This window comes from Scomber scombrus, chromosome 19 (genome assembly GCF_963691925.1).
Source record: "Scomber scombrus chromosome 19, fScoSco1.1, whole genome shotgun sequence".
NCBI classification, from domain to species: domain Eukaryota; kingdom Metazoa; phylum Chordata; class Actinopteri; order Scombriformes; family Scombridae; genus Scomber; species Scomber scombrus.
In genome coordinates, this window is record NC_084988.1 from 7,982,522 (window position 1) to 8,559,237 (window position 576,716).

The 576,716-nt window shown below is 40.8% G+C and overlaps 17 protein-coding genes across 26 annotated transcripts; 8 read left to right on the forward strand and 9 right to left on the reverse strand.

The window, feature by feature from the left end:
* Positions 1-359: 359 nt before the first annotated feature.
* Positions 360-41,647, reverse strand: mta1 (metastasis associated 1). Of its 5 annotated transcripts, none has more exons than XM_062440922.1 (18): positions 41,547-41,647; positions 30,240-30,307; positions 26,878-26,971; positions 13,451-13,577; positions 11,978-12,041; positions 11,490-11,571; positions 10,401-10,503; positions 9,993-10,092; positions 9,295-9,483; positions 8,193-8,267; positions 7,663-7,721; positions 7,251-7,387; positions 6,373-6,524; positions 5,507-5,696; positions 5,257-5,346; positions 4,556-4,711; positions 1,835-1,984; positions 360-1,035 (listed from the first exon to the last, which is right to left on the reverse strand). In XM_062440922.1, exons 1-17 carry the CDS (start codon positions 41,572-41,574, stop codon positions 1,875-1,877), a joined length of 1,824 nt encoding a protein of 607 aa, XP_062296906.1. In that variant the 5' UTR covers positions 41,575-41,647; the 3' UTR covers positions 360-1,035; positions 1,835-1,874. The 5 variants fall into 5 exon arrangements, with proteins under 5 accessions (XP_062296906.1, XP_062296905.1, XP_062296903.1 ...); XM_062440921.1 differs by having other exon boundaries at positions 360-1,032; positions 1,840-1,984; positions 11,490-11,607; XM_062440919.1 differs by having other exon boundaries at positions 1,840-1,984; positions 11,490-11,607.
* A 16,178-nt stretch (positions 41,648-57,825) lies between these two features.
* Positions 57,826-80,387, forward strand: crip2 (cysteine-rich protein 2). Its single transcript, XM_062440923.1, has 8 exons — positions 57,826-57,978; positions 72,376-72,470; positions 77,012-77,069; positions 77,275-77,406; positions 78,061-78,129; positions 78,242-78,336; positions 78,488-78,545; positions 78,841-80,387. Exons 1-8 carry the CDS (start codon positions 57,936-57,938, stop codon positions 78,906-78,908), a joined length of 618 nt encoding a protein of 205 aa, XP_062296907.1. The 5' UTR covers positions 57,826-57,935; the 3' UTR covers positions 78,909-80,387.
* A 28,559-nt stretch (positions 80,388-108,946) lies between these two features.
* Positions 108,947-115,656, forward strand: crip1 (cysteine-rich protein 1). The gene is made up of 5 exons (XM_062440924.1): positions 108,947-109,116; positions 113,537-113,631; positions 114,390-114,447; positions 115,203-115,247; positions 115,374-115,656. Exons 1-4 carry the CDS (start codon positions 109,077-109,079, stop codon positions 115,241-115,243), a joined length of 234 nt encoding a protein of 77 aa, XP_062296908.1. The 5' UTR covers positions 108,947-109,076; the 3' UTR covers positions 115,244-115,247; positions 115,374-115,656.
* An 11,130-nt stretch (positions 115,657-126,786) lies between these two features.
* Positions 126,787-155,236, reverse strand: mideasb (mitotic deacetylase associated SANT domain protein b). 3 transcript variants are annotated; one of them, XM_062441011.1, is made up of 13 exons: positions 154,850-155,235; positions 146,573-148,437; positions 144,247-144,519; positions 143,391-143,736; positions 143,118-143,184; positions 140,838-140,980; positions 140,029-140,132; positions 137,476-137,551; positions 136,512-136,600; positions 135,636-135,779; positions 134,871-134,990; positions 132,574-132,773; positions 126,787-130,340 (listed from the first exon to the last, which is right to left on the reverse strand). In XM_062441011.1, exons 2-13 carry the CDS (start codon positions 148,154-148,156, stop codon positions 130,103-130,105), a joined length of 3,384 nt encoding a protein of 1,127 aa, XP_062296995.1. In that variant the 5' UTR covers positions 148,157-148,437; positions 154,850-155,235; the 3' UTR covers positions 126,787-130,102. The 3 variants fall into 3 exon arrangements, with proteins under 3 accessions (XP_062296995.1, XP_062296996.1, XP_062296997.1); XM_062441012.1 differs by lacking the exon at positions 154,850-155,235 and adding an exon at positions 150,836-150,999; XM_062441013.1 differs by lacking the exon at positions 134,871-134,990 and having other exon boundaries at positions 154,850-155,236.
* A 1,558-nt stretch (positions 155,237-156,794) lies between these two features.
* On the forward strand, positions 156,795-160,178 carry ptgr2 (prostaglandin reductase 2). Its single transcript, XM_062441016.1, has 8 exons — positions 156,795-157,039; positions 157,174-157,292; positions 158,067-158,258; positions 158,432-158,602; positions 158,886-159,095; positions 159,280-159,489; positions 159,615-159,654; positions 159,732-160,178. Exons 1-8 carry the CDS (start codon positions 157,003-157,005, stop codon positions 159,794-159,796), a joined length of 1,044 nt encoding a protein of 347 aa, XP_062297000.1. The 5' UTR covers positions 156,795-157,002; the 3' UTR covers positions 159,797-160,178.
* Positions 160,179-160,738: 560 nt separating this feature from the next.
* tmem62 (transmembrane protein 62) lies at positions 160,739-170,846 on the reverse strand. Its single transcript, XM_062441015.1, has 14 exons — positions 170,687-170,846; positions 170,326-170,565; positions 169,802-169,913; positions 169,510-169,647; positions 168,828-168,873; positions 168,224-168,365; positions 167,642-167,766; positions 167,230-167,352; positions 166,930-167,085; positions 166,207-166,366; positions 165,819-166,017; positions 165,474-165,569; positions 165,189-165,307; positions 160,739-164,070 (listed from the first exon to the last, which is right to left on the reverse strand). The coding sequence occupies exons 1-14, from the start codon at positions 170,702-170,704 to the stop codon at positions 163,750-163,752; spliced, it is 1,995 nt and encodes a 664-aa protein (XP_062296999.1). The 5' UTR covers positions 170,705-170,846; the 3' UTR covers positions 160,739-163,749.
* Positions 170,847-180,640: 9,794 nt separating this feature from the next.
* Positions 180,641-193,260, forward strand: ttbk2a (tau tubulin kinase 2a). Its single transcript, XM_062440504.1, has 15 exons — positions 180,641-180,732; positions 182,604-182,751; positions 184,136-184,209; positions 185,447-185,587; positions 185,944-186,048; positions 186,811-186,876; positions 187,059-187,151; positions 187,238-187,363; positions 187,580-187,737; positions 187,888-188,095; positions 188,214-188,437; positions 188,623-189,175; positions 190,051-190,389; positions 191,177-192,150; positions 192,412-193,260. The coding sequence occupies exons 1-15, from the start codon at positions 180,664-180,666 to the stop codon at positions 192,854-192,856; spliced, it is 3,723 nt and encodes a 1,240-aa protein (XP_062296488.1). The 5' UTR covers positions 180,641-180,663; the 3' UTR covers positions 192,857-193,260.
* A 4,879-nt stretch (positions 193,261-198,139) lies between these two features.
* cdan1 (codanin 1) lies at positions 198,140-210,342 on the forward strand. The gene is made up of 28 exons (XM_062439993.1): positions 198,140-198,229; positions 198,716-199,434; positions 199,523-199,723; positions 199,969-200,159; positions 200,265-200,378; positions 200,482-200,560; positions 200,721-200,841; positions 201,115-201,224; positions 201,397-201,486; positions 201,648-201,723; positions 201,922-202,124; positions 202,493-202,625; positions 202,829-202,972; positions 203,062-203,228; positions 203,476-203,557; positions 203,693-203,782; positions 203,879-203,933; positions 204,127-204,263; positions 204,353-204,456; positions 204,846-204,995; positions 205,160-205,223; positions 205,408-205,486; positions 207,180-207,397; positions 207,582-207,689; positions 207,778-207,841; positions 208,049-208,260; positions 208,766-208,873; positions 209,305-210,342. The coding sequence occupies exons 1-28, from the start codon at positions 198,152-198,154 to the stop codon at positions 209,425-209,427; spliced, it is 4,020 nt and encodes a 1,339-aa protein (XP_062295977.1). The 5' UTR covers positions 198,140-198,151; the 3' UTR covers positions 209,428-210,342.
* Positions 210,343-211,593: 1,251 nt separating this feature from the next.
* Positions 211,594-251,743, forward strand: LOC134001275 (stAR-related lipid transfer protein 9-like). Its single transcript, XM_062440843.1, has 23 exons — positions 211,594-211,839; positions 217,276-217,345; positions 220,423-220,539; positions 237,751-237,867; positions 238,131-238,163; positions 238,257-238,318; positions 239,142-239,254; positions 243,600-243,742; positions 243,868-243,935; positions 244,164-244,261; positions 244,397-244,618; positions 245,137-245,234; positions 245,323-245,400; positions 245,657-245,734; positions 246,506-246,685; positions 248,334-248,385; positions 248,785-248,910; positions 249,517-249,599; positions 249,775-249,836; positions 250,313-250,506; positions 250,704-251,184; positions 251,355-251,642; positions 251,698-251,743. Exons 1-23 carry the CDS (start codon positions 211,793-211,795, stop codon positions 251,741-251,743), a joined length of 2,856 nt encoding a protein of 951 aa, XP_062296827.1. The 5' UTR covers positions 211,594-211,792.
* LOC134000945 (uncharacterized) lies at positions 251,729-265,204 on the forward strand. The gene is made up of 11 exons (XM_062440469.1): positions 251,729-258,257; positions 258,840-259,043; positions 259,250-259,433; positions 259,783-259,929; positions 260,138-260,237; positions 260,479-260,645; positions 260,791-260,855; positions 261,021-261,223; positions 261,945-262,024; positions 262,506-262,664; positions 262,768-265,204. Exons 1-11 carry the CDS (start codon positions 251,764-251,766, stop codon positions 262,867-262,869), a joined length of 7,905 nt encoding a protein of 2,634 aa, XP_062296453.1. The 5' UTR covers positions 251,729-251,763; the 3' UTR covers positions 262,870-265,204.
* A 993-nt stretch (positions 265,205-266,197) lies between these two features.
* On the forward strand, positions 266,198-309,938 carry sptb (spectrin, beta, erythrocytic). 3 transcript variants are annotated; one of them, XM_062440470.1, is made up of 38 exons: positions 266,198-266,404; positions 267,914-268,003; positions 272,262-272,506; positions 282,744-282,895; positions 283,041-283,214; positions 284,850-284,947; positions 286,333-286,413; positions 286,557-286,672; positions 286,812-286,924; positions 287,013-287,200; positions 287,877-287,994; positions 288,642-288,800; positions 289,205-289,507; positions 289,595-289,745; positions 290,429-291,299; positions 291,461-291,598; positions 292,079-292,838; positions 293,135-293,337; positions 294,977-295,067; positions 295,517-295,663; positions 296,293-296,559; positions 297,004-297,228; positions 297,831-297,920; positions 298,729-299,019; positions 299,306-299,436; positions 299,670-299,874; positions 300,379-300,602; positions 300,820-300,970; positions 301,190-301,434; positions 301,964-302,102; positions 302,469-302,553; positions 303,569-303,765; positions 303,968-304,056; positions 304,210-304,273; positions 304,610-304,866; positions 306,257-306,430; positions 307,030-307,072; positions 307,670-309,938. In XM_062440470.1, the coding sequence occupies exons 3-38, from the start codon at positions 272,359-272,361 to the stop codon at positions 307,859-307,861; spliced, it is 7,080 nt and encodes a 2,359-aa protein (XP_062296454.1). In that variant the 5' UTR covers positions 266,198-266,404; positions 267,914-268,003; positions 272,262-272,358; the 3' UTR covers positions 307,862-309,938. The 3 variants fall into 3 exon arrangements, with proteins under 3 accessions (XP_062296454.1, XP_062296455.1, XP_062296456.1); XM_062440471.1 differs by lacking the exon at positions 267,914-268,003; XM_062440472.1 differs by lacking the exons at positions 266,198-266,404; positions 267,914-268,003; positions 272,262-272,506 and adding an exon at positions 272,961-273,051.
* A 1,640-nt stretch (positions 309,939-311,578) lies between these two features.
* Positions 311,579-326,767, reverse strand: LOC134000948 (synaptosomal-associated protein 23-like). The gene is made up of 8 exons (XM_062440476.1): positions 326,646-326,767; positions 321,053-321,161; positions 316,382-316,423; positions 316,005-316,053; positions 314,726-314,843; positions 312,993-313,160; positions 312,682-312,826; positions 311,579-312,354 (listed from the first exon to the last, which is right to left on the reverse strand). The coding sequence occupies exons 2-8, from the start codon at positions 321,107-321,109 to the stop codon at positions 312,292-312,294; spliced, it is 642 nt and encodes a 213-aa protein (XP_062296460.1). The 5' UTR covers positions 321,110-321,161; positions 326,646-326,767; the 3' UTR covers positions 311,579-312,291.
* Positions 326,768-334,107: 7,340 nt separating this feature from the next.
* On the reverse strand, positions 334,108-412,487 carry efna2a (ephrin-A2a). Its single transcript, XM_062440477.1, has 4 exons — positions 412,345-412,487; positions 340,675-340,967; positions 335,957-336,022; positions 334,108-334,232 (listed from the first exon to the last, which is right to left on the reverse strand). Exons 1-4 carry the CDS (start codon positions 412,485-412,487, stop codon positions 334,108-334,110), a joined length of 627 nt encoding a protein of 208 aa, XP_062296461.1.
* Positions 412,488-416,690: 4,203 nt separating this feature from the next.
* On the reverse strand, positions 416,691-432,499 carry ptbp1a (polypyrimidine tract binding protein 1a). Its single transcript, XM_062439721.1, has 16 exons — positions 432,453-432,499; positions 431,516-431,569; positions 431,231-431,261; positions 426,663-426,723; positions 426,338-426,510; positions 425,786-425,932; positions 425,208-425,378; positions 424,955-425,065; positions 424,555-424,735; positions 424,381-424,458; positions 424,015-424,172; positions 422,585-422,618; positions 421,402-421,494; positions 420,719-420,935; positions 420,346-420,423; positions 416,691-420,105 (listed from the first exon to the last, which is right to left on the reverse strand). Exons 1-16 carry the CDS (start codon positions 432,458-432,460, stop codon positions 419,973-419,975), a joined length of 1,728 nt encoding a protein of 575 aa, XP_062295705.1. The 5' UTR covers positions 432,461-432,499; the 3' UTR covers positions 416,691-419,972.
* A 6,228-nt stretch (positions 432,500-438,727) lies between these two features.
* palm1b (paralemmin 1b) lies at positions 438,728-458,833 on the reverse strand. Of its 2 annotated transcripts, none has more exons than XM_062440474.1 (6): positions 458,490-458,833; positions 446,359-446,401; positions 444,967-445,047; positions 440,261-440,376; positions 439,487-439,557; positions 438,728-439,238 (listed from the first exon to the last, which is right to left on the reverse strand). In XM_062440474.1, exons 2-6 carry the CDS (start codon positions 446,398-446,400, stop codon positions 438,859-438,861), a joined length of 690 nt encoding a protein of 229 aa, XP_062296458.1. In that variant the 5' UTR covers position 446,401; positions 458,490-458,833; the 3' UTR covers positions 438,728-438,858. The 2 variants fall into 2 exon arrangements, with proteins under 2 accessions (XP_062296458.1, XP_062296459.1); XM_062440475.1 differs by lacking the exon at positions 458,490-458,833 and adding an exon at positions 458,297-458,309 and having other exon boundaries at positions 446,359-446,404.
* Positions 458,834-470,515: 11,682 nt separating this feature from the next.
* plppr3a (phospholipid phosphatase related 3a) lies at positions 470,516-481,257 on the reverse strand. The gene is made up of 8 exons (XM_062440574.1): positions 481,177-481,257; positions 480,534-480,719; positions 478,126-478,255; positions 477,012-477,207; positions 475,517-475,574; positions 473,791-473,964; positions 472,025-472,864; positions 470,516-471,526 (listed from the first exon to the last, which is right to left on the reverse strand). The coding sequence occupies exons 1-8, from the start codon at positions 481,255-481,257 to the stop codon at positions 470,516-470,518; spliced, it is 2,676 nt and encodes an 891-aa protein (XP_062296558.1).
* Positions 481,258-493,449: 12,192 nt separating this feature from the next.
* grin3ba (glutamate receptor, ionotropic, N-methyl-D-aspartate 3Ba) lies at positions 493,450-564,417 on the reverse strand. Its single transcript, XM_062440353.1, has 12 exons — positions 563,884-564,417; positions 530,338-531,038; positions 524,590-525,086; positions 523,181-523,452; positions 522,199-522,435; positions 518,424-518,570; positions 517,949-518,094; positions 514,914-515,029; positions 497,964-498,115; positions 496,543-496,707; positions 495,020-495,087; positions 493,450-494,428 (listed from the first exon to the last, which is right to left on the reverse strand). The coding sequence occupies exons 1-12, from the start codon at positions 564,415-564,417 to the stop codon at positions 493,450-493,452; spliced, it is 4,014 nt and encodes a 1,337-aa protein (XP_062296337.1).
* Between the last annotated feature and the right edge of the window lie 12,299 nt (positions 564,418-576,716).

The window sequence follows — 576,716 nt, forward strand, 5'->3', positions numbered from 1 at the left end:
GGACTTAAAGTGTTATCTGTATATTGCCCTCACTGCTGCTGATTAGCAAAAAAACACATTGACAAAATGACAGGACATGAAAGCAAAACACAAGTCCATGTTATTTTTTAGAACTTTTCTCACAACACATATGTTTGTGCATTTAGTCTTTTGCTTTTCTTATACTGGTCATTTTTCAAATGAACAAAATATATGAAGCAATTTGGAAAGAAAAGCTTTTTTTTTTTTTGCATATACCCTGTTTGCATACCCGTTTGAGTAGAAATAAACGGAGTGAATACCAGCTTAGAAAATGAACATTCAGTGCAATGTTTGACACCTTTCAACCTCTGTACAGACACCAAAAAGGAGAGGGAAAATCAATTATCTTTTTTTAATTACATTATCGAAGCATAGATGCATTACTTGTGAAAAAGGTAGAAAAAACAGCAAGTCTTTCTCAATAAGTTAAACCTCTCTGGCCAAAGAGCAAGGCCGGCTCACAAAACAGAAGATTCCCGTAAAGCGTTCAAATTCATTGAAACAAAGGACAAGGAGTTAACTCATGTCGCTGAAATAAAAGTGCGTCTCCTTGTGGAATATGACTTGTTAAAAAAACAAAACCAAAACCAAAAAAAAAAACAACAAAAAAACATAGAAGATGCAAGTGGCTTATGTTACAGTCCTTCCACCCTTTTCCACAGGGTTTTGCAAGCATTTTTCATGAAACTTCACAAGTTCCATCGTTTGATCGAAAAACAATAAGCTGAGTTATAGTTGGTAAAAAAAAATTATAATAACAATAACAATAATTACATTGACAGTAATAACGAGAAATGTAAGTAATAAACACAGTCCTGTACAGTCAGGCTCATCTTCTGATCGACCACAGCAAAACTGATCGATTATCAATTGGTCTTCAGTAATCTGACAGACCCGAACTGTCTGAATGAAGCAAGGTGGCCAATGCTGTCGTCTCTTCTCTTCTCAGCTTTCCTCAGCTGCCCTCGGCTATGGTTTACTGGAAAATGTCTTTCAGTTTCACGCCCCCCTCTGCTGTGAAAAAGACACAAGGGAAAGTCATTATGAACATTTCTCCTGTTGTCAAACAGCAGCTAATTGTTTAGGAGTATCCTTTCCTGGTTGTGCAGTCGACCTGAGTACAATTTCATTAACAAAGCACTCACAGTATCTTCTCCTCACCATAATGATAGCAGAGCTGTGCACCCAGTTCACAGCTAATATACACCTGATCTCTACTGGATCTTACCATCATCAGAATCAACCTTTAGGCTGCTTTCACAGATAATCTGCCCGTGCACTTCAGATTGGTTGGGCTGGCGTGAAAGCTGACAATCACAATTTTAAGAGAACTCTGGTTCAGTTAATTTGAGTAAAATCTAAACAGCTGAAGCCGCCAAACCGCAGGATTATTGTGAGAGTGGATATGTTAGTTTAGCATAAATTAAATCCATCTACTGATTATAACTATCATGAAAGTGATGTACGATCTGTCGAAGCATTATGAGGCCTACATTTAAGAAATGAAAGATATACAACCCAAAGTGCTGTCAGACTCCAGAATTTGAACCCTTGTGGGTAAATCAAATTCTGGTACATGTGGTTCATGTAGTGCAGATGATGCAGGATGGCAGTCAGTTAAACAGTCAAATCAACTAAAAGGCAATCGTGTTTCTGTTTTGTTTTACTCATCTGGACCAAATAAACTTATTTGGTAGGTATTAAAGTATCCATAAAATCAGCTTAAAATTTTAAGAAGTCAAACATTTTTAAAACATGACAAGCAGTCAGGGTGTTAAGATCACCCTCAGAGAGACCCAGCAGTGTGCCTCACCTCACCGGGGTTTGCAGTAGAGGTCGTTCCTGCAGAGCGCTCAGTCCAGTTCGTGTACCTCATCCGGCATGGAAACCGAGGGTCGCGCCACTTCACTCACCCGTTTGGCCATGATGTCCCACTGAGGAGTCAGGCCTTTGGATTTAGTGCCTACAAGATGAGGAAGAGCACAAGACATGTTGATTCAGGATAGAAAACAAACACAAAAAAACAGTCAGTCCACTGATACTACAATAGATACACTACAGGATAAAGTCGTCTGCCCTCTGGTGGCTCCACAAGGTACACACTTCTTTAGTATATCTACAGACCAAGCTATAAATTATTATAAAACTGTGTTTTCTGCTTTATTCTTCAGCGCTTGACGAAAATCACATTCACCAACCAGATCTTTCTTTATTTTAATGAGCGATATGTAACTAACAAAAATGAGTAAAGCATTTAGTGATGCAGCTTTGAATCTTTACACCTTTACATCTGTGTGTGAACTCAAATCTCCTCAATGATGCTTTCCAACAGTTGAACAGTAAGTAAACAATTTGACACCAGAAAACAATAATCAAGACTAAGTGATCTTTATAAATGTCATTATCATATCATGGATGATCTGATTATTGTACTTAAACATGATTCATAATCATATCTGTTGAGAAAACTACCTCTACTAAACCTGAACCTGACCTGGAAAAACTGAAAAAACCCAAGAGAGAGCAGGTGGTTCACTACAGTTTCAAAGTTACAGCAAAACAAACTGAACACTCCACGGCCACACTAAAGTCTGATCCTCTGGCAAATATTCAATTTGCAGGCACAGTATAACATTTAGAGAAGAAAAAAACATTATCTTATAATTAGAAAAGGTGTTTTTACATTTCTGTCTGCACACGGATTAAAAACAAGATACAGTGTGTTTAATTAGCAAACTTAAGACATACTAGTAGGGAAGGGATTTCTGAGCTGCCTCCAGTCTCTATGCTAAGCTAGGCTAATCACCTCCCAGCTTTCCTACATACCTGAAGCACAAACATGAGAGTGGTGCCTATCTTCTCATTTAAAACTGCAGTGTGGCACTTTTACATATAAATGAACATCCATTATATTCAAGCCCTTGCCAAACAAGTTCACACAGTGCTGATTAAGCCCATCACTGTCAGGTAAATCTCTGTATGTCACAGTATACAGTTTTTTTCATTTGGTGTCAGGTTTGACATTCCTGTGTCACCCAGATGAATACATACTGCACATGCTCTATGGTTAGAGCATGCACACTAGAGATGGGTAACTTCCAGTTTGCTTTGTTAACTAAAGTGGTGATAAAATAACTGTGTGGCTGTTCTACACTTTCCAAATGTTGTCGGACCGAAAGGATCAAATTCTGAGAGTGAAACCAGGTATTTCACAGGGGTTTTGTGATGCTCAAAACTATTTATCTACCATTTTACAGCCACAACAGTAGCAACAGAGTAGGCTACTGCAGAGCCTATGACATGAGCATGTGCTGACAGTGTTTTTGTAATTACTCTCACTGCCAGAAGAGGGTGACAAAGTCCTGCTCTCCAGCTTTAACCCTGCAAGAAAACAAATAAGCATATTTCCTAAAATGTTGAACTAGTCCTTTTATTAATTACACAAATAGTCCAAAAGAAATGATAAAATTGTTATGATTATCAGTTAACCAATATACAAATAAACATGTTTACAGAGACCTTTCCTATCTTCGGAATTGTTAAATTGGTGTTAAAATAAAAAATGAAAACTAATCCCTAATCCTCAAACTTGGCTGATTTCCAACCCAAATCTCCCCCTGGTGTATTATCCCAGCCTGGGCCTGAGGTGGGCTCACAGACCAGTGGAGATGTTCTCCCTCAGGATACACTTACCAAGCCCTCCTCCTCCTCCTCATCCTCCTCTCCGCTGTTACCATGACAACATAGACTATAGCCTCCAGCTAAAGAAGCAAGGCCGATCCCATCCTCATGCAATTGCTCTCCCTCTTCTCTCCGTCTTTCTCTGGCATTCTCTCACTCTCTTGATCTCTCAGTCTGTCTCTTCCCCTCTCTCACATCACGAGGGACGGGGAATGTGGGACATAACCCAAAAAAAAGGAGCCCCTCACAAACTCTTAACCCTTCGGCAGTGAATCATAACTGTGTTGTAGCCATCGAGCAGGCTCGGATGCGCCTTTGCATGCTCCTTAAATATTCAAATAATCAGTGTTTAGCAGAAATATTAAAGCTTTAACATTTATGCATAATGTATAAAATTGTACTTTGTGTTAATGCAGTAAAATTATTCTGTAATGATTAAAATCCCACAAAAAATATATTAAAATTAGATTAACAGTTCAGAATTATTCCATTCCAATAATTTAATGAGTGATAACAACTACCTTGCACACAAATGAACACAAACACATGTGTGTGTGCACGGTTTTAATTAATTTCCTTCATGAAATCTCATATCAGAGCTACCTGATAATTAGTGAGGTGATCATGACTATCAGTTCTAATGATGTGAGAAAAAAGTGGAAAATAGTTTTTATTTCAATGCTTTTTTATACATCTTCTACATCTCATTTCACGGCCATTTTCAACTACAACAGGAATTGTAATTGAATGAAATGTTTTAGTGTGTTCATACTGTTAAATAACTAGTGGTGGAGACTGAAATTCAGGATATATGACGATTTTCAATAATTAATAGTTTGATTCACACACTCACCATCCAGTCCGTTGTGCTGTTCATAGGAACGTTTGCCCAGGATGGTGGGTGAGCCATTGTTGAAGATGGGTGAGGATTTTATGGGTGTCAGGCTGCCTGTAGAGATGGTGCCTCCGCGAAAGGGAGGGTCAGGTTTGGCTGGACGGGGATGTGCTTCTGTAAGTGGAAGAGGGAGAGAGAGAGATTTTGAGTGATTAGAAGCAAAAATAATATTCTGTTTTCCTGGAGCAAGAATAAATGTTGCTATCATACGTCTGTGTTTAAGGCACCCTGTGGAGGTTTTGACCACTAGTAGCACCATGGAGAAATGTGTAACACAATATATATTCCTGTCAATGATATTACACTATTCTACTGATCTGCAGGTGGTGGTAACACAGTAATGCATCTGCAAAAGCAGGTAATAATAGGATTGTTAGTGTGGAAACTCAAGGAGGGTTTAAAAATTGATAGAAAAATCAGCTTTGCAAACATTTGATGAGGAGATTTTTTACATTTGCAATCATATTTCTAATGGTGGCAAAAAATGTAAAGTCAACTTTAATGCTCTGATTTTCCCCTTAGAGTTAGTGTGTCTTTATCATGTTAAGAAAGTGTCACTATGTCAAAAGGAAGCAGAGCTCTTCATTTACACCACACCCAGTTAAAAACAGAATGAAAATAGAAACTCAGTTCAGACGTACTGGGTGACTTTGTCTTACCTAAATATCGAACCACAGACTCCAGAGGTTTACGCCTCATTGGTTTTAGTGGCAAAGGCTTGTTTGGCCTTTCTGGCAACCGCAGGGCACCTGTAGACATTCATTACAAGCATACAGTCAATGAAAGAAATAAAGAAAAAACTGGGCTGAAAAAAGAAAATATAAGCATCAACAACACACAGATTGAACTGTATGTGTGATATTGTCATAAAAGTGCTCAGATATTTTTTCAGGTTTAAAGACTGCTTACATTCTGCCTTGATGGCTGCTGTGTTAACAGGGATGTAGGGGTGCCTGCCCAGAAACTGCGGCCTGATGATGTCATGGCAGAGGCGGCGTGCCACTCGTGTCAGCACAGTGGTCTGCAGGTAGAAAGCCTGTCGCGTCTTCACTGCAAACTTGGGGCTGCCGCTGTGCCGCATGGGCAGGCCGTGGGGGCTCTGCACGTACAATCAGATTAACAACATGTCTATTAGATACCAGAAAAAGTGTGTTGGTGGTCTGTGCTTTCACAACTTAATGAACACTGACAGGCTAGTATTTCAGAGGACAAGTCTAATTATCACCTCTCTTATGACTAGAAAAACATTGTAGTAAATCGTTATCTGATATAGATTTAATTTATCAATGCTGGTTGGCAAAATGTAACAGACTGTAATGCTTCTTTTAAAATGCACCATACATTTAACCCACTGGCATGGCGAATGACTATCAAAGTCATTTTATAGCTAATAATTTACTTGGGTTGGCAAATATTTAGATCCTTTTCAGCTATTTATGCTTGTGGTTTTAATCTGGCTCATTGACATATGACACAAACATCTAGTTAGTGCCAAACATAGAAATAATTAAAAATAAAGGATATAATGTAGACTTGTAATGGAGTGTATCCAAAATCTTTATGCTAAGCTAATCTCCTCCTTGATGTAGCATCATATTAAGTGGACAGATATGAACAGAGTGGTATCACTCTTCTAGTGTTAGTAGTGTTAGTCTTAAGGCAAACTTTAAGGCCGTTGTTTGCAGAATAAATAAACTGAGTGTCAAGTGGAGCATTCACAGTAATGTGTGTACTTATGCCTGACTCTGTGCGTGTGTGTGTGTGTGTGTGTATACCATGCTGCTGCGGTTGGGTCCAGGCCTCTCCCCATCCAGCCTTGTGGGCATCTTTAGCCCGCCGTACTTCTTCCAGTAGGTCCAGCATGAAGCACAAAGGCGACATTGCATGTTTGGAGGTCCCCATGAGTACCACTGGTAGGAGCTGCTAGCTGCACACACACACACACACACACACACACACACACACACACCCGTGCACAAGATGACACATAATCCAGATATAATCACAATCACGTGCTTGAGTGCACACAGTCCAGAGCACAAACTTTAATCATTCATCACTGAATTAACTATAACCACTAAAATAACTCAAACAATACTGTGCTGCAGGGCATGTAATGCTTTTCTCTCTGCACTGAGAAATGTGCCACGTACAGTGAGTACATCGTAGATCTGCACTCTTTAAATCACCTGATTTGAAAATGTCTCTTCTGTAAATGAATGCAGAAGTTGTTCCAGTTCTATTGTTGGTTCAATTTAGTGGTCTGTTGCAATTTTATGTTAATCAAAACACAGGAGGAGACACATTTTTAAGATTAAGTCGAGAACACTAAAGTTTGGGTTTTTGGAATATTTTGCTGGATATTTTTGGACATTTTATGTCTTTATTCAATTGTGTCAGTAATTTCATGAAATAAGGGAGAGAAAAATGCAACAAGGGTCCCCAGTCGGACTTGAACCAGTGAAGTTTTGGGTCATAATTGGTGTTTTAACCCCTAAGACGTGAGGACGCCCACAATTCAACAGCAAGTTTGATCTACTGAACTTATGTAGAGAAAATCACAAATACACAGTTTATTGTAGATATAACCATGTTTTATTCCTCTGCTTTCAATCAGTGATAGACACAACGCCTCTAACAGTGAATGACTTACTGTAGCAGCTTTCGCAGGCTCTGCCCAGGGTGGGTGTCTGCCCTTGGCCTGGAGGTACTGGGACAGTTGCGCCGCCCGCTCCATTCACGAGGGGTGGCTTTACATTGTTACTCAGCTGGTTAGGGTTTGGCTTGTTACTGGTGAGGCACAGACACAGGGACGGGGGGGTCAGACCAGCAAAGATAAGACTGGCACAGAATGTACATTCACTAAGAGAATAGATAACATTCATCAGCCTGCTGCCAGAGACAGCTATTACACTAATACTGTACTGAGAGCTGTCACGACTGCTAATAAAGTGAAAGAAGGGCTTGTGTCTAAACAACAGCAGCAGTCAACTTTTAAATAGCAGAGATGTAAACTTTAAATTTGATATCTCAATATATTCAAATGACAGAGCGGAGATACTCACTAGTTGGGGATGTAGACCTGCTTTAACTTGCTTTCTGCCTCGGCTGCTTTTAATCGTTTCTGGAGCAGAGACGGAGGTTGAGGAGGAGGGAGAAAGAAGAGAAGAAGTGATGTACAGAGACAGTATAGCGTCTGTCATTTGGAAACATTTGATTGAAACATGTGATTTGAAGACAGAGTAAATGAATATTTCTGAACGAGACTGATATTTGACTCATTTATAATAAGAATAAACAGGATAATCATCATTTTCAGAATATACACGAACACATATACTTCAGCAAAAAAAAAGAAAAGAGAGTACATTTTAACAAAAAAGCTGAGACCATGAACAGTTTTGGAGCCGAAAATGAGGTCATGAGCCAAAAAATGTTTATGTAAAAAAATCAATGAATATTGCCTTTTTCACCAGAGATGTAAGTCATCAGGTGTGAACAAAAAACAATGTGAAACAGTTATTAGGATGTAAAGAAAGGAAATGATCATGAAAAATATAGAAAGCTACTACTGATGTGTAAAGAAGGTTTTTACCTGCTGTACATATCTGTCTGTGGTCTTCCACATGTAGTAATACTCAATAATACTCGTCAGAGATTTCCAGGGCAACTAGAGAAGTAGAGAGAGGACAAATAATCATTATTTCCCTCTAGGGGGTATTAAAGTGGTGGGAGCAGATGTAAAACTGACAGGTCACAGGTTTCAATCTCTTGACAGGTGAGCATGTAATATTCTGCACATGTTTCACTGTCAAGGCTTTTTAGCATTTCACTTCAACAGGAGTAGCTGTTAGAGGTCAAGAATACTGCAACCACCCAGAAGCTTCATGTTGTCTGTTTCAAACGTAAACTGTGTGTAAACTTAAAGAATTCCTCACAACTTTTACACATTTGCCGCAAAAAATACCACTTTTTACTAAAAATATCTTTCCTTAAAGGACAAAAAAAGAACAACTGGCCACAAAATCTGTTTGATCCTACAGAGACTGTACAGTAAAGTTTCCTCTTACTAGTTTGAAAGGAAAATGAGCTGTCAAGTAGTGGCCCCACCCATAATGGTGGTTTAGTCCTGTTGTTTGAGAAAAAAGACCGGGGTGGAAACAAGAGTGAGCGGCACTGACAGCAGCCGGCCACCAGGTGGTGGAGTGATGCACACAGTGAGAGCTGAGCACAATGTGTAGTAGGAAAGTCCACAAACGGCAGCCTTATTCTTCTCAGTTTGAAAGCACAGAGGACATTCTGTGGGCCCCTAAGTTAGTCTGGTTTGTCTAGTTTCTTTGGGATGTTTCACAAGATAAATGACCATCGTGCTTTGCTTAAGTATTTTGCTTACAAGACCATGATTGTGTTTGGAAGTTGTTCTGTATAAAATCAGCTAAATACCCGAATGAAGTCCATATGTCTGCTGCAGAAGTTCAGCTCTAATTCTGTGGTTTATGCACTCAGAAGCAGCAATTATGAGTGCACTGAATACCTACAACACACATCTTTAAATTAGATTTCAGGATCCAACATAAAGGCTGATGAGCAGCATACTGTACCAAGTACTCAATAGGTCTTCCTTGCATATCTTGACTACACTACTAAATTTAGCAGAGATTTTTTTTGCCCTAAGCTTCTTTTTTTTGGCTACTTACAAAATCCTGTTGGATATCGGTGAAGTCTTTGCCGTATTTCTCTAGCGCCTCCTCAAACAGGTTGGCCTCCGAGGCGCTCCACTCCTCCATTTCATCCCTACAGAGGACAGGCCCACCCTGAGGCACCAGCGCTGCGATGGCTCGAGTCATGTCATAGCCCGTGGCGTGGAGGGTGTCCATAGCGTGAAACTGAGCACAGGAAGGAAATAAGTGTTGGGGTTTTTTTCATGTTGTTCTGAATCTTGTTTGGATCAATTATGCAATTAATTTCTGCATGATTCTGCTGAGTTCTTGGGATGAGTATAGCACCTTTTTATTTGCTCAGTCCAGAGAGTTGATATGCAGCCTTTGGGCTGTGTGTACATGTGTGTGTATGTTTTTGTGTGTGTGTGTGTGTGTGTGTGTGTATGTGTATGTGTGTGTAGCCAGAAGGCCTCTCTCATCTATGTTTTATATATGAGGAGGATAAGATCTAGGGCAGAATAGACCCGCACCAAGCTTCTGGGGCCCAGTGCTTGTTAAGGATAACCAGACACAGTCCTCAACAATCACTAACAGACACACACACACACACACACAAGCATTTTCTTTGATTAACACTGCTGCCTCTCTCCTACACGTTCCACCTATGGCGCGATGCTGATTTAACCCAAGGCCACTTTCATGTGTGTGCTTGTATGTATGTGTGGATAGCTCACCAAGGTGATGTCTCTGGAGGCTGCTGCAGCGCTCATGTGAAGGCTGGGCTGCCGGACAGAACTGCTGCAGTCCAAAGCTCTAGCGAATGTACCTACTGACCTTTGGGACACAGAGGGAAAAAAAAGATCTATAAAAAGGACAGAAAAAACTTCCACTGCGTAGACTTCCTATATGCATAGTTCCACCTGACATCAGACCTTTTTTCAGAACTATTTATGCAGGAAAAAAGTAAAATCAGCAAAGTCATAAATTTGCTGCTTCCTGATGAAATATTCAGTAATGTAGTTTTGCAAAGCAAATGATACACTCCAAGCCAATTATTACTGAATCAACTACTATATCTAGCTCTTAAAAAAGGGGGGAAACAAAGGTTATGAAAAGTTTTTTTCTCTACTGTTATTACTTACCGAGCTACTACTAAAAACTGATCAATCTGTTTCTCTGTCAGTGAGCTGTTGGGATCCCAGACTTTCTCCTCCAGTTTCTCTAGGTCTCTGCCATCTTCCTCGCCTACATAGACCCACATACAGAAAGAGAAAGAGAGAGATAGACAGCACTCTTACAGTAATTATCTGATGTTGTCCAGGGCCAATGGGGTACCTCATGGGTCACATCTGTACAACAACAGTTTGTAAAATCTGCAATCAAAATGAGATTTTCTTCATAGCTTCCCCTTTTTAAAAATGTCTCGTGTGAAGCTTTAATGAATCCCAGAGTTGAATAGGTGGGTGCTGTCAAGCTGCCAGCCCGCAACCCACCAGCCAACCTGCCTCAACTTCTAACACATGTAAACCAAAAAATTTCATTAACATGGGTTTAATTAGAGAGCTTAATGTCCCATGGTGTGCTAATTGCAATTTCAGAGGTTTTCCCACCTGCTAAGAATTAAATTCTGGCAAAACAATGAAAACGAAAAATTTGGCATTAAAATAGTCATATTTGTACTGAATATCTGCAACAACAGAAAAAAAAAATCTGGCACAAAAAAGGCTTCAGTTTCAGCCAAAAATATCTGTCAGACTGATCAAATGATGATAATTATAGATTTTAACATTATGGACAAGTTGCAAAGTCAAGAAACTCTTCCAAGGTATAAAGTTTAGTGATATTCTTCAGTGTTTAAAATAAGGCCCACATTTCTAATAAGGTTTGGATGTATGAATAGTTGCCACTTTACATTTTGCCATAAAATACAGTCATGAATCTGATCCTTTGCATACTGTGTAGCACATAGATGATATCTGTTAAAAAAGACTGCTTTAACGTCATAAAATGTTCCTGAGAATTGAGCAGTTACAAAAACGTCCTCAAAAAATGTAATAGTTCATGGATGCCCTATTAATGTTGAAAATTCGTATTAAAAAATGACAAAAAAAATGTCAGTACAGCGCAGGGTAAAATGTCCCCTGCAGAAACAAAAAGTTCATGTGCTACCCTGTGAATAAGCTGCTCTGGAAACGCTCAATTAAAACTGCCAACATTTAAGTTGGACGTACCTTCTTTCAGGAGGTCAGTGATGTCAGCCTGATACTTGTTCCCCACGCGGATCTCCCCCTTATCAGCCAGCAGGGTCTTTTGCTGAGGGTCATATACCAGTGAATAGAAGAAGGCATCCTGGGAAATACAGATGGCAGGAAGGCGTGAGGATTGAAAGGAATGAAGGGAACAGGAAGCAAGATGGGCAAGCGGAGAGAGAGGCGAGTGTATAAGAGTGGAGGAGTGCATGCGCGAGTGTGTGTGTGTGTGAGTGTGTGAGTGTGTGTTCATTTTCCCCCTCTGCTAGTCTCTCGTCTCCTCATTACAGTATGTGAAAAGAACATTCTGGGTCAACACGTTGAATTATTCATCTGGAAACAAGAATCTCTGAACTCATAAGTCTCTTATACACACTCTCTTACAGACCTCCTGAAATCTAACACACCTAATCACAGTTTAGGAGACCCCTCGATGGTACTGAGCATGTGAAGCCGGTGTACGTACATACCTCTCTATCCAGGTAGGACTTCAGAGCTTCTGTCTCATTCAGCAGCGTCACACAGCACTTCCCCCTGAAGACAAGGATGTACAGCAAGGAGATGAGAAAAGAAAAAGAGGTATGTGAAGGGAGGAAAATAAGAAAAAGATTGGTAGGAAGGAGAGAATGAAGAAAAAATTAGTTAACGTAACATAGAATAGCAGACAGGAGTTGAAGTCCTTGGGATAAACACGTTATGTAAGTGTGAGATTAAAGCATCTACACTTGTCCAAACTCTCCTCTCCAAGAGAAATTGTAAAAGAAGAAACTTTGATGTACGATACATCTCAGAATCTGCAATGGTGAGATTGATTTGACTTTATTTTTCCAGTTGGTGCAACCTGTTATTTGACGGATCCTGAGTCGGCGTGTGGATGGTGACAGTGCTCATCTCTGTCATTTCACTGCTGCTTATATGAATTCTGATTATTTACCAGCTACTTAGTCATGCCTCTCTGGCCTGAAGCAAATAGAATTTGTCAGGGCGATAAACTCAAACACCTTCAGTAACCTCGCTGCACACTGGAGTTAAGATAGAAAATTTAATCGGGCTTGATTTTCTAACTAAACAGCTCGTCAGAATTGTGTTTTCTTTTAATTTGAGCAGATGTCAGTTTACACTTTCTGTGACTCTTCGGAAATGTCATGTAATAATGTGGTAATGATTAGGTGGGTTTGCCTGGAGCTTACTGATGAGCAAAAGCAGTTCTATATGTAGAAACAGCTGTCTGTTGACATTCAGTGCTCGAAGTGCACACTGAAGATTGTTTCTGTGACTGAGCTGTTTAAAACATACTGAAAATTGAGGCTCAAACTGCTTCCAACCATCTTTGAGCCACCATAACCACAGAAGACCGAGATCCTTGAGTGGAGGAATCAATGAATGATGTCATCATCATTGACCACATTTTTGGTCAGAGCATTGCAGTATTTACCACCACAAACAGAATCTGAAGAGGTAAAACGTGCTTTGCATAGCAAATCAAACACAAAGAGAAATATGGTAATAAATAAGTGAAATAAGTAATCAAACTGTTAAAAAGCAGTATAATCAAGTGACCAAGATGTGAAATATCACCAATTTAATAGTATATGCTGCTGTTAAATAATTCATTCTGCTTTAAAAGTCTACCAAATGTTTCATTTTAACAGTTAACTAAAACAAGTGAAAATAATTCTGCTAAGGGAGATGTTTCAAGTTTCTTGTTAATCAATTTCTTATAAGTTTTGTGAAAATTGAGTTTTTTGGACTCAGTAGGCCAAAAGACGTATTAAGACAAAGTTTTGGTGTATGCAGCATCAAAAAAGTGCACTGAGGAGGTCCAATATTCTTGGGAGAAAGATACATATAAAATTAAAGAGAAACTGACCTAAAAGTCAAGTCACGCAAACTAGAACACATCATTTGTTGGTTTAATACCAGGCAGGTGTGCAGCAGTGTACCTGATGTGTGTGGCAGGTAAGGACTCCAGTTGGCGGGACAGGAAGAGCTCTCTGTGTCTAAGCTGGTGTTTCTGTTTCTCGGGGAGGTCCGCCATCTCTGGATTCTCCATCTCCTCCTCCAGCTCCCCTGGGGGGTTGAGGGCAAAGGTCAAACATACATACATCAGATGAGGCGGAATAATAACGTCTACAGGGAAAAAACAGAGAGGGGGGGGGGGGGGGGGGGGGGATGCAAATGTATCGGCTGCAGCCACACAGACAGTCTCGGGTGCAAAACGAGCAACATGAAGCACAGTGATGCACATTTGATGAGCTGGAACAATGAAGTCCCCGGGGAGGAGGAGACCTGCGTATATATACACCATCATTTCACACGAAATCTCACAAACTATGTTTACATGAGACAAAGTATGAAACAAACATGAATTGGCTGAGGTTTACTCGTCCAATTCAGTACTGCTACACTTAAAGTATTGCAGTGGTTCGAACTCACTCCTCTTTGTCCCTTCAGGATTCTCCATCACTTTAATGCTCTACTATTATTTTCATTTTTTAAATAAAATCATTATTTTGGTAATACCCTGTATTTCAAGCAGGGAAACTATAATAAGAACCTGAATGAGATCTAAAAAACATCAGAGTAGATTTAATCTATTTTCTCTACATAGTAGACTACAAAGGTATGTGAGCACGGTCTCAGTTTTAGAGATATCAATCTCTGAGATTTCTGCCATCAACCGATACAATGAGGGTGACTGGAATTTAATTTGCTCAAAACATTGAAAAATTTATATTCAGCAGTAAATCTTTTCAGAAACAATGTCCCAGTTATTCTGGATAATCCACAGACCTCAATGTCAAAAGGTTTTCATTGAAGCTACTTTTTTAAATTTTCTACCTGTCCTGGGGATTATCTGAAGTAATGGGGACACTGTTTCTGGAAAGAGATGTCTCTATTTTATGAATGAGCACAAATAAATTTCATTCACCTTTAAATGTATCAGCGGTGGTGACAGATGTGTCAGAGTATTTGGATAAACTGACCATTAAAAAGGTATTTGGTTATAAATTTAGGTTAGAAGTGTCGTACTCATGTTTAGGATCCCCAGAAAACTCCTCATGAGGACAGAAGTACAAGAATGCATGTTTATGTTCAGCTTATGACATTGATTGAGCTCATTTTTAGCCACGTTAGTGACGAGGCTTTAGGGATTGCAATGTCAGTCTGTCAGTATTTCCACTACTTTGGTCTAGACTGAAATATCTCAATAATTATTGGACTGATTACCATTAAATTTGTACAGACACTCATGGTCCCAAGAGAAAGAAGCATACTGACTTTGTTGATTACTCAGCACCACCTAATGAGGTTGACATTTGTGGTGAAATATCGTATAAAACTACTGGATGATTGCCATGAGATAGGTCCAGACATTCATGTTCACCTCAAATGAAATAACTGAACTTTTATCATCGCCGTCACTTTAAAACTTTATTTCATTTTTTCCCCCCATTCTTTTGTTATGACAGCATAGCTACAAAAATTATGACATTTCCATTAGACTCGGCTGTACTTTGTGTTTTGTGGTAATCAGCTAATTCTAAGATGCCAACTTGTAAAACTAAGATGACGAACACGGGACATTAAACCTGCTTTTGATCTTGTTATAAAGCCTCAGCAGGTACGCCATTGTGTTTTTCTTGTCACCTTGGGTACTTTCTTGTTACCTTGCGAGGCAGCTGGATTCACAAGATCACAACATCACAAGATACAGGTACATTCATTATTACGCATGGGGCTGCAACTAACGGTTTCCAAAAGCCCAAGGTGACGGTCTCAAATGTTGTTTGGCCCAATCAACAGTCCACAACCTAAAGATATTCAAATTTACCATCACAGAAGAATTATTTCCCCAAGTTAAACATATATTTTTTGAAATTATAGCCAGGCCTCATTTAAATGAAATAATACCTAATTTCTGAGTTAACGCCTGTCGTCCTCCCAGGTCAAAATTGACTCAAGGACAACAAGCGGATTAAGAAACCATGAAATATTCATATTCAAGAATACAGAACCAGAGAATGTGGGCATATATTCCAAAAAATTACTAAATAAATTATGGTGAAACACTGATCATTTAATTGACTAATTGTTGCAGTTCTACACAGTCTAGGAGGAGCAAGAATCAAAAGTATTGGGTGAAAAACAGTCCTTGAAAACAGGTCCAAGGATGAATGGACAGAGGGATGATGGAAGGACTATCAGTCCATTTGATTAGGTCATGTGTCTGAGTCATTCTGTAAGAATAGCTTTAGCTGCTGCTGGTAAGCAACATCTCCACCACAAAAACCCACTTCCTCATTGGTGGATGAGATGAGAGGAAGGGAAGGAGAAGGTGAGATGGTCAGCAAAAAAGATAAACAAAGAGTCAGATAAAATAGGCAAGAAGAGCACTGAGGGAGAAAGTGTGTAAGGCAGCGAGAAAGAGGGGGAGGGATAGAGAAATCAGCAGAGAAAGAGAAAGACAGGCAGGCAGAGGAAAAAGCCAGAGAGAGAGAGACAGAGTGAGGAAGTATGGAGGACAGAGGGAGACCTGAAGTGAAACAGAACCAGAGAGAGAGCAGTCAGTACGTGCTCCAATTCATTTGGAGTTTCATTAGAGGAAGCGAGACAGAAAGAGGGAGACAGGGAGCAGAACAAAAGCAATCAAGGGATTTTCAGGAGAAGAGATGTGTGGCCAAAATCAATAAGTACTCCTTCACTCCCTCACTCTGCCCAGCACTCAGCACCCACCTGACACACCATCAGTGCCCAGTACACACACACACAGACACACACAGACACACACAGACACACACAGACACACACAGACACACACAGACACACACAGACACACACACAGACACACACACAGACACACACACACACACACACACACACACACACACACACACACACTATATATATATATAAACCTAGATTATTAATAAAAGGTTTGAATGAAAAGGAAATAAGGTGGGAAGTGTTGTGAGAAATTGTGTGTGAGACATTAAGTATACTATGCACTTCTGACATGAGTTAAATTGTATGTTTTGAATGTACCTACATGTGTTTTATATTTACATTTACTGATGTTCCAGTAGTTACGCAGCCATGCAGCTTATAATGTTTTCCCCTACACGGCACTGCATTTGCATAAAAATCGATAACACTGCAAAACTTATTCACATTCAAATTTCACAAGGCGTGTGTAACCTATTAGCCTAACTGGCTTTCAATGTTAAGAAAAAATAGGTGCGTGCCATATACAATCTCTTGATTTATACACTAAAGACTGCTAAATAAAACACTTTGCACTTTTTTTGCCAGCAGATCAGTTTGAACCATTAAAAGAAAGTAAATGAAAAGGAAGAAAGATGAAGACGATTACTCCAACATTTTATTTTATGTTGTGTTTTTTTTACAGGTAACACAGAAGCTGTTTGCATTTGTGTTTTAACTGAGCTGCACCAAAAACCTCCCACGCAAAACTGATGGCAGGATGGCAACCAGGTTCATGTACAAATCTAGGGCATACGATTCAAAAATGTAAATGTATACATCACCAAAAGTCATCTAAAGTTTCCCCCCCCCAGGAATTTGCTCAGGTGAGGAGTTAAGCACTGCCCACTTTTCTCTCGCATATCACCTCCTGAATATGAATGATTATGCTGTTCGTTAATACTTTTCCCATCTTGATCAAAATCTGCAAGGTTTATTTCCTGACACTCTAATATGCTGCTTTGAATAATTAGCAAACATAAAAAGGGATCAATGGATCAATCACCTGCTGAGCTGCATCAGATAGATCCTGTCACATCTCATCTCTCATTATCAACAAGATAATAGTTTTAAGAATCGTTTATTGATTTTTGCTGTGTGTTGTAGTAAGATCGCTCACTTTCATGTGATGTGGTGGACACTTGGGTTGGTGAGACTTGGTTTGGTTGATTTATTTTTGTTTTCTTACACCTGTACATAATTACACATCTACACACATTACTGATGAACTGGCTGCATACTTACTTTAGTTTTTTGTTTAGTACATTTATTGTACTTTAAAGAGTCATGTGTGGTCTCCACATTTGAACCAGGTCATGACAAAAGGGGGCTTGTCCGATCATTTTTTGGTAGCATTAGTTTTTCTTTGCTACCTTTGGTTGGAGAATCACACATGACAGTAGTGTCTTGTTACTTTGGGGAGCATTAATCATATCCATTTTGTTTTGAGTTTAACAGGTAGCGCTAAAATGTTTAGAGAGGCATTATTTGGTGTTCTCCTTTGTGAGGTGTAGCAGCAGGTTCTACTAGACTGTCTCTTGTGGGTGTTTTTTTTATATGAAAGAGAAAGTGGTTGGCACAATCTAAAATTGGATTCAGATCTGCAAAAATTGACATTGATTAAGGAAGGTAAAAGGTCAAGATCTACTTTAAATGAAGAAACAACTGGTTCACATATTGATGTTGCAAATAACTTGAGGTTTTTGCCAAAGTTTAATGAAAAAGATGTTGATTTTTTCCCCCCATTTTTGGTTTGTTTGAGCATGTTGTTGATTCAAGAAGCCTGATGGGTAAACTTTAACGTTCTAGTGAGTCTTCACAGGTAAAGCACAAGAGGCTTACTCTGCTCTACCTTCTGTGGACTGAAAAGCTTACAATATGGTAAAGCCAGTTTTCTTTAAGGCATATTAGTTAGTTCCTGAAGAATATCACCAACATTTCAGGGGCCGGCAAAAGACTGTTAAACACATGTGGACTTTGCACAGTATTTGATCTCACATTTTAATCACTGGTGCTCTTCATCTGGTGTGAAAAGTTTTCATAAATTCTTATCTTGTTGTTCCAGAAAAGTTCAGTCTGTGCCGAATTACATTGCAAAATATATCAATTAACACAAAGCCACATGTCCGAGTGAGGCTGCGGTGCTGGCCAATGAATATGTGTTGATATGCAAGCAGTATAAAAGTGACAAATCCCAGAAAGGAGATTGTTTGTCCCCAAAGTTTGAACAGCGGCCTAATGGAAAAAGTGATCCAAGTGTGTACAATGATTGCCAACAAGAGGGTCATTGGAAAAAAGAATGTCCTTTGCAAAATATCCCATGTGAAGTCAGTTGATGTGGCTGCACCTATTTCTAATCCCACAGCTGGTGACGCAGCAGAACTGGTGGCTCCATTTCAAATGCAGGTTAAGCCAATAGACATCTCTAAGATTGACTTGGGTTAATCTCCATTCGTGTCTGATGACTTTGTAACTCTAATAGGGAGTGACTAGCAAGTTCCAGTCAGAATTTTGTGGGACCCAGGAGCTTTGCATACCTTTGGTGGAGAAGGCAATCCTGCCTTTTTCTTCAGGTTTAGACACAGGGAGATGGTGGAGGTGCAAACCATTTTTGTGCCCATGCATAAAAGGATTGTCGTGAGATTTGGTAAGGGGAGACGCGGAGGTCAGTGTTTGTCTGAAACTGCGAGCTGAAGGATTTGACGTCAATGAAATGAAATGACCTGGCAGGTAGCCGTGTACGGCCAGACAGGGTACAAATACTTGATGTATTAATACAAACTAAAAATACTTCATCTTTAGAACCTCCAGAGGTCTCCGAACCAGATCAGGCGGTTTCTACAGTCTTTGCTCCAGAACCGCAAGGGGTCACTGAATCAGAGCAAGATGTGTCTACAGTCTTTGCCGTGACTCATGCAATGAGCTGCACTGGCTGATAATGATGCGGTTTCGGAAAAGTTTTGTGATGCAAAAAAAATAAAAAATTGCATTGTCAGTGCCAACTGATCTGTCTGTTTCTCATTGAGAGCTGTTGAAAGAACAAAGAGAGGACCGGTCTCTGAAGAACATGTATGACCTGGTTTTGCCTTCACCTCAGGTGGGAGAAGTTAGGCTGGGGTATTTCCTCCAGGATGAACTCTTGCTTAGGGTGTGGGCTCCTCATTGAGAGGCATTAAGTGGTGATCTTATTGTGCAAATTTTACTGCCTTCAAAATTTAGGACATGAGTAATTCCGACAGCTCGTGATAGTAATGCAGAACATCTGGGTGCAACATAAAATGTGCTTTGGTGGACTTGCCTATCATCATTTTATATTACTATCCCAGTTTTGATGTACGCTTAAAAGTGCTTCCTCCAGATCCAAGGTTGCTGGGTCGTGAAAATTGGGGGAAATAGGTACTGGGAGGTACTAAAGGTTGTTTTATAGGATTGTTGATGTAAATATGAGCTGATCTCATTTGATGTTTGTAGATCATAATGGATTAGAAAATTGTCTAATATTAATTGAATTTTCTTGTATCTAATATTTATTTTGTTCCAGGGTCTGAGGTGGGACCTCACTCTTAAGGAGGGATGTGTAATGGCCCCTGGGCATCAAAACCAATTTCCTGTTTGGTTTGGTTGCTGGGATCTGGGGGGTAGCTCATTTGGAGTGATGGCTGACAACTGGGTTAGTGTGACTGCTCACATACTGTATATAAATATATTAAATATGTGCCTAAGCAAACAGTCTTTCTCTCTCTCCTCTCTAAGTTTCTTGGTTTGGTTGGACTTTGGTTTATATTTTTTTGTTTACACCCATACATGTCTACACAACCACTACTTTAAAGTTGTGTGTTTTCTACATTTTGCCCATCCTATAAGCTGACATGTCTGTAGACTATGAAAAATGTTGATCACCATTCCACCAAGCCCACAATTCAAACTAATTTGTTTTTCTTTTTTTGTCCAGACCAACAACCAAAGACATTCAGTTACACTCACAAAGGACTAAAGAAACCCGGAAATATTCACAGTTTTAGGATTATTTCTTAAAAAATGTACTCATAACAATAAATATATTATTAAATTAGATCAAGTAATCGTTGCAGCTCTAGATGGGATATAGTTTTCACTTCAAGAAAATAACTTATCAGATCAAAGAGAGCAAAGATATAAGAAAGATGTATGATTCAGTGTACAATCTGCTATGCTATGATGTCTTTGTTGGAGAAATTTTAAGCCTCTGTCCAAAAATGGAGGAACTTGGCTGCTCCATGGCTATGCGTCCTTGAGTAGCAACTCAACTCCCCAACCTCAGTCCCCCCTCCTCTCCATCTCCGAGCCAATCTCCTGGCAGGGCACCCACACCATACTCTCGACAAATTGCCTCTCCATCTCACCTGTCCCAGCCAATTATCAATTATTGATGAATGGGTCGCCTTACCGGGCTGAGAGACAGTGAAGGGAGGGAAAGGAGAGGAAAGAGAGCAGGCTAGAGGGCGAGAATAGGAGGTGAGGAGAGCATGGCAGACCGTTATTACCTTAACAAACTGACTACACCTCGATGATATAGTGCGTGTTAATATGGTGGTGGCAGGGATGTGGACAGAAGCAGACAGCTACATGCGTCCACTCAAAAATCACTGGTTCACTATTCCTGATAGAAAATCAATACTGTGGGAGACTAGACACTTAATCTGAGAATTTTGTTGTCATAATATTATGACATTCCTTAAATATTGTCTTAACCTAGTCTTAAAATCTTCATTACAATGAAGTTTACAAACCTACCAGACTGTCTTATCCTTTACCAACATTGTTTTCTTCTTAGTGGCTTAATTATTTAACTTTGTATTAGATTTACTGCAAAAACACCAGTAACCACCACATTATCAATACTATGATGAAGATTTTGTCAGTCCTGCCAAGCTCTTAAATCTATATCAAAAGAGGCGATTGTGTCCAGGCATCATCTCGAGGAAGAATTTCAATTTTAACGTCATGCTACCTTTACACAAATGCACAGTTGAACATTTTTCTTCGTTCACAGCACATTCCAGACAGGAGTAAGGACAAGACCAGCTCAGTCAGGGGAAAGCAAACAAGGCAATAGGACAATGTAGCGTTGATCATGTTGTATTATGGTGACTATGGTGACAATGGGACTTCAAGTCTAGTTTGCAAGATGTGGGTGCGGATTTTCTTGTAAAGTTGGAACTGCAGAATCACGCAGTATGCTGTTTAGTTATCAAAAACTGACAACATTTATTCTGAAGATTTTCAACTCCATAAGAAAAGTGTTAAGTAACTAGTACAACATGTAAAGCCCCTTGTATGAAGTGAACATGTCTGCAAATTTGACAAAATCACAGTATTTGGGCTATGTTACTAATTGAATCTTTATTTGTCTCTTAAAGATAAAATAAATAATTATAACTAAAATCAGGAATGTATTTAAGTGTCTTCACAGCCACAAAACAATGAAATCATTGTCAAAATGAGATCCTCTCAGTAACCAAAATGCATAGACAGCAGCTATAGTTTTTTTTTCACCTATCCTACAAATATTTAAATTATGAACAAACTAAACATGTTTATGTGAGCACAAGATGTAGAGAGCAGATGTAGTTTAAATGCAAATGACCTTTCCTCCAATCAGGTGGATTATTAGACTCACATATGTAAATCAGTGTGTTTACATGAGATTAAGTGAACTCAAGCGATTTACTGTTGCAATTCTGTCACGTATGGGGACTTACAAAATACATTTTCTTAAAACCCAAAAAACACATCACATGGTGCAGCTGAAGTGTGTCTTTTTGTCTGACCCTCCCTGTCTGATAAACACCTAAGTTTTTCAAAATCCATGCTGCCAATTTGCAATTATTTTGCAGAAAGCTGGCGTTACACTCTCCACACCTGAGTTAAACTTGGATATTTTCTCAGACGTGACAAAGCTCCTTCCAGAGACACACGATAACAACTGTTTTCCATCATCAGCGGAGATCATATTTAACTAAATGGAACCAGCGAGGAAGAAACTAAATGTCTGTAATTGTGGTAAGGATTTCAGCCATTTAGTTTATCATTTTGTATTTTAGCCACGCTTTTCTATATCACTACTGTACATACTCCGTGACAGTGCTAGCTTTGTTTCAACAATGTGGTAAGGAAGTAAAGGAGAAATCTGATTAGGGGCCAAGTACATGTAAACACGAGTAATTAGGTTGTTGCAGCGCGTGCAAAAATCTGGTGAAAGGTGGCTGGTCATGAAAAACAACAGCAGTTCAGTTTACTATAAGAAGGATAAACAAGTTTCAAAAGGTTTACTGCTGCACGACATGTAAACATAAACAGCAGAGGAAGGTATTTTTAGACCAATCTTCTCCTTTCTTCCATGCCAGATTCTTTACATGTTTATAATTTATAATATTGAAAGATTAACATTTTTTAACTACATTGCACATGTGAAATCTCCTTGTTCTCAATAACAAGCACATGGACGATGTTGCTTTCACTGTGTAATCGTTACCATTGAAAAGGCCGCAGTTCATAAAGCTCTGCAGAGAAATGTATCTTATCATTGTAGTACCATGTCCCATTTATAACATATTTTTTTCAAATACAGAGTGGTTGTGCAACTGAAGTGGTACAACATGACACTACTACTGTCAGGGTGAGGGGTTTCACATACAGACTCCTGTGCTAATGTGTTCTCTAACAGAGGGGTAAAGTACTTTGAGTAAAGCATCCATAAAAAAGGGATGTGACCCAAAATGTGTTGGGGGCACCAGCTTTAAGAGACCAACTGCACTTAGCCCAGGACCAGTTTGACTTCAGCCAAACTGGTTCTACTTTAGTGAATCAGTTCACTGGCAACATTGTTGTCTATTGTTCATGGGAGCAAAGAGCCACAGCTTCAAAAATAGAAAAAGGTTTGAGTCACGGCAAATTCAAATGTCTAAAGGGAGGGGCCACGGAGGTAAAATGCCAAGTCCGCCAGAGAAGCTGACCACTCAGGAGGCTGCTTCGGTCACAGGGGAGGGGCTAATGTTGGAGCTGGAGGCCCCATTGAGGGAGCGCTCAAGAAATCTCTGCAAGCAAAATATTTGATCAATGACTCACAGCAGACACACATTAGGACACATGGGCTCAAACACACACACACACACACACACACTTGACTGCCATTCTCCACTGATCCATAAAGAAACTGAATTAAACCGACCCCTTTAGCAATTACTGTGACAGGGCCCAGAGCTAAAAACTCCCAAGTCCATCATGCATGTATAAGAACACATATACACACACACACACACACACATGCTCAGAGAGAGCAACATACAGTGAGGCTGCAGCTACAGAAACGCAGACAGGATATAGCCCACACCCATGCGGTGCGCAGCCATTACTGCCATGCATTTTTTACATATTGCAAATGTCTGGAAGCCCCTTACCAAACTGCAGCTGGCAGAGCTCAGCCAAAACCAAAGAGGCCTATATAGGAACAGCCTATACAAACATTTCTCCATGAAAAAAAAAAGCCCTGCCACATCTATCAGTGTCCCAGTCCTATGAGATGATGCTGAGTATGTGCATTTGTTTAACCACAAAAGCAACAAAACAGAGGTTTTGGTTAATTAACTTTGATTATAAGTTAAATATTCATGTTAACTCAATATTCAACGTGCAAAAACAAACACACACCAAAACAATTTAAAATACCCAAATGTCTGTTTCAGTTTTAAGTTTGGAAACTGTGCCTAGAGAAAAGTCATACTGCTTCATCATCCTATTAGCATTCACACTACCAGAGTCTTCAGCAGAATAACTAAACATCCTGCAAAAGTGTAGTGCGCAGATAAAGCAACATACATATGAACACACACACAGCTCAAAAATAATCACACACTTCCTTAAAGGGACACACACACACACACACACACACACACACACACACACACACACACACACACACACACACACACACACACACACACACACACACACACACACACACACACACACACACACACACACACACACACACACACACACACACACACACACACACACACACACACACACACACACACACACACACACACACACACACACACACAAAACTGATGCTGTGTGGTCCAACAGAACAAACAATCCCCTTCTGCCACGGATACACCCCCAGGCCTCCTCTGTGGACACTGCGGTCAAGACTCAAAAATACACACACACACACACAGACACACACACAATACATACACAGACACACAAACACATGTGTGCTCATTTAAACAGGACACTTGGTAGCTCTTGAACACACACACATAATGTTTCACACCCCAAGAGCCAACATTGAGAGTGCCACACCCAGTCAAAGTCTAGTGGTCGGCTGTGCTACAGGATGGTAGCGGTTCTACTGTTAGTCTGACAGCACTACTAGTGAAGTGGTCGAGAGTTTTTTTTAAAAAAGAAGCCTTTTTAGCATTTTTAATCATCTGTCAATGTTAGTCATCTATATTGCTTTGGCAATGCCAATAAATCTTATTTGAATTGAATCTTGTGTCTTATTCTATTTTATCTTAATTTTATTACCAATTTAACACTTAACTGTATATAAATGTCTTTTTGTTTTGCCATGCTTGCTTTTATGTCCTTTCTTGATGCATTTCATGTTTTATGTAAAGCACTTTGAATTGCCTTGTTGAAATGTGCTGTACAAATAAATTTGCCTTGAATTGAATCAGGTTAGAAATCAATTTGTGCTGAAATGTACTTGACTGTATTACCCTGCTTGCTTTTAAGTTTTTGTGCATTTATTTCATGTGCATTTTAAAGTTGGAGTGGACTTCCTGCAACCATGTGCACAAACAAGAGGCCACACAGAGCTGGACTCCTCCCTGAATGCTCCCAATAAGCTCACATGACCTTAACCTGTGTTTCCCTGTGCTGTTGTCACATTGCTCATGCAGCACCACAACACACACGGACAGAGAGAGAGAAAGAGAGACTTGTAGGCTTTCCCAGTCCAGATGTGAGACAGATACAGTCCACTCAGCTGCTTCACTGTGTTCCCATGTTAATATGTTCGCACACAACAGCCTTGGCTATTTTTTTGCACCTTTGCTCATTTAACACTCAGAAAAGTCACAATAGAACATCATAGATTAGCCCACTAAACAAATTATTTCAGGTTGAACACAAGATTATTAAGGATCATGTCATGTTTGACTAAATATTAAACAAAATAACAGTAGAATCTGTTTCTAAATATACAAATATGGCCTATAGACTGCAAAAATATACAAGTCATGTAGTCTTGAACCAAGTCTTTCCTTATAGCAAAAAAGGAAAAATCTGTAGATGGTGTGAAATCATTCTCCGCATTTCATAGAAGACATTTAGCCCAACCATCATTCATGGTTCATTATTTGAGATTCTTTGAAGGGCGGAAATCATCAAAAAACTCTAAAAGGATTCTCTAATCTTTGCTTCCTTTTGTTTGCATTTCAAGATAACTGGTGAGGATGACTAAAATCCTCACTAGCATGTGGGTAGCGGGTAAATTCCCCACCTTGGCTTTACAGGAGATGGAGCAGGGTGTAGATAACTAACTGTGACCTACAAGAACGAATGCGGCCTACAAACAACTCGTCTTTCAAATGAAAAATTGAGTCCTTATATATCCTCAATTCAAATTAATTCATCCTGTACTATAAGGTTGGCTTGCACATGGTTTACAGTGCAATCCAGCCACCCCACAATGCCTCGAATAAAGACATGAGTGACTTTTTACAGTGCCGAATGGTTGTAAATTATTTCAAAATAGATAGTTTTGGCATGTTCTGAGAGGCGACATCAAGTCGTGTTCCAGAATAAGCAAATATCCTGCAGTGGGAATAAATCCTGCATCTTCACTCTTTGAATTCAAGCTCTCTGGAGCAGTGGCCTGAAGGCATCATTTCCAACTGACCACTGGGGAGGTGACCCGGACAGTCGAGAATGGCTCTGGCCTTTTAAGTGGCACACTTTAGTTACCTGCAATTTCCCATTTTCTTTCTTTCCCATCACCATCTTAAACCACTTATCGTTTTTTGACTGCCTTTTTTTCCTCCCCACACAAGGCTGCTTAAAGGTGGAGCCCATTCAAAGTCTGATCCGGCTGCTGCAAAATCTGCTCCGAGCTCTGGAGAACAGCAGCACATTCGAATACATGCTACACACCCGTAGACACAAACACACACACAAAATAACACACAGGTGTCGTCATATTGATACACTCAGCAGATCGAATGCTGTCTGCAGTCAGGTCTATCAGAGTAGGGTGGGGAGGGGTGGGAGCTGCAGTCTGGACCATTTCTCTCAGCTCGGTAACAGCGCACAACCTGAATTCAATTTTGATTCATCCCTTAATAAAATCTGGTGTACAAACAAGCCTCACACACACGCCAAAAAAAAACAAATAAGAGTTGTATTTCCCATTTCTAGGAATCATGTCTGATTGGATTTGAAGTCACTACAACTGGAAAGATAACTGAGGAGGCGTTGCCAAAAAAGAACCGCTTTAAATCCCGGCTTGGCATTGTTTTGATGCCTGATGCTCGCCGGCTGGGTTGTGGTCACTCACTTGCATGTTTGTCTGCCAGGGCGATGAGTGTGCTGGAGATGTCCCTGCGCCGGTAAAAACACACCACTTTGGCCTCCACGTTCCCATTGGCTGTCTGCAAACCAGAGACAATCGGCGTTACCACGGCAACAAGTGGTGCCGCACACAAGAGCACCCACACATGCGCACACACACACACATGAATGAAAAACCTATAAATGAGGCTAATTCTTAACTTTGGCTGAAAATGCAGTGTGAGACTACAACGATTCTCCACTAAGTGATGCAGTGACCAGGACAGTGTGGCGTGTTGGGAGCTGCAGGATTTGATGCGTTACATTATTTCCAGACCGGATGAAGCAAGACACAGTTAAATTAAGACTACATTTATATCGGCAGTGGTGGTGAAAGAGACCGATAAGGCATTATGATGCAGTTTTTCCACATAATGCTACACTAGTATGTTGAAATAATGTTTTATCCGATACCACCTGAGAAGGGAAACTATCAGTCAGGATAGAATGTGCAGTGTGTTAAAAAAAACAAAAAAAAACAATAAAGCTTATTTAGAAATTGATTTTACCTTTTCCTTTTCTTTTTTTGGGGGGGGGGGCTCTATCTACATAAAAGAAAATGGCATAAACATTTTGCCTGCGTATAAATTGCTATATTGATAAACTGAGATTCTTTGAAGTGTTTCATATTATTGACAATCACATTTGTATCCTATTATGGTCCGGGCATATTGGATTAGGAACTTGCATGAATCCTTACAGTGAGATATAATGTAGGAATGAGATAGAGAAATGCAGAATAAGCTGATTTAAAACGATATATGTCTTTATATTCTGCAAAGCTTTTATTACTGCAAACGTTTATAATTTGCCAATCATGAATTCACATTTCCTCTTTTGAGAAAAGGTGCAATAAACAAGAAAAGATCATTTCCTCATGTATGATTGCAAACCCTTTTCTAAAAACAAAATGCAGGTTGTTTTCATGAAATGCTGACCAGATTCACGCTGATCTTTTTCCCAATTTGTTTTTTGTTTTTTTCTTCAAATTATGCAATATGTGTCATGCTCTCTTGTTGCATGACACACAGACATTTGCAAGCACAGATGCAACCGCAGCTATTCTGAAGATGTAAAACACAACTGAGAGAACTACTCTGTTTAGCATTTTCAGTACAAATTCATAGTAATGCATGTGCAGCGTGAGTTAGGTTTACCATGGAGGAGTAAATGTAACGCCAACATGGTTTAGAGGCTTTTGGGCATCAAACAAGCTGCAAACTTAATGAGCTTTCTAAAAGAATTACACCGAGGTGAGTTTAGACTAAGTTCATGTCACACTTTTTTGTATGAATCTCTTATATTTTCAACAATTAACCGTTTGGTCTATAAAATGGGAGAAAATTAATGAAAAATGCTGAATTGACTATTTGTCTCAGCTCTTCACAGGCATTTTTTTTTGTATCAGTGATCAAACCATGATGACAGCAAACATGTTTATTTGTATTTTAACATTTGAAAAACATGTGGCACTAGATACGAAAACCGACTGTTTTAAACGTAAAGACATTTTGGGCTTTACATACTCGTTTTCAGGTCAGTTCAGTCAAATTCTTTATATTTTGTTTTTAAAGTTTTGTGAAAGTAGAAATTGTTGAGATGTTTTATTCCTCTACTCACTCTGTTCAATACTTTCTAGACCTGCATCTCAGACCTCATGGATGAGAAACCCAAAGATCCCAGAGGAGAAGAAAAACTGACAGCGACAAGCAGAATAGAAAGCTCACTCTGAGCTCTGTGTCAATCACATTAAACAGCCTCTGTATCATCCAGCACAGACCTGGGACGGGGGACAGACGGGCACCTGTAAGTAGTCCACAGAGACCAGACTCTTTTTCTGATTCTGTGACTGAACAACGTACAAGTTGGCAGGCTGGGATTTATCAGACACCTTCCAGAGCAACATTATCGTCATACTTGTGACATGTTAATACAATACTGTCTTTACTGATTTCAGCGCACTTCAGATACACATTATTTGAACTTCACATTCCCCGTATTTAAAATGGAATACTGCAATTTTATTTTCCACAATAATAACTATTTTTATGATGTTCTTGGCATCTTGACAGTTATAAATGCTGGCTGGCCTTTATCTCACAAAATGTTGGTATAAGATACAAAAAAGCTGTTAAATAATTAAGTTGTTTAAAAAAAAAAAAGATTATATTGACAGTGTGAATAATTATGACAGTGTGCCAGAAAAATAATCAATTTTCATGTGATAACCATAAATTTAAAATCCTTTGGACTAGAGCTGAAAATGAATTTCATTATTAATTCATCTGCTGAATATTTAATTAATTAATTATTTGGTCAATACAATATTACAAAATAGTTTTTAAAAAAGTGTTTCATTAAAACAAATCTTCCGTTTATTTGATCAATGCAACAGCCTAAAACACAATGATTTCCAATTTACTGCCATTTATGAAGAATGATGAAGAAAATCTGCAAATTGTGACATTTTCAGGAGCTAAAATCACACTGGCCTACTAACAACCAAAACAGTTAGCCAATAAGTTTCTGTCCATTAACTAATTGAATAACTTACTCCTCATTTCATATCTATTCTGAATTTATTTACAGAAATTGACAGACATTTTCTTGAACATATTTTGTGAATGTGTTGTTTTATTGTAACGCCTTGTAAAGTGAAACATGTATTGATCCTTCTGGACTAGAAAATAAGAATTATCGATTAGTCAGTCGACTGAAAATGAATTGTTAATCGAATAACTATTTTTCAAGCACGAATGTTAGGTTGTGGATTTACTGCTTTTCTCTGATTTTGACACTTTAAACTATGAACTATCTAACAAACTAACAATATAAAAGAAGTCACCTTGAGCTCTGGGAAACTGTGATATGCATAATTACTGTCCTTTATAGACCAAACAACTAATCGATTAATCAAGATAATAATCAGCAGCCTACTTGGAAAGGACTGTTGTAGCCCTAAAAAGAAGATTATATAGTATCATTATTTTACCTTCCAAACTAATAGGAAGTGAGCGTTTTAATTTAGCAATCTGGGGTGTACTGGACTGTTAAATTAATTTTTATTATAACAAAAGAACACGGCTAGAAGTTTATGACCACTCAAAAAGGACAAAAAAAGCTTCGACTAGTAGAGAAATTCTACAGAAAGTAAAGATGTGCTTCACATCACAAGCTGCATTTTCATTTCTTTATGGTTTAATACAATAATGAGCATGATGTTCATGTTGTGCATGACGTGACGGGGTCAGATCTGTGCTGGATTAGAGGGAACAAACTCCAACCTCTGACAGTCACACACTCACTCACCTTATTCAGCTCCTCTATCCTCCTGATCAGCAGTGGGTTACTGGACGAGTTCTCAAAATAAACATAATCTGCAAGAGGAACAGCGAGACGGAGAAGAGGGAAGAGAAAGAGAAAGGAGGAGTGGAAAATGGAAAGAGGAAAAAAAGAAAAACATCAAGAGAAGTGTCAGTCAGTATTGTGCAAGGTCATCCAAATATTCAGGGTGATTTCCAGTTGGACCACAATATGACAGCTTAATTAGTCAACAGGAAAGTGAAACATAGGCATCCACCGAATGTTGGTTTAACTCGATTAGGATAATTTCATACATAGGAGATCCAGTTGTAGTTGGGAGGTCTGACTGAATGAGACAGTGACACACACACACACACACACACACACACACACACACACACACACACACACACACACACACACACACACACACACACACACACACACACACACACACACACACACACACACACACACACACACACACACACACACACACACACACACACACACACAATTCAGACTGCAGCCTTGTGCTTCTTCAGCCTTCATGCTTTCTTTGTCTTACGGCTCCTTTCAATCCCATCTCATGTGTGCTGTTGTTGCTGTTTGTGTGCATGTGTGTGTATGAGAAGCACTGCAGTATTTAACACACGTGTATGACTTTACTATGCATTCAAGTGTGTGTATATGTGTGTGTGTGTGTGTGCGTGTATGTGTGGTTCCTGGCACCGCTCCAGGCCCATTGGAGGCTTAGCTCTCACCAGGATGTCCCCACAGGCCCCAGTCTTGGTAGGGTGCCTGGTCTTAGCCCTGCATGTGTCTTGGCTGAGTGCTGTCAGATTATACCCCACACTTGGTAGGCTGCCTGGAGCTGGAGCTATCCTCCCATCAGCCCCCCCCCACCCCCCTTCCTCCTCCTCCTCTCCCATCCCCCCACGCTCCCCACAGGCCTCCGTCTTCTTGACCGACTAGGCCAGAGATCGTCTGAAATTCTACCAGCAGAACCGCGATACACACTGACTCCTTGCTTTTTTCCCCACATCTCCTGCGTCCAACACTAACTGGTTTAGGCATGCACCCATCATGCTTGCATATCCAGCATCTGCTCCGACATCCAAATCTATCCTACACTACCATTACTGCCACTGCTGAAGGAAAAAAAACAGCTACAAACACTGTAACAATTATCTGTAATGTATCCTGTGTTTTTGTTGCTGTTTTCTTTGTAGCAGCACAATACAGATAATGTAGCATGCTGGAATAAGTAGTAGTGCTCTTATTAGTCAATTAACTGATTCATTACCTTACTGAAAACCTTTTAATTAAGCAAAATGTGGAAATAATTATTTGTTCTATAAGAATTATATATATAAGAATTTCCTGAATTTCTTATTCTTTATCATTGCAAATTAGTTTCTTTGGGTTTTGGACATGGTTGCAGTGCTCAAGACTGGTCTCTGGTTTTTTTAAAAACCAAATTGGTCCTTTTACAGTCCAACTGTCTTTTTTTGTACTTTTTTTTGGTACGGTTTTTCATTATCGATTAATCGGTCAATTACTTTCTGAAATAGTCAAATACTCAGTTGGTCTATTAAATGTCAGAAAATGGTGAAAAACTTTGATCACTGTTTCCCAAAGCTCAAGGTGACCTCCTAAAATGTCTCGTTTTGTCCTGATCAACAGTCCACAACACTAAAGATATTCTGATTTTTTTTTAAAACAAAATATTCACATTTAGGAATCTGAAACAGGAGAATATATATTAGTATTTCTTCGTTAAAACGATGAATCAAAAAGATTTGCAGATTGATTTTCTGGCTACATTTTATGCAAATATATAGAGATATTCTTCAGCTTCTAATGCTGTACAAGGCCATTTCTTGTAAGATTATATTTTGAGTTATTATAGCAATTTTAATGAATAATGCAGGTTACAATCTTTATAATTCCAGCTGAACGCATTGATCTATAGTTGTTATATCACAGTTGATATCATATGAGGAATATTGCATGTTTCTTTTATCTTGGTCTTGAGCACATTTTGTATTTTGCTTTTGTCTTCACTTGATTAAGCCAGATTTGGACTGTCTTTAACTCCACTATAACTGACTACAGCACAGGTTGGTCAATGTTGGACAAGACAAGCAACATGAAGACACCTTGGGCTCTGAGATACTTTTATCGTTAAGTGCAGCAACAAAAGAGTTGCTGAATGAGAAAACATTTTACATTTGAACACATCTGGCTGCTAACCTCAACATTTTGCTCTCAAGTTCAACAGTCACACAAAAGAGAAATCTTGGTATCTCGTCTCAGACAAGAAGAGGCAGAAGATACCAATTTTTCCACCCACACCGATCTTCAACGGAACATAATGCAAAGCAGCCGCAACACTTGCTGCGTCTAAGGAAGGGCCGCCCGCCTTTGACTTCTCTACTGGAAAACCTTTTGGTCCGATATCCCTATTGGTATTCCTCTCTCCACCCCCCTACACACACACACAGACACACACACACAGACACACACACAGACACACACACAGACACACACACACACACACACACACACAACTGAAAAGAACTGGTTCACACCCCTTTTATGAGGCTCTTCAAAAGAAAACTGAAAGACGTCTCTGGTTGAAGTAGCTAAAAGCTGGCAGGCTGAAGAAAAAGTAAGAAAAAGTAGGTACAGTATAAAATGCGATTTAATGAAATAATGACCAAATAATTTGTATGCACTGACTGAACATCACTTAATGACTAGCTGTATAAAGATGTAAGAGCACTTCAACACTTTTTTCTTGTGGGTTAACAGAAGCAGTAGCAGCAGCAGCAGTAGTTCAGAAAAGCATGTAGAGTGTAATTTCTATGACAGCTTCATCTGGCAATAACAGACACATATTCACTACAGGAAGGAGAGGGCGAGGTGGTCACATTGTGCCTAGCTACACTTTACCCTGTAACAGCTTGTTACTAGACTCTACTGACACTGTGATATCTTCATCCCGCTGCTGAATATCAAACAGGCCAACTTGAAATTGAGCAGGGCTGAGACAGAAAAATGAAGACAAGATATCTGACTTGTTCATTTTGAACCACAGAGGGGAGGTCATAGGTTTTAAAAGAAAACTGTCTTTTTGACTAGCTGTGATCACCAGACTGGCTGCGAAAAACAAAAGTGAGTGAGACTCTGTCCCAGTGATGAATAACTACGGCAGAGCCCTTAAGCAACAAACTTCATTAGAGCTGAATCAATAAGATGCTTAATCAATTAGTAGATCACCAGAAAATTAACAGCGACTTATTATTAAAAAGAAAGAAAAAGAAAGCCAAACATTTCCTGGTCCCAGCTTTGCAAATGTGAAGATTTGCTGCTTTTCTTTGTGTTAAAATCATAATAAATTGACTGTTGATCTGTCCCCAAGTGTCACCTTATAGGAAACTGTGATTTTTTTTAGATGAAAAAAATCACCTGTGGATAAGATTTATCATAAAAAAGACTCATTAGTTGCTGCCCTATTGTACAACTAACGAGCTGGAACTAACGATTATTGCAATCATCAATAAATCTTTCAATTATTAACTGAAGGTGATCTTCAAACAGCTTGTTTTGTACATCAATCAGTCCGGATTTACAACACATACACAAAACACCAACACAGTGTATCTGTGTTTGAGAAGCTGAAACCATCATATGTCTGATAAGTGACAAATAATCAATCTATTAACAATAATCTCTGCTTATCGAATGATCGTTTCAGTACTGATGTGAATGTATGTACTGTTACTAGAAAGGTTTAAGCTTGACTGCTAAAAGAAAGAAAGTTCTCTCTATATATAAATGGTAAATAAAACTGTCAATGTTCAAATTGGCCTTGATCAAAAAGTTTTTACACCCTAAGAAAAAAGAAAAAAAAGAAACAGGGATAGGTCTCAAGTCAAACCGCGGGGAGAAAAATGTTGACGTTTAACTACGGCCTTCAACATTCGCCAGCTCTGAGGGAACCATTGATCGCGAGCCAAAATGCGTCATGACACAGTAAGACACTTTTTTTGGTTGGTGACTGCTCATGTCTCCCAGTACATTTAGGGTCACTGTGAAGGTGGGATTGTTAGGACAGCTCGCCGTCTCCCCTTCTTCTCCTGGCCTGGGAACTTACGTCACTGAGACTGGAATTGCTGTTAAGTTGAACTTTAAAAGCCATGTCCCCTCCGGCAAGAAAAAAAGTGAAAACACGGGGAAAACGGTGGAGTTAGAAGTGGCGGTCATGAGTGAGCTGTTGGGAGTTTCTCCCACGTGAGAAGGTGAAGATTAGTGGAAAGCAACTCAAAATGAGAGCAAAAGAGAGGCAGAAGAGAGGGCCTGTAGGCACCGAGCAGTGTCACTAAGTCTCTCCATTTCCCATCAGCCCTCCTGCCGCCTCAACCCGCGAATAACCCCCCCCCCCCCCCCCCCCCACCACCCTCCTCCTCCTCTTCTCCTCTCCACACTCTCCATCCCCCGCTTCCAGTGTCAGCCAATCGGCATCCTCTGGCGCCTGTGATGTCACGGTGCAGTCGAATTTTGCGTGAGCCAATCAAGGCATGTTACCGAGCCCCAAAAGAAAGTCTGCTGGGTGGATTCAAACCAGGCCAGAGAGAGAGACAGACAGACAGAAAAGTCAGGGAGACACAACGATGAGAGAGGGAAAACATGAGATGACTGACGGGGTCGGACAGAGAGAGAGAAAGGAAGAGAGAGCAATAGAGAGAGAGAGAGAGAGAGAGAGAGAGAGAGAGAGAGAGAGAGAGAGAGAGAGAGAGAGAGAGAGGGACAGACATAAGGATTTTAGACTATTAGACAGGCAAATAAGTACAGAGCATGATAGAGATTGAAGTCGGCGAATGAGTTAGTGAAACAGTTTTTAAAAAAAAAAAGCAAAAATCTAAAATGAGAGACAATGAAAACGGTAAATTTATTGACATTAAGGGGGGAGGACTTGTGGGAAAACATTCATTAGCTTGGTACACACTTGTACTCCACTCAGAGATTCCTATCCACAATTACGCACTTGCATCCTAACAGTTAGAGAGATTCCATTTATATTAAAGATAGTTGCCATAGTCTTGTCTGTGTTGACTTTTTAATTATGTTTATTATGTAATTATGGATGATTTGGGCTGTCGAAAGTATGCAGCATTTACTGTTTATTCAGCACAGAGAGTAGTAGGTGTCACCTGTGCCAACTTTATAAAAGAAGTACCACAGCAGACAGTGAAAACACATATCTTTGTGTGCACTGGGAAAAAAAGTATAAAGGCTGGTGTATACTCAGTCAGAACTGCTCGTCGGACAGCCTCGGAAAGTCCCCCTCTCTCCCTAGACTATCAATGTTGTATTAGGTAGGTGGTGTTCGACAATTTCTGCAACTTTACGAAGGTAAGTTTAAAGTGATAAAAGAGCCAGATCCTCTCAGGTCCTCTTTTTATTGCCATTCTTTACCAAAGCTTGACATTAACATATGTAGAAATGCTCCCTGCAAATCAAAAGCCAGGCTTGAACATGCTCTGACCACTACGTTTGCAAGGTTTTTTTTCTATCTTGCCAATTACTGGTGGTCCGTTTAGTAGCCTTGGTTGCTAAGGTTGTTGCTAAGGTTTTTCCATGTGTTGTCTGATCAATTTCAGCTAAAAAAAATATATACGGATGCATTTGAGAAGTTGACATTAAGAGTAAAAAGCGAGAAAAAGTAGTAAAATTGAATTACTTTAGGTTGTTTCATAGTTTTTCAACGTCACCTCCTGATCAGCCAGAAGTCAGCAATCACGCAGCTTTCCAAAAACTAACCAATCACAACAGAGTGGACTCATCCGGAGGGGGTCCTTCAAGAGACTGACTGACTCAGACACAACGACTGAACTGAGGGGCTGCGTGAGAGGTCATTATAGTTTAAGTATGGAGTTTTTTTGAAACTGTAAATCATGCAAAGATATTCCAGTAGAGCCCCAGAATATAACACACAGACCTGGAAATATGCATGATACATCTCCTTTAAGTTTGGTCTGAATGATTGCTACGCACAGCCTTACAGAACATGGTTTGAAATGTTAAATACTCTGTCATAGCTGATTTTTTTCTACTACACCTTAGCGCAGTGGTTGCCAACCAGGAGGCAGGGAACCCCTAAAGTAAATCTCAGGGAACACGTCATGATTAACAAAATAGAAAATAAGTTATTTCTTCTTTTTGCACACAAATTTCTGCATTTTTTTCGTACTTTTCTCATATATTTAGTTTTTTCTGGAATACTGCCGTCATACCTCCTCAGCACGAAAAAGGAAATAGTTTGGTGTAATGGTTCCCTGTCTTAGAGGGTGGGAGACGGCATTGCCAAGCACAAGTCAAAAAGGGTACCACCTTATAGACTATATCCTAATGAAGAAGCTCTGCAACCACATCCGTCACATTATCTGCCCACATTTGGTGACCAGCTGATAAAGAATCAACACAGACTCTATCACCGGCACTCCAATTCAAGTCTACTGGGAGTGAACCCAGTGCTTAGCAGGCATATAGAGAGACAGGTACTCTAGCATCAATAGCAGAGTCAGACCAGCTCACAAATAGTATGTATACCTGAGTATACAAAACATTTCTTCTAAACAAGAACTTAAATTCAACTTCTCAAATGCCTCAGTGTTTGAAGCCGCCTTAATACAAGCAGCTGTTAAGGAATGAAACTATAACACTGAGGGTCAAATGAGCTACATTTGTTTAAGAAAAGGTGCCAACTTTTTAGCTGATGCATCATTTGAGATGAAAAAAAAAAGTACTGAGGCTCCATATGCAGCCCTTGTAAGTACAGAGGTGGCGTCTATATACAGTTTACTAATGAAAAGGGTTGGGGTAGAGCTATGCAGGGAGATGGAGAAGCAGGAAATGGAGAACGTGAACATCCGCCCACGCTTGTCCATGCACATATACTACCCCCTCCCACACCTCATACTGATGCTTACTCACACACACACACAGGGAGGTGTGTCTGTCGTCGTGAGCAACAACCGTGGAAAAAATAAAGGCTCAGGCTGTCATATTATGGATGGAGGTTTCTATGGTAATGGCAGGTAATTTCATCTTCTGAATCAGTCTCACACCTTTTTTTCACACTTGTGTATCACTCACTTTCACTCTAACAAGGATGATCAAGACACACATCTGTTCATGGTGAGGCCTAAGTAACTATCTACCTCTATCTATCTATCCATCCATTCATCTATCTATCCACATTCCTGGAGATATTACTTTTAGACAACAGATGAATGCCTTTCGTTTAGTTTGTCTCTGTCTCCTTTCTCACCTGTAGATACGTGACATGAAACAATATAATATAAAACTAAAAATTGAATAGTGTACAAAGGCCGAACAGGACATACTTTAATGAATTGATACCGGCTTAAATGAAACCCATCAAATGCATGTTGTAAAGCTGCTGTCTTTTTATGACACCTCGGATCTATAGTGCAAACATTTCACTGCATATGTGAGTGAAAATTAGAGCGTTTTCAGTGCGAATGAGTGACTTCTGACATGCAAGCTGGAGAAAGAGAGTGATTCACTGAGCTCCAATGCTTACAAATCTGTTTTCTAATCATTTATCTCTCCTCTCTCTCTTTCCCATTAACAAAAAAGTAGAAGCGTACTAAACTTTGAGGTGCTGACCAGCGCTTTCACCGGTTAAAATGATAAACGCTTGCAATGGCAGGTCATGTCAGTTCTTGGTAATTGACGTTAATTTCAGCAGTAACTTGAGGACAAAATCAAACTTGTCTGTTGCCTGGTTAAAAATAATTTGTGAGTGTTAAAACTGTCCAACACCACTGTACAATTGTGAGTTGATAATGTTTTTTTGTTCTACTAAACAGCTCCAACAGAGTTATAAGCCTTCTCTAGGTGCATCATTCTCTAAATTATACCCATATTAATAGCTTAAGCGTATGAACTTTTTTAAAGTTTTAAACCAGGACTTTTTAGTATTGATCAAAGTATCGATTAAGTAGCTTGTGAAAAATGCGGTGTGCCAAATTTAGCAGGGCTACACGTTATTTCAATGTGTCAGATACATTTAATCAACACTGCATATCTTCTGCTGATATGTATATAATCATTTTTACATATACTGAACATCTTTGGCAATAAAAATCCTTCAGGATGAATTTTGTTTTATCTTATCTCATTTTTAGGTTGTAGTAGTGTAAGTGTGCACTGGGCAGCTGTGTCATTTAGGTAAATATAAGTATCAGAGCGGAGTCTGTATTGGCAGGAACCCATTAATAAAAGATTCAGATTGGGATCGGGACCAAGAAAACTTGGATGTAATAAATTAAATATCCTTCTCTGTCAAAGTCCTTATGTTTGGTGATGTTTAAGCAGAGAGGGATTTCCATTTCATAGAAAAGTAGAAGAAACTTAACAGCCATCACGCATCTGTCCTGCACTTGTGCTGCAGCGTCTTCTTATTCAAATGTGAGTAATCAGCACAACGTGTGCAGGTTTTCCACAAAACTTTTCTCTCAAACAGCTATTGTGGGGCGGTTTAGGCAACCGGATCTTTAACTCCAAATAATTGTGGTCCTACAAAGAAGCCACAAGGCAGCTAGCGTCTATCAAATACTGTTTATTGTGATGTTGTTTCTGCAGTTTGATCCCTTAAAAATGAGATGATGAAGACACTTTGTTGAATAAATGTAATAGCTGAAGTGCTTCTGTCCAAGTGACTGTCCTAAAACTCTGCAGGACGGAGGTGAGCAAGAGAGCTTCACTCTGGGAGTACACCCACCAGACCTGCGAGAGAGACAACTGCCAGCGTGGGAAATTAACGCCAGCCAAACAAAGTGTGGGCGCTGTCAAAAGTTAGTCAGTTGGTAAATTAGTAAACACTACAACACCTTTGAGTAGATATTGAATCATAAGCAGCATGGAGAAATTCCTCACCAGTCAACAGCCAAAAGAGGTAGGGGCAGTGATAAAGTTTTTAAGTTAGGAAACACTTCGACACTTTAGCACATTCTGTACATGATCTGTCACATTCAAGCAGCCTCAGTGTAAGTATTGTATGTGGAGCGCTCAAAACAACCTCCTAATTGTCACATGAGAAGAGTCTTATTTGCCTAAGCAGTAAGTCTGCAGCAAGTCTCGGTGCCTCGATGGGGTTTAGACTTTTAAAACCACTGTGGTCAGTGCAAAGAAACTCTGGGATATCTTTTTTTCCCTTTCCACCATGAAGATTATAAGAACTATGGCATAGCCTATACTGAGTCACCAGCACTTTCCTGCATAGTGGGAAAGCACTAGGAAGAAGCACTGCAGGCGACGGAAGAGTGGCTTGTGGCCTGCACGGTAAAAACAAAGACATCAAGGACTACGGAGCCAGCTTTTGTCCACGGCTCATTCACAGGGGAAGTCATTGCTTTTCCAAGATGATCCTGCATTGTCTTGCTAAGTAGCGTCCATCTTTCGAAGGGTTCTGCTTTGTTTGGATGTAAGGCTCAATTGGGTCTCAGGAGAAGCTTCATTCAATTATGAAACTTATTTTTGACCTAAATTTAGTTTGTTTGTTTTTAAAAAAAATCTAAATTGTAATTATGATTGTGGAAAAAACATTTAATAGTATGCTTGTTCAGTAATAGTTTCAAAATAGTTTAGATTAGTTGTAATGTTTCAATTTTGCCAACAAATGGCAACTTTAGGTTGATTATTATTATTATGATAAAAAAGAAGAACTTTCTAGTGTCAGTGTGAATTCATTTTGATTAATTTTAAATTTCACTCGGATATTCAGAGTGCCACATTAAGGAGACAAAAACACATCTATAGACCACAGGCGAAACACATGAATCTTCTACTTACTTTGTAAGCAATGTTTTACCAACAAGATATAAAAGCTTAGCTGGTTCATATCTCATTGTAGGACTGCAGAAACCTACCAAATTCAACAACATTTGGCAGGTGAAGTGTTAACTTTCTGCCCCGCTGTGGACATAATCCTGCTCTCATTCAGGTAGGCCTTGTTTCATTTGACTAAATAAGAGTGCTTGGACGTTTCCTACAAGCTATTTTTGATGCAGGTACCGAGGCCAGAACAATTCATCTTCAAAAATGTGATAAAATACTCTTTCACTTACACACACACACACACAGAAAAAGACTAATCCACCATTACAAGGAAAACAACCTATCAGGAAACTTGTGGCTGGATAGTTACATCTATAAAAAGGTGTCATGGCACACCTATATGTGGTCCAATGTTTTTACACTTCATCACAGTGAAATCAGATCTAGCAGTAACACTTTACAATATCACATTAAGTCAAACTTTTGTAATACAAATGCTGTTCTTAATGCATGAGGATTATTCTACAATCCTTCTTTATTGGAATTTAAAAAAGCAACCTCCACGTTTTATTTAAACTTATGGTAGAGCTCTACAGTAAATTTCATGTGACTATTTTTACACAGAAACTAATGGATGTGATTGAGGGCAACACAAGCAGAAAATGAGTGGGAGGGGAAAACAGGAATACTAATTAGGTATTAACTGGAGTTGCCTGTACAAAAAAAGAAACCCTGATTAAAGATGTGGAGGGGGGTAAAAAAAAAAGCATGTTTAATCGTGCATGAGGTTTTTATTATCCAAGTTCTTGCAGGTAAAAAAAGCAGCATTTAACTTTTTTTTTTTTTTTTTTAATCTGTTTCTTTTTCTGCACAATCTCTCTGTAAAAGCATCCACTCCCAGCTGCTTTCCTTCAAGTCTTTCTGCATGTTAAAGCATTAATAATAATGTTACTTCTCATTATGAAACGGTGGGCCGGGCAGTAGTTGAATAACACGCAAAAACTTTTACTATATGTTCGCCATGATGCCTTAAATATATAGAAAACGCAATGTGTGTTACTTTAGGGTGCACCAGTCTATAGAAGTAGTTGTTTTGGGGGGGTCATCGTAAGTTACAACAAGCACAAAAGAAACGAGGGAAAAAACAGCAGCAGCTCTGTAAGCGAACCACTACTCTTCATCATCACCACCACCATCCTCCTCTTCACACGGTCACCATCATCATCATCTGTGAAGCACAAGGCTCTTAGCTTTAGGGGGGGAAATTAGAAAAAATGGAAAGGGAAGGAAAAAAAGACGGACCCACGCTTCTCTGTAAATACAAAATAGACCCGCGGTGAAATAATGGCGAGTCCGCCATAAAATTAAGCAAAAAAACACGCACGGAAAGGTCCTACAATGTTGTCCCCCCCTCCTCCTCCTCTTCCCCCCTCACCTTACCTCCAACCCGGTACATGTTTGCTGCCATGACTGCCCCGGTCCCTGGCTTCCTCTCCAGGTAGAGGGGTGGCTCTCTTCTCGCTGCCGGAGCTGTGTTCGCACTGCCGCCGCTGTGTGTTGGAAAATGGTGGATTGATCAATACGAAACAGACTAGCCGGAGAGACCTTAAAGAGACAGTACACCCTTTATTCTTTTTCTTTTTTTTGTATTTCCATAACCCCGAAATCTGGCGGCGGTCGCTTTTGTGTGTGTGTGTGGCCACGAGTAGTGCAACAAATAACCACTTTAATTACGTTTTATTTCGTTAACTTTAGCTTGCTCTCATGTTAAAGAGAAGAAACGTCGCTGCACCACTTTTTTTTTTTGCTGTAACATGTACGTGACGTCACCGCCTCGTCCAAAAAAAAAAAAAACAATGGTTAAACTTCTCAAGTTAATTTTGTTTCTTATAGTTAACATTACCTGTGAAGTTAACTACCTGTTGCTCATTAAGATGAGACAAAGTGGACAAAGTTGTACAAAATTCACAAAACCTAACCCTCATCCTATCAATGTATTTAACATACAAGGACTAAACTACTGTAAGAAACAACCATCATAGCAAAATGTTGACTTATTTCTTCTCTAAACATCATTAGTTATACAATTCATCTTTATTTATTTATTTAATCTTTTATTTTAAAAGGGTTGTCTCATTGAGATGTGAATCTCTTTTTCAAGAGGGACCTATGTACAAGAAATTCACACATTAACAATAAGCTACACAATTCACACAATGCAACAATACACAATTCACACAACAGACAATATATAAGTCAAATATATATGACACATTTAGAGAAACATGATTGACACCACGCCAATACAACCTTTTGAGAAGTTCTAATGAAATAAGACAATCCAGTTTTAAAATCTTCTGAAGCTTGTTCCATTTGTGTGCTGCACGAATTTAAAACCACGTTCTGTTTGTACACGTAGTACAGATACATTTAAAATAACCTGAGACCTGACATTATAGGTGATAGTATTAGGACACTTGATAGTAATAGGACCCATGGCAAACATGAACTCAATAAATAGTTTCATCTACTAAAACTGCATATGTAGAATTGGGTGCTTGTTCACTGGGGTTCCCCAGGAACAATACATTGGTATCTTTAAGATAAGATAAGAAAAGGTGTATCTTTATTGATCCCCTTTGGGAAAAATTCAAAATTGACACAGCAGTATAGTGGGGGGGAAAAGTAGCAGCGTAAGGGTGAAATTGATCAAATAAAAATAAAAAATAAGTAGACAATATATTGGTATTTTTTAAGCACTAACTAAAACAAGAACAGAAAACAATGTAATGAAGTGATTAGAAAACAGTCATGAAAAAAAATTGGTATATATAATGAGGTACCTGTAAGATATGACAAAAAAAGCATACCTCTGGGGTCTGCGGGTACCCCTGTCGGTATAGGATCTTAAGCGCTTGAGCAATTTTCATCAAGCAAAATCTCATCATTCTTTGGTTCAACTAATAAAGCTATCCCAATATTTTGAGTTTAAACCTTAACACATTTGAAGACTTGGGTAATACCTATGAGGGTTTAAAACTGCCACCTATTGTCTCCCACAGTGTATAGGACAGACCCTTGTAAAATGTAGACACACACCAGAAAAAAAGCCATTTACCTGGAACTTGGTACTCCAGAAAATTAAGCATCCCTGCCTCATCCTTAAAGCCAACTCTGTGATCCCAAATCCCGTGGCTCAGTGGTGTCAAATGAGGTCCATGAACCACCAGGGGAGCACCCCATGGGGTTACTGGCAAAATGACAGGCTTAGTTAAATTTAATTAATGTATGTGAAAATGGTTCCTAAACCCATAGCCTAGGTTTATCCCTCACCACTGAAATACTTCACACATGTGCATATGAAATCTTACCATGTTGAGGTATCTGCCCAAAATTTATATACAGTATGTCATCTTAAACGTTTCTCTATTTTGACTTATGTATACTCATGTGTAGGCTATTTTATGGTTGTTGTTTTTTTTAGGTAATTAAGGTTATGTAGGGTATTTTCATATAAATGCAGCATGATAACAGTTTTGATGTGATATGTAGGATTAATTTATTTAGTTTTGTCTGATGAAAGTCTTTAAATGTGGTTAAGATTATCGATTACCCTTGTTATTTTTCTGTTTCAGGATTTCCTTGAGTCCACAATTCCATTGATACGGTCATTTTGTGAGCTATGTAGTAAAATCATGCAGCATCACAGTTAAGTGTAGGACCATTAAGTTTATTAGACCACCTACTTCGGCCAGATTTTGGAATATTATATATTTTAGCATATAAAAATGGTTTGTTTTGTATTGCAACAAAGACTAACTGTGACTATGCAATGTTTTCCTCTTAAACGTCTACCGCAACACAGCTATTCTCCTTGGATATTGTAAGATTATATTGCCAAAATATTGTAATAAAAACATAAATTGCTTTACAAATAAGCGTTGAGCTTTTGTTCTCAGTGAAGACAGTCCTTCAAGGTGTCTAATAAGTGAGACAATGTACAAGCAGAGAGAAAATATGGATTAGTTTTCCAGCTATTATTGTTTGATTAGCTCAGTTTCTGTGTGAATACAAGCGTTCGGCCTCCATGCTGGAGGAATGCTGTGGTGAAGGCTACATCTGATCTATACCATATGGAAGCCTCAATTACTGTGGCCTAACACAGGGGACTACAGTCTGCAGTCACATGACCATTATAAGCCAATCGTGTGTACTTACAGTACGCACTCCTGCCCAAGTGTGCAGGCTCAATGTAGGATCTGTGCTGCATTGAATGGATTTTGTATTGTGTCTCAGGGCTCTGACAGTGTGCATGTGTGTGTGCACGACAATGTATTTTATTCAAATGAAATTAAAGTGGTTTTGAGAATGTTTTTAATGCCATTGTGCATAGCAGGCACTACACAATATTTTGACGTGGGCTATAATTTTGTGTTGAACAGAGCATTATGACCCAATGTATGTTTTTACATTAAAAGGATGCAGCTCAGTGCCATATGCAAAATACTGTGCATCTCAGCATCTGTCAGACATAAAACATCCAGCCATTATCTGATTCAATATTGCTGCTTGGTGTTAAGAACATTGCTCACTCTAGTGCACTATATTTTGCACGCTTAAATTGCTAATTGACTCTCCTTTGGAACAGTAAACATGTACAGTATTGCAGTATATTGCAGTATGTCACTCTACGATGTGTGCGTTATTTTTCATCACACCAGACAGATTTCTTTAAAGCTGTTCTAATGCTTCCCAATTAAACTGGGAAGAAAACAGTGCCAACACTTAATATGGTCTTAATTAAAGGAAAATAGGTGGTCAACAATGTAGCCTTGTATTTGGGAACTGTGGCTACTTTCATTAGGACTGTTTGTTTACTTGGCTGCTTGCTGATGTGCAGATGTTCTTTTGAATCTATTACTCCTCTACCAGATGTTACTGCAGTCAGGAAGACAGGCAGAAAAGCATGCAGGCAGAGCTCTATACAGCACACTGCAGGTGTTTTCTCTGGTGAATCTCAGTCTGTGGAGATGGGTTGGCCTGAGACACACAGTGTGTCTGCATAAACTCCCCTCGTTTTGGTTGCTGTGCTGGAGAATGACCTTTGATGGCTTCTCTTTCTATCTCCTACTTTCTCCTCCTCTCTCATCCTTTTTCTTTCCTCCACTCCTCCGTGTATCAAATAAATACAGGAGGGACAAAGGCACAGAGGAAATCAATTAGGCCTGTTTCCTGGCAGAAACCATTCCATATCTTTGATTGGGCTTCCTCATTTGTTCTCTCACTGGGTGCATGGATCTCAAAGACACTATGGGAGGTGCAGCAATAACGGCACTATTGTTAGAGCACTCTAAACCTATCAGTCAAACTGTGCATGAGTGTAGTCTGTATTAATGGTAGAAAAAATTACCCAATTATTTTTATTTAGACTGTATTCCTGACGGTGTTGCTTGGCTGACTCTTGATGCTCAAAAAAGGGTGGTGCTTTCTCTCCGGAGAGTCACTGTTAGCCAGGTTAGTGACAGTGATGTTTCAAGCTGCACCACAGTCTGTGTCAATAACCACATACTGCACAATCCCTGCTCTGACTCATGCTGTTTGTATAAAAGAATAGTGACTGTGGAAACATCATATAAACATCTACGTTAGCCCAAAGAGACCCTGTGATTTTGTGACAAAACTTCTCAGCTATTTCCACCTGAAGAGGCATCACCACCACTGCCATTTCATTTAAATAAAAAACCTCATGCAATGGGGTCTGTCATGCCATGTCACAAGTATAATTTGTGCTTGTCTGACTTGGTTGTAAACAAGTCCAAAACAATATAGTTCTTTATTAAAGACTTTATTGGTGACTAGCCATGTTTTCACTGTAATAAAAGCTTTGCCACAAAGGAGCACAGACTCATTTTTATTGGGAATCTTTGCTGTAGGGGATCTGTCAGAAAGATTTCACAGCTAAAAATATCAGTAAATGAACAGATACCTCACAAGGAATCATGCAGAAGAACTGGAGCTTGTATTCATATATATTAGACTACAGGGGGAGCTATTGTCCTGCTTTTGATGAAGTAAAAGGCTGATACAAAGGGATGGGTACTTTAAGGCCTTGCACAGTTGGATATACTGCAGTACAGTCTTTAGCTTATGTAAAAGAAATATTTAAGCTCTGAAACTCACAATTAACAAACAATAATGCTAAAGTCTAACTGAAAAACATCATTAACTTCTGTTGTAAGATGCTCCAATTTGCAGTTTCCCAAGTCTACCAGCAGGGGTCATAAGTCACAAGGCCTTTTCTATTGTCCTCAGTTGCTCCCTGAACAGCAGTCATAAGTGGGAGAAATGAAGAGGCCAGCGATGCAGCCATGCCTAACAGCGGAAATGACACTTCAGTGAGTTATTATGAATTCTGGGACGATGCCAGCAAGTAGAAACGGGGCTGACACATAGAAATTTTGCCTCCTGATCTCAAGCACAACATAAATCAGACTTTGCTATTATGTCCCCCTTATCCTGTCTCCAGTATAGAGCATAAGAAAGATGGGCTATTTCGTGTGTGTGTGTGTGTGTGTGTGTGTGTGTGTGTGTGTGTGTGTGTGTGTGTGTGTGCGCGCGCGCGCGTGTGTGTGTGATTTAACTTGCTATGGGGCTTCACTTGGGGTCAAAAGTAATGTCTACAATTGGTGAAACGTTAATTTTTGGGTCAGTGGTTAAGGTTGAGGTTAAGGTTGAGGAAAATGTTAAGTTTAGGCAAGCAGTGGTTATGGTAAGGGTTAAGGTGAGTATCCAGGAAATTAGTATAAGACAATGTAAATACCTCAAAAGTAAATGTGTGTGTGGTCTGTCATAGGCTATTTTTAGGGACACATTTCAGATTTAGGACCAGTTGATTGGTGATGGCTTGTGCGATGGAGGACACTTAGCCATGTCCCCAACTGGGAAAAGACTGCTTTTTGGGTCTGTGCATAGGGTAAGGAAAATAGTGTAGATGTTAAGTCTCCAGAAAATGAATGTAAGTCTATATAATGCCCCCAAAAGTGACCTTGGTCTTGTGTGTATGTGTGTGTGTGTGTGTATGTGTGTGTGTGTGTGTGTGTGTGTGTGTGTGTGTGTGTGTGTGTGTGTGTGTGTGTGTGTGTGTGTGTGTGTGTGTGTGTGTGTGTGTGTGTGTGTTTGTTGCACTTATCTACACGTATCTATACTTTGAAGGCCCTCACATATCCAAAGGGATTAACTGTATTGCACTTGTGGGTTATTGATAGCGTGACCTTCACAGAATTGAAAAGGAATCAATGTTAGACTGAGACGCACGACTGTGGATGCAGACAGTAGACTATGTGGCACTCTAAAAGATGCCCTTTACACATCCCATAGCATTCAAGGGTGTTTTCTCCATCTGCCCCACCTTGCAAGGGAATCCTGTTGTGAAGTGATCACCCTCCACCACAAAATCACATGCCAAAATGCCAGGAGCCGCAGGCGACAGAAACACTTTTTTTCCCCCTGAACAACTGGTGAACTGCCAAATGTGTCTACATCTTCAGAGAGAAAGACGGGCAGTTGGTGAGAGGACTGTAAGTGGGGGAAATCCCACAACACTCAGACATGAAAAAAGAATTATAGGAATGGCAAATGGCTTCAGAAAGTCATATATTAAATTTCAGACTCAAGAATGCTTGGCATTTTATTGGCTGAGACATGAAGCCAAAGCAGCACCAGCTGATGTCAAGATACTTGAAGAATAAAGACTCAGCAACATACCAGTTTAATGTCTAACCTGGCATGCAACAAACAAGCACAAACTCACAACCTATTTAATGTTATACACTAGTTAGATCACAGAATGATCAATATTGGAGAAAGTGTTGCCACTTTATATAAATAATAACTCAAGATGCAATAGAGGAAACAATATGTTGGTGTTGAAATATAAACTATACAGATATCATTTAATGTTTTATGATTTTCATCAGACACACTTGACAATGAAAACCAGGTGTATGTACCATTAAAGTCACAGAAAAATCAGAGGTGTGCACAGTAACTACACTAGCCTCTCAAATGATGTATCACTGAGGTTTTCAGTCATATGTGAGTCTGAGTTCCTGCCAAGAGAAGTTTCTTTGTTGTTGTTGGTCCAATCAAACACAAAAAATGCAAATCTCACTCTAGTGTGCTAATTATGTACTTCAACTTGTTGGTTAATTGGTTTGGATGGAAACCTGGTTACTCTTGAGCTTCCATGATGCTTGATTCGATTTCGAACCACCAATATGAAGCTTAGCGAAAGTTCAGACAAGAAGACCATCTTTTTGTATGCTCACGTCTGTAGTTTTATTTCTCATTCTTCTGTCATTCTGATCCTTTTCACAGCTTGTGTTCTCTGTCAAAGCTCATAATTTCCTTGCTGTTATTTCTGGAGCATCAATTGACACATCAACTGTTCACATCACCTGGTCAAATAGCACGGTGACACACCTTCTTTGTCAGCCTATCATATTGCAGCTGTCTTTTTAAATGTTCTCCTTCTCTGCTCATGCGAAAGGTGCCTCAATATGACTTTTGTTGTGATTTGGCCCAAGATTGATTGATCAAAGTCATCAGCCACCACAAGTGTGTGGACTCCATTAGGGGATCTATCTTGCTGCTGCTCAGGACTGATGTCCTTCAATTAAAAAAAAGTCTCCCTGCAGAGTCCAAGCTCCAAAGACTTTGACAATACCTAATCATTAATATCATCCGTATAATAAACATTATGTTTTCTTCATTCTCTGGTCTCTCCTGATTGAAATGATGTTGTTTGAATGTCTAGTTGTCTTGTCCACATGAACAAAGCTGTGTAGACAATATAATAATTAGGTTATTAAATATTTAATTTCCATACAACAGCATTTCTTCTTGGATTACATGATGGAACCCATTACAACAAGATGTGTGGCCTATTAGAAAGCCTCCTCAGAAAGATCAATAACTTAATGATGTATCAGTGCTTTATAGTTAAATGCCTAAACCTGGGAGATGAATTGACACATCTCATCATATATAGTTGTTTGATGTGAAAATATTTTACATACATTGGATGTCCTCAATATAGCTTGTATTACATCAAGTTTCCAAGTGCTAAAAGAGGTGTTTCCCACTTCCTTGGTCCTGCAGGGAACAGGGCGGAGGTAACAATCTAGCCTTGTCTTTTAAGACCCCTACATGCACCTAAAAAGAATGAGACCATCGTTTTCCATTACAGCACCACACATGACACATGTCTAATTATACACCACAGTAGCAGTGGAACAAATGTTTTTTATGTGCTCAATGTGACTGGTCATTTAGACTTGGACCAAAGCTGCGGAGGGCAGCTACATCTGAAACGTCCCTCACTATGTGAAAGACGGGCTTTGTTTAATGCTGAGGTACAGAAAATGTTCCAGTGCTGGGTTTTTTATGATGAAGTTTGGGCTCAAGAGGGCTGGCCAAGCAGGCAAGACCTTGTCACACTGACTGAAATTGTTTGTGGACAGACTCAGCATGGGAGAGCCTGTCAAATCGAGGACAAGTTAAAAAGTAGGCAGTTTCTCTAAGGGATGTCCATCAGGCATCGTATCAAATCTTTCTGACTTCAAGTGTTGGGAAAACAAATCCCCCTAAATTGTTGCTGTTACTATAAATCTTATCAGAATATTTTAGAAGTTGGTACCAAAACAATGATTATGTCTTTTTTTGCTGAATGCTGTACCTCATATTGAAACTAAACACTTCATATTGTATTTCTGGTAGAAGATATTCAAAACAATGCATAAAATTAGAAGAATAGTTTGAGATTTTGGAAGACACACTTATTCTTGCAAGGAGTAAAAGATCAATACTCCTGTGTCTGTATCGCTTGGATTAGGTGGCGGGTTTGAGCTAGGTTTTGTCACCATTTGTCAAAAACCTAGCTCAAACCAGGTACCAGTTCCTAGTAGTTGGTTTAAGCTGGCTAAGTTTTGACACCAGATGTCAAAAACCTAAACCAAATACTAGCTCAGAACTGGTAGCTGGTTTGAGCTAGGTTCACCATTGCCAGCACTGAGTTGGCAACTGGTTTACCAGCTCTCAAAAACTTAGCTCAAACCAGTTTATACCAGCTAAACAAAACTGGTCCACCAGTTGATCACCAGTTAAATCAGGTTGAGCTAGCTGACTCAGCTGACCAGCTAAAGACCAGCAAAGGTTTGAAGCTGGTCCTAGTTGGATTTTTCAGCAGGGGAACAGATAATTACTTTAAATGAGAACAGGTAGCCTGGCTCTCTTGTTTGTTTTAGCCGTGCAATCACCAAAATGTAAAAAGTTGTGTTTTTCAGGCTAGTTTTTTCCCCCCTTGCTTACTTGCTAAGATAATTGTCTGCTGGCCGAATTTAGCATTGGTTACAGAAATAGCGAATAATCCAAAAATGTTCCTTTAAACTATTCCCAGTGTGTATCAAACTCTTAAACTTCATATATGCAGACTACATAGCCTCACTGAAACAGCTGTAGATCTCAATCTTTAGCTGTAAGGTACTGAATGACTTCTTTGCTGACTGATGTTTAATGGATGAAGCTCACACAGCACATTCACCAGGAGGAGGCATTCAGGAGCAATGAATTGCTGATCAGACGTATTGATCACCAAGTTACATTTTAACTACATGCTGCTGCACAAACAGAAAAAACTTGATTAGTCAGACTGATTGCTCCAGAAACTCATTTACTTTTTTAAATAGCGTAGTCACTCAAGTCAAATCACCTTCCAGTATGTAGCCTAATTTATCCTTTAATTATCTTCTTCGTGCTAATATTAAAATTAAAAACTAAGTTAAACACAAGGTCATGTATCCTCTCTGTATTTACGGTATAAATCCCATGTGCGTCACAGAAGAGATTCCCTCGGAAATGACAGGGAGTCTGTGAGAGGGAGGATCACAGAACATAGAGATAGAGACATCAAAACCTTGAAAAACTTCTGCCAGCTGTCTTTACCACACCCACCTTCCACAGGGACCATCCCTGGGATTCAGAAGCCCTTGGAACAGCCCAGCACATGTTCCCCCCAAACACTTACATGATAGAAAATTAAATGACAGATTTATCGAATATACAGTATATGTTCCAGCTAAAAATAGACCTTTAGATAAGGGAGCAGTAAAAGTGCAAGCAGTGGAGCACACCCACATCACTAAAAATGGCATTCTGTGGAATCTAAACCCGTCACAGTCCCAGTGGGAATAAAATATTTAAAAACTGCCTGCCAACGGCTGAGGAAAATACAGGGGCACTCTCTCAGAGCCATGGTTGCTTTGTCTTTTAGCAGCCACCCCAGGGCCAGATCAGAAGTCCCATTGTGGATGTGTATGATGAACCAGGGTTAAAGAGGTCACTGAGTCTGTGACTAAAATTTGGCTGGAGGTGATGTTTAGCCCTGAGGCTGGTCTTTAACAAACAGGGGCAGCAATTTAGTCAGATAGCTGATGAGTACCATGTTAATTCATCGTGAAACAGCCCCCTCATCTCCATGTGGTATGGCTGCATTACAACCATACAGAACATACAGATAGCTCATTCAGAAAATTATGTATTGGTGCTGTATATAAGTATATATGTACATATTTTTACCCCGATGGCTATGGTCATATCATATTGACATATGCATTGGACCAAACTTCATGTGATAGACTATTGACTGGTGATTCTTCTTGCCACAAACTGTGTAGAAATATTTCCTGTTTTTTAGCTACGCCCACACTTTTTCATTTTAAACGCATAGCCTTTGCTACGTTTATGCCTGTCATCCATACTCCGCTGGTGTTTTAAAACCCTTGAATTGGAGACTTCTGGAAATGTTCTAATTGGTGAAGATTTTAGTTTGAAAACTTTTCGACTGGATGGGGGGCAATGGAGACTTTTGAAAACGATAATTCAGACATTCCTGTTCGCTTTGTGTTTGGGCCTTCCCTGATTCATCACGCCCTTATCACATGCCTTAATCTATGTTTTCCGCTTCCTTTACTGCCTTATACTTGTGTTACTTTCAGGACACAGTTCCATCTCGTTGTCGAAGTCTCTGGTTTTACTTTTCGCCATTGCAGTTCTTTCTCCATAGTATTTTATGCAACTAAGCAACCAACCTCACAGTATACATTTTTTTCCTGGCACGTGTATGCCCACTGTACCTGAATAGTCATGTGTCACATGTGATGTGTGTTTTCAGGCGTGTTAGTATGGACAGAGATTATTTCTGAAATGATGCTAAATGCTTGTGTGGACAGAGATAATTTTAGTTTTAAAGAACTGTTTTAAGATGAAAACATATTAGTGTGTAATCTTAGAATCATTTAAAAAGGGAAGTATAACATGAATTTGTGATTTTGTTTATAACTGGAAAAGGTTTGATTTAATATGTGGTGCAATTGCTGTTTGACACCTGAATCTTACGTGATGGAGATGTTGTATAAATTAAGTGAAAGCAGATGACCAGTATTATTCAAACTATCACAAAGCACCAACACTTTATTTTTCTAGTTGTGTGGCTTACACATATTATATAGCTAATTTGATACACCTTGTGTATACTTTTATGTAGAGCTATTTATATGATGGCTTATTGGCTTTACAAGAAAGATATGATCCTTTCAGGAGACAAATCTATCACATTAAGAGACCCAGAAAAAGAGAGCAGATAAAACTGGCCTCTCAGTCTTATCCACAAGATACAATATCTGCCCATTAAAATCTCACTGAACACTCAGTCTCCTAGAGTCTGTCTCCCACCATATGGCTTATCATCCACGGAGAATGTTCAATCTTACCCCTGTCTCCGAGCAGAGCTAAACATAGGCTACTGTTTCTAAAATAATCGCCACTCTGGAGTGTGCAATGGGAACATTTCAATAATTAATTCAGGATCTTTTTTTCTCTCTCTCTCTTTTACTCAAAAACATGCACATGCTCACCCAGCAGATCACGTGTCTCCAGTACAAACAGTATATTCTTACACTTTCAGAAATTCCACAGCTGTTTGAGGTCTTTCAAATGATGTGCTTGTACAAGTTAAATAGAGGCCTCAGATGGCTTCAGTCCAGACTAAATCATCTGGTTGCCTCTTGCACTTGTGCCCATTTGCTGAAAGAGGCAGTCTGCTGCGGTGTTGGGCTGGGCACAGGCTGGCGATTCTGTACGCTCCTCAGAGTAAACGATGTCACGTGGTGTGGATTATGCTTGCATTTGCATTTGTGGAGATTGAATGTGTGAGTTTGTGTGTGTGTATGTTCGAGGGGGGCGGGAGAGGCAGGAAGGAAAAAGAAAGGAACTGAAGGCACTGGATTGTCGTCGTCTGGAGCCAAAGGCAGCTTTGGCACCTGTTTGGCCTTGGGACACAGGGCTTATGTAATAAATGTTGGGGTACATAGTGTTAAGGACAGGTGCATTGCTGGAATTCATAAACACCCATCTGCTGCTGGATAGATCACTGCTCAAGGCCTGGTGGTCATGTGTGGGACAAAGACAAGGGTTAGGGTCACAAAGAGTTTGTTTCTCACTGCGACTGCATTTTAATGACATTTACAGCTATTAGACTGTACTGCTCAGAATAGTAATACTACTTATTATCTCACAAAAAAGAAAACAATGTTTCCAAAGAACTGGGATTATGTAATGTAAAATAAATAAAAATCTATGTAATGTAATTCTGCTTTTATAAGGAAGTATTGCATAATTTTGAATAATTTTGAATTGCATATATAAAACCTTTTTTTAATCTAAACAAATGTAACCTTATTTAATTTGTTTCATACTGTATGTTTGCATTTGTGTATTTATTTGTTTGTAAATTTGTATTTACGTGTATGTTAGCAGCCAGGACTGCAACTAATGATAATTTTCATTATCAATAAATCTGTCGATTATTTTCTCAGTCGATTAGTCGTTTGTTGTCATAAAATGGTGAAAATTTCCCAATTTCCCAAAGCCAAAGGTTACATCCTCAAATGTCTACTTTGGTCCCAGCCAACAGTTCACAACCCAAAGATATAGTTTACTATCACAGAAGAAAACAGTAAAAAATCTTATTTGAGAAGCTGGCATCATTGAATTTGGAGGTTTTCTTCTTAAAAATGACTCAAAATGATAAATAAGTTATCAAGATAGTTGCAAATTAATTTGATAGTTGACAACTAATTGATTAATCAACTTATCATTGTAGCTTTAGTAAGTACTATTATGTATATACTAATAATAGTATATACTATTATACACTTTTCAGAAATGTATTTTCAGTCACCCTTGTTTGCTTTATCCAGAGTCGATAAAAGTAACATGCGTTCAGGCCCTTAGGACCACCTCACCCTTCCCTTCTCTCTCTACTCTTTTCTGTCTATTCCTGTCTTTCCTCGTGGGGCTGCACGGATGCTTGATCTGCCTTGGGGAAAATAGTGGGGGTGTGAACCCGCAACCAGATCAGAAACAAGTTAAAAGTAAAACTAGTGGCCTGGATATGTCCACTCCAGTCTCCTCAGAAGCGCCACATCACAAGCCTATCAGGGTCATCAATTCCCTCATTTATCACTCGCATTTGCTATATATTTATATATATCTCCACCTTGAAAATGATTGAAAAATGGTATTAGACCTTATTTTTCAGGGGAAGGTTTGCTGATGTTCTTTTCTTTTTTCAGAAGTACCAAGTTGTACATGCTGTACATGCTTTAAATGGGTATATATATAATAGGTAGCTATTGTGGGTCATCCTCTAATTGGAAGAGTGTGCATTTTGACGTGTCCTTGCGCAAGATACTGAACCCCAAATTGCTGTGCCATCAGTGTGTGAGAGTGTGTGACTGTGAATGAGTACTAGGTTAGATTAGATCTCCTGATGAGCAGGTTGGCACATTGTAAGGCAGCCTTTGTCATCAGTGTATAAATGTATGTGAATGAGTGAATGTTGACATGCAGCTTAACCCATAAACAGGCAACGTACACCAGGAGATATACATATATACATTTTTTATACCTTAATAGGGGCAATGTTTCCAGATGAACAATATTTTTTAAATTATTTGTGGAAATGTTTACGACATAACATCAAAGTAAATAAAAAGAATAATTAACATCTCAATTACCCTGTTTAAGGGTTAAAGTGCCTTGAGTGCTCGGAAGAATAGAAAAGTGCTATGTAAACGCTGTCCAAAAAAACTAAATACATAAAATAATAACAATAAAGTCTTATTCCTTTTATCTTTATTGCATGTGTTCAGTGGAGCAAGGATTTCAGAGAACATTGGCTGTTCAGTTTCAATCTCCAACCTCCTCTTTGTCTCCATTTCACTCTGTAGTGTATTTGACCTTCTCTCCTCTCAGCAGGTTTGTCTGATTGTGCATCACAGCTGAACTGGCAGCAAACTTGCAACCACAGCAAACAACTGGAGGTGAACAGTAATGAACTCGTGTCCTCTGTCGGACACACACTGTGAGTGCTGAGGCAGGAAGCCATCTCTAGTCGAACTGTTTAGTGGGCAATTTAAGCTGGGGAACACTTTGGGACATTTCCATGGTCAACAGGACTGTCTCTACAGTTTTGTGCCTTTAAGAGGCCACAAAGTCTCCAGCTGACCGTTAGACTGAGATGTTTTTAAAAACAGTAAGCTCAGAGATAAGGAGAAACCGGTTACAGGCACGCTGACGGGTGCTAATCAGCCAGGACAAAGATGTGGGAAATATCAGAGTGTCTGTTCTGGGACCGGGTCCTGCACTGTGTCAGCAGGCAGACAGACCAGACAGCACCAATGTGTGAAAGAGATGACCTCAATCGCACACTCAAGAGGCCCATTGGAAAGAGGCAGACTCTTCTCTAGAGGAACTGATAATGTATTGTCTGTGAGTGTTTTAATTAGTCACCGTAAATGAATGCAACATCTACTTATCATCCTGGACTGTGAGAAATTCAGAAGCTGTTTTTTCTGCTCCGCCTGTCTCCCTCAGTAGGGCTAACTTGTCATGAAGCCAGCAGCCTTCTAGAAGGAAAGCTGATCCACCCGAGCCACGTTTCAGCATCTTCCGTTGCCTAATAAATTCCTACAAGTCACTCACTCTGAAAGAGCACATTGTGATACAACCAAACACTGCCTACTCCTCTTGTGGAAAAAGGGGAAAAAGGAAGTGGGAGTGCAAGTGTCCCTGTGGACTGCCTCACCACTTGCTCAAAAGGTTTCCCGCCTGGTCTGGGATGGCTGTGACATACCACAGGCTGGCCCATGGAGAAAGTAATGCTGCCTTCAAGGGCTGCTCGTAAGACTTACAACTCAAAATACAATGAGTGTTGCCATCATCATCAACCATCAGTCCCAAAACATAAAGATGCTCAATGTGTCATATGTGACAAAGAAAGCAGGAAACCCTAGACAAGCTGGAACCAGTACAGACAAATGACTGAAAAGAATAATTGATTATTTATTTATTTGTCATATACAATTTGAAAGTTCCCCAGCCATATGACTTGTCATGCATGCTGAAATAACACTGAAACTAAATGTAAACATGGTTACATTTTTATGGCACAAGAATATAGTATGTTTAGAAAAAAAAAACTCCTAACATGAAGAAAAGTTACAGAGCTGGTGCTATGTTTACACTGTCATCAACAAAGAACATCAAACAGTTTGAAAGATGTTTTCCTTCATTTCATTTGTTGTCCTCCACCTGACCTATATAGTGTGGGATGTACATACACTCCATCTTATGAACAATTGACACTGATGGCATGCAGCCTGTCACACACAACACATAATGCCCATTTACTGTATGTACATAGACATATAATATACATGTCGATATTTATATCAATATTATAGGTAGGACACATGCATATCACACTTTACTTACTTACAAACATATATGCACTCATGTATTCATACTATGCTTTTCTATTGATCTATTAGTATTGCTTTAAAAATTAAAATATTGATAGTTGTTTGGTTTTTTTTCACTGTTGAGGAGCTGAAACCTAAGATTTTTACTCTATTACACTTGTGTAATGAAAGGTGACAATAATGAAACTTGAAACTATGTACGTTTTCTACGTATAACTGGTAAGTTTAGCTGTCAGGTAGCCTACATGTAGCAGTGTAATGTTAAAAACCCCCACAATATTTAAACGTTTAAATATAGTGGACTAAAAGCATGAAGTAGCAGAATATGGAAATACTCAAGTAGAGTTCAAGTACAGTACTGTAGAATAGGTTCATATATGTACTGCTACAAAGAAAGAATGAAAATTGCATGACTGAGTGGGACTTTTTCTATTGATTAATGAAAATGACAGCAAAGTGAAAGTTATATGGCCCAATTTAAACTATGTAACAAAGTCCCCATAGATATCAGGGGAAGCCAGTTCACAAAATATTTTCAAGAGAAAGCTAAAAACTTTTACGTTCCTTATTTTTGTAAAGCACTTTGAGCTGCAATTATTATCATTATTATCATTATTACTAGTAGTAGTAGTAGTAGTAGCAGCAGTATTAACTGGTACGTACAACAGGCTTATGTACACACACGAATATCAATAAATAGTTTATGTGCGTTCATGCTAAAGTATTTCCCAGAACACGTGAACGCAGCATTTGGACGTTCCCGTGGAGGGGGGGCGGGGCTATGTAAATGAGCGGCTGACTGAATAGATGCTCCCGGTCTGTGTGTGCGGAGCGGGACACTTGCTGTGGAGAAAGGACGAAGAGAAAGAGAGAAAGAGAGAGTGGACGCCGCTCCAGACAAACAAAATAACACGTACATTTTCAATCGACCCCAGAAAACATCGCAAACATGGCTTCAAAGTGCCCCAAGTGTGACAAGACGGTGTATTTCGGTGAGTAATGCCCGCTTTATTTTGCTCCTGGCTGCGGCAAATTAACTACTTTGGGAAGATGATGGTGACCCCGCATGTGAGCCAAACGATTCTCCTGATAGGGGATCGATTCTCTATGTAGGACAACTTGTTTCACATTTTTTGTACTGCTGTAGCTGAATTTATAGTTTACAAATTGCCCCAATTTATATATAAAGCAGCTAATGCCCATTCATTGAACAAAATATGTACATTTCACATGTTAAATTAGGCTATATTGACATTTGCTTAAAATGCCTACTTATTAAATGGAGTGCTGAATGTGCACATACACTTTTGACTACTTTGGAAAATATATCAACCTACAGGAGGATATTTAATGCATTTTTATGTTAAATATACTAATATTAGTCTCATAAAGCTTAATTGCTTAATGTTTTATGTGCAATGGTGGGAAACGTGTACATTTTCCCAAAGGAATCTCTCACATACAGTAAGTCAAATTCACAGCATTCCTTAGATTAGGCATTTTATTTTAGGGAAAGAGTTGCTGGCAATGTGAATGATTTACAGACACAAACTTTGGGAAAACCAAAAGCTGGAGAGGCAAAGGGGTCACAATGTAAACATAAGCTATATGAGAAAATAATTCAACAAATTGATATAGAAATGCCCATGTCTTCAGAAGACTGGATGAATGATTTATCTTATGTTGACTGTGATCTGTGCCATTTTTTTTTCTCTCTTTTTTTTCCTCATTTGTTGTGTTTGGTAAACATCCGAGCTTTGGCAGTTGGAGGGTTTGCTGATGATGACGCCCTTGCCAAGAGTGCAAAAAATGCCATATGCTGAGATTGCCCACTCACGGAGGAGCGCAGTAATATCATGCTGCGTCAGAGGGAAGAAAAAAACCTGTAAACATGCATAATTTGCATCACTGTATACAAAGAGTGGAAAACAAAACACCTACTTTTAAGCAAAGAGCTTTGAGTCACACTGAGTTGCAGCGAGAAAGACGGCATATTGCATTTACTATAACAGATGTTTGCAGTTGAAGAAATGCACACAAGCTGGAGCAAAGCGGAGGATTAAAAGAGCTTAGGTGGTGAAGATAAACAAAAATTAACATGGCCACATTGAATTTTAGGGCTGCACGTTTTCAGTTTTCTTGAGAGGTTGAATTTATTTTTAGGGTGACATGTTACTGTCCTGTTGAAGCTCTGAGTAATCCTCTGTTTATGTTTTGCTGCATGCTGCCTACAAAAAAAAAGCAGGCATCTTTTCTACACTTCACAGCACACATCAGAGCTGTCACGGGGGTCAAAATCAATTATGTGAGTGGATGGAAGTCCTCTTACGTAACAGGAGCGGTGGCAGCAAACATCACAGCTGCTGCTCATCCTATGGGTCCCTAGTGTCACTGGCATTGGAATAATATCTGCGTAAATAAGATGTATTCTTTCCCCCCAAATACTGATTTTATGCACGTCTGAGTACTCATTTGTGGTTGTACTCTTAATTCGCTGCAACGATTGAGTCACAGCTCTTCAATGATGCGTGTTGTTTTTTTTATGTAACGTACTGAGATCCAGCCTAGTGGAGTTATTTTTGGTCGGGGTGTGTCTTTGGGTGGAGAGCGCTCGGGGCTGAGTCGCCTGTAATGATGATGATGAGGATGAGGAGGATGATGATGATGAACGGCTACCGGGAGGGAAGCATGGGTTGAACTGGATTGCACATGTCATGAACCAGGGGAGGACTGGAGAAAGCGACGGGAGGGGTTAATGACATTATTAAAGTTTCAAGCCACTGCGAGGGAGTCGCATGGGAGAGGTCAGGGGAGGGAGAAATGTTGGGCCTGTGCTGCTGCCCACAGTCTGAAGCATCAACATGATGTCAGTGATGAATTTCAGATACCGGAGAATGAGCTCAGCTGCTCCAACCTACGTATATCCTCCACATCCAGACACTTGGCTTTCAGGAGATGCGTGATATTCTGCACTGAGGTGAATTTTCAGGTCTGCAGAAGCCATTAATGTCAGAAAACGGGCACAAATATGGTTGTAAAGTTGGGGGGAAAAATCCCCAGCTTCTGATCTATATCCACACATGTGTTATTGATGGAGAAAATTGTGTATTTCCTGTCCCATCTTGCTCCCATTTTCTTTCTTCTTGCGGTCGCGGTTCGTGGTGTGCTATATAGAGAGTGGTGCCTGGCCCACCCTCCTGTCACCCACCTGGTCCTCCAGCTGGTGTTGTCAAATATTGGATTCAGTAGACGAAGGAAGCGCTCAACGTTTTACTCTCTTCTTTACTTTACTTTACTACTCACTGCTTTGCAACAGAACGTCATTTCTCATGGCAGCGGCGAGCCACAGTCTCGGATGAAAATCCTTTATTGGTTTCGGGGAAATGTTTTAATTATTTTCCGTTAGTTACTTTAATGAACATCTGTTTTATGGTAGTGACGGTTTCTGTTTAATTGCCACTAAAGGCAAATGTTGACTGTTGCTGCTGTTTTTACTTTGCTTTTTAAGTGTCTGAAACTTCAAAGTTAAAGTCCCCCTCCACTCAAAAAAGGTGTCTTGCTTTTCGTTCCTCTAGTTAGATGTTTAAGCTTCACTGTGCAGAATGATGTATGCACAGAGTTTAAAATTCGAAGGCTGTTTTCACATTCATCTGCTGAAAAGGGAAAGTTTTTCTTTTAAGGGGGCGTACATGCAAGCGTGATTTGTGACATTTCAACTGGTTTTGGAGCCAGCCCTGGTCCAATATTCAACTTATGCAAGTGTGATGTGGAAATTTGAAGCCTCCACAGTGCACAAAGACTGAAGTAGGAGACTTCTTTTGTCCTGCAGTTCAATTTTTGAAATGAAAAATCTTTGCACACTCATCTTAATGAGACAGAGACAGAAGGAATAGATAGCATTTTAAGGCATTTAACAAGATAATTGAACTTTTTTTGCCATATTTGATGCTAATTATTAGTCAAAGTAGTATACAAAGAAATCTTTAAGTTTTGTCTTTCAGAAACTCAAGTGAAATGTAGATTAAGCAGTAATCTCAGGGGTTCGCTCTGATATTACTTTTTTCACTTCTAGAGTTGCCTGATTTAAAATTCCCAGCGTTCAACAGTGTGGTCTCGCATCTGTTAGTTCCTGTTGTACGGAGATGCTCAGAATACACTGGGGACTATTGGCTGACATGTGACCAGGGCCCAGTGGAAATACATTTGTTAGCATGTGAGAGAGTCCATGCAGAACACAACACAGCACGGCTCACTAAGTCTCCCCCCAACAAGACCCAAATTCGGCTGAGTGGTCCAGCCACAGCTCTTGTGTGCGACAAATGGGAGCAGAGCATCTTTGTTCAGCTGAGTGAATAAACGAGGAGCTAAATGGGAACTGATGGTACTCCACTGTGAGTTTCTCTTTCTTTCTTTCATTCACCACCTCCTCTCACTCTGTCTCTCTTTCATCTTCTTCTTCTTCAATCACTTGGTTTTGCCTCAGGGCCCTGAATTCCTTTTCCCTCAAATACAAGTACTAGGGGGGAGGAAATGGGGTAAGATGACCCGCCTTTTATTTAAACGGAGACTCTCAAAGCGCCTCATGCATTATAATTAGAAACGACGTCTCTTTTCACAACAAGGCTCTTTCTGTCTCCACGCACGTTTGTCCTCCCAGTGAGGCAGAATACCTTCGTCCTCTCATGCCGAAGATACGGAGCGGTGCACTGTTTCCCACACACCTCTTTTTTTACCCCCAGACATCCACACAATTCCCTTCTTTTTAAATTCCACCTCCCCTCTGTCAACACCAGTGTACCCTGTTTTCCACTTTGCTGCCCAGTGGGCTGTGTGAATGTGCCTCGTCAGTTATGTAACATCATTTCTTGAGTCGTTGCCTCCTGCTCTGTGCCATTGCATAACCTGAAAGCTACTGTGCACTAGTCAATGAGGGTCTTTCTTCTCTGCCTTTTTGATGCACAAATATGATCCCTTAATGGAGATGGCATTAAGCTTGGTGCTGAAAGTCAGGTTGCCCCCCCCCCCGCCCCCACTTCACAGGTGAAACCGTTCCACCTTGCAGCAGAATGACTTGTTGTGTAACAGCAGAGGCACAATGAGGGTTGTCTATAGTTCATAATCCAAATATATTTTACGGTTTAAATCCTTAATATTTTCATTATTTAAACACATATAGAATATGATTTTTGGCTTTTCAGCCAATCAGTGCATGCTCATTTATCAGAGCCAGCTTAAATATGTTGCCAAAAAAAGCTGAAAGCCAGATTTAAAGTTTTTAAAGGAAGCAATGCTCAAACTACGGAAACAGTGTTTGATAAAACACAGAAAAACATTTATAGTAATCACAATCAGGAAAACAGATCAGAACAAGATAAACTAAAATGAAATGTTACAACAACAAGAAAACTGAACTCACAAAAGGGTAAGACATTCCTGCAATGTGTGACGCATATCAAAACACACCTATTTTCAGTTAAGCTGGCAATTCACTCCCTGCATTGGTACCTCTGGGCTACCTTAAGTGCTTCCTCTGTGTTCATGACATGACTGTAGTGGGCTAATGGGCTCAACTGACGTAAGTTAAATGATGTGATGAAGATAATTTTACTTTCAAGTGAAGAATCAACTAATTGTGGGAGCTCATGTTCAAAGGAATGAGAACAAACTTGGGCTGTAATGTTATTTTCATGATTGATGAATCTGTCAATTATTTTCTTGATTACATTATTAGTTGCTTGGTCTATAAAATATCCAAAAATAGTGAAAAATGTCCTGACCAAGAGTCTGCAACCCAAGGTTTACTGTCATAGGAGACTAAAGAAACCAGAAAAGAGCAGCTGGGGAAGCTGCTGCAAGTGAATTTGGACATATTTTCCCAAAAAAAGACTTAAAACAATTAATTATCAGAATAGTTGGAGATTTATTTTTTGTTCTAATCCTTGCGGCTTTAGAATAAACATGTTCCAATTAATTTGAAAGCAGCCTCCAAAGTTGCAAAGAGCCTTATTATGTTTATCCAAAAATGGTGTCACGATTATCCATCCAGCACGGCTTGCTAGTTTCCCAGTTTTTACTTTTACTGATATAACAGGGCATTACCATCTCCCCCTGCTGGAGTAGCAAGTGCAATCTGTTGAATTTATATTGTGTGAATTTTGAAGAGTGACAGCCTGAATCCACACATAAAGGTTTCACTGGTGACTGCTGGATCCTCACTGTTAACACATACATTTAGCTCTTCTCTGTTTCTTTTCTCTGAGTAGTCAAGGTGAATTTGCTGGCCCCTGTCATTTCAAAAGACTGCATATAAATATGGAGGATTTGTTGCCACTTCCTACCACTATGCAAAAGTGAAGCCAAAATAGGTCCTTTCCAGGAGAGCAGCCATTTTGCTTATGTGACGTCATTTGGAGCCAGAGTCTGCACAGCACAGTCAACCCCCTTTTTTATGTCGTCAAATAACTTATTATAAACAAGCTTATCTGAAAAATGAGCACAAATTTTTATGTTCCTTTTTTTTAGTGTGCCTCATGTCCCATCCGCTAACAAGAGGGGGGCGGGACTTATGGGACATATACTGCAGCCAGCCACCAGGGCGTGATATAGATATTTTGGCTTCACTCTTTAACTTTGAAGCTACTTTCTCTGACAGTTTCAAAGGAAACTACTCCACTTGACCACACTCTCATGTATACACAGTCAATTTTATTATGCCACTTTACAAGACTCAGATGATTTCATTCAAAGAAGTCGTAAGCACTGCTACATTATATGCTTCTGTCATATGATGTCTGCTCCTCAAGGGATGATTATCCAATTACCACAGGCTAGATCTGAAGGTGCCATTGCACTGACAGAGGTCTGTTCCCTCTTTTGAAGACATGCTCCTCTACTCTGTAAGCCAGTCATGCAGACTAGATCTTTTTGAAGTCCCTGTAGTGGGACACAGTGTCCAGACCGGTTAGAGATGAGATGCGGTGCGGGGAAAGGAGGCCCAGAGGTTCAGCGAGGGCGAGGCAGGGAATGTGGAGGGCTGCTTTGCCTGCGGCTTCTCTGACCAGTGCAGACAGGATGCGAGTTAACTGCAGCCCATTTGCGTCAGCCAGCAGGATTCACGAGGTTGGCCTCTTTTTATTCGGGGGGGGGGGGGGAGAAAGCCTGCGGAGGAAACCTTGCCTTGGCTGAGGCGACAGACGACCTCCAGAACAAAGTTTTGCCACGGGGTTGCATCAGCCACAGAGAGATCCAAATACATGTTTCCTAGACTCTCTCCAGCATCGGTCCTTTCTCTGCACAAACACTGTGAGCAGCATAGTGAGCTGCATGCACACATTGACCCTGAACAAATCAATTGTAATGTTCAGCACAGCGCGGTCACTGTCACCTCATTTTTAGTTCACTCACAACCAGCAGAAGATGAACTTTAAATACTCAAAAACTATATACAGTAACTAAATACTCTTTCCTTCTTTTATTGTATAATTAATTATGTGCAATTGTGTAGTTTATGAGCAGTTATTGTACAGTGTAGGGCTGCAACAAAATTATTTTTATGATTAATCAATGTGCCAATTACTGTCTCGATTAATCAGTTAGTCTATAAAATGTCAGAAAATAACGAAAAATGACATAATGACACATTAAACAGATGACTAAAACTGTGAAAATATATTGACAAAGAAGAAAATCAAATGTTCTCCCCTCCAGCTTTTCCGATGAGGACTTCCTCCTTTCTCTGCTTCATGTGATGGTAAAGCTCTATTTTTGGATTTGGACTGTTGGACAGACCAAAGCTTGTCTAAAACTGTGACTGTGACTGACACGGTTTTTTGTATTGATTGATTATATTGACCAAACAATTAATAGAACTGGTACATCATTGAATAATGAATACAATCATTGTAGCACATTTTTTTATACTTTTTGTGCAATGACAATAAAGGCTATCCTATTCTAGCCCTAAATGTATTAATGAATTAACTAATCAAATTGAAAAACTCTGTAGGTCCTTATAATGATTGATTTGTGATGATTGTTTAACCTTGTAACAGTAACAAAATTATAGATAATTAAAATACACATTGGTTTTACCCCCTTATTCCTTGACAATGCCTCTTAAACTTGACACTAGTAAAGATATTGACATAAAAATGACCAAAGCTGCAAGTAAAATAACGAAATCTGTATCCCAAATCATCAAGGCTACTATTTTTAATCATTTAAAAATACAAATTTAGCTAAAGAACATTTTGACCCCAACTCACCACACACAAAATGTGATGAATGATGCCTAAACTTATTCCCCAGCTGGAAACTCCTTCAAAGTCACTTCACTGGGTGAGGTCAAGTGCCCTTGTGTGTCCGATTGAATGGCCATTGTGTTTAAGTTAAGCAAAAGGTCACAAGTCCTTCAGGGTGTTTGTACTCCGAATACACAGAATAGTAAGAGGATGCAGAGAAGGAAACACAGGCGGCTTGTTTTTTCCTTACAAACATTTCTTGTGAGATATGAGTAGGGTTTCTAATGAATGCCCCTCCCATCTCCCTGCGTTTGGGTCCTGCATGCTTTGCTTTTGTGGCCCCAGGTCGGTCAGTTGTACGTGGTTTATTAGAACGTGTAGTTATTATCTCACTGCTGTGACAAAAGCCAGAAAAACTAAAAAATCACCCGTTTGGACTCAGCTGTCGTTGGATGGATGAAGGGAATGAGAAAGAGGATGGGTAGAGGGCGATGTGTGTGTGTGTTTATGATTGTGTTTTGGACGGGTTTACTGTAGGAAGAGCTGAACAGATGGGTCCACGTTACCAGAGGGCGCAACAGAGCAGAATCAAGCCAACCGTGATTTAGAGATACTTACAATAACATTGGTTACATCACAAAGATTACAAACACTTGATTTGAGTTTAATTTGGCGCAAAAAATGTTTGCCTTTTAATCAATTAAACTCGTTGATTTGTCATCAGTGTATCTCTTTCATAAATGGCAAATGTTTGGCCTTGTGTGTGAACAAAGTGATTGAGTTTACGGTTATAAATTGCACATTTAAAAGCCTTTTATTATCTGTATTTACCATCACTCTCTGTCAGTGTGTGCTATATTTTTCTACATTTCCTTTAAAGCTGTTAAACATCCAGAAACCTGCAGCTTTTACAGTTGTTTTTATCTCTCTGTAGGGACGAGCTCCTTTGGTTGCAGCATCATCCTCTTTGTCAAACGCATTAGATTTCCCCTCGTTGCACCCTGATCGAATTATTGATCGATAAAAGAGCACCCATATGAGATTTCACAGCCCCCCCTCCCTTTGGCGGACATTCCTGCTGTGCTGGAAGTCCAAGCTGTATAAATGTCAACTATCAAGTGCTTTTTGGGACTGTTTTTTTAAAAGCTTTGACTACCAGAATAGGGTTGACTTTCTGTCTGACAACAGGGTTGAATCCCAGTTCATCATCAGCCCTGGTGTTTTGGGTGTAGCTGCCAATTAAGCAACCGTAATTAAGTCATATGGAGAAATGGGTCGTTAATGATCCCCCTCTCTGAAGACTGCTTGTTAAAGTTCTGTTAGCTTAACGTTCTGTCCAATTACAGTGTGTTTGTACACTATTTACTGCGGGCCTGCTCCCATGCTGCTCCTCTTACAGGCTGAGGGTCTCTTTGTAATTGGTTTCACTCTCAATACGATGTGAAATGTAAGTGCATCATGCAACAGAACAAACAATAAATCTAATTATAACCTGCTTGAATCTCTCTGATGTACCTCTGTCTTTGTAAGCAAGAACGGATACTCCTACCCGCTGGAATATCACATGAGTAATTCGTTTTCAAAGAAACTTTATCTATTTGATGTTGGATTGCTGTTTTTACCCTTTGCATTAGATGCCTTATGACTTCAATTTCCCTGGAATAAAGTTAGACCCAAATAGTTATTTCCTTTCATCAGAGAGCATGACTTTCATATTGAACGGTTTTGCTTTGGCTATCCTGATAAATCTTCATCTTATGGACAGATATTACGGATAAAATGACATCAGATCAATAGCAAAAGCTTCCTTTTTATAGACGTTCAGAGTGCACCATTTTTCTTTATAGCCATAAAATGTGTTATAGCTGGACCCAATGCTGTTAAGTGTGAATATGTGAAAGCTTTTTTCCACCCAGTGACGTAAAAAGTGCATAAATCCCTCACTCATGCTTTTAACACTGCAAAAAATGAGATGCTGCCATTAATTTCATGCCAGTGTAAAGCCAGCGGTGGCACCAACGCTGTCGTAATGCCTTTTTTGTTGGCCGTCAAGTCAATTTCTTTCTGCACGTGAGCCTAGCCGGGCTCCAAATGGACTCCACTGCTATGATGTGGGTGGATTGGCACAGGCGAGCTTGTGTAGATATAGATCAGGTGGTGTAGCACAGTTTTGGCCCAGTTTCTACATGAAATCATGCTTGTGTTTCCGCCTGGTTAGCTCACATCTCATCATAAACACAAACTCAAACTGATGGTGTAAGTTCAATGAGAAGTGCACAAATCTCTGACAATAACAGTCACATGTAGCGTTGTAATTTTAGCCTTGTCCATGTTAGTAATGATCAGTGACGTGAATCAGGTTTCCTCAGAGCAGGAGCCATCGTGGCACTTAGCATAGTGATTTAAACCATATTGACAATGCAATCAGAGAAGCTGGCCGCAGACTGAAGAGCTTAGCCCTGGAATAAAGCAGCTTACAGTGGTGCAGGTATCATATAGTAATGATGACAACCTCTGACCAGCACTCTTTCAACTTCCCCCGTCCTGGAGCTCGGTGTCCTGCAGTATCATCATCTGTCCATCAGTCATCACACGGTCACATCTCACAATGTCACTCAATTTAGAAATGCTTTCTCGACAACTCTTAGTAAACAAATCACTCAGCACTGGCCCAGACATTTTTAAATATAGAATTTATACACTTTTTACATTACAGACATTATATTTATCACAAGCTGTATTTCCTAAGCTAGTCTAAGCTTTAAACTATGCTTTGGCTAGTGAATTATATTTAATTAGTTCTTTTTAAAAACAGAACATGAATTTCCTATTTTCCACCAGATGATAAAGTCTTAATCAAACAGGTGTATCAGCTCATCACAGTCACCTCTCTGATCATCTCACCTTTGCTCCATCCATGTTTTTATGCCTTTAACCAGATCTAGAGTCAAAAGAGATCAACAATTCTTACACACCTATATATCTTGTATTGACTAAAATTACCCAGGAAATGGTTTACTGGAGGTTGTAAGTCTCGTTATTTAGTTAGTGGATTTCAGCCTGAACAGTAGTCACTGTCATTAAATAAATGGCATTTGCTGTGTGAAGTAGTAACTCTGCTCGTTTTTACTGGAGGTTAATGTCTTGTAATAATTTTTAACAATGTTAGCAGAAGCAGTGGTTTGTGTCAGGCGAGGTGGCCCACATCTGCTTTTAAACACAGCGAGAAACCCTAAATTTAGGGCTGCAACTGACTGCTTATTTTCATTGTTTGTTTGTTTTATTCAGTCAGTAACTGGCAGAGAGGCCAACAGGAAACAGGGAGAGAGAGGGGAATGACCTGCAGCATAGGTCCCTGGCCGGATCTGAACCAGGGACACTGTGACCATGTATTTTCTCGATTCATTGATAAATTGTTGTCTATAAAATGTCAGAAAATGTGTCAAAGGTAACGTCATACATCATTTTTTTGTTCAACTAACTGTCCCAAACCTAAACATAGTCAGTTTCCTATGGTGTCTGACAAAGAATTCATTAAATCATCACATATGAGAAACCAAAACCAGCTAAATATTGGCCTTTTGTGACTTAAACAATTATTCAGTCATCAAAAAAGTTGATCTTCGTCAAAACTCTTCCTTAATTATTGAAATGATAATAGTTATTCTAAATATTTCTATAACAGACAGGAGTGACAGATTAGATGTATTACAGCTCTTTTTCAAAGCAGTTTTACTGTTGACATTAAGTCAAAGGGGAATCCCTGGTTGTGTTCTTTTGAGCAGCACAAATTGCAGGGTGTCGTGAGAGAAATTAGATTGGCTAAAAGGATTTAGCACGTCCTCATCAGTGTTGACGATGTAAATGTGAACATCCGGTGAGACTTCCCCCCGTGTGAGGAGCTTGTTTGTTTGTTTTACACAAGTGGATGCATTTACCCTCACGTTGTTGCCGTAACGAGGTAGAGGAAGACATGGTGACATTTCACTTAATTTATGCCCACACGTTTCCTATTTTAAAAGACGAAAGACCTGAATGTGTTTGTCTTTTGATTCATTCATTACATAATTTCTTGTGGTGCGAATTTTCTTTTTTCTTTATTGAATTCATGTAATAGTGTCAACCCAAATGCCTTTTTTTCTGGATTTATTTCAGTGGTCATGGCTCTGTGAAGGATAATAAGGATAGAGGCTGGCTTGGAGCTGGGGGTATAAACATCTGGGCCAGATGCAGATCCCCTCCACCTCCCCCACTCTATACCTCCCACAACACATAATACAGACAGACAGGCTCACCCCTCTTACAATAACAACTGCCCTTTAAAATAGGGAGCTGTTAAACAGTGGACTTTGTTACTACACACAGACAGTTGCATACAGAGAAATGAGGACACGCTGGTGAGGCTCTGACGTCAGTTTCCATTCATACACCGACTTTTCAGATCTGTCTGGAGGTGTGTCTGCATTTCTGAATCTCTCTCTCTCACACACACACACACACACACACACACACTGAGGACACATTGGCAGGGTTCCCTTATTCCATTCATTTAGTCTATTTTAAACACTGTAGAGGTGTCAGGAGGTATATGGGTATCCTCAGATTTAGTGGGAAATAAATCACATACACACACTCAGTGCAGGCAAGGTAATCCCATCCTGTTTCCTTTCATACTGTCTTTTAAACATTGTCTAAAGGTTTTATAAAGGTTTGTGGTGATCCTGTAATTTGAGATGAAGTAGAAAAGGCCACATTTAATAAAGAAAATGACATTAGAGGGAGGTTAAAACGTCTTTAAATGTAAAAAAAAACCTCCCTCTGAAGCACTAAAAGCAATTGAAGTTGAAGAGTAAGTTAAAGCATTTAAAGGGTTTGAAGTGTCTCTTTGAGTGTAAGAACCAGTAACAGCTGGAGTGACTTGAATTGTAATCGCTTGCAGTGTTTGAAAAAGTATTTCTCAAGATCTGTAGGCAGTTGAATTGTCTATCTAAATGTAATCTCTGTAATTAGTTGAACTAAAAACTGAATTGTGTCTGTTGAAAGCAGACGAACTGTCAGGTAAAGCAAAGGAGTTAAAAGTCAGCTGTCAGGTGACGGGTAAGCACTGAAATTAGTCGTACCAACAGTTGAAATGTACAGATGAAAGAACTTCCAGTTAAAGTGCAAGACATTTGAGAGAATTTAAAGCTTTGAAAAACTTTTGAAACCCTTTTGATGTTGATATTGATGCTGAATATCCTCGCAACGTGTTCCCTTGAAAAGCTGTGATTAAATCCGACTGAGCTGCTCAACAAACTAACTACACACCTTGTAGGATGGAAGATATACAGTAACTTCTCATATTAGACCCTCACAATAAGTTTTGGTCCTGTCTACTCTGTGTACTTTCTTGCTTTTCTTTTAATTAAACCGCACGAGATGGGAGTAGTTGAAACCTGTAAACTGTGTACACTGAAGATAGTTTAAGTGCCAGCAGTGACAGCAGCAGCACAAAACACTTATAAGTTATATTGACAGACACACACAGAAGCTACTGGTCCCACTCATATTTATTTCCTTTTAACTAGAGTGGTGTCTGGAGGTTTTTGTGGCCATCCTCTGATCTGATTTAAGAGCAGATTATTGAGTAACGCAGTGATTCATTGTTGCCCTTTCATCCTGAATATAACAGTATCTCCTAAGAGTGATTTAACACTTCCGACAACGTCTTCTGGTCAAGTCAGCATGCCTCTGCTCTTGATGCTCCTCCACCCCCCACACACACACCCTATCTCCAGCTATTCTCCAGGGCCCTGTTGTTGGCCATTTGTCTCAGTTTTATAACTGACAGTGAAACTGATTGCAGAGTAAACAGAAACCTCTGCAGGGAGTTGGATCTTTTAATAGTAATCCTGAGAAGACTCTGCCACTTGATAAGATCATTTTTGTCGTTCATATTAAGGTCTCGTACTATTAATCAGCGTCATGTCTGTTTGGATATGTTAGATATATCTGTAATGCTCGTTTTGCAGCTGAAAATGTTAAAAAATGCAATAGTCCGGTGCAAGTTCTAACTTACAATATAAGTCAGAAAAATTACTTCCCTCCTTGAAATTCGAACACATAAATACATGTTGTCCTTTTTGTATATGCATAGTCTTGTTTTCTGCTTTTTCTTTTGTTTTTTTAGGACAAAATATTTCATTTGCTGTTCTGTAAATGACTCACAAATCTCTTACGTCTGAAATAATTAGCTTCCAGGCGTGACACTGATGCAGGAATTTTACAAAACATCCACAGGTTATGGTACATATGGGAAAGCATCTAGAGAGAGGAAGAACGGGAGGAAGTAATTGTCTTTACGTCCACACATACATACTCGGTTTATGTGTGTGCAATATGTTTGTGTGTGTGTGTGTGTGTTTTTGACTGAGGTTATGTAGGAAACAGGCTCAAGTATCCGGTTATTTGTGCCCTGCCTCGATAAGAGAAGGTGTTTCCTCTGCTGTCTGCACGACTCCTCGGGGCCCATTGTGTGGAAGCAGAGGAGATTTATTATTGGAAAGGGTATAATTAGGGTCCTTTGCTTGTCTGGGAGGGGAGGCCGTCGGTCTGGGAGACGCAGAGGAAAGAAAAGGGGACGGAAATGGGGTTGAGGGGCCGTCTGAAGCAGGATGGGTATACTGTAAACTGGGGGATGGGTGTGTATGTATGTTTTAGAGGGGTTACACAAAGGATCTGGGTTAGATGTGGGCAACCCCCGCTGTTACAGCCGGACTGGGAGTCACGTCAGTGTCTGTCGATCCTGCAGTGACATCACCGTTGCATCCTGTGTGGTACACAGGCATTCCTCAGCCCCCCCCCCCCCCCCCCCCCCCCCCCCACCAGAAAACAGTCACTCAGTTGGAACCATGTCAGGATTTCCATCGGCCCACAGAAGTACAGTACAAGCTAATCATTATTCTGGAGAGTGAAGCAATGAGGGACGTAATTCCTCCCCACGACGACTTGAACCACACATTATAACGCACACAAAGCCTGGCACAATCAATGGAGAAATATAAAGGCTGTCGCTGTTCGCAGAAATCTATATGATTGCTGCTTTATGTTGTGAATGTTTGCACTCATCCAGATCCCTGTTTTTCTGTCTCTTTTGTCTTTCATGTGCAGCTGAGAAGGTGTCATCGCTGGGAAAGGACTGGCACAAGATGTGCCTTAAGTGTGACCGCTGCAACAAGCTGCTCAACGCCGGAGGCCACGCTGAGGTCAGTAACACGCCATCAACCACCAGTAACAGCACAACACTGTCCCTCTTTTGAAAGTATATGCATGTGATACTGAACAAATTAGAGCATTTTCTTCTCATTCTACTATAAACTTCTATTCAACTACATTGCAGTGCAAAATATTTCACTTTCTACTCCACTACATTTATTTATTTCAAAGCTTTAGTTACTAGTTACTCTTCAGGTTGAGATTTTACTTGTTAAACATGTGATTAATTTATAAAGTTGTTCAGATTAAAGTAAAACTGTTAAAATACTCCTTGGGCATCAGTGCATCAGTAGTAATATATATGTGTGATAAATCTAACATTTGGAATGGTGCCATTCTGCAACGAGTGTTTTCACTGATAATAACAATTCTGTCCTTTTTACTTCAGTAAGGAATTGAATGTGGGATTTTTACTTGTGGCATTTTTATTCAATTTCAGCACATTTAAACACATCTATTAGGTGTTTAATCTCTAAACGTTCCCAAGGAATCGTCCTCAAATGACTCGCTGTGTTTGACCAACAGTTCAGATCAAATTTTCAGTAATTCACAGGTTCCGCTTCCTGCTCAAAGGCACGTCAGCTGAGGTTTTAAGACACACTTTTCTGGACGAAGGACAGTCTTCTTATTCACAGTGTAATTGAATGGGGGAAATTCTAAAGGATGAGCCATGACGTGTGGGTTTTTCATTGCCCAAGTGAGACAGTGAAATGGGCTCTTTAGAGCTTTTACAGCTCTGTGAATGAAGCCCGACACTACCACTGCCTGAGGTGGAAGTATTACTTTGAACTGAAGCCATTCATTCTAACATGATATTCACTCAGTGGCTAAAAATGTCCACCAAATGTCTTGGAAATTACTTCATGGACCAAAGTTTTTCTCTTTTTCTTCCTCTTGTAGGCAGTATATTGTTTTTCTTTTTAAAATATCAAGGCAACAGTGTTACAGTCGCATTGATTACACAGGGTCAAAGGTCTACAACCCCCCATGCCTCTGTTTTTTTTTTCCATTTCATTGATTGCTATTGTGAAATCTAAGTCAATGTTTTCTGGTTATGTAATGACTTACTGATACATTTTCTCTTCAGTTTGTTTACTTATCTTTTTTTAAATTTCATTAAAAAATCTCTTGACTTACATCCAGTATCCGCCAAGGTACATTACAAAGCAAATATCTGCAAGGAATTGCAGTGTTATGGTGGAAGAGAGTCTCATCAAGTGTACATTTTGTGCAGGAAATTGCTGAGCGCATGTCCTTTTCCTGCCATGTGTGCCGAGCTGCATCTGTTAATATGGCCTTTCCTCCTGGGAATTTTAACCCCCTTAGCGCTACAGGACACTTGCTTTCAGATCCTTTTTCGTCTCTCTGTTACGCAATCAGACTGCAGTATCACGTCTCGACATGGATCCTCCCCCTTCCAACTGTGGTTCTCGAACCGGCGCAGCTCACTATCTGGCACCTTCACCCCTGGGGGTTTTCTTATCTTGCCCTTTTTGTTTTGCCTGTCATGACCCAGCCAACGATTCAGTTCTCACCCTTTCAGCACATAAACACACACACACACACTGGCACCTTTTCTCCGACTCTCCTCTCCTCTCCTCTCCTCTCTACACAAGGAGGATGTGAGCTCACTGTCTTTGTCCACAAAACCCATTTCCCTGCAGACCTCAAGGGATGCTGCTCTGCTGTTTAATCTCTGCGTGATTACAGTAATGTAGTCACATCTCTCTGAGGCCCGCACTCTCTCTGTCTCGGCCCACCTTCCTCTTTTCTCCCCCTATGTCCTCTCTCTCTCTCCATACACAGCATCCAAATCCCGCCCCGGGCTGCAGTGCAATGGCATGACTTTAGTAGGGAAAAAACTCAGTGCTCGATCATCGTCATGGAAACAGAAAGAGGCTGAGAGACGTTGCGTTTTTTAAAAAAAAAAGAAAGAAGGAATGTAATAGGACTGTGGGATCGTTGTAGAGGGTGTTTGATGTTATCCCGGCTCGGTATGCAGAAGGTTATGAACCTCAGAGCTGCAGTTCTTTAAATGGAGTGAGGAGGGCGGAATGAAGCCCAGTTTGGCCTGTGGTCTGTGGGCCAAAGGAGGGCAGCAGCTTCCTGAGGATGGTGGCAGAGAGCCAGGCTGTAAAAGACAAGGTGACAAGTCTTCACTGCTGACCCTGAAAGATCGCGGCGGTGTTAAGCTTTAGCGTCAAAAATTTCACCCCTTCGTCTTAACTATGTCAAATCTGACATCCTCACAGATAACTTGACTGCATGATAACTTTATATTTCCTGTTTTAATCATCCAAAGCATAATGGAGAGTTAAAGTTAACATTCAAAACATATTAATCGCAAGTCAAAATAAGAAACACTTAAGAGTCCACATAAGATTTTTCCCAGTCTTCTTCACAACCTGATGAAGACCTTGAGTATAAAGTTTCTTGCAAATATTCACGCTCAAAAAATTTGATTATTTTTTTAAAATTTTATACTATCAATACATTTTTTTGGTGTTACTAAGACACAAGATATGCATTTTCTCTCTTCATTCATATATTGTATATATACAATATATAATATATAATGCTTAATAAATAACTACAGTTAAAAACCATCTGTCCAGCCTAATGCTATAACCTGTGTACAGTACAACACACATGCTAATTAATGGCATCGCTGGACAGCCTAACGTATCCCGGAAATAGCTTATTGTGACATAATCCTGTAAATAAAGGAAGTGAAAAGCAGAACAAAAACAGCCAAGGGTTCCAAGTTAATCCACCTTCATTCTGGTGTCTTTAAAGGGGGAAAAAAACAGCAAAAGCAGGTTGAAGCAAGGGGGCACAGAGCTTAAAATGAGGATGAGAAAGGGGTGCAGATCAGAAGAGAAAAGACAGATGAATAGCTGAAGACAGTTTTTAGATGTCAGGATGTGGGAAGTAAACTGCTGGGAAGAGAGTGGGCTGTGCAGTGATGGATAATCCATTTTTAGGGTCCCTCTGCTGCTGATGTTTCTGTCCCGCAGACTGTTAACAGACCACTGAGTTCACTTGACAATGAAGCCCTGTGTGTCCTGTCCTGAGAAAGCCATCAGTGCTTAGTCACGGCCTGGCGTCGACGTCCAGACTCTCACGGATCTCGTAAATGTCAAACAGGTTGTGAGTTTGTGCAAGGCGTGCGTGGCTGCTTTAACAGTAGCTGATCCTGTCATGGCTAATGCATTATTAAAGGTGAGAGAACAATCCTTTTTTTTCCCCGGCCGCACCGTCTTCTCAGGACAAAGGAGCTCATGTGGCCAAAGCAGAGAGGATTGTGGGTAGCATGGCGATTAATTAACGGCAGTTTTTTCCCCTCGCCACCCAGGGTCTGGCGTGTTGCAGACTGCTTCTGGTTCTTCTCATCTATGGGCATTGGGCTCTGGACGAGTGGCCTGGCCCTCAGCCCTGATCCCCTTCTCAAGCTGTTCATATGCTCCTGCATGACCGCCGCATTCCCAGCATGCATCAGCAACAAGCCATCTATGTCTCAGACTGGGGGTTTTTTCCCCCTTCAAGTGAAAACACAGCCGGTAACATGTGTATAGATATGTGGGCTGCGTTGAAGCCTGGCGCTGGATTCATCAACAGAGACCTGTTTCTTGGATACTGTCGCTGTCATTATTATGTGTTGAATGAACCTGTGACAATGACATCATCGGGCAGTCGTAAACTGGAAAAAAAGGGCTTGTCTCCGTTTTTGGACATAACTTGTCCATCTCGTCTACTGTTAAAGAAAAAGAGCCAAAATTCATGCAGAAATATGCGTAGCAACAAGAAAAAAGTGACATGGCTGAATTTACCTTGCTGGGTCATCAGGTTTTGTTTTTTTTATCTTTAGATGCTTTTGTAAATGTATAAACTCATAAAAGTAATCCCTCTCAATCATCACCTATAACCAACTAAAAGTGTATAGCGGTGGCTACAGAGATCAGACATTTCTGGACTGCATATCTGGATAGCAACCTTTTGGAAGTGCGTATGTATCCTCCGTCCAATAACAGTGTGCAGGGGTGTGAGTGTATAAAAACAAGCTGGCATCCAAGAGAAAGCTACAAAAAAGGCAGCCACATAGATGAGGTTCTCCTTGTTTAACAGTTGTTGGATGAATTGCTCATACTGTCTCCTTTACTGCTGGATTTTGTTGCATTTGCAGCAGTGAGCCATTGTAGTGGAATTTCAGCCAATCCTCAGAACTTCAGAGGGAAAATTGGTTTTAAAGTTAGAATTGGATTTAAGGTCAAGGGTTTGGTTTGGGTATTTAGTTGTGATGGTTAAGGTTAGGAGAAAGGCCTAGGGAATGCATTACTGTATGTCATAATGAGTGTCCTCAGAAGGATATAAAGACATAAAGACAAACGAGTGTGTATATGTGTGTGTGTGATGTTGAGCGGGGGAGGAGAGAGGCCAATCTTGAATGTTGTGTTTACAAACAGTAATGGGCAAATCCTACGAAGTATGCCTGTAAATCTGTATGTCATGGTGTTTTTTGTGTCTCCCACAGCACGATGGAAGACCCTACTGCCACAAACCGTGCTATGCTGCCCTCTTTGGGCCAAAAGGTATAGTACATCTTATTTTATTCAACATATACTCCTTCATATTCTAATTTTTTAAAACATATACGTCAAAACTAAAATTGAGTTTTCAAGCTATTCAGCCATTAGAAGATTAAAGTAGATTTTATCAGTACCATACAGACAAAAAAATTCTCATCAAGCTTTTATTTTTGGTTGCAATTACTCACTTTTCTCCCTTACCTTGCAGGTGTGAACATCGGTGGAGCCGGTTCATATGTGTATGATACTCCAGCCAACAACAACGCACCTTCTACTGGTGTGGATTCAGCCCCCAAAGCCGAGGAAAAGAAAACATGGCAACCCAAGGCACCATCAAAAGGTAAATGAGAAACGTGTATGGATTCATGCAGAACTATTAATTGTATATTGCACATTACAGATCTGTCAGCAAGTGTTTGTGTGAGAAAACGTCCTGATAGGGCAGATTTGGGTGTTTTCAAGAAGCTGGTGCTGACTCAGTGATAAGAACATCGATACACACACAGTCTCCTGAGGCTTGAGGGGGATTTTCTCAGACTCGTTAGATAAGGATTTCCTAGGACATCAACAAAAAAAATCATTTTAACGGCTGTTTTAACTCAATTAATCTCTGCTGGACAGTTTTCAGTTAGTGGCAGTTTCCCCACCCACTTGGTTGCTGAAGCCATCAATGATTCAAGATTTGTGTCTTTGCTTGTTGGCACCACCTGCAGTTCCCAGCACAGAACTACAAGTACACTTAACATCCATTGGCTCCTGTTGGTGGGAGTGAATTGTAACCTTCTTACCTTGGCTCAATGATCCCCTCATGAAACATATAAAAACTGTTTAGTACTTGTCTCAGTTTTATTTCTATACCTTCTTGTCATTAGCACACTGAATTGAACACTTTGCTGAAAAGATTAGTGGTCATTTATTAAACCATTTTTCCTTCACTTGCCTTCATTACCTTCTGCCTCTCCTGAATCGTAATGTGTCTGTAATTTGTCGGCAGCTGGCAGCATCACCACTTTTTCCGGAGAAGCCAACCTGTGTCCCAAATGCAACAAGAAGGTGTATTTTGGTAAGTAGTTCCACATTTCCAGGAAAAAAGGCCGGAGTAAGAGGTGTGAACCTGCAAAGTGCTTGCTACAGCGTTTCACAGTTGTGTCTGTATGTGTGTGTGTGTAACGCAGCTGAAAAGGTGACATCACTGGGCAAGGACTGGCATCGGCCCTGCCTGCGCTGTGAGAGGTGCAGCAAGACTTTGGCAGCTGGCAGTCATGCAGAGGTAAGGAAAAAAAGGATTTGAAAAAATTGCCCAAATAATGTAAAAAGGTTGAAAATAAGTCTAATGACAGACCAAAAAACTACGAAATACTTTCTACAAGCAGAAAAAGAATGATTTCATTGTGTTAATAGTTGCATTTTCTCCATTACAGCATGATGGTCATCCCTACTGCCACAAACCCTGCTATGCTGTTCTCTTCGGGCCCAAAGGTAACCGCTAGGTGGTGCTGTCAACCCACCAATTATCATCTACACTTGAAACAGAATGTTGTATGTCTAAGCACTTGATCTGTGTCGCGCACGCTGCAGATCTTGCACAACATAAGTGTTACTCAAGAGTCATTTCATCATAACATTGTGTGCATAACAGCAGCTTCTTGAGCCTGTGGGAAACCACTCAGAAAAACAGTTTTGCATCTTGTCCTGCACATGTTGCACCTTCTCTTGCCCTCTCTATCACTCTCTTAACCCTCGACTCCCTCTGTTGTCCCTGTGGTTTTTCCAGGCGTGAACACTGGTGGTGTGGGCAGCTACATCTATGACAAGGAGCCCAGTGCAGTTACCGAGCCTTGAACCTTTTGTCCCCCCAGCCTCATCCCTCTCTACACAACACTGACCATCAGCCACAGTATTACTTGTAGACTTTTCTCTCTCCATCCCTCCTGTATGTTCACACCTGAGACAACCAGCCTTCTGCTCCAGATCCTCTCCTCAGTCTCTGCTCTTCTCCTTTATTCTGACCCGCTCCCAGAAGCCCCCGGATCAGATTTAGCGCCATGAGGAATGATTCATTGATTACAAATGCTGCCGAGACATGTGTTATATGTATTTGTTCCAGGAGAGCCCTCAACACAAGCACACAAAGTTGTTGTTCTGCATCCAGCATTCCCACATGATTGCTATAAGTTATTGCACACCATGCATTTAAATTATTCCAATGTTTTTGCCATATTTACACATTTATAAATGTATGCGAACACATTACAAGTCACCACAGTTAAAAAATGAAGTCTTATATTTCAATTTTCAAACCCAAGATTGAAAGATGTCAAGCTTTGAGATGATGTATCAGTATGATTTAAACAAACAAAAAAGATGGATAGTGATCCTCAGGTGTGGAAAGCTGCATTGGTGGTAGAGTTGCGTTGACCGTAATGTGCTGACAGCCAGAGGAATTTCATTTCGAAGGCTGCTGCTCTCACAGGTGGTGCTCAGGAGCATATTGCCAATAAATCTGTATTTTTTCAAATGCCATATTTAAAGTTTGGCTGCCTGACAACATTCCTTATGTTTAAAAATCCTGTCCAACATATTGTGTAAAGATCATTGCAGGTGGGACAACGGATCTCAGAGGCAACTGTTACATGACTTTCAGCACATCCATGAGGCTGTATTAAAAAAAACATTGTTTTACTTTTGAGTATTATAAGTTAATAACCTGTTTTACATCCAAATCTGGATAATATTAAAATATGTGTCTAATAAATAACACAAACTTGTCCCAGTTGTTATAAGTAATATTTTTCAGGCTGAATCATTCTAAGAGGCAGAATGTGGGTGAAGATTTGGGAAGGGAGGGCTCTGATTTGCCAGGGGTCAGACATGTATTTATTACTCTTTTTAATGAATTAAAGTCCTTTAAATTTTCATTAGCCATTATACTGACAGATTATGAATGAGGTAAAGAAAAAAAGAAAGGCGATGTAAGCTGTATAATTCTCTATGGTGAAGATTTTTATCATTTTTTTCAAATAAATAACCCTGCTGTTATTTTCCAAGAGACGACACGCTATTTTAAGTATTATATTGTTTTTGCCATTAGCAAATACAGTAGCTTAGCTTGTAGAAACAGATGAGACACTGCGGACAAGTCATTCTGTGAGAATGTGCATTCTAGTATTAATGTAAAACTGTTACTGTGTTTGTTTATTATCTATTGTACATCGTAGGGCTGTAGACACGGCAGGGCTCACTGTAGAACTGAAACTCTGCACTTCAACCCTGCTGCATTTGTCTTTTTAATCCCATGAATAAATCTTTTAGAAACTCTTTCATTTGTGTTTGCTACAATTTCTTTTGACAGATTCTGAACTTTCTGTTCATGAATTGCAATAAACAAACACTACATGTTATGTGAGTTTGTGGATTTGTTCTCAGTTTAATGACTATTTATTTGACTGGAGTTGACTAAACAGAGCGTAAAGTATTAGCTTGACTGTTATGTATCACTGCACACATTGGTCCTGTATTCATTAATGAAGCTTATTTGTGGCAGTAGCCTGAACATTATCTAGTAACTGGGGAGGCCACTAAAACAGGGAAATGATTGTGTCATGTTCCCTCTACAAATTAAACCAACACACCCTGTAGTAAAACAGCTAATACACAAAGGCCACTAGCCAGGCGTGCACAGCAAGCTTTCACTGAATGAATCACTGGGTTAAGTAAACTCAGTCCTCTCAGGTCAGCCTTAACTGTCAGAACTGTTATGCAGCATATTTTATGATGAAACGCACTATATTATATAATCTGTTCTGCACGTGGGAAAGCTTTAAAGTAACATGAGGTGCTACTCGAGTGTAAACTTGAGTCTTTTCACTGCAGAATTATGTTTATTTGGTGTTGACAGATATCAAAGACAGAGAATGCAACATGTGATAGCGTACATAAAAAAGTTGGACAAAATAATGGAACCCAAGTAATCTCATAATATAATGCAATACCCCACTTTAGCTACTGTTTTGATGTCTTATAATCTCTTGATATTTTCCTGAACTGTTTTCTAGAGAAAAATATTTCATGTGAATTATAGAGGAAAACGGACATAATGCGATGAGACAGTACAAATACAATACAGTTGTAAATTCCAATTTATTTGGAGTTTTTACGAGACAACTTGGAAATTATATAATAGTTCAGATGTGCTGAGTTTATAAAAGGAGGGATTTCCTTTTAAGGATTGCCTGGAGCTGTTGTCAATGGATAGAAATACAAACAAAGATCAAAAGTAAAACATTTTAAAATCAGAAACTTGGTAAGATGGTAACATACAACTTCTCAGAAAAAAGGCTAATTTTTACATTTTAAGGTGACCTGCTGCACATTGACGAAGAAGAAGTTTCTATCTTACAGCAGCAATCATTTCTAATCAATTCATTGAAAATGTACAAACTGAACACTGAAATCCCCTTTAGCAGGAAATTAGTCATTTCTGGATACCTTCATATGACTTAACACTTCTATTTCACTTTCTTTCTGAGAAATTATTAGTCAGCTATGGACCTGTAACAATACATTTTTATATTTTGCTTATAATGCAAGTTTTTAGGCTGTTAGATAGATCGTAAACTCTATTTGTGAGGCTGTAGTTTGGTTTATGTCATTGCATCAAGATGTTCTTGTTCTTTTATCCAAACTCCTTCGAGCACTTCACACGTTGCAGGGAGGGTAAACTAGCAGCACATCGCAGGGAAGAGTATTTAGAAACGGATGAATCTGTTTTGTTTGTGGTTGAAAGTGACACTCAAAGTCAGTATTTAGAAAGCCAAAGGAGGAATAACTGCGGGCCGGAAATGTCTAGAGGGTGTGAGCTAAACTGTCAGCCAGGCAACACTTGGCTCATGAAATATTGACTGAATAACTTCTCCATGCTGCACAGTTTCAGTCTTACATCACTTTTAAGAAATGTGTAAAGGTTTCACTGGAATACAGGTACGTAGCATTGCTCTTACATGCTCACACACCCGCATGCAGGCTGCACAGTTACAGTTGCGCTCTATGTCATCATTTTAGTAACAAAATCTAAATATGAGTGAGCATTTTTTCCACATTTGGTCACTTTCAATTACACTTTGGAAACGTCTTTGTACCGTTGTACTGGACCGCACCCGGTTAACTGTATGGTTGCCTGGATACCAAACAGATGTCAGCAATGAGGAGTCACAGGCCTGCCTACAAATGAACACTTTATTGTTTTCAAATTAGTGACGACAAACCCCAGCACACACACCTTTGACTGACTATGGACTTCTGATGGAGACTGCCAAACCAAACCATCTGTTGCAGACAAAATTAGACGTACAGGATTTAGAGAGAATATATAGCTGTCACCACCTGAAGTCTGTCATCGGGAATAAAGAGACATCAGCTTCATTCAGGTTCACTTAGTTTCAAGTTTCTATGCTGCATGCAGAAAGATTTTTATCTGAATGTAAATTAATAAATAAAGAATGTAAAAATGTGGCTTTGCACCAGCATTGAGACAACTGCCAAAATCCTCCTTTATCTCTTTCATCTGCCTTTCTGAACATCTGAAACATATTGTGTTTGTTGGATTTTTCCATTTTCAGAGCTATAAGGGTAACTTCTGCTGCACTTGGTAGAAGTTTGAGCATTAAGCATAGATATTAGCTGTGTATTAGCTTTTTTTCATGGTGCAGGTGCAAGGCCATGTTGTTGCAGACACGTTTCCAGTTTGGGGGTCTGGATGCCACAAGGGTCTCTAAGGTAAATCTTATAGATCACAAGCTTATTAAAAGGGATAAAAGGGATTTCTGACTTTGCATCTTTACAGTCTGTTTAGAAAGATCCCAAACTGAATTTTAGCGGTGGCACGATTACAGACAAAGTCAAAGAAAAGAGAGACAGGGTGGAGGCAGAGACTGAGCTGAAAACAAATACACAGGAAACTCCTATACAGACACAGTCAGTGATTCCAGTTACAGCTCACATCTGTTTAGTTGGTGCATTGGTTGTTTGGGGCGAATAAATAAACAGAAGGGAAGGCACAGCTAAGGCATAACTTTACTTCATTTTCTGTCTGAATACATCTTTAAACTCTAGGGACGGCATAGTCTGCTGGTTACTTTGGTCCAGACTGTAAAATAAAATATTTCCATGAAATTTTATACAGACGTTCTCGTTTCCCAGAAAACAAAATGTTATAACTTTGATCATCCTCTGACATTTTCTTCCTGACAACCATCAGGTCAAAATTTCAATATGTCCAATACTTTGGTCTATAAAACAGCAGTAAAACCAATGCAAGCCTCAGTTTAACATTGTGTTTAGTGCTATTTAGTTTTACAGTGCGCTAATACAGTCAAATAAGATGATGACCAGGGTAAGCATTACCTGCTGTATCATAATACATTTGTGAACATGTTAGCATACTGATGCTAAGACAGGTCACAGAATAGAAACTGCTTCATCAGGGTCTCAAACTAATTAGGTTGAGAACCACTGCCCTGTTTCAGATTCAGAAAAACAATGAAAGAAACCCTCTATGATGAACAAAAAAGTCTCACTCAGCAAATAAAGAGATTCTTCCTCTGTATTGGAGGTAATGTCTTTCATAACTGCTTTTCCAATAGGGGATATCAATTCCTCCCTGTGTCCTTTTTTCCCTTTGGATCATTTTCTCTTCATTGAGGGGAGCGAGACTTTGTCTCACATCATAAAACAATATTTCCACCATCACAGAGTTATTCCCTAAATAGAAATTGCATACTGGGGCTGTGAACGTTTCCATGGGCTCAACCAATCTACCAGATGTCCAAAAGCTTCAGGGAAGTGACCAAAGCTGCCATATTGGAGGGGAGGGGAGTGTAGGGGTCACTTTCATGGAGCGAGGATAAGTCTCCGTGGATCTCTTTGTCACTTTCCCTGGCAGACGGGTCCTGCAGCCATAAAGCAACTTCCCGTATCCAAATGTGGCAAAAATGCTGAAATTCAGTGCCAACCTCTAAGTGCTGCTTTAAAGAAATACTTCAATATTTTGTCTGTCTGGTTAAAAATGGAGCTGTGATTAAAATTAGCTTAGCTTAGCATAAACACTGGAAACAAGGGGAAAGAGCTAGCATGGCTCATTGTAAAACCACAACTGTTTTGTTTTTTGTTTTTTTAAATGTCTCTTGGTATACAAATTAAACAAATGAGATACAAAATGTTAATAGAGTTGCAAAGTTGGAGGGGCAACTGGTTCAAGAAGTGATTTCTCCATACTGTATTGCCATTTAAAAATGTTCTTTTCACAATACCCTCAGTGGGTACCCTCAACTTCCTCTCTGAGAATCTATTCTTATTTTGGCATCAGCCACCATTGCTATGAAGAGAAAGCAGGTCAGAGGCTCAAATCAGAGTGGTACCAGTTTTAAAACCTTCATTGCATTTGGGAGTTTAGTTTTAGTTTTCTGAATACTGTAATATTTAGCTTCCACTCATTGCTAGCAGCGCTTTTAAAGTTTGGCATCCAGTTGCAAAAATGCACTCTGGGATTCGTAGTTAACTTCTACCCAGAAGTTTTTGTATACACAGGCTTCTCTGACTGTTAAAAGAACCAGATGTTTTCTAATCTACCATCAGTTGTTCATGTTTTGGATTGATAATTGAACTGTGTGAGCTCCATGTTCATTCATGCTCCAGCAGAAGAGCGCCAACTCTGAGTCACATTGCATTGTTTATGGGAAAAAATGAATAGGACTTTTACTTTGCACCCATAAAAAGCTCCTCCCACTCGTTGAGCTTGAGATGTACTGGTGCTAGCTGTTTCCCCTGCTCCAAGTTTATGATAAGCTAAGCTATTAGCCTCCTAGCTCTGGTCGTGGTGATATCAATTTTCTCTTCAAACTCTCTGCAAGAAGGCGAATAAGCATATTACCCAAAATGTCAAACCATTCCTTTAAATAAACTGTGCTACAACACATCAAGTGTGATGGATTAAAACATTTTCATGGCACTGAATTCTTATAAATCCGCTGATGCTGTGAAGCAGCTGTACACTCCCTGTACTGGATCTCACCAATGCTGGATTAACTTCAGTCCCAGTCAGGTGGGTGACAGACTTCAAGGGAATCAGTGTTTTGTTTCCCAGTCAGTGAAGCAGGCTGAATGAATTATAGAGGCGCCTCCTGGTAATTAAATTCCACATTTCTGCACACTAATTGATCTGCAGCGATTACACGGACTAACGAATCATGAAAAATTTACATTGCTGTTATGTTTATAATTTTTCCAATTGCCATCACTCCGGCCAAGAGTCTAGTTCAGCAAAACATGTGATGTGATGGGTGGTGCCTTCTTAATAACCCAAATCAAACATGTGATGGAGCTAATTCCAAAGGCTTTTTTAGTATTCAGTCTGGTTTAACAGTACAGTTACATCAGATCCTCCATATTAGTAAAAGGCGTCAGGGGCTTTATACTCATTGTGCACCTCATATCGGTGATAATGCCATCTGTATCCACATCCTTCCACTGTCCCTGATGATTTTCTGAACCTTCAGAAGCTGTCTCACTACAAAAACTCCAGCACTTTCCTTTTTTTCTTGTCTTATGTGGCAGTTATCTGTATCACAAGTCTGTGATGTTATCAGAGAGAAGCAGATGTAAGAGTTTAATCACCGAACAGCCCGTCAGCCTCTCCCCTCTTCTGACATCCTCCCTGTGGCTGGCTGCGACAGCTCGAGCCCGCCTGAACTCAGCCAGATGGGCCGACATTTAGAAAGTGATGAGGATAATGTTGCAGCGATCTCCCAAAAAAACAAAAAAACAAAAGAGATATGCACAGGAAAGCTGAACCCCAGAACCTCCTTGCTACCCCGACAGCCCATACTGAGACTCTGTCTCTGCCCCCCAGCTACCCCACATGAACAATCACTCAGCACAGGTGGGCCGTCTGCTGTTTCAAATTGATGAGAGCAGCAGTGGAGAGACATGAAACCATGGCAAGCTGCCACCGTCCGGGCCTGCATCCAAGACCTTCCCTCCCTCCTTCTTGTCTCCTACGCTCTGAATCCTTTGTATCCTTCTCTCCCACTGGTCCCTCAGGGCCTGCCCAGCCCACGATGAAGGGATTTTTATCATGCTTTTGGAGAAAGGAGCTCTACTTTTGCACAGATATCGCTAACTCAAAGAGACCAGCTGCCTTTTCAGGATATCTCACACCCACAGTATCTGTGGCAAAGCTGTGATACAACATGGCAGGGGTAATTTGGGGGCTGGTGGCACTGTCGGTGGGGATAAGCTCTGTTTTGGATCACCCCATGTCGATGCTACCAAAACATAGATTAGTTAGCAAGGTATACATAGACAGTCTCTTTGGTTTCAACTCCAAGAGCAACAACAGAGCAGTCTCTGATGTGTTGAAGTGGATCTGCTCAGGAAAAACAGAACAGATTAAAGCTATATGTGAGATTATCAAAATATTTGTTGGAGCATGGATCTGGAGATTTAGTTAGTTGTGATATTAGAAGGATGTTTTCAAAGCTGTGGCTCATGTAACATCCCCCTTCTTGACCCCTGTGTCTGTTCTTTCTGCAATATCTCTAAAGTCAGACACACTGCCTGATCTCATTTCTGAATATGTACTTTTGTGTGGCGACTGATGTCAGATCGGTTACATAATGTTCAGCCACACCCTTCAGACGGCAGGAAGCAGCTGTTAAACCGATCACATGAAACAGTGGGCTCCTCATCATCACGTCTGTCTCGAGTCTTTTCCCTCTTTTGTCACCCTTTCCTGTTTTTCTGTTCTTTTCTGCAGGTTTCCACTGTGCATATTTAATTCAGTGTGCATACCTGCAGGACCTGTGAATCCTGTCCACAGGAAAGGAGACACTGAGATGATTCCAGCTCTGCACACTAATAGCCTGCAAAGGGTGTTATTGAGAAGCATGGCCAAAGGTGAATGATGGAAAGAATAAAGGACATCTTACCATTTCTGAATTAATATGGAACATTTAGTAGCCCCTGTTTCCATGTTTTTTGAAAAGGAAACTTGGCAGTCCATTCACCTTTTAGTATTTGTTTTCTAATTCTGTTCAGCCAATTGGATAGCTGAGAGGTACTAAAACAGGGGAAAGACAGGACAGAAAGTTCTGGCGGGAATAAAATCAGGGCTGTAGGTGGGCTTGCTTCACTCAATTCTGTTAGGGTATGTCATATTAAATGTTAATTGACAAGAAGAGGGTTGAGTAACAGGGAGGAAACACTTCTGAGACAAATGAAGGCATTTTGGCCTTGATCAATCTCTGCAAGGTCTATAGTCCATTTGCATCTTAAGTATAAGGAGAGTTTATGAGAATCACAGTCACTGTAAAGCTGTTCAGTACAATTAAACCAGATTCTCATCAAATGAGATCCCATCAAGAATAAAGTTTGCACATTACGTAATCAGGCAATCATTATTTTATGCCTTTATTGGGTAGCAACAGCTGAGATATGACAGGAAACAAGGAGAGACAGACATAGACAGAAAAGGAGTGACCTGCATCAAAGGTCCACTGCTCAAATCGAATTGCAGACATGGGTTTAATTGCATACAGCTGCCAGGGATCGCCAGCTTTGTTAATAATTAAAGCTGTACCAACCAATGCTTTTATATTTCCAGTGGGTGAAATGTTTAATGTGAAAGGGTTGAACCCACAGATAATCATCACCTGAGTCAACGCTTTTTAGCTCATAGTTTTGGGCTGATGGTGTTTTTGGTTCACTAGTCTCACCACTCTTATCAACCTCGTTTCCTCCTCCACCCCTGATATCGACCAGCTGGTGAACACAGTCGATAGAATTAAACACATTTTATTTGTATAGCACCTTTTGGACAGGTTTGTGCAAATAAACATGCTTTACAGTTGACTGACAAGCTGATAATAAGACAAGTATTGACACTTTTAACAGCTAAAAGGCAACACATTTCCCATGGGAGTTGGTGAATATCAGACTTTCATTCATCAAGAGGCCAGAAACACATCGTCAAATGAATGCAGATGTTACTCCATATCTGCCAGATGAGTTAATAGGCAGTTGTTTGATTCAACTTTGCCAAATCAACTTAAAATGTCATGATATCCCAAAAAACAACAATAAAACAAATAAAAACAAACTGACTGCTGCCTTACATTACTAATGCAGTTACTGTAGTTATCAGACAGCGAGCCTTTCCCATATGTGTCATCCTTTTGAATCAAAAACATGTGATTGTGTTCACCAACTTGTTACAACAAAACACCACTGGCCAGACGATAATTAACCCACAGACACTGACGAAAACAGTCCAATATGTGAGAGAGTACTCCATTTTGTAAACCTCAAGTATGTGTGATTGAATGTCTGTGCATGCAGCTGCAGTGATGAGTAACTCCACTTAATTCTTATCTTTATCTGAACTCAGAAATAAAAACAATTACCTCATTCATTTATTATTTTATTTGTACCTTTATCTTACCAAGAAGAGCTCTGCAAGCGGGACCTGGCCAAGGTAACAGCCATACAAAATCACAACATATTAAAATGCAACATACACACACACACTCACACTCACACAGAACATGACAATAAAACAGAAGAGCAGCTCTTCAAACACAGTGGCCACTTAAGAAAAACAACCACAACAAGCCCCCTTTTTGGGAAATGGTTTCACAAGAAGAACCTTGAAGGCAAGGTTTTAACGGTTAATGTGCTGAATTTCCTTTTGGGTAGCCCTGAAACTCATTGCATCCAAGGCTGCGCCCTCTGATGTCATAGCAGCTTCCCTCATTGTCGAATATCCGGTAAATGGGCAAAGCCTCTCCCCCGTACAATGGATCCAGTGTGCATGCTGCCAAAATGAGATGGAAAACAAGCAGAGGAGGAGTGCCGAGTTCAAGCGCTGCGAGCAGTTTGTAGTCACTTGTGGAGGAGGACGAGCGATGACTGGAATGCCAATGAGAGGAGATAGGTAAAGAGATGACAATAGCAGAGCAGGACAAGAGAGGACGGTGACAGGGGTTGACAAGAGCTAAAGCTGTACTGACACAGGAGTGGGTAATTCATGCTCTTCCTGGAGTTGTTTCCTCTTGAAATGTGATTCAGACGTCTGCTGTTTTACACGTGAGCGTTATGCCAGGCTGACTTCAAGTACAAGACACACCAGATGGAACATAAACCAGAGCAAACACTATAAAAAAAAGAGGGAAAACGGGCACTGACAGGATCCCAATTCTGCAGACTTAGCCTGCAAAGACCCCAGCTGTTGCTCTGATATAATTTCACAGAGTTTCACAGCATTCCCACATATTAAGAGCCCACCACAGGGACCCTCCAGAGCCTATCACTTGGGAAAACATCTCTGCGTTTTGCCTTTTATTTGCCTGGCGAGGGAATTTAGGCCTGTTTGTGTTATGGGGAGGCGGTTACCAAGGAGACCCAGGTTTCTCAGACGAGCAGCATTCCAAGTTATTTCGAACATCCTTCACATTTTGTTATGATTTAGAGAGCCTCTTGCTGTTAAAACATACCTTCAAGCGGAAATTATAACTTGGACGTCATTCCGTTTCATCCTCAGTGGTGGATGAAATTTAGAAAGAGGGAGAGATCAGACACAAATGTGTCCTCGATGCAGGCTGTCTGAAAATTCAAACTTCTTATAGGAATAACATATTATTAGTGCTTGATTACTCTCCAGTCTGTGGGTGGACAAACTAGATAGCATTGCCAGATATGTGGCTGAAAAAATCCCCCTGCCACAAGAACCTTTATTTGATTTGGTCCACGTAGAAATTGATCAAGGAAAACCTCAAGGTTTTTTTTATGGTTCCCTCCAAACAGGAAAGAATGTGGTTTGACCCAAAAAATTAAACTTTGCTCCAGTCTTTAGGAAAATGTCTTTAGATGGTGTGTGATGGGTGAGGCTGTTCTCCTATAATTGTCATGGTATTTATTTGTGTGTTTATATTTGTGTGTTTTATGAGCTGTTTAATGTGTGTTGTAGCTAGGAAGAAGCATGCCATTTCGAAGACTCACAGTGGCTGAGGCCCTGGAGAGGCAGAGTTTTTTTGTCCATATTTTTGCCAGATTGAATTAACCGTTCTCTAAAAATCTCCAAACAGCGATTTTCAAATCCTCGCTCAGCTGTATAGGCATGGGATAGGAGGCCTGTCAAACTTTGGATTTCTCCAACATGTTAGGGGAGTGTTCGTGGGACTCTAGTCAGCGTAATACTCAGTATAAAAACTCAGTATAAAGACTTTACAGGGTGTCGTCTTTATTTTTGTGTCCTTTCCAATACCAACAATACAAGACCAAACGTGTAAGGGATGGACTAACTTATAACAAATATTTGACATCCAACAATCAGAGCTAGTAATTTGCCATTACTTTGGGATGCCGAGGAGCATTTCATAATACATTATATGGTTGAGTTACGGGTTACATTTTTTAAAAAAGCCTTCACATTTCTGTGTAGTATTGTATGTTTATGCCAAAGTTGTCTTCATCCTCCACTAACATGAAGACATACTGTTTGAAAATACTAACATATACTACAGTAAGCAGCCAAACAGGAATAAAAACAACAGTATGATGATACATTTTCTTTAGCAAACTTATCATTGGAACTAACAAGCTTTATACTGTTATATATATCCTTAAGACAAATGTTGTTTCCTTATTTCCATGGCTGTGTCACAACCAAAATCCCAGCCCATTTATCCTCCACTATTTTACTGGTGTTTTAATTTAGATTGTGTAAATTTACTCACTATACAGAAACCTCAAAAATGGGATGACAAAAGTATGCCCATGGTGTGCACACTATGTTTCCGCTAACAATCGATGCAATTTACCACATTTAAGAGATTGTGCAACTCTTCATAGTGATGATGAAAAGTGATTATAATCATCTTTATTTACTGTCTGAAATCTCAATTTCCTCCCCTCTTCTGAGTAAACTACTGTCTGTCATACAGGCAGCATTCAATGGGTGAACGAGGGAGGGGTTTCAGACACAGCCCATGTGTTCCATAGATTATCAGGATCCTGACCCCTTTTTACCTGGGACATGCATCTTCAGTCTCAGTCTTTCACATTTACATTTTACTCCAGCTTCAATCTTTGAGTGCGTAGTTATCAAATTAATATAATTGCGGTCCCTTTAAAATGAGTCAGCTAGAGACATTAAAAAAGGTTAACTGGCGACAGCGTTTTCAACCAGCTCATGGAGCTAATGTTAGTTTAATCATCTTAATAGCTGCATTTGTGATTTCAGCCAGGAAAATTGGCAATTGCCACATAGAAATGAGAAGCTTTGAGAAGTTTGTCTACCTCAGTCTGAAATCAAAGAGCCACTGTCTCAAAAATGACAAAGAATTTCAAGCGGTAAACCTGTTGGTAACTGCGTTATGTGCCAACAGAAACACTGACAGTCATATTAGTCATTACGTGGGACAGGAGCTAAGCAAACTGTCAGTTGTTGTGAAAACATGAAAATTGCAAATCTGCAGTGGTTGAAGTCCTGGAGAGGCAGAGCTGGACATTAGCTGCACTGACTTCTGGACATAATGGAAACTCTGGACTTCCTGAACAATAGTCTCCAATGAGCCTTTAAGCAAGGCGTTTTATCACCAATTCCACCAGTGCAGCAGCAAAAAACCAGTGGTTCAAAAGAATAAAACACATCCCAGATGTGAATGTGTATGATACTGATTATGTCATTCACAAAAGAAAGCACAGTCAAATTTTCCTGGATAATTACAGGCTGAAAATGTGCCGCAATGGACCCATTTGCATGTTAAGCTTTGTCAAAATCCCTTTACATCTACGCCCACTTCAAAACACATCTCAGTATCCGGTGCTCTGCTCAGTGCAACAGTCAGGTCCCTCGCTGAGATCCGGCTCACACAGGGGCCTCGCTGAAATGCCTGAACAGAACCACATCACACACATGGCAATTACAAATTCTCAGCACCTATTTGGAAATAAGGCTATCTTTATCCAGATGGAGCTTGAATGAAGCATAGTCAGGAAGTTGAATGGTTTTCTGGAGGTGAGCCTCGATGCTCTGCACACTGTCAGGGTGAAAGCTGCAAATCTGAGCCTTGACGACAAAGTAAACACTCTCTGGGACACACAGACGGTTTTCGTTGTAGGATTTTTTAAATGCAAAACCACCGTCCTCATGTGTATGTTTCACATTACTGCATTAAATCACGCAGCTCATATCCCTCCCTTGATTCACTGGCCTTCACCGCTGCATTTAATGGTCTGAAGAGAACAACATCGCTTGTGAACAAAAGACCATGAAGGTGGCCACTTGCCACACTTGTGGAAATAAAAAGAGGGGAACACCAAACAAAATACACAGTCAAAGTCAAGTTTCAAGTTTCCATAAAATCGAAAAACTGTGTATTTCATTAGGATAACAGTAACAAGCATTGCCCCTTCAGGATTTTTGTTTATGGATTTGATATGAGGACAAAGAAAGAAACAGTTCCAATAACACTCCCACAGCATTTCCGTTACCTCATATAATGCAACCTTTATCTTGCAGTGGGGCAGTTGCACATCTCCAGCTCACACCAGCTGTCTACAGTATAATATTCCTCAGTTATGTAAGAGTGAACCAACTTTCTTCAAGTTTATGGAAATATAGACAAATGGTTCTCCAACTGTGATTTGACATTCACTGGCATTCTCAGATTCTGTCCATAGTCAAGGTTGATTGGTTTTCCGGCAGCACAGGCATAAAAATCATGAGATCTTTTTTTTTTTCCATTCACTCAGTCAACTCTGCCGTTGCACAGCAGATACTGTACAGTGGTTATTTTCCAAATACCAGTGTTTTTGGCTTTGTGTGTTTAGTCATTTTGGCTCACTGATATTTTAAAAACGGCATGTGGGAAAGTGTGAGAGAGCATGGATAATAAGACGTTTAGATACGTCAAACATGAGAATTTAGTAAATCTAGTAGATGTAAGCATTCCTTTAGGTTGAATTTGATTTATATAAGTACCATTAATAGCTGTAATTATGGGAGTTACTGCATACATAGCTGAGTGCAAACTGCTCAATTTTTGTGATTATTAGAATAATGAGCTTGTGTGTTTATCTGAATGGTTAAAAATACACCCTACAGGATATTCTCCAGTCCCTCCAGAGATTTAGCGACTTTCTGTGACATTATGACCTTAATAAAGCAAAAAAACTCTATTTTTTATCATCCTAGTAAACTATTGATTGACCATGAAGTTAGCTTGGATCAAATTTACAGTCCGTTACTAGTCACTGTTCTCGCTGCCTCTCCTGAACATGACTTACGAGGTGAAGGAGAGCACAAGCATGTAATTTCCTGCACTTTGTGAATCATTAGACCAGTGATTGATCTGAAGTGGGATTTATATGGCATTTACACGATAAAAATGTAGCTATTCAAAGGTTTTGGTTGATGATTGCTTGCAGTGTTCAGGATTTAAGGGAAGTTTCAGCTGAGATTGAAACCAACCATAAAGCTTTTAAAAGAATCAAAAGAAAACCGCCATGTGATTAAAATTGCCTTTTGGGAGCGGTGGATGAGGCAAACCACTCCTATTGGTGGGTTTCTGCAGGAGCAATTTCCAGACCTAATCTGGAGACTGCCAACCATGTGGAACCACTGATGAGGAAGCTTTGATTTTCACTTAAAATTAGAAAATTCTTGCAGTAGCCACCTGCCTTCGAATGAGACTCAACTACCCAAGAACATAGAAGAAACAACATGATCTTCAACAAGGTGGCAGGACAAAGTGATGTAGAGCTTTACCCAAACTTAACCACAACTAGAGTCTACAGATCGGCTTCTTAACACACTGACGTTTAGCAGGTGATGTTTACCACATTCACCATCTTAGTTTAGTGCACTACAATGCTAGCATTTGCTAATTAGCACTAAACACAGAGTCATGGATCATTAGATTTGCTGGTGTAATTAAGTAATAAACCAAAGTGTACAGTAAGACAAACTGCAATTTTGTGCTAAATGAAAAGCTCAGGGATCACTTAAGTTAATCCTTAAGTCACTTCAGTCATCCTGAGGTAGACATGTGTGCAGAGAGTTTAATTCTAAAACTACAAATGGAAACTTCGGAGAGAACATCATTAGGATGCATTGTCCAGGCTCCACAGACATGAACATCATATTTCAGTGACACATTTCAATGCACAATGCAGCTAATAGTTGTTGAAATATTTCACTTACAACCATAAATGGTGATGATTACTCATGGTTGTACTACAAGAAAAGTCTGGGGATCAATAAAGTCATTCGGATGCATCCTGTGGGCACAATGGACATCTGTACCAAATTTCACAGAGATCCATCCAATAATTGTTGAGATGTTTCAGTCTGGACCAAAGTGGTGGACCAACCGAGCAACCGACTGACGTCAGCAGTCGAACAGAGGCATAACGTCCTCTTACCAACAGTATTCAACTGTTTTGGCATCCATTGGGTGCAGCATGCAAAAAAATGAAGACTTCAATATAAAACATAACAAAAAAATGCTTATTTTTACATTTTCCACAGCCTGAACTCCAGTTGCTTGAACAGTCGGACATGCAGCCTGTACTTTTGGGAATGCAGTTCATTGCTACGGGTTTCCACCTCCATCAAGAAAATAGACAGCAGAAATATGTCCAACACTGCTGAGTAAATATTTACACTTTGTTTTGTTTGGAATATGTCCCCTCCTCCATCTCGATAAGTAATCAGGAGACACAATCCGCTCTTTGTTCACTGGCCTTCAACTTCTACTGTGTACAGTCACTAAATCAAGTTTCTTCCCTCTGCTGCCTTGAAGGCGTCGCCCAGTCACTGTGGGCAGAAACCAGAGGAACAATCTTCTTTAAACTTCTATCCTTGCCGTAGATCAAACCACTCTTCACTGAAAGCTGTCAAATATCGCTTGACCGTAGCCCTGTAATTTAGCACCTGTTGACAGTCTCTCAGTTGTTCATGACTTTCCCCTCTGTTACCTCCAAACGTCTGAACGTGTTAAGATTTCTGCTCATTAGAGCTTCATTTTGGCTGCGATGCCTGCTCATGCTGCTTTATTATAGAACCAGTGCGCCCATTAAGGCTAAGAGAACGTCCGCAGAGAGGTTTTTACATTTTTTGGAACATAAATGGAAACACATTAACACAAACATGGGATTTGCAGTTGCTGGATCAAGAGCCATTTGTTAGTTTTTAGGAACTCCACGGGTCGTATCTCACCTCACTGTAGACTTGGCACGCAGTCAGAACAATCACAAGTGTGAAGACATTTCCAACTGAGCCGCTACAAGCTTGCTTTCTTTTCTATTTCTTGGTCATTCTAACATTTATAGTAGGTGGACACATGGTGGACTGCATCACCAGACTTAGACTTGGACAAAAGATGGCTCGTAAATCTCTCTTGTGCAACACTTGGCTACATTTTCTACGTCTAAGATGTTACTGTGCCAAGTTGGCCCTAGTGGCTGGACTTCAGGATCAGAGTCTGTGGAGATTTCTCCAATTTGGAGACCAAAATTCAAAATGTTTGTATGTGGATATCAAGATTCTGACATCACAGTTTTGTTAATTTCATGCTTGTGGCTTGACTCTAGGGTTATTAATATTGTCTTTGTGTTGGTCTACCTTTGATCCAAACTGAAATATCTCAACAACTATTGGATTAATTGTCATAAAATTTGTTGCAGATGCTCATGGTTCCCAGATGATGAATTTTAACGATTTTGGAGATCCTCTTACTTATCATCAAGAGCCACGTGCAGCTCAAACTATTTAATATTTTACTTGATGGATTAGAACAAAATCATGTATTTTAGAACACATTCATTAATCAGGATGTAATAACTTTGGTGATCTCCTGACTTTTATTCCATCATCTGGTCAAAATGTAATTTTCTCCAATGTATTGGTCTATGACCAAATACCAGCAAAAGTAACAGCTTGTGTTTAGTGCTAATTAGAAAATGTAAGCATAGTTACATGATAAACTAGGATGGTGCACATTGTAGACATTATTTGCTAAACATTAGCCTGTGTGCTTTGTCATTTTGAGCATGTTAGCATGCTGACGTTAGCATTAAGCTTACCGCTTCACAGAGATGCAAGGATATTTAACCAGATAAATCAGAAGAATAATACACTTTTGCAACAACAAAACACTTGAAAAGATAGTGAAATAAAATAAGAATATAGATGCATAAGATGTTGATTTGTTGAATTCAGCAGGAAACAATTAAAATATGTGCTGCTAAAAACAGAATACCACTAAAAGCCATTAAACCATTTGGCTTTGTTCCTGAGTTCCTGTTTTGCCTAAACTGGTCTCTGCTGTGCTTTCATTCAAAATAATATGCCACCTCCAGTTTAAGTGCGATTTTATATAAAGCAATTATCTGATTGTGGAAAATTGGAGTCATGCTCTTTAGAATAAAAGACCCCTTAATTCGATTCAGCATGCCTCTCTGCTAGTTACTGTTCAGCTAATAAGTTCCAGCAAAGCAGCTTTTAATAGTACATTTGAGGTGATATTGTAAAGTGTGGCTCTAAAACAAGCAAAGAAACAGACTTGTTGTTGAGACACCACAGGCTGAGTGACGACCACGTGACGTGGCACTTTGTGTACAGATGTCTGTCATTACAATATCGTCACCACTGAAGCATCACAAACTATCCTCGGTTGACACGGATATGTTGACAAGGAGTATAAAGGCAGCTCATCACAAGTCACGTTATGTCAACAAGCAAACTGTGCATGAGAGATCTGAATGTGGAGCTGCAGCTGCAATCCAGAAAACAGACTCACATAGTTAAGAGTGAAATATGATGTTTCTCCCCCTGTCAGAAAACAAATTATGTGAAGCGGGTTACAATGCAATGAATAGGTAAGTATGAGCAACAAATCTTAGGATATAAAATGGGTCTCAGAGGGAAACTGTGAGGCTATTTGCCGCAGTGACAAAACCAGATGTTGATGATGTACGGCCACCCCCGGGTAAAATATATTATTGATGCATCCAAGCAGCAGGCTACTTGTCTTATTTGAGCACACATCTATTTTTTGATTTACTCATTTATGATTAGATGGAGCAGGTGGACCCAAATGCAGGAGACTACAGGCCGAGCAAGTCTGCAGAATAACTTCTTTATTTTCAGACTTGTGCAGGCAAAAACAAAGCTGGCAGAGCAGAGTTAAACAAAATAAGGAACAAAGGCGCCAACAAAACTGAACTGAAAACCAGGACTTAAATACAAACTAAACTAACAAAATGACGAGGAACAGGTGGTAAGACACAATGGCAGATTGTGAGCTGAGTAGCTGGGGAAGACACACGGATCAGGGCAGGGCTAATGACAATGATGCAGGCCAGGTGTGGTGCACAGGAACACAGAAGGGAAACAGAACAAACAGCAAAACAAAAAGCTCAGAAAACACGATATGACCATGTACAAACTGTCCCAGAGCTCATATGAACACAAATGAAAAGAGTGCACAGGTCATTACAAGCACACACAGCGAAATAAACTTTGGCATACATCGCTTTTGACAAAAACAGAATAAACCTATCTGTCAAGTGGAGTGACGTAAATATTAAGCCTTTGCGTAACAACATCAATCAAACTAAAAGACAGCTGCAGCCATGAATAACATAACAACAGTGTTCCAGTTAACTTTAGTGCTTATTTCCTACAAGAATCAATGTAGCAAGCAACAGTTTCTCAAAGGATCATTAAATATAATCTGCAACCTCTCTTATCTGTTTATCTGTCCTTTCCACTCAGTACAGTACTTATGGCATGTATGCACTGAGTGATTTTGGGCTGTCAAAGACGAAAGATGACCAATGCTCCAAAACAGTGGTCCTACATTACACTGTGAGAGTGGTTCAAAGGTGGCTGGTGTCACGGTCTTGCAACCAAAGATATCCTGGGACTGTCAGAAATGTAGGATATCCATCTCACAATATGACTGCTACTACGCCTTGCATCAACTAACCAATCAAAAAAAAATAAAAAAGGAAGGAATGCAGCATAAAATTACACACTGTTTAATGCAACACTGGCAAGTTACCTCTCATTACCTCATGTTCTATTCAGAAAATTAGCATCCCAAGTTGGCCTTGTTTCCCTGGCCACAACCGGGTCCACATGCTCTTTCTCCTCCTTTTTGGATTTTTTCCCCATACACATAAATGATTGGGCACGCTAATTATCCTTTTTTATGTATTGACTTGTGTCATAGCCTACGATTCAGTAGGTGTGATCATCGTACAGTCTACATCAAACTTTATGTGGTACTGAAGTTTATTAAGTTATACCCATCCACCTATATCTGGTGGACTGGTGGAGGACCATAGAGCCAAACTGGGACAGAACCGTAACAATAGATCCTATTTCCATTTCTAATGACTTTGTATTTTACTTTAATTTCCTTCAGAGTTTGGGTTTAGTCAGATTTGGTGTTTATAAACTGACTGTTAGCAAAGCCGTGCCAATGTTGCAACTAGCTTTCCACTTTCAAACTTTTTACCTTGTAAAAAAAAAGTCTTAAATGAGGCTAAAACTACATTTTTCATGCAAAAAAGTGAAAAGTGCTTATATCAATGTAACCTGTAACCCCACAAAATAATAAAGCATAATATACTCTTTGGCCCTGGAAGAAACTTTGACAGTAGGTTACAAAAACACACTACATACCAAACTCATAAAATTCACAGTATTGACCTCACTACAGTTCCTTTAACAACACCTCAACATGAGGACAATTACAAAAGCTTCACAGGTTTGCTGTGTTTAGCTACTAAAATATGATTGAAGGGTTTATGCTTTGTTCACACCATATCGTACCGTAATTATGAGATTCTGACTTGGAAATTCCAGTTTGTAAGTGTTACTGGGAAACTGGGATTTTCCTAAAAGCTCACATCAATCTGCCTTGGCACTGCGGAAGTGCCTGAAATCCAAGCAAACAGGGACACTTCCCGTCAGTCAAAGTCCATAAGTCAGTGTAATTAAACCCAAATTTAATGGATACAAAGTCAATTTACCAATGCACATTATTTTAAACGCTCATACATCCACCTGAATTGTTAAGTGACGTGAACACTCACAGTGTACAGCCAACTTTGAAAATTAATGTTTTTTTTTCAAAATTGCAATTTGACTTCCCCGTTCTCCCCTTAATGTCCCCTTATACATTGATAAACGGATAAAGAAGGATGGAGAGAGGACTGTGTGTCAAAAAAAATACTGTGATGTACATCAGCAATATATCTCTTCCTCCACAATTCACAAGTAAATCTGTCTTGAATTGACACGCGAGAGGGAAATTTTCTCTCATGTCTTTAAAAGGAAATGATCACATAGTAGCCTCAGAAACATGTAGCCTCTCTGTTTCCTGTTATTGAGGAACTCACTGTTGCTATAGCAACCACTGATACAAACAATCAGCAGTTGCCAAGGAAATTGTCGCTTACCACAGTGTTTATTTGTTTGACTTTTCTTCTCCTACTAAATAGTTGAGCTCATGCCAGCTCCCAACAGTAAATGGGTCTTAATGAGAACGGTTTATCGTTGCACAGTTTAAAGGTTGTTTTGAATGTGTACAATCTGACTGGTTTTTTCACGGTATCCTTTTAGACCAAAAACGTCTGCTGCAATATTTTCCTTTTGATCGTTCCCAATTTGGACTTTCCCCCCTCAGACAGTTCCCATGAAGATTCAAATTCTTGACCTGTTCTGATCCCAAGCAACACAATTTTACATTGTACATGAATCTTTGTAAGCGTGTGTGTGTGTGTGTGTGTGTGTGTGTGTGTGTGTGTGTGTGTGTGTGTGTGTGTGTGTGTGTGTGTGTGTGTGTGTGTGTGTGAGTCCATTAGTTTTGACCAAGGGGCAACACCTGAAAGACATCCAAGTAAAACATTGTTTGAACTTGTCTGCCATCTCTGACTTCTAGCTTCTCTGAGAGGCTGTGGAATATATTTATGTGGCACTTTGCAACCATGGGAAGAAAAAGGACACACAAAGTAAACACAACTTAGACACAAACACTTGATGAGAGGGTTATAGGTTCAAATATTGGACATGCTCTTTAGTTCTGTGCACAAAGCGAGGTTTATTTGAGCATCACCTTTCAGCAACAAGGCAATTTAAAATGCTTTACATAAGACATAAAGATGCATGATGACTGTTTAAAAAGACATATACAAAGGATATTAAAAGCATTTGAATACAATATAGTTTAATGAGAAACTTTAATGAGTAGTATCAATTAGAATTTAATAAAATTCAGTGGTTAACAAGAAGGTTTTTCTAGGAGTTTGTTCCACACATGTGAGGCATCGAAACTGAAAGCTGTTTATTTAAACCATGTTTAGTTTTGACTCTTGGGACAGTGAGCTAATCTGTCCCAGATGACCTGATCTGAGAGGTCTGGACAGTTTATGACAAAGCAGCAGATCAGAAAAATGTATGTTGGCCTAAACTATTTACAACAGTACTATTTTAAAATCAGTTTTTTGACACAGCCGGGGAAAAGGTCTGAGAAAAACGTTGGTAGCAGCCTGAACAAGCTGCAGCTGTTTGATGACTAGCACAAGATTGTGGTCATAATTGTCAGGATTTCTACGGGGCTAGAGAGTCAGACAGCATACAGAATTTTCCCTCTGCTCATCATGTCCTCACGATTGATTTCACCATGACAACACTTTAGTTACAGCATTCACTCATCTTGTACAAGCGATATATTACGAGAATCAAAGAGCCGATTGCACATCCTCTTTGCTTGCAGCAGTGTTACGGGTGATCATGTTCAAACAAGCTACGAACTGTATAATTGAGCAGAGGTCGGAGAACATAATGAAAAAGAAGGAGCACCTCTGAGATGATGTGATGCAAGACAAATGACTCCACAAACATGTCAGTCAACTGAGTGATGGTGAAATTTAAGGGAATGGAGGAAAATCATTATTAGAGCAGACAGTGTTGTGGCATGAAAACTTAATACCATAATAATAATAAAACCATAAAAAACCCTAAATTCTCAATAAAACACCATATCAACTAGTTTGGCATGATCTTACATTATAACTTTTTATATTAAATAAAGGTAATAAAATAATAAATAGTTATAAATATTAAATTGAATCTGGGGAATCGTGTAAATCAGGAACCTTTTTTTAAATTAAGTAATTATTTGTATAAGTGCACTTAAATGCACTGTAGGTGGAATAAATATATAATTAGTATTCATCATTCTTTTGTGGTTACCCCATTTGACATTTTCAGAAGCATTCAGTCTTACATTCGATTAAAAAAAATGTTGCAAATGTACATTTTAACAAACCTGATGCTGCTGGATATGACATATCCTTTAAAAAGAGGGTAACATGTGAAAAAGCTCCCCTTGTTATGCTTTTAAAAGATTCATTTCAGGTTAGACGTCATTGTTGGTCATAGTACATCACATACACTCATCATTCTGGGTGGATCATTATGGTTTTCTGGAAGAGAGTTTTCCTCCTCTGATTACAGACGCATCATCATTACAGTCTTCATTGACAACAGGTGCCGACAGTACAGGATTAATCAAGGCTTTACCTCTCATGCAGGGAAGAATTATCCATCAAACGACCATTAGTCGCCCCAGCAACCACAACGAGGTGCAGATGCTCCTGTGTTTACCCTGTCGACTCTGAACTCCCTGGACAAACCTGTGTTTGAGATACTACCCTCCACCAAATTCTGCATTCAAATGGTTTATTACAATAGTAAGCAAAGTATTAGCAAAAAAAAGTACTGACAGATCCAAGAAATCACAGTGAATTTAGTTTCACTGTCGGGTGGAATACTTGCATCTCAAGTTTTGGTGATTTTCATGCTTTCAATCAGTTACATAAATAAAGAAAGAAAGCCAGGATAGGTCAAAGAAAGGAAAAAAAAGGGGAAAAAAGGAAAACAGAGAGAGAAGAAGGAAGAAGACATGAAATAAGAAAAGTGGTAAGAACAGGAGGAAGGAGAAGGAAGGAAAGTTGTACTTAAAAATTTAATTATAAACAATGAAAATGTACTAAAAGCTGCACACGTCAATATTATTTTATTAACAATGGATCGAATCACTACTGGTAAAGTGAAAGGCATCGTTTGTAGTGGTAAACCCACGTATTAATCAACACAGGACAAAGAGGCTTTAGTGTCCTTTAGTTCTTTCTTTTGTTTTTTTAGGCCCGTCTGTTTTTGTTCACCCCCATAGCTCTCATTAACGTCATTTCCAGCAGCAGCAGCAGCTGCACTTCTACCTGTCCGACACCAAACAGCTGACAGACAAACTTATGGGCATTTTTAGCAGCTGACGAACCAGATATATCCCTCAAGAATTGTTGGAATCCAAAACAAACCTAAAATTTACTGTAAGTTTGTCAGATTTCTGGAAACACCACTCCAGATAAATGCCAACATTGCTCTGTTTGCTGTGTGTGCAAGTAAGTACGTTGACAACAGGTTTGCTGTATTAACTTTATGAGATGATGTAATGTCAGTGATGTGTTTACTGCCTAAATAATTAGGTAATGCAGGTTTAGTACGCAACTATTGAGTAAATGAATGAATAAACTCTTCTCTCCTAAGAAAAAATGACAGGATCAGTTGTTAACAAAAGTGCCCCACGTTCAAGTGGCAGAAGCGGTCTAGTAACTGGGGAGAAAACATCAGTGTAAGACAAACAAAACATCCAACTTTAACACGGGAGAACACTGTTCCTTTCCTTTTTCCGTTTAACCAAAACCACAATGTTTCCCTAACCTTAACAAATGACTGATTTTAACCCAAACCATGACCTTTTCCTAAACCTAACCAACTGTGTTTTGGAGACTTTCCCCTCAAGAAAATCAACACAATAGATCATAATGTCAGTTGACCAAAAACAACATATATAAGTTTGAGTGACAGATGCCACCAGCTGTATTAATACAACAGTGGATTTCATTATTGTAGTCATGATGATGAACTTCACCTAACTTTGAGGAAGCAGTGATTTTAACCCACATTACGTTTCTCTAATTTTAAGTAATCATTTTAACCCTAACTCTAACCAGACATTAATCACTTCTGCTTCATTTCTATTCTGTGTGTTGTGTGTCTGAATGTGAATATGCATGCAAGTGTGACAATATAATTGCATGTGAAATACAAATAAAAATGTTTTAGTGAACGTGAGCGTGTACTACAGTGTTTTGTTTCTTTCCTCTATGACTCAGCGGCTCTAACAGCACGTGCTTCACTGAATGGACACAGTGTCCTTCTCCAACAGGCTGTGGTGCTTCCTGGCTTCATGTTCTTCCCAGCCTTGTGTCCCTCCTCTGGGTCTCCATCTGACACACCAGTGGGAGTGATGGCCCTACACTCAGCCATGGCCTGTTTAACTTCACCTCCTGATTATTTAAAAACAGATCGTGTTTGCTTGTGTCATGCTCTGCGCAGACCCTGATCCATCACTGTGCGTAATTGCAGTGCTGCTCCCATAAGTTCAAAACCCAGAAAATATTGGTACGTTAAAAACAAGCAGGGCAAGGATTATTTTCAGATGCGTGACAGGAAATTTATTGGTTTAATTTCGTAGCTCTGCAAGTAATCTTGGACCACAAAATATAACAAGCCCCTCTAATTTTCTTTAAATGTGCTGATTAATGCCCATGCAGTCGAAATGTCAAATGAAATGTTTTTTCTTGATACATGGATGATGAACTGCTTTAACACAGTGCAGATTTTCCCACAACAAATATGGAGGCTTTGACATCTTGCTGCTGAATTTAAGGCTCCCAAAAGTAAAACATATTTCATAAGACAGTAGCTCACAGTAGCTGCTCTGTGCGTGGTGAATTTGTGCCAAGTGGTCACACTGAGCTGAACCTCTCTTGGTCAGGCGTGTTTGGATCATTTGAATTCGTCGGTCAAAGGTCACCCTCCCCATTTGTTTGAACTGAGCTGAATGGAGAATAAAAGTGTAGTGTTACTATCCTTACAGGGGAAAACTTGACACACACACTTTTTCAGTCCAAATATTGGAGGCGAGATCCAACCACTTTCTCAGTCGTAAAATTAATAAGCGGCCTCACAAGATTTCAATGTGCAGTTCTTGGGGTAATTTGATGGACTTGGATTCTGCTGGTTTTGAAGTTGAAATGTAATCCAAATGCAAAAAATAGCCAAACTTAGCCAACTTAGATTGTCTTTCAAACATTTGAAGTGTTTCCCACCAAAAAGAAATTCTCTTTAGTTGTTTATGAAGCTAAATGATACATCTGGTGATATTTTATGTTTTTATTTCAGTCAACAAATCCAATGAAAAGACTTAAAGCAGCAACAAACTATAAAGTAGCCTATTGTTATAATCAAGTAATCAAGTCATATATAACTTTTTCTCAACACTGCCTGACATACAATTAGGTGCAAACAGTTGTATGTAAAATATAAATTAAAAATACTGGAATCAGCCTGCCCACAATGTGAAAGTCTCAGGTCACTAAAACCCCCAAATTCCCAGAGAGAATGCAGATGCCATTACCTTCAGGTCCTTGGTGGTCCCTAAAACACAAGACGAGCTCTACCTATGCAACATTTTGAATTATCTGCTTGTGTAGTTTAAGTGTGTGTGCGGTGGTCTGTACTCTAAACATTAATGTCTTCATGTGGTAGCAGTTTGTGTGTATTAACTGTACTTGATTGGTGATGCAGGACGTAAAACCTCCATGTTAATCTTGTTTAATTTAAGAGTGGAGGGCTGATCACTGCGAGATGTAATTACAAGGCAGGAAGAGAGACACATCAGGGGCCTCAACCTCGCTGGCTGGATGAGAGCCCGGTCGACCCCGCGGCAGGAGTACAGGCCACTCAGGCATGACCCTTGGCTACCTGGGTGGCTGGGAGAAATTAACTCCTAGATTAATCTCCTGAGGGAACAGCTTCTGCCTGGAATCCCTGAATTAATGGAAACCATCCCATGGAGAAAATTACAAGGCAGTCCTCTCATCCCAAGGACTTAAGAGATTCGAAGTAGTCAGTAAAACTTGCAGGTAGATCTGTCAATGGGAACCAGATCTGAGGAGGATTTAAGGATACACCAATATGCTGAGTCTTCATTATTTTAGTTGGTCAGGATAATCAAATTTTCCAACAAGGTGCCGGCCAAAAATCTCCAGTGCTGAGGACTGGAAAATAATTAAGGGCCTTTCCAAACCTGTGTTGCTTATTCAAACTGTTGATGGACTCCGGTTCACTTTCACACTTCATATGATTCATTTGTGTAAGTTTGAGTTAAACAACTACTGTAACCGGTTGTGCTTTACATACTGGGATGTGAGCAAAATCAACAGTTGCTAGCAGGTAGCCAAAGAATGAATCTATTCATTGTCAGACCTGGACTAGCAATAAACTTTAATAGATATCTGGGCATATAAGATCTCTTTAGACTGATTTTGTTGTGTGTGAAAAGAAATAAACTGAAAGAAATTAACTGTTTCAACCAGACCAAACCAACTACAGGTTTAAAAATGCCCAAATGCTGTTATGAGACTACCAACAGGCTACAAGTCATTTTCGATGGCAGCTACAAACTGACGCCTGACGGTTGATGATGGGCAAGGCACTACAAATCAAAGTTGAGCTGGCCTCTCCTTTTGTCAGCCCTACAATGATGCAGTGAAGCGTCAACCAACCATATCATCCCCACTTCCCGTTGTAAAATATGGAAGAAAAACTCATTCTTGCCATTTGCCAGTTCCCTGTGCTATTTAATCCTACCATCTTTTTGTTAACATGAAGCACCATAAAAACCATGGCCACACACATTTCGTGGCTTTGTCACACCCCATAAGAGTCTACAGCATCTCTTCATGCAAAATGGCACTTTAAGCGAAATGCTAACACCAGTGTGATAACATGCTCACATTAACAATGCTAACATTGTATATTGTTTACATTGCTCACCGTCTTACTTGAGCTGTTATCATGCTAATATTTGCTCATTAGAACAAAACACAGTTGAGGCTGTTGTGAATGTTATTATCTTTGCAGGTATTTCATAATAAATTAAAATATTGGACAAACTGAAATTTTGACCCAATGCTGGAGCTAGATGATAAGTTAAGGGATCACCAAAGCTACTATGATGTATCCTTAGGTGGAAACCATCCAGTTTTGACACATTTCACTCAAAACTATAAATGTGGACCTCATGGTGGTTCTACAGGAAATGTCCAGGATCACTGAAGTCAATAGGATTCATCCTCTGGGATAGTTTACAGCAATGTATTTAATATTTGTCCTGACATTTCAGTAAAACCCCTCTACATCAATAGTTGTGGAGTTATTTCAGTCGAGACCAAAGTGGTTGATCAACTGTAGATTCATGCCGCTAACATCACTAAACAGGGCTTGAAAATGAAGCAATTATAGCAGTGGCCCTCTCTACTTTCTTTGTTAAGGCATTTTGAATGTTTTGTTCATGTTAACTAATATTTCTTCGTCCAGAAAAATAAATGTATAATCCCTGTATTTGTCCTGCCTGGCACCAGGTGTTTAGAACGTTTTCATTAAGTTTGTATTTTGAATTGTTTTATTGAGACTTAACCTTGAACCTCAGTTAACATCGAGAATAGATGTGTGTGAAAATGTCATCTTGACTAGCTCAGTCATCCTCAAAGTGCCCCGAGCAAGCAAAAAGTACTAAAGGTTTTGTGCAGTAACGCTGTCAGTCTGACATCATCAGCTTCTTGTTTGGTTGCCATGGCGATATCATAAAAAGGATCCTGGGTGTGTGTATGTGTGTGTGTGTGTGGGGGGGGCAGACAAAACAGACAGGTATGTATGAATGGTGCATGTAGATGCCACATAAAAGTAAGAGAGCACACACACACACACACACACACACACACACAAAGAAAAACACACACCTCCCAACCCTTCCGTTCTGGTCAAAAGTCACGCTGGAGATGGGTGTGATCTGCTTGTGTTGTAATGATTACACCCAGGACTCTCTGAGCTTGGAGTCAAAACAATCCCAGCCTAAGAGACATCTGAGATCATCATCATTATCATCATCATCATCATCATCATCATCATGCTGCAATCACAAGCAAGTCAACCTGCAACACTTTGTTCCCTCCACACACACAAAAAAACTGCAAGCAAAGCAGCTGTGTGGCGTCTGGCCTACTGGATTTAGTCTGTCTGACCACAGGTGCATCTTAAAAAATGTAATAGTACAAATACTAATAAAACTGATAGTATTATTTAGCAGCAGTAAGAGCCTGTCACTTCTTTTTAGAGCTACAGTTTCCTATAAATATACAATTACAATCTCTACAAAGGTGTTTCCCTTCAGTCACTGCCAGTTCTGTTGATCCACCTTATGTTGGATCATATATCATGTGGGTTATCTTCCCACCCAGCTAATAAAAGATTGGTGGAGTCAAATGACAAGTAGATTATGACAGAGCAGTAAGGAGCTCCCTTTTTTAAATCACGTCATACACACACGTCACACCAGAAAGTAAATAATGAAGGGAAGGGACATGGAAGTTTACCAATGTCACTTTGACAGCTATTACATGGAATTTTAGGTTTTCTCATTTTCTGCATTTTTATCAATATTCATACATAAATCCCTTGAGATTAACTCTTTAATGGCCTACAATAAACATCCTTTTACCTACTTCATTATATACAAAGTCATATTTTGATACCAGAGACACAAACTGATGACCCTGTGTGACCCTACGATCATATTTAGTGCTGCTTTTGGTTAATCACATAGTAATTGTTCACACAGCCCTGCAGCAGCTCTCCAATAAATACTGAGAAGGTGTCAAATAAAGTTCTCAAAGGGGGAATTAGGCCCACATAGAAGAACAAAGCTTTGAGTATTAATAATTAAGTATTTGTTCCACAGATGAATAATGCAAGACTTGCGAAGATTAATTAGTTGACCAGAGTATGAAATGCATCCCTGTAATTAACTGATTACATATCATGTTCAGCTACAGGCATCCAGACTTTATACTTTAGTCACATGATGATAAACAGTGAAAGATGTTGGATTTTTTGTTGTTGCACAATATTTGTACTAAAATCAGATACGTGTCCATGGAAACAATATGCTTCCTTTTAGTAATCACCTCATCATTATCCTGAACCTCTTGACCTTTTATCCAATGTCACATTTCTGGTATCAAAGAGTGCTTTTTACTTTCATATTGTTTCTTTTGAATACATTTTGTGGCTGTGTAAAGGTAAAACAATCCAAAATTTGACCAGAAAATAACAAATATAAGAGAACTTTCAAAAACAACTAATTTTATATAACAGATGTGTAATATTATGGCTTTTCTGAAGTACTTTTTAGCCCTCATATCTATCTCGTGACCCCTTGGAGGGTTCTGACCCCCAGATTGGGAACACTGCTGTATCTAATCCAATACCGATATAGGTATTGGATAACATAATCAATAATCAAATATAAGAATATATAGAGAAACATAAAGATAGGTTATAGAAAGTAAAATGTACATACATCACATTTTACATATGGAGAAACATCTGGATCTTTATAATGAGGCCATTAAAAACTTGACATCCTTTTAGATGTTTGCAATAAAAGAAATGAAGAGAGGAAGAGTTTGTGTAAGTGCAGCAGTCTAATTCTCATGTGATGTTTCCTGCCTGCACACACAGACCCAACAATGTGTCTGAAGCCTCTCCCACAATTAAAAAAAAGAGAAGAGTTTCAGTTGAACTATTTCCTCGGCACTATAAAAACAGCAACGGAGCACACATCTGCACTTCACAGCAAGGCGTGGTCAGAGCTGACAGGTGGGCCTGTGTACAGCTGCAGTCACACTTGATCCAGAGGATACTTACTGCTTCTTTCTCCTCCGTAGATAAACACACACAGCTGCAACAAAATGCCAAAGTGCCCAAAGTGCCAGAAGGAGGTTTACTTCGGTAAGATTTTTACTTCATTTGATTTTTAAGTACATTTTCTATATATCAGTTGCAGAAACGTGTTAAGAACATTTCCTGGTTAATGAAATCTTGCAGCTTCTTAGTTCAAATGAGGAAACAGGAAGCTGAATGTTTAGAGTGTCATGCTGGTAAGCATATAACTTGCATGCAGGCAAGTTAAATATTTATAAGACCTTCAGAAAATTAATAATGAACAATGTATTTTTAGTTTTCAAGTATGCAGATAATTAATTTTAAACTGTTAAAGTTGCAGTACCACTATGTAAAAATACTCCATTACACGTAAAAGGATGCAAAATGTAATTTAAGAACAGCACAGGAGTTCAACTGAGGCAACTGTATATTTAAGCATGAAAAGTAAGAGTACTCATCATGCAGAATGGCCCCTATGAGTGATATTTTATTATATTATTGGACCATTATTATTGATACTAGAACATGTATTTCGTTAATATCTAATATAGTCAGTCAAGATTCAACTTCTTTGTGTATTTTTGGTTGGTTTAATCTATAATGCATCACTTGTTTTTATATGTAAAATCATAATCTATTAACTAGTTAAAAGTACAATATTTAGCTCTGAAAATACAGTGCGGTAAAAGTAGAAAGCAGCAGAAGTTTTTGAAGCACAAGTACCTCATAATAGTACTGTAGTTACTTTCACCACTCAAGGGAAACCACTCACTTTTACCTGCTCTCTCACTTTAATGTCAACCTATCTCCTCTAAGCTGCCTATTTTTAGTTTTTACATCTGTCTGTATGCATGCAGTCTTGCAGTAAAAATAAATACATATGAACCACTATGTAGTATGCATGTGTTCTTGCAGATTAATGTCTGGTAGCCTCAAAAGGTTCATGCACTCTGCAAGCTTCCTTGTCATCAAGCTATACGAGTTTAGCTTGTGTGCTCCCTGTTGGAATAGAGCTGTCCTTCGTAGTGACTGATGAGCTGCATGAATAATGATTAAGTGAAGCAGAGGAAGCAGGTTCCTTCTGTCCTGGAAAAAGTATGATCTTGTAGTTCTGTCTCATGAGGATACCATCAAAGTTGGGACCAATTACTGCATCGTTTTGGGTTTTTTTTCCCCCTCGTCTTAATCCATTTACCACATTGACTGCAGCTCAGTAATGTGCAGCAGAGTAAATCTTCTCCAGAGAGACACAGAAGATGAGGCCAACACAAAGTCAGCGTGCTGCCAAGTCTTTGGACTGTCAGTCAGATAAATTGACCACACGACTGGGAAGCCATCCTTTCTATTCTTTCTTCTTGTGGATAAACTCTACTCCTGGGCTAAACAAGCAAACCAATCTGTTTAAACCAGAACATACCAAGCAATCTTTTTTCAAAGCAGAAAAAGATGAACTACTCTTTTCTAAAATATAGCTGAGGGAAAAACGTATCCTCCTTTGTATTCTTTATGTGGATGCACAGTGCTGTCATTGTCCTGAACTGTCTGCATCAATCTCCCACCAAACGTCCATATTTCACTCCGTCTTCACTCTGCAGATCGTCTCCATCACACCTCGCAGCTCCACTCCCCTCGTTCTCCCCTCTTTCTGCTGTCTCTGTTGCTACTCATCTGTCTTAATGTTACTAAGCTCTCAGATGGAAGCAATCAGGCTACCGCTGCTTGCCTGTGTAATAGAGTAGAAGGAGGTGGTGGTGGTGGTGGTGGTGGAGGGGGATCTGGTTCTCTTCCAGAAACACTCAGACCAGAAGACAAAACATTTACTGTAAATAAATTGTTCTTGGTGGAAACTCTGCAGGCGTTCATGCTTTTCCTCTGCAGGACTACTGACTTTTTTAAAAAGGGGAGTGAGTGATTGTTGGAAGCAGAGAGGGGAATAGTGCAGGTTGTGTGTGCAGAGACTATGAAGGAATCAAAGGAACCAATGTCTCCTAAAATCATAGAGAAAAAAAACACAAAAAGGCTTCTCCATGTGTTCCCACATGTAGCATTTATCTAATTCATGATTGTTTTTAATATCTTAAAAAGTAATAGTTTGACATTTTGGGGAAAAGCACTATTGATACCACTCTCTCATATCTATCTGTTAAATATTAAGCTACAGCCAGCAACTGTTAAGTTTAGTGTAGCGCAATTATTGGAAACAGGGTGAACCAGCTAGCCTGGCTCAACAAGAACGTGTTCACTAAGTAAACACATTATGTCTCATGTAACAAGTGTTAATTAATGAGCTTTAGAGCTGCTAATAGGCAAGTTTCGTTACCATCAGATGGAGCCAAGCTAGCAATTTCACTCTGCCTCCAGTTTTTATGCTACGCTCAGTTAACCGCTGCTATTGTTAGCTTCATATTTACTGCACAGACATGAGAATAGTGGTTATCTTCTCATGTCAAAAAAGTAAATATATATACTGTCCCAAAATGATCCAGCCAGTAGCTGACTAGCTTAGCACTAAGACCAGAAACGTAATTAAACAGCTAAAGCTAACTTGGCTCTGTGCCAAAGTAAAATTTTCTTACCAGAACCTCTAAAATTCACAAAGTAACATGTTATATCTCTCTTGTGTAGCGATTTAACAATATATACAACGTGTTAATTAGTGAACTTTGGATGTGCTGGTAGTTGGTAAGAAAAGTTATTTGAGAAGATATCAAAAACAAAGAAGAAGGAATGTCCACCTCCTATTTTTAGCTACATATCTCATAGACAGAACATCCTTTAATCAAAGAAAGCATTCCTTTAAATCTTTGATATTCAGTTTACGTCCATGCCACGAAGAGTGCTACTGTGTTCGAGGTCATTCACTCAACTCTAAATGCTCTGGACTGCATGCTCAGCTTCTTTTTTTAGCATGTCAAAGTGTTATACAACCTCTCCAGGAATCTTAATTTGGGAAGGAATGAAGCGAATAGCTGAAAAGCCTCCTCTCACAGAATGTTTTTCCATTCAGATTTGTCTGTGTTTGTGTATATTGGACGGTTTCCACATCGCTCCAGTCAGCATAAATTGATGCAGAGAGCGTATTATTCTTCTGTCTGTCACGCCCCCATTGTAAGCTTTATCAGATCCACATAAAATCAGGAGTAAACCAACATACACAGGCATCAAACTGAACAATCAGGGTAGACTGACCTCTAACTTAACCTGGGATACCCATCGTCATTACTGCTTTGACAAGGTAGAGCGCAGTGTTTGCTCAGTCTACTAGTTTGTTATTTGAACTTAAGTACAGTAATTAGTTCGTGTCAGACCACCACATTCTGCTGAGATGTTTTCATAGAGCTGGACTGCGAGGTTGACCCCACCCTGGCACAACTTTTTCTTTTTCCGCTTGCCTGTTGCATAATCTCATCCTGCAAACATCAGGCTATTTTTACTCTGATGAGGAAATGTGTCAAACAGCATCCCGGTATTGTGGTTAAGCTACTAGGCTTATGGCTTCACCTGTTCATACATTTTTTTTAGGTTTCTGTGGAGGCACCCAAAAGTGACACAAGAAATGAACACATAAATAAGTGACCACAATTAATTTAAAATAAAATAAATAGATAGTTTAGATAGATAATAGATAATAATATATTTGTTTGCTTCATTTATTTATTTATTTTTTACACTTTTTTTATTTTTACTTTTTAAACTGGAAATAAGTTAACATGAAAATAATAATAATAATAATAATAATAATAATAATAATAATAATAATAATAATAATAATAATAATAATAATAATGATAATAATAATAATGTGCAAATGTATTTATTTGGACTTTTGCGGCCACATTTTGACTTATTTATTTTAAATCTATCACAGTAATTTATTTATTCATTTATTTATTTATCTCCTGTGTCAGTTGTGGGTCTCTGTACATTCCTGGTTGTTTTGCACTCCTCAATTGTTGTATGTTTTGATAGAAACTGCTTTGACTTATGATAGCACTTCTCCATTTTTTTGCATTTCCTGTGCTTCCTCTCTCTAACTTCTTGGTCCTCTTTCCCTCATAATCCAGGGACAAATCTCTAAAGCCCATCTAGTCCAGTAAAAACCTGAAACACAAGACACAAAGTTGAGTTCCTTCCACACATTTACAGCCCTCCTGATGGGTGTTTGTGCAGATCAGCCCTCCAGATAAAGACCATCTTTATCAGTTTATGAGGCAGGAGGAGTGCAGATTCCTCAGGGACATTCAGTTCACTTTTCCCACAAGCGCCACACCCAAACAATGTTCTCGAACTAATCCGTAAGGAGATCTTATTTGTCTCATTAAACAAGAATGCAATGCAAAAATGCTCCATCTGAGCCTGATTAAATGACCCAGTGTGACCCCGTCACACATTTCCATCTTCGCTCCAGACTACAGTAGCTGTCTTTGTGGTGGAAGTTGAAGAGAATGTGGTTTTTAATTTTTGTGTCCTTTTATGTCTTTGGCAGCCGAGAGGGTGACATCACTGGGCAAGGACTGGCACAGGCCATGTCTGAAGTGTGAGAAGTGCAACAAGACGCTGTCAGCAGGCTCACATGCAGAGGTGAGACACATGATATGGATATTCTGTTATTTCGCTTAATGTACACAGAGTTGGGTTTGAATCTGAGTCTATTGTTGAATTTCCGCCTTAAGTTTTAGGGTGTAACTTTTGACAATTTTAAGCACTAAAACTTATTTTAAAAAGTTAAGAAGTAAGCATCAAAGACTTTCATCCAAAAACCTAAAAATAACATTATTCCATATATATATTTGTTATTGACACAAAGAGCTCATACACAAGGTCCATTTAGTAGCTTTTCTGGAGCTTTCAGTCTTTTCAAACTGGGAGTTTCCACAATTTTCCTGGAATTGATTTGTCAAATTACCTTTTTTTTTGTCCCTGAGCATTTTAAGGACTTATCATCTGTTGGTTTGAAAGATTTCATAAGAGATTGGTTAGATATAACCATTCAGAGCTTACACGACCTAATTATTTTACTAACCTGTAACTGGATCCATTTTATTACATTATTGGTACCCAACCCTGAATGTGCCATATAATATAAATGTGCATGATTTGATGATGTGTTGAACATTTTTGGATAATGCTTTTAGCAACAACAACAAAAAATGTTCAATGTTGTACATGCAATAACATAACAATACATACAATATATAACAATACAATAAAAAAGAATGTTTTATATTTAAGGCAGAACTAAGTTTAATGCATCTAATTTTTATGTTATATCAACACTACTAGTGTTAATATTTTTAGTTGTGATATGGTCAGTAATAATACAACTCTGACTCTTACAGCATGAAGGGAAGCCATACTGTCACAATCCCTGCTACGCTGCTATGTTTGGACCTAAAGGTAAGCATTGTTACGTAAAATACTCACATATTCCTCACATGATTCTTTTCACACAAAGAATGAGTTCACTCTGATGTATTGACACCACAATGACAATCCCTTAACTGTTAAAAAACAGGAAATATTTGTGACTAAACATGTAACAATCAAAGTTAAAATAAAAACAGACTTCCGTGCTGTTTATTTTTAGTATATCTGCTTCATCAACACTTTTGGCACAGTTCAAATGTTGCTATATACAGAAATCCGCCATGTGAAATAACCACAACAATTTTCACTTTAGCTCTTTAACAGACAGTTGTGTGTTTATAGGTAGAACCTGATTGAAACATTTAACTTTTAGGGCCTTTAACTACTATGACAATAAAAATAATAAGGTGAGCGACCCTGGGAGCCATGATGCTAAAGGCTCCGTTACCTTTGGCCGTAAGGTTTTATCACAGCCAGGAGCACCTTGTGAAGGGATGTTGCAATTGATTTGAGCTTGTAAAAGGTCCTATTAAAGCACACATTGTGTCCTGACCTAATAGGGTCACACACTCAAAGAACAAGTTGTTACATCATTGATAAAAATTTCTTTGAACTCTTATCTTGAGTGAGGAGAATAGTTGTAATTATCTACTAAATCACCAAAGTATATTTCTTGAGGCCATGAGAGCTTTAATTTCCACTTGAAACCAAACTCCTAACGTAAAAATAAATGTTAATTCATTTTAATAATTCTTCCTCTTCTTCCCTCTTTCTCCCTCTCTCAGGATTTGGACGTGGTGGAGCCGAGAGCCATTCATATAAATAGACAGGTGAGTTCATTCATTTGCTCATTTGCTTGTTCATTTTCATGCTATTTGATAAGACAAACAGACCTTGACTCTAAGCAAATTCATCCTCACAGTTTGTCTGATGTGTGTTTTCTACTCTGTTGTCAGGTTCACGCTTGAAAAACCCCCGCCCATAAACTGTTGCCTGGAAACCAGCTCGAAGATGCCAGCATGGTCACAACTAGTCACAATAAAAACCAGCAGACAAATTGTATCTTACTCTAAGGAAACATTCTGTGTGCGTGTTTTTATTTCATTTCATGTTATTTGTTTTGTTTTTTTGTCCCTGTTTTGTTGAGGACAGAGCAAAGATGATGGTGTATTCCTATCAGTAATAAATAAGTGCTTGTCCTCTTCTTGTTCTGAAGGTGGACATTCAGATTGAACACTTTTTCTAAAGTTTGTGTCATTTTTCAGTTGTATTTACATTTTATTCTCCCTGCATCAAAACTCCCAAGAATTAAAGCAATTCTTTTTTTAGCTGATAACATTCAAGTCACTTGCATTTAGTGTTAATGTGTCTCATCTCTCTGTGTAATTTAATCCACATTCCCCCAATCCATTTAAACCCATGATACATCATTTTTTGGCTGAGAAACAGTTAAACTCTATGTTTTCCTATAACCTTTTTACATATAAATAAGATAATGTAAGTTATGTAACTGTGGAGGAGCACTTAAACATCAGGTCAAAGCTTCCCCAGACTGGAACATTTCATAACATAAGAGAAACTGCATTTTTTAAATGTAGGAACAATTATGTATTTTTTTGCGGTAAAATCATGAGATTTGAAAAGGTTCCAAGAGGTCAACCGTCATAAAACTATAACTAAGTGGACAGTAAAAGTCACAAGATGTCCATCAGACCATTAGCAACATGTTCGCAGTTGTAAATGGCAAAATATCTCATCACAAGATCCATGTTTTGAAACATTTCGATCGTATCACAGGATCTTGCTCAACAGATAAAGATGGCCCAGTTGTCGTGAAGTAAGAGATGTTAATTTTTTCTCTGAGCACTTAACTATGTCGGCTTGAAAGTAAAGGTCGAAAGATTTCTTAAAAGATTTTTATAGTATTTTGCCTTTATTTTAAGTTTATAGAGACAGGAAAACACCAGAGAAATCCGGTTGTGCTGATGACGCACAAAGGCTCCTGTCCAGGATTCAAACTAGGAACGTTGAACTTACATCAAATGCGTCCAAAAACCCTCGACCATCTGGACATCCCTGAGAAAATTCATCCTTGGAAACAGAAGTTGTCATTCCCTTCTTTATTTGTTTTTGCTGGTATAAATTTGGGGGTATATCTGCTACCATTTGACTCAGCTTGAATAATGTTACTGACCTTTTAACTGTTGAATACAGTTAAGGTCAAATTTGACATTTTTAATGTATGAGTGCAGTAAAAAAAACACAAAAAAACCCCCCCACCATTCTTCTACTGATGTGAACCAGAGTAAACAAACATTGTTTTTGTGCAGCTGATACACATTTTTATACATTGAGGGTGAAATTTGATCCGTCCTTGGCCAAAAGAATGAAAAAATCCCCATTCAAAAATGCATTGTGGGTATACCAGATGCTTCCTCTTAGATATTTTTGGGCTCTGTCGACAAACTTTTGCTCTGCACAGCCAACCTCACTGTTTGAGAATCGCTGCAGCAGCCGCCTCCACCTCCACCACCACCACCGTGCCTCTGCCATCACTGGCCAGCGGTTGCTGTGGCAACAGACACAAACAAGCCCCAACAGACACCCAGTGTGCGCCCGTCCGTCTGGCTGTCACCCTCTTCCCTCTGTAACAAAGACTCGCAGTGTCACAGAAAAAATTTCGACCAAGGCCACAGACACTGGACTGACTGAAACACTGAAACATATTTCAGCTGCTTCTTTAAATTGGCTGAAAAATGAAGTACAAGTGTCGCTTCTTCATACAATTTAGGAGGAATATGGCTACAATCTCCACCTTGGTAGTCATTAACACATTATGTGTTTGACATTCACTGACTATTTTGTGGTTGTTTAAGAATTAAGGTGCATTGTTGCTTTCCAATTTTAATTTATTCTTCATTTTTTAGTCCAAAATATCCAATTCAATTTAAATGCAGGAACTTAATATGTTAAATCAGCCATTCACTCCTCTGATCATTAGCCATCTTAAAATATTGGCTTACAGTCAATATTCAAGACATTTTACACATTTAATTGAAGCAGCTGTTGTAGTGGATAAAAAATGAAGTAAAGTGCCAAGTGCCAAGTGTTTTACATAGAATAAAATGAGAGAATAACATAAAATAACATGCAAACACAGACAAATGGTATAATACAAATAGTGACTCAATAAATGGTTTATAAGGCAATTAAATTTAGCAATAAACGTTGTTTATTAATGTGCAGTATTTGTTGACAATCATAACTTCTCCTATGAATATATCTTTTTTATCATTACAACTGTATTTTACTATATTGTCATTATCAATTCATTATCTGTTTGTACACAAGCCTCCAGTTATAGGTGCCCATAGGAGGGGTTATAGTTGTTGATAAGTACAGTGATAAATGTCTGATAAGCATGTTATAATTGGGAGTCATAAACCTTTTAGTAACTGGCTGCATACTGCTTTTAAAAGCTAAATTGGGGAACTTAAAGTGTTACAGAAAAGGGAAAGTTTAGTAGAGCATTAAAGCCACATAGGAACATCTTACATTTTAAATTTAGATGTGAAAGTGATTTACGTTTGGACACTTTTATGATCATCTGGAAGTCGGTTCCATCTGTGTGCAGCATTGCAGATGAAAGCAACTTCACCTTGGACAGTTTTGACTAGACACACTACCCGCCACTAAAGATGCAGGAAACCTACTGGATTTATACTCTTCAAGCAGATCAGACTTGTGTTTCAGTATTTGGATTTTAAAACTTGCAGCATTCCTTTAAAAATCTACTCATATTACGACAATGACTAACTGGAAGTCGTGTTATGACTAAAGATTAGGATTTGTCTAACAGTGTTCTTGAGAGCACCAGACAAGAGACTTTTTTTTAAAGAAGCTTGATTCAGATTTATCTCTGCATGGGAGGAGGATAAGAATAAACTGGAATAGTTTCTTGTGATTGGAAAAATAGATCAGACCCAGAGAGATTGATGCTTCCTGTCTGAACATTCACTGTTCAAAAGTAAAACAGTAGAGCGTTATCTTTGTTTTGATACGGTCTGTGTCAATTCCCTCAGCGATAATTGTCATATTTGGAACGCAAATATCTCGATACCACACAGATCTAAGTACAGGAAACGCCGCATCTCGGTTGTCATGGTGATGCATCTAAATGTTTGTGTAAAACCTGCAGCAGTAGTCAAGTTCACAGTATGATGGTGAAACTGATATGAAAAAAATGTGAACAAACACACCGAAATCATCAGTTTATATTCAACAAATACACTCAGTGAGGAAGAAATAAACACAACTTTTTTTTTTCTGGCTCCTTAAAGTCTCAAACCTAATGTAATCCACTGTGGATAATTTCCTGATGTGATCATAATGAACGCACCCAGCAGGCAATAAGCACACTTACAATGCACTTAAATTGACATGTTACCTTTTTTAAATTATTATTATGTCAAGCAGGAGGAGAGGGAAGCCGGAGTAATTTGCCAATGAAGACCTGCTGTGTCAGCATGAATCAGAGGCCTTCAGTCATGAAGCTGTAAAATTAGAGCTATAAACCTATTAAAGGCTGGAAAATCAGTGTATAGAAGTGACTCCCAGCTATAATAACTCACGGATGCAGACCTGGGTGGGCCTAATTCCTGGCCTGATTCAGCTTAGTACATTGCTTCACTGGACCGGAAGGGTGTGGATTTTAGGTTGTACATGGGCTTTATTGAAGTTAAATCCAGATTATTTGACATTATGAGAGTTAAATAACACACATCTACAAATAAGAAAGTAGACACGAGACACGAAATGTTGAGTAGTTTTTATTCTGATAATTCATGTAAAAAGAGTAAAAATCTAGTTCAAGTGGTTAAAATCATAAATCCAACGATACAGTGAAGCAATTATCTAATTTATCATCAGCTAAATTACATCAAATCAGATTAACAATAAAAAATAACCAAAATCATGAAGAAAGTATGAGAGTTATAGACATTGTTATCTTCCTTTTAAAGCTCTTATGTGTAGGGTTTGAAACTTTCTGACTCTGGCGCCTCCTAGTGACAGTATTAAAAAATACACTGTGGCAGGGCAATACATATAAAGACAGATCCAACATGGGGTCAAGGTGATGACAGACAACACAAATTTTCACTGGGATTAAAAATCTGAATAATTTGAAAGTTGATAAATATTCTACTTAAAAACAAGAGTGGTGTCTCATTTTCATAACATCCACAAAAAATCCGAAGCCACATTACCTGGAACCAGCCCGCATGTTTGTGTAAGACAAGAACAAGTCTGTGCAAACACGTTCAAATTTGGCAAGCAAGGATCAGATATGATTTCCAAAGTTCACTTATGAAACAAGATTCAGACCCTCAGGCAACCAAGACCCTATCAATTTCAGTTTGGTGTACTCTTTCACAACGGTTACAACGGCTTGATGCTCAGTTGTTGAGCATAACAGACGCCACAAAACTGATATACTGAAAATCAGTATAAATATACGAGGAAACATTAACACAGGGTGGTCCTATTGTATGTACTCTTGCATTACTCTTGCTTGACTCTTGCAAACATGCTCATATTATGAATGCTAACATGCTGATGCATAGCAGGTAAAATGTATGCCATGTTCATCATCTTAGTTCAGTATTTTGCATTTTGCATTAGCGCAAAATACAGCTGAGGTTGATGAGAATATAACTTTTTAATAAATAAAAAGTTGGGCCTTATCAATGGTATGAACTTAATTAATCCTTGTGGGGGACTTGAATGGTTGTACATAGTTTCATGGTAATCAGTCTAATGGTTGTTGAGACATTTCACTCAAAACCATAAAAATCAATCTCCCCGTTGCGTTAGAGGAAATATCAGATGGGCAAAATACTTAACCCTAAATTGCTCCCGTTGCTGCGGCTACAGTGTGTGAATGTGTATGAATGGTTAGTCTTCTCTTGATGAGCAGGTTGGCACCCTGTGTGGTAGCCCCTGTCATCAGTGTATGAATGTGTGTGAACGGGTGAATGTGACATATAGTTTAAAAGCGCTTTGAGTGGTCATAACAACTAGAAAAGCACTACATAAGTACAGTCCATTTACCATTTACCATTCAATAGCCACGGTACATTTGCTCCTTGTGGTTTTATGTTCAGTAAAACAGACAATTACTGAGACAACACGACTGAAGAGCATGAAGGATTTTTCATGTCCTCGAGCATTACAGTGAATACTTAAAACTGTATCAGATATGTGAAATCACATAAGCAGGCCTGTCAGTTTTAATATGGGCCGATGAACACAAACACACACACACACATACAGAGACACACACACACATACACACACACACACAGACACAGACACACACACACACACGCTGCTTTGCCTGCATGCTATTATTATGCTAAACATCTGTCTTTCCTACAAAACTGGACTTCTCAAAGTGGACCACTTAAACATTATAAAGTGTATTTATGAAATTAATCTCTACATTCACCAGTCTGTGCACATGTGGTCCACTCAGAGTTTCCAGTCTGCAGTTAAAGAGAGTCGTGTGCAGGAAATCAACAATTTTCTTTTCACTTACTTAAACACAGATCCTTAAAATGATTCAATACGAAAGATTTCTTATTCTCAGTATGAAGGTCGGGAGTCTTTCACTTATTTTTTTTCCATTAGTAGGATGATTTTTTTTTCGTTGATGGCAGTAATTCAGCCAAGGTATATCATTTTTCTACAGGGCTGTTGAAGTGTTAATGAAAATACATGATTACTTCCATGCTTGAATTATAACAGCTGGAACTGGGACATTTTTATTGTATGAAGCAGTGGTTCCCAATGTGAGGGTCTGCTTCTTTTTTTACTTTAAATGAACCCTTGCACACACAAAAAACAATCTTCTTTTGTTTAATTTATCAAGACTCATGCTAGTAACTAGCCAGTGAGAATTGGAGCATTGAGCAACTAAAAAGCCAGGTATTTCCATCAGGTATTGGTAGAGAGCAAAAACAGAGCCAAAAGAAAGTGAATATTTTGCCTGGTGGACAGAAACATGACTCCAAAGGGATTATAATGTTGCTTCATAACTGCTGGATGTGTAAATAAGCAAATGTTCAACATATCAACAACAAATGTGATGATAAGTCACATATGTTGGGTTTACAATTTATTTCTGCTGCTCCCTAGTGTTAACACCCCCCCCCCCCCCCCCCCCCCCCCAAAAAAAAAAAAATCAAATAATGTAGATTTAAAGAGCACCTTAAAACCAGCTGAAGTCTCGCAGTGATGTAGACATGAACTCAGGGGTGTAACAGTACAGCATGATTACCTGTTTTAATGCATGGATAAAGAACTAATGTCCAAAGTTCCTCGTTTTAAATCACAGAATTTTGAAGTTCCAGTTCATAAAAGTCAAAAAGTTGGACATATAACATTGGAATAAAACTCTTCACTTTGCAGTAATACAGTCCTCCACTTTCCTATCACCATTACTGGATTCATTCGGGGCAAATAAAGTGCAGAATGTGAAATTCAGATAACATGCCCTGCATGACCTCCTTTCTTGAGAAATAGTGAATCAGGGAGTGACTTCAGCCCTGTGAAGCCTCCCCTCTGTGTCCTGTTGGAGTCTGGCTAAACATTTCAGCTCTGAGGCTCCAGCAGAGTTTCATTTGCGGCAGATGATCGGTCAGGCGTTGGAGCGATGAGAGTCGTGGCGCTTACTGCGCAGAATCTGGTCTTCATTTCTGTAATTGAATATGCATGGTTGTCTCAGAAACTCCCTCTGTTCACAGTCCCTTCCCTTTTTCATTCCTTCCTTTATCGCTCCACCTCCCTTGTTTTTGTCTTACCACCTTCCATCAGTCCCCCCTCATCCTCCCTCCCATCTCATTAAGCAGGATTGGGCTGGAGTTGATTAGTGCTGCTGAATGTATCTGTTTCCACTGCAGCGCCCCATCTCAGCAGATGTGTATAAATAGGCCCTCTGGCGTTGTAATTGCTAATAAAGATCCAGCATGTGTGCAGAAAAGAGGAGCTGCTGCCATAAGCATTTGTATGGCAGCCAGCTCTCCCCTAAATGCACACAGAGATGGGGATTCATCAGCGACTCCAAGCCCAGGAGGAAGCCTCTGCACTGGGGTAGATAATGACGCAGCCAGGCCTCCGAGCTTAGGTCTGGATCTCCAAAAAACATTTTGGTGCATCAATCATGTTTTTTTTCTCTCCTCTGTATAAGCCAAAGGGTAAATGTCTGGCAAACACTCATCACCTCCAATTAGGCATGTAGCAGCTTTAATAACAAGGGCCTCCATATTAGACTGCAATTAAAACTTGGACACCAACATTAGTTTTTCATCTGTTTCACACACTCTACGCTCTCCTATCCACCCGTCTGTAAGACGTGTCTAATTACAGTATTACTCAGTTGGAACTTGTTCTAAAAGGATTTGAAATTTCATTGATAACTATTTTAATTGCAATTTCATTTTGTCATTTGGTAGATTACAATTTACAAATGAAACAAGACAATCATTAGAGGAGTTAGTGGCTCAAAAGAACAAATTCTCAAGTAGCTGACGAGGTATAAGTGCAATTAGAAAGCACAATGAGAAAGCGTTTGTTTGGGGGAGGGGTTTGTAAGAGGCAAGTAATGCATGAAAGTAAACAAATGCATATGACATACAATCAACAAAGGGCTAAAAGGTCAAAAGGGCTCACAGAAGTGCTGAGTTTTCAGGCATTTCTTGAATGCACCATGGGAGTCAGCAGATCTTTATCAATGAATTGTTTAGGTGAAGCAACAATGCCAAACATTAACTAGTTCCAGCTTCTCAAATGTGAGACTTTGCTGCTTTTTTTGTCCACATAATCTTAAATGGAAGGCTTTTCAGTTTTTATTAGCAAAGCTAGCTGCATCTAGAGAAGGCAATTCCAGTCAGTTGGTGAGTTGGTTCACCACTTGAGTCCAAACTGAAATATCTCAACAACTATCAGATGGGTTCACATTCAATTTGTTACAGCCATTCTTGGGAGTCTGAATCCTGCTGACTCTTGTCATCACATGATGTTTCATCTGGTGCCACCAGCAGGTCAAAATTGCCAATTATCCAGTGACATTTCTCAAAATCTACTGGATGAATTGGCACAGACATTGATGGTTCCCAGTTAATACATATAATGACTTTGGTGAACCTTTGACATGTCCTGTTGCGCTACTGTGAGCATTTTTTTTGTAAAATCGTTCAACTATTTGACTGATTGCCATTAAACTTGGTGCACATTCCCCTCAGGATCACTTGTGATACATTAACTTTACTTCTCACACCATCATCAGGTGAAATATTTAATTTGTCTAATACTACTTTGGTATTTTGTGTGAAGTGCAAATGAATGACTTTAAGGATTTTAACATTGTCATTAGCATGCTGATGTTAGTTTAGTGTTCTAGCACACAGCATAGTTGTAGACTCTTGTTGAAATGTTGCTAAGACATCACATTGGGCTCTCGGAAATTGTCTTTGATACTATTCACTGTTTTCTGACATTTTATGCACTGCAGTATAGTTCTTAATTTCAGCCTCAGTTAGTACCAAAACTTTTATGCACTGTTTGGAAACATCCGGCAGATTTTAGCCGCCACGTTTTTACAGGAATCTGACACTTTTTTTAAAAAGGCAGATCCATCCAGGATTTAGCAAGTCCTGGACCTCAGGCTGAGAGTCCTCATATCACACATCCTGCTGGGTTCAGCTTGGCCAGGCACATACAGTATCATATCAGAGCTGAGCATAAAAAACGATGATGATTAATCTGTGTGCATGTGCGCAAGATAAAAAAAATCCCCACATTAATTTCCTGTTTCTTACTCCTACACACATTCCTGTTAACAAACACACACACACACACACACACTGGAGAGCACCTGGCCACGTTCAACAGTATTTCTCTCGACACATGTTATCTGAGCCTCGAAGGGACTTGGAGACAGGAAGATTGGACGAGGGCCGTGATAAATAAGCTGTGGTCTCTCTGTGTCCCGGTGATGGATGCTCTGCAATGCCAACGCGAATGTAAGTTATCATTAAGTTTGAGGAATTTCTCAGAAGTGTGTTTTTACACATAAAAAACGACAGCAATTTCTCAAACTCAAATGACAGTAAAGGATGGATGCGAGGGAGCTTTTTGATTCAGCATTTCCCACTGAAGTCTCCTAAGTTCTCGCTCTGATCTTTAATTTTCTCCAGCTGCAATATAGCTAGATAAAGTTGTGTTCTTGTGCTCAGGATCCCTCCCTTCCCTACTATTTGTCTTCCTCCTCCTCCTATCGCCTCCTCCCACGGTTTGGAACGGGCAAAAAGAGTACGCGAGGACACATCTGAGCCGCATGCTGTTCTTGTTTGCCTTTCCCAGATTGCCCTGCTGCTCGCCCTGGTGATAGTGGGAGTTGGCAGTTCCCCACACCATTTTATCTCCAGTGTCAGATCCCACCATGCTACAGTTCACTAACCATCCTACACTGTCACAGTCATACTATAACACACACACAGACTCATGCTCATATGGAGGTTTTTTGCATTTTCTGCACCATTTCTCTGCTGCTTTTTGTTCACTAATAAAGTGAAAACACACCAGGGAGCACAAAAATATGATGGCAGGCCTGAAGAAAAACAGAAAGGAAACAATAAACTGAATAATCTAACAGTGAGAACGCAGAACATTGAGTGCACATTGCAGCTGCTGGGAGGGAGCACTGACAACTCACTGCAGCTTCATCCAATACTGTCAGGTACAAATCCTTAGTTTAAAGCTGCAAATTTCAGTGTTAGCACCTGCAATTTGAGCTGAAATAACCGTAAATATGTATCATGACATAAATAAAATACACACAGTATGTTTATTTCAAGTAACACAGGTGTCCTGATATAAAAGATGCCAAACTGAGGAAAGAGGTGAAAAGTGCAGCATCGTGTTATAATTTAGCCCCTAAAGTTTAATACATTTTGTTACTTTTTAACTACAATTTGCTTGAAATAATTACTTTAGGCATAAGGATTTTATAAAATGTTAACATGAAATGATAATATATAATCTCTATATATCTATCTATATAACATATATAAAACTATTCCATTGACAGGCGAGAAATGATAATATTGACTTATGCACCTGACATCAGACATTTTTTTGGATGAAAAGAGAAAAAGTTATGGCGGCAGATGTGTTCTCTTCTCTCCTGCAACTCACCACATATTGTGATTTAAGACGTTATGATGGGTGTGTTCTTAAGTTTTGCCTCGAACTGTTTGGATAATTTCCATGAAGATTCAAGGTTGTAATAAAGAGACGGCAAAGAGAAGAAAAAAGTAGTTAAGAAGTAAGCTAAGCAAAAGATCCAAATGCCCATTTTAAGACTTGTTTGATGTTTGACGGACAAATACGAATGAAAAAGCATGAAAAGTTACAAAAACACCTGGACAGAAAGCAGCACAGCTGGATAGAGCTATGTGGTTTTACTAAGCATGTATGCAATGTGTGGACCATGTCCAGGATTGCTGCTGACCGTTTCCATCCCTCTTTCTTAGTGTGTATGTTTTATATGTTTAATAATTTAAACGTTTGTATAGTGTATGTTCAATTCTGTGAACACACTACAAACAAATAAAATACATAAAAACAAATAAATGGAGGTTATTAATTTGTAGTAGTTAGAATTAATTGCATATTTGTTCGTATTTGTGTGTGTATGTTCTTTTATATGGCCCTGTGTTAAAATGTCATCTTCATATCTTTATGTTTTCAGGTTATATTATACATACAGGGTGGGTGTTCTTACATTATAAGAATGTAAGCATATAATTATGTTAAATCAAAATACAATTAACATAAACTTGTGAAAGGCCATATTCCAGTTGACTTGATGCATACACAAATGCAGTATATAATACACTATATTCTCATTTATTCCATATGCATAAAGACTTTTAGGCATATGGAGGCCCTCTTAGTGAGTTAATCGGACCTCCTGTTTGTCTTGTGAATTAAGTCACAGTAAGAATATTTAACTTCATAAATAAACCCCTTTTAATGCCTCATACCATCATGTGAGAACAGGAAATAGGTGAAGTCACCACCAAATAAAACACACCTTAATATGACGCTATGAGAAACTCAGCACAGCTTGGCTCTCAGCTGGTGTTACGACGCCCTCCTCTGCTCTCCGCAGGTAGTCGAGTGCATGAAATGCTGCAACAATGCTGCCCCCTTGTGCACCTTCACGGAGGTATACGGTACAAATATTTTCAAATTATTAGCTTGGTTATTAAATCAAATAAAAGGAAAAAAAAGACAAACTCTTCATTAATATTTTAAAACTTTAATATACAGTGCTTCATAAATCATTACTAAAAACACAGGTGGTAAAAATCAAATTGAAACAAATAAGTTACACTGTAGTAAAAAGCACTTTGAGATTCCTTTCTGTTTTTCATCATTAGTGTGAACCCCATATGAAAATAGCATAGAAAGTATGCAAACATAGAATTTCATTCATATATATTTTCTAATCTTTTAGCTAAATAAACCATTTGTCCCCTTAAAATTTCCCTTAAATTGACTGGATGAAGTAAGGAAAGGTTGTTACAGCTGTGTGTTTGTGTCGTGGGCCTCAGTTTCATCCATAATTTCTGTTGTTTATGTCGAACGGTTTTAAAACTTTCCGTGAAACAACATCCCCCCTCCCATCCCTCCACCCCACCCACGCCAGAACCTCAAGACAAGCCCAAATAAAAAGGAAATATAAATTAACATACCAAACATGTGAACAGTCTGCAAAACCTTTTTTTTTTCCATTGACTGGCGTACATTTAAACACTTGACCTCAAAGCACTCTCGCGCACATACACACACATACATACTTTTACCAGCATATCTCCTCACACACACGTATACACACACACACACACACACACACACACACGTACACACACAAACAGTCTGTGCATAGACCCGAGTTTAACTTGTGGAGTAACTGGTAATAGGATCCACTTCTTTCCCCCTCCCAAACCCTCCTACCACCCTTACACTATGGTTAGTCCTTGGAAGGAAAATAACCTTTTAACCCATTTGTTGCTACGGCAACAGAAGCTGGCTCCCCGAGGGGGCTGAAGGGCTTAACGTAGAGATATGTAGAGATAGACACATCATAACATGCCGTTTACACAGTCCGATTCAGTGCCTCCTATCAGCGACATGGTAAACAGAAAAAAAGGCGACCATAGATACACATGTTGAAGTTAAACAGAAAACTAATGAGCCAATATTGGTCTTTAATAACATCCAGGTAGTTCTGTCCACCTCGGATATTAAGAACTACCTTCCTAACCACCACGATGTATTTGAAACCTACATGTAAATTTGACTATTTTTTGCATGAAATTGTTCACCCTTTGCATACATGAGCTGTGTCACGGTGCACTTCAGTAACTGCTGACCCACATAACTCAAGGTTTCAACGAAGCGTGTTAGTGTCACAACAACTTAGTGACTTCAGTCTGAAAATATAAATCTTGGACTGACAAAAACTTCTCAATCAATTGTGGCTTACAGCTAATAATGCTTCTTTTCTCTTTTAATACCTGTTGGTTAAATTTCGTCAGTGGATTATTTACTATCATTAACACTCAGTGAAAAAGCATAAAAAGTAAAACTCTGAATTGCTGAATTGCAAAGGTAGAAAATGTGTCATAGATGTTGATATGTGGTCTCATATCAGCATTCAAACATCTGCACCGAGTATGTTTACTAAGCGAACAATGTTTCAGCGTCTCTTGATGCCTGTTAGTAAATCATTTACTGACAAGAATGTTTACAATCATCAGCAGTCTGTGGAAAGTGTAAACTCTGGCTGAGCTGCTAAAAGGTAGAAAAGATGTTTGATATGCAGTTTGAATTTCTAAAAAAAGTGAGGAAAAGTCTCATTTTAGCTCAAAATCTTCATAAATCATCATTAATATGGTTTAGAGGAAATATCTCAGTGTCTCTTAATGTCTTTAAATAATTTACTGACAAAAAATAAGCAATTATTAACAGTCTGTGTGAACTCGTCGGTATATAGTGAACATTTTCTAGATGTTAATGTCTGGTTCCAAATAAAAATAAAAATGTGTTTATGAATTTGTTTGTGCTGTTTGTTGTCATTCCCGCTTCGTCATGTGTATCTATAGCGACCTGCGGTTTGAACAGTACGAGTCAGTACCTGCTATCAGTTACAGGGTTGACAGCGAGGCATCCAGAGCAGCCGGTCATGAGCGTGGCACAGAGAGGGAGAAGGGGAAAGGGGGAGAGAGGGGGCAGGGCTCAGAAGCTCTGGTAACATGGGGGTCAATTTGTTCTATTGCACATACATTTCTGCCTTTTCTTCATTTCTGGCTTCCATAAAAATCTCACAGTTATAAACAGGCAGCGAGTAGCATTATTTTTGTTTTTTGTTTAAATTAAAAAAGAAAAAGAAAAAAAAGAAACATAACAAAACAGATAAAGACAAGTACGGAAAAAAGCGCTCAATTAAATTGCAGCCAAAACTTGGATATAATAATATTAATAATAATAATAATAATATTAATAATAATAATCATCAACAAGAATATTCACAAAAACAACAATAACCATATAGAGCTACACAGGCAGAAAGAGTAACGTTTACCTGTATATATATATTTATAAAAAACAAAACAAAAAACAACACCAACAGTGTAAAATTGATTGTCATTTCAAGATAAAAAGCATCAAAACATCCAAGGCATCAACAGTGAGGAACAAACTGGGAACTATAAAAAGTGACGAGGGCTGAAGGAGGAAGGTTTGAGGTTGAGGGGCAGAGGGGGGATTCACAGAACTAAAGCCCGTATGAACAATGCTCACAGAGAGAGAGAGGGAGGGAACCCATTTTCGGTGCACATCATGCGTCTGAGAAAGCTTTTCGGCAGAGTGCAGAAGAGCGGCTAAATGAGAGGCAACAGTTTTGCACGTCATCCAGAGCGGAGAGACTTGAACGGCACGACCCCTCGGTTTTGTTCGCCTTGCCTCGCCGCACCTCTCCCGGCTTTCAGATCGACATTACAGTGTTCATGTCGCCCCAAAACGTCGGCCTGGGATGCAGCTTTAAGCGAGGGCAAGCTGTGGCTCATCGAGATAGAGAGAGAAAAAGGGTCCAAAAAATTAAAAAAATTTAAAGTTCCACACCTGTCGAACGAAGCAGGGCGTGACTCTGAAAGTGCTGAGGAAGGCCGCGGCCTGGCATGGAGAGCGGGACAACGCCACCGAGAGAGAGGCGCCATGGCTTTGATTTGACCGAGCCCTGTGACCAAGAGAGGTAACTCTTGAAAAGCTTTTTAAGCAGAGTAAAGGGGTGTTTTGGAAAGCACGCACAAACGCACGCCCACACACACACACACACACACACACACTCAGCCAGTCCACACACTCACACTCAAAAACACATACACCAGTAAACCTGTCCCTGAATGTGCCAAGCGAGGGAAGTCTTCTTGTTCCACAAAATATACAGAAAAGTTCACAGGAAGGTTTTTTTTTCTTCTTCTTTTTTAAAAACGTTCCTCCTTCCGCTGTACGGAAAGTAGAAAAAAAAGCCGCGCTACGGGCTGCGTAGGCGGGGTTACTGCCAGTCCTCGTCGTCCTCGTCCTCTCCACCTGACGAGTCGTCGTTGGTGCTGTCCCCGCCCACCTGCCGTGTCCCGTTATGCTGCCGCGCTGCCAGGACGGCGGCGGCTTCGGCGGCCGCTTCTGCTGCCGCCCGCTCCTCGGCCTCCTTCTGACGCAGCGCGGCGGCCTTCTTCTCCTGCTCGGCGTGGCTCTTCATGTGGGCGCTGCGGCTCTTCACTTTGTAGAAAACCCTGCGTGGTAGAGAGACGAGAGACGAGGTCAAAGATCAATAATCACTGTTACTGGAACTGCTGTTAAGATAATGGTTATTTTCCAGACGAGGTTTCTGTTACACGAATGTTTTAAAGTGTCGAGTCATTTATGGAAAGATCCAACAATGCTCCCGTGTTTGATGTTTAAGATTTGCTGCTTTTCTAAGGACTGAATGAGTTTTAAGGACTTATTTCGCTGTTGAAGCCTTAATTAACGACCGCTGTGATGGCGAGGGACGCTCAGCTGTGCTTCTCACTAATGATTCCTCCTACAATCTCATCAGTGTCATCATTTATTGGGTTGAACATTTCTACTTCCTGTTTTATAATGTTCCAAAAGCTCACAAGTGTATAATAATAAGACATTAACTTCCGACTCTTATTTGCTTGCATGGTGTACATGAATTATTTGGCTGGATATCCATCTATGCGGTTAGCACTGATGAAAATGTTAAATATAACAAAGAAGCTTGCAGGTCTGATTATTACTGTGTTTTTTGTTTGACCTCTTTTACGCTGAAATGGAAAAAAACTAAAAACATTTTCACTGACTGAACAACACAAGAATCTCCCCAACAACTTTCCAAATGTTCATCTTTGTGCAAAGCAGATGATTAGTGAGGGATCATTTTATTACAGGGCTCTTGAAAAAAAAGGAGGAACAAGATGTGCATTTAATGTTTTTTGGTGTATTTAACGTTGTGCTGCTGTGACCTTTCCGTTACCCTGACAACACTCATTTCAGACGCAAGTTCAAAGTGTTACAGAAAAGTCTGTTGTCTGTCTTTTATACAGGCCTTATTAAAACACGAGGCCGGCATGTAAAATTACCATCAGATTTATGTAATGAGGTGGATGTATGAGAGAGAAAAATAGAAAAAAAAAAGAATAGACAATGGGGGCAAAATCCTCCTAGTATACTGAGGTAAAACTTCAACCTGAGCAGAGGTCCAATCTGCCTGATTAAACCTTGTTTACAGGTTGATAAAGATGGATAGAAAGCATCACTGTAAGAGGCAAATTATGCACGCAGTCTTATTACATGTTTCTAAAGTCTGCACTGTAATAACAGTTATTATCCTCTTAATCGCTCCTTCATGAAGATTGAGGTCAAAATGTAGCATGATGCCTGGAAATAGTGGCTGGGTAATGACAGGTCACATCACTGTTTGACATTATTCATAACAATGAGCGTCACAGCGTGAGAAGCACACACACACACACACACAACAGGGAGTCTGTAATAGATGCACTTTCCAGCTCTTTTTTTAACCCTTACATACTGATCAGGGTCTAATTTGACCCAAGAAAACACACCTTAAAAACGTTTCTTTTAGGCCAGAAATTTGATAACTTTTCCTAATGTGAGCCAGATTATACACAAATGGAAATGTGTTTGCTTCATATTTATTCAAAAAATTCAAAAATACTACTTCACATTTAATATAATTAACTGAAATCATTTGGCTCTCCTGTGTAATGTAACGTTGGACTGATAAATAGTATGATTGTAAAATGCTTTTTCTCCATCAACAAAAAGCGTAAAAAGTGAAGAATAAACTCTCTCTGCTCTCTATTATTGATTGATAAAGTATTCATGAATGATTTGTGGTTCAGAAATGATGTATAGATACTAATTATTGAGGGGGTATTGTGAAACGCCACATCATGAACAGTATGTAAGGGTTAAGCACTGTTTACGTCTGATAAGCCTGGTTGGATTTCCCTTAAATATATATTCTATCAGGATGTGTAGTGGTGAATAATCTATAAACGAGCACACTTTGAGCAGGTGAAGTATTTAAAGGGGTGAGAGTACTGTAGCGCTTATCAAGTTGCTGGGTAGAGTTGCATTGACAGGAGGTGGCAGTGCGCTGCATCTAACTCTCTGTGTGTGTGTTTCAGTTGCTAGGACACAGTTGGCAATAACAGACCCGGTGTTGCCAGAGGACAGGCTGTTATTTAATCAAAGCATGACAGGACGGTTTGATTCTTTCAAACACTGTGAGACACTTGCCTCTATTTACTGATACATAATCCAAGTGGGCAATCGCTACAGCAACATTTCCTGTGGAAGATTTGTGTTTTTATATCTGACTAGTTTGGACTAGGGGTCACTTTGTGTAACTCGAGCGCTTTGCGGCTGTCAGCTTTGCATAAGTAAACAACGTCTCCAACACAACAGCGGTGACATTTTTTACCAACCACTGACCTGCCACATTTCTTGCAGGGGAACTCTCCCTCCTGGGCAGCTGAGCCTTTGTTGCCTGTCGAAGGGCTGGTCCGGCGTGTGTTGCCATCGTAGTGTGGTTTGGAGGTGGGAGGGGGTGGATGAGGCGGGTGGATGACCCGGGACAGAGACTGGTCCTTCCCGACGTCCTCCTGGCCTTTAATGATCAGGACGGACGCAGGCTGCAAGGAGCAATAAAAGTGAGAGCTGCAGTTAACATGAAAGCTCCAAAAAAAGAAGAGAAGAAACAAGAGATTTAACACAGTCGCTGAGAGCAATTAAGAAAATAATGAGGCTGAAGCTGCTTTTATGGAGCATAGTATTACAACAGAATGCCAGTATATATATATATATATATATATATATATATATTTTATTTTATTTATTTATTTTTTTTTTTTAAGAAAACAGCAATACACAAAATGCCTGTCAACATCTTATTACGTGTGCTAAACGGTTAAATGCGACGTAGATAACGAGGATAAAGCTTTCTTGCTGAGTCATTGTTTTCTGACAGACATAATGGGGTTACACAATCACAGAGAGGTGGACATCAGCCAAGTTATCTCTCTCTCTCTCTCTAAAGGTCCAGCAGGGGGCAGCAAAACCAACAACTCTCTAAAAAAGGAAAAGTCGAGCAGAGTTCAGAAGGATAAACATGAGAAGTCTTGTCAAGGCCAACTGAGGTTTTCTGACCAGGGCTCGCTTGTTTTGTAGCTATAATGTTGCTAAGCTAGCAGGTTCTTTGTTGAGTGCATTTAAAGTGAGTCTTTGAGATATAGTCAGACCTTGAAGAGTTAAAGAAGCCTGGTTAAAGCGATGGGAGTTTCGGTCAGCTGGTGTGTTGTATTTATGAAAGGAAACAGGTGCACTTCTTCTCCTAAAATTCAGCTTTGTCATTGATTGTTAAAAAAACAGCAAAAAGAGATTATTCTCATGTGTGTCTGTGCCACCTTTTTCCTGACTTTGTTTTGGAGAATATTGGCTTGTTTAATGTCTTTTGCTGCAGCTGAGCAAATAAATTCTTGATATGTAAAAAAAATGGCGTTTCCCCGACTGCAGAAATAATTGCCAAAGAATTACCGGTGACAAAAAATGTCACGACAAGCAGCTCAAAGAGAGACAATAACAAAGTCTGACAAATTCATTCCTATCAGCTTCGGCAGCCTGACGGGAGAGCGTGAGAGTACCAACTCCTAAAAGATGAAGCATTAACTGCACCTGAAAACACAGTCGGACAAGCTACACAAATGAGGTATTAGGGAGGGATTTCGTTATGTTTAATGGAAGCATTTAATGTTTCACTTTTTTACGATAGAAAGGACTATTAAGGGTGAGGATCATCTTGAACTAATAGCATCTCGGGGAAACTTTCCCAACAGGGCTAAAGTATGAAAGCATTTTGTATCTTTAAAAAGACCGAAAACATGTGTTGAGAAAGTTATGGGGGATGGGGGGGTAATCTCATATTCAGGCCAAAACAGTAACCCAGTAAACATGCAGCCAAATATATTAAATTGCAGATATTGTCGCTATGCAAAACAAAATACATGAGTTATATCAGGGTTTCTGCAGGTTTGAAGTTAAATTAATTTTTTTAAGACTTTTTTAAGACCATTATGAATTCAATTTAAGCCCTACTTGAAGTACAAAAAAGTAAGGAAAATCACAGCAGCAGAATTACTTTGAAAGTAACTAAATTTATGTCCATTCACAGAGCAACTCATGAAAAATCAAGAACAAATCTAGGATATGAAAGGAGCGAATGTGTGTGCCCATCTGTATATATCTAAGCTCTTCTCCTTTAGCCGCAATCTCCTCCTCTATTATCTTAAGTTCTGCCAGTTTCTCTTTGCAAGCCCTCCTTAGAGCTCCTTTGGTCTCAGTTGTAGTTTTAATTCAACGTACTAATACCTGGATCCTTCCTAGACTTAACTGAATGTATTTTAGGACCTAGTATGCAACACATAAGATGACTACCCACAGAAACGCTGTATATTTTAAAAACTAATAAAAAACTTCCTTAGCTGTAAATAACTGATGACAGAAAAACACATCCCGAACTCCAAAAAGTCACTCTAAAAATAAAATTTTCCCATGTAGCTACATGCTGGATGTTTTCCAATGTTGAAACATACAAAACAATGATAACATTGTTTTTCTTCTCGTCTGTGAGGACAGAAAACTGTTGTGCCATCTGTTATCTACTTGTTTTACGTCTTCATTTGGTCGTGGGGGTCATGTCCTATGACGAGCCGATAATCAATTTTCACACTCACATTCTCAGAGGACTGCAGCGTGTGTGTCACTCTGTTGGAGCCGACATCCTGTTTCCTGTCAGCTGACCCTTCCCACTTCCTGCTGTCCTCCTCCCTCTGTGGCTCCAGTCTGTGAGAGCCCTGCAGAGCCAAGCAAGCAGACTTTAGAAGGAGCAATCCTCTAGAGGAATATACACTAAAAACACTCACAAGAGGAAAGACAGCCACTTGTTAATCTATATATACCCTTGTAGTGTTACACGGTTACCATAACAACCACCCAAACCGTACCAGCTATGTTTCTCGTATTAAATCAACATGTGTAATGCACACATGAGTGGATTCTAGCTGCAGTCACTCGTACGGTTCATCTGAACACTCGACTGGTCAATGAAGATATTATGATCCCAAATACTTCTGAACTGACACGCTGCAGTTTCACATCTAAATAAAGCACCGCTGTGTCACGTCTAATCATATCACCCAGCGGTTAAACATCGCGTTCATTCTGTTGATTCCTGATCAGATTAGCTTGTGACACCCGCTCCTTTACTCTCTGTGTACTTCAGACTGTACCCCTGCTTCTTTTTTTTTTTTTTGCAGAAGCTTGGGGAAGTGGCTAAGCTTTCATACTTGAACAGGCACGTCTCTACTAGCTTTAATCTGCTTCATGTCAGGATCTTGATTCTTTTCCTGTGGGAGTTTAATTTGTTTAAATGTCTACACAGCAGCAACAAACTTCATCTTTATCTAAAGTATAGATTTTAAATATAACACTTCACTGACCTTATGGTCCGTCTCCTCCTCAGTTGTCTTGCTGTCGAGAGGCTCGGCCGTGCCGTAGATCAGCGTCCCGTTGCGGCCGATCTTGACATGTTTCTTGTACGTGTAGTAAAACTCCACACACTGCGCCACGGTCTTAGTGGTGACCTGTGAACCCCGGAAACAGCCCCCCGTTAACTGAGTTTTTTAAATGCCATTTAATGTGTTAATGAGCATATATGGTCATTTTGGAAGTACAACCACAGCTAAGACCAGAAAGAGCAACCTCAGATAAAGTGTGACCCTTGGCAGCAAATGAATGCACTGTTGTGTTTTATTTTGTGTATTTTGTACATTTTTTTTGTGCTTTTTTGGCAACTGCTACGAATAATAAACGTCCGTTTCCAAGTTGATTTGTTTTGTTGCAGCCATTTGGTACAACAAACGCCTGAAGCACATTCATCAATCGAATTTAAAAACGCCTTCATCTTGTGGTTTGGCCAAATGAGCACAGCAAAACTATAAAACTGATCTGAATCTGGCCTTACCCCCTTGATAAGTGACGTGGCACAGATGGGAAAATTAAATAGTTTTACACTTTTGAGCAGATTCAATAACCAACTATGACACTGCAAATAATGGTTAAGGGTTAGGGTTACATTGCTGGAGGAAGGAAACATTGTTCCAGAGTGACTGTATTTCCCTTTACCCACAGTAAGGCAATATATCATCATGTGCAGACTGGGTTTTGGGTTGTTTTTTTTTTTTGGAAGGTGACCAACTTTTAGTAGAGAGGATCAAATGTTGCAGCTACTAGGTGGCCTTCTCTAACCAAGAGGTTTGTAAAAAAAAAAAAAAAAAGTATTTCTTTTTTCTTTGTGTTTGAAACCATAAACATACCTGTTTCTGCACCATAAAGAAGTCTTTCTTGTATGTGGAGATGCCTTTGTTGAATTGGCGTCGCTCAGCTGCTGTCCAGCTGTCTGATCCTGAGGGAGGCAGAGAGAAGGAAAGCGAAAAGAAAGAGAGAGAGAGGGGTAAAGAGAAAGAGAGAGAGATTTAAGAACAGAAACAGACGCAGCGTGTTAGTGGTCAGTTTAAAAACACTGTAGTATCTGCCTTCCACCAATATCTAGAGACCCTGACAAGTTCAACCCTACCCCCCGACCCTTAAACCACACACACACACACACACACACACACACACACACACACACACACACACACACACACACACACACACACACACACACACACACACACACACACACACACACACACACACACACACACACACACACACACACACACACACACACACACACACATCACTTGATAAACAATGGCTCTCCTGTCTTCTGCTTGGGGATTAACCACATGCTGTAAACCCCCTCCCTATTCCCCTCCTTCCCTCATCACATTGACCCTGACAATCCTCCCCAGTCACCCACTACCACCCCCACTAACACCACCACCACCCCCAATACCACCACCACACTCTCGCTAGTGCAGCTGCCGTTGCTTAAATGCAAGGCAGGAGGTTTTTACAGAGTCCATCAATATCAGATGGTAATGAGACAGAAAACGTGGCATGAAAATGATTCGCACATCTGTGGTTATTAACTAAAATGAAAAGTTGACAGATGTGAGCACAAACATCCACACATGCAAGCTGTGTTCTTCTAAATTGAAATCAGGAAGTTCAGAAAGTTGTGACAATCACAGGGAAGTATTTAAAGTATCCATGTAAGTATTTACTCTCTGTGTGACTGATAATTCACTTGTCACAGTCACTGAATCATGCAGTAAAAAAAACATCTAAATCTATTAAAATATGATATTCAGTGTGTTTTAAATGACCAACCTGAGTAGTGGTAGTTCGACAGATAATGAGACTTGGGGAAAATTGGGTTCATCAGCATCAGGAGAGACAGAGCGGCCTGAAAAACAAAGAACACGTGACTTAAAAACTGAACAAACACATCACATTAGCTGCACAACATTGATTGTTATGAGCTTTTTTAAACAGGAAGTCACTCCACTGCCGAGCAATATGACTCTTGGTCTATTAGGCGCTCTGATTGTTCTTCATAAACCCGTAGAAAACACACCGAGCCAAACAATGACTGTGTTGCTTACAGGTAACCAGGGAGTGAGATGACCAATGTTCTCATTTTTCCTGCATGCATTAAGTTACTGAGTATATTATATCATAATTATACTCTCTGGGTCATTGTCAAAATAACAATTAACTTTCTGCTCTTTGAGAAGCAACTGTGTATGAACGTTGAAAAGACAGCCGTTTGAGCCTGACCGCTGCAGAGAGTGGGCGCTCTGACAGCTCCCCCTCCTCCCCACCCCCTCGTAGTTTCCTTGACAACGTTGGACCAATGCTGGTCGCTAGGGGCTCGAAATCTCCACCAGTACTACCACAAAGCACTCCGACAGCTCTGCCATATATCTGCATCAGGCTGCGAGTCGGCTCTGGCTCGTGCATCTTCAATAAAAGGAAGTATTGATTTAAAGATCATTGGTAAAGTCATTGTAAAGCACTGTGTAAGGATCTGCTTCCTCTTTTGATCAGCGTAAAATACTCCATCAGTAATTTAATGTTGTAAAACTACTCTTCTTCACACGAGACTGAAATAATCTGAGTTAAAAAATGTGATTCGGTACTCTAATCAACTCCCATAACATGTGCAGCGAAGCTATTCTGAGAGGCCGAGCCTTTTGGTTTTTTTCCCAGCATCCATCTGTTGCCATTGTTCCAACCATCCCACTACTGATTTCTGTTTAATTCTCTTAAATAATTACACATCTGACTCTCACTCTATCCCCCACCGCTGGTATTTTGATGAGGGAGGGGGGGCGTGACCATCAGCACTTGAGATGCTGCCTCATAACGTGAACCACTATTTGAACTCATTACCACAATGAGTGCAGAGCATATTGTTCCCTTTTTTCTTCTTCTTCTTAGTTAGATTTAATCAGTAGTGGTGAGCTTCATTATAATACGGATGATTTATTTGACTTTAGCTAAATGTTTTGTATAGCCGTTTTATACAGATGAGTTCCAGCTGTTCTTGCTTTGCAGGATTATGCCCTTCATATCTGCAAATTTAAGCTGCACTGGTCCTGATGATGAGGTTACTGGTGTGGCGGTGATGCAATATGTATGAAACATTGCTGCAGTCAATTGAAATATAGGTGGACCAATCTTGGATAACTGCAAACTTAACTAACCCTTAACATTTATAATTTCTCCATCTACCTACACAGTTATGATCTGTTCATTGGTGAGTTGCTCTCAAGTAAAGATAAATAAAAACTATGAATATAATCAGTGCATATGCATGAAAATCTAACACAAAGATAGTTATTAAGCTCTATGCTCCACCTGGCATCCTTAAGGTGGAAATCTTCCCCGGCACTCTCTTTATTGACCTTTGTTTTATGTGTTTGAAAATATCATAAAAAGGTGGAATATGGCTACAACACTACATCACTCAACAATGTGCATCACACCTCTGTGAAAGTGCAATGTTAGCTCTTCACCCCTCTTCACATCTCACTCCACCACAGAGTTTCAGTGCAAAGCATACTGAAATGCTACAGATCAGTCACATCCGTTCAGTAATCATTCAGAGCTCAGGGGAAAGCATTCAATCACTACATTTACATGCACCTGAGAAAGCAGGCTATTGAGAGATATCAGGTTAAGACAGGAAATCCGAGAGCACATGTACTTGCACTGCAATAACCCGATTACCTTAAATCTCATATCTACATACAGCTGGTCAGTAATCACATTTCTCCTCTCCTCTCTATTATACTTTTGAACTATGGCTGGCATGTTTTCAGTGTATTATTGATACAAGAAGCTGCAGTTTGACATGTTTTATGTCCTGGCTGGACAATAGCAAGAAATCAGTTTAATCTGCTTCTATCAACTAAGAAAAACTAGTAATAAATTCTGTTAATTCCTCTATGGAAGTAATGAATGTCACCAAATTCGAGGCCTTAAATTCTGTTCAACCTCATGAATTAATGATTAACAACTTTGGAAAAAGAAAAAAAACATTACGATCTAAAAACTGCTATAATCTGTTGAAATGTTGTTCCACCAGTCACTCTGTACAAGTTGAAGTAATTTTTACAGGTGGTGTATACCTAAACTCTCTTAAAATATTCTGTCACGGTCGATATTTTAACACAGATTTTGCCATTTCTCTGAGTCAAGGCAATCTTTAAGAGGAAAAGAGGTCAATAGGTCGGTGTGCGTGTGTGTGTGGGTTTAGAGGAAAACCTAAAAACCAAAGTCTCCATAGAGAGGAACACAAATCTCAGTCTTTTTTTTTCTATTATTCATGGAAGTTCCTGCACAGCCAGTCAATATGGATTGTTCTGTTGCGCTCACCATTATGTCCCCTTTGCACTCGTAAAGACAATGGTGGGCTAACTCCTGGTTGGTGCCGCCTCCACACAAAACACTGGAGCAGGCCAGGTGCATGAGGTCTTCCACTGAAAGAGACAGAGAAATACAAAATTATTTCTTTTGCTTTGATTTTTGCATATAGTGATGCCAGATCAGTTATTAAAAGGATAATAAACAGTACTGTGAAGAATTTTGACTGTGTTATTATGGTGGATGAGCAGCAATCTGAACTAAATGTTCCCAACATTGAGAACTAAGTACTGTATATTTTACAATGGACTTCCTGTATATACTAGGAACATGTAAATATCTCAATGTGGAATAGAGAATAACTTGCACTCTCTCGAAAGTCATACACAACAAAAAGTGACTTCTGTATTTCACAAAAAAGGAAATGACAGTCTTCAAAATTAAAAACTAAGTTTCGAAGGGGACATATGTTGCTTTTTGTGTTTTTCTGTCATTTATATGCTGTTATGACGTTGAATATCTTTGTTAAACATAGTGTAAGTTCTGAAACTTGACAAGAATTTTATGGCCTATTTCAGACAGAGGCTGAACTGAGGGGCTGCATAAAGAGCCAGTATCAGATAAATGAGGAGTTTTTTTGAAAGATATTTAAATGGAACCCCAGAAAATATATAATATTTATAATAAAAAGAATCCTCATCATAATGGGCCACTACCTTAATTTCAAGTCAACAAATCCTCATTCTGCCCCAGTATGCTGTCTGGTAAAATCTATGCTTTCAATTTCACAATTGTGCAACGCTGTCAGGTACTTTCATTACCTTTTTTGTGGAAGTCGGGTTTTTCCTCCATTTCGTTCAGTGGAACCCAGACCAGATCCGCTCGATGCTGATCCAGCTCAACAGCGGACCGCTGCCTCAGCTCTGGCACCTCCGCCTGGTACCGTGACCCGATATTTATCCGTCTGGGAACAGGACATCAGTGTGAGTGACGCGGCTGGAGTCACGATCAATTTAAATTAGATCTATTCTAAATTCACCTCTACAGTAAAGAAGCATTTATGTGCTCTTGAATATTCCAGTCAGGAGAGCATACATAACATTTCTTTTAAAGAGTAAAGCTTGTTTTTTTCCTGAGATCATATTGTCAGTCAGTTTCTAGCTTCTTTTTTTTCTGTCATGATCTTTAAATAGTCGGAAGAAGGTCGTTGAGGCACTCAGACTGAACACCGCAATTGTTGCCCTGGTCTGAATTGAAACTCTCAGCATAATGAGTAAATGCAAATGCACCTCTTTAACTGGCTGAACTGAAAGTGAATGGATCCTCATACTGCTGTAGGACGAAGGTCACGGTCAAGTGGGAACAAAAACTAGTAAATCAACATTACAGGAGGTTTCTCAAAAGGCTTACACGTCAATTGAAAGCAGGTATTGAAGTTGTGAAAATTATCTACATTGACAGGCAATCTCGTTCAAGGATGTCCCATCCTCCCCTGCATTTCCAGTGGGCCTGGACTATTTCCAGCTGAGTGTATGTGTGTGTGTGTGTGGGTTTTCTGGCAGCCTCCCCCAGGGTAGGTGGGCTCCTAAGAGTTGAACTGCAATGGCTCTTGTGTGTTTGGGAGTACACCAGACCCAGTTGAAAGCATGATTTATGGGAAGCCTCGTTGTCTCGGCACTGACTAACTGCTAAGCATACGGCACCAGTCAGGGAACAGCTTGCACAATGCACCCCCTCAAAAAAACACAGCACCTCACTGTTGATGCAGCTACAACAAATAAACCCTACAAAAAAAGAATCCTTGAGTTATGGTTCATTGGCCAAATTCTCTCTGTCCTTGAATCCCCCCGTCTCTCTCTGTGCTGGTCTAATTTTCATAAACATTCAAGCCATCATTGGCTGTGTTTACATTTATGGGGTAACCTGGCTGTTGGCCATGTTCTACTGAAGGTCTTATTTGGTTTAAGCTGTTTACATGCACCATTGGTACACTGCATTCGAGAATAAGTTTAATATCAACAAAACAGGCCTGCAAACTGAAGAGGAATGAAAAAGATGACAGTTAGCTTTTCTTCGTATTATGATATGAAAACATTTGGGGTTTTAGACTGAAGTCCTCTATAGCTCTGAGAAATGATGGTATTATTATTATTATTATATTTTATAGAATAATAAGAAGATAGCTGGAGCTCTAATTATGTCTTTTGGCCTGTTCACACATTTTAAGTTCTTGTTGCCGCTGCTGCTTAGCCATGTGACTCTCTCCCCACTTTGTATTCTTCAACCACTCTCTACTACATTTGACAATGGCTGCAGTGAGACTCCGCGGACTGCATCAGATAGTGTTATGTGGTTTAGTGATGCCCCTAGCACATATCGGACGATCTGTAAACACAGAAGCAGTAGTCCGGTTACGGTACCCGCCCTGATCCTGGGAGCGAATGTGACAAAACTGGTGCGTGGTTCATGTGCGTCAAAGATACTGCCTGGACTAATATTGTAAAAGCCAAATGAGATGCTGTAAATCACTGGATCTGCACCGACTGTAATATAATTCCAGCCATGTTATAACGTTCAATAAAATTTGCATATTAAAACTGAAGCTTATCTGAATAACCAAATCATTCTCTGTGCGAGTGGGTTTAAAAAAGGACACAGGCACAGGCCCCGGATGCATTTACTGCCATTAGTTTTCTAAAACAGATTTAAGGCTTTCATTTGGACAGTTAAAATGGACTTGTTATGACAGGATGCACTTCTATTGCAGGAGACATTAGACTGTATAGTTATACCAGAAGGAGAAAGCTGGCACTAATGCAAGCTGCGGATGACGGGGCAAAAGATTCCAGTGGTAACAGTGGCAGAGGGGAGGGCCGCTTTAAAGGATGGGTTTAGTATTTCAAGAAATCTGTTCTCTCTCTCTCTCTCTCACATCCCACTGTTATGGTTTGAATAATTGATTGCAGAACTACTACTCCGGCTATGATAATGCATGCTTTTGAGGAGGACGTGTAATTTTTCTGCAATGACACACCAACCCCAAACCCACCCTTTCCATAATGGAAGATGATTTTGGGGGATGAGGAGGGGGAAATACTCACGGCTCGATGCTGACCGGAGTGGCCTCGCTCATAGCAGAGAGGACCGGTGGTGTTATGTCGCAGCTGTCTGAAGGAACAGCAAGAAAAACAGCAACTCAGTAACATTATCAAAAAGGTTTTCTTATATTGTAATATGAGTATATAAGTGCTAGGAAAACAGTATTTCCTTTTTCATGTGTTCAATTTGGACTGAATGAAACTGGGTGCATTTGTGTGCAGTGCTTTTCATTTTGTTTGAAGTCCTGGAGATGTTCACTTGATATTTCGACTTACTCGAGCGCAACAGGCTGCGTGTGGCTGATTTGGGCGTCGCAGGAGGCGGCAGACCCTGACCGCTGGCTGCAGCGGCTGCAGAAGAAAGAAACGTGGAGAAGTAGAGGCCAGAGCCTTCACGAACGGGGCTGAGGATCGGCGGGGGCGTGTAGGGTGGCATGGAGAGGGGGTTGTCGGCGAGGCGAACAGGGGACCGTAGGTGGCTCTGGTAGGGCGTAATGCTGGAGTAGACTGGAGGGGCGATGAATAAGCCCGGTTTAGGCGGCGGGATGAAGAGAGGCTCGGGCCTGGGACGCCGTTTGGACTTTTTGCCGTCGTCGTCTTTATCCCCCTCTGTGCCGCCATTCTGGTGAGGAAAAGATCACTTTTTTAAAAAGGGAATTGTATCACGTGTCTTTGTGCATTGTGTCACTTCTGAATTTCTGACAGAAAACACACACAAACAAATCGACATGCATGCTCACACATTTGGCTGTCTGTGTGTTTATCCTGCAAGATCCTTTAGAGAGAGAGGGCAAGGCACTCAAACCATCAACAGTATGGTACATAATGTACAGCACAGCAAGGCAATACAGTAATACAGCTAAACCCTGATAATCTGCCTGATCTGGGACAGGGCAACCAGTTTACTAAATCCCCCCCGAAATGAAAGCAGGAAAGGGGGGAAAAGTGTGGAGAGCTGAAATAGGGCCAGAGGAGACATGGAGCATGGTGGGGGGAAGGGAGAGTGTGGTGAGGGGTAGACGTGGCATCAATGCAAGGATTTAGTAGCTGGACAGAGTGATGACGGCAGTGGAACACCAGCCTATTAACCCCCACTCTCTGTTAATTTGGAGGGTATAGAAGAGTTACCCACCTGATCCGAGCTTTCCGTCAAGGAGTTCCTGAGTGAGCGACGCCGGGTGACGATGACCGAGGGCTTGTGGTCCGCACGGCCGAGGTCCTGGGGGTTGGAAGGCCTGGGGGGCCAGTTGGAAGCCAGGGCTGCTTCATCCCTGTCAGGAGAGGAGGGCTCCTGCCTCCGCACTGGAACAGACACGGGGATGACGAGTGGAAGGAGGCTCTCATCTCGAGACCGCTTGGCGTTCAGACCCTCTGATTCAGTGGGACTCCACGGCCTGTGGGGCTCCTGATGAAGATGAGAGTATGGGGTATTAAACTGCTGCTAATTTTCTCCTCAAAACAAAATATCAAGACGCAAACGCAACTGTACACACTACACTTGTGTTATTACTTTCATGAGAAGATAAAAGAGTGACTCCTCAAATGAAGAAACTATGATACAGTTGAAACAGAAATCAAAGAGTTTCCTTCTATTGTTGTTTACTGTAGAGGCCTCAATGCCACACTTGAAACTGCAGTTCACAAGTTCATCAACTTTCAGATGACACATTTTAAAATGTATGAACCAGAAAAATCTACTTGCATAGCTCGAACTGCGCACTACGCTACAGGTGTGAAGAATTACACTCAGTTGCAACTTTTACTTTTTATTTGTAGCTTAGCTTTTTAGCTTTTGCCAACCACAGCACATTAAACTCAAATTAACTTAGGTGGCTGCTACTTCAACCAAGGCAAACTGCCAAATGTTAATCAATACAGTAAATGGGAACCTTGTAGTTTACCTCAGACACACACAAAAAAAACAATATGCAACAAAAATGTAGTCAATACTCAACTAGGGTGATGAAAGATAGGTCAATACAACATTGAACAAGCCTGAGATGTATTCCTAAGTAACAGAATCCTTACATGGATAATTAATAATGTGAAAACAAACAAAGGATTGAATTCAAAATATGATCATGCCTCAAGTGTGTGTACTTATGATTTCATTTTGTACTTCCACACCTTGGTGCTGTACGGTAGGTACCGATTAAGTGACACACCTTAGATGCATGTCAAAGGAACTGTCCCCAACAGGATGCTTGACATTTTTACTTTGAGTAAAACAATAACGAGTGGGCACGAGCGAGCAACCTGTGTGCTTTTAGAGCAACGATCAACTCCGGAGCAGCTTCAAAGCCATTTCTGAACCACCACATCAGAGCCACTCCAATGAAGACAAGACAGATGCATGCTGTCACTGCGCGCTGCTTCTTCATGGGCAGAGAGGCATGCAGCAGTGTGCCTACACTAAATCTGTGCTCATTATTGCTGGTGGAAAACTCCAGCCCTTACACCAGGGCGGTAGAGAGATATTCTGCTGAGCACTGCAGGCAGGGCAACCCTGCACCCCTCCCAGTATGGAGGGAGAGGGGGGGTAGGGAGGGCAAGCGAGGCCAGGCTGGAATTTCTCTCCTTTGATGGGATGGGGGAGGTGTGCAGGCATGTAACCAAACACACTGTCTGTATGATCGGCTACCCAGGAGGCAAATCCAGGGCACAGCCATACTGAACTACAGACATACTGACTCAGTAATGTTTGGCAACGGAACTTGTTGCACAATCAGGAGATTTAGCAGTTCAACATAGATAAGTGTGTGACTTCACGCTCTACAGTCAGGGTTATTTATCAAGCTTGTTCATAAGGAAACATCTTGTGAGCAACATATGAAGGTGTTTTTTTAAAGTCTGTATTTACCCTGTGAGAAAATTCACAATGTAAAAAGTCTTCAGATTGTTCTCACAAGGCTGAGCTGAGCAGTTTAGTTCTGTCGTGTACACTTTTGTTGGGTGTTGATTACATTCAGAGTCACTTCCAGCAACACGTTAATCACAAACAACACAAGTTTTGGCACAATTTATCCTGGCAGTTGCTTTAGGGCCGTTTGTTCCAGTTCCCGCTCTTGTTCGGGGAGCTGAAGTCCCACTGCAATTATACCCTGGGATAACACTAGAAAAATAGATTTTCAGCTCGCACAAAAAAGATATTCTCAATTATGGCTTCCAGCTTGAAGCGACGAGTTTAGATATAAACTGCCGTCATCGAGATTCAGAACACTCAGTCCTTTTCTGTTCAAGTTTCTTTTCTTTTTTTTCTCCTCCTGTGGTTCTTTTGCTTGAGAGGAAACAGCTGAGAAACAGATGAGTGAGCAAATAAACAAGGGAAACAGAAAGGAAGGATACGTAAAATTAAAAAAAAAAAATTACACAAAGCTTAAGGAAAGGGAATGATGAAACATTTTGAAAAAAAGGTTTAAATCTGAACTGAAAGCAAACACATACAGTAGACAACTTACCTTTACAACATGTGATGGTAAAGACTCCATTTCTGAGGCCTTCTGAGCAAGGGTCTCCAGGTTGACCTCCTGGGAGACCCTGCGTTTCCTGCGCGTGCTCTGGATGACACCCGTCGGGGCTGCCTGGATGTCCCGGGCCCCGTTCTGGGAGCCCTGCAGTGCCGGGGCGGGCTGATCCGAAGAGGCAAGGAAAGGGTTGTCAGACGGCGCCCCTCCTTCCTTGGAGAGCCGCCGCGATCGGCGAAGCTGCTGCTGAGACTGGAGCTGCGTCGTCTGGGGCTGCGACTGAGACAAGGGCTCAGACTGGAGAGGGGGCTGCAGCGGATCCGAAGGCTGCTGGGGTTCTGGGGTGATGTCCTGGATGATTGGTTCCTGGATCTTTGGGGGAGCTGGAGCGGAGGACTCCTGGGAGTGTACCACCACAGGTTGTGGATGAGGGTGAGGGTGTGCATTTTGTGCAGCGGGGTAATAGTCAAGCACATGAGGGTTTTTTTGTTGCAACTGCTGATGTTGCATTTGCTGCTGAATTTGGAGCTGTTGCTGCTGCTGCTGTTGTATTTGCTGCTGCTGTTGTTGCTGTTGCTGTATCTTTTGTTGCTGCTGCTCGTGCTGTAGTTGCTGCTGCTGCTGCTGTTGTAGCTGCTTCTGTACATGTTGTTGACGCTGAATGAGTTGTTGCTGTTGCTGCATTTGATGGTGCTGTTGTTGAATTTGTTGCTGAATTAGGTGATGTTGCTGCTGTTGCTGGCGCTGTATTTGCTCCTGCTTCTGCAGCTGCTGTAACTGTTGTGGGGGTTTGGCCTGTGCTGAGTAGTTAGGTGGGTTAGGCAGGGTTGTCCTGTTGCCGTGGAAGGTCTGATAGTAGGCTGGCAGGTGCTGCTTGGGCTGACCAAAAGCCAACTGAAAGGGCTGCAACACTGAGCTCCCTCCAGGGTGGGATGCGCTGTGCTGCTGGGTGTTCAGTGCCCCAGGTTTCAACGTCTCTTGAAAAGCCTGGGACTGCTGCTGCTGCTGCTGCTCCCAGTCCAGGCCCCGAGCATCCCTGTAGGCTTCCACTGTCGGGTTGGGCCCCAGTGGCTGCTTGTCTGCAGCTCTGTTAGGAGGCTGTTGATGTGGCTGTAAGCCAGATGTGTCGTGCATCGATTTCACAAATGCAGTCTGGGTCCTTGAGTCCGTTACATTAACTCCGATGTAATTAGCAAAGTTCTGTCCCCAATTCGTCATTGTGGTCCAGGAGGCAGCTCTCTGCTGCTGGGACAGTGATGGCTGCTGCTGACTGGGCTCTTGATGAGTCCACTTCATAGGCACTGTCTGCTGATAATGACCTCTGTTTTGGTCACCCTTATCAGGACTGAAGATGACAGAGTTGAGGTACATGTGAGGGCCCTCTGGATTAGAAGTCACAGTACTCGCAGCCTCGCTCTGTCCGGGGTCTGAAGCAGTACCACCTGGAACGTAATAGGATCCTTCAGGATGTTGAGAGGTCTCCTTCATTGCTACGCTTTGCTCGTTGAAAAACGTGATGCGTTTGCCTGTTCTTTTAGTGCTGGCTTTCTGCTGGGCAGGTACACTCATGACGGGCATGAATAAGCCGAGCCAGAAGATTATCTCTGATCAAACCAGCTTTTGATTCTCACTTGAATATGTCAGTCAAAAAATATGAGTAAGTATACCCTTTTATCAGGTAGCCACAGTAATATCAATCAGCTAAACTACATTGACATCAACGTGAGGAGTAGCCAGTTCAACCAAAAAAGAAAAATCTTCTCTCTTCCTCTGCAGTTCTTGGTGACCCACTCAGAGGTCGCTGGCCTGGGGTTAGATCTGAAGAAGTCTGCCGGTTTTTGTCATTCATGGGCAACACCCTGTAAAGAGAAAATGAGAGAGAGGTCAAGCATTGAGCCATCAGGCTAAAAGGGTCCCCACAGGGGGGGGTCTCATTATCATCTTTGCCTCAGCCATGTAAAAACCTGCTGTTTGCTTTTTCAACAATAGACCTCCACTGAAAAGGTATCTAGTGTGAGAATAGGGAGGGGAGGGGTGGGTCTAAACTGTGTCATTATGCACTAAGCTCAAATGACACAGGGATATGGTCCTGCATGCAGGCGAACACGTATACTATCGGACCTGCCTAAAGGTAGTTAATAGAAGCAGCTTAATCAATAGTTCCTGGAAATGTCACTGCAGGATATTACTGCAACACATTAAAAGATGAGCAATGAGATAAGCAGTAAAGCCATGCACTGAAAATCATCAGGGAAGCTTGATTACCCTTTATCATCACCCCCCCACCCCCCAAACCTCAACTGACTGAAGCAGCTCTCTTTCCCGCCAAACCACCAGAACGTGACAGAAACCTCTCTCTTTATACAACTGAGCATGAGTCAAAAAAAAAAAGGGAAACCGTGCCCTTTGAACTGTGGCTGCAGACTCAAAAAGGAAGGGCAACTGAAAGTGAGCAAGCATGAGTCATGATGAAACGATCTCTGCGAGGAAACAAAAAAAAAGAGAGAGTGAGAGAACAGGAGAAAAAAGTTAAAACTGCCTCAGAGGCTATGAAAGCTTACAGGGAGGTGGGGGGATCTTGACTATTGCTATGGTAACCCATTACGATTATCAAAAAAATATTATATTATATGACGGCCAGGTTTCGGAGCAGATTTTGACACAATGCAAGTCTGCCAAATCTCAAGATGCACACAGATCCCGACTGTTTCTGTTAAAATCTGAATCCTTGCTCCATCTGTACAGATTAACAAATCTTCTGTCAGTCTTTCTGCAGCAGTCAACAACCCCCGAAAACTAAAACATTAAGACTTTTCCACTGCTGCAAAAAAATCACCACGATCAAAGCAATTGCTGCATGTCAATTTTTTATCACGATGGATTACATAAATGCTCGAATCTCTACAACATAAGACTTGGCAGCAAAAGGCTATCTCTGGCAAACCTAGGAAGTGACTGACTGACAATTGTCACCTTTTACTCGGTGGCCTAGTAAAAACACACATGCTTCTTAAAATAGACAAGCTGCAGCTGTTCAGATCCTGCACTGGCTCAGGGGGCACCCACAGGCTGAAACCTCAATGACCATGCTTTTTTTTTGCTAACAAACACTGTATAACTGCATCGGCACTGCCACGTGATTGCTCAAATCCTAAGAAACATCCTCTATGAAGAAAAAAAGGTGCATCATAGTTTCCTTTCTGTGCAGAATATAGCCCTGCTAGCCTTGGAGCAACAACATTGCACTAACTGCTGATTTACCGTGCCACCATGCTGTGTGAGGGAGTCTGTGTGCATTAAAGCAGGCGTACACTCAAATCTGAGGTGAAGGAGGAGGAGGAAGAAGAGGAGGAAGGGGGGGAATCATCGTGACGCATCACAAGTGCAACCTTACACAAGCTGTGGGGTTTAGCCCAATAAACAAAGTAACACGTTAAATTGGCTTAAAATAAATGTCAAGCACTATTAGCCACCCTAATCCATCGCTGCTTCCAAATATAAATCAGCTAGTGTTGCACGGCTTGCGCACATACGCAGGGGCCTGCAACCGTGCAAGACCAGACAAATAAAGATTTTTTTATAAAGAGGAAAAACATGCAGAGTCCTTCCAAGGCAGGACTCTTCCTGGACCCCCCTCCCTCCCTCCCTCCCTCCCTCCCTCTCCCTCCACATCACTCTCTCCCTCTCTCTTTCTGTCTATGGCCAGCCAGCTCAGCGCTATTTACTAGAAACCCTTTGTTGCAGAAAACGGATTATCCAGTCACTAATGCCATGTCCCGTTGCAACAAACCGAGCCAACAATGCAAACCCCGTATTGACCAAAAGTGTAGCTTGCTTGCATGTGGTGCTTGCGGCTGACAAACAAACAAAACAAAAACAAACAAAACACAAAACGCAGCCGTGGATCGACATTCAATACAACTTGTCAACAACCTTTATACGTCACATGTGTCTTGTCAAGTGCAGTCAGGTCTCACATTGATTGAAAATATCCAAACATACAGGCGTGGATAAGGTTACAGTGCAGTGTGGAGCTCCTATCTCAGCAGCCCTGCGTGCCCCAAGTCCAGTCCAGTCCAGCCTCAGCCTCAGCTTCAGCAGTGAGGTAAACAAAACTTTGTCACCAAGCTGTGGCTACAAAAAACATGCAGCAGCAGCAACAACAACAACACCACCGCCGCCGCAGCAGCAGCAGCAGTCCCTGTCTTGTCTCCCCCCTCCTCTCCCTCTCTCTCTCTCTCTCCTCCTGATACTTACTGTGTTTGTCATGAAAAAGCAGCAGCTCAGCCCCGCAGTATCGCACAAGCTCGGTGCGGCCAGTCGTAGCAGCAAGGCCCGCACAATACAGACCTGCGATGATGACTGCATACATCCCCAAGGTTGACTCATGCTATGCTGCTGCTGACCTCACTCACTGCTACTTTTTTTTGTTGCCCCCCCTCCCTACCTCCCTCCCACCCACCCGTCCCCTCTCCCACCCTGTTTCCCACTCCCTCCCCTTCCACTACTCCTGCTGCAAAGTCAAGAGGGAAAAAAAGAAAAAAAAGGGGGTCGACGTCGGTGCGTAAACAGGATCGGAAACGGAGCGCTAATCTGCAAAAAGGCGTGAGCAATACCCCCGCTGTCTATTGCACATGATTGCACTAGGATTGCACCGGAAAAGAAATAAAGGAAAAAACATATACCCCTCTCACACTGTCTATGCGGCCTTTTAGCTGTAAACCGAGTCTCTGTGTGTCTGCTTGTCTTGTGATCCCCCCCTCCACTCCTCCTCCTGCTCCTCCACTCCTCCTGCTCACCACCACCATCAGCTCCGCTTTTGGCCACACCTACTTCCCATGCCCATAAAAGGTCTTCCTCTGACATGGAGGCTCTTGTAATTTACGGAGCAAGATCCCCCTCTCAGTCCATGCGGGAAATTCCAACACACATGGGAGGACCTGCGGGGGATTTGAAGGGGAAGGGCGCACCCGGCTGCTCTAACTGTTTTACATTCACTTTGCTTTCAAATTCACACTAAAGTCTTCCTGTGTCTTCCAGGAAAAGCAGTGTCTTAATATAGAGGCTCAGTTGTGTATATTACGTTTAATTTTTTTGGGTCATTTTAGAGAAGCTGGTTTTCATTTATCCCTTTCAAATTGAAATTTGACTCATTTTTACACTTGAGAAATGTAAAAAAAAAACCAAAAAAAACATGGCTTTAAACATCTATTTTAGCTGGACATTTCCTTAAGTGACCCTCAGAATAAAATGCATCTTTTTTTCCTTTACAAAAAATGTGAAACTGATACACATTTTTGTATATGCAAATGTACAAAATAAAAAATAAAAAAACATTCACACATGTTTTATTCTTTGTATTCTATAAAATGCTTAAGAAATGAGTTCCTGTGTGGTGTGTCTGCATATGACAAGAAAAGCAGTGTCTTACTATAGAAGCTCAGTTATGTATATAAAGTATATTTGTTTGGTTTATAGTTTTTAGAAGCTCATGATGCTTACTTACTTTCATTTAACCTTCACATACTGCTCAGGGTAATTCATTGAAGTATTTATGAATGTGAATTGGTGTAGAGACTAACAGTATGTAAGGCGTTAAACTTAATCTACCTCCATTTCTTACAGGAAAGTCTATAAAATGTCACAAACGGTGTCTTCCACTTGTTACCAGGAGCCAAACAGATGTAAAAAAAATATCACATTTTTCCCTGAAAAAGCAGCCAGCTCACCCAAAATATATTAATATATGCTGTGCATTTGTGAAGAGAAACACAGTTTGATTACTTTTTACTGAAATAAGAAAGTACATAAAGTAATTTTAAGTTGGTAAACTACTAAATGTTTGTACCAGAGGCTACCTTTTGTTTTATTTGACATTAAATGGAGTCATAGATAGATCATCTTGCAACATTTGGGCCTGGATCTATATGGTATTACTTAATCATGGAACTATAATACTGAGCAAGCAATACTCATTTAATATTACATTATATTGCATGCCTCGTCAACAAAGGCGAGCTAATAAACATCTTTTCACCGCAGTCTATTTTCACACATGCGCATAAAAACCACAAGTGTTTAATGATAATTACAATGACACAGTTGCAGCTTCCTGGACCCATTGAGTGAATTAATATTAACCTTCTGCTATAACAGGTCCAAACAACTGTGACCATGACCTAGATAACTGATATGGTGTTCATGTTAGTTAGCCCTTAAACAGGCAGGAGTGGAAAATGAGATGTTAATTATTCTTTTTATTTACTTTTACATTACTAGTTATCTCATTTGCACCTAAGTAAAACATTTCCACAAATAATTAAAAAAAATATTTTGGATTTCATGAGTTGTATCTCCACCAGGATGTGTTGCCCCTATTAAGGTATAAAAAAAAATGTATATATGTATGTATCTCCAAGTGCATGTTAACCATTTTAAGAGTTAATCAAACTCACAAAACCTTTATTAAATGTAAACTCACTAGTAGATATGAGGCCTGGTTATATGAGGAGAAGATAGGGAGAAAAAGAAGACCTAATGTTTTAAATACTGTCAACAGTGAAGATTGAATACTGAGCCCTGATTAGATGATGTTAGGAGAGGTAACGTTGCAATATCATGTCACTGGACATGACCGAGCATGTGCCAGACAGAGGGTGCAGGGCCGTAGTCGTAGTCCCTCCCTCCCAGACTCTCCTTTTCTCTCCGGCCCTTAAAATAACGTGCAAAGCCCAAAAACATTCACAGATGCAGTTGACAAGAAGCCGAGTCAGAGACAGCCTCCGATGACACTGTCACTGTACTGGGAATTGTGCTGTGAGTGAGTGTTACGTGTGTACGTGTGTGTGTGTGTGTGTGTGTGTGTGTGTGTGTGTGTGAAAAACATCCCTTTCTCTTGGGATGCAACAATATGGTTTTTTTTAAGCTGTTACTATCGCTGACATGATGGTCAATAATTTGTTTAGTCATCGAGATAAAAATGAATCAGCATGTAATCTGATCATATGCCTCAGATTTTATGATTCCAGCTTCTCAAATGTGAACATTTTTTAAAACTATTTGTTATATTTGACATTTAAAGGAAATAAAACAAGTAATTCGAAGACAACATCTTGCAATCTGGGATGGAAATGCAACAATTAGTTGAATAATCGATGGTTTTTAAACATTTTGAGTCATTTTTGAACAAAAAAGCAAATATATTCTGGTTCATTTGGTCCTCTTTGATAGTTAACCGATATATAGTTGCAGACCTAAGACACTGAATATACCATCATGGCATCTGCATTAGCAGTGAAATAACACAAGACCACTACTAATACAGACTTTAAAGACTGATTAGGACTGTATATTCAGATGACCATGATGTCACTATGACACATCTTTTTAAGGAGGTGAGATGTTAATTGCACAGAAAAGGGAAGGGTTAGCTGGTATAAACTTCAGGTGACACTAGTAATAAAGATTGTAAAGACTTGATATAACTAGATTTAGGACTGTATATTCAGCTGATAATATCACTATCACACAGGATTTCAATGCACAGAAAATAGAATGGTTAGCTAAGTTAGGTGACTCTACTAATGCAGATTTTAAAGACTGATATAACCAGATTTAGGACTGTATATTGTGCTGATCATGCCACTATCACACAGGATTTCATTGCACAGAAAAGAGCATGGTTAGCTACAGTTAGGTGATTCTACTAACACAGATTTTAAAGACTTGATATAACCAGATTCAGGACTGTATATTGTGCTGATCATGTCACTATCGCACAGGATTTCATTGCACAGAAAAGGGTAGGGTTGGCTACAGTTAGGTGACACTACTAATAAAGATTTTAAAGACTGATATAACCAGATGTAGGACTGTATATTGTGCTGATCATGCCACTATCACACAGGATTTCATACAGTGTTAGCTACAGTTAGGTGACTGTACTAGTACAGACTTAAGAGACTGATATAACCAGATTTATGACTGCATATTGTGCTGATAATGCCACTATCACACAGGATTTCATTGCATAGTAAAGAGCATGGTTAGCTGGTGTAAACTTCAGCTACAGTGAGGTGACACATGCCTCTCTGTGGGTGTCTATCTGTCCTCTGAAAGGGTGTGAGGGGGGGATCAAATCAGGTGAAGCTAGCTGGACACAATTGTGTCTTATAAACAACGCACTTAAACTTAGAACCACGAAGCCACCAAAAAAACCATTAAACAAAGTGCTAACTTTAAAGCAGGAGTTGTCAGGTAATGTTTACTTACATTAAAGTCGGTCCCTCCATGATGGCACACAGGCTTTCATTTCCCTGTGATGACGGTGCCCTTTTTTTTCTTCTGCAGCTAAAGTTGACGGTAAGCTAGTGTAACAGGCAAGCTACGGTACTGAAGAAGCCCCCCTCCTCCTCCTTCAACTTTCTCTCTCTCTCTCTTTTTACAGATTCCTCCACAAGGCGTCACTTCTCAGCTCTTTTCTTCTTCTTTGAAACACTTTCTAGCTAGCAAGAGTGAGCGATGACTGTCTGCAGGAAAGTAACGGAGCAGTTTGCAGTGGCAACGTCGATCGTAAATGCTAAAAAAAAAAAAAAAAAGTAGTTGATTTCACGGCATAATCTGTTCAATGACTGCAGTGTTAGTGGACATGAATAATAAAAGAGGCTGATGAGGCTGCGTACCGTTTCTGATTTCGCTGTAGCCGCCTTAACGGCTAAACTGCACCTCGTTTTAAAGACAAGATAGTTCAGGGTCGCTGCTAGAGTGCATGGGGCAGAACTCTTGCGAGATCTCTTACATTACGCATTGGATCTCTTACCGTAACCTCGCGAGAGTTCGTCGTCTCTCGTTCGTTGTCCCCTTTAAAACTAGCATTTTATGTGCACTTCACCCAAACACTGAGATAATACATGTTACACTTTAATGTAATAGTTCCTCTTATAATTTAGACTGTTTTTGACTTTAATCAAAGTGGAGATTTTAGACCCTTTTTAAGTTTTAAAATTGATCTAAGCACCCCTACAAATAAGTAAATTATTATTGTATTTTTTCCCCTAAAAATGATCTTATACAACTTTAGTTATTTTGCGAACCTGTCTGTTAGAGATGTGACAAACACTTATGCTACAGGTTCAAATGGTTTTATTTACAGGTCTAATGCACTTTGGATAGTTCTATCATTAATATTGTCTTTCCCTCAGGGTTTATTAACCCCTGACCACTCTACTATGTATTGATGTAATTTATGTTATCCACTGAAATTAGTAATTTAGCAGGGGGTTTGAACACTTGCAGGGCATTGTATGTCAAATTCTCATTAGGAGCTGAGCCCCCCTAAAGGTCTGATCCTAGAATCGCCCCTGACTTTCATATAATAAGATAATTATAAGCTAATTCGATAATGATTCCATAAACACGACTGTAAAACAGCAGGGGGGAGAGAAAAAGACATATAACATATAACATTATAATAGTGTCACACAGTGCTGTCAGTAGTTTACAGTATCATTAAGTACTTTAATTTTTTTTTAAATAGATACAGTAATTACAAAAATAAATGTAATTGTAATACATTGCAGATAATGAAAATGATGATGTTGATTATTACAAAGGGCGTTACATCTGAAGTCAGACCCCTTAAAATTTTGCTCAGGAGTAGGGTCTTTTCCCCTTATTTTTAAATATTTAACATGTTACTGAATACATATAATGCTGTTTTTGATTCTTTAAAATCAATATTTTTTATATTTTGTAAATAAATCAAGATGTGGACTTATTTGTAACACACATGGGATTAAATGATGTCACAGTACCATCTCAGCCCATGCCAGACTTTTGACTTTTTTCATAAAATATCAAAACCAAAATCTACATGAACTAATGAATACATCTTCAAATGAGAGATAAATCTTGCTTTATAAGAAATGATCTCCCTCATATATCATATCACTATCCATGAAAAACATCAGAATTTAGATTTTGGTGAAAACAGTTGAAAACGTTTTCATATAAAATGAAATAGTTACATTACTTATTACATTTTAAATAGGGTAACTAGTAATCTGTATTACATTTCCAAAGTAACCTTCCCAACCCTGAACAGGAGACACTAATTCACTGTGTAACGGAATTCAAACGAAACCGGAAGTTGTTGACAGTGAACTCTCTCGCTTTGAACGAGATGAGATCTTCTACTCTGTGTACTTGCTGTTAGCCTACAGACAGCACCGACCTTTTAGGTAATATAAACACCGTGTTTACAGTAGGTTATGCAAGTAGTTAGCCATTATTACATGTGCAACACTCCCAGCCACACACTTTTATTAAACTGAACCCATACTGAACTCATAAAGGCTGGACGTTTTGTTGCCAGATCTGGTTTTCAAAGGCACCTCTCAGATATCAAGGTACGCTGTTCGTCAAGGATGCATGTGCAGAGAGTCGTTCTCAACTCCCGACCTGGTAGGTTATTAAGTAAAATATTATTTTCCCCCTCCATAGTAGAAGGTGACCTATTTTCCTGTCAACCGTGCTGTAACATTACTGCGCCCTTGTGGCTAATGTTTACTTTGCCTTCACCTCTTCTCTGCACCCAGGTAAAGACGGGGTGCCAGTTCCTGAAAATTTCCGCCTGGAGGAGATTAGTTTAACACCTGAGCTGAAAGATGGGGAAGTTCTTGTTCGGACGAATTACCTCTCAGTCGACCCTTACATGGTAATGATACAGTCTATACAGAATAGACATAGGCCTACATTGCAACATATTGTATCTTGAAGCATGTGTTGTCTGACTGGTATGGATGCATCTTACACAACAGATGGTTACACTGCATAATCTGCATGTAAAGTTTTTGTTAAAGGACAGATATTCACAGTCAGTCAGGTGCCCATATGAACACTGAAAGAGGTTTTGCTCCCTATATTCATTCCTCCCATAAGATCCCCTTCATATTGCACTTTCAATGTCGGTGACAGGGGCCAAACTCCAGTGTGTCCACATAGTCATTTTGTGCAAAAAAAAAAAAAAAATGCATTTAAAAGTTTTATGTGCAGCTTATACGAGGCTTCAGTAGTCTGAATTAGTCATATCAAGTGGATATCTGCCACATTTACAGTTTTTTTAGCATCAGATTCCCTCTTTGTGTTTCAAAAAGACTAACACTGAAAGATATGTCTTTGACTCATTTGGACAATTGATGTGTCATATTAGCTTTAGATAAACTTTAAAATACATTTCTGCAGGGAGGGAAGCTTATGGATTTTGGCCCCCATCACCTATGAAGGGATCTTCTAATGGCCAGTATGAACTATAGGAATGATTATGGCAAGAAAAACTGGTTGTGGGCACTTTACAGCTGTTATAAAACAGACCTGATAACTATGAGCCTGTCCTTTTGAGTGCAGAAACACTAGCTGGAATTTCATACAGTTGACTTGTGCTTAAAGCTTACATCACTCCAGCTGAAATCTTTCTCTCTTTGCCTCTCAGCGATGCAGAATGAATGAAGACACCGGCGCTGAATACCTGATTGCATGGCAGCTGTCTGAGTGTTTGGATGGTGGAGGTGTCGGCGTTGTTGAATCCAGCTGCTGCAGTTCCTGCAGTGAGGGAGATGTGGTCACTTCATTCAACTGGCCTTGGCAGACCCATGCTGTTATGAAAGGAAGTGTCTTACAGAAGGTATGGGCATATTGTTGTGTGTCAAAATTGGCATTGACAGCTGGCTTGGGTCAGATTTCTTCTTGCAGGAAGGAGAATGTCTTTATGATCTTATGCACTGACTGACCTATGTGAGAGAAAAGCCTTATATGACTGTAATTGATATTATCAGTTGGTGTTTCTGTCTCTTGCAGTTGAATCCACAGTTGGTTGATGGACACCTGTCCTACTTTTTGGGTGCAGTTGGCATAACAGGCCTCACTGCACTTCTGGGAATGAGGGAAAAGGGTCATGTGTCAAAAGGGGCTAATCAGACCTTGGTGGTGAGCGGTGCAGCCGGGGCCTGTGGCTCCATAGCTGGACAGGTAATTACAGCTTTTTGAATGGTAAAATGCATAAAAGAAAAGCTTGTTTATCTTTCAAATTAGCTAAAATATCACTTGAAATTATTCTTGTAGGTAAGAAAGATTAAGAAAACATGTATGGTGGGAACTGTACAGTAATTGTGAGATTTCAGAAACCAGACTCAGGGTAGCAGATGTTATCTAGCTAATTACAAAGTTAGCAACATAAACAGAGATCAGATTACAAGAAAAATAGGAAGTGGGTCTATGATTGTATCATTTCGCTTTGCTTTTCTGTTTCCAGATTGGCCGGCTGGACGGATGTGCGAGGGTTGTAGGGATCTGTGGTTCTGAGGAGAAGTGCAAAGCTTTAGTGGAAGATTTGGGCTTTTCTGCTGCCATCAACTATCGCCAAGATGATGTGCCAGCAAAGCTCAAAGAGTGCTGCCCTGATGGCGTCAATGTTTATTTTGATAATGTGGGAGGTGCCATCAGTGATACTGTCATCGAACAAGTACTACTTGGGTTGTGTCTGTTATTTGCTGTTAATTTGGCAGAAAAATGTGGGAAGACTTGGGTGTTAGTTGTTTTTTTCTTCTCCAAATTTTGGCATCAACATTTGCAAAATGAATAGCGGTGGTTGTAGATAACTGCTTCTACTTTGTCTTAAAACCTCAATCTGACTCACTGACCTCCAGATGAACAACGGCGGCCATGTAATCCTGTGCGGGCAGATCTCACAGTACAACAAAGATGTTCCATATCCTCCTCCCCTGAATGATAAGACACAGGAAACTCTGCAAAAAAAACACATCACCCGGGAGCGATTTATGGTGCTTAGCTACATGAGCAAAGCAGAAGCTGCCCTCTGCGAGCTCAGCCAGTGGGTTAAATCAGGCCAAATCAAGGTGAGGAGGAAATGGTGATGATAGTATATGGTTGGCTGCGTGGGTGTCGTTGTTTGTGTGCAGATTGCATGCCTCGTCTTTATCTGTGTCTTTGCATCTTTGGTAATTTTGCTTTGATTCTGCAGGTGCTGGAAACTACAGTGAACGGCATTGAAAATATGGGAGGTAAATCATTTCAAATGTTTTTCTATTGTCTGATTTTCTGTTTTAAACTTGAGTTGAGTCTTTTTTTTTCCTTGCAGTTGCATTTTGCTCTATGATGAAAGGGGGGAACATTGGCAAGCAAATTATAAAGATATCAGAGTGAAGAAAATCACTTCCAACAGAGGATGCTCTCACCAGATGCCTTGGGAAATGAACACACAGTTGCCTCTCTGTCATTAACACTAACTTAATGAACACTGGTAAGACGTTGCATTAATTAGTCAATGCCAGCTGATTACAATGTAGAACCATTAATGAAAAATGTTCTGTGAAACTAGAAAAATAAAATAAAATGTAGAGTGTATAGAAGTCAGATAAATCTTGCATTTTAATACTAACATTTTGACATTTGTGTGGCTGTATGGTACTTTTTATTATTATTAGATGGTTTCAAATCACATCTAAAGCCTTCTAGTGTACAAAAAGCACCATAATAACAATAAAAACACATCAGAAGACGTGTTCTTGTATGGATGCTAAAAGATAGTAAACTTTTGTTTCACTCTTGCACTTGGTCATTTTATTTTTCAACTACTTAGTTTTACAGCAGTGGAGCATTATACTGTAGAAGACTGAAGCTAGCTACCGTAAAGCTGGCATACAGGACTTTTGTCACCCACTTCTGGCAGTGAGACTAACTACAAAAACACTGTCGACACATGCTTATGTTGTCGGCTCTGCTCTCACCTAGTTCGTCGCTACTGTTGCAGCTGTAAAACATTGGGTTAATTGTTTAGAGTTGTTTTCCCTTTCAGAATTTGATCCATTCAAACCAATAACATTCATAAAGTTAAGAAAGGAGCCACTCAGTTAAATGATTTTATTCCCATTCAAGTTAACAGAGAGCTATACGGATGTTAGCGGCCTCAGTCAAAGTCTGTAGTCCGATTCACCATCCAGAGCAGGAATGTCAAACCTGACACCAGATTAACCCTCCTGTTGTCTTCCTGTCAATCATGCAACTTTTGTCCTCCTAAGTTTGGTTTGACTGTATAAAGCGTAAGGTATAAATTATCACCCAGTTCTGTGTTATTTTTATCCAACATCATTCCAGACCTCATTAAAATGAAAGTATACCTTATTTTTTAGTTAACGCCTGTTGACCTCCTGGGTGAAAATTGAACTGAGAACAGCAGTAGTGTTAAAAACTCAGTGTACTGTGAAATACAGACAGATTTATCTTCTAAATAGATTTTATCAGCATTGTTTGAAATCATCTGGCGAGGGCTTGAATGTATCATACACTCATTTATTTATATGCAAGTTCCACACTGCAGGCGTACCTGAAAACACCGTCAGCATAGTACTAGCCTTTTCAGCAAATTGTAAATTTGTGCCATAAAGTGTGAGAACTAGTGTTGAAAAAAAAAACTAGCAAAAAGAACAAGAAAATATTGTTTTAATAAAGAAAAAAAACTAAGACGTACCTTTATACTCTATCAAACAATCAGTGATGAAAGAGAAATAAGGCTTTCTCTTCTTTTCTTTTTTTTTTTTTTACACTGATTGGAGGTTAGAGTACACAGTTTTATTTGTCATTTCACACCTCATTTTAATTATTTAATGATGTAATCAGTTTTCTTTTTGACTCACCTGTTGGAATTCCATATTCTCAACTGCTGCGTAACATTATGTGACAATGATGATAATGTGTACACAAACACAAAGTATATGATTTACTGTAATGAACATTTTATTCCACAGCACTGTAAACCAATAATTAGAAAAAAAAGTGGTTGGCTCGTATCTCAGTTGTAACGAGAAAAATATGTGGCAGGTGTAAAATCATCATTTGTTAATTCATATTTATATTGAAATATTTGAACACAGGAGGGGGATGCAGAATATGTGAACAGCAGGTACATCACCTACAGTATGTTTTCTCTCAGAGACGTAGCGGTGGAGTCGATGTCTCGTTTTTTTCTTGTGAACAGTCAAATCAGTGTACAGTACAGAACAATCACAACCAGATTTATAGCAAACCTGTCTCATCAAAACATTCTTTTAGTGCTTTTCTGAAAAAAAAAGAAAAGGAATAAAAATAACCCATAACAGGCCCATGCTTTAATTTAAAAGTGGAAGTGAAATAAAAGGCTCATAGCACAGATCCAACAGTCATTTCCCATTACCATCTAAATTCATTCAACACTGCCTCCTTGTGGACAGATTTTTATAGCATCAGAGGTACAGAGCATCATTAGAGAACTGTTTTTTTTTGCTTTCCAGAAATATAAACTCTTAAATATCAACCTTTATGCTGGAATTATACACTTGGTAGTGCTCTTGTACAAATGTAAAAGACTCTTCCGAGCAGAAAGGAAAAGATATTAAACCATTGCCAGCAAGAGAACACATAATTACATTTTCTCATTGTCTAACAGCTGTTCTAATATTAAACTGCTTGTCTTATCACAGCACTAAGCAATTATTCTGCACTCATGCTGGGTATGGTTTAAAAATAAATACATACTTGGTGCTAACTCTTTTGGAACATTGCTCCCATTAAAGACTTAATAAAAGTGTTTTTTACCCCTATTTACGTACTTTTCCCCCCCATCAGTTTGGTTTTGTGGAATCCAGACACCTGCTACTACTGACAGAAAGGACTGATGTGCAACATACAGTTTACTGCTCTCACACTGGCACAAAAAGAACAAACATATTTTTGAACAATATAGACAAAACTTTCTTCTTTTTTTTTTGAAATTGTCAAAATGAATTTCCAACGCAGGGAATTCTCTTATATCTTCCTAATCACACTCACCTCGAGGTAGGACTGGCCCCCCCTCGGGTGAAGAATGCCCATTTCCAGTGCAGATATATAACATGAGAGGGAAGAAAAAGAAATTAATCACACAATACAATCAGAATGAATACATTTTAAAAAAACAGCATAGTACTGGTTCATCTCATTTCACCACAGCTATATCACATTCATTTTGTTTTTTGTTTTTTTAGCCACCACACGTTGATTGTTTTACATGGTTTTTTAGTTCACTGAGCTATGATGGAGTATAAAAACATTGTCCTGAAATACTTCTGGGACCAGCCTATTGTTCAAGTGCTCACATTCCTGAGAAACAAACATCTGCTTTCTGTAATCACGTTTGAAGGAGCATGAAAAAGTCAGGGCCGGCTTCTCTGTGTTTTTAGCGAAAACTGGCATTGAACTTTTTGATATGACTCTTCCAATGCGAATATTGAGAAATGTTTTAGTGGCAGTCTTTTGCAATGGAATTAAATCGATTTAAAAACACTTTCAATATTTTTAACTACTTGGACACAGGTCAACTACAGTACTTCATTGTTTTGTAATTTCCTTCCTTTGATTTCCTGTTATTGTGTAGAACAAAAACTTGAAAAGTATGATCGTCTAGGTTGCCTCGCCTATGTCAACTCCATCAGAGTAACTGCTGCGCTCTGTCCGACGTGGGAAGTTAGGAAAAGCTTTACAGTATACAAAAATGAAGCGCGCACCTTTCTGCAGGACACATGATTTTTGTGTCAGACGGTAAACACGAGGAAGATTGGGTTTGGCACGTCCAGCCTTCATTAGTGAATGAAAATTGTTGTCTGATGGAAGAATGAAAGGTGAAATCTTTCTTATTCATCCTTTGGCAGTGGTGAAGTGGCATTAGGCCAAGGCAACACTTCCAAAAAGTGCTAAAGCTCAAGTAAACAAGTCAGCTTAAACCACAGCAGAATACAGCTCTTATATACTGTCAACTGCAGCATACGTTGGACTAGTCTTTACATAGCTCCAATAGGCTATTTCACCCTCCATGTATATATATATTTTTTACACTGTACACATTGCAATGAGTATGGCCAGAAATGTGCTCACCGGTGTTTTACAATAACATGCATATTAAGTAAACAATACTACCTAGAACAGGATAGTGAATGATGTACTGTGAGGTGGCTTTGGAGGGAGAAGAAAAATTAAGGAGGGGGCTGCTGTGTGGAGAAAATTGAGGCTTTCAGGGTGGATAGAGACCACAAAATATATCTGTGAGTCAGGCTCAAGGAAATTGTTGTGGTACAGTGCAATTACTGTCAAGAGGGAGAGACGCTCTTGCTGTTGTCATGAACAAGAGGGGCGGGGCCTGTCCAGGCACGGTAGACCAATAGCAGACTGAGCCCCAATGCCCACGTGCGGACCGGAGACAGGAAAAAGGCCGTGGGGCCGTAGGTCTCCAGGAGAAAGTAGCAGGAGTGGGCCTGCCAGGTGAGCAGCAGCAGCATGAAGAAGTGAACTGCTAGAGTCCGCCAGCGGCAGCCCGGCCGCAAGAAGTGGGATCGGAAGGTGTTGCCGCGGCAACGGTGGTGGAGGCTCCAGCAGAGGTAACAGTAGAGGGGCATGTTGAAGAACAGCAGCTGGCAGAGAGGAAGTAATGAGGAAATGAGTTCAGTTCGGTGACCTTTGGTTGCGGCCCGCCCGCTGTCCCCTTGGTCCAGCTTGAAGCCCACTCCTACAATTATTATTATTAGTCATATTTGTCCACTGCTACCACTACTATGTATATTAGTCATGTTTCTGTTGTTACAACTGTTATTATTGTTGTTGCTGTGACTCTCTGTGTCTCTTTCCTCACTCCCCCCTCCCTCTTCCTCTCTAAACCCAACCGGTCGAGGCAGATGGCCGCTCACCTAGAGCCTGGATCTCCATAAGGTGTCTTCCCGTTAAAAGGGGACTTTCCTTGCTACTGTCGCCAAGTGCCTGCTCATGTGGGAATGTTGGGTCTCTGTAAATTAAAGAGTACAGTGTAGATCTGCTATGTGTGGGGTAAAAGTGCCCTGAGATACCTCCTGTTGTGATTTGGTGTTTTATAGATAAAATTGACTTGACTTAATGTGATTAGAGCACTTCTGAGTCCATAAAACAAGACGAAGGCTTGATGATGCCTGTTGGTTGTTTCACCAGATAATATTAACAGCAAGGTAAAAACAGAATATATGAAATAATATCGCTAACAAAAGTTTTCAGATCATGTTTAGAAATGTATGAATGGAGTTGTTTCCAAAACCCCTTAAAATGAGGCAATATATATTTGCGATCACCTCATCACCAGCCATGCCTCACTGTATACAGGACTTTCCCTTTCAGATAGGCTTAGAGAGTTAAAAGAATTCTGTATTTTACAAGACAAAAATTATAGAAAAGGCAGTGTAACAAATGTTCCCCTTAATCATCTTTTGACCCCTCAAACTTATTTTGGGACTCTTTGGGGTTTTTCCGATATCCAAGTTGGGAACCACTGGTTTATGGTACAGATGTTGGGCAGATGTAAAACACCTTTAGTAGATTGGAGCGTGAAGGAATATGATTAAAAAATATGATTAATATGGTAAAAGGTTTTTTTTTTTAAAAGGTAAGTGAAAAGAATAAGAAATGTCCATTTCCAAAATATAACAAAAAAAAAAAAAAGGATGATATGCACATGAACAGGCATTATTAAGATGTAGGTGTGTCAAATTAAAAGTAATTTTCTTACTTGTACGACTCCAACAACATAAGTGAGACTGCCCTCCAGGAAGTGTCCATCAATAAACACCCCAAAGGCGAAGCAGGCACCACTATGGCCATCTATCATCTCTCCTATAAACCACGGGCCTGTAGAAGGAAAGGGGAACCACAGAGGGATGTTTATACTATGAAGGATTCTATCTAGCTATACTTTGCTAGAGCGTTACATCTTGTAGATTAGTCTTTATTTAATGTTGTATTTTTAGATGTTGTATCATAACACAGGAAGTGACGCCACGTCTGAAGCACCCACCTAAGGCTGTACACAGGTTGAACAGCAGCAGAGAGTAGTAGAAGGTGTCCATTTTACTGACCATGTGGAGCGACAGACACGCATGAAAGGTCAATCCTGTTAATTATAAAGAAAAACAAAATAAAAAAATGTGTAATTACTGAAATAACTAAGACCTATACTGTACCAACCGTCCCATTGTCTTGAATGAGAAAGTGTGTCTAGACGTTTGACTGGCCAAACTAAAACTTTAATAACATGAAATCTGAAAAAAGTGGTTGTGGAATTTGCTTCTGTCCACTTCAGTAGCATGTAATCAGTGTGAAATCTTTGATCATATTTGAAGGGGTGTCAGTGAAAGCTCACCTCTCCCTGAAGGAACACGCAGGAACCTGAAGGCCAACAGCACACCGACATTCAGCAGCATTGTACATATAAAGGCCACTCTGCCCAGGATGTAGTGGTCGGTGAGAAGGATGAAGGACTGTGCAAAACCAAAGCTGGGAGTCAGGTCTTTCTCCAGAGTAAAGTGCTGCTCCCGCACTGACGACCGGCCTGCCGAGTCCTGGCTCACACACACGAAATGATAAGAAAAGAAGAAGAGTGAGTTGTTTATCAAAGCAGCAGCAGACCTAACACAATTACTACTGAACAAAAACCCAACACAAGCAAACAAACCTTCCAAACTTAAATCAAGCTGAAGTCTCAGAACACCTTTCACTTTAAATGGAAGACAAATAAATGCTGCACTGACCTCCACTTTAACTCTGATTGTGTGTAGCCCGCTGAGGTAGAGAGACGGATCCCACAGCAGTACATAAAGAGGGCCTCCAGCAGAGAGGCCTTGTCCCAAAGGTTCCCCATCTACACTCACATGTACCGCTGTGATTTGGGCCTCTGAGAAGGCCAAGATCCTATTGAGAACCAGGAAAAATGTTATAAATATTGTTATAATGTTATAAATAGTGCAATATTATTTTCCCAGTGTAAGGTATTTTGTGGTGAATATCTTGTTAGCCAAGAAAGCACAAAGCCAGAGCATATTCTGTGAAAATGTTTAAAAATACATGAATATTTGGATCTGCATCATAATACACATTATAATAGGAAATCATGGCAGTGCTCTAGTGTATAAGAAAATAGTGAAAGTGTTCAGTAATGCCTCATTTGGTAATGTTAAAGACTTTTTTCAAAAAAAATTCTGGATTCCAAAACAATTAAATTCTTCATTTTCACCAGTTTGATTAAACAATATTACAAGATAACTAACAAACAAGACCAAAACATAGCTTTCTTCAGTTTATAAATTGACAGCTGCATTGGATATAATAAATAATAACATTGCATGCTGAGTTTATTAGCCTATTATACAAGGGCATGTGCTTTGTAAACATACAGAATATGCACAGTCAGTGCTTCTTGGACACTAAGTGTTGCTGGTGCTGGGTTTATAGTTTTACACACACAGAGGACACACCTGATGTGTGTGGATCTCCGTATCCGGCCCAGAGGCTCCACTCCGGGATGCAGGTACTGGGCATCCTTGGGGTTGGTGATGAGAACTGCAGGCCACTGCTCAAACTTCAGGTCAGAGAAACTCAGCAGGTCATGGTCAAAAGCCAGAACTCTGTACCTGAATGAAGAATGTACAGATGTGAAGAAAATTAACACTTTTATATATCTATGATGTGGAAGACATTTTAAACAAGGCAGACACAACAAGAGTAATAGTGAAAGTAAACATGGTGAGAAATATTTTGTAATGCTGTCATCTTACTTGCGGTTGTCCATCCAGTCGCCCAGCTCCAGCTCCAGGGTGCCTTGTGGATGTCGACTGTGGAGGATCGGCATCAGGCCGCCCAGTGTGTGCAGGTGACCACACAAATAAGCAACTGCAGACCTAAAAACACAAGAATAATTCCAAATTTACAAAGGGGCAAATATGTACACTGTCGTCTATGTACATAGACGCAAGAAGCTAAAGACTCCATAAAAAAGACGCTTCTGGACCATCTATTAGTATTTACAGATCGACATTACAGCTAATTCGCCATACAAGCATCCCTGTGAGATTGTATGATAAATATCTGGCTCGCAGATAAAAAGGAGCAGGCTGTGGATAATTTGAACAATGACTGGATGGCACATAAATCTACTTCTCCATCCGATTAATAAATATCTTATCTCACCTCATCATATCCCGAACTCCTGGGTATGGGGAAACGACGGTGGAGGTGGTGTAGTGGCCAAACCAGATCGACTGGTTGCTTTTCAGACTCTCAGTTCTGAACGTGTCCAGCAAGTCCATTTGAGTCTGTCACAAAAAAAAGTATATCACTGTTTGTTCCTTTATATTCATAATCTACTGTTACATAAGCGCTTTATTTAAATCTTTAAAAACAGAAAATGGATTGTAAGTCTTGTTATTTTTGCAGGAAACTGGCATTTTAGAGCATGAATCATACCGTGTAAAGTATGACGATACTGTAAACTTTAGTGCTGCAACTATCAGTTGTGTAAACACAAAACTCCATTTGTTTCTATTTTTACTAAACTCAGATGTGCTTTTCTTTTTACTTTGTGTTTAGTCAGTCACACTTTCTTACAGAGGAATGTGTCATTATATCATTCAGATCCACCCTAATCCTTACTAATTCAAGTGACTAAAGAAGACAGTGATTGTGGTTTGTGAAGTATTTAAATTCATGAAGCTTATAACAAATTCAGCAAATGCTCATGTTGTGTAAAGAGAAGGCACTAGAGAGACACACCTGGTTGAGAATACCAAAGAAATTGTACGGCCTCTTGGGTCCCGGCATCAGGGTGGCGTCTGCACAAACGAAGGAGTAGTTGCCGAAGGGAGTTTTGTGTACATAGTGGAAGGAGCCTACTTTCTGATTAGCCGAGTATTTCCTACAGACAATACAGAAAAGACGATGTGAGCAACAAGATAGGGCAAACTGGGATGGAGCCAGCCGTTCCTCTCCTAATAGAGGAGGCCTGAGATAATTTAATGGATTTTAAATAAATCAATAAGGCTTGCATAAGAGACAGACTTGGCTCGCAGAGGATAACCGCAACATTAAGAACATTGGGCAGATGAAAGATCAATCAGCATTAACAGAGGTAACAATGTTACATAAAACATAATTTATGGTGAAAGAGAAAAAGAAAACAGTCTTTTCATGAATATTCTGCTTCTATTTTAGTTCTCAGGATGCTCAGACAGCTTCCTGTCAAATAGGTGCACAGATACTCATGTTTCAAAGGCACTGAAGTCACCACACACTACTTCACTCTGTAAAATATGCAGGTGTAAGTACCTACTGGATGTTAATCAGGCATCTAATGCGGTATTGACCTTATCATACTGACCGGTAATAGTTGTTGGTGCTGTCCAATGACATTATGTTGAAGGCATCTGTCAAAAGAAATAAACAATGGTGAGACTGAGCAGAATACGAGCTCGATAAGAAGTCATCGATGAGACGATAAGTTATCTCTACAATGAAAGATCAGAATGTCTAATGAAGTACTCCCCCATGAGACGAGACACGTTTAATCCGATCGATTAGATTTCATCGTCTTACAAAAAGCTATCGAACTAAATCTGTTGTTACCACATTAACAATGAAGTGACAAGACGTACAGTATATCAAAAACAGAGATCAATAATACCAGAATAGCTATCAGAGAAATTGCAGATCATATGGTAGCTTCCTTCTTTGTTTTTGGACAGTAACAAAGCAAGGATATCTTGTTTCACATCTAATAGCCTGCGATCCAATAAAGGAAGAAGAGAGCAGTGAAGAGGAGGGGTAGGGTGCCTTCCTGTGTGATGTGAAAATCTACCAGAGTTAATGGATTCTTGTGGAAAAGCATCATAACACACACACTAACACACACACACACACACACACACACACACACACACACACACACACACACACACACACACACACACACACACACAGACGCACTCTTGAGATGTTTCAATCGTGAACCGGAGAGTTTGGGAGATTTATGAAATACAAGATAAAGTGCAGCAGTAAATCACCATGATTTCCACGGATGTCGATCCACCTGGTGCGCTCCATGACTCGTGATCTCTTCAGGATGTTGTGATAGGCCTGCCACTCCACCTCATGCTGCAGGGAACCCACCTTACTCTCTGTTTTTGCATCCGTCAGATCCCCTACGGAGCGGAAAAGATGAAGCTGAAAAACAACGCAGCATCTGGGGCCGCAGCATGTGAAGCACTTCATGTCCAGGATGACATTAAGATGAGGGCAACACCCACTTTCATAGTTTCACAGCCAGAAAAAGGGTGTGGGAATAAAGTGGTGTACCTGTTGCGAGCACCAGAGCTGGTTTCATCACTTCAATGGTGTCGGTGCAGAACTTCTCAAAATCTGGGATGCGTCTTGGATCATGAAATCGGCTAATATGAATGTCAGACACCTTGAATCAAACATAAAACACACAATGAAGGTCAAACTAAGATTAGAAATAGTCACAGATAAGGCTTGTGTTTGGCCTTCTTTCTCTTTTTTTTATAACCAGAGCTGTACAAGAGGTGTAAAAAAAAAAAAAAGTGCAAAGTCTGACTACAACTTCCTGTGTTGCTGAGCCACCTCTTTACCTGACAATGACACACTTCTGTGGTCAGTGACCTCTTTCAGTCAATCATTCAGAGAATTCAGGTTAAACCACCAAAGATTGACTCATACAACATTATAGCAAGCTAAAAACAGACTAATATGAAATGCAAACAAAACAATTAAAAATCAAATAAAAGTGTGTGAATTCAAGCTGAAATGTCCTATGTGTGTGGCTTGTAAACTAGCTTAGCATCACTAGAATAATAACCCACCTGTATAAACCAGAATATATTGTTCAACTCGCCGCCGGGAAATGGTGGAGAGCTCCCCTTGGATTCATCTCCATCACCGGCAGCCTGGTGCTGGACGCTGCGTTTAGGGTGCCAAGCCGTGTCATAGCTCTCCAGCACCCAGGAGGTGATGCACGCCAGGGCCAGTCCGAGGATAACCAGAGCCCCGAACAGCTTCAGCATCCTCCTGTAGTGGCGAGAGAGGAGGCTAGCTGCCGCCGTCTGTCTCGGACAGGGAGGAAAAATCGCTAGCTACTGGTGGAAACAGCTGAGGGCACGAATCACATTAACATTAAGATACACAGGAGCAGCTCACTACATGACTGAGAGCTAAGACTCAGACCGTTTCTGCCGCTGCCATCGCGCCCACAGGAGATGCATTGAGGTGCGGGGATTCATTCACGGGTCCGTTGTGCTGCCTTCACAGGCGGAGGAGGAGGAGGTAGCTCAGCTAGCTGCTAGCTGCCTACCAGCTTGTAACACACTGACCGGTTGGACGGGGAGACGTCACCACGGGTGACAGGAGAGTGTGCAGAGGAAGAGCACCCACTCTGACGATATTTTCCGGGTCAAGAAAAACAAACATGCTGACTGAACCTGACATCGCGAGAAGTGTTGTTTTTTTTGTTTGTTTTTAATGAGGGGGTGGGGGGTTAAAAAACTTGACATTCCCAAAGAGAAACTATCTCAAAACAGTGACTTAGTATCTCAACATAATGACTTAGTAACTAAAAATAATCACTTAGTATTTCAATATAATGACTTAGTATCTCAAAATAATGAGAAACTTTCTCAAAACAGTGACTTAGTGTCTCAATATAATGACTTAGTATTTCAGAACAGTGACTAAGTAGGCCTAACTAAAAAATAATGACTTAGTATCTCAAAATAATGACTTAGTATCGCAATATAATGACTTAGTATCTCAAAACAGTGACATAGTAACTAAAAATAATGACTTATTATCTCAAAATATTGAGAAACTATCTCAAAATAATGACTTTGCATCTCACATTCATCTCAAAAACAGATACATGTTTGTGATGAAAACATCTGCTTGTTTACAGTTGTGTCTTTCACATTATAAGTCTATGGGGAAAAGTCTTTTTGGTCATAATAGCATCACATGATTGACCCAGAAGCTGTAATGCTGCAATCCATTGTACTCAGAACTCTGTAAAAAATGACCTCTGACATGGAAAAGTGCAATGTAACGGTCATTCAAGTCCTCCTCCACACAGGCCGTCATGTTGCACTGCCATGATTCTGCAGAAGCCCAGAACACACCAACCAAACACTGGCTTTAGAGAGGGCCTTTCGTGTTTTTTCATGAGTTTCATGGCCATTGTAGGTTCTCCTACACACTTGCAAAAGGAGGAGGGGGGGTTGTATTCACCACTAGATGGCACTAAATTGTACATACTGGTCCTTTAAGTACAATTTTAAGGTACTTGAACTAAAGATTAAAGCAGTTGTTCCCAAAAATTCTGGCTTGTGGCCCCGTACAAAATAAAATGAGTGTGTAGGCCTATTTGTGTCTCCTTTTCATGTTGAGATATTTCCTCTTACATGGTTCAAAATAAATTAATGTTTAAAGCCCAAACAGGTAAAACTCTCCAATATTTCACAAAAAAGATTACAGGAAAAGCTGATCCAAGTTTGTCTAGCACAACTATGCTTTTTTATTATTTCTTTCAGACATCATATATTAAGACCCAAATTCTTTATACCCAATAAAGTACAAGTGGTAAAAGTTTTAATCCATGTAATATATTCATCAGTAAATATGTAGGTATTTCTGCTTCATGGTCACTACACTAAACAGGGAATGGAATCAAATTTACACCTGTTTTGGACAGATGTTTCTATTTTAATTCTTAGTTGTTAATTGTGATGTGATATGAATATAATCTACTTATGGTCACCACTAGAGACCACTGCAGCACTGCTATAGTTACATGTTAAGCAGAGACTTGCAGAATAAGACTAGTGTAATGACGATAGCAGCCAGTATGTACGTGCTAGTGTAATGTTCATGAATGACCACTCTGTTGAATAAACAGTCAAGTTAAGCTGCATGAGTATGTGAAGGGGAGACCGAGGATGGTTGTAACATTTTAGACATTTTCATACAATTAACCCCATAGTTAATTGTAATACCCTGGGGTGAAATGTAGCTAACATTATGAAATAAGGATTATGACAAAAAATATCAGTATTAAATACTTTTTAACACATGAATTACTTTTTAACATGATTGGAATGTGTCTGCCTGTGTGTGTTATACTTTCATTTAAACATAAAAGTGAACAAAATGTGCAAATGTGTACCAGTTTCAACAATTGAACATTAGTGTGTTTCTGTGTGGGTGTGTTTGTGTGTGCCAATTATGTTCAATATTTTCTAACACATTATATTTTACATTGCCTCAAATATACATTTGCTAAATTTCCCCTGACTTATCCTTTATCAGTAAAGAACTTGTTTCCACTATTGTAGCCTATATGCGGAAGTTCCTTTGATCTCTTCTCCTTTAACGTCTTCCTCTCTATGCAGAATCTGTGCACTGTCATGTGACATATGCCGTATTACATTACATTATATATGCTCTCCTCAAAATGTTGAGAGGCACCCTCTGTCAGTTTTCTCTTCCAGGACCTTGGCATACTGAAGTGCTGAAGTACAATAAAATATTTGCTTGGAGTAGATTAAAAAAAAAATTCACATTGTTAAAACAGACTCTGAAACATCAGCATTAACAATTTGCATGTATGATATCTACACAGATACATAATTAATATGATTTAAGTTTAATTAGTTTATCTACAAAGCAGGCAATGCTATCACAAAAATACATGAAGTTAAAAAAGAAAACTTTCTTACATAAAAATGTGTTTTTTCTTCTTTCTGCTCACAAGTAGCTGCTTCCTCACATATGGACCAAGGACTAAATTGTGCATGTTCAGAGTGAATCAGGTGATTTGTAACTCGTTCTTGATTGGGGAAATTGAACATGTTACAACTAACCTAGGTCTCCCTACTTCATGACACTTATGCAATTTCATTTCCTGCATATATCTTTTGTTTTTTGTTCTGCTTTTTTTTTGTTGTTTTTAAAAATCTGCATAAATCTTTATCCATGGAAAAATCTAGGTTAATATTCACTAATTTAAAACAAACAATGCTTCTAACTTCGTATTTCTTTAAATGAATGAGGACTTTAAGGCATTCTTTATCATTTTTATATAATGAATTCATATATTTTTATACTGTGCCTGATTTATGTTACAATTCTTCATCTGAGAGTAACACAAATACAAAGGTTGCTTTTTTCATTTTTAAAATTTTAAAATTAGATTTAATTAGTGCAGTCATAACAAATGTCATGTGATGGTACAATAGGTCTCCCTTTACTCTAAATGAAGGTAACGCTCAAAGACAACGAAACATTGGATTTCAACATAATTCAATAAGTTAATACAATAACCAACATTTTACTTTGATATTTTACAGGCAATACATCTTTTGATTGGTTAAATGCATTATCATATAGGTGTGTGAAGGTTTATGTTTTTGTCTGAAATATATAAAACTAAATACAAACCGAAGCTATTTTAAGACCTAAAATATACTTCCTTTAGATACTTTTTTAATTCCTTCTTTTGAGTCAACTTCATTTTCAGGACTGTTTAAATCTGGTAGTTATTAGCTGTTTAAATGCCTTTGTGGTTAGTGACAAAATTGCAGGAAATGAGGTCTTTTAAAAGATTGGGGAACAGAAAATGTCCACTTGGCAAAGTGGATGATTGTGGTTTTTATGGCTGTGTGTGACATCAGTCTAATATACCATCTTTGGCTTATGCTGCCTCCTAGTGGTCTTTGCGAAAAGTGTCTTTTTTATTTTTGGTTGCCCCTTTCCTAAAAAATCTGATTTGTTTCCTCAAACACAACAGAGGTGAATTTGGTTTTCACAGAGCAGATGTTTGAATAGCCGACAAAATGTTAATATGTGGAAGTGGTTTTTCAATCCTCTACTTAAAGCATCCCCCCCTCATTCAAAAACATGTTTTTCTTCTTGTAACTACAGCAGCATGTTTGAGTTTCATTGGGAATTAGATGTAGGAGTACATGATTTTAAGTATTTAAGAGATAATTCAACCATTTTTGTGGAAAATCTTTAAGTAAAAGTACAAATATGGTAGGCTAATCTAAAAATACTCAATTAAAAGTAAAAGTTCTGAATACAAAAAAAAGTAAAAGTACATGAGTTTTATCAGCTAAATGTACTTAAAGTATCAAAACTAAAAATACTAGTTATGCACACTGGCTTCTTTTAGTTACATTATTATAATATTTTATCTGATCACTAATAATTACATGTGAGAGCATTTATATGTTGTTGTTGTTCATCAATATGTAGAAAATTTGGATACTTTGGGTAGATTACTGGTGATACTACTGCATCATATTATGTATATAAGATACGATAAAATAAGATAAGATAAGATAAGATAAGATGTATCTTTATTGATCCCATTTGGGAGGAATTCAAATTGACACAAGCAGTATTGTGGAGAAAGTAGCAGAAGAAGGGTGAAAGTGAAAAATGTAATTAAATTAAAAAAATCTGCAATATATAAATGTGCAATATGCAGAAATTCCTGAGATTATATACATATGTGCAATGTTCCTGGGATTAACAAAGTAAGGACAGTCTTTTTTAATGGAAGTGGGAGGTGCTGGGAGTAAAAAGTACAATCTTTTCCCTCTAAAATGTAATAAAGTGGAAGTACAAAATAAAATGTAAATAATCAATTTAAGTACAACTACTTCAAATTTATAAGTACAGTACTTGAGTAAATGTATTTATATGACGAGCGCGTTCACTGCTGAGCCGCGAACGAGCTTTAAAGAACCTGGCGCGGGTGCCCGAGCTTGTTGCGAGGGGCGATCGAAACGGGGCCGCGCGCGCAGGAAAGGCTGATGATCATCACAGAGTCGTCACGTCACGGATCCGCAGCGACCGACAGAGATGCTGAGGTGACAGCAGGCAGAAGGAGAAAAGGGACGATCACACACACACACGCACACGCACACACTCAGGCATATTTCGGTCCTGACTCGCTCCTCGTTTGTTTCCCACTAAATCAACCGACGCTATGGGATTCCTCTCGATGTCGTCCCCGCCACCTCCAAACGTAGAGGATTTTGTCTAACCACACCCGGCTGCTCTTTGGATCAAGGATTGGCACAGCATAAGACCCGAGGTAAGAAGAAGCCAGCAGCAAACAATCCCGAGGCCGTGCAATGCCTCGCCTCTCCAGGTTTTTTTTCTTCCGTCCTCCTTTGTCGTTTGGTTACCCTGCATGTTGTCAGAGCTTAAAAACCTCCTCCACGGTCAGGGGATGAGCTTGCGTGGCCTGTGGACGGTCAATGTGCGTGGACGCGCCTGAGTAAATCTGCTGTGGCAACCAACTCGCTATGCAACAGCTCTACACAGCAAAAAAAAAAAATCAGTGTGTATGTCCGCTGCAGGGAAGATAGGGTTGGTTTATTCTTTTTTTTTTTTTACAGACCAGCATGACAGCTGGCTTGCAACAAACGTATTGGGTCATTGCTGCTGTCACATCCCATTGAAAACAACCTAGCAGCAGAGGTATTTGTTGCTCTGCATTGATATGTTTGAATGAAGGATTTGGTTAAAGATTTGAGAGTAATTGCAGAAATCAACTGGTACTTCCATGCCTAATCCTTCCCAGTTTTCTTGTGCCCGGATCAGTTGCATCCATGCTGTGATTTGAAAGGAGCCCAGAGTGTGGAGGGCCTTCCCATGCTGGCTCCTCTCCAAGGCTTGTTCTGGACACACTGAGATGTCAGAGCACAGACAGAATTCATCCGGCTACTCTCGCTCTGTCCCTGTCCCACCATCACTGAACCGGGACGTGCTTGGGTTGAGCAGAAAATGCAGGGAAACATTAGATTTCCAGTTGGGTTTCTGCTCAGTACACTTCACTTGAGCCACGTGTTGTTGCACATGCATGCTTAGATGTGCCTGTCACGCATAGTTTCACTGTTTATATCTGCTCATCTGTCAACATATAGACACAGTTTGCTCAATTAGATTCAAATTTGTCTTAATTGCACAATCGCAAGTGCTTAACAACCAGATACAGTTGGCATTAAGTGCATATGTATAAAGATATAGATATGCACATGTACAATGATGTAGTATGTTCTAAAGTGACGTTGTAGTGAGTAAATAGTTTTAGTATTTCCAGCATATAGTTTTAAGAGGAGGATCAGGAGGAGTACACCTAGTCCTCCTGGGTGGGATCACTCACTGACATTTCATGATGCTTTATGTAGCTGTAAAGTTGCAGCTTCCAGCAGAGCAAAAGGGCAGAGGAGACGACAAGCTGCAGTCAGCAAATGAAAATGGCACTGCACCATCGTCGCCATGGAGATGCCGAGGTCAGGAAGCGTGATTCATGATGAGACGCAAGCCGGCTGTCATAGATTGGTTTAATTTTGAGGTCCAAAAGTCTGCTCCTCCTCCTTGGCTGCTTGTCTTTTTTCTTCATTGATGGCGATTTGGCATGGAGGAGAATGAAGAGGAGGAGGGAGAGGAGGAAGAGCAGAGTCTTGCTTCTCTGTGAGGTGTGAGATTAGTCACAGCGTGAGCCAACCTGGCTTGTGCATAGGTGTGCGCACTTATGCAATGTGTTTATGAGTTTGTGTTCAAACACGTGTGTTGGAGAGGTGGCTTAAGCTCGTTAAATGCAGTCAGAAAGTCACTTTTCCACTGTTCTGTCCCAGTTGGGCTGTTTTGGGGGGATTGAAAAGGTAAAAGGTGACTCAGACTTATCCACACTCTTTGACCCAAAAGAACAGGTTAGATCAGGTTATCAGAGACCTCCACGGATATCCATCCATCCTTCCTTCTGTCCTGCCTCCGGTTTTCTTTCAGAAGCTTCACATTCCCTCAGGCGTAGAAGTTAAACGTGAAGTAAACAGCAGCCTCACTGCTTTGTCTCAATTCATCACAAATGATTTCCTCATCGTCCTGTGCTCAGAGAGTCTCATGCTTGATAGCTCAGATGTGGAAAACGCAGGAACATGAGGTGACCTTGAAGTCCTGACACGGGACTCACCGCCGAGGTTATTTAATTACAGCATGTCTCTGCTCCGTTATGACAGTGCGCTTCTTGCTTTTTGGGTCATCACCCATTAGCATATTATCAAGATTTCAACTGATGTTCTCACAAGACAGCTCTCACTTCCTTTTTCTAAATTTACACAGACTTGCTGGACCTATAATGTGAGGTAAAATATAGCTTTTAGTGCTGGACATTAAAATAAGAACATTTACTCAAGTACTGTGTTTAAGTACAATTTGTAGGCACAGTATTTGTACTTTATTTGACAGCCTGTAACTAGTTAGTTTGTAGATTAAGAATTAACTTTACATATCGTACTAAACCTATGACGATCTTTTAATATGTGTCGCATTGTTTTACGGATTAAACCTCAACCATATAGCTACAACATTAAAATACTGCTTACTTAGTATTGTATCAGTAATAATAATCAAGTATTATAAAATATGACACTCACAGGGCTCATTTTAGTGCATAATGTGTGCTTTTACCTTTCATACCTTAAGTACATTTAGCTAATAATACTTTTTTGCACTTAAGATTATATGTAGGACTTTTACTTGTAATTAAGTATGGTTAGAGTTTGGATTTGCTACTGATACTTGTATGTAAAGGATCTGAATACTTCTTCTGCCACTACAATTTAAGTCCTTTTACAAAGCGTTTATAAGCACTATGTAAAAATGTAATAATTGGTTGGAATGCGCGATATGGACAAAATTAAGTATCACAATATTTTTGACCAAATACTTCAATATTGATATTGCAACAATATTATAGGGATGAGCATTGGTGCTTTCACAAAATATTTACACAATTAGATTTTTGATAAATAATCATCAGCAATATGGATGAAACACTTATGCCTAGTCACAATATTATGATATCTAAAATCTAAGACGATATCCAGATTCATCTCAATATAATATAGATATTTTGCCTGGCCATAATAATTGGTTTATAACACACTTGTAAGCGGATGCAGGGACATTTGAAATGATTGCACAACTTCTTCTATGAAGACATAATTCATAATTATTACAACTGTGTTTCACTATACCGTCATTCATTATCTAATTGTTGACGAATACATTAATGAAGACTTATATCTGCCAACAACTGCATTATAGTATTTATTAACTGTCTATAAACTGCTTATAAATGCTAAATAGGGAGACTTTAAGTGTTATAGAGGCTTTTGTAGAGTTTAGTAAAGTTTTGGCCAGTATGACTATACTAAGAGGTGATTGGAAGTTTGATTCAATTAAACTTGTATTCCCCCTATTTTCTCACAATTCATATATACCTGTAAGAACCAGGCCCAAAAAAAACACATGATAGGCAGTGGTAATAAACAGTAACGAGACACAAAAGTAACACAGTTCCAAAGATATTACAGTAATATTATGTCTTAAGGAGAAATTTATTATCCTGAGACGTCTCGTCCGGTTGTGTCATCTGTTCGGCAGCACCGAGGCCACCTTGCTCCTGAAGCCTTTAACACTGGGTCACATTTCATAGTCATCATTTCACTCGTTGTCAAGTCTAACCACGCTTTGCCCTCTTCCATCCTCCCAACCTCATCCTAGTGCATGATGGGATTGATTGTCTCCTTGATGTCAGGATCATGCCCTGTAACCAAATAGTGTTTTGAAGGCTTGTTGCATAACTGTAGATGCCTGCATGCGCCGTGTGCAGAATGATGAATCGAAGTCGAGTTTGCTGGGCTTGTTTTGTGTGTTTGAAGCCAGACTGAAGGAAGTCGCCAGCGTGTGCTCTCCGGAGGAATGCTTATCTGTGACACGGATGTTGTATAATAGAGTAGTATAGACACAACTTTTCCAGGGGGAACTCCATTTCAACCTTGTTGGAGAGAAAGCTTGCTTTTCATGTAAAGTGAGCTTGAGCTACATGGCAATACATTAATAATAATGCATTCTATTTAAAGGCGCCTTTCAAAGCACTCAAGGACACCTTACAAGGCACATATAACGTAACAACAGTACATCAAACAATATAAATCAGGTAACATTTAGTGCATTAATCAGTACCACTTTCTAATAAGGCTCTCTTTATAAACTCATGGCTTTATTAATGGTTTATACATAATTTACTAATGCTAAATGAAGCTGTAATGGCTTATAACAGATCAATAAAGCACTGGTAAATGATTTATTAACATTAATAAAGCGGTTTGTTATGCCTCTTATTAAAGGCTTAAACCTTTAACATACATTTAAGGGTCCAGGACAGTATTTGTCAAGTTGTGCGCCAGGAACTAGTGGCAGATCATTAGTGTAACTGACTAATAACCATTTACATCTGTGAATTTGACTTGAGAGTGGACAAAAATCCAGTATTACTATCCAGCATCTCTTAAGAGTCATATTGTGAGTATGTAGAGTCATTCATACGTGTATTTCTGTTACCTCAAATTGAGAATTAAAAGCTAAAGAATCCGAAGCAAAAGAGCAAATGACTTTTAATGTTGGATTCTGTTCAAAGTAATGAATATGAGTTTATTTATATTCATGTATACTCAAAAATGCTTTATGATATGATAGCTTGTCCATCATATTACGCAGCAATTCTGAAAATCCGTGCAAAATTAGGCATATTCAACAGCCGTGGTATATCTGATAGGACTCAGTCCTTTATTTACCAGTTCTGCTCCTTTGCTGTCATGCACAAAAGACAAATGGCTGGGAAAAATGATACCAAGATGAAGCTTTTTGTAATTTAAGATGCAAGATGTTTGCTTTGAGAGTTGGTGGGGTGAGTTTGTCTAGAAAGGCAGCTGCTGGCAGCAGGTGTGGCAGCTGCAGCAATGGTCAAGTATCAGAAAGCCTCAGACATTAAGCCAGGGGCTTAACTTTGTCTCTCAACTGGGGAGACTTTCAGACTTTCACATGGCTTGTAGTATATCCAAAAATACCAAAGCTCCTTGTTTACTATCAGAGAACAGCAACTTAAGAAGTGCAGATAAGACTAAATAACCAGATTTCAGCTTATTTGCTTTGTATTTATTCATCAGCATCTAACAGCTTTGTGTCTCTCTTGGACTTCCGTAGGGTTCTCCATCAGGCCCCAAATGCCCGGCCCAGTTTGAGGCTGCTGGTTGAGGGAGAAGCAGTGAGGACAGTGGTCCCGGTCTTCAGACGGTATGAGCGGGGGAGCGGAGCAAGCTGACATCCTAAGTGTGCTCGCCCTGGTCAAGGAGCGATGGAAAGTGGTAAGTAACACGTTATTCAGCGACAATAGGCAGTGTGTTTGTGGAGCCCTGTCACCGCCTGTCTCTAGCTCGCACTCTGTCCCACAAACAGCAACTCTTTGTTCATCAAACAGTGTTTTTTTTCCTGCCTATGAGTCCTTTCCCTTACTTCTAAAGTCTCTCACCTGTGGCTTGGACAGTTTGGGGTCATGTCTCTCTGTACAGATAGTGCTGCTGCAGTATGTGAGATCCAAAAATAGCCTGTATAGCTATTTGTGGCAGTGCAGTGTGCTATAGGCAGCAGCAGTGTTCCCTGAGGGCCCATTTCTCTCGCTGCTGTGCCAGCCCGGGTGCCATGTGAGGCTGTTATTCCTAACTGGCAGCGTGGCACCACTTCCTCTCTTCTAAGGAAATGAGTTACGTAAGAATGCTGCAGCTTATCCCACGATTTTAGCTCTGAATGCGACACAAGACTGTGTGTGTGTGTGTGTGTGTGTGTGTGTGTGTGTGTGTGTGTGTGTGCATGTGTGCATTAAGGACAGTGAAGGACACGTGGGAGCTTAGGGGGAACTTAAAGCTCTACTAGCGTTGAGAGATGAGAGAGAATAGGAGGATCTGTTAAAGGGAAATATGAGAGATCAAAATAAAGAGAAGAGTGAGCTGAGAAGTGCTGGAAGTATTCACAAGTGAGCTAATTATCTAGTTACGTTCATTCCTGTCAGGTAACAACAGAAGAAGGTTTTATAAATAAACCTATAGCAAAATAACTATTGTATAAATTGAGATGTTAATACAGTTGAATGCCCACATTGCCCATATCCATTAATGTCCTATGTATCTCTTCCATTATGTCACAAGGGAAACAATCAATTTGGAGCTTCTCATTTGAACTATCTGTATGAACAATAAAGAGATAATAAATTAATTTGGCTTATTGCAGTAGTCTTTTTCATTATTCAACATGTGTTGCATTTTCAACCAGCGCCTACAAGATCTTTTATCGATTGTTTCCCTAATGCACAAGCTCTTTAACCACTTACCGCCCTAACCCCTCTTGTGGGAGCTAAAAAAAAAACCAAATTGACTGTTTAAAAAGATGAAGAAGAGGAAGAAAGGGCTTCCTGTGCACCAGAAAACTCATCTCTGGACCAACTTAAGACTTCTTGTCATTTATTAAAGCTGTTTTGTTAGTAAGTTTGCAGCTTGATACTTTTATTCTTTTGCATCACATTGATCTATTACACTCTAGACAGCCAGCTGATTTTGTAAGGTTTTTCAGTTAAGTTGTGCCCTTTGGCTTTCATTTTACCTGGATTATGTGTATATTATGGATTAGTGACTGAAAAGATGAAAATCTATTAAATCAATGCATTTTTCTATCAAATTATTTTACATGTTCATATTCATGTAACTTTTTAGAGCAGTCTGTGAAAATGAGTTTTCCAGTGCATGCATACACAGTCACACTAAAATTACTTGGAAGCACATGGTTTTAATTTGTATTTACCCTTTCTTGCCCACATCGCCATGGTGACAGTGATATCCTCATGGAGGAAAATCAGATTTTATATTAATTTTGCTAATAAGACGTCACTTATGCCTTATTATAAAGCTAGAGGAGAGAAAATAGAAATACTTAATACCTCAGCAGGCAGAAACACAAACCAAGCCTAATCACAGAAAGATATGCTCTCCTGCTGAAGTGTCTTTGAGCAAGGTGCTGAGTCCTCACTCCAAGGAGGCTGGCCTGTTGCTCACCCTGACCTCCGTTAGCTTGGGGGCAAAGAAATTCCTCTCAGTCATCCAACATTTCATCTACATCTTACATACAGTCTGAACATGTTGTACTCTCTTTTGAAGTTCTTATGCAGTGTTTCATGCTCTTCCTCCAGTCGAAGAAGATCGGGGGTGGGGGGTTTGGGGAGATCTACGAGGCGTTGGACCTGCTGACACGGGTCAGCGTGGCGCTGAAGGTGGAGTCGGCCCAGCAGCCGAAGCAGGTGCTCAAGATGGAAGTCGCTGTGCTGAAGAAGCTCCAGGGTGAGTCGAAATGGATTCAGTAGATTCAGTTACATTTCTGCAATTGATTGATCCTCATTGTCAGGGTGACCTATTGAGTTGACCCAGAAGTGGGTATTGTGCGTATTCTTGGCAGAAAAAAAGTGCGTCAGAGAATTGAAACATGTTCTTTCAGTAATTTTTCCTAAATGACAAGGACAAAAATAGGGGAGGAAGCAGACCAATCCAGGAAATGTCATGCCAGTAGAAAGCGCATGGATAGCCTGTGTGCAACGACAGCAGGGTGGAATTAACTCTCCCTCTGAGACCAGATATAGATCATCTGACTCATGTGAAAGCACAATTTGACCAAGGGTTCATATGAGTTTGTTTCAGTCTTTGTGATGCAATGCTCACTATCATTCAGGAAGCACAAAATATAAATACATACACTTATCTGAGCTTCATTCTTGTTTTCCTGCCTAAAGTTTGAATGTAAAAGCTTCTGATGGCATTAAAAGAGGTGTCAAAGTACTCGTGCAAGAGGAAGTATACCTATGAATACCTGCACTCTCCCAACTTCTCACATGTAAACTCTTTCAGGCAGACATATAGTTTTACCCCTTTCTCTCTTTCTTTACCCCTGTCTCTTCCCTCCCCTTTTCCTTCATGCCTTTTAACCACCGTCCCCTTTTTTCTTTTCTCCCCACTCTGAGAGGAAAATCAATTGGCTGGGATCATGTTTTCTGTCTAATGGCTGCGGCCTGGGGCATCACGGTTCTTTTGCTTCCTGAGGGAACCATAATGTAACCTGAGACAGGCTGAACTCCAGCCCCCCAAACATTGCTGACCCACCCATTTACAAAGAGTAAACATCGACCCACACATGTGTAAGGACACTAATGGGTCATATCAGGCTAATAATAGCTTGATGTGTTTTTCTTTTGGATTCTTTTATTAGATTATTTTCGTTCATTGTGCCCTTAGATAAGAATTTGGTAAAAATAGGCAATTTTTAAAAAAAAGTAGTGTTTCAACATGGGGTTTTTGTTAGTGTAACTATTTGCATGCACTGTGTACTGAAGGGCTTTGGGGTGTGGTCGCAGTCAAGCTGCCAGTGCAGCAATGTCCTTTGAGACCAGAGCACATAGACTCATTCACACACACACACACAAGCATAAACACACAAAGTATTCATGCACATGTGGACCCAGTGTTGTACGCTATAACCTATAAATTCTGGTCATACAGGGAAGCTGGTGATGGGAGCTGTACCGAACTGAAATATGGGCACATCATTATGATTCACACAGCATGCTGCATCTTACAATGAAATTATGACGCTGATGTCAAGCAACTGTGAAGTGACCTCATCTTTTCCCCTGAAGCTATTCTGAAATTCTCTTTTCTTCCTGTATTTTATTAGGTAAGGACCATGTGTGTCGCTTTGTGGGATGTGGCCGCAACGACCGCTTTAACTACGTGGTGATGGAGCTTCAGGTTGGTCTTCATCATGGGCTTCAGGCACCAAACACATCACAAGCACTCTTTCTTTCTTTTTTTGAAGATTTATTTTTCTGCATTTTTGCCTTCATTTCACAATAGATGGCATAGAGGCCGACAGGAAATAGGGAGAGAGGGAGAGGAATGACTTGCAGCAAAGATCCCTTGCCAGAATCGAATCAGGGATGCTGCCATTATATGGCATGTGCTGTAACCAATGCCAAGGCGCTCCACAAGCACTCATTTTAAGCTGTTTTTTCAAGCCTAGTGTGACATATCAAACTAGAGCACAAACAATTAGTCGATTATCCAACAATATCAAATTGACAGATGATTAATTGTCTGCAGTTTTGAGAATGTATTAACTGTTTAAGAAGAAGAAGGAATGACAACATTTTTTAATACCAGCTTCTATCATGACGATTTCCTTCTTTTCTCAGTTTTATATGATTGGAATTTGAATATGTTTGGGTTTGTACACTTAAGGCTATGAAATATAGATATTTTATGGACAAATATGTGTTTTTTTAATCAACAGATTAAAGTGATTCTGCTGTATGTGAATAATGTAGCTGCTAGAATACATACACTGCATTAATCCAGCTGTATGGGTTAATAAACACTACGTATTTGACCTGGCTCACACTAGCTAGTCTCCATATATGAACCAGACTGTACAGCAGAACACCAAGCAACAGAAAGTATTTATAGCTACAATACTCTCAGTGTAGTGATTCAGGCAGCACCACTGCAGGCTGTCCACATACTGTGTCGCCTACTGTGAACTACAGAGGTGTCAAATTAGTTTCAATTATTGCATCCAGAACACGAAGCTGTGATAGCAAAAATCATCATCACAAATTCACAAATACATTCATTGAATCAGACGATGAATGATAGTTTGGAAAAGTGTGGTCTGGTTGTGATATACAGCCAAACCCACAGGAATGCAACATTTCCGTGCACTGCTTTGACTCCTGACCTCACCATGTGTTTAATTATAGATGAATGGTGTAGCTGAATTTGTGTTTTTCCTCACTGTCGGCTTGTTTTCTGTCCATTCGACATATTTGTCTGTCACCACTGTCAAACATTTCAGTCAGTGTGATTATTCATTGGTGACTTTATTTTTTATTTGAATAAATATTTTCCAGTCACTATGTGTTGCTGCCAAGGAGGAACTTTTGTCAGTTTCCACTCGTAGCTAAGTGATCTTGCATATTTGCTCTTTCAGGGTCGTAATCTGGCAGACCTGAGGAGGAGTATGACCCGGGGAACCTTCACCATCAGCACCACCCTGCGTCTGGGGCGCCAGATCCTGGAAGCCATAGAGAGCATCCACTCAGTCGGCTTCCTGCACCGTGACATCAAACCGGTGAGTCACAGGGAGCTGAGTGCAGCAGGAGATATTTGGGGCTCATATTTGATTACCTGACACATATTTCATTTCAATTGAGTTAATGGCATTTTTGTTATTGGCCGCTAGTGTTGTTGCTGATTCAGGAATTTTGCTTTTTGACTGTTGACTGTTGCATTTGCAATGTTGGCTCAATATGAGTGTTGGCCAAATACCTGAAATGTGTTTTAATGTTAATATCCTCTGTCTTTTAAGCTGATGTATGAGATGATATTCAACCCTAGCAACACATGGGGATAATATACATTTACACCTAACTGATTGTATCATTTTTGAGCAATTGCTCCATTACCAACCTTCTGTCTCTCCTTCAGTCCAATTTTGCCATGGGTCGCTTCCCCAGCACCTGCCGAACCTGCTACATGCTGGACTTTGGTTTAGCTCGACAGTTCACCAACTCATGCCAGGAGGTCCGACCTGTGAGTGCCCCCATTTTCTTACTGAGTATATACTGAGTTTCAAGCTGCATTTATCAATATTTTTATTCTGTGTCATCTGCAATATAAAGGTGTCACTGGTAGTAACAAAACCTCTGAGGATTATCCCTTCACTCTTCTGTTCTCCCAAGCATTTTTAAGTGTGTCTCAGCTCATTGTTTTGGTTTTACAGCCTTCAGCTTTACTGTTTTGGTTTACTCTTTCTGCTCTTGTCAGCATTTTTTTCCAGAAGCCACTTCACACGGCCCAGCACCAAATGAAATACTTTAACTCATTTGGTAGCAACTAGCTGGTGAAAATAGTGGAGCATTCACTGACTAAAAAGTCAGAAATTTGCCTCAGAATTGGGTGGAGACCAAAACAGAGCTAAAAGTAATGAACTGACATAAATCAGGTGTCTAGAAACGTGACTCCAAATGAATGTTAATGTTGTTCCACATCTAGTGGATATGTCAAAGTTGTGTATACAGCTTGTTTTGCTTTGCTCCAAAGTGACCATAAAAAATAAATTAATCCATATTTAATGTGATAAAATCATGTCAGAGATGCTTATTAAGGATTAGGTTAAGAAGTTAGATAGAAAATCTATTTTTAAAAATGTTATTTATTTTCATCTTTTCTGTTTTTGGCTGAAAAACTATGAATTTTGCAGAATATTTCAGATGTTGTTTTTATTGAACCATAAAACATGTTAGATTACATCTATGTTTGTGTTTAATGTCTGCATCTGTCTTTGTTTGTCAGCCCCGTCCAGTGGCAGGGTTCAGGGGAACGGTCCGATATGCATCTGTCAATGCACACAAGAATAAGGTCAGTATCTATCTACCCTGTGCCACAGCTCTTGTGTAATAAGTGATGCTGCCCTACACATGTCTATTCATGTGCTAGACTCAACTTTCAACAACACTATTTTGTCATGATTTATCACCACAGTCTCCTGTCTATCAAATGTTATTGTTAAATATAAATTCAACCCTGGCGTAACTCTACAGGAGATGGGTCGTCATGATGATCTATGGTCCCTCTTCTACATGCTGGTGGAGTTTCTGGTTGGTCAGTTGCCTTGGAGGAAGATCAAGGATAAAGTAAGGGCAATCTATAAATTGTTCTTCCTAGAATCTAAACTGTAAGTGACGAGAAATAATAGTTTTGTGTGTGTGTTTATTGTCAGGAACATGTGGGGAAGCTGAAGGACACTTACGACCACCGTTTGATGCTCAAACACTTGCCAGCAGAGTTTGGTGTGTTCTTGGAACACATATCCACTCTTGACTACTTCACCAAGCCTGACTACCAGGTGAGCCAGGGGTCTGATTTGGGTTTAATAACAGAACTAGATGGTCTGATTACAAATGAATGTGATAAAATAGTGTCATACTTCTGAATTAAAGTGTGGAGTGCATGATCTAGAAAGGTGTGTTCAAGTTGATGCAAACATGTTTCGTCTACTCTGAATCTTACTGAATAATAAATCACAAAAAAGGTTAATTATTTATTTTTGTGTTCTTTACAGCTGCTGATGTCAGTGTTTGACAATAGCATGAAAACCTATAACGTAGTGGAGAATGACCCTTATGACTGGGAGCGGACCGGCACAGATGGCACCCTGACGATCAGCGCTAGTGCCACAACCCCCCAGCATCACACCCGCCTCACCCCAGCACACATGGGGTATGTTTGATTACTGCACCTTTACCTGAGTTATTTCATGTGTTTTTAAAGCTCACATATAGATGACTAGACAACATACTAGATGCTGTAGTTGAAATTCTAAGCTCTTTTTTTTACCATCAAATGAATGTGTACCTTTTGTTGTCCCAGTATGGCGAATGCCTCCTTGATCCCTGGTGACTTAATGAGAGAGAACACAGATGAGGTTCTGCAGGACGAGCAGCTCAGTGACGTTGAGAACAACCCTGCTCCCGATCGCATGATGGGCTCTCCCATGCATCCGCACCGCAACCAAGAGGCTGATGTCTGGGAGGAGCTGGACCGCAACCGTAACCGCATCAGGACAGGAGTCTGGAAGGTAGGCTACATATGAACACGCTAAGTATAGTTTCTGTACACGTAATATGAGAGTGGCACAACAATTGATACCCAGTTTGAAATTTCGCTTTTGAAAACGAACTGACTGGTTCTCACAGGCGACGACGGAGGAGGAGCACAGCAACAACCAGGGCAACCAAGGTCACCAAAGCCCCTATGCTGGACCAAGCCTGGGTTCCCCAGTCAAATTGCAGTCTGATGTGGTGGCTTCAGACCGTGACGGTCCCTTGCTGAGGAAGCTCCGCAACATTCACAGCTTTGAGCTAGAGAGGAGGCTCGGCCTGGAGTCCAAGCCCAGTCCAGAACGCTTCATGGAGGCCTGGTAGGTCTATCAAATGGCCCATCATGATCATCATGTGCTCTGCAACTTAACTAGTTTTAGAATAAAAACTACTTAATTACTTTACTTTTACTAATTATTTTATCATCAATTTCTTTAAACATTTTGAATTTTCCTCAGGATAGAGTAGAGACTTGATTGTTTGCACCTGTCTTGTGTCTGTTCAGCTCAGCGAAGCAGCAGCCTGGCGCCCAGCAGCAGGAGAAGGCTGACGGGGCTTCAATCATCCCAGTAACTCAGGGTCAGGTTGTTCCCACTGGAGAGCGCCCTGATAGGGTCTGGCACTATGATGAGGAGTTTCTGTCTGGTGTTGGGTCTCATAAACCAGCATCCCCGGGATCTCTGGAGCATGGAGACGGGGCAGCCAGCAGTGGGGGCTTTGTGGCCCTTAATATTAGCTCTGGGAGGCAGGACATTGACTCAAAGGAGTGGGTAATGGTGGAGCGTCCCAGTGGCTCTCCAGGGGCCAAGGTTACCACCAGCCCTTCAGAAGAGGATGAGGAGGAGCCGGAGGTGCTTCAGCCAGGGGAACAGTCTCCTGGATGGGAAAAGGGCAGCCCAGGTGCTTGCTCTGGCAAAGCCAGACAAGAAAGCCTGGCTTCTTCTAAGGGAAGTGCAAAAGTGGACAAGTTGGAACTTAGTGTGGGTCCTGCAGGGGCTCTGCCCCCCGTTACTCCAACCAGTCCGGCTGAAGCTTTAGCTGAGGGAGTGCTCACTCAGGTAAGTCTTTTCATGTGATGGCCATCTCACAACATGACATACATGATACTGACTGTAGTCAGCATTTTACAGAGATAAAAAGCTGCACAGAGTCAGAGTTCTAGCTATAGAACTTCAATGGTAATATCATACAACTATCAGATTTTCACCAGCTGCATCTTGCTGTAGTGTGAAGCTAAATGTTACTGCTTTATGTTCGCTGGCTTCTTTGCTTGTGTATATTTGTTAGAAAACGATATGACACAAATGCAGAGCTTTTATCAGATCACAGCATGGGGGGAAGAGAGCTTATGGCTTTGAAATGTACTTTGATTTGCCTTATATATCATGCATAATTTTATCTTATTTGCAGACATCTTCAATATATTTGGTTGTTTTTATGTTCTTTGCAAAAGAAATGATTTATTTCCAAAATATACTTTGTTTTTTTCAGTTTAAATTACTTTTTTGATCCTTTGCTATTCATAACCTTTAACCAGCCCACGTCCAAAATCCCGCTCAACCCATGAGTCCAACATAAACAGTTTTCACTCAAGCTGTAGAGCCGTTTTTCACTACAAGAGGAATGCGCTGACTGTCCCCTCACTCCTACAACCACAACTACTGCCTCCAAGTTCAAAATGTACACTGCCTTCCGATACACTACCTACCTCTCTCTGCCTTTCCTAGCCTAAAACAATCCCCAACACCATATTTTTGATCCCTCCCAAGGCTTTACCTATTCAAAACAACTCTATGTCATACTCCCCACCGGTGCAACCTGCTTGTCCTGCCTCAAAGTACTTCCACCATACTTCCTCCATCATCCCACTCCCTCACCAAACTCACAACCCCTACTTTTTCCACCTCCCACTTCTCTCCTTCCCCTCTCTTAGTTTCCCACCTCTCCTCCATCCCTGCCTGAGGAAGTTGCGGCCCGGACATCCAGTCCCATCCCTCTGCGCTCCCCCAGCCCTCACACCCTCCTGACCACCTTGTCGGACCCGCTGCACCTGCGCCACCCGCCAGGCTTGAGGCGCAGCCAGTCTGCTGACCAGCAGCGACAGGAACGCCCATCCTCTGCCTCATCCTGCCACGCCTCCCTACCACTACCACCAAACCCTGCCCCCGGCACCCGCTCACCCAGTCGCCGGAAACTGCCGGCTATCCCGGCGGGTGCTGCCAACACCAAGTTTCCCTCAGTCATACGCATCACCCGTGCCCAGCTTCAGCAGGTGATGAGCCCATCACGATCCTGTTAAAACAAACCTCCATTCATCTTCCTCCCGCTTACATCAGTAGTAATACACAGGCTGTCAACATTTTTGTTCTTTCTTTTCTTTCTTTTTTGTTTAAGTTGCTTGTTTTGGCTTCTTTGTTCAGTTGGCTTGGTTATTGTGTTGTTGTCAGGCAGCTCTCTCCAAAAACCATGAAGGGCATTGTGCAGGCCAGACAGAGCATGGGTCAAATGTGTCCTTGTGTCTGGACATGTGTTCTTGTGATCTGAATAGGGATGTGTGTCTGATTGTGGCATGTGTGTTTGGAATGTCGAGTCATGACTACAGGTTGCATGGTCTCTTTTGTTTCAGATCGTCTTTGTCCTCTCTATCTTTCTCTTTCTCTCTCTCTCCCTGTATTTGTTCCTCACCCTCTCTTCGCTGAAGCCCCCTGCGAAGTTGCGTGAACGTTTCCTGTCCTACTTGCTGGTTTAGTACTCACAGCTTGACTGACACTGCCATAGCACTTGTGTGTTTCGGTCTGATAATGGTAGCTATGGTATTGCATGCTGTTGCCAAACTAATCACCATTTATTACCCCATATTATAAAATTCTTCTCTTTTCACACATCTGCATCTGGCTCTTGCTACAGAACTACAGCACAACTCGACATGTTGTAGTCTATCAGCAACAGGCCTTTGACAATTAGTATATTATTCCCACTTGAAGTGTTGCTTATGACTATAATAACACCAGTATGTCTTTTTGTTCCCTCCCATGTCTGCACCTCCCCCTCCCCTCCAGTTGACAGCTCAGCGTCCCTCTGGGCTGTCCTCCCAGTCAGGATCAGACAGTGCTCCACAGTGCCTCCTGATGGAGAGGCGTAGTGAAGCTGAAGCTGATGCTCAGCAGTTCCAGGAGCACACAGCGGACATCAGTTCCCCCCAGGACCGTGTGCCCACCCATCCAGGGACACTTACAGACCCTTTGGCTGAGACGCTGATCAATGGAGACAGCCATACCAAAGCTCAAAGTCCTGTGCCAAGCCGTGTGTCTTCCCCATGCTCGCCCCGTTCACCACACTCACCTTCTCCACGCTCGCCTTCTTCTCCACACTCTCCTCGCTCTCCTCGCTCTCCTCGCTCCTCCCACTGTCCTGTGTTTGCCAACGGCCACCTATCACCCCCTGTTAATTGCCACAGTGATTTAAGTAATGGAGCTTTTCCGAAGCTCAAAGATCCTGAGAATGATTCTGGCCCCACTCCCTGTGTCACAGACCCTCAGCTAAGGGGGGAGGAGAATGGAAGAGTGTATCTGGCCCCTGCGTTTTACTCCCCTGCTGTCCCCCGTAAGGACCCCAGCCGCAGGCAAAGTCGTATCCCCGTGCTAGAGCCCTCCAGCCTGCTAGAGCTCCCTCCTCCAGGGTCTGCCAAGGAGAAGCTACTGCAGAAGAAAGCCAGCCATCAGGGCCCGGTCCCCTCTCCCACTGCCTCGCCATCCCTTTCTGACAGGCGTGGCCATGTGGTGGCCTCCTTAGCTAGGGATCCGTTATCCTCCACCTCAGACCGCTCTCAGGATGAGGACTCTCTTATGGGCTCGCGTTCTGACCGCCAGGGAGACGACGCTCCTTCCCTCTCCTCATCCTCTAGCCCCCTGTCCCGCAAGAGCAGGATCCCTCGTCCCGTTCATCCAACCTCTTCTGCTGAGCAGCTTGCTTCCCAATTTCTGCCACGCCCGCCTCCTGGAAAACCACCTTGCCGCCCCACAGTGGAGGGCAGGTAAAGTGTTTTGATATGCCTTCTTCCTTTAATTATTGTTCTTAAACCATTTATTGAGAATGGTAAAACAGTGAAGAAATATATTTTAAAAATGTTTTTAAGTTTCACCTTGTTGCTTTGTTCCTGTGATTAGGGAATAGTTTAATGTGGGAAATAATAGCTTATTTGCTTTCAGAAAAGCAAATAAGTTACCTTTCCTTGCCTTGGAATATATGACTTTGCTTTTATTCATAACCTGCCCTGCTTTTTGTACCCACTTAGGCTTAGGCGTTACCGCATCCGAACTGGCAGCACCAGTGACTCAGACATCTTCACATGCCTTGCTCAGCTGATGCATGGTTCCCGTGGCTCCCCAGTTCACCACCGCTCCCCTACTCAGCACAGCTCCAGGATGGGCATCTGCAGCTTGAACAGCTCTCCGCACCACCACCGCAGCTCTAGCGCCTCCCCACGCAGCTCCTCCTCGCTGCAGCGCTCCGTCAGCTCCTCGCCCTCCCGCCATGAGCACCGTGGCGGTGGGGGAGGGGGCTGCCTGGGCCGCAGCCGCTCGCCTCCCAGCTTCTCTGGCTCGCCTCCTCCCCGCCGCTACTACTCCTACCACCAGGATACCTGCTGCAGCCGCCAGGCTCGCACGAGCCCCCTCCACCTGTCCAGGGGAAAAGGCTGCAGTCGGGAGGGCAAGTGCTCGAGCAAGCTGAGCAGATAGTCGCTGCCACAGCAGAAGATGGGAAGACTGATCAGGATAGAGTAGACAACAGTGTAGAAAGCCTGAGTCTTCCTGTTTGAATATAATTAGACAACAAAATTGTTAATTCCCTTTTTGCTGTCAGTCTGTACCTTACACATGTCTTGCCGCTTCCCACCGCTCTCAACACTCCTTCTATTGCACACAGGGTTTTTCAGTCATTTATGTGCCTAGCTTTACCATAACGTATCAGACAAGGGATGTTGACATGTCAGGGTCCTCCTTTTATGTATAGCATAGTGTAGCTGCAAAATTAAACAGATTTTCCCAATGCAGGGAATATTACATAAATCAATAGATGGGCCTGTAGGCACATAAATAAATCAGCTTCCTGTTTATTTATCTTTGATCCATCCTGCACCACAATATATAGTAGCTTATTTATCCCCAGTATTAATGCACTTGGATTATACTGATGAAATATCAGTATAGCTGATCACAGCTTAATTAAATATTGGCCTGGGGTTGACTCAGTTATCTCCTCTGCGTTTGAAGATTGCCGGCAGGGTATAATTTCAATTTATGCTATATGTGAATGCATAAAGCCAGACTGTGTGTACAGTTGTATTTATTGAGATATTTATTTTAATGCATAGTGTTGCTTAACGACTCCTACCCTCTTCTGTCTGATTGTGGATGTGTTGTTTTGTGTCTCTCACATTCATTAGAAATGTTTAATTGAAGTGATTACTCCAAAGTGACCCTTTATACAATCAATCATTTAAAGTGCGTGAGGACACACACCTTTTTGTGCCTACTGTGTTGCTAAGAGGGGAAGCTATTTGTCGCTCCGAATGAAGGAATTACAGGTCAGAAGTGTGAAACTACTTTTGAGAGGCATTAATGGAACACGTGTTTCCGGTAGTGGTTGTTGTAGCAGTAGTAAGGTTAAACAACACAAGGTACATTACTGATGAGTAATGTTCAGACACAGACGTTTGTCTCAGCGTGTGCCTTGGCACTTTGGGCAGCTTGAGGATTTACTCTGGTGTGTTTGTAATTAGAAAATAAGGAGCCAAAAACAGACTTGTGCCAGCGGTTATAAGACAACCCTTTTCACCAGTATTCTTTTATGTAGTAAAGGTAGCAACACAAATGTTTGTAATTCAAACATAATTTGAGCAGTAGTAAATGAGAGAGTAGCTATTATTTGTAGTGAAAAAAGGAAATATTTCTCGCTAAACCCACTTCAGCTGTCCTGTGTATATACCAGGTCAGTGTTTCAGATAAAACTTTGAACAAATGTGAATTTCAGACCTCAATTATTCAAATGTTAATGAAGATTGAGGCCATATGTACATATATATTTCTCATACCAAATTGATGTTCCATGCCTCCATTGCGGATGAATGTTTTGTTTTCTTTCTGTTCCTCCTGCAACCGGAGAATGTCTTTTTATATAATGACATACAGTTTGTTTGTGCAGAAGGCAAAGGAATCAGCGTGTTGCTTGAGTTTATTTTAGTCAGGACTCCTCACTGAAACTCTCCTCCACAACCTCGTCCCACTCCTCTGCTTGTAAGATACTGTAAAATAACTCCAGCTTACTTCCAACGCTACGTCTTGCATGTTCGACAGAGAAAAGGGGAAAAAAATAAAAAATCAGAATCAACTACTGAGTCAAAAGCTTCATACCACTTCCCATCACACAGCATCTCTCTTGTGAAGATTTTAACACAGCAGGAACTTCATTGCCTGTTGGGTGAGCAATTTTAATTTCTGTGAAGCTGTATATTTTCTGACCTATGACACTACTCCTCTTCTCCCCTAATGTTTTACACTAGTTTTCTGCACTTCCTGCACTGACTCGGGATGATTGTGTTGCTGGAAAATGATGAACTGTATTTTTATCAGTGCAAATAGCTGACATTGTGCACAAAAAAATTACCTGAAAAATAAAAAAAGGAGAATATACATACAACACATAGGGTGTGTTATTAATGGCAGTCATAGCCGCTGTACGATATGTCTGCACATATAGAATAAATAAAAAAACTACATTGCCAAATATTTTGATAAATTTTGCAGATGTGGTTTGAATTGGGATACATGGGAGTGCATAGAGACTGAATGGGCACACTGCTTTGTTGATATAATATGTGCTGGTTCGTTTGACTCATGCAGATCTTGCAGGTACCTACGCTAGTCTCACAGAGCAGCTATGATGACTCATCCTGAAGGCAGACAGCGTTCAGTCAGTCAGCCGCCTTAATGTCTCTTCTCTGCCCCTCTGTGCATAGCGAGGGATGACTGAGCCTTGTCTGTGTTGGAGATCATTCCACTATAAGGCCAAGCCAAGCCTTCTGTCATTTATCTCTTGTCTGTGAATGGCATGTGCTGCCATGCCTGTCAGCGTGGTCACTATATCCCCACTGAAATCAGTGCTGTTAGACTGATACTCCTGTGCTTACAAAGCTGTGCTTATAAGGGAGAGCTCCCTATTTTGTCTGTGAGAATGCGTGGACCATTTATTGATTGCCTGGGGGAAATTGAACAGTTTCAGTGTGCAGTATTCAAAGTGTTTTTGTTAGTATGCTCTCATACAGGGGTGTGCAATTTCTACATGACTCCAGCAATCAATCTCTGAATTCTCCCTTTGCCAACTCTCAATTTCACACAACTTTCAAGGCACTGCAGCTCAGCAAGTTCAGAATGCATTTGTGCAGACTTTTACTATATACCTGTAAAATATTCAAATGAATTATTTAAAAAAAACATTATTGTAAACCATAACTTATATGCTAACAAGCTTCAGTGAAAGGGAGGAACAGACACTAAACTGTGCTGCTCGTTTTAAAAGATAATCAGATTTCTTCTTTTTTTGAATTATTATTATTGCACATAAGTGGTGTGTAGTTGTAGTACTAGTGTGACCTTCCAGATGAGATTTTGTTTGTCACTTTTCTGAGTGGCCTGCTGATAGAAAAGTGTCATATAGTATATAGAAGCTTGCTGGTATTTGTGGTTACAGATACCCTTAGGCCAACAGAACAAACCCAGCTATTTCTTTTATTTAAGTGAGATGGAAACTAATGAAAGCTTTGGTGTGTACTGGTACACTTCTCATGTCATAACATTGGATTACTTATTTTATAACTTATAAATACTTGACAGATATTATTTATTGTGACATTTTGCTTATTTGCCCATCCGTCATTTTTACTTCAATTGTTGGGATTTTTTAATAGTTGATATTTTTTGTGTTGTAATGTATGTCATGGTTTTGAAATGTAACTGTACAGTCTCCAGAAGAATGTAACAAGTGGGAGTTTTGCATTGTATATAACTGTAATTATTTATGTTTATTCTATCATTTGTATCATATCAATGCCTTGTACAGTGTTTCTTTTTTCTTTTTTTGTTTTAAAATTATTTTGTATTTTATTTTTATAAACTGGTTATAAATAAAATACTCATTCCGCATGCAGACAGACATTTTGTGACCGGTTTCTGTTTTTAATTCTGAAGTGTTGCTGGTGAAAGACACAAAAGTCAGCATATTTTTTTTATTAATTATTGGACTATTGGTCAGCTTTTATTATTATTTTTTAAACATCTTTATTTAAAAAACATTCAATCATAATGGAACAAAGGGAGCAGAATTAAATATTAGAATAAAGATAAAGAATAAAAATAAAATAAATACAATCCAAAAAACTTGAAAGTAGTAAAGAAATGAATACAATAAAATGAAAATGCTGCAGAGTTCCATGTTAAAAACTTGCTTGACCTTTGTAAAGATTACTGCCTTCAGTTTATCCTTGTAATGAGATAATCTGAGCACAATTTTTAAGACTTCCAATTATTTTTTTTTTTTTATATTTTAATTTTTATTGAGTTTTCCATATGGAATATAACATACATACCACATGGTTTTAACAAACATACCACAAAAAACATCACAGAGAACAAAAACAAACAGAACAAGAATGAACGAACAGCATCAAAATTAGTTGTATAAGACTTCATGGACAGACAATGGATATTCTCTTAATTACAGTATTCACGTATCTAAAATATTAATTAGTTGTTAGTATGGTGCTTCATATAAATGATCCATTTTTCCCAACGCTTCTCAAAAATATTGCTCCTAAGTCTTAACTGGTATTTTAACTTTTCCATAAGAAAAATATCCTCAAAAATCTGTAACCATTGTTCTTTCACAGGAGGATTAGTTTTATACCAGCTTCTTGTTATAGCTTTTTTGCTAACTATAAGTAAAATGTTTATTAGATATCTGTCTATCTTTTGTGTAGCTTCTTCTATGTCCCCTAAATACAGAACGGTTGTGTGGAATGACATATCCCATGATCTCTTTAACAGTTGCATTTACGCTACTCCAAAATGACACAATTGTACAAGTCCAGAAGATATGACTATGGTTGGCCTCTACATCTCCAAGAGTCTCCAACAAGGTTGCTTGGTTTTTAGTTGATGGCTTTTAATCTGGGGTGTTATAAAGAACCTAGTAGGTTTTCCAAACAAACTCTCCACACCCTTGAGTTAGTAGTAGTAGAGCATTGTATCTTACACATCTTAAGCCATATTTCATCTTGGATTTCTATATTCAGTTCTGATTCCCATTTGTTTTTAGTGTATATAGTAGAGTCCCCCCTATTCTCTCCCAGGCTTGATAAGACTTCCATTTTTTAATTTCACGATATAGCCTAACATCAGATGACATACAAGGATGCATTCAATTTCAAAATTAATTCAAAAACCCTATTTCCACCCCATCCCAACATACTACAACAAACTACTACTATTACTACTACCACTACTATAGAACTATTTATAACATAACAATCTTATTAAAACTATTAACTATTAATTTAACAAAAAACCCCAAAATCTGTAGCACCTATACAAAGGTATATCATAAATATAGTATTTACATTTTAGTGCATTTTGGGCCACTTTAGGAAAAATAATCAAATTTCAGAATAAAAGACATTTGTGGTGACAAATTATTATTTATCTGTAATAGTCATACTTTGTTATCCAGCGGGCCCTAGGCGGACCGGTTCTGGCCCACGTGCCGTATGTTTGACACGCCTGATTTATTGGTCTCTAAAACCCATGTATCCAATATGATTCATTTGGTGATACAGGGTTAAACTGTTTAAAAAAAGCAGCATCTCATTTTATATCCATGATGTTGTCACCACGCTGTCAGCTGCACACGTGGTGGGGGTACGTCACTCCCACTCCGCGCATGCGCCGTGGCTCACTCCGCCCCTCTCCTCTCAGACCAGAATGGCGGCTCTTTTGGAATCGCTCCTGTTGAAGAAAGTGGATGTTAATACGGTCTTAGACTGGCTGAAAAATGTTGAGGTAGGCCTGAAATAACCGAGACCCTAAGTGAGCGAGATATTTGACACGGGCTCGCTTTTGGGTAGCGTGTTATAAGAGATGACATAGCTCATAACTGATTGTAAACAAAACTTTTAGCTGGGCGAGCTAAGTAAAGTTAGCTGTAGTAGCCGCAGGTTGGGATGGAGCTCAGACGCGACGGTAGTTACGCTGTCAACTTTCTTACCAGTCGAGATGTTTGTGTTGCAAGTTAAAACAGATCATAACTTATATTATATAGTTGCGTACCTTTATTATTATCACCTGAAGGGGGCTGTGTGGCTAAGCAGATGTTAGCCAGCGCATTGTTAGCACCGTGAAATGGCTATACTCTGCAGAAATGTCTTGAAGCTTTCCAACCTTCGCAGACCTACTTTGCTGCACTATTTTGGGTTCGTCGTGGACTAAAACTGCAAATTCAATCATAAAATGCGGCATTTGTAACAATTTTGTTTCTCTTCTCAACAGGAGTGCGACAGGCTGGCATTCAGTCAACCTGAAGTGACAGTCCACAAACAAGAATTTGTCCCTTTTCTATTAAACTTTCTGAGAGAGCAGAGCAGTCAGTCTCTAACCCATGGCCCTGCTACACCTGCGAAGACTCCCAGCCGCACCAGGCCTACAGCACAGATACAGGGCTCGTCTGACAGGAGGGGTTGCAAGTCTGCAGGTGGTGGAGGAGCTGGCTCTAGGAGCGCCAGTCGCATCCAGCTGTTTTCTCCTGCGCCCTCTGTGTCCCCTGTAAATGAATGGGATGCTGCCGGTCAGTCAGGCACCCACTGTGTGAGCGGGATCAGTGCTTTCAGCAGCCCCTCCTTTTCTAGTACATGGAGCCCAGCTTCTAGACCTTCGGGCTCCGAGCGCCGGCCTGGCCAGAGGATCAGTCTTGCGGACTACATGGTTTCTCCTCCTGACCTCCAAAACAGCCCAAACTTCCAGTCACAAAAGGGACGCAAGAGGGGCGGTGGTGGCACGGCGGTTGGAGGACAGGGGAGACATGGAGGAGGGCGTGGAGGACATCAGAGTGATGAGTTTGGGAGATGGGAGAGTGGAGGGAGGAGATCGGGTAGAGGAGGAGGAGGATACAGTAGGATAAGCGAGCAGGTTTCACCTCCATCTGTGGGTGAGCTCAATTTCAACAATTTGGAGGATTTCCCCCCTGTTGGGTCATCACCAACTTCTCTTGCGTGAGTCCACACAATTCTTTAACAAAATTCAACGCTGACTTGATCATCTTTTTTCAGATTTGTCATAACAGTGTTGATTGTTCTTCAGGGGAACCAAACCATCTAGACGTATAAACCCGACGCCAGTCAGCGCAGAGCGGCCGAACTCTAAACCAAAGACCTGCTTCACTTCCACCCCATTCAGTAAGGCCTCTAGTCCCCTGTCAGGGCCAGAGGCTCTTGAGGGGTCAATGCCAGCAGGCAGTCCGCTGAGCCTGCAAGAAGAGAGGGAGCTACTGAAGAGGGAGAAGTAAGTGGACAAGCAGAATCACTCATTTGTTTTGACATGAAATTGGCCGCTTGCTTTTCCACGGAGAGTGACACAAATGGGCTAAATGCTTTCTAACTTGCTGTATTGAAATGTAAAGTAAACAAGTTCATAGTCTGTGCACCTTTCTTCTAGCTTCTGTTTTTTTCTGCTCTGACTGCAGCATCACTTTCTTTGCATCTTGGGTTATCTTTGCAGTTTCATCATAAATACTATCTTGGTTTTAGATGTAAGCGAGCCCAGCAGACCTGCTCCCCTCTGCCATCCTCTCTGGACCCATGCACCCCTACCAAGTTAGGGGTTAGGATGGGTTCTAAGGTTACTCCAGACCTGCAGACACCTTCTCCTGAACCATCTAAAGTCACTTTCGCCTTGGATCTGGATCTCCTGGCAGAGCTGTACTGTACCTGCATAACTGGTAAATGACCACTAGGGGGTGTTAATGAGCTAAGTAATCAATAGGTTGAGGATACCATTTTAATAAAGTGAATTTTGAGAAACATGAAACATTCCTGTCTTACAGAAAACCTAGTGCCAAACATTTTCCTGGAGCTTTTCTTTGTGATGCAGTTGCTAACATCTCAGTCTCCTCCCAGTCATGATGATGAACAGGAAAGTTTGTGTGCAGTAAATTCAGGTGATTATTTCTATCTTATGTCACATGAAAAAAGTGTTAATGATTTAGCAGCTTTCATTCAAATTGAAACTGATGCAGCTCCTCTTCTGTTTCTCATTTTCAGATGTTCTGGAGAGATGTTACCTAAGACAAGTACACAACTGTGTGTATTTTGCTGTGAAGGTTCTGGAGAATCTGTTTCAGTGAGTCTCTTTATTTCATGTGTCACAGTTTTCCTCATTTATCACCTCTTCACTAACAGGAATATATTCACTCACAAATGTCTCCTTCCGATTTAGAGACTTTACTCCTTCACTCTAGTTCAGTTGATTCACAGGCTTGTGTGTTTTTGTCTTGTTTCAGGTTGGTCGCTCATTTGGACAAGTGCACCTTGCGGATGCTGGCAGAGAATGAAAGAGTGGCGTCTTTTTCTCCAGATCTCAGGGATCGCTTGACTCAGGCCCAAGACGGAAGCACAGCCAAGGTAAGTGCTTCAAATAAAGGTTATTGTAAAATACTTGAATGCTTGACCCACTAATAACAGCAGCTATTTAAAGGCCTTTAATTGCCAATATTGTTAATATTATTAGTTAATTATATTTTGTATACACCACTTGATTTTGTTTTTAGGATAGTTTGTACATGCAATTCCTTGTAATTTACATTTTCCTTACTGTTCAATGATTTACAGACAATATGATAATGTCATAACCCTTTTTTAATTAATAGGTTTTGTATTCTACCTTCTCTCCTCTAGCTTTCTCCTTCAGCTTCCACTTTCATCCACTCAGTCCCATTCCAGCCCGCTACGGACAACCGCTCCAACTTCAGTAGTGACAAAGCCTTCCACACCTTTAAAAAACAGAGGTATACACAAATCTTTTTGTAGATTTATCCTAAAAGTAAGTAGCTGCTCTATTTCAGATGTGCTCTAGGCTTGGCGTTTGATGAGTTGAGGATTCATAGTTCAAAGCCAAAGTGCTAAACTAGACTTGATCATCAGTAACTAATTTCCATGTAATTTCTGCTCCTTTCTCAGAGATATTTTTTATGAGGTGCTGCGAGAATGGGAGGACTTTCACAAGGAACCAGGATGGACCTTTGATGCTGTTCTCGGGAGTAGGATCAGGCAAGTTTGATCAAGTATTGGAGACTATTTTGCCTCCTTTACCAGATGTAATTTAAAAAAATTATCTACTTATGTAATGTAACTTGATTAAGCTGTACTGTATACATGTTGTGTGTATGTGTGTGTGTTTTTTTTATTTTATTTGTTTTTCTGTTTTTTAGAGGAATGATGAGTCAGCTGACCGCTGCAGGAAACCACTCACATTTTGCCCGTCTGTTCCTGAAGCAGCTTGTTCAGGTAGACTGTGGCACCTCATCCACCCTTTCATAATCATCTTAACATTTTTATTTTTTTATTTTTTTATCTAATAACTTACATTTAAGATTTAAAAAAAAGTCACTAGAAGACATTTTGCTTAAATCAGAAGCACAGTGTATTGCATAATATTGTATAACGGATGACCCCATAAGGTTTTTAATCTGTTGTTTTCTTTAGATGTGTAAAGGCCCCCGTGTTAACAGCTCTCCTGGGGACACCCCTGATGCTGACCTGCTGGGCATGCTGGGAGCCGACAGCGGGCGTTTGAAGCGTCTCGAGGAGCGCCTCATTCAGCCTCAGGGAGTCATTGGCCCTTGCCCTCCTCCATCCTTCCCTGGTCACCAAGAGTTCTTCAGGGACTTCCTGCAGGCAGCTAGTTGGTAGGTCAATACATCCAAAAAATGATCACTGAGTATGTTACATGAAAAATATAAAATTTGCACAGCATCTAAATGTTTGATTTATTTCAGAGCTACTTAACCTAACAGGCCAGTCATTGTCCAATCTCAAATTACAAGGTTTAATCTTTACTCCCTATTTTTCAGTGGTCCAAATTTGCATTGATAATAACTTAGTGTTTTAATAATTACAGTAATTTTATTTTCTCAACAGGTTGATTTTCTTTTGCCAGATGTCCTTTTCAAACCATATTAAATGTTAAATTCTTTGAAAAGTGTAAGCTTTTTTCTATTTATACTGTATGTGTTGTCTTTTTGGGATCTAATAAATCTTTCATACTATGTACCAGCTGTCAGCTGAACCAGCACCTGCAGGACAGCTTGTGCCAGCAGCTCCTTCAGCTGGATGAGGTGTCCATCCTGAGCCCTCCTGCTTCAGTTGGGGAGGGAGAGGAGGAGGGAGATGGGGACATGGAGCAGCAGGTACTGTGCTAGAATCAAACAAGCAGATATTACTGAAATGTGAACTTGTCCTGTGTCTGCCTTTTACTTATATGTGCCATGTCTGTAGACCAAAGTAGATTTATTTAATATTAGTTACAATATTTCAGCATGAGTTATCAATAAAATATAACTTTGCAGATTCAGAAAATGCTAATCTGTCCCCTTTTTATCCACCTCATCAGGATGACAAGCAGCGATTCACCTCAGTGCTGCTCCTTGCTCGTCTTCTGGCTAAGTTTTTGGGATTCATTTCTTTTCTGCCTTACCAAACATCTGACAGACCATCCAGGGAGATTCAGGAGGCTGCTATAGCTCTGCGCAGTAAGGTGGGGTAAAAAACTTGATAAAATAACATACTACAGCTTCTGTTTTGAAATACTAACATGAGAGGTCTTGTGCTCTCTCGGATCTACAGAGTGTTCCTGTGCTGGATGTGTGTGCTGTGCTGAGTAACAGTGTGCGGAGGAGGCGAACCATCCTGACTGTACCCTGGCTTGTGGAGTTCCTCTCCATGCTGGATTTTGTTGGTCCTCTGCTGCTCTGCTACAGGACTGCTTTGGGCACATTGCTTCTCCTGTACAGGTATGTTTCAACCCTGTGAAGCACCTGAGGTTGTTTTTTCCCTCTGTTTTTGTCTTAAAAGTGCAAAAGTATGAATCATCACTCTGATAGACTTTTAAACTTTAAATAACCAACATGAAAATTAAAGTAAAAATCAGAAACCTCTATTTGAACAACCTCAGGCAAACAAACACTTTCTTCTTTCTTTTTTATTCATGTTTGACTTCTTCTTGTTAATTATGGCTAAACGTGGCTTGTTTGCTTATAGGAAAATGCTGCTGGGCAGATGTGGAGAAATTTGTTACCTGAACAAGCTGCTAATGGTGTCTGTGTTGGGATGGCTCTTCCAGGTAAAACACAACTTCTTTAGATATTATTTGTTTATTAAATATCATGGTATAATGTGAGCAGCAGAACACAGCTGGTTGTATCTTTGAGAATCATATTTGTTATGTAATTTTACTTAATGTGTTTTAATTGTGTAGATTCCAGTCATTCCTGAAGACATTTTCTTCACCAGTGAGTTTACTGAGGTAGCAAAGCTTGAGGACAGCAACACAACTACTACTGGACTTGTAAGTGAAATATTCATTCCAGTCGGTATTCATCCAAAAAAATTCCCACAGCTGTTTTTTCACTCCTACTGACATTTCTCGTATTACTTTTTTTAGGACTGCATTCTTCTGGTGGATCAGCAGCTTCTCTATACATGTTGTCCATTTCTTGGTGAGTGGAAATGTTGTTTGATGTTGCTTCAGGGATTAATGGTGCAGATTTACATTTACTTTTTTTTTTTCTCCAAGTAGCTGTAAAAGGCAGCCAAGCTGGAGAGCTTAGATTCAGTTTTGTCCTTATGTAATCACAACAAATGAGCCATTGAGCTGTTGATCAATGTTCTGTCTTGTTTTCATTTCTCCAGGTGAGTTTCGTAAGCTCCTCGCTGCCTTTGTGTCTGGAAGCGCAGCCAAGAGTGGAGGAATAATTCGCAAAATTACTCCCACTTCTGCTGAGCTTAAAGATACACCGAGTGCCAACAGGTCACAGCAGAAACTGCAGGTGAGAAAACAGGAGATGTAGTAAATTGAATTGTCTGAATGAGTTTTTAAACCAAACTCTCAAATGTAACAATTCTCCCTTTTGTAAAGGTCGACCTGGAGCAAGCTTTCTTTCATAACCAGCCGCCGTCCTTGCGTCGTACTGTGGAGTTTGTAGCTGAGCGGGTCGGATCCAATGCTGTCAAGCATATGAAGTTAGTATCACAGTGCTGGCAGGTGGTTGAGTCTGAGAACTGCACATAATCAGTCATAAATATCTAAATTTCCAAGTCATAGATTTCCAAATTAGCTGTAACTTTCACGTTTCTTTATTTCATTTTTACCAGCCGTCCACTAAATTACCTTTTAGAATTGAAAAGGACTTGTAGAATAGCAGGTAATCAGCCTGCAACTGTGGTTGGTTGCCTACCTAAGTGGCTAGTAGAAAAAGCAAGTGTTCAGGAATTGGTGTGAATTTACCACATACATTTTTTTAGATGTGTGTATCAAGAGTCTGTTTTTAACAGTACTAAAACTGAACTGGAGAGTACGTATGTTTTTTTGTTTGTGTGTGTATTTAAATGTATCTGGGCTTCTTTAACAGGGCCACATTAGTGAGTGAGTTAGTGGAGAGAGGTGAGAAGATGCTGAGAGATGGACTGCAATCGCCAAACCCGAACCCATCAAAACTGAATGACTCTATCTGTGCCCAGCTGTGTGACACAGGCTTGGAGGCCTTGGCAAGAGCTACCAGGTACAACAGCAAAGTAACCTGCAAAACTGTCTTTGTCCAAGTCTACTGATTTAATAGGTTGTTTTTTAATAGCCTGTATACTGTACATGTATTAATGAAGGACCATTTGATTCTGTGTAGTAATTTGTACTTTATGATCATTTCTGTTTTATGTTATTCTTCAGATTTTGCTGTGAGAAGAGTCCTGAAGCTATAAGAATTCTGCTCCCTGATGAGACCTCCCCCGCTGTAAGTCCTGTTAAAATCACTCTGCAAAAATATTAAATTATGTACAGTAATGTCAACAACAACAAAAATACTAACCTGTCCTTTACAGAGCGATTCAATCACATACACATAGATTTCTTTTAAGAGGGGAGGAAAAAATACACATTAAACCTAAAGTGTGAGTGTGTTGTGTATCTCTCTGCAGGTCCTGACCACATCTGAAAACATAACCAAACGTCTTGCAACAGAAAAAGCCTGCAGCTGGCTCTCTGGCAACATTACAGGTAGATGGGTGAAGCACACAAATATGTTTTCTACATATTTTTACTCCTTTGAATTTAACTCTGTCTTCTAGTCTTCCTGCAACCTGCAACAATTAGTCAACTGAATTAATTAGCAGCCATTTTGATAATTAATACTTTTGAGGCATTTTTAAAGGAAAAAAAAAAATACTGCTTTAATAATGGTTCATGCCTTGAAGAAGGCGTCTAACCAAAAGCTGGCTAATTAAAGATCCTTGCACAGATTTGAGTATGCAGATGCTATTTTCATTTACTTCAAAGACATTAAAAAGAAAAGTTCTGGCTCTGGCTCCTCAAATGTAAATATGTTCTGGTTTATTTGATCCTCTGTGATATTAAATTTATTATTTTTTGGTTGTGGATTGTTGGTTAGGACAGAAGAGATTTTTTGATTCCATTTTGGGCTTTGGGAAACAGTCTTTTACCATTTTTTTGGTATTTTATAGACCAAACAACTAATCTAGAAAATAATCAGATTCATCGATAAGGAAAATAATCCTTAGTGTTTTTCGACCCTTTTAGTCAGCCAACCTTTTGTATTCTTGTTTCAAGTATTTGATTTGTAATTTTAAACCACATATACTGCATTGACTGTGATGAATTATGTATGTTTAGCAGTAGCTAATGTACATTACATTACATTTCAAAATGTAACAGTGTGACATGCTTTGGAAGAATTGTAAAACATACCATGTTAAACTTTATATACAGTGTATTCAGATCCCTTCAATTTTTTTTCACACTGTTATGTTGCAGCCTTATGCTTAAATGGGAAAGGGAGAAACTGAAATACCATATTGACATAAGTATTCAGACCCTTAACTCAGTCCTTAGTTGGAGATACTTTTGGCAGCGATTACAGCCTCAAGTCTTGTCAGGTGTGACGCGACAAGCTTTGCACACCTGGATTTGGGGATTTTCTGCCAGTCTGCTCTCTGGCTACATTCAGCTTTCCCCTCAACCCTGACCAGTCCTCAGGTCCCTGCTGCTGAAATACTCCCCCACAGCATAAAAGTCATGGCATGATGTTTAGAATTGAGGCCAAACAGTTCAATCTTGTTTTCATCAGACCAGAGAATCTTGTTTCTCATACAATCTGAGAGTCCTTTAGGTGCTTTTTTCTGCAAACTCCAAGCACACTTTCCTGCGTCTTTCACTGAAGAGAGGTTTCCATCTGGCCACTCTGACATAAAACCCACATTGGTGGAGCGTTTCAGGGATGCTTCTCCATCTTCACACAGGATCTCTGGAGGTCAGCCAGAGTGACCATCAGGTTCTTCGTCACCTCTTTTACCAAGGCCCTTCTCCCCCCGATTGTAAAGTTTGGCAGTGGGGGGGCAGCAAGAGTCACGGTTGTTCCAAATTTCTGCACTGTAGGTTTCACATGCACAGTATTTTTGCAGGTGGGTTGTACTGTGTTCATTCAATTGTGAAATGACTTTTTCTGCTCCCTCAAACAATGTAAGGATGAATAATATGTAGCGAACATGCAAAAACATGTAGATGATTCTTTTAAAGGAGTGAACCGCAGAGATTTCTGGGCTGTTGGGATCATGTTACAGAACATTGTTGCCATTGTTGAGGAAAAGAAAAAAGAAACCAGTGCCGTGATGAAAGGTTCCCTTAGGACATCCACCTAAGATTTCCTTTGTATTTTCTCACCTTCTCACATCAGCGCTGATAAGACGAGAGTGGAAGAGCAGGTACGATCGCGTGGTGAAGGCTCTGGGTAGCCCAGTGGCTGCAGACTCTGGTGACGTGGGGGGAGCTGTGGTTGAGCTGGAACAGTCAACTACCCCTAAGAGAAAGCAAGGAAGTGAGAGAGTGACCTCCTGCCCTCCAGACTGCAACCACAGCGCCTCTCTGCCTTCTGACGTCCTCATTATGATGAAGGTACACATTCATACACATTAACATTTTATTAAGTTACTGGAGAAGTTGGTGGACCATTTGGTTTAGATCATTTTTTCTTTATGAGTTTTTGTTTTGGACAGTGTTGAATCACCAGCTTGCCTCACTCAAATGTTGAAAAGAAATCCAAAGAACCAACTGAATTTACGTTCCTTTTTTAATAAAGGAGTTGTTGAGCATCGCAGTTGGCCCCAGGACTGACGAGGAGCTGCCAACTGACTCTCAGATCAGAACGCTGCTTCAGAGAGTGGGAGACACACTGGCCTGCAGAAAGGTATACCAACTACAACAGTGGTGTAAAATGTATTGATTTTTCCCCCCCAGTATTGATCATATTCTGTTTCTTTTATCTTCACACTTAGTTCTCAACTGTGGTGTCAGAGCAGATGCTTCTGAACTCGACTGTTCTACTGGCCTGCAAGCTTGGTAAGGCTTGGTCATAAAGCTCTTAATTACAAGATCTTTATAACATGTGGAATTTGCTTTATTTTGTTATTATTAGGTACATAAATCATTTTGTTATTCAAATTGTGCCTTGCTGCTCAAATGCAAACAACATGTTAATTTCATTTTAGTTGACATACTGTACCTTGTAAAAGACCTGAATGACTGTGTTTCTGTGTGTGTGCTCAGTTTCTGCAGAGCTGCCGGTGCTGTCTCTGGCAGAGTGCAGCAGAGGTGGCGAGGTTGTTGTGGGTCCTGGTTCAGGGTCAGAGCCTCCTGTCAGAGCACTGCTGGAGCAGCTTGCTGAGCTGTGGGAGAGAGACTTTTGTTGCTCTGCCCCCTTCCACCTGCTCTTCACCCCAATCACTGTCACTGCTGTGCTGAAGGCCACTGACACTGAGGTACTTCTACTACAGCTAACACTATTCCTATTCCTACCTTTCCTACCGGTGTTTATAGGCTCTTCTCCACAACTACCAAGACACTGTTTCTAGATATAATCATTAACCTCTACTGACTCATTAGAAAATGTATGTTTATCATGGATTTACAATGACAGGTGTGCAAATTGTTCTTTTCTCATTTAGAGCTGAACAAACCATGTTGCATATTCTGTGTACAAAGCATATCATATGAAACTTGAGTTTGTCTTTGTTTTATTTCGGTGTGTGTACTCAAAATTAGCTTTTGATCACGTTAATTATTTTCATTTTCAATTTTATTTTTTCATGTATTCCACACTGCAGATATTTCAGTTTTACTTTAATATGTCTCGCCCCATTTAACCAATACAGATTATATGTCTTGTTAAAATCCTTTGTTAGATTTCCAGTTTTGTCTGACTTCTGAAAGTTGTTTTACTCTGATTATTGACCTTTTCCTTTTTTTCTGTCTTTGTCATTTTAGTCGAACAACTACCTGTTCTTGGTTAAACAGCTGGTTGAAAGAGGAGTTTTGGGCGAGGAGGAGGTCATATCTCATTGGAAGAAGCTAACAAACCTAGCCGTGCCAGCGGTGAGAGTTCAATGAATTCATCGTCATACATTCTTTGGAAAATACTAGGGCTGCAACTATTATTTTTCTTCTTGATTAATATGCTGGTTATTTTCTTGATTAATTGTTTTGTCAGTAAGTAGTATAAAAATGTCTGTTATAATTTCCCAGGGTCCAAGATGATGTCTTCAAACATATTGTTTTGTCCAACCAACATTCCAAAACCCCAAATATGCAGTTTACCGTCATGTCTGAGAAGCTAAAACCAGATATCTTCTGCTATTTTTGCTCTAAAAAGTGACTAAAACAATGAATCAGTTATCAAACTAGTTGCCGATATTGCTCGACTTATTGTAGCTCCAGAAATAAGTCTTCTGTCTTTGTACTAGTGATTTGACCACGTTGACAGTTTCCCTCTCCCTCCTTCCTCTCTCATTTCTGTGTCATTTCAGGAGCTGATGGAGAAATTTCAGCTGCAGTCACAGAGTATTAAACCTTCTTTGCCTCTGGCTGAAATACAAAGCCACATGGACATGCTGCAGGTGTCACAACATACAGTAGAGGGAGCTACATGACAATAAGACTACCCTCTATCCCCGAGCATCTTCTGTGTGATCGCCAGTGTTTTATGTCACATCTATCAGTGTGATGCTCAAAGGAAAGACAGTTCTGGGTGACTCCTTGTTGTTGACCATTTTTCGAGTTGCCATCTCTGCAAAGGCCATCAAAGCGGTTCCATAGCCAGCCTCTGCTAGCTTCTTGCAACTTTTGATCTCTACTGTACCTGTGAAGTGAAGCAGCCTTTCATGAATTTCTCTGCTCTTTTGCTAAAGTGCTGATGAGTACCAGAAAACCCTGACAGGCCCAGTTATAGTAGCGAGGGACCACAGCATCTCATACTTTTAGATCTGTGAAATCATCCTGCAAGCAATCCTGGATAGATAATTGTGTCAAATTGGAAATAGTACTAAAACAAGCATTTCAAACAGTCAAGATCATAGCAGGTAATTAGAAAAGCCAGTGAAAGGGTCTGCATCAAGATGGGCATTCATAATTTTAGTCACCCAGGGCATAAACTTGGTAAGTAAAGTGTTACTTTAAGGCCTTGGCTTATCAAAACATACAACAAATACTGTGTTACAATTGTGACTCTTCCTCTTAAATTCTACCAGACAAGCCATAGTTTAAAGTTTTAGAGACACTGCTTTAGACATTTGCCAAAAAACTTAACTGAATAAATGTGGGCAGTTTTTTAGACCCAACGGAGATAACAAATGTCTTCATTTTAATATAGCACTTTCACACACTGCCTATGACCGCAACTACTAGTGATTGCATGTTTATTTCATGAATGCAAGACTGCATTTGTGATCGTTTCTGTTCATGTTGAACAAGCACCGTATTCTCTGCTGCTTTTAAATGAAAAAGATTTTTTTATTTTGCGAGAAATTTGAAATGATAATAATAAAGATGTATTCTGCTTTAGTGTCTATGGTGTATTGTCATATTTGTTATATGTTAGTAGTTGGAAAAATCACTTTGTGTTGTTTAAATAAGTATAAGACACAGTTTAACTCTTTAAAAGTGTGGACATTTAAACAGTGGTATCTACTATGTAAGTACATTTACTCAAGTACTTTATTTGAATATTTCCAATTTATGCTACTTTGTACTTCTACTTAATTGCAGATTCTGATAAAAGTATTGTATTTTTTATTCAGTATACATGTTAAAGGATTTAACAAATCTGTCTTAAAGATGTAACACTCCGGTGCCCAAATGAACACTAAAGTAGGTTTTTCTTGCCATAATCATTCCTCCTGTTCATACTGACCATTAGAAGATCTCTTTATAATGCACTTAAATATCAGTAATGGGGACCAAAATCCAGTCGTCGTGTGCAAAAATGTATTTAAAAGTTTATCTATAGCTAATGTGAAGCTTCAGCCATCCAAATTACTCAATTCAAGTCGATATCTTGAAAGCTTTGTCTTTTTAGCACCAAATTCCCTCTTTTTGTTACTATACTTCCCCAACAGCTCAAGGGGGAAATACAAAGAGGGAAGTTGATGCTTAAAATACTGCAAATGTGACATATTCATTTAAATGACACACGGACTGCTGAAGCCTCATATTTAAGCTTCAGAGTTATGTTTAATTTCTTTTTTTGCACAAAATGACTACATGGACACTGGATTTTTGGCCCACATCACTTACAATGAAAGCACATATGGCATCTTTGATTAGCCAGTATGAAAAGGAGGAATGATTACAGGAAAATCTCTTTTAAGTGTTAATATGGACACTTGGCTGCAAGAAAAGTTGTGAACTCGTCCTTTACGTTGACCTCATTAAAAAGTATGTACATGTCAATGAATCAGTGTTAATATTCCCAATAATATGATAAATACAACAATGTTGCACGGTGCATACTTTAAGCACATTTTGCATCCAATACTCATAGATACACTTCTACTTAAGGCACTGAAGGCAGGACTTCATTTTCTCATTATGGTACCACAACTTTCAGTCAGTTAAAGTATTTAAAGTAAAACATCTCAACACTTCTTCCACCACTGGATTTGAATAATAACATAAATGCAAAAAAGGGGGGGGAATTTGAATATGGCTCAGTAGGAGGGGTATATCCAGCTGCATCTCACCCCGCCCCTCCCTGCCCCTTTCAGTCCAGCAGGAAGTTTCACTCCTCGGGGAGACTTTAGGAGAAGAGACGCGGGGCGGTCGGACCCTCCACCAGCCGGCAGAGATGGCTTGAGAGGCGGATAGCAGGACGGTTTCTCTCCGCTTCAAGTTTCTCTCTCGGTTAATAATAGGAGTAATGCGCTATATGCTCACTTAAAATGGGTAACGTGTTTATATGGCCAGCTCCGAGTTACTCAGCTGCTGTTTTTTGTGCGTAAAATCTTCCGAGAGGTGATCATGGCAAATGTTAAAGTTGCTGTCCGAGTCCGTCCTCTCAACGAAAGGTAAGTTTAACACTAATTGTTGTGAAATAAAACTTTAAAATTTAGCTCATTTAAATGAAACGAGGTCGCCAGTAAATGAGCATTATTAGGCTACTAGAGCTCTGTGTCTCACTTTAAATCTGAACTATTGGGGATTTGGCTGCAGCTTGTTGCTAATAACATACCCCAAAACATTAATGTACACTCCTTCAGCTGCCTTCCTTATTAATTAACACTTTTGTTCTTGTTGCTTTTTGTCGTTTTCTTGCGTTAAAAAAGGTTGCGCTAAGTTAGCTATTGTTAGTTAGCTGGTGTTAAAAAGTGGAACAAGTGGTGCACATGGTGAGTAATGACAACTGTGGCTGTCAGTAGTGTTGACTGACTAAGCTACACTGTGGAGTAATGTGCTATAAGCAGCTGTAGGTTTGGTATTTTAAGACAGCAACTATCAGACTAATGGGCTTCATATTTAGAAATGAATTATTGATACAAATCAGTGTAGATGCCTGTATGTGTTGGGCTGCACCTAACATGAATTAGTAGTAGTATTTTAACCCTTACATATTGTTCAGGGACAAATCTGACCCATTTTTGACATTTGACAGCTGTAAAAAACACCCCAAATGTCCTTTACTTAATTTAATGACTTTTCCCTAAAGTTGACCTGTTGACATGACTTTTTGTTAAATGAATAGTTAATAGTTTTAATAAGATAGTAGTTGTGAGGATTTCTTTGTTTATGATGTAGCAGTGAAGACTGATGGCTTTAATGGTACATATACAATAAACCCCACAGTTCTTGTAATTTTCAGTTTCAATGAAATACATTTAACTAATTATTGCTATGTTATATTTTCATGTCTTAGGTAAAATAGGAGGTAATTTTTCTCAAAAAATGAGTGTTGTAAAACCTAAAAAATACACTCTATCTGTTCTCTGAAACATTAATCCAGGTCCAAGTTTGTCTATTGATGCATTTTAAATAGATCTGTGGTTCAAAATTTGGTTTAGACACTTTTTATGAGGGGAACAAACTGTGACGTTGTAGATTATGAACAGTATGTGAGGGTTAAATCCTAAACTAACCTTAACTGAGATGCATCGATACTGATATCGAATATTGGTCTGATACTGACTCAAGTATCACGATAATGGACCAATCTGTCATTGGATACCATTATTTTAATAAATAGCTCTTCAGTTGTGAGCATCATTTCATTTGTATCTCTGTAATCAAACCTGATTTTGCCTTGCACATAAAATAATGATGCCAGTCTCTTGCACATACTGAGGCATTCAGCTTGTTAATTTAACACTGGTATCGAATTGGTAATTGATATCGGCGATACCTAAAGCACAGGTAATGGTAAGGGGATCGAAAAAGTTAATAAATAAATAAATAAGTTAATTGGTTAGTTTTAGTAGTTAATTTTAGTGTCCCAATGTTTTATCTCAAAGTGGCAAAAAAAACCTGAAAACTATAAATCCATTGACATCCAGTTTTAGTTTAATTAGTCGATTTCTTGATAAGTTGAGCGACAGAAAATTAATTAGCCACTATTATGTGATCTGATTGATACTTTGATTCATTTTTCAAGCTTAAATGCCAAACATTTGCTGGTTCCTGCTTCTCAAAACTGAGGATATGCTGCTTTTCTTTGTCTTGTATGATAGTAAACTTAAACATAACTGGGTTTTTCTCTACAAGCAAAACAAATAGTTGGGAAAAGTAAAAATTGGCCTATTAATGGTTAATAAAAGATACTTTTTAGTAGCAGCCCTCTGAATTTCTATCAGTTTGCCCAAGTTTGAAGCTCTATGATGTTTTTACTCCAAGTGAAATATTATGAGTCATGATTTTTTTATGGCTGTACTGTGCTATGAAAAGGAAATAGAAATCTTGTGCAGCCTGACATATTTGGTATCTTTTGAAACATTTGGATTACCATTTAATATGTTTTTTAAAGGTTGGTTTGGTTTGAACAATGCTCGCCTGTACAGCATGATTGATTAAGCAGGCTTTAGGAGCTACATTTCATAATACTAAACATACTAAACAAGGGGAAAGGAGACAGACTAAACAAATGTTTGGTTTACTTTTAACTGTTCTTTTAAATGAGAGGCTTTTATGATTGAAAAAAAAAAAAGTTTCCCCCCTATTTTACAGTCTTGTAAAATCTGCTATTGAAGTAGCAATGTAACTCAGGGAGGTTGCACTGTACCCTTTTACATTAGGAGGCAAATTGCTGCAGTATGTTAAATAACAGGTCTTCTAGGTCTGGGGGATATAAGTACACACAGTATAAATGCTACAGTAGTTCATGAATTATATGGGACTCCTGCCTGCAGGATGTTTTGCAGGGGTGCTTAATGTGAAGGCCACCACAGCACCATAACAAAGCATTATTCAAGCTATGAAGAGCCTGGACAATGAATCTTTCAAACTAGTCTTCCTGGTGTTTTGCATGACAAAAGAATTTCTTATACCTAATGTTCACTGTCATGCAAATCAGTGCTTCCAGATTGTGATAGTCCTACTGTCCTCTTTCCTGTTTTTTTTTTTCAAATTTAAAGGACGTATTTCATGTCCTTTACCTCCATATTTTGAATAAGTGCCTGCTGTGTAACATAGATAACATTAATACCGTCGCCCCCGGTCAGCTGCATTCCTCATTTGCCTCGCCATAGAAGTGTGTTTCTCTTTGTTTTAGTGAACTAAAATGACAGGATTCAATGGGACTCATCCTCATCCTGAGAGCGCAGACGTCCGCTTCTCACATGTGCGAGAAACATGTCAGCCCGTTTGTGAAATTGCTCCTCTTAAAAGTTTGTATCAAAACATGTGAAGAGAGGTTTACCATGTTCCACTTCTGGCCTTCTTCTCTCTTTCATGCTGGTTAGAAAGAGAGAGAGAGAGACTTGAGTGTGGTTTTTTTTTGGGTTGGGCCACCACTGCGGGGTTGGCAAAATGAGTCCCGCGTGGTGAAGCGCAGGGAGTGCTGACGATTACAAACAGCCGCCTCGTCCTAACCCCCCCCCACACACACACACACACACACAACCTACCACGGAGACTGAGCCTTTGCAGCAATACAAGCAGCAGTCGCCATCATCATTATCGCTCCTGGAGATTGAAATCCTCTCAGCTCCGTGTTGTGATTGCCTCCAGTTTCTCATGTGTTGCATCAGATGTGCTCCACATCCAGCGGTCCAGCTGCTGAAGCACGCACGGCTGAGCTGACCTTGTTTAAAGACCTCATACAAACACACACACACACACACACACACACACACACACACACACACACACACACACACACACACACACACACACACACACACACACACACACACTCACACTCACAACAATCGCGCGCACACACACACTCCCAGCATTGTGGAAACAACTCAAGCTGCCTCATCAGAAGATGTCTCCGGAGACTATGGGTCTGTTTTCATTTTGAATCTGAAACTGGTCAGTGGGACTTACAACTCTTGTGTGTGGCAATTTCATGGCTCACACACACACACACACACACACACACACACACACACACACAAACTAACGCTCTTACAAAGATTCATTGTTGTAACTGTCATGTGACGGCCTCAAGTCAAGTGGAGCTAGCCTAAATTTATGTGGACATCCCCTCAGCTATATCTGCATCAGCAAAAGAGGATTTTAAACCCGTCTCAGTCTGTAGGTAGAGTGTTGAATCCAAAGTGAAGCCTTTGTTAAATCTCTGCAGGGCCTGAATCTGAATGTGGGATTGTGGGTATTGTGCATCATTTCATAGATTCCCGCAAATCTAACGCTCATAATGTGGGAAATTCCTGCACACATTCACAGCGATGGCTAATAATAATCAGCCAAAGTCTGCGTCGGTGTGGAAAGCGGGAGGATTGAGTGGAAACACTGCATCAGAAGGACCAACTTCCAGCCTGAAAACGCATTTGTCACACTCTCGCTCCTCCTCTTTCTACAAGGCTACTACCTCCTCTACTGTTGCAGCATCTCTTGCTAGCATATACAGACTAGCTGCTGTGGCTCAAGAGGTAGAGCAGTCGTCCACCAATTGGAAGATTAGAGGTTCGATTCCCAGCTCCTCCATGTCGATGTGTCCTTGGGCAAGATACTTAACCCCAAATTGCTCCCGATGCTGTGCCAATGTGTGTGAATGGTTAGTTTTCCTCCTGATGAGCAGGTTGGCACCCTGTGTGGTAGCACCTGTCATCAGTGTATGAATGTGTGTGAATGAGACATGTAAAAGCGCTTTGAGTGGTCAAAAAGCTAGAACAGCACTATAGTACAGTCCATTTTCAATGATATGAAATTCTTGAAAGGCTTGCAATCATTGACTGCTGGCTGAAATGTAACAGGAAACAGAAAAGACAATTACAATCGACAGCGCCAGTGATGTCAATGTTAACAATGTTAATCTTTAAGATCCTCAGACAGGTAACAGTAACATCACTAAGGTGAAGCAGCAGTCTAAAGATAAGTTTTAGGCTGGGTGGCTCAGAATATGTTACCAAGTCAGCAAAGATGTGAATGTGGATTCAGCACAACACAGAATTAAAACTCAATTCAGAAATTCACTGAGGCCAAATTAGGCATGTGTGTTTGTTTGTAATTACCATGAAACAGTCAGAAAAAAGTTATTATTATTTTTAAGTTATTTTTCTCATTCACTGCTCTCTCAATACCTTCCCTTTGCTCTCTTCATTCACTCCTTGGCTCTGATCAGTCTGAACACCGACTATGTTTGGCAACCACAGCGTGACGTCGGCTGACTCTGATTCAGCTTTCTCGCTTCAGGCCGCTGCAGTGCCCCCCTGCAGCCTAAAAGCACTACCTTTCAAATCAAATGAATGAGAGGACTGGCGTTTTTACCGCAGTACCTGATTTGGAGTGAATTCAGCCAAATACAAACCTCACCAATCTTATGCTCTCTTCAAAGCTTGACTCTCCCCAAGAGTTTTTTTATTTTTTTTTATTTTTTTTAACAAAGTTGTTATTAAGTGGAAAGAGATAAAGTGGAGGAGATAGAATAGAGCATGGAGACTAGAGAGAAGAGGGAGCCACAAAAAGAAAGAGAAATGACACTGATGCAAAGAGATGACCTCTAAGAGAGGAGAAGGAAAAAGAGACAACAAGTTATAGCAATTTATACGGTTCATAGAATCCCTTAAATCGAAGGACAGCGACAAAATGCAATCTAAGGCGAGCATAGGACGAGTAAGACCTGCAGTAAAGCTCACAAGTAGTATCACCCCAAAAAAAGGCTATAAATCCTACTTTATGTGAAGCGCTTAAGTAGAGAATTTGCCCATTTTGAAAAATGAATTTCAGGCTCAGCTCTGTGTGGTTTGCGTCGAAATCACTGATCAGTACTGATGACTCCTTTTTTAATGTGGATGTTGACTGAAGCGATCGTTCTCTTCTTGCCTACACAGGGAGAGTGCGGACAGAGGGAGGATAGCGGTTCAGGTGGAGGATAAGTTTATGAGGATCCAAAATGTCAAGGTGAGTATTTCAAGTTTTTCAACTCCTTTGCAAGTTATGCCAAATATTGAGACTACTCTTGTGCATGTTTTTGTTCGTACAGAGTATCCATCACACAGTAACAGGATGTTTACAGCTTTCCATCAGCCTCTTCCTGTTTGATGTCACTGTTGTTTATTATATTTTGGGGCTCAGGCACACATGAACTGAGAGACCCCTCCTGTCAAACACACAGAGTCTTACACTCTGCACACCAGCACAGAAACGCAACGGCCAAATTCTTCAAACGCTTGAAGAGGCTGACTTTCTCTAAACCCTTTTTGGATGGATTTGACCCTCCAAAAACATTAAAAGTAAAAAAAACAAACTATACACAGTAGATTTGGTACTGAATTAGGTAAAGAGGGAACCTGGCTCTGCTTTCAAAGAGCAGAGAGAGTTTTTTTCTACAGTTTTTACACTAAAAACGTGTAAATGTGGAGAATTTTTCAATAAATATGGGTGAAACACTAAAAATAAATGTGTATCAGCTGCACACACATGTTTTTATAAAGTTGAAATATTTCCATTTTTGTTTATTCTGGATCACATTAGGAGAGGTCATCAAATGTCAGGCTAAAAGTAAAAAAAATATTGGATGGTGTTTAACCGTTCTGCAAATGTGAAAAAGGGTCAAATTTGTCCCTGAACAGTATGTAAGTGTTTAAGGAAATAATTGGAAATAATGATAATATGAGCTACATAGTCTGTAAGCTGATAGTTCCTTTAAGTTACCAACCTGCTGTTTGAGATGGCTGAAAAGACTCATTTGATTGGTTGAGCCCCATTGCCTGCAGACAGGCTGTTGCTGTGTCTACGTTTCATACTATTACTATTTTTCTTTTATGTGGATATTTGTATCGGGTGGAGATGGATAATGGAGATGATAAAACATGCCGAGCATCATTGTGTATTTGAATAACATGAACCAGAACGGCCCTTGTTGAAGATCATATTTCAAAGTGTCCGTCTCCAGTGTTTATAAGTGATTTATACATACAAAAAGATAAAGAAGTTCAGCTTGAAATCTGTTTCCGAACTCACATTTGGCTCCTACCTTGCCACATATATATGAAGGACTTTGTTAATCAGACTGTTAGGTATCGAATCGCCTCTTTTGTTTACAGTTTGACCGAATGCAGACATGTAGAGGAGAAGTTAGGGCGGGGGAGGAGAGAATCTGTTACAAATGATGTGACAGAGACAAACCACATATGGCCTCCCTCTGCAATGGAAAAGGATCAGGACTGCGAGGCTCTTACTGGTCTAGTGGGAATAATTATTTTTGGAAAATGGGACAGTTTTGAGGACCTGAGAATGAGAGAAAAAAGGGTGGGTTTTTAAGGACAGTAAACATAAGGCTAACAGCAACTAATACAAGCTACAAAGACCTACTGAACTGATTTTTTTTAAAAGTGTGAAACAGGAAAAATACACTAGCCAAGTTAGATCTCTCCATATCTTGACTATTTGTAAAACACCCTTCCCCTCATGATTGGAGCTCTGGGAGCAGAGAGAGTTGCATGTGGTCAGTGTTGCTCTTGGCTAATCCCTCACACTACACGGCCATTGTCTAATTTCATCACAAGGTTTAGGGGTTAAATAATCACGCTTTCAGGCCGGCCAATTGCCGTACACAAATTGACGGTCAGAGCTTAGTTAAGCGCTAACCCTGCTGTCGGAGAAAGGAAAAGTTATTTACATAGATGATTGTTTGGAGTCATAAATGAAGTGACATGGAAGCATAAAAGTAGACTGCCCTTTTGTAGGCAGTCCTCTTCAGTCAGAGGGACCTTTTGAGTAAGATATTAAATCCTTATTGGCTCCAAATGTGCCATTTTTGCAACTCACCATGAACTCACCAGATGAAAGCATAGTACCCTGATTTTGCCTCAACTTGTCCACTGCAGTGGAGTTTGATAGCAAAATTAAATCAGGTGAGTAACACATTATCCAGTAAATGTGCTCAGAATAACATCGCAACAGCTAAACACTCAAAATTGGCAGTAATGTAAAAGAAGAGCTCGGTGACTTTGACAATTATAATGTTTTGGTGTAAATAAACCTCCTCAACAAGTGCAAGGGATATCATTTAGGGTGTTTTATTTAAAAAATATACAGGAGCAGATAAAATGCAGCTCATGTGGGTTTAAACTTTAAAGACTAAAACAACCAAATAAGTACAGAAAATTGTTACTGTAATGCTGTGATTGTGTGTCAACCTCAATCCCCGGCTCTGTCAACATCATAGAAGGGAAACATTAACGTGCCAGCCTTGATAGACCATGATTGAATGCAGCGAAAATAACATGTTGTGCTTTACCACAATCATACGCACGTGCCAATGCTCACAAAACATGTTGTTTACTAGACTAAGCATTATTTAGTCTTACATAAATATATGGGGAAAGAGAGAGGTTTAGGTAAAGTGGGTGGCATTTATTACAAGAAAAAGCTCCCGAAGTACACCGAACATCACTGAACAGAGATGGGTCTTAAAGAGATGCCTTAGATGCCATTTTCCACAGTGCGACCCGTCGTGCTTAGGCAAGACCAAATGCTGCTGTGCTGTCTCTCCTCAGCTCAGCATTCACTCTCAGTAAGCAGAAAGGTGTTCAGCGGTTAATGCACTGAAGCAAATAAGACTGGATAAGGAGTGAATGCAGCGCTAATGAATGGAAACAGCATGCTGGCAAATCCACACCAAAGCACATCCCATAAACAAAAGCTGTAGTACCTTGCCTTTATTGATAGGCGTGTGTGTGTGTGTGTGTGTGTGTGTGTGTGTGTGTGTGTGTGTGTGTGTGTGTGTGTGTGTGTGTGTGTGTGTGTGTGTGTGTGTGTGTGTGTGTGTGTGTGTGTGTGTGTGTGTGTGTGTGTGTGTGTGTGTGTGTGTGTGTGTGTGTGTGTGTAGGGTCTATTTCTTTTTCCTTTGGTTATTAAATACATGCACAGATTCTCCCAGTATAAAGTGTGTTATGCAGTGTAGTACGGTTTATTTATTGTGCTTGGTAAATTGCAAAAAATTAAATCTTGCTTCTCTTGTTTCTTTTCCAAAGCTCGATGGACGTACGGACAGCATTGTGGATTCCAGGGAGAAGCTCCTGGAGTTTCGTTTTGACTACTGCTACTGGTCGGTGGACCCTGTAGACCCTCACTATGCTTCGCAGGAGGAGGTAACGACCTGACTCCTTAACTTTTGTTTATGTGAACTGGAATATCCAGCTATTAACCTCACTCCACTGTAATCAAGACAGTATTCAAATGATAGGTCTTTAACATGGTTTGCTCACCGTAGAACATGTACTCTCATCATATCCCCACTTTAAGCTGAAGAAGGTCTCCACAGTATGTTATAAAATCAGAGTTTGGGTCAATGTCCATATGTTTTAGTCAAATTTAAAGTGGTTAAAATTTGAAAATAAACCTATGAATAACTTGCACACATTCTTTTTTTGTGGACCCAGCATAACATTTCTGCTTTTAATCCATTTTGAGAGAATATATTAGAGGGGGTTGCATCTGGGGAATCATGTGAATCAGGAACCATTTATAACAAGTAATTTTTTGTGTAAGTACACTTAAATACACTGCAGGTGGATAAAATATTTAATATATATCATTCTTTTGTAGTTACACCATTTGACATTTTCAGAAGCATTCAGTTTTACTTTTGGTACCAACAAACCAACACAAAAATATACATTTGAATTGCTCATCCAGCCAACTCACTCACTGACCCATTTACATCCAGTACTCAGCCTCAAACCCTGTATCGTTCAAAGCCCTACTGTACTTCAAACTTGTGGCTCAGTGGAAATTTAGCAAAAACAAACAGTTCTTTGACAGATTTCTGTCACAGATATACACGAGATTGAGATAGGAGAGCCGGCACAAACAGATGGTTCTCCTCGAGTAACAAATCACCATATTTGGATTGCCCTAAAGAGAAAGATCTGTTTACACATGTCAGTTGAATTAGTCAGTGTTATGTCCTTTTTGTAATAGATGAACATGTGACTATTTTGCTACTAGCTTTTTCTAGTAGCTGGTTTGACACATTTGCACATGGGAGCTACCTTTTTTTTTTGACGCCGTGCTCCCTCTGCCCTCGTGTGGGTGGAGACTGTGTTTGTGTGTGCATGCGTGATGCAGACGCCGGCCACAAGTTGACACTGGGCAAACACAATCTCCGTACCAAGAAAAGAATCCAGAGGAAATGCTCTCCTCGTAGACTAACCACAACACGACGGGCGTGTGTGTTGTGTGTACGTTTTTTTGATTTTTTTCTACACAGATGGCCACTCTAGGGATATGATATCGACTCCATCTGTTACCCAGAAGCCTCTTTGCTTCAAACATGGCATGGCTTGAGTCTGCTTACTTTTCATGTTGTGGCTGCGATTGGGTGATTAGATATCTTTTGTGTTGCTGTGATTGGAGGGTGTTGCTGGAATCTGAGAAGAGCTCGCCATCGAGAGGAAGTGGTGCCTGATTCCATTACAGGAAATCTGCCTAAAAAAACATGTTCATTTAGAGTGAAATACAATTTGTACTTATGAGTTTGTATTCCAATTAATCTTTTATTGTTCAACACAATAACTGCACCCTTTAATTTACAGTTAGTCCACTTTTCTCTATCCTCTATCCACTGGGGGTTCCCTCCTTCCCTCTGCCTGTCTCTCCTCGTGTCAGAGCTGTCTTTGTATGTGTTCAAGAAAGACATGGCTGTGATGACGGCCTACACACAGCACAGAGCAACAGACAACACAGCACTTCTTCCTCTCTCCTCTTTTTTTTTTTTCTCTTTCTCTCTCTCTCTGGCTCTGGCTGCTTCAGTCCTCAGCAGAATTGTGTCCAGTCACAGTGGCCTGGTTGCCACAAGACATTCCTCTGTTGACCCGGGGTGGGCGAAAGGACACCAGCGAAGGACAGATCCGCTGTTTTTAAAAAAATCTGACCTCTTTTCCCGGCCTCTTAACAAAGAATCTGCTAGGATGACCACGTCAGCCCTTCACTTATCACGCATCAGTTGAAAAATATTTGAATCTTTCTCTGGTGGATCTAAAGAGACAGCGCCTGATCTAAAGAGCAGAAAATACTCCTTAATATGGCGTACTGTTATGTTTGTGTTGCAGGGTAGGAAGCAAGACTAATGGAGCAGAGCGGCAGGTGGACTCAATAATTTAAGAGCCACTTTAACTATTTTACCAGACAGATTGCTTTTGAGAACAATAAGAGTCTGTGTAAGTGGCTGTTTTGGATAGGCAGATTTGTTAAACAACTGAAACTTTGCAACAGTGTTGGAGCTTAGTGTTTATTTCCCACGCTGCTGTGTCGCCTCATTTCACTCAGTGGCGGTATATTATGGTAATTTCTCTAAAGCGAGGTTATGGATTTAGTTTCCAACCACATTTATTTTAAACAGTCTCCAACTTAACGAGTTGATGCTGATACTTTCTCATGGTTTCTATTCTCAAAATACATTTTAGCATGCTTTTACTTTTTTTTTTAGAGCAGGAATAGGGACTTGCTCTAAATTCTTCTTACTCTGTAGTCCCCATGAGACTATCTGAGCCTGTGTGTGGGGGGGCTGGGGAGATGAGACAAGGGGAAACTGCTGGATGTTAACTCATGCTTTTCCAGTCTTACGTTATCCCACCACACCCAAAGCCTGTCAGTGACTGGCCTGTGCCCCCCCTCCTCACGCCTGCTCTCTGCACTGTCTACATGTCCATGCATCACTGATAGTTTACACCAGATACTTGTGGGGGGTTTCTTACCGCTGACAGCTCCCCACATGGAAAGACAAGTTGTATCTTTGCATGAAAAACTGTTTCTAGAAGAAGGTTGAGCAGAGAAGAAAGGCTCTGCCAGGTGGACAGAGGTAGGACTTTGGAAGAGAAACATAATCTATAATAGGTGCCAGCTGTTGCAGGAGAGAGTTGAGACTATTTGTCTGAAGGCTGACTTTGTTTTGGGTTAACATATCTGGCTAATAAATAGCATCCCAGCCTATTAGCACAAGATTAACACAATATTATGAGTTTGCATAGAGAGACTGGGGAATGTCAAGAGAAACTAATTAAGAGACTGGGAGAAAGTGGGAATGTGAATTCCACGGGTGGAGGAGTAAGCGGAGGTGGAGGGGAAATGGGCAGGGGGTCCACTTTGCCCCTGCATCCCCCATCTCTTGCCTGCCAAACTCCCAGCTGCCTCAATAAGTAGTTTTTCGCAGTTAAATTTCAGTGCAAAGACGTCACTGCTGAGATTTCGGCTCTGAGCACAATGCTGTTTTTTTATTGGCAAATGGAGTCTGCATGCTGGGGTTTTTCCTCCTCCTCCTCTCCCTCTGTTTTCTCCTCCTCCTCCTCTTCTGTCTCTCTGTCGATGCAGTGCGTGATTTGATTATGCTCGCAGTTTCTAGGTCTGTGTGTCAGTGGTGCTGCAGATTTGGGGGGAAGAATGGTTTCTCTGTGTTATAGCAAGAATCCACACAGACATGTGAGCGTTTACTCCCCCTCACATATGGCTGCACCCGAAGCCAAAAGTCCAGTTCAGCCTGCTTCAAATTATCTACAAACAGGACACCAAATAAGCCCCATGCTGTCAACAAAGATATACGATATCGAGGCCATGTGGATACAGGAAAGCACCTGTGATTTATGTATGAACTTAATGCTTTCTATCAGCGAAGACGGAGGATGAGAGGAACTGTTTCGAGAGCGACTTAAGTTTGATAGACGCACATTAGAAGCAAAGCTTGCACTCCATCACTATAATTGTACATTTTTTAATTAGTGCCAAAATTGAATCATTAGTTTACTGACTGGCAAGGATCCAACTCATGCATTAGATAAGGTAGAGATAAGGTGTGTTATTGGATTTATGGTTCTTTACTTCTTATATAGTAAAAATGTAATGTAGTTAGTTGTGCTGCAGTTAAAATATATATGTATTTATTGCTTGGTTGTATGGTATCAGCAGTTTTAAACATTTTTATTGCGTCATTGCAAAATACATTTCCACTATAACTACTTGCAGATGGGTGTGATATCAGGACTGTGCTGTAATTCATAACAAAAATGTTGAAACCACAGAAGAAAAAAAGATTCTTCACATCCATGGTCGACATACTGTACACTGTATTTTAGCAGCGTATCAGTCTGCTCAGTCTCTGTTTGTGTTCATATGTACGGGTGTTGTCCTGATTTATCTCCCTAATTCTGCTATGAGATTTTAATATGAGAAGTAGTGATTTAACTCAGGGTCAAAAATGACACTAATGGTAATGCTCGTCCTTTTTTTTTATTTTTTAGAATTTATTGATCAAATCATTTTTTCTGCCAGGGATGTTTTTTCAGTTTGTTTTGATATTGGCAAACCATGTCCACTGATTTCAGGGACATTTAAACAGTGTGACTATCAGCCAATGAACAAATGGAATGGTTTTGGGTGACAAAGGGCACGTGTTCCTGTTTTCATGGATGGATTATCACACCGAACAAGCCTATAAGGGGTCTAAGAGCCTTTTATTTAAGCTTCTAAACCTTCACTAAGGAAATTTAAATTGCTCAATTAATGTAGGAATGCCCTGATCACTTTTTTGTGGCTGTTTTATGGGTCTCTCTAATCCATTCATGTCTGTTATTGTCAATTTAATTCACTTCCAGATGCAGATTAAAGCAGTTTCAGCTTGGTGGTGAAATCGTATTGCTTTGGAAAGACACACAACACAAAATAGATTATAATAAATTCAGTCAGACAGGTCAAAAAGTTGGCTAAATCCTTGTATAATCACATGATCCTATCATCACAATGTCAAAATATATTTAGCACTCATCTTATCTGAAGACTTGAATCTTTTCAATCACTTTAGATTAATAGTAGAGTTCATGCCAGACTCCCCAGTGAAGCAGACCTCTGTACCACTGTACCCTAAAGGTATCACACCAGGCTCCCATCAGTCTGGAGTCATTTCTAACCTACCATGAAGAGTGTGGCATGCAGCTCCACTCCACCACAGTGTGTTGTGCTTTGACCCCTTTAACACAGATTGGGGGAGGAGCAGCAGCAAATTCCCAAACTCTCTCCAGATACGCTTTTATTTATTTATTTATTTATTTTAAGTCTAGCTCTTGCCACAGTGTCAGCTGCAACAAGAGTGTGTGCTGAAAATGGAAAACGCTGCCGCCTTTTTTCCACCTTCCTGTCCTCTGCTTCCCCTTTTTTTTTAAACTCTTTTTTCCTTGCTGTCCTTCATTCCCATGTGTCGGCAAGTCCACGTAATGAAGAGCAGCCTATCTGTTTGGCCTGGACAGCTCTGTCTCTCCCTCCCTCTCTCCATCCCTCCCTCCTTTTGCAGCCTCTCTGCCCCTCGATGCTAATTTGACCTACAAATTCTGTCCGAGTGTGACAAACGAGAGCGTTGTTGAACTGCGGCCAAACAGCTTCCTCTCTGTTTCTTCCTTTGCTGTGTCTTTATCTGTCCTCCCTCTCTCCCTTTACCATCTTCTTCTCCTTCATATTTCTCCCTCTCTTCAAATAATATTCCTTGTGAAGAGCCAGGACATTGATCTCTAGTGACATTTTCTTTCCTGTGTGTAAACAAAAGCATTTAGCTTTTAGCTCACGGCCCAGCTGTTGTGTTTTTGTAACCCAGTTGGAAAGCGTGGGACGGGAACCGAGCTAACCCTCCCTCGCTTCTTCTGCAGCTGTCCAGCCCTAGACTTGGAGAATAAGTGATGGAAATGTATTAATACGAGTTGTATTAAACATCTCTTTTTGCACTTTCTCTCTTTTCGTTTGCAATTTTGTGTGTTTTGCATCGAGCTCAGAGACGTCTTTCCAGTGAGGGCAGTCATGAAGGGAAAATTAATCTCAGTGCAGCTGGTTGCGTCAAACCTGGCAAAAGCAATGAGAAATTCAAGTTTTTAAATGTGGCTAAGAGCTTCCCTTTGCTCGGCTGGCTTACTGCCATCACCCTTGACGACATCTTACACATTTACACACACACACTCACACACGCACACATGCTACACATAAATACTTCTCCAGGGTTTAGCGTAAAGCAGGCCACATAAAACTATACCAGCAACTGGTGTTTTCCACAGCCAGTGATTACAGGACTTAACTCATTACACAGGCATTACACCATTACTACTTTTTCACCCTTGTCAGCTTGTATATATCATCTGTCGTTCTCTTTTTGATTGCCACTCTTTGTCAACATTTTCCCCTCCCTTTTTCTTTTTCCTTTTTTTGATACCGCCTTTCCTACACTATTTACAGTATGTGCTACCATGCCGCAAACCAGGGAAGGGGGAAAAAAAGTATTTACCATGTTTCAAAACAAACATGAAACGTAGTGTTTTATCATGATCCAGATCTCTGGCATGAAATCTAACTGGTTCCTTGTTTTTCAGGCGACCTCATTTTCCTCAGAGAGGTCTGGTCCAACTTAGGTCTGACACACGCATGACGTTTCTACTTCAGTTTTCAAATCTGTTGCCAAAGTGGGATTTTCCTAGATAGCATCTCTGTGTCACTGCACGGTTTGAAGATGGCTTGTCATGCATGTCATGTGGCTGTATTGATTTAAAGCCGTGTGTACTCTAACCTGCTCCCTCTCCTGACATCGCTTTGCATAAAAAGTCGATCTTAACATAAGTCAGGTCATGTATTTTTTTAGGAGATAGTGGGGCAATAGTCAAGATTCTTCTGCAGCAGAATATCTTAATGCGTCTCTGCATGTGTGGATGAAACGTCACCGTAACCTGTGACCTGATGTGAAAATGACCCACCTCTGGAAGGCTTTGCAAGGTGGCAGCGCATGCAGATGCAGCGGCCCCTCGTGGATCATCTCAATGTGCAGACAGCTGAACAATAGCTCCATTTCGGTGTTATCAGCTGTAGCAACAACATATTCTGAAATTGCACATTTAAATTTGCACTTTTTTTTACCCCTGTGACTTTATTTAACTTTCATATTTATTCTTCTGTTGTTGTATTGTCTGTGCTTTTAGTGTAACTTAGGTTACGTCTCCTTGCACTTTGATCCCAGAGAAACATCCTTTCATTGTGCCTTGCAGAAATGTATGGTGAATGGATTTGATTTGATGGTGTTAACCTGCAAAATCATGTATATGTAAAGGATTCTAACCAAAAAAACCCTCCTTTTCCTTTTCTTCTTTCTCATTTTGCTACATCTGGATCATTTTCCGCCACTCCAAAACCCTTGTTTTCTTCTTCCTTCCTTCCTTCCTTCCCCTCTGTTTTGACTTGATGAACCTGACCTGCATTTTCCTTGCACAAGAATGAAATCTATATTCTGCTTTTCCTCCTTCATTGTTGGATTGTTTGCAGATTTATTTTCCTCAAAAAGGGGAAGCAAACTCCGAGGCTTTTGTCCTTGTTTTGGATGCTGCTTCCTCTAAGTCCCTTTACTGGTCAGAAAAACACAGACACACACACACAGACACACACACACGTGCAGCCTTCCTGCTAATGGAGGCGTTCAGTCTGTCCCAGGAGTGTTTTGAGGCGACTGAGCAGCCTGCACGCTTGCTTTGGCTCTCGCTTTGTCACTTTAACTCCTGGCTGGGTTTTTTTGTGTTTGATTCTGGAGTCCATTTCCATCCCCACAATGCAACTTGCCTCTTACCTCACCTGCTTTGTTCACCTAAAAATACCTCCCGATGATGCAGTGTGCCGCAAACTGAACTAGGCTGTGGAGAGAGAGGGGTCATTGTGTCCATTTAAGCAGCCAGAGTACAATGGCACAAATGACAATCTACTGATTTTAATTTGGTGTGACAGTGATGACAAACAACAGGATTGTGTGTTTTTTTTATGCCCGTCTAGACAAAATCATACACACGGCTTTAATTCTCTCTCAAGAGGTTGGATTAAGTTTATGCTTTCCCTCGTGGTTTTGTTCAGAAGTCATTTAAAGTATTTTTTCCAGACGCTAAATAAAAAGAAACAGGATTAAAATGATAGAAACAAGAGTCAACAATAGCAATAGTGTGCAGAGAGGAGGAGACGGTCAAGTTCAGAGAAGAAGCAGAGAGTTAAAGAAGTTCCTGCTCTTTGTGCTCAGCCTGGAGGGACCCTCAGTCTTGTTGTAGCCCCCATAGAGTGAATTTAAGAGGGTCAACTTTAACAAGGGCTGAATTGATTCTCTCTGTTTGAGGGTGTCTGTCTGTTTTTTTGAATGGTAGGATGAGGACAGGACAGGGGCGGCGCTGCTTTTTGTCTTCGTGTTTAAGCTTCCATTCAGTCGAGAGGCAGGGGGCAACGCTTGGTGGTCTGGACTTCAGTGGGCTACACACACATTTTTTTTAACATTTAGTGTCATTTATCAAGCAAAAGTTACATCAAGCGTTCACATTTTCAACTTATTTATTGATATAAAATGAAAAAGTAGTTCTCTTTCATAATATTTCGTTCGATGTCTCACTATGGGATGCACGCCTCGCTGCAGCCCTCAGAAGCATTTATCTCATTACGCCAATCCTGATTGGCTGGTGAACGTGTCCGTCCGCCACAGGTAGTCCCACCTACCTTAAATAGCTCATGCGGACGGCACCACCCTCATTCAAACACCTCTTCTCACTCGGAGCATATCTCGCGTCCAGAGCTAGCTAGCTTAACTGTCCATAGACGGATCTTATTTAGCTTCTGTCGCTGGGCGCTACTAGCTTAGGACATTTTTTCTGCTTCGTCGGTCACACCAGATCGAACTCAGTGCTTTCCTGCCCTCCACGGCTTGGTCAGCACTGCTCTCGACGCCCCACCACGGCTACTCGAGCACCGGGCATTAGCACACCAGCTAATTCTCGGCTTCTTCACGGTTAGCACACCAGCTAACTGCCTCGGCTCCCTGCCTGCACACCAGCTCGCACGGAATGGAGGCTAAAACCCCTCACACCAGAGGGCACGGAGACTCCGGAGCCAGACTCTGTCGCTGCGGGAATAAGATATCGAGCATGGATCCACACCAGGTCTGCTCGTGCTGTCTTGGGCTGGAACACGCCCGGGCGGCTATCGAGGTCCCCGGCTCGTGTCAACACTGTGCGGTGTTCACCATCAAGAGTCTCCGCAGACGACTAGCCCGCCAGGCTAGCCTGTCTGGACATGACCCCTATCTCTCTTCCGACGGCGCCGCCGTCGAGGGCGGAGAGGAGGTGGGGGTCGCTGCGGTGGCGACACCGGAGGCTAGCGCCAGCTGGGGCTCCCAGCTCGAGCTAGCCGCGGTTCCCCCGCTGGAGGAAGACGTCCTGGATTTGGACTATGGGGAAGATGATGATGGCGCCTTGGATCTCCTCATATCAGAGGATGAAGAAGAGGATGACATCTTCATCACACCGGCTCGGGCTGCAAAGCCCGCGGCTTCCGTCGACTCTCGGGATGGAGACGGGAGTAGCACACCAGCTTCTCCCTCCCCCAGCTCGGACATGCTCGACGTGTGCAAACGCGCAGCTGCCCGGCTGGGCATCCCCTGGCCCGCTGTCGTGGCTGAGATCACCAGATCACGCTACGAGGGGAAGAAATTGCCCTTGGCCAAGAGCGCGACGAAGCAACTTCTCCCCGTCTTCCCGGAGCTGCTGGAGGAGGTGGCGCGCTCATGGAGAGACCGCCCCTACAGCAGCCGGAGCCCGGTTCCCGGGGCCTCGTCCCTCGACTGTGAGGCGATGGAGAGCCTGGGTCTGCTCCGCATGCCTCCGATGGAGCCACTTGTTGCAGCTCACCTTCACCCCCAGCTGTCAGCGGTGTCCTCCCGGAGCCCCAGCCTGCCGTCCAAGTCCGACCGTTTTCAGTCAGCCCTGACTGAGAAAGCGTACAAGGCGGTGGCGCTCTCGGCCAGAGCGCTCAATGTCCTCTCGCTGCTCACGGCTTACCAGGCTGAGTTGTGCGAGGATGTTGTGCAAACTCAGGACTCAGCTGCGTGGGAGGAGATACCGGTCATCACCGACCTGTGTCTCCGTGTCCAACGCTGCGCGGTCCAGGCCACGGGTAGAGCGATGGGGACCATGGTTCTGCAGGAGCGAGCGCGGTGGCTCAACCTCGCCAGCCTGTCAGACAGAGAGAAGGACGACGTCCTGGACATGCCCATTGTCCCGGAGGGGATTTTTGGTTCCGCCCTAGCATCGATGCAACAACGGTGTGAAGCCAAAAAGAAGGAAGACGAAGCTCTCAAGCTCTGCCTCCCTCGTAAGCCCCCAGCTCCCTCTCCACCTGCGCAGCGTAAATCATTCGCGCAGGCTGCTTCCCGGGTTTCGCAGTTCAAAATACCGAAACATCCGAAGCCTCAGCCCGCCCCGCCGCCCGTGCCCGGTCGGCCCGGCTGGTTCAAGAAGCCCTCGGCCCCAGCTACAGCTCCGCCGGCACAGCCCGCGCAAGCTACCAGCCACCAGGCCAGGAAGAAAAAGAGAGCGGCCTGACCGCCCCTCTCGTCACCGGTGATGCAGCTGGAAGTTCCCTGTTCTCCAGCTCCACCTGTTTGGCTTCCGAGCGTGCACTCCGGGGCCCCCCACGCCCCCATCTCCCAGCTGCCACGGACCGTGCCAGAGCAGACCGGGAGAGACGGACATCTGACGGCAGAGGGTTCAGCGGTTGCCCCTCTCCCATGTCCACAAGCACGCACACACACACAAGTTTTCATAAAGAAAATAAAATGTGTCCCGCTGTCGCATCCGGGCCAAGTGCCGAGGGCGCAGCTAATAAAAGCCAAAACTATAAAAATAAACAGCGCGGTGGCGGCACCTGCTGTCCCACCCCCGGGGAAAGCTGCGGCTTTTCCCGGGGTGAGGGCAGTGAGGTCCCCGTCACTGCGTTGTCCTCCCGGGCCAAAGTGCACAGCACCGCCCAGAGGCCATGTCAGTTTTCCACCACGAGAGGGCGCCACCGCACCGCGGTTGGGACCTCTCATGGTGGAAGAGCTGCAGCGCGTCTCACCTCTCTGCCGCAGGTGGCAGAGGTGGGCTGCGCTGGCAGCTTCGCCCTGGGTGTTGAAGACGATTTTGAGGGGTTACAGGCTGCAGTTTGCCGCTGTTCCCCCTCGATTCGCCGGCATAATACACTCCCAGGCTCAGGGAGAGTCAGCTCGTGTTTTGCAAGAGGAAATCCTCTCACTGTTAAACAAAGGAGCAATCTGTGTCGTTCCTCCCGCACAGTGTCAGAGCGGTTTTTACTCCAGGTACTTTCTGGTCCCAAAACGGGGGGGGAGTGGTATTCGCCCTATCCTGGATCTACGTGCTCTGAACAAATTTCTCAGGAAATACAAGTTCAGGATGCTCACACACGCATCCCTGCTGCGCCTGGTGCGACAGAACGATTGGTTCACTTCTGTCGATCTGAAAGACGCGTATTTCCACATTCCAATATATCCTCCCCACAGAAAGTATCTGAGGTTCGCTTTCCAGGGGACGTGCTACGAGTACCGCGTGCTCCCATTCGGTCTGTCTTTAAGCCCGAGGGTGTTCGTCCGGTGCACGGAAGCGGCGATAGCCCCACTGAGACAGCAGGGCATTCGCTTGGCCACATATCTGGACGATTGGCTACTTTTGGCACAATCGAGGCAGGAGGCCATGGCGCATACGCGTATTCTCACATGGCACCTATTGGACCTGGGTTTTGTGATAAACGCGGAAAAGAGCATGCTGTGCCCGACACAGGACATAATCTTTCTGGGATTATCCCTGGACTCGGTGATTTTCACGGCGCGCCTCTCGGCGGAGCGAGTGAGAGCTTTCAGAGCATGTCTCGCGCTTTTCCATCCAGGCAAATCTGTTCAATTCAGATTGTGTCTTCGATTACTCGGACTGATGGCGTCAGCCATTCTCGTGGTTCGTCTCGGTCGCCTCCACATGCGGGAATTCCAGCTCTGGGTGGCCTCATGCGGGCTGGATCCCGTGCGTCATGGCGCACGGAGAGTGTTGGTTACGCCGGGGTGCGTCAGGGCACTGCGCCACTGGCGAGCCCCGTCGTTTCTGACCCGCGGGGTGCCCATGGGCTCTGTCCTGTCCAGGAAGGTGGTCACTACGGACGCCAGCCTGACAGGGTGGGGCGGAATTCACGAGGGCCGGTCAGTGAGGGGCCGCTGGAGTGTGGACCTCCAGCGGTCTCACATAAATTTTCTGGAACTTTCAGCGGTGTTCCTCTCCCTGAAACACTTCCTTCCGTCTCTCATGGGCCATCATGTCCTGGTGAGGACGGACAATACGACGACCGTAGCGTACATCAACCGCCAAGGGGGGTTGCGCTCTCGTCAGTTGCACATGCTGGCACGCAGACTGATCCTGTGGAGCTGCGGTCGTCTCCTCTCCCTGAGGGCGACGCACGTCCCGGGAGCTCTGAACACGGGCGCGGACCTGTTGTCCAGGGGCGCGCCGGTATACGGGGAGTGGACTCTGCACCCAGAGATTGTGGAACAGATATGGGCCCGTTATGGTCGGGCCGCGGTGGATCTGTTCGCGTCAAGAGGAAACGCGCAGTGCGCGCTGTTTTACTCTCTGCGCAACCTGGATGCTCCCCTCGGCATAGACGCACTAGCGCACGTCTGGCCGCACGAGCTTCTTTACGCGTTCCCTCCCCTGGCCCTGATACCCCCCACTCTGTCCAGAGTGAGGGACCACGGCCACGCGCTGATTCTGATAGCTCCGCATTGGCCTGCAATGCATTGGCTGGCGGAGATATATCGGTTGCTGTGCGCGCAACCTTGGCAGCTCCCGCTGCGCAGGGACCTGTTATCACAGGGGGGGGGGACGGTTTTTCCACCCGCACCCAGAACGCCTGGCGCTGTGGGTTTGGCCCCTGAGTGGTTCAATTTGTCAGCTGTGGGACTCCCACAGCGTGTGATTTCCACTATACAAAGTGCTCGAGCCTCTTCCACTAGGTCTCTGTATGACTGTAAGTGGAGAGTGTTTGAGGACTGGTGTCACAGAAATGGCCACGTTCCTTTTCAGTGTCCAGTAGGTGTGATATTGTCATTCTTACAGGACCTGATTGACAAACGAAAAGCCTTCTCCACAGTTAAAGTGTACTTGGCAGCTATAGCCGCCTGTCACGTGGGGTTTGGGAAACAAACAGCGAGCCAGCACCCGCTGGTTTGCCGTTTTATGAAGGGAGCGCGCAGGCTTCTCCCCGTGTCCAGACCGCTGGTGCCACCATGGGATCTGGCTGTGGTTCTGGAGGGGCTCAAGGGTCCTCCTTTTGAGCCGCTGGGGGGAGCAGGCTTGAAACACCTGTCTCTCAAGACAGTGTTGTTACTGGCTCTGGCTTCGGCTAAACGGGTTAGTGACATCCATGCGCTTTCGGTGCATCCATCATGCACTCAGCTTTACCCGGGGGATGTGAGGATGATTTTGAAGCCCAACCCGGCCTTTGTGCCTAAGGTAGTGGGCTCATGTTCTCCTATTGACCTTGTGGCCTTTGCTGCCTCGCCTGGAGAGCAGCGGTCACATGCGTTATGTCCAGTCCGTGCGGTGCGCACTTACATGGACAGGACTAAGGGTTTCAGGAGGAGCGATCAGCTGTTTGTCTCCTGGGCTAATCCTCATAAGGGGAAACCTGTCACAAAGCAGCGCCTGTCCCACTGGGTCGTGGAGGCGATTGCTTTGGCTTATACGAGTCAGGGTTTGCAGACACCTGCGGGTCTGCGGGCGCACTCGACTCGGGGCTTGGCCGCATCCTGGGCCTTATTCAGGGGAGTTTCTGTTCAGGACATCTGTGCTGCAGCGAGTTGGTCCTCGCCTCTCACTTTTGTCCGTTTTTTTATATGCTGGACGTCTCCGCTCCGTGCGTGGCACGTGCGGTTTTGCTGTCCTGATTGGAACAGAGTACCTTTTTCCCTGTGGGTTGGTGGACGCTCGATAAGCTTGTCTGGCAATACGGGAGCAACCATATCCCATAGTGAGACATCGAACGAAATATTATGAAAGAGAACTTTAGGTTATTTACATAACCCCGGTTCTCTGAGTAATATGAGTGAGATGTCTCACCAGACTACCCTTCTTGCTTGGGCGAGTGAGAAGAGGTGCTTATCTTGAATGAGGGTGGTGCCGTCCGCATGAGCTATTTAAGGTAGGTGGGACTACCTGTGGCGGACGGACACGTTCACCAGCCAATCAGGATTGGCGTAATGAGATAAATGCTTCTGAGGGCTGCAGCGAGGCGTGCATCCCATAGTGAGACATCTCACTCATATTACTCAGAGAACCGGGGTTATGTAAATAACCTAAAGATTCTGCTCTGGTTTTACACTGTAAATTAGTTGCAGTGTATTTTATATGACTGTAGCCTCAATATCTCTCACAAATGATACTTTATCGAGGTTTTAAAAAAAAAAACATAACTTACTCAGAGCCTTAAATTACACGAGTTAAAATAAATTCCTGTGCACAAGAGTAATGATGTGTTAGATGTTACTCGCCCGGTGCCTTTTGGCGGATTTATAAGGTCATTGAGGGAGACGGCTGTTGTGGCAGCACTTTTACTAGTTACACGTGGCTGTTGCCTGCACATGGTTGGCTAGGCTACTGAGTAATACTTTTCAAATGAACAGGAAAGTGCTTGTAGGGCTTAGGTTGCAGCTAATGATTATTTTCTTTATCTATTGATAATCAGAAAACCTTTCTAGAGTTTCAAGAGTCAAAATCACATCTTCAAAGTTGCCAAAGTTGCCTTCAATTTTGCCAAGACAAAGAAAATCCTATTTAAAGTGATTTAAAACTGTAAAAAGCTGCACTTATTCACATGTGAGAGCCTCAAACCAGTCAATTTAGATACTTTTTGTCTTTTAAGATAAAAAAAATGGATCTGATTCAATGTGTTATTAATTGACTGATGGTTTCAGCACTAGGATTGTGGAGTAATGTTAATCCAAACATGTACTTTTAATGTATGTTTACCGAATTCTACAAACATACAATGCTGATTAACCTTTTCAAGCAGGTAATAACTATTTTCATTGGTTTATTGGTTTATTTGCACATATGTAAAATAAAACATGTGCGGGTGAGGTAGAAACCCGCTCTGGGCCTATCTTAAAACCTCCCCTATAAGTAATAATACATAATAATGCAAAGTGAAATAACAAAAGTAAACATAAATATGATTGACTTAAATAATATTATTCTTTATTCTTGCGCTGGATTACATTTTAAAAACTGCCTGCCCCAACCTTGAGTGTTGGCGTACTCGCTGTTTTTTGCTCAATCGATTGCTCATCGTGGTAAGATAAGACGTTGGCCTCTCTCAGTGAGCTTCACTTCACACTGAACATTTTACTTCTCGCCCAGAAACTCAAGGCTGTTTGAATATTAACACACAGATTCACACACTCCTCAGAAAACAACCGTATGATCAGGGAATCCTTTCAGGGTGCTTTCACAAGGCCGAAGCCTTTCACAAGAGCTTTCAACCATGTCCAACCTAAACCTATTCCCACCGTTTTGTAAGCCTAGAGTATACACAGGCTTAGCTCCAGGTTCTCGGTTCTCTGTCCTCCTGACGGTGGTTGGTAGTCACACACGCTGGGAGGTATGTTGAAAGTATTCCTGTGTTTGATCCTCGGAGATCGCAGTAGCTTTGAGAGCATTCCTCCTCTCTCCTATGTGTACTTACCCACCAGTCTCCGTGGTCCTGGGCCTGGGGGCTGGCGGAGGGGACCCCTCACTGATCCAAAGGTGTGTTATGGTTCTGGAGGGGAGAATGTGGTGTGTCTCAGATCTGGTTTAGATCAGGTTGCTTCCCCCCCTTCAAGGTATGTGTTGCCTTTGGACTGAGCTTTTGGAGTTGTTTGAGACCATATGTCCTCAGAAACTGATGATGTTTCTTTTTGCTTATCAGTTATGGACTAAGGAAACATAACATTATAGGAGATGGACCAGATCTTCATCGCCGTACCTCAAACCAGTGACACTCATAAACAAGTCTACTGTGGGCACAGATTACTGACATATTAATTATTACGTGGTAAACGCCCACATTGCTCACCATGCAAAGGTAGATAGAAGATATTTAACTTTGATAATAATATAAAGATAAATATCTGCAATTCTACGCCTGTGTGGTGAACTGGAAAACCCTCAAAGCGATGTGTTACCGCACATGACTTGAACAAGTTAGCTGTAACTTTTACATAAAGGGTTTAAATATGCTGGCTGGCTGTTTGTCAGCTTTCAAAGTGAGTTAGGTCCATGTTTCTTCCCTGGCGCCGGTTTTTCCAGTCAGTTTAACTGGATTGTAATTGGTTTCTAGATGTGGTACACAGTTTGATGTCGGTGCCATTGTTGCACAAGTCCGTCGTGAAGAGCCAGACAGCCTTTTCCTGCCTGTTCCAGGATATTTATCTTCTTGTGTTTCTTTTCTAGTGAAAGCATGAGTTGATCAAAAACGTAGTTGGTTAAAGATAATAGCTTTACCAGTTACACTTTAACTTGATTTCATTTGTGCTTGTTTGATATGTTAACATGTGACTGTGAGTCAAAATCAAGGGTTGCTGGATATTATTGAGATATATACAAATTTTCTTTAAAGTAATATTTAAATTATATTTAAAGTTTGCATTGCACATTGTAGATTTCCATTCTTTCTATTTTGTAGATATTTGCTATTATGGCAACACTACTTCATATAAACAGTCTCTACCAAAGATTAACTGTTGAATTACAGCAAACATAAAAGATGAATTAATACACACACATTTCATGCATCTTCCAGCATGAAATATGTGTGTAGAAGTTGAACTGTTTCTCTTTTTATACCAGTTTAACTTACAAAAACAAGTGGTTGTGATTTGGCTTTTTGCTAATAATCCCCAGGCTCTGACTCTCAGATGCAGACACAGAAACAAGGAAAATAAGAGGCCTCAGTTAATTGTGTCGAGTGGGACTCCACCGGATCCACCGTCTCACCGCTGAGCTTTTAGTCGAGGTTTATTTTTCCTGACCCAGTCATTTTTCACAGTCTTCGTACCCTCACATTTGTTTCTCTCACATACACACATGCACCTTCTACAAGGTTGTTTACCCAGAGCATTAGCTGACCTCCCTGCTCCTTACCCAAACACCTCAGCAGGAAGCAACATTACCTCCCCGCCAATGGCCCGGTGCCACAGCATTGTTATCGTGAAACCTCGGTGTAAATCTAGACTTGTGTAAAAACACAATGCACTTAACATCAAGGACGTTAGCTTACATTGTTAACACCTTATCGGCCGACCAGAGCACTGATTCTTTCTTTCCTACAATAAGCTTTCAGATGGTTAATATCTAGACATTTTGAAGAAATAGGGAGGTCCAGCTAATTACTTACAGATATCTCTTAGTCTGTCTGAGTTTGTGTATTTGTGATTGAGGGCGTGTGTGTTTGTAATTTCTCAGGTGTTCCAGGACTTGGGTGTGTCGGTGCTGGCTGGAGCGTCTGAGGGCTACAACGTGTGCCTGTTTGCTTACGGCCAAACGGGATCTGGAAAGACATACACGATGATGGGGACACCGGTGAGGAGAAAGGGTGGAGTGGGAACTGGCATCACTGCATGGCATTAGATATAACTGAAAGTTAAAGCCTCAGGTGTTAACACAATGGAAGTAATGTTACACAAAGTTTAAACCCAGATCATGAGAGTTTGCAAACAGACAAATGTGAACATCCTGTAAGGGAAAAGCAACACATTCTACATGGCAGCTTTCAAGTTAATGTTGCTATATACTCAATGTCTTTTTCTTTTCTTTTTTTCCCTTTTTCTTCTGTATGATGCCAGGATTCCATCGGCTTGACCCCCCGGATCTGTCAGGTACGTCAATGGATTGTAATTAATACATGTGGTAACATTAACAGATGTGAGAAGTGTGAATTAAATTGCAGTTCTTTCTTTCTTCCTTTACAGGGTCTCTTTAGGTCTGAAGACACTTTTCCTGATGGTCAGAACTCGAGCAGAGTAGAGATCAGGTACTGTGTCCTTGTCTGACTCTGTGTTTTTGTCTTTTCTCTTTTTAATCAGTGAAACTGAGCCATTTCCTGATGCTGAAATTCAAATTGCAGCAAAATGCAATTTATAAATTGATTTGATTTGGTCTTCCTCAATAATGTCAGTTAACTTTCTCAACACATTGCAAATGATATTAATTTGACAGAGCAGAAATGATGTTTTTCTGTTTTCACCATGCCATTTACGCTAATGGAAAAATGTAGTGTTTTAAAAATCTGAAGATGATAACAGTGAAATTTGCATAATAAAGACTCTTTTCTTTCCCCAGTTATTTAGTTGGACTAGCTGTCTAAAATTATTTTCTCGATAAATTGCTTATTTTATAAAATGTCAGAAAATATAGCAAAATACCCGTTATTGATCAGAGTCCAAGGCGACATCTTCAAATTTGTTGGGTTTTTTCTTCTGATCAACAGCCTAAAACCCGACAACATTTGCAGCAACTCCTCACATTTATGGAGCTAAGACCAAAGAAAGGCTTTTTTTTATTTGCAAAGTGACTAATTAATAGATCAATATAGCGCTGATTATTTCTCCTGATCTACTAATCGATTATTCAACTAATCGTTACAAGGTCCACGGTACAATCAAGGTACTTTAAATTGTCCAATAGTACCAAAATAGGATGATTATGTTGAAAATGCAGATGATGAATTGACAAAATTCAAACAACGTACATAATGTATAATGAGACTACATGTAGGTCTGTGATGGTATGGATAAAATGGACATCAAATGATTCGATCTTGACTTTATATCAAAGCTATACTTCTGTACCTGCAGCTTTCTGGAGATCTATAACGAGCGTGTCAGAGACCTGCTGAAAGGAGGAGAGCAGAAGAAGAGAGCTTCCCTGAGAGTCAGAGAGCACCCTGAGAAGGGGCCCTATGTACAAGGTGAGTCTTCAGGGCAGCTGCACCTTAACTCGTTAATGTGGTTCAGACATATAGTGTGCAGGGGTTAAACTCAGTTTATCAATTTAAGAGACAATCCTTCTCTGCTATTTCTGTGAGAACTTGTTACTTGGGATGACATTGGAAGTATTTTTATTTACTGTACTTGTTTAAAGATATAAAAATGTTAACGATATATACACCCTGTGACAATCACATACATATGCACATACACATAGACAAAAAAAAAGCTGTGTGGCAGAAGTAGGAAGGAACAAATTATGTTAATTATGATTTAAAGGTAATGTTCAAACATGACCCCACTATCCATCCATCCATCTTCTTTCCGCTTATCCGGGGTCGGGTCGCGGGGGCAGCAGCCTAAGCAGGGAAACCCAGACTTCCCTCTCCCCAGCCACTTCGTCCAGCTCTTCCCGGGGGATCCCGAGGCGTTCCCAGGCCAGCCGAGAGACATAGTCTCTCCAGCGTGTCCTGGGTCTTCCCCGGGGTCTCCTACCGGTGGGACGTGCCCTGAACACCTCACCCGGGAGGCGTCCGGGAGGCATCCTAACTAGATGCCCGAGCCACCTCATCTGGCTCTTCTCAACGCGGAGGAGCAGCGGGTCTACTCCGAGCTCCTCACGGATGGCCGAGCTTCTCACCCTATCTCTAAGGGAGAGCCCAGCCACCCTACGGAGGAAGCTCATTTCGGCCGCTTGTACCCGCGATCTCGTTCTTTCGGTCACTACCCAAAGCTCATGACCATAGGTGAGGGTAGGAACGAAGATCGACTGGTAAATCGAGAGCTTCGCCTTTCGGCTCAGCTCTCTCTTCACCACGACGGATCTGTGCAGAGCCCGCATTACTGCAGACGCCGCACCGATCCGCCTGTCGATCTCCCGCTCCATCCTTCCCTCACTCGTGAACAAGATCCCGAGGTACTTGAACTCCTCCACTTGGGGCAGGATCTCATCCCCGACCCGAAGGGTGCACTCCTCCCTTTTCCGGCTGAGGACCATGGACTCGGATTGGATGTGCTGATTCTCATCCCGGCCGCTTCACACTCGGCGGCGAACCGATCCAGTGAGAGTTGGAGGTCACGGTCTGATGAAGCCAACAGGACCACATCATCTGCAAAAAGCAGTGACCCAATCCTGAGGTCACCAAACCGGAACCCCTCAACGCCCTGGCTGCGCCTAGAAATCCTGTCCATAAAAATTATGAACAGGATCGGTGACAAAGGGCAGCCCTGGCGGAGTCCAACCCCCACCGGAAACGAGTCCGACTTACTACCAGCTATGCGGACCAAGCTCTGACACCGGTTGTACAGGGAACGGACGGCCTGTATCAGGGGGTCCGATACCCCGTACTCCCGGAGAACCCCCCACAGGACCCCCCGAGGGACACGGTCGAATGCCTTTTCCAAGTCCACAAAGCACATGTGGACTGGTTGGGCAAACTCCCATGCACCCTCAAGGATCCTGCAGAGGGTGTAGAGCTGGTCCACAGTTCCACGACCCGGACGAAAACCACATTGCTCCTCCTGAATCCGAGGTTCGACTATCCGACGGACCCTCCTCTCCAGTACCCCCGAATAGACCTTACCAGGGAGGCTGAGGAGTGTGATCCCCCTATAGTTGGAACACACCCTCCGGTCCCCCTTCTTAAAAAGAGGGACCACCACCCCAGTTTGCCAATCCAGAGGCACTGCCCCCGATGTCCACGCGATGTTGCAGAGTCGTGTCAACCATGACAGCCCCACAACATCCAGGGCCTTGAGGAACTCCGGGCGGATCTCATCCACCCCCGGGGCCTTGCCACCGAGGAGCTTCTTGACCACCTCGGCGACCTCAGCCCCAGAGATAGGAGAGCCCACACCCGGGTCCCCAGGCCCTGCTTCCTTACCGGAAGGCGTGTCGGTGGGATTGAGGAGGTCTTCGAAGTATTCCTTCCACCGATCCACGACGTCCCGAGTCGAGGTCAGCAGGGCACCGTCACCCCCATACACAGTATTGACGGTGCACTGCTTCCCCCTCCTGAGACGCCGGATGGTGGTCCAGAACCTCTTCGAAGCCGTCCGGAATTCGTTCTCCATGGCCTCACCGAACTCCTCCCATGTCCGGGTTTTTGCCTCAGCGACCGCCGCAGCCGCCCCCCGCTTGGCCTGCCGGTACCTGCCTGCTGCCTCCGGAGTCCCACAGGCCAAAAAGGCCCTATAGGACTCCTTCTTCAGCGTGACGGCATCCCTCACCGCCGGTGTCCACCAGCGGGTTCGGGTATTGCCGCCACGACAGGCACCGACCACCTTGCGGCCACAAGACCGGTCGGCCGCCTTGACAATGGAGGCGCGGAACATGGCCCACTCGGACTCAATGTCCCTCGCCTCCCCCGGTACATGGTCAAAGTTCTCCCGGAGGTGGGAATTGAAGCTCTCTCTGACAGGAGACTCTGCCAGACGTTCCCAGCAGACCCTCACAATGCGTTTAGGTCTGCCAGGTCTGACCGGCATCCTCCCCCACCATCGGAGCCAACTCACCACCAGGTGGTGATCAGTTGACAGCTCCGCCCCTCTCTTTGCCCGAGTGTCCAAGACATGCGGCCGCAAGTCCGACGACACGACTACAAAGTCAATCATCGAACTGCGGCCTAGGGTGTCCTGGTGCCAAGTGCACATATGGACACCCTTATGCTTGAACATGGTGTTTGTTATGGACAATCTGTGACGAGCACAGAAGTCCAATAACAAAACACCGCTCGGGTTCAGATTGGGGGGGCCGTTCCTCCCAATCACACCCCCACCCCACTATTCAAAGTGTAATTGCACAAAACGTTCAGCTGGAAAAACAACTGATGATTTCTGTTTTTCGCCTTTTTCTGCCTGTCTTACAAAATAAATATTATTTGGAGAAGTAGAGACTACACATTTTCATAATGTACGTATGTAGATTCTGTATGTTGAGAAAAATGTTACTTTAAATCATCCTGGAACAACCGTATGCCCCAGACTTTGCATGTTTGACTCCCACGTTGCTATGATAAAGTGCTTTTGCAGGAATGAGCTTTAAGAAGTGCCCAATGACCATTTGTAACACTTAGAAATAGTTTGCAGTGGATCATGGTTGTAAAGGAATTTGTCTCAAACACTTTGTAGTGAGAGAGCAAAGATGAGAGCGGATACCAAAGGTTAAATCTTTCTCTAAGCTGTCCCACACACTCACACACATAATTTTGTCAAATTATGGACTTGTAACATGGTCTCAAGTATATCAGTTCTGCTGTTGTAAGTTTATTTTACAAGTCACTTTGGTATGTGGTCAGTGTTAGAATTTTCTTCTCTTTTGATCACCACCAAAATTGCTCACTCTGACTTTCATCCAGACTCTTCTTTTAGCTTGTCTTACTTTTTCCTTTTTTCCCCCCCTTTTTCCTACCATCTTTACAGCCTTTCCTCCTCTCTTTCCCTTCCTCTCATCCGCCAGTCTCCCTATGTTTAAAGCCACACATCCAGTCATTGTCTGTATCAGGAGAAATCCCAGTTGACCAGAGGAAATGAAGTCATTTCCTTGCGGTTCCAAGGAGAACACCATACACACAGCAGAACAGTTGTCCATCCAGCAGTGTTTTACTGTCACTCTTATTCAGATATTTGTGCTCCCTGACCAAATTAAAACAAACAACAAATAACCACTTGCAATGCCAAAAGGGCTCTGTGGTAATTTGTGTGCGCACGTGTTTAACAGCTACTTGCGTCGATGTGATTCATGCCTGGAAGTAGAACATCGCCACAGATTTTTTTGTTAGTAAATGCTTCGGGAAAGTATTACGAATCAAACCTGAGCATGCACTGATGAGACATGTTTCCTGTTTGTCATTTATGTCTTCTAAACTCCTTTGTGAAAATGTATTTTTCTTGTTCGCTGAAGTTTTATCAGTTACAGAGTTTTTTTCCCCCCAGAGCTATCTCTACAAAATGTGTTTAATAGTTTATATTTCTATAATTTTTTGCCAAGTTCATCAGTGTAGCTTTGTTCCTATAGCAACCATACAAAACCTTAATTTTAAAATGCAAGTCTATATCCTTTATCTTTAAGCTTAATTCCTTAATTCATGTTTAAAGATGATTCTGTTAGGTTGTAAGGTCAAACTTTTGCCTGATGTTCATTTCAATTTACAACAATGGTCGCTTTGACCCTTACACAGAGTTTCCCACATCAAGTTGCATTCATAATTTCCCACAGGGAGAATCGGGTCAATTAATAAATAACCTTTCTTTATTTATATAAAAACATACAACTCTTTGCTCTTATTTCTAAGCATTTTGCTTCTCTCTTTATCTCGCTCTAATCAGATCTTTCACAGCATGTGGTCTCAGATGGCAAGCAGGCCATGGACCTTTTGGAGGAAGGCATTGCAAACCGCATCACTGCAGCAACTCATAATCACGATGCCAGCAGCAGATCCCATGCCATCTTTACTATCCAGTACACACAGGTCATGATCTCTCTCTTGTTCCTTGAATTCTCATGTGTAGTTCATATTATTTGAATCTATTTTTATGTGTAACATTTCTCATTATTTGCAGATCCCAGTCTGATTATTCTCGTCTTTCTCCTCAGGCAATACTAGAAAATAACCGTCCTTCAGAAACTGTTAGCAAGATTAACCTTGTGGACTTGGCAGGGAGGTGAGAATGTTTTTTTTCTGTTTGTTGTGTGTCTCCTTTTTTCTCTGCATTTTTTTTGGGCCTAATCATCTAATCATTGACAAAACTGCCCCCTGGTGGAGCTTCACTACTGCCCTGAGACTTTCTAAATTCCTCTAGCTCTAGCACTTTATCAGCATTGCATTATTTGAATCTTGAATCATTTCTAATGACATGAACCTCATGTTTTGTTTGTGTTGTGTCTGATAGTGAGAGAGCAGACTACAACTACTGCAGGGATAGACTAACAGAGGGCTCCAACATCAACAAGTCGCTGGTCACTTTGGGCATCGTCATTTCTGCTCTTGGTAAGTGATGATGCGTGATCAGAAAATAGATTTTATGCGCCTGTTTTTCATTCTACACTTCCGCTATCTTTATTCCTATCTGTCCATCTCACTCTAATCACACATTCCTCAACCCTCTCTCCCCTGCCTCCACAGCCCAGAACTCCCAGATGTCCAGCAGCTGCCAGAGTATCAACAGCATGGCTTCTGAGGGCGACAGCAGCACGGTTGGTAGTCACAGCAGCTCCCTGTCTGGAGGAGGAGGAGGAGGAGGTGGTGGTGGCAGGAAGCACTGCTTCATCCCCTACAGAGACTCAGTGCTGACCTGGCTGCTGAAAGACAGTTTAGGTGGCAACTCCAAGACCATTATGATTGCAAGTATGTATCATAGTAGTTTTTTGGGGGGTTTGCATGTTTTATTTAACAATTTATAAATTGCAAACATTATAACTTTAGAGTAGTTGCATTGTGAGCCCTTTTCTCACAAAATCAAACTTAATAAACAAATGTGGCTAACGGAGAGTGTTTTTCAGCATGTAAGAGTCTCAGCAATTACATTAAAAGGGATTTAGTAGTTTTTAAAAGGTGCAGCAGCCAACTGCGTGGTCATAGTTTTCCACTCCTGAAAGTTTTTCTCTAAAATGTTTTGTGTGAAATTAAATTAATGGCTGCCTGGTAAGTAGGGAATTAATTTAAAAAGTAATAGTGATTCTTTGTGAGCATGCCAGAAAAGCGAATTTCCAGCCACTTTCCTATAATTCATAACACATAAAACAGCCAGTCTTATTTCTTGTGATGTTAGTGCTAACTGCTTTATATTAATGTGTGTGTGTGTGTGTGTGTGTGTGTGTGTGTGTGTGTGTGTGTGTGTGTGTGTGTGTGTGTGTGTGTGACAGCGGTCTCGCCCTCCGTTAACAGCTACAACGAGACCCTGAGCACCCTTCGCTATGCTGCCCATGCCAGAAATATTGTCAACAAGCCTCGGGTTAATGAGGTCAGTGACTGTTTGGGTTTTGATGTTAAGGTTTAATGTTTGATCGAAACGTTTCAGTAGGTTAGTATGAGCTGTGATTTCTGTGCAGGACGCTAGCGTTCGGCTGATCAGAGAGCTGAGAGAGGAGATCGACAGGCTGAAGAGCATGCTGCTCAGCTTTGAAATGGTATGGTGACCTTCCATCCAGTATGACACTAACCCTCCCGTTGATACACCCTGCTGGGTTTACCCAATATATTCTTAGCACTTTAAAGCTTTGAATAAAAGTGATTTGTAGCAAAGGCCTAATGCAGTGATTTGTCTCTTTGTGACGTTTTTAATCCACTGGGTGGTAAAGATTGTATTACAATGTAATGTGTGTGTGACATTTTCCTTTTGCACAGTATGTTGACAGATGATTTTTTTCCTCTCTTGACTGACAGCAGCGTAATCCCAGTCCATCCCTCAGTGATGAGAGGGACGGGACTCTTTCTGACATCGTGCTGCAGAACGAACTAAAGGTAATGCAGAGTCGACACAGATAGTTTCATCTGCCTGATTGATAGTCCATGATATAGCAGGCTAGAGTGCTTTTATGTTTAGTTGAATATTTTTTCATCAATTTGACAGATATTTCACATAAAAGAAATCCAGGGCACCGTGTAATAAGTTGCATCAACCTTTGACTGGCAGTTTCATCATCAAATATGTTGTACGGACAAACGTGATTCAAATCACAACTCTACTCAAGCTCAGGTTTGGCCTGTGAGGGTTTAGATGAGATCCAAACAGAAATATTACGTTCAGTTATAAAAAAAAAAAGAGTGTGAGATTGTCTATATGCATGGTATAATCTTAAAGGATCCATTCACCCAAATTACCTTTTTTATTTTAATTATTTTAATAAAATGGATAATATTGTTTTGGTATATTTTTTGCCTAGTTTTAAGTAATCCACCTCTTAGATTTATGCGCCCTACAATTTGTCCCCTTAGCAACTTTGAGGCAAAGTTAAGAAGAAACTGGAAAATTTAATTAGAACATTGCAATTGAAAAGGTTAACATAGAGGATTATGCATATTTGTGTTAATTGATATCTAACAAATCCAAATATAACGAATAATCTTTTGTCGCAGAAGGAGTAGCAGGAGCCAAATTAGCAATAGTTGAAGGACTAGCAGAAGACGTTGTAGCAGATGCAGTAGTTATTTTACCGCTGTGGTTTCATCCACCTCTCTTCATGACTTTCCTTCATTGTCTTCATCCATGCCTCCCCCCCCCCCCCCCTTTAGGTTGAGCAGCTCACAAAGGACTGGTCGGAGGGCTGGAGAGACAAGAAGGAGCTGCTGGAGCAGTACAGTGTGGACATCAACAGAGACCGAGCTGGTTTCCTCATCAACTCCCTCCAACCACACCTGGTGGCCCTTGAAGGAGATGTTCTCAGCACCGGGGTCGTCTTCTATCACCTCAGGGTACGATCACAAGGAGGCAAACAGTCTCCATTTACAGTATAAATGGTATTAGTGCTAGATTTAGCATTATTTACTAAAAGAGGCCTTTTATTTATGTTAGTTTTGTGGTATTATTGTCATCTTTTGAGTTAATATCGGAATAAATATTAGTCGAGACATTGTAATTACTAGTATAATTAGTGGAGTTTATAGCTATACAACTCCTGTTAATCATGTTAGTTGTATGGATGGTATTATGTTAGCAAAGTTTATTAATAAAGCACTTTTTATAGACCAAAGTCACAAAATGCTTCACATTACATTGTACTTTTACTGTTTCTCTCCTTATAATTTATATTCATCCCCACAGACGTGTTTCACTCAATTCCACATACTTTGTTATACTGAAAATACACATGTGCTGGAACAACATTCAGCAAACCCTCACAAACTGATATTCTTTGCATTTGCTCTAGTTTTTTTCCCCCATCCAACTCTCAAGTTACTGTTTCTGTCATCTCTTTTTTTGTCTACTAGATTCTTCCTCCCCCTCCTCTTCCTACTATTTCTCTCTGTTCTGCTAGAAAAACTCTTGAGAAAAGGTGCGTTTTGATTGTCTTTTCTTTTCACGTTACCCTCCAACTGTCCTGTCGATCTCCCATCGTTGTGCGTGTGTGTATTCTCTGCAATTCTTCTGCAATGTGTAAAGCTCGGTTGAATAAGAGGTTCTTAGTTCTGAGGCTATGACTCAGGGGAGCTTAAGCTGTCCTGATTCTGACAATGACAAGCATACCCTTAGGCCTGACAATTACACTGTTTCCTGCATGTGAAGAGCCGAGGCCACCTGGGAGCACATGTGGTCCTGACACCATATATGAAAGACTTTAATCCCATTAGATAAGACTTCCAAGTAAACAAATGACAGTTTTTCTGTCAACTAAGCAGAAGATTAAAAGTGAAAGGACAATAAGACAATCTTCGTAGAACAGTGTGTGAATTTCTTGTCATTATATCTACAGTCGCTTGTGTTTTGAGCACATTCAACTAATAACCAGTATGCATAAGGTGTGCAGGGTCTCTACCACAAAGTCTCTTTTCTTTGGTGGGGGGCTGAGCAAAATTTGGAGAAGCAGCTGAGATTGGCACTAATATGAGAACAGCTGGTCCACCTTAAGTGACCTGGGCCAAAGTTTTCGGTAACTTCGGGGCTAACCCCCTTAACTTCATCTGGGTGGTAAGCAAGACACAGGAACTTGGAGTTGTAGCATATATTTCCTGACAAATAGCCTAAACTCTAGACACAATACTATACTGCTAACTATTGTTATTACATCCTCACACACGCTATATGTTTCTCTCCCTTTAACTTTTTCTCGCTCTTTCTCGCTCTTGCTTTCTCTCTCTCGCTATGCACACAACCTACACACTAGGCTATTCCTTAAAGGAGCTGCACAACTTGTATGAAACATTTTAGTTTAAAAAGCATCTTAAAAATAGATGAAGAAAAAATGTCCTCTAATGCTCAGGCCTGGCAGGGGGTCAGATAAGGCCTGGCGTGCCGCCAGGCTTGCATTATGTTGACAGAAACCCTTGTGTGTTTCAATGTTTTTGTTTATTAGGATTTTTGAGAATAGCTGCAGTGTTTTAAAATCTTGGTCTTTTATTACAGGAAGGAGTTACCCACATCGGACCTCAAGATCAGTTTGAAGAACCACAAATAGGTATTATTTATTCATTTGATCTCCATGTTAACTTATCCAGCTGTTAATATTAATTTCAGTTTAGAGAAGAACATTTTTTTCTCAGCTGTTTTCTATTTCAAGAGCCTCTTACTACTTTGTATTATTACAGAGCAAACGTGCAACACATGCAGCTTAAAATATGGAACTTTACAGAGGACAAAAATAGAATATCAAGTTCACTAACTAGCTTTTCACACTCACAATACAGTACATTGTACATTGAGAAATCATCGTAAAATATGACATGCCCTAAAATGGGCTGTTAGTCTTGCATTAAATGCTGCATTGAGCACTGAATATATTTGGTCGTACAGACACTGCATTACAACAGCTGTGTAAATCGGTGTGTGTGAATGTGTTTCTGCACTCTGTTTCTAGTTCTGCAGGGCAGTGCCAGCTGTGAGATTGAAAACCATGGAGGTGTCGTAACGCTCAGACCGCTGCCAGGCTGTGTCTGCCTGCTCAACGAAAGGGAGGTTACTGAGCCCTGCAGACTGGCTCAAGGTCAGTTCATGTCCTCAACAGATCAGTTTATTTACAATGTCTGGTTTCCATTGCACTTTTTTTGACACAGATTGGATATTTTGTAATGAAAGTAAAAAGCAACAAGCCTCATATTTTAATGTGTGATATGGGCCTTGTGGATATGCAGGCATATAACTTGAATGAGAATAAATAATAAATGTTATGTTAATATCCTGAGAGAATGGTTGACATTTTTATCCATATGAAAGCTTACCCTAAGGACACTGGCTATGTGCTGGATGTCATATATAAGTTAATCTACAATCAAATATGCATACACTCTTAAAAATGCATAGATAGATTCAATGTCACATATAGGTTAATGTTTAACCATCTACACACACACACACTTAAAGATGCACCGAGTCATCCCAAGGAGAAGCACTGACACACACTTATACACACTCTTCCCCACACTGCAACACACACACACACACACACACACACACACACACACACACACACACACACACACACACACACACACACACATACACACACACACACACACCTCCTGTCCATAGCTTACACTGTTACACGATGAGCACAGTGTGCCACAAAGGATATGTCTCTCTTTGTCTGTAGGGACTGTGATCACCTTAGGAGGAGTGCATAAGTTTCGCTTCAACCACCCAGCAGAGGCAGCTGTCCTCCGTGAGCGCAGGCGGGTAGGTGCTGCTCAGCTGAAACCAAAAAATGATGCTGTTGGTTATGATTGCAATCAAGTTAAAATTAATGTTAAGCAGATGATTGTGATGCTGCAGGCGCAAAATCTTCATTATTTGTTCTGAGAATAGTGATTGTTCATTTTTTTTATTTCTGCCAAATCTCTACTGTTCTCAGGCCAGTGAAGGTGGCATGTCCTGCACGTACATCGACCTTTGCCCCCTGACCCCTGACCACAGGTAAATACAACCTCAAAAAAACAAAGAACACCACAACAATCTTTTCAGGAAAATATTCATCACTTTGTGCATGTGTATGATGCACAGAGTGATCTTCTTCTGCCAACTCACAGCTTGCATATTTTATTAGAGGTACACGTGTTTTACCAGTGTACATGCTTGAGAAATAGGGCAATGTGTCATGCATGTCTTCCTCCAGTTGGTGGAGATGGCATGTTTTTCCATTAGCCCCCACCCTTGTGAACATTCCCAGTTAGCTGTTTACATGAAAGGCCCAGTTGTTGCTTGGTTACTGGTAAGACGCTAAACTGAAGATCAACGGCACCTTTTAATTTGACACTGCTACACTGCCACCAAACTACTAAATTAGGCAAGGTAAAGTGGTTGATTTAGTTTTCCTGGATGTCTTTTTTGGCTTTTCATCACAGTTTCTAAGTCTGTGTGTTTCACTGTGACTCTGTTTGCCTCTTTTAAAGTGACGAGCAAGTCAATCTCCAAGAGCAGCCGGGAGCCAGTCTCTCCCCCGGTGAGGAGCCTACTGCTAGACAGCGTGTGGAGGAGCAGCAGCGCTACGTGGACAGTTTGCGGCAGGAGATTCACTCTGGGCAGAGACAGGCTGAGAGAGAACTGGAGAGGGAGCAGGCCCACCTCCGACAGCAGCAGAGTGAGAGTAAGTACTCCAATGCCACAGTCTCATATAATTCTCACATAAAAAAAACAAAACTTACTTTCAAAACGCAAAAGCCAAAGTTCTAGATAATATTAAAAAGATTCAGAATATTGGTAAATGTGTAAACTCTGCACTATATGTGTAAAAGATTTCCACTCCCTTCCGACTTTGACTTTTTGTGAATCTTTACCCAACAGTCCAGCAGTGGATTTTGCAGGAGAAACTGCGTCTGTCAGCTGGAGATCAAAGAGTCACCCAGGAGCTTGGAGTTCAAACAGACCTGGTCCCTGCACCTCTTCTGGAGCGGCTGACAAATCAGGCGTCTGAGGATCAGGAAGGTCTAACAGTAAATCGTCCGTCCCAAGTGGTAAGGGCCAGGAAGAAGGCGGTACAGGAGGAGTTGCTAAAGCATCACGCCCTCTGCCGTGCTGAGAGCCGCATCCGTCGGAAAAGACTTCATTACCAGCTGGAGAGAATCGCTCGCAAGCGGGATCTTTTGGAAGCTAAGAGAGAATTGCAGCGGCTGGAAAAGTCCTTGCCTCCAGGACCAGACAGCCCTGAGTCTCCTGAGCTAAGGTCTCCCGAGAAGCTCAGAGGACGACCGTTTTTTTCTCGTAGACATTCATTCTCAGCAGATCTTCTGTCCCGGCTCTACCCACAGCACACCCCTATCTTCAGGTAAGCACAGGAAGTTGTAAAAACTGCATGAAGGGTCTAGTATAATTCAAAGTTTTTCAGTGGAAGTTAGATCAGGAAATCTAGCCACAGACAAAACACATGAATTGGTCATGGTTTCTTTCACCATCTATATTTATGTAGAGCTTAAATTATTTTTTTACTCTCAACAGACACTTCCTGAAGAAAAACAGATCCCCAGAACTGATTTCCAATTCGTCCGTAACGTCTGATTCCATTGGCAGCAGGAAGTGGGTTTCGGATGAGTGCCTTCCTCGGGAAAGAACCCAGAGTTGTTCTGGCACTCTGTTCTCAGGACAAAGTAAAGCCTGTCGGAGTAGAGTCGGCTCCTCTGAAAACATCAGACAAACCGCCAAGGAGGAGCCCCAAGCTCAGACCTGCAGGGAACGTCCAGAAAGAAAACCTCTGCTGCCGAACCGAGAACTATCTTTTAAGAATCGGTCAGATCAGAATCAGCCAGTTACTTTGAAGTCAACACTTAGTTCTTCAGTGCAGCCGGTCAGCAAAGAAAATGTACAAGGAACCACAACAGACAAACTGAGTTCTCAGATTGTCCCTTGTATGAATGTAAAAAGCCCATCTCATACCAGTGACAATGGAGTGGAAACCATTAGGAAATCCTTTTCTCACTCTGTTGGGCCCAAGTTAAAAACAGCGCTGTCCAAAGTGTTCAGAAAACCACCAACAGGTGCAAATGGGGGACGGGGCCCCAAAGTTCTGGGGAGGATAACAAGCAAATTTCACTGGAGACAAAGAAGAGACAGAAACTTTAAAGATACCAAGATGAACAGAAGTAAATGTAACATTAAAGCAGCTGTGTCATGTGAGGAGCTTGACCAAAGGACTCGGTTTGAAGATGTTAGACAGAGGCGGTGGCATAGTACAGAGACCCTGACGAACAAGACCAGCAGATGGGTCGAGAGGCAGCAGGAATTGATCAGATGGGAGGAAGATGATAGGGAGGTGGAGGGAGAGAGGGAAGAAGCAGCATCAGACTGCGAGAGCCTTTTCTCTCTTGATTCTCTGTCCTCTGCTTATGCAACAGCCCTAGTAGAGCAGCTGAGACACGAGGAAGCAGCTCAGAGTGAAGCAGAAAGTGAAGACAGTGAGATGTCTAAAGATTCTTTGGCTGTGGGGAGCTGTGAAAAATACTCTATAGGGAGGAGACTTGGCCAAACAGTGGTTCCAACTTACTCACTGGTGGCAGATGCCTCCTGTTCATCCACAGTGCACAACAAGACACGAGAGATCAATTTAAAATGGGACAACTGTCAGAAACCTCAGGTGATGCCAGCAGAGGCATATTGGAGCCAGCAAGGCTCCCCAGAAACAACACATAGAGAGGAAATTGGTGCTACAAGCAAATCCCTTTCCCAAAAGCCATTAGCAACAGATTTGAGAGGCAGAGACATTGTCCACAACTTGATGAAGGACTTTGGTAACATGCAGACCACTTCAACATGTAGCCCCCGCTCCCTGATCAGCTGTAGTGTGAGGGAGTCAGAGAGCCAGCTGCCGCTCACAGATGCCTGGTCCTCCACCGATGCAGCAGACAGTCCCAGGATTTACATGGATTCTCTACCTTTCCAAAGAGAGATGATGTTCAGAGGTGTGGAGAGCAGCGCCAGCAGCAGCCCGAGTCCAACCAGTATGAACCTCTCAGACTCTCGTAGCGGATCTGGAAGCTCAACATCCACCAGCTCTGAAGCTGTAAATGTAACGGTGCAGACTCAAGCCTCGCAGATTCTAACAACACCACACAATGCTTTGATATCACAGAAAGATATAGAGCAATCAGAAAGTATGCAAGAGGCTTTTACAGATACTTCAAATGACAACAGGGACAGACGTCCACCATGTGTGCCCACCACAGATCAAATTGCGTGTTTGTCACCCACCGAGATCCCCCACACTACACAACTAGCATCAGAATTGCCTCAGGTGTTCACAGATGGACCTGATGCGGTTGCTGCTGATGTTGTGATGTCCTCTGACACCGAAATGTGTACCTCAGGTTGTCAAACAGAAATGCATTTCTCCTCAAATCCTACAAAGCAAAGTCAATTATTTAATACAATTTTTGACACTGCAAGTGCCTTCAAATTGTCCACTGAAGATAAAGTACTATGCAATCTCGATGGTGCAAAAGAAAAGTTGAAAGATATGCACAAATACGATTTTACCAAAGATTTATCCCCTACAGGGGAAGAAACAGTAGATGGGGTTGACGCCAAAGGCTCTGAGCAGTATGTTTCACTACAGCAGGAACTTGTTAAATCGCCTTGTAAAAATTCCAGGAAGAGGAACAAAGACCAGCAGGATGCTTTCATGGGCAGCCTAAAAATTCCAAAAAGGAGCAACAGCGGAGAGTTGGTGAATTTCTGCTCTACTCCACTTGGCAGCCAAGATGATATTTGGCTTGATGACAATAACAACACTAGTGACTCTAAAGGAGAAGAATCTCCCGCGGAAACTGACAACCCCGGATTTGATTCTTCTCACGCGGATGGCAGCGTTAGACAAGACACAGTGGCTTCAGTGGCATCGCCAGTTTCTGATCCTGTGTCCACGAAACTTGGACAGATTTGTCTGATCTCTGAGGACTATGAATGTGGTTTTAAAAGCGGTGACAAAAGTTCTCATAGTGATAATTCTGCGGGAGAGAAGAAAGCAGTTGAAAAAGGTGATGTAACAATAAAAGAAGTTGTTGAAGTATCAAAAGAGGGCAAATCCCAAAATGATAAACAGGGAAAACATCAAGAAAATAGAAAACACACATGTCAGTCAGAGGCAATTTGTAGCGCTATTGACCTGAGAATCTCAGAAGTTGTGAAAGAGCACATGAAACTGTCATTGCTCGGCAGCAGTTGTGACAGGAATAGGAGTCAGAGCCTGAATTCCTTGTCATCATCTGCATGTCATTTTAGGTGTAAAAGTAATGAACATAATTGTGGAGAAAAACAGAATAGAGGTGAGAGGAGTGATCAGGTGAAACAAGTGACAAACTTCATTGGAAACTCATTGGACAGGAAAACATGCTTCAACACAATGGATAAAAATGAGCAGCAGGCCTCAGACATACCTGCTGAACTGTGCACTAACCATTACAACAACACTCTCAAGTCTACTGCAGTAACACAAACGATTGACCATGCTCAGAGCTATTCTGATGGCACATCAAAAAAGCCAGTAAATGATTGCTGTGTTTTCCAAAACTCCTCTTCAGAAACCAAGAACATTAAATCAAATCTGACACTGAAACGTCACGGAGAATCTGAGGACACCAGCAACCTCACGTTGAAACCAATGAGTTTATCCTCAGTGAGTGATTTCACCTCAGCAAGATGTATCGATTCTCAAGCAACTGCTGTGGAGAAAAATGATACAAGTCAACAAAAAGAAAATTCTTATCTCAATCCAACTGTCAGTTTTATTGGTACAAAAAGAGTGGAGTATCCGAGCTGCTCTGAAGGCCCTGCTTTAAATTCTGATTTCCCACAACTTCCCCAAATTGCCCTTGACACACCTTTCTCCACTGATGCCGCAAAGGTGAACACTTGCTGTAAATATGTAAAGGATGTCAGTATGGAAGACGCATCCAGTGTTCAAGATGAGGACTGTCACTCAAAAAAACATAACTCTCCAAGGGCAGTCAAACAGCATTTTCAAAATAGCCCTCACTTGTCCGAGGCTGTGAAAATATTCTGTGATGGAGGATTCAGCCAATTCAGACCGCACGACCATCACAGTGACCAGAATACATCCGCTCCTGAGAACCAGCCCAGACATGATGAAAGTGAAACAGACACCATGCTAGGAGGTAAACCTTGTATCAAAGCACAGGATCAGATCAGCAATCTACAAACAGATTCAAATAACTTGGCTCAGACCTTTGTCGTCAATATGAATTACAAAAACAAATGTCAAAATATGCCACATTCAGAGTGCAAATTTGATAAAGATACCCGTACCCAGAGCCAAGGTGATTATGTAATGAAAAATGACAAAGATGTATTGATCCCCCAGTCAGAGGTGCAGCTGCCAGAAAGCTTAGCAGAGTCTAAATATGAATGTGGTTCTACACAGCCGCGACACAAAATGCAACAGGGAAATGGCTTCAAAAATAGAAGATCTGTAATGCCCCAAGAGTGCAAGATAAACACACCTGCTGCCGCACAGGGTAATTCTGCTCTTATATCAAAAAAGGCCAAGACTAAGAGGTTCAGAAGGTCTAAGATCCAGACTCATCCCACCTCTTCCTCTGACTCCTCTTATAAGTCTTCATCAGATGAAGAGGATGACAAAACCTCCAGAGTGCATCACAGCAGACTTTCATGTACAGGGGGAAAGGTTGGATCTGAGAGTACCGGCAAACTAGAAGTCAGACAGCTTAGAAGTAACGATGCAGATACTTCTGCTGCAGTGTCAATAAGAAAATGTAAAGTGAAGACTTGTTCTTCAAAAACTGAGGTTCAGTTTAGTAGAAATTGTTGCCAAAAAAGACATTCTTTACCCCCGCTTGCAAAGAAAAGCGAAACACATCATACACTGAAGACGCAGGACTCCGCCATGCATTTTGCCTCTAGCGACATCAATCCTTTTGTTCACTGGCAAGACGAGGAGTCAAACCAACACTGTTATAAAAACCCAGCATTTGGAAGTGCCGCCGACCTTTCCTGTAAGTCTCCACTTTTGAACAGCGCCGAAAAGCGTATAACAAGATGCTGTAGTGTCGACGATGGTTTGAACGGGCAAAACTCTCCTTTCAACTCCCATCTCAGCACTTACGCCACCAACAAGGGGCTCTCCAGTACGCTCAGCAGTATGGAGGATTATAAAGAACAAGTCAGCAAAACATCTCAGATTACGACACATCAACAGACATCCATTGAAGTTCACAGTCGCCCAGCCAATCTGACAGTGAACAGTAGTTCTTCAAGTAATGATGGTCCCAGCAGTTTTGGTAACAACTCCAGTCATGTGGATGAAATCATGGTTGTTTACTCATCTGAGCAAGAGTCATCTCAGGCCAATAAAACACAGGCGCAAAAGAGGAGGACATGTGAGCATGGCACTCAAACTGAGCGTAGCCTTCAGACAATGCTGGTTTATGCTAATAGTAGCAGTAGTAGTGCTCTAAAGAGGAAGGAGCGGCACAAAAGGAGCAACACTGATGTACCTGTGACACAGAAAACCAAAGTGGACATTAAAGAATCTTCAACGTGGGCCAGTATGGAAAGCATGTCAGCCCATCTCTCAAAGCTGATCGACAGCACCTCAGACCTGCTGGAGGACGTCCAGGGAATGAGAACAGGTGAAGTCCTCAAATTCAGTCCACAAAAGAGCGTCAACTTGTCAAATATCAGCATCTCTTATAGTGAGTCTAAAGACTGCACCAAGAGAAACTGTTCAACTCAAACGGCAGTAGATGTTGGGATTCAAACAGAAAGGTCTTCAATACTAGCAAAGATGGAAGTCGCTAACCATCAAGCATCTAGTGAAAGGTCCAAACCTCATGAAGTCAATGTGATAGTCAGAGTGATTGGTTCTGAGGTTGTCGGTGTGTTGAAAGACGAGGGTGTTCACTGTGTGGTGAAAACTAAAGCTAACACAGATGAAAAGATGCAGAGCATGCCCGACCTGAGGTTTAACACCTCTGCTGCAGCAAAAAGGTCTTCGATACAATCAGAGAATGACCCTCTCAAAACACCACCTGTGAAGACTGCAGCTGAATGTCAAAGACGTGTAAGATCGGCTTCTTCTAGAGGTTCAAAGCAAAGCACGCCCGAGGCACTGTGCCGCAAAAGTGTTGCAGTCTCTGAAATCACCCCCAGATCATCAAGAAGCAGCTACCAAGAAAATCACAGCTCTTCACCGTGTTCACAGAAAGAGACTACATACATAGATCGTGCATCATCTCCCATTCTCACTGTGGGAATGAGATTACATATGAAGCAGGGAGGGAAACGCTCCACACTTTGTCCTCCAAAATATCAAGATGGAAATACAAACCACGCTTCAGAGGAAGAGAGCCTTATTGTGTCTCTTAGCAAGCAGTCAGCATTTACATCTATTTCAGAAGACGATCAAATACCCAGACAGGATTGTGATGTTTCCTCTATTAAATCAGAGTCTGTATCACTTGAAAAGGTGAGTGAAATGAGTTGCTCCAGCCCAAAAGGCTCTGATAAGGGCTCTGCAAGCCTAAGTTCATCACTGGATAGATATACAGACACTGACAGGAGAAATGTCGCCTATAAAAACAAAGGCAACACTCAGCCCAGTCCCAAATGGCAGATGACTTGTCCTCAAAGTCCCCAGTGGAGGACTCCGACTTCTACTGATGGTTTAACTATACAGAATCATATCTCTCCCATATTAAAACAGACTGATGTACCCAAACAGCCGACTATATCTAGACATGACAGAACATCGAACTACACAACTAAACAGAGACCTGCAGTGGATTCTGTAGATTTTTCCGTCAATGCCTACAATCCTTCCCCAATCAGCGCCAGGACTGTTCAGCTTCAAGAGGACGACACAGTGTCACTGGCACCCAGCGAGTGCAACACGGATATCCTTGTGAACACTAAACCTGTCACCAGCACGGCCATGTGTCCAGAACAGGAGAGAGTCCCCGAGGACCTGCCCATTCACAATAAGTTCACCAACTGGTCAGGAATCAACTGTGAACAATCAAAGCGCTGGAGTCTCCCCAACAAACCGGACACGAGTTTTAAAAACGACCATAAGGAGAGCAGAAACTGTGCTGAATGGGGCGAGATGGAGAGTTACGGTTCAAATGCAGAGTCCATGGCGCAGAGCGACAGAAGGGCGAGAGAGATAGAGAGGCTACGCCAGGAGAGAGAGCAAGTGATGGCAACAGTCAGCCTCAACATGAACCCAACGCCGCTGACTGTGGAGCTGACTGAAGCCAAGCTCCATTATGGCCTGGGAGAGACGGATACACTGTTAAAGATGCTGTCCCCAAGATCCAGAGAAGAGATGGAGCCACCAACCCCTGCTCCTTCCAATCAGCAGCTGTATGATAGGTAAAGATACACATGACTCACTTAAGCTTTCGTTTTAATTTTTTTAGATAATAATACAAAAAATATGATTCAATACTTTGTTTTTGGCTTAAATACCAAAGAAATACTTTTTCTTTTTAAAAACTTAGTTTAGGCAACATAAACATTTCCATTTTTTTCATTTGACAGTATTCTTCGGTTCTCAATGCATCATTGTTTAATATTGTCTTAACACAAGCATCTGTACAAGAATTTTGTCTAAACAAAGAAACATCCTAAAATTGCCAGTTTCCTGTTTTACATCAGAAAATAACCAATCAAAGAGTCAGTAAACAAGACTAAATATCTGACAAGACATCACATGTAGCTTTCACTACATTACTGGTTTTGTTACTTAATACTACTACGACACATTTCTGTTAGTAGTAAAAAGGTATTGAGGTAGGATGTCTGGCCTTAAAACCGATAAATATTAAGTAAATATTTCCTGCAGAGACATTTTTCATTGTGACCTAAATCTTTTTGTAAAATGTGTTAAAAGCGTCTCCTGTGACCATATTTGTTTTTAATTGTATTTCTGCTTTTGCGATCCTTTCCTTTCAGACACCGCAGGAGTATCGAGGGTTTGAGGCAGGAGAGGGAGGTTCGTCTCCAGACTTACCGGAGAGCTCGTAGTCTGAGTCCTAGCAAACATCCTCGCTCCTTTCCTCAAGAGGCCGTTCCCTCCGCCAAGGTTTCTGCCGCCATGCCCAGTCGGCGTAAAGACTACCTGCAACAGCTGCGCCAGGAGGTGATAGACAGCACCAGGTACGACACTGGGTTTTTATTACAATTTCATTACAATGTGCTCAAATTGAGTACATAAATGCTTCTATGTTTCTAGGTTTCTATGAAAAATGCCAACATACAATTTAATCTAAAGTATGTATCTAACATGTTTATTATTTTTCTTTAACTACAACTGCTGTTTTGCATTACTTGACTGAGATTTCACCCAATTACGTATTTGACAGAATACCAGACCCTCCCAAAGGAGAGGGCCAGTGCCCGTCTGATATTGAGCAGCTGTTGCGTGACTACGGCCGTGCCCGGGAGGAAGCCAGGACAGAGATTGCAAAGGCACGGGAACGACTGCGAGAGAGGACTGAGCAGGAGAAGAGGAGGCTTCAGCAGCAGGCCTTGTCTCAGGAAGTAAAGGTTAGTTTATTGTCATTGCAGTGTCATGATTAATTTATTGTAAGTCATAAAAACAACAATGACCAAAGACATTATCGGTGTTTGAGTGAATTTGCTTCGATAGACGGGACTCTTTTTTTTTTTTATAATAAAAAAGTTCATTTTTCAGTTTGCAGCTGAATGTATGATTCCAGTTCACCTGCTACTATATCAAACATGTCGTGTATGTCAGAGGTTATTGATGTTAACATCAAATATGAATGGTTGATAAAATATTTTGTTTGTAGATTTTCAGTAACTAATAATTTTATTCGAAGCATTGTAGTACTGCATATATACCTTCCCTGATATCTCCTTTTATGTGCGTCAGGATGACCTGAGGCATCGGACTAGAATCAGCAACAGCACCTTGTGCACAGGATCCAGCCTGAGTCTTTCCTCTGGACCAACGTCCGGGTACAACAGCGGCAACACTGTCCAGCTTTCACCTGGCAACAGACCAGTTCTTACTGGACAGGTTGGTGCACTGATGTTATACATTACAGAACATTTGAGTAATTGATATTAAGAATAAATACACAGAAATTCAAGATGAATGGATCTGATTCCTGATCATTTAGATGTAATAAATGCATGACAAAAAGGTAAAATCTCTTTGTATTCGTAATTAAACTGTATGAGCACACACACAGGCTGACTGCATTGATGTCACTGTTTTGGTTTAGACCACAGGGTTCCAGGATGAAGGGCTGAAGGTCAGGACTCGTCCTCCTGTATGTGGCCCTCAAAGTGTGAAGACACAGAGTGCCTGGCTGTCTGCCCAGGGTAAGGACTGAACTTTGAATCACAAACCACAAACAGACTTTAGCAAAACAGCCATCAGGAGTATGTTAAATGTTTCTATTTTAAGGAAGAAATTCTTGTTTACCATCTCATCATAAATGCTTATTTATTATTTTAACTCTGACATTAGAAACTAAAAGATACGATTCCAGATAATATAAAATTGCTTCCAAGTTGGTTCCCTTTTTCTTAATTCCATGTTAACTTCCTTGTGTTTTATTAGATGTCCGTCTTGAGACTCTTGTCACCGGGTTTGAGCCACTGATGACCTCATCTCCATCACCCCCGATGTGTACTCGACGGCGCACCGCCTCCTTCGGTTCCTCCTCTTCCATATCCACAACTTATCAGGATATCACATCCAGCCTCATCGGCCGAGCTCTAGCTGAGGTAATACACCATTCAGACTGCAAGAACATTTGTGGTGTGAGAGAACTGCACTTGTAATCATTGACTGTACACCATAATGATGATTCATGTTTGTAATCTAAACTTTCAGGCATTTGTATCAGGTTGTAATTTTCTTTCTCATTAGGTGCGGCTTGCTTCCTCTGGGGATTTGAGCAACCTGATGATGGGAAAAGCCGCAGCAGGCTGGAAGTGAGCATAATGATTTCCCTTTACTAAACTCATCCAAACATGATCTGTCCTTGAGACTATCGCCAACCATAGGATCTACTTTCTCAGGATTTTTTCAAAGTCCGTTCTTAGATGAGATTAAGTGGCTCATTCATGTGCTAATATACTAAGTCTGTATTTATTCAGATACCAGGGAGAAGAACGAGGCATCCAGGCTTACTATAAGCCCTCCTCCAGCCTGTCTGTCCATGGTTTCCTGGGGGCCGGGGAGCTGGACAGACCCCTGGACAGTCTGTGGAGCCTGATCTGCCAGCTGTCCAAGAGCCACATGTATAATCAGTCAGTCCGTTCTGTCTGGACACGACCACTAGATGACAGTACTCAGCTGGGTGAGCTAATGTCCCTGCACAGTCTGTATTCTCATCACATATTATTTGTGTTTGAAGCAAACTTTCTGAAATCCCCAAAATAGTAGATATTTAATATTAAATCAGCTCCTCTGATATTACTAGTTCATGAGATACAGATAAATATTTATTTGCAATTTAAGCTTGATGTGATGGAAGAGAAAATGTGCATTTTTGCAATAATATAAGTATAGAAGATGTTTATAATTTTTGTTTTTGCTGCAGAATTATTTATATTTTTGCAAGGCCCTCGCAAATGTATACGCTTCAAATGATGCATCTGCTTTCATAAGTTATCTATAGTACAGTACAGCACAGTACAGTCACATTCATCAATGACAAGTTTATTGTATTGCATGACCACCTCCATTCTCACACCTGCAGTATGTTGCACTTTATACTGAATGGCACATCATATATTATGCTTTATTCCCATGTTTCTTACTCTCACCAAAGTTTTAGTTTGACTATTTGACATTTTGCACATACTGATGTAGAGTTTATTATTAATATTGTTATATCAGGTTACAAATATCTCAATTTTGCCCTTTTTACTGTAGACTGAAAGTTCTCCTCCCCTCCAACTGTCTGGAGTAATATAGTTCTGCTCCAGTGCTTCACACACTTTTATATTTTCCTTTATTTGCACATTTTTATCAACCACGTTTGTCCATCTGACACATTGTCTTGTATTTCTCTTTAGCCTACATACTAACAGATCCGTCCACCTGCCACCTCAGCCAGCCGCGGGACTTCTGCTGCATCAGCACCGAGTCCAAGCAGGTACGCACAGCTGCAAAATCAACCAGCCGCTCCTGATGATTGCTGCTAGTTGCCCTTGTACAGGGTTCATTGAGCATTTTTCCCGCATAACCAAACATGAAACCGCACTTCAGTTTGAAGGAGAAAATTCAGTTTACTGTCATATTAGTGTGGCGTGAAATCAGGAGAGGACACTGCTGCCTCTTGTAATTACGACCAATTTATCTGCAAGCGGTGCAGCATTGAGCTTTTCATCCACAAAATGTAGAACAGGCGAACAGTTATTTAAAAACTGCTCATGCTCTTCAGCACTGCCTCAAAGAAACGACAGTGAGCGTAAACAACAGTGACCCAGAGGCAGTGGGTGTGGAAGAAACCGTGTCAGCTGTTGGTTATCAGTGTCGGTGAACAGTTGCCTCTCGGCTGATCAAAAGGCTGCACTGCCTGTTTTATTGATGGTTTTTTTCTCCTCTCTCTCTCTCTCTCTCTCTCTCTGCTCCAGGGTGGGCTCAGCATATTGGCAATGCAGTCTGTGTTCGAGGAGTCTCTGCCTCGTCCCAGTGTGGATGCCGTCCGAGGGGAGATGATGCCCAGTTGCTGGATCCTGCAGCCAGTCAGACGAAGTGGACAGGAAGTCACCAGGGTCATCTACCTACTGCAGGTGAGATAACATAGCTACACAAAGTGATAGTTGGCAGGCTGAACTTTATGTGAACAGTGTTTGTCTTCACTTGTCAATGAATCATTGTCATCATCTTCTCCAGGTGGATCTAGGCTCTCCATCTTTTCCTCACCGACTCTTGAACACTGTTGCCAGGAGACAAGCAGCAGTCATCGCTGATCTTGATGTTTTCCTCGCTTCGTAAGTCCGCGGGATGCACGAAGACGCATCTGCAGTGAGCACTTAGACTTAACTGTCTCCAGCGTGGAGTTAGTCTGTCTTTTCAATTTGCACCTAAAAATTATTTTTACTTGACTTTTTAAGAGCACTGTTACATTATTTCCAGCTACAAAGTTGAAGCAGCTTTTTTTCTATGAAGGTATTTAAAAAAATAAATTTTAAACTGTATTTTTGTACATGTTTGTAAATGCTTTTAACAATCACAATCCTATTTTACCAAAGATGTGTTAGAAGTTGAAGGAAATGACCTGCCGTGACCCATTCTGTGTATTGTTCTTAATTTTAGGCAGCTTGATTAGTACCACCTATTTAGCCACTATATAATACCTGTTAGCAGTATGGTGTCTTTTGATTTCATACCATATGCTAACTTGGACAGCCAAATATGTTAAAGTCAATGAGGCATATAGCAAGAGAACATTTCAATTGTCACTCAAAAGAAATTACACTAATTAGGCGATATGTTATATTACTATGCAAGTGTTTTTCCTGTCTTTTCTTCCTATGTATAAGAGATATAGCCAGTTGTGTAGTGACAAGGATGTGTCAGTACATCTGAGATTAAAACCATACACAGATGGCAGCATAACTCTGTGCCACATCCCAGTTATTTAGTTTTTGCAAATACTCAAATGCTTAGTTATATCCTATTTTGGTTTACTGATGAGGTTGATATGACTGATACAGCAAGTGTTTGAAAGGCATGTAAGTTTCTTTTCAGCCATGCTAGCAGCTTGGCTCTACTGATATCTAGACTTCTCCTGAATGTCCATGTGTCCAGTACTTTAATTTATATAGCAAATGTTCACATGCCCACATGTTAAACTAACCTAAATAGTGTACACCATACACCTGCTTAACATCTGCAAGTTAGCATTGTCATTGTTGGTTTTGTACATTTTAGCATTTGTATGTTAGCAATTTAAGTCAATGTACCGCAAATGAAATTGACCACATCTGAGCTGAGCTGAATTGTTCCACTTATTTACCCGGAAACTGCAAATCTTAACCACTTGATGACTGTAATTGTGCAGAAAATGTATTTCGAATGTCCTTCCACAGTTGCAAAGAGGGACAAAGGTATGTAAGCTATGTATTGTATAGTACGGGTGGTGTATTGACGGAAATACTAATAATGAGTTACTATGTTTATCTGTGCAGGCTCTGTTGATTCTTATTATTTAACCCTCTCTGCAGAAAAATTTAGTCCAAAAACACGTTTTGTAGCACAAACATGGAGAGACGGAGTTGGAAGGTTGATAATATAGTTTTCAGATATAACAAGTCAAAGGACTTGCAGGCTGATGTACTTTAAACCAGAGGTCACTGGTTCAGGAAGCATTTGGCCTGCTGAAGCTCCAGGGATGACGCTCTGTAGCCAACCCAGACCCCTGACCTCTTTTTTTTTTTTTTCAGTAGTACTACACGGTACCCTAAATAAGCATAAGCTGGGTTTTAAGGGCTTTTGTTCCCCACCATTTTATGAAGTTTCTAGTATTTATTTAGTTTCTTTTGCCTTCTGTTTGAGATGCTGTTGAATGTGTTTTATAGTTGATTGTTGTTTTTTTTACGAGCAAAGCATGATGCTGTTTACAGCAGCTTGCACAAAACTGTTAAAAATGCATTTATTGATGTTCATATTAAAAAGGTGTTTTGTTTTTTGTTTGTACAGTATTGAAACTATGCAGAAGCTGATCAAAGACAGGACTGTTCTCAGTCAAAGTTGCGTCAGCTGTATCCAGATTTGAAGCCATATTATTTACAGTAGTTGAAGTTTCAGGACTTTTTTGGCACTGCAGCTGCAGCGCTCAGTTTGTGACTGAAGACGTTCCCGAGGGAACCAAAGAGAAAGGAACAAAAATACTGAAGACACAGAGTGAAGGAACGTCGTCACAACTTCTTGTACTGATATCTTTTTTGTACATCTTTATATTTTAAAGTGTTTTTGTGTGAAATGGCATTTTTATTTATGTTTGTACAATGTATTGTAAATGTATTTTGTTATAAACATTCTGCTTCCTGTCGCTAATAAGATGTAATGTGGCCACATGTTTGGCCATGTTTTATGGAGACAATACATATTTTTAAATGATTTGTTTTCTCATTTTTGGATTTGTTTATCATTGTTTTATGTCACTAGACTTACCAAGACTTGTGTCAATAGTAGATGTGATTTTAGAATTTATTTTATCTTTCACTGTACAGAGTGATATATGTGCTGAGTTTGAGACTTGAAGGCTGTTTTCACATTCACCTGCTGAAAAGGAAAAGCTTCTATGTGCTCATTAAAAATCTGATTTTCAAAGATCCCCTCCAGACAAGCTTTGAAGAATCATTTGAAGCTGGGAGGAGTAGATATAATTTTAAGAATTTTTTACTACGTAATTGAACTTTTTTTGGGGTGGAAAAAACACATCAGACAAAATATTCTGAGCATTTATATATCCTAAACCAAGTCTGAAGAAATCTTTAATAACTTTTTTCTTACATGAAAAAAGAAGTGTCTTATTGGCTCCAAAAAATCAGGCATCATGTCAGATATTGAGAAACATTGAGTATGATTTTTTAAAGTTTAAGTAACATTTCATTTTATTGATCCAGACTTCAAAACAGAACCTTACTGACTTCACCTAACAGTGTTTACTGAACACATACAGATAATATACAGTGAATGCCTTTCTGCAAAACCTCTAGAAACAGAAACAGAAAAACTTTAATATTTTTAAAATCATGATATTGCTGTTGTTTCTAATCCAGATCATCTTAATGGGAGACTTTCTTTAAAACAGATGTCATTTTATTGATACCAGAGGTGTGTCCTGTTTTGTTCTGGTCTCATAGTTACTGACATTTGTTCCAAAGAAATTCCTCAAGCATAAAATCAACAAGTATAAAAAGTTTCTTTGTGTGTGTGTGTGTGTCACATTATATCTGACAGGTGTTTTCATTCTGGTACTAACTGATAGACATCCTTTGTAATGTGAGGGATCTGTTTCCAGCACTTCTCTGCATGTCCAGACCTCTCTGCGTGTAAATGGCACATACACACGCTCATACAGGCGGCAGTGGAGGTGACATTTCTGAAAGGGTCTCGATGGGTGGGTGGGTGTTATGTGTGCGATTAGAGCCAGGGTCGGGGCGGGGTGCAGTGGAGTGGAGTGGGGGAGTGCTCAGGAGATCAGAAGTGTCTCTGCCATTTAGAGTCACCAGCTCTTGTCAGGAATGTCCTTCCCCTGCGCGCACAGATCATGTACTGGATGCGCCCACTTTATTTTTAACCCGGCAGGGTGGGTCAGTCGGTGGCTTTCGGGAATGACCGTGGAGCGCGCGGCGCCTACAGCCCCTTTCCCTCATCCCCCTTTCAGGACCGTGCCCTCCTCGCGCTGTGGAGACCTCCGCTCTGACCAGGACCCTGCTGCTTCAATGGGATTATAATTGGTTTATTGGCACGGAGAAGGCTCAACATAAACACTTTCTGACGGGACAACATCCAGAAGCAAGTAAGTGTAAATTGAAGGCGCTGCTAATGCGCCATTGTTAAATAAAATTATTGATCTTTGGCCAAATAGTTCCTGTCACTGAACGGCACTCTTTCCATTTCGCCTACAATTGTTTGCCGTTGTTATTATGGGGGGAGTTTAAAGTTTCCTCCAAACCACCTGTTGGACAAGGCTGCCATGTTAAATAATGACGTCGTTTTCAAATGCTCTCAGACTGTTTATTTAATTTCAATGACCAAATGTTCTGCGGCTATTAGATGTAGTCACTTTTTGTTTAGGTTAAGTTTGGCCTCGTTTAAGTTCTTGAATTTTCACTCTTATCTCTGACTGTAAGTAGGCCGCAGCAGGCGCGATAGTCGCATTTACGCACAATGACGCCACTGTGCGTCTTTGCGCGTGAAAAAGTGCGCTCTTCGAAAGGTTGTTTGTAACTCACCAAGAGTAAGGCATTCAGACCCTTTAATGAAGTAAAGGAAGCAGTATTGCAATGTGAAAATACTCTATTACAAGTAAAAGTCCTACCTTTAGAATGTAATTTACATATTATGAAATAGGATTATTAACACGATATATTTAAAGTATCAAAAGTACTTATAATGCTGAAAAAAGGCTTCTTAGTGTTATTATAGGCCTAGATTATGTAGCTGAATTGTTGTTACTGATGCTTTAATAAAGAAATAGCATTTTTCCATTAAAGCTGAGCTATAGTTATTGTTTAAGTGGTGCTCATTTTAAGTATTATTCTGTTACAATGCATCATTGTATTAGATAACCATGTTTTATATGATAAATCTGAATCTGTAATGTAACTCAAATTGTTAAATAAATGTAGAGTATTAAGTGCAGTATTTCCCTCTCAAATGTAATGCAGTATAAGTAGCATACAAAGCAGTATGCAACGGAAATACTCAAACGGAAAGTACCTCAAATGTGTCTTTCAGTAAATGTACTTTGTTACATTCTACCACTGATGTTAACCTAAGCTGAAGTCTATTATTATATATTTTCTCTGTCTTACAGCACCTAACAATGCATAAAATGTCCTTGCACTGTTGTGGCTTTTGTAATGAACTGTTGCCTGCACAAAAGTTTCTCCCTCATACCCCTTAAAAGGACAAGAGTGTGTCGCCATGTCTGGACCAGCAGGGACTTTTGTGTAAACACACTCCAGGAATAGTTTACTATCGATTCCTTATGACCTCTCACAAGATCGGGCGCAGTATTGTTCCAGTCAAAACAATATTGACCACAACCGTGCTTTTTTATACCCTGTCACAGCTTGTTTACATGACGGTGCAAGTATGGATTATGCTAAACAGAGTGTTTTTGCACTCATTATATCTTGTTCAAATTCATGAGTAATAATTAGTTTGTTCATATTGGCAGTTTGAGGAGAAAGCTGCAGACTTCAGTGGTCACTCATCCCAGTTACCAGCCTTCTCCTCATCCTCTTCCTCCTCCTCTTCCTCCTCCATATTGATCTCTGTCCACTTTGTGTTTATGTCTCAGATTTACTCTCTCCTGGACCACAAGCCTCCCTTCTCCACCATCCAGTTGCTGCTGCTGCTGCTGCCGCTGCTACAGTTTCATACACACACTGTAGGTTACACATCTCGACCACACCCATCTCCTGTTTCATCCTCTCCATTTGACTCTGTGTTACTCCCAATAATGTGCTCACTCCTCGCCAGCTAATGTGTTGTGCTCCTCAGAGTGCAGCCGGAGGAAAGCTTGCCGGCGTTGTTTTGATGTTTACATTGTAAATACGTGTTTACATTGTAGTTCTGGTGTAACAACAAACAAGAGAAACTGGTGCAGTCAATTAAAATCACAAGCAGCAGAAAAGAAAGTATTTTTTTCACACCTTAAAAAAACAAAGTATTGTTTTTGTGGCTTCAGAGAATTTCTTTTATTACTTTATATCCAAACTCAGCAAAACATACATATAAAAATCTCATTCGCACCTTTTAACCATTTTTACAAATGCTGCAGAGGCTATTATGTGCAGCGCCGCGTCCACAGAAATCATAACTCATGTCGCATTATTGTTATTTCTAGCAAAAATAAACTTAAAAAAAAAATCCTCTGAGGTTAAGCATAACTTGAATATGTGGAGCAGTTCCAGCTGACATTTTTTATCATCTGTCTTGGCATTTCTCTACTTTTGAGAAATTATCCAGGGCCTCTCTGTAATGAGTTCACAAGGTGCAGCCAGGAAAGTATTGTATTTACTGGACCGTGAAGAGAGGACTTTATCCTCTACAGGTGACAGAGAGAATAAGTGCTGCCAAAATAATTTGTCGTATCAGTAGAGACCAATAATAGCTCAATAATGTGTCACCTGTATCAACCTGATATCTGAGTTATGCCCAGTACTTTTTAATGCTAACAATGATAATATGACTGATAATACAATTACATCATTTATGTGTCAGTGGTGTTAGCTTTGGCAAATTCAGACACATGCAAACTAGTGCTAAAACACTTAGTTGTTTAACCAGTTAGTTGATTCCTATAGTAATTGCATCTTTTCATCATCATCGTCATTTAAGTAATTTATAAAGGAAAATGTTTAAATGCAATGATTTCATGTTTTTTATGGCGTATTTTTAATTGTAGGTAGCATGTCTTGGACTATTCATTTTTCTGGGAACTTGCAATATTGTTACTTTTTAAAACACTTTATAGACTAAAGTTTTTGAAAATAGAAATGGCAACAAAAAATGTTAATTGTTGACTTAATGGAAATTGAAATTCCTCACATGTACAATAGTGTACAGCTGTTTATCCCCCTCACTCAGTATTTCATACCAGTGATTGCATCTCATTGAGTTTGGAGCTTTTATTGTGGCCTGGGTGACCAACTGTAAGTAAGCAGTTACAGATGGGTGACAAATTATAGGAAATACCTGAACAAATGAGTGGAGACGCATTAGGAAAGCAGATGCTTCCACGCAGGTGCACTACATGGTACAATTAAGCAATTAACATCCAATCATGCTCTGTGGCATGTATAAAAATGCTGAGCAGATTATGATTGTGTATCAAGATGGCAAGAGGAAAAGATCTAAGTGACTTTAAAGAGGGTTCATTGTTGGGGCACTGATGGCAGGAGCTTCAGTCACAAAGACTGCTCAGCTGGCTGCTGTTTCAATAGGAACAGAGACTAAAGTGACATCTGCATTTAGATCTATAGGAAAGACATCATTAAACACCTATGGGAGATTCTGGACTGATGTGTTTGACAGCGCTCTCATCACCATCATCAAAACATCAAATGAGGGAATATCTTTTGGTATAATGATGTTCATCCCTCCAATAGACTTCAGAGACTAGATTCAATGCCTAGGTGCATTGAAAGTGCTTTGGCAGCACATGGTGACACTTCATGTTGATTTTTCTTTTAATTTGTCCCACGTCCGTATGTAGGAGTTCTGTCTCTTGCTCAAGGACATCACAAGAGGACACTTCTCCATTGACAGGCACACACTTGCTGCTGTGGCAGGCGGTTAACTTGTGACCTTTCTGTCACAGGACTGTCTATAAGGAGGAGGCCTTTATAGAGCTCTAAATACAGCTTGCTCTCCTATCATTGTATACAAGCTCCCACTACAAGTCCCAGCTCACTCACACAATTTGCTTTGGTTTGTGTTTGGCTGCTAAGTTGAGCAGTCAGTCGGTCCTCAGACATGATTAGTCTTATGGGTTTTGTATACAGTACAGTGCATATTGGCAGTCCGTGGATATGGGTTTGTAGAGTCTGTAAAGAGTATGTTGTGCAGTAGTCCTGTCCAGGTTGTGTGTGAGGTGATAAGGGGATCCCCACTGGTGGGTGGAGCATCCCCAGGCTGATAACAGCCCTCTGCAGAGGACTGATACTGAGCAGCAGGAGGAGGGAGACCTGTAAGATGCTGTCATTGTGCATCACTGAGGGCCTCTTCTCTGAAACATTCACTGTGGTCTCATGATGAATTCATGCCAGGAGAGGCAGAAAGTAACAAAGTACGCTCACTGAGATACTTCAGTTACTTTCAGAGACAAATATAATATAATATAATTTTTACTATATTACATCTATAGTTATATTTACTTTTCAGATTAAGATTTTATATGCAAAAAATATCATTGCATGTATGTTTTACTTGAGTAAAGTTGAGAATATAGGACTTCTATTTGTAATGAGATATGTGTACTTGCTGTTGCTAGGTTTTCTCAATTTAGGTATCTAAATACTTTAATCACTTTTTTATGTTAAAGTTTTTTATAGTTTCCTTAAAATGAGTAGAGATTAGCTGTACATCTATGTACTTTACATTGATGAAATGAGTGCATTACTCCTATCATTGTGGAACTAAATTCAATTAGGCTATTTAAAAAAAGTTAATTTCATAAAATCTTAAAAATATAGTAGAAAAAAATGGAGATTGTTTGTCATATCTCTAATGGTATCACATAAATCTCTGATGTTGTGACAGTCATTGCATGCACTCTGAGACACATACAGTAATGACACTCTGCCATGTTTTATGCTTTTTGTATAAACACTCTCCGCCTCACTTCACCTCACACACTTATTCTCCCAGATACCCGCCAACAGTAAAACGCACAGACACACACACACACACTCAGAGTTCAAACTGCGTGAGCTGCATCATTTAAAAGAAGGCGGTTTCAACGTGTTCTACGGTACAGAGGGGTTGCCCTCCCCCTGTGAGCCATGATAAGAGAGCTATGCTGCACCCAGATAGAGCTATCTGAGCGTCTACCCTTCACCCGCCATTCCACACAAAGAATACACAGTCGCACACTGCAGGGTGACAGTTCAGCAAAGTGACACGCACAAAATGGAGTTCATGGGCGCCACAGGGGCTCGCTTGGAAGCTACAATTGGCGAGATTTCTGTGTTAAAATGTATCTGTGAAATATCTGTGATCACATACTTTAGAAATGCCCGAAACTGCCTAAATGAAATTCTGGTGCCAGGTTTAGATGCAGCCCTTCACACTGGAAAAAAACCCTGAAACTTAACAGCAAAATACACACTGTCACCTAAACTGCAGTGAGCCTATTATTATTAATTTTCCCTCCTATCACCGCAGTATCTTTTGAAGTAGAGAATCATAGAGCAGTTGGGTTTGTAAACTTGAATAACTTTGTTGCTCATGATTTCTCTTTTTGCTGTTTGAAGCAGTAAGTGGGAGAAAATGTCTGCATCGTTAAGGCTCAAATTATATGAAATCGTGTTGCAGTGTCATTTATTTTTTCTATTTATAGGTGATGATTGAAATCTAATTATCTAGACTGATAACAGTGCTGGTCATCAGTCAGGTGAAAATCAGATCAATCAGATTTCTCAGTGATCAGGGAGACAGTGTTGTTTGTTTTTGGAAAACAGGCAAAAAGGTGACACCGACTGTTTTTTATTCTTAGACTTTTGTTTCTGTTGCTCTTAATAGATTTCTGATAATATTATTACTCTATATTTGCTGAATAAAACAAAGAGTCATTATATACATTATGAGTTAAATCATCAGGTTGTTTTGATTGATTAATCATGGAGCCATCCGATGTTATTTTCCTTGAGCGACAGTCCAAATCCACCAAAACAATTTGTTTACTATCATATAAGATGAGGAAAAGTAGCAAATCCTCATGATTGAGAAGCTGGAACCGGATAATTTTCTCACCTTTTTTGCTGAAAAAATTACTAAAACTATGAATTGATGATAAAGAAAACAGTTGCTGATTCATTTTCTGTCAATCGACTAACTCATTAATCATTTCAGCTCCACTGCTGAACCCCAGATAATCATCATAATCAATCATAAAACATCTGTGTGTTCACTCTCTGTTTCAGAATTCCTCCAGTTCATCCTGCCATCTCCTTCTTCACCCAGAGCACCTGAGGACGCCGGCCGCCGTCCCCCGACCTGCTTGCCACGCTGGCTACCGCCATGACTTCCACCACAGACTTTGACAATGCTGAGATCACGCAGCAGTACAGCCACATCAACACCCGCTTTGAGCTCTCTGATGAAGAACTAGACAATGACAATTGCTCTGCTAGGCTGTTTGAGCGCTCGCGCATCAAGGCCCTTGCAGGTGAGTGCCTGCATAGTAAACAGGCTGTGTCCTCTCTGAGGCATTTGTGTGGTAAATTTTTGAGATGACAGTGTCTTTTTAAGAGCAAGGGAAGGGCAGAAAGGATGAGCTATAATGGGTGACTGCCTCTTTAACTTTGACATGTTTGGATATACTGACCTTCACTCAAATTTAGTCAAATAATTACAAAATCAAGCTCCAGACGATAGTTGATTTTATTCCAAAGCTCCCAGTTAGGGATCTGCAGGTGTTGTTGTTTGTGTGTGTTTGTGTGTGTGTGTGTGTGTGTGTGTGTGTGTGTGTGTGTGTGTGTGTGTGTGTGTGTGTGTGTGTGTGTGTGTGTGTGTGTGTGTGTGTGTGTGTGTGTGTCTATCTCGTGGTGTCACACATCCCCAAGCAGCTGAGATCTGACACCGCTCCGCACCCTCTGCAACTAACCGGGATCACTTGCACATTCTCTGAATGTTCCTATCTGACCGATCTGGACAGCTGCCTTCCCCGTCTGCCCACCATAGCACAGATCTCTGGCATTTCTGGCTAAGCTTGTAAGCTTTGACCCACCTGTGGGCCGGCAGCTCCAGGTTTTAAAATAGCAGTGTTTCTGCGATGGATGGAAGTGTAACAGAAAAGGGGAGTCGAGGGTCATACCATGTTCATGCCTGTAAATCCTCAGACACAGAAGAGGTCAGCCACGAGGTTGTAAGACACGAGTTTGACACTGTGGAGAAGACACGCCTGGGTAGCATTAAATAGCTCAAGTTTGTACATTTGTGATAATAGTTTTGGTGCTGTTAGCAAAACTGTGTCCTTTTCTTCAAACATTACCTTTGAGGATATAAATATGTTCTTCTGCAGCGATACAAGAAATGTGCTTATTTAAAATAGTTTTGATTAGACAAAGTTACTGTTGGCACAGAGGCACAACAACGCAACATATTATCTTATAAAGTTATACATAGTGACGGTGTTTGCAAACAGTTGCAAATTTACACAGACATGTGAGTAGAAACAGTCACTAGCATGTATTTGGAGTTATGTTGGTAAATGGTTAATTGACTGCATGTATATAGCACCTTTCTAGTTTACTAAACACTCAAAGAGCTTTTGCACTACAAGCCACATCCACCCAATTCACACACACACACCAGTGCTGGAAAGGTGCAGTATCTTGCCCAAGGACACTTTGACATGTGGACTGGAAGAGCCGGGAATCGACCTGCAAATTTTTCAATTAGTGGATGACCCGCTCTATTTCCTGGGTTACAGCCGCCCATCAGGTGTCCACTTGATGGATATTAGATCCAATATTCACTTTCCTTTTAACTGTTCTACTCTCCACCAGCTTCTGAGGGAAATATGTGTTTCTTTAGGTGCTAAATGGCTGATAACTTTGTCTGCAGTTTGGTGCTGGGCAGATAGTGTACAGTAGATTCAATGAAAACACCTGTGTGCTCCTTCTGGAAACGTCACTGCTGAAGGTGGAGAGCGTGAGCCGAAGCACCAACAGGCTGTGAAACCACAACAGTGAGTTGACAGACATTACAAAGCACTTTAGACCTGAGGGGGAATGCAGATCGAGGGATAACTCTCAGCAGGTTTGTCACTACGACAACTCGTTTTGCATCACACACCATCATTTGATGCTTTATTATTGTTAACACATGTATCGTCCACTCGCGGCAACAAAAGCACCTTCGGTAGCGAGGAATTGCAACCCCTTATAAAATCACATCCAAACGAACCATAATATGAGAAGATTGATCCCATCACACTGACACTGACCTCATGATCGTACATTTCTTTACTAACATTTCATCTGATACGTTGGACCTATGAATCAGTGTTGAGCTGTACTGAGCACTGTGTTAGTTCAGGCGCAGAGCACCACAGGAACTGATTGGAATCTGCTCCTTCATTCATGCTTTTTTAATCATTGGCTAATTCATCATCATTCATTGCTTGGCTAGCAGCTGACTAGTACCATTCAATCATTTGCACAGGTGTACAGACCTTTATAATTCAACTACTCTACTCATATCCTCATATCAGCTGTCTCCAAGGCCCCAAACTCTTCCGTCTGAGCGAGGCCTTTGGTATTGTTGAATTGACTGAGATGTAATGTTCATGTAAGTGATTGTTAAGGTGGATTAGTTCTCCCAGAATCCTCGTTGCTGCACAGATTCTTTGAGAGCTCCCTCAAAGAGCAGCGGGAGTCGCTCTCAGAGTCGGAGTTGGCAATTTTGGTAATTTCCTTGAAGTTGAGTGATTCAGACTGAAGCCGAGAAACAGTTACAGAATGCAAATACATCAAATGACTCCTGCAAGAAACACACCACACATAAATAGTTTAAAAACTTGGAAAAACAATTTAAAATCTTTAGGATTATAACTTACAATCAGGAACTATCTTATCAAAGAGCAAGTAAACACCAGCTTTTAGTACCTGACAGTTTCTGCTACTCAATGCAGATACACTTTGGGTGGTACCAAAAAACTGTTAACATCCGATAACCAGCTCTACTTCTGGGTGGCTGAAATAGCTCGATTCCTCTCAGGACCGTTTTATCCTGCAGCTCTCCCGACTCTTCTTGCTCTCCCTCGCTGTCTCTTTAAGTGATGAAGGTTTCTGTGTGGGTGTTGGTGATATTGTGTTAGAGTGCTGCTGCACTGATGTTTCTGTAATGCAATCAGTGTTTCCTGTCAGAGTGAGAGAGACAGTAGGGAGAGTGTGAGAAGGAGGGAGGAAAGTGAAGCAGGAGATGAGGGAGACTGTGAATGACACCTGCTGCCGATTTACAGCTTGTGAACTCAGAAATAGGCACCCTGTGTGCCTTCAAAGCACATACAGAACACATGAATATCCAGTCATTTACAGTGCGCCTTACGTAAGCCTAAAAAAAAAGACACATTCTTTCGGGATGGGTGGTTTTATGTAGGAAATCACAACTGTGCCTGTCATACACTTCACATTCAGTGATGTCACGACTGTGTGGGAGTGTTGGGCCGTGGGAGGGAGTCTCGCAAGGCTCATTGGGAGCACGTGGATGTATTGAAACATATTGTATGCATGGATGGGGCTAGAGAAACCACTCTGAACTGAGCTGAAGGCTGCCTGAGCCCTCGTGCCGCCTGAGAGTGGAGGCACAGCATCATCACACCAGCAGCTAGGAGAGAGTTAGAAAGAAAGAAACAGGAGGAGGGAGGGTGGGTAGGAGGGAGGGAGGGGGCAGGAGTACGTGTGAGAGGGATCTGGAAAAGGAGGACAGAGAGCCAAGAGACAGAGAAGAGGAGAGACGTGGAGTGCCAAGCTCCTCTGCCGGCTCCGGGGCTGTGTGCTGTTGTTGTCGCTGTTGTGCGGGGGTCAGGATGAGCAGCCCGTGCCTGCTGCGCGCTGCCCCCATGAGCCAACCCAGACTCCGAGAGGTCAAGATCAGCCTGAAGGCCAGCAGCAGGGAGACCACATCCATCCGGAGTAGCAGCGGCGGAGGGACAAAGGAGGCTGCCAGCCGGCCTTATGCCCTAGCCGAAAAAGAGGCCCCATCACGGGTTGGCATGAGCAGCAGCCGGAGCAGGAGCACCCCACCGGTCCACCGGGCCCAGAGATCCGAAAGCAGGAAGACAGGGAGGGCGAGTAGTAGCAAGAAACAGGAGCCAGAGAACCACCTGGAGAGGAACGGCACCCACTTGCACATCCCGCTCACCGTGGCACCCATGAGACTCTCCCCCTTCTCGTCGTCGTCGTCCTCATCCTCCTCTTGCACCCCAAGACGTCAGGCGCCCTCTCGCCCTCAGCCTCCCCCCGCCCTCCACCACCCCTCCTCCTCCTCCTCTTCCTCCTCAGCCAAGAGTATGAAGCGAGCGCGTTGGCTGAGTTACAGCACCTCCAACATCTGTTTCAACTCCATCCTGGATGGACGATTCAGGCAGCTGCAAGGTACAGGGGGTCCTGATGGAAGAGCTGTGGGTGTTTGTGCAACTGTGTGTGTGTTTGAGAGACTTTTTTTGTAACCCCCCCCCCCCACCACCACAACCTCACAGATGAGAGAGCTAACACTTTTCCAGTCGCGCCCCTCCCGTCCCCTCAACTTGTGTTTGTGTTTAGCCCAGGACAGGATCACAGGGAGGTTGGGCTGTGATGTATGAGCAAGTGTGAGGTTAGTTTGTCATCCTGTTGTGAGAACTTGAAATAGGCAGCAAAAAAAACAGAAAAAAAACACACGGTCAGAGCTTCCATCACATTGGTCCTTTTTATTAAATGTATTGGGTAGTAATTTATTTATTTTCAGGAAGCTGTAGCTCTGCCCCAATTGTTCACTGACTTGGCCTTGAATAATTCATAGTGCAAACTCCTAAAAAGGTTGTGATGTTTTTCCCCTTAAAGCCATTCATTGCCAGCTAGTGTTATGTACGCCGATATGCTGCTTTTTCTTTAGAATAACAAACATATTCATCATTTGAGCTTGCTGTTTGCTCTCCTTATGGCCCTCACTGTTCACAAATTGTTCTAAAGAACAAAGCATTAGCTTGTTTTGATCCCAGACTCCTTTTTTTAAATTTTTATTTTTTATTTTTTGTCCATGCATGATTGCTTTGGCGTAAGAAAAAGAAAAAGAAATCAATTTCTCTGAGTTTTAATTTTTTTAATAGAGAGGTTTGCCGTCACTGTGGATTTTTGTTAGCTTGCACTATGCTATCCAACTCCCTGATGACAGGAGTGCATTAGTGAGAGGAAGAAAATGGAGGAGAGGATGAAGGAACAGAGAGGGGAAACGTCCTTTTTTTTCTCCTTTCTATCCCTGCCTCTGCTAGATTTCAAGTATTGACTTATTTGGAAGGCTGCAGAGGCAACTGATATGTGAAGCAGCAAACTTTGAAGCTTTTCTAAATCAGAGAAGTGTTCAGAGCCAAGTGTATTGATCCGCCAATTGCACGTCAAGATTTTTAAAAACTTTTTATATAGCTATTATTAGAGAGATCTGATCAAGACTGCAGGAGAATGAAGTTGGACAGAACAACAATAATAAAAAAACATAAGTAATGAATAGAGAAAAACACTGTTTAGCATTTATTGATTTCAACCATTCATCAGTTTTCTTATGTCTTTCTTGGAAGTTGACATGCTGAATATTTCTGTTGCCCTGGTTGCTGAAAAGTGTTTGCGCCACACTTACATGATTGTTGTTGTTTTTTCTGAGACCTTGACCTTTAACCTTTCAGCTATCCTCAGCTGTGCTTGGATTACTTCTTCAAGTTTTTAGGCCCTTAAATTTCTCCTGTTTATTGTTTGGAAATATAATCTCGCCTTGAGTTTGACTCTATACTTTAGTCAAGGTTTGCAGTCGATGTGCTCATATAGCATCTTTTCTTAATCCTCATGAGTACAAATATCGAACAGTATTGCTTTTTGTGGCATGAAGAAACCTTGACGACTTGTGCATTAATCTGATGTTCAGCTGCTGCACCTATCAGAGGCTCAGGCAGTTCATCTTTGACTGTAAACTTCTCGAGGAATAGCATAAACAAACAGACGGAGTGTTTCATCTAAACTCCTGGACAGGCCCTTTAGCCTGGCGGTACCATGACTCAGGCATGTAGCCGGGTGCTGTGGGACCACTGGTCCACATCCAGTAAGAGTTGACTGTGGGAAAAGACAGACCAGGCTGTATACAGGGAAAATCCATCAGCATGAATAAGTCATGGGGCTTTCACTGAAGTCAAAGAGTGGATGAGAGATTACTAAGTAAACGCATGTGAAACATAGGAATGTTTAGTAAGGCTTGTAGTGATATACAGGGAGACAAAGCTGGGAAGTTTGGAAAAGGGATGCAGCTCAGGATGGACAAGATGCTGCTACTGTCCAGTCAGTGTGGATAAACTGTGAGAGAGAGTGAATGAAGTCAGATATACTGTAAGACTGCTGCTCACGCATAGGAATATTTAATTCATGTGAAAGTACACTTTGACAATGGCAGCTTCTGTTGTAACAGCACTAAGTACAACCAAACATCAGACATACTGTAACATTGCAGTCAGCCTGTCGTAGCTACAGTACTCTCCTATTTAAAACCTGATCCGTGCTACCTTTCAGCTGCAGCTCTGAAGTTAAAATCAGACATTAAGTAAATAAAACATTGTGGCTTTTATATATGTTTCATAAAAAAACAATAGTTCAGGTTGAAATATGAGAAGTCTGAGTACATTTTCAGAAAGTTTAAAGCTAGTTAATAAAGCAGTCCTTTACTGTGCACATGTCTAAAAATGAAGAAGTAAAATAGTTACTTTTCTTTAATGGATTTCACTTTAAAATGCTTAAAGGTTACTAGAAAACAGTCAAAATGAGTTTTCACCAACTGTTTGTTTATCCTATTCTAAAAATGTCCTTTATTGTGATTTGGCAGTTTAGTTTGCACTCCTGTTATAAAATAAGCAGCTTTTATCATAGTTATACTGGGATCTTCAATTGGTTTACATAGATAGAGTTGTGAGGCTTTGTGCTTTCAAATAAAATATTACAACAATGAGTTTTTGAATAAGCAATCTTGAAGTAAAAGGGCTAAAATTCTTTTTAAATGTGAATATTTTCTGGTTTCTTTTGTAGTAAACTGAATATCTTTGGGTGGTGGATAGTTGGTCTGGACACATCGAGACATTTTAGGTTGTAGCCTGGCCTTTGGAAGAAGGTGATTGACATTTTTCACAATTTTATGACATTTCATAGACCAACCAATTAATTAATCAAAACCATAATCAAAAGGATTATTCGATTATAATAAATGTTAGCTGCAGCCCTATTCCCAAGCCTGTCTTGTTATATTAAGTTTGTTAGAGTTGAGTGAGGATTCAATCAGATGGGACAATATCAATAATGTATATCAAAATATAAAGTGAGGGTTGCTGCTTTAAGATCAACTTCTAAAACGAATTGTGATGATTAAACAAGTAGAATTATTCATAGTTCATGTTATTAAGCGAGAACACATCAATAATCTCAGAAAATTATTTTAATTTTCACAGCTTCAAACACCTGGAATATACAATATCTAAACATATCATGATATTACAATAATGAAATATCAAACAATACTATATCTTACATATAATCATAATGACTTGATACCCAGCTCTACAAAACCTCAACAGGAATTTTGTGGGTTAAACAGAACTTAGTTTGAGGGCTTTGTTGAGCAGTGAGCGTACAGAGAGCCGATGTCACATTGAGCTTGTTGAACTACTCATCTGGAGACTGCTCAGCGGGGATGCATGCAGGCAACAACTTCCCTCCCCCCCCCCCCCTCCGCTTATCCCATCCTTTCCTAAATGGCCAGGAGCATCTGTGTGTATCTGTCTCCTCTCAAGGTCTTTCGATGTGAGATAATACGAGAGATCCATGTGCACGTTTCAGGGATTGTCCTCCTACCACCTCCACTGTAAAATCCTCCAGAGGCAGCAGCCCAAATAGTTCAGAAAGAATTTATCACTAGTTTTAAGGTGCATACTTTTTTTTCTCTCTCTCTCTTTCTCTTTCTCTCTCTCTCTCTCTCTCTCTCTCTCTCTATCTCTCTCTCTCTCTCTCTCTCTCTCTCTCTCTCTCTCTCTCTCTCTCTTATCAGTCACTGTTTTCTGCACTGCTGACAGACGATGATAAAACGGTTTGTGACGGGCTAAATCAACGTTGACACTCCTAATGGAGCTTGGAGTTATTTGCATGTTTTAATTGTCATTACTTTTTCATGCTGTGGTTATCCGTTTGGATGTGGCGGAGCGGTGCGTGCTGTTGTTCTGCTGAGGGGGGCAGAATGAAACATGATTTATTTACTCTACTCCCTGCTCTGTGTGTTTTACATACAATAAAGCTGATTTTCTCTCTCTTTGATGATGCTAAGTACGGAGCCGGAGCTTTTTTCCCCCTGCACTTACTGGGTCATTTTTAGCAGTACAGGGAAATTGTAGCTAATGTATCTTGTTCTATTTTCCTGGTTGGGTCTCTGTAGACTAAACCTGAAAGCCTGCATCTCAGTCACTCTCTACAGCTACGTTCTGTCTGATCTGTTTTGCCCTTTCATCATTTGAGTTTCCTTGGTTTCCTTTTGCTCCAGACTTTTTCTTCTTTCTTCCTCCATTTCACTCTGTTTTATTGTCCCCTTTCCCTTCTTAACCTTTAATGCATCACCTTTACCTTCTTCACTCTCCCCCTTTCAACCACCCTTTCCTTCCTTTTCTCCCACTGCTTTTTCTGTTCCTCCTCTTAAGCTGTTCCTTGCTTGTTCTCCACAGCCTCAGGGTCTGAATCATTTATTACACAAGTCATTAAGGATGCAGTCCTTTGCACTCCTTCGTTTGCAGTCATATTTGGGTTCAGGAATAAAGAGGGCAAACTGTGGCAGGGAGAGCGAGGGGAACTGACGTGGTGCAAGATGGGATGAGTGAGTGGAGACTTTCTCATCACCAGCAGCTGCCCTGATAAACTTCACAGATCTGTGTGTGTGTGTGTGTGTGTGTGTGTGTGTGTGTGTGTGTGTGTGTGTGTGTGCGTGCGTGCGTGCGTGCGTGCGTGCGTGCGTGTGTGTGTGTGTGTCTGCTGGGAGTTGTGGGTTCAATCAATGTAAATGTAGTCAACTTGTAATGTCCTTCTGTCATCCTTGCTCCAGATTATTCCAAAGTATGTCACCCAGACTTTGTTCAAATTATGTCCAGTACGAGAAAAAACTCATTACAGGTTTTACTTAAAGTTCATAGTTCAAATCATATACTCTGTTTTCATTTTGCAAAATGTGGTTGTCCAAATGAATGATTCCCATGCAATTTTATCTATTTTTTGAGCAGTATTTAGCCATGCTAGTGGTCTTTTGGTCGGTCCGGCACATTGGTTCAGACTGAAATATTTCACCAACTGTTGACATAGATGATGAAAAAGATGATGTATCACACTTGCCTGAGCTGTACTTATTTTGTGCTAATTTGCAAATGTTAGCATGTCAACATGTCAATCTAAGATATGGAGCATGGTAAATATTATACCTGCTAAACATCAGCATGTTAGCATTGTCACTGACGGCAGTATAGCATGCTACATCAGCTCAAAGCACCACTGTGCCTAAGTAAGTACAGCCTCAAACAGCTGCTAGCATGGCTGCTGTATTGTTTACTAATGTAATGTAATGTAGCACAGATGTTGCATGATATATACTGATGTCAGAAAATATTTCCAACAATATTACCAAGCCCTGGAGTCCTACGTGATTTAGAAATATTGTCTAAACAATAAAGTGAAGGGCTTTTTTTTACCAAATGGATGTTAATATGTTGGAATGAAGCCTTATTAAATTATATATTTTAATGTTTTGAAAGATGAACAATCTGGCATCTTGTGGTATGTACTCCTCTGAGATGTTGTGGTCAATGCACATAATCTCTTTAATAGTGTTATTACATTAACAGAGAAATAACTTATGGGCATGTAATAAGAGAAAGCTTAAATCATGCAGGTAGAGTTCAGGTATTTCATAGGCTTTCCAAATGCTGCCTCTCATCGCAATCAAACACCTACTCACACCACCATCATTCCCATTTACTTGATGCGTGTCCTCAAACAAAATAAACAAAGTTTAGTACATTAGGTCACACCGACATATGGTCCCATCAGACATGCTTTTATTTTTGCTGCTGAGTAGGAGGCACATCTGCCGTGCATTGAGATGTGATTGAAAGTGTGAGCGTGAGCCCGGCAAGATGTGTCACCATGTGGGCAGCAGCACTCGTCCTCCCAAAAACCTCTCGTAGTGATGCTCGTACGCTCCGCATCGCTCTCTGCCCTGTCATTCCTGAGTTTTAATGCAAAAATGCAGTCAAGCAATTCAGCATGAATACACCTACGCTTACGTATCACTTGCCTTTTTATGCACCTGACTTTATTTCAGTATGCAGCACTTCTACTTCACTGCTGTTTCCAAGAATTATTTGCATTTTAATGGGGGAATAATTTCACTAGAGAGCACCTTTTAGTGATTGACATACTGTACTAAATCCAATAAAAGAGATAAACTGTAGAAAAAGACAAAAGTCACAAGAAAGCACAGCCTGAGGATTAATTCAACCAGTACGATTTCTCTCTCTTTCAAAGCAGCTTTCCTCAGACAAATGCTGATATACTTTAACTCCGACTGCTGTTCTGTAGCTGTGAAGATATTTCATTATTCATGGAGCTCATGTTTCTTTCTTGACTTTGTACTCCCACCAGATGAGCGTGAGGCGGTTCAGAAGAAGACCTTCACCAAATGGGTCAACTCGATCCTTTCCCGGGTCGGCTGTCGCATCTCTGACCTCTACCTGGATCTGCGGGACGGACGCATGCTCATTAAACTGCTGGAGGTGCTGTCTGGTGAACGACTGGTGAGATGCTCCCTTTGTCAAACCTTACATTTTTTATTTTTTTGTCTCCTTTTTTTATTCCATGAATCATTTCTTTCTCTCTTGTGCAGACTCTTGTCTCTATAAAAAATTCCTTTCCATCTTTTTCCTTCCTTTCTGTCTTCAGCCAAAACCCACCAAGGGACGCATGCGTATCCACTGTTTGGAAAATGTGGACAAGGCCCTGCAGTTCCTCAAGGAGCAGAGGGTCCACCTGGAGAACATGGGCTCCCATGACATCGTCGACGGCAACCATCGCCTCATCCTCGGTCTCATCTGGACCATCATCCTTCGCTTCCAGGTAACTCAAACTTGACTACACTCTGACAGCCCCAAATTTAACTTATTTGCTTATATTATGTTTATTTTACCTTTTTTTTTAAACAAATGTAATTTTTTGTATTGATTTAGCTCATTCTTTGCTTTAATCTTCAAAGTCTGACCATTATCAAATTAAACTTGTGTATGGCTGGAAACTATTAACTACATGGTTAATTAAAAGTCAGCTTAGTTGGAAAGAAAGAAACAGGGTGACAACTTCTATAGTGAAATTCCATTTAAATGACTAAATCACTTCACTGTGCTCTCTTCTTACTCAGTTACTGACAACTACAGGGAAATGTGAGAATGTAGTTTTCGACAAAGCATAGAATTATTATTATATACGATATATATAGTTATCATAACAATAAAGGAAGTTAAATCTAGGAAATAAATCAACATCTGGAAGGAGTGGGAGTTTTTCTCTCTAAGAAATTTTGCGCAAACATTTTCTTCACAACAAACACGAGCTTGTTCAGCATTCCTTTAGATTTTCTAATATCTAAAAATGCCACCATTACAGTTCTGGTCTGGAAAACCACATGATATAAGTTTTAAAGAAAAATACCCACATCACAATCTTCAAATAACACGATGAGCTTGTCACATGTGTGGTCTGACTGCACTTCAAATATGAATAGTGAGTGTAGTTGATATATGCTGCTATAATTAAGCTAACACTAACTGAGAACACAACCATATAAGTAAAATCACAGTGTGCGCTCTGTTTCACATGGATTTTTTCCTTACAATATAATCACATTTCCACAGTAGAAAACTTACTGTGGTTCATAGTCAAGTCTCTGAATTTTTAATTGTTTAGTCTCACTTGGGTGTGTATGCGTGTAGCAAAAAAACATTTCCTACTGGCAGCCTCGGGATGTTTTTTTGACTTTTGCTTTTTCCTCAAAATGAAGCTTTCAGGTTCCAGCCATTATTATCTGCTGTTAGAAGCACATCCAGAACATCAGAACATGTCTCTTTGAGTCTTTTATCTTCTTGGAGGGGGCATATATTTATTTTATATTTGACAGCAACAGTGTTATTTTTAGATATTTTAGTTCAAACAATATGGCCTCCTGAATTATTCAGCCTTTTAAAAAAAGAAGAAGAAAAAAAAGAAACGGAAACAGAAAGAAAGGAGTTGAGTTGGTCCTGTCTGTATCTTTTCAGTTTGCAGGAGAACCAAAGCTGGCTATATATAGCCCTCTCTCAGGGCCTGTCTCTCAGATTACATCACTGCTCTAATTACTGGCCCACTGTGTGGGAAAATAAGAACTTCAATAATTACCATATTTCATTCTATTAATTGGACCCAAGGTTTAGATTAGTGAGAATACAGCAGGCTAATAACATCGATGATATATCCCTTTCAATTAGTTTTGTTTTACACAAATAATAACCTAGTTTTTCTTCAAGCTATAATAAATGATGCATCTCAAATGGGAATTTGTGCCACTTTGACATAATGTTCACTACGTGTGCCTATTAGCGACATGCGACTATCAGTTAGGGTTTTTGTTTTCTGCTGTGAATTGTTGTTTGATTGTAAACCTTGCAGTCATTAGTTAAGTTTCATTATTTACCATCCAGCTGTGCTTGTTGTTCTCATCAGATCCAGGACATCATTGTGGAAACCGGCCAGGCAGACCAGAAGGAGACACGCTCAGCCAAGGACGCTCTTCTTCTGTGGTGTCAGATGAAAACAGCAGGGTAGGTACCACGTGTGACCTTTAGCATCATCAACCTGTTGTTAATATCCTTTGGTAATTAGTATGAGACTCCTGTCCTGTGCACAGCTGTTTTTCAGTGTTTTTTTTGTGTGAGTGCCATTATTACAGCTTTTATAGGTGAAATTGTGTGTGTGTGTGTGTGTGTGTGTGTGTGTGTGTGTGTGTGGGTGCGTGTGCGTGCGTGTGTGTGTGACTGACTGTCACAATCACCAGAGTTTTCCATTTCATTATAATGATTTTGAAGATTATGCAAATAAGAAGTCAATTAATTAAATGTTCATTTAAAACCACATTTTAAGTGTGGTCACAAAGCTATAAAAGCTATGGTGATTTTATTAAATGTATAATTAAACTTTTAGGGAAATATGTGTATTTGCTTTCTTGCTGAGCGCTAGATGAGAAGATTGATAACATTCTCTTCTATATGTGAAATATATAGCTGTTGCTGGTTAGCTTAGGGGAGCAGTGATTTTTTAGAGCTGGTATGTATATTTTGTGACCTTTGGACAAAGCCAGGCTAGATGTTTCCAGCCTGTATGCTAATTTTAGGCCAAGTCCAGTCAATTTATTTATAGAGCACTAAGTTGACCACTGTGCTTTACAAAGACTGAGAAATGCAATCAAATGAAAACACAGATAAAGGTATGAGGATCGAAGGGAAAATAAATAAAAGTGTAGAAGAAAATAAATAAATAAAATAAGTGTGACCATTCATGTCTTCATGATGACTATTAAAAGGCTGAAGGGGAAACAGCTAGCCTGCCTCTGTCTAAAGGTAACTAAATCTCTCTACCAGCACTCAAAGCTGAAAAATTAATGCTTTACATCTTGTTTGTTTAATATGTAGAAGAAGTGTGTAAAAAGTTACGTTAAAACAACAGTGGTTTCATGGAGAGGTTATTTCTCAGCTGGGAGCAGTGGCTTCCTGGAGCTGGTAGGTGGAGTAAGTTAACTGGCTGCTGATTGTAGCTGCAAAACTATCAAACAAATATAAAAGTGGTATCTATCTTCTCATCTAACTCTATGCAAGAAAGTAGATGAGTTATAATCAATTCCTTTAAGGCTAAAGGCATTTCTTTTGAATATAGAGAGACATGAGCATCAATTTGAATTCAGCCTTTTTTCTGTGCCTGTAGATTTCCACTCAGGCTACCTTATTGAATTTTGTGATCTTTTGAGAAAATGGATGGTTCTGTTAAAAAAGGCACTTCATCTGCTTAGGCCCTAAGCTACCGAAATAAGTGGTTCATAATTACACATGTTGAGAAGCAGAACAGATCCCAGACATTGATGTAAAACAGGAGCTTCTCGGCAGTGTCCCTTATGTTCAGTCAATGACATCCACTGGCTTGTGTTGTTTTGCAGATATCCCAATGTCAACATCACAAACTTCACCACCTGCTGGAAAGATGGCATGGCATTCAACGCTCTCATACACAAACACCGGTAAGAAGAGATGAATGACCAAATCCACTCTCAACAGCTCAAACATAAACACACACTAAGCCAGGTCTGCTCAGTGTCTCACATCCTCATTCTCCTTCATGTCTTTTGTGTCTTTTTCCTCCGTTGCTCTCTTTCTTTCTCAGGCCAGATCTGGTGGATTATAGCAGCCTGAAGAGGTCCAATCCAACCCACAACCTCCAGAATGCCTTCAACGTAGCAGAACAGAGGCTTGGTGTGACCAAATTGTTGGACCCAGAAGGCGAGTGACCGACTGAGGCTGTGCCTTCATGTAGAAATAAATGTTTATACACTTTAGGCCTGGCGGAAAAAAAAGTCCTCAGGAGCTGTTATATCTCTGGCTTGGCTGTGACTGACTTGTCTGCCATTCTGTTGTCTAGATGTGTTCACAGAGAACCCAGATGAGAAGTCCATCATCACGTACGTTGTGGCATTCTACCACTACTTCTCGAAGATGAAGCAGCTCGCTGTCGAGGGCAAGAGAGTTGGAAAAGTAAGATGGAAAGATGACGCACAACATTAGCATTAACATGAGTTTCTTCTGTGTTTCCATGACTGTCCTCCTCTCTTCTCTGCTACAGGTTCTGGATCACGCCATCGAGACAGAGAAGATGATCGACAAGTACGAGACGCTGGCATCAGACCTGCTGACGTGGATCGAGCAGACCATCATCGTCCTGAACAACCGGAAACTTGCCAACTCTCTGACTGGTGTTCAGCAGCAGCTTCAGGCCTTCAATACCTACCGCACTGTAGAGAAGCCGCCCAAGTGAGTCAAACCAGGCCACCCTTCTACTTCATCACACCCATTATATATTTCTATTCTATTCCTGTGGTTTTTTTTTTTCATTTTCAAGATAAAAAGAAAACACCTGGTTCATATTCACAATGATTTATATTAAGCAAATTTAATAAAGTGTCACAGATGGAATAACAAACAGAAACACAGGCGAATTAATTAAACAGTTAACACATAACAACAAAAACTTCAAAAATTGTGATATGACACCATTTTTCAACATAGCTGCAGGACAATTAGGTTTCTCTATGAAATCTAATACAGGCTTTTTTTTCATAAATTGTACACAACTTTTTAATTGGGGGCACAGGATCACATCTCATTAAATCACACTGATACAGAGGGCAGAAGGTGAGCGTATTGCAATCTTTTTAATGGGTTACAATACATTTAAGAGCTGTTGGTAATTTAACTATTCTACAGTGCAATGCAAAGTACATTACGGTACAAACACAGTTCCTGTATTCATTTTCAGTAAATGCACTTTGAACACAATGTATTTGACTAACTATTTGTGAAACAGTTTTGTAGTATTTTTGCTCATTTCCATGATCAGTATGACTCATATTTCTGTTTTAACTTGGCCTTTTGCAGTCCCCGTCGTGGCTTGAGTTGACCTTTTTTTGTGTCTTGTGTTGTTAAACAGGTTCCAGGAGAAGGGTAACCTCGAGGTGCTGCTGTTTACCATCCAGAGTCGTATGAGGGCGAACAACCAGAGGGTCTTCACACCTAAAGAGGGAGCCCTGGTCGCAGATATCAACAGGGTGAGGGGCCAGAGGAGCACATAGAAACAAAATGTCTGGATTTTTAATATGAAGATTGTCTCGCTTTTGACCAGCATGCAAAAATTTGTGGTTTGAAGCTCAAGCACACAGTTAAAGTCAGTTAGACGGACAAAATTCATTCAGTCATTTAGCAGAGGATAGTCCCGATGCAACAATTTGAAAATGCACAAATAAACTGAATTACACCAGTAACCTTATAGAACTATATAAGAAAAGCCATTCTTTGGAGAAAATAAACATCTGTATTTCTCATCTGGATGAACATGTCATGGTTAGGATCTGTTCCCCCACTGTGACAGTTTAAAATTAGATGTATTCTTAAAGTGCTGGTGTAAGGTGCTTAATATATGCTGTGAGTAAATATGCTGTCCTTTTTACTGAGAACCAGATTTCTCAGTGGTACCAGCGAATAGCTGCCCTACAGTGTCCTTGAACACGACACTCAATCCCTGCCAGCTCCAGGAGAGTTGCTCTGTAGCTCAGCCTGACCTTTGAGCTTTTTGTTGATAGGATCAAGCCATAGAAAACTTCTAAATTGAAAATGTTTCACCTCACATTGCTATTACCCACAAACTCGAAATAACTGCAAACCCTCACGATCTCCATCTTCACGTGTTTGTGTGCAGGCTTGGGAGCGTCTGGAGAGGGCGGAGCACGAACGGGAGCGCGTCCTGAGAGACGAGCTGATCAGACAGGAGAAGTTAGAACAGATGGCGAGAAGATTTGACAGGAAGGCGGCCATGAGGGAGACCTGGCTCCTGGAGAACCAGAGATTAGTGGCTCAGGTAAAACAGCAACAACAGAACCATAGATACCATTTTTAATTCATGTTTTTTTAAGTCTGTGTAACAGTGTTAATTATAATTTTTTATTTTTTCTAATTATTGGCTGTGGGACTTTATATTTGTTTAATCATGGTTATGATTTCTTGTATGCTGGTTGTATGGTTCTGAGGTGTTTCTTGATCTTAATGAGATGTCCTAATTAAATCAAATTACATGTGGAACAGTACAGATTCCATTATACATTCACTAATTACAACAGGAGGTCCTTTGCACAACTGATCATTTATGGTAGCAGGTAAACAGCAAACAACATGTTCCCATAAGAAACATGAAAAAAAAAAGTGTAAATTGCAAATAAAAACAGTTTCTTGTCCCCTGAGCTGCGTTACTCTCTCCCTCCTCAGGATAACTTTGGTTACGACCTGCCAGCAGTAGAAGCAGCAAAGAAGAAGCATGATGCCATTGAGACCGACATTGCTGCATATGCAGAACGTGTGCAGGCCCTGGTGGACATCTCAAAGGAACTGGAGTCTGAGCGTTACCATGATGCCAAACGAATCGACGTGAGGAAAGACAACGTCCTGCGCCTGTGGGACTACCTGCAGGAGCTGCTGAAGGCCCGTAGGGGGCGTCTGGATATGAACCTGACCCTGCAGAGGATCTTCCAGGAGATGCTGTACATCATCAACTGGATGGATGAAATGAAGGTAACAGAGCAGAAGGCAATATACATCAACTAATTATATTTATTTTCTAGACTTTAAGGTGTTTAAATTCTCTCCTGTTTTCCTCAGGCTAGGCTTTTGTCTCCTGACTTTGGGAAACATTTGTTGGAAGTGGAAGACTTATTACAGAAACACGCCCTGTTGGAGAATGACATCGCTCTGCAGGCAGAGAGGGTACAGAACGCTAGTGCTGCTGCTCTCAAGTTTGCCAATGGAGATAGTAAGTACAGTAGCTCATAGTGCCCCTTGGCAAGAGTGTTTATTGTTTATATGGTGTTTTTTTTAGGGATGAGGACATTAGGTTTATTGAAAGCAGAATGAAGGCCATGGACCATGACCAGGGCTGGGTATTGAACCTCTGCTTTTATAGTTCTGACTGAAATCAATCCGTAGCATCAAGTGTAGCAAACTGTCAAGTAAAGAAAGTAAGCACTAAAAGCTTTGAGCAGTCTTGTTCACACATTATTTGATCAGCTGGCTCCTGATTTAAGTACTGTCATAACCTAAGCCATTTTTATACTGTTTTTCTAATATTGCTGCATTAAACACTATGTAGGGAAAAAGTTTGAGGTATCATATTGACACCAGTGTCAATAGACTTAAAACAAAGCAGAGCCCTAAACTTGACTTTAAGGCAATGCAAATTTTAAATCTGCATTTTAAGTACAGTAACTCTCATTAATATGCAATTTCTATCTTTTGGGAATGTTTTTAATCTGGACCTTCATGTGTGGAGTCTGTTCTGACCCTACAGTGACCACAGCATGATGAGCTCCCATGATGATCAATATATGCTCAATGTGACACTAAGATAGCCTCCAGCATCTCATAGCCTTCAGAGTAGAGAAAATGAAAAGGAGTAAATATTATCTAACTGTTATGTTGTCCTTTATTATCTCCCAGGCTACAAGCCATGTGATCCCCAGGTGATCCAGGAGAGGGTGCAGCACCTTGAATTGTGCTACAAGGAGCTTTGTGCTTTGGCAGCCCAGCGTAGGGCTCGCTTGGAGCAGTCCCGCCGCTTCTGGAACTTCCTCTGGGAGGTGGCAGAGCTGGAGAGCTGGATTAAGGAGAAGGAGCACATTTTCTCCTCCCTGGATTACGGCAAGGACCTGAGGAGTGTGCTGGTGCTCCAAAGCAAACACAGTGCCTTCGAGGATGAACTCGGAGCCCGCCGTGCCAACCTCAATCAGGTCTTGGCTGAAGGAGAAAATATGATCCAAGACAAGCACTTTGGTTCTCCAAAAGTTCAAGAAGGCATGGACAACATCAAGAGGCAGTGGCAGCAGCTGGAGGAGCTGGCAGCATTTCGGAAACAGAACCTGCAGGACACCCAGAGTTTCTTCCAGTTTCAGGGAGATGCTGACGACCTCAAGGCCTGGCTCTTGGACGCCAAGAGGCAGATGAGCAATGATGACGTAGGCCACGATGAGTTCACCACCCAGCGGCTACTGAAGAGGCACAACGACCTCAAGAATGAGATAATCAAGAACGGAGCCAACATTGAGGCTCTCTCCAAACAGGGCAACGCTCTGCCAGAGGAGCTACAGAACACGCCTGATATCCAGACACGCCTAAAAGACATAAAGGAACTGTACATGGAGCTCATGTCTCTGGCTGACCTGAGACAGAAGAAGCTTGATGACACCATGGCCCTGTACATCATCTTCAGTGAGACAGACGCCTGCGAGCTCTTTATGGGCCAGAAGGAGACGTGGTTGGTGGGCTTGGAGGTGCCTGAGAAGCTGGAGGATCTGGAAGTAGTACAGAATAGGTACACAGAACAAATGAAACTATGATGTTATTATATCATCTCACAAATTAATGTTAAATAAATTACTTACTTGATTCTGTCTAGTCTAGTGTAGTGTCCATGTGTATGCATTGTGTACATTGTACTGTTCCTATTTTAACCGGCACTGTGCTTGTTTGCAGGTTGAGCATCTTAGCTCAAGAAATGGTAAATGTTCAGTCGAAGGTTGATGACGTCAACAAAGCTGTGAAACAGCTTGAGGACAGCAGACACCCTCGAACCAAAGAGGTCAAGGAATGTCAGACACGACTGAATACGAGGTAATGAAAAATGATTATTTATTGACTGAACTAAACTGTACTAAAACACAAACATCAATATTTGTATGTTCTCTCTCTCTTTCTCATGGAGGCATATGAACATTTTGGTAATGCTATGTTTTTTTATTTTCTGTAATATCTGATATCCTATAATGAGAAAGAAATCGGCAAATTTATCACTAATTGCAGATCAAGTAGAAACAGATCATATACGTCCAATAAATTCTGATGAACAACTCTACTATTTAATCAGTGAACACAGGTCAGTGGATAAATGGGAAATTTGTTTACAAGAAAGCACATAATTCAACACGTGTAGAGAATAAATCTTCTAATTATCATCGAATATTAAATAAATTGAATTAATTTACTTGGGTTTCTAGTAAATTAAACAATTTTCCTTATCTTCAGATGTATATGAAACATACCGTAACAAGTCATTAAAGTGATTTGAACATTCAATAAATCTTTCTCTTTCAGGTGGGAGGCCTTCAAAGCCATGGTGGAGGACAAGAAGAGGAAAGTGGATTCTGCTGTTAGTCTGCACAGCTATGGGGTGGAGTGTGACGAGACAGAGACCTGGATCAAAGACAAGACACGGGTGATTGAGTCCACACAGGACTTGGGCAACGACCTGGCAGCCGTCATGACCATCCAGAGGAAACTGTTTGGCATGGAGAGAGATTTGGCCGCCATCGAAACCAAGCTTAGCTTCCTGAGGACCGAGGCTGATGAGTTGGCCAAAGACCACCCAGATAACGCGGACGATATCTTGGCCCACAGAGCAGAGCTGGACGCGGCCTGGGACACGCTTAGAAACACTCTGAAAGACAGAGAGGACTCTTTGGGCGAGGTCAGCAAGTTGCAGAGTTTCCTCCAAGAAATGGATGACTTCCAGTCCTGGCTCTTCAAGACCCAGAAGGCTGTGGCATCAGAGGAAATGCCCGCCTCACTGCCAGAGGCCGAGGAGCAGCTAAGCCTACACGACGCTGTGCGCGAAGACATAAACAACCATGAAGAGGACTATCACCGTGTGAGGGACACCGGTGTCCAGGTCACCCAAGGTCAGGAGGACGACCCTCAGTACCAGCAGCTTGAGAAGACGCTGAAGGGTCTGGACCGCGGTTGGTATGAACTGCAGAAGATGTGGGACAATCGCAAGAACCTCCTGGACCAGGGTCTGGGCTTCCAGCAGTTCATGAGAGACGGCAAGGCTGTAGAGGCCATCCTCAACAACCAGGTACTGTATTACCTGAGTATGTCAAGTAGGACCATGTGGAAAGTCTCAAAACTGTCTATGTGTAACAGGAAGAGTCATTAGTCACCACAAGGTTATGGTTAGCTTGTTAATGACAGGGTTAGTGATGCTACAGGTATTTAAAAGAATGGGGTATGGAAGAATGCTGTGTGGTCAGTTCCCACACTGCATGTTTGTCATATATTAAAGTCAGCTGCTGGTGTTTGTAGGGTGTTTCTCTTTTTCTTTCCATTCTTTGTTAATTATTTTCCTTCCCGATGTTGGCCACTTTGTTGCAGGAGTACACCTTGGCCCACATAGACCAACCTGACACTTTGGCCGGCGCAGAGAAGGCTCTGAAAAAGCATGAGGACTTTTTGAGCACCATGGAGGCCAACGAGGACAAGATTGACGGCGCTCTACAGGAAGGACAGCGGCTGGTGGACAGTGACAACTTGTACTCTGGGAAAGTTCAAGAGAAAATGGACTCTATTAAAGACAGGTCAGTCGCTCATGAGATCAGTGTTATTTAAATACAAGTCTTGTGAATAGTAAAAATATATCATCATCTTGTTGCACTTTCTACTAAGTTTTTTATATGATTTTACCCACATTGGGTATTGATCATGATAAATTTAGAGGGGTCTTTTTTAATGTCTGTTTCATTCCCACAGTCACAAACTGGCTCTGGTCAGGGAACACATTAATGCTTCATTTTTGTCCTGAAAGCCAAAAATAGCAAGAGAGTAAAAAACTCTCTTTGTGTGAGTATGTGACCTTTAAGAGCAACTACAAAGTGATCACATGATGAATCATTTATATGCTCTTTTAGCAGGAATAGCCACTTAAACACTTACAAACATACATACATTATAATGCACAAATGTGCTTTTATCTTTCACTAAAGCCCAAAATCTGTCTAGCACCTTTTCTCATTACACTTCTTCCTGGTCAGCTACTCGAGAATTTGGCTTGAGTCACTGTCCTCAAATGCTTGATTTTTCCTGCCTTGATTATAAGTTGCTTTGGATAAAAGCATCTGCCAAAAGAAAAAATGTGAATGTAAATTATTATCTACAGTAGCAATTAACATGTGAAATCAACAAGCTAATACAATTATATTATTTGCATATTAAATTGGCAGCAAGCAAAATCTGTTTCAATATTCATATGGTCACCTGATTGTTGTTTTAGGACAGACTTGAAAAACTGGGAATCTGTCCTTTAAAATAAAGGGATGAAATATTAGGAAATTGGCTGAAATGGAGACAAAACCAAAAAAATACTGGAGCAGTAGAGAAATTCTGCTGCTGGTAGATGAGAAACATCACAAAAAAACATAAACGACGCATTGAAAGTGATTGCAAACCAAATCAGTGCTAGCTTTATTGTTGGTGCATCACAGAAAAGAAAAAAATGGTATAACATGTTATACATTTTTTCAAATCCAATGCAAATAATATGCTAAAACTACCCTATAATGCATCATACATATTGTTTCAGGTAATGCATAATTTATCATGACCAATTATATTTTGTAGCATCACTCCAAAACACGACTCAGGAAGTGTGTGCTCAACTCTGTCTCTGTAGTTCAGATCTACTCTTAACCAACAAAACATTAAGAAACCTCTGGAGCTTTACTAAAGTTAAGTTGAAAGAAATTTGATCAGTAAGTTTGTGAGTAGGTGTAAAAGTGAAGGTTTTTATTTTTTTTATCTTTCACTTCAGGCCAAAATGCCACTTTTAACAGTTTGATAAATACTACGCAGGCCCTGATCTAATGTAGAAAAATAGACCTCTCAGAGTTTTGCCAGTGAAACAGCTTCTTATCACTGTATGATTAGTGTCAACAAGAGGCAGTAGAGAGGGCACGGGTGCTTTTCCCATTAACTCCCACAATTCAGCTTGGTAGACAGGCTCTTGCAATAATGGATATTGATTAAAGTGAGAGCTATTCCTCACAGCACGGCAGAGAACTGATGACTGTTTTGGGTTACTGTGTCAGTTATTTTTCTTTGTGGAGGAAGAGCTCATAAGGATTCACCAAAGGTGTTGGATGAAAAGGTGGAGGAAGATATACTCGGTCAGAAGTTGTTTGTTTTCAATGTGTTTGTTTGCTTTTTGTTTTTGACCTTCAGGCATGACAAAAATAAAAGAAGAGCCGATGAAGTGTCAGAAAAGCTCTACGATAACCGCGACCTGCAGCGCTTCCTTCAAAACACTCAAGATGTGAGTTCACCCTCTGTTTGCTGTGCATGCAATCACTATATAACATCAATTAGTACGTTAATTATTATCTTAATTATTCATTCACTGACATGCAACATCACAGTGTTTTTTCTTCCTTTTTCAATCTCTTGATTATTGTTGTAAATTTGCCAAACACACTCTGCTGCTTTATTTATTATAACGCAGCTGCACTTCATTAGATCTTCTTAGACTAAATTTGTATCTTCCCCACAGTATTTGTGATCAGTGTCCTATTTGGCTAATTGGTAAATTAGCTCTGTTTTTAAAAGATAAAGAAGTAAATCCTCACAAAAAGTCACCTCTGCTCAAACTTGAAATGTTGACGTTTCCATGACTTTCAATGAGGTTTTGTAATTGTGCTTGCATGGATCTCAGTTGTTCACTTTCCTGCTAATCTGTAATATTCACCTCTCCCCTCCATGCTTCAGCTTACTGTGTGGATCAACGAGAAGATGCTGACCGCTCAGGACACGTCGTACGATGAGGCCAGGAACCTCCACAGCAAGTGGCTGAAACATCAGGCCTTTATGGCTGAGCTGGCCTCAAACAAGGACTGGCTTAACAAAGTAGACCAGGTCAGTAAGTCTGTGTACAGTATGTGCCTATGTACACCTATTTGCTGTTTATACATATACATATTTATATTGTTTTAATCTTCAGTGTTCATTTTACATATATTGTAAAAAATTAATTATCTACCAGACATCCTTTAAAGAGCCAGAATTAAATTAATTATAGAGTATGTTTTTCTTTATAAAATTTAAATATTTATGAATAAATAAGCAAAAACCAAATTAAAGTTTTGAATACTCCCTAATCCGCTTAATCAGGACTGTGTTGTTTGATCATATTTGATTTGATTAGTCAAGCAATATCAGCAAACTGCTGCTAAATATTGATTGGTGCATAGAAACATGTGACATCAACTTTTTCTGACTTAACCTGCCCACTTCAAGCCAGTGAGATGAGCCCAGACAAAAACATGAATACATAAATATAATCAAAACTGTTGTAACTATGTTTTCTTCTTGTGTAAAAGAGGTAGGTAGAGAAAAATTGATTTCAGGGCCTTTAAGTATACATTAAGTCAAGAGGTTTGTAATATCTCAGTTATATAAAAAAAAATGTAAACTAGTGCTTTTGTGAAGGAAATTAAATATCTACCTTTACAAACTCTTTAACTGAGCTGTTCTTGTGGACACAGGAGGGTCATGAGCTAATGGAGTCCAAGCCCGAGTTTGAGCCCATCGTGACTGAGCGCCTGGCCAAACTCCACGAGCTGTGGGACAAGCTGGAGTCCACCACCCAAGAGAAAGCGAGGCTGCTGTTTGACGCTAACCGCTCCGAGCTTTTCGACCAGAGCCTGACAGACATGAAGAAGTGGCTGGGTGGCCTGCAGCAGCAGATACAGAGCGGAGACGAAGAAGTCAAAGACCTGACTAACGCCAACATCCTGCTCAAAAAGCATCAGGTCTGTGTCACTGTAGCACATTCTGGATATTCTTTAGATTTGTATGCTTTTTGTGTTTGCAATTCCTTTGGTTATATGCACTTTCTAAATCACATTTAGGTAAGTCCCACCATGGGAGTTCATATATTACAGTAACAGATGCCGCTTTTTGCAATGTGTGCTTTCTCAGTATTAGATTGTGTCTTTTGTTACCGCTGGCATTTAAATATAACAAAAATCTTATGAATCCAATTGTAAACTAAAACATTGTATTTACAGAATACCACAAGTTATATTAAAATATGTTACAGTCAGTGTTGCCTTAATAAAACTTTGCTAGCTGTAAAAACATGGGAAAAAATGGGAAAACAAACTAACTTTTAGTGGATTTAACCTCCACTACAGCCTGATTAAACTCTTGAAAGGCTATTCATCTTTTCCTCTAATCACGTCTCCCCGTGCCAGATGACAGAGAACCAGGTACGTGACCGTGCGCGAGAGTTGGAGGAGCTCCAGGAGGCCGCCAGGAAGCATGGCGGAGGCAGGGAGGACCAGCCGGAGCTTGAGGCTGAGCAGCAGGCCCTGCAGGTCGAGTTCCAGCAGCTCCTCACACCACTGGCCCAGCGCAAGGGCAAGCTGGAGGCCGCCAAGGCTGTCCATCAGTTCTACAGAGACCTGGCCGATGAGCTTGTAAGCATGGATCCAATTTCAGGGCAAAATGAAAGTGTTGGAAGTCCTTACTCATACAGAATGATTGATGGCACTGAATTAGAACAAAGAATGTAAGAATTTAAAGGAGGGTAGCTGGATTAATGCTGGTTTTTGAGTGACAGCAAGAAACACCTTTTGGGTCTAGAAATATTGAAGTCTTAACTTCAATGTTTTTTTTCTTTCCCCCGCAAAACCATAACTCAATAATTTAGAAATTAAGTTTTCAATTACAGTATGTACACTTAGTATTCAAGATAGTAAGACCACCAGCTTTCTCCATGAAATTGACTCTCCAGGTAAATCAGGGAAAAGCTTTAATCCCTTATTGGTTTCACTGCCTAAATCCACTTCAGTCAGGTGGAGGATGCAGCTTAAAGAAGGATTTTTACTGTTTGAGATGTCTAAGACATTTTATAAAGTGGTACATTTCAGTACTAAGAAGATGGTCTTTACATTTTCTGTACTCTGTGTACATCAGAGATCTATAAATCTAATTCTCAACCGAAACCGGTCTCTGCCATTTTCTCTCTTCATCACCATAATCTCTTGTTTCTGCTCTTTCTTTTCACTCTCACTGTCAGCTCTGGATTGAAGAGAGGATGCCCCTGGCAATGTCACAAGAGCATGGCCACAATCTTCAGACCGTGCAAATGCTGTTGAAAAAGAACCAGGTAACTGATTTGTCTGTAGAAAAAAAGAAATCCCAGACTCAGACATGTGTGTGAAATAAGTAATGAAAGTGAAAGTGAATAAGAGAAATTAGAAGAAAAATGGGAGCGATAAATAAATGAGTCCACAAATGAATGGAAAATAAGATAAAATAACATTTGAGGTGCCAGTTATACAGGATGCTTTAGAGTGCTTTACATTGAGTCTCAAACAAAGGCCATAAGAGAGGGAGTGGATGAATTATTCATCATACTCCAGCCTCATCCAGGTAGGCAAGAAATGAGTCCTAGATAGCTGAAAATGTGCATTTTCTTTATTAATTTAATTTAATCACTTGGCCTAAAAAATGTATTGTGTATTCTTAATCTATTACTTTTTGACTGTCTAAAACCCAAAGACATTCTAATAAAATATGAGAGAGATAAGTAAATCCACACATCTGAGAAGCTGGAAGTAGAGAGTGTTCAGCATTTGTTTGCAATTTTTGCTTTAAAAATACCTGAAACAATTAATTGATTATCAAAATAGTTGCTGATTACTTCTCTCATAGATACATTAATTGACTATATGTTTAAGGTAAAACTAAATTGCACCCATTTCAGTAAAAAAAGCAAGCAAAAGCATATACAATTTATCTCTGAATACATTTTTCATTACCGTACAAGACACAAATACTATTTTTGTTTCCGTTCATGACAAAATTCATCAAAAGTTGTCAGAATATGTGTAAACTCCTTTTAACAGTTGCAGTAGTGTTCCTTGAACACTATTATATGATGTACTCACACTGTCTCCTTTTCTGTCCATCAGACGCTGCAGAGGGAGATGGAGGGCCACCAGCCTCGCATCGATGAAGTGCTAGAGAGAGGAAGGAGGATGGCTGCCGCCGCCAGCGCAGAAGACAGACCTGAGGCAGAGCGAATCACGGACCAGGTGAAGGAACTGGAAGACGCATGGGCCCGGCTGCAGGACGAGATGGCCAAGCGCAGGGAGAGGCTGAACGGCTCCAACTTGGCCCAGCAGTACTACAACGACGCGGACGAGGCTGAAGCCTGGATAGGAGAGCAGGAGCTTTACATGATCGCTGATGAAAAGGCCAAGGTGAGGAGCAGAGGCCACACGGGACGAGGAAGCGCGCTGATTAGTAGCCGCAGATGTCTGAAAAACAGATCTAATTGAAAACAAGGCATATCATGTGCAAAAAACAAGTGGCACTGCATGCATTAACATGATTACATGGTTGTGTTTTTCTTCAATTACAGTGACACGCTTCTCATAAGTGGCACCCTCCATTGAGAGCTCTTTCTTTGAAGTGTGCCATTATCATACAATTTTGTTGCTCCTTCTCTTGATTATGACTCATTCTTTTCTTCCTCTGTGTCTCCAGGACGAGCAAAGTGCTATGCTGATTCTGAAGCGTCACATGATTCTTAAGCAGGCGGTGGATGACCACGCTGACTCCATCCAAAGCCTGGCAGACCGTGCTCAGAAGATGTTTGCAGAGGACCATCCTGATGGGTATTTGCCTTTATAATTTGATGTAGACACTGAAAAAATTACATCTTTGCAAAGATGCTAATTCACTCATGTTGTCCCAGTCAGTTGTGGTTTAGGGTGATAAGAATAATGAGCATGTAAAGTGTTATCATTTCTGTCCAAATCACACGCTTCATCTAGAATAAACCTAAATCCAATCTCTTTGCATTTTTCTCATTTCCTCCATCCATCCTCCCCCTTTACCTCATCTACAGTGAGGAAATCATCAGGCGACAGGGCCAGGTGGATAAGCAGTATGCAGGGCTGAGGGAGTTGGCAGAGGAACGCAGAAAGAAGCTGGACCACACCTTCCACCACTTCATGCTGAGCCGAGAGGTGGAGGACCTGGAGCACTGGATCTCAGAGAGAGACGTTGTGGCCTCCTCTCAGGAGATGGGCCAGGACCTGGACCACGTCACGGTATTATTAAACACACAAAAACATGCAAACACATGCACCCAAAAATGATGGGAAGTATTTTAGCACATCCTGGACTGCAGAGATGTTCAAACCCATTCTATCAATCTAATTTGGGAGGTGGAGTTGTAGATAATTATCCTTCAAAGCAAACTTTTGATGTCAATTTGAAATATACTTGTAATAAAAAAAAATCTTGTAAAGAAAATAAATGAGCACCATGTTCACAGAAACCATCACGAAGGAAGATCTTTTGCTCATTTTCTGCTTTTGCTGTTTTTGTTGCAAATGATCACAGACCGTCTGGTTTGGTGAACACTTGAGCACATGTTTACAGTTTACATATATCACATTACAGGATTTCTTGGGTATTTAAGTCAAGATCGTTTTCTCTTGCTGCCATATGGGTTGCCAATTTGCACATTTTTATTCCAACTTCAGATTCTGATTCTTTTATTACCTTCTTTTTAAAATGATCTCTATCTTTTCCCCTCTGATTTGACACAGCTTCTGAGGGATAAGTTCAGAGAATTTGCACGGGAGACAGGAATGGCGGGGCAAGAACGTGTAGACATGGTCAACCTGACGATAGACGAGCTGATTGAGGCCGGCCACAGCGAGGCGGCCGCCATGGCAGAGTGGAAAGACGGCATCAATGACAGCTGGGCAGATCTGCTTGAGCTGATTGACACTCGCGCTCAGCTCCTTACAGCATCTTACGACCTGCTCAAGTAAGGAAAACAGATTGATGTACCAGACTGTTAGCCTAAAGATTTAAAGTGTTAAAGTGTCAAAATAAATGAGAATTATATCGATAAAACATCTGGCTTCAATAGCAAAGAATTCAACTTGAACATGAGGATGTTACATCAATTATAGTGAGTAGAATGATTAATGTGATATTACACAGAGCCAAAGAGACTGAGATCTCTGTTTCTTTTCTCTAAGGTACTTTGATGATGGGAAGGAGCTTGTGGTTCAGATCCACGATAAGCAGAAAGAGCTGCCTGAAGATGTGGGAGAAGACTTCAGCAAAGCAGAGTCTTTCCACAGAATGCACGCCGCCTTTGAAAGAGACATCACAGCTCTAGGCAAACAGGTACAACACGGGATTGCCCCTATTACTCTGAGGGAACACAGCAGGTAGCAACCAAGAGGCAGCTTTTAATGATTCATATCAGGGGGTGGGAAGGCTGCAATATTTGGGCAACTGTGAAAAGTTTTCTCAAAGGGTGAAAAGCTATTAGTGAGAAAAATATTAGTTTTTCTCCCAATCACATGCATGTTATGATCTGACTCTGGCTTCTCCTTCCTCCAGGTTCAACAGTTTCAGGAGACAGCCACACGGCTTCACGCCCAGTATGCAGGGGACCAAGCGGAGGCCATCCAGGCCACAGAGAGGGAGGTGTTGGAGGCCTGGAAGGGCCTGCTGGATGCCTGCGACGGCCGCAGGGCACAACTGGTAGACACAGCGGAGAAGTTCCGCTTCTTCACAATGGTCAGAGACCTGATGGCCTGGATGGACAGCATCATCCAGCAGATAGAGACTGAGGAGAAGCCCAGGTGAGCTGAAAATGTGTAGTGGGTAAATAAAGAGAAAAGAAATCCCTCAACATATAACTTTACTGAGTTAGATCAGATTTTACTGGTAGTGGTGATCTATGTATGTAGAAGAAGGATACATAAGAAAAATCTAAGCAAAGTAATAATATCTAGTTTCTTATAAATTAATTAATCAGAACAATAACTTTCAATATATATGCTGTTTAGTCAGAGTGATTAGAAGTACATGCTGGTTATTAGATGTGCAAGAAGTGATAATATTTATGTCTCATTGCAGACAAAATACATAATTCACCATAAAAACCCCAAGCAGAAAATATAATTATGTACTACAATATTTTGAGCTTTAGAACATTATTTATTCATGAGGCCAGTATGAAGATAAATAGTTAAACTTAAGTATTTCTGTGTTAGATAAAGGACAACTTGCCTGGTCATTAATGTTGCAATTCCAGTCCTCACCAACAGAGGTAGATAAACTTCATACATAACTGGTTAGCACTTAATATTCTTCTCTCCTCTGCTTCAGGGACGTCTCATCCGTGGAGCTCCTGCAGAAGTATCACCAGGGGATCCGCTCAGAGATCGAGGCCAGAGGAGCCAAATTCAATGACTGCATAGACCTCGGCAAGGCCTTGCTGACTCGCAAGCACCGAGACTCTGCTGAGGTGAGGCTTCCGCAGCAAAATACAGCTTTCTTTTCATCCTCAGATGGGCCTCAAATTGCTGCTTTTATTAGATTTAATTACTTTTCTGGGAGTGATTGTTCTTGTCTGGCACAATGGAACCAATTGGATTGTCAAGAAAGAAAAAAAATCTACTCATCTAACATTCATCAGGGAGACTATAAAGCAAACACTAATTAGAAATGGAAAAGCCAAAAGAATTTAAATGAGCAATTGACCCCGGCCTCAATTTACGTGTGGTTAATTACTTCACAATACTAATTCTTGGAAGAATAATAGCCAATCTTGGGGCCAGAGATGTTTAATAATGCTGATATGTAACTGCAACTGTACAACTGCTTGTGCCAGATCAAAGAGAAGATGGTGCAGCTGATGGAGAAAAGGAAGGAGATGATGTTCAAGTGGGATGACAGATGGGACTGGCTCAGACTCTGTGAGTAGAACTACACTAACCTCCAACCTCACACTCCAACCTTAAAGATCAAATATTAGTCATACATTATTCCTTTCACCTTGTTTTCACAAATTTATACTTAAATGCCAAAAGCCTCAAGACTAACAGATGTGAAAGCTCATAAATGCTGAAGACTTTTTACATGAAAGAGCACCTTGGCCTTCTTTCATCAAAACAATCAGGAAGAATGTTTTTTGAAAACAGTTTTTGAAATAGTCTGAGACAAAAACAGTGATGTTTTCCGATAATGTGTTTGATTTTGATTCCCTCAATATGCTTCTCTGTTTTATAAACCTCCACATCAATAAATAAATAAAATAATAAAATGCAGATTTAAATATGACAGAAACACTGCAAGTTTAAAACAAGATAGACCACCAGAGACAAAGCTGATTGTTATATTTCTAAAAATATCCTCATTTTGCACAAAATGTCCTCAGCATCTAAACATCTTTACTGAAACACATCCTCCGTTTTCAAAAATGTCCTCTCTTTGTGAAAATGTTGTAATTTTTCTAAAATATTCTCATCTTTTAAACATATTTTCAGTGTCCAAAACATTCCCTGCTTCATGGAAAATGGCTTCCCTTTCCAAAAATGTCCTTGCTTTCTAAAAACGTCCTTCCTCTCCAAAACATGCCCTCCCTTTCTAAAATTGTCATCATGTTCTAACAATGTCCTATAAAATGTCCTCACTATCCAAAATTGTCACATAATGAATTCCCCAGCCTCTAACGCTAATGTAATCTAAATCCAACCTTAACCTTTGACCCTAATGTTTACTGGGTAACCTTGGAAGGACCAGCATTTTGTCCCTAAATGGAAGCTGTGTCCCTATATGACAGATTATAAATAAATTCAAATAAAGTCAATAATTAATATTTATGAAAACTTGAAGGTTTTTTCTTCTTTTTTTAATTGTATTACTGCAAGATAAACACTTTATTTTGAAAACTCCTCACCATACAGTAACTCCTGTCTTCTTTGCTTGCAGTGCTGGAGGTGTGTCAGTTTGCGCGGGACGCCTCTGTGGCAGAGGCCTGGCTGATCGCTCAGGAGCCTTATGTGACCAGCAGAGACGTGGGCGACACTGTGGACGAGGTTGAGAAACTTCTCAAGAGGCACGAGGCCTTTGAAAAATCCACCGCCACTTGGGAAGAGCGCTTCTCTGCACTGGAGCGCCTCACAACGGTACGGGAAAAAAATATCTTAAAAGTGGTTTACAGTAATTTGATTACAGGATTAAACACTGTGGTCTTGTTAGAAACAGATGAAGTGTGGAAAAACAACTTTTAAGAACACATATATCAACAAGGGCTGAAGCCGATGGCAGCTATGCTGCTAAACTGGAGCGCATAATGGTTACTGATTTCACTTCTGTTCTGTGTTGCAGATGGAGTTGTTGGAGCTGAGGAAGGAGCAACAGGAGATGGAGAAGTTCATTAAAGAAGAGCAGGAACAGCGCTCAGATAAGGAGAGCAGGTACATTATATATGCACATACAGTATATACACAGCACACACACCTATGCAAACACAATTGCCCAAGTTCTTCGTCTGTGTACACACATTTTTTCAACCGCTGCTCTCAAAAAGGTCTCTAATGCGAATCCCCATGTTGCCTTTTTCCCTCCAGGAGAGAAGACACTGGCTTTGTAGAAGAATCTTCACAGCTCTACACTATCGAGGAACAGACTCTGGTTAGTAACTACACTGACTCAGCTCTGTGTCCTCTGCGCTTAATCATGCGTGACCTCTCAGTTTCAGCATACCAGCATTGGTGAAAAAGGAAAATCAGCCTCTCTTATCGGCTATTTTTGTACCAACTCTTACATTTAAAAGATCTCCTTGACTTTCTTACTTTAAAACAAACATTTGACTCAGTTGAGGACTGACTTTGAGTACTTTTTAAAGTAATCAGGGAAGCATAAGTCAAGGGCAGACTTTCCTCTCTTAATGTACGGGTTGATTTGCTGATGAACCGTGTCATTTTACCGCTGTCTAATTCTGATTTTGTGTGTCTTTTTCTCCTCCAGTCTGGTTCTGGTGCAGTTGAGCCCAGTTCAGGTCAGCTAGAAGGGACGGCAGGTGACTCCACAGTGCCCATCGAGTCAGAAATGAAAGAGAGTGGCTCATTGGAGCTGGAGCCCTCCATCTCAGTAGTGACACCGAAGGAGCCAGAGAGAGCCGCCACTATGCCCGTGGAGCCCCTCAGAGCCCCGACTGTGCTGCTGGAGGGCATGCTGGCCCGCAAACATGATGTGGAGGGCTCAGGGAAGAAGGCTTCAAATAGGTACATAATAGATTGATTTACCTAAATCAGTGGTTTTGCATGTATTATCCCAATTACTACATCTCACTTACTTTAATTACTACATGACAGACATTAATTTGTTTCAATTAATTTCAATATCTTTGGAAACTCTATTAGCATACTCAGGAAACTTGCTTAGGTAGTATCATTCATCAGAGTGAACATCAAGTCTGCATTAGTTTTTGCATTATTTTATTTAAGTTGCCTCATATATTGCACATTAATACTGTATGCACCTAAACAACAGTGTGACAACTTGTGATGGATTAAACAACACAAGTTAAGTCTTCTAACGGCCTGGAGTGGTAGGAAAAATACATATAAAAATCTCCATGCAATGCATCAGGGCTGCAATTCGTGATTATTTTTAACATAACTTAATCTGCTGATTATTTCATAGATTGGTTTAAAACAGATTTTACATTTTTTTTAATCCCACCATTATGATATACTATAAAAAGGATGTTTGGCATTTTTACTGAAAATTTACTCCATTATCAAAATAGTCATCAGTTAATTTCTGATGATTTACGAGTGAGTTAATCAACAAATTGTTTCAACTCTAAAATGCACAACAAAAATATAAAGTATACATGACTTTAGAGGATGGCGGATGGTGATGAGGGTAAAACTACTTTAACTAAATCTGACTTTGCACTGGTTGTGTACATACTTGCCAGCTGTGAGTCTAACAGTAAATACAAATGTAACAACACAAACATTAAATACATTTACAGTAGCAAGCCCTTCTATGCAAATGCTCACAATAAAAAATTATCATGGACTTAATCTTGTATTAACAGAAAATATTACACCAAAACTTAGATATGGCACTTTTAAAAACTCTTATTTTCTGCATATTTTGTATTTCTTCCAAAGGTTTTTGTACTCAAAGGGTGGTAAATACCAAAAATGACAACTTTTACTTTGCCATTTAAAGCTGCAGCATAACCAGCATTACGGCAGATTATAGCCACCTTTGTCATTTTAAAATGATTATGTAGCTCTGATTTTAAAATAAAAATCCTGTTTAGTGCAGCAGTATTTTTTATATACACAAGCAACCCAAAAAGGTTTTCTTGGTTAGCACTGCTACAGTATCACAGGACTGTTGTCTTAGAGAGGATCTGGGCAGCTTCCTCTTAATAAAATACAATTTACAATCATTACACTGTTCTCACAACTGCTCTCCTTATTTTTAATGAACTGAATTAAGTCTTAATGGAGTGGTATTGTTGTTATGCCTCACATCATTTGGATTATAGTGAATTGATTATACATTACTAACAGAACTTGGCTACCTGAATTGATCAATACTGAAGACCTGCTTTTACTACCCCTCTTCCTCCTCCTCTTCTTCATCACTAAGGTCATGGAACAACTTGTACTGTGTGCTGAAGCCTGGATCACTCTCAGTTTATAAGGATGCTAAAAGCTTTGGGCATGGAGCTACGTATCATGGCGAGGACCCGCTGTCCCTCAGTAACGCCACCTGGGAGATCCTCGCCAACTACAAGAAAAAGAAGAACATCGCCAAACTACGGTGAGAAACCTCTCCATCCTCAGGGTTTTTAATTGTCTCACCACTAAATTTGTGAAATATATTGATGAGATGGGGACAAATTGAAACCTTCCAGCCATAACTTGTAGCCTTTAGGGAATATCAATTAAATTTAGGCAATTATTTCTGGAATATACCTTGATTAACTATAAAACAAGTATATTACTTAGCATTCATTGGCTTGTTTAAGTTATTCAATAACTTGTTTCATTTTTCAGTGTTTTTCTTTTTGTTTTTTTAATCAGCTGAAGCTTCTTGTTTATATTTTCTATCAATGGGAATGCAAATCAACTAGAGAACAAATAAATTCCCTTAAAATTGCAAACAACTCTAGGTAGTTCTTCAAGCTCCAAGTGGAAAATAAGTAACAAAACAGTTTGAAAGAATATTCATGCATTCACTTTAAGAAGTGCTAACAGATGCTAACAGATTGCAACTTCCAGAAACAACCATAAACACACCAGACTTTTAAAAATGTAAAGAAAGATGTCAAAGTTAGAGCTCTGTTTCTTGGATTACAGAAAAATCCTCTTAATTTTAACTCTGAATTTCAACTTTACTTTTCTTTCCCTTTCTCACAGTCTTGGAGACGGCAGTGAATATCTGTTCCAGTGTAAAGACGAGGTGAGTATTTGAATCGCAGACAGATAACAGGAAATAACTTTTAGCAGCTTTCCATGAATCACACAGGACTTAATGTTCTGGACTTGGTTGATACAAAGGCATGTGCTTATATAATCTTTAAACTATATTGGAAAGCAGTGGTCACAGGAGTGTAATTCTTCTGTCAGTACTTACATTTTTAAATTTCATTTTTATAAGCGGTTTCAGTTTGACATCTCTGCCCATGTTGAAGTAAGTAAGTAGTGTCTAAGGGTCATTGAGCAAGACCTTAAATCACCACCAGCTAGCCAAAGATTTACTCAATGGGGATCATTGCTCATTTCCAGCTCTATATATTTATTCTGGGACTCTACTAGACTAGATTTGCATGATTCACAGTTCAAAAAGCTCCTTATTTATCTTATCTTATACTGGCCCTTTATGCAGCCCCTCAGTTCAGCCTCTGTCTCTTAACAGGCTGTGTTAGCTGTGTAGACGAGCTGTTTCTTTAAGGCCTTTAGACCGAGAGACCAAAACACACACTGCCCCCCGACCCCCAGGAGGTGGACTTCCCTTTGTAAGCCGCTGTGGTGTGTGTGTTTTTGTGTTTAATTTCAGGACGAGCTCCAGCGTTGGAGCCAGGCCATGGAGAAGGCCGTTCAACCCCTGGCAGCAGAGGAGGCGTCGGGGCCCTCAGGGGCCAAAACCCACAGCCTGCCCCCTCCCTCCTCCTCAACTGCCCTCCCTGAGCCCAGCTCTGCCAAGAAAGACAAGGAGAAGAAGTTCAGTCGCTTTGCCAAGAAGAAGTGAAAGGAGACGGGAAGGCCATCCGGGAGGTTGCCTAGGCAACCTGGGAAGAGAAAGTAGTATTTGTGTACAATCAATCAGAGCAAGCTTTTTAGAATTTTTATATTATTTTGTGAGAATTAATATTAATATTGTAGGTTAGGTTAAAGCCATCACTATTTTGCCTGTATTTAAGCCAGTGTATCATTGCAGAGGTCCACTTTTTTTCTTTTCTATGTGTTCTTTTTAACAAAATGCCAAATTCAAAGCATTAAATTAAAGCACAGGAATGCTCCTTTTACACTCAACCAAAGAATGTTTGACTTTTTTCTCACGTTGCTACTTTTGCTGCATTTTCTCTTTTTTTTCTTTAGTCTGGCTTGCTTTGATATAACTATGTACAATATGAAGGCCTGTAATGAACATAGGGTCACTCAAGAGTACTTAAGAGTACTTTTATTAATCTGCCTTACAAAATGGTTGTGAACTGTAATACTGTGCTGTTTGAATTTGGAGCGCTAAATGCTACTCATAGAATCAGAGTGAACTTAACAGGCTTTAACAAAAAGCTTTGTAAATGCGATGTAAAGACTTGGTGATAAGCAAACCGTAGTGCAGTGTTGTACGGTACACACACACACACATACACACACACCAAGTGTAATTGCAGGTATGCAAACTAAATGCTCTATGCACTGTGAAGAGTTTGACTGAGATTTTAAATTTTGACTTACAAGGAGTCATGTGACACCAGCGTTGAATATAGATACAATCAGGCTATATTCTCAGCTGCACTGTGTCAGTAGTTATGTCTGTGAACTTGAAATATATTCAACACTTGTGTATTGAATCCCTAAATTTCATATCTATTCATTAACATATATAGATATACAGTATATATATCTACAGATGCATGAAGTATGTTTTATGTTAGTTTGATATGGTGCTATTGTGATATTCTTGAACCTTCAATTAAGACCAGCTTGACCTGCCTTACTTGTCTTCAACTTTGGCTTGTAGCTACCAAGTATCTGGTCCCACAAGCTAGATTTTATTTATCAGAGATTATAGTCTACTATAATTTACATCAGGCACATTTATAAAAGCAAAATAAAAATAGAAAGTCTGGATTGTTGTTAAATGTTTGACAGTACCAGCCAAAGTCTAAGACAAGCTGTGGGTCGGATGAATCTTGACTGCTTTTCCAAACCACACAACAGAAGGACCAGGCATGCTCTCTATCTAAAGGCGAGGATCATACATTAGCAGTATGGAGCTGAGGGAATGTGTTGTTTCTATGAATGTATGGGAAGAAATGAAGGAAGTGAGAATTTGGTAAATTCAACATAAAAAAGCCATTATAGAATAATAAATTTTAATCTATATATGCACACAGGGAATATAGAGTATGTACAGTATATGGAGCTGTATTTATAGAGTTTAATTTGTGGTTTATTTCTGATTTTCACCATCTGTCCCACTCTACCATTGCCGTCTTGCCTTGTACTGTGGGTTCTGTCCCTGAAATACAATTCAACTTAAGTGACCTCATAAAAAATTATGGAAGTCAGGTGTAGAAAGATAAACAAGACTGTTCAGCTCAAGAGTTTTCTAGAAAAAATGTGGTAGCATCATGATCTCTGTCTATATTGTCTACATTTACAAGAGGAACAAAAAGAGCAATTTAATCAATGATCTTCTCACGGCCCGTCGAAACAGGAATTACAGATGTTTCCGTGTGCAGAGGGGCCAGCAGAACATCACGTCTGTGCTATGAGTACCAGTAGTTACGTTTTTCTGTCACATGCACCTGGAAATGGTTTTGCATCACATGTATTCAGTCTTGTTTTTATTGGTCACTATATCTACCGCAACTGAGTCAGATGAAGTGTTCATCTGCGTCTTCTGACACTTCCTAACTCTTGTCACCGTTCATCCACTTTGTTTTATTCCTCCACTCCTTCCTACCTGCTTTTTCTGTTCCGTGGTTTTTAATCTGCATTTTGTACTCTCTAGCTATGTAAAATATCCAAAAATGTTGACAGGAAATATCAAATACATTTTGAGAGAATAAACTTTAAAATAAACTCCTGAAACTATACAGGTTGCGTTTTTTTATTGAACATTGCCGACACTTATTTAATTCTAATTATAAACCCATTAAGAAAAGCTGCAATAAAAATGTGTTTTTCTGAACAGATTTATTGAGTAAAAACAATTTAACAGAGGCAGATGTGAAATAAAAGGCATTTTTTTTACTTTGTTAACAGTCATCCGTTCACCGAGTTAATTTCAGATAAGACGAGCTGCATATGAACACATTCAAAGTAGACAAAACTGTTGTATTTACATTCCAGTGGCTGTTGGTAAAACAATGCATAAACAGCCTCAAGATGGAGAGGCAGCTTTGGGCTAGACTAATTAGATCTGAACTGACAAGTCACAGGCTGAGAATGATCACTTATAGCAATACAAAGCCCTGAATAACAGTTCATTTCGATCTTTACAAACTCAATAGGTGTATGCCTGCAGCAGAGTGCACAAATTATCATTTTCTTCAAAACAAATAAGCCAGAAGATGCATACAAAAGATATTTTCAGCATACTGTATTACTTTATCATTAGCCAATTTTCCACATCGAGGCCTAACAGAGCCCGCCAGCTTCTACACTTACCCCCTTAAACAACACTCATTTACATGTGTACTTTTTGCATCTTGCTGCCAGCAGTAATCCATCCGCCTGGGCTACAGCTTCAACAAAACAAATTATGCTTTCCATCATCAGATATTATCATGTTACTGTTGCTCTGATGTGAAAACTGGCTATTTACAGAACAGATGCAAGAGGAGGCATTTGTGATACAACAGCTGTTACAACACAACCACTGACCACATACAAGACATTGACAAGGTTCCTGCACATTGTTCCCATAACTATATTACACTATTTTCTAGACTAATTGTTATAAGACCTTAGTTGTTGTTTTTTGTCATTATTGCAAAACTTCTGCACTGTAACCTTGTGGGTTGTGAAACCAGCATATAACTGATTTAAGAAATTATGGTGGATTAGATGTACAGCCATGTTTTTCAGAAATAAACATCTGTTTTCACATTTTTACAGCCTGTGCAATTATCAAAGTTGGGGAGATTAATTTGTGTAGGAATCCTGCATAGGCTGTAAATCTCCTCTCGGGTGCTATAAATCTCTATTAACCTAGGGGTAAAGAAGAATCAAATTACATGAACAGAATGACTGTAGGCGATTAATAAAAACAGCTACAGTATGTTTGGAGTATTTACCCCAAAACTGTGGTCACAGAGTGGAAAACCTCAAAAGACATTAAACATGAAGTACAGCAGTTGATCCATTGATGACGAATCTGATCATGAAGATCATCTACTGTTGTTTTCCACACTAAACGGAGGTAAGGATGAACATTCCTCCTGATGTTTACTGACCTTCCTTCACATTTAAAGTGATTGCTATATATTCATTTCTAAACATCAGGTCAGCGCCCCTTATAATTTTCATTGAAAATAGTTCAAATAATGTCCCATCAGTCGGATAATTATAAAAAAACATGAAATTGCTTTCATTCAGGGGTAGGTGCTTTAAATTCCAGCATGAAAACATTTGTCATGGCTCACCTCAAAGCACAACATTCGTTTTTTGTTTTTTTTCTCAAAATAGCTTTTACAATCTGAAATGGCATAAATGACATGCAAAAAAAAAGGTGTTAAAAAAGACAACTTTATTCGCAAGTAATTTCTGCTTGATAAAGAATTAAATAAGTATATCATCTCAACAATATACACGATACAATAAACTTAATTACATATTAAACCAATAAGGATTTGACTAAGATGCATTTTTTTCCGGCCAAAGTCGGTGATTTAAGATTAATCTAGGTGTAGCTGACCAATTCTAATCAGATCTAATCATAACAGATGTAGTTCATAGTTCTTAAAAGGCAAAACAGAGAAACTCAGAAAGAAAATCAGCTGACCTGTGCTTCTTCTCTTCCAATGAATGATGAGATATGATACAAAACAGACCTGGTACATATTTGGTTTTTAACAGCAGTGAAAAGGCAGTCAGGCACTTTCCTCTTTGGTGCAGTTTCTGATTCCCACACTGCTTCTCAAAATCCAGCATGACTATTAATACATGTGGCAAAGTGTGTTGGTGTTTGACAGCGAGGGGCCAATTTGTAAAATGTATGAATGTATTCTATTTACATATTAGTGCAGGAAAAGGTTAGCACACTGCTGGCAAAGACATTCTTTCCTGACTGAATTTCTTTTATTTTTTTTCGTCAGAGTGTGTGTTTGTGTGCATGCATACAAGTAGACTGTGTATGTGTGTGTGTGCGTGTGTAGGTGTATGTGTCTGTGTGATGACAGAGGCTCAATGTTGATGGATAAAACTGGCAGTAGAAGAATTCATTGTCTACTTGATAAGCTTGTTGGCTCTCGTGTTTGCTTCATCGATGCGAACTTTGTTCATGTCCGCCTGAAAAGAAGAGAAGAAACAGGTTGTCACCCCAAGTTGGTTGTTGGTTGAAATGGGAGTTAAAGTTGCACAAAATATATATTTAGAACCACCTAATGAGCTCAAGTAACTCCTGGTTTTTGGGTTTGTTTGTTTTTTAGCGATGGAGCCTGATATTGTAAGTAGAAAAGAAAAACAACTCTGTATTTTATGAGTAAGTGGAGCATGATAGGTAATCATCCTCATAGCCCCTCATAGCTTTTAATTTCAAGGGGAAAAAATGGTAGCTGATGTGTCACAACCAAAAAAAACCTTTAGTGTTACATGTTATAACCCTTATACTCTTACCTTATCAGTGATACGGTCAATCTGTTTGTTCTGTTTGTCTATCTCGCTGCCCATGTCCACAGCCATATTTTTCAGGTTGCCAATGATGCTGCCGACTGCATCCAGATTCTCCTCCATCTCATCCTCGCGGGCATCGTTGGTTATCCTGTTCGTATTTGACGTAAACTTAAGTTTTATTTGGCCACCAGTCGTGTCTCACTTCTGTATGTCTAATGTGACTTTCATAGTTAAAGATGACAGTTCATTTCTGAATAAACAACTGACTCCTGACGTTATGGTCAAAGAGTCTCACAGAGAGATGTGACCCTCACCTCTTGATGTATGGACCTGAGGGTTCCGGGGCGTTCATCTGGCCGGCCTGGCCGTTGCGAACTCCTGACGGCTGCCTTGAGACTACTTTTGAACCGTCAGCTTGACCGTCACTTCCTCCAAAACCCCAGGTGCGCTTGTAGTTTGAATCGTGCTCGATGGACGTCACCCTGGGGTGAAAACGGAAAGTCAGCCAGGAAATCCAAAAATAAATAAAACCACACTGAACTATCAATAAAAGCACACGTGAGGTTTAAAACTAGGCTATGACTACATTCACACGTTAATGACTCATAATGAAGTTCAAAAGGATTCCCTACCTCATCCTTTGGTAATCATCAAAGAATCCGGTTCTCCAATGTGAAAGCATTTTGGAAAGATTTTTTTTTTAATGTTTAGAACCAGATATGATCTTACTACGCACACACACTGTCACTTCATATCGATATGGTTTGATGGAGATGGAGAGAGTTTTAGGTATGCTCAGCACAGAGCCTGCACCTGTCATCTTAAGGACTCGGTAGGAATACTGTAATGTTCCCTACCTGTTCATAAACCACTGTGAATGCTCATATGGTGTATCAGCATCTTTTGACCATAAAATGCACATCTAACAAGCAAATGTGTCATTTTCTTTTCTCTACATGTCACCCTTTGCTATTAGCAGCCCCATTTGTGAATGTGGCTGCGGTTTATGCTGTTTTTATGTTTTTAAATCCACCTGACAGATGGAAGTAACGTGATGGAAGTGTTCAACATCATGATAATAGAGTAAAGTGGGAAAGAGCCACTGATTTCTGAAATGTTTTCCTCAGTTCTGTATCCACATTTTTAACTTTTTGTTCAATAAATTCATAAATGTTACTTCACATAGAAACATATATACATTCCTATATGTTTACAGTACGGCCACCAGATTAAATTGACAGACGCATGACGGACAGCTTTAAATATGACAATACTCAAAAGTAACAGCTGCTGTTGCTGTGTAGAAGGCAGTAGGATACACGGCTCAGAGTTGTAACAAATTCAAGTTTTGTTGTTGCAGTTGGTAACCAAACACTGTGCCGTAGCTGCTGAATTCATCCAAAATTGACCCAGTTTCCAAAAGTAAATTACTTAAAGCTACAGATTGTCTTACTGGCTTTCTCAATATGTAATCTTTAGCTTCTGCCAGCTGTTTGCAGCACTCGAAAGAGAATTTTAAGGTTGGTGTTTGTTTCTTGACAAAATGCGACTGGGTAGTTAACATTTAACCTCACTTTATGTATACATCTTTTGTAGTGATTATTTAATTGTTTCAAGCCTATCCAAGCTGTAGAAGTGTTCCAGCTGTCAGTCACCTCATAGTGTCTATGAAGAAAATGAACGGGATTTTTTGGCCCACAGGGGCATGCAAAAAACTCCTACTACTGTACAATACCACATGATATAAAAAATAACCATATCAAAAGCAAACTATACTAATGTTCAGACTATAATAGTTTCATAGAGCTCCTTGCCTGTTTGCTCTATACTCCTAATAGCCATCATTGTAAAACCCAATCGTTAATTTTTCTTTAAAAACAAGCAACGTATCTGTTTCATAAATAATCTAGATACAATCAAGCAAAACACAAAACAACAGAGAAAGCATGATAAATATTTTCTCCCTGATGGCAATAAAAACGTGTTGTGCAACCAAAAATCACAACAGTGATGTGGAACCTGTACCAGGGCTCTGTGGTCAGTTTACCTGTCACAGGGGCACACACAGAGGCCGCAGCACTTTGAGAGATCAGTCAGGTTTTTCTCAGCCTGCTTCATGTCATCGTTGATCTGGTCCATGCCCTCCTCCACACGCTTCAGCTGCTCTGAAACACACAGACAAGCACACCGCACCATGTCAGAGTCTCCCCTTTAAAAAAAAATAAAAAATAAAAAAATCTACATACATTTTATACATTTGGGTGTTATTTTTAAATTTATATTTTGTTTATTGCCTTTATTTATCCACTTTCAGAATAGATATAATTAAAGTTTAATGATCCCTATGAGGGTTTTTAAATTGGGTCAATAACTGGGTCATTGCAGCTCCAAAAAAAAGGGATACAGACAACCAAAAAAAAAAAAGAGAACATATTGCAAAAAATTCCAAAAAGGAAACAGAGCATGAACACATGAAGTTACATATAGACAAGTGATTGACTCTTTGAAAAAACAAATACAAACCAAAGACCACTAACACACTAGTTTGGCCAGCAATATTTAGGGATGCACCAATAACAAATAATTCCCATGAATATTCTGGCCAATACTCATACATAATCAGATACATGTTTTTAGCTGCCAATGTGATTCTCTTTTCCTCCATTAGAGTTTATGAACTATATTGGAAAAGATGCAAAAAAAAAAAAAAGCCGTTTTAAAACTGCACACAACACTGTTTCTAAGTGCTTGCAGACACACAAGGAGGTTAGCGGAAATTTAATTTAGGCGTAACAGTGTTTCCTTCAAATTTTTGTCCCATTTTCTGACAGCTTTCCTGAATAATCCTGACTGCCAAATATGAATTAAAGCTTCTGTGAATATCAACACAAATAATCTGTTCCTGTCAATCATCAACTAATATCTTGCAAAGTTGAAATAGAAAAGTTATTGAAATGGAAAGAAATGTCATCTGATTGATTTGAGCTGCAACAAATACATGTAGTCATTAAAAATACAAAAAAACAGAAAGCAACAAAGATGTGTTTCAGTGTATTTCAGAAAAATCTTATGTTTTTAGATTGTAGTATAATGTAACAGCATTAATGTGATAAGTGTATGCCATCAGTCACTTATAGTTAGTTTCCTTTCAAAAATGAATTAAGAACAGAGGATTTTCTCAACTTAACCATTAGCTTCCACTGTCTTGTGAACGCCACAGGTGAAAGAAACAAAAGCATTTTTAAATGATGTAATTAGTTCGGGAATAAAAACAACAGGAGGAAACATCTGGATTAAACCTGGCAGTTTTTATGTTGTATATCTACCTCCTTGCTGGTCCAACATCACCATGGTGTTGACACCGGTCTCTTTGCTCTGAAAACAAAAAGAAAGTCACACGAATTAAGAAACAATAAAAATACTCAAAATTGATTCAGGTATTATGAAGGGTGGAAATCATTATGATTGGAAACCTTTTAGGATATTATATATTGAACTGGGTATTATGATATTGGATACATTCGGGGTATTGGTTTTGATCAAACTTTGTATGACAATAAATACTAAATTGTGACTTATGTCGTTTGCTAAAATCAGCATATACTAAGCCACAAGCTTCTTAAATCCAATGTGGACACACTTTCCAGTCATTATTTTGTCATCGTTTTGTGTTTGAAGCAGCAGCAAATTGTCAAAGTCTCACCTCCTCTGCCATGCGCAGCATCCTCCGTGTGCTTTCCAGTGACTGGGGGACAAAAAAAAACAGGTGTTGTTAGTGAATAATGAGAATTGAGAAGGTTTCTTACCTAAAAAGTAATTTACACAGATAATGAGGGTCTGGTTTTGGAGTGCATTCACACCTTTGATTTTATTTTGACCACAAAGGGTTGATGAAGTTTTTGTGAATTTTAGGTATTAACACATTTTCCCAGGAGAGAGGAAAAAGTTTATTTATGTTGGGACATATGGACCAATGTCAAACCCAGAGAAGGTTTTACATTTATCTGTCGTCTATCTGGATCTGGTCCTTCGAGTCATTTTGAAGAAAACCAATCGATAGGTGTGAATGTTGCCTTAAGAGGCAGACGGATCAGAAGAGAGGAGAACAGACAACAGACGGGAATTAAAAAGGAGACAATAAGATGATGACGGAAGATAAGAGGGATAAGGAGAATGGAAAGATGCTCATGATAAGAAAAAAACCATGCAGGAAGCGACACCATTAATATTCATAAAGATATGAAAGTGGATGGCAACAAATCTGTAAAGCCGCAGAGTAAAGCTATAAGATCATATCATTGTATGTCTGCACTGTGCCTGAAAATAGTTTTTACACTTTGTTTCTCATTATTTATGTCTGTCTGAATTCTTTTTTTCCATGTGCCTGTCCATATTCTAGTTATTATAACATCCTGATACAGGGTAAATTTGTTTTCCTGCTCTTAGAGCTAATTTTAATTACTGTTTAACCTGACGATTATTTTCACAATTAATTATTTGGTTTATAAAACACCAGAAAATAGCGAAAAACACCCATGATTATGTATTCAGATCGCTTGTTTTGTTTGACCAATAACTAAAAACTAAAAGTTATTCAGATTATTATCACACAAGATAAAGAAAAGCAGGAAAATCTCATAACTGGCACATTACTCGATTCTCCAAATAGCTGCTGATTAATTTCACCTCACAGTTTCAGCTTTAGAGCTTATTTGATTCTTCAAGTTTAGAGAAACAACCAGTATTGTATCTTGGTCAATAAATCCACACTGCTGGTGATTTTCAGTTTCAATTATTTGTTTTAGGTGACAATCAATACCCCAAAAATGGCATTACATTATATTTATGTCCATCAACAGAAGTTATTGAATAAGAAAATAATATTTTGTGTATCAGCCAGTTCTACTTTCCACCACAGAGCTGAAATGATTTGCTATTCATTATTTTTGTCATTTAAAAAAAAGGCAAAATATCATTGGTTCCAGTTTTAGAATATGTGTATATTTGCGTTTCTAGTCTTCGTAAGAGCTTCTGTGGTTTTTAACTCATTATTTGTCTGTTGGGTTGACAAAATTTGACTGTGTAACTATTTTATGACATTTTCGGACACATCAGGTGATTAATTGAGGAAAATAAGTGACATATTAATAATATAAATAGTTGTAGCATTAGCCCTACTTTTTTTTTACATTAAATGATGCTTGACTGCACCAAAGTTTCAAAATAAAACATGATTAGACCAGTTACTTCAATCTCTGGACTACATTTGTGACAACTTCAGTAACTAATTAGAAAATGGGATATTTTTGGTATCCAGTCCGGACTTTAACAACAATAAACGCCTCATTAAAACTGTGAGCACGTCCATAAAACTGTGTCATGTAACTACGCACATAAAACTTTCACATTGAGTCACCCTTCCTGACCAGGTGACATGGGCAAGGCACAAAAGTTAACAATCAGCAGCACGACGCAGACACACACAAGAAAGTGCTGACGGTGAACTGGAATGCGGTCGGTTCAGGTGATCGACGTATTTGTGTCTCTATTAATAGTTAAGTGCAGCACGGAGAGCAGGCTATCCAAAAGGAGAGAAGCAAGGAAAGCGTCTCGGGGGCATGACTCCTTTGTTGCCATCACTAATGAACTGTTAATAAGAGAGAGAGAGAGAGTGTGGAGACTTCTCATTCTCTCGCTGCTATGTTTGCTGTGAATACATTAATCAGTGAGTTGAGAAATAGACAAACATGCAATTGGCGAGCGGGATGTGTCGAGCTCAGCCAGGTTTCTGTTGGCTTAGCCAGAACTTGGGTGGATAAACATTACATTATGTCTCCTGAAAATCCTTGAACTCGGCTAATTAAGCCCCCGAAATCGCACTCTTAGCCAAATTTTCCAGATCGGGGTGTTGTGACAAATCTTTGAGATGCAGACAATGGTTGTGGTATTTTTAATCATTTGTTTGCGACGGCTCAAAAGACGAGTACAGTTAAGCAAGGGGAGCGTGCAGGTTCCAGAAAGCTACATGTGAGGGATTTTAACATAATAATAAAGGGTTATTCTACCAAAAAAAGAATAAAACACACTATAGGTATTAAGAGGCTGCAGTAAACCAGGATGCTTAGGAAGTATCACATTAATAATACATTTAAAATAATGTGTGACGCCATTTTTAAGTACTGGAAGCCTTGAAATTGTATGACAGCTCATGTTAGCCTTCCTAAAGTCAGTCTTTTCTTATCATTTAAAGTTTGAGATGTCGTCCTGATGCACTGCCAGCCGTCCTCTGAGTGTTTCAGGTATGAATTGTTACCCAAAGCAAGGCTGTAAAGTAGCGTTAGCAGAAGGGAGACCCTCTTTGATCTCCTTTAGCTCAGAACGAGACAGATGTCAGTCAACCACAGGCAGCAGCAGCAAAAGCAAGAGAGAGAAAGATAGAAAAATAGAAAAATTGCAAGTGACAAGTCAGAAAGCACACAAACACACAGAGAGAGAGTGAGGGAGAGAGAAAAAAAAACACGATACGAAGAGAAAAGAGAGGAGAGAAAACACAACATGATAATTAGGACATTTAAAATTACAGGAATGTGAAGTGAATAACTACAAGACCAGCTACAGTACGTTAATTTGCCTCCATTTAAATCAGATGGCTGATCATATGATGCCCTGGAGTGCTGATTAAACAATTATCTCCTTGATAATAAAACCCTTAGATATAGCTGACAACATTCAAACTGTCAAAACCAAAGAGGGGCAAGGGAGCTATCAGGCTAAATTAGGCGTAAAGCCTTACACACTTCCTATTAATGCCTGGCTTAATAATCAACTGTGAGTTCAATGAATCTAATCACACAGCTCCTGCTCTTCCAGTGCTCCCAGTGCTTTATTGCACCAGTATTACATGTGTTGGTGTGCCGTGTCTTTCTTACTTGTGTTTTTTCTTCTTCTTCCAATTATGCCAAAATTTGCTGATTTAAAAAAAAAGCTTGGATTTGGAAAGCGATTACTCCATCATGATAATACCAAATCTTGATTAATTCTCCTTTAATTCTCGTTCAATTGACCAGTGGCTATGATTAAATGAGATATTTCAATAACACTGATGCTCCAGTTACATGATTAACTGAACACATACGGTTATTATCTGCACTGTTGAAGCTTTAAAACGTTTTACTTTGAGTGTGGACATATAAGGAAGAGTTTCACATTTTGGGGAAATAAGCTTATTTGCTTTTTCTTGAGAGTTCAATGAGCCATATATATATATATATATATATATATATATATATATATATATATATATATATATATATATATGTGCCATATATCACTCTCCTGTTTGTATGCTAAATATGAAGCTAAAGCCAGCAGGCGTTTAGCTCAGCGTCTGTTTTTGTTTGGATTAAACCAACCAGATAAAGCGTGTTGATTACTGAGCTTTAGAGGTTCTGGACGGTGGATTGTTTAAAAAAAAACAACTTTTAGACGTACCAAACCAGCCATTTCCCCCTGTTTCCAGTCTTCATGCTAAACTAAGCTAAACGTCTCTTGGCTTTATCTTTATTATAGTGTACTGACATTAAGAGTGGTGTCAATCTTCTAATTTGACTCTCTGCAAGAAAGCAAACAAGCTCCTCAGAAGTGCAAACACGGAAATGTAAATCATTCAAAGCTGTAACGGTGCAGATAATCGACTAAATGTTTCAATAATCATCTAATTTAGTAACGACGACTTTCAGTAGTGATGTTTTCATAGAGGCAAATAAATAAAATAACACTTTATTCTAGAGGTCTGTAATTTCTGAATAGTTTCCAAAGGATTTTTCCTAGAAATGCTTTGGTAATGTGGGTCTAATTATTGTGAAAATTGCTTTCCCTTTAGTGCTTAATTTAAACCCAAGTAAATAATTATTCAGTATTTATTTAATATTGGAAACATTATCCACTAAATGTGTTGAACTGTTTGCTTGCCTGTATACAAATTTCACATTTTTGCATGTTCAGCTCACTTGCTGCACATCGACTAAAAGAATCTCTGAATCATTCAAGCAATTAATTTAATTGGAAGTGTACAAATGACCAATATCCAACATAATTATCTGAAAATTAGTGACCCATAAAATAAAATGTATCAAAGCATCCGTAGAAACTTCTCAAACCACTCCTGAAACTGTCTCCACTCCTCCGCTGTCCATCTGTGTGCTCTGTATTATCCACCCTAACACTCATTGTTTGACCATCGCTTCTGTTTGTGGCGTTCACCTGTTTCGACATTTGACACTGAAACACTTTTGGGTGGAGTATCACTTTAAGAAAGACACAGACAATGAGAGAGTGACAGAGTGAGACAGACTCTGCGGGTGTGACTCAGTACCTCATCAGTCACTTGGTTGGACCTAATGGCAATCTCTTCCACCGTCATGTCGTCCATGTTGTCCTGTTTGGAGGCTCCTCCCGTGGCACCGAGCTCAATATTCTGTGGCCTGCGAAAAAATAGGCAGAGGTCAAAAAGGACTCTGTATCAGAAGGCATCAATTATCAAATCATAAAGCTCTGTGACATAAAGAAAATTAAACCAAAACAAACACTGCTGGCTAAGAGTGAAGAGGATTAAGTTTGAGAGGGAATCAAGCATCATAAAGACTCCAATTAGTAATGGAGCAATTAGTTGATCTTCTTTATTTTCTTTTTTTATTATAGCCTGATTGATACTGGGATTTGAGGCCAAAACTGATATCAAAGATTTCAATATGTTTGCAGAATTTTAAAGAAACACACACAATACACAAACAAACACCAAACTACATAATAGAGTCACTACATCTAAATAACCTCCAACAAACAACATCTGGTATTTCTTTACAGCAACGTCTTGTTAATTATCTGCTGACATGATCTCAAAGATAAATTAATATCAATAAGCGCACAAATTTTTTACACCGGTTAATAGTTAAAGGACATTTTTACCAAGAAAAAGTACCAAACACTTGCTGATTTCAGCTTCTGAAATGTGATATTTCTTTTTGCTTTTTTCTCTCTTTTGTCTCAAATTATGATAAATTTCAATCGTTTCTTTCTTTGTTTCCTGGTCAAACAAGAAAATGCAATTTGGGTTCTGAAAAGAGTGTTTTTAATTATTTTTTTGACAAAGACTCAACAAGTTAATCATTAAATTATTGACTTTGATTTGATGAAAACAATCAGTGGCACTAAATACAATTCTGTAATTTGAATCCCTTTGTATGCCATGTGTGTCTCGACTGAATAGCTGTCCGTTTGTGTCCCAAAACAGCACATAAAAGTGACATTTATCCTTTTTCAATGACTAACAGTAAATCCAAAATGTTTCCTTTTGTAAAACAGGGTGTAAACACAAAGCAGAACCTAAAACCTAAGCCTCACAGGTACTTAAATGGTAGCCACAGGGCTCACTGCTGTATACTAAATGTATATTCCCGTCACTCATATGGAGAGGGAAGAAAAAGATGCAAAATCTAGTCAAATCAGATATTTTCCTGCCACTGGAGGATTGGTGAGAGTCTGCTCACATACAGCAGACTTTGCCGATAAAGGAAACAAAAGTCAGTTTCAGTGATGAAGCAAAACCGTGTTTTTGGGAGCCTAGAGCAGTTCCTTGTTGGTGTACAGCTTAGCTCCGGTAAAGGTAGCAGAATGAATGCTAAAAATGAGGGAACAGAGATAAGGAGGCTGTGATAGGGAAATGTGAATCATGAGATTTGATGGTTGTAAGTGCCAGAAGGGTGAAAAGATTACTAAAGATTTGCTACAACACAAAAACTAGATAGGAAAGTTAATTTACTCATTAGAAACTGTAGATTAAACGACTGACAAAACTTAAATTTATCAAAATGAATAAAATAAAACAAGATAAAATGACTGGTAGAAAGTTAAAACCCCAAACACCACAGGCTAAAAAAGGTTTGTCTTACATTATCTTCCACAGATAAAAATCCCTATAAAATGCACGTTTGTTATACTGGTTTAAAAAAAAAGCTGCATCAGAATTAAGTGACACACATTTCTGACCTTATTTCACTGTTTTAACTGAGTAAAATGAACGGTGAATGGCTCTACTTATCATATCACACATTATTAATGTCTCTTTTATGTAAATATTTCCTGAAAGCACCAAAATAGCTCCATTAATTTATCAATAAAGGAAATAGGTCAAGCATGTGACATGTGAGTGTGTTTATATTACGGAGGCCTTTAAAACAGGGCTTCATGATTAAAGCTAATATCATAACTATCATTAAACATACACAGCCTGATAGCACGGTGAGTAGCTGAAGATTTTTTTGCAGTTTCTACATCTCATGTCAACTTTATAAGTGCTTTTAGCAAAAATTAATCTTCAAGGTATATTTACAATATATGTTATTAGACAACAATCATGCCTGGCAAATTAATCATATAGAAAATCATTCAATGAAAATCAGTCATGAAAACAAATATCACCAAATATGAATCTTTAAATGCAACCATAATGTTAAAAGTTTACATGCTCACTGGTATATTTCTGGTCTTGATATCGGGGTTATCTTACAGCTGGAGATACAATGCACCAACTTAAAATATGTGACAGCGTGGTGAAAGGTTATATAAGGTTCATTAAAGTACAAAAGGCACAGTGATCATGTGACTTCTCACTAGGCATGAGACGATGTAAGAATTTAAAGTCACAATGTTGTCAAAATAAGCTTTAAAGTACAGTGGCTGGGAAGTGCTAAACTACATTACAAAGTGTGAAATACTTTTACAAAGCTTGAGACATATTTACATTTTATCACTTACGCGTCACTTCAGATATTTGGTATGTTCCCTTTCCGTGAACACTGTCATTTGTCAATTTGTCTCAAGCTTTGTAAAAGTGTTTCACACTTTGTAATGTTGTTTTGCACTTCCCAGCCACCGTATAAAACTCTTAAATGGCACTAAAACATACAGGAATTACTTTAATTTACTTGTTACTTAACTCACTTGTGGAAATTCACAGTAAGTCAGGAAATCAATCAATTTTAAAAAAGACTATTCACTGTTACTGTGCTAGACAGTTTTTCCAAGTTACTTATGTGAGGATATTCACAATTATCCTGATAGTGGAAAATAATCACAATAAACTTTTTGTTTTAAAAGAAAAAATCACGATCCACAATAAGATATTTTATCGTCACATCCCTCCTTTTTACAATGTGATACTAAGTTATGTCAATCATATCAATCAAACTGTATTTATATAGCACCTTTCATACAGGCTAGTGTAGTTCAAAAATGTTTAGAACATTTAAATAAATAAGAAAACCCCCACATTTTATAGCTCTGTGCAGGTTCTGCATTCAGATAAAAATGTATATTTCATGATCTTACACAATATGTACGACTGCTGAGCAGGCATAAGCCAAGTAAGTGTTACCATATTACTCAGAACAAGTATCAGGAAGTGTTTATTGAAGCTGATCACTTACTGAAAGCCTCCACGTTGTGAAATTACACTTTTTTTTCTTACTGTTAGATTGAGTTTGAAACACATTGCAAAGGAGAAACGGATTTCAACAGAGTTCAGCCAAAGTGCGGAAGATGAAAGCAGATGAAGATAAAAAATGCTTCTGTGTGTTAAGGGGGATTGTTAAAAAAAAGAAAAGAAAGAAAGAAAGAGGAATATAAGGAAAAGAGAATACTGTAGCAGCGCTCTCCTCTAAGGACGTTGCTCCAAATGATGTCAAAGACTCGGGATGGTTTCTCAATTCATGAATACAACAACACTTGACAAGCCGAAACACTTAGCGGGAACAAAGCTTGAGTAATACGTGTGGTTTCATTGTGCTGATCCATTTACAGTTTTGTTTTTGTTGCGTAATTCTTATCTTTAACGTTTAAAATGCTAGCTCATTGAGTGGTTTACCGATCTGATTTATGCATTTAAAGCAGCGGCCTTCCACGTAGTCCAGCATCACAGAGGACACACTGAAAGGTAACATGAGATTAAAGTCATGAAGTCATAAGCAAAGAATTAAACTTGTTTTCTGTGAAGGAGGGAGAGACATTTAACCATAAACACAGAGCGCTGTTGTTTATTCCAACTCAAGGTTTTTTTTTTTTTTGTTTTTTTTTAAAAACATACCAACATTAAGGAAACACTTGCTTACTGTAATACCCCTCTTTCCTCAATTCTTTCTCCTTCCTTCCTGAGCTTTCTTTTCCTTTTTGGAGCTCAAATGACATTTTTCCTGTTTTGCAAAATAACCCCTGAACTTTAAAAAGTTTCCCTTTCCAAATCTGCAGCAGCTACACATCCTGAGGAACATAAAACTAGGAGGCGGTGGGAGAAAATGGATAGTCTACTTGTCAGGGCAGCTCAAGAGGATTTAATGTTGTTGACTCTGCATCTTTTTTTTCTTTTTTTTGGAAAAAGGGCACTTGGTTCACACACACAGGCTTGACTCCTTTTTTTTTTTTAGCTGATTATTAGACTTGGCTAGACACTGATGTGAGTTTACAGCTGCAACACCGAATGAGAACAACTCATTCAAACATATATATTGCTCGCTTTTATGAAAATGTCAACACTTAAAAGATCAATTACATGTGTCAGCACTAGACTTCTGTTTTAGCTCAATATTTATTCATCCTTCATCATGATTCAGCATTGAGAAGGGTGACACTTATGCTAAACATGTGTAAACACTTCTTTCTTGTTTTTGGTTCCTGATATAAAGCCCTACAGTTTCACACTTTTAAACACTTATTATCAAGTTGCACAAAGCTGACACCACACCACCATGTCTTCATACAGCCACAGCACAACAAGAATAATTTAACAAGCCTAACAACAACAACAAAAAAGGACATACCCACTCATGCTGTCTCAACTGTATTTTCCCTTCACCGCACCAAACAGCAAGTGTTCAAACCAAAGAGAGCTCCTACAGGGAACCACATTTCTTGTTCTTCTACCCAAACCTGTTCCTCTAGCTTTTTAAAACGACACACACACACACACACACACACACACACACACACACACACACACACACACACACACACACACACACACACACACACACTCTTTTTGCGTATTCCTATCATGATATGTATTTATTCCTCCTTCTGTATAGCCTCCTTCTTGATCTTTTTTTACCATCAGTCCTGTCCTGTTGTGCTTTGTATGCTTTGGACAAGGTGGTGGACTGATAATGCTGACCTGTGTACATAAACACACCACAGGGGATGATGACATAATACTGAGAAAAAGGAAGAAGAAAAAAAAGTGTACCATGACGCTTTTATTTCGTATAGAGTATATGATTTAAAGTAGATAAAAACTTCTTCACCACAGCTGCCAATCATAAAAGTGAAAATACAGCTGATAGTTAATCATTTCCGGCGTGTTTCCCATTTAAATTGCAACGCTGCAAAGCTACAAAAACACCTGACCTTGGTTATCTCGCAAGCTAAAGAAGAAAGTTGGCAGTGCGTGGCAACTTTTTAACATCGGTCACCTGATAATAACAGCTACAAAAAAAAGAAAAAAGCAGGTGACGTTAGGGGTGAAAGAGAAAACAGGACCTGAATGAAAAGCAGCAGTCACCCACACCCATGATACCAAAGTTGTGTGGCACAAAACAACCCCCCTCAAAAAACAACACTTTTAAACACCAATAAAGAAGGAAACCAAAGAGAAAGCTCGTGTCAAAGCAGGTTAGTAATAGTTTCCTTACATTATGTGAAAAGATGCTCTTGTTGTTTCTCAATAGTGTTGTAATTAAATAAAGTTAAAGCAGGATCCGGGACAACTCTCCCTCTCTGTCTCTCGTTAAATTAGCTGCTCTGTGCTAGCTCGCTAGTTCCGCTTTCCTGTCAACTACCCAACGACACCACCCAAAAACAACTATGTTAGGAGTAAAAAAAGGACGACAGAGATGTTTATCTAGGTAGTCAATACTTACTGTTAGCCTTCCTTGTTTCCAAAAACTCACAACTCCTCCTTCTTTCACGCTTTGTGAACTTGGCTCTGGGTAACTTCTGGATTCCTTCAGTGGCTCCAGCAGCTGTCCGAAGTGTGTCGGTTGGTGCGTTTACGTGCCGTCGGAAATACCACAAGTCCAAGCCCTTTTGTTGTTTTGCTTAACCCTTACATGCTGTCCTGGATCAAATTTGACCTCTATCTATTGACTAGGGGTGGGAAATCACCAGAGGCTCCACAATACGATATTATCACGATACTTGTGTCATGATACAATATTATTGCGATTTTAAATATATTGCGATATGCTGTGATATATTGCGATCTATCTATTTTCACCTGCAAATGATGTCCCCAAAGGAAAATAAACTGCAATTTTCATTTGCAATTTCTATAATAAAAGATCGTTACTTGGCGTCTGTGTATCGATACAATATTGTCATGCAAAATATTGCGATACTACTAGCATAGTATCGATTTTTCCCCCACCCCTACTATTGGCATGTTTTTTTGTTTGTTAAATTAATAGTTCATAGTTTTAATAAGAGAGTAGATATGAGGATTTCTTTTTCATGATGTAGCATTTTTATGATGGCTCTAGTGGTTATATATAAACCCCACAGCTCCATAACGTTCTTGTAATTTTCAGTTTCAATAAAGTACATTTTACATAAAGGTCTAACTTCAGATGTAACCCCCTTTGTAATCATCAATATTTTCATAAGTAACTGTAATTTAATTACACAGTTTTTTCAGTTACTATAAAGGATTGCAGTTCCATTTATTTTGTAATTAAATTACGTAACAGATGCTTAGATGAACATTGAAATCATTCCACTTGTTCATACTGGCCATTTGACGACCCCTTCATAATGATTCACAAGCTGCCTGTGCAAAAATGTATTTAAAAGTTCATTTGAAGCTAATATTAAGCTGTAGCTGTCCAAATGAGTCCAATCTAGTGAATACATTTCAATGTTAGTCTTTTTAGTGCCAAAGTCCCTCTTTTTTCTGCTATACTCTGCAGCTCAACAGAGGAACCCAAAGAAGGGATTTTTTATGATTAAATGATAGTAAATGTGGCAGATATCCACTTGATATAGCTAAATCAGACTGCTGAAGTCTCACATAAGCCTCATATCAGTGAGAAGTTAATGTACAAATTAAATGTTTTTGGTTACTTTTAATCACTGTAGATGTGGTTAATGTAATTTTGTTGCTTGGTAAGTAAATAATTATCATGGCAATATATTTTTATTTGTCCCTCTTTTTATGAAACTCAAATTGTTTTAGCTATTGCATTAGATCCTCCCTTCAATACCGTTTGGTTTGAGTAGTTGTATTTCAAACTGTAACTCTCAGATGAAGGAGCTTTTCGACGAGCCCTTGAACGCACCACATGATGGTACGCATGTCCTGTCATATGACTCCAGAGAGAAAGAGACGCTGCTCATTTTCCCCACATGAGTGCAGCATTTACCCTTCACCCAGACCTCCCCCACCCCCCATCCTCCACCTTCCCTCTCAGTATTTTACATGAAGGCAGCCTGCTGGATATTTTTCCATAGCGTTTCTGAGAGATGTTCTGAAATCTGAGCCCCTTAGCATTGAATCTGCTGTGTAATTCCCAAGTTTTATGGTTTAAACCACAAAAGCCCATTCAAGGTGACTGCAAAGACACTGGGCATAGTGCCAGCCAACATATCAACTGACAGTGTCTAAAAGGCAAGTGTTTTTTCCCCCCTCCCTCTAACTGCAGCTAAATATTTGTCCCCGTTGGGTCACCTAGAGCTAAATACCTACAAGCCGGATATTTCGTAACATCTCAAAATTTGCACAGGGGATGCTCCAGAGCTGCCCTCATCGAACTGCCCACTGGTTTCCTGAGTGGTGCCCAGATCTCTCTGCCCATGTTTCTTTTATGGTCTACATAGTATGCATTATTCAGCAATAACACACGGTCCATCTGGATGCCTGTGTGTGTGTGTGTGTGTGTGCGCGCCTATGCATTGGTGTGTGGTCCACAGTTAACTTTCTTGCCGTGCCATTTCACCATTTCACGCCACATCCAACAGTGCTTGAAGAACTAAGAATTAGTATTTCCTCTGTAATTATGACCTAGGTATAAATGTGTGTGTCAGAGAGAGAGAGAGAGAGAGAGAGTGAGAGAGAGAGAGAGAAAGTGAGAGAGGAAGGAAGGAAGGGGGAAGGAAGAGAGAATAGAAGGTAGTGAGAGAAGGAGAGATTAAGTGAATGTGTAATAGTGACTACAGATGGCACGTTCAGGATCAAGCTCTTTCATCATGCCGTTCCTCATTAATAGAGATGGGAGCGCTGCCCTAATTCCATAATTCCTAAATCATGCCTGTTAGTTGAATATGAGGAGACAAAAGTACAGGGGAGAGAGGAGAATAGATTAGCCTATAGCCTAATAATGTGTCTGTGAGAGTAAGGAAAAGCAACAGAGCAGAGTGAAAGAACAGAGATGGGTCGCCATCTGTATTTTCTGGCCTTCCTTTTTGGCCGTTGCTAAAACCAACATTATATAGGCCAAATTTATTCTCGCCAATTATTGTTTCACATGTATGCCAGCCAATGAAAATAGCTTAAATAATCAAATGATTAATTAGATCTAGAGGAAAATACGTGGGGATATAATGCAAGTGTGTGTATGTGTGTGTGCATGTGTGTCAGTGACATAGCCCAGATTACTAGTTTCTCATGATTTCAAGGAGCACATCTGTTCCTTTCTGGCACAGCTCCAGTTGTATCACACATTCATCTTTCCTCTCACAAGGATTGAGACATGGGAAGGTTTCGAGGCCTTTGCTTGATCAGGTTTAATTTTATGTTAGAGGCTAATTCGGCTGGTACCCGATACTTGTCAGGACATAGAATGGCTGACCAAGCGTGCGTCTCAATATTCAGAGATAATTTCATTCCCTCGTCGGCTTTCACTAGAATATACTCTTTCTCTGTTTGAATTGAGCTCTCATATGAAGCAATTTGATGGAAACCAGAGACATCGATAGCCATTAGCCTGCTTTGCACAGGAGGGCCAAACATGGAAAGTCGGGGCTCATCTATTATTCATGCACCTCAGTTTTCCCCCCAAAACAATGTTTCTGATATTCTTTTTGCATCACGCTGCGAAAAGAGACGAGTCAGTGGTTTCAAATAACGCTTTTAAAATAGGGCTGATAAATGTTTCAAGCTGGCATTGGCCCTTACAACCCCCGATGGGGAAAAGTTTCTATTGTCTGTCCATTCATGTCTGGATCTAATGAAAACCTATTGAGCTCAAAGAGGAGAGGAAACATTTTATATTCACTTTTTTTTTAGACATCATCAGCATGTAATTGTTCCATGTCTAGCTCAAAGGACACATGACTTTTGATAGATATATCAGCTATGGAGGGGGGTTGAACCTTTTAAATTCCAGGGTAACTCTCTATACACAGTACCAGTCAAACAATTTGGAGACACCTTCCCATTCCCTCGAATGACAAAGTGTGTACAAACTTACTGTATATAGAACTCAAGTACAAGTCCTGTATTCAAAATAAATTATAATAGTATAATACTTTACTTATCAAAAAAAGCAAAGTATTCATTCTGCAGGAAAGTGGCCCTTAAGTAGAATATTATTAAAGAATAGATTCACAATTCTTCAGGTCTCTTAAACAATAGTCAGGTTCCCAAATGAATGATTTTAACAGGTTTACCTCATTGCAATGAGTCCTCCACTTTATACTGACCCCCTCAAAATGTGCTCACAATGTAAGTAAAAGGGGGATAAAATCATCAGTCCTTGTTCTAAGAAAAACATTTATTTGAAAGTTTGAATCATGTATGAGGCTTCAGCAGTCTGAGGTCATCCAATAAAGTGGATATCTTCCACAGTTAGACTTTTTAGTAAAAAGTCCCCTCTGTGCTTCGATGGACAGTGTTTTCCTGTTCAGCTGGATGAAGGATAGAAACGAAAAGAGGGAATTTGGCTCTAAAAAGGCTGTAACTTTGAAATATATTGACTTGATTCGACTAATTTGGATGGATGGAGTCTCATATTAGCTTGAGGTAAACTTTTAAATACATTTTCGCACGGTAGGAGGGCTGTGGGTTTTGTCCCTCATCACTTACATTGAAAAAAGCCTTATGAAGGGATCTCTTAATGGCCAGTATGAACAGAGGGAATGATTACAGCAAGAAAAACATGCACCGATGTTCATTAGGGTCCAGGGGGATGCGATTAATGGTGCATGGAAAGATGAAAAAAAATAAGTTCTGCACACTTATCTGTATGACTTTTTAAAATATTGGGTATTTTTATCTCTTTGGTCCTGGAATACTTAGATAAAAGACAACATCTTACAAGTCTAAAGGGGAAATATGTCTGTTTGGTGTAATTTCTGACAACTTTTAAGCATCTGAAATATAACAATGGGCCTGATGTGCTGTAGATACTGCATTTTTGTCACAAACAAAAAAGGACAATGTTTTTGTGTTAAATCTTAATCAGAAACGTAACTACAGCTATGCAATATATCTCCCTCTGAAATGTAGTGGAATAGAAGTATGTCAAAATTACAGTTAATTACAGTACTGAACTCGAATGCACTTTGTTACTTTCCCTCACTGGTAGGCCACCCTGCTAGAAATCTGATGGAAACAAGAGAGGAAAGGCTATCAGACTATTCAGTCTCCATGTTGTCAGCAGTTCAGATTAGCTGTCACATCGCTGAGGGAGATACAGCTGAAGATCGGAGAGGGTGATTTCATCTGAATAATTTCATGCTTTGACTGGCAGAGCTCAATGCTCACCGTCCCAAAGACTTTGACGTCAGAGGATGATAGACTGGGCAAAATAAAGACCCAGGTGCAGTCTAATAAATGAATACAATCATCTGCCCTTTGCGGGAGGAAAAAAAAGAAAAACATCAAATGAAAATTAATTCACATTTTCACTGAAGAAATTCCACTCACTTGGCTTGATTTTTTTGAGTAGACAAAAAGACAATCTTTATTTGTGTGTTTCTCTCCTTGCTCTGACTTCTGTGTTTACTTTTGACTGACTGACTTTAATGACTAAGGTCAGCTTCCACAAAAACACCACAAACAGAAAAGGAGACAAACTCATACATGACGCTCAGACCTGGAGGCATCCTACCACTACCAACCATGGATCACAAACCAGAGAAGAAGAACGATAGAAGGACAGCATCAGTGGAATAGAAGAAGAGAAGACACATGTTTTTTTTTTTAATCTTCCACAGGCTATACCCCATCACTGCATCCCACACAGGAGTAATTAACAGTGATTTTAAATGCTACAAAAATAAGATGAAACAGGGAAGGAAGTGCTTCCCCTTGCTTGTGTGTGTGTGTGTGTGTGTGTGTTTGTGTGTATGTGCATGCCATGTCTTTTTAAAGGTCTATATCTGCGTGTGCTTTTCTACGTATATTTGTACGTGTGTGTGTATCTGTACATGGGTCGTCATGTATGTATGTATGTGTGTGTGTGTGTGTGTGTGTGTGTTCACAGTGCTTACTCATTATTTTCACTTCCCAACATTAAAGAAGTCTCAGTCCCATGGTACACACACACTTTCTCTCCCTCCTCCTCCCTCCTCTGCTCCCTCTCTCTTTGTGCAGTTCCCTTTTTAGTCATGTCCATGAATGCTCCCACCGTCTCAGAGGAAAAGTCTTGTTATCAAAAGACTGCATGTGTGTGTGTGTGTGTTTGTGTATCTGCGTGTGCGTGTATGTGTATGTGTGTGTGTGTGTATATGTGCATGCGCATATGTGTGTTTTTGTGATGCTACCACACACACACACTTCGCCTCATTTGCCACAGTCTATGCGCTTCCCTTATTGGTTTAACCCTCAGACTCAGGACCAGCTTCAGTCAGTGTTTACGTCCATAGTGATCTGGCCTGGGCTCTGAGGGCTGATTTCCAGTCAGTTTCACCCTGTGGGTCCATTTATCTCCCGGCACAAGCTAATCCATCAACGACTGAAAGCCAGACAGGAGAAACTGTGTGAGGAGAGAGGTTGAATTTTCCTTTTGATGTCTGAAAAGTCTCAGGGAGAGCAAGAGAGCGGTAGCAGGGTGTTTCTCATTTTCCCCATGAAAAAATATATCATCATTACAAACAAGATTGATCTGAAGGTTTCACAGTGGTCATGCAACTTGAGTGTCGCCTCCTTTTCTCACCTGTCCTCCGCTCATCCTTTCTTCAGCCTCTACACACACCCACCCCCACCCCCAAACCCACCCACGCCCACACCCACCCTCCTACCTCCACCCCCCCAAAATCCCCGTCCCATTCGTCCTGCCAGTCCGAGAGAAGGTACTGTAAGTGACCACAGTCATAATAATACAGAAAGACAAAGAGGTGGGTGACCAGTGGTACATTCATACATGAGAAAGTCATGGTTCCAAAAGTCACCCGACCCAATCGACATTAGACAGTGCTGAAGACGCCTGTGCTGGCCAGGCTGTGATAAATGCTTTGTTTAGAAACATGAATAAGACAAAACACACCCCACCTGAAAATATACACCTCACCAAACCCACCCAGAACACCCCCCACACCACCCCACCCTCCCCCAGGAACAGGCTATGGTTATACTTGTCATTATGACGTGACATCTGAGCGTCTCAGAAAGAATCAAACTGTATGTTTTGTTTTTATATCACATTGCCATGAATCTACACTGGGTCTGAAAATATCAACACATATAATATTACATTTCCCACACGGCCCTATGTATTTAAATCTGTGCCCTTATTGTTTTCCCCTTTCTTTTCTGCACAGGCCGAGCCACTTTTCTCCTCTCCATCGCTGTACATTTGCTCTTATTCTGGTTGCACTTGGAAATTATCCAGATAGTATAGAATTCCAATTACAATGCAAGCTTGGCCACTTCCAATTCCTGCTTTGAGAATGGGATAGCAATGTGAGAAAAAATCCAATTTTTGTGCATCCAGGCCTATCGCTTAATGCATCCCGCCGTGATTGGATGATAGGAATTGCATTGGAACGACAAGTTTAATCATAGCCATGGCTACATCTACCCCATCAGTGGCCAAGAGTCAATAGTCAAATCAAAAGGACCCCCTGATATGAGTGCAGAGACATTTCCCTTGTGTTTATCAGCTGAGAGGTGCAACACGTCTGTTTCACCCAGACCAGAAGAAGGGCCGCTTCCCAAACAGCTCAAGACCCGACCCTCTCAGCCAGGCCTAAGAAGGGTGTCCGTGGCTGGGCCATGGAGGGGGCTGGCAGTGGGGGTGGTTGGTGGTCGTATAGAGGTGGAAGTGGGAAAGGGAGGAGGGGGGGGGGCGGAGACAGAGGGCTTCCCTGAGGGGTGGTGGATTTAGAGGGACAGCCAGCCCAGCCCAGTGACCATGGGGTGGGAGCTCCAGGATGAGGGGAAAGGGGTCACAGCCAGGAGAAGAGTCCCAGGAGCATTGAGGCCAGAACAGCTAACAGGGCCATGGACCCTGGCCTCCAGCTTGGACCTCCATCAGTCAGGAAGGGCTCCGGAGAATCATATCCCGACCCATCTGAAAGAGAGAGACGAGAGAAAAGAAAAACGACAAAACATCTGAACTGGGAGGGACACACAGACAGATACAAAGACAAGACAATCTAAAACGAAGCGAATGAACGAGGAAATGGATTTACAGAATGACAATGCGTAGACAAGTGAAATCATTGGTGTGGGGGGGGGGGGGGGGGGGGGGGGGGGGGTGGAAGTGGTGGAAATAGAGTGGCAAACCACAAATCTTGCACCCTTCGACAGCTGAGGAAAGGCAGAGGGAAGACGGCAGAAAAGGATGAGGAAAGGGAGGAGGAGAACTGGCGACAGCAACTGAGCTCTGCAGGGGGTTTAACCAACCTAATTACAGTTTAATCACAGAGACTAGGAATCTGGAGCAGCTGACACACACACAAACACACACACACACACACACGCACACACACACACACACACACACACACACACACACACACACACACACACACACACACACACACACACACACACACACACACACACACACACACACAAAGATACATATACACACATCCACACGTGCAACTGCTCAGAGCTCACTCTACTGACAGTATTTCACAGATGAGATGGAAGTTGCAATGTCAGACAGATTACTTTAAACGTACAAAAAAGAAAAATCTATAAAAAAAAAGGAGCAGCAGCAATGACAGAATAATAGAATGTATGTTTTCAGTAATTATGGAGGAGGAGAGAATTTCCTTCCCCCTTAGTGCAATGTGGAACGATCTGAGCCTGAAAAGCTGCAAAGGCGACTCTCATCTTTTACGAAGATCTTCAAAGCCGTGTCATTATCTGGGGAGACATGTTACTACCCAGGTTTCATTCTTTAGTCGGGCTTTGGCTGAAAACTCATGAGGTAGAATCTGCCTTTGAAAAGGTGAACAGGTAGATTTTCAAGATAACGCAAGTGTAGCGTAATGTCTACCGCAATCTGATCCCCATGTATGCCAATCTTCTGTTGAGTTATTTTTAAACGGCATAATCATAGGCCAGCCTGGCACACTTGTGTGAGCACTGCACTCTGTCTACGCCAATTTATGAAGAAGTTATTTTCAAAAGAGTATATCTTACCAGGCTGCCCGCTGCTCGGAAAAAAGCGTATTGTGTAGCAAGAAAGTCATGCTTTATCTTTTACCACAAGGCTGATGCATGAGGGTAATTTTATTAAAAAATATGGAGTGTCTATCATTAGATTACACTCCTACTGTATGCGATAGGTTTATTATTAGATTGCTCTCTTATTTCTTATGAGCAAATCTAGTGAGTTGAGTGATGTTGAGGTTTGGTAACATTTTTTAGAGAGCACTTTCAGCCTACTTTGTTCTTTCTCTACAAGGACAGAAGGTCTCGCTCACACCCAGTGTGATGTGATGTGATTTGATGTGAAATGCGTATGCCACTTTGTGCCTGTGTGCTTGTGCGCGCTCACCCATGCACACTTGTGTGTTCTTTTATGTGTGAATGTGTCAGTATGTGTGTTTGTGTGTGTGTGTGTCTTTTCAGCGTGTGTGTAAAGGTGTTAAAGTGTTGCCTGGCTGGTCTGTGAATCAGAGCAGAGAGTGTTGCCGGGGCATTCTATCAGACCTTTTATTCCCCCCTAATTTTACTTTGATAGCCAATCTGGACCTTTGTGTGTACCTGTGAATGTGTGTGTGTGCGTGCGTGTGTGTGTTTGTGAGTGTGTGTGTGTGTAGTCAGAGCGTGACTTACCTGGAGGTCTGACATACACCTTCAGCTTTAGACATGCCCGCCCCACATGGTTTGGGTGAGGAGACGCTGTAAAAGGCGGAGAGATTGAAAGGAGAGATTAGTTGAGAGATAAAGCGATTTGTGCTGCTGATTGCACTCGTAAAGTAATTGAGGACATTTAATAAAAGTTTTTTTCTCCATGTTGTTTTGTCACAGAGGGAGGGTCATGGTGCTTATTATCAGGTGGTCGGTTGCTCCAGGAGTCACAGAGACTGTGTTTTGACCCGCAGGCCCTGGGGTAAAAACAAGATGTGGGCTCCTATTAACTCTCTCATCCCCTCCTCACTGCTTTATATATACTTTTGTCTAGTAATCAACAGTAAGCAAATTAAAAACAAAGATTTGACACAAGGACCCTCAAAATGACAAGATTTCCACATTTAAGGAAAAGACTCGCTATACTTATATTTTCACAATATACCCTACAAAGAAGTATTTTCTGTGTAGTCAGAGGGTGATGTAGCTTACTCCTTACTCCTCTGTGACCTAGACCTCCACTGTTCTCCAAAAATTATTGAAAACACACAAACTACACCATTGCTCTTAGTTATAAAAGTCCTACATGGGCATAAACATGTGCATTGTAGTTTATATTGAGTCATATACTGTCCTGCTGCTATAAATATAAATTATGTATATGTGCTATGTATATTAATCTGCAGCCGAAAATATTCACCAGCAACTACACGGATTACACCTGCTTATGTGATGGTTAAAACCACAGCAAATGGGCTTTGGACTCAGTGCCCCAGTAACGACAGAAATCAGACAGTATTGAGAGACTGACTAAAACATCATTGGTTGGGATTTATTGATAATAAGGAAAACAGACCAACACCAACCAATCATCCAAGTAATAATGCGGGATGCTGTTGATGGGATGGTAGGGAGAGCAATATATAACCAGGTAAGTTATATATTGCACAGGCACAGTGAAAATAACTGTGTTCGCTGGAGGATGACTTGCCTGAAAAATAGCAAGGGTAGGAATTATAAAGTCAGAAGTGTATTTTCTGTGTTACCACTCTATAATTTGTTTTAATTTAACATTAATGTAATCATTAGCCTATTACTTCCTTGATGGCATTTATTGCCTCAAGCATTTGGAGAATTTTTTATATTATGTCCTTTTAAGTTCTCTTAAACCCATGCTCCCAAGCTTGTGAACTCCTGTAAACATACTGAGGACTTGAGGCAATGTAAACAAGTCTATGAGGGATCAGCCGGCACTGTGGGATTCAGTGACAGTCACATTCATACCTAAGGGAAATACTGACTCTCAAATCGACCTGACTTGAATGTCTTTGGAATGGGAACGGAAATCCATGCAAATTCCCTACAGACCTGGGTCCTTCTTGCCGTGAGGTGACAGTACTAACCACTGAGACACTGTGCTGCCCCGGCTGAATGCCAAAAAATGAGAAAAATGTTAAAAAGTTACTGTGATTCAAACTTCAAAGTACAGTAAATGAAATTGAACCTGGGTTTTAGTCCCACCTCACTCTGATGTGAAATAGAACTGGAGACCCTTAAGGAGATGGTGACCAGCTCTGACTGCTTACACATGAAGACACACACACACACACACACACACACACACACACACACACACACACACACACACACACACACACACACACACACACACACACACACACACACACACACACACACACACACACAGATGTGTAAAAGAAAGTACACATACACTGGTGCTTGCAGAAGCGTATGTGGAGACCTATTGGCCTTCTCCCTTGAGGAAGTCCGTATAGTTAGAGCCCACAGTGACCCCAGAGAGGACCATCATCAAGATCCACGGCGCACAGGAAATAAATCTGACCCCTCTTCTGCCCTCTCCTCCCTCTCTTTCTGCCCATAACTCCTCTCTCCATCCTTCTGTCTGCCCTTCACCTCTTCTACCCTTTTCTCCCTTCCCTGTAGCCCACTTCCTTTGCCTCAAACTTCTTTAAATCATCCACCTACACCCCTTACAGTGCCCAGAGAAAGTATATAGTGGTCTCCTATGAATCCCGGCCGACCTGATATCGAGCCCTCTCTCCTGTTGTGTGTCTTTGTTTTGACTTCCCTACTGTTTCACTGAACAATGGCAACACCGAGGGCAAAAGGGCTAGAAGTGGATAGATATATACCCCCTCTCCTTTATCCCCTTCCCTTTTCTCTGTGCCCTCCAACAATTTTCACTTTTGTCATTTTTTTTTTTTAAAGGTCTTATCGGCTCTCCCAGTGCTTCAGTTTCCCAGCACATCCACAATCCATCGTCTCCAGAAAACCCATTGAAAATCACTCAACCTCATCAGATGGCAGCTGGGGGAAGTAAGGGGTGGAGCAGACCTGTCAACATGTCAACCACATGACAAATACACACACAAACGTGCACACGCGGGCGCACACTCACACCGGTCCGGCCGCAAATCACCGTCAAAGATCGATGGTGTTTTACTCCAAGGATTATCAGTGGAGAGGAGATGCATACACACAAATATACACACAAATATACACACACATATACACACATACACACACATATCGGAAGGGCTGGATGGTTAAAGTGCATGTGTGTGTGACCCTGTGTGTGTGTGTGTTCATCTATGCATGTGAGAGACAGCGAGAGACAAGAATGTGTGTGTGGTTGTCAGTCAAGATGATGGACATGGCCTTTCACGGACTCACAATTGCTTGACAACTGACCCCACAACCAACCCACCCCCCCAATAACACACACACACACACACACACACACACACACACACACACACACACACACACACACACACACACACACACACACACACACACACACACACACACACCAGTCTTGTGGAACACACACTGCCCTCAGGGGTCCCAGAAACACAATACTATAGTCAGCAACTATACAACTCTGGAGGGGCCCTGTCCATCCTTACATGAGACTGAAAACAAAAGAGTGTGTGTATGTGTGTGTGTGTTAGTGCAGTAGGACATCGGTTGGCAGTTATCTTTGCCTCTTTAGCTCTCTGACTCTCACCTGCTGTGTCTTTGTGACAGTGCAGACACCAGACTCGGAAGAAATATTTGCAAACACATTTTTTTTAAAGCTACTTTATCAGCTGTCAAATTGTGTCACTTTAATCTTTTTTGGATTTCAGTGATTAACTTACATGACAAAATTGTGTTACTGTGCTACAAATAATATCTAAACAAAGCAACGCTATGGCAAATTGAATTCAAACTTGTGACAAAATCTGCAGGGAACATATTTTTTTTGCCTTCGCTGATTGCTCTTGCCGGTGTCTGAACAGAGAGAATATCACATTTGGGTCAGAATTACTATCCACGGGCAAAAAAAACTTGACAAACAAATCTATCGCACTTGCACGCCAACCTGACACCATCATCTCATCAGGGGTCATGGTGAGAATGCAGCAACTCCAAAGGCTAAGATCACTATTTAGCCGACTGTGCTGCAGTAACACAGGGAGAAGTGAAGAGACCCATGGCAAGCTCTATAGTGACAGAAATGCTGCTCTAAAGTAGAATCATCATCTTAGACAAAGTCTTAACAAGATACCATAAAAGTAAATTAAGAAATAACTAATGGGATTATTTGAGTAATTATTGAATTAATCTTACATAACTTTAATACTTACAAATGAGTTCTTACAAAGCATTTTGGGGAAATATCTCATGGACAAATGTGTATTTTAAAAGTTTCAACTGTATCTATGTAAATACAGATAGTTCCAACTCCGTTTATTACATTTGCAGTTACAGTTTTTAGACTTGGGGAGAGCAACTCATTGCTTTCTGCATATTTGCCTGCCTGGTATGCAGATCTAAAAAGGCGATCTATTCAAAAGCCTGCTGTCTCCTGCAGCTTCCAAACAGAAAAAGTAGCATTTTTCTGTGTTGTGTCTGAAAGTTTGGACATTGACAGGAAAGCTTTTGAAAGTCAATTTAATGTGCTTTTCTGTTATTACCAACTGATCTTGCACTAAACTGCCCGGATGCAGTAAATCTATCACACCCATCTGGCACAGCGAGCAGCTGAAAACAATGTTTAAGAGTAATTTGAAGCTACTATTTGTCCATGCCTGGTGGGAGAATGATAGCTTTTTAACTCTGTTCAGAAAAACTGTCTCAGGGGGCACAGCCCATCTGTGATACTAATACATGACTTGTTGAAGTGAGGAAAAACATCAATACAGCTAATATAAAAATGATTAAAAACTACGCCTAGTGACATTTTTACCACTTTGCTGAGCATACCATTTATGATCTAGACAGAAGCAGTGAGATACATCAAGAAATAAAGAGAGTGAGAGAGTAGGGGGAGAGATTGAGAGATGAAAGGTGTATTTACGCACACCTGTGGGTGCATGATCGTGGGCTGTGTTTGAGAACTCAATCAACTTCTGTTGATTGCATATTTACATATCATTTACAAATGCATATTGAGCAGTAGCGTGGACAACACACACACACACACACACACACACACACACACACACACACACACACACACACACACACACACACACACACACACACACACACACACACACACACACACACACACACACACACACAACAAACAGATAAACAAACACCCTTTAACTGCAGACAAAATCTGCCACCACACACACACAGCAACACACACTACCTCACTAATAACCTACAGATGTAATAGTACTCGTGTCCAGGCCTGAACTCAAAGCCCAGGGAGAAGGGGGTGAAGAGCTGGAACTTCTCTGAGAAGCGCAGGGGTCCATCAGGACCACTGGGACGGTTGCACTCCCAGCGCTTGAAGCCACGCATCCGGTGCTGGCAGGAAGTGTAGCCCTCCTGGTTTACCATGAAGAGGATGTAGCGCTCCATGCGCCCATGGGACGGAGGACCCTCATAGTAGGGACAGTAGATGTCCAGATAGTCATTGATGTTCACTGCCACCCTGTACTCTCCATGCCAGAACCTGCAAGACACAGAGGAAACAATACATTTAAATTTCTTCATGAATAAAAATAATTACAAATTGGCTCTAGAATATATGTGGAATCAGTGGGCAGAGGTGACAGGGCTGTGAGAATAGTTTACTGAGGTAAAATGAGATAGTATGAGCCATATATTTAGAGAAAAAACTATACGTCCTCTTCAAAACTATGAATATTTACAGCTTGTATTGAATTTCTGTTTCACTGCACAGCGTAAAGGACACTGCAATGAGAGTCCATGCTGTGTATCATAATTATGAAATGATTGAATGATCCCTGTTAGCAGGTTTCTTGTGTTTGTACCAAAAGGGAGATCAGAGGTTACAGCCCGCAACAAAACAGCAACCCTCAAGATTGCTCAAGGACACGCCCACAAATGCATAGAGAGTCTTTAAACCACCTGAGTGATGGCAATTTGCAATAGAAACATCCTGGAGGGTGTTCTTTACTGATTTGATAAACAAAAGAAGGAAAAAAAAATCAATAATTATCTCTCTGCTGACGGCTGAATTTTGCATAGTAACCAATTCCATTTTAATAGAGCTCAGCGAGTTATGCTTCATGGGGATTATTAGCATGTTTGGAATATAGGCTTTTCTTTCCAGTCAGAGTGCTTAGATGAGCGTACTGGTATGATACTCTAGAGAAGTGGGTCATGTGATGGTAGCGCACACATTATTATCCCACCGCCTGAAGCAGCGTATCGAGGCGGCTGTGGTGAATGTCCACTTAGTTCTATAGACATGCGGATCACTGAGGTTGGCATGATGAATAGAAGTGGGTCAGAGGTTACTGAAGAAGAAACATTACATGTTGTAGAGTGTATATACTGTGGCAGTTTTCCTTGCTGTGTTCCTCCATCTGGCACTGAGACAAACAACAGCCTGTAAAATACCTGCAGGTAACACATGGAAATACATACGGTAGTGCTTGAATTCAGTTGATGTTTGATCCCTTTCCAATCGCCTCCGCAAAACGGTTATAAAACATTAAAAACATTAAAAACATATGGCTGCATTTTTTTCCTTCATAATACAGGCTCATTTATGTTTTTGTTTTGTTGGCAGTTTTTCTTATACAGTATGTGAGCTGAACTTTTGTGTACAATCTTGAAACCATCTCTCTTAGAGGATGAGGCTGGCAACGTTCTATATGTTTCTTATTGTAAACAAATCCCATGAAAGAGCAAAACCAATAATATGTTAGTCATTCTCTCAATACTTTCCTACTAGCTTGTCTTTCACACTCAAGCCCAGAAACACATTTGTTCCTATTGAAGGAAAAAGGTAAAATACATTTTGAAGGAGGCAGAATAATTCTCCAGCTTTTAGCAAAATTTGTTGTGGATTTTCAGTTGTGGATTAATACATATTTGGCGCTCTAAGCTGGTGTTTATGTCGGCTGAACTGTGTGTCATATCAACTCAAGTTACACTACATCACCCATGTTTACTGTAATGAAGAAACATGTCACTCAGTGCAATGGTGTGGCTCATTTATGTGTTTTTAACAGTTTTTGAAAAACAGTGGATGTTTATGGTACAGGAGAGATATAACAGCCTTTGGCTTCACAGATAATACTTAATAGTAGTAATAGTAACTATAGTATATATTAGAATATCACCAGACCCATCCTTTAAAATAATCTTAGTTCACAATGCAAAACAAGCCAATGTTTACAGCCCCAGTATGAGACTATACCAGACAAATACTGTCTCCCAAAGCCCAAGATGTTATATTTTTACCTGACCAACAGTCCACAACTCAAAGACATTCTGTTGAATGTAACAGAAACCAGAAAATATTCACATTTGAGAAGCTGCAACCAAAGAATTTGGACATTTTTTTTCTTAAAGAATGACTCCAAATGATTAATAAATTATCAAAATTCATGGCTTTTCATTTAAGAGTTGGCAAATAATTAATCAACTAAACGCCTGCAACTCTAATATGGTTCAATCAATATTTACGTCTAACACCCAAAGTGTTTAACACTGGTCTTAAAATACACAACAACTGTGTTTTATGAACAATTGTTCTTTTGTATCAGCAACCGTCTGTGAGAGAATACAATACAGCAGTACTTTTTGAATATTTGATATTTTAGATATTTTATTAATTAGCACTCCATAAATAATATGTGTCCCAAGGGTATGACTTTGTTTTTGCATCTTTAACAGCCCGCAGTAATTCAAAATTCAAGTTCACTTTGAGACAGTCTCTGGTAAAGCATCTAACATTTCAAAACCTTTTTAAAATTGATGCGATATCGTAGAGTAATATCAAATCTCTTTGTGGGCATGTTCATATGTGTCTTGGTTCTTCTTCTGGTGCTCGTCATTAATATCATTGCTACCATGGCTACGATAGATTTAATTTCAAATGTACCAGGCCAAATACATTTACAATTCAGCTGCTGCACATGATCAAATATGGCATCTTGACGCTCTGTAAATTTGAGACACAGGAAAATATCTTCAATCAAATAAGCATAAACAGAACCAGTTGTCGGGCAATCTCGACGTCTCAGATGACTCGCACACAGATTGAGCATTTTAAACAAATTTATCATTTTCCCCCTCACCTTGGCAGTAATTGATTGCCTGGAATGAAGACATTTTGGTCTAAGTACTTTCGGTTAGTGGGATATTTAGCTTTGGGACAAATTATCCCTATAACGGCAGTCCTATCTTTCTCCCAGAGGGCAAATCAGGAAGTGAGTTAGATGTGAAATGAGTGCCTTCATGCTTCAGTGCCCTATCAGAGCGAGTTTTGCAGGTTCTAAAGGGATCCTTGAACAGATCATTTAGAGGCATTGATCCACTGGGGAGCTCCTCTCAGCTCTCTCTGCTCCCAATCAACTCTGATTAACAACTAAAGGGGAAAAGACAGAGAGAGAGAAACAGAGGGAGAAATGCACAGAATGACAATAAAAAAAGGAGTGAAAAGGGAGGGAAAGAGGGAGTGAGACAAAGAGAGAAAAGGTAGGGGAGGAATGGAGATACATGTCGAATGAGGACAAAAAGAAGAGGACGAAGGGGGACTGAGAGGGGAATAATGAGATTGCATGAAATGAGAGTTAAAAAGAAGACAGAAGAGAAGTCGACAGAGAGCAGAAGAAGAGGAATAGGCCAGCTGGAGGAGGAGCAGATGGAGGAGGAGTTTTTCTGTCTTTCATTTCAATTTGTACCACCGTGGTTTTCCATCTGAGACAAATGTGCTTTGCCTATTGATTGGGCACTGATACATTTATGGATGACTACCATCTGAGTGTTTAGGCATACGATGAAGTGCGTTTGCATTTGTGTGTCTGGTTGCATGCCTGGATACAGTGTGTGTGTGTGCGTGTGCGTGTATGGTTAGTTAAATGGTAACTTGGTAAAGTGGCTCTCGATGGGTGAGGATGCTCAATCCAAGAAAGGGCTAATGTGCCAGGATACATTAGGTTGTATTAAGCTACTCAGCGCCCTGCCCTGCTCCTGTGACACTGTCTGCATTTCTAATATGCCCAGGCAAGAGGAAACTATGTGTGCAGCAGGTGTGTATGTGTGTGTGTGTGTGCAGGTGTGTGCCACTGTACTCCGATCTGCTAAGCAGTACATGTTGGTGTGCAGTTATGTGTGGACGAGTGTGTGTGTGTGTGTGTGTGTGTGTGTTACCTCTCAAGCTGTGTTTCATTTGGAATTAAACACACACACTGCACCGCACAAAAAGACATGGGAATGCACTCACACTGACGGCATGTCTCTTTCTCCCAGAACTGTGTGTGTGTGTGTGTGTGTGTGTGTGTGTGTGTGTGTGTGTGTGTGTGTGTGTGTTGTTGCTGGGCCGTTTTGTCAATGTGCATACATATGTGTTGATACCTGCATTGCTTAGGTCCCATTAAAACTATTACAGACATTACAATATTGTGTAATACTTTATCCGAAAAATTTGCATGAAACTGTCATAATACAATTGTTGAGGGGAAAAAATTGACATATATTAAAAATTATGAATGCTTATGATTATGGTGTTATTGAAGAATAAATCAACACCCCCTGAAAATATTATTTTAAGCAACTTGAACTTCTTACCGTGCTGCAGTGATGTAAAAGTGTACTCTGGGGTGCATCAGTACACCATAGCGTCACCCTTGGGTGTAGTAAGAGCTACAGCAGAGCACACTTTTGACCACACCCAACTCAGACTTAAAACTTTTAACCAGAGAGGGCAGCAGAATGATGCTTTTTAGTCAGGTGTAAAATTACTCCTTAAAGGACCAGTGTCTAGGACTAATTGGCATCTAGTTAGACTTTTCAAAAGTGTAGGAGAACCTATGGTGGCCACGAAACTTGAGAAAAACACAAAAGGTCCTCTCTTGAGCCAGTGTTTGTTTGTCTGTTCTGGGCTACTGTAGAAACGTGGTAATGCAACATGGTGGCCTCCGTGGAAGAGGATCCGCTCCCTATGTAGATATAAAGGGCTCATTCTAAGCTAACAAAAAAACACATAGATTGTCATTTTCAGGTGATTACACACCAATTAAAACATACTTATGAACATCATATCATATAATATTCCCTTTCAGATATCACTAAATATTACACACTGCACCTTTAAATGTGATTAGCTTGATAATAGGAAATTCCTATATGACTATTCCTGAATAATTGGCTTGCTCTTAAGTTAGGATGTAGATTTTGGAAACTTGTAATTCTTAAAGTGCACAAACTCTTGTGGAAAACATTTAGCTCTTTGACTGCTTTTTTGTTTCTTGATATATATTTTTTTTTCTGGAAAAAAGGCTGATGAGAGCAGTGACAGCGAACCAAGACAGTAAAATTACAGGCCAGAAAAGCAAAACATTGAGCCAAAAGATGTTAAACTGATTTAAAGCTGAGGGGATCTGCAGTTGGTTGGTACAAATAAACCCATTCACATACATTAAATATAACAATACTGACTATAGCAGCTTCAACAATTAACAGTGTAATAGAGTAATAACTTCATCTTATCTCATCATCTCAGTAAGATAATGCACTCCTCTAATATCATGACAGAGTGACTGAAACCTCTTGAACCATAATTTAACAGTCAAAAACATGTATGATGTTTAGAGTTTATTCTTGACAATGACCCCCCCCCCCCCCCCCCCCCCCACACACACACACACACACCAAAAAAAAGTTCTCAAAACGTTCCCCATCATTATTATTCCACAGTAGCTCTAATACAATGATATAAACAGTCTACACAAAAGGGTTTTAAGGTAGCTTACAATAAAGTACAAGCAAAATTACAAAAGTTCCACTAATCCTTTTACTCATTCTGTGTAAACTCTTATCACCGGGACACGAAATAGTGAATGCACTTCTTATTTTCCGGGTGATAAAACTTGATTATCTTTCATTTCCAGAGAAAGATAGCTTTTTTTTAATTTCTGGGATATTGACTGTCAATATAATTTCCACTATCAAAAGGAAGAAAGGACGAAAACTTGATAATTAGGTTCAGGGATGCCTAGAAAGAGACAATAGATCTTCAAAATGTTATCCTATTTTCTTTGCTTTCAAGACTCTTAAAATGTGCCAGCAAAGCAGGCTGTTGTTTAGGTTCATGTCGTTCAGTTCATGGTCTTTTCAGCTTTTTGTTCTGCCCCTTCAAGCCATTTCTTTTTAATATTGACTGTGTGTAAACCTGTGCAATATGATATGATGGTTTGCTTCATTACTAATTCCCTGATGTCTCACAGATTCTCCTCAGTTTTTCAAAGCAATTGAATTGTCTGGTGGGGTTAGTCAGATGCGGCTGAAGGACTCGGCTTTTGGCTGTTGCCTCTCATCTGGATGTAAACGGTTCATTCTGAGGCTTGGACCACAATGAGTGGAAAAGAATGTGTGTAAAAGGGTTTTATGGTGTTGGGCACACAAGTCAGAATAAAAAGAAAGTGAAGAGTTTAAAAGTTGAAATGAAAGCTTAAGGAAGAGAGGAGAAAAATGAAAGCATGTCTGTGTGTCCTATGATGCAAGAATCTCTGCGTCGTACAGTAATATGTGTGTGTATGTGTGTGTGTGTGTGTATTTGTGTAGTGGCCACTCCTTAGTATTCTGGCGCCACTGAGTCATCAACATCATCCCTCCGCATGGCTGTGATCAAAGCTTCCTGGTTGAAGAAGCCTCAGATGTTTACCATACCTGCCTGCGTCCTAAACAGCAGGCCGGATCAACCAACAAACATCAAAGGATGCTTCGCTCTCTCTCCCATTCGCTCTCATTCTCTCGCTCTCACTAATGTCACCCCTCTCTTCATCCATAGCTTTCTCTTTTTCCCCAGCTTCACTTGATCTCTCTCTGTCACTCTTGCTAATGTGGCATTCACGCTGTGGCCTTAAAAAACACTGCTCGTGGTGCGGTGTGTCAATCAACCAAACTGCTTCAAATTCGCCAGTGAGATTTTGGTTAAAGAGAGGTTCAAAGGAAAATGAGAGGTTGTCCACAAACTGAAATATGCAAGCTCTCAAAAAATGTAATGGTGCAATGTTTTGACTTACAAAGGCATCACTGCAGCTATGCAAACAGAAAGGAAATTATAAAGCAAACAGACAAAAAATGAAAAACTCTAATGTTCTTTACATTACAACAGACTGAAGCCCATACAGTAGTTCAGTATGGGTTATATTATACGGTTTTTTTTTATATGCAGAAGAAACGGCTGTTTTAAACGATCTAGTAACTGTGTGTGCAGCTGTCAATTTATGCTTGCTTTTTTCCCACACAGATGTTTGCCTGAGCCTGACCTTAAAAATATGTTCCACCCACCAAAAGCATTTATACACACAGTCGATAAAATATTTAAAAAAAATCAAGACTTCCTACTCAATGGTTCATCAAAAAAATATCAAATTATATCCAGTTATAATCTGTGGAATTTCTGACCACTTGTAGCACGAGGGGACAACATTTATGAAATGTTGTTTGCAATATGATTAAAATCCTGCCATTGTTTGGAAACTATACTGCTGATTGACAGCAGTATACTGTCATAGACAGTGAAGAATATTACTGCTTGTTAGTAGACATGGATTGGATTGGGCATGGATGTAAATAAATCACAATTTAAAATGTTTTTAAAAAACTGCAATTGCAAAAATGTTATGAGGAGAATATGCTGTGTGTTGTATTGTTCACAATATAATGACAATAAAGGCACTTTGACTTTGATGTTTATTGGATCTTGGTCAGACACATTGAATGTAGACTTAACTTTAGTTTGTTTATAAGAAAACTCCACAGGGCACCTTTAACTAATTTTCTACAATATATGAAGAGGAAGTCAAGTGTTGGAGTAGCCCAGTAAAATCTGTTATAATTCTCCTCGGCAGTCAAAAGAAGAAAAAAAGTTGCTCATTCACCACATCGCTCTCGCCTGTCTAGTTGGAAAAGGATTCAAAGAGAACAGGTTGATGAATCAGGTGTGGATTGATTTTCAATTTTTAAACATCTGATTTATCCTCGCTTCACCAGTTGAAAGCAAAAAGTCGAGAAAATTCTACTTTTTTTGCCAAGTTTTATCAGCAGGCACAGCGGGTGATATTTTCTGCCAGCACTGACTTTATCATCATTCTCCTGTTGACTGTAATGAACATCCAGTTTGCTCTCCACCACATACCACCATCACAAAGAGATTGCACATTATCATTGCCAAACCACGGCCAATTTAAGGCACTGGTAGCCAAATTAAAATGTGCAGTCTTCTTGCTCAGCATTTGAAAAGTGCACAATTTCACCTCATTTGCCTTTTTGGCAGGCGGTTTCACGATGTGTGTGTCTATAAGTAGCACAGTTACATCGCTGTCTCAGTCTGCTGCGCTGCAGCTTCACTCACTCTCAATGTCTCTCCAATTAACTCCACATTTACTCCCCATTTCTATCCCTCCGTCTTCATCTACTCCTGAGTTTTGCTCTCTCTTTTCTTCTCATTTTCTCCCTATTCCTTCAATCTTCATCTCCCCTCACTTCAGCTTCATTTACTCACTCTGACTCCCTCCTTTCTTCCTCTTCTGCCTCTTCTCTCACTTTCCCTCCAGGAGCACATCAGCATCTTTTGACATTATTGCTGTCTCCTCTTTAGAGTCGTTATGACACTCATTGCCTGCTATTTTCTCTTCCCCTCCACCCCCCTTTCCAATTGTGTAGGCGAATTTACGGTGGCCATGAAACTTGCAAAAGAAGGCTATAGAGCCAGTGTTTGGTTTGTCTGTTTTGGGCTACAGTAGAAGCATGACAGTGCAACATGGTGGACTCCAGTGGAAGGGAACCCGCTCCCTATGTAGATATAAAGGGCTCATTCTAAGATAACAAAAACACAACAATTCTTATTTTCTAGCGATTATACACTAATTAAAACATACCTATAAATATTACATTCCGTATCTGCCAAGTCGTTGCGCTAGATGCCACTAAATACTACACACTGCACCTTAAAAAATGACTCCCAACACACACACACACACACACACACACACACACACACACACACACACACGCACCGTTAACACACACAAAGACCCATCACCCGCTGCCTAAGACTCTGTAACTGCTTCTCTCTCAGCAGGAGATGTGCTCCTTTCTCATGCTGTCATCTCTGCCTGTGACTCCCGCTGTATTGCTGCTGAGGCTCAGGTATGTGGGGCAAAGTAAACACGTTGCCTCCCTCCACACAAACATATGGTGAAACACATATCTACAAACAAAAATATACTGTAGAATACTAGGGCACATATACTGTACACTGAAACACACCAAACACATATAACACACACTGACAGGATACATAAACACATACAGTACAATACAATGAGACACGTGTACAGATGAATACACACACAGATTCATTAATTATGTAATTATCTCTTGATTCTCCATAAACACATGCTCATAAGTAGAAGGAATAGGCAAATGACACACATGCATTAGTTAATGTACTGTATGTGCACTGCAGCAAGCATGAAAGATGAAATAACCGAAACCCACGCACACATTGCCAAACTTGAGTTGTGTTGTTTTGACAAGTTCCACATCTGTCACTCTGAATAATGTTGCCCATAGATCACTGCGGTGACATTCAGCACATCTGAAAGGTTATTATGTATTTCTTCAAGACGGGCAACTCAGACCCCCTGTGGATTAAACGCCGCCTTTGCCAATCCCAGGCAAATTCACACACTGCCAGACACAAACATGCTCCACATCATACATACAGACACATACAACCCGACACCCACCGACAGAATTAACATAACAAACCTTGTCGGGAAAAAAATCTCTACACCCCCTGGAAGGATCATTGTCACCTTGGTTATGTGGTAGCTAAAATATACACAAAAAAACTAGGGACAGGATACAGCCAAAGCCAGACAGATAGAGTGACAAAGCCACTGATGGATGGACAAGCAGGACGAGTTAGTCAGACAGATGAGATGAGAGCTTGTGCACATACGGCGCATCTGACAAGCTGACAGACAGAGTGCATGATATGCCTATATCAGTCTCCTTTTTTCTGTGGGACATTCACCGTCATGCAGTACTGGCTTTGGCACCATCAACAGCGTAAACAGCAGTGGGGCTGTATTGGTATCGACAAGGTTGGCCCAAAGCGAAGTGAGAAGGAGCTGATGGCTGGTGTCCAAGCACACCAATAGGAATCTCTCATTGCAGACAGGGTGTTGGAGGGGGGAGTGGGGGTGCGAAGACAGAAAAGGATTTGTGTCAGTGCCCTGCAGAAATGTCATGTATCCACAGAGTCAATGTTTAAAGAAGGGAGACGAACTGGGTGATTTATTTTTCATTCCATGAATACTTATGCATTCTCTAGAATTTCTGATGCAGTTTTAATGATTATATATTTTTTACAGACTGGGAGACCCTCTTGGTGCTCAGTCAACATGAGCACCCCATATTTTGAATCTTAACACTCAAAGGGCAGAGTTGTAAAAAAACAAGCCCTCCATGGTCTGGCACTGTTATTTGTGATCTTTTAACCCCACATCTCCACCACAACACAAATCAAATGTTGTTAGAGGTTACACAGTTCAGGCTCAAGACAAGGGGGGGATGATGCTTCAACTGTTACCCCAATTATTGGAAAAGCTCTACTCCATAATGTATCACTGTACTCTGATTATGTTTGTTTATTCAATCATTTATTTATGTTTTTTATGTTCATTTTCATTTGTTTTGATCCACATTTAACCATTTCCCATCACTGTTCTGGTGAATGTTAAAGTAGACGTATCCCACACATTTCCAGATCTATATTTTTATTCTGGGGCTCTACTGGAATATCTTTGCATGATTTACAGTTATAAACCCTTCTTTATCTTATCCTGAATGTTTATGCTGCCTCTCAGTTTAGCCTCTGTCTGAAACAGACTGTTTTAGCTCCTGGTTCTTTAAAGCCTTAGAAGCTTTGACCCCCCCAAATTTATGGACGCACAGTGCCAAAGCAATGACCAAAAGAGAAATATGGCGGAATCCAGAGCAACGCGTCAACTGTATAGTCACCTTTGTTCCTCTCTTACATTATCATAAAATGAATTTTGTGTCATCTGAGCATAACAGTCCATCTACACTCTCTGCCTCTCTGCAGCCTCTCTACTTTTCACTCGACCTGCGTTCAGCATCTCTGCCCACAGAAGCAGCCGTCTGTCAGCGGCAACTCCTGGGAAGCAGGGAAGACACGGCTGGACAAACTGCCTTCACCAGGCTGACTGACACCAGAAATTTACTGAACCAAAAAAAGTTTGCAAGTCAGCTCCATGGGAAGGAATCAGCAGTGTTTGTATTTAATGGTTAATTGATACGATTAAAAAAATCCAAAACACATACACAGCAGCCTGCTCAGATTACACTTGGAGCATAAAAAATGTGGGGGGATCTCCATCAAACTGCCTCAGACTCAGTGTGGATTAATACATTTAATAAAATGGAAGCATATTTGTTCCATGAGAAAACACTTTCTATGTGAATAGGCAACTGCCTCTCTCTCTCTCCAGTTCGCCAGACCTCTCTGACCATTCAACAGGTGTTGGAGACGGGAGACTGTCATGTCCTCACACAGACAGCTGCTCTGATGACCACCCCCTGTCCTGCACACGAACACAAACACCCCCTGCTGACTGGCTGGAGTAGTGTTGCGTGGCTCGCTCCTTGCCACTGTGTTTACATGCCCATTTACAGAGCCAGTGCTGTGTATGAACATCGGATATGTTTTCGGGGCACACACAGAGCAGACAGCTAGTGGACCATGAGGAGATATTTACTTAATTTGACAAAAAGTTTATTGGATTAGAATTGCTGCCTCTTCCTTTAAGGCCTTTCTTGATGAACCCACTCTGTTCTGATTGGTTAGCTTCTGGTAGTTTCCAGAGTCCATGTAAACAAACAGTTTTATTAATAACATTTTGAGTACTTGAATTAAAATGGAAAACTTCTCAAATACATCTATACATGTTCGAGCCCAAATCCGGTTTCGAAACCTGTGAGTGAACAGCATCATCAACTCATGCAACAACTTTAATAACAAAGGCTACATAAACAAAGGCTGGAACGGACAGCTGTTTGTCAGCATTCACAAACAATCTGACGTCATCATGAGGAGGAAGTGGACGTAACATGATAAACGGAGCATTCAGAGCACGCTGAAGGATTTTTACATACTTTCACCTCAAGTTTTGGAACTTTGACCATTTTAACAGAGGTGCGACATTGTAACAATATGAAAATAACAGAAAACCATAACAAACATGATATGTCACATTTAATGAATATTATCTGTTGTATCCGTACTTTTGAAGCACTACTTACAAGGGCACTTGTGGGTTTTTTCACTTTCTGATTGACAGATTAACAGGCAGAGTGAATGACAGGGTGTCAACGAGATCATGTAACTGACTGATTCAGCCAGCCATAAGGCTATCAGGCGTGGCCCACTGACTGGCTCATTAACTGACTGCCTGAGTGTCCAGCAATCTGACGGACTGTCTTACTACTAACCTTACTCATCAACAAACTGCCTGAATGTCAAACTGACTGACTGACTGACTGGCTGACTGACTTATTAACTGTCTGTCTCGCTCCAGCATCACACTCTGGCTTAAGGATCTTCATCTAATATGGATGGGTTCATCCAGATTGACGAGGTGAACTAATCCATGTAGTTTGGGTCAAAGCGTTTGAGCCTCTGTGGGTTGGAAGTCACAGAGGGCAGAGGGAGTGAATGGGGAAAGCTGGTGTATAGATTGCTTTGCAGCATCTCTAATGAGTAATTAAACACTTGAATGGAGTCCAATTAAGATACACACTGTGTTCACAGGCACGCACACACACACACAGCCGCACACACATCCACGTATCGACGCTCAAGTAAACATCAGCATGTAAACAAAATCAAAGACACACACAGGGAAGCATGCACGCTCATACTAATAGTCACACTTCTACGAGTAAATCAAAAAACAGAAATACACACAGATGCATATACGCACACACAAACTCAAGTCTCGCCACATTAAGTGGAGCCATATGTGCTGAATGTTGTACAGGGTTCTGGCTGAAATGAAGGTCAATGCTGTCTGACACTAATAGCTGCCATCTCCTGCTCTCCTTTCCCTCCCCCTCTTTCCCTGTTTCTCTGCTCTGTTTCTGTCTCTCCATCTTCATCTCCCTCTCTTCTCCCCCTTGGCTTTTCTCTCACTCTCTCTCTCTCGTTCACGTTCTGTCCACCTCTCTTAGTGTCAATGTTTCTGTCACTCACTTTCACTATCTCAGTGCTAATTCCAAGTTGTAACAAAACAAACATATTCTAAACCAAGAGTGTCCTCGAAACAACAGCGGCATGAACTGTGTTTACGCTTTGCAGACAAGGACCTCTAGTGGCCAGGTCAGTTATGACAGTTGGGAGCAAAGGGCGAAAGTGGCGTGACATTGGACATGGGGCATGCTTAAAATGAACTTGGTTGTACACCGTGTCAAATGACCCATTGACTGTATATACCGATGGATGCATTGAGGAGTGACAACACACCTTGGTTTGCATTGGAGCCGGTTTGAAACTCAGAGTTGCAGTTTATGGTCTGCGCCATATTTTATGTTTGAAGCCAGGATCTTCCAAATGAGGAGCGTGGGGTGTTGCCTTTCACGTTAGCTTACACCAGCTTACTAGGAACATCTTCTGCTAGTGTTACCTGCTTTTGCTAAATTGTGCATGCCAGGTATTGCAATCGAGTAACATTAAACTTTCTGAAATATTGTGACAACAGGCCAGACTAATTTTAGCTGTCAATTAGCATCCACAAGTCTGACATCGACAGAGCAACAATTTCCAAAATGACCACTAGCATACTCAAGGGCCCAAATTTAGCAATTGAGACCATAATGACTGGTTGAACAATTGTTAGCCTAGTATTTCTAGAGAGAAGTCAACACCTTTTTGAATGGGAGTCAACTGGAGCCAGAGATTTTTTGGAGCCAGCATCTAGTGGCTGTTGATGGTATTGCACTTTAAGGTACTTCAACATTGGCTTCAGCCTCAAGCATTGTTGGTTGCCTCTTGGGCTGACCACATCTAAGGGCAAAAGTCTTTATAGCTGTACCAAATGGTGAAGGTAAGGTAAATCTTGAATGCAGAGGCTTACTGGTACACAAATATTTTTTGCATTTCATCATTTCTAACAGTTTGGACAGCATTGACAATTTACTCATGTTGGTTGTGAAAGAATCTATCTGTTAAATGAACATTTTAGAGCATACAATCTATATTTACAACATATTTCCATTTCTTATATTCATAATTTGGGAAAAATGTCTCCTAAATTGCTACATAACAAACATCAGAAACTGTCTGTCTTCTTAATTTTTTACTACAAATCAAAAGCAGCACTGCTGTCTCTCTGTCTTTCTATATTCCTGTCTCCCACTCACTTGGAGTAATCCCCCTGTGCCCAGACCCTCTTTTCTCATCTTCTTCCCTGCCACATCTACCAAAATTCCACCCCCTGACACCTCTCTGCTCTTTTCTCTCTCCTTCAAAATTCTCTCATCTGAAAACGTTACATCTTCAACTACAGTAGACTCTTGACTGAAAAAAACAATTCTTTGGGTTTGTACCATATCTTGGTGCAATAATGAATCTTTTTGCAGATGCTCTTTGTTGAATCATGCTCAAATAGTTTGCATAGACCCTTTACAGAAGTCTTTTTTAAAAAATGAAAGGCTCCAAAGCCAACACTGTTAAAGCACTTTTATTTTCCATTTGCTGTTTTGTTATTTTAAAGTCCAACTGAGATTGTGATGTTTTGGTTCTGATACAGCAAACATACTTGCTATTTAAAAAAAAAAATTGTTCCACACCCTCTCTTCCACAATAACCATATTCCAAGTACCAAGTCAAAATAGCTGTCTATGCAGACAGATAACTTCTTTGCATATAGCTGATTTTAAAAATTGCATTTTTTAAAGATTTATTTGCAGAAGGCAGTCTCCATTCTGTCATAAGCTGATGGTGACAAAGTGGGTATTCAGACCGAAACTAGCCCTTTCTAAAAAAAATAAAATAAAAATATTGCTTCAGGCACGGGTGAGATGACAAAATACAATGCAGGAAGGTCAGTTTCCATGATAAAAACATATTTATTTGATACCAAAACAGTGCACAAGAAGGATTTCTATTGCTAACTCTCATTTTATAATTGGCAGGTAATTAGCAGAAATACAGCATTGATGTCACAAAGAAATCATGTCCTCAAAAATATTTTGAGGACATGCCTTTGAACTGCAACCCATGTTAGCTTTCTAACCAATATCTGTGCCACCAAAAGACAGATGTCTTTTCCTGCACTTTGGATTGTTGCATGAGTGATTAATCAAACATCCAGTGCACTGCTAGAATTAGCTTGCAGGCTAAATATCTAATTAGCTTGTCAGCACATTAAATATCTTAAAGAAACCTTATCTAAATGTTGTGATCCTTATTCCTAAATACCAGTGATAATGAAAAGCTTTCTGTCCACCCACTCTCAGGCTTGGAGGCTAAAGGAGCATTTCTGATATCCCTGTTTTTGTGTCTTTCAATCATAAAAATAGATTCATATTAACAAAAGATTTCCCTTTTATATGATTCTTTACCTCCTTAATGGATGACTATTTGTGATTTTATTTGGACTTCAACAAACCTGAGTCATTACTGTTAAGAGACAATGTCATGACCAAAACCCAGAGAAGAATCCTCTATTTTCGGTGTGTAATTTCAGTTTCTCATTCTTTCTCTCATCATCTCCATGTGTTAAGTCTAATCTTTTTTTTTTCTCTCCACCTCCTGCCTCTGTCCGCCCTTTTCTCTCTCCCTCCCTGTGATCATCTTCTTCCACGGTACTCTTCTCCCCAAATTTCCTCCTCTACCCTTTCATTCTCTCTCTCTTTCTCTCTCTCTCTCCATCTGGTGTCTCTCTATGAGCATTAATCAGAGTGCTCAAGCACCATGACCAAAACAACTCCACAGAGACTCGCTGCTTCTCTCTCTGAGTCTCTGTTCCCCAGTCTCGTTCCTCTTTTTTTTTTAAACAGTCACAGATAGCCCCCCCACACACACACACACACACACACACACACACACACACACACACACACACACACACACACACACACACACACACACACACACACAAAAGAAATCCATAAACATTAGTCAATCATGGTTATGATTTCAACCTGGCCTGAAGCTACTTTGGTTGATGGTAGAACTCTTTCATCCATCTGAAAACTTAGTGTTGTGTGCAGAGAGCTGATTTTCACAGTGTACGCTAAAAAAATGGATGGAAAAATTGTGCAAAGATGTCCTGCAGTGATGTTTTTCATACACTTGTTTTCGGGTTCATCCTTCACCGCTGAGTCAATGCAAATCACTAGCTGAGTTGATGATTTACATTATCAAATGGGCTCTCAGTCTTTTCTTGCTTGCAGTAGGCACACAGCCGCGATGGAGGCTTCGGCTTCAGCTACGCCATTAAAATTCACAGCTGGGATCACATCTGGATGTTGTGAATCCCCTGACATTCTGCAAACATGGTTGTGCTCTTTCAGCAACAGTTACAGGCTTGTTGATGAGGACGTTGCCATTTTATGGCACGGCTGCGTTCAAAAGGGCATTGCATTATGGTAGGGAAGCATGCAACAGGATATGTTTGTAATAAATGTTTAAGAGATTATTAGAATTTATTTCCAATACCAGGATTTTTAATAATATTTAATAGTGTTAGAAATTTAAAGTATATCATAATTTTTATGTTAGAGAGGTTGGTGGACTGATGTATTGTGAATGAGAAAAGTTGATGTATTATGTCTATAGTCAGAGTTGTATTGTCCCACATTTTTATTTTCTTCTACTGGTCGATTTAAGATAAAACTATTAATATTGTTAGTATAAAGTTTTATAATCAAAGAAAATCCAATACAAATAATTACAGACCACTAAAACACACCGGTAAGTAAAAAAGTGAGGGCTTAGAGGTTGTAGCTGAAATACATTCCTTACTCTATCTGGGCTGATGCAGGAAATACATCCCAGTAAAACCAGTACAAACCAGCTCTGTTTATTATTAGGATACATTAAGTTGCACATAATTTGAGATTTCCATTTTTAGGATTTTAAGCACTATTCGACATGCCACCCATAATTATTTCTGTGGAAAATATCTGCCAGGTGATGCTGGGGAAGGCTGGATGCAGTTACTTTGCAAACACTGCACAGCGTTGCAAACAGGGTTGGCAAGCTGACACTATCCGTCATCTAAATTCTACTTGGTTTGTGATTTGTTTAGCATTTTAACAGCTATAATTTGAGGTCCTTTCCCACTTGTTATATATTGAAAAATGTTAAAGTCCATCTGACAGACAGTCAGAAGCAGTTTTTTGTTCGACTCAACCCTGTTTTCCACCTGAAATAAAAGGTGAAATTCAACACATTTGTCTCTGGTCAAAGGTTCTTTTGCTCTGCAGAATTAAACATTATATTCTCAAAACAAACTAAGAGACAAACATCATAGCTGAAAGTCAAACCCAATACAAAGTGCCTTAAGATGCAGATTAAACCACTATTTGTCACCACATATTTGGGTATATAGAATTGTAATTTTTGAGATGTGTTAGCTTGGTTAAGAGGCATCTCAACCTATTCATAACTTGCTTACCCCACCTATAGGCTCTAATCAGGCTCCACCATGTTGCCAAATTAGTTTTATCTGGTACTAAACAGATAACAAGTTCACCAGCAGCAGTTAATTAGACTCCAGACTTCCAGAATTCCCCGAAGAAACCCACAAGTGACGTCACGGTTGCTATATCCCTGTATTTCTACAGCCTAATGGATTTAAAAACTGTGTTAACCTGTGAGTCAGTCTGAGTCACTGTCATCACGACTCTAAATTCACAAGACCTCAATGGAACTCCTAATCCCAGCGACATATATGAGGTTGAATAAAGCATGCTGATCTTAGAGAAAAATTCCCATCTCTCCTTAAGTTGTGTATTTCATTAAAATTACTCACATTGAAGTGCCTCGGAAATAATTTAGTGTTTAATGGTATTCCACTAATGAAGCAGAAATATTATAAAATTCCACCAATAAAGCAGTTTTAATGGCGTTGTAGAAGCATAATGTGGCACTGGGAAGCCTTTTGCTGTATAACGAGCTATGAGGCAGGGGTAAAAGCCTTTGATGAATGATTACATTTGCTCAGTTGCCTCTGGCAAACAAAGAAGCATTTGAATTGAATTTTAACAATTTGACTTCATGGTTAGCAAAATGTCAGAATTTGATGTTGATTTGATGTTTTTTATCTTTATTTTACCCTGAATCTGTTAGCGTTATCATCCGTCCGTCTTGGGAGGATCTTTGCTGCAAGGAGCTATATGGCAGAGCAAGGGTTAAGGCTTTAAGAGGATGATGTGTGTTCAGTCTTCTTTTCATTGTGAAGAGAGAGTGAGAGCTTTTTTTCCCTTTTAAATGGGAACACAGCTTTTCTCCACCGGTGGCCAAACCTTGACCCTCAAACTGATCTAGAAATAGGCATTCGCTAAGGGAGAAAAAGAAAGAAACACACTCACACACATAAAGCCTCCAGCTTTTCCTTTCACCACACACACATACATTTCCCACTGCCTGTGTGTAACGTGGATGTGCACGGACACACACACGCGCACGCACACACATAAACCGGCATGGTTTTCCACTTTTTCACTCTGGGGAGAAGGTGAACTCATATTGTCGACTGCTGAGTAAAACACAGCAAAATACTCACACACACATGCATGTACGTGCACACATAGACAGACCCCGTAGACACAGACCCAGACTGTTGTTCCAGATGTCTCCTTTTCCTTTTTTTAACCCAAAGTGTGTCCCAGAAGATTGGTTCCAAGGGGGCACGGATTTCCAAAAGAAATTGCACTCGTGTGTGTGTGTGTGTGTGTGTGTGTGTGTGTGTGTGTGTACTTTACTGTCTTTTACTCACCATTTTGCTATATGTCTGTTCTAATATAGTGCTGTGGTTTATAGTGCAGTATGAATTCTATTTTCAGATCCAGATCAGAAGCTAAAAAAATAAGACAAAAATGTGTAAGCTGGTATCTTTGTTTTGCGTCTTTGTGTTAAAAACCCATCACAATAGATGAATGTAACAACATAAATTAATATGAGGAATCTGTAAGGAGCTTTTCAAACCCTCTCACTTTGGTTGAAATGTCATCCATTGATGTGGCTTCTTTCCTGCAGCAACTCCATGCTGAAGTTTGGGTTAATAAAACATTAAAAAGTAAAAATGCTGCATAGCAGAGATGTTTCAGTGTGTCCTCAACTTGAAAATGAAATCAAACTTCACAAATACTGCCTCAAATACGGGCAGTGAGCCAGTTCCATGAAACATAATTCATGCAACAGTCTGGTTTTGATGACAATGGCACCCAGACTTCTAAATGTATGCACACAAAGTCCTGCTGCTTTAGCTCCCAATTCTTTCTTCATTTCCCTCTTTCTTCATTTCCCTCCCCTTCAGCTTCCATCTCCCCAAATCTCCTTTTCAACCCCCCCTTCTCCATCTTGCCTTCTCCTTAGCTATCCCCTTGACGCCATCACACACGCACCCACTGCTTCAGGCCAGCGTAGCAGGAAGTGAGTCCACAATGCGACAGACTGCCTGTGGCTGGTCGACGGAGTTTGTGGCTCCTGTGCGGCTTGGTGGCTGTAGCTGCATGAACAGCTGCACACTGGGATGCTTGTGACATCCGTGTTTACTAGCTACTTAAAATATGTAGCCTGCAAAGAGATATCAACTTTCTGCTGCCCTTATTTCATGCTACAGTGAAATACAACTGTTGTTTTGTTCTCAAGAAAAAGCAGAAGTAAAATTTGAATTTTGCTGTTTTTAGCTGTCTGAAAGTATACTTTAAGTATGATTTAGCAACAAGTAAATAGAGATTCTCAGTTGCAGCATGTCTGTTCAGTTCTTTTTTATAACACTGTTAAATAATGAATGAAGTATCTGCATTAATTTAAAGTGCCGATATAAATTAATAGAGAGGCTGGATAGATGCCTGATGGCAATCTTCCTCGATAGCAGCCAGACCAGCCTTAACAATCCTGACTCATGATGGACACATACACATTGCTTATTAAATGATTAATATGTGTATTATCTCAGTTTTAATTCATTGTGATCGGGGCAGATATTCAAATTACAGTTAAATAATGGACAAGAGAATGGATTTTCACTTACTGTAGGTTAAAGATCTCCTCATCTCAGAGTTCAGTGACTTTTTCATTTAATTGAAAACCACTTCCTTGAATACAATTAATTGAAAAAAGAATAGAGCCTTAATTTGGAACTAAGGGCCCGTAACTGTGGTCAGCAGTGAGACTAATGGCATTCTGCTCAAACAGAGGAGCCTGAAAAGTGGACTGAGAGTTGTTTGCCTAAAAATTCCCTTGGCATAGCCGGCATTGATCTTCAGCAGCAAACTTTGCAGCCCTGTTACAAACAGAGACTAAATGGGGGCACGAGGAGAAAAAAAAATCAAGATTTTAGTTCTTAATAGAATGTTGGGCAGCGGGGTAAGCTCCACGCCTGAATAATTCACTTTAGCCAAACTGTTGCTTCGGGTTCCATTCATTTTTAATGCTGTCTTTTGATGTTGATTAATTAAGCAGTGCTTGCGCTGCTGTTTCTCCGCCGTCGCTGCTTCTCACATGCACGCCGCGCACGTACACACAAACACATGGCTGCTTCTCCTTCTTTTCCTCTTCTCCCTCGCCTCTATCCCTCTAAACCCTAAAGCCTTAACACTCCCTCCCTCCCTTCCCCCCATCTCCACCCTCACACATATTCACACACCCTCATACATATACACTGTAGTGCACACAAGCACCCCAGCCCCACAAACACAGGCGCATGCACACAAGCTACCACACACATTTACAGTGTTGCACATGCACATGCACACACACACAAACACACACATGCACACACACACAACCTTTAACACCCCTAAGCCTACCCAAAAAAAGTGTTAAGATCCGTAAGTCTTAAAAGTCTTTTCTTTTAAGGCAGTTTGGGGAGGAGGATGTGTGTGTGTGTGTGTGTGTGTGTGTGTGTGTGTGTGTGTGTGTGTGTGTGTGTGTGTGTGTGTGTGTGTGTGTGTGTGTGTGTGTGTGTGTGTGTGTGTGTGTGTGTGTGTGTGTGTGTGTGTGTGTGGAGGGGGAGTGATGAAGGGAAGAAGAGATGTGAGCAAGAGAGGAAGGGGGAAGTAAAGGAAAGGGGAATGCCTCTAAGCAAACACATAGCGGATTAGCAGAGGTGTATGTGTGTGTGTGTGTGCGCGCACGTGTGTGTGTGTGTGAGTGTGTGTGTGTGTGTGTGTGTGTGTGTGTGTGTGTGTGTGTGTGTGAGTGCGAGAGAGAGAGAGCACGAGAGAGAGAGAGAGAGGAGGATGAATTTATTGTTACAGTCTGTACTGTACGTTACAGCTTGGGGGTTGGATGTTAATTAGAAGACATGCATGCCTAAGCTGGTGGTGGTATCTGTGCATGTTCGAGTGCGCGTGTGCATGTGTTTGTGCATGTTCAACTGTGAGTGCACGCACGAGCGAAGTGTGCATGCTCTCTGACTCTTTCATGTGTTTTTAGCCAATGAAGACAGGAGCAACTAAGCACCGTCCAATCAGCAGCCTGAGGTTTATAAATAGAGTTTAGCTGACTGGATTCTTACTTGTTCTTCCAGCAATCTTGTTCTCAAATGAAACTTAATAGCGATGACAAGTTCTCGCTAAATCAAAGTGCAAATTTAAGAGGAATGTGGGAGGGAGGTTCTTTTTGTGCAGAAATGGCTTAGTACTGGTGAAAAATTTACAAGTAAAGAGTATTCATAGCATTATAGGAAGATGTCAATGGGAGACCACATGTCTCGCATGCACGCACACACACACACACACACACACACACACACACACACACCTTAATGCATCCTCAGTGTGATTAAGGACCAGCTGGAAAAGCAAGTGAAAGACACTGACATTCTTTTGCACTTTTCTTGACTGGCCCCTCTACATCACTGAACACACACCAGCAAGAGCGATTTGATTTGCTCCTGATAATGAAGTGTCTCTCTGTGTGTGTGTGAAAGAGAGAGAGAGCGAGAGGCCATAATGGTGGAGTCTATAAATACCTGGCCAAAAAGCTCCCTGTCATGTTACATTGATCTTAGCATGATGGTATGAGCCTTCCTGATTCCATCAGTATCCCTGTTACACAGTCCTCAGTGCTTTAATAAGGGATGGAGACAGAGAAAGAAAAAAGCAAAGGGAACAATGAAATAGTGAAAGAAGAAAGAAAGAAATAGAGAAGACTATGAACTATCTTTTACCCCTGGTTTTTACATTTGCCAAAAAGTAAAGGTCTCACAGCGAAGGTCTCATTTATCTTAGCCAATAATTATCTCCTGAGTGCAGGTGGAGAAAGGAAAAAAAGCAGGTAGGGAAAAAGGGGAGAAGAAAGAAAGAAAATCTTGGCACAGTCCAAACTGAAGCTTCTCTAACAAGTGCACACGTTGTAAATACATCATGAGGGAAACAATTCATTATGTTGGAGATGAATTCAGCATTAGTCTTATCTAGATCAATTCTCTGAATCAGGCTTTCTAAGGTACAATATATCCACTCATCTTCTTTTTAGTGAGCACTCATGCCTAATGTGGTGTTTGGAAGCACAAGTTTAAAAGAAACATTAAGGAACATTCTCATGACAACAGATACAAATTCATCAAATAGACAGAAAACCAGTTGCAGAAGGTTAAATCAGTTTTTTTTTCCAGGCATGAGCACACGACATAAAAGAAAGTACAAAGGCAAGACACAAAGTAGGGCAGAATACTAAACAGCACCTATTCCAAGCCTTAAGTAGAGCTGCATCACTGCAACCATTAACTGTAGTTAATCCAACAAGGGACTGCGAATGCATCAAGTAAGCTCAGCTCTCATCATTTGTATCGGTTAAAGCAATCCAAACGGTCCATCCAGCCTCATGCTATATGTGAGAAAGAGCTACAATTGCAGCCATTTGTCAATCTGACAAAAATGACAACCAGCTATTTTTTTTTCCTTTTCTTTTTTTTGCCAGAGTAGAGGCTTTGTCAGATGACTGCTATTGTTTATACCTACACTTGTTTATTTTGATTCTGAGATTAGGTTTCTAAAGCCCAAACCTCACGAGATCACGTATTTGGCCTGAAAATGTCTTCTGAGCATCTCCTGTGGATGTACAGTGTTTATTTAAATCCATGTCTGCATTGCTGTTCGGTGAAAATGGCTTGTTTGTGGCTTATGTTCAGAATACCTTAACTTCAATTTGCAATGTGGTTTGCCTCACCTCTGTAACCCTCATGGAAGATATGACAACATTGTTAACAATACATATTTTCTCCGCAGACCTGTCTTGACACAAATAGATATGAAAATGTCACTTTGAAACAATAAAAGGTATACTATAGCTTTTGTGTCCCAGTGCATTGTACATGTGTTGTACTGTGCTATGATCAAATACTTCCTACTACTGTTTCACATTAAAGGCCTTCCAATGCCAAACCACTTTTGCTGTAATTGTGAAGCAGCTACAAGTGGTCAATGATCTAGCTACCGAGGTTAGCAACTTTTTGTTGGCACATCAATGCAGTTTTAACTACAAGAGGAGGAGAGGAGAAAAACATTTGGCTTGAAATATTAAAAATGCATGTCATGTATCAAAATTGAGTGCCTCATTAAGCATCCACAAAAATCTGAGTGAACATGAACGTTCATAACTATTAGAAAACCTAATTTTAAAAAAAGAGACCATTTCTCAAGACTGCGTAGGCATGCCAGATCACATTTGGACTGACACCCATTTGGTTTGGCACGGACTATTGGGGTCTGACTAACTACAGTAGCTAACAACTGGGTTTCCATGAGGCAGAGCTGCATTTCTAACTTCCAGCATGGTAAATATACTCCATTTACTACATGTATCATTATCATTAAAGGAGGCAGGGGAATAGCTAAATATAAGACACACCAAGCAAGAGAGAGCAGGAGAGCGAGAGGGACAAAAGGAAGCCAAAAACTTAAATGACAATATTTTGAATTTGGATTCAAACTCATTTCTAATACTTTTTAGATGTTTACCATTATGTACATTTGTTGTGGAAAAGGCTTAATTTTACAATTATACTGCAGGAGTCTTGATATCATGACTTCAACTGGGTAGTTTCAGGTGTTTCATGTTTCCACTCTTCATTATGGCCACTGTTTCATTGCAAATCAGGCATAATGGTGTCAAACCTCCCTCAGGCAAAATTTATGCGTATTTCTCAGCCTAGTCATCCCTAAATGCACCGTTTCTCACTGTAAACTACTGGCGCCAGAATAGGGGGGGCAGTAAGACTTTTTGTTTCTCCACTTTCAGGTGTTACTACAATAAAGTAGTAACATCTCTGGAGATGCTCCTAAGCCTTTTGACGTTCCACAACTCTGTGGTCAACTCTACACACATCACAAAAGTCACTGAAATCACCACCCTTGTTGATGTTCTAGCAGCAGCAGGAGATGCGGCGGGTGTTTTTTATTCAAGTGGAGAAACTACTGCATCTCTACTTCACTGTTCCGATGTCCAATTCCACAGCTGAGTGGAGTTTCTCAAGTCTCTGTCATTTGAAGACCTGCATCCAATCTACAGTGACAGAGAAACGGCTTAACAACCCGCTTTTACTGCACTTCCACAAAGACCTGACTGATGACTTGAACATGAACAAAGTGTTGAATAGCTTTTGCTTTGGGAGTGATGGGCGCACTCAGTACTTTGGAAAATAAGCCTAGGGGACTAAACCTTGCCCTGCTGTGGTGAAATCCATTGTATGTATGTATTGCTAGTAGGCATATTGGATGTAAAGCCTCTGTTTTAATAGGGCATTACTTTTGATTCTCTTTCAAACCTTAGTAAAAAAAACATTAACTGGTTGATTGGTTACAGTGTACAGTGTAAGAGTGAACAACATAAGGGTCTGTATCAACAGGAGCCAGGATGCTCCTTTTAAGTCCAATCTTGTTTAAAAAAAAAAAGCTGCTACTGTTTTGATCTGGGGATACTCTGATGAGAAGAGGGGATTTCTTTTAGTAGCACAAAAATGGAAGGCTAGGCTGAGATTGAAAGGAAGTGGATGTGAAAAAGGTCACTAGCCTATTACGTCATCTAAAGCTGCGACATCAAAACTAATTCTGGCACCGCTGCTGGCAACCAAAAATAGTGCTAAATGAGGCAACTAGTGGGCAGCTGAGGTAACATGATTGCATTACTTTGTCCTGATCCAGACTGGAGTTCACCTATTGAGTATGTATGCATTATAATTGAGTAGTTAGCAATGGCTGTATTGCGCCAGGTGGGTCTTAGTCCCCCATAATCCATTCTAATTATGGACCATTCAATTTATGGAGTATTATCCCATATATAAATGATTAGTCCAACTATGTTAAAGAAACCTACCTCTATACTGTGTTTTAAGCACATAGTCAGTCAATGATGTTGCAGATGTCAGAACTTGTATTCTTACCTCACAAAAAAAGCTGTTTGCCGGCAGTCATTCTTGTACAGTATTAAAAACAACATTTACAGACTTGAAACTTGCCTGAGCCGGATAATCCACCACAGTAAATCCCTAAATTAGTTTTGTCAGGTTTTTTTTTGTTTTACTCTTGTTACTCCATTGTGTCTGTCAGTGTTGTATTGTGTTGTGCTCCTCTTACCGTCACTCACCTAAAACGTTTTTAGGTCTCTAAAATATCCAACATTAGAATGAAGAGAAATGCAAAATTATATGTATAAAAAAATAAAATAAAATAAAATAAAATAAAAAATTCAACTGAATCAAGTAACTATTTCCAAACTCAATATTTTGGCTAGACCACAACTCCACAACATGATTATTTGCTTAGAAAGTCTCAAATTGCTCTTGATAATGGATACCTCCTGCCCTGAAAAGGTCATGAAATGTTACTGCAACAAGAAATGGGCCAGTGAGCCATGTTTGGGTCCTAACCCACAATTTGCAGGAAACCATGACTTTAATGCTTTTAAATGCACAGCAAGAGTGGGAAATAACCCAAACTGTATGTGGAAGCATGCGTGCAGAAGCCAAGGAAAAAGAAAAAAAAGCTGTCAGGCTCACAAAAATACGTTTAAATGCTTTTAATGGAGCAGAGCGTGCCATATCCCTTTGGTGCATGCCAGTAAAAGCTCCTTTTGGGTTTGCTGTCGGAGTATCTCTGAGGGTCCAGCGGGCCACTAATGGTGTGGCTTGGGAACAGAGTGTATCAGAGGAGAGCGAACACAGAGAACACAGAGATCACACAGGGCTCACACTCTGTCACCGCACACGCACACACACACACACACACACACACACACACACACACACACACACACACACACACACACACACACACACACACACACACATTTCTCGAGGCCCACACCAATCACACTGAGGCGATCCTGGAGGAAGACACAGAAGTGCACTGCTGCCTGATAATGTTGAATCAGAGAGGGTGTGACATGTGAGTGTGTAGGTGTAGCATTTTGTGTGTGCGGCCCCTCAGCAGGAGATAACAGCTGTCAAGCTGAGAGCCCCAAGAAGCCACAGTGTGGGGGAATGATCATTATACAAACATACGTGCTCGCCTGCACACACACACTTACACACACCCACGCACACACACACACTCCTGCACATCCCTGTTAAATTAAATTTAAAAAGCCACAACTCTAAACTTGCATGTTTAGAAAATACTGTCACAACCACTTAACGGCTGAGAACTAATTATAAATATGCGTAAAATGAATATGCATAATGACTGAACCCCACTTGCACTGATAAAGGAAAAAGCTTGGAGAGCAAAAGCTGCCATGCCGAGTGTGTGTGAGTGTGTGCAGGTGAATGTGTATGTGTGTGTGTGTGTGTGTGTGTGTGTGTGTGTGTGTGTGTGTGTGTGTGTGTGTGTGTGTGTGTGTAAGGATGCAAGACTGTGTGTGTGTGTTCTTCTCCTCTCCCTTTAATCTGCGTATAGGGGCAGTGGTGGGAATCTGCACACCATGCTAAATCGATACACTCCCGCCTGCTTTAGTATGCCTCCGTGTGTGTGTGTGTGTGTGTGTGTGTGTGTGTGTGTGTGTGTGTGTTTGTGTGTGCCTGTGTGTGTGTCTTAGTATGCAGCTCAGATACAGAGAGAGAGAGAGAGAGAGAGAGAGAGAGAGAGAGATAGAGAGAGAGAGAGAGAGAGAGAGAGAGAGAGAGAGAGAGAGAGAGAGAGAGCGAGAGAGGTTACATAAGAATAAAGAGGGACACACTTAAGTGGTTTTGACCTTGGGTACATCCCTCCTGCTGCCCCCCCATCCCACACCAGTTCACCCCCTTCTACAGCCTAAATAAATAAACTTTATTTCAAGCCTGAAATGTGGACATGAGCGTTTGACTTGTGTGTGCGTGTATGAACATGAAGCTGATGCGTTTGTTCATATAGATTAAGAGCCTCAAAGAGAAACAGCATCAAACCAAGGGGACTATGGGATTCTCCCTTCCCCTCCCTCTCCTTCTCCATCTTTTCCTCCTCTTTTTTCCTCTCTTTTGCTACTTTCTTTTGTCTCTCCATCCTCCCTTCCTGCCAATCTCTCCCTAACGTCCTTTGTTCTGTGGTTGTCGGTCCATTCTTCTGGCCTGCTTAGTTTGGCCTGCTTCGCTCTGCTTAAATCTATCCCCACACCCCACACCCCGCCCCTGCCCCGTGTATCTCCTTATCCATCCAAATCCGTCCTTCTCTTGCTTAGATTTTCTTCGACTACACTTCTCCTTTCATCTCCCATTCCTTTTCTGCATCCCTCCTTCCGTCCATCCTCATCCCTCATTCTGAGTGACCGCTGGTCCCCCAGGCTGTGAGCACATCAGACTGGCAAAGCTCTATCTTCCATCACCCGCCATCTCCCTCCCCTCCCCACTCTCCATCTCTTTCACTCGCTCTCTCGCTGCTGGCAGCATTGGCAGCATGACAGTGCTTTCCCAGGGCAAGGCCTTATGTAAACAGCCCCATAGCACCGAGCAGTGTGTGTGTGCGCGCGCGTGTGTGTGTGTGAGAAAAAGTGTTACATTTCCTACTATGTGTGCTTGTGAAGAAGACGGGGACAGAGTGCATTTGTATGTGTGTTGCATTGGGTGCGTGTGACAGAAATGCCTGTTAATAGCTGTGGAGGTCAAAGTCGCTCAAGTCGCTGATAAAGTACACAGATAAAGGTTAGGATCTCTCTGTACCCACCTTCTGAGAGAGCGAAGCACGGTTGCTCGCATTTCCTTTCTTTTATTCCGCAAGCGCATTTTGTCGATTGAAGATGATACGGTGCCTGCCGTTTGATTGGTTGACAAAGCTGTCTTTTGATTGGCCCTCCCCCGGGCCCGTCCCTGCCACGCTCTCGGACGACCTTCAGGAAAGTTTACCAAACTTTGCTTTGATTTACCCCCTCTGTTCCCCCTTCCTTCCTCTTCCTCCCTCTCCTTGTCTCCTCCCTCCAGCCTCCCACTGGATTCCCCAAACAGTCGACAGCCTCTCCATGATAATGAACAGCAGCTCAATCTGTACAGCTGACAAAGCGCAGGGGGAAATCATAAGGCTTCCATAGCGCGCCGCCGCTTTATTGCAATCCCATCTCAATCAGCGGCAATCAGACTGTCTAGGCCGAAATATTAGGGTCACGCTGCCCTCCTACTGTACGAGAGACACAGCAATCCAGTGCTCAGCTCCAGTCTGGAGTTAAATGTAACAACGCTGATGACTGAGATAATTTACGGTGCTGTTTGATGATGATTTTCTTGTCTCTAAGACTCCAAAATGCTGAGTGTGGTGCTGGGAAACTGAATAGTGTAAATCCTTGTTGAATTCATGCACATCATTATAACTTCCTCCTGACAACAGTGCTGGGAGGAGGCTGATGTTCAGAATATACAACAGATAAAAAACAGTCCCACGCACACAATTTCATCTTTGCATCAATTCATTCTGCCAACTTTTAGTCTGTCTTTCTTTCTTCCATATGTTTGTCTTGATATTTTAAAAGCACGACTGTTCATCCATATAATGATGCCAATTATAAAGGTGATACCAGCCTCAACAGATTCTGCTGGAAACATTTTCGAACATCTGATTCTCCGACAAACTCGACCTCTCCTTCTCCCTCTACAGTAACTTTGAATGTTATTGACAGAAAGGCAGAAAGACGCCTACTGGCATCTAAAGATAGCTGGAGAAAACCCTTATGCTGCTTTGAAGTGCTAATTGATGCTATCATAGTTAGAATCAGAGAGACTTTTTCGGCTGCCGCCAATTTGTTGTGGTTTATTTTCCAAGAGGAGTAATCTTGATGTAAGACTTTGATCTGTCTGAACCTGGGTCCCTCCGCTTTTTCAGCTCTATGTTCTAACACAACTTCTGGCCCAGAGCTTATCAACCTTACCCTTATTTACCTTACCCCTTATTATCTGACTTTATTACAGCATATAAACTACTTCCCTCTTCTGTGTTCAATGTCAGAAACCTCAATGTCCTCTAACCTGGAGGAAATTAGAGTAATGCCGAAGGGGGTCACCATGCATAAGTGTGTGTGTGTGTGTGTGTGTGTGTGTGTGTGTGTGTGTGTGTGTGTGTGTGTGTGTGTGTGTGTGTGTGTGTGTGTGTGTGTGTGTGTGTGTGTGTGTGTGTGTGTGTGTGTGTGTGTGTGTGTGTGTGAGAGAGCTTTTATGTGTACATTTGCCTGTGTTCCCTGCATCAATTACCCATCTGTGAGTGATTGGAGGGTTTTTTAGTGTGTGTGGACAGGTGTGTGTAGTAGATGTGTATCTTTGTGAGTGTGCACTTGTGTTCCAGCTGCAATTATCTACCTGAGCAGAATTTGTGCCTGCACATGTCTGTGTCTATACTTATGTGGGTGTATGAGTGCATGCATCAGAAGATGCGTGAATACCTGTGTGCATAACTAAGCGTGGGGAACCATTAGCATCTGTGTGTGAGTGTGTTTGTGAGTATGTGTTTGTGCATCAGAGAGCAGTGCAGTGTGGAGCAGAGGGCCGGCCCTGCCTGAGACTGGCAGGCAGAGTTATTCACGGATCACAGCAGACATATGGGCAGACTGGGACTCGCTGAAGACATGCCCTTACTGCTGGGACTGATACAATGAGATAAACAGATGTGAGGGAGGCCACACACACACACAGACATTTGACAGACACGCACCGAGACGTTTGACAGTCACACACGCGCAGGGACTTTTGAGAGGCGCGCACAGACTTTGGAGAGGCTTAGGCACAGTCATTAATTCACATGTGCATAAAAGTACCACAATGGTACCCAACACACTCACAAAACCAAAAGAGGCAACACTCACATGACATGTGCACATAAAAATCCGATGTGCACACAAACAAACAAACCAACCACAAAACCCTCATGGACTGACAACTCAACAGGGAGCTCTTCATCAGAACGAGCTTGCCCTTATCGTCTACTGTTCCAGCTCAGTGGCCCCTGCACACTTTCCAACTGTAACCCCTCACTAACATCCCTATTTCTGCCTGCTGCCCCTCGGCACTCTCTGTAGGTGCAACCAATACGCTTTCTTTCTCTAAATTCCTCCACCAGCACCCCCCCTACCCCCCTCGCCTTCCCACTCTTCTCCCCCATCTCTTCCCACTTCTTGTCTCCGTGCCAACCCTGCTGAATGGTAGGGGGTGAAGGATGCAGCCAAAGGAACGAAAGGGAGCAGGAGGCATGTGAGGGTTGAGAGGGAGCTGAAGGTTTTTGAAGAGGGCTCCGTTCAATATGCCAGCTGTCCTGAGAAAAATACACACAGCGCTGGCTGGTGGAACATTTTCCTCCCTGAAAGAGTGTCTTTTATATCCATCATCTTGGTGTTACCTGTCTGTGGGTGATCAGAAATTTACGAGTTAACAGTTGACCTACATTTGTTGAAAATGAGTATAAGCTGGTCATTTGTAAGTGACATAACAGGACAAGATGAGAAAGGTTTGTATTATGCATGAGCACTAAAAACAAGCTGGAGACCACTGATCTCGACATTACCAGAGATTGCTTAATTAATTTACAGTGTCTGACTGTAACTCGTCTGATATGCTCGTGTGTGGTTGAGGTGTCACAATTTTTTTCAAACCAAATCCTGAAGCTGAACTGAATTGACTGCATCACTGTCACTAATTAAATCCCTTTCTCTCAGCCTCAGAGCTCCCCTCACTAGTGACTAAAATTTCCACTGTCAGCTAAGCTACCATGTACAGTAAGTCACTCCCTAGTTAAAAGCTTACTGAAAGACCCTGCAAACCACAGAAGCAATCATGGTGCAATAACTGTGTTACTGTTGTTAGGTGGCTGCTATGCTATGAGGCTGATCAAAAAGTACTTAAATAAGTATAGAAGTACCAGAAACAGCACCTTAAAGAAATACTTTGACATTTTTAGGAAATTTGACTATTCTCTTTCTTGAGAGATAGATGAAAGGACAGGGATACATCTTATGTCTCTGCATCAAGTATGGAGCTACAGTCAGGAGAGGCCATTATCTTAACTTTGCATCAAAATTTCAAGAAGGGGAACAGTTAGCATGGTTCTGTCCAAAGTTTAAAATGGTCTACAAGCACAGATTAGGCTCACTAATCACTCACTGATTGTTTAAACTGTACACTAACAGAAATGTAAAAATGAAAATGTGTAGTTTTAGAGGGAGTTTCCCCATCCTTCCTGTCTTCACGCTAAGCTAGGCTAACCGCCCCCTGGCTCCGGCTCCATTCGTAATGCATAGACATGAGAGTGGTATTGATTTACTCATTTAACTCTCAGCGAGAGGCAAAATGTCAAACTATTCCTTTAAGGTCAAGGTGTTCTAAATGGTGTTCATCGTTGGCACTTTGAATGGCAATGTGACCGCTTGGCTTAAAATAAAGAAGAAAAAGTAGAATCAATCTGCAATTTTTTACTTCTAATGTCTGGAATCTTGGGGCTTAGCTGAAAAAGCTGCCATTATGAAGCCAAGAAAACAAATTTGCTTATAGATTCATATTTAAGCAAAACAAAATATGAACACCAAAAAAGTAGGTCTCCTTTAACAAACTGTGTTAAAAGGACTCAAGAACTTTCTCTGAAGCTTTTACCTGAAAACACACAATACCCACAAGTGACAATTTCCTAATAAAGCAATTTCGTTTGCACATACCATTGATGTTTCACCTTTACCAAATGAAAAGGGGAAACAGAAAGAGGAAGATCTGAAAAATTAACACAACATGAGAGAGTGAAATAAAGCGGAAATGAGTGAAGAGTAAGACCATTAAGAATTGAAAAAGAGAAGAGAAAAAGCACGAGTAGAGCAAGCTGTGGGTAATTTGTCAAGTTCAAGTTTGTGGATACTTTTTTGTTTTAGCTTCTTCCAGACAAAGACAAGGAGAGAAGTAAAAGAAAAGAAGAAGGAATCTGTTTTGATGCCGAGTTCTGCACCTGGGGACCCGCTAAAGAAGCCAGGTTTGGAAGCCTGTTTGAGTGTGAGAGAAAGCCTGTGAGAGAAAAACACTGTTATTTTTTTTATGTGTGTGCGCACACATATACTTGTGTAACTTGTGCATTACTGTGTGCACTGAAATGTTTCTATTTTGGTATGTCTGCTGTGTGTGTGTAAAAGAGAGAGATAGAGAGATAAAGTTTGTTTGGGAGATTGAGAAAGAGAAATTGAAAGAAAGAGGTGAAGATAGAGAAAGGTGAAAAGCCAGAGAGATAAACTGATGGGAGATAGATGGCTTTAGAGAGCTGGAAAGATGGAGAAAGTGATAGACAGAGAGAGGAAGAGGGACCTTTGGGAGCCACTAATTCAACGACCAGCTAATGCACACATCCATGAAGACCTGGAGCTTCCTCTCCAACTACAAAGGAGCCTGCTCTGTTTTCCTCTGAGGATGCCCAGCAGCACTCCTAACACTGTGAGGTCTTTGTTTCTCTCATTTCCTTCCCCCCACTTCTCCCTCCATCTCTCCTTCTCTCCCACTCTCTTTTTCCGCATCTGTACACTTCCTAATCCTTACTCCTTTCTTCCGCCGAATTGGCGAGCGTGTCTCTTTTATTTATTAATTTGCTTCTCACCTCCTTTTTCCTTTATCCTCTCTCTCTTTTTTCTCACCTTTCTGTCGCTTTATTCTCCCCCCCTCTCCCTCTTTCTCCCACTCACTCTGTCAGTTAATCTGTGTCTTGTATTGTATCACTGTTTGGATTTGGACTGTTTGCGTTGTAAAATGTCTTGTTGCTTATTCTGTGTAGTGCAGAGAGCCACAGTTAATGACTGTTTACCTCCGCCAACTACATGGACGAATAAATGAATTTCCAATAGAACTGTTTACATACAGCATGTGAGAAACAGGGATTATGCTTGTGTACAGTCAAACTCTAACAATGTTAAATGACCGAAAGATAGAGCAAATGCCCCTCACACTCCCAACGGTCATTAATTGAGGCTTCAAGACCAAAATAAGTTAATAATATATAATATAATATTGTCCCCATGGGGAAATTGATCTTGAACTCTAAAAAGTTAGACCCGTCAACAAATATGGGCACAACAACAGCACACATAAGATAATAAATATACAAAGGTACAATACAAAACAATATAGTAAAAATAGTGCAGGGTACAGTACAGAAAAAACACCTACCAAGGCATCAGTCAGTTAGATTTTTACTAGGCCTACAGTACAGTCAAAACGGAAATGCCAAAACAGCGAGGGTTATCAGATAAAACCTGTCTGTCATCATCAGTTTACACAAAAGACTACAGAAATGCGTGTCACAAAACAAAAACATCATGGCACGATTCCGCCTGAAAGGCGACAAACAACATTGAACTGTCATCTACCCTTCCTGTAACCTCTATTTATTTTAGGCTATTATGCCATATTCCAACTGATAAAGGAACAAAGGAGTTTTAAAAAATGATTCAGCTTACACCTCTGAGCTCTGTATCTTCTACCTGATGGTAGCAGTTCATACTCAGAGCACAGAGGATACTCTTTACCTGTCTGAGTAGATAATATCCATCAGTGATGGAGCCTGAGATCTGAGAACATTCTTCTTCCTTCAAATCAAAACCTTTCATCACCAGTGAGTGACACCAGCTGCCAAATATCATGCATCTTTTTCTGAAAATGTCAAGTCGGAATAAAGCTGTAATGAACATTTACCTATGCATGAATGGCAAAAAGCCATCATTCTAAAGGTGGGACGAAGCCAAAAATGTCTGAAAAGGGCTTACATGGGTGTCAGCGTGGATGACCAAGGTGGTAATAAAGTGGGTGCTTCAGCATTTCTGTCTGATCACACATTTGCAAATTTGTACCTGCCGATTAACCTGATTCAAATTCCCAGTAGCCCCCTAGGTTTGGTTTGCTCAGCCTGATTCATTTGGGTCTCATTGTTTCTCTGTACATCTCTAATTCCCCGCATTTCTCTCTTTCTTTCCCTCTCTCTTTCTTCCTCCACATCCCCCTCTTTCAGACAGCCCCCTGCTTTTCTTGGTAATCCTAAATCGGGTGAACGGAGATAGAGTTTTCTCATTCTCTCCCATGGCCTCTCTGTCTTTTATTCCCCCTCAAATCTAAAGCTTCCTCTGCCCTTCAATCCGACAGGACGCTAATGCGAAACTGCAAACGCATGCACGTACACACTAACACAAATTAGGCACTTGAAGGGATGCTCTAAACATACACACTACACAGAAGCATCAACATACACATAATGATTCCCCCGAAAGAGTTCTATAGGGGGAAATTTGCCCAAATTCCTGCCTCATCCCAAACATTCCCAGCCAAGTCCGGCCCACTGCCTGCTCAATTCCTGCCGGCATCATCCAATCCTGCTCTCCTTTCACCGTTTGAGCATCAGAAGAGCCAATCAGATTAGTCGTGGAGAGGAAATTGGAGAAGGTTTGGCAGCGAGTCCATCGAGCTTGCTTTTCCCTTTCATGTTCCTCTTTCACTTGCACCCTTCCTCACACACACACACACACACACACACACACACACACACACACACACACACACACACACACACACACACACACACACACACACACACACACACACACACACACACACACACACACACACACACACACACACACACACACTCAGAGATACACACATGCAGTGCACAAGAAAGAGAGTTGCCCTGGGAGACAGAGGCCTGGGTGAAAGAAGGATGCTGGCAGTGAAAGGGCCTGACCCATCTTTTGGCAAAGAGGAGCCTCTCACCCCCCTCTAATGCACTGAAAGGAACAGCTCAACAATGCAGGGCAAAGCATTCTGGGTGATCCCTGGACCCCTGCACGTGCCTTCATGGGGGAAAAGAAGATGGGCCGTGCATGTGTGTTGGTGTGTGTGGAAGCAGCATGGAACTTAAGCCGTGGGATCTGCTTCTTTTTCTTCTTTGCCAAGACAAAGATGGAAAAAACAAGAAAACCCTCCCTCCTCATTTTCTTCTCCCTCCAAATTAAGGCTCTGATCGTTACCTGCAATTTATATGCAAACAGTGTCATAATCACAGTAAATTAAGAACTTCTTTCTGAGATATCTTGTGGAAGTTGATGAATGGCGACGATGGGCTGTAAGTTGCAGGAAATGATTAGGAGTTTTAACTGAATGCAGACAGCTCTACCCCTTGATAGCTTCTCTGGGAGGGAGACTTCATCGTACGGCTGACACCTGTCCGCTCCGCTTAGCACTCCACATGTATGCAGTTGATTTGGGAATGGGGGGCATCTCCCTTCTGCCCTCCCCTTCTTCATGTAAAGTAAATATCTTTCTCTCATCCACTTTTTCATTTCAATCTCTTCTCGCACCTTTAGCAGGTTGGACAGCCCTAATCACTCAAACCCTTGGAAACACTCTGAGCTTTGCCACTTAATCCATACGGGAGAACAGGGGCCATATGTAAATCTATATCAGAGAGAGCATATCTGCCGGCGCTGAGCCCCGCCTGTGTCATGGATCGATAAAGCGTCTGTGTTTTATTAATAACTCTAAACGATGCTGTGCCCAGTCAGCCATTTATCAAACGCACCTCACCTCTGTGCAACCCAGTCTCTAAACTATCATTTCTCCACCCCCGTTTTCCTCTGACTGTGTTAATAAGCAACTCTTCAACTTCTTTATTAGTCGGGTGGTGTTCTTTCTTAAAGGAACAGTCGCAAACCATGCTGATGTGATTAGACATTTGGTTTCCATTGGTTTCCAAGTATTTACATTCTACGATTAGACTTTCATGGTTGCATGTTGACTTTTAGAGTAAACATTAGGTCTACATTAAAGTTACATTATTGTCATGCAGTGGTGGAAAGAAATTACGTAGATTTACTCACATACCTGTGTACAATTATGAGGTATTTTACATGAGCATTTCCATTTGTGAAAATCTTGCTCCTTTCCCTTTTTCACTTGTCCCTGGTTACCAATATTATTAGTGTTTTTGTGTATTAAGTCACTTATTTGAATCCAATGTTCATGTTTTATTTATCAGGATTTCATTTTGGTGGTGTTTCACAGTATTATATTTTGTTGAAGGGCTTCAGTCCTGATGTGATGTTTGTGTGTTTTTTGACAGTTTTGTGATGGTAGGGCAGATAGTAGAGCTTAATCAGTGATAGTGAGATTGAGTATGGAAGAGTGAATATGGCAGCGTGCAAATTCAACAAAAATAATTCAAGCCAAAGCAAAGAACAAACAGATTTCTGCAGATTTTTATTTGTTTGTTCTTTGCTTTTGCTTGAATAATTTTTTTTGAATTTGCCAAGTTTCATTAATATTTTAGTTAATAAACATCACCTTATTATTGCACATATTCCTGCCTGCTGACCCGCTTCAATAAAATCCCTTTAAAAGTTTCCGGTGCAAAATAACACTTTCTGCCTTTTATGTGGTAGCGACATTGTAGTGCCACTACTTTATGTACTGAACTATATTTAATTATAATTTTTATTATATTATTATATATTTTTATTTTTATACCATATGGACTGGTTTCTGTGCAGATCTGAATGCAAAACATATGATACATCTATACAATATAAGGCCACAATAAATATTTAACCACTAAACAGAATACAAAGTAGTTAAGGGGCACTCCTAAGATTTTGCATCAACTGGCCTGTCAATGTACTAAATTGATACTGGAATACAACTAATGGATGTAATTAATGAGGGGGACTACATACTTGTTAAAGCAGTTACAATTAACATAATTAATGTCTTAACAACTCTGAAGGTGTGGAGTTCTAAAGAAGTCAAACTTTATTTATGTAGCACCTTTCATACACAGGGCAACACAATGTGCTTTAGATGTGGGTGTTTACCAGACAGGGAGGTTGTAATGAAAGATGCTGTCTAGCCGCATTTTGGGAAGTATAGGATTCCAGTGTTTTTGTAACTTGACCCACATTAGGGTACACAAGTTAGGATGTTTTGGCATTTGCTGAACCAATTATGACTATTCTTTTAAAATATTTTTTTCTCTGACACCCTCAAGTTTATGTATATGCAAAATTTGAGACCCTTTTAACATAAACCATTTATGACTACCACTTCAATGCAGATTGCAAATGTTGGCAACATCCCGCTTCATAATGACTGTCAATCGCAAATTGCAGATAAATTTGCAAGTCTTAGAGGGCTCTCAAATGTTCATGCATGTGTTGCAAGTGTGCTGTTTGTTTTCATTAGTGACAAAATGTCAAAATTAGAGGAGGAAATTATCTTGAGTTGCAAATTTGTCGCTAAATACTTGTCTCATTACAGATGTGGTGCAATGCAGACTATTTAACTCAATCTGTGCCTAAAAACACACCGCCACACACTGCTAATGTGACACTGACAAAAACGTATGCAGACCTGATGTTCACTGTGATGGATTACACAATATAAGTAAGATTCAAGAGTTACTTGATTTTCATATAGTACAGATTTGAATGGAAACCAGTGACTGTCTGGAACTGTTGGAAAACTACATAAAAAGTTTAAACTATATAGTCTGCATTTAAAATGTGCAGCAAAACTGTGCATGATTTCTATTTGGGGAGGTAACTTCCAAACACGCTGTTGAAAAAGTCCCTTAAGACATTAAGATTTTGACGTCGCAGGAGACATCTCTTTGAATAACATGCTGTTTGTGACTCTAGAGGCCCTCATGTTAAGTTTGCGGAGCCGTGGAAGCAGAACATGAGATGCCTCTGCTCCTGGAAAAAAAGTGTTTAGAGGGAATATTCAATTTGTCAGAGTGGAGGAGTGGAGCAAAGTGCATTTGAGAGGAGGAGATGATGGTACAGTTTACCTTCACCTGACGCCTCTTGTGGGTCTAAGAAATGGAGGGGAAAGTAAGGGGGGAGTGCAACCACAAACAGGAGGTGGAATGAGAGCAAGGAAACATACAGACTGAGAGGGAAGTGGAGACAGGGAGAGGAGAGACAGAATGAGGGAGAAGAGGAGGGGAAAAGGGGAGGTAAAAAGGTGGGAAAGGAGGAGGGAAAGACAAATTGAAAGAACAGGGTGAGAGGTTTTCTATCCCTCCTCTCCCAGCTCTAAGACTCTCATTAGAAGTATTGATTCACGGCTTTTCAGGTCTTTAGCAGTCAAATGCTCGTGACACACACAAAAATGCACACACACATTCTGCTGTACTGCTGCACACATATTCAACCTTCCCTTCCTACACACACACACACACACACACACACACACACACACACACACACACACACACACACACACACACACACACACACACACACACACACACACACACACTGGGGTATTATGGGACAGGTCATAAAGAACCATGTGGTCCGCCCTCGCATAACAGTGAAATTTCAGCTCCATAAATAGCAAAGTATGCATTTTTAATTGCTCTCTGCAGGGGCGCCCCATGAACACTACATGACAACAATATGTAAGCCCGTTTGAAGCTATTGAACATCTAAAATGTGCGCGCACACACACGCACACGCACGCACGCACACACACACACACTCACACACACACACACGCAAGCATATTGGCAGCTAAACTAAAAGGTTATTGATGAATTAGCAGCTTGTTAATTCAAGCAGCACCATTCCCTAAAAGGAGCAACACCTCTTTAAATGCCTTTCTTGTTCTCTTAAGCAGCACGTACACACACGCACATCTTCTAAACAGCTCTCTCTATCTTCCTAAACAGCTCTTGATTTGACGTTGTTGCTGACCGGGCGATTTCTCTCGCAGCATCAGTGTGTGTGTGTGTGTGTGTGTGTGTGTGTGTGTGTGTGTGTGTGTCGGTGTGTGCATGCATTTGTTGTAAAGCAATAGCGGTTGTGTATTGATTGAGTTTAGCAGAGCTAAAACAGCATCTAACAAGACTCAAAGTGACAGAAAGCACAGTAAGACCGCTAATGCCTTTTTAACCAGCCTTCTTACTTATATGATGCGTATACACACGCACACACGCACTGCAGTAGAGAGGCTTGTGCTCTGCTGTGGAAAGGTAATGTAACCATATAATACAGATAGGCACATGCAAACAGATTTACAGTAATACATGCTAGAAGCATAAAAAATTCACACTTGCATTATCAAAAGCTCATTTTCCCCTCCTTTCAATTTCTCAATTTTCACCAAAAAATGAAAACCTGATTTTTTAGATTTTTTTTTTCACCCAGATGTCTTAAGGCATCTGCAGTTGTTGTGTTTTTCTTGCTGCAAGAATACATTGCTCTCAGAAGAAAGGTCCTGCTTTGACAAATACAGCTCAGGAAACACATTTAGTTTAAAAAAGTGAAGAGGAAGATGGGAAGAAAATGCAAATGAGCTGCTGCTGATTATGCACCAGCATCTCTCCAAGTAAGTAAAAAGATTAGAAATGGTTAAACTAGAGAATGTTTGCACTGGGGAAAAAAGAAGCATTTCTAGAATCCAATTTTCACCTTGATTTTGGTCTCACTGCTTTAAAAAAAAATCAATTTCTTTAGTCAAGTTTTTAATATTATAAATACATGTGGGGTTTTTTTATATTTAAAAAAAGAAAATCTCTTAGTCATCTTATTTCACATACACATAAATGCACACAGACTCACAAATGCTCAAGCATGCAAACATACACACACTGTAGATGCATGACATGTAGTACAGTACACACACATACACACACACACACACACTCCCTCCAGAGGGGTCCAGAGGTAGCTGACAGCTGTTCTGGGTGTTGAGAGGTGGGGGTAGTGTGTGTGTGTGTTGTGTGTGTGGCAGTGTTTCTCTGAAGTGGTAGACGGCTCTGAGTTGAAGGTCTTAAGGAACGCTGGAGCTGTGTCTCCCAGCGGAGTGATGCATGGATTCATTTCCTTCTTCCTGCTTTCTGTTGTCTTCCCTTCACTTTGCTACCTTGTACCCTCCACCCCCACGCCATACAAACACCTCTTCCATTTATCTCTCACCATATCGCTCCCAAACGAACATGTTCTGTTCTCCTGTGAGCATTTTCATTGACTAATTTTCCCTATACCCTTCTCCTTGTGTGTATGAGTGTGTGTTAGAGAGGAACAAAGACTGACAGATCAGGCTGGTTTGAACTTGGTAACCTTGCTGCACTGCAGATGTGCTCTAGTAGTTTCTAATACAGTCACAGATATACAGTTTGTTTAGCTTTATTGATTCCATACTCAAGTAAATACATCATACAATCCCGCGGAGCCCAAATTCCTCCTAAGAAAACTAACTCTTTTGAGGGAAACAGACCAATTCTACATCAACTCCTACACCAGTGTACCCACCTCATTATGACTACTAATGTCAAGTTCATATCATGTGGGAGTTACTGTAATGGCCACTTTCTGACTTGGAACTTGTCCAACGTTGAAGTCTTAATTACTACTCTGAAACCGCCTATATATATGTTGCTATATATTACAGAGTTCACACTGTCACCAATGAATTATGCACTACAAAATTTGGCACACAAAATACAAGAAATTATGTTTTCTATCAACACAATGAGGAGGTTTTAAATTGATTATACTATCTGCAAGTCACAAATCGTGTGTACTGAATGCATCTGCACAGTACTCACTGACTATATAATCACTTTTTCTCCTACCATTTCTATTCTTGCAGTACATTACAACAATTAAAACAGGATACAACTTTTTAATAGTTGTGTTAATGCAGAACATTACTTGGTTAAAGAATAAGGTAAAGATAGTGGTCTCGATTTAATATTAAAAATGTTTACTTGGATGTGTTTACTTTATTAAACACAATCTTTCTTCAATGATATCCAAAGTGCTTTTTTTTGCCTAAACAATGTAACCACATGTGGGACCCCTGGTCTCAGTGTCACAGTCCTGTGTTTTATACATTTCCACTCAAAAAGTACTTAGCAAAATAAATTAGCTGTATATACACATTATTTCTTAAGGGCTGATAATGCCTGAAAAAGCTAACACATATAAGTACCTCATCTCACCTCAGTCAATTTCAAGGTAATTAAATGTTGATTTTATGGAGCTACAGTACCAGTCAAAAATTTAGACACACTTTCCCATTCATGTGAATGAGAAAGTTTATCTAAACATTTGACTAGTACTGTGCATTGACCACACTCAGTATTCTTTAACCCAAACAGCCACCTCTGCAATCCTATAGAAAATATGTCCATAACATTTCATTTTAACAATTTATGTATCCTAGGAAATAACTTGTAATAGCAGAGGGGAAATAAATTGGTGGACTTTCGATTGATACATTCCAATTAAAGGACGAGTGTGTAAGATTTAGTGGCATCTAGCGGTGAGGTTGCAGATTGTAACCAAATGAATCACCACTCCCAATGTAGATATAAAGACATCATTCTAAGCTAATGAAAATACAACAATGATTATTTTCATGGGATTATACACTAATTAAAGCATATTTATGAATATTATGCTAAGTCTGCTGCCAGATACCACTTAATCTTACACACTAGTCCTTGAAATGCCAGCACAACCTAGAGTCAGTGCACAGAAGGTCAGATGAACATTTTAAATCTTCTGCCAGGCAAACAAATAATTCAACATATGAATAATGATGTTTCCAGCTATACATTAATAATAAATGCAAATAAATTAATATTTTCTCTATAACTAGAAGTATATTGCATAGATCTTTAAACTGCCTTTGAAATTAGACCTTCCTAGTTTCCTAGTAATTAAAGACTTCATATCATAATCAATGTGTGTTAATCACGATAGAAAAGACAAACAGAATGACACATTTCAGTTGTTAATGGGAGACAAGTGTTAAAAACCTTGTTGCAACTCCCACATATTTCTTCTCAGATTACTAATTGAACATCCACACTCATAAAACATCACACTTCCAACACTGTCATCACTGAGACATCAACGAGCTGCCCACATACTGACATTTAATTGAAATATATCGCTAATGCATACGTTAAAAAATGTGCTCTTCTTGCAAACAAGACAAGAAGATATATTGGACATGACACGCTCTTAAACAACCTAATTAGTCGATGGAAGAATGTCAAACTGGAAACCTACTGTAAAAGCTTTCTCCAGGACAGTGATGATTTAATAATACACAGTGAGTGAATGAGATAAAACGACTTCCCTCTGTGATCTTCCTCTAATCCACATCTGATAGCAGCAGTAAATACAAGAGCTCACAAATGAGGTTGAGAGGATTCCTCCGTCTCCAGCGACTCATTTTTCATTCGACTCATCACTCTTGCATCTTTTTCTCTGTCTATCTTCTCTTCTACACTTTTTGTCAATAAAATAGAGAGCTATTTAGTTACAGTGGCATGGGAACACTAAATTGACTTGGAGACACTTTTTAAGCATCTGCTGTCTGTATCCCTCTTTGTCTCTCTCTCACACCGTCTGCTTACTTGCCGTGATTTAAAGAGCTGCTGTAGAGCGAGCAGTGCAGTAGAAGGTATCATTTTTCAATATCCAGTCCCATTTCGATGTATCTTTTTCTTCCCTTTCCCTTCTGTTTTGCTGTCCATTAAATAGAGAGCTATTTAGTTACATTGACAAGGAAACTCTAAACTGGCAGGGGGACACTTTTTTTCCCTCCCTTTGATACATTTCCCCATAGATATTTTTCTCTTTTCTCCCCTCTACATCCTGCCAGGTAGACAGAGAGCTAAGATACGAGTACAGACGTTTGTTGTTGCTGACATCACGCTTTTGGCTGCATTCTTGCTCCCAGGAGGAAGTGTTTGTAAAGATGCTCAAACTTTAATTTACATCTTGGACTATACAAAGAATGGTTGGAAAGGTAATTAATAACCTACAAGTTTATTTTCTGATATACTACCTGAGGGATAGACTTAAAACTCAAGAAAAGGACTGAACAAGTGAAGAGTTAATATTTGACTAAAATGAATCTACAGATTAAATTTCCTAGCTATATCACGAATGGTAATGAGACTTGGTTGAATATTGCTTAATCATCTGTGGCATAGACTTGGCATAGATTTGAATGATGATTTTTGAATTTTTTTTCCTAAACACAGGTTAAAGTTGTATATTTGCATATATAAAAATGTGTATCAACTGCACAAAAATTAAAAAGTGATGCATTTTATTTCCATTTTTGTGTACTATGAGTCACATTAGGAATGGTCTGACTAAAAGAAATGTGTATATGGTGTTTTTACAGCTCTCAAATGTAAAAATGGGTCAAATTTGACCCTGAACAGTATGTAAGGGTTAAAACATGTCAGGTTAAGTTTTTTTTTTTAAGGCTTGAGGTTTTTATTTTTTTTAAACATTTTTTTAAAGAATTTACAATGTAGAACAACAGTCAAAAGGTTGTGATATGCTGCACAAGCTATCAAAGCTCTGTAGACAAAACCGTGTTCCCGTGTATGCTCAGCGGTGTCAGCCTTACACAGAACTACTCTCCTGAGACTGAACATGATAGTTGTTGCTACTTTTTAGAGCTGTTCCTAAACAAACTACCATGACCATAATCTTCGAGGCAAACATGTCCCCCAGTGTAATAGTGAGCTCTGAGACGTGTTCTTAAACAAGAACAGCACAGAGGAATACTATATAACAGGCTTTCAATACACACGATACTAGTACATTTTTACAAGTTAATTGTTGGTTTGGCTCTGCACATATTGTCACATATTTGTTGACAATAAGAAAAATATACAACATCACCAGCCTGATCCTTTAAATGTGTCTGCTGCTTTGAGATTTGAATTACATTAGACTTGGCACATCCTAGTGTCCTAGAATGTTGGCCTAGTAGACACATAGTCTACCCTCTCATCCAGCTGGTGACCTCAAACCCCAATAATTACTATGGAGTGAACTAAACGAAGTCTTGGAGACAAAAACTTCCAAGTCCACTAGTGTAAGGCAGATAACTTGAAAAATGCAGTCAGTCATACATGGCATATCACTCACTGAAACATTATAACATTACTGTGCAAGTAATTTAACAGCAAAGGTAGTTCGTTTCATACTTGTTATTACCTTACAGAATATAGGTGTACTAGTGGCTAACATTAGCAAGCCAGTTAAGAACACACAACATAGCCTATAGGCAGTTCTCATTACCAGATGTTGTATTTCTCCTGTTTTGGTAGCATCTGGCTACCTCTCCACACTTCCAGCTGCTTGCACTAAGCTAATGTTTTCCAGACAGGTGTTTTATCATATCAACCCTACACCAAACTCACATTAAGACAATGATCAACGAACCCAAACTGTCAAAGTAATGGAGTGTTACTTGGATTAATTACTCAATTTTAAATTGTAATACCTTACAGATCTGCTTTAAAACCTGGCATTGAGGAATGTTCCAGCATTTGGGTAAGTTCATTCCACTTTACAGGTTTCATGTGTTATTGTTTGATTGATTGAACGGTCAACTGGCCATTTGACCAATCCACCTAGCCGGGTAAGAGCCAACAGTACGGTAAGGTTACATGCATGCATTCAGAAACGCTGCTTCAGTCACTCACTGCTGGCTGTGATAAGAAATTAGGGAATAACAGATCAGAGGTAGGAAACGGCTATTTAACTACTTAGTTAGAATTCTCTTTTGTGACTTTGTTTGATGTGTTTGCTAACATTAGTCATCGAACATAAAATGAAATAGGTTATCCTAGTCCTTGTGTTAACCAGCCACCTCAATCATTCTAAATATAAATCCAAGCCAATTTAATGCAAGCTAATGGTGGCTGACATTATTTAGCTAGATAGCATTTTCACAGCAAGATAGCAAGTTATAGTGACATGGACTATTTGTTTTTTCCAATATCAGCTCATCAACTCATACTTATTACTGCTGTGTTCTGCTTGTTTAGGATGGTAATCACATCAGGTATCAACCTCAATGAGACAGGATGAGGTTAACACTGCACAGGGGAGCAGTCAAAGGTGTCAAAATGAACAAATTCATCTGTGGAGTTTCAGGAGGCTCAAATTGAGTTCCTTAACTTGGTCAGCACCTGCATTGTTAGGGACATTGCTGACGAGATTCGATGCATGCAATCCATAATGATGGATTGCACTAGAGATCACTCAGGAAAAGAGCAGGAAGCATTGTATAAGGTTTGTTGACCATGATTTGGTTCTGCATGAGGAGTTTACTGGCCTCTATTAAGTTTCATTGACCACTGGAGAAAATCTGTTGAGGCTGGTGAAGGATGTATTGCTATGCCTTAAATTGCCCATCACAGGCTTACGTGGCTGGGTGTATGATGGAGCAGCAAACATGGCTGGCAAGTATTCAGGGGCATAGGCCATCATTCACAGAGAAAGCAACCACTTGCTCCATATGTGCACTATGGTGCACACTGTGTGAACCTTATCACCCAGCAAGCCTGTACTGCCTCAGCTGCTATTTGCAGCTCCATGAAATGGGTTCATGAGTTGGGAATTTTATTTGGCCAGTCAGGAAAGCTGAAGTATATCTTTAAGGGAATCATGAAAACTGTGAAGGGGCCACAGCAGGCTATTAGACCTTTTTGTCCCACAAGGTGGACAGTTCGCACAAGTGCCATATGTGCTGTGCTGAACCAATGAGCATGTATTGCATGCTTTGAGTGAGATGACAACAGCAGGCAGGACACAGGGCTGGTATGACACATTTCTGCAGGGAAATGTCGTTCTTGGTCATTTGCTTGTGTTGGAGACTACAGAGGACTTAGATACTCTCTATGTTTCCCTCCAGCGCAGAACACAGACTATAGATGGTATGCTTTATGTTGTTGCCTGTGTGAAAGACACTTAGAAAAGAAATCTAAGTAGATTCTAAACTGTTCACACCAAAGCATCACAGCTGTGTGAAACGCTTAGTCTAACTCCAACTGCTTTTCCATGTGTACATAAGCCACCTCAGTGTTTTACCGGCTGTGCTCCCGCACATATACATGCATTCCCCTCTGAGTACTGCAGAGCGGAGTTCCACAAAGTCCTTGATGTCATGGATATGCAGATTAGACAACGATGTGAGCTGGAAGGAATAAGAATGATCAGAAATCTGGAGCAAGTCCTCTCAACTGGAGAGGTACATGATGTTATGCAAAAGTACCAAGTGCTCAGCCAGATTGCCTGAAGACACAACTAGAAATGTTCAAAAACAAGTATGATTTCCAGTACAGCACTGACATTGTTGGTGTTCTCCAGGGGATGTATCCAGAGGTCTGTGGCCTCTTTGATCAAGTTGAAACACTTGTGAAATTACTTACTGTTGTCCCAGTGTCATCAGCTGAAGCAGAGAGAGGATTCAGTGGGCTCTGGAGGCTGAAGACAGAGCACTATGACACAAGCATGTCTGAACACTGTGGCTGTGTGCCATATTTACAAGGAACAGCTTGTCATGTTGGACAGGAAGGCAGTTGCCAAATAATTTGTTTCTTGTAAAGACAACAGAAGGAGCACCTTTAGATGTTTTGAGCAGATGCAGGCAATTTGGCCTCCATCCTTTTTTTTTGCCTTTGCCTACCAAAAAAATCAGGGGCGTGGTCATACTCTGACATTTTCCCCTGTAATTGTGTTTTTCAGGGCCAACAATAGTAGTCAAGAAGGACAGTGTTGCCCTTTGTTATTTTTAACATAGGTTTTTGAATAGAATACTGTTTTTATAATGGGAAAGCTGCTGTGTTCTTGCCAGGTTCACCCACTGACTCTGGTTTTGAGTAATGGGTAGAGTCGCCTTTAACAATGTGTCTGTTCACATCTTGTTGTGCATGAATGAATGAAGAAAAAAAATAATTAAAGAGTGTTTTTGAACAGATACTAAAAAGTCTAAAGTCATGGCTTAATACTATGGTATGTCAATGCTGGTGAAAATAGTATCTTGGGGTGAAAGCTGTGGAGCTATTTGCATATGATGAAGAAAATGTAGACACTTTTTTTGATTTGGCATGTTGTGGAGACTTTAATGAGAGCTGAAGGCAGGAGGTTGCGGTACACATGCTCCACCCCTAGAGCCCCCACACTTTTTAAATCGTTGCTTCAACCCTGTCCCTCTGTCCTCCTCTGCCTCCTGCCCATTGAAGTGAGTACTAACAAGCCACATCCAGCGAAAACCCTAAATTAGCTCTGAGACGCTTTCCCCCCACTTCTGTCTCTCTTCACTTTTCTGCCCATTAAATAGAAAAACTAGGCACTTGTACAGCACATGTTATAAGCCTTATTGAATGGTATCACCCACGGTCACTCGCTGTCTTTGGCAAGGAAAAAAAAAAAACCTCCCTCAAAGTAATAAAAACACGAAGATCCCAGGATAGGAAGCAAACATGTCGGAGCTTTGAAATTCAGAACATCAGGGCAGAGCTTATATCTAATGCATTTCTATCACCAGCATTACTTTGATGTAACTTTCCCTCTCCTCTCCTCCGTGCCTGCCATCTATTAAACAAAGCTACAGCGGCAGCAGTAAGTTACCCTAAATGAGTTTTGAGACTTTTTTTTAATCAAAGCATCTCCCATGTGCATTTCTCCTTCCTCCTCTGTTTGCAATTTATCAGATAGCGAGGCAGCCAACTTTATCGCTAAATCCAGCTACACTAAGACATACAGTAAAGAGCATGAAGGCACTTTTTTTTTCCTGTTCAATTGAAACATCTCCCCCAAGTCTCTTTTCTACCTCCTCTTTCATCGTTGCTCTGCTTGCTGTCCATTAGTGCACGGATGTCTACAGCGATGTGGCGGCAGGCTAAACTGTGCATGTAAAGCTCCGATCTCGTTTAGGTTCTTTTCCTCTTGACATGGACTCAGCTGACTGTTCCCAATGCTCACTCACCCATTAGAGGGAGAGGAGTTGATTCTCCCTCTCCATCCATTCCTCACCCTCACTCTCCCTCTCTCATTCTCTTTTTGTCACTACATGTTCTCTTCTTGGCTTGTGCCTATACTGTTTCCCTTTTGCTCTTTTTTTTTTTTAACCTCACTGGTACATGTATTCTTACGCTTTCAGCCTCACTCTCTCCTGCTCTTATCTTGTTTTCACGACACGCTTTCGTTGGCTTATAGCTCTTCTCTTTTCCAATTCCATCTTTTTCCGTTGCTCTACATGTCCTCTCCATTACTTTGCTCTCTGCACCTATAGCTCCCCTGTGTTCTCTCTCTCTCTCTCTCTCTCTCTCTCTCTCTCTCTCTCTCTCTCTCTCTCTCTCTCTCTCTCTCTCTCTCTCTCTCTCTCTCTCTCTCACAAAACTGATATAATTGATATAATAATGCATCATTGGCTCTCAACATGTTTTATGTATGCAAAAAGGATGTTTGTGATGATATTCTTCCATTTTTCAACTAATGCCACCCAAACACCATAAACATGTGTTCAATACTTTCCAGCTTGCCTAAATTGTCTGTGGACTCAAGCATCTTCGCTATACATCTTTAAAACCCAGTCACAAATTTATAGTTTTATTTAAAAAATTTAAAAAAAAAAGGCTAATAACTTCCTCAAACAGCTGGGTACAGTCATGTTTCGGCAAATGTTACTCAAAGAGGAGCAGAGTGCACTATTTTCCGCCATCTGCCATGGACTGAGAGACATTTAGCGCTCTGATGAGTATTTACAGTACAGCAGCAGGACGGTGTATGTGGGGCTGACTCAAAATAAACTACATCTTCCATCTTTTTCTTGTTATGAAGGAAACATTCACTTAATGCAACAGTGTGGCTCATTTACATATGCTTAGTAATTTTTTGGACAAAAATGGGGAGGTCTATGGTGCAAAGGAATAAGCTAAATCAGGCTTTGGCTAAATAGACACTTGTTAGGATAAATTCATGTTTGGTTTTGGTCTCTTCATGGGATTTGTTGACAGAAAAATCATAAATGTTGAAAGACTTATCCTTTAATCTGCTAAGTAACTGGTTACTCTTACAGTCAGATTATTGCAATTAAAAGTAGAATATTTCCTTCTGAAATGTGGTTGATGTTTTACATGGTATTAAATACAACTACTTTAAAAACATAAATACTTGAGTAAATGAAGGCTTTCCACCACTGTACAGCAGTGACCCTTCCCCACCCACCCTCTCTTTTTTTCTCGCCCTCCATTTTGCCTTTTCTTTCTCTGGCCATTTCCCTTTTCCCCCCTTCATCCCTCCTTTGCACTTTACTCCCCTCTTTCAGCCCTTTTCTCTCTCTCTCTCTCTCTCTCTCTCTCTCTCTCTCTCTCTCTCTCTCTCTCTCTCTCTCTCTCTCTCTCTCTCTCTCTCTCTCTCTCTCTCTCTCTCTCTCTCTCTCTCTCTCTCTCTCTCTCTCTCTCTCTCTCTCTCTCTTTCTCTTTCCTCCCACTCCAGTACCTCGTTCTCTCTCCCTCTCTCCTCCCCAGAGGGAATGAGTAAGTTTATGGTTGAGTGGAGAAGAGAGGTGGGTCTTGCCCTCCCAAATTCTATTTCAGAAAAACTCGAGCTCAGAGAAGCATGTCTGCCTTCAGAGAGCAAACGCTGGCCTGCTTTTACAGTTTCATAAGCAGCTCGGGAGCGCACGCCGTGTGGAGATAAATACGAGCCCAAAAAACAATAAATACGTTGAAGGAAAACAGATGTCAAACACTTTGCCCACGGTCACTTCCTTTAACCCCTAACTACGTAATGAAACGTATATAGAAGTCAGCAAGCGAGTGTTCCCACGCCTATACATGATTTATACAATTCTAAAAGGCACGGAGGTAAACACACATGTGCACATGAACACACACGTACTCAGATGACCTGTTCTTTCCGCTTTGCTTCTTTGGGTGAGGTCTGTCTCTTTGGCCTGACGAGTAATGGTGGCAGCACACACACATGCACACACACACACACACACCCAGAGAAGCACGGCTGGCAGAGGGGGTATGAATTATACATCCATCCTGTCTCTATGCATTAGATAGAAAAAAGGAGCGGTGGAGGGAGAGAAAGAGAGATGGAGGGAGAGAGGAAAAGAAGTGGCAGCACTGTAAGTAGGAGGTAACGTGTTCCTGATACATAACATGTTATCTTGTGATGAGGAGGAGAACAGAGGGGGTGGAGGTGGACGAGAAGGAGGTTGCATCTACAAACCGTCCGTCTGTCATCTCAACAGTATGGCCTTAAGACAGACAGTTGCGTTTGTTTTGGGTGTGTACTAAGTGTGTGTTTCATGTGTGTTATGCACAGGTCCACAGCTGGATGTAGGAATTGCTCCTAGCTACATCTTTCTGCTGCTGTGATGCTCATTGGTTCACAGTTCAAAGAGTTCTTTACTCTGCAGATGGAGGGATGCGGCAGAGGGAAATGCACACATGCATGCATGCACACAGACACACACATACACACAATCACAACTTATTTGGGCAGATTTTTTTTTCCCAGAATGCACGAGCCTCGGTACAGATTTGTCCATTTGCTGGAGAAAAAAAATAAACAGTTCAAAGCTCAAGTGCTGCAGGGATATAAGAGAGAAACCTGTGTCTCTTTCTGGAGATGCCAACCAAATCAACAGCAGTGAAAATGCAGGAAGGACTTCCTGCCTGTCACTGCTGTCAAGAGAAATTCCTCACATCTCTGAAGAGTCAGCTTCTTGGGAATAAAAATACATGCACGTATTTTCAGATTGAGAGCTGTCCAGTTTTTGCTGGCAGTTACTGTGAGGTTTTTTCTTTTACGGTTTAGATCTGCGTTTTCTAATTTAGTTGCATTTTGATGTAATTTTCTGTTCGGTTAATGTTCGTCTCATTGGCTTGTTTTGTGAGGAGGATGGCTTTTATCAGCTTCTTTTGTTTCAACTGACCAAATTGGTTATTCTCTTTTCTTACATCAATGTTTCATCAGGGCCTCGAAATTCACTTCCTACATAAAGTAGAATATGGAAGACAGACGAGTATGCTTCCACAAAGGCACCATGCATTTTAAAGTAGGTTTTTATTAAATTCTACTTCAAATTTAGCATATTCAAATTTCCCAGTGACTAATTCCCTTCACAGTGGTTTTATTTCGATCTGCTGTATTAATCTGACATTTTCATCCATGAGGTGATTTGTTTGGTTTCAGCTTCTGATATCAAATTTAGTCATGTCTTTACTTGTTTTCTGTTATTGCATTTTTAAAAATGATTTTCCTCTCTCTTTTTTTATTTTATTGCTGCCATCACCACCACATATCACCTCAGGGACAAAAATCAGCGACCTTTAAAAGCAAAAAGATAAAGCTTAAATGCGTTTCATGGGAATTGGGCAAGGAAATGAATAAATCAGTGACACAGAGGGGAGGATGACCAAAACATATTCTCACTGTGCAGTGGAGGCTTTGTAGTCATTGTTTTGTTTTTTTGACAGCCTTTGTAAATCTTCTAGCTTGGGCTTTAGGACATTGACCCTGCTGCTGTATAACTGCTTCCTGCATCTGCATGGTAAAGTTGCATGGTGGGGGGGGCATGGAGGTTTGGATTCTGCAGTAAATTTAGTTTTATTTATAAATCAGCAGCTATAATATAATTATCATGGGTTTATCGTATGCCAGCAGATCTCATGCTCAGTCTGCCAACTCATTTATCCACGTATACATAAAAACAAATGTTCACATTTGAGTAATTTCTTTATTTTCACATGGAATGAGAGCGCTCTCATTGCAGATGGAAGTGTTTTGAGAGACTGAATGTGCTCTGAAGTGAAGAGGGAATCACAGGAAAACACTGATCAATGGCAGTGGGAAGCAGTCCTCATTAGAGAATTCAAAAAACGGAAGTTGAGTATTGCAGATAAAAAGGAGCTCTGAACAAAAAACCATGATAGTTTGCGTCATCAAAACAGACAAGCATACACATGTCATGGAGCTGATTTGCACCTAAGCATGGGTGCGTAAACATTGCCTCCTGCACACCTGGCTCATGTCAATAAAGAGTGACGAAAGCACAGCAGGTTTCCATGTGCATGTTCTTCCCTCTCATCGCATCTGTCTTCTGGAGGGAACTTAAACCGCACCCACTAGTGTGGCCTAAGGCAAGCAAGACCTACCTGGGAAGAATTTGATCTGCAGTTGTTGCCCAGAGCTATTTAAATTGGATTATGCCAGAACTTTCCTAGTAGGCATACGAGTTCATATTCTGCTCAGAATGCGAGATTTCAGACTTCTCTCTGGGCAAATAATTGGGATTCAGACGGCGCCAGTTGGTGTCACAGCCCAGAGCCATGGCAAGCCACAACAAGGCTATCAACAAACAAGAGGCGGCGTTTGAGAAAAAAGAGATGATCTGCTGAGAGTGAAACCACCTTCCTCATTACTGACTCAGAGTTGTTTGCTAAGTAGCTCCGAAAGATGCTTTAGTAAGAGTCTGTTAGGGCAAGGCGACAAAGGGCGCTTCTAAATAAAAGACCGGAAACTGACACTCACGGCCTATTTGTTTCCTCCTCACAAAGAATTAGGTGAACAGCAGTGTCTTTGGATTTATTATCCTGTCACAGCAAAATAAAAACCTTCCACTTCTTCTTGCGAACTAAAATTTACCAAGTGTTTGACGTTGAAATAAAGTGGGGGTTTTTTATGGGTTATATTAACTTTCCTTGATAGCAGTCCAAAAACTGTACAAAAGTGCAGTGCACCAGGAAAACACTTTGAAAACGAAAAGCATAATTAGCCTTTTCACTGCTGACACATTAAATTAATTTACACATGGATTTTTCATGAGGGCAAATGCAAATTGATTGCTACCTGGCAAGTCAACCAACACACGATTAGAGCCTCTCACACCACCCACAGCTGACTACAATTACAAGTGACCTCTCAAGCAAGTTTGACATAGTGTGCACATGGAGTAGTAAACCATGATGAAATTAACAGCATAGCTCTAAAACTGATGTTTTTCCGTGCTCCGAATCATTAGCATTATGGTGAGATAATTGAAATAATTATCACAGAACAAACATTTCTACAGAGAAAGGGAAAGTAAATGCTAAGGCTTCAGGATTAAAGGCAGTTAAACACAGAACAGACAGTAAGACTGAGGAGTTTTATGTGTAACACCGCTGATGTTCGCTCATCTTTCAAGTCTTTCAAAGTGGTGAGATCTCCAAAGCTATTATATCTGGGAAAGCAAATGATTCAGGCATGGCTATTGTATGTGTAGCCATTACAAAGCTGATTACTGAAGCCAATAATGACTGACAATACTGACTGTATTGAAGGGTTTAGGAAAACCTTCAACACAGTTCTGCTTTAAAATGTAATTTATTCCTGCACAACGGAGAAGGCTGTCTGTTATAGTGAGTCTTTATAGTTAATATTGTACACATATTCTCACAAACCTTGCGTAATATGATGTAATATAATCTAACTGTGATTTTAAATGGTGTCTGTGTTGGTAGCTGAAGATGTTTGGTACAAAATTCATTGTTTGCTCTAAAGAAGGACTCATACCTCATGCAAAAGTAAAGAATAACCTCTGGAAATCTGGTGTGCAGTGAGATCTGAACCAACTACATCAAAGACGTACCGTGTGGTTAGAAATATGATGCCTAACTCACTGGTGTTGCAGGCAATACTGCTCAATTGCTCCACCAATGCTCTGTCCTTTTTTACCCTTTTCTACTAAAATAGTGATGATGGGCCAATACAAGTCTTGCTAGTACTTGTGCGAGACACTGTGGTGTGGTGCTACTGATTGGGGCGTGAGCTACAAGCCTGCACAGACATTTACACTAAATCATGTTCATTGCATGGTCTGTCCATCCCTTACATGCAGAAAGACATCTGGATGGGGAATATAGCTGTATTGTGAGGCTGATGTGTTCTATCGACAAGGAAATGCACTTCAGCTACTTCGGTATATCTGCATCCTGCACGTGCCTAGTTACAGAAATTCAAAAGGTGCATGACCAAGTGTCGTGACAACATCATAAGTGAGCATAAACCTGGTTTTGAAAAGTCCCACCAGAGACCTACAGTTTGTGAGAAATCATAGGCACAACATCCATGTTTCTCTAGTCTTGAAGGCCCTTTAGCTCTACCAGGACAGGTGCTTTGCCTTTGCAGGTCATCATGCAACTGAGTGCCCAAGGCAAAAAAAAAATAAAAAATTCACTCTCTCTCTCTCTGCCTGTGCGTCACTTTATTTCCACATCATTTAACACCCATCCAAGACAGCATTATTCACACCTCCACCCACAGTTGACTAAATTGGCTGACCACTACACAGCTACATTGAGTGTGTTCTTTTAGCATTTGTCTGTCATCCTTTACAAATGTGTGTTCTTGTCAAAAGTTGAGAGACTCATCTGAAATTTGAACCCAGGACCTCTCTCATCTCGCTATTGTTTAGTTCAGTGGATGAATAAAAGGGTCAGCAGTTTTATTTTGCCTACGCAGAGCTGTTGACGTGTTGACATGAGGTTGAAGTGTCTTTTGTAACATCAGAGAGCATTTTAAATTATCTTTTTAAACAGAATCATTACTGACTAACCCATCAGCTCCGGGCTGACTTATCTCTTACTGTCATGCTCATGAACGTGCTCAGTGTGTTTGTTTCTCATCACACACACGCACACACACACAGAGTCCGCTCTCGATAAAACATGTGAACACATATCCATACATACCCTTGATCACAAAATCAAAAGCACATACACACAATCACATGATCTGACACACACATGCTCAACTGCACATGCATATATGGACCACATGCATGTATTACCCACACACTTCTTCACCCGTATCTAATCTACTCCCTGCAGACTTCCCACCTTACTGATCAATAATTCATCAATCTAATCTTCAATAATGTTCTTAATCAAACATTCATGTGACAGGATGACTGTGTTTGAGTGATTTTAATGGAGAAAAATTTAAGTTGTCTTACAGAGAGAGCCGCAGTATGCACATAATGTAACATGCATGAAGAGGCAACCTATAGGAGGTTGAAGGGCAAGCAGATATTACTGGATGAGTCAAAGGTTGGTTTTTCTTGTATGGAGCTGTTAGCGATATACAAGCAGACAACGGAGAGAGAGATAGAGTCTAACTATTCTGTGACTCCTCTCTGCTAATGGCTTTAATGAGCTCTCTGGAGTCGCGGCTCTTTAAGACGCAGAAATGCGGAGGAGATCCACAATGAGGGCAAACGGAGAGAATGAAGACATGAAATGAAGTAGATGTAGAGAGCGATTAATGGCGAGTAACTTAATAGAGGTGAAAAGAGTGGCAGGGGAGTGATAATAGCGAAAGTAACGCACATGCATAGGCTCACACCGGCTCAACCACACACACAGTTGCACAAATAATACACACACACACACACACACACACACACACACACACACACACACACACACACACACACACACGGTCATTCATCAACATTATTCACCAATTTAGGAGCCGTAAGGAAGCTGCAGTTTACAGCAGTCGACATCGCAGCCATTGTAGACACTGTGCTTGTGTTGTTTGGGGTTGACCCATTTTATATAAACAAAACATCAATAACGCTTTTCTCAGCAAACACACAGTGGTGCGCACACACACACACACACACACACACACACACACACACACACACACACACACACACACACACGAAGCCGTGCGTCTCCCAACTCTCTGCAAGCGGAAGTCAGCGAGGGTGTTTGAAGTGTGTTTGATCAAACAGAGAGTATGCAGCACCACTAGCGGATGCCACAGCCTATACTCCTCACTGCACCCAGAGACAGCAACACACGCCTCCTGTCAATTTTCTCTCCTTCTCTCCATCTTTCACACTCTTCCCTCCATCCTCATCTCATCTTTTCCTCTCTTTTCCCTCCATCTCTCCCAAAAGTCCTGTGTCCATCTAATCCCTTTTTTTTCATCCTATTTAAATTTTCAATCGGTTCAAAAACATTTTTGTGCTCATTTCCTTAACAAAGCACATAGTAATTGCTTCAGACACTAATCTCATTAAAAACGTGATATCATTTGGACCAGTTCTTTTCTCCTCCTATTTCATATCACATCCTTATCTCAAAAAAAGAAAAGAGAAAAAAAATGAGGAAGCTCCTCAGAGCCATATTCCTTGTTAGGCAAATACAATTCACTACTGTGCACAAACTAAAAATATATCCATTACTATCTCTTCCTTCCTTCCCTCCTTTCCCTGGCTTCACCTCAGGCTTTGGATGATTGGTGCCACTGTGAGCCTCTCTTCACCCACATGTGTACATACATCCACAGTTGGAAATAAAAAAATGCAGACAGTCGAAGTTTCTGCAGCAGCTCTGTTTGTTCAGAAGCTGATACCTCCTGTAAGGAAGCACGCTCTTCTAGTGCAACAGCTATGGAGGATGTCAACACAAAGCCTGGTGAAGAACAGAGCCCTCCTGCAGCCCCTTCAGTAATCAGGGATGAGAGGAGGTGGGAGAGGAGGGAGCAAAAAGGGGGAAGCCGAGAAAAGAGGAGCCCAGCAGTCGCCTCAGAACTACACAAGAGGCGAGGAAAATTTGCCAGGCTTTGATTGGGCTCTTCAAACCGGTGTAAAGATCTTCTTTTTTTTTTACCACTGAAGCCAACACTCTTACACACTCCCTAAACACCCACATAAAATAGGCAAAGAAATAAAGAGGTGCAAATGTACCCACACGCTCACACACGCACATGATGGCAGGCAGGTGCTTGTAGTCACACATACAGACACCAAAAATATATATAAAAAAAGAAGAGATGGACACAAAAGAATGAATGAACAAATCCACTCTTTTGTGACACAACACCTCACTGCAACTGTGTGAGTGAGTTAGGGGTGACACCTCAAAGAATGAAGCAATCAGCGGAGAATCTCCTCACTCTCTATTTCTATTCGAAGAAAGGACAGAGCTGCCAAAAAAAAAAAATTAATAATGTTCTCACATCTCTTCTGTCCTTCTTTATTTTCTACAGAGAGGCAACAGAAGGGAGAAAAGAAGAATCTTAATGGAGTGCTCTGATTCTCAAAAACCTCCTTGATAGAGAGTGAGGTGGGGGAGTTATGGGGGAGTTGGTGGGTGTGTATGTAGGGAGGGAAGGGGTCTAAAAAATGGAATAGAGTGGGTGACTCATCATGGGCTTTTCATGGTTATCATCGTCTAATCATACTGTCTTTAACATCATCATCATCATACCACTGCAATCATCATCATTAAAATCATCTCTATTAGTATCAGTGTCATCATTACTATACTAGTCAACAACATATGTCTTCATCATCACCATCATCGTAATCATTTATCAGCGACTTTTCTTGACCACCATCCTACCATGAAATCAGTTTCAGGATTTAAAAAAAATATTTTCATCGTTATTTCAAAACCACTGCCATCATCATCATGAGACCACAATAATTATTTTCATAATTAGTATCATTTTCACTTCTACACTTGTCACCACTGCTACCACTAACACAATAACCACCACCACCATCATCATCATCATCATCATCTTCATTCCAGTGTATTTACACCAATTATACCATCATTTTTACTGTGACTATCAACAACACAGTCATTGTCATCATGCCATTAGAGCTACAACTAACGATTATTTTCATTACCAATTAATTTGTTAGTTTTATTCTTGATTAACTGATTAGGGGTTTTGGTCTGTAAAATGTCAGAAGATGGTGAAAAATGTCAATCACTATTTCCCAAAGCCCAAGATGTTGTCCTCAAATGTCTCGTTTTGTCCTGACCTACAGTCCACAACCCAAAGACACTCACTTTACTCTGATAGAGGACGAAAGAAACCAGAAAAAATATTCACATTTAAGGAGCTGGAACCAGAAAAATATTTGACTTGACAATTAATCGATTATCAAAACATTTGGTGATTAATTTTCTATCAACGATGATCACTTTCATAATTTTTATACATTTTCTGAAAATAATTTAACCTCTGTCCACCTTATCATTACTGCCACCACCTCTGTCATCATCGTTATCTTCATCACACCAGTGATGATTATAATGATAATCAATTTATCCCTATAAGCATCAATGTCATCCCCATCATCGCTGCTGTCAACAACACAGACATCACCTTCATAATTTCTACTTATTTTTATCACTACCTTTCTCACCTGACCTTTCTTCTACCTCCTCTTCATCATCACACCAGTGTGATCACTATGATCATCTATTTAATTTTCTATTTGCACCAATTCATAGTCATTCGTTTTACTATCTATGACTTTACCATCATCATCATCATCATCATCATCATCATCATCATCATCATCATCATCATCATCATCATCATCATCATCATCATCATCATCATCATCATCATCATCATCTCATGATAATCACCTTCATCATTTTTGTCATTTTCAAGTTTCCTTCTCATCGCCATCATCGTCATCATGCCATGAGAGTCAAATTTACAATTTTTATTATTTTATATATTACAACTACAACATACTTTCTGCTGCTGTAGATGCAATAGACACCTCCGGAAATAAAAATGTATGTACAATCAATATGATGAACAAAAAGCACATACAGTGTAGTTTTGTATTGCGGATTTGTGATGCATGTTATTTTCATTGTGCTGTATTTACTTTTGTCTGTGTTTATTATCCATGTTCTAATCTATTCCCTCATCCTCCTGATCACTACTGCGACTGTCATCATTACATCATCATCATCATTCCCATTATCATAATCAACATCAAATGAAAACATTAAACATGGCCGTGATTGTCCCTATCACCATCACAGTCACCACCCCCGTTTTCCTCATCAAAATTTTAATCACTATCGTTACGTTCCCTGCTGTTTTCATTCTCCTTTCATCATCTTCGTAAACATCATTAGCATTATCCAAGGAGGGGTGAATCAGCTGGACTTGGTTGTAGATCTACAACCAAGTCCCCATTCTGGATAACCATGACCTGGGTGACTGGGAATCTTCACAGACATCATTAGCATTATCGTCATGATCAATGCTGATTTTAAATAAAAGGCAAATAGTTGTTGTCAGTTGGGTTGCTGAGGATTTCAGTTTGAGGACAGTTTATCAGTGTGATGGAGAGCGCTGGTTGGTAAACTGAACTTCTAAAAGCAGAAACTCATCAAGAAGTACTTTTAATTAATCTTGAGGGGAAAGAATGAACAGACAGACAAACAAGAGTACAGTTTAGGTGCAGAGAGACCCTGTTGCCCCCACATGAGGTCCAGATCATCTCCTCAGTATGGTCTAGTTAAAATGCAAATGGCCCAAAACAGCCTTTGTAAAAAGGTCTTTTGTCCCTGAGGCTGTCAGCATCCTCAACAACACCAGATGAACTATTGCAACAGCATTGTATTGAATGGATCCCTACCTTTCCTGAATGTGTAATGCTTTATTATGCGCAGAGTTTTAATCCCTGTGTTTATTGTGTTTACTGCGCTGAGGCCGAGGACAAATTTCCAGCCAGGATTGGACAATGATGATAGATTATATCATCATCCTTATCATCACACCTCTGCTGTCACCCTCATCCATGTGTTCATCATCACTCATGCCATCAGTATCACTGTCATCCTATCAGAATGATCAATATCATCACCATCGTCATCATCACCTCCTCTCACCCTCTCTGTCTGGAGGCATATCAGATTAGTGGGCAGTTTTACTATATAAGGCCCTCAGAGTCTTGCGTAGAATTAGCCCAGGATTAGACTGGAGGTGAGGATTATTCTGTAGGTCAGGGGGAAAATTGCAGTTCAGACAAAATTACACATCCACTGAACCAGAAGGTCGCATACAAATGGACACCTTGGAGAGTCGTAGAGGAATCAGAGGGCTGAGTTTATTAGCAGCCTCGGAACGAAGCAGAATTATGTAGCGACAAAATCAAGAGAGCACTGCAACATCTGTTGGTTCTGCCTTATTATGTCTCATTAGCATAGTGTAAAATGAGGGGTTTGTTTATAGTGCCCCCGTTCTGAATCAAACCAAGGTAGCGGGGTGTCCATAGCTGGCTTGCAGATAGACGATTTTTCCCTGCCTTGTCTGATGGATTACAATGCAAATGATTCACTTGCTCTTTCTTTTGTTTGACTCTCCACTCCTACTGTTTGAAAATCTACTGGGGATTTTTTTTTCATTTTTTGGATGAAGATGAAAAACTGGTTTTCATTATTGCTCCAGCACACGCACATGTTGTGTGAGTGCACGTGTGATGCCATTGTGCAGTCTGACAAGAAGAAAATAACCCTGCTGTTCATAAATACATAATCCAAACATGTTTTAGGACGAACTCGATTGCCAAATTGTTTTGTATAAAAAAAAAGGTGATTATCAGTGTGAAAGTTACTGGGGTCACTGAGTTTAGTTTTACCTGCGATAATGCCAAGTGGAAAACGGGGAGGGGCAGTATTCACATGACTAAAATCCAGCTTTTACCTTATCCATTTCCAAAGCACATCTTCTTTTCCTCCATTTTAAATGCCAACTTTATCATTCTAAAAGCTGTGCGCGCCAGAGGGCATCTTTAACACTGGGCGAGGCTCCATGCTAAAGGCCAGTGTTTCCCCATGTAAAACCAGCCCCTCGACATTCACCTGCTGGGACCATCCAACCGTGCGCTTATAGCTGCTTTCTCTCCAACTATGCTGCTGTATGTCTGCCTGAATCATACTTCCAGAAGTAATCTTCCTCTTCCTCCATCTTTTTCATCACCCTTGATTTCCACCACTTTCCCTCTCTTTTTCCACCCAATTTCCCTTTCCTCTGCATCTCTCCACCTATGCTTTGATTTTTATTCTTACACCACAAACTATCCCTAAATTCATGGTGCCTCTTCTTTGAAAAGAACATTTTAAGAAATTCAAGTGGTTTTCTCTTTGTTATACATTCAACTTTTTGTCCTTCTTCATATTCATGCTCTGAGTGTCCCTAATCCTTCAAGTAGATCTCCCTATTTCCCTTTCACGTTTTTGTCTTTTTTGTCTTTTTTGTCTCTCAGGGCTAGTCTGAGGCGTAGCCAGACACAGTCTATGTGTTATTATCAGTCTCCAGCTGGTCTATATGAAGAGTGAGCGGCCAGGGTCCCATCAGAGTATCAGTCAGACAGAACTGAAACGGTCCTATTCTTTCACTCGGCTAACACAATCAGCACAACCAGCCGGGACCTGAGGAAAAGTATTAGAGGGGAGTGGAAACAAGGATGGAGCACGAATGACAATGCACATTGTTCACTATGTATTGAGTGCAGTCTGGCGTGTTTCATATTCTGAGCTTGTATCTCCCTATTTTGTCCTCTCTTATTCATGCTTTCATTCTTTCATCCTGTCTGTTGGCCTCTCCGTCTCTTCTTAAAACCCCCAGCTCACTGACTTGTTCTATCTCCTGGTTCGAACTGTTTCTCTCTCTGTCTTCATTAAAAACAACAACTCCTGGGATCTCCCCAGGTTGTTTCGGAGTGCTTACATCATCATCATCACCATCACTGCCATAGTCATTATCATCAACAAACCTCATTAGTGGAAGGTAGCAACAGAAGCGGCAAGCACTGCAGCGTAATATCTTTACTTATTCTTTCAACCTGCTCCTCTGCATGAACAATCAAACGTGGTGGGAAGATAAGTAAACAGTTCGTATTGCATTAGAGATACGGAGCCATGCTGCTGACATACTAAACAAATCATTACACTCCTATGGGCAGATCAAGTGACAGTGATATTTTGCAGCATGCACAGACACTTTGGGGCAGGATTGAAAATCAGAAAAAGGGCACCTTTCTCTAAAAAATGCATGGGAGAGGTCTGGTTTCATGTGCTCTGGGGGAAGATTTTTTTGGGAGGTGGGGGGCCTACTTTGAAAAAGAAACCATTTCTAAGACAAGGATTATGATTCTAAGCCACTACCTTCATAACAGAAAGAATAAAATTGTTAATCCTACAGTGAAATGAAATCATGGGGCTAGAGATTTTTCTCCATCTCACATTGATTTCCTGTTCTAATTGTTACACGCACTGACATAAGACATATGACACATGACTGGCAGTGCAAATTAGCACATGGAGCCGGGTTGCCATCAGCTTGTCATGGAGAGGTGTTCAATGGCAGATCAAGTGTCATACATGGTAGAAATAGAAGAGGAAAAAAACAACAACCCAAAAGTAATTTCCCCCAAAAGTTGCAGAATATATTACCAGTTTACTAGGCGTGATTTTCCTCCGTGCTTTTAAAATACAAATGTTGTCATTAAAATACAACAAACAACCAACAACATACCCTGAATAAGGACTGGATGAGAATGTTCGCTGTGATTTCATTAGCAAACTTTAGTTTATTTTATGGTGCTGACAAAGCAATATTTTCATCTCAGCTAGTTTGTCAAGGGTGACAAAGTCTAGAGCTAATGATTATTTTCATTATTAATCAGTTGTTTACATTTTCCATTACTTAAGTAATTGTTTGGTATAAAAAATGACAGAAAATAGTAATAAAAATGCACATGACTCTTACCTAGAACCCAAGCTGCAAATACATCTTTTCAAAGCAAACATCTTGCGAACATTTTGGCTTGTCACAGCAGGAAAGGCACAGGTGTAATTAATCACATTAAGGATGCTGTGCCTGCGAGTCAGCATGCACAGTGAGCATGGTTCCACAACACATAAATGGAATTAAGGCATCATTAATATTAGTAGCTATAAGTCAAAATGTCTGCTCTAAGAACAGTCTAGCTCTGATCAAATTAGAATGATGTAAAATAAAGAAACACATCAAATCCTCATATTTTTGAGAGGCTGAATCTGATCAATATTTGACATTTTGGCTTGATAAATTACTCCAACATAAATGGATTATCAAAACTGTCAATTAACACATTGCTTCAGCATTTAAGTCTAGAACTTATTTCCATTGTGGCCCTTGATACTATATATATACTATTATCCAATTGAATTTAAATGGTCTTTTTCTGTCAACTACAGCATACATATCTGCTCTGTAAATTGCCTGTCATGTGTTCACCGTAAGAAAAACCTCAAAAATCAAAGGGACATATTTATTTATGATGTGTCCACTAGTTTTACATTGTATTGATAAAATACCATTCTGTCATCCACTTACTGAGCTGGTCTCCTTTTTTCATATCATATGAAGCAGAGCAGACAGTCACACTGAGTCTGATAGCATCCTGCTACACAACCCAATAACCACAAACCCTGAACAACAACCCACATTAGCTTTCCTGCAAAAGTCTCCTTTTTTATCTAAAAAAAACAAACATAAAATACATCCTGTCCTGCTCCTTGGCTTGTTGAATGAGCCACCGAAAAAACAAAAAACATTCACAAAAGTGTGCCACTAATGTCAGTTAGCCACAGCACATTCAAGTTTGTGTAAAGTGAATTCAGCCATGTTCTTCTAAACACATTAAATAGGTCATAAATGTATTTAAAACATTTTCCTGTGAAAAATGTGTAAAAAGCATTTCAACCATTTAGATTTTAATTGTGGAGCTAGGCTTCCAAACTGTGTTTCAAATTTCTGTGTTCAGGATTTAGTGGGTGGGTCTGAAAATCAGCGCCGTGTTAAACCCGCCCATGCTGCTGTAGGGGTATAAAAACATACAGCGCACACTACTACTACTACTACAGTCTACAGTTAGCCAGTTAGCTGAGTTAGCTGCCAAGTTAGCCACTGAGTTAGCCGCTGAGCTAGCAGGGGTTTCAGCGAACTCGGCGGGCACTCCCACAGCTTTGGGAGCAGAGACAGAGGCTGATTATGACTACTTTTTAACTATGAAGCCTAATTTCTTATATATTTTGGTGGTTAACAACACTTTTCTGTGGTATGTCAAACTCAGAACACATATTTATTCTTACTTTACACAGACTTTAAACATTAAACAGAATGTTAGCATACCTGAAAATGTCACTTCAGACCTGTTACATGCTGGTTTGATGAATTCTCTTCAAAATCCCTGTTAGTGACACACTGTCTGTCTATAACTTGCAGTTTGTTTACTTTGTCTCTGTTCTATACAGACTAACCGGGGGCTGTATAAGAAAGTAATGGACGTAGCCACCGTGATGTCACCCATTGCTTTGTGGACTACCGTTTTGAAGCCTCGAGTTTTGACTGTCTCCATCTAGGTTTTTTGGCCAGAAGTGATGAGAGGTGACCATATTTGGATGAGAGCATGGAGCTGGGCAGGAGCTCCCCAGGGTCCAACTAAAGCACCTCAGGTACTGCTGTGGTAGTGACTTGTCAATCACAAGGTAGCTATGCCTTAAAGCATACCCTGCTTTACCGCCTATTTTACTCCAAATTGGGCCATAGTTTACAAAATGAACATCATGCTGTATTGAAGACTTGGAACAAGCGAATGAGGCTATAAACTCATAATTAAAGTGTTTACTGAGGTAATAAATCAAATTTGAAGTAGGTTCATTTTCCCATAGACTTCTATAGAAACAGACTTCTTTTTGGAGCTGGTGAAGCCGCCCCCTCCTGGCTGTTAGAGAGAATGTGGATTTAAGGCACTTCTGCATTGGCTTCACTTTTCAGACCCGCAGCTATCTGCTTGGGAGTAACACCAGTAGCCTGCCAGCTAATGTCAATCAAACAAATCTCCAACATGCCCACCAATTTGCGAAGATAAAAAGGAGCATTTTTGATATTTTTCCAAAGACATTTTTTTCTTAATTGGATAAAATAAAATAAAAAAGTCATTATTTTTGACTACAAAGAGAGACCATTAAATGCAATTTCAGTTGGACTTTAATATATCCTCAGGTCCTGTTTGGTGGGAATATATTGAGGCATAGTCCTTTTTTGACAACATGACCAATATGTTTTTATCAAAATGGTCATTGTTGATTGTGAGACTTAAAAGAAGGTACTAATATTAATTCTTGTTTTCCTTCCATGTAAAAGTAAGGAGGTAGTAAGTGTTTCATCATACATGGCACAGTTGTGATAAGTCTTAGCTTACTTTTTTTTTTTTTTTTTTTATAAGATCCATACAATTACACTATGTTTCCCCTCTCTCAGCTGAGATAGTTAAAATACAAATATAATCAAATCCATATGGCCAAAAATCACAGACAGGTTTTGTCAATCAAGTCTTTGAGTTTCATACCATAATTTCCTGAAATGGTAGTTTATTTTATATCGACTGCAAAACTCTTTCACTTTAATTTCCCCTGAATATTTAGATGACCTCCTCCTGCCAATCACTGTATTAAATCTGCTGATGACTAAGATCAGCCACACTGGATCTTGTTATGTAACCGTGTCTCCTGCTGACAAGGGAGAAATAATTTGCGAGGTAGGAGCCCTGACTTTAATTACTTGAAGTATCATTTTTAGCTCGATGTGAGAGGCTCTGCTGGATTCCACTGATAACTCTTGACGCTCCCTATATGAAACACAGTAGTGCTGACATCTGAATCAAACACATACATGGTCCAATCATGTAGGTCATAGTAAGAACATGTAACCTGATGTAGTGCAGCTTTCTGTGAGTATGTATAGAAAGAAACGTTGCCTGAGGCAGTGTGGACAGTGCAGGGTCTTGTGCAAGAAAAACACTGTAACCACATCCCAATGGGACAAGAGAGAGGGGGGGGGGGGGGGGAGTGAGAGTAGTCGTGATACAAGAGAGAGGAGATAAGAGAGAGTGAAAGATGAGAGCTTGATAGAAAGACACAAAGACAGTAAGACAGAGAGGAAGAAAGATGGAGAGAAAGAGAGGTGGATGGTGGTGGAGTGGGTGGTGTTAGTGGTAGTGGTGGTGGTGGCAGTGGAAGATGGATTTAACCCAGGGGCAGGTTTTTACTCTGACAAACTGTCAGTAACCGAGTGGGGGTGACTACAAGTCTACATGTAAATTGGATGCAAATCTATGTGAGTGTGTGTGTCTGTATGTGTGCGGTAGAGCTGAGGAAGTGAGAGTGACTACACATATCACTGGGCGCCACAGGGGACACGACAAAAAGACAGCGTGTGTGGGTTTATGTGTGTATGGACAGCGTGTTTATTACGTGTGTGTGTGGATGCATGTGTGCGTGCATTTAAAACTTTCTATGTGCACTAGTATATGTATGTATATGTGTGTTTGTGTGTGGGGCAGGGGGTGCTCTGTGCATAAGACACTTCTTCGTCAAAGGCTGTGTGAGTTCATGTGTGTGTGTGTGTGTGTCTCCAAGGAGATAGATTCTGTCCCATAGTATGAGTGTGTCGTCAACCATCAGTGCTTCTCACTGACACGGAGTTCCTCAAAGACGCAGAGATGAAGAGAGAGAGAAGAGGAGGAACAAAGAAGAAAAGGAAAAGAAAGTCTTTTGAAGGATAAACCATGGGATTAGATAAGGTGCTCCTTCTGGACCATTGAGCCAGTGTATGTGTGTGTGCGTGAGGGTGTGTATGTGTGTGGAGGAGAGCCCATTGCTCTGAGCACATTAGCTGCTCGGGGTGAACAAAGCCCCCTCACCTGCAAGCTTTATAATATGGGCCTGGGAGCCAGAAGGGGACTCAATGTGTGTGTGTGTGTGTGTGTGTGTGTGTGTGTGTGTGTGTGTGTGTGTGTGTGTGTGTGTGTGTGTGTGTGTGTGTGTGTGTGTGTGTGTGTGTGTGTGTGCGTGCGCGTGTGTGTGTGCGTGCGTGTGTGCACGATGGACGAGTAAATAGAAAAAATGGAAGCTGTCTAACCATTGTATTCAAGGGACAGCAATTCTGGTTGTAGTTGTGTGTGTGCGTGTTTGTGTTTGTGTGTGTGTGTGTGTGTGTGTGTGTGTGTGTGTGTGAGTTTGTGACCTACATATAGCTGCCATTGGTGTGGACGTGCATACATGTATGAATGTGTGTGTTCCTTGCATGTTCCTTCCTGCATGTGGCATAAATCCCTTTATGTGGGTCTGGGAGATTTCCAGATCCTGTTCTAGTGTTGCAGTATTGTTGTGATAATGTATGTTATGGTACTTTGTTACTGTGCAGAATCACATATCTCATCACAACAGGAGGATGGACAACACTCAACACTGAGAGTGTGCGAGTGCTGCTCCCCACCGTGACCAAAAGTGGCTGGAGCTGTTTGAATTGGATTATCTGATACATTTTCTATTATCCAGCAAGACCTTGAAAGATATAGGCCTGCTGAGAGCCAGGGCCCTTGATATAAAGGGTTGAGCCAATTTGTGCTATGCCTCCTCTCGTAAGTAGGAGCATTTGGTTAACTCATTTTATTTACTTGTCCGGGTGAGTCTCTTTGAGATAGGCACTCCTAAACAGACCTGGCCAACAAATTGCCAGTATAATTCATTAACAAGTAAAAAAAACAATTAAAACGTGTCAGTGTGGAGGGTGATGAATCCCAGAGAAGCACACGAGAGAAAAGTAGAGCAAGCAAGACTGTGGTAGACAGAGAGGAAGTAGACAAACATTAATGGAAGCAATTGAAAAATATCATCAGTATTGGGAAATATGGGGCAGCAGTGTCCATAGCAACAGAGAAAAAACACAAAGATAGTCTCAGGTTTTTGCGATTTTGAAATATGTGCTTTTGAAACTTCTACCACCCCGCCAATAAAATGGGGCCGAATAGAATTTCATTTCTGCTGCTCAAAACATGAAAATTAAATTTGGAAAGTTTACATGGGGACAACTTGTTTGAAGTATCTGGGGCATCATCGTTGCAAAGACAAGTTGCTACTGCAACTTTTAAATGTAGTGTTTTCAATGCACTGAGCACTGCACCACTGTTGTATTGGGGTGGTAGCAGAAACCTAACTCAACATCTCAACATGTAACTACTATCTATATGTCTAGAGCCACGTAAAAAAACAAAAAAAAACAATTGTAATTGAGATGAAATGATCTTTTAAAATAACTCTACTGATGATACCTGGCAGCAAGTATAACACATATTTGTACAGCTACTAAGCAGATTGCAAAGCAAATTAATGTCACATAGGTCATTCGTCACATGCTACAGTTTAGTTACAATTTGTAAACGGATCCAATAATAGATCAAGTAATTGTTCAATTATAATACACCAACAGGTGCCTCATTAAGCTGTGTAAAGAAAAAGTTGTAAGAAAGTAGGGACATAGTGTAGCTGATGTAGCCAGCACCATTTTTGGCAGTACTTCAAATAAGTTCTCCACCGTGTTATCACTTGTCCTTTCATGCACTTTTCTAAATCCTCTTCTTTGGAAACAGAAAATGTATGCTGGTGCTAAAAAAAATATGACAATATGATTATCAATTCAACAAATTCCATGTCAGTACTTGTGACCTTTTAGAGAACCGCTTTTCTCATGTTGTTTTTTGTGAGAGCAAACTTTTGATGAACACAAGAGACAACACATCGTGATAACTCAATACAAGCTGTGTGCTTGGTGTTGTGTGATCAATTAAGACGCACAGCTGTTTATTTTACCAGCTGTTTGTGTCATTTCCGTGCCTCAGACAGTAGCTTCTGTTTGGACGTGATGCATTATTCCTGCATTTAGTCTGTGAGCCACTCATCAGTTCTCATTGATTAAATCTCCTATCCAGTGTATTAACCAGGTGACAAGTAAGATGTTTTAGAAATATTTGTGCAGGAATTATACTTCATCTGTCAGATATTATCCTACATTAAACATGTCATGGAAGACATGAGACTGCATTGAGAAAGTTTTTTCTTCACTAAATTTCACCTCGGGAATACTACATCACTCAACATACCGCAGTTCAACTTCATGTTAGCTAATTATGGCTTAATTATGGTGTTTGGGCCCTTCTTATCTTGGAAAAACAAGCTGGATGGAGACATATATCGTCTCAACAGCATTTACTGATCCCCAATTTTCATCACATCCCTTTCTCTCAGACATGTGATCAAACAATCTATTCACAAGTTAGGAAGGCAATACGTAGGTATTTTTGAGGAAAATCTACAGTTACACTGAAATGAATGTGATGGCTAAACAAATGTAGCAGTAAACCTGGAAAAACTGTAATGTTGGTAACACCATGAATACCTTTCATATGCCAACCCACTGCATTATTTAACTTTCCTTCATCAGTTCAATCAGTTAAGATTAAACTGTTTTCACCAAAGTTGTTGCTGATATCTCGAAACCCTGCAGCATTTCTACAAGTCAGACGGTGCAGGAAATGAGCAGTCAGACGATCAGACAGGTTATAAACAATCTAAAGTGTTCAGACACATTATCGAAACCACTTAATTAGGAGGTTAAACCACAAATGAGTGCAAAAAATGTCAGAAATAATCCCTCATTGCAAACTGTGGAAAACTGTGTGCACGGCTACACCAAGTATGGTAGCCTATAAACGGTGATGGATGTTTACGACGCACAGTTTGGGTAATAATACCTGTCCAAATGTCTGATTGCTTGTGTTTCTTACCCCACTGGAGTTCTTTTCAGAGATGCAGTTGCATTTTCAGATCTCAGCCACCGCTGGCATGGTGAGTATAGTCCTATTATACCCAAAAAGAAATTCAGCCAAAGCTAGGAAAATAGACCCAGCTTGTAATAAACTGGAACTATCCTTTAAATATTTCACAAACTGGCTTGATTTTGGTGTTTGAGCCCTTGTCTCTTCGCTAGTGGTCTAGTCTCTCAAAAATGTGTTGTAATCGTCAAAGTTCAGAAAGAGAATTTTCTTCATATTAAAGTTGAGGAATCAATATTGTCAGTAGAAGGTCCTCACAAGTACAGCGGGACAGAATTTTGTGTGTGTGTGGAAAAGGGCGCAGCATGAGCAATGACAGTGCCAGGGTCTAACAGGGGGAACCAACCTCGCCAGGGCTCCAGAGTCTAGATTCATTGCTTTAGTAGCAATGCATTTTTGATGTGCCCCCTTTTCTGCTTCAGCTTCCCCGTACGACCCTGGCGGAATAACAGCGCCCCCAGCAACCGTCCATACAACTTAAATTTACCCTGTGACGTTTGCAATGTGTAGGTGTTCGTGTGTGTGTGTGTGTGTGTGTGTGTTGAGAAAGGAGCACAGAGACGAGAAAAGTAAGACAGAAAGAGAGAGAGAGAGACAGCGAGAAAGGGAGAAAATGTTCCCCTTTGCCTGTTAAATATTTGAGAAGCCTTCTGTGGAAAAGTGATGCAGTCAGGGACAGGCCTGTTAGCTCAGTGTGTGTGTGTGTGTGTGTGTGTGTGTGTGTGTGTGTTTGGTTGATGCAGAGAGAGAGACAGTGCCGTTAGTTTGTACTAATTCAGCTGTGAGAGAGTGAGAGGGAGCACTTTCACTGTTTATTTATCTACCTGGGAGAGAGAGGGAGGCCAAAAGGAAGAGAGAGAGAGAGCAAGAAGAAGAGGAAGTGGTGAGAAAGAGAGAGAGAGAGAGGAGGAGGCTGGCCAAGTTGTCACAAACCATTAGACAGACGGACCCAGTGTGCTCTGCCCCATATCAATGAGAAAGGCCAGGCTAAAGACAAGTGTGTGTGTGTGTGTGTGTGTGTGTGTGTGTGTTTTAAGTGTGCGCATCTAATGTGCTCATGTGTGTGTTTATGTGTTTGTTTATTTATTGATGTGGTTTTTGCACAAGTGCTTGCAATTGAGAGAGAAATAATGTGTGCTTGTGTTTACTGGCACATGTCACTGAAAGTGGCAGAAAGAAAGGTAAAGTCTTTGTGTGTGAATGTGTGAATGTGTGAATGTGTGTGTGTGTGTGTGTGTGAGAGAGGAAAAACGAGAAAGGGAGTAAATCTACAGACATTGATGAGAAGAGGAGGCAGGATGCCCTCATTGTCTAAGACAAAAGGAGCTCCTTGTGCCACAGAACAAAATATCCAGTGCGCTTGCACATGATGTCCAACAAACACCTATATGCGTTTGTTGGTGTGCGCTTTCTCATTTTAAAAAACATCAATATTAAAATATTTGCTCAACACTTTGCTGAAACTGTGAGAAATTGGTGAAAAAAACAAAAAAACACTGATGTGGTCAGACAGCATGTGTCAAAAAAACAAAAAAACAAGTGTTCCTTTAAGATATCAAGGTTCCGCTGCATGCTGGGAATGTTTATTATTATTTTAAGAGCCATACACGCCAGGGACGTAGACAGCAAACAGTGTTTCAAAAAGACACACAGACACACACACACACACACACGCACACAGACACACACACACACACACACACACACACACACACACACACACACACACACACACACACACACACACACACACACACACCTTTAAGAATAACTCCTACTAAAACTCACTTGGGGTTGGAGCTGTTCCAGTAGACAGCATGTCTGTCAAATATGATCTTCTCTTCTGCCCACACGGAGACCCAGGACAGTATGGTCAGCACCACCACCTCCATCACACACCTTTGCCCGAGCTGGTACAACATCATAGACATCCAGGGGGAATCTCTCTCTCCCTCTCTCTATCTCTCTCTTTCTAAGTGGGATCAGGCTTTCACTGCGCTGCTGCTGCAGAAATCCTCTCTAGATCATTAATGTCCGTGTGCGCGTCTTTGGACAAATCGGATCGGCGGTTCATGGATCGTTAACTGGCTTGGCGCGAGTTCAGATAACCCAAAGGGTGTTTCAAGTCATACTGAATGGCTGAAATCCACTTTCAAACTTGGTCGGCCGCAGACAGAACAACGGAATTCACATGTTATTTACAAGTGCGTCGTCGGCGGGATGCTGCGAGTGCGTCTCGTCTGCAAGGTCCGAAACTTTTCTCCCATTACGCGCAGCCGGGGGGAGATGGATGCGCCAACTGGATTAGATCCTCTCTGTCTCCAAAAAAACCAAAACGATTATTTAGACTCCAGAATTCGTCCGAGATGTGTAATATGATCAGCGATATCGTTGCACAAAAGCAGACATAACACCGGCCGTCATATTTGTTTATCTGTGTTGGGCATTCAGCTTGGCGTGTGCTTTGTTCCGCTGCTCTCACAACGCAAATCTATTCACAGGCTAACCAAGAGCCTAAAACTGCACGCAATTGACCTTTTTCTCTTAAAGCAGTTCAAGGAAATACATCCCCAAAAAAAAGATCAAACATGCACTCCTCTCCCGTTATTTTTTGTCCAAACTTATCACACCGTAAGAACTGCCAGACGAGAGCATCCCTCCTCACACAGCAACGGGCTCTCGCAGCATCTCAACTTGGTGATCCCTCCGCTGTCACTGGCTCTAATCCAATGTGACTCCAGTCTCGGTGCGCCTTCACTTCTGTGCGTCACGCTGACCGGCGCAGCCAGGGAGCCGTTGATGATCACAGCTGTAATCCGAACATGCTCACATGCAACCTCCACCTATGGCGGCAACAACACTCACCGGCACCCTGATTCGATGTAAGTAACCCCCACCACCACTCCTCCTCCTGCTCTCGGTCTCTCTCTTTCTGCGCGGGCGGGGTCTGTAGCCGTGCCGAGCCGCGCTCTCCCTGGGGATTTGGGGCTGGCTGACTCACTGAGTCCTGGGTATATGCTGCCCAGTTGGGGATGTTCAGAGTAAACTGTTAGGATTTATTTGATTTAAAAAAAAGAAAGAAAGAAAGTTAACAGCATTTTAACATAGCATAAGTCTATAAATGTAAACGTATAAAGATGAAGAGAAGATTTAATGTCAGTTTCCCAGGGAGAACTTGAATTGTTACTCAATGCTGTTTCAATTTCCGATAGTTTACTGGTTATGGGTATTATTAATCACTGCTACAACCATCTGTTTAACTTAAGGCGGTTTATTTTCATCGCAGCTGCGCATGTAAAGCACCCATAAAGTTCACTGTGTTTGAAAGCAGCGGCCTGATGGATGGCTCTGAGAGAGAGAGAAAGAGGGCGTCTGATGGATCGCTGGAACAGTGGAGTCATTTTCCATCAGTGTCCATTAGGCCTAAAGGGCACCCAGTCTGAAACCTGTGAGCCATAACCCTCCAGATAGCTGTCTGACAGAGCGATGCCACCCTTGCCTCTGCCCTGCGAGTGTGTGCGCAGACTACAATGCAAAAACATATCAATCTTAGGCTTTTAGTCTCACTCCCAAAGGGTTGAAATATGGTAAATAAATTGTTTCCGCAAAGGTGCTCCATGATTATTCTAACATGTGTCGATGTCTTGTGCAGAATCCAGTGAGGATCCGCTATGAACAAGACGAAAATTCAGGAAAAAAATATTTGCATTCTTTCAAATGGCATCAGTGCGCCTGCAAACTGTGACGCTTGTGTTGAGAGAAACAGAGTTTACAGACGCGACAGAAAAGCGAAGTAAAGGATTTTCTGCAGTGTACAAACTCCCCCCACTCTGCTACAAAAGACAGTTTTCCTAAATCAATCCGACTGACTTGTCCCACCGTTCCCCCCCGATCCTAACAGGCCTGTGTTATAATTATAACTGAACCTTTCTGTAGCTCCATCTTTCACATCTTATTGTGCCTCTCGGTTGGATCCTCTATGCAAAGTGTCCTAGTTTTGCTTTGCCCTGCACTGCCTGCAAAGTAATGCCTATAATTTGGGCTGCATGAATTCAGACAGGGAGAGGAACCGTTGCACCCCCATAACCCAAATACAGCTGCGTGTTGTCCGCCTCTGTGGATGAATTATTCAACATCTGTCTGAGGCGTGCATATGTAAACAGGTGGATAGTCTCCTGATGGCTTTTTTTAAGGGAAGCCACTATAGACTAAAGACATCCTTCACCTCAGCATAGGCTTTTCCTCCTCTGCTGTGTCACACAAAAAGTGAGCATAAGCTGAGCAGACTAAACAGTATTTGGTGGAATCAGATATGGAGGCATCTTAAGTGATCCTAAATCTACGTGAATGTGGGCCACAGAGTCATTGTGTGGATACATGCCTCCTTAAAAAGGGGCAGTTTAATCCTGGAATATATAGTTGGTTAAGCCTGTGAACGCTTAAGAGACATAAATTATAGACATTATCTGCATCTACAAAAGTTAAATAGAGAACACGTGTATTTTAAAGCTGTTGACTAACAAAGCACCCATTCACACTGAGCCAACATCAGACGTTGAACATCTTTCTGAAAGACCAATGGGCTGTTCCTGGGATTGAAAATGTCACAAATTATAAACAGGACAGTCTGTCCAACCATTTGGCCAATCCTGCCAACCGAAATTCACTCACCAGCGGGCTTGCATTTGTGTGTGGCCTTGGTGGTGGCTTGATTAGAGACCGCAGTACTAATGTAAATAAATGTTGCCAGATGTGGTGGGATCACTACCCCACATGGTTTCACTTAGTCCCGTCCACATAGCGCCAGGAACATCCCAAGGGTCTCAATTCAGCAAACAAATCGAGATGAGGATGGAGTACGGTTACATGGATCACACACTGAACTAGTTAAAAGTACAAGTGCAGTGACATTTTTGATGTAACAGATCTTATAATACATACAGTATGGCTTCTTTCTTTGGTATCAAATAACTTTTGGATCAGAGAGATTTTGGAAAAATAAATGTTTGCCCTCTGTACACATACTGTAGTACTTGCCAGTTTCAGTTTTTCAAATCTGTTATGACAGATTAAAATTACATTAAGTACCATATTTTGTGAGCCAGTGACTTCTGGAATTTGATAACCTAAAAAACATCACAAATCTATGTTTGGATCATCTTACTTTGAGTTACCCTTCCACCCAATTATGCAATCTCTTTGCATTTCAATATATTCCAAAGAGGATTCTGTGTAGACTGCTCTTTGCTCCAAATTACTCTTCGTGCAGAGTGAATATACTAAAGATGCTGCAAGTAAACAAGGGTCTGTGGTATCAAAGCATCATCAAAGCAATAAGTTAAGTTACCATGGAGTTTCCTGAGTGGCAGGGATGCACTGAATTGCAAAGATGTTTTGAAAAAAGATACCTGAACGTAAGTTGCCATGAGACTGGTTGCAAGTCTTGGCAGATGTAGCAAGGGTACCACCTTCTTGTTGCATCCTTAACCATGATGCTAATATTTCCATGTCATGTTTGTGACGCAAAGTATCTTCAGACTGGGATCAGTCTTTACTTTGACCTTCAAGCATGCTGTCTTATGCAAAGTAATAACTGCAACAAAAAAATCTAAGTGCCATTGCTGTGAAATTCACAGTAAGTTGGAGCTCACTGTACTTAAGACCACACTCCACATGATGCTGGGATTATATGACAAATCCAGCTGCTCTCAGCCACAAATACAGACACCACTGGACTCAATTCTCCCGTTCTCTCATTTGTCCCCTTCTCAAAAGGCAGCAAAGATCTGAGGTTAATCCTCTCTACCGCTCTGTAAGGAAGTCAGGGTGAAAAAAAAGAAAAAAGGTATAATGCCAGAAAACCCAAGGAGGCACATTTTGACATTGTGTGAGTGGCAGGTAAAGTCACCTCTGTGCAGTAGACTTTATTACCAGCAGAGAGCAAGATCTCCCCCTAGTGGTGCAGAAAGTGCATAACCAATGTGTCACTTATTTTGTTTGTGTACCTGTCCCTTGCAATACCAAGGAACTTTGTGATGAACATGGATGCCAGATATGCCTAATCCTTGTGCGTTATCTTAATTATTCATTTTATGAAGATACAGCAACTTGGTTACCACAGCAACCTGGTACATCTAAGAGTCAGGCAGACCTGTTAAACCGAAAGGTCAAAGCTAAGCACAGGAGGATTATTAAGAATCATAGAAAACAGCAAGTATCCAGTGTTGCATAGCAAATTAACTCTCCACTCTGCCACCACCATCGCAGCTGTTTCATCAAGGGATTGTAACGGGATTGGGCTGAGCCCAGATGAGCAGTCAGTCAAGTTTCAGATGGGATGAGTACAAAGTTGGAAGTACAGTAAAAGATTAAAAAAAACCCACCAGTAGTAAACAAGATGGGAAACGTGGAAAATGTTACGAGATGTTAACCAATACAGAGCAGCAGCTCCACAGGACAGAAGGGAAGAGACAGAAACCAAATGAGGCCAGATGAAAGAAGGAACAAACTAAAGATTTATTGAAGGCAGCAGAAGATGCAAGAGACAAGAACAGAATGGCAAGGGGTGAGTGGGGCATATACAGAGACACTTCTGTGTTCAGATAGGTTTAATGTCTTTGTGTTACAAAAGTTTGCTTGTATAGCTCCGGAGAGCTTAATAGGTCTGTATTGTTTTATCAAAATATACATGTTTTGAACGTAAAGTTGATATAATCCAAATGATTTTGTGGTACAAAAACATGAATATATACAACCATCAACCCTGCTTCATACAATAACCCCACCCGCCCCCATATAAAAAAGGAGAAAAAAATAAAAGCTTTGAACAAAAACTGAAAGGCATATAATCTACACTCAACATCACAGCTAGGACTGCGGATCAATTAAGTATCCATTCTAAAGCCATCTCTACCAAAGTAGGCTCATTGAAACATCAAACAAAAAGGGGTACAATATACAGTATAAGTTGTTACCCAAAACAGATTTTTCTTCATGTGACTTTTGTCCAAGGCATCTGAGAAATGGAAAATAGGGTAATTGGAGCCTTGTGTTTTTGTGGAATAGCAGGAATGTGAAAAAAAAACCTTTAAGAAATCACAACACTACAAAACAGCAGGGGTAGAAGATACTTTGGTCCTTAACAGCAATAACCGTCTGTAGCTACATGAAGCTTCGTTAAACCATGCATAATATTCTTTTACAAAAATAGAGACAGAGCGCATCTGTATCTGGTCCAAGACTACAGTGGTCGAGGCTGTGAAAACTGGTGCTTGAGGCACTCAGGAATGTGACGACGTTTAAGACTTTAGCGTGATGGTGCCAACTTGGACCTATCATTGAGGAAAAGTGCACTAAAGAACCCGACTGTGGCGTAAGTGAACACAGACAGGGAATGGGTGAGGGCTATCCCACCCTGTAATCCTGTTATCCTGAATTTAAGGAAAAAAATTGACTGGGTTTTTAGACACAGTCCAAGACTGTCGTTACTGTCAATTGACAAATGCTTCCAAGCTGCCCTCTCACAGGTAAGATTACCTGAAAAAAAAATGGGATAAAGGCATCTTAGCAGACAGGTAAGATAAAACACCTGAACGAGAGGTAAACAAAGTCAACTGACCAGGCCAGAAAGGGTTTCTGGCCTCAGACTAAAAATTCAATGAGTCAAGGCACTGTGATAATGATTAAACCCAGCCACTACATATAGTATCAGTTAAGCTTAGAAGTGATACACATGTAAATGCTAAAAATAAAAAAGATAAATGAATATATAGTTGTCCACATATAGATGAACATAATATGGTTAAATGAGGCCCCATACACCATTGCCCCTACTGAGAAAGGACTAAATGGAGGTGAATGGGGACTGTAAGACAGGATGGCTGGATACAGCTCTACTCCTGCAACAAAACACCTAACAGAGCTACATCTAGCAAGAATATTAAGCATCTATCTGACTTACATTCAAAGTTTCTACATACATATAATGGGGATATATGCATACAAATCCTTAGATAAACATTTGTTTGTAAAGAAGAAAACAGGAAATTGAATTAGCCACTTTCCCCCATTTTAACGATGCTGGTACATACCAAAAGGCATTAAGAAAGAAAAAAAAAAAAGGGTATTCTGAGAGCCACGTCTTTTCCAAAATGAAGCCAGAGCAAATGCTTAAGGCAATCTGGTAGGGGCAAAGTAAGGCACAAGACTGTAGATAAGGTACTGACAGAAAAATATTTCCTTATTGAATTAGTACAGATAGTGGTATGGATCCCCCGAAGCAAGCAGGTGGCTATTTAGAAAAAGATAAAATAGAAATGGATACTGGGAAATAAATTGTTTGGTGATCTGTGAGCCAAAACAAAATCATTTGTCTCTAACCGTTTCTGACTGGCCAAACAGGTTCAAAGTGGCATTTCAAAAAAGGCACACACACACATAGATATAACCCACACAACTATCATGGTAAAAGGAATGCTGAAGTGTGTCTGGTGTGGATACGATTCATCCACATAAACATACATCTGTGGTGGAGGTGTCTTTTTTTTTTTTTTTTTTTTTTTTAAGCAATTTGGTCTAAAGTGACAGTTCATCAGCTGCCCCTACGTTACCTCCAACATAACAACACGTTTCATTGCAGAATGTTGCCCGTTTCCCACGAACCCACTTAAAACTTAACTAATGGAACAATACATGCTCAGGTTTGGGTACTTCAGACGAGTTCTGAGAACGATAGATTTGACAAGACAAGCTTTGATTAGACTTACTGATTCCGGAGCCGAGTTTTGAAGTTACTTTGCCTTCATTTACTTAGCTAGTTACGCTAGCATCAAAGCACATGTACATTTCCAATATGATGGACACAAGCGTTTACAAGTGTAGCAAAGCTTCACAAATCAGACCGTACTCTAAAAATAAATGTAATAACTGAGCTAAAAAATAAGTTCATACAGTGGAGGAAGTCCTTCATGCTTACTGCTGCATGGTATGTCATGTCCTTAGTTGAAGTCATAGCACCCCAAACTAATGCTAGCAAGTATAATTCAAATACAAGTAAGTGTATAACAGCAACCATTCAATTTGTGAATGGCAAGAGGGTATATATTCATATTTGCTTAGAGTTTTATTTTTTAAAATTTAAAATACAGTCTTTTCTAAACACTAAATTAAATGGTTATCGTGTTTTTTGTTATAAACAAAAAAGAACTGGAACCAGAACTTCACAAGATCTGGAATCAATAAGCAGAATCAATCAAATCTGATACCCAAACCTGTTAATGATGGGGAAAAACTTGGGAGGTGTTGAAGGGAGCAACGTTCTACAAAGAAACACAGCCATAAATATGTAATTTCCACTGAAGGCAACCTAGAGGAAGGTCGCTTTCAGATGGTAATAAACTTTGAGGGAGCAAAGGCACTCAGATGGTGGACTTTGAGAAGGACACTCGAAGGTGGTGGTTCTCTCCCAAATCGTGGTTGTGGAACTCGATGAGGGACTCAATTGCTTCCTCGACTGAGCCCATCTGGATCAGAGCCATCTTACGGTCTTTTCTGTTAAATAAAGAGAAAAATGTGTTCGCAAAGAATCAACAATCTGCCCACTTTTGTGTGGGTTGTTTTCTATTTGTTATGTTTTACTATGAAGACTGAATTCTCTCTGTGCTCTACATGAAACCTTATTCACACTATAACCCATAAATAACAGTTTCATAGTAACTCTTCCTTAACCCTGACTAAACCACAGCTGATAAAAAAAGGTCAAGAAAACTGGATGTGACTGGACAGACTTACTGAAAGAATTTGAAGGCCTTGACTGTGGCTCCTGAGCTGGCAAAAAGCCTCCTGAGGTCATCCTCCACCACAGAAGGCCTGAATGTAGAGAAACAACACAGAACAAACAAACATTTGTGGGTTTACATTCTCTTCACTTATTTGCATTTTTGTGCTAAGTTTTACTTTGTTTATGGTAGTGAAATAAGACCCAAGAGGCATCTAAAAATCTAAGAATTAAACTAGAGTAGCATGTTTAGAAAATACTGTCATAACTCCTTAATCCCCGAGCACCAAATATAGAAATAAATGAGTCAGGACTACAAAGGAAAAAGCTTAGAGCACAAAGGCGAGAGCATGAGAATGAAAATGAGGCTCTTGTAGCTGAACTCACGGTATGTTGGAGAGATGGAGTGTTGCAGAGGGTGGGAAGATGTTGGAGTAATTTTTGGAGCCAGGCTTCTTGAAGCGGTGCAGGGGTGAATTGCTGTAGTCCTTTGTGAGGCCCTGGTCCTCATGGCCTTCTCTGGGCAGTTGCACTGTGGTGTGTTTTGACAATGTCACACGCATGGCCCTGCCGTGAAGCCGCTGGCCGTTCAGGTGGCTCATAGCTGAGGAACAATATTGATTAAGACAGTCAACACTCATTTTTTAAAAACACCACACATACACACAACTATAAACTAGGCTGATTTAGGACTTAAACGACTAGACATGGAGTTCATTCATATTGTTCAATGTTTAATTTCTCTTATGTATTATAAGCTTAACAAGGGGCTTTTCACCCAAAACTGACTGTATGCTGTCATTCATACACATTTCAAATTCTTCAGATAAATGCTTTTAGAGTAATTACGTATGGTCAAAAGAATGAAACAAGTACATTTAACAGAAGGGTAGTCAGCTTTTTAGCAAAGGAAGACCTGTCCTGTTTGCTTAGCTGAGACACACTAAGTAAAAGCTCAAAACAATGTATGCTATAATGATGTGAGGAAGAAGATATAAAAAAAGCAAGATCAAAGAAAAACCTAGATCAAAGAAAGCAAATAAGAGTTTGGCTGCGCTGTGTGTAAGTACCTAGCTGAGCCTGTGTGCCATCAGACATCTGGATCAGAGCATTCTCCTTTTTATTGAACAGGATCTTCACTCTCATCACATCGCCATACACGCCTAGGGAGGAATAGGAAGGTGTCACAATACAAGTGCAACACAGCCTGAACAGGATCCACACAGCCAAACACAGCAACAAAAAAACTATTTAAACCGTCACATCAGACAATGTTAATTCTGCTAACAAATAAACACGGGCTAATTAATAAGTCATTATCAGGCTATTCTACTCATTTTCAGTTCATTTCAGCATGAAATCTCTAACACTAATCCTACATACGTCCTCTTAGTTACAAATTTACACAGAAGTCGACAGCTAAAATGGTTATGTTTGACGAGGGGGAGATAGTGATTTGAAGGCAAAAATCAGAGAAATAAAAAAATGAGTGGGTTTTAAATCAGTTTGATTGATCTAGTGAAGAAAAAGTTGATTTCTTGACCAACTTGAGGACCTAATAGAGTCATGCAGGAATAAACTAAACATGCACATACCTACATTAGAGAAACTGCAAAAGAATAGGGTGACATAATCCAAAGGATATGTCAACTCACAATCACTAAGAAAGCAGCAGCATTTCATCTTTCTATGTACTGTTGCTGAGTGACTCAAGGCAACTACAAAAAAAATAAATTAAAAAAAATCGACTCGACAAAAATGAATATTGATGACTTTTCATGGCATAAAATTGGGCTGTGCGGAACCAAATAAAGTGTTGACGTTTATCCTCTTCCTGAGGGTGATGCTTTAGAATTTAGATCGGCTTCCCGCCTCATTTCCAAAACAAAATGCTGCACACATATTTCTATTTAGTGGGGCAATATTTCCATTGAGGGGCTGTTCTCTTTGAAGATGAAAAACGGCAAATGTTTTTGCCCGTGGACAACAAACCACAGCTGCTCAAAATTAAATGAAATGCTGCTGCTTTGTGTGGTGTTCTCACCTTACTTTTCTCACACAAACCCACAACAACCAAAACAGGTCATACAAACCCCAAAAACAAACAGACAACCCCGACCCTTCATAGCCCTGTAGCCTGATGACAAGCCATCAGTGGTTAAAAAAACAAAGCCAACAACATGAGACAAGACATGCCCACCTTGCCAGGTAACAGTAGTAATAAAAAAAGGAGATGAAAGGATGATAACGTACCGAAAAGAATAAAGAGGCAGTGTGGCGTAACGCTCTTTAGAGACAGCAGGGGGAGCAGCGGGGCAGGGGGCCAAAAGGGGAGAGGGAACAGGGGACAGGGGAAAAGAGACGGAGCGGAGTGGAGGACAGTGGAGTGGAGTCGGGACATGTCCGCAGGCCACAGGCAGCGAGGTCCACAGGAAGGCCACAGTACCATGGAGGAAGGAGAGGCATGAGGGACGAAGAGAATGAGAAGAGGACAAGAGGAGGAGAGGATTCAAACAGCGTGAGAGAGGAGGGAGAAGATAAAGACGAAGATGAGGTGGAAGGACAGAGAGAAAGATGTTGGAAAGACAGATGATGGCAAATCAGGGGGACAAAAGAGGTGCCAATGTTGTGTTTTTTGTTGTGTTTTCATTTTTAGGGGTGATGACCGAATTGGGGACGATGGATGGGGTAGAAAGGGGGTTGGTTGGGTGGGAGGGAGGGAGGAAGAGTAGTTGTAGTAGTAACAAAAGGGGAGAGGAGGACAGAGGGAACAATTGGTCATGGGGCGTGCAGTCAGTTGGCAAGAGTACAGGTGAGGGGGTTTTAAAACGAAAAAGGAGAGGGAGACAGAAAGAGAGAGAGAAAAAGGAAGTAAAAAACAAGGTCAGTATACACAAAGAAATGTAGTGCTTCAGACAGTAGAACTGGCTAAATTAAAATGCACTGTCACTATGGGAACACTAGGAGAAAAAGAAGAGAAAAAAAAGATTAACAATGAAATACAGAAAAAGGCAGAGACAATATGTACTTTTAAAATTACATGCTATGTTTTTGATTATTTAAAAGTTACATTACAAATAGAAACCCATCTGAATTTCATGAATCCTGTCCCAACTCAAGAGCTGATCTTAAAATTAAATATGCTTCATGTAATGACTACACAACTACAGTAAAAGTAATGAGTGCGGCAGACTATTTACACATTCTACATACTATTTTAAAAAAGAGACCTACATAATTAACATGTATCTTTCTAAATATACAAAGAAAAAGTAATATTGTCTCTCCAACAACTCAAGAATGATTTCAACTAATGGACAAAAAATGAAGATATGAAATGGTAAGTTTAAAAAAAAAGAAGTTAGTGTTTTGAATAAACTTAAAATTCACAGTGAGCAAAGTGGCAGGTCAGAAATGCAGCAGGTTTGGTCAAACACAGAGAGGTCCTGAAAGAGAAGAGGTTTTGACTAGATGACCACCTTTCATTTTAACACAGTGGTGACTAGTCTGATCGCATGGAGGTGGAGGGGGGGGGGGCAAACACTGGACCTCTGGAACAGATGGATCCAAGTCGATGAACCACAGTGTAAACAAATGGCACTGTAATATTTTAAAGCTGCTCAGCACTGCACTGACAGAGGCAGGATGTAGAACTGTTACTAAATCCTAGTGAGGGTACTGACCTCAGGGTTCAGATTGCTGACCAACAAGACATTGTGTCCACCAGAGGCAGTTAGGCCTGATAGGCCAAGCCGGCTGGCAGCCGCTGCTGCAGCCGCCATGCCACCATGCCCCATGCCCAGGGATGCCAGGGCACTGGGAATACCAGGCACCGACAGACCTACGAGGAACAAAATATGAATTACTCTCAACTTATTGAACTTTGTCTCTTCATTACTGAAAAGGTCTGGCAAGGAGAACAGAAAACCTGGGGAATACATTATGTGTGGTGGTGTCAAGACCAATTAGATACTGTACATGCAGATGTTTGGAGGAGGGACATGTGTCATTATAAAATCGAACACCAAGGAGAAAATCTTTGTACTGACCTGCCTGTTGGATGGCAAAGGTTGGGGGGAAAGCATGAGCTCCACCATAGGGAGAGGCAGAAATTAAGCCTGGCGCAGCTACAATGAAAGACAACAAGTCAATCAAATGTGTACTTGCAATACTGATCAGGGTTAAAAAAAAAAAAGAATGTATAGAACAAAATAAGTTCTTACCAAATGCAGCAGCTGCCATGGTCTGGTGGTCAAGAGATTGCTGTGAATCTGCAGTAGGGAGGTCTGGTCGGGTGTAGTCCCTACTCTTGTCGTTGTTGTACTTGACATTCAGGCTGGTGAGCTTGGAGAAGCTGATTCTCAGGGTACAGCAGGCATTGTAGATGTTCTGTCCATCCAGAGACTGAGACAGATGTGGGTGCATTAGGCTTAAGATAACGTCTGGTTTCTCTTACACTGGAAACTTTAACAGTTTCATGTTTCCCAGATTGGACCCTGGCTTGATTTTAAATGTGTTCATTTGTCATGCCAACCTCAACCTAACAGTGAAAGTGGCAAAGCACCCAATGGTTTGTGAGCCAGTGATAACAAACTGACACAGCCTTAGTTGTACAAGTCTTACCAGTTTGGCATGCTGAGCTGTCATGCCATCAGCATACTGGATCAGAGCCTGGAACTGGTTGTTCTTAGTGAAGGTGATGATTTTCAGCACAGTGCCGAACTTTGAGAAAATCTGGGGAGTGGAGACGACATGATATGCTTTGTCATCATGACAACACACTTAAGGGGGGAAAAATCTAGAGGTGGTCTGTTTAAAGATTTAAAAGAAGATGGCAAATGTAGCTTTACTCAAGAAGATTAAAAGATGTGTGTACCTGGTGTAGTACATCCAGGGTGACAGGGTAGAAGAGATTTTCCACAATGACTCGGAGTACAGGGCTTTGACTTGTGGCTCCTCCCATGCTACCTGCTTCTGCAGATATGGCCATGCCTCCCATGCCACCTCCATGCAGCGCATTGACTGCCTGCAAAGCTGCCTGGGCACGCTGAGGGGAGAATACGGGAAGACAGAAAAATGTAGTATCGGTGGAGCAAAGTGCGCAGTAACAAATTAATGAGTGCGTTTGTGACATAATTTTGAACAAGACAGCTGCTGTATTTTTATTTTATTTTTTACATGCTGTTTTCCATAATCCTGCAAACTTCCATACAACATTGACACCAAACTGGGTGGAATAACTACTTTGATATTTTGTCTAGCCTGCAACCTTGACACATTTGATTACTTTGCACTGTTTAGTCTTTAAGAGGAAGCTCACACCAATAACTTCTGAAATAGTGTGTGGAAGAAGCATGGATGTATTACTTCAACATTTTCAGCATTTAGCAAACACTTTAACTACAATACAAGCCTCAAATCAAACAGTCAACATGAAAAGCAAGTGGCCCTTACCACTTGGTTCGGGGAGTTGTCCGTCTTGAGCTCTTTGTGGGTTGAGTATTGCATGTAAATGGGATGGTTTCTGATGACAGGGGTGACAGAGGAGTAGTAGCTCACCATCGTCTGAGCACACTCCTCACTGTTCAGCTCCAAGAATGCCTGTGGAGGAGGACCAGAGCATTACATTTCTTCCTCCCATCGCATGTAATAAAAGTGCCATTCTGAGGCAATGTTTATGAAGCGTTATATTCATTTTTCATTTTGCACATCTTCTGTAAAGTTTTCTAATAAAAAAGTTTTTTACAAATGCTGGCAATAAAGGAAAAAGAGATAAAGATGTTCAAATGAGGATTAAATGTCTCCCTCCGGGAAATGTCAGCACATAGAATAGTCTCTCTACGCACTAAATCACAAGGATGTGACAAAAGGGTCATTGTCATCATTTTCAGGTCAGGATAGAGGGCCACGAAAACTGATCCCTTGTCACAGGCCTCTGGAGAAATTTCACCCAGGAGTACAAGCCTTACAGGTTTGGTGAGCAGACCTGCATGTATCAGTTCTTACCTGGTTTTTCCCTTTCAGCATCAGCAAATTAGTGACCTTTCCAAAGGGCAGCCCCAGGCCAATAACCTCAGCCTCATTTATGTCGTTGGGCAGCTTGCGTACATGGACCACACGTGACGGAACACCAGGGCTGCGGACGTCACCTTTGAATTTTTTGCTGTCGTTGCCATTGGCTGCAAGAGAAAACAGAAGCAGATACAACCAGGGAGTGAACAGAAGGCTCCGGTTCTTCTTGAATAATGGATTGATCGTCATGGTAACACAAACACAGACACAAAAAGCACTTCAATAAAAAGGATTCACCCCTCCATGGCAACCCCCCTACCTGAGTTCATGATATAGGGCCCGTTGGATATGCAGGAAGAAAAGAGTTCGTCGGATCCCCTCTGCAGACAGAGAGAAAACAAAGGCTCACTTCAGTGCATTCACCAATGAAGGCACAGCATGGCAGGTGGAGAGCACGGCTCTCATATTACTGAGCCATTGTTTGATAAAGCAGGAAGTAATCTGATAGCCAAAGAGGATCGAGCAAACGCGCTTGAGAAGGAACTCCACCTTCCTTTACCAGGAAGAACGGCTACAATAGTTACAAAGCTTGTCAGAAGGGATATTCAATCATAATAATCTCACTCTTCTCCAACAGTACTGCCTAGTATAAAAGTCAGTCGCCATGGGCTGCTGTATCTGACTCTGGGAAATGTGCCAAACTGTCACGTTTTTTACACCAATCACACTCAAGGAGGAACAGCTACTATTCAAGCTTGAAACACAGAAGTCTGCATTTAACAGCAGCTGTAGGTCATTACAAACCATCTTCTCATCTGCGTGCTATTAACAGGAAGAACAACACACTGTAGCTCTCTGGAACGGAAGACAAGTAGAGGATACTCCCTGCCCACACTGGTTTACTGTCTTGTCTGGCTTCACTCTCTTCAGTAGATATAAAGTGCTGTTTCAGAGCTGTTCTCATGGCTGTGTGTGTGCGTCGCTGGTTGTGTGAGATGAAGTATAGCAGTCACAAGTAGTGGCTCAGCAGCCTAAGCTCTACAACACTCTACAATGAAGGTACTGTTCAGGATGAGACTAGGGGCATTGTTACACGGCAGCGCACACACATATGGAGCCCCAAGGACTCTCCGGGAGTTGAAGAGCCCCGGAGCGTTTTAACAACAACCAGTAATGCAGGTTTGCTGGCATTCTACTCCAACCTATTGAGTCCTGGACTTCAAATACGCAAAGTGGGGGGATTTCCAGTCGAGCTGCGGAACCGGTTCACAAAATGCAAGAATAAAAGTGATCTGTGAGAGAGCATCTGGTGGTGCCGCTGAACTTTGTAACAGGAATGGTGTGGGACATAGTACAGTTGCTATGAGAGCACAACACCGTAAGCAGTAGTCCCTTTGACTTCCAGCGTCTGCTATCTCAATTAATGAACATTCCTGCGCCTTTACACTGTGGCTCTGGGATCTGGGGCCTCCTCCTTTGGCCAATGTTCAAGTCTTTACATGTGCATATATTGTATGCAATCACTGAGCTAAGATTACAAAAGCACTGGTTGCAACACAGGTAAGGATGCAGAATAGAAGGCAAGTCAATCTCTAAAAGGACTAGAAAAGACAGGATGAATAGTTTATTAATCTTAAGATGTAATCAGAAAAGCATGTGAAAAAAAGTACTAATGCTAGTGTCTAGACCTCACAGTTAATATTAAAAACAGTATAAAACAGCAACAACTGACACTCGCAACACAGATTACAACGCATGGAAAAAGGAGTTGTGTGTTCTAGTTAGTGGTAAAGAAAAGAAGTGAAAAAAAGCAAAAAACAATTATGTTACTTGATAAATGGGCTAAGGGCAGAAGCAAGCCATGAGAACTGAAGGAAGTGGCTCCAGTCTGACTCAATGGTCGTGGGCGGGTGGGCGGTGTCACATTATCAGTCAGCAGACCAACTCCAAACAGGAAGAGCAGCGAGATCAGGCCTGCTTCCAGAGTTTTGCTAAACTTCCTCCTGGGGACTGATTGTTACTGTTCCATGGCTGGACCTTTTCTCTCCTCCCCTACTTCCTCAATCTAATAATAGTGTCAGACCTAGGACAGCCCTACAGTGCAGAGCAAATGCACCAATTTAGATACAAAATAGGAGGATTGCGCTACAACTGGCTGGAAAAATACACTGATTGGCTTTTTGAAAGGGAATGCGATCGGAGTGCTGAGCGGCACAAAAGGCAAAAGTTAAATTGCTGGAAGTGTGGAAGAAAAACAGAGCTTGTAAAGAGTTTGTTAGCCGACTCCGACATGGTGCCAAACCCATTTTTCCAACACAAACTCACTAAACGGGTATCGACATGTCCACATCCTTTGTTTGCTCAAGACGCTGACAGTATAATAGCAACCTTCAGTAAATGATGACACATCGCTGGCCCTACATACTGAATCTCTTGGGAAGAGTTCCTTTCGCTGACAATGGAAGTGGCCTACATTGAACTTTTTTTTTTTTTTTTTTTTTTTTTTAAAGGGAACAGTGACCGGAGGCGATTTCTGTGTTCCATATTCTCCACATCACACCTGGTTTGCATTGCATCAAAGAGAGGGAAAAGTAACATATGTTCACCAACTCTTCTGCAGCACTTTTTTTGGGGGAAAATAAAAGATAAGGAAACAAAATCTGTAAGGGTTTTAATGTATACCTGTTTCGGCTTCTGCAAGCAACTACAGTTTGGACTCGGAGGTGGGGTTGTTGGGTGGTAAAGTTGAAAGGAAACTGGTTCGCATTGCATCAAAGAAAGGGAAAAGTAACATATGCTCCTCAACTCTTTTGCAGCATTTTACGGGGGGAAAAAAACCTTTACAAGGAAACAAAATCAGTACGGGTTTCATATTGGGATATCAATCTTTCCGTGACTGCCCTTCCTTTCCCACATTCAAGTCTTTTCCATGAACTGTTTTCTTCCTCTGCTTAGTTTTGTTTGATCTTTTTTTCTCTGTAAAGCATCCTGAGGTGTTATATAAATCTAACTTATTATCATTATATTATATATCTGCATCTGTGTTTATGTTGTCCAAAACAACAAACAAAAAAACAAAAAAAAGGGGGGGAGGGGGGGAGTGTGTTAATGTATATATATGAGATTATCAGCTAATATATCAATATCAGAATTGTTTCTAATTCCCTAATATCGCTATCGCCCCCGAAAAATCCAGTATTGGTCAGGCCCTAAAGGAAACAAAAAGCATAAAAGGGGAACAGCCCAGCACAGCTTCAGGTACAGACATGTTTGTTCACTGGGATCAGCCTTTGCCAATGGAGGGGGTGGTGGTGGAGGTGGAGGGGGTATACAGGGAGCTGTGCCTCACAGGGGGGCTGGAGTGAGGGGGGGGATTGGAATGTGACCGCGGAATGCCAGACGCTCTGCCCAGACGGAATAATTACAGATTCCAGCAAGGCAGCGCTCCATAACTCGGCATCATCATCATTACCACAGTACATCAAACCAGGAAAACAAAAAGGGTTAACAAAATAGGACAAAGAGAGAGAGAGACAAAGATCTAAGAAATAAAGTCAAATCTTGAGTATCGATCTGCAGCCATTAAAACGATGCATTGTTAATCATGGTTTAAAAAACAACAGGCTGAATTGAAAAGAATAGAGGGGGTGGGATGTGTCCCAGTTAAGGGCGTATGTGTGTGTGTATCAGAGTGCTTGTTTAAACAGTGTGAAGACCTTTGGCCAGGAGGACAAGGACTGGTGTGCGGAGGATGGTTACAGCCCTATTGCTGAGTTCAATTACTCCACCTACACATAACTGCCCCCAGGCCCTGTTACCATGGATTACTACTTAAGCAGGCATTTTTATTGGGTACGCGAGTTTAACAACCAGCCGTTTACCCAAAAAAAACCACCAAAATGTGTTTCTTCTTCATCAAGTCTGCACACACAAACATGTAGAGAAGACGTTACATAAGCTTATAACACTGCCCCTTATAAGAGGCCATTCATGCAGAAAAGATGCAAAGGTTTTAACATTGTTAAAACGTTTATCTGTAGGTCTTGTGATAGAAACGAGAGTGGATAAATATCAAGCGGCAGTACGGGGCAGGATTCTGTGCTTTCTTAACATTCCAACGAGGCCAATAGGCTATTAAGGAACACAGCAAATAAACAACAGGAAGTTTCTTTTATAAACAGCCACACAACCAAACTGAGTAGAACAGAACAGGAAAAACACAAGGCCCCACCTAAGATAATCTTTTCTAAATCGATTTATCTACTATTGCGCGTCCAGTTTTTTTAAGAGTTGCTGCAAACTATGTGCTGTCCATTCAGTTGTTTTTCATAAATCTTTAAAAAGCAGAACCCTGCCTGCGACTGCAAATTCATTACACATGAGAAATGGCTTTGGACAGCAGTTCTGTAATTATAGAGGAAGCTCTTGTAAACTGACAAGACTGTCTCTCATCCCCCACTGCCGGCACACATCATCTTTATTTCCACTCCAACTAGTGAAAAGGTTTGTCAAACCTGTTTCCTGCAAATAGTTTTAGCTGCCTACATTATGCAAATAGCAAGAAAGCTCATTATCTGACCTCAAAGCTAGTATGAAGAAAAGGGACATTCTTATTAACCAAGTCTGTACATAATAATGTAATAAATGCCAAAAAAAGAAACCAATTTGAAGATACAAAACATACTGTAACTTGACACTGGAAAATGTTCAATGAGTATCAAAAACCACACAACTTACAACTATGTAATGCAAAAGAATTGGTCTAGGGTTTTAAAGAACTATACATATAAAAAAATAATTAGCATTCATTCTGTAATCTTGTTAATGAAATGAGGGAGGTGAGAAGAAGCAGAGCTGCAAAGAGAAGATAACTCAAATATTGCCTACCTTTGTGCCAACTGATATGTCATGGACACTGCTGTGAAAGAGAAACCAAGTTCAATTAGGCAGACAAACAAAGAAAATTAAGCTTTATCTGTCATGAGATCCCGTTTAACTATTTAACACAACATGTGCACTACACACTGAGGAAACATACTGTCCATGCAAAAACGTATTGACATAGCATTGTTCAACACAGCTAAAACGGACTTCCTCATTCTGAAATGGGCACTCCAAAAAGCACCACAGGAAAATTAGTCAGCCGTGCATATTTTTTTTCAAAATACTTACTCAATTTCAGGGACGTAGCCGGATCCCAGAGGGTACAAGTCAGCGTCTAGGCGGCTGTGGTGGGTTGGGAAAAAAAGAAAAACACAAGAGCAAACTTCAATGTAGGTACTTGGCAAAAAAAAAAAAAATCACACAAATCGCTTATTTACAAAAACAATTGCTTCGTGAGCGTTTTGCTGGTCGAGTTTTAAAAAAGTAGCATTCACATTAAAGCTAACCAACATTTGAAGTCATCTAAAATTTAAAAGATCAAAAAAAGGGTAGGGATAAGCTTGATTAAAAGCGATATACTCTTATTATATTGTCCTACCCCTTTGTTTTTTTAAGGTATCCCCGGTGTAACAAAAAAAGGAGTCTCTGATTCAAATCAACATGAAAATGCTCAGGCCAGACATCTTCAACATGGCCCTGGCACTCCGCAGACAAATGAATGCGGAAATGAGACACGTTGCTTTAGCTAGCTCTCGAGTTACCGTCAAACCAAGTTACCAAGGTAGCGTTAGCCAATGTTCACGTTAACCACAGTCTGCGATAGCACACGGTGTGGAATAACCCGTATGTTACTCAAAATGACTGAATTCTCCTATAACTTAACTCTAATAAAGTTGGTGTCTGCTAATTCTTAGTTTAATTAACATAACACGATAAAGTATGTTCGCCTGAGTGGTGAACGTAAGTAACATTTTGCTAGCAGGTTAGCGGTGGCTAGCAGCTTGCTAACGCTGGTTAGCTTTTCGCTCACTGCTAACTGTTGCATGTTTTGATGAAGAATGGAAAAAAAACTGTTTCAAGTAAACTTTCCCGTTCTAGCAGTGAAGTGAAACACCAATCATAATCACAACGTGTTAATTAACGACAGATTCGTGTAAAGAAGTTGCACCGCGGTGGTTTTTGTCTTTAAAAAAATAAGTCTTAAGTGTGGTTCTTTTTCACTTACCCGTCCATTGCACAAGAAAAAAACTGCAGGTCTGAAGCGAAGGTAGGGCGGCAGACTTGCTTGATTTTCTTACAAAATGGCTGAACGGACGGAGGCGAGCGCTGATTAGTCCAGGCGCTTCCAAGAGCCAAAAACAGGCGGGGACAAGCCTCTGCTCGGGTCGCGATTGGGCAAGACGGCTATCATTTTGTGAAAAAAAGAAGGCCGCGGCAAATTTCCAGTAACAGCTAAATCATATCAAAGTGGTGGGAAAGGTTTGTAGGAGTTTGTTTTGTTGGGGGTGACGAAAAGCTTACTTTGAGTCATCAAGCACAATGATAAGATAAAAAAAAAAAAAAGATTAGGTCAGCATGCAGTGCATATACGGGCCACTCATAGGATCTTATTAATATATGTCAGCAGCATAAATACACTTAAAAAGGTGAATACTACGCATGTATTTGTTTCACCCTCACATACTGTTCATATTCTGACTTAGTCTCTGCACCAATTCATATTCATAAAACTCTCCATTAGTCGATAAATGGTTGATTAGTCCTTAATGAAGAGTTCTATTTTCCGGGAAAAAAGACATTTACAAACATCACTAGGCCTATTTTATGGTTCAGGAGAACATTTTTTATAGAATATGAAGAATACGACAACATGTTTGAATGGTGATGGCCTTTACAATAATGTGTACCTACCAGCTGTACAAAAAATAAAAATATGCATTTTATTTCAATTTTTGTATTCAGGGTCTCATTAGAAATGCAGCTCTCAAATGTAAAAATGGGTCAGATTTGACCCAGAACACTATGTAGGCTAAGGGTTAAAGCATCCGTGTTCTCAATGCAGGTTGAAAAGAGTACAGCTGGAAGATTTACTGAGCTCGTTTACTTGAGTCTAAGTATAAATACTCTAGTGTACAAATACTCCATTACAAGTCCTACACACAAAATCTCACTTAATTATAGTATACACTTTGCAAAATGCACCTGAAATAGCCAATCAAAAGCAACAGAGTGCTACTAATGCAGAACAATTCCCATGTTACATATAAGTATTTAATGGGCTGCAGAACAGTAGCCTACAGTAATATAACCTTGTACAATAATATTACTTGCCTCTGAAATGTGATTCAAGTATAAAGTTGCATGAAATGAAAATACTCAAGTAAGGCATTAGTAGGCTACATCCAAATGGTAAACTTCTGTAATCATTTTGAGTAGCCTAAATATACTTAGTTAGTAAATGAGAGGACAGTCACTGAAGGATTAAAACAGTTTACCTGTAGGCTATAGTTAACTGTCATACAGCAATGGTGGCCCAAATGTTGGGAGCTTGACAAATCCCCTCATAGCAGGTGTAAAGGCAGAAAACACTTGTACAGTACAGTACCACAGTTTGTATTCACAATGCCAATATAGATACATCAGCGTCATAAATGGAAATGACAACAAGAGGATCAAAGTAGGAAAAGATCCTGAAGACAACAAATGCAGTTTCAAATTGCAAAAATCAAGAGCATAACAATATGAAACTGAAACAAGGAGACATCTATAATAAAAATATATTTGTAGTGGATAAAGGAGCCAATTAAGAAGAAGAACTGGGGAGGTCAACAATTGCACTTACCTTACATAACCAAAAATCAGCTGAACATGTGATATTAAAAAGTAAACTGGTGTTATCATTGTAGGAAGCAAAACATATTATTAATTTAAAATGTTCATACGGAAAGCATCATGAAAGATTATATGGCGTAGAAATTGTATTTATTTATTCAATCCCAGTTTTTCCCAAAGATTTTATTTTGCTCACTAGTGATTTACAATCCAGCCCAGTATATGGCATTGATGTACCAATATGCTGGCTTGCCATCTGCTAATTAAAATGATGAAGAAGCGGGAGGTACTACACTAGAAAGAAACCTACATTTCTTTAATGTTTACTTCATACTTGTTAGACAGTTTGTATAATTATTTTGGGAAATCGGATGAAATAACTGAGTGACACGTTTTCATGCAAATAAGAAGTAGAGCATAAAGTTGCAGACAACAGCTGTACAAAGCTTTAAATTGTCACAGATGAGGAAGTGTGTGTACAGTATTTTCTTCCTGGAAAATATTACAACCACAGCTGACACGCCACCAATGATTACATGTTGATGTCACTGTTTCCCACAGGTATTTTGGAGTAAATGTGGTGGATTTTAAAGGGAAATTTGTTTTAGTGTTTCATTGCATTATGCTCATGTGTTTATACTCCTGTCTGGTGTTGCTCAGACTTACATTGAACAAACTAATCACAGAGCAGCAATTGCTGCTGTTACCGTAGCAGCAATTAGATTTTGCTTTGCCCTCACAGGGCTGATTTGGAAGATTTATGCGTGTCATACTTCAACCAATTTCTGTGTTGGGACTCCTTATCCCCTAAATGAGATTTTTTTCACCTTTCAAATTAATTTTAAATGAAATCTTCCATCTCCTTTTCATATTTCATTACTTTTGATATTCCACTGTTAGAATCCAGGACATTCATCTGTGTTTATGTGAGTGCGTGTCATGTGCCCATGTGTGGAAAAGCATTGTCAGTGGTGTGACCTAAAAACAGCACAATGTATTCCCTGTCCCGTGATGTGGAAGAGTTATGCTCCTTCTGTTAAATGGAAGAATCTGTCCAATCATAGAACATGTAAGCTGAATATGCCGCATTCATACTGGCCTAAATTGCTATTTATCAGAGGTGGTGCTGCTGCAGCATATAGTCATGTCATTATAGCTGCACTGTTGAATAGTGCATAAATGATCCCCCTGTTATGAATGCCCAGTTTAAATGTCTCTTCCTTTTAGCCTCCATACAGTCTGCCTGGCAGAGACACAAACACAGCCTTGCTGTTGCTATATTTGACAATATTGTAACGGATCAACTTCCAAAACAGTAGACGTATGCTCTCTAGTGGTATGTTTTAGGTAATGCACTTTGCAAAATACTGAGGCCATCTTTCATCCACAGTTCTAATGAGGCTGAAACACCATTCATGTTCAATATTCTACCCAGTCTAATCTTTCCATCCTGTCTTTAATATCCTCTCTCAAATCACACCACTGACCTCAGTACTTTATTCATTCCCCATAAATGGGTTTATAATTTTTCTCATTTTAAAAAATCCCATTGTGTTAGTCCTATGAGAAATGGATGGTTTATATGCGTATAATTGTGTGTACTTCTTCCAGACAGTTGTTCTGTGCCCATCTGTGACTCGTATAAGCTAAGATGCCAAAACCGCAAGCATATTTAACCATGGATTATGTGTATGCTTATGTGTGTATCTACAGGATGTGTACATTTTGGTTAAATACATACACACTTATTTGACTTGCTGCAAACAAACAGTAGTTTTATTCAAGATTAAACATTTAGACGACCACAGAATAGATGAACAGGCATTGGTCTAACACAAGGTTGCTTTTTCTGCTGCTGTCCCGAGATGCACTATTAAGCAAAGCTTTATCTCACCAGTTGTACATGTATTTCTACGTACATACTGTATGTATAGATATGCACGTAGGTACTTGTGCATATACTATACATACATAGACTGTCAGTTAGTCTCTTGCATAAACTTTGTATCAACAAAACGTTAAAACTTTACAGGGGGTAAGGAAAATAAAAAGACTTTGATGTATGTGATGAATAAAAAAAGGAATTTCGCCAGTCAAAGTAAAATCAATCAGTTTTAAAAAGTGAAAAAAAGGGTAGAGGATACAAATTTTTTTCAAGACACCAACAGTGGTCTGTATGTTACCTATCGTCCAAGCTGCATTTATTTATAGTTTGTGTGAAAAATGATAATACTATTCTACCAATTATGTGAAGTGACCCTCCAGAGAAGAAGGCAGTGTTTCCAGTGGGTCGTCCTGACCAGGAGCAGAGCAAGAAAAACCCCATCTAAAATGACGGCAGACAGACAAGTCCAACCAACTGAACCTGACAAAGGCACCAACAATACACAGATGTAGTCAACTTTTTTCTTTTAAAAATACACACATCAAATACAATATACTGCCTTGCAAAGAGGCCATAGGAAAGAAAAAACATGAGTCAATATAAGAAACAAAGTTGTACAATTAGAGTGGAACTGTACTGTACATATGGAAAGCATAGACTATATTTCATCCGTCCACGCCTCTTGTTGGCCTCCCTTGGAATGTAAGAAGGGATCATTTCTCTGGTGGTAAATGTAGGCAGGACTTGAGAGAAAATGCATCTGGCACTGAAGGTTGCAAAAGACTCTCTTATTCAACAAGTGTACGCAAGAGGCAGTAGGTTCTCACATTCCCCCCCTCACCAGCGATTTGACAAAGAACGACTTAAACAATAGTTGGTGGATGGAGAGTTAGATGAGACTCAGGATTAGCACCAAACTTCAGAGGTTTTTAAATTGTGTGTCTCCGAGCATAGAAGGTGGAGCTGTGGTTTTGACAATGATGGTGGAACAGTGTGATAATGAGATAATGGTGATGGTGTGTAGGTGAATGAGAGACATGGATGAACCTGGGAGGGAACAAACACATTTATGGCTTTGAATCACTGACCCAGACCATCTATAGCCTCCCGTTTGCCAAACAAATAAGGAGACATGGGCTAAAATGTATTTCAATAGGCTTTCAGGGCTTTGAATTGCCATAGGATATATGCATGGTTTGTCTTGCTAGCAACCTGATCCGTTTTGAATGGTTATACTGGCTTTTCTTATGGTCCAAATGGTTCCTAACCCTACCAATGCAATTATCACTAAAAAGCACAACCAGATTCTTTATATTGTTTCATTAGGCTGAAAAGATTCAAGAACCTCAGATGTAATTTGGGAGAAAAGCCTTTTCAAATTCCCCAAATCATTTTCTTATTCGGTTAATCTATTCAAGTACTTTTGGGCCCAGGTCCAAAAACAAAGTGTCAGGGGTTAAACTGGGAGCGAACAGGACAGAAACCAGCAGCCGACCAACACACAGTGAAATTACAGTATCAACAGATTTTTATTTGGTTCATAAAGAGACAAAAAAGCTTTTTTTTCCTTCTTTTTTTTAACGGCGAGTTGAGCAAGCCCGCCTCTCGTAATAAGGGTAGAACGGATCCCAATTTAACCCCTGGATTTACATTCATGTGAACGTGATAGCCTATATAAAGATCTAACAGTGACAAGACAGTCAAAAAAGTTGCAAGGCTTCATGCAGTGCTACCTCATAAGATTTACATTGATTCTACTGTTGAGAGAACAAAAGCAATTCTTATCATTGCACAATGATTTGTCATGACACTATCGACCATAAAGTAAATGTGTTTGTCCTATTTAAAAAATTCAAAAGCTGTGATCTTCGTGTTACATGTGTTGCATACCATATTTATGAGTAACAAATGTGATTGGCAGTATGGTCAGTGTTCTAATTTGTTTTTTTGTCTCCGTGCTGTTTCTTTTTAAATTTAATGCATACCTCTAACACTGCCAATTATATTTACTGTTACTGATAGAAAGACCTGCGTGACTTAAGATGTGAGCACATATGAGTCTAAGAAAGCACAGACACTTGTTATGATTGTAACGCAAATCTGGTAGTGCTTACAAGCTTACATGCAGTTAATGGTTGGAGATGATATAGAGAACCAAAAACAATAAATACATTGTATAAAACATAATTCCATATCAATATATTAAAATACTATTTAAAATAATATCTTAGACAATATTGCAATATGAAATTGACTGATAAATAGTTGATAGGCCTACACAGAGAAATATATATATTTAAGTATCTGTGTCCTTCATAGTATGCCGTTTTGACTTAAGTACAATGATTTTAAGTTTCCAGATTTTCCCCAGTGGGTAGCAGTACAATCCAGAGAGCTAATACATTTTCTTCTTTTTTCCAACAATAATAACAATGAACTTACAGTACACAGTCCCATAATAAAGATATACATACTGAATACAATATAAATGTCAAGACAGAAAAATAGAAAAATATCAATAGAAATCAAAAGTCAAATACATATCAGAGAAAGTATACAGAGTAAAGTGTACTTATGAGTCTTTGTGGTTCTTGTTGTTGTAGCTGGAGCTTGTATTGGCTCTCATTGTTGGTATATCGGCTGTACTTCGGTTTTTGTTTTCTCCAGTCCTGACATTCACACACACAGACACACACACACACACACACACACACACACACACACACACACACACACACACACACACACACACACACACACACACACACACACACACCACCACCACACTCTCCCACACAGACGAAAATGGACACACATCTGTAAATACAGACACATGCAATGACACACACGCCTGCAGAGGTGCATGTGCGTACTCACCCACACACACAAACAACCACACATACACACATGGAGCTCACATGACCGTGCAGCATTTGCAGGTCTGTTTCTTCTCCTTTTCCTTTTCTCCTTCCTCTCCGCCACCATTGGCCTTTTCTTTCTCTGCCATGCTCCCATTGGGTGGAGCCTGCTCTTCTGTGGCTGCCTCTCCTGCCGCTTTACCCTCCCCATCCTCGATCACAACAAACTCAGCCTTAACATTGCCGTCCACCCCTTCCATTCCCAGAGCTGTGTGGGTCTCCTGCTCCTCCTCAACGGTCTTGTAGCCCATGAACACCAGGGTGACGGGGTTGTCTGCACTAGCTTGGTCAGGACTGGGACCCAACAGCTTGGCCTCAATGCCTGTCACCTCTCTCTTGGGGGTCTGGCCAGAGGTCTGCACTACTCCATTCTCACCTATAGGGAGCAGCAGAGTACCATCGAGAGGTTAGGAGAGTGCAGAAGGTAGAAGGTGGTCAGGGTAAGTCAAAGAGACAAAGAAAGAAAGGAAATATTGTTTTAATAACCTCCGGCAGAGGGGAACAATTTAATAGAGCAAATGAAGAGGCTGTTAATAGCTCGCTTTCTCTTTCTACCACAGGTGTCCAGGCCAAGTTGCTATGGTTTCCTGTGTGATCATATGTTGCCATGGGTACTGAACTTACCCCCATTTTCTTTGGCCACACCCTTATTGGCTGGCTCCCCTGTCTCCAGTTCTTCAATCTCTTGCTCCAGCCTGGTTCACACACACACACACACACACACACACGCACGCACACACACACACACACACACACACACACACACACACACACACACACACACACACACACACACACACACACACACACACACACACACACACACACACACAAAATGTTAATGTGTAATTCTTTCATACCACAAAGAATATAACATATTGTATATTTATCAGCAAAGTTTAAGTCATAGTATATATGACTAGTTCTACCAATATTATTATATTTTTTCAAGCTGTCTTCATAAGCCATGATGCAATATTATGAAATTATTATTTTTTGTAATTACTTTTTTATTGTCTGTTTGGAATCGTATTTCTTCAGACTTGTCTCAGTCTGGCTACTCAAATTGGATTATGTCACTTGTAATGCAACACACAACTGTCATATGACATCAAACGCATCACCAGTGCTGTTAGTTGGCTGTGGTTGCAGTTCAAAACATAGCTGCACCACACCTTTGTTGCTCAAGTAATCTAATGTGACAGAGAAGTTCTGCTCCACAATCATACTGCAGTGGCTAGAAGAATGAGAGGATATGGTGTCATCCTTCCTGCAGTTTAAAGCACTGGGAAAATAAGCACCATCCGAGGTTGAGTCTATGCTTGACTCTGACTTGTTTACTTGCAAATAAAACAATATTCTCCATAGTCAGGCATATAGGGCTTTTAAGATGCTGACCTGAGGATGACCTGCTCCAGGAGTTTGGTCTTCACTTCCTCCTCATGGAGACGCTTCTGAGTCTCCTCTTCTGCTGGAGCTCCATCTAACAACCAACGCTCCCTCAGTGCCTTCGACTGAAAGGAGACAAAGCAAATAATGAATGTGTTTTGCATGTTGAGAATAAATACAGGGAAAAGTGACTAGATAAAGCAGATTTTTTATTTCCATATTCTATTAAATCTAATAAAACATATTATATTTCACTCTAACTGCCCCTGACACCTCAGTTTGTTCAGTGGATGTGTGTGTACACATGCTGAATAAAGGAGCTTAAGCAGGTGGGGGACCTTTGATTGTCTTTCATCAGGATCAGGTAATTAATTCATTAACCGAACTTCAATCTACCAAAATAAAGATTGTTATCACCCTTTCTCACTTGGACATCAATGTAATTTAATTCAGGAGAGATTAGTGACACTTTCACTGAGGCAGAATGACAAGCCCTTTGGCTAATCTAAAACAAAAATCTACCAGTGACTGCGTCCAGCACTTCTCCTCTGTATGCTGCCACTCACTGATTCAGTCACACACTTCAGCTGCTGCCAACTCGTTTGCCAAGTGGACTATGGCACCAAGCCAAAGTATCAGGGCTTTTGGCATTCAACAGAAAAATCCAAACTTAGACATAATTGTCCTATTATACTCAACTGAGGATAGGACTGAAACCTAGACAAGTCACTGAAAAGTAAAAACAAGATAGTTCTAATCTTCAGCGCATAGACTGTGACTAGATTTACTGATTCTGAATTGGTAGACTTATTATAATTACTTTAGATGAAGGTAATTTGAACATTAATGTTTTCTTTTGATCAGATATTACACTCATGAAGTACTTTTAGGACAAATCATTGAATAATTCAAAATATTAACTGAAATAAATAACATGGGAATAAAATGGTACATATATGTTATTCTAAGGGGGAATTTTCACTTGTTCGATTACCTTCCACTTCCTTTTCTCTTTTTCAATCAGTGTTTATTTCTCTTAGCAATTTGAAAATGGCCATGTATTCTTATCTTGACTCCCGATCCTAAATCTCTCCTGTTCTTTAGATAAGCTAATATCAAAGAAAATACTTGGCATGCTTTGAGGTAAATATAACAGTACCTCTTACTCGCAGCTGTTGGACTATGCAGCAAAAGACAACCCTGAGTGGCCATATGGAAATGTGGAAGAAAAAAGCTCTTGTTTTCACGAGTTGGACTGAAAATCTGGACCTGTGCTTGATGTGAATTCCTCTCCAGTGATGCAACAAGAATTTCTACAGCAAAACCCCCCTCCTTTTTTTTCTTCCTTCTTTGACTCGACCCCAGCCCCTTCCTCTCTCTTGTATGCATCTCTATCGATCATAAAAGTTCATGAACTTTTTCATTTGGTGCATGGTATTATGAATAAAGTTAAACTCCCAGGGTGTATCTCCATCATTTCCTATTAGTGTTTATTTTTTTACAATCAGTAATAGTGATGTCTTTTTCTAACCCTCACCATTGAGTAGTCCAGCACCAGACAGCTGCACAGACCTTTACAGTGCATACACATACACACACAGTGTAATTCAACACTCTTCATACCCCAGACCTGCCTGGTCTCCTGGGCATTGAATCTAAAAACCCTGCTTCCCTCTCTCTCTCTCGCTCTCTTTCTCTCTCTCTCTCTCTCTACTGTCTCAATCTTGCTCGCTCTCTCGCCACACCCTACTACCCCAACGCCTGACATCATTTAATGTACTCACTCATGCGTATTCAAACACGCGCACACACACCAGTCTGGCACGAACAGTCGTAAAGCTGGAGCTGCAGTTATGTCTCTCTCCATTGTTCTTTGGAGTAAAAGCTGCTAACGTAGCAGACAAAGGGCGGAACTGTGATACAGACACACACACACACACACACACACACACACACACACACACACACACACACACACACACACACACACACACACACACACACACACACACACACACACACACACACACATTTACGCACACATCCAAATGCAATGAGCAGCTGTAGGGAGAAGAGCTTTACTTTAAAGTATATGTTGCATTCTTCTACAATGTGACACTCAGAACTTTTTACCAGCAAGCTTTCCGAAGGTAACATAACTTGCCCCCAGGAAGTTACTGCACTTGACTAAGAACTAGTTTGGCTAGTTAAACCCCCCACCACAACTGTTTTTTTGTACATATAGAACAAACATTATATAACATGTTAATTAGGGAGCTTTAGAGGTGCTGGTAGTCAAATTTTGTTATCTTTGGAGACACTGAAGCCAGCTGTTTCCCATTGTCTGTCTTTACGCCAAGCTGACCAGCTGTAGCTTCTTACCTTATAAATGCGATAGTGGTATCAATCTTATCATCTAACTCTTGGTAATAATGCAAAACATTTTGATAACTTTGATAAAGTATGACAATGGTAAGTTAATTTTAGAGCATTACTCTTCATATGCTTCACATAGAATGGGTGTTTTCCATATTGAGATAACATAAGATGTTTTAATTAAAGAGATTGCTAGGCTGCTGCTTGCATAATCATATCTGTCACGGTTTGCTAATTAAAAACAGAACTCCTATTAACATTTTCTGTGATAACAGCGTCATATTACCTCCCCTCACCATTTTCCTCAGTGCTGTGACAGTGTGAGTATGTGTGTGTGCGATCATGTATCAGGGTGATTTAATGGCGGGGCAGGTACACCCTTATAAAAATGTGGTGTGTAAATGGAGACATTTATTGGGTTTTCCACATGAACACCGCCTCTGGAAAAAGAACACTTACTGTGGTTTTCACAAAGGGCCTTCTCTTGCTCCTGTACTGCATGATTACACTTACTCTGTGTGTGTGTGTGTGTGGGTGTATGTGTGTGTGTATGCATGTGAGACCAAAGCAGGGTGCTATGGGTGTAAGAGCTGTTTCCTGTTGGTGGGAGTGGGACAAAAATCTGTTTCCTCTGCCAAAGCCCTCTGCATTGTCTGAGGCTTCTGTGTTCTTTTATACAGCAACACGCACAAAAAACGAACACACGTACACGCACAATACAGATACAAACATACAAAGGTTTGCTCTGAAAATAGAAAAAGTGGGAGCATGCAAGGGCACGGTGTGTATGCGCTTGGCTCGCAGGCGCATACACACCAAAACCTTTGCTCTTATCTGTGACCTGCTGAATTGTCCGTGGCTGAAATAGCTTTGATAGTGCTGACACATACGCTGACAAAAGCCTTGGCTCTGATATAATGAGTGTGTGTGTCCGCATGTATACAGATTTAAACGTGTGTGTGTTTTAGGGAGTGTGTGTGTGTATAAACAGCATGTGGAGGAGCTGCCGGTGTTATCTGCTGTCCATTCTGAACATTCCGTGACAGCAGCAGTAAGGGAGTATCTCACTATGTGGGACTGATAGATTTAAAAGGTTCAGTATTGTTAGGTGGGTGTTTCACGATGGTCATGCTGGAGAACGATTGCCGAATATAACAAAACCACAAGCCTGACCAGCAGTATTTCTGTTATCGTGTTTGAAGTTCTTGTAAGAGTTAGGGAAAAGTAGAAGAAATAGTTCAGGTTACACTTTATCCATAAATACATTTATCTTATCGGCCTAAGGGCTCAAGTCCCTTTCAAATAAAGTGGAGTTTGCGTGTTTTCAAAAGGTGTCAAATACAGGCAAATATGACAGTTCAGTCTCTGTCTGTTGACGCCAGATGGTGGAATTTGTGAGTCAAGGTGAGGCTAAGGATGAAAAGAAAAGCGAATCAAAAACAATGTATGCATAAGCTAGAGTTGCTGCAAAATTAGAGCTAAAAATGATTAAAACCCTGGCACTATTTTGACAGCAACATAGGAAAAAAAAAGAGAGCATAGTACATTTTTTGCATAAATGGGACGGGCAGATGTTTTTTGTACTCTCCATCATGTTCAAATAGCAATCCATCACACCCTTCAGTCTTCTTCCTCATTTACGTGAAAGCTGCTAAGTACATCTACTTTCCAGCTGTCTCCTATCATTCTTTACTGACTCAGCTTGTTTATAAGTACAGCCATAATGAATGAGATCAATACAGTACATATAGTATGATTATCTTTCAGCACCTAAGTACTTGCAGTGTTGTGAAAGTGACTGAATATGCACAATGAAGGAAATAACTTGGAACTCGGACATAACTTTCCTGGAACTGATTCGTCTTGGTGTCAGCATCTGCTTACCTAAGGTAGAAATAACAGGCAACTGGTAAACTGGAAACATGTTTCCAAAGCCCACTACTAAGCTCATAAAAGGGTTTTAGTAGGTGAATATGTTGGCGCATTGGACAACAGGGAACGAGACAGTGCAAAAATTTGCAAAAGCTCTGGGGCTGTGTCGTCTGGACACTGTGGTGATCAAAGCTAAATATGGGGCAACTTAACAACCTGTAATATTGCCTGTGAGAAAACACCCATGACTGATTTTGTCTGTTGTATATTGCCTGCTTAAATCATAATATAAGGCTGCATCACAGTCCACTACATGTCTCATAACTAACTCAGTCTCCTAAAGCAGCAGCAAAAAATAACACATTATTTCAAGATAGCCTAATTACATCTTGAGTATTTTCAAAGGCACAGTACTACAAATAGGGCATGTGTAAAATGTGTGTGTGTGGGTGTGTGTTTGTGTATACCTTGAGATGCTGGAGTTGCCGTCGGTCATCATCCAGCTGCCTCCTTTTGTTTTCAATCTCTGTCTGCTTCTTCCTTTTCTCCTGTTACCATACATAAATATTATGAATAATATGCCATGAATGAACACAATGTCATTAATAAGGCGATTAGTAATGATTAATGTGTCAATTATTTTCTTAAATAATTAATTAATCCATTGGCCTGTAAAATTCCAGAGAATATCACATTTGACCAGGTGGTATGTTTAATAGCTTTTTTTTTTGCCTGAACAACCAAATATTCACATTTGAGTTTTGGCATTTTTGCTTAGAAATTACTTGAGATGATGAATCAATTATTAAGATTGTTCTCTGCTGAGCAAATAATTCATTAATCTACTTATAATTTTCTCTCCAATTAGTAATGAATAGGTATTTTCTGTATCAATATCATATTTGAACATTTTGAACAATATTCAGCCCCAGTCTTGACTAATAGTGCTGTTGATTTAATGACAGCTTTTGTAAATTGAATACATTATGTCCATATAATGGCTTTGAGAGAGAAAGAGGGAGAGAGAGAGTAAGAGCAAAATATAGACATCAGTGTATTTTTACAATATGTTCTGTGTATTTATAGGCACATATTACTCAATCCAAATGTCAAGTGAACTTCTAGAAACTGTTTGAAATGTTGATGAGAAACTAGACTATTTGATGTTGGTATTTCTTTTCTATGGTTGATAATACATAAAAATTGTATTACTAACATTCTAATTAAACCAACAAACGATCACTCAACTACATTAAGCACCTCCTGCATAGGCCATGTTGACAGGTTTTTTAATAACAGAGTTATTGGGTTGTGAAACCAGCCACAACAAACCAAATTTAAATATGTTTCAGCCACTGCGTCCGCCAAAATTTGCATGTTTTTAGAAAATATACATTAGAAACCTTGATATTATGTGTCTAGGGAAGAGAGACACTGAGAGGCAGGACAGACAGAGACAGACAGAGCTGTAGCTACTGCATTAGCTTTCAATGTCCTCTAATGGGTGAAGGAGATGGGATCTAAAAGGTTGAGTCATTAAGACGGGTGGATGGATTTTGACAAGCTATTGCTGCAGCCGTGTGCCATGATGTGCACTGTGTGTGTATGTGTATGCTGGTATTGGTATATTTGTGAGGACCATTGAAACCATTGCAATGAGGACATGTATGCCTTGTGAGGACATTTTGTCCTGTGCTCACTACGTCAAAGGTTTGAGGGTTAAGACTTGGTTTTAAGGTAAAGGTTAGTATTAGGTTTAGGTTAAGGTTAGGGTTGGGGTTAGGCATTCAATTAGTGTACATAAATGCATTTATAAGAGAGAAGGAAGATAGTGTGTTGAGTGTATGTGTCTAACTTACAGCGATGGCCTGGAGTCTCTCCTCTTGTGACACCTCATCCATCCTGATGGGGAGAAAGATTGAGAGGGAAAGACAGAGTTATAATCAGATATGACCACCAACATCTGACATTACACACAGTGACAAACAACATTCCTTGACCGTAGTATTCGCTCACCAACCATTTACCTTCCAATGACTTCCCACTGACTGAGGTTAAATATCTGTCTGCTTGCACTAAATCAGTGTGTCTTTCCTGTCAGGGAGAGCCAGTGAAGGCATGCTAATGTGCTAGCAGGTCGCTGCTGGAGATTCCTACTTTAATAGGTTCCAGACAAGGGCTCCAGGATGGAGGATGGACGGCAGCAGCGCTAAAACCAGAGGGGAAGGACTGTGACTGTTGGGAGAAAGCTATCAATGTTCTGTATCTCCCTCAAAAATCTTAAAGTTTCATTTAAGCAAACAAATCGTCCTTGACCCATGTAGCAAGTCAGACATTAGTTATAGAAAGTGAAGCTATGTACTATAGGGATCAGCATATTTTCTGAATTAGCATTACTTCATTCTAGAGGAATGTCCACCAATATTGCCTTAGGTGGTGTGGGAACATAGTTTATTTTTTAATAATAAAATCTTTAATTTCAATTTGGAAGGAGACATCTATTAGGAATGTTCTCAATTACTGTACACCCTCATGCACTCTATTTAAACATTTCTCACTAAACAAAGACTCTGTTTAGCCATAGTTTATATAAGCCAAAGTTGAAGATAAATTTAGTTTTGACTATCTGATGCTTAAAAATACATTCTATCATTTATGATTATTTTCTGTGCCTGAAGTGTGTTCACTTCATTTTCTCTGTGTGTGTTGAAATCAATATATTATGAATTCACAGAGGTTTGTAAATTTGAATTTATGTCCAATGAATTATGCTGATACTTTCAAAGATGCCTGAGATTGCCTCAGCCTCTTGAGACAAAAGATTCATTAACAATTATTAGGTGATGAGTTCCTGTCTCCACAGAAAATTACACCTTAACAAAGATATAATTAGTTTGCGGTGGTAAGCAAGAACCTCAGGAATCCTTACAGTGTGACTGGAATGTGACAGTAAGTAGGTGTTAAATGGTCGTAGTTGTGGAGTTCCCAGAAAGGAAATACACCTCTTTGACTCTGACTACATGCTCAGGTTGCTTGTGGTTCAGCACCTAATGCTATTTTGTGGGTGTGTAAAAAAAAAAAACAGTGTGTTTTCTGCATATTAAAAGTGGAGTAAGAAACAACATGAATGAAAAACATCTTAGCAGCAGTGTGCCTTTTCCAGACCCAAGAAATGTGATCCTCATTTCATGTTAACGCCGATCCAAACCATACTCTTATAAAACAGCTGTGTCAAAATGTTTCTACGTCATTCTCAACCCACCCCTCTCCAGTGCCAGTAAAATGTGTTAAAACCATTTGATTGCGTCACTTCTCCTGAGAAATGAACAAGACACCCACTGTCACAGATTGAATTTGCTTGCATCATCTCCCAAATGGACATTCACAAAGCTTGGATTGTGAGAAAAAACCTCTGCATATCAATACGTCAGATATCTTGCCCTTGGTGTAGGGATGATCTGATTGCTACATTTCTTATTCCCTATTCAAAGGCATGCAGTGCAACAACAAGGAGCATTTTCTTCCATGCTTGTTGTTAGTTTATTATCCAATGACTGTAGCTCTGAGACCCACAAAAACCACAAGGACTTATTATGGAAGGACAATCTGTAACACGCAGGGTTCAAGCACTCAGTATTAGCTTTACAGCACGTGTCCACCAATGCATACCCCACTGTTCTCTGTTGATGTGCCAACAAACCACATCGCCATCACATGAAGATCCTTTGGACAACAAGTAAAACCACAATCATCTGATCAACTCCCCAAGTAAACACATACAGTCTAGATGCATTCTTTCTAATTTTTCCCACTGATCCAGCACAAACAGGAAGAAAAGACATCTGGAGATAGATATGAAAAGCAGACACTGTCAAAAATAATATACGCCTCAACTAATTACACCAACTTCAATATGAGGCTTTAAATTTAAAAAAGTCATCAAGATCTTATTTCAGGAACTGTTTCTGTTTACTGTATGTTGTGTATTGACAGTGTTTCATGGTCTATTTTCCCCCTAAAAATCCTTCCCTTCCCAGCCCTCAGGTTATAGTGGAAGCATGGCAGCTAGCTGACTGTGCATCTGGGAAGTCATCTGGATCAGTTCATCAGTGGTATGAAGGAGGCCTGGAAGCCCCGGCAGAGCTCTGTCTTTATTAGATGACGGACCGTCCTGCCATAAGAGAGGTCACTGCGAGCATCAGCAGAGACGAAGCAGGACACACCCACAGCTTGGCTCTGACAAGCTGGATCTGCTTTGAGATTGAGAGCACGGAGTACGAGTAATAATGTATGTTTTTCTTTTTTCAATTACTTCTGTTGGATAGAGTTACTGTGAAAAATGCAGGACACTTTTAGCCATGAATGAACTAGCATAGACTGCCAATTGTGAATTTTCTTATTCTACTCAAAGGTGTTTTGGAAACAGTTTTAACACAAAGCTTAAAGGGTGTAGACCCTGCACATCCAAAAAAAACTTTCATAGGCGCAGTACAGTGTGTGGATCTTTTGTCTGATTCATGTCTTAAACACAAAATTTCCCAGAGCAACAAGAAAGTTATGAGTAATGTATCATATGATCATCTCACTGGAATGTCAAAATCCTTTTTTAAAATCATGTAATAAAATAGTGTATCTTTTAAACTCAGTCAGTTTAACATTACATTTAAAAATCTTGCAAGTTTTAACTTTATATATTTTTTATGTCTTCTTGTATGTCTTATTAACAATGACTGTACAAGAGCTTTTCCGCAAAAAAAAGTCTAACATTATCAAAAAGTATAACTTAAATCAAAACTGATCAAAGAATAAGTAAACAAAATTAAAAACATGACCAAGCATTCAATGCCAATTCATGCCAAAATTAACAGCAGCAGTCCACTGGTCCAGCAAGGGGTTAAATGAACAGACTGATTTTTTGCGCTTGTCCAACCATTCACACTTCAGTTTTAATGATAGCCATGTTTTTAACCTCTAGGCTACTGCTGTGATGAATTTTTAAGACGTACCAGAAAAAAATATCTGGCCACCTTGTCGGAACATCAGGAGCATTTGTACTGCTGCCTCTCTCATAAATTATGGACAAATAAGGAGAAAGGAAAGCAGACACATACTGTAGACAGAAGTCTTCGCAGCATAGTTAGAACAGTAATTACATTTGCGGCAGAGAAAGAAGGACATCCAAGGAGGCAGGCCATTGCTCAGGCAGAGACAAATCGACACAAATTAATAAATAGATCAACAGTATCAGTCAGACAGGACGAAGAGACAAAGTAGTCTTAACAGGCTGACTTGCAGACAAGCAATTCACCACAGCTATTTTGTCAATATGTCGAGGCAGGTGCATGGCAGAAGAAGTCAGGGAAACGGACTAATGACTATCCCTATTCCCTCGTTGAGTGCACTGCTGCTGTAGCATTTCCAGGAACACATTAACTGCCTGCATAGAGCCCGAGCATCCTCTTCTAATAGCATTGTGATCATGGTCCTCTGGCACCAGCAGTCAGTTTACACACTCAGTATCTTCACTAAAATGCCCCAATACAGATTACCTTAATACCTAGAGCCTAATGAATATTAATCCTGCTGAGCATTTTTGTTCAGGGATATCGTGCTGTCTTAAAGACCAACTAAATGGAATTAAAGGTCTTGTTTCAAAGGTGTGTTGGACCAAACCTTTTGGTTTTGGTTCTTTTCTAGCATCTGATACTTGCACTTTTTAGCTAAAAGAACCAAGTTTGTTTTAGCTAATTGCACTAATGCAGTTTGAAAAGTCGATTAAGAAACATCATATTAATTATTAACGCTGCACAGTCGGAGTAATAAGGTCAGCAAGTACATGCTGTACTGAGCTTTACATGGGACCAGTCACAGTGTGTGACTCCGGGATAACCGAGGGACATCCATCTACAATATGAGTCTATCTGTCAGCAGCAGTGGCAGATTACACCAGGTCTCATCACCACTAATCTGGGATTATCTTAAAACAAACACCATAGCAACCTGGAATTGGACACCGCAACATACTGACAGATTCTGATTTCGCCTCCCACGCTCACACTTATTCAGATGCACTGATTTGTTTTTACAGCATCTTTGCATCATTAGATAGTAAACACATCAATTCACAATGCTTGAGCTGGTATTACATAACAACCACATGGACTTTTTCTTCTCCATTAACAAAACATGCAAAAAGGAAGAAAATAATGATTTTTTCAAGGGAAGTTATTAGAATCACTTTAAGAACCATTTTAATTTTCAACTAATTTAATACTGAACAATTTGAAAGGATGTTATTAGCTTGTTGGCCAATTAGACCCTCTTGTTTAACAATCATAGAAAAATCATAGAGACAATGTCTCACAGGTTTGTTGTAAAGCCAAACATGTAAAAGAAACAAAAGGCTCACACTAATTTTACACTGCTGCAAATTTAAAGTGTGATTAAAACAAATGAATTTCCCAGTGCACATTCTAAAAGCCTATTTCGAGACGTTCTTGCCTTGTTAAGGGGAAATGTGTTCACTTATGTTTCAATTCATAACAGCAAAAACCTTTTAACTGGTAGCCACAATGAAACTTCCTAATATGCACACACACTGTCAAATATGGACAAAAAACATGAGAAAATAGATGCAATCAAATTACTCATTAGTTACTATACTACCCTTAAATTCAAGCCATGACAGCGATTTCTAGTAATTCCTGAATGAATTTGCCTGTACAGACACACCCAGGAACAACACACACACACACACACACACACACACACACACACACACACACACACACACACACACACACACACACACACACACACACACACACACACACACACAAAAACACTATCTGGGACAAAAACGTCTCCACTTCAGAGAGAATGATGATTGTGAAAATGACTCTTAAGCTTAATGACCCAGGCCCTGCATTAGAAAACCGAAAGACTCTGGAAGAGGAAACTAATCTCAAATCCCCTTGACACTCACTGTGTTGGAGTGGCACTTCTTTCTCCTTTTCTTCACTCCCCACTTCCATGTCTTCCTTCCTTCAGGCCAGAAGAGCACAGGAACAACAATACTCCTCCCTGCCTTTCTGTCTGGCCACACACACACAAACACACTTGTCCCAGGCCATGCACACGCACCACGCACAACTTCTCTACCGTCTTCACACATGCACTCTGCATCCGTCTATCTGAGGCACAACACAAATTGTGCCAAAGATAAACAGTATGGTGCCAATAAAAGCTGGAGGAAGTCCACTGAGGACTTATGTTAGTATTTTAGGGGTCAAAGGGTAACACTTCTTTCCCTCAGAGGTCGCCCATAAACAACAGCTCTGTCAGTGCAGAAGAGTGTGAAATACTGTGTAATATCCATGTCAAGAGGACAAATAAGAAACCACACACAGACCGAGACACGTGGGATGGGATAATCAGGTCAGAAAGGAGCGGGAGTTAGCTCTGACATGACCCGGTGTCAGTATGACACAATAGGCTATAAAACTGCAATTACACGGTGTGGTAAAAATGATTTTTTAATAAATTAAGATAACTTAACCCAGGTTAACAAAGACCAAGTATTGTTTGGTATATCAAAGGAGAGGCATGTGGTTTGCGTTTTTCAATTGCAGCGGCACGGCTGGAGATGCGGCTACCTTTGTAGCAATGTACATGTATGTAAGAGCAATATTTTCTGTATTTATTGATCTCTTGTGCCAGACCCTACTTTATGCTTTTTACCACTTCAAGGGTAGTTAATCTAAATATTATGTTTGAAGAGATTTACTTTACTTGACATGTCCAACCCACTGACTGTATACAAATATGGATGCATCTCCAGTCCATACTGCTATGCAAAGGTGAGCCAAAATATCTCCTTTCCAGGAGCTGACATCTTGTTTGTGTGATGTAATTTGGAGCCAGAGTCTGTGCAGTAGAATACTGGCCCATGGGACATGACCCCTTACTCGTCCCGCTGTCTGACAGAGGATTGAGGACGGCTGTCACAGCTGTCAATCATGACCTCACAACCCCTTTTTATAATGTTAAATAACTCATTAAAATAAACGTATCATCGCTGTCATGACGTCCGTATTTATATACAGCCAATGGTCCAACCACATCTGTAGGTGAAAATATGTATTATATCTGTTCTGAATGGACAGGGTGAGATGTGATTTGATTTGCTCAAATATGGGACGCACACTTTTATATTATCTTTCTTTGAAGACATTCATAGTGTTGCACCTGGTTGTACACAATAAATGTAATGGAAGTAGAAGAACTTGTGAGATAAGTTCAAATCCAGTGCTGAGACAATATCCCTATCATTTACTCTTTTTTCAGGATTCCTACTCATTGACTCGCCTGATGCCCACCAAATGTCTTCAATCAACCACCCTCAACCTTCATTATTTTTGCAACAGTAAACCTTTACACTGTAATCTGTTGAGTCGCAGTCTTTGTGTTAATTTTTATATACCAGGGAACGCATGCTGAGTCTACAGCTTTTGTGACAATTCATCGATCCCTGTGTTTAGATTACTGCTGCTACATGAAGGTCAGAGTACAGGTTCAGTTTGTAGACTGTAAAAAACACATACACAGTGTATTTAATGTCACTGATCTCTGGTGGGATGTTTTGAAGTCTGGACTTTGGTTCACTGCTACAGGGTGGGAAAATCAAACTCAGAAAATCCAGATTTGGGCAAAAGGGTGGAGCTCCAACAACCACAGCTAAAAGTAATACAAAGAGTTTCTGATACCCAGGTGGATACGTGTGTGTAGTTGGCTGTGACATGAATGGGTTCCTGGATGTGCATTGTCATTCAGGAATGTGGTTGCTTGTAATGCAGGGCGCGTAAGTATCATATAACCACTGCTTACTACAAATCCCCTGATAAACTGTCTGTCCTTATTTTGTTTTTTGTAGAAGAGAAGGAGTTAAGTACAACAAAGACAACATTGAGAAATGATCCAATGCAGAAGATTGGAATTCTGGCTTCTGGCCATTAGAGGAGAAGAGGAGATAACATGACAACTAACCCAGCATGTTTGAGGATTTTGTTGTGTATAGCAATATCACAAAGCTGAACAAGGCTACAGCCACACCCACAAACAAGTAGAGAACAAACAGTAAGCCCTGAAAAAAACAAAACAATCTAAAGGTCAACAACCACAATAAAGACTACAAGAGAGTGGGATGCACGCGGTACTGGCTACTATTCAAAGCATGCAATGAGTCAAAAGTTATTTTAGAGCTAGTTTCTATTGGTCCTTACAGGAACTTCATGTTAAGACACTTTGCAATAGCAACAACACAGCAACCCTGCAACTTCTAGTCTTGCTCTACAGCACAAGTGCCTCAATTTGCATAGTCCTGATAAAGGATTAATCTCCCTGCAACATGTTTTTGTTTCACTTGCTTTCACAGTTTTGGTTTGCTTGTTTCAAATACTTGCACACATTCTCATTAGGGAGTTCATGGTCTTCAACTCCTACAAACCTTGTTCTTCATGACATCAAAAAGCTGCACTGAAGAAACTGGATGCCTGCTTTTTGTAGGAGAGTAATCACATGCCATCATTTGAATATATTGATCATATAGAAATTGCAATACAATGCCAACATTTGATCAGGGGTTGCAATAAGATATTTTGGGTGAATACCCAAATCAACAACCCGTGGATAGACCATTAAATATGATAAAAATGTTGCAATAATGCCTGCTTGTGTCTCTTGTTGTCAAGGTATTTCAAGAATTAGAAATTAAGCAAGTTTAACAATGATAAGTAAATGAGAGGATCAGGGTTCTAATCTTTAAATTTTACTTCAGTTACCTCAAAACAATTTTAGAGCATTTTCATCAGCATTATCTGCTAACAGCATTGATTTTATGATCAAAGACAGTCCATTTCCATTGCATACTGTTTCCTGTATGCTGGTGTGCTTTCTCTACCTCTTTGGTCAGTCAGGAAACATATCCGGAAATATGAAGTCTACAGACTAGGATTATTGGAACAACCTCTCAACGTTAACACAGGAACCATTAGGCCAAATAGGAACCTTCCCTTATGGAAAGATCCCAATCCCCACTTAAGGCTCTCAAGAGGCTCAGGCACTGTTTATGTAAGGATGTATTTCCAATATCAGTCAGTGCAATCTCTTCTGGAATCATAAAAACTTCATTTACAAGACCATATATTCGTTCTCCTTCTTCCCCTCAAACCAGATGTGAATGTGTGTGTGTGTGTGTGTGTGTGTGTGTGTGTGTGTGTGTGTGTCTGTGTGGTGTTAAATTCAGGTTATCTACAATGAAATATCCCTCTCTGCTGCTTATCAATAGTGCTTTTGATAGCATCTCTGCAACAGCACTGATGATCATCATATGAGTGTGGGTGTGCACATGTTTTGGGAGGGGTGCATAAGACACACACACAAATGAACAAACATTCAGTGGTGAGCGCATTTCCCTCTGGGATTAAAACGATTTAGTGGCTAAAAATGACAGTTTATCAGAAGACAGACTATCTTCTGGTAAGAGGGTGAAAAAAACAAAATCCTCTCTCGCCTTATCTGTCATGACAAAGCAGCAAGGAGGGAGTTTGTAATGAGAGAAAGTCAGAAAAAAAGAAAGAAAGAGTGACTATCCAGGAGGAAAAGAGGAGGCATAGATGAATAGAAAGAGAAAAAACAGACACAAAAAGGGAAAGGTGGAGTGTATTGTATTATCTAATAATATCTTACATCTCTACTCTACTACTATCTGCCAGATGTTGCTCCTTATCAGCCCATATGTTTGCTGAGCAAGCTTTCACTTCCACTTCCTCTTTCACCCCACAATACCATCTTTCACCACAAAACAGTAACAGCCTCTATAATGCATGTCATTCATTTACCATGACTAGCTTAGTGATCTGATTTTATAACCACTGCATAAATGGTTTCTTAATGATGGCAAGGTCAATGAGGGTAATTAGAAATATCCATCACTCTGGGTCTAGTCGCTCAGGGCAGGATATGAACCCATGAGATGCCTGCTGTCGTCTACTAATGATGCTTTACCAACCAGTTCTGCTACTGAAAGCTAGAAAACTACAATCATGCAAAAAGGAAAGGTAAAGCTATGCTAAAATTAAATTACCATTGCTGTCATAAATCTTAAATGTAGCAGTTACCTTTAACCCACTAGCCTTTTCATCAATAATGTGTAGGCTGCAAGTTGGTGTGACTTTTCTTGCATTTATCAGCAACAACAATGCAGTGTTTGTCCAAGACAACACTGCATTGTTGGACGTATTGGACATCCTTTGCCTGTTTAAGCTGATGATGTGACCAGTTTTCTCACAGTCATGCTCCCTGAGGATTTCTTTTCGAGCAATCAGAGGTTCAGACCTTACTGAAGGGCACTTTGGCTGTAAAGTAAAGAGTGTACTCGTTCACATTTCACCTCATTTTTCACTGACAGCCTAAGATTAGGAGTGAATGACCTTCCGATTACCAGCCCATTCCCTCTATCTAAATTGGTGAAAGCAGATCCCTCATAGTGCCCAGCCTGCCAGGCCAGGAGAGACTCATCAACACACACACATAGTTTACGAATACAAACACATATTTTTGTTTCTCTCATACATGCAAGTAGACAAAAATGCACACACAAAGCTGTGAATACACCAGCATACAAAGACACACCATTATAAAACAATAAAAAACACACACACACATACACACCCAGAAATGTAGCTGTCCAGAGTCATAATGCCAGATGATGACTGGTTGGACAAGACAAGTGCTGTCAGCTCTACTGCGAGTCGCTGACACAACACAGAGCAGCCAACCGGACATAGACCCTCAGTTCACATGGGGCCTGGCTGAGGCCTATGGTTGACTTAACATGTCTCACTCATACAATGAAATGACAGGACAGACAACAAACAGCAGCTGGAAATGCGGCACTTTCTTTCGTCCATTAATTTATTTAATCATAGCATGAATATATGAGTCATCTTTGGTGACAACTTAAAAGGCCCATAGAGTCATTTCATTTCTGCCCATGTTGTGATGATTTGTACATTTGATATTCTCATCAGATTTAGTGCTGTTTTTTGTATTTGTAGGGCTGACAAATCTCCACTCTGTAGGAAAATGAAACAAATCTAGAGTAATTTAACAATGTAAAAGTTTTCATCTACAGGGAACCAGATTAATGAGATTTTTCATTTTTGATGTTGCCTGAAAAACCTGGGGTCATAAAATGTTTAATTTAATAATTCATAATGCAAAACATGGTCCTATCTTGTACTATTCTGCTACATTTCTAAAGCATAAGTGTAACTTTGACACAACGCAGAATATAGCAACAGAAAGTCCAAAATGCTGCCACTGCTAAACACTTTGCCATCTAGTTGTTACACTAAAACACATAATTTGTTGAACTTGTCTTGACCCTACAAACATGCCCTTAAGAAATGGAATCAAGTCATGACTCTATGTCCCCTTTTCAGCATCATCTCTTGGCACTCACATGAGCACATTCATGCCTGGGATGAAATGCCAAAAGGATGATCAAACTGACCTCAGAGGTAACAAGAATGAGGAGTGAATCAACACTTTACTGCATTTATTTTCCCATGTATGTCAAAGAATCAAACAGGTGTCATTTTGCTGAATAAATCAAAGAGTGGATGTCCTTTCCGTGTTTCGAGGACTCACTGATTTCCCTCTGAAATGTAATGGGTGTGTTCTGTTTACAGGCTGAGCTATCATCATGCACTTGCTGGTGTTGTCAACAAAGATGGTGTATGCAACAGTTGACGTCGGTTCACAGGGCAGAAACCCACAAAAGAAACAATGGACACAAGACCAAACAAAAACACTGTCCCTACACTCTTTGTCTGTCTGTGCCTATACCTGCTGTGATCAAACATAATTACAAAAACAGAGTAAAATTAATGGAGTTGGTCCAATTGATATTGTTCTATTCAGAGACAGGAAGAGAAACAGATCCAGAATACACACACAAACACACACAGGCACACAAGCCTACGTGATATTCAAAGAGGATGGAGGAGTCAGACTATATCACCAATGGCAACCCGAGCTGAGATGAATTTGAGCTATACTCAGTCTTCTCTGCTATAAAACCCAACTGCCTGGTCCATTGCACAGTGTAAATTCCAGACAGGAGTATGTAATGGCCAAGGTTTATCAGCTCATGCGCCATGTTGAAGCAGACCGCTCACATCACAACACAGCACAGATTACCCTGTTACTCTCCTCTCCTCTTCTCCACAGCCTGTAGCCAGTCAGCATCTCTCACCCAGTGCAGTGACGGCCATGCACTACTGGCGCCACTGGAAATTCACCGTCGAGGCACACACACACACTCACAAAAAAAAAAACCCTCAACCCCCCCATCCTGACACTCATCCTGAAACACTCTCCTCGCAAAGCAGATCGATATTACATGATGGATCATCAAAAGCATTCGCGTAAACATGTCGTCCTGTTACACCTGTCGGCCTGGCTCTATCACGGCTTGAAAGTGCAGCACAGTAAAACGGGCCTCTAAGGCATGTCATAAAAGATGTTGACATGACATGATAACGCAGCTAATTTTCTCCCTATAATTCCCCCACCAAACCTGCCCTTGACTTGATTTTGGGCTTTTAATTTTAATGTGTGTCTCTTGATGGATGTTGCGCCTCTCGTGATTATAGTTGTATCCTCAGGCAACGACCGTCAGTGTTTACAGTAAGGGATTTAACAATAGCACAGAAAGGTACCGCCAATATTTATCTTTTTTTCCCCTCCTTGTCTCCATCCTTCTGTCCCGCTCTGTCATCCATCCTGTACGAGGGAAAGGATGCTGCCGGGCTGGAAGCTTAAATATTGCGCCGCTGCACAGCCAGCTCTGGACAAATCACCGAAAGCAGGTCAGCCACAGGAAAACACGGACACAACCAGCGCACACTGTAAAATCAGGACTTACTCAATTGCCTTTCCCGCCGCAGACGTCTTCCAAACACGGTGTCTTCTTGTTTATTTCTGAGCGTCAATTTCGGGTTACTCTAACACCCCTTCCTCTCCTCCTCCTCTTCCTCCTCCTCCTCCTGTTCTCCTTCTCCTGGCTGGCACCCCTCTTGTTATTACTGAGGTGATGCCGCGGGCAGCCTGCACGCACAGCCCGGTAATAATAAGACCCCAATGATTTCCTCTCGGGTGGCAACGACGCTCGATGGACTTGGCTCTGCTGTGCGTCCGCACGGTGGAAATCTCATGGGCTGTGGGGCGTCGTCCAAAAGCAGGTTGTAGTCTAGTTAGTGTACGGGTGTGAGAGAGAGAGAGAGAGAGAGAGAGAGAGAGAGAGAGAGAGAGGGAGAGAGAGAGAGAGAGAGAGAGAGAGAGAGAGAGAGAGAGAGAGAGAGAGAGAGAGAGAGAGAGAGAGAGAGAGAGAGAGAGAGAGAGAGTGGTATGTGAAGGGGAGTGGGAGAGGGGAAAAGGATACGCCTCCCTCCCTGCCTTGTGGAGATAAAGGGGGCCCTAGCTGGTTGTGCGCGTTGACTGAGATATGGGTCCTCCTCTTCGAACGGGGGCCCTGCTGGATCTCCTCCAGCCTAATCATATGACGTTCGAGGAACCAGCCTGTGTGCTTCAAGGCTGCAGATGAACTGTGTACGTGCAGCCTAAAATTGGGACCAAATCCAGTTTTGCACAGTGAGGAGGATGAAGCATTTATTTCAGTTCTGCTGTGCCACTTCTCCATCTAGTGGCGCTAAGGTTCAATGTCAAGAGTCTTAAAAACTGTTTTTTCATTCTGTTACATAAATAACCTCAGGCTCAGAGGCTGAATGGCTTTCCAGCCTGACGCAGTGATTTTCCACATAGGAACATTTTTTTTATTTAGTCAAAACACAGTGATGGATAAAAACATTTAAACTATTTTGAAGTTTCCCATTACCTATTACAGTTTTTTTTTGTCTGACCTAAATTATTCTTTCACATCAGATTTAGCAGATCAACCAAAATATGTTGCACCTGCATCCAACATCCAGCAGGTGGTGATCGTGTTGCAAACATGTTCCCTTGTCAGTCCAGGTTTCCCTCTGAAGTCATCTTTTAGTGATGATTATTGGACCTATAAATGTTTTAATTTTAATTCAGCTGGATTCTTACGTGTGTGAGCTGACATATATAATGGATGTTAACCTCAACACTGTATCCCATTGTAGAATTGACCTGTTTTCAGGAAATTTTGTAAAGTGCTGTTGGGCGAGTATTGATTTGGTGATTTACAGATCAAAAAGGTTGTGACCGTTTGATAGAAAAATACATGTTTTAACAGCATTTCAGTGACTATATTTAAACATGTAGTTAAGTACTGATTTGCTTTGTAATGTAGTCACTAAAACAATTGTTATACTTAAACTTGAGATTGAAAAGACTTCACTTTTCAACCATATTTAATCCAATTTAGATGTTTTATGACCTGCAAAGCTCTAAATCAATGCCCACTGGCTTATTATAACTCAATAGTGTATCCTAAGCTTTTAAAATGGTAATAATCTTCTTCTTTTTAACAGGTATTCACTCTGCAGTCTATTTGCCTCTGCAAACAAAGAAGAATGAAAAGGTTAAATAAATTGCCAGCCATCTGTGGCTAGCTATTTTGGGGAGCAGGCAGCCTTGATGCCAGACACAAGCTCAGACTGCCATTGGCTTGTCAGAGTTTGAAAAGGTGGAATAGGTGGAGGTGACAGCCACAGCAGGGGATCCGGTTAATGTGTATTTTCTTGGAGGGGTGGGGGCACAGATAAAGGTGTAGAAACAGGATGGTGGCTGAGCAGATTTGGGAAATGGTGAGGGAGAGTAAGCAGGATTTTAACCCACTCTGAGAGGCAAACGAATCATTTTCTCTGTGTGTCTTGCTCACTTTCTGCGCATCATGTCTGTAATCCCTCTCTCTCTCTCTCTCTCTCTCTCTCTCTCTCTCTCTCTCTCTCTCTCTCTCTCTCTCTCTCTCTCTCTCTCTCTTTCTCTCTCACTCTCTCTGTCTCTCTTTCTCTCTCTCTCCCTCTAGCCATTTTAACTGCAAATCTGTCTGCATTTCCACACACACACACACACACACACACACACACACACACACACACACACACACACACACACACACACACACACACACACACACACACACACGCACACACACACCAAGCAGCTAACATACAAGTACAACTCTGCGTAGGAGGGTGGGGGGCTTTCAAAATGAAAAGCAGCCTCCCTTGCCTTGTGTGTGAGTATCTGTCATGACATCATGCTAAACACTGCTGACAGATGAGGGTCAGGCATGTTTTGGGACTGACATTTCTTAAAAAATGATTTTCTCTCTGACAAACAGAAACGGCAAAGGGAGGCAGCCGACACCGTCACGTCTGATAACAATAACGGCGGACAAAACACCCCAGTTTGTAGGACTACGTGATGATAAACCGAAATCGGTGTCTGTTTTCGGCAGGGTGAGCAAGTCAGGTTGTGTGTTTGCCTGTAAATGAAAACGTACACAAACCTGTGCTCATGTGTGTTCCTGTGGGTAGACACAGTAGGTGTTTTTTATGTGTTTGTGTGAGTTGTGTGTTTGTTGGTATGTGTACAGGCTGACTTGGAGCCCTCACAGCCCTCAGGGCCAGCTCAGCACTTGGCTTCTTATCTCTCCCTCAGAACCTCTGTCATGAATAAACATCGCCGGAATAGAAATTACCCAAAATGAAAATAACTGAGAGAAATTTGGAGGAGGCGGGTGTAAATCCACAGCAGGGGTGGGGTGATGAGAAAGTGAATGGATAAGGAGAGAGAGTGAGAGAGTGATGGGGAGAGGCTGGAGTATTGCGGGAGGGAGCTGAAAGGCAGATTGAGGCTTGGGGGAGAGAAAGTATAAAGAGTTTCCTCCTCCCTGGAATAACTTCAGTGTACTGGGCCAGAAAAACGCCAAAATGCTTCACTTCTCTTTAGTCTTTCTCTTTTTGCTTTCTCTGTCTACCTGCTTCCATCTCTGTCTCTTACTGTATGTTTTTAAATGTCAATAGTGCCTCTGTGGTGCCAATGGCACTGTGGATTGTTTTGTATTCCCCTCAGTTATATGCAGTTGTGCCTGACTGTGGGTGTGTGTGTGTGGGAGCTTGAGTTTGTACTTTTTTTTGTTGTTGCTGGTTTGTAATGAGCGAGTACATCAAAAGATAATGTTTCTCTCTAACCCCATTTACCTCGTATCTGTCTAATTTGCTTCTTCTCCTCGTGTTTCGATTTGTCATTCTTCCCACTACTTCTCTTTGTACTTCTCCCCATGGTGGCAGAATACCAACACTATAACCAGACATGAATAATACAGAACGAGGGTCTGAATCCTTTTTAATACTCTTCACTTAATCTTGGCTGTCCCTTTGAATATGCATGCAAAAGCATGCACATCAGTCTTTCACCACATCTGTGTTGTAAAATTCACAGGGAGATAATGAGGGTCATGCAATGAAAATGTGCATGTGTGAATGTGAACAGATGTGTTGGCCTCATTATAAGGGAGCATCATTAGTTACACACCTACTGTCACTGTCCCGTCACTGCATCCACCCACACACACTCTCATGTTCGGCTCATGGCGCTGGAGCTCATATTTTCTTTTTCAATATATGTCTGTCGTTCTGTCTGTCTCTCATACACACCATCGCTGTGACACCATCGCGCCCCCCCCCCCCCCCCCCCCCCGCCGTGCTGGATCAAGTTGGCATCAGATGTGACAATGTGTTAATCGGAGGCTGTTATGCAGGTCAGCGAGTATCATGGTGAAGCCAGTGATCCATTCACGATCTCAACTGGGAGCCACAGTGGAGTGACAGCTCTTTTATTTCGTTCTTTCACCCATAAAGTCACTTAAAACTTCACACAGACCTTTTCTCTCTCCCATTCATGTTTACTTTCATTCTTTCTTTCTTTGTGTCTGTTCCTAATGTAATATTCCCTTCTTTTTTGTCTCCCAATTTCTCTTTTTAATTAATTCATCCTCCTTTCCAAGTTTCTCATCTGTATTAGATCCCTCCTCGTCTAATATGTTCCTTCATTTATTTGTTGCTTCCTTCCTTCCATCCACTCCTTCATCCCTCTTTAATTCTTTAATTGATTTACAGTCCACATTAAGGGAATGAATCACTGACAGAAGAAACATGGACTTTATTGATCCATCTGAAGTTTTGTTGCTGTGTGGGCCTATTAACGAAACATCAAGGAAAGAGTGTGCAAACCTGATGACCCGAATGTAAAGTATTTGCCCTCTACCCCCACTCAATTAATGACAGCCAATTACAACACAGGATTATAAAACCAAGTCCTATGAGCTCAACTCTTCCCATCATTAATTTCCTCTCTCCTTGTGACTTGTTTGTTCATTTCTTCATTTGCTCCATCCTGCTTCTACTTCCTTCCTTCCTCCATTGTCTTCTTTTCGCCCTATTTCAACAATATCTGCTTATGCCTTAAATATGATTATTTGTTCCTTCCTTTTTGCCTCCCCATTTCTCTGATTCCTTTTATTATCCCTCTTTGAGTTTCCCCGCTTCATTACTTTATCCCTCCTTGCATCACACTTCATTTGTTTCTTCTGTGTATTCTAGCCTTTCTACCTTCTTCCTGTCCTGCCCCCCTGTTTCTCCATCCCTTCCTTTATTCCTTTTTTAATCATTCCAGTCCTCTCTCATCCTGTTTATTGTTGTTCCTCCTTTCCTCCCCTCCTTGCATGCTTCATCCATTTATATTACCTTAACCTCTGATCATCGCTCTTATGACACAGTGACAAAAACATCAGATGACTACCAGGTTAGAAAACATGCCAAAATAGTCAGTTACATTTAGACTAAGTGAGACAGAGTCTTTGTTTCTGGTCTCCTGCTAGTAGCTGATATGAAATAAGATGGATCACAGGCATGAGTCTACAGCTGAGTGTGGTGCCGCAGTGCTCTAATTTACTCATTAAAATTATGCTCCCAAACGGACTGATTTAGACTGGATTAACAATGGGGCTGTCCTTTTTTTTTTTAAATTTCATACTGGATTATTTGTAGATTTGGGGAAACATTTATGCAGGCTACAGTGAATGTGTGCATTTGCAGATTTGGGTGAAGTATGCTATTTGATTGTGACACAGGCGATGGTGTTGTAATGTGCAACGTTGCAGAGATAGCTAAGTGTTTGTGTGTATGTTTTTGTGTGTGTGTGTGTGCCGACATGCATAATATCCTCCAGTATTTTAACTGTGTGGTTGTGAAAAAACTAGGTCAGACGGCTGTAAGAGAGCGTGATCCTGTGCCAGGAGCTTCTATATGAAACTCTGACACATCAGACAGTTTTTTACCTGGCAGAACAGATATTTATGAATTTCAGAGGACGTATAGGATTAGAGGTAAGAAACATGCAGAGGGACATGGGTGCTCATGTGACATGCGATCTCTATGCATGGGGTGATATAAACACAAACAGGCAGATGGATTATTTATACATGCGCACACATTCTTACTAAATTTCTTACATCCACATCCACATATGATGCATAAAGAGGTGAGAGGGCACTGAAGGAAAACAGACAGTGTATACATAAAAGGGTCACACACACTTTTAAGATATGTATATACAAAGGTCCTACTGCACACATGTACACACAAAGTCCCAGACCCAATTAGTCTGGTCTGATAACTGTGTCAGTGTATTACCACCCATTGCTAGGCCTGTAGGGTTTTAAGTCATATACTGTACAGCCGTACTCATGCATGTAAGGCCACAACCACATCAGCCCACTCATGCTCAAATACACTGCACTGTCAACCCCCTTTCTGTCTCCCCATGTAGGGAAATAGCACGAGGGCAAAAGTAGGTGAGAGTGTGTATTTGTGTTTGTGAATCTGTGTTTATGCATAGACGGATGTTTGTCACAGCGCATAAATCTCTACATCTGGGTTTTAGTGAGTGTGTTGCTATGTATGTTCATGGGAATGCACAAGAGTATTTATGTGTTTCTGTGTGTGTCCACACATGTGAGGTAAGGGGCACAGTCATTCCCATCTCCATCTTTATCTCCTCAGTTCTCCAAGGAAAGTATGAGGAAGCAGCCAAGCAGACGCATTAAGTATAATTGCAGAAGCAGAGACAGGGGGAACGAAAGTGTGCTGAGTGTGTATCTTTAAGCTCCACATGAAAGCCTTACCATCTTTGCAAAGTCAACTTTCCTGTCTTATTTTCAGATCAGTTGTCAAGTATACCGTTTTTTAGTTTCATTATTATACCACAGATGAGTTTCATAAGCTTTCTCTAAGGATGGCCATGTCTGATTCGTGGGCTGCAGGCATTTAGTCCACCACTTTGGTGTCTCAGCAATCAGATGGAGATTTCAATTTTGTTCAGACATTCATGTTCTCCACAGGATGAATCCTCCTGACTTTGGTTTTTTGGACTTTGAACCCCTTTTGTTTCATCTATCACCACCAACAGGGCAAAGTTTTCACTTATACTGGAAATATTACCACCTTACTATCTTCAATAGGCTCGAGAAATGTTATAGCCTACAGATATTCCTCCCTAGATGATGTATAATGATTAAGTAATCTTCTGACTTTTACCATGAGGTTCACAATTTTGGTTTGGGGTGAAATATCTGCAACAATTTCTGTGATATTTGATACAGACATTGCTCTCAGAATTAACTGTAATCTTTTTGGTGGTCCCTTGACCTTTCATCTAAGGCCATCATCATGTCAATGTTTCAGGCTGACCAATACTTTGGTTTATATCAGTAAACCTAAAGACATTCACATCAGCTTTGGCTATACATTGTGTTTAGTGCTAATAATCAGCACTGAAGAATGTTAGCATTCTAACACACAGAACAAAGGTGGTGAACATGGTATACATTAAAGTTTGTGCTAGACCAAACAACAAATGAAAAACAGGAGAAAAGTCTCCACGCTGCAGCTCCCAAAACAATTATTTACTAGGATATCACCAGCGTTGGTGATATCCAAATAATCAGTGTGGTTGTAAATCAAGCTCCTGAAAAGCAGCAGTTGCCTTGCAAGGTGAAGACAACCAAATGAAAATGTCAGGCTCCCAGCTGAGTCGTAACAGTGTAACTGGTAGTCTGGTTGCCTGGTGAGACATTTATCACCCTCTTTGGCCTGTGGGTTAAAGAGAGAGCAAACTAGCATAAATCTTAAACTCCAAGTGTAAATCCATTAGAGAGAAATGAACTATTCCTGACATCAAAATTCTAGCAAATATTAGTTGTGAATGGTATATGGTAGTTGCCATAATTTGAGGGTTGCCTTTTGTATATGAAATGTAGATTTAAAAGAGTACTTTCCTATTCTGGACCCCTAGTAAGAAACAAGCTTTGAAAATATAGCTAGTGACTCAGTGAAGCAAACCTCCTAGAAATGTCAGTCTTAGCCCCCATCTGTGGTGGTAGACGGCTGACTGGCACATTAAGCCTGGTTATAGTTTGGGATCCAAAAGAGCTCTCTACAAGGTCTCTGTCTGGTGGGTCGACAAGTGACAGGAATGCTAACGTGCTTTAATAAGCCCTCGAGACTAAATTTAATTTACTGTGGATCCCAAGCTGAAAATTTTAACAACCGTTACGCCATGGGAATATGAAACCATCACTTTCCCTCTCTTTTCATAATTGGTGAAGTTTTTCAAGAGGGCTGTTAGACAGGGGTTCTTCAACTATTTCAGCAGTAAACCCTGATAAAGAATAAAGTCTTTAGGGGCTTGGGTGCATTTAGCTGATCTCTGTAGATCCTTACCTGAAAGCAATATTTTTGATATAACAACCCTTTCATGCTAAAGAGGGATCAATATTTCATTTGTAAGACGAAAAAAAACTCCCTATATTAATCAGAGAGAAAGTAAAATGATGCCTATAACCCCTTTAGAATTTTAATCCTTCATTCAAGAAACTGAGAGCCTAGAGAGAATCAGGATATATACTCCAAATCCTCTTCCTCCACGGGTAAAGATTTATGAAGAGCCAGGTGTCATGGCAGTAGGTAGAATGATAGTGACAAAGTGAGTAAGATAAAAGCAGAGCTATGGACAAAAGGCTTTTGTGCGGTTTTGCGGTGGCATATCAAACCTGAATGTCACCAGCTTCCCCTGGACAGTCAATCTCACTCTCTCTCTTTCTCTCATTGACACACACACACAGACATATAAGCAAATACATAGGCTCACTGTCACAAAATAAACTCATGCATACAGCTCAGTCTGCATATTCTGTTGCCTCTCACTCTTCCACACACACATACACACTTGTTGTGTTGTGCTTTCTGGGCCACCAAGGGGAGAGATGACAGAAAGAGAGAGAGAGGGAGAAACAGAGAGCGAGAAAGAGAGTGCGTTGCTGGCTTGCCAAGTGTGAGTCATGGACAGGCTGACTGTCCTTAGGCCTCAGTACACCATCTGCACCCCCACCGCCTCTATGGCCTCATCACACAGCTCAATGTTTTGCAGTGCTGGACACACATTCGCATAGACACATACATATGCATACATGCAGAAACAACCACTCAAACATGCATACATATCTGACCTCATATGCCAAAAACTGACACATACTGTATAACTCACCACATCTGGATGACACACCACTTTTATACACACAAATGCCAATTCATATCTGCACCACCATCATCCACCTCAACACAGGTATAGGATGTTATATGTAAGCAAATATGCTATAATGTCACATGCATACACACCTAAATGTACAGATTTGTGTTAAAAAAAACACAGTCTGTGCATCACACAAAACAAAAATGTTTTTGTACAACTATAACCTTAAAATTTCATTTAGCAGACGCTTTTATCTAAAGCAACGTTCAGCTGAGAGTTGATACAACACAAGCAAGGATTTAGTCAAGAAAGAACAATGTAAGTGCTATGACGTTAAGTTCAAGTCTGATAGGATGTAGGTGCCAATAGGGAGTGCACAGAAGTAATGTAGTCTTTGTAGTGTCCACAAACACACGCATGCACACACACACACACACACACACACACACACACACACACACACACACACACACACACACACACACACACACACACACACACACACACACACACACACACACACACACACACACACACACATTCAGGCCTTACCCAATACTGTCTCCCTGTAGGTCATTTGGGATTGACCAACATTCTAGTAGAATTCATTATGGAAACCCGACACTAGCCAACAGGAAAGAGCAAATGTTGCACTGCAAATGTACATGTGCTGTATCCGTCTGTCTGTGTGTATTTCTGTTCAGGAGTGTGCATGTCATTGTGTGAGTGTATGAATGAGCACAAAAGTACTCATAACCCAAGAATCAATGGAGAGGATCCTTTTCATTAGAGTGTCAGTAAAAACTGCTCCAGCATGGACCACCACTCTATTTTGAACCGTACCATATAGTACACCTGATGCTTTCAAGTAACATATGATGACACCTCAGTTAAGAAGTCATTTTTTATTCAATAAGGTTATTATTGTTACACATCACCACAGATAGAAAACATTAGTCCATTAAAAAGGACTGCAGAATAATAATAGTATTAATAATATTAGGCATTATGAAGTATTTTTACAGTTAAAATGGAGGAAAGTAGTACGATAATCACCAGCACTAAAAAAATGCAGCATGTCTGTCTGTCGAAGGTACTGACACAGACTTGAAGCACTGAAGTTAAAAACACACGCCCGTACACACATGCAGCAAAAAACTGACGAGCAACATTATCTACCAGCTCCTCATTAGACGAGCTCCACTACAAAACACAACTTGTTCCATTTAATGTCACCCCATTCCTAGCACAACTTTACAAAATCAGTTCACGTATCCTCCAGATGTTGTGGTGCATGGGTGAAAACCAGCTTTTCCATCTGTGTGTCTCCGTTTGGTTATAATATGATATAAAATAAAGCACTTGTCAATAGTTGAAATATGTTCTGATAGTTAGAAAAAAAACTTGGACGTATGAAATGATAGGTACCAGATAAGAACTTTATACAACAAAGTATAAATACACAAAGAGGCAGGGCTGAGCAGGAAGAACAGAAGCAGCTGACACACTTTATCCCTTGATTACTTAATTTTTTCCAATTCATTTGTGAATCGTTTAGTTGAAAAATATCTGAATGCCCATTACAAATTTTCAGAGCCAAAGAAGATGTCTTGAGATTGCTTGTTTCGTCCAACCAATACTCCAAACTATCCAAGATATCCAATTGACAATCATGTAAAATGGAGAAAAGCAGTAAACCTGTTTGAGAAGCTGGAACTTTCTTATCTCAGGTTATTTATATTTGGCTATTTGTTTAGTTTTTCATGTGAAAACAAGAAGAACAAAAATTTTAGAACCACTTTCTAATAAAGCACAAGGTAATCCTTGCAAAGGATAAGCGGGTGCAGATAATGGATGGAGAGATGAATAAATGTCTAAATCTGGAATTTTAAATATTACTAAGGTACAGCTAAATCTGAGGGTTTTTCTTGATCAATCAAATAGCCAAATACACCAATGAAAGTTTTTTTATGCCCTGGCAACCCTAAAGCATATATAAATGATGAGTAATAAAAAAGCAATTTGTTAACAAAGTTACAAATGCATTATTAGAGAGTGGTACCAACATCTTTGAAATGCCAACAAGTATAAACAGAGCAGTGGCAACTCAAGCCAATTACATGCATCAAAACAGCACCTGCTCGAGCCAATGTGCTTGTTGGAGCTGCACTACTGGCTAGGCAGCTTTCCATTAACATTCCCATCACCATTGTGATTTGCCAGAGGGCCAAATGCAAAGGGCTACGGAAGGAAGAGTGTGCTAGCATGGTTTGATAAACAAACGTTAATCTCTTTAGTGCTGCTTCAGGCTCCGTGGCAGGTTTTGCACACAGAAAATACGAGCTGGCTGCCTGACTCGTTGTGCTGTGCGGCCCAGCCACCCTCTTCAATTTAGGAACAATTCTCTTTCCTTTTCACCATCTCTCATGTTTACAGCAGTAATCCATTCAATGACGTCTATGTTGGGGTGCCCAACTGTGCGTGATCCTCCTTATACAACCCCCCTCTTCTTCTTCCTCCTCCTTCTCACACCCTAACAAGAAGAAGCGCTTCCTAAGCCGTCTCTCTCTGGTGGATACTGACAGATTTGCTTGCCGTCAAACATAAAAGTCCCTTTTTGGTTTGTTTATTCAGAGAGGGACAGACTCTCATGCATTTGTGAGTTGTTGCTAATATGCTTGAACCTGTGCTTGAACTCAACATTACTGCATTTTTCTTTTATTCCTAGCATTTGGGTGCTTTGAAACATGATTTATTCAGCTGGTTACAGGAACAAATTCTCTGTGTGTAATGATAGGCAACCTCAAACAGCTGCACTAGTTAAAGCCTGTAGTTGTTTTGTTTTCTCAGTCTTGTTCCCCCTCTCAAGGGAAACTAGTTTGAGCAAATCCCTGGCTGTTCATTGTGATACCTCTCTTTCAGCTGCAGCCTTTTCCCTTCTCTTCTTTTAATGTGTCTCGGACAAACACAGATGATGTGCATGCTGACACTAAAGGTGCAGAAGGGTTTTGAATTCCTCACCCTTATTTCTTTGACTCTCCTTTCTTCCCTTGTCTGTTCTTTTCCCAGTCAGGGCCGTTGAGCTGGCGCTGTGGGCAGTATGTGTGAGCAGGAGAAAAAAATAGATCCCCTGCTGAGTGTGTGTGAGCTGCCAGACCTCCCCATAGTCCTCCACCCCTGCTGCCTCTTCATCTCCAGCGTTTTGACTGAAGCTGATGTTCTGGATTCAGAGTCTTTAAACCTTTTCTGTCGTTTTTCAAAAGTAATAAGTCTCTATTCACCTTACTTCCTCTCACTGTCTCTTTCAGCTGTGTCTTCTGAAGTACAATAATTGATATGACAATGATGTCTGTCATCTTGCCCCTTTTACTATAACATCCTCTCATTCTGCATGGCCTTGTAGTAGTTCTCCTGCTCAGCATGGCTGCGGGCGGAGACAGAGGGCCGACGAGGCAAGGTGGAGGAGCGGGACAGCATCTGGTTGTGGCCGTCCATCAGTAAGTCAGGGTGGGGAGGAGGGGGCAGCATGCTGGAGCAGGATGGGTGAGGAGGCAGCAGCATGGAGGAGGGGTGTGGTGGAGGAGGCAAAGGGGAAGACGATGGCTGTGGAGGTGGGGGCATTTGACAGGAAGATGGGTGAGGAGGTGGGGGCATATGGGAGGAGGATGAGTGAGGAGGCAGGGGCATTTGGGAAGATGGGTGAGGAGGTGGGAAATTTTGAGAGGACTGAGGGAGGGGTGGTGGGGACATCTGAGAGGACGGGTGAGGAGGAGGAGGCATGTGAGAAGAGACAGGGTTAGGAAAAGGAGGCACCGGTGAGGAGCTTGGGTGTGGAGGAGGTGGCAATGGAGAAGAAGACGAGTGAGGAGGTGGTGGTGGAAGAGGGGATGATAACAGCTGAGGTGGGGGAGGGAGAGGGGAGGAGGAGGGGGGTAGAGGTGGGGGCGGAGGCTCCGGTCCACCTTCGCAGCTACCGCTGGCTGAAGAGGAGCAGACTGACTCCGTTTTCACTGGGAGTGTTCGGTAGTCCCGGTAGTGAGAGACATTTTCCTGACGCTGCAGCCTTTCACGGTGTTTGTCCCCTGTTGGGTCGCCACCCATCATGTTACCACTGATGGTGTTCCTCCACTCCCATGGCTTCCCATTACTGGCCGACACGCGTACCACTGGGTGGTGAGGGGCGTGAGCGTCGATGGTAACGATGCTCCCGCTGCCGGCGATGCTCCCTGGGTTGCTGCCGGTGCAGCTGTCTCGATCAGAAGGGATCCGGTAATAAGGTGACTCAGAGCAGTTGGACCCACCACCAGAAGAGGAGCCACCCTCTGATGTTTTAGTGGACGAAATGATGCCATGACCCTGCTGCTTCGACATGGCTATGACCTGCGGGATGGAAGAAAATCTCAGAATGTATCTTCAAAAGCATTACCCATGACACCATGCAACTGTGCTGATATAGCTTTGGTAGAGCACGTTTTCGATGTCAAGAATGACCTTTCAATCTCAAGAAATGGCTACTACAGAAATCAGTAAATCGACCAGAGTTGAGGGACTTATATTACAGTAAACATTATCCCACACAGAGGTTTTATTAAGATTTAACTCCAGCTATAATTAGTTTTTGAACACGTGAGAACATTTTATATTGGAAACTAATCAGGGAAATTGCCTCCTTCAGTGTTGTTCTGTTGTGCTTTTACAAACACAATAAATCATAGGTGTGTAGCGCACGCTGTTTGGCAGCTTTTAAATCTCTTCTGTCTAAACCATATATTTTCAGGATTGGCAGCATGCCACTTGATATTAAAGTATGACAATTTTACTACTCCAAGTAATGTAGTTATAATTTTGCAGAAATTCATTTTCTTATTTTTACCACACCTGAGTGACTCTTTGCTGGCTGGGTGGCAGAGTGGGCTGCGTGTTGGGCACACGGGGAGTTGACACTGCAATTGGCCCTGGTCCCGGCTCTTTCGGCCCCCCTCCCTCGGTGAGTGACAGCCACTTGGCTCTGGTCTTGGCACTCTTGGGAGAGACAGGAGGTGGCCGAGTGGCCTCCTCAGGGATGTGCACCAGTGGGGGTGCCACAGCCATCCTGGCTCCAGTTGGCGTGGCGGTACCCTTGTTGGCTTGCACCGTGGGATAGAGAGAGGAAGGCATCCCCATGTCACCTCCTTCACCCGCTGCTCCTCCTTCATCGTTTCCATCTCTCCCATCTGTTCCGTCCATACCCTCGTCCTCATCTCGTGAGCTCTGGCTGCGAAGCTCCACCGAGCGCTGCTTCCACTCTGTCACCAGCTGCCTAGATCTCTGGGGGTCAAAGGGTACGTGGAAGGTCATGTGTCGCTGTGTCACAGCCGGCTCGTCTGAGGGAGAGATAGGGCTGTTGCCATTTGCAACTCGAGGCAAGGTGTTGCTGAAAGTTACCATGGTTTCCTTGCCCATGGGACCCCGTGTTGCTAGAAGCTCCACATCCGCACTCGCACGTTTCAGGGAGGCCAGTGATGACTTCTCCCTCCTCACCTTACTGCGGGCTCCAGACCCCAGTGCTGCCCCCAGCTCCTCCCTGCTTTCTGACACCCTGGGAGTCTTCCTGTACAGGGAATCATGACTCCGCTGGCTCAGCACCCTCAAGCCATCCTTATGGTGGGCTGGGGCAAGTCTAGTTAGAGATGGAGCATCTTCCTCTGATGCTTTGAAGTTTCCCACTGCGTACACCGCCTGACAGAGGACAGAGGGACATAGGGAGTAGGGAGGAGAAATAAATGAGGAGACAGAAGTACTCAGCATGTTATAAATAAAGACTGGAGCGTGTAAATGTAATTTCTTTAATCTTTGGGAGGGGATAAAATAGATTTTCCTATTAGTGGGGAGCAAGTGCATGAATAGGCATCTCTCCTTCTTCTCCCTGTTAAATCTGAGGTCAGCATGAATCACACCCCCTCCACCCCTCTCTATGAATTCATCCTTTAATGACAGGAGGAAATGCTCTCCCTCTCAAAAAGTAAAAGACAAGAGAGAAAGAGAGTGAGAGGAGGAGGGAAGCGTGGAAAATGGCAGCGACAAGTTTTCTTAAAAACGAAGTGTGAAATTGTTCCAGAAAATTCTTATCGGATTATTCATTCTCTCTCCCTTCCCTTCCCTAATAGAAAAGGCTATATATAGCCTGCCAAAAAACTGCTGGGAGAGAAAAGTATGGAAACCACACAGTGAGGAGAGGTGATGAAAAAAAGGAGCATTTGTTAGCACATGCTGTGATAGGGTTAGAATAATACAATGGTACAATTCAGTCCCACCAAAACAACTATAACACTTTATTTAAAAAAAAAAAAATCTGTCATTCCCACCACTCTGCATGCTGACTGTTAAGTACTCCCTGGGGATAAAACAGATTCCTTAATGCATACAAACATATGCTACCAATCATTCCACACACTGAAGCCTGAAATAGGAAATCCATTTTAGGATAATCTCGCTTGCTTAGATGTCTTGTTACATTATCATGAAAGGAGTAATTATCTTGAAACCAGCAAAATAAATTAGGTTTACAGATTTCAGATTATACAGAGCATGAAAAGTTTGATTGGGAGGATAAAATCTATTGCTATACTTGTCATACACACTCTTGTACCCTTCGTTTAACTAACCAGGTAGACTCCGACGCCGGCTCCTATGAGGTATCCCACGTAGACATCTATGGGATGACTGCGGTGCTGAGTTATCTGTGTCAGCCCAGCGAGACCGGCTGCCATGCAAAAAGCAAACACCAGCAAAGGCTTCAGCAGCTTGGTCGTGCTGCTGATGCTGGCATTGAAATACATCTGTGGATAGAGAAGCCATACAACATTAGCAAAAGATGGACGGCGAGACATATGGAGCCTAAGGTGGGGATGTAATTAAAAATCATAATGATAAACTGCAGCAAAAGTTTCAACTCAACAGCAGAAGTAAATTGATAGTTTAGAGTGGTAAAGGAAAAATATTGAATTTTTCATCCTATACATCTTAAAGTTGGTTATTAAAGGAAAATTTCCAGTTATACACTTTCTCATCATTTTCTTGCTTCAGTCAGACACAAGGAGAGAGAATATATTTACACTTACATTCACATTCTCAGCATGCACACCATATTTCTATTATATAAAGTGGAGGACAGCCGAGTGACAGAAAAGCAGGCTTTGCAAAAATATCCATTTTAACAAGCTTGTCGATCTAGCACTGCACATACAAATTCTACTCTCCTTGAAGCAAGAAGGAAAAAACTGTCAGCGTGGTGACATTTTTCAGTTATTTCCGATGAAATTTAAATTTTTCAGCACTTCCTGAATTAATTGTCTGTCTTGTTATGGGATCTTTCTTATCATCCAAGTTTCGACAAATTTCTATTATTTCACTTTACTGTATTTTTTCCAACAAGGTTTTCAAGTGTAAATAAACAGCTTAATTCTTAAGTAAAGACCAATATTGAAGAGAATAAATTGTGTGCTGCATTGTGTTTGAGTTGCTGCACAACTTTGCAAAGACTACATAAGATATTGTAACTCTTGCAACATAAACAGCTGCTTTTTCTCCTCTCCTGCATTTTCTGTTATCAGATCTGTCTGCTGAGCTTTAATGAGCACACACTGGGCTCAGCGAGGCAGCAGTGATATGGCCAGTAGCTTGCAATAGCCATTGGCGGAGGAGGGTGCGGGTGTGTGTGTGGGTGGGTGTTACCTCATGGAAAAATGACAGTGCTACATTGCCTTACAGTTCACATACTACTGCGGTCAGCAGCAGACTCCAGAATGGCAAGAAGCTAGCCAAAACATAAATGGATATTACATTGAACGCTGAGATCCGACCTTAATAGGCAGTTCTTGTTATTTTTTTAATGCAAGATTTAGATGGCTCTTTGGCCTGAAGCTAATCAGCAATCCGGAAATCTCTCAGTGAGTAAACAGTATAATGCAATTGTTGCTTATGTGCACAGTGATTTCATTCAAGCGAGAAATCCTCTGATATGCAGAAACTAGTTTAATGTCGCCAACAGCAACTTTTTCTATGAGAAAATAAAAAGCATACACATACTTTTGAACTAATATAGTAAAGAACATGATCTAAAGAAATGCGTGAAATACAAATATTTTGAGGGTAAAGGATTGGGAATGTACTGTGAAAAAACCAAACAAACGAACAAATTATTATCAATTTTTTCACTGGTTTCCATTTTAAAGATACACTTAATAAACTCAAAAACAGAGACACACCCAATAAATCACACAAGCATGCAATGAGAAACACAAAAAGCACCATGCAAACATATGTGATGCAAATACATCATACTTGAGTCACACAAACACACGAGACAAGTAAGACACAGGAAGTGCTTACGGAGATATAGACAGCAGCGAAGCCAGAGAGCGTTGCATGCTGGGACGGAAATGTTTTCCTGAGGGGAGAGAAAAGACAGTTAGGTGTGAAAGAGTGATGTGCAGAGAGAGAACAAGGGAAAGAAACTGAAATTTACAACAACGAAAAAAGCTGTGTGTCAGTGTGAGTGTGCTTCTTGCCTCTTGAATAAACCAGAATAAAACTGTCACTGTTACTCTTGTTATTTGTGATGTTTGGATTGTATTTGACATTAAAACCTGTGTGGCTGCCTGAGTGTGTTTGTCAAGCTAAGCGTGTGTCCTTGGATGTGAGCATTAATAAACACTGTCAGAATACTATGAGGCATTTGTGGGAACATTAAGGGAGAGTGAGTGAGTTGAGGTCAAAGCCACTAATTTAGATTTTAGAGAAGTGATTAACATATCTCATTTAATTAACCTTTTTAATGCACTCATTTTGAGTGTGTGTTTATCCTGATGTCTTGCACCAGGGTGTTTACCCTCTCTCATTTTCAGGGCTAATTTGTGTGTGTTTGTGTGTGTGTATGTGTATTTGTCTATTTTTGTGAGGACCCATTTGAGTTTTTTGAAAAAGTTGTACATCTCTTTGGGGATCCAGTCTTGGTTTTAGGGTAAGGTTAGAATTATGTTTAGAGTAAGCCGTGATTGTATTAGAGAATGCATTATGTAAATAAGGGACCTTGCAAGTACAGTATATGCAAGTTCAAACATGCGTGCATTTGTAGTAGGTTTATTCCTCAACCAGATGTGTTTAGCAGTAATCTTTCCTGCCTTTGTGTGTGTGGAGCTTGTTTGTTTGTCTGACCTACAGTATGTCTGCTTGTTACACACTGTGCAGCTAAGGAGCATCTTTAAAGGACCAACCTTAGCCACAGCACCTGTTTGTGAGATGCTGCAGCTGGGCACAATGAGAATTTGTAAGGGTATTATGAGTCTTGTTGAACAAATAAACACTAAGAACTTAACCAAATAATGCATTATTATAAGAGCCCAACTGTTGAAAAAACAATTTTACTCCTAAGCTATTTTAATCTTCTATAATCCTATTCACATGCAAATTAGTTTAGCATTTTCATGCTTTCATTTTGTCATTTGGCAGACACTTTTATCCAAAGTGACTTAGAAGTAAAGCAAGACAATCAAGTTTTGATGTCTCCTCGTCTTCAGAACTAGTATGAAAATAGTCCTGCAGGATATGTAGCAGTATACTATGTAACTACTGTGAATCTATTTATTAATACATGTTCATTGGCATATCTGATAAAGCACATATTTGTAAGATATTCAACTGCATGCATAAATATGTATTTATATTAATAATATGCATATTTGTTGTTAGTGGTTCTGTGCTAACGAGCCAAGCAAGAGGCTGAGAAGCAGATAGCTGAGATGCGGTTGAATAAACTGATTCATTGTAAAGAACCCACTGTATATGTGCAGTCTTTTTAAGCTCTGTAAGTATATGCGTGTTTTACCTTGCTGACATAATAGCATACAGGTCTTTCCCCATGCATATGTCCTGTGTGACATAGGCATTGTTGTCACATGACACTCCTGGCACTGTGTAATTGGGCTGGCAGACAGTGAGGAAGAAGGGGGAGTGGTAACCAGTAGCTAACTGGATGACATCTGTCACCAGGGCTGTTGCCAGGAGACCGAATACATGAACACCTGAGGGAGAGAGAGGTAAGAGACAGAGATGGTGAGACGGTGAAGCAACCTTGGTAAATGATCTACAAGTCCCTGGTGGCAACCTCCAATTGAGCTGTTCATTTATGAACACCTGCAATTTTGAAAACAACATTGAATTTGCTCCAAAAAACAGAAATAACCACACAAGCCTTCGGTTTGTTACGTTATGAAGCTTTTCCAGACAGTGATATTTGGCAAGGTGAATTAATTACACTTTTCACTTGAAAGCTCAAAGTCTGCCTCAAGATATTTCCTGTGGAGCATGATATCATGCCTATTTCAATTTAAGTCACCCTTCAGTTAATGCATGTAATTAGCTTATTTATCTACTCTAAAAAGTGGAATAAAGTTTGGGGCCCAGCTGGTAAATGGAATAATTTGTGTGAGCCGAAACTGGTGTCCACCCTGAAAACAACATAATTATGTTACTTACTACTGACAGCAGCTATATCGACTCTCTAGGTAACCTAAGACATTAGGTAAAATATCAATAGGGACACATCTTCCGCTGTCCTTACTTTGAAGGATTAGTCCACTGTATCTATGACCATAGGCCTATTCATTTTATTCATGTTGACAGAGAAGGTTTGTTTTTGGATCATGTGATAGATTGTGGTTTTAGAGACCTACTCTTCACTTGCAGTATAATTGTCTGTGAAAATAATACTGTTTGACAAGTCATGTGGTTAATTAAACCCTACTGGACCCTGGTGCCAGTTACACAACAACTATTGCTTCGTCCATAAGCTGCCATCTGTTCTGTCAAATGTTCCTTGAGAAAACTATAAACCCTACCAACTCACTATTAGACAGTGTGGATAGGAATGTGAGCTTAACTCCTAAAACTCCCCATCCAAACCCCCCCCCCCCCCCCAAAAGATTGGTTGCTGGACGTACCGACGAAGCGCACAGTTCTGCGTAGGAAGGAGTTGAAGCTGCAGCCTCCGGCATTGATGCTGCTCTCCGACTTGGGACAAGTCTTCAGCTTGGACTGCATACAGTACATCAGGCCCTCTCCCATCATGATCTACAGACAAAGAGAAAGATGTAGGTAAACATTGAGCATGAGAGTGTGTAAAAAACAATCAAAACAGACAAAAATGTACACTTTTCTGTCATGTAGTGCACACTGTATTGGAAGGCACTGAGAGAAAATGTATAAAAAAAAGAACAAAGTAAGAATAAGAGAAAAATAGAAAAGGGACAGAAAGGAAAAAGGTAAAAAGTGCTGTTAATGATATCCATTTCTGTGATTGTGATCTATGATGAGAATGAGAGTGACGAAGAAAGAATGGAGGCAAGGTGCTATCGAATAGTGATCACTTCCAATCACAGTGATAAATGAGTGTTGGAGAGTTCGTTTCCATGCTGCTGATGGATTAGCAGTGTGTGTCTGTATGTGAGTGTCTATTGATTGGGTGGGGCGGTGCTGTGTTTGATGGTGTGTATTGGAATGTCAGGTGTGTATTTATCAGTGTGTCCATTGATTCTGTACTTCTGAGGGGAGATTGAATTTGCTTTGTGATTGTTCGAAAAGCTGTGCATTTGAGTATTTCGGTGATCTATGAATCTGTCTATACACAAGTGTGTCTGTATGTGCGTACCACTCCCAAACAATACCCAAACCCCCAGACACACATAAGATCGCTGATCCTCTGTGATTAAGATTTTATCCTAGTAACTCCAATACTGGAAGATTTTTATTCTTGTCAATATCTAATGTCAATATAACAATAGATTAAATTACTACACGTAGTGTGTGTTCAGTTAGTTGTGGAGCTTGCCAGAAATTACTTGGGTTTGAATATATAGCTACCCATGAAAGAACAATTGTTGTAACTTTTTGATGTGAAATTATTTCTTGTAAAATGATACTATAGTGAAATTGAAAGGATTCCCAAATCAGACAAATTGAAACATATGGATGTAGCAGCCGCATGACGGCGAAGGTACCGGAGTAACTTAGCCTCTGCAGCCCAGACAGAGAGGCAGAGAGGACCGATACACGGGCACGACTCCTGCAGCAATGGATATATCCTCTCATTGGACAAGACCTTTAACACTGACTACTACCCTTCAATGGGCACTTCAGCTGGGTTTTAAGTAACTTCTTGAGCACAACTTTTGACCAACATGTTTGATCAACATGGATGAACCATGACTGCAGATCACTACTCATATACTCATCTAAGGATTACGGACCACAACTTCATTATTTTTGAGTAAACATGGCTAAACAGCAGAATCCCCATAGCCATTGAGCTAACAGCTGCTGCATCCTCAGGACAGACACAACAGCTAATGACTCAGGTAATACCAGAGGGGCATGGGGACTGTGCATTTAATAACAAAGCTTGGTGCACGGACAATGCCATTATAGAGAGACACTGCTCTGTTAACCTAGAATATCTCATAATTAAGTGTAGACCTTTCTATCTGCCCAGTGAGTTTATATCAACTGTTGTGACTGAAGCATACATCAGGATGCTAAGGCTATGCTTGCATTGAAAGTGCTGCAGGCTGCCATTAGAAAACAACAGACTGCACACCCATAGCCCTAGGTCTTAAACAGTGTGTGTGTGAGTGTGTTTGGAGGTGGGGTATATGCTAGTAACCCCTCTACATAATGGTGCAGCTGTTTTAGGCCCACCCACTAAACCCTGAACACAGAGATGGTGAAATACTCCACATTCTACTACATACATAATCCTAAATAGATCAAAGTCTTTTCATATATTTTCAGTAATTATTTTCTAACATGCATGATGTGTTTCAAAATACATCTCTGGACATGACATTAAGGAATGCTCAACATTTGGCTTAAATCTGTGGTTATTTATGGGATCAAGTAGCCTACAGTCACTTTTGAGAAGGATACAGATTCTTGAGTGAGGGCTGATGATTTACAACTTTTGGCTGGTGTTGGCTATGTGTCAGAGTGTGTACATGTAAACAGTAAGTCTATTGGCTTGATGTTATTTCATTTCTTTGTTAATAATAATGTGAATTTGTGAAAACAAAAAGCGATCATGTCTGGTTATATTACACATTTTTATATTTCATCTTTTGGAAAATTTAAAGCATATTGTCTCACTTTTTAGAGAATTTGCCAATTGATCCAAAAGACATGACACTATTAATTCAGCAAAGCTAGCCTAACATCGCCCTTTAACACACCCTCAAACTGTATGCAGAAACATTACAGATTATTTTGTACCAATATGAAAGCATTCCTTTTAACTCTCCTTCATTTTTCATGGGGCTCAATCACCTACAATCTATCTAACAATGTGTGATGGACTTACAGATGCTGCGGGACCAGCGAAGGCCAAACTCAACAGCATCAACAGAGGGATGAGTTCATCACCGGTCTCCATGTAGGGCATGGAGAGGTCACGGTCATGGCAACGGAAGCCCACCATCGCCGGGGACAGCACATCTGTCAGCTCCAGGAAGTACAGGGACACCAAGGAGGACAGGACGATCGGGAGCTAGACAGCCGTGCATGCGCGTACACACACACACATACACACACACACACACACACACACACACACACACACACACACACACACATAGACACAAGGGCAAGGACAAAGCAAAGAGTGACTAGCATTTCATATTTGCTATTAGAAAAGGGTAATTTATCTAATGTTTTATCTCAAATCTCTTCATAGATAAACACATTCAAATACACACACGCAAGGGCAAAGGAGAAAGTGATGATGCCATTAAATTTACTCGTGAAAAACATCAGACTCTGCTTTCAATAGAGGTCAAATGCATCCAGATGCAATCAACACAAAAACTCAATATTGGTATGACTATAGCGGAAAGAGTGATTCAGCCTGTTATTGATTCAGTAAATGTACTGAGTCATGTTAAACAGGTGATGGTCCAGATCCAATCTACCCAACAATCCCACCACACACGCAAGCACTAACATACCTCTACAAAATAAAAACATGGCAGCAGTGTCATGCTGTCTTTGGGTGGTTTCTTCTTGGCTTTGTTTTTAGGGGACGTCATCTTGGGGTGGGACCAGTCACAGCCTGTTGGGATGACAGATTGCGAAGAGATGTCAGAGAAGAGTGTCAGAACACTTTCAGGCACTCCCACCCACAATATTTCTGAAAGCATCAAAAATATGTTCAAACTTCTGCCAGGCTTGTATTTCTTGATGGATGATGCAATCAAAAAGTTTTCAAAGACTGAAAGACTTTATATAGCGCTCCTGCACAATGTCTCACTTACTGCTGGAATAGTTATTAAATCACAATGTTTCAGTCTCTTGACTTTCATCAGGTATATGGGCAGCATTACAACACTTCCATACACGTATACTCATAGAAGCTGTCTCAATCATCCAATCAAAGGACTATAGAAATTAGATTAGTTTCTGATGAGCACCTTGAACTAACCCCAAGAATACATACAAAAAGCATTAAAAAGATTAGAAAATGTCAAATGACACAAAGGTAACAATGCCAATAAATCTTACAATACATCATAGCAACATTCGTATTACCCCAAAATTTTCCAAAGAGCAGAAAATAAATGAATTAAAGGCAAGAGTAGGCTATTGATATATCATAAATCTTACAGTGTTTATATTAGCAAAAACCATAATAAACCTATTCTATCAAAAAGTCAGAGAGGTCAAAAGTTGAAGTGCTGAAGTGTCAGTTTATCAAAAATCTCATACATTAAACATTAAATCTCCATCATGTGAATGCTTGGTGTTAGCTCAAGATGCTCATCAGTCAAATTAATTACTGTAGTCCTCTGATTGGATGATTGAGACAGTTCCCATGTGTATACAGTACCAGTCACAAGTTTGGACACATCTTCCCATTCACTTCAATGAGAAAGTGTGTCCAAACTTTTGACTGGTATATATATATATATATATATAGTGTTGTGAGTGTTGTGATGCTGTACATATACTTGATAAATATTCCAGCAGTCAGAGAGACAGTGTGTGGAAGAAGTTGTACCTTCTTCTGATGTACCCGTCACATATTCAGGTGTGAGGATATGTTTTTGAAAAAGATTGCAGACCATTAAAATGCTTTTAGTGCATTCATTTGAAAAATGTGACCTTATGTTAATAAACACTCAGGCAGATTAAAATGTATTCTGAGCAATTTTGTTATAGTGTTGCTTGGTAATGAGGTACATTATTCGTTTTTGCACACCCATACACAATCAGTAATTAGGCGTATAACTCTGCACATGCACATTTAATAACCACACTCTCTATTTTACTCACATGTGAAGGCTAGGTCATGGTGAATTCCTCAAACGGAAAAAGACTAAAGTCTTATTCAAAAGGAAGCTTTAACACTCAATTAATTCCTCCTTCTCACAAACTCCTCGACTTAAACAAATACATGCATCTTCTGGCATCAGTAACCTGTAGGCGAACAGAAGGCCTCAGAGAGTAAGAGCCAAGGGCCAAAATGGAAAACTAAACACAGTTAAATATTCACAGCTCTTGCTACAGCTCCCTATTTCTCCCCTTCTCTGCCTGTCTGCCTATCTCCACTTGTATGTCCTCTATCCAATTCTGTCCTTTTCCTTGTCCCAATTTACTTATCACTCTTTCACAATCACCTTCCATCTATCCTACCAGTCTGCCTTCATTTCACCCACATTTTTCCGCTCTACATCTCTCTCATGTCCCACTTTACCCCCAGTTCTCTATATGTTACTGTTTTTTTCGACTGATATCTCTGTTTTCTGTGGTCGTTTCAGTCTCGACTTATATATAAATTGCATACTGGCCGATATGATGAAAGCGAGGATCTAATTTTGCTCAGCCTCTGAGCTGTCAGTCTCTAAAACAAGCACTGAAACCTTGTTGGCCCTGTGTCAAAGAGCTGCTGACCCAACTAAAACGATGTTTTCAGAATGGGTTTCAGTGGAGAGCTTTGGCCTTTATCTTGTTGCATTCCCCTTTTTTAGGCACACAAATGGTCAAATATGAACATAAAAAACAACTAGTCTGAAGCTTCTAAAAATACCACCCATCACACCTTAAAAAAAGAAGCCATATTTGCTGAAAACTGCTGTCTGTCATCTTCTGCCTCTCTTTTCTGTCATTTTTGTCCTTTGTGCTGTTTTTTTTTCGCTTTGGCAGCTCTTTTTTTCACTTCTTCACTATCTCTCCAAAAATCCTTGTCTCTGCTTTCTCTACCTCTCTCCATCTTCCCATCTCTCTTCTCTTCTCTCACACCTCTCCCTCTACCTTTACCTCTTCCTTTTTTTTTAATCTTCATCCTCCATTCTGTCTCTGTTTCTGTCTGTCTCTATTTTTCTCTAAGATAAGAGGGCCTGACCCTAAGGCTGTGTAAGGCACAGAGAATCAAAGATTTCTACAGTCTAATTTCCATGACCGCTAGAAATGTATTGGAGAGGAGAGGAGAGGAGAAGACTAGGGACAAGATAAGCGGAGATCAAAGACATAAAGAAAAAAATAAAAAGCCAAAGAGTAGCTCAAGTGTCTGTGTAAATGTGTACGACTGGTGGTGGTGGGAGATGGGAGGGAGGAAGGGTGGGATGGGGGTGTAAGGATCAGAGACACGGGAGGATATTGGGAGGGATGGATTGATTCCAGTGTGGCTGAAAGCAGCTTAGGAAGATGCTGGGTCCTGCATCTCACTCTCACAGCCGCTTGGTCTCAGTGACCTACTCCAGTCAGCACTTAAACCTCACCCCAACTCACAACACACACACACACATGCACAAACAGACAGAATGAGCCTCTTTACTGAAGAAAGGCGCTCGTTTATCTATCACAACAGCATTTGTCCTCTGGGGCACATTATATGTGTGTGACTGCAAAATGTGTGTAGTTGGAGCTGCAGTGCGCTTCTGCTCGTGCAAACATCGTGGAAGCGTCTGACTGTGTGTATAGTCAAAGAAATTTGTGTACACCTCATCTGTGGTGTGTGTATGCATGTTTGTGTGTATGTGTGTGTGAATGAGGTGAGTTGTAGAGCCTGTGGTGGACAGAAACAGTCTGTCAGTCTGTGAGACGACGAGGAAGATACACGACTCTGTGACCACCAACACGGGGGATGGGGGCGGGGTGTTTGAGACAGATACAAGTAGACTAGCAGACCTATATGCTGTGTTATATTGTAACATGCAGTAGTGCATTTGTAACAAGACCCAGAATGGCTTCAGTGTTCTTTGGCATTGATTCTACAACTCTCTTGAAGGCTACTGGAGCAACAGATACTTCTTTTCAAAAAGATATCCCAACATCTCGTAGTTATTTAATTGAGTTGAGGATGGAAGCATATGAATCACATTATTTCGTACTTAGTAGTAAACCATTCAGTAACCCTCGTGCCCTATATTTAATAAAGTCAGCTAATTTTGGAAGGTTTCTCCAATTGTTTACTCAGGGCTTTTTCCTTGAATTTGACACCCATCGGTATATTCTAGCATACTTTGGTAGTTATTATTGTAGGGCTGCAACAACTACTAAGTATTTGCATGATCAATTAATCTGACATTTATTTTCCCAGTTCACCAATGAACTGTGTTGACTGTAAAATATCAGCAAATAGTGATGATGTCCATCATTGTTTCTCATAGCCGGAGAGAAACAGTAAATTCTTACATTTGAAGACCCAGCAATCATTAAGTGTCTATGCTTGAAAAGTTACTTAAAAATTAACCAATAATCAAAAAAGTGAATATAAATAGACCAAATAAATATTGATTGACTTTATTGACTTATTATTTTGGCACTATATCATTGCGTACCTCAGAACTGCATGGTATAGTACAATAGTACTAGTGTTTGTGTTATGAGTTGATTTAAGAGGACAAGAAAAAATATTTCCATTCAGCAGTTATCATGCTTATCAATCACCAGTCTGTAAATGGACCCCATGATGGGACCCCTAATGTTCATATGAATGTTTGATCACTTTTAAAACCAACATATTTGTATTTGATTGTGCTCAAGCACAAGTGGCAGTCCTATTTTTCTATAACATTAGGAATTTTGTATTGCAGTTACATTCATGCAAAAGCACCCACTTATGTCCAATTACAAAATGTTTTGGTTGATTATACATAGGTCATCACTTCTGAACATCAGACATTGATTTTCCTCCAAAACTGTACATTTCTTGTGCCATTGGACTGTGTACTCCATAGGTGGTATAGTATAGTATACAACTAAATTAATTGATGGATAGTGTTCCTGAAAAGGCCATCAACTAAACATAAAAAAAAAATACAAAGTACAAAAATATATTGGGTTGTTTTTGTTTTTGTTTTTACAAAAATGATCTTGAAATGAATGAAGAGAACATAAAGTGTAATAGTACAGCTGATCCATTTTTTATTCACTGTGTACTCATTCATTCATAAAGAAAGTTACATTGTTGGCTACTGCAAAGCATGTCCACTGCAGGGCCCTAAACAGCCAGAGAGACATAAAGGGCCATATGTTCCACTGGATGTGGAGGAGGGTTAAACCAACTCAACTCCTTTATATTATTATAGACTCACCATTGTCAGCTGTTTAATCTTTATGTACATTTTAAGAATTGGTATAAACATGGATGATGATGGCACATTTTTTTTTGAATATGCAATTTCCTTCCAATTGCTTTTTGCTCTAGATCATCACATTTTTTATGTGCAACTACATCAAAGGAGAGAGAAACAATATTATAGAGGCTATTGATAGCCTTACTGTAGCTGTTACTCCACCACAAGCAGAAATCAGCAGCTTGCGTATGAGATCATCAATTATGGAAACGTGAAAACCATGTGCTGATTTCTCCTCGTTCGCCTCCCAGCTCGTGCTAGGAGGAGCGGTAGGTAGTCTGCTGCAGGGGGGGGCTGCATGCGGCTGAGAGAGCCACTACACTACCGGACACATTGAGCACTCACCTCTGTCCCGGGGGCTCCGCGAATTGACCGAGTCCCGTCGCCCCCTTCCCCCCCGGCGTGGTCGTGCGTGCTGCTCCAGTTTTGCGGTGCACCGTCCCTTTAATCCATCTCCAGTTTCTACTATGTCACCCCCGAAATCCAAAAAACCCCACTGATACACAGAGAGCGCTCCGGTGTACGGCTATTCTGGGATCACTGAAGGAGACTGGGAGAATAGCTAAGGTTGGATGAGAGTAAGTGGGGAACCCTACAGAGGAGGAGCAGGGATGGCGAGAGAGAGGAGAGTGGAGAGAGGAGAGAGAGAGAGGAGGGTTGCTGATGGTGTAAAGTCCAATTTGCGGCACTCGCTTGTAGCGCGTCCCTCTCCTTTCTGTTTCCAGGCTTTGAATGAGTGAGGTTCACGTGCGTCACCCGGTTCCTCCTCTTAACTTGCACCTGAAGGTTTTCTTTTTATTTCCAGAGCGCATAACGCAGATAAATAAGAAATTCCCCAAATGCTTATTTTCTATGCAAAGCATCCGTCACACGGTTTTCGGATATGCAGCCAGCTCCACAACGCGCACATACACACACAAAGGCATGAGGGGAAGGGGGGACGAGCAGGGGTGTGGAGGAGGAGGGGGGATACAGGGGGAGGAGAGAGTGTGGTGTGTGCGCTTATGGTGGGGGGAGGAGACAGTCTGGTCCCTACATACACACTTCTCTCCTCCTTACCCTGCTGAATTCCTGTTTCGGGGCTACCGCCGTGTGGCGACCAAGACAAAGGGGTAGATTTTGGAATGTATGCGTTTGTTTGTGTGGAGTAAACGCGACCTGAGCCTGTGTGCTTAAAAAGCTAGGGGTCGGTTTTGTTGATAACCTTTCATCTATAAGCAAGAGCCACTTTAACTGTAATTATAATTTGAGGATCCCTTTAAGACATCATGCTTATGTAAATACCATCAGATTCATTATTCTTGACCCTGAACTTCTTTATCTTTCCAGGGATGAATGCTCAGATGTCCCTGCCTTTGTTTACTCTTGAAGGGTGTGGCAGGCGTCTGACCACTGTGGTGCATTTGGATTTCCCCGGAGGATCCGGTGCGCACCGTTTAATAGCTCTTCATTCACACTGGGAATCACAGATTCACAAACAGCTCTGTGATTCCCTGACTCATCATGAATGACATCAAAACGTGTAGGCTATATGTTGTGTTTGAGGTGCGTTTGTGCATGTTAGTAAAAGATCTTCCCTGAAGGAGATATTTTCTGCACCCACAGTTATCAATTCTTAATGAGGGGTAAACTGGACTTAAACATCCATTTAGCAATCACACGTTTCCCCCTCTCTCCACAGTGTCAATCACTGGTATAAAAGTGTGATGACACATTCAGGGACATGCAGGCTGTAATGTATGTTAATATCTGTGCAGGCTAATTTCAGGAGGCACAGAGCAGGAAGTCGCCCACTGACCAGCCTCCAATGCTTTTACACTCATTCAGATATTTGCACACAGGAGCACCCACACCGCCTCCCTCTCCTTTCTCTCAATCTCTGTCATTTGGCTCTGTGTCCCTGCTCAGTGCTAGATGAATGGGGGCGCCCCATTTAGTGTTGATCCTGTCTCCGGTTGCCAGGGAGTTTCTCTGGTTCTCATGGGGTACTCCCTCGTCTCAGAATCCCACCCCTCCTGCTCCCCTCCTCATTCCCTGCCCTGCCCAGAGATCCCACCCCATACACATCGACACCACCACCCAGCCAATACCCAATACCCTAGGGTTGGTCACAGCTGGCAGGAGCTAATAAACTCATCACTCACAATGCCTGGCTCCTATTTACCTACTAGACAAAGTGATACATAGATTGTGGGAGAGAGACATGTGAGGTGGTTCAGGACTCTTTTTTCCCCTCATCCACAGAGTAAAATAATCCACTATACATGGTAATTTTTGATCATTATAAGTACACTTTGTTACCTGTGAGATGCAGACATCACAATCATATTTTCTTTAATACAGAGTAAGCACACTATCAGCACATTTTTACCATTAACCCCAGCTGCATCATAATTGATTGCCGGGAGGGCTGTACATTGGGGATTCTCAAGTTTGATTAAAATTCTTCTTGACTGCTGTTCACACATGTGACCCAATTACCTCATCTGAGCAAAAGGCCGACTGTCTCCCTATTCAGAAATACACATTTATGCATGTGCGCAGCCACATGCAGACACTCACACATGCGGCACATGGCTTGTTTTTCATGGATGATGTAGGGGTAAGGCTACATGCAAGTGCATACATACTACATGCATGTGCAGATTTGGCTCCAGTTTGAAGCAGTGTACGGTAAGCACAGAGACAAACACACCCATCACGTTTGTTATTGCACGAAAGCATCCCTGTTAGGTAGATCTCTGCATGTCGACACATTTACTCAGCCATCTATGAAAACCCACACAATTCTGTGATTGGTTTCTGATTGATTTTTTTACAACCCATTCAGTGCAACCAGAGAGCACTGAAGACACCTGACAAAGAGCCCATTGTTTATTTTATTACAACAAGGAGAATCCAACCATGTGCGAGTGCAGAGAAAGAGTGATTGATTGGCTTTATCACCGTGTGATTATCTTCACTTTATACAGTGTGGTCGATGCACCGGCACTAAATCATCAGCATGCAACTCCCATGTCTCTCTCATCCTCTTCAAACATCCCACACACTCTTAGCTCTCATTTTTGTACTGAAGAATAATCTTTTGTGGTATCAGTTTCAATTCTTCCTCCACTGTGTGTCAGGTTTCATAGAAGTACTCAATTTTCAGTGGTAAAGTAGACAGTAAATTATATTTTAAAAGAGGATTAATGATACTATAATTTCGTTGTTAAGAAAACATTCCCCTGTAATATAAATATGAGACTATAAATCAATGCAGATGAAATGTGCAACAATAATTTGCTCTGCTGTGTTATCTAGGCCACCACGTCATTGGATGATCGTCAACTGTGACTGACTCACAACTATATACAACTAGGCTATGCAACTATATACCTAATGAACCCGACACACACACACACACACACACACACACACACACACACACACACACACACACACACACACACACACACACACACACACACACACACACACACACACACACACACACACACACACACATACACATACAATGACTGAATGTGTGTGTGTGTCCAACACACTCAGTAAAATGGTTATAATGTGAAGACATTCTCTGCAGGTGTCTCCATTCTACACTCCACATTCATGGGCTTAAGCACAGTTTCAAGTGCCGCTGTGTGGCTGAAAGCTGTCATTACACAACAAGTTAAACAATACTATTATGCTCTTGGGTGGAGTAGTTCTCAAGTGGCTTCACAAATACTGACAAGTCTCTCGGATTGTATCAGAAGGAAACAATCAATAACACCTGTCCGCTTGTAACTTTGTGCTGCAGCCCTACATTTTCAATAGGCTTGTGTCTGATGCAGATATCATTATGTGAGATAGACTCCAATAAGTTAAAATTTAATATGGTAATTGAAGGGGGGCTTAACATTTTATCAATTTCCAGACCAGAAGAACCCTATAATCCTTGACAAATCCCACGAAGATCAATTGCTTAAGTGCTCCACAATAACACTTTTTTATAGTGGGTGTTATATTAGGTGTGGATTTATTCATTCAAGACAAATACCAACTTAATGAAGCTTAGGCAGTTTAGATTCCTTTCACTTGGCAATAGCATTTGATCCTAGAGTCCTAATTTGTCAATTAAAAAAAATAAATATTTTTCTATCCCCAAAAACCACCGGAAAGACACAAGTCTTTGAGGCTGACTTAGAGCAGCTTGTTTAGATTTTCTCACTTGAGGTAATGCTATGCAACTCTATTACTGCGCTGTACAGTGTAGTGTTTGCATGGATCAGAGAATGTTCATTTTCTGAAGATGCACTATATAGGTTATTGAGTGGGTAAACAACACATTGCACACAACTGTGCTTCACGATTTTCTGCTGGAGACTCAACTGGTCTGGTTTTTGCTTGTGAGACCAAACCTATATTACAAATAAATTGTTAATTGAATGACTGGAAATGAGAGCTAGGGAGCAGGAATAGCAAGTGAGCCGATTTTCAGTGTTTACCACAGTGTTTGATTAAGACCAAACCAGAAATATCGATACAAACGCAGCATAAGAATCTCATTAGAATGAGAGCGAACGTCATAAAATTCCCCCTAAAACTCAATATAGTAGTTCTTGTCAAAAAGGTTGTTACACATTAAGTGTATATTTCTGCTAAAAGATGCAACAGCACAGACTCATATTTCTACACTGGATGCACAATAATAGTTAAAAGGGCACAGGTGTGGGAGAGGAGACAAATCCTAAAAACAAAAACCTACATCATTTCCACATAAACATGGACAATGACACAATACCAAATGTAATACAAACTTAATGATAAAAAATAATTATCAAAAAGTTAATTTCCTCTTTGTTTATTATGAATATTATCATTATTAACTCTTTTTTGCTGAATCAGGTATGCTCCTTCATGTCTGCTAAACATTCATGAAGACTTGCCTGTTAATCCTTTCCAATAAAAGCTCATCCAGTATAAAAGTTTTGGTTGATGGCGCTCTGTTTGACACTGTTGGTGAACTGAGAGGTTGATATGCTAATGCTCTTGTACATTTGACCAAGATCCAAGGTGTGTTTGGACTCCTCTAGGAAGACACACATTTTGATAATGTAAAAAGCATTAAAACAACATTTGATTTAATGACATCGGCAGTAAAATTAGCAAGTTAATGGATTTAAAATGGGTTTGAGGGGGCTGAAATTTACCATGATGACTATCCTCTAAATAACTTGGACAACACAAGTATTCAGTATATTATCCCTTCCGTCATCAATCAGTCAAAAATGCGAGTGAATAAGTATATAAATGTTTATTTCAAAACATGAGAATGATCATTATGATAAAATTTCAATAAATGCTGATACAATTTTTATAAGGGGTAATTTTAAAAGTATTTGCTTAAATATCCAGTACCACAAGCTCTTTCTCTATAAATACCTAAAATATTTTTTCTTCATAGACACCATGGCATGTGAACACAACCACTTCACACCACAGTAAAGTTTGAAACGTTTAAATGTACATCAGTACCATCATAAAAGCCTAACGTTCTGTTTCAGTGATATCAGTTGTCTGTATCTCGGACCTATGGGACAGCAAAACCCGCAACACCTGCTTTTTAAAGTGTTCAGATCATAATCACATAAGATTGAGTATCACTCTGACATTGCATTGCAGAGTGCTGGAGTGATTTTACAAAGGTCGTAATTGCAAAGGTCACAAACTGGACAAAATGCAGCTTACATCTGTCACTGTTTGTTGATAAGTCAATTGCTTAAATGTATTTATTTAAGTGATTTCGCTAGAACAAAAGCTTAATCCACAAACTCTTCAGTGTCCATAGCCGCGGGAAGCAGGAATACACCTCCCTCTGGTGGTTGACTTAATAACTGAACAAGAGTCCCAGTACAGTCAGCCTCTGAGAGACCCCTCTGTTCATTCAAATAAATTACTGTATATTTAAAAATATCAACATTAATTTTGTTCTAGTAGAATGCAAAAATATTATGCTTTGTCTGAGTGAAAGCAGTGTAAAAGTATACATCTATTGTAGTTATTAATACAATAATGAAAAACCAAAAACACGAGGTCTCAAATATCAGAGCTTATTCAAATCTGCAGTGTACTAGTGGCTTGTAATTTTGCTTTCATGCAAGATGCAGTCACTGGACTCAAAACTGTATCCAGACTTATGTTGCCAGTTAATTCAACATGAATATGCTGGGAAAATTCTCTTCAAATCAATGGCACTTGTTTGGTTACTTGAGCCAAAGGCCATGCAGATGTGCAAATGTTAATAAGAAATAAACCTCCTTATGTATGGAGGTGTTTTACAAATTTGGGCTAATCTGATAATTAATAGGTCCCATGAAACAGCTTCAAGACTATATTTTGTTATGTACTTTAGCATGGCTCCAAATAAGCATGTTAAAGTTATTATATCATTATATATTGTTGATCTATGCTTTGCTTATGATGATTGTGACTCAAAGTAACAACGCAGGAGGAAAAACTGTTTGAGTGACATGGTACCTGTTAAGTTTACGAAACTGACCAGCCACAACATGGGTTGGAGGTGTGCGTTTGGGTCCACATGGCTTGGATCCATTCCACTACAGACAATATAACAAACATGTTTCCACTTTCATTAATTTTCAAAAAAGCCCAGTCAAATTCCCATTTTTGATGTGCCACTTATGTCATCATAGGAGAAAATTACCTTCTCAACAGGCTGAGTCTCAATGGCTCAGTTTGCAAGACACTTTTCAATCTTGACACTTTAAAAGACAGAAGGGTGGGATATTGCTATGACTATTTTGGGGACATAACGACAATGTACAATATACAGAAAGATACAAGGTGTCAATACACAAAAGGCATTTTTGATATTGATCAAGTAAATTGTTTTAGGATTGAGAAACTCTTCACAGTTTTCTTCCTTTCTTTATCACTCACATTTTTGGGAAACATTTACTTGAATCACTTCAGATATACTATTTTTTTTGCATCCATAACTCCTTCTTCTGGCACTTTGTTAACACAGCTGTTGCATGTGCATTTTCAAATAGTTTTCCTTGCTGTTTTTACACATTGGGCCAACTTTGATTTTTCTGTGCTCTTGTCACTGATGTCTGTATGTGCTTGCAGGCTTTTTCAGTCAGTGAAAAAGACCATCTTTTAATGCAGCTGATAGGCTTTTATGTGTCAGATAGCTGTGGTTCATGGTTCCACATGTGAACCACTGGTTTCCACAATAAGCACTGTGTATTTTGCATTGCTAGATTTACCAAGGGCTCATTCAAATTCGGCTGATCTTGTATTATGATGTATTATGTTACTGATATCATTTTTGCTTTTCATTTCACAAAATGGCATTGCTTATTTATGACCTCATGGATGATGTAAACATTTTATCAGCTCTTATGTTGTAGTTAAAGGTTTTTAGTAGCAATTTTAAGTGAGTGTGGAAACAATTTTGTGTGAAAATTATTAGGTTGTGGTAAGTAATGGTGTGAGTTAACATATACTGTAATTTTTCAGCAAGAGCCCCACAAACTTAAACCATTATAACTGAAGCCATCTTCCCGCAGCTATGCAAGCACCAAATGTACTACTCCCTCCACAAACCTACACATCAGGGGCTCGGAAAGACAGTCAAGTCCCACTGCTTACACTTGATGGGTTGGCTTTTGTCCTCTCCAAAGTGTTCAGAGTGCGTGATAGGTTAATCTTTTGTCTGTCGAGGCTAGAAGTGTTCCGTGCTTGGACACTTATGTTTCCAGCACCTGGCTGGGTGACACGACTCCGCTCCAAACTGGTGGAGGTGCGTGAATGGACAGTCCTTTCTTCTGTTAGAGTATTAACAGAGCGTAATTGGTGGGCTCTCCCTCTGTCCAAACTGTTAACTGTGTTTAATTGGCTGCTCCTCCCATGCTCTAGAGTCCCAGGACCCCCTGATTGGTTAGCCCGCCCTGTCTGTTGATTATTCAGGGTTTGCAGTTGGCTGGTCCTGTCTCTCTCAGGGAGTTTTGACTGAGTCGAGCTACTTCTATCAGTGTTAATAGTTTGTATCCTCTGTCTGTCCCTTTCCCTTTCCAGACTGGTATCCCTGCGCACAAGTCCACTCCTCTCTCTCTCCAGGCTGCTTTGGATCTCAGCTCTCCTCGCCAGAGCCTCTCTCAGCTGTGTACGGAACGTCTCAATCTTCCCCTGCAGCTCCTGGAGCTCCCCCTCCCACAGGCTGGTCTGAGCGGCCCTGCTCCCCAGGGGAGAGAGCACCAAGCCTGTAGAAGCCAATGCAGATGCAGGGCCCCCATTGGCATGGAGGCTAATCTGTGGAGGGGAGGTAAAACTCCCAAAGTTGCCCAACCCTAATCCTCCGAGGCCAAGCCCTGGACGGCCAACCATCCCGGGCCTGCCGCGCACTGAGGCGGTGTGTGTGCGCAGGCGGTAGCTGTGGAGGGTTTCCAGGTCAAAGTGTACACGTTTCTCCTTGGGCTCATGGGATGGTGAGGAGGAGGTTACAGTGTCCCCAGCTGTAGAGGAAGCAGGGAGGGATGTGGGAGGAGATGGGGGAGGAGGATAATGCTGTTTCCTGTGTAGGGTGCAGTTCTCTGAGATACAAGAGGAGGGGCTAGTGAAAGAGAGAAAGATCACAACAGAGGACATACACCCAGTGAGATATACAGTACAGCAGTACACATGGATACATTTTTCTGCAAGCAAACAGTAAAAGCAGATATATTTAAGTGTACATTTTTTATATTTTAGATATAAAATTGTGTTGAAATTATTTAGTAAGGCTGACACTTTCTTTGTCTCGATCAGAAATTTTTATTTTCATTTTTTAAACTAAATACAAGGATTACGTCTGTTTGAGATTCACTATACATAATAAAATGTGCAAAAAAAAACAAAAAGTTGATGTAGATTCATGAATCGGAATGAGGCAGATTTTGACATTTTACTCTAGACACTTATGGAGACAACGTGATGTGTTGTGCCAAGATGAAATAGCGTGTATTTAAAAGAATATTTTCTGAAATACTGCCAGGTGTGTAGGTGGCACAAGGGTAAAATGCTTAATCCTTCAACAAAATTACTGCCAGGCATAAATAATGAAATATATCCTCATGTACTGATCCTGAACAATATATCGATGCATTTAAACCGGCTTATTCTGGCTGTGACATTTCTTTGTGATTTATGTGCACGTCGGTCTTACTTTTGATCGAGGCCAGTCAGCTCCTTCCCTACGTCCTCATATGTGGTGTGGAGAGCTCGGTGTATTTTCTGTAATTAGAGAAGAAAGAAAAAAACACAAGAGAACTATGATTAGTAATGCAAATTTTGTGATCACTTCATCAGCTCTGAAATAAATCAGAATGGATGATAAATTAGAATTTCTGAGAGCCATTATTTTAGCCAGTTGCACAGAACATCTGTGACAGCTATTACTCACAAATCCCGCTGTAGTGCTCCTTTGAATAATGTAATCAAATGATTGTAATTCAGTAAGAGACTATTCTTTTCTGCTTAAAATTCTGATAGAGAGGTTGAGGTATCAATTGCTTAAGCCCTTTTTGAAGTGCTCTGGTTAGACTGAAACCAAAACCAACCTCTTAAATCAAAGGGAATGACTACGCTTTCATTTTTACTTGTGTGTATGTACAGTATGTCAAAGGATATCCAAAGGAACAGGAGACTTTCATTCTGGATAGGAACTAACTCAGATGCCATCCTCAGAGATAGCTGAGCTAGTAATGTGATGAATGCTAGAGGCAGCCCAAGAGTGGTTGTTGCCCTTTTAGAAGATGTAGCAAACAAATGTGAGCAGTCTTGATATTAAAACTTCTGGTTCCATTTTTCATTCAAAAATATCACCAGAAGGCACCTCATTTGGTAATTGCTTGAGTTTCACAAAAAACAAAAAAAATTTGACCTTTAAATCTCAAATTTGTGGATTCTTTGGTTTTGTGTGTGTTGTCATAAATGCAGCAATTCTCAAACAGTCTAATTTGCAGATAGAGAATACAGTTCTACAGATTTTATTCACTGTATTTGCATCCATTTGTAGTATGTAGATCTGAAAAATTAGTGATTAAAAAAAACGTTTTAATTTTGCATAGAGGTATAAATGATGGAAGATATGACTTTGAAGAAGGACATTTGATGATGTGTAAGAGGTTTATAAATCCTCTCAGAATATATTATATATAAGACAAAAAATGCACAATTACATATGAGTCATAAACTGATTAGTAAAGCACTGCTGATGGGAACACTTAATGTAAATTAGTAAGTAAAGTTAACTTGTTTATAGAGCACAGGGCATTCATTATTTAACTAATTAAATTTTTAATTGGTTTATTAATACACTGAGCTTAAAATCAAAACTTTTAATTGGAACTTGTCCAATAAAACATGATATTACTCAATTTTAACAGATATTTATGCCATGATGAGTTTCTAACAGTAGAGGGCGCATGTCACCTTCAAGAAAAGAGTGGACACCAGGGGGTGAAAGCTTCTTACTTTCAGCAGAATGTGTGTGATTGTGCTCATGTACGTGTGCACACACACCTGTGGCTAGATGGCAGACGGAAATCTGTGTTTGTGAAGCATCTTGGCGTGTGCTTGTGCACACAGAGAGAGACTTTGCAGATAAGCAGAAAGTGTGCATGCATAAGAGACAAATCCAGCATACAGTAATGCACTTCATCTGTGTGTGGGTGTGTCTTTACTCACCTGGCTGGTGTGTAGCCAGTACTGCAATGTGTGTGTGCGCCGGAGGCGAGGGATGACCAGGTGATAGAAGGTGTGTTCACCTGCCAAGGTCAGTAAGGCTCCACCCACCCCCATACACAGCAGCACAAAAAGGCCTGAAAAATGCTGGATCCCCATCTGTAGAGTCTGAGGGGGCGGTGTTGACACACAAAGAGAGAGAGGTTGTGGGAGTGACACAGATTAGTAGAGACTTAGCTGACAGAAAGGGAAATAAAGAGATTGATGATTTGTATTTACATAATTACCATTTAGACCACTTTTTGTGAGTGTGCAATTGATATTCTGCTGTTGTTTATCTAGTTTGGCTGTGTAAGCCCATAAGAATAGAATAAAGAAAGGAGAGGGGAACAGCGAAAAAGACATGTTTGGGAAGAAAAGGATATGGAGAAGAAAGGCAGGGGTGAGAACAAGCCCAAAGAGCTGCGGGGCAAAGCAAAACTTAAAGTAATAGAAAGAAACAGCAGTTAGCAGGGAGATGGTAATAAGAGCCGATTGTTAATTCAAGAGCAGTTTGTTCCCATTGGTTTGGCCACATCCCCTCTGACACAACGTTTATCTCTTATGAGACTTTCGTGAGCCTGGAGGAAGTGGAAGAGACAGTATCCAGCCTTTCCAATGCACTCTAATCATGTTTTCTCCACCCAGCTCATTTCTGCACTGCCTCTGATGACAATTAGCCTTGTGCTGACTCAACAAATTCATCAGTGACAAAACTGACCTCCTTTTGCTCCCAATCCAGAGGGCAAGATCATACTTACGCCTACATTGTTTGAGAGTGTCCCACTCTCTGGGCTTCAAATGAGAGGAATAGTAATAACTTCCTGATGCAGGGTGAAGTTAAGGTTTTCATTACATTAAAGAAACCTATGACTGTGTAATTGCATTTCTTGCTATAATATGATTCAACTTCATTCAAGTGGGATTTAAAAGGGATGGCCAAGGGGAGTTGAATAGCTTTTCTTTTCACAAACAAGAGATATAGATACAGACAGTGGGCTCTGATTCCCAGTTGTTTAAAAAGATTGGAAAGATAAGGCAGGGTAAGAAGTAGTAGAAGTAAGAGTACTCTTCAGCTGCACACACAAGATACACAAGTATCGACAACCAGACAGTATGTGCCGGAAACTCTAGTTAAGGTTGGTAAATAGGCCTGAGTTTAAATGATTGTATGTCTTTGTCATTGTGAGTGAGTGTGTGTGTGTGTGTGTGTGTGTGTGTGTGTGTATAAATGTGTCTGTCAGTATATGTGTGCATAGCTGGCAGGCAATCCTGTCTGTGTCCCAAAGGGAGACTCATTTATAGGAGTACAGCGGCAGAAGGCTTTGCTTTGCACACAATACACGTACACAATAAATGAACAAACTCTCCCACCAATGACTTACCTCAGTCACTGCAAAGACTCGCTTCCCGCAGGGCACAACCTTATACCATTTGTCATGTAGCATGTCCATGAAGCCGTCTGACTTGTAGCGACTCACAAACTCTGACACATTACGGGTTAAAGGAGAGCCCTGGGGTAGGCCGATACCGTAGCCTGGAAGAGGAGACACAGAATTGTAAATACATATTCTATAGATAACAGAGCTGAGAGCAACAGCCTGAAGAGGAGACTAAAGTCTAACTTGGTGTTTTGTATTGGAAATTGCAGTGAGGCAGTTGTAGTTAGCCAAAGGGAAGATGCCCTCTGGAAAAAAAAGATTTATGGGTTTACTAGGCTTCAGCTGGAATCAGAATCAACCACTTTTTTGTCAAGTACTAAGCAAATACTGTGCAAATACATCATCCTAGGCCTTTTCTGGTATAGTATTTGTGTTGGTAAACAAATCACTAAACTGCTAAAGCTGGTGGGGGCGTCCCTTGTGATACAGAATAGATAGAGGATCAAGTTCTCATATCAACTTGTCTTTTCCCTCTTTTATCACTTTCGATAATTACAGCCACAGTCTGAGAAGATTCTCACTCCAGAATTGTGGGCAAATCTTAAAGCAGGATTAGGCTAGACGACAATTATGTCTTTGCATATAATCACTGTCTAATCAGTAGGAGATTATGGTCCTGCCATGGCATCATGGCATGCTGAAACAGCCCGACCCCCTGTCAGACCCCAACAAATGTTAGCATGTGGTCTTTCATGACCCGAGTGAGGTGCAAAGTGGAAGGACAGGAAGAGCTAGAGGAGGGATGCACCAATCTGATACACTGGGTCAGTAGCGGGGCCTATGCAGTCCATAACTAGATACGGTATTGGTCAAATGTGACCTTGAACATGAATACAGTTTCTTCGTCAATGTCATTATAAAGAATAAGTTATTCCTCTATTAGATACATTTATTCTGGTACAGCAGGCTGCCAACTCAGATTTAGTATCACTGAAATCCCAGGCCTCATGTTACATTATATGGAAATTATTCTATGAGTGAGGTTTACAGATTTTAAATCTGGGAAAATTTGGTTTTGAATCAAAGCTAAAATATACACTGAACTGAGGTATTGGAATTGTTACTGGGAGAGAAATAGATGGACTGGCCCATCCCTGGGCTGGAGATAGACTTCCAGGATAAATGTCAACATTTATGGCATCATGACGCATGTCATCGACTTGTCCTCCGACTTGTCTTTCTCTAGTAAGTGATATAGAATGACAAATTGTCATACCCACTTTCCAATTCCTGTCAGTTTGGACTGATCCTGACGTAAGTGGTGGAATAGAATCAAGTTCGATTCTACCCTCTAGACTTGCTGCAGGGGGGTTTGGATTCAAATATGCTCATACATTACCTGACTGTGCTTCATACAGACAGTTACATTCCCCTAAGTTATAGTCACATGGCTATGCTCACCCTGAGGTGATTTCTTATTGTATTATAGATCCCTTATACGCATGAAAACACCACATGGGAGGAGTAGGTCCAACACAACCCCCTGGACCTTTGGTTCTGCCACATGGAGTACCTCAAGATTTAGACATAGAAAGGTCAACGTCCATGTACCTTTTGTTATATACCTTTATATAAAGAAGCTTTTTAATACTATATCCTCACCTGTATACCATTCTCCCTTCCCATGTCACTCTCAATTAATGCCATTGGTTTCTTTTTTTACTTTTCTTTTACTATTTAAAAAAAAATGTTTGTCAGACTTTATCACATTTCTGCCTGTGCTTTCAGAAAGGTTCCCCTAAATCTTACGTGGAGGATACGACAGGACACATGATACTAGTTCAGCCATCAACCTGTAATATGTGTCATTACATTTTTACTGGCAGTGTCATGAGAAACAATAAAAAAGAGGGGAATACCATCCTTCTCCAGCTATGGAATCTATTTTGACACCACTCTTCCAGATTCTGTAATAATCCACATAAATAATAATAAACCACCACATCAACAATAATTAGACTTTCTATTCCTACCTGCCCTGACCCCATTAACAGAATGTCAGTGGCAAAACACTCATTGTAGTCCATGATGCAGACCATCTTCTCCATGCTCACTTATCACTCTTTGACATCTCTGAAGGTGTCCTCTGGTGTCTGGCACCAAGACAAGCAGCAGATCCTTTAAGTCCTGTAAGTTGCGAGTTGAGGCTCGATCGGTTTGAGATCTAGGGAATTTAGAGGCCAAGTACAGTGTGACAGGGTGCATTACCCTGCTGAAAGAGGCCGCTGCCATCAAGAAATACTGTTGCCATGAATGGTGTACTTGGTCTGCAACAAGGTTTCCCAGCAGAACATCAATCAGAGCATCACACAACCTATGCTGGCTTGAACTTCTTCCTATAGTGCATCCTGGTGCCATCTCTTTCCCAGATAAACAATGCACACATACCCAGTTGTCCACATGATCTAAAAGAAAATGTGATTCATCAGACCAGGCCACCTTCTTCCATTGCTCCATCATCCAGTTCTGATGCTCACATGCTCACTGTAGGCACTTTCAGCGGTGGCAGCACGGGCACTCTGATCGGTCTGCAGCTATAGCCCCATACACAGCTAGCTGCAATGCACTGTGTTCTGACACCTGTCTATCATACCTGGTATTAACTTTTTCAGCAGTTTGTACTACAGCAGCTCTTCTGTGGGATTAGACCAGATGGGCTATTACTCCCCATGTGCATCAGTGAGCCTTGGGCACCCATGACCCAGTTGGGTACTGACCACTGTATACCAGGAACACCCCACAAGACTTACCGTTTTGGAAATAATCAAGTGCTCTAGCCATCTCAATTTGGCCCTTGTCAAAGTCATTTTCCTGTTTCCAACAAATCCGCTTCAAGAACTGACTGTTCTTGCTGCTTAATATATCCCACCCCATGACAGGTGCCTTTGTAACAAGATAATCAATGTTATTTACTTCACCTGTCAGTGGTTTTACTGTTGTGGCAGATCGGTGTGATTAGAGCAATACAACTATATAACCATAATATTTTAAAGTAAGTAACAGATTTAAGTACTTTTTTTCCACCACTGTTCATTGCTTTAATGCAAAAGTGGCACACTCTTACACAAGTATCATTACACAACTTGAAAGCTAGAGAAATATGTTGCCCTATACCCTGCCCAGACTTTGACATTGCATCTGTTTTGCATTACAGCCCACATTTCCGCAGGTGCAAATGGAAAGAAATCTTTCCCTCAGCTTAGAATAAAAAGACCCTCTCAGAAATGTATTGCTATACCAGACCTGCTGGGGTTGTTTGTTTCATTTCATCTGTTCTGCAGTCAAATACGCAGACATGCCAAAATCGTTTTTGTGTGTGTGTGTGTGTGTGTGATTTTCCTGAACCTGGCAGCTGTTTGTGTGTGTGTGTTTGTGTGTTGGGGCTGTCAAGGTGTATGAGCCTGATGGGGTTTGCGGACAGAAACAGAGAATAGCGAAGGTTCACGTAACTGTCACACTCTGCTTCCTACATGACAAAGACTGTCTAAGTTTCTCTCCCTTTGCTCTTGCCCTCCTTTACCCTCCCTTTCCCTCCTCCGTTATTCCTCCTCTCCTCTCCTCTCTACTCTTCCCTCCCTCTCATCCCTCCACTCTCTCTGTCCGAGGACATTTCTCTCCCATCATTGCCGCTAGTCTCCTCTTCATTTAGTCCGTTCCTTATCTCTTCCATCCCTTCACTTTCGTTCAATTTCTGCCTCACTCCATTCTTCTCTTTATCTTGTGGCCTCTCTCCCGAGCCCATTGCTTTGTCTCAGCACGTCTTCCTCCTCTTTCTTTTTTTCTCAGCAGACAGACAGCTTTTTTCTGTCATCAGCTGATCTCCATCCGAATTTCTTTAGAGCACTCAGTCAAAGAAGGAAATACAAGTGGGCAGCCACTTGTCATTTGTTTTCATTCTTCCCTTCAGACATTCAGATAGCCTATTCCGTCGCAAACTTCAAGTTCCAAAGCTGTCATTCAAATCCCCCACACACCTACTCACTTAGACACACCCGTGCACATCAAGTTTTATACTAAAACACTTTATATAGGCTAGGTTTTTTAAATTGTTGCTACATTATTTAAAAAAAGAAAAAAAAACCCATCCCACCCAGTATCTGTTTTGCAACCAATGATATTTTAATTAGTATATATATCAAATGTGGCCAATACCACACTAGGGCTGGCAATCTGACAATTCAGGTAAATGGCAGATGGACTGGACCACCTGGGGGGGCAGCAAGGCCTCCAGCAATGTGGGAAAAAATGAAACCTGCCGGATGTTGGATCAGCCCATCTGACTAGGGGTGGCACAGTCGATAGGCTACCTGTACTGACAGGCAGGTACTGGAAGTGCTACCGCCCTCCTCCGCCCACCCCTTCAAGTGGATGCGTCCATCCAAGCGGGAAATAATCAAATCAAGTCAGACAGAGAGGAATTTGCGTCGAAATTACCCTCCTGCTTACATAAATGGATAAAGGTCACAAAAAGCAAAAATATGGTGCAGAAAATGTCAAAGAGAAACAAAAAAGGGAAGGGGGGGCTGATGCTGTAATATATTTTTTAAGTTAACAGCAATAAGTTAATATCGATGACACTGTCACGCAAAATCATGTTAGTGTTAAAGTTATCCAGCAGTGATAACATTACCTCTCCAACGCCAAATGAAGAGGAAGAGGAAGAGGAGGAGGAGGAGGAGGAGGAAAGAGTCTGGAAAGATGACCTGGCTGATTCCATTGGAGAGCAGGTTCAGGAAGAAGAGGCCGCTGCTTGAGGACGACTGAAAGGTGCACGTCAACCTCTATCAGGTGATACTACAAACTTAAGCTCACGTCAACAGCGGAGCTCCGGACGTAAATATACTGCAAAGCACTACATCTGGACGTATGCTTATGGCTACAGAAGAAGACATTCATAAGGCTTTGGACACTCAGAGAATAATAGACAGGATGGCAGAGAAGAGCGTACTGATGACACATCTTCTCACAGGTAGGACACGCTATTATATGCGCTGTTAAAGGCCACTGTGCTTTGCTGTTTTGTTTTAATGATGCCAGCTGGCTAGTCACTGGCCCTATTTTACCCCCCCAGTGCCACAACAAGCGCAGAGTGGTGTGTTTTAGGCGTACGGACTGTGCGTCTCCGTCAGCACCTGCTATTATGGTTCATGTATATGTGCGGCTCAGCAGCAATGTGTGAAAAGGCTGAAGGTGAATGTAGACCAGTGGCTGTGGTGATTGTTAAATACTACTCTCACAGCCAGTATAACACATAACCAACCAGTCAGATGTGTGTGGTTATACTGTAGTAGCCTGGGGCCTGTACCACAAAGCAAGTTCAGCATACCCAGGATATTTTTTCGTTAGCTGACTTCACTGAACCTAACAGTTATCAGCCAGCTCAGTCAACTCCATGTTTTCCTATCCAGCTACAAGCGCATTCACGTCACAGAGGCGGAATTGTTAATTAAGAGCGATATAATCAGAACCATGAATGAAATACATGTAATATGAGATAAAAAGGTGTTTCCAAGTGCCTGCAGACAACTTCAGATTCAGCGACAGCACAAATTAATATTCAACTAAGTATATGTAAACGACAGCTTGTAATCATACAACAGAATAAGAAGATGAAACATAGGTATTATGTATGATAAGTATGGAGTGAGTATTCTTTGTTGGTCTTTCCAACCCTTTGTGCCATTTAGTTGAGTGATGAAGAAATCATTCTGAATGTGCCACATGAAAAAAAAAAACTTAAAAGTAATGCCAGACTGTTTCTGCTACCAAGCAAAGAGTGGAGAAGTAGTTAATGACTGATGAGGTCTATCTGACCCAAATGTTGCATTTATAATCATGGGAGCCAATTAACTGTGTGTGGATTATTTTTCTAATAAAAGACAAGCTTTCGTCCATATTTCCAGTTATCATCACACAGTCGTCTAATGTTATTCTGAGCTGAAGTGATGAAATCAGAATGTAAAGTCATCCACACTGTCAGCTGTCACTCCAGGGATAAAATCAACTTTGCACAATTAAAATGCAGCTAAAATCATCATTATGTGTTTAGTGTCATAAAGGATCTTTCCATTTATTAGAAGCTCTGTTTAAAACCAGAGTGGAAATAAAAAAAATATATCCAATGACCTATAATAATATATTTATCGTGCTTTTTTCAATCCTCACTTTATTGAAAACTCAGGACTTTTGTTGTCGGGATCCTGTGGAAATGATGACTCTTTTTTTCCAGTGATCTGATTGATCAGTAGTCGGGGGGGGTTGACAGGTTGTGGTCTGATCCTCTGAGTTTCAAGGTCAGGAAAACATCAAACAGTTGGAGTGCTGCTTGCGCTGTTCAGTACACCTCCACAAAAATTCAAACTTGGGTCGGCTCAGGGTGCAAACATGCTTCTTGTCACAGCCAATACCAATGAATAACGTTTTAATCGTGTCAGTTGTTCGAATTCCTGACTGTTAAGCCTGATGTTTGACTTGCATCAGATCAGTTGCACATACAGTGCTAGATGATTGCCTATAAATAGCCCTGACATTTCCACATCATCACAGGAAAGCTTTTGCCCAGTGTGAAAATTAAGTTTTGGTTACTTTGTGTCTTGATGACAGTGTTTCATCATAGACCACATTTGTGACATATGATTATATTTGTTTTATTTGTGAATTTATCCGATTTTAGCCTATGTGCTATGAGTGTTGGGTTGCCCATATCCACTGTCAAATAATATCCTCTTGTTGTGCCGACTTTTCCTCTTCTTGGCTATTTATTTATTTAATGAATTATTTCATGAAACCCTGAAAGTACACCTCTTGTAAGGGTGTCAACTTGATATCTATTGCTTAGCAAATTTATGTTTTAAATAGCCTGATATTAATGTATGCAACTTAGAAGTGCCTGTGTTGGAGAAAAATGGGGCAGGTCCAGTCGAAATTCAAAAAAGTCAGGGTCAAATTTAGTTCCCAGTCTGACTCTGGTCAATACAATTGCCTTTTCTCAGCTGTAGTTTATAATTAGTTGTAATTAGCAATTTTTTAGTACGCTGACCTGCTAAACTCTCATAGCAAACATTTTATCCACTTAACGTCAAAATGATAGCATACTCATGTTTACTAGCTCAAAGCTAGCTGTGCCTCTAACTTGGTTGCAGACTCTTAGGGAGATATTTTATGGTTCCGGTTTTTAATCTAGTTCTCCACTGGAGTATCTTTTCAGAGATAGTGAGAAAACATGATGTTCCCTTTAGTGAAGAGGATGTAATGCACTGCCCTATTATGCCATTGTAATGGAGCGAGCTTGAGGTTCTGTATGGGTGCCCTTCTAATGGAAAAAAAGTACCATTTAGGGTTACCCTAAGTTTAACATACGGAAGTGCAAAATTGGATGCCCTTTCAATCAAAAAAGTACCCTTGAGGGCGCACTGTATTGGAGAAAAATATGGTGAAGTCAATATGCTAATATCAATATAATAGCATTATGTTATCAGGACATCTGATTGATTACTCACTCAAAGCATAGAATACCACACTAGTAATAATACCATCCACATTTTGCATTTACATTTATATCTCCAACTGTCTGAAACCAAGGAGGAAAGGAAATCAAATTAAATCATGTGGCTCCATCATGCCCTTGCTTTTTAAAACAGCAATGATTCCTAACCACTTTAACCTTTTCACATACTAATTACAAGATCAGCGAACTCATAATTACGAGAAGATAATGATATTTTTTTCCTCATAATTATGAGATAGGAAGTCAATTATGAGATAAGGCTTTTTTTGGTGAATGTGACGTGCTTCAGTACTTCCGATATTTTTGTCTTATTCAATTAAAGTTTGAGTTAAAGACACAGGGCTGTGGCTGATTGATGATAGATTTTACTATTAGTTGAAGCTTTTGTCATTTTATACGATTGACATTTATTGAAATGTTTTTTTTTAATAAAATTGTTCAGAGATTCATTGTTAAATTCACTTTAATATCATTCACTATATTATTTATATTAAAGGCATCATATGCAGGATTTTCCATAAAAACAATGTTTAGACTCATACAAAAATAATCCCTCTAAGTCATCATTTATGACCCACTCGAGTTTTATTGCAGTTTATTTATCTGCAGAAACCCTGTATTTTCTTATTATATTGCTGGATGTGTGAGGGTTTTTGGGCATTAACCTTTGGGCAGTGGGATTGTAGCCCCCAGTCAATAACAATGCACAGAATGTGAGGCTAGGACTCATAGTGTAGTGACCAGGTTACATCACTTCCTCTGTCTTTCTCCCCTGCTCTCTGTCTGTGTCATGAATATATCAAGATAACAGGTGAGCCGGGGATGAGGGGCCTAATTTGAATGGCGTGTGCAACAGACAAATCTCGCGTAGCATACCTTTAAACGTTCTACATGAATGAAACCATGTTGTTTTACATTTAACAGTACATTTTGTAAGAATTAGGCATATATTTCTTTAATCTTACTTGAGAATTAAACTCTTTTATCCACATTTCTACACCTACAACACCTACACACTCTGTACAAGCATAAGCCGACAGAGACTTGCGTACGTCACTCCAGTCAGACGTGAGCTGCTCGAGCAACTGCAGCCTCACTCCAGCAACAATATCTTCTGCCAGGCTCATTCTGATCTTCAGACGTGCTCTGTCCTGCTTGACTGAGCTTGTGTAGACCACTTATGCACACAGGGACACACACACGTACACGCACCCCCCCCACACACACATACACATACAAACAAGCAGTGTTCATTCGCAATATTATTAATGGGGTGTGTCTAGGCTGTCGTAAACATCTCCCAACAGCACTCAGCGAAAACCTGCACACAGCGACACCCCCACATCTCTCTCCACTTAAGTAGCCTGAAGATTTCAGCAGAGCACCTTGCCTGCAGCGACTCCAGAGACCCAATTCCTTCATCTCTCTGTATCTCCTAACCGCAAACCACTCTATAAATCCTGCCTGCATCCTCATATGGACCAAATGGCACTTCCCCTCTTTCTTTCCTCTATCCTTTCTCTCTCTGTGTCCCTTTTCCCCCTCCCTCACTCCATCTGCTTGGGGTGAAGGTTTGTCTTGATTAGGGGACTCTGTTGGCTTGCTCTTTTATCACTAGCTGTGCAGAAAGGCGCAAACTGGCAGTGGGCAAATGAAAGCCCTCTATCTCTTTCTTGTGCTCAACTCCCACCTCCCCTCCACCTCCCTTGCTGGCCCTTCCTGTCTTTACCTTTGTTGTTCCAGCTCTTACTTACTTTTTCATTAAATCGTATATAATGCCTTCTCTTTCTCCCCCCCAATCTCCTCTTCCCGTCCTATATTCCCCCCCCCCCCCCCCCCTCACATTTCCTGTCTGAGCCATTTCCTGCTCTTTCTTCCACTACCGTTCAGACTGATTCAGTTATTCAATCCCATCTCATTCCTCCTCTTGCTCTTTTCATGTTGACATTGAATCCAGTGGTGATCAAACTGACCAACTCTGCACACCAGTGATAGCTGCTTTCTCATCTTAACAATCATGAGTAATGCCACAGCGATGTCTCTCTTGGCTCTTTTCATCTTATGCAGTGAAGGAAGCAGTAGATAATCTCCAGTGAACAAGAGGTATAGTGTGTGTAAAGAATGTAGTAGTTGGGTCTTTTGACTGACAGAGAATTGGTATCAAAGTTAACATTTGGTCCCATGTGGCACCTTGCTAGTATCTATTTACTGTCAGTGTATCTGTATGTCTGTGTCAGTGACAGAAGGAGAAAAGAAAAGGATGAGCTGAAACAAATACACATAGAAAAAACACACACACAGATGTATATATGCATAAATGCGCATAAATGTACCTCACTGGCCACGCATAAGCACACACACTAATTGTATACCTCTAAAAACCTTCGGGTGACTAAGCTGGGTTTGGGTTAGAGGTTAAACGCTTGATACATCCAATAAATGTGTTCTGCCAGTGGAAATTCCACTTCAAAGTCACCTTCAAAAGGTGGATATGTGGAGATGGCATGTGACTAGAATACTGTAATACTTGCAATAATGGCTGGGACGTTTATTTACCTCAATGAAAGTGAGCACCAGGCTTTTATAAGTATATAGCACAAACATATCACTGCAAAGGATACTACGACTACAACTACTACTTCTACAGCTACCATAATGTCTGCTGCAACTAATCATAACAATGTAGAACTGTCTTAAATAATCATGTAAAGCAATGAACTACTGTATTAAAAAACATGATTTGGTACTTGTAATTTATCATCATTAGCATACAATCATAGAAGGAGAAGGAGAAAGAGAAGAGCCAGAAAATTCAACTTTGTTAAACATGAAAGCATGACAGCAGCGTAAAATGTCTGTTGCAAGCTTCCTGGCTCGATAATGTGCTTTTAAAAAAAATGTCTCTTCCTTGCTTGCCATTGTTCACACAGTGATTTTTAGATAGAAGGAAAAACATTGACCTTACTTTAGAAAAATGTCCTCCCTTTTCATGTTTGAAAAAGACAACAGTTTCCTTTGAGAATAGCACTAGAATACACACCAGGATTCAGTCATTAGTGGCCTCCCATACATGCACGTTAATGTAGCAAAGTAAATAACTTGGATATGATAACCCCCTGTGTGGGTCATTAGTTACTTTTTGACTGGCAGTGGATTTGTGTGTATATCAATCTTCACGATTGTGTTGCAGTCAGTCTGACGTGCATGTTAAGTCCAAAATGTTCTGACTGGGCATTGTTATTAATAATAGATGGTTGAGTACTTTTACCCTGCAGTGTTCTAAGTTCTCTATGTTATTCTGTCAGTCATGTAGCTAACTGCAGTATTTGATCTCCTTTCTGAATGTGTGTATGTGAGAGCATAGGACTCTACAGTGTATATCTGTATATATATACGTGTATCTGTGTATGTAGATGGGGATGCTTCAAGGTGTATATCGTGTGTGTGAGTGTGTGTGTTTGTCTGGGTTGCATGAAAGAGACAGCCTGTGGGCTTATACAATATATGTTGTGTGTGTATGAATGCTGTACAGTGCATTTGACTGTGTGAGTATAGTATGTCTACACATGTATATGAGTGCATGCACATACAGTATAATCATAATGATACATTTAATGTATACCGCATGTTCATTCAATGTAAAAACTCTAAGTGCTACAGTATTATTAACATAGAATACATAGCATGAAGAAAATATTAAATAAGCCTTCCTGAATAGAAAAGTTTTTATGTCCTTTTGAAAAGAGTCTAGGGTCTATGCTTCCCTCAGATGATTAGGAAAGCTGTTCCACAAGTGTGGTGCAGCAGAGCAGAAGACTTGATCCCCTGTAGTGTGGAGCTTAGTACTGGTAGCCTGGTGGAGGAGTGAGTTGCAGGCAGATCTAAGGGTGTGGGTGGAGGTTTGTGGTATGATCAGTTCCTGTAGTAGGAAAACATGTGTCCCTTGATTAATTTGTATGTGAGTAGCAGGACTTGGTATTCAATCCTGAAGGAGACAGGGAGTGAGTGCAATGAAAACAGAATTGGTGTTGTGTGTTTGCATTCTCATCAAGATCCTGGCAGTGCTGCACTGAATGTGCTCCAGTTTCTGGTTGCTTCTGCCAAGGAGCCCGGTAAAAGGAGCATTGCAGGAGTCCAGTCTTAAGGAGATACAGACATGGACCATTTTCTCTGCATCTAACAGGTTTAGAGAGGGGCAGAGTTTATAGATGTTTTTGAGATGGTAGAAAGAGGCTTTGCAGAGATATGATCATCAAAAGTCAGCTAAAGGGCAAACCTAACACCCAGATTAGTGACTGTGGAGGAAAGGGGGATGTCTTGGCCGTCTAAGGTGAGATGAGGTATGACTGAACCTGGTGTGGAGTGCCAATAAGGAGAGCTTCAGTCTTGCTACTGGAGAACATTTGTGCTTATCCAGGCCTTTATTTCCTTAAGATTTCCCCATGCCACGCTTCAGGGTGTCGAGGCATGACATGGCTGCAGAAAGGCTTCAGGCAGTTTTGATGTATAGCTGGGTATCATCAGGATCTGCTAATCAATAAAAGACTCAACTTCTAGATGACATAGAAGTGGATCAGGATCAGAGTTGATTTATTTTACAAATGGAAATAAAGAAGATCTCTCATTAAGACGTTGCTTTTTTAATCTGAACCAATCAAAGCAGTATAAAGCTGCTGCCGCTGTGCTTTTAAGCAGCACGCTGGAGTTTCAGTTTCAGAGGTTTGAGGCTGAGCTGCAGGGTTGAGTGGAGGTGTGTCGGGAAGTTTATTTTTGCTGTTGAATGTAACCGCTGTAAAACAACCAGAAAATAACGTGTTATCGATCTGATTCACCGGCTTTCTTACTGTCAGCGCTCCCTCACTTCATTCACTCTCTAGCTCGCTCGACCAGAACTAACAAAACAGCGTCCTGTAGCCGCTTACTGGCGGAGCAACTCTGTCCCCCCGTTCCGTGTCCGGACCTTTTATACAGAACAGCGAAGCAGATTAAAATAGTAGGTATTCCCGCATTGAACAGACTCTCTGTGAGCAGAAGAGAGCAACGCGACGAAAAGTAACAGTTAACTGCAGCAGAGGCTAACGTTAGCTGCTCCTCTCTGTCTCAGAGGGGTGGAGCTGAACCTCCTTGCAGCAGAGTCAGAGACAGTGGAAAATTGTCACAACTTCACTCAGTAATTTAACAATATAATTTACACAAAAGAAGATAACGTCTCGTCCTATATCTCATTTGAAAATATGTTGATATATCTTAAAAAACTCAATATACCGCTCAGCCCTAAAACAACGTAACGTTTTGCAGAGTGCACTGTGAGACTGTGGCGGCACAAATTAGACTATGGCGGGCCGCCACAGTCTATATAATTAATGGGAAACACTGGGATGGGGTCAAGAATCGGTCCTTGCCGAACACCACAGATGATAAGTAGCGATCAGACCTGCATCCTCCCAGTGGGACATACTCAGTCCTACTGGAAAGGTAGGATTGTAACTGTTTAAGTGCGGCGTCTGACCGTCCAATGGTGGTGTGAAGGCTTTCTAAGAGGACAGTGTGATCCACATTGTCAAATGCAGTGCTCAGGTCAAGGAGAATCAGGAGAAAAGGAGACCCTGCATCAGCCCTATTTCATTGCTGTGTGCTGAATGAAAATCTGACATCTGAAATTTTTCCAACAGGTAGTTGTATTTAAGGTGGTCCTGAAGCTCAGAAGGAACCACTTTCTCCAACACCATTGAGATGGGTTACTTTAGGAGGAGGGGGGGGGGGGGGGGGGGGGGGGGGGGGGGGGGGGGGGGGGGGGGGTGACTGCGACCGTCAGGGCAAATGGAACATAATCAGTTTGAGGAGAGAGGTTGACAATTTGGGTGATTAAGGCGCTGAGAATGGAGATGTCAGACACATCCAGATCATAGACCTGTAGGTAATTAATGGGGCCGAAGTCTGTGAGTCAGTCAACATGATGCTTCAGCCCAAGACACCCAATCAGACACAGGAAGTTCACTGCAAGATCTGTGTTGACATGGAGCAAAGTGAGCTTTAGAGTTCATGTAGTTCACAAAGGAAAGATTAGTTGGGTTTGGAGGGGCAGTAGATGAGAAGCACCATCATGGAGTAAGGAGGTTTACATTTTAGAACAAGGCATATACAAAAAAATTAGGCATTGGCAGGGAAGACAGTTTCAGTTCAGCCTAGTGTATGATTGCTAAACCATAACCATGGCCAGAGCTGTGGGCTTTTTCCATGTACCTGTAGCAAGGAGGGCAGGCCTCATTAAGCACAGAGTAGTCCCCTGGTTTATGCCAGGTCTCAGTTAGGCACATGAAACCAAGCCCCTTGTCCAAGATGTGGTCATGTATGAGGAGGGATTTCTCAGTAAGAGATTGTGTATTAAATAGTTTCATGGTGGCAGGAGACAGAGCTAAGGATGCAAATCTCTGCAAATTCAGCAGTATACACTGATCTACTCCATATTTTGCATCTTGCCAAGTAGTGTAGTCTTTGTAATGTTTTCAATAATGATGTCCAAGTTTGTTTTGCTTCCGTATTCCAGACTGAAGCCATGGCGCAATGGATGTCACTGTTCCTAAATATCCCAGACTCTTGGCAGTGGGTTTTAAACCCCTTGTCTGGTGTACTTAGAAAGTTGTGTCAACTTTGTAGCTGTGTGAGAGTGTAGGTGTATAATTAAAGCAGATGTGTCATTTTGGCAGAATGGCAGCGTTGGTAACAGACACAGTTGAGATCATTACATGAAAACATGAGGGGAGCTCCAGTTGAAGAAGAATCCTAGTCACTAGAGTCCGTCAGTGACAGCACAGCTCAGGATCATTTCTGTGCTAATAGAGGGTGCAGGGGAGCTGGACAGAGCTTTGTGGCACACCTGAAATGGCAGGGTGGAGAATGAGACAGCAGCTGTCTTCTTGAGAAAAGGGATCCCAATAGAGCAGGTAGGAAGGACATAACATTGAATAATTCAAAAATCCAGTAAAGACGGTATGAAACACATTTGTTGAATAATCCAAAATCCATAAATCCCTGTAGAGAAGATAGGTAGTACTTTACTTTAGTTAATCCAAAATCCACCAGTTCGATAGAGTGTATGCCACCTCAGGGAGCGATCAAAACACAGAGACCTGTATATAAATATGAATGTCATGACAGCTCCCCAAAATTGAAGCCAAAATATATCGATTGCCCCTGGTGGCTGGCTGCAGTACACAGATGGGGGACAAATTAAAGGAAAAACCTGAATAAATGTGCGGACACTGGACAAACATAAAGAGTGCAGGTACTTCCAAACTGCATGGTACAATCAAGCAATTAATATTCAATCATGCTCTGTGGCATGTACTGTATACAATTGCTGAGTAGCCCAAGTTGATTCAGATTTTTTTAGTTTATCAATATGGCAAGAGAAAAAGATGTAAATGACTGAAAGACGGTTGATTGTTGGAGCACGGATGGCAGGAGCTTCAGTCACAAACACTGCTCAACTGGCTGGTGTTTCAATAGAAACAGACTTAAGTGACACCTGTATTTAGATGTATGTTAAAGACATCAGTAAATAGGGTCGATAATTGTGGTTGATAGCACACATTTGATGACCGTGATGCTTGTGCATTAGTGCGATATGTAAAGAAAAAATGAGAATGTGAATGCAGGACGTGATAAGACTGTTAGCAAGAATAGTCCATCGACAATTACAGAGAGAGAGATATTATAGTAGGGTTGCAGTGCATAAACCCCTCATTACAAAGATGAATGCACATTTGCGAGTTCATCGGTGCAAAAACCATCAGCACTGGACTACAGAGATGTGGAAAAAAGTGATATGGTCCGATGAGACATCCTTCACCATATTCTCAGCAAGTGGGCGAGAGCATGTGTGGTGTTCACCAAGAGAATGGTACAGGCCTGAATGCTTGACCCCTACTGTGAGGGCGTTTTGCTGGCATGGTTTGAGTCAGCCTGTCTCCTTAGAGGTAATGGTCACTGCAAATCAATACAAAGTTTTTTTGCGTGATCACCTTTATCGTATAATGTAACATTTCTATCCGGATGGCAGTGGACTCTTCCAGCATGACAATGCCTCCATCCATAGGGCACGAGGGGTCACTGAATGGTTTGATGAGTATGAAAATAACATGAATCATATGCTATGGCCTTCACAGTCACTAGAGCTCAACCTAGTTGAAAACCTATGAGAGATTTTGGGCTGAATTGACATCAAAACATCAAATGAGGGAATATCTTTTGGAAGAATGATCTTTATCCCTCCAGTAGAGTACAGAGACTCTAGAATCAATGCCTTGAATTTGTTCTGGTGGCACATGGTGGCCCAACTCCATACCACTGTAAGAAACTTTATCTTGGTTTTCGCTTTCATTTGTTCCTCATCTGTAGGTCATAAGTCCCCCTTCAGTGTCAACTGATGGGATTGGCCAAACTAAAAAAAGTTAATGTCAAAGACTTTAGGTACTTCTTTTAATACTGATGCTTGTCCATGTGTCTTCATTTCTCTGATAAGTTTGATTTTGAATAGTTATTTGACAATATAAAAAGGGGGTGTGACGTCATGAGTGACAGCTGTGACACCTGATCTCAAACCTCCCGAAGACCATCATCCTGCCACCTGTCTCTAATGTGCAAACTCTGGCTCCAAATGATGTCACACAAGCAAGATGGCAGCTCCCGGAAAGGAGATATTTTGGCTCCATTTTAAAAAGTGGTAGGAAGTGGTGACGCGTTATCCGTATACAATATATGTACAGTCAAGGACACAGAAAGAAAACATAAAAACATAAAAAGCTTGCGCAAATACAGGAAGGCCATGTTAATTACATGAGCAGTGAACTTCACAGTCAATTGTCTATTTAGCAAAGAGGAGCAGAGTAGCCTCCCACCACAACACAAACACCAAAACAAATCTGTTTTGTTGTGTGTGAGTGTTTATTACCTAATCACATTATGAGGACAAATATTTTCATTGGGTCAGATTGTAGGGTCTCAATTCACCCACAAGGTAATTTTATATTAGGATATTAAGAGTATGATAAGGGTTGGTGTTTTGTTTAAAAGTAAAGAAAGCAATAAAGCAGATCTGATTTATAGCCGTTTTTTTAAAAGGAGCATTTAAATGTGCTTCACAGTTGAGAGAAATAAAACTAAAAGGAAAATGAAATAAAAAAGATTCACTATATAAAAACAAAGACCCAAGCCACAAAAAATAATGTCATAAGATCATGAAAATTTCAAACAAAACAAATAAGATGCTTTAAAAAACATGCCCACAGGGAATGAGTGTAAGTCACTACAATATCCTCACAAGTGATAAAAAGTGTGTGTGTGTGTGTGTGTGTGTGTGTGTGTGTGTGTGTGTGTGTGTGTACCTTCAATGGCGAATGGCTTCCCCACAGTGAGCAGCTTGCACTCTGCGTCGATAGAGACCTCAAAGTCCAACAGGGCTTTGTCCATGATGAACGCATCTAATGTAGGAGGATCTGTCCTTCACCACCAACACACACATCACACACACACACACACACACACACACACACACACACACACACACACACACACACACACACACACACACACACACACACACACACACACATCACATCACATCACAAAGGTGAGAGAGAAGTATTAATTGAAGGAACTCAAACTTTTATAGACCTGTAAATCAGATTTACAAACTTTTTCAGGCTCTTGAGAACCCTGCAGGAACCGTGTATTTGGGACTGTCACCCCACTTTGTCATTTATACAGAGCATGAGATTAACTGCATTCTAATACACTGTGTAAACACATACATCATTACCTAAACCAACAGGCTCTGTGGCAGCCTGATAAGGCATTACACACTGCTGAAGACTTTCCTACTCTGGCAATATTGATCTAATTGACCCTCATTGATCCCTAATTATAGACCATTCTTCTCTGTGCTGCTGACCGCGGCTGGCAGAAAATACGTTTCAGGATACAAAGAACAACACAGATTTGAATAATACACCTTACATGCTAACACTTTAACAATGGATAAACAGGAGATACACACACACACACACACACACACGCACACGCACACACACGAAGATACACATTTCTTGACACACAACCAGACATCCAGATTTACTCACAAGCTCACAATCACACACATACATATCTGCACACACACTCATACTCAAATTTGAATAGCAGACAGGTGAACAAGCATAAGTGTGTGTTTTCGAAAAAGCACATGCACACCCACATAGTCAGTCTAATGGGGGAAAAATAGACTGGACTGATCAAATTACCTGAAACTTCTTGTTATTCAGGACGTTTACTGCTAAACAAAAGGTTGACTTTACAAAGTCTTTGCTCTGCTGGCAAAGCAGAAAAGTCTGTCTTTCCTCTGTCTAGACCTGTCAAAGTCGAGGCACAGGGAGAGGAGACGATAGGGACTGCTTCTGGGACTAAAGAGGGTCAGAAGTTATCTGATACTGGGCCCGAGTGACGTGTGTTCCTGGCATTAAAGTGTTTAGTTACCACTGTATGTCATAAGCCTGTCTGTATGTATGTGCAGTATTTCCTCTGGGCCTATACATTCGTGTGCATGTGCAGTGGGCTGCCTGTGTAGCCCTTGGCATTCTGTCTCTCCAGGAGAAGCCTTGTGATATTTTTTCCTAGATTTGAGTGCAGTATTGGGGTCAGTAGTTCTGCCAACACAGTATTTTACAGCCTCACTCTGCTTCTCTGCACTGCTGTGACTTCCACTTCTGCTCTGCCTCGCACGCAAACAAACGCTGCTTTCATCTTCCCTGTTCTCATCCTCTTTCTCTGAACAAGCGCTTTGTATCTTCTCCCTTGTATCACAAAGTCAGCACATGCACTATCTCAGCATCTCTGCTGGTCCTTCTATGGTGTGCGTATTGTGTCTGAGAAGTGTATGTGGTTACAGCTGTGAGTGTGTTTGCAGTGTGTAGTACAGTATGTATGTGTATATGCACTGGAGTGAGCCAGATTAAAAATATTTCAGTCATTCTTGTAACATCTGTAGATTGTGTTCTGTGTAATCATGAGTCTATGTGATGGTATTAAATCTAGTTATTTAAGTTGTTACAACATAAGTTATTGTCTTTTAATTTCAGTTTTTAAGAAAATAAAATTAGATTAAAGCAGTCACACTCAACAAGATGTTGACCCCACTCTGAATCTCTATTCCCTGGATTCCTTGACATTACATTGTTGTCTTCTCAGGTCAATACTCAACACAGAGAGGCAGCATTCTGTTACTATTCCCCAAAAGATAAAGACTTAACCTCTACTACCTTTTAAAGCCTATTGTACATTTTCCACTGCCCTTGACTGTACCGTAACCTCTCAATATCATCCAACTTGTGTAAACATCCCAAAGTACTTTCTGTTTTATTTCTCTTTTTCTAACCTTTTTTAATCTTTTCTTGAATGTATTAAAGGTGTTACATAAATAACCACGCCTTGCCTCCTCGCTTTCATCTGCTTGCTGTCCCCATTCAACATCCGATTCATCTGTTCGTCCTTGGCCCTCATTTCATCAATCTGTCCCTGACCCTCGATCATCCCAGCATTCACTTTATTTTGATAAACACCATTTTTTCACTCATAAATGGAAAGGACTTTGTTAATAAAATGTGTGTAATTCATTGCTTTCATCCCACTTATACCTTAGGCTATAAGGTAAGTATCTCTGGATGAGGAAAACTCAGACTAATGTATGCAGCTCACAAAGTGATGAATATTTGATCCTATCTCTCACAGATGCAAAAGCAAACAGTGTGTTCAGTAGAATAAGAAAACATCTGCTGATGGGTTACACGCAACACCACTGCAGGTAGACAAAAATCAAGCCTAAAGCACAACTTAACACTGAGCTACATGGGGCTATTACATTGATTTTTGGATGGTCAGTAGCAACTGGTTCTCTTAGCTGGAAAATCTGAGCATCTAAAATTGAATTGATGATGTAATCAGCTGACATATTTTGGAGTTTGTCCACTGACAATGAATTAATGATGGCATAACTGGTGAATCAGAAAATGTGCACATATACGCAAGGATTTGTTCCATAATTCACTGACTGTGGATGGGCTCCAGGATTTGTCTCTAAATTACATCATGAGCCGTATTAAGTGTTTGTTTTTCATCTTGAGTAAAGACTGATATTCAAAACTGAATAGAAGAATCTCAGGAAAACGGCGCATGAGAATTGCATTTCAGTTTGTTTGCTCTGGTTGTCAGCGCACCCAATTGTTGTGCACTGAGCATGAAAAACACGCTCACAGAATACAAGACAACCACAATTGATCAGATCCACGTTAAATTTGAATGACAAGACTTAAATGGCATCATTTTGTTTTTGTACTGTGGGTGTGTGTGTGTGTGTGTGTGTGTGTCTTACTTTAACATATGTACGCCATCAGGGGTGGTGGGCTGGTTGAACCGTCTCATGTAGTCGTGCATCTCTGGAAAGCTCTTCTTCATGTAATCCTCAGCACTGCTCTCCCTCACTGTCCCAAAACGAAAGCCCAGGGAGGGATGGTGCAGCTGGGAATGGTGCATCCACGGCACAGGAAGTAGTGGGAGGAGGAGAGGGTGTAGATGGCGATAAACGTGTTAAAAAGAGAGAGGGAGAGGGGGCAATGGATATCATGTTGGGGCTCATATGAAATTCACTGTAGCTGTGAACTCCCAGCAGGGTTTATGGATATGGAAGGCGATAATCCTTCTCAAATAATTCCGTTCTTTACTCATTAGCCTGTCCTTGTGTAAGATTAGTTTGTGTGCACATGTAGCTGTGCTTCTCTATGTGTGTGTATGTGTGGGGCGCTGACATGCGTGCCGTTGCAAGTTTGTGTCCTTGTATGCAGTCTAACCTTGTCGTCATGAATTCCTGAGACCTGTTCGAAGGTCTTCTCCCCGACCATGACTGCTGCTAGGTTGGCGGTGTAGCTGGATAGCACCAGTAAGCAGAAGATGGCCCAGAGGTTCATCAGGAAACGCCCTGTCCAGCATTTAGGAGTCTGCAGAGTGAAGATATATGCAAAGAGAGATAGTTTGGCATGGCTGTGTTTTTGCTTTGTTCAAATATTATCACATAAAAAATAGTGAAGCACAAGATCTGAAGAATCAGCAGATCAAGATGAAGAGGGAATCTAAAAATAACTAAGATCAAAACTGAAGAATGTTATGAAGTCAAGACAGAAATTAAACCAAGACGAACAGTGAGTGAAATAACAAAAATGTAAACATGGAAAAAGGGCAGGGGTTGAAACAATTAAAAACGCAACATGTGTGAAAAAATGGTGCTTAGGTGTTGACATAAATGAAAAGGTCCCCCTGAGGCTCTCCACTTCCTCCTCCTTAAAAATCCCAACTTAACCCCAGAGTAAAGATAATCAAGGTAATCAAAACAGACCAGAAAATGAAGTCTAACAAACTGTGACTGTTTGTGAGGCACATCAGGAATATCTTTCCATGAAATTGCTTGCCTAGGGGTGTAAATCTACCTTAACACTGATTTTTTATTTATTTCACCAATTAAAATCCACTTAACAGAAACAAAGAGATGAATTTCTAGTGTTTTAATGGCCTGAGAATAATGAGACATTAATTATACAAACAGGGTCGTAACCCATTATTACGAAGGTGTACAAAGTTTAGACTAAAAGTATAATTAGTCTGTGAATTGAAAGAGGAACAATGAAGGATGACATGTACATTATAAGTACAAATTGTTCAGTATTATTGGGAAGAAACTTAAAATAAGAGGGGTTTAAAATGATGATCAATCAAGTTGCCCTGTTGTGCTTCCACATAGCCTGTGTTTTATTCACAAGATCTTTCATTTTACATTTAAGGAAAAATGTGCAGTTAATATCATATCTCATAATACATGATGTGTAATTGTCCGCTACTCTTAATATGTCCTGTCAAGTTTTCATACATTATGGTGTATGAGCAGTAGTGGCAGCACTAAAACACATGAGTTCATTTTAAAAGTAGGTCCTTGATTTCATACGGAGTTAAACAAATGAAGGCCTCTCATTTCAAGCCACTTACTACAGATTTTTCATTGTCTGAAATGACAATGGTTGCTAAGTGTAGTTCGTTAAGGTAACGTTAGCTCCAATTGGTTGGAAAAAATTGTCTTTTGCTGGCTTCTTAATGTTTGAAACTGACTAAAATAAAACTTAACAGGTCTCTTTAAATATGGACTCCATGGCTACATACATGATATGCTAGGACTGAAAATGGCACACTCCAGATATAAAAAGTAAGCGGTTCCTCTCTGTACCAGCTGATAAACCATGTAGAAGAAATAGAGAAACTATTGCAGTGTAGTGCTACTTCTTCAAGTTTGATAATATAACACAAGCCTATTTGGCAGCTTATCTAACATGTTCATATTTTCAGACAGTACAAAAGTTGAGGCTTTGAGGCTGGGGACTCACAGATGAGTTTGGCAAATGTAATGCTACCTCTGTTAACATGAGCTGGGGCTGCTGGTGTGTAAAACCGAGAAAAAGAAGAAAAAGAAGGAAAAAAATCAGGACAGAGCTGCGAAGTATGCAGGACCGGCTATTGCACAGTAGGGGAACATTAGACAGAATTGTTTTTCTCAAACTTCTTCTCTTGTGCTTTTGGTTTGGGAAATAAAAAAACAATTAAAAAAAACAATTGTTAAACCTGCAGTGCAGAACTTTTACATATAAATGCACATCCGTTACAGTCAAGCCAAATGAGTTCACACAATGCTGATTAGGCCTATCACCGCCAGATAAATCTGTCTGTATTTCACAGCATACAGAGTTTTTTAATTAGGTGTCAGGTGTTAATTCATGCACTGTTTGGATAAAGGCATACTGCACATGATTTTCACTGGCCAAGCAGCTAACTTCTGGCTAGTTCTGCTAAACTGAATGGGGATGTAATAATTGCACTTTGCAGCTCTTCTGGACTTTCCAAATGTTATAGGACTGAATGGATCAAATTCTGATAGTGAAATGAGTCATTTTGCAGATTTATCCAGTGCTTTACAGCCTTAACAGTAGCGATGCAGTAGGCTATGATGTAAGAGCGTGTCAACAGCGTTTTTTGTAATTACTCTCACTGCCAGAAAGGGGAGACAAAAATCCTGCACTCTAAGCTTTAAAAGCATTTTTCCATTTGACACATTTCTTGTAAATACTTTTAAGGTGCACTAATGGTGACTCCAGGGAACTAGGCTATTATTTACAGTTTAGTAATCAATTTACCTGCCTTCTGTTTACCCGTTAGCTTAAATAAAAACGACTGTCTGGCTCTGACCCAGCACACAGAGGTTCAAGTTTTTGCTCAAGGACATTTTAACAGGTCACAAGGCTGCTAATGGACACAACCTGTTAATTGACACATTGCCAGTTGCAAGGATCAAACCTGTGACCTTTCAATTATGGGAAGGTCTCTCTAATCACTTGACTCCTGTTCCACCCGTCATTTGAGCTTTTTCCTTTAGGGACAAAGTGTAATTATGTGTTTTAAAGAAATATTATAATTACAATGCACGCTCACTGTGAGGCACTGGTAGGATAGGAATTATTCAAGTAAATTATGTTTCAGATATTTATCTGTATGTGCTGCATGTAAATTTTAAAAGCAAGCATAAATTATCATAATGATGGATTTTTGGCACAGTATGTTGCTGTTTAAAAAAATAAAGATTGCAAAGGACAGAGTTGTTTTTCATCCGCGTAGAGGCTGGGTATGTGCGACAGTTTTACTGTGGATGCGACACAATCAGTCAAATCTGACAGGATCTCTGAAGAATGCTGTTACTGCAAAGATATGTACAATATATTCAACACATTTAAACCAAACAAACAGCATAAAAAAGATCTTTTTTTTATCTTAGAAGGAAGGAAATTATTATTTTTCATCTCGCCATGTATTTATTTAAAGGCAGATTTGCTTAAGTGTGAGATTCAGCTTACATTTATCTTCAGCGATCACCTGTCTTATACATTTCTCTCGCACACTAACCCTTGTCACTAGGCTCTCCTACTCTCCTACCACTTGCCCTCTGCCCTTTACATCAACCTTTGTCTGCCTACCTCCATGTCACCTTCATTTTGTTGCTTTTTTCATCTCTGCTCATCCACTTACCCTCTCAACTCTATCTCACCATCCTTCTGTCAACCTCCCTATTACCTTTTTTTTAAGCCCATTTCCTGATTTGCCCTCTTCACCTTCCTACCCTCGCACAGGCTTGCTTGCAACTTTGTGTCTGACTACTCTAGGGAGTTAACCTCTACTCACCCCCTCTGTTTTCACCTTCATCCATCCCCATCATCCTCACCATAACTCCTTCAATCTCTGTCGGCTCACTTACCCTTTCCCCTCTCCCTCCCAGTATGTGCATTATCCTCCCTGTGCCTCTCTACTTCATCACTGCCTACATTCTTAACCTCTCCCCTATCCATCTTCTTCCCTCGCTGGCCATCTTTATCATCTCTTTCCATGCCTCTTTCCCCTCTAACTTCCTCTTTTCTTACTCACTGTTTGTGTACTTTTTCCAATAGTGCATCGCCCCTTCCCTTTCTCTTTGCAATTGCTTCTCCCTGCCCCACCCTGCATGATGCCTATTTATCACACAGAGGGAAGCTACTTTACCTTGGTGGCGACAGTGCGTCCAAAGAGTATGGCGTAGCAGAGATTGAGGGCGGAGGAGTAGGAGAATACACGCAGCCTGTTCCTGCCATGAGGTGTCATGCCAAAGGGACTGTTCCACTCGTACAAGGTTAGGAAGAGTGCGGTGAGGTGCAGCGTGACAAAAATCCCCACCCACATGGACCAGTGGAGAGGCCACATGAAGGCTCCGATTGGGGCTGCAGTGTCACGGCTACGAACCTGGTAGGTCAAAAACATTGTGGTGTAAGAAACTGACTTGATGCTGTTGATTTTCCTCGCCACGAGTTACATGTATTGGATTTTGTGAAAAATTGTGACTATAATTCTGCCTCCAGTCTGCAACATTGTGTTAGTAAGCTTCTCTTAAACACTCCTAGGCATAATTAGCCTCTAAAAATGGAATGCATTGTTTTTTATTTTGTGCTATTCACCATTTTTAAGGGCAAAAAAACTTTTTTGAACAATGTGATTCTCATTTCCAAATTGAAAAATATTGTCAGATCATATTATGCTCTGCAGTTTGTTTGCCACAGAGGGAGATTTTAACAACTCAAAGAAGAACTGCAGCATGTCTGGCGACTCAGTTAAGATGTCCTATCAAAATGCTTCTCAGACTCATTATACACTCTTAAACTCTCATTTTGAACTTTCATAATTAGCCTGCCTACAGAAAACTCAGCAAACTAATTATTTGCCAACTAATGATCTCCGGTCCTTGATCAAATGACCGGGTGAGAGGGGCATAAAGGCGAAATTAAGAAATTGCGGACCATATTGTCAAAACACACTGAAACACTATCAGCCATATAAAGAGAGATTTACAAATCAAAGTAACACTCGACATTGAAATGCTGCAGAGCCTCACAATGTAGTATCGTTTTAGGTCATGCCTTGTGTCCTCTACAATCATTAAAATGCAAACTCTAAACTCTAACAAACTGATGATGACTTAAAGCAGTTGTACCAGAATGCCCAGGCTGGTGGAATAAAAGGGCGAGGTGAAATCGATGACTCTGCTCCTGGCAGAGTTGATGGAGAAAGAGGCGACAGCCATGTCAGCAGTTCCACTCAGCAGGTCCCCGACCAGCCCCGTCCAGCGTCCTGTCCCACTCATCGCCCCGTACTTCCCGTCTCCCACGATATAGAGGTCAAAGGTGAAGCCCATATCTTCAGCTAGTTTTTCCAACAAGTCGATGCAATACCCATAGCAGCACTTCCTCAGGTCCTCTGGTAGGTCTGAGAGGAAAGAAGTGATGATTATGTGAAATGCATCCATTTGGATATCCATATTCATGCTTCGGAGGTTAAGGGATTTCACTTTTGGGAATTAGTCCACAACTGTTGACTATGGATCATGGAAAATGTTGATGGTTCCTCACAGGACACTTGTGCGTTGTGTGTTTAATGACTCTGGCACGCAGGCTAGGACTACATTTAATCACATTAAATCCTGAACTAGATGTAACAACCCTTGAACTATGTGTAGGAATAGAGTAGAGTTGGCAAGGTGAAGACGCTATAATGTAAGTTACACATCCTGCCTTTTTTGCTACTTTGATTTTTCTGGCAAACATTTTTTGCAAACTCATTCAATCAAAATTCAGAAGCCCGCAGATGCATTTGTGTGTGCCAATTACTCTTGAAACTTGGCACCAATGTGTGAGTAATAGCTCTGTCTAAGCACCAGCTTATAGAAATTTTGTGATGAGGTACAGTGTAACTATATTATAGAGGACACTACCACAATAGATTATACAATTAGATCTGTAGCTCTTGAACCACTGACTGTTGAGTAAAGTTATTGTCCCAAATTCCTGGGTCATCTTGAATACAAATGTCAACCTCTATTTACTTCCCACCATCTGTTGACCAAAGTCAAAAAGGGTAAGGTTGCATAGTATAGTGTATGTGCATGGCTGCCCAATAGTTTCCTGAGCCAGAGATTCCTGGTATTTCTTTCAAACTGATTCGGTAGTCCTGATCTCTTATTGATTTTAATGCCTTTAATCCTTTTCATTCATAAAACGTATATGTAGCTGTAGAGCTGAGGCCTTGACATTGCACCTTGTATATTTTTGAACTGGATTGACCAACCATGATACCATATTGATTTTATTCCTAAAATCCAATTCAGTCTGGAGGATGAGCAGTAGAGATGAGGCCAGTCACATAGCAATGAGATCTAAGCTAAGAGAGCTAAGAGTTTACATAAGAGAAGCTCAGAGTTGACATAAATTAGGACTTATGCATGACCTCCAACAAGCTCAAATGTTTTTGAAATGGATTACAGTAAATCTGAGGCATACCAGTACTTCATCACTACATGATTTATCTGCTTTAAATTCTGAGGTAATATTCCAAAACAAAACTCACCATTGCCGTCCCCGTCTGTAGTTGTTGCGTTTGGGTTGTGCAGCTGGTTGAAGAGGCCTTGGATTATGTCTGAGCGGTTGGTTCTGGGGTCCAGACAGAGCTGACCAGCTGGACATAATCCATCCTCATCTACCTCGCGTGTGAAGACAAACGGGTGCTCCACCAGAGTCACCACCCTCAGGCGGTTTCCCTCAACAGAAAGTCCTGGTCTCCAGCGTCCTCCAGCATTAAAATCCCCCTGGCCATCTCCTCCTCTCACCCCAGCTCCAAGACCTTGTCCCTGGCTGCTCCCGAATCCTCCCACCAGCCCCAGGATCCCGCCCTCTAACTCCAGCCTGCCTCGGGACCACTGGCCTACGGTAACCCAGGCTGGCTGGCCCAGAGCGCCCCTTTTTAGGCTCCAGACATGAAACAGCTGGGAAGAGAGGACTCGGGAGAATCCAGCATCCACTTGGATCAGGCCTGTAGCTCCATTGAAGGAAGTGTTGGCAAGAAACCTCAAGGGACAGAGAGAGACAAGCAGACAATAAGCAAGAGGCAACAGCGCAGTGAAAAGACTCAAGAACCTTGCGGGGATATTGCAGCTGAGGGATGTAACATGCAGTAATACACAACACTAAACTAGTCAGATGAGAGAGGGGGAAAAAAAGGAACCAAAAAACCAAGTTACAAACGACACAGCAGACAGACATGGTTTGGTTGTGTAGCTTTAACAAGTCTAGTCTCTAGTAATTGCTTCTCCCAGAAAGTCATAATTAAAAGTTAATGCAGTGCAGTGAGGGTCTCCTCCTATCAGCCAGTCCATACAGACATTCATTGCTATTCGTCTCACTCGCCCGATGGCCCAGCATTGGTCTTTACGGCGGAATACATTAGGAAGAGCAATCCCTGTTCGCACATAAATCTGCTCTGGCCTCTTGAACCACGCTGGGATTGTTAGCTCTTGTCTTAGCATTTGATCATGTGGACATTGTCAGGTGATGTCTCAATGTGAACCCATACGAGCGCTGTTTGATCAGGTCTTGATTAGTGGGGGATTGTCAGGAGGTCATTGTAAATTGTAGGGGTGGTTGTTTAAATGTTAAAGAATGCAGGGATCACTGCATTCGGTATGGGCGTTGAACCGTGCAGGGACTGTTGATTATGTCTGGGTCAAAGCTAGAAATGGCAAGTTTTCCTTCCTGTTAATGGAAAAGGTTGGTGAGGCCGTAGCCTTCTCAGAGAAGAAAAATAGCATTTCCCTTCCCCTCTTTGTTTTATTCTCTCTTTACCTTTTTTTTTCCTTGTCTGCCTCTTTTCTCAGAGTTATATGTATGAAATGATGAGCATGGACTATAATCAATACTGAAGAACTTTCTCCATTAAATATGGGACATGCCTATCAAAATAAAAGACTGAATTGATCATGATGGTTATTAACCTCACCTCAAATAATGCCTGGGCAAACGCCTGTCTGCACCGCACAGAGGATGAAAGAAATGAGTGCATGTAAGCCTTTTTGTATTCTTCTTATGCTTTTGCTCAGTGCCCTCTTTCTTCACATTGTGATTTACTTCAACAGCACAATATCAATTTATAAACCCATTCCCAGCGCCATAATTCTCAAGAACCTGATTAAAAATGCCTCTTATTTGAAAGTCATTCCCATCCCTTTCCACGTTAACTTATCAGCTCCCTCTGTCTCTGTGACCATAAAGCGGAAGTGCTAGCCTTGCCTTGAGCTGAAATCACTCATGGTAATAGGGAGGCTGAATCATCATATCCCATAGACAGCAGATTCATCAAGCCAACCCACTCCAGACTCATATAGCTGTGGCTGGCCACAAAGAAATTAAACACAGGCTTCACTTTACATATCCTATCTGTGCAGAGGAGTGCGAAACCCTTTTTTTCTGTAGTTTGTGACACCTTTATTCATGCCCAGAGATAAGAATGAGCGATATGAGTGAGAGATGAGACTGTGATGAGAACAGGAGGCGTGAAAAGTGAAGAAACACTTTCAAGCAGCGTCACTTTTTAGTTATGGGTTATCTGGGTTGTGTTGCATCAGGCCAGGGGCAGCTGCATTTAATGAATGACTGTGGATGTCAAAGCAGGTTGATAAGTCAGCCAGAGGTGTCAGAGAGGGATGGTCTCTTCTCACTAACACCTGGCCCCGGTTTACACGCTCAGAGTAAATGTCAGCAGAGTGGCCGGTAAATGATGACTCTATAACAGTCCCAGGCATGTGTCTCATTCCCTTATCACTCCATCTCTTTTAGTTTGGAGGAAGGTTTACTCCCTCTGTGTGTCTGGGATGATACGAGACTTGCTTGTTTCAATGGTTTTAATCTCTTCAGGGGAGATGGAATCAGTGTGGCAGCTGTGTGAGATGGCAGATTGGCAGATTTCACTCTGATAACAGCAACCGTCTATCTATTCCCTCTCCTTTTCTCCCTTTTTTCCCCTCCACTCTCACGTTCTTTTCTTCCTTTTCTTTGACTTTAGTCCCATTTTACTTTTAGCTATTTCCTACTTCCTCTGTCTTTCATCTGTCTGTTTGTGTTTGACTACTTTTTCCTTTCTCTCTAATGTATTTTTAGGAATAAGCACCCAGGGATTTTTTTAAAATTCTGGACATGTAGAAGAACGACATCAAAAGTGGCTCATATTTCTACTGCTTTGAATCTGAAACAGTAATATTGTTGCTCTATTCCTCCCTCAAACATTCCTCTCTCGTTTATATCTCCAGACGTCCTCTCTCCCTTCCCTGCCATCCTCGCTCTGTCCCTTGGGCATTTAGCTGTTAATTGCCTTCTCCATGTGGAAGTCTCGCACTTCCTTCAACTTTGTTTGGAGCAATCGCATGTCTGGCTGTTGCAGGGGACGGATAAGAATCAGGGACTACACTGGAGGACGAGGAGTTTAACTGGCCCGGTTTGAATAGTGCGATAGAAGAACCTCTTTTATCAGTCTCTCACAGGCCAGGAACAAAGGTCACTGACATTATATTGTGGAGGACTATTATAAATAGTCTATTCTGATAGTGAAGAGTATGTGCTAATTGGAGCTCCACAGAAAGATTGTGAGGTCCCTGGTGTCCCTATGAAGTTTTTGTGAGTTTAAAAACATGTTTTATGTGTTGTATAAAATAGTATAAAAGTATAAAATGAGAAATTAATCACAAAAACTAATAAACTGTCCGGAAATCTAATGGCAAATGTCCAGTAATATTGCTTTGTAATGCAATATCCACTTCACTTGTTTTAGCCTCTAGCACTTCATGCCAATTTGTTCAGGCATCCCTGTGCTTGACTAAAATGCAGATGGATGAAACGCAGTGAGAATCCAGCTTGTTATTATGTGGGTGTTGTTGATGATCACTCTCAGCTGGCAGGCACCCTGTGTGTGTGTGTTCAATATTTGCTGTGGGCCCAGCTCAAATCACAAATCCTTCCCTTAACAGTACCACATGACCACAGAAGTTGGATACATGCTGTTTTATCTACTTCAACGTTTGAAAAATATCCATGTCAACTGGCAGAGCAGAGATATTTAACTTTGGAGCGAGTTTATTGCGCGGGGCTTCGCTGCATCATTCAGTATCAGGCACATATAGCTTAAGAAAGGTTGTAAAGTATGTGAGTATGTGTGTTTTTTTTTTCTTGCTGTTTACTAATGTGAGGATTTAGGCTTTTTTCTGCTTTAAGTGAAAACATTTTTGGTTTAATATGTATCTCAATAGGCTTTTTTCTTGCGTGTGTGTATTTGTTATCACACACCACACCTTGACAGAGCCCGTGAAAGCTGTCAGAGGCCCTTTTAAAATCTGATTGAAGCAGCAGCAACAGCAAAAAGAAACAGACAAAACTCTCTGGTGTCAGTCTCTAAATCTGTATGCCATAAAAACCTCTTCTCCAACCTCCAATATGACAGCACTATTCAGAAGGCGCCACCCCCATGGTGCAGAGGACGGACAAGGGCAGCAACTGGAGCGTACAGTACCACAAGTGGAGCCAGCAACTCCTCACGAAAATGCCAAAGTGTCACTCAGAAAGCTAACGAGCTTACAGACATTTAGTGGTGTGGCCATAGTAATTTAATTGCACTGTGTCAGCATCTTCCATACATCTTGGCTGGTTTAAATGTGAGACACATTTTAGGTGTCCAAGAATCATTAAGAAAAAGCAGTTGGCTAGTGGCTGCAGGGGGTATAGAGACTATCTTAAGGGCCAGTCCAGCCGTGACTGTATCATTGCAAATCCCATGTCGCCTTAAGCAGTACATTTAATTTGTGGAGGAGGTTTAAGTCACCCTGCTTCTGCTGAAGTTTCCGTGAACAAATCTTGACACTGCTCTGGAACTGACCCCGTACCGGAACTTTAGTGAGGTGCCACATTATTAATGTTATTATTCATTGTTCTTTGTTTTTCATCTTAAAGGTTCAGTTTACCTGAGTTATACTATATATATTAAAGTATTTCTACCAAAGAAATAGTCCCTTAGATCTTTTCAGTGATGAGAGTGGATTATGTAGACATAAAGGATGTGAACATTTTCAATGTAATTTTTCAATGCTGAGGACACAACAAACCAAAATCTGTTCAAAGTAGAAATCTCAAAGTCAAACATCTTAAGCTTGCATCCACTTTCCAAGTGGCTAACATGGAGAGTGGAAGCTAGGTGGCCTAGCTTACTAACATTAGCACTGATTCCCGGTAGATTTTCATGCATTCATGTTGTTTCAACACCTGCTGCGTCATCGGCAGCCCCTGCACACTCAGGGTTATGTTCGTCCTACATTTTACATCACAGAGGAGGGGAGGAAATATAGCACTTACTCTCTCTTTCAGGAGTCCAGATGTGGTAATGGGAAATGAGCAGACTGTCATAACTCACCCAGGAAATGGGATTTCTTTCAGCACTTTGTACGCCACCCTATGATTTGAATCATGACACTTGGCATATGGAGTCACAGAGTAACATGTAGGAAGATGAGGTTAACCAACTGCTGACAGCTGGTTACTGCCTGTTTAACCGTTAGAATTGATGTGATATTATAGCCTACTTCAAGTTCCCCCCACTGTTGGTGCACAAAAATGTATTATTTGTAAATTTCTTCTTTTTACTAATAATTTCACACATCAAAACAAACACCATGCGTACTGATATTGTAGCGAAAATTATCTCAGTTTGACTTTAACCCAAAACTTCTCTGCAAAGCTAGATGCCACGAGACGTAAAAGTTTATAAGTTGAGTGAACTGTGTAGAATATTATATCATTGAAAAGGTGTACTTGAAAACAGAGTTTTGTATCTGTAAGCATAGTTTTGAAAACTTGTATTTACATTTCTGTTTGTAACTGTAAATTCTGTGCTGCAAGCTTGCATATATAATCTCGCTGGCAGAACATTTTTGTGTCTGCCTGCAAACATTTTTCAAGTTTGTGCGTTCAGTTACAGGCCTGCAAGCTTATTTATGACCTGTGAGGCAAAAACATTCGAGTGGGAGTCTTTTGACATCTTTACTGCGTGTTGCAGTTCTGTATATTGGGCTTTGTAAGAAGGAGGAGGGGTAGGACCTTCAACTTTTGACCAATCAGCTTACAGGTACAGACAGTTATTAACATAAATGTACAAGTTTTCAAAACTAAGGTTACGGATGCAAAACCCTATTTTCAGAAACACCTTTATGAAAGATATAATATTTCATTGAAGTGACCCTTTAATTAGTGTGTGTATTCTGCATGTATGTATGTGTGCATATACCTGGCCAGGTACTGTCCTGAAGAGGGCAGCTCGTGTCGGTTTGGTTTGTCGTAACAATTAACCATGTTCTGGATCAGCGCCAAGTCTGGCCTCACCATGGTCGCTGCAGTGACTGCTCGTCCAATCAACTGCAAAGCATCTCGGATGTAGAAGCTGATTGGTTTGCGGCCGACCTCGCCGTAGGCTAACAGGCCAAGGGGACCCCCTAAGGTGTGTAGCGAGTCTGGCGACAGGGGGTATCCCATGATCCACTGTAGGGCTGGTAGTGTTGGAGCCAGGCGTTGAGCAGCACGCAGGACAGAGGACAGACACTCGGGGTCAGAGCCCAGGAGGAGAACAGAGGAAAGGGGAGAGGGGGAGCGCAGAAAACGAGTGGAAAGGATCTTCAAAGCCTCTTCTTCCTTCTGATCCTCTCGCCTCTCCTCGCTGGCCTCCCCTCTTCTATCCCTGGCCCCTGAGATGTGAGTCAGGTTGATGATATCCCACAAATGCCAGGCAGAACCACTGTGCTTTTGCAGGTGAGAGAGCAACCCATCACCGCCTTCTTCCCACCCAGGGCAAATCACAGCTGCACCTCCCCAGCTGCCCTCTCCCCAGTTTCCTCTGTTCCTTTCTCCATCTCCCCCCTGCAGGACTGCCATCAGCAGGCTGCCCAGAGTTGATGGAGGCACACGGGCTGACATCTGCAGGTGGAATCGGTTCTATCAAAGAGGGCAGGAAAGAGAGGGTGGAAGAGTTGAAATAAATTTAAAAAAGAGTAGAAACAAAGAAAAATGAGTGAGAAAATTAGGGGGAAAACATAAAAGTGCAGTGATGGAGGAGCGAACAAAAATGGGAGAAAGAAGAAGAAAGGGAGGAGAGAGAAGAGAAAACAAGATCAAAACAGAGATTAATAGATATAACCAAGCCCCAACACCTCGGGGCTGAATAACGTAAAATCACATTAAACGCAGCTTTTATGAGAGCTAGAGTAGTGCAAAACAATCCCTGTTGCTGCAGTAATTCACCACAACACTGATCAGAAACAATCAGTCACATTTGTTCATTATCTCTCTCTCCCTGAATGAGAAGAGTTGCACGGATTTAAACAAGGAGTCAATGCTTCGCATCTAATCTGCAACATCACAGTTGGCTTGGCAAGACAACAGTAGCATCCACAGTTCATCCAGAAGCCTGCATTTCCAAACCCCACTGAAGACACTGGCTTGTTTCATACTGTTCCAAAATGGATAACACTGTTGTCCTTGAATGCAGCTCACAGATGGACCTTTCCCCTCCTTCCTTTGGGGGCTTCTATCCATTTTTCATCCTATCAGTGCTCCAGGCAAGGTTGAGGGGAAGACTGCTTTTATATGGAGAACCCCAAAGTTGAGCTTAACATGACTTGACACACTATGCACATAAACACCCTCTGGCACAAATGCATACACATTTTCAGCATCTTAAGTGTATGTGCAAACACACACACACACACACACACACACACACACACACACACACACACACACACACACACACACACACACACACGCAGGTAGTTAATTAAATCTGCACATACTGTATATTCATGCAGGTACATACTGAATGTGTAGATGAACTTGTGGAATACACACACTCACGCCTGTGTGTCTGACTATCAGATATCCAAAGCCAACTGAAACCCACACTTGCACACATTCATTCACATGGATATATCCCACCCGGGAGTACAAAGTAAACAGACTGACCCTCTGCTGAAAGTCCTTGAGTCTCTTAAGAGCGAAAGAAAAAGATATTTGACTTAAGTCCACCGAGACATGGATGAATTAATGCAGCGTATGTACTTATCCTCCTGGGAGAGGCTAGGTGCGTTTGAGGGAACAAACAAAGATAGAAGTCTTCGTTTGAACTCAATGGGGTGCCAGAAAGGTAGGGTTGCTGGATGGGTGGGGTGGTTACATGGCAGCGGGTGGCACAGAGAAATGGAGATGGCAAAGAAGTGCCTACTACAGGTGTTACCATTATTCAGCATGTCACCATTGGGAATGAAACTTACATCATCAATATTTCGTTGAAGGACTCAGAGCCCAAAATGTGACGATGGAAGATCAAAACCTTGAGGCAGCTGGAGGAAATAGTACATAAATCTAAAACTGCTCTCATTTTTTAGTTGCTCTGGGTAAGAGCCACCCATCCCTTTAATAATAATGTATAGCTAAATGTATGCTGGGATATGTTATGAGGCTGCAGTACTGACAAAAAGGTGGCAAAAAATATACAAAAATGGGTCATATGGCAGTGTGAATCTTGTAAAAAAGCAGTAAATTCTGCTCCTAATGAATGTAGTGTGTTAGAAAACCAGAGAAAGATTCTTCTTAAATAGATCATTGTCAAATTAATTGTAATTATGATCATCTGCAGCACATCCCACAGCTGTGTCAGCTGTTCTGTACCAGCATTGTTATATTATTTCTCTTGCACTAACAATTATGGCTAACTCGATTGAGATTTGGAGGGATTCTCTTTCAATTTTTATTTACATTTGAAGTGTATAGCCGGGGCTCTTATCCAGAGTTACTCACAAATAAGCACAACAGTAGAATTACTCCTTGAGCTGGGACATAAGAATAATAATAAGAGCTACTGTAAGCAGAGGAATATACAAGTTGTATTTGGATTTGCTGTTGTTGGTGGAGAAAGCTAATTCAAGTCGATGGAGGAGGAAGATGTGGGATGTGTGATGTGATTGTGAGGATATGAGCCTTTTTTTGAGTTCCAGCCCATAAGATGGGGAAGCACTCTGCTGTTTTGAAAAAAAAAAAGAAAGTGTGGGCAATCAAATGTGACAAGCGCCAAATTGGACCCAATAAATCTTTTTTAAAACAGCACATCAGGAGAGTTATTACCTATTACAACGGCAGTCACTTTTTTCTGCATTTGAATGTTTCGGCACAATTAATTCTCATGATATATGAGAGCAATAACACCCAAAAGAGCATTCTTAGCTGTGGTTATAGGTAAAACATGATGTACAGCACTGTCTAAAAAAGTTTAGTTGTAAGTACTTTGTATTCATTATAACCAGAAAAAAGCACCAAATAAGCAAGATCACCAAAAGGTTTCTGAATAAAAACACACCTACAATCTTATTATTGGAAACATTTGGTATAGTTAATTGTGGGTGTGTTTTAACCAAGGGATTAGCAGGCTGAAACAGTCTTTAAACAAGCAGACACAACCTGTAAACCCAACATTGACATGTTATCACCTTGTAAAGCTGATATGGCAAAGGTGTTAACAAACAGATGCCTGCATATCCAGCAGTTACAGCACAGCATTAGCATTCATTTGGAGTCCAATATTCACTTGGACTTGCATTAATTCCCTTTTAGCTCTGTTTTCAGTATGCTACATGCTCCACTATGCTCACCAGCTTGTCACTATCTTTGTGTGTGTGCAGTTTGTTGCTGGCCAGATAGTATAGAGTGAGTTTATCACAGCTTAACAGCTGCCTGCAGCGGCCAGAAATTATGTTGATGAGGGCACATCAAACACAGTGCAGCTGCAGGATGTAAAAACCAAAACAATAAGCTGAAAGAGGCAAAAACGCTCTGTAGAGTTGAGTGGAATTGCGGAGTGGGAGGATATTTATCTGTCGAATTCACCACTACAAGCAACTCTTTTCATATGCTGGAAGTCATGCGATCCATTGTTAATATGAAAATACTGATTATAGCCACTTTAATTACACTTTGACAAAACCCTACAGCCTACATGTAGCCCCTTAAAGCATTTAAATGTATCAAGAACAATAAAATCCCTGCCAGTCAACACTCAGCTTAATCCAGTAAGTCTTAAAAACAAGCTGGCAGCATCAATGTTTATCCCTGTGACATGGCAGATATAATGTATGCATGTGACTAATATAAGTCTTTATACATGTTGGCATAGTTGTGTTTGAATGCTTATGATAGATCTTGCGCTGAGGCTGTCTCCACAAATTTGTGTTGGTTTTTGACTTCCTGTGTTTTTGCTTTGGGTCGGGCCCAACTTTGTTGCTGCAGTTATCAGGCATTTGAATTTAAAATGTCTTTTTTTTTTACTGAACCTGAGGGAACCTGAATACAGTTTTGATCTGTAGAGGAATGCAGGCAGTATTTCTTTATGATGTCACAGTCTAGACAAGATAAAAGGTGGCTTTACTGTCTATAACCTGCAAAGTTAGTAGAATACCAGCAGTGTCTCCTGAAAGCATTGTGAGGCAATTCTGTTTGGGAATATTTGTCACTGTGCAGGGACCAGGTACACACAAACAGACTTGATCCTGTCAGCCATGGTGCTGTCTAAGTCCAGCTCTGATGCTCAGGTCGGTCCAGACTCAGGATGATCGGGTGTCTTTCAGGTTTAGTTAGGAATGTAATGGATGTTTTCACTAAGGAGGTACATGTTTTCGACTTGTAAGGACCTCGAGAGTGTGTGTGTGTGTGTGTGTGTGTGTGTGTGTATTCTGGTGTGTATGCTCTTATCTTTTTTCTATTCCCAGGTAAAAGCTCCATCTGCCAAGCTCTGAGGTTAGAAAAGACTCTGAACTAAGGATGCAAGATAAGCACAGCTAGAAGGAATGTCAGCATTATTACAGTATAAAATCTAAAATCCATACCTCTTCTCACACATCTGCAAATTAGAGGCCCTGAACTGAACCTATGCTTCTACCAAACAAATCAAGAGTAGTGTTTGATGCGCTTGTCCCAACATTTTCAGGTCTTCAAATAAACTGGATGTACACAAGTGCATACCCTGAAACCTACACACACACACACACACACACACACACACACACACACACACACACACACACACACACACACACACACACACACACACACACACACATACACACATACAAGCAGGTTCACATGCAGTACAAACAAACAAGCACACAGGCACCCGTGCAAGGACACAGATACAGTACAAACACACCAAGGAGCGAATACTCAAGCATAAACCCAGAGGGATCTTTGGGCAATGTGGAGTAAGCAAACTGACATGAGTGCGTTGAATCAGAACAGGAGAGAGCAGCTCCCACTTACTATGCTCATTCCTTATTTAGGCCTCTATAAGAAAAGCATCAACACTTGGAACGTGTGAAACCGAATGCATAATGCCAAAAAGAAGAAAATATTTGCCTGTATGAAAAAACAAACAGACAACTGTAAGAAAAGAAACAGCCGCACCTGCAGTTTCAGAGCTTATTAAAAGCAAGTTGGAGGTGGTGTGTGTGTGTGTGTGTGTGTGTCTGTGTGTGTCTGTGTGTGTCTGTGTGTGTCTGTGTGTGTGTGTGTTTCACGGTTTGGGTGGTTGAGGAAGGCTAAAGAGGCCTTAGATGTGAGGCTGAAGCTCCGAAAAAGCGGATATCTTCTCCTCTTCCTTCCCACACAGCTTCAGGCTGGGGATCTCTTTAACTCGCTGCAGCTTGACTTATTTAGAAAGCCCACTGTGGCCCCGGATGAGCTTAACAGCCAGTATGACTATTGAGTTAACAGTTTTCCGCCATGAATGATTTGCATCGAGCAAAGCGCCACTGAAGCGAGTTGGTCGGAGTTGTCCTCACTGTTGCACCCAGCAGGGTGGACCCATGCCTGAGCCTCTGAATGACTGCTTAGCTTCTTCCTATGCCCAGAAACAAAGCTCATGGTCAGGGCAGCACTCCAAACAACAACACTTCACTGAACACATTAATATTTCACCAGCGCTGTCACCAGGTGAGTTGGTTGTATGTATGTAAGGAGGATGGAGGGAGATATAGGAAGACAGACAGTGAGCCAGAGAGTTGTGTGGATGTGAATATATGTTTGAGATGAAAGATGGAAGGGAAATTGATAGGTGGTTTAATATCCGTATTTGCGAAAGAAGGTAAAAAGGTGAATGTGTGTGTTGTGGAAGAAATCAGAGATAGTAGTGTGCTTGTGTCTCAAGGAAGACAGAGAAAGATTTTCTCAGCAGGGAGCACGTCTTATATTTCAAAGACCTGAGATGAAAACTGAGCATATTGTAACCTATATGTCAGATGAAAATGTCACAGCAGATGTGAGCTTGCATGCACGCGTGAACTAATCTGAATTCAACCTAAGCGATTTGAATTAACCTGCAGTGCAGAGCCTGGTTTCCTGTGAGAAGAGCAAAACAAAAGCAGCTAGCATTATACGCATACATTAGCTCATACATAATGAATAAAGAAACTGTTGAATGTCTGTAATTTTTCCTGACTTTTTTTCCCTCGCAGTACAAATAAACAGCAGTGATTGAATAAGGCCAGGCAGATTTGTTTGCATAGTTAATGAAGCAAAGCTGAGCAGCACTGTTTAGTTGACCAGACGGTGGCTAACGGAGCGGTTTTCTGGGCTGTTGTGTAATTGTATGCAAATAGCATTGTTTAATTTTCTCCTAATTTCCTTACGTCTCCTGGCGCTAAGTGTAATATGGGTGACTTTAATCTTACTCAGCCATGCTGCCAGGGACTGGAGCTAAGCTCGGTAGGGAGAAAGAAGCTGCAGCACAGACACACGCGCATATGCACACACACCAAACCACAATACACATATACAGGCGAGGGCAGCGAATTACATTTATGCGCTTACACATGCATGAAAGTATGGCGCACACTCGCACACGCACGCAAAGCACAACTATGAGGCAATCAGCCACTTAACACTGCAAATGACTATGGTTATCTAAGCATAACAGCCTGTTGGCTCAGAGAAACAGAGTGATAAGCAGTAAGATACACACTATTAGGCGCCACCACAGGACTGGCCACAGATTGAAAGAGGGGCTAAATCTTGTTTCACAGTTAACAGTTGATGGAGATGGTGCCATGTCTCTCTGATTGTCACCGCTAAATTACATATGCAAATACCTTAACTCGATCCAATTCTGCATCTCCATCTCCCATACAGCTATCGAGCGGAAAAGTATGCTGGAGATTGTGGCCCATGGGGGAGAAGAAATGAAACAGCAGGCGAAAAGTGTAAAGCAGACTTTGAATTAGGTTTGATTAGAGCGAATGGTTACTCGTCGCTTAGGCTGCTCGTAGCTGTGACAATTTGGCAAAGTGCTGGTGGTATGATTTTGTTGAGTCCGTTAAACATAAGGACCTTGTTAGTTTCCTTAGTGGTGTGGTGGCTTGGGGAGGGGGGGTGGGGGGGTTGTACAGTAGCATCATAAAAATGCCATTGTAGTGGGTGGGTAAAGCTATAAACGTCTTGATGGGCCATGTCTCCTCTTTTCCTCCAGGCTTCGAGTTTATAGCGATCATTCCGAATTGAGGAAAAGCATGAGAGAAAATGGGATTTTGCTCATTTTGTACATCAGTATCAAACCAACCATATCGAGGTGGACACGTTTGTGTAGATGTGTGAGTACAAACTTGCCCACGTATTCAAAGTATTTGAGTCTGTCCATGACTGTGTAAATGTGAACGTCTGTGATTTACAAACCATTTGATGGAATATTGTTCTCAGCATGGCTCCAAATTAATTTCAATGATCAAGTCGGCGAGCGCATTAGCATTTTTCCCCCTCGGACTAAGAACTGAAAGAACCAAATGACTGCTGCTTCTACACACACTCACACACATATATTACGACACACAAACACACAGACAGAATGATTACATACTCAAACCAGCGCTTTGGGCTTTGTACATTAGCCATGAAGAAGTTTTTTTTGCTACTTGTCTGCAAGTCGCACAGTTTAATCAAATGGTGATCCAGAGGGAATAACTAAAATGCAAGTGCATATCAAAGTATGCAAATGCTTCCCTGCTAGTTTGTAAATGTTAAGTAAATGAAGTAATCCAGTGCACTGTATTCACTTTCATTATCAGATGACTTCTGATTTAATGAGCCTCCACGGGCCTGCGAACGTCCTGATGTCATCAATAATAATCAGATAAAGGACACAGCGGGGGGGATTGAATCTGCTGTTCTGGACTGGTTAGTCAGGTCTCTAGTCAGCCAATGTTAGTGCTGAGTGCACCGCTAGCATTGGTGAAGGCTGTCATCTCAGCACGCTGCATCGGCGCCTCTTTTGTCAGGAGCTTCTTTGATCCCCTCAGTTGCAGAGATACAAGCCCACAGCTGAAATATGCTGAATGGATTCGTGTATCATCCTCCCCCCTACAAACAGCCTCTGGCCCCCTTGCTATTTATGATCATAATAGCTGCCGTTATTTATTAAAAAGAGCGATTGTTGTCCTTGCTCTATAGACAATGTTGTTTTCTCTGCCGGAGAGAATAATATTTGTCCTCTTGGTGCGGCCCTGTGTGTGATATGAGGCGGCATAGTGAATGTGATGGTGATTGATTCCTGTGTTGAACAGTGGAGAGAGGTACAGAGGAAGGCTAATCTGAGTTATGATTGCCACTGTAATCGCATTTTCTTTCCTGACTCATCCATCCGTCCCACAGTAGCACATACATGCTGTATTCTGATTATGCTGCACATCTGTCAATGATGAAGACCGTGCGATGGAGGGATAAAGTGCGCCCGCTCCTTCGTGAACACCTTCCGCTGGTTTTCCATCACTACGATTTTCTAGATCATAACTCTCTCTCTCCCTGCCTGCAAACCATTTTTATCTTCCTCTCTCGCTCACTTGCTAACCTGCTGGAGGTGGCGTCAAGCATTTTCAGTAATCATGCCATCATGTTGGGGGTAAAATAAGCTGTTTTAGGTGTTCCGGGCTGGCACAGAGACTGTCAGGGTAGAAAATAGCCTCTCGCTCGGTTGCAATTCCACCAGCAGGCAGCTGGACCAATGAGATGGCAACATTATTTAGTAACCAGGAGAATGATACCAACAGTTCCCCAAGTACAAATGCAAAGTGGCGTGATGTCATTAACAGTCCGCCCACGGGGAACATAGGCGCAAACAGCAAAAACGTCAGGGGGGACACATTTATTCATGACACCCCACTGGTGAAAGCACATCATGCCAGTAATGAGGTGCCTCGAGCTTAGGGGCACTGGGTGCATGTCTGAATGTGGTTGATATTTCTTAGTTTTAGGGTATGCTAGCAATTTTCTGTTTGGTCACCAACACTCAGAAAAACAAACAACTTCCTAATGGAAATAATCTCTGTGCTCTGGTCGTCTGGAGAACTGAAACTCAGACCACACTTCCCAGAAGTAAAATATTATACCTAGAGACATTTAGAGGGGCAGTGTGTTTGTGCAAGAGTGTGTGTGGAGTCAAGGATGTGTATGTGTATGTGTATGTGTATGTGTGTGTTCCAGGATGGATGAGCTTGCGGTGAGTAAATGACCTGCCTTGATTCAGCCTATCAGCTGAGCTCTCCACCCAGACTCCCTGATATCCCCTTTCATCCATCTCTATAAGAGAGAGATGACGAAGAGATGGAGCGGCAGGGCGAGAGAGACAGAGGAGAAGAGCATGCACAGAAGGGAGTGAACGATTTCAAGTGCAAGAGCGAGCATAAAGAGGCTAATTAGAGAAGAGGGAAAAATTTGGGAGCAAGAGCGACAGAGACAGTGTAAGTGAACAAAAAGACTATTAGTCTCTAATCTGAATCTGGGGTAATATGTATGACAAACGCCAGAAGTGCCTCTCTAATGTGACTGTGAGTTCCAGTCGATTAAGATGCCATTTGGGGTGAATTGATTTGGGACACAGATGAGCATGTTGTTTGGCCTCAGCCTACTTTTGATGCTACATGATCACATATGTATTGCTGAGAAGTAACCACTGCGGATACAGAATATGTATAAATAAAGAGTCTAATTCCAAAATGGAGTATCAATCATTTGGAAAAAACAAAAACAATGCTACACTTACTATGAAAATGATTTCAGGTATCAACGTGAGGCACATTTCAGGTGAGTGTTATTATAAACATGAATCATCTGAATACCATTGCTCGGAAAATTGTTGTGTTTACCATTTTGCAGGAAATGAAATGCGGCAGTAAAATGCCCTTGCAGTGCGCTGTCACTGTTCCAAACCAATCCGCTGTCCTAAGTACCCCACCCACCCTTAGGGGAATGGCTCTGAGATTTCTGATTTGTTCTCAGCGTCAACTTTAGTTTTTGGTTAAAGGCACAAGAAAATAGCTCTCAGAGAAGGTAATTTAAAAAGACACCAGCTCTGTATTAGAAAACTGGGGACAAGGACATTGTCAGATAGAAAACTATGCAAGCAGTATGACTGCACTGAAACTAGGATACTATAGAAAGAAACTTCTGTTTATTACAACTTGGGTCTGGATGTAGTTTTCATCTTTTTGTAGTTTTGATCATTGTACATATCAAAGTTATTGCTGAGAGCTGGGAACATGGCGACACTTCGACAAAGTTCAACTGGGGCAAGAAACGAGCAGTAAGACAGTCAGACAGGTTGTAAACACAGGTTAACCCAGATTATCTCAAACACTGTATTTTGAGGTAAAAAACTGAAAGTGAGTGCCCTCAAAGTGTCAGGAAAAATCCTTCATTGCACAAGAAAACTGCATGACTGCACAGCAACTGCAACAACGGTATGTCAAAGCTGCAGGAGGAAATCGGTCTGTAAAGTGATGGAAGTTCACAAAGAGTAGTGAAAGTAATCATTTCAACATTTACCTTTGGCTCTAATGAAAGTTTGACTATTCTGACTCGCTCTTGCCCTATTGAACTACACTTTACACTAACTTGGGGAATACAATGTTATTAATAGCAAAAGCAATCATGACCAAAACCACAAAAATAGGACACACGTTGTTTTAAACTAGACCTTTCCTTAAAGATTAGGCTCTCCTTTACTGACTTCCTTGTGTAGACACATGGGCAAACATAAGGCACCTGCCCACATAAATTTTGTGCATCTGGGCATGTCATTAGCTCAGTCTGCCAATAAACTGTGAATAAACTGGGCTAATGTTCTTCTAATGATTAACTTTCAGGACAGGTTTACTTGCAGTGGCTGTTGCAGTGCTAATTCAAGATAAATGAAGAACGCTTCCTACAGTAGCTGCCATTGTAATATCTATATTTAAGCCTGTGTTTATCATGGAATGGTTTGTTGAGCATGCATGTTTTTATTTATGGCAATGCACTATAGTTCACATTTTATACATTTGCACACACATTTGTCATATTCAGAGAATTATACAGCACAAGCATATCCTCCTCTAACCTTGACCACTTTGTAGCTCTACAGGAGTAAGAACCTTGTTCAAGGACAGTACAGTGGTCATTTATACATTTATATGCTACATTATGATGCATCCATCATACTATGTCCTTTTTTATCAGAACCTAAACTACAAAACATAAATAGCAACTCTACAGTCGTCAAATGCAAATGTGAAACTGTAGGAAATGGCTCTCAAGAGGAAAATGTTCTGTTCCCTTCCTTGGATAATAATAAAATGTCCGTTTTTTTTTTTTACAGGTTGCTTGATCATTCATCCAGAGTTCACTCACAGCTTATGTAGATCTCAGGGTCAGACCACTGTAGAGTAAGGTTTACCTGCAGTAGATGCAGAATGCTATTGTGAAGCTTCTGATATATTATACTTTCTGTTGCTGTAATAAAAAAAAGTTGGTCCAATGCCCAAGTGGTTACAGATACGATCAGATAACCCAAGTATAGGAAGTAACTTTTCAACTTCATGCATCCCCAGCTTTATGTGCAGTATAAGACTTCCTTTTGAGAGCAAAGCAGTGATCCTTACCTTCTCATCCAGTTTTTAAAGGTAGACCAGATTTTTGCACCATATAAATGCATAAGTGGTGAATGTAACTGATGGCATTTAACAAGATAATAAGCTGTCGCTTTGCCCACTTAAGGAACCCATTAAACAAACAAAGATTTTTCATGGCTAAAGTGGTATACTTAACATGCTCTAGGGGAAAGATACAGATTTTAAAAAATGCATGTAATATTACAAGATCTTTGCACTTAACATAGCCCCTGAGCCCTTTTTTCATTGTAAATGTGCCATTAGTCATTGTGGTGACTCATCCTGCATAGATCTCTAATTGTTTGCAGTAACTTCTCCCTTCAGATGTAACCTTTAAGCAGCCTTAAAAAGGCACATGCACGGGATCATTTACAAGACAAAAAACACACTATTGTTTCATCATGACATCAGAATCAAACACACATACAAACACAGATTGGTGAAAGCACGTACAAAGTTTTTACCGGTTATTTACATTCAACCTTGTTTATTGGCCCATTGGTAATCATTGTATATATCAGGGTCAATTAACCCACTGGGGAGCATCTGAGAGGAAAATAGCTGTGGGACTGTTTTGATTCCAGCCTTTCTTCCACTCTGTGCACTGCATATGTATGCATCCTGTTTCCTTTAGTCTCCAGGTACAGAGCATATAAAAAAGATTAGGTCATACCAAGAAAAACGATCAGTCAGCATCAGTAGTTTCAGCATATTGTTAAATTCAAGGGACAAGGATCTCTAGTAGTTTATCCTTTGGGAGCAAAAGAGGAATATGTTAGAGCCACAAAGCCTGCAGTGGGGTAGAGGTCACGGTGGTTTGTGCTTAACCTGACCAAATCTTAGCCATAGTTGTGTAAAACCATATAACAGTTTTGTTTTTGTAGCAGTGACTTGTATTGGTTTGGAAAGACATTGACAAATGATGTCCTCCTGCCAATGAGGGCATCAGATCAGAAAATGCTTATACAGTATCGTTCCAGAGGGCAATCACAAACAACACATTGTCGTTTAATTTGCTGGAAATGGTTGGCACAGACTACAACAGCCAGCTTTAATGCGTTTTGCTCTCAGTCCCAGAATTTTTGACACAAATGAAACATCAAATTGAAGCACAGTTATACACATGGTTCCTTACATGATTGGTAAAATTTCAAGAAGTGCCGAAAGGCAATACAATAGTGTAAGTTTTGTTGATTTTACAGAAGAAATTCCTTCAAATAATCACAAACTTTGTGACTGCAACCTGGAGCCTTTGAAGCCACTTGGGGAATATGTGATAGATATTTTAGCCCATAATCATCTTTTATGATTGGATTTTGTAAAGGGAGAGTCAAATTGAATTTATAATTTCTCTTAAGTGAGACATTGTTTTGGAAAGCTGAGTTGGATGCAGAGCAGAGAAACATTGAAGAGAATTTTCTAGCAATATCCATTCGATTCTATATCTACGGGACTTTAAGACCCCCCATTTATGTATAAATGTAATCACTATGCCATCACTGGGCATGTTTCCTCTTCTCTTTAGGCTAAAGGAAAATGAACTCACTAATCTGGATCTCTGTTACCTCAGTTTCAGTATTAATTGCTGCATCAAATAAATGGGGCAAATCTCTGCACTAGGTCCTAATCACTTATCTGCCAATAAGGCTTCCAGCCAGGGGGTATAATTGGAGCAGTTGTGGAAAATAACTTGGTGTTATCATCAACATAGGCGCAAGGGTGGCCCACTTAGAGCTCAGCAACTACAGTATTGTCAGTTCAGATCAAAATAAAGGGATTAGATGGCAATTTCTCTGAATCTCTGAATGTTGAGTTTATGTGTGTGTACATGTGTATAATAGTGTGAGCTGTGGGTGAAACAAGTTGCCCGGGTGTTGTTGCATGTATGTGACAAAACGCAGGTCTTTGATGTTTCTATAAGTGTATGAAAGAGGTATCAAAAACCCTGTCTGGAAGAATGTGTTGCTCTTGTGGTGCGCATACTAAAAGGCATATCCAGAAACAAAGTCAGCCAGTGATAAGGCCCAGACTCGCCTCTGAGCCAGAAACCTCGTCTCTCTCTCTTGACAAAACTCAGCGATAACTGCAGCTCTGCTCGTCAAAAGCTTGAATAGGAGCAAAAGAAAAGGGAAAAAGAGAAGGCAATAATCTTTCTTTAAATGCCAGCTCAGAGTTTAACACTCTACAAAGTCACCTCCAATTTAGATTCATAAAGAAGATTGCATGAGTCAGATCTTCCTAAGTACTGGGTCTTTTAGGAGCCAAACTTAATTTCCTTAGTTGGCAAACACCTCTGCGATGTGTGATCTTTCAATTAAAGGGAGCAGCTGTGAGTGTGTATGATTTGTGTGCGTGTGTGGGTGTGGTGTGCGTAGGTCAGCGAAGTTACTGTGGTCTACAGTGGCATCTGACCCCATTATGTTCTAACTGAATGGAGAGCAATATTCACTGATCTGTGGATGTCCTCCCTCGCTCTGCTCCTGCATTTTTCACCCTCAATTAATATGAAGAGCTGCATCCCAAGCCCTGATTGATGTTGATTGAAACATGTAAAGGGCATCAAAGAGCAATGAGAGGTGGCTTGTCAGCCCACACACACACGCAGACACACACACACAGAGTACGCAGAAGGCCATGCAAATAGTCTTCTCTGTGTGTATACTTTTATGTGCATGGCCGAGTGTACGTCCCCTCGCACTCAGTATGCCTCAGAACGAGCACATAACTTAGGAAATATCACAGATAATTGTGTCGAGATTAACGATCTCATTTTGATTAATGCTTAATGTTTAATTAACTCAACTTTAGGTCTCCGGCTTGACGGAGGTTCCCCTGCATAGCAAATAGGCTTCTAGCTCAGTGTCAGGTAAACTGTGGACCCAAGTCTGCGTGCTGTTGAGGAAGTGGGACAGATACATTTTATATTAATCTCCTGGGATGGTATTTGTGGGCTGCCAGAAGCAATGAATAATTAATATTACCCAAGCAAACAGAAGAATAACAAAATAATAAAGAACAAATACAGTAGCACGATGCGCGAATGAATCTACTGCAAGTATGTGCCACATGTGCATACTTTGTGTTAAAAACATACACTGTGTCTCTGCTACCCATGTTCTGCAAGCACTTCAGCTGCTGTGTCTAATATGGAGCATATGCATAAAAGTGTGCGGACGTCTTGAGTGTGCATCCACATGCCAAAGCGGGGGAGATTATGCCAACCCTGTGTATAGTATGCATGAGCATGTGTGAGTGCATATTATGTTGGCGATTATACGCTCCTCTTTCTATCTAAGACATTTCTTTGAAGCTTAGGTTGCGGTAAAAGACAAAGTAACCGTGAAATTGACACCCAATCTCAATGGCCGGACCACATCCACGTCCAAATGAACCACTTAAACAGGTCCGGGTACAGAATGTGAGCCTTTCTAGTAATAATTCATCACAGAACACATTTTTTTCCCCTCCTGCCTCTCAGCCCCCCCTCCCACTGCTTTCTTCTCCCTGGCTGGCATATCTGCGCCAGTCTGAGAACGTGATTTCACGCAAAAGTGAAATCTTCCTCATGTCTGATGTGTGCATCTCTCAGTCAATCCCCATCCACCTTTCCTTCCTCTTCCTTCAACCTCCCCACCCCACTACCCCACCTGACATTTGTAGGGAGGCTGCTCAAAGAGAAATGTGTGCATGTGTGTGTATGTATGTGTGTGTGTGTGTGTGTGTGTGTGTGTGTGTGAGAGAGAGAGAGAGAGAGAGAGAGAGAGAGAGAGAGAGAGAGAGAGAGAGAGAGAGAGAGAGAGAGAGAGAGAGAGAGAGAGAGAGAGAGAGAGAGAGAGAGAAGAGAGAGAGAGAGAGAGAGAGAGAGAGAGAGAGAGAGAGGAGAGAGAGAGAGAGAGAGAGAGGAGAGAGAGAGAGAGAGAGAGAGAGAGAGAGAGAGAGAGAGAGAGAGAGAGAGAGAGAGAGAGAGAGAGAGAGAGAGAGAGAGAGAGAGAGAGAGAGAGAGAGAGAGAGAGAGAGAGGTGGGTAAGAAATCAATGTCTGTGGCAGGTGTGTCCTCGTGTTTGAGACAGACCGAGAGCAAGAGAGAGGTAGCATAGACGGAAGAGGGAGGGAGTGTCATTGGCAGGTGCGCATGTGTCTCAAAGGTAAATGGGAGCTCTGAAGGGTAGTGTAGCATTTGGGAGTACGTTTAATATCAGATTAAGCATCTGACAGATGAGGTAGAGAAAGTGAGAGAGAGAGAGAGTTTTTATGTGTGTGTGTGTGTGTGTGTGTAAAAACTACACCCTAAATAGAGATAGAGAGAAAATGAATTTTTGAAAGATAGCCAAGAGATAAAATGACATTTACGGATCAGAACTTCACACGTCTTTCATACTTGAACATCAGGCAGTCTGTCCTTTCCTTGGGACCGATCTGTCACCTCAGCTGGGCCCCTGAGCTTGGAAAAAAACACGCAGATGGAAAAAATGTGCTGTCAAAAAAACAAAAATGGGTTCTATAGAGTACCAGCTATTTTTCTATGTAGACAGAAGAGTTTTCAGCTGTAAGGGAATGTTAACTGAGCTTTGTCCCGTTTTCCCTCCTCCTTTCACATTTACATTTTGGCTCTTTCACACCAGTCTTCTTCCATCCTCCACCTCTTTCCTTAAAAATCGCCTTACATAGTGCTCTCCCCACATTTTCCCCTGTAGCAACCGCCCAATCCAAACCTGCTTCTCTGACCTCAAGGCTACAACACCCACTTCTTTATGGAAGCATGACCAAAGGGATCCACCTAGGAGTTTTATGGTAGGAGTGGTATGGGATCCTTTCAGAGAGTGTGAAATGTTTTGAATGAAAAATGAGAACTCAGGAATCAGCACCTCTGATTTATTTTCTGTTTGGACACAAAACATGGAGCTATGGGAGAACTAAAGGGAACATAATCCACCATTTTCTGCTTGAGAGGTGACCAACTTGCCTGTCACACGTAAACGCTATGGATGACACTACACTAGAGAACGGAGAATTGACAGAGGAAGCAAGGGCTTAACGGCTGCACCCACAGAAACCCTTCTACTAGCTGAACTGCACCATCTTAGATACATTTCAAGATGTATTCATGTTAGCAGTTTAATGTCAGCATACTACTGTGATTCAAACAAGTCCTCAGAAGCATATAGCTCTCTGGTTTGAAGTATAGCATCAGCCCATTACATCTTTGCTCATCTTTACTGGCCAAATACATTTCTTCAGAGCTCAGGGGTCTGGGTTTGGATTTGGATTTTACGTTGGTGGCTTACATGATTTTGGAAAAATATCTTAGTCTTAAAATCTCTTAAATTGTTAAAGTTACTGTAACTGAAGTTGAAATTATTGTGCCTCACAGTAACAAGGTCCTGGGTTTCATCTTTAGCTGTCCCAGGTCATTTCTTTGATGAGTTTGCATGTTCATGTGGGTTTCTGCTGGGTGCTCCAGTTACCTCCCACCATCAAAGACATGCATGTTAGGGTTAACGCTTCCAGTAAATCTCTTTCTTCATCTTTCATTATAGGAACCACTGGGGGAAAACTCATTGAGATATGCCCCCACCTTGAGTCTTGACCCCCTGATTCTTAGATGCTACAGCCATGTCATGACTCCAATCGAACCCCTTTTAATCCCTGAACCCTGTCATCCCACCATACACCATACACAACCTCGTCACACCTCTGGCTCCTGTTCACCTTCCCCACCCTTGGCGATCAACCCTCTTCATCCCTCTCCTCTGCCCCAATCATACCACTGCAATTGACTGCCAAACATAATAAACAATTCCTTTAAATACCACACAACTGGCATGGCCTTTGTTAATGAATATTTGTCTAACAAGTGTGTCCCCTCTCAGGCAGTTTGCCCACTTTTTTTGTTGTAATTTGTCGACTTTTTTGAACATATCCTTCGCAACAAATGATGGATTCTGTGTCCCTAACACAGTCTATTAAGAAATATATAAATGGGAAATGTGCTGAGTTTGTATTCATCAGAAACTACAGGCACACAGAATGAATGACCCAGACCATCAATCAACTGATCAATTTGTCAGTTTATCATCAGTCAGTCATCAACCATAGGCTTATTTACAGCTTCCTCCTCCGAAGTAGTTTTAAAAAATGACAGTGTGCGAGAGAGAGAGAGAGAGAAAGAGAGAGAGAGGGGAGTTTTTGATTCATGCCAAAACACAACTGCAGATAACAATATCATTCATCAATCCCGCAATCATGATAGAGAATTTCTGCCTAAGTGAACGTCTGGCGGTCGGATTTTACAGGCCAGTGACAAGGTGGCAATCGACTAAAAATAACCCTGCAGCAGGGTCTCATAAATGGGAAGGGAGGAACAGTAAAGGGGAACAAAAAGCAAAACACACACACACACAGCCAAGTGGTGATTTCATTTCCCTACCTGTCATAGCGCGGCTAAATAACTCTGGTCAGGGTATTACAAGCTCTGGGCTCGATGGCTCTGAACAGCAATCCCATGCAGGTGGGAAATGAGCAGGAGGAAAAGGGAGGGAAGGAAAGCGATAAGAGGGAGAGAGAAAGTGGAGGAGTGGAGGAGATGGATGACCCAAGAAGTACAGATGGAGGGGGAGAGAATGGTAAATGGGGTGGGAGCGGAGGGGGGGCATAGGAAAATGGAGAGAGAAGGAGAAACAGAGAGCGGAGAAGAAAAGTCTTAATAAGAAAAAAGAACGATGGAAATGGGACATGGGATCGTAATGGCTGAAGAAGCAGGATGCAGTCCCGCTGTGTGCTTTTTTGGATGAGTACACATACAGATACATTCACACCCAAAACACACAGCGTACACACAGAGTGTATCCCGGTGAGGTAGACTCTGACAGATGGAATTACACACTCCTGTAACTCCGTAACTGTCCTGGAACACACACAAAGGCGACAGTTGACTTTCTGGAGCGAAAGTTCTCTGGGCAAGGTTACTTTCTTAGCAAGTTCACACTCTCTGTCTCACCTTCACACCCTCACACACACACACTCTGACTCACACACATACACAGAGAGATGAAAAGGGAGAGAGAGACAGAAACAGAGAGAAATAGAAATATTATTTAAGTGATTCCAATCTGTACCATATTGCACAGTGTGTGACAAACTGCAGTGGCCGCTTGCCAAGGGAGGAATTGAGTGTGTGTGCCAGAGAGAGAGAAAGAGAGACCGAGAGAGAGGTGGAGGTAGTAGATGAAAGGTGTGGGAAGGGATATGGGAGAGAGAGCGAGAGAGAAACTGAGATACACAGTGAGACACAACAATTGAGAAAAAAATAAAAAGAAGGAATCTGATATTTGTGCCAAAGCAGAGCAGTGACAGGGCGCAGTTTGCTAATAAATGACAGCATTAGACTGACAGTTATTAAAATGTGTGCACAGTGGATAGAGAGGCAGGCACAGGTATTATACTTAAACGTATCATAGCCTTCCAGCCAGGATAAGAGTGCATGATCTGAGTATATTTTGGCTTCAAGGACACTTGATTGAAGTCATAAAAATGAAAGATGACTTGTTGGAACGGAGTCACTGCGGAATCTCTCCCTTCAACCTCTCATCCCTCCCTCCTCACTCTAATTTTTCCCCTTCTCTTTTTCCCTCTCCCTCTCTCCTCTGCGGACTCTTATCCTGCCAAAACAGTGCCTTCGTCCCAAACACTCAGAGGTAGAGGCAGGGATAATTGAAAAAGTTCTCACACTGGGAGTTAAGCAAGTCCGATAAGGGGAGAAGTTGGAGGGAACGAAAATGTTTACAGCACAACAAACGAGTGTGTGTTCGGTCAGCAGGGGGGAGAGGGAGGGAATTTCTGTCCCGAGTGAAAGAGAGAGAGAAAGAGAAAAAACAGAGTAAGCAATAAATGGAGAGTCTGTGTGTGGTAATGGGGCAGGGGAGGAAGAGAAAGAGAGTGAAAGCTTTATCTTATCTACTTTAGCCATCGCTACTGTCCACTGGCTCAGAGTATAATACCCACTTATGCAAATACATCCACATCTCTGCTCCCCTGATACTGTGGAAGCCCTAACAACATTTTAACAAAGTGTGTGTTTTGTGTTGGTTTCTGTGTAAATGTTTATGTGCCCAGCACAGTGCACCTCCTGGGTCAGTGTGTGGATGTTGTTTGTGCAGGAAAGTGCTGTGCCAAGAAAGACACCACCACCACCATCCCACTGATCATCCCTCCAGTCATCCATCCACGCCCTGCTCGCCTTCATCCCTAATTCCTTTTCCCTGCCTCTGTGTCTCCCTCCCTGCTGACATCCCTCTCCCTGCTCCTTTCCTTCCATATCTTTCTTTTCTCTATCCCTTCAGCCTCCATTCCTCCCCTACCAACTGCCCTGCCCACTTCTCCCCCTCCTCTCCCCTTCCCTCCTTCTGTCACTGCCTTTGTCTTTTCACGGCCACCTCAAATGGCTTTAGATCAATCAAAGGCACTCAACGGACTTTGTTAGTGAGCCACTGTTGTGGGAGAATGAAGCTATGCACCCAGGGGTCTACTGCCCTCATAATTAAATAGCTGGAGGACCGAATGCTTCCTTCCCTAGGACCTCCTGCACTCTTCGCTGACAATCTACCTCCAAGCGATTTGTGCCGCTGCAAAACTAATCACTTAGGCTTGTGCAATCTCAGGCATGCTATAGAGAGAAAACCAGCTGTATTATTAGGTTTTGGAAAATATCCACTGTTAATAAATGCTCTTGGAAAAGCAGCTGATGCTGATTTGAAAGCGTGGTTAACCCACTGGACTGCAGAAGAGAGGCAGGTACTGTGGTATGCTGATGAAATCAACAGTCGATGGGACGGACAGCTTCGTGTCCGGGGTCTGTCAATCACAAACTGATTTACGTAAAGCAGGAAAAGAAGTTGTATGCACAGGGATCAATATCTCATCCTTTAAGTGCCAGCAAGGAACTACAACTGACCAGCACTCCTCATACTGTGTACTGTAAGACATACAGTGTATTAAAACACTAACATGTTTAAGAATGTGATTAAAACTGAATCCAGTACTGTTTTTGGTTATTAAATGTGAATGCTTTGAAATCCCCAATGAAATACAAAGTTTAGCTTTCAGCAATTCTAACATATCTAGAAATAATAAGCTCTTCTTAATATTTTATGTCGATAGCGAGTAAAATTAATATGTGAAAGATGCCAGTCATAGTGACAAATCCCTCAGCTCTGCTTTTAGAATTTTTAGCTTATTGTTATTATTGTTTTGGTAGATTTCACCGCCATTATCCTTGTTTCTAGCAGAATCAGGCAGCTGTTTTAGCAAGAAGTGTCAGATAAACCCACAGTATGCTACCCGTCCAACACCAAACCACGTAAAGACAAAATTTGTAGCTGCAAGAAAATAATGGAGCATCTTACATTTACAGTGTCACACAGGAGTTGTTGGACTTCCATTCATCAGAGAGCTAGAAACATGACTCCAGATGAATGCTAATATTGCTCAGTGTCTTCTGGCTGTGTGGATAGGGATCTGTTTGTTGACACATTTTTCAGTTTTTCATTTCAGTGTAGTTTTCATCTTGTTCCTGTATCCTCAAATGGGTAAAAAAAAATCAATTGGTGCAGCTTTAAAAACTAAAAATCAAACTGAACTTTTGAGCCGACATGAACAAGAAGTCTTAGAAGTACTCAGAGGATAATAAAATAAAAAATAAATTTCAACATCTGCAATTCCATGACCACTCCTTCCTTTGAGGAAGTTCATGTAATCGAAAGCTCTTAAATGTGATGAGATTATTTTGTGAATTTTGAAACACATCCAACCCAACCTTCACACATGAATAGTAGACAGGGCTGGCACCAAAGCGCACACGATTAATTACCATATGCATATACTCCCAAACACACACAAAACACAAAAACCATTCTTCACATCAACCATTATGACAATAATAGACCCACTTGCACACAAATAGTAACACTGGCAGAGGATCAGCACTGTTGGGAAAGTCTTGGCAGTGAATCTGTAGCCCAGCATTGCTCCAGTCAGGACAGTCTGACTCAGACTGTAACAGGATGGACAAAGAACTGAAATGGACAGACCGGGCACCGCCTGGTCCATTGGGCATCTTTTAACCAGAGCTGACAAGGCTGCCAATAAGTGCTGCGACTGTAATACAGTGCCATTTTGAAAATTAGCGCTGTTTAACAAAGTCTGGGGGCGACTGCAGATGGAGTGTCCAGTATAATGGTTGCTTTGCTGAAGCATACGCCAACAACAACAACAACAACTACAAATATCACCCCATAGCTGGATAACCATTTACACCAGTGGCTAAATGAGATGGAGTCCCAAATCTCCCAATTGACTTACATGTAAAACTCAACTGTTTATTCAATGTGAGTGAAAATATAACAAAAATTCAAAGCATGAAATTTCAATTTTCATGCTTCATCTCTCATGGAAAATATATCCTATGTCTTTATTATTATTATTGTTATTGCCAGCAGGAGAATTGTGGGATGATTATTCAAACTAGTCAGTCCCGCAGTAATGTATTTGGAATGTGTTATATAATCTTGGCAAACCTATGCTGTTCCGTAATGATTTAAATGTTTTGGCCACTCCATGCTTGCGATTGATTTATATTTATTGATCGCTAATGATATTCCAACTTTTGTGACCTACTGGCCCTTTTGGACATGGACAGAAGTGTGAATCTTATTCTCTTGTACAGTAAGTAAAGGACTTTTCACAATATCCTAGAAAGGCTAAGAGACATTTTCTGAATATTTAAGTTTTTATACTCTCTGATAACGCTCAGCACTGAAAAGGGTGGGGAAATATTTTTAGACACTGTGTTGAATGCCTTTTCTTGATGTAGACAGCTGGGTGAAGAAAGGCAACACAAAGTGCTTCTTCCCAAAGCCATGTGGGTGAGACTTAACAGTGAAGTCGATTCTTTCTATGCTTCTAATGTCTGTTACATTATTGCAAGAGTAGATTTTAATCATCACTCTTCTGCAGCATCTCAACCAAAATTGAAATACCTCGTCCAATTTTTCACCTGACAAACCTCTACCACAGTCCTCACCAGTGAGTTACCTGAAAAAGATATCTCCATTCAACCATTACGCCCAGCTGTCTTGCCTGAAAAGAATCTTCCTACCAAACCATTACACCTGACTGTGTCGATGTTCACTCACTCAGTTCACTCTTGTGTCATGACTGATAAAAAACAAACAAACAGCCTACCTTGAACAAAAACTCCACCTCTCATATTATAATAACACCTTAACCTTAACATAAGGGTATAGTCCACTCTACCGCTCATAAACAGAGAAAAAAAAACATTGCTACACAGCCATTTTACCTGAAAGAAATTCCGTCTATTCCCCTTTTTGTTTTAATAAGCTCTGTTTTTCTTGCCTGAGGTAGTTCAGAATGTATTGATTATGCTCTATTCTGTACCGTTTCCTGCTGCAACAGCCTCTTTACAACAGGAGAAACACAATATTCTTGTTTATCATCTAATATCGTATCTACAAGCCAAGAACCCAACCAAGACCTTGAGTTATAGTAGGTAGCTCAGTAAGAACACAGGTGAGTCTAGTTGGGATTGCTTTTGGTACACTTTTGGTTCATGTTGCTGAATAAATGTTTTTTTTTCTAGATCTTGGTCATAGAATAAATCTACACAAATTTTTGAAACAAATTTTATGTAATTTCATGGCGTTCTTCAACTCAAGCACTGTTCTTCAAGCAGTGTGACTGCAGGACAGATGCAAGATATATGCATGCTACTGACCTGAATTAGAGTGAAATATTGCTCCGCTGTGTAGCGTGACTTGGCATGAGATAAGTGCGACAGGGAAGCTGCTTTAGTGCTATCTGGAGGACGGTCTGTCCTCTGTTGTGAAGGGCAATGAGGAAGGAAACTTGATCACATCCCGTTTATCTTCTCTTTATCCCTAAACTTTTCTCTTTTTCTTTTTGTGTCACCCCACCCTGACGCCCTCATTTACCGTCTCCTTGCCTCATTCACCCATCCATTGCCCTCAATCCTTGCTTTCAAATCTCTTTTTCCCCCCGCTACCCCACGTCTCGCAGTGAGACACTCTCTCTCTCTCTTTATCAGTTGTACCATGTATGCGTGTCTCCTTCCGGCCCATAAATAGTGTTCATGTGTTAGATGTTATGCGTATGAATATCAGATCGTCTTGATGTTTCCTCTGCACCAGCAGTCAGCCTGGGATATCATTCAGGATTTATGTTGTTCCACTCCGCTCTGCTTTATGGAGGCATCTCGAACAGAGGTCAATACAGAAAGAGAATGGGAACAAAATAGAAAGAGAGGCCTGAAACCAGACTTCCTAACAAATGATAAACCGCTTGCTTGTATGATGGATGCTCCCGGATACAATCTGATTGAGCGTGCGTATCCATGCATGTGTGGGGTAGAGCCGTGACTGTCACGTCTGAGTGTGCATTTGAGTGTGTTTTGTGTAGAGGTCTGTGTGTATGATTGCATCTACAGCAATGTCTGTGTAGTATATATTGGTTACAGGAGATTAGATGGAATTGAATTGTGCAGTGTGCTGTATGTGTGCGTACTGTATGTGTGTGTGTGAGCAAGTGGGACTTCAGCATGCTTTAAACATACTAGTTTGTATGGACAGTCATCTGATTACCCTGAAAGCAGAAGTGTTTCTAGCTGTTCTGAGCGTCCACACTTTATCTCACTGTCATAGAGAGTAGACAAGATGTGATCAATTGTTCAGATGGAGAAAACAGTGCATAGTTGAAGTCTTGCAAACTTTTCCACCTCCACACCCCTTGCTAGGCTAATTGCTGTGTGTGCTTGGCAGATAGTTCATTTTGGAAAGTTAAAAATATTGACAGTTGCAACGTCCCAGTTCCATCTTTGGAACTGTGTGCGAGAGCGACTTTCAGACGCTTTTAAACAATCCAACAAACACTTTACTGGAAGCACAATGACGCCTTTCAGAATCAATTAGGACAATTATATGTTTTTTGGTGTTGGCTCTCTGATGAAGCACACTGAATTCAAAGTGAAATAATGACTGTAATTTTAACAGGCTAATTTTCAGGGATTGTAGCCCTTTTTTATACATAATACCCAATTTTAGGTGACAAAAAGTAATTGGATAGTACCAATTTAGCTTTTTACCACCAGTTGAGGTATGTTTTGATGAGCAGTTCCCATTTTCATTCGTATCTCCTGCTTTCATTGCAGATGAACACATGTATACATACATAATATTCATAGGGATATATATTCCTGCTGATTTTCATGCTATCCCACCAGCCAAATGTTTAAGAGCTAATACCACCAAAGACTTGCAAAAATGCACCAGCAAAAGGAACTAGCTAGCTGGTTAGCAAACAAGGATGTAATGCTTTACAAATGTTTTAAGAGGAAGGAAATTAATTCAGGTTTTTTGGCCTTAAGCACACAGTGTTTTGGTGGGAAAAAATAATGTAACTGTGTTTGTTTAAAGTAAAACTCCAAAGGATACTTTTCAGTAACTTTAATAAAGTCAGCATAGTTGATATTTGGCTGCAAGTCCTGTGCAGAGATCTACAACCCACAGACATCAGAAGACTCTTCTGCCAGATCTGTACTGCAGCCACTTCCACCGCCTCCATGTTTCATGGTCCTTTCATCTTCTTTAGCAGGTCAAACACATGCTCCTTTGGATTGAGGACAGGTGACTCAGCCAGTAAAGCACAAACCACTGTTTTTCGTCCCAAAAAATCCTTGGTCGACTTGTCAGTGTACTAAGGATTATTGTTGTGCTGCATTGTCCTGAAAGTCAGCATTTTAACGTCACAGGGATTATTTAATTTCCGATCCAACAACCTGGAGCAGAGCCAACTGGGAGAAATGACTGCACTGATGTAAAAGTTGTAAACAATGCATGTTTATGTGTGTTACACGGATGCCACCGGTGCACTGATATGTGTCTCCTTACAGACAGCTTTTCCTCTGTGGGCAGGTGGTGTTGAAGCCCATCCAGATGGGCTCTAAATCATCCCCTTTTTCTTGCCAACTCCCCAACATAAATATCCCAGAAGGAACACAGAAGTTACCTTGGGGTCCACCATCTTTCAATCCCCTGTCTATGCCGTACCCGCCTCTCAACTAACTTCTTCTCTGACAGCTTTTCTCTCTGTCACATTTTCTCTGTCACCTCCTAGTCTCATTTTCCCCTCTTTTATCTCATACTAGCTTGCTCATTTTACTTTGCTGTCTATTTCTCTCTCTTTTTTTATCCTTCCTTTCACCCCTTCCTACCTGTCTGAATCGTTCAGTTTGTCTGTCTTAACTTGTTTCTTTCTCTAACGCTTTCTTTTGCTCACTCTTTATCCTCTGCTACTTGAAGAATTTTGTCTTCCCCTTTTTTAGATGTTTACCCCACTTTCTTGTCTTCACCCCTGGGTGTTTGGCTAACCTGTCGCTTTGGCACTCACTCAACCGTGTCCCACAGCCATCTGTCAGCATCTGTTTAATCTCACATCAGCACATGTCTCTCCCACCTCCTCTCACCTGTCTCGCCTCCTGTCTGCCTCTCCCTCCTGCTTGTCTTTCACCTGTGACCTGTGGGAGCATCTATAAGACCATATGGGTGCGTTGTCTCCAGGCCTACCCTTATCACTGAAGCCCACCTGGCCTAGATTCCTGCTGTTCTGCCTCAGTTGCCACCTACTGTAAAACCATAAAACACATTCTCAAATGACTGCTGCACAATCTATGGAAGGGAAAGATGAAAGCAAACTTTAGGTGGATTTGAAAAGTGGAATAGAAAGCAGAGACGTGTATTTCAACGTGTGCCTTTTCATCTTTGTGTGTTTTGAATGAGTTTGCATGACTTTAATCGATAGGTGCACAGTGTGTGTAAGCATCAGACGGAATGTGTGTGTATGTGCAATCATCTATCTATATCAGTGTGTGTGCATGCAGGTGTGAGACTGTTTTTCAATCACAGAAAGCTTGAAGTTATCACTCACTAATCCTCTAATGAACCGGCACAGTTTAGATAAAACTGCCTCCATCAAACTCTTCAATGGAAGAAAAAGCCCAAGGCCCAGGCCTCCTGTCATCCTTCCCTGCCTTCCTTCAATATCTCCATCCCCTCACGCCCGCCTCCAAACGTCAATCTCTCCCTTCTCTTCTCGATCCCTACTTTCCTTATTCCCTATGCCCCGATTCCTCCTTTTCTTCCTTCATCCTTCCGTTTCCTCTCATATCTTTTCATTGCCACCTGTCACTGCCTTGTTCCGTACTCCCTTACACCTTCCTTTCTTCCTCTCCTCCTCTTTTTTCATATCACCCCATCCCTCCTTCCCTTGTTCCTTATCAAACAAATCCCTCATTTCCTGTTTGACTAGATTAATCAATTTCTTCTGTTTCATACTTCCTTATTCCCTTCCTGCCTCGATCGCTCCTTCCTATTTCCCAACCAATTCCTCTGTCTTGTCCTTGATCCCTTTTTTCTCGATGGCTTCTTCCCTCATCTCTCCTTTCCTTTTATATCCTTCCGTCTCTACTACCTGATTCTTTCTTCTTTAATCTCTCCACACCTCGATTATTAATGATTTCTTCCTCATTTCCTTGATCCCTTCTTCCCAAGTCCTTTACTACCTACCTATCATGCTTTCTTTCCTCAATCCCTCCATCCCATGCCCCCTCCTGATTTCTCCTTTCTTGATCACTCCTTACCTCATCCCCCCTGTTAATTCCCTTTGTCCTTTATCCCTTACCTCTGAGCAACATAAGGGAAAAACCATTATCTTCCTCGATCCTTCCTCCTTACCTTGTTTCCTTTTCCTCAGTTCCCCCTTCCTGCCTTGCAACCACCTGATTCCTAATTTTCCTTCCACCCTTCCTTCTTGATCCCCCCCTCCTGCATTTCCCATCAACTGACACCTTCTTTCTTCCTTGATCCCTACATATCTCCCTCTATCCCTCAATTATATCGTTATAATGATAACCACGTCTTCTTCGCTCCCTGATACACTTAGCCCTTACTTTCCTTTCAGCTTCTATCCATCAAGGGCCATCATTCTGTTTCTCTATAGACAAAATATAACACTGGTGTGGACTTACTGGACACATTTCACTAGAGGCAAAAGCACGAACCAAACACAAGTCAGCCTTTAAAACACTAACTCAAATGTGATACTGAGCAGCTCAAAGAGGCCCACAGTCCTTTTGGTAATACATACTCCGCTGTTGCTGCTGTGCTCAATTAATCTGGCTCAGTCAAGACCGCACTGAACTGTCATCATAACACTAATAAAGAAAAAGCTTTGAGCTGTTTGCATTAAGTGGCCTGCTTGTCTCAAACTGTCAGTTCGCCTGCGGCTCTGGCTCGGCGCAAGTTTTTGTCCCTCTCTTTCCACTCGTTTATTCCACTGTGGCTGGGGCACAAATCCCCTCATCATCTCAAAGGAAACACTAAAGGCAGCATGGCCTTGTAAAGCCTCATTAGGCTTAATAACCTTTAGTGAGCACAGGGCATACATTCTACTGTATGCATGTGTGAATCATATACATGTAGGTATACGTTTGTGTGGGGCGTTTGCGGGTGCTTCTCTGTGTGCATGCATGCGTGAATGTGCGTGCGTGTGTGTGAATATGTGTGTGTCCTCTGAGAGCAGGGCTAGCTCAGAGCCACAATGCGTCTTATTCAGCAGGGTCTCTGGATTAAAATGTAATTTCATTCAAAGTCGCAAATTGGGTTTTTTACTGTACTAATCTTCATTTTACTAAGCAGAATGAGGTATGTCATTAAAAAAAGAAGTGACTTAATGAAAGAATGCAGGATGGATTGATTGCAGTGGGGAAAATAGTTCCCCACCGGAACGTTAAAGGTTATTCTGAATCACAAGACGGTGAAATTCATGAATAATACACTGCATAAATATATTTGTATTTTTACAGTGTTTATTGTAGTGATTATTTTGTAGCGATGATGATAATGATGACATCAACATTTGCAGTTTACATTTCCAACTAATGTTGCTATTCAGCGGGGGCCCGAATTACTGCTGCAAAATCAGCCGTACATTTCAGATTGTTCCAGATCAAATTATCAGCATTACAACCAAACAAAGCACACAATTTACAAGCAACAGGATTCGAAGAAATGTGGCTATAATTTGCATACATATTAAAGAGGTCTGGTTAAGAAATAGGGCAAGTAAAAAATAGACATAAGTGTGAATAAAATGCTCTCTGTATTCAAAGAATATTTAATAATTAATTTGGACGTAAGTGATCTAATTGAACCACAGGGAGAAAAGAATAGGAATGTCATTCAAATTGAGTAAGTGAAATATAGTCTTGTACATTGTACCTTATGGGCGATTTTCAGGGTGTATTTCAACAGTATTAAGTGAAGCTGGGAATAAAGTGACTGAGCTGCTGGAACACAGCTTCCACTGTGAAGAATGACAAATAATGAATTCACACCATACCACCCCTCTCACCTAATCACATATAAGAATCAGCAAAACCATTTCCTCCCGTTCCCCCTGCTAATACATTTCCCGAATAAAAAAAAAAAGAAGAGAGAAAAGAAAAAAATCATGATCCACAAAATAATTCCAGTGATATTATCAGCGAATCCAGAATTGTTGGGTGAGACTGACGCTTTAAAAAATGCCGGACGCATTAGAAATGAACTGAGATTGCAAAGATGTCCCTTTTCAATTATATCTGTTTGGAATTGCGCAACCGAATTATGTCATGCTATAATGACTATGCTATATTACCAACACACCCTTGCATGCTACTGGAATACCAATTCTAAAACCAATTTCATTCATTTTTTTTAGGTTAATTAGGGTTATTTTTGGATTCCTTAGCTTAAAGATCAAATATCTTCAATTTTCTCATTCAACAAAATCTACTGATGAACAAATCACCTGCCAAAATGCCCGTAATGACCCTGATGGGAATTAGAAGCCCATTTCCTTTAACTGTCCCCTCCTCCCCATACAACCCTTCTTCCTTTCCCCTCTCCTCTCCTCCCATCCTCCCATCCTCCCTGCTAGAGATGGACGGCAGAGATTTACAGTTAGGGGTCACACAGTGGTTCTAATTAGCTTAAGTAGGTTGGGAGGAATAAGCACTTCCTTGCTAAGACACATCACCAAGTCCCACAGCTCTGTCTGACTAAGCAGAGACAACCGACCTCTGCTTCTGTCTGTCCCTCTGTCCATCTGTCTATCTGTCTGTGTCCTTCTCTATCTCAGTCTTCACTGGTGCTGGAATTTCCCCTGTACTGCAACACAGAAATATTTTGGCGATAGCTAATAATTTATGAGAGGAATTTACTTGTCACAGTACATAATAATGACGACCCTTCTGCAGCAGCTTTGGATGTGCTGAAAGGTCGTCTGGAAAAATTCTAACATCACCACCTCCAAGAAATGTCACACATGCTGTATTGTTTTCCAGTCATGACTGTGACATTTCTTTTTTGTCTTCAGATAAAACATGGAATGTGAAAATTATTATCTGACAGTAAAGAAAAAAAACATATTGTAGCAAATTTTAATTAAATCTTGAAAGACTCCTTGTTTTTTTCTCATGGTCATATTATTTGACCTTGATGATGTCTATTTACGCCCTCCGGCCTGTAATGAAAACACACGTCCCCTTATATTTCAGTGACATTTTTAAAATGTTTTGTAAAATTCACTTTCCTGTTGGAAAACTGTGTCTCTGTCTAAATCTGCAAGCATCTCTCTCTTTCCCTCTGTGTGTGTATGTGTGTGTCTATCTACCTCTCTCTGATGTCCAGGGAAGGGATCTGTTCACCAGAAAAAAACATGGGCTGAATTCCCAATACCCCGCAGAAAATCTCCACAATTTCAAAAACACATGGGAAAAAACTCCTTCCAAAAACAAAGAGAAAAAAAAATACTCAGCCTCCTTTTTTGGATCAATCTGTGACAGATTCAGCAAATTTTTGGCAGAGGGGTTTGTTTTGTCTCTGGATTTCTCCAGCTCTCCTTCCCTCCTCTCAGGAGCACTCCTTCCCCCTTGTTGCTAACATGTAAATAGCATTTTTAATTACAATTCTATCTTCTGTTTGCATATTTTGCTATCAACAGAGAAACCAGTGTACAATTCCCTGCAACTAACAATTTGCCTCCCTGTTTACCCAGCCCACTTGTCACTGCCCTCTCTGTGTGTGTTTAAGAACCTGTCCCACCTACTGCCAGACTCGTTTTATCTTATTTCTCACATTGTTCCCTTTATATGGAGGTGCACAGTGGAGTGCTAGAGAAGGAGAACACATTAAAATCCTTCACTGGCCATAAACTAAAATCGATACTGTTTAAAGGCTGCAGATAACTAATGAGTATTATAATTTTTGATAAAGTATCTCTCTGAGGAACCGATCAGTTGTTCATTGTTTAATTTTCAGAAGATGTCTTCAAATTGCTAATTTTGTCAAACCAACAGTCCAAAAGACCATTTACAATGATATACAGAGAAAATTAGCAAATCCTTAAAGATGAGAAGATGAAAACAACAAACGTTTTTCACTTTTGCTCAATAAATGACTCACAAGACAAACTGATAATGAAATTTGTTGTCAATTAATATACTGTAGATCAGTTTATTGACTAAAATATGTGCCCAAGCATTAATATACACTGTTAAAAGAGCAGAAAGAGGGCATGAGTGATGCTCTTAATGTTCTTAACGGCTGCAATTTTTCTGCATTTAATTTTTCAAAAAAGCTGCTCCATGGTCACACTCTGCATTCAATACTGTGTCTTTAACTATGGATTTTCTGTTGATTCATTTTGAGTTTCTGCCATATTTCATTATTTTCTATTGCCTGTTAGCTATTACTACTCATCGCAGCTATCCTGCTCTACAGCTGACACGCAAACAGATAATACCGCTGCCAGACACGTCACCTTTTATGAACCTAAAAAAAGACTAGCCTGACACAGAGAAAAAATGACTACATGAATTTTATATGAGGCTGAATCACTGTTGTGTTGCTTTAAAAACAAAAGCTTCCCAAAACAGAGATGCATTTATATGAATATGTTGCTTCAAAATTATTTTCTAAAAATACTGAACAGACCGAGGCAGAGACACACACAGAAAGAGGGTGATGTTGTTTCTCTCTTGCCCGGTGACTGCTTGGCACAGTTATGTAGAACTGAAATGCCTCCCACAGCTTAAAAAAAAACCAACCTCTCCTCCGTCCCACCCCTTCTCTTTCTCCCCTCGTCTCTTCTCTCTCTCTCTCTCTCAGTCTGCTTATCTCCTTGCATGGCTGACACATTTGTCAAGTGGTGTGACTTCTCATCTTCTCATTCATGCAGGCTTTATTGAAATCTAATAAGCAATCCATTGTTGACAAAGAGATGCAACAGAACAAAGATTTCAGACTTAAACTATACATCTTTCCCCCCCTCCACTCTCTTTCTCCCCTCCCTGTCTCCTTAATGAAGCCTCTTAGTTCAGCCTGTGTGTGTGTGTGTGTGTGTGTGTGTGTGTGTGTGTGTGTGTGTGTGTGTGTGTGTGTGTGTGTGTGTGTGTGTGTGTGTGTGTGTGTGTGTGTGTGTGTGTGTGTGTGTGTGTGTGTATTGGAGGTGGCGGCAAGGGGAGTGTGTGTCTCTCAGCTTAACCTGTACGAAAGTTGAAAGTCCTTTTTATTTACACATACCCCTATCTGAACTTGTGTGTGTGTGCACGGCTGCATGGGTGTGTGCATGTGTGTGTGACAAAGAGATGCAGTTGGCTGCTCAGTTGGATAGAGGAGGATATGACTGGAGCTGGATTGAGTGACTGGCAAACACCTCGTCTACTGCTGGGAATACTAACATGACACGCACTCACATACACGTGTTTATTGCCTACCTACAAATTTGTACAGGTACAGAGTAACACACACGTATAAACATTTATACTATGAGCACACACACACATACACAAATACACAAATAACACGAGCTGCAGGCACCACACCTCCCCACAGCATCAATCTATCAGTATCTCAACTGTTTGAATGATTCACTCTGAAAGGTGCCAAAACAGTCGTCTTCAATCATACACATTCATGCACACACAAATACAGACACACACACACAATCATACAGAGCCACCCTCTGTTAACACACACACGCATGCACGCACACATAGACACACAACAGGAGCCAGCTTAAAGGGAGAAAAAAAAGCATTTCACTTTAAACCTCTGCTGCCGGAGGGCTTTAGGGTTCAGTCCGATACCAAGGCAGAGCTACCAGATATTAAACATGCATGTGAAAGGCCTGCAGGTTCACCAGCAAAGCTCAGCTGAGATCAATCTGAACATGAGACTCTTCTGCAGAAGCCATTTAGTGGCATTTAAGGATTTTAGGACGCTAATTGCTATTTCAATCTGCTATTTTTCAATCATTTCTATTCTTGATAGTTATTCTCGTCATGCTTAAAGTTGATCCTAAGAATGATTGTTCTTATTATCCCCTGTAATACTTACTTTTACTCACATTATTCCTTTTGGCTTTAGCCAGCCTTAAAAGATGTCTGTGAAGAGATTTGCACCAGCTCAACCACCAAAATCTTTGCTGCAGGGTCAGTCAAAGTTTCCTTGTGAGTCAACTCTCTGATAACGCTTCAAATTAAAGTATGTTTGGCCATGGGTTAGTGCTTATTGAACAGCATAAAAACGATAACATATCACCAAATCACCTGTAGTGTTTTATGCATTTCTGTTTTTTAAAGATGACTGCTACAGGTGCACAGACACCGCACACAAACACACACTACCCATGCTTACCTTGGTCACAAGAGGTTCTGTGTCCTCCAGGATGGAGATGAAGGGGATCTCCAGGAAAGAGGAGAGGAACTCCACCTGGATCAGCTCCTCCCTGGAGCGGGGGAAGGCGAGCATAGCGGACACCCCCCTGACCACCAGGTCTTGACAGGCGCTGCGGGACAGCGACTCCGGGTCCCCACCCGCGGGCGATCGAGCCACCATCTCCAGGCTCAGGTTGTAGGGCAGCAGGGGTAGTGCCTGAGAGGGTGTCGTGGAGGAATCTGCCCCTCCGCTCTGGTGCCGGAGGCTAGCCAGGGCGCGGTTGAGCGCGTTTTGTATCCGTGCCGGCTGGCGGGTCGGCAAGAGCGCACCGAGGCGTACGGTATGACCTATCCGGGCGAGGATGTGGCACGGCTGGGGGTGCGGTAAGCAGGGCTCGGGGGAAGTGAAGACGGTTAATAAGAGAAGCAGCAGGAGCAGCCTGGCAGAGAGGAAAAGGAGATGAGGTCTCCCGGGGGCAAGGCAGTAGGTCCAGAGTCCAGAGAGAGACACCATGCTGCAGCTCCGACACACAACAGAGGAGGACTGGGCTCAGCTCGGCGGGAGATGGCATAGCTCCCTCTTTCTCCCGGCTCCAACGCTTTTCTCGGACTTGATGGTTCTTCTTTCCTCCCCTTTTTTTTCTTAGCTGATGTGCTGCCGACGGTGATCTGTTGGCGGTTTTGCCTCTCACCTCTTCAAAGTTTTTATGTCAACAGTAAAAGACGCACGGTGGAGGAGAAGAGAGGAGAGATGAGCGCTCACAGCTTAGAGCGGTCGCCCCGCTTCTGTCAGTCTCTGCTGGAGGAAGGGTTAGGCAGACCAGCTGTGAAGTGTGTATGTGTGTCTGAGTGTGTGTGTGTGTGTGTGTGTGTGTCTGACTGAGTGAGTGTGTGTGTGTGTCCATGCGCCTGCCCGCCAATAATCTAACCTCTCACGGAGCCTGCCTCTTGTTGAATTTTAATGAAAATTCGTCGGGTAACATTTCCTTCCGCTTCTCTGGGTCGCAAAGAGAATTTGCTGTTTTCATTCAGAGACAAGCAAGCTAAGATGTTTGCTTGTAATTATTTTATGAATTTTAATTTGAGATAAGACAATCCAATTAGTTTTCTTCCTTCTAGAGCACGGTTTACTTTTGTATTTCTACATTTTAGTGGAACATATAAACTCATAACTTTCTTTATTTCTTTGCCCTGATTTTGACAGAAAACTCACATTTAAAGAGTAAGCAGTATTAAACTGCTGTAAATTGAACACAGACTGATTTTAAGAATAAAATAAGTCTTTTCTGAAATGGAGTCTTGTTATTAATGTTAGTCATTTATTTTGTGAGGTAATGGACTGCTTTTAACCACCTTTACAACTAAGACCACTGATGTCCTTGCCAGGTTGGCCAACACAAAGCTAATGGCTTGCTGAAATCTCAATTTTCCTCAGAGATTTATCCCCACTTCCTTACTGCTGTCCAAGTAGAACATTATCCGTTGTGTAACCACATCTTTTCAGCACCATGGACAGTGCCAGTGCCATAAAAGAGATCTACTGTGCATGCTAATTTGGCTTCATGCAAGGGACAGCACTCAGTCCTCCCTTCATTCATTTTGCACTCACTTCTCTTTCCACTGATCTAATTTCCTATGGTTAGAGCAGAAAATTTGGTACATGTCTTTGTCCACCGACTGAAATCTGGACAGCAGTGTGTAGTTTTTGGGATCCCAACACTCTTTCTGAAAAATGTCTTGTTTGTCAGACTCCACTGATGCTTCAAATGTCTGTATCTCCTTCTGTTTTTTTCAGCCTCTTTGTTTCTTTCTTCCTCACTCTTGGTGGTTTTGGCATGGGGTGAAGCTGCGGGGCCATTTCAGTGTGTGGTTTGACATTAAAAGGTTTAACAGGCGATAGAGGTATCACTGCTTCTGTGTGTCTCTTTCTCTCTCACACACACTTCTCCTGGGATCAACAAGTCATTTCACAGCCTGCTGCGTGACCTGGTGTGACACTGGTGCGGTTTACTGACAAATCTAAGACAGCTGGGAGAGAAAGTGTTTTCTTACCTTTCCTCCATCTTCTCATGCTCCACTTGCTCGATGAAAAGATGAAAACCCAACACTGTGGGCTGTGTTCTACCGCAGAAACCAACAGCATTAAACTTGCATGGCTCTTCACAACTCTCCCTCAGGTACCTGTTAAAGTTGGGCAACACTGAGTACAAACTAAGTGTTTCCAAATATATTTTCTGTCTGTGTAAGTCGTCGAATGTAGTGATCACTAGGTCAAGCCAAGTTCATCACAATGTACCTTAGAACATGTGAAAGTTTGTAGCTGTACCAAGCATACTATAACTAAAATGCCCTTTTTCTCCAAAACATTATATCCACAGAGAAAATACCTATTATTAAAAGCAATTTTTCTGGTGTGACATTATATTATTACATGTTAATCTGAAGCCACATTTTAAAAGGTGTTCTTATTATTTTTACTGTATATTGATAATAAGGTAAAAAGGACATTATATATGTTGAATACTGTAAATCACAATAATTCATTCAACATATTTTAATCTACTACTTTAGATGCAGAAGATTATATGATAACTAATTTTGAGACGGCTCTCCCAAGAAAAACAACACAGTGGGTTGTAATGCTAGTCGCCAAAAAACAGTTATAGTTACATTTGAGTGACAGATGCCATAGCAGTTGTGGTAATGATAACCCAGAGAAGTGGTGCAATTCAGATGACATCTACTTATGTAAGTTGAAAAATGTCCATATTCGGAGTTGGTAGGTTGGGTGCAGGTTGCAAGACGTAGACCTTACTGCAGGACACCATTGTTTGCTTCTCATTTTCAACCGTGAGTTTGGACAATAAAAAATTTTAAAAAACGTATCTACGATTATTGTTGTGTTAACTGTTGGCTATTGCCATGACGAAAAAGGTTACTTAACTTTAGGGAAATAGTAACTTTAACCAACACCATGCTTTAAGTCATCATTTGAACCCAAACCATGACGTTTCCCTGACCTTAACCAAGTGTTTTTTGTGCCCATACCTAAGCAGACCTTCTGATTACTGCTGATAGAGGCACCTGATTAGAAACCGCTCCTATGCGTTGTTCTACAGTGTATGGTCAAATGACCTATGAGGTTGTCTAATTTGGAGGATATGTTGGTAATTTTAGTGGTGGATCAGCTTTTACAAAACATTGTAACCCACATGACAGTATCTGGAAAAATAGAAAACATCAATAAAATCATTGCTTGTCATAAATGGCATGTCATTCGATGGCATACAATAAAGCTTACAAGTATAGTATAGCAAAATCTATCCAAGTCAAGTCCACAATGAGAGTGAAAAGAATTAAGTATGACATTATTATAAACATTGTAGTATTGTATACAGGCACAACAGAGGCTGGTTGGTGGCAGCATGACGAATGGAAGCATCAGGAGCACTGGGAATAGATATCTTTCAGTGGCAGGCAAAAAACTGAACTGAAAAAAAGGTAAAAGAAGATGTAGTTTTATTTCTGCGCAAGGTGACTTGTCTCCACTTGTTGCTCCTGTTGCGTGTATATCAAGCTTTGCTCCTTGGTACAATTATGTTTCAGCAGCACAATGCATTCCGGGAAGATGCTTATTATGGGTCTCAAGTGTGATCGCGAATCCCCCCTTTGGCGCTCAATCGCTGCACAGGGAGAGAGATGACTGGGACATGTCCTTAGTTTGTCCCTAAAGGTTGTATACAGGTGTCCCACATGCACACTTTATCTGTATTACAGTTTCCTATTAAGAGCCCCCGCCCCCAAGGGTGTATTTGTTTTGATTGTGTACATTGTAAGGGATTAATATGGAGAATAGGATTAAGCAGGCATCAGAAACCCAATTAAAGTAGCCCTTCATCTCTGCTAGCGGGGGCTGTGTCTCTCTTTTCACTGTGTGAGATCCCTTCTCCTGTTCACTCATCACCTCCTGCCCTGTTTGTTCCGTGCCTCCTTCTACCTGCCCTCTGTCTTTGCATTTTAATTGTGCACACATATACTCTTCATCCGTTTCCTTTTTTGTTTATCTACCCGGCTCCACCCCAATCCCCCTCCGTTGCTCCTCTCTGCCTTCAGCTTCATCCCTTTTTTTCACCTCTCATCTTTTTCTTTCTACTCCCTCATTCTCCGTTTTTATATTTTGTGTCCCTTTGAGGTAGACAGCAAATTTGCTATTTGCCCCCAAACATACAACACACACCATTAAACCAAATCAGTGATTCATTCTTGAAACGAAACTGCAATTACACTGGTAAAAAGACTGCTGGAGAACATAGTGGTTCAGCTGAGGGCTGTGCCAACAATAACTGCCAGTTTTAGTGAGGGTAAAGGCTCTTCTATGAGGGGGAATAGTCTGTGTCTATTCATGTGTGTGTTTCTGTCTGTGTGTGTGTCAGTGTAATCCTGAATAATCTGGCAGTACAGACCCAGGTAGCACAGAGGCTGCTGAAATGTCAGGAAGCTGTGAGTTAGTATTCCTGGCACAGCGCTAAAGGCACTAATATCACCTTTTAGCACAATGCTCACTAACAAGGAACAAGAAAGAGAGATGGAGGGGGGGGGGGGGGGTAGAGGGGAAGAAAGGAGAGAAGAAAGGAAGAGAAATAATCAAGTGTAGCAAAGCTAGAAAGGGTTGTAGGGAGCAGGGGAATGTACAGACGTGTGGAGAAGTGGGAATGTTTAAGGAAGATTTGGCATTGACTTGTACTGTGTCTTTACAGTTGAAACAAATTAATGACATGAGTTCATTCTTCTCGGTTCTTTTCACCCTCTGCACCCCCTGATGTACAAAGAACGCTGGTCTACGGAGAGAGAGAGAGAGACTTATCTGGAAGCAGCAGCAGCAGCAGCACCCTGCATGTGTGTGTCTGTGTGTGTCTTTGTGTTTGAGTATGTGTGCGTGTGTGTGTGCATGTCTCTGTTTTTTAAGTGGGTTTGTGTGCATGTGTGTGGTATACTGTATGTGCGTGTTTGGGAGTGTATGTGTAATGTCTATGGTGACATACATGTGTCTGTGTGGCAAACTGAATGCATTGTTAATGCATCGTGTGTGTGTGTGTGTGTGTGTGTGTGTGTGTGTGTGTGTGTGTGTGTGTGTGTGTGTGTGTGTGTGTGTGTGTGTGTGTGTGTGTGTGTGTGTGCGCGTGTGCGTGTGTGCGTGCGTTGCTTTTTGTGCCAGCATGGCCTTGTTTTGTTTTTCAGCCGCTCAGGTAGCAGTCAGGTGAAGGTAACAAGTTGCACTGTTTTGGAGTTTTGAAGGCTGCTACTAAGATGAGATGTTTTATACAGTAGATGTTAAATAATTTCCTAATTCTTTATCGAGAAAAATATGTGAATTTTGGCCATAGTTGCCAGAGGATGGATCCTATAATGACTTAAGGGATCTCCTCACTTTTCCTTTCACACCACCATAAAGTCAAAGTTTATGGGTTGGAGTGAAATGTCTCAAAAATTATCGGACAGATTGTCATAACTTCGATCATCCCTTAACCTTTCATCTACAGTAGCGCTATCCTCAGGTCAAATTCGGCAAATACTTTGGTTTAAATACCAAATACCTGCAAAACGATTGACATTCCCCTCAGCCACAGCTGTACATCTCATTAGCGCTAATTAGCAAATGTTAGCATGCAAACACTAAAACGGTGAACATGGTAAACATCCCTAGCTAAATATCAGCATGTTAGTATAGTCATTGTGAGCATGTTTGAAGGCTGGCAGTACATTTAGCTCAAAGTACAGCTTCACAGAGCTGCCAGCGGCTGTTGACTCGTGTCTCGATGCTCCATTCCCCAGACTCACAAATACACATTTGTTATTTGTCACGTGCATAGATCAACATCAATTATTGTGAGATTTACCCTAACCTCAGCCAAAAGCAAGTCTTAACCCGTAAAATGCAATGGCGAACCTTGTGAGAATTAAAGTGACTTTGGGAACAGATTTTGCCCCTGCGGTGTGATTAATGCATGTTTTTATTACTTGGTATTGCCCATGCAATTTTATTTTGCCCTCAGTAGGAGATGACCCCAAATCCAGAATCACAGCTGACAGAGTTGTTAGTAAAATATGTTTCATGTCTCACCTAGAAGTATCTTGAATATAAAAAGTTGATAAAGTTTTCTCTTGTGTAAGCTCGCTTTTCTAAATTGCTGGGTCGCTACAAATGTGAAAAAAGCATCAAATTAAAGTTTTAATCAAACTTGTCTCTATTACGTTGGCAAGAAACAAACACAACAAAGAAATGCTTTTTAGGTTAAATTATTTCATGCAAAAAGCTTTTTAATAATTGAATATAGGACTGAAATATTAAAATGTAGCAAAGTAAAGATGAGTAATCTTGAATCTTGGTGTTTGTGTATGTATTTTTCAAATAGGGTTTAAACATTTCATGTCACTTGAGCATCATATTAAACTTACACTTGCATTGTATACTGTAGGTATACATCCTGATCACTTGTCCCTGTTTTCCGGCTGATCAGAAAATCAAGTTAAGCTAGTGTCCTGAGAAAGATCTTAAGTGTTGAGATGCAAAACAAAAAAAACCTCAAATGTAGCGCTGGCTGGCTCTATAACAGCTGCTACGCAAAGAAATTAATTCCAGAAATATTCAATATGGTTGATATGACTAGAAATATGCAGTAGTTTGGTATTTGTTTAATAGATTGTCCTCTCTTATCGCCTATCCATATCACTCTAACTCTAAATCTAAACTGTCATCTACACTGGTACCAATTTTTCATAACAAAGGCATCATCAACAACATGTCTCATTAGCATCTCGCCTCCTCTCGAGCACTCCTGTGACCACACGAGTGGTACCATTTTCATGATTGAATTCACAAACCCATTAAAACCCAAACTGTCAAGGTAGGTTTTGGGAGGAATACATTGTTGTTGTTGCATGAACAGAGAGGAGAAGCAGACATGACTAATGGCGATATAGTGGTAGATTTAGTCAAGGACCATCTGTGGTGGAGAAGCGCACTGATTAGCCCAAATAGTCTCCCGACATGCTGTAGGCAAAACCAGCTCCCAGAACAACAATGGCAGGCATGCACAGATCCCATCTCCATGTGTGTCTTAGCATGTATGTGTGTGTGTGTGTGTGTGTGTGTGTGTGTGTGTGTGTGTGTGTGTGTGTGTGTGTGTGTGTGTGTGTGTGTGTGTGTGTGTGTGTTTAAACACAGCAAAGCACACTTACACACATCTAAACTGAGCGTCTGTGTTTGAAATAGAGAAGAGAGGGTTTTTTTTAAAGTTTATGCATGCAAATGTGTGCTTGTGCATGAGTGTCCGCTCAATCACCATCCCTATGAGACATCGAAGGTTTGTGCAGGTGACTGTGGTGAATTGTTAATCAGGACCTCTGGCAATTTTTCAATGAACACCTGTGTGGAAGACAGGGAATATATAGTCAATACCCAAGTGAGTATTTGCATTTTATTATTAAATTAGTACATATCATGTTGTACATAACATTATCTAAGACTGTGTGTGTGTGCGTCAGTATGACTTAAGCCACTTTCGGGGACACAAACTAGATTTAACACCAGTTGTTCAGCGAAAAAATCTGTGTCCCTTGTTGGTAAAATGCTGATTTTTGGATCAGAGGTTAAGGTTAGGAGTAAATTAAGGTTAGGATTAGAAAGGTAGTGGTTATGGTTAGGGTTTGGATGAATTTCAAAGAAATTAATGTAATACTATGTAAATACCCCAAAAGTGACAGATATAAGACTGTGTGTGTGTGTGAATTTGTGTCCATAAACACACAGCACAGCATGTAAATTAAAATAATCTTGTTATATAAAAACAACAGTTTCCATTCAGAGGATTAAAAAAGCTCTATATTCAAGGTATACACAGTCAATACCCAAGAGAGTAAGTGTTTGCGTTTTCATATTTGATTAATATATGCATATTATACTGTACATAATATTATCAAGACTGTGTGTGTGTGTGTGTGTGTGTGTGTGTGTGTGTGTGTGTGTGTGTGTGTGTGTGTGTGTGTGTGTGTGTGTGTGTGTGTGTGTGTGTGTGTGTGTGTGTGTGTGTGTGTGTGTCCATAAACACACTGTACAGCCCATACTGTAAATTAAACTGATCTTTTTCTGTTAAAACAACACACTCCATTCCGAGGATTAGAAAAGCCCAATTTTCCTGCACTTTTGCTTCCTCCAAGGGTCTCAATTGACATTCAGAGAGGAGGGACTCGGTCGTAATTAGGTTGGCTCACATATTCCACGATTCAACCAATCAATGGCCCGCTAATGGGCTGTCAGTCAAACGACGAGGCCTGGGACAGGTCAGGGTCACTAGAGGAATGTTCTAATTTCTTTGCAGAATGGGAAAAAATAGGCCAGATAGGAGTCCGGCCAATGGGCGCAATTATAAAAAATGATGAGGTCCAATAGTAGGACACAATGCATAATGACCAAAAGGATGGTGAAGGGGTTATACTATGATCTTTAATCATTAAAACCTTCCCAAGGTGGAAGTCTGCCATCAGCCCTTTTTTCCTTACGCTCGCCCTTGTTCTTTGATTGCAGTGTACTCAGTATAAGGTCTCTGACACATTACAACCTTGTTCTAATCAAACAGCAGGTAACAATGAAAAGTGCATATGTATCAAGTGACATCTGCAGATTTACTCTCTCTTTTATGTTGCTGCATACACAACACCTGTTGCTCATTTACACAACAGAAGAAGAGACTGATGCATTGTTGTAGTAAGCCAAAACACAGACAGCGAGTTGAGGTTTTTACATTTTTATATAGATAGAAAAACAGGTGGAAATGCAGAATTCATATGAGCCATGTATTAAAGAGTTGTATGAAACGTTTGTACTAATGTGATGAGACAGCTACATGTCATATTGTTCAAAAACTAAGCCTCTTGTCAAATCAGTGACAGGTTTTCTGCCATCAGTAACATGACACAGATTGTCTAGACACCAAACTGACATCTGGGCTGGTGACATTTTGTTTCATTCTTTCTTTGTCACAAACTCAATTTTATTGGCCACTGAAAATTCCCATGGTGATTCTGCTCTTTGACAATCACACACATCACCGTGCTGTGAAAAGACCCGGCTCGGTTAAATTAAATGTTAATGTCATTAAATGTTTTATCTAATCATGACATTGCTAGTGGGATTGTATGACAGCCACTGAATTATTCATTCACAGGGAAATGTAACAATTACAAGACAAATACAGCTGTAAAAATAGTGATAGTTCATATGTTTTATTTATATGATTAAAGAGGATTTCAGTTGAGGGAGATTTTAAAAAATTCAAAGGGACACATCAGACATGTTCAGACATGTGTTTTGTATGCTAAAATGATGTCAGACGTCTATGTTAAATGTGGTCAAACTACTGTCTGTTCTGTAGCCTTTGTCGCTGATGTTCCATGGATTGTTCATGTTGTTCACTCGCACATTATGGATTGGATTTTGGCTTGCACATGTCCAAAGTATTTGTGTTTTGTAGTTTTCATTTCAAGTAAAGAACGAGAAGAAGTAGTGAAATCCTACTACTACTATTTGTTTATGTAGCCCCCAGAACTAAGGAGCAGCTTCCAAGTAATGATAAGAGTGGGTTCGTCGGGAAGCGGGCCCTAAAGAGAGCTAAAAAGGCTAATTCCAGACAGTGGATAAACTGAGTGGCTGCATAAAGGGCCAGTATAAAATAAATCAGGAGTTTTTTAAAATAAAATCATGCAAAGATATCCCAATTTATAAATATAAACCCGGAAATGTGCATGATATAGTAACAAATACATTCTAGCTAGATAATTATCACCTGACTCTGCATTTCTGCATTTCCCCCAAGAGATTTTTTTAGCTCATTTTCTTGGTTTATGCCACAAGTTGACTGTTTTGGTTCAGTCTCACGTTCTCATCAAACTTGTTTCCAGCAGCAGCAGGCAGTCAGACCATTTAAAAGAAAATGGTATGCTGCTCAGCATGTCACTGGGCCAGACTGACAGAAAATCTTTTAGATTACTTTATATTTATTTATCTTCATAAGCAAAACAGTTTTAAAATATTTACAACCCTGGGAAGGCAATGACAAGTAGCAACGCCACTTTACTTTAGTAAGTAATGAGGTTTATGGGAAATGTGATCTTAATTTAGAGAAGCACAGGAGTTATGCGACTACCAGGATGAGATGGGATGAGATGTGGGGTAATTACAATAGGCTTCCAGACTTAATTGAAAAATAATATATGATGTTTAACATTCAAAGACTGTAAATATATAGGATCATGTCTGAAATAAAACTATACACTGCAAAGCTATTATTTTGTGCTTTTAATATTTTTTTGTGAGTCCACTTGGTCTGAAACTCCCCAAGTTTAGTCTTTCAAAATAGTTTGTCCAACTTGAGTTCTTGCCTTATATTTCTCAAGAAGCTTAATTTCTTCATTTCATCATCATGCTCTTCATTTCATCATCACATTCAAGCCTTTGATCCACAATATTTGCCCATTTCCATACAATCTTTGTAGACTGATTGAGCTAAAAGTTAAGCTTTGATTGCTTCAGTTAAAAAATGTGTATCTTTAAGATCTAAACAAACATAGAGCCAGTTGCCCTTGATCAGGATGATACATGTGACCACAAGTGACTGAAGGAAGTGTGGTTTAATTACATTTTTTTGTTAATTTACAGGGTGAAAAGATTAGCTATACATTGCAACTGTTTTTTTTGACAGCAATTTTCTCAGCTGTGGAGAAATGTATCCAATACTCTGTCTCTAAGATAGAAAATCCCCTAGAACAGCAGTATAGATGCGGTCTACATTTAACATTCTTGGATCAGTTTCTTCACGCTGTGCTATGGAAAAGAAAATCAGCTGCAGCAGACTGTCCTGGTGAGGAAGATGTACATGTTGAGTTCCACAGGTTAATGTCTCCCTGGCTAACAGTGAGCTGTGATAATAGGTAAGAGCCGTGCCCATTACTCCCATTGTCGTAGGGGAGGCTGTACAGTGCTGAGCTGGCAGTGCTAGGTGCAAGGGATTACATTAATATAGGCCACTATGCCTTCTCCAAGCGTTCACAGCACTTTGCAATGTGCAGAGTGGGAGAGAGGAGGAGGGCTGGGTAGCTGAGCTCACCTCGGAGCAGGAGCACAGGCCAGCTGGGTAATAACGAGAGGTCCTGGATGAGGCTAATATGAGCTAATCGGTATCTTCTATGATCTATTCCAATCTAATCAGCTTCTTTCCCATGTAGGCCATTTATCATTGCATTAACATGGGACACGCTAATGAAGTTGATGACAGACAGGCTGCCTTCCTGGCCGGGACTGGTCCAATATAATTATGTCTTCACAAAAGCCCACCTGCTCTGTACCTTAACCCCCTTCTCCTCCTTTCTACCCTTTAACACTCTTGAGTTCTTCTTCCCATTCATGATTTATGGTCAGAAAATTGTAAAAAGATGGAGCTTTGGCAAGTCATAGTACAGCCATGTACACTGCAGAGGATTGGGTACTTGTTTGCCAGATATTTAAAGTCTAATTAATGGACTTTTTGGCAACTTGGCAACAGCAGAACAAGCCACAATGTATTATAAGCTTAAATTGGTGAAACAGTTTCCTGCTTAGAAATCCAGTAAATACAGAGCAACATTACTCTTAATTTATGCCAACAACTGAAAGCCCATTATTCACTCAACTCCTGAGAAAAATATGTCTTTTTAGCTGCTAAATTCCCAACTGCCAACTCATAGCTAACTTTGTCTGTCTTTTGGAGGTGGAAATGTAGTGTGCAGTGGGTTTGTCAGAGATTGTTGCTAAAAACAGCTGGCTGCTGCAGTTAGTAATTACTTGAGAAACCATCACCACTTATCAACATCTGTAATGCACAACTATATACATTTAAAACATCCTGTTGGGACTGTCTGCCCAGACCTCCACAGCAAGGGCTGAACAGCTGCAACCAGATTCTTCTTAGCCACCAATAGTGGCTGTTAAATTAAAAAACACTGCAGACAACCACCCAACTGCCAAGTAAATTACAGAAACTGTAGGTGAAATGTGTTTCTCTCTCCTCAATTGTGGAAAATGTGGGTTTCCGTAAGCTCATAACTGTCACTGCACCACATTAAAGGATACCCACATGCTATCATTTCTGAAGTACAGTTGTGCTAAAAAGTGATGTTAAAGCAAAGGTGGGGAAATCCCTGTTAAGCATGGAGGGTCATATGGTATACTGTACCATAGTCATTTGGATGTTGCAAGCTTTCCACTAATGCCTATATGTCAATTAAAGGGCATCCTTGGATATGATGTGAGATCATTGGATGTGGGGCAGTGATACACAGACGTGTCACTGCCCTACTCAAAACGGCCGTGATCGATGTGTGGATCACACTGCAGTGAATACAAGGTCAGCTCTAGAGCCTCATTGAAGCATGGCAAAATGAGGTCAATAATCCGTTTTTTGTGCAGTTTTTGTAACCGATAACGACTCAAACATGGTGAAGGCCATTGCTGATGGTGACTTTGTGCACATCAGGTGCATGGTTCACTTCCTGAAACAGTGCCAAGGAATGAACCATCACCATCAGCAGGAAAATCACAGTGTTTTGTGCATCGCTCAAAAAAGGTCAATGTGAAACTCAGGATCCAGGAGGAGATTGGCCTCCCTGTGAATGCTTTGGTGCATGACGTGTCCACCAGGTGGAATTATCCATTCCACATGCTTTAGTGGCTGCTAGAGCAGAAAAGGGCAATCATTGCCATGGGGACACTAATGGACTTAG

Excerpts from the sequence above, each read along its gene's own strand:
- mta1 (XM_062440921.1), bottom strand. The coding sequence starts at position 41,574 with ATGGCAGCAAACATGTACCGGGTTGGAG. Across the intron at positions 30,308-41,546 it reads AAACATGTACCGGGTTGGAG|ATTATGTTTATTTTGAGAAC; the intron begins GTAAGGTGAGGG and ends TTCCTCTTGCAG. Across the intron at positions 10,093-10,400 it reads CAGTTTTTAGTAGTAGCTCG|GTCAGTAGGTACATTCGCTA; the intron begins GTAAGTAATAAC and ends TGTGTCCCAAAG.
- crip2 (XM_062440923.1), top strand. The coding sequence starts at position 57,936 with ATGGCTTCAAAGTGCCCCAAGTGTGACAAGACGGTGTATTTCG. Across the intron at positions 57,979-72,375 it reads TGACAAGACGGTGTATTTCG|CTGAGAAGGTGTCATCGCTG; the intron begins GTGAGTAATGCC and ends TTTCATGTGCAG. Across the intron at positions 72,471-77,011 it reads ACGCCGGAGGCCACGCTGAG|CACGATGGAAGACCCTACTG; the intron begins GTCAGTAACACG and ends TGTCTCCCACAG.
- crip1 (XM_062440924.1), top strand. The coding sequence starts at position 109,077 with ATGCCAAAGTGCCCAAAGTGCCAGAAGGAGGTTTACTTCG. Across the intron at positions 109,117-113,536 it reads CCAGAAGGAGGTTTACTTCG|CCGAGAGGGTGACATCACTG; the intron begins GTAAGATTTTTA and ends TGTCTTTGGCAG. Across the intron at positions 114,448-115,202 it reads TGCTATGTTTGGACCTAAAG|GATTTGGACGTGGTGGAGCC; the intron begins GTAAGCATTGTT and ends TCCCTCTCTCAG.
- mideasb (XM_062441011.1), bottom strand. The coding sequence starts at position 148,156 with ATGCCCGTCATGAGTGTACCTGCCCAGCAGAAAGCCAGCACTAAAAGA. Across the intron at positions 132,774-134,870 it reads CGCTGCAGTCCTCTGAGAAT|CCTGCGTCCGTCCTGATCAT; the intron begins GTGAGTGTGAAA and ends TGCTCCTTGCAG. Across the intron at positions 130,341-132,573 it reads CCCTGCAAGAAATGTGGCAG|GGTTTTCTACAAAGTGAAGA; the intron begins GTCAGTGGTTGG and ends TCTACCACGCAG.
- ptgr2 (XM_062441016.1), top strand. The coding sequence starts at position 157,003 with ATGCATGTGCAGAGAGTCGTTCTCAACTCCCGACCTG. Across the intron at positions 158,603-158,885 it reads GTGGCTCCATAGCTGGACAG|ATTGGCCGGCTGGACGGATG; the intron begins GTAATTACAGCT and ends TTCTGTTTCCAG. Across the intron at positions 159,096-159,279 it reads GTGATACTGTCATCGAACAA|ATGAACAACGGCGGCCATGT; the intron begins GTACTACTTGGG and ends ACTGACCTCCAG.
- tmem62 (XM_062441015.1), bottom strand. Across the intron at positions 166,367-166,929 it reads CGGAGATCCACACACATCAG|GATCTTGGCCTTCTCAGAGG; the intron begins GTGTGTCCTCTG and ends GGTTCTCAATAG. Across the intron at positions 165,570-165,818 it reads GCGTGTTCCTTCAGGGAGAG|GATTGACCTTTCATGCGTGT; the intron begins GTGAGCTTTCAC and ends TATAATTAACAG.
- ttbk2a (XM_062440504.1), top strand. The coding sequence starts at position 180,664 with ATGAGCGGGGGAGCGGAGCAAGCTGACATCCTAAGTGTGCTCGCCCTG. Across the intron at positions 185,588-185,943 it reads TGCACCGTGACATCAAACCG|TCCAATTTTGCCATGGGTCG; the intron begins GTGAGTCACAGG and ends TCTCTCCTTCAG. Across the intron at positions 187,364-187,579 it reads TCACCAAGCCTGACTACCAG|CTGCTGATGTCAGTGTTTGA; the intron begins GTGAGCCAGGGG and ends TGTTCTTTACAG.
- cdan1 (XM_062439993.1), top strand. The coding sequence starts at position 198,152 with ATGGCGGCTCTTTTGGAATCGCTCCTGTTGAAGAAAGTGGATGTTAAT. Across the intron at positions 199,435-199,522 it reads TCATCACCAACTTCTCTTGC|GGGAACCAAACCATCTAGAC; the intron begins GTGAGTCCACAC and ends ATTGTTCTTCAG. Across the intron at positions 205,224-205,407 it reads CTGATGAGACCTCCCCCGCT|GTCCTGACCACATCTGAAAA; the intron begins GTAAGTCCTGTT and ends ATCTCTCTGCAG.
- LOC134001275 (XM_062440843.1), top strand. The coding sequence starts at position 211,793 with ATGGCAAATGTTAAAGTTGCTGTCCGAGTCCGTCCTCTCAACGAAAG. Across the intron at positions 237,868-238,130 it reads ACACGATGATGGGGACACCG|GATTCCATCGGCTTGACCCC; the intron begins GTGAGGAGAAAG and ends GTATGATGCCAG. Across the intron at positions 249,600-249,774 it reads TCCTCCGTGAGCGCAGGCGG|GCCAGTGAAGGTGGCATGTC; the intron begins GTAGGTGCTGCT and ends TACTGTTCTCAG.
- LOC134000945 (XM_062440469.1), top strand. The coding sequence starts at position 251,764 with ATGAATGTAAAAAGCCCATCTCATACCAGTGACAATGGAGTGGAAACC. Across the intron at positions 258,258-258,839 it reads AATCAGCAGCTGTATGATAG|ACACCGCAGGAGTATCGAGG; the intron begins GTAAAGATACAC and ends CTTTCCTTTCAG. Across the intron at positions 262,025-262,505 it reads TCAGCACCGAGTCCAAGCAG|GGTGGGCTCAGCATATTGGC; the intron begins GTACGCACAGCT and ends TCTCTGCTCCAG.
- sptb (XM_062440470.1), top strand. The coding sequence starts at position 272,359 with ATGACTTCCACCACAGACTTTGACAATGCTGAGATCACGCAGCAGTAC. Across the intron at positions 291,300-291,460 it reads CTGGAAGTAGTACAGAATAG|GTTGAGCATCTTAGCTCAAG; the intron begins GTACACAGAACA and ends GCTTGTTTGCAG. Across the intron at positions 295,664-296,292 it reads GGCTTAACAAAGTAGACCAG|GAGGGTCATGAGCTAATGGA; the intron begins GTCAGTAAGTCT and ends TTGTGGACACAG.
- LOC134000948 (XM_062440476.1), bottom strand. The coding sequence starts at position 321,109 with ATGGACGACATGACGGTGGAAGAGATTGCCATTAGGTCCAACCAAGTG. Across the intron at positions 316,424-321,052 it reads CCAACCAAGTGACTGATGAG|TCACTGGAAAGCACACGGAG; the intron begins GTACTGAGTCAC and ends TTTGTCCCCCAG. Across the intron at positions 314,844-316,004 it reads GATGTTGGACCAGCAAGGAG|AGCAGCTGAAGCGTGTGGAG; the intron begins GTAGATATACAA and ends TGTGTGTTTCAG.
- efna2a (XM_062440477.1), bottom strand. The coding sequence starts at position 412,487 with ATGTCTATGATGTTGTACCAGCTCGGGCAAAGGTGTGTGATGGAGGTG. Across the intron at positions 340,968-412,344 it reads TGGAACAGCTCCAACCCCAA|GTTCTGGCATGGAGAGTACA; the intron begins GTGAGTTTTAGT and ends TGTGTCTTGCAG. Across the intron at positions 336,023-340,674 it reads ACACGAGTACTATTACATCT|CGTCTCCTCACCCAAACCAT; the intron begins GTAGGTTATTAG and ends CGCCTTTTACAG.
- ptbp1a (XM_062439721.1), bottom strand. Across the intron at positions 425,379-425,785 it reads ACAACTCCCCGAACCAAGTG|CGTGCCCAGGCAGCTTTGCA; the intron begins GTAAGGGCCACT and ends TTCTCCCCTCAG. Across the intron at positions 425,066-425,207 it reads CCCTGGATGTACTACACCAG|ATTTTCTCAAAGTTCGGCAC; the intron begins GTACACACATCT and ends TCCACTCCCCAG.
- palm1b (XM_062440474.1), bottom strand. The coding sequence starts at position 446,400 with ATGGATGAGGTGTCACAAGAGGAGAGACTCCAGGCCATCGCT. Across the intron at positions 439,558-440,260 it reads CTGGAGCAGGTCATCCTCAG|GCTGGAGCAAGAGATTGAAG; the intron begins GTCAGCATCTTA and ends TGTGTGAACCAG. Across the intron at positions 439,239-439,486 it reads TGTGGCCAAAGAAAATGGGG|GTGAGAATGGAGTAGTGCAG; the intron begins GTAAGTTCAGTA and ends TGCTCCCTATAG.
- plppr3a (XM_062440574.1), bottom strand. The coding sequence starts at position 481,257 with ATGACGTCCCCTAAAAACAAAGCCAAGAAGAAACCACCCAAAGACAGC. Across the intron at positions 480,720-481,176 it reads CATGTTTTTATTTTGTAGAG|CTCCCGATCGTCCTGTCCTC; the intron begins GTATGTTAGTGC and ends ACGGCTGTCTAG. Across the intron at positions 473,965-475,516 it reads TCGCTGCTGTCTATATCTCC|ATGTATTTCAATGCCAGCAT; the intron begins GTAAGCACTTCC and ends CTCTATCCACAG.
- grin3ba (XM_062440353.1), bottom strand. The coding sequence starts at position 564,417 with ATGGTGTCTCTCTCTGGACTCTGGACCTACTGCCTTGCCCCCGGGAGA. Across the intron at positions 498,116-514,913 it reads GAAGCCATTCGCCATTGAAG|GCTACGGTATCGGCCTACCC; the intron begins GTACACACACAC and ends CTCCTCTTCCAG. Across the intron at positions 495,088-496,542 it reads ACTGGCTACACACCAGCCAG|AAAATACACCGAGCTCTCCA; the intron begins GTGAGTAAAGAC and ends CTCTAATTACAG.